Genomic DNA, 529,089 nt, shown 5'->3' on the forward strand with positions numbered 1-529,089 from the left:
AAGGTGTTCCTAATGTTTGGTATACTCAGTGTATATTACATGACAACGTCAACATAAAAATGTATTTAAATACTATTAGGCCCTTAGTACCTCTACAGGCCTATGCAGATGATTGATTAGGCTAGTGGGATAGCCTATGCGCAATTGCGCACCAATGGCACGTCAAAAACCTATGAATAAAGAGACAAATAGCTGAAATGAAAATACCCTAACAAAATTCAAATACTGCAAACCTCTTGTTTTTGTTCTTTTAGTTCTTTTAGATCTGAGACCAGGCAGGTCTTTTAAAAGGCCACTTTATGTGTTGATAAATTGTCTATCTGTGTAGCCTAATATATAATATGAAAATTTGGCCATGACATTATGTTAATGACCCATTTTACTAAGGACTCAATTCATCTTTAGTAACGACAATAATAATAATAATAACAACAATGACAATAATAATAATAATAATAATAATAATAATAATAATAATAGAAAAGTACTTCAGACTTGGTCATGTTTAATATTGTACATTAATATAGTGTTAGACCTTTTATATTACACTATAATAGCTTTAATATTAGTTGATTAATAACACTTGCATTAACACCAAAAGAGACAATAATTCATATTCATCCTCCACCCTTATAGGCTTGTTATGTCCCTTCCCTGTGCTTGCACAGAAGGACATCCCGGTTGTTTACCCCAGGCACAGGTGGTATGGGGACTAAACTGGGCCAGTGTCGACAGTAGTTGATGAATGAAGTTCAATGGCATGTTTTCCATCTGGAAGGCCAAAACTCCCTACCACCAAAACAGGCTGAAATTTCAGGCAGTCTTTTCAAACAGCTCTTACACTAAAACGGCATTATCATAATTCTCACATTTCTAAACTACACTACATGACCAAAAGTATGTGGACACCTGCTCGTCGAACATCTAATTCCAAAATCATAGGCATTAATATGGAGTTGGTCCCCCCTTTGCTGCTATAACAGCCTCCACTCTTCTAATAATAATAATAATATGCCATTTAGCAGACGCTTTTATCCAAAGCGACTTACAGTCATGCGTGCATACATGTTTGTGCATGGGTGGTCCCGGGTATCGAACCCACTACCTTGGCGTTACAAGCGCCGTGCTCTACCAGCTGAGCTACAGAGGACCACTAGATGTTAGAACATTTCTGCAGGGACTTGCTTCCATTCAGCCACAAGAGCATTAGTGAGGTCGGGCTCGCAGTCGGCGTTCCAATTAATCTCAAAGGTGTTCGATGGGGGTGAGGTCAGGGCTCTGTGCAGACCAGTCAAGTTCTTCCACACTGATCTCGACAAACCATTTCTTTATGGACGCTTTGTGCTCAGGGGCATTGTCATGCTGAAACAGGAAAGGGCCTTCCCCAAACTGTTGCCACAAAGTTGGAAGCACAGAATCGTCAAGGATGTCATTGTATGCTGTAGCGTTAAGATTTCCCTTCACTGGAACTTAGGGGTCTAGTCCGAACCATGAAAAACAGCCCCAGACCATTATTCCTCCTCCACCAAACTTTGTAGTTGGCACTATGCATTCGGGCAGGTAGCGTTCTCCTAGCATCCGCCAAACCCAGATTCGTCTGTCAGACTACCAGATGATGAGGCGTGATTCATCATTCCAGAAAACACGGCGGTGCGTGTTTCCAAATACAACCACTGACTGTTTCCTCCTTGAGATTCAATTGGCACATGCGCATTCGCGCTGAGTTGCCATTTTAGTGTCACGCCCTGACCTTGAGAGCCCGGTGATCTCTAGTTGGTTTGGTCACGGTGTGAATATCTATGTGTAGATTCTAGTTTATCTAGTTCTATGTTGGCCGGGTGTGGTTCCCAATCAGAGGCAGCTGTCTATCGTTGTCTCTGATTGGGGATCATACTTAGGCAGCCATTTTGCCCACCTATGTTGTGGGATCTTGTTTCTGTGTATTTGGCTTGTTTGAGGATTAGCCGTTAGAACGTCACGTTCAGTTGCTTTGTTATTTTGTCAAGTGTTTATTATTATAATTAAACATGTATGCATTCCACGCTGCACCTTGGTCCAATCCTGTACTCAACGAACGTGACAGAAGATCCCACCACCAACGGACCAAGTAGCTTGAACAGGATGAGCAGACAACATGGACATGGGAGGATATTTTGGACAGTAAGGGATCCTGGACTTGGGGGGAGATCCAGGCAGGTATGGATCGCCTTCCTTGGGAGCAGACGGAGACAGCGAGGAAGGATAAACGGCGAGAGAGGAGTTAACCCTTCAGCAGCAGAGAGCTCAGTACTTATTGCAGAGGCTGGCGAAGCCAGCCAGCACTCGCTTTGAGGAGCGTGTGAGCGTGCAGGCACCAGGCTATGCGCCGGCGTTGCGCACTGTGCCGCCAGGGCGCCTTCACAGACCCGTGGTGCGTGTCCCCAGTACGGTAAGGCCCGTGCCTGCTCCTCGCACTAAACCAGTGGTGCGTGTCGCCAGCCCGGTACGCCCCGTACCTGCTCCCCGCACCAAACCAGTGGTGCGTGTCGCCAGCCCGGAACGCCCCGTACCTGCTCCCCGCACCAAACCAGTGGTGCGTGTCGCCAGCCCGGAACGCCCCGTACCTGCTCCCCGCACCAAACCAGTGGTGCGTGTCTCCAGTCCGGTACGGCCCGTTCCTGCTCCTTGCACCAAACCAGTGGTGCGTGTCGCCAGCCCGGAACGCCCCGTACCTGCTCCCCGCACCAAACCAGTGGTGCGTGTCTCCAGTCCGGTACGGCCCGTTCCTGCTCCTTGCACCAAACCAGTGGTGCGTGTCTTCAGTCCGGTACGGCCTGTGCCTGCTCCTCGCACCAAACCAGTGGTGCGTGTTTCCAGTCCGGCACGGTCCAGTCCAGGGTCAGAGCAGTCCGCTCCACTGGTGCCCAGTCCAGCTCCGGTCAGCTGCTCCACTCCAGTGCCAGAGCAGTCCGCTCCACCGGTGCCTAGTCCAGCTCCGGTCAGCTGCTCCACTCCAATGCCAGAGCAGTCCACTCCACCGGTGCCTAGTCCAGAGCCAGAGCAGTCCACTCCACCGGGGTCCAGTTCAGCTCCGGTCAGCGGCTCCACTCCAGTGCCAGAGCAGTCCGCTCCACCGGTCGTCTACTCTCCCACACCAGGGTCCAGACAGGACTTGGTGCATCGCGGGAGGACTGCAGAGCCAGAACCAGACGTCAACCCCTCTCCAGGGTCGAGGCCTCCCACACCAGGGTCCAGACAGGGCTTGGTGCATCGTGGGAGGACTGAGAGGGGAAGCATCGCGCCGAGGTCCAGACCGGACCAGGTGTGCAACGGGGAGCCAGAAAATAAGAGGTTAATACCTACGTTGCGCCGGAGCCACCACCGAGGCTGGATGCCCACCCGGACCCTTCCCTAAAGAGTCAGGTTGGTGCGGCCGGAGTACGCACTTTTTTTGTGGGGGGTACTGTCACATGAATATCTATGTGTAGATTCTAGTTAATCTAGTTCTATGTTGGCCGGGTGTGGTTCCCAATCAGAGGCAGCTGTCTATCTTTGTCTCTGATTGGGGATCATACTTAGGCAGCCATTTTGCCTACCTATGTTGTGGGATCTTGTTTCTGTGTATTTGGCTTGTTCGATGTTTAGCCTTTAGAACTTCACATTCAGTTGCTTTGTCAAGTGTTTATTATTATAATTAAACATGTAGGCATACCACGCTGCACCTTGGTCCAATCCTGTACTCAACGAACTTGACATTTAGAGCAACAGCAATGAGGAAATAGTCAGTGGTTGTATTTCATTAAAGTTTTATTAAAAAGTATGGATTTCAGCAAACAAATGCACACAACTACAGAGGACAAACATAGGTTAAGGTAAGCGTTTCATAATGTTACAAAAATTACATTTTACATTTACATTTTCGTCATTTAGCAGAAGCTCTAATCCAGAGCGATTTACAAATTGGTGCATTCACCTTATGATAGCCAGTGGGACAACCACTTTACAATTATTTTGTTGGTGTGGGGTAAGGGGGGTTAGAAGGATTACTTTATCCTATCCGTATTGAACTTGGGCGAATCAATGTAGCCTAGTCAGAGCTGAATTCCACAGAGCCTGGTCTCTGCTTAACTCTGTTGGTGGAGTTCATCAGAAATGTACTTTACCGTGGAGTTTAGTCTTCTAGCCTAACCTTAAATGAAGACCAAAATGCGCATTTTAGTTTTTCATTAATTTTTATGATATAGCCAATTTTGACTTTTTTGCTGTGGAACCTATTGGAAATCATAGAGGGTCATGGCTGAAAAAATAAATAAAGTGTTTTCTAAAATCATTTCCTGCAATTCTATGTCAGTTTACATGACTGGAGACGTTACAATATTTTTTTGTACCACACAAATGATGAAAATGACAAGCTACTCTGACATTTACATACTGAGATCAATACAACGAACGAACCATGTATTATATTCAACCAATAGCATAGGCCAATGAAAAGAGTGGATACACAGATCTTACGCCTACAATATGAGGAGGAAATTATAGTCCATCAACCTTTCAGTGGCACTCAACTATTCAGAGTTTTCCCGCAATTGTATTTTTAAATATTGAGAAATACCTTCTAGCTGCAGCCTGCTGTTCATTGACAGCCACAACTCAACAATCAGTTGTTTTATATTTGCAGCGCCAGATGCCCAATTGCGAGATACCCGACTGTAGACTAGGCCTATGCGCTCATAATGGGACAAAACACAATCTAAAGCAATTTTTTTATAATAAGCTATTGCTCCTCCGTGGCTAAATTAGGCTGGTGTAGTATTTTTCAACGATTGTATTTATTTATATAGACAGGAGTAATTATATAATTTGGCAAATGTATTTCATTTTATCTGAAGCACTTCCAACACCCCTTCCTGCAGCGCTATATTTTCTTCCATGTGCTGTGCTCTCCTCAAGGTCAAATAAATTAATCAACAGTTCTTATTATTCATTAAATCGATTGTGGTCAGTAACCCCATATGAGGTTATTGTGTAGGTAGGCCTACTGTTACAATAATATTTAAAATAATCTATCAACAAGTAGCCTAGCCTACAATTACGAGAATATATTAATTAAGTCAATGAAGCCAATAATGGTTTCAGCTCTATTGTTATTGAAACTATGTAGGGCCTTATGAGCTTTTTAAACAATAAAAATGTCAAATGACTTGAATAGCCTATGGGAAAAGTTTACAAATGTATATTCGCATCAGTAGGCTAAGTGACTGAAACGCATCAGAAAAGTATTGGAAAGTTCAGGAAAACACCAGGGAAGCTCATCAGGCTATAGGTATAATGTTTGTATGTAGAGGAGATCTGCATTGCTTTAATTGCTATACTAATGATCATCAGCACTCCTCTTAACTTAGCTAACATTTCCCAGGCTAATTATAACCAAATATCCAAATGGAGATTCAGTGAAAACAAAAATCTGACATTGATTGATTTATCAAGATGAGTTCCCATGCTTGTCTCAAAGCAGCGCAATGACGCTGTCCCAATCAAAACGGTGCTGGAATTATCAGTTGACCACAGATGACAATTGCTTTACATTTTATTATAACCAGCGGTGTAGTGCTATTTTTTAGGCAGCCTTTTATTTGTCACATGCGCCGAATACAACAGGTGCAGACCTTACAGTGAAATGCTTACTTACAAGCCCTTAACCAACAATCAGTTTTAGTTTAGGTTAGTGGAGGTAATTGAGGTAATATATACATGTAGGTAGAGTTATTAAAGTGACTATTCATAGATAATGAACAGAGAGTAGCAGCAGCGTAAAAGAGGGGGCGGGAGAGGGCAATGCAAATAGTCTGGGTAGCCATTTGATTAAATGTTCAGGAGTCTTATGGCTTGGGGGTAGAAGCTGTTAAGAAGCCTCTTGGACCTAGACATGGCGCTCCGGTACTGCTTGCCATGTGGTAGTAGAGAGAACAGTTTATGACTAGGGTGGCTGGAGTCTTTGACCATTTTTAGGGCCTTCCTCTGACACCGCCTGGTATAGAGGTCCTGGATGGCAGGAAGCTTGGCCCCAGTGATGTACTGGGCCGTACGCACTACCCTCTGTAGTGCCTTGCGGTCGGAGGCCGAGCAGTTGCCATACCAGGCAGTGATGCAACCAGTCAGGATGCTCTCAATGGTGCAGCTGTAGAACCTTTTGAGGATCTGAGGACCCATGCCAAATCTTATCAGTCTCCTTAGGGGGAGTAGGTTTTGTCGTGCCCTCTTCACGACTGTCTTGGTGTGCTTGGACCATGTCAGTTTATTGGTGGACACCAAGGAACTTGAAGCTCTCAACCTGCTCCACTAAAGCCCCGTCGATGAGAATGGGGGCGTGCTCGGTCCTCTTCTATTTCCTGTAGTCCACAATCATATCCTTTGTCTTGATCACGTTGATGGAGAGGTTGTTGTCCTGGCACCACACGGCCAGGTCTCTGACCTCCTCCCTATACAGTAAGGGGGAAAAAGTATTTGATCCCCTGCTGATTTTGTACGTTTGCCCACTGACAAAGACATGATCAGTCTATAATTTTAATGGTAGGTTTATTTGAACAGTGAGAGAAAGAATAACAACAACAAAATCCAGAAAAATGCATGTCAAAAATGTTATAAATTGATTTTCATTTTATTGAGGGAAATAAGTATTTGACCCCTCTGCAAAACACAACTTAGTACTTGGTGGCAAAACCCTTGTTGGCAATCACAGAGGTCAGACGTTTCTTGTAGTTGGCACCCGGTTCGCACACATCTCAGGAGGGATTTTGTCCCACTCCTCTTTGCAGATCTTCTCCAAGTCATTAAGGTTTTGAGGCTGACGTTTGGCAACTCAAACCTTCAGCTCCCTCCACAGATTTTCTATGGGATTAAGGTCTGGAGACTGGCTAGGCCACTCCAGGACCTTAATGTGCTTCTTCTTGAGCCACTCCTTTGTTGCCTCGGCCGTGTGTTTTGGATCATTGTCATGCTGGAATACCCATCCACGACCCATTTTCAATGCCCTGGCTGAGGGTAGGAGGTTCTCACCCAAGATTTGACGGTACATAGCCCTGTCCATTGTCCCTTTGATGCGGTGAAGTTGTCCTGTCCCCTTAGCAGAAAAACACCCCCAAAGCATAATGTTTCCACCTCCATGTTTGACGGTGGGGATGGTGTTGTTGGGGTCATAGGCAGCATTCCTCCTCCTCCAAACACGGCGAGTTGAGTTGATGCCAAAGAGCTCCATTTTGGTCTCATCTGACCACAACACTTTCACCCAGTTCTCCTCTGAATCATTCAGATGTTCATTGGCAAACATCAGACGGGCCTGTATATGTGCTTTCTTGAGCAGGGGGACCTTGCAGGATTTCAGTCCGTCACGGCGTAGTGTGTTACCAATTGTTTTCTTGGTGACTATGGTCCCAGCTGTCTTGAGATCATTGACAAGATCCTCCTGTGTAGTTCTTGACTGATTCCTCACCGTTCTCATGATCATTGCAACTCCACGAGGTGAGAACTTGCATGGAGCCCCAGGCCGAGGGAGATTGACAGGTCTTTTGTGTTTCTTCCATTTGCGAATAATCGCACCAACTGTTGTCACCTTCTCACCAAGCTGCTTGGCGATGGTCTTGTATTCCATTCCAGCCTTCTGTAGGTCTACAATCTTGTCCCTGACATCCTTGGAGAGCTTTTTGGCCTTGGCCATGGGGGAGAGTTTGGGATCTGATTGATTGCTTCTGTGGACAGGTGTCTTTTATACAGGTAACAAACTGAGATTAGGAGCACTCCCTTTAAGAGTGTGCTCCTAATCTCAGCTCGTTACCTGTATAAAAGACACCTGGGAGCCAGAAATCTTTCTGATTGAGAGGGGGTCAAATACTTATTTCCCTCATTAAAATGCTAATCAATTTATAACATTTTTGACATGTGTTTTTCTGGATTTTGTTGTTGTTATTCTGTCTCTCACTGTTCAAATAAACCTACCATTAAAATTATAGACTGGTCATGTCTTTATCAGTGGGCAAACGTACAAAATCAGCAGGGGATCAAATACTTTTTCCCCTCACGGTATGCTGTCTCATCGTTGTCGGTGATCATGCCTACCACTGTTGTGTCATCTGCAAACTTAATGATGGTGTTGGAGTCGTGCCTGGCCATGCAGTCATGAGCGAACAGCGAGTACAGGAGGGGACTGAGCACACACCCCTGAGGGGCCCCCGTGTTGAGGATCAGCTAGGCGGATGTGTTTTTACTTACCTTTACCACCTGGGGGCGGCCCGTCAGGAAGTCCAGGATCGACGGGGCTGTAGTGGAGCAGGTTGCAGAGGGAGGTGTTTAGTCCCAGGGTCCTTAGCTTAGTGATAAGCTTTGAGGGCACTATGGTGTTGAACGCTGAGCTGTAGTCAATGATTAGCATTCTCACATAGGTGTTCCTTTTGTCCAGGTGTGAAAGGGCAGTGTGGAGCGCAATAGAGATTGCATCATCTGTGGATCTGTTGGGGCGGTATGCAAATTGGAGTGGGTCTAGGGTTTCTGGGATAATGGTATTGATGTGTGCCATGACCAGCCTTTCAAAGCACTTCATGGCTACAGACGTGAGTGCTATGGGTCGGTAGTCATTTAGAATGAAAGTTGGTACCGACATGAAGCCTATTGTGTAAAATCATTTTGGAATATACATACAATGCATCATCCAAATTGCATGATTGCCTACACATTCTGTAAGTGGCTAAAGGAAAATGTTTTATTTTTTAAATCCTAAAACCCCAAATTAGTCCTACCTTATCATAAATGAGGCCATCATCAGCGTCAATCGTGAATGATAATTCTTCATGTTTTACAGGTGAAACGTCCATGCTGCATGCATGCCAACCATTTGATCCCAATCAGTTTCATGGGAATATGCATTTAAATCTTCTTGAATGATGTAAGGGTGGCTAACCGGCCTAACTAATCGAATTAAACACAACCAAAGCATGAGCAGAAGAAGAAAAAAAATCTACATTTCAGCACAATCGTATTTTACAAAAGAAATGACATGGTGTTTTTGGTAGACTGACATTATCATGCTATTATATTCGGTTTGTTATGTAAAATACTAATTAATCATTAAGTGATCTTGCGAGACATAGCACCATTCTGAGAAGTGGCGGAGCACCAGCAACATTACACCCCTGATTTACTAATTTCATATGTATATACTGTATTCTATTCTACTGTATTTTAGTCAATGCCAGTCCGAAATTGCTCTTCCTAATATTTATATATTTCTTAATTCCATTCTCGTACTTTTAGATCTGTGTGTATTGTTGTGAATTGTTAGATACTACTGCACTGTTGGAACACAAGCATTTCGCTACACCCGCTACAACATCTACTAAATATGTGTCTGTGACATATTTGATTTGATTATAACGGTTGGATGACTTTGGAAGTTTCACGTAACCAGAGCTCTATGAACTAAGTGGCGTATATTTTTTTTTACACCATTGCAGCAGAAGCGCGAAAGATTTTGGGCGGACACAAAATCATTCGGGGCTAAAGCCCGAAAGCCAGGTCCTGGTGACGTCCATGGTTCTCACCCAGGTGTCTTGAACGCAATAAAGACGGAAGTCGGAGATTTCCGAGTTCCCAGTTGTTTTGAATGCGGCAATAGAAGCATGGCGTGGTGATATGTACAACGTCATCATATTAATCGTCATCAGTAAGCAAGCACCATAATAAACCTTCGAGTCGACATAATAAACATTGATTCGGAGGAGCAGATCCATCTATGTTGACAATATCCTGTGAACTTGATGTGCAACACTATCTTTTTGACCTGAGACATTTCCAGCAATCGTTGACTACTTTCTGGATGTTTTTCTAGATATCTGCTGTGCATATAAAGTCGTTTTTTTTGTTTAGACCAACAGCAGAGGTTCGGGTTGCTGTCAAACGATTTTCTCGCTACCTTCGCTTTATAGGCTACCTACATCAGAAAATGTAACTGGCATAGTAGCAAAGTTGGGAAATATTAACATTGCATTGAATTATCTCCGGAAAGTAGCGAACGTTCGTTTTTTTGTGGTTATTAAAGTGATGGTGTTTCCCTTGGTGAATCTTTGTGCCAAGGAGGTGGTGAGTGATCACAGTTCCTCTCTGGGCTGGCTTGATTGTGTACCCAGGGAACTGTATAGACCTCTTCTGGAGGCTGCCTTCACCAACTGCCGCCTGCTGGCTGTCGGGGAATTGGTGCAGCGATGGCCGGAGCGAACTCTGCGGGTTGGCGGCCGAAGGAGGAAGGGACAAAGTCCCCCAAATCGCCTCTGTGTCCAGGCTCTCCTGCTCGCGGTGGTCAGAGGATTGTCGGACAAAAGGTAACACACACTCAATCTTTGTTAGTTTACTTCTCTGAAACAACATGACCCAGCAAGTCTTTGTGTAATTAGGCTTTGAATAATGGGAACAAAATACTATTCAATCGACAACTTCACAGTCTATAATCTCCCAATGTCATAGAGATGGCTACACTTAGATGGTAGCCATCCAATGGCACCAGACAATCTTTGCGCATGTAATCACTTGTCTATTCCTCTTGTCTATTCCTAGGTGTGCTCTCCAGGTGTTAGACCTATGTGGGCTGCAGTGTGAGGAGGGAGGAGTGGGAGACCCCATGGGTGGTTGGTCCCTGACCGTGGCTCTCTGTACCATGGTTGTACAGGCCAGGGCTGGAGCTCATAGGGCCCTCAGGAGAGAGGGGGAACGGGAAAGGAAGAGAGTGCTGGCGAAAAGGAGAGGAGAAAAGCGAGGGATAGAGGAAGAAAGTGAAGGAGGCGAGCGGCTTGTGGAGTCTGTGGGAAGAGATAAAGAGGGGTCGGAGACGTCTGGCTGTCTGGGAGAGGAGCAGGTGAAGGGGGTGAGGAGAAGGATGGAGATGGAGAGGAGGAAGGAGAGTGTGGCAGGTCTGGCAGGCGAGCGGGGGTCAGAATCCGAGGCAGACAGCGAGGTGGTGGTGTGTGTGAGGGCCGACCTCCTTGTGAACGCCCGCTCCTGGGAGCGTGTAGGCGCAGCCCTGGGCACGACCGGCCCCCTTAAATTACAGTGCAGGTACGTCCGCGTGGAGGAGCTCTCAGCCTCCAGCATCGGATCTCTGCTGGACCTCCTTCCCCGTCATGGCCTCCTTGGGGTGGACATCAGTTACAGCTGCCTTGGGGTGGCTGGTCTAGTTCTCCTCCTCCCTCAGCTCTCTATGTTCCCCCTGCTGAGCTCGCTGTGCCTGCACTACTGCAACCTGGACATCTGCAGGGACATGCCTGGCCAGGAGGGGGCGCTAAGGGACATGTCCCAGTGGCTGGGGCAGCTCGGTCAGCTGCGCCGCCTCAGCCTCACTGCCCTCCGGCTTCCTGGACACCTCCGCATGCTGCTCAGGTAGGGCAAGCTGTCCACTGTCTCCAGCATGTGGTCATATTCTCATTAACAGCTTGAACTGTCTCATGTATTTGTTCCCCATCCTGTTTTGGCCTGCAGCTCTCTCTCCCAGCCGCTGGAGGTGCTGGAGCTTCCCTACCTGAGCCTGACCCCGGCTGACCTCTCCTACCTGTCCTGCAGCCCGCACGCCTCCTCGCTGCAGCAGCTGGACCTGAGTGAGAACAGGCTGGATGAGTCGGCCTTGCCCTCGGTGCGTCGCCTCCTCTCCCAGGCGTCCGGCTGCCTCATGCACCTCTCCCTGAGTGGCTGCGGCATCACTGACGGCCTGTTGGCGGCGCTGCTTCCATCGCTCAGCTGCTGCCGGGGCCTGAAGAGCCTGGGCCTCGCTTTGAACCCGCTCTCTGTGGCCGGGCTCATGGACCTGGTGAGGACGGTGGTCAGGATGCCCTCCCTCAGGCAGCTGCGGTACCCTAACCCCCTGGAGGACTACCAGCCTGGGCTGCCCCCCATGCCCTCAAGTGCCCAGCTGCTGGACTGGCCCTTGGATGAGCTTGTGGAGGTCCACGAGGCCACCAGTCTCCAACTGGACAGGGTGGTGATGGAGAGTGGCCGCTCAGACCTGTTCCTGACATGCGACCTGCTCAACTACAACAAAGACTTGGTGGAGCAGTGATGTCATTGGAAGAATGACCCCCTTCATATTTTAAAACCACACAACTGTACACGTGCCTGCCTACTGTACACGTGCCCGCCTTCATGTTTTTTGTATGTTCTGTTTAACTGTGAATTAACCAATGATATCAGGCCACACCTGGCCATGATTACAGACACCTGTGTGTGTGTCCTTTGACACTATATAGACTAGTGACCCGCAGCGTTTATCGTTATACCCTGATGAAGACAGCTTGTCTGTCGAAACGTTGGTTATTAGGTTATTCAATTATTGCATCTGAGCTCCTAGAGTGTGCGGCTCTCCTTTTCTTTTTCAAGTGTTCTACTCCGTTAGCCAGCACCTCGCCGAAATAGGTGTGCGTTTCTTTCGCCTCTATATTAAACAGAGAGGTAAAACATGTAAGGGCCTGATGCGAGTCAGAGATAGAGGACACACCCTCCCAATCAGATAACCCCAGGTCATACAGGAAATGTTGATCATTGAACGTTCTAAAATGTCTCTTTTGTAATAATGCGTGGACACGATTTAGATGGATTTGTATCTCTAATGCAGGTGCTTACTAACCAGCCAACTCGACTACCATGTACTTGTTTGTTTATACATTTGGATATACTGTACATCTGTTTGTGCCAAATGCCAGGGGATATGTTATTGGATATTCTCTATGTATAAGCAGGGGTAACATAGTTCAGATAGGGAGAGATCATCACCCCAGTCCGACTGGGCTAAGGTTACAGCTTTTACCTTCTGGTCACATGCCTTCCCGTCTGCCACCAGTGCCCGTGCATGGCTGTTGTCCAGAAATGGCAGTCTAAATTAGCCCTAGCTAGTTGTTTGTTGTTGGAAAACATTTAATCATGTGATACTGTATCTTCTTAAGTGCTTATTGGAAATAGAGCATTCTGATTATGAGAGCATTAATAGTGTTTGTGTATGGCAGCTGTCGGCTTTGTGTGTGGCAGCTGTCGGCTTTATGAGTGCATTTAAAGCAGGTGAATATTCCTTATGAAGGAAATTACATATGATTAATTGTGTTGGAAATATGTTCTATGGTATTATCTTCTCTGCTGCAGAAACCAGGTTTCCTTAAGTATTCCGATGTTTTTCCAATTATTCTTCTGCATTATGTTTTATTTATTTTTAATTTATTTTAACTTTATTTTACCCCACCACCCCTTCCCTAATTGGAGTGAACTAGTGAACAACAACGCTTAGGCCTCTACTTCCAGATTATACATACTATATACATTTTATGGACACAGTCAATTTGACAATAGTTCTATTTTGTTTGTTTTTACTCCTGAACTTCCTCTACCCTCAACCTCTCCGATCATTTTCATGATGTCCATCCGGTTTGCTTCTATATGCCAAATCTTTCTAACTGTGCTCTTTCACAAAAGCTCTCAACCTATAACCTATATACTTATAGTGGACACAGTATGCTTCACATTAGTTATCTTGTTGTTATTAGTTGTTATTAGTACCATCCTTCAGCTCCATTCAACACCACTCATCTAATATGGATCTCTTAATCCATATTGGATTTCTATTTGCCATATATTTTTCAACTCTACCGTGATGTTTCACAAAAGTTCTGAACCTTTCTATTCTCATTGTTTCTACAGATTGTAAATTGAAAATACACATTTTTGATAAAAGTATTATTATATTATTGATCGATAGACTATGACTTTTCAGATCACCCAGTAGTGCTATCTGCAGGGTTAGCTCCAGGTAAATATTGCAATCCTTCAGCCATTCCTGGACCTGTGACCAAAAACAAGCTACAAATGGACAGTACAAAAACAAAATATCTAATGATTCTGTCTCTTCGCAGCAAAATCTGCAGAGCTAGGAAGATTGTATCCCCCATATAAATAACATTCTATTGGTAGCAAGAAGTTTGTATAATAATTTAAATTGAAAAAGTATAAGTTTTGAATCTGGCTGCGTTTTGCGTATCAGTTCATAAACACTATGCCATGGAATCGGTACGTCAAAAATCTCTTCCCAACTATTTTGCGATCTATATGGGACGGCTGTCAATCCTTTGGGGCCCTCAGGGGTGCGTGCTCAGTCCCCTCCTGTACTCCCTGTTAACCCATGACTGCATGGCCAGGCACGACTCGAACACCATCATTAAGTTTGCCGACGACACAACAGTGGTAGGCCTGATCACCGACAACGATGAGACAGCCTATAAGGAGGAGGTCAGATACCTGGCCGTGTAGTGCCAGGATAACAACCTCTCCCTCAACGTGACCAAGACAAAGGGGATGATTGTTGAATACAGGGAAAAAAAGAGGACTGAGCACGCCCCCATTCTCATCGACGGGGCTGTCGTGGAACAGGTTGAGAGCTTCAAGTTCCTTAGTGTCCACATCACCAACAAACTATCATGGTCCAAACACACCAAGACAGTCGTGAAGAGGGCACGACAAAGCCTATTCCCCCTCAGGAGACTGAAAAGATTTGGCATGGGTCCTCAGATTCTCAAAAAATTCTACAGCTGCACCATCGAGAGCATCCTGACTGGTTGCATCACCGCCTGGTATGGCAACTGCTCGGCCTCCGACCGCAAGGCACTACAGAGGGTAGTGCGTACGGCCCAGTACATCACTGGGGCCATCCAGGACCTCTATACCAGGCGGTGTCAGAGGAAGGCCCTCAAAATTGTCAAAGACTCCAGCCACCCTAGTCATAGACTGTTCTCTCTGCTACTGCACGGCAAGCGGTACCGGAGTGCCAAGTCAAGGTCCATAACACTTCTCAACAGCTTCTACCCCCAAGCCATAAGACTCCTGAACAGCTAATCATGGCTACCCAGACTATTTGCACTGCCCCCCCACCCCAACCCCCCACCCAATCTTTTTACACTGCTGCTACTCTGTTAATTATTTATGCATAGTCACTTTAACTCTACCCACATGTACAGTGGGGAAAAAAGTATTTAGTCAGCCACCAATTGTGCAAGTTCTCCCACTTAAAAAGATGAGAGAGGCCTGTAATTTTCATCATAGGTACACGTCAACTGTGACAGACAAATTGAGAAAAAGAATTCCAGAAAATCACATTGTAGGATTTTTTATGAATTTATTAGCAAATGATGGTGGAAAATAAGTATTTGGTCACCTACAAACAAGCAAGATTTCTGGCTCTCACAGACCTGTAACTTCTTCTTTAAGAGGCTCCTCTGTCCTCCACTCGTTACCTGTATTAATGGCACCTGTTTGAACTTGTTATCAGTATAAAAGACACCTGTCCACAACCTCAAACAGTCACACTCCAAACTCCACTATGGCCAAGACCAAAGAGCTGTCAAAGGACACCAGAAACAAAATTGTAGACCTGCACCAGGCTGGGAAGACTGAATCTGCAATAGGTAAGCAGCTTGGTTTGAAGAAATCAACTGTGGGAGCAATTATTAGGAAATGGAAGACATACAAGACCACTGATAATCTCCCTCGATCTGGGGCTCCACGCAAGATCTCACCCCGTGGGGTCAAAATGATCACAAGAACGGTGAGCAAAAATCCCAGAACCACACGGGGGGACCTAGTCAATTACCTGCAGAGAGCTGGGACCAAAGTAACAAAGCCTACCATCAGTAACACACTACGCCGCCAGGGACTCAAATCCTGCAGTGCCAGACGTGTCCCCCTGCTTAAGCCAGTACATGTCCAGGACCATCTGAAGTTTGCTAGAGTGCATTTGGATGATCCAGAAGAGGATTGGGAGAATGTCATATGGTCAGATGAAACCAAAATAGAACTTTTTGGTAAAAACTCAACTTGTCGTGTTTGGAGGACAAAGAATGCTGAGTTGCATCCAAAGAACACCATACCTACTGTGAAGCATGGGGGTGGAAACATCATGCTTTGGGGTTGTTTTTCTGCAAAGGGACCAGGACGACTGATCCGTGTAAAGGAAAGAATGAATGGGGCCATGTATCGTGAGATTTTGAGTGAAAACCTCCTTCCATCAGCATTGAAGATGAAACGTGGCTGGGTCTTTCAGCATGACAATGATCCCAAACACACGGGCAACGAAGGAGTGGCTTCGTAAGAAGCATTTCAAGGTCCTGGAGTGGCCTAGCCAGTCTCCAGATCTCAACCCCATAGAAAATCTTTGGAGGGAGTTGAAAGTCTGTGTTGCTGTCAAGAGTGGAGTGTAGTGGGATGTGGAATCACACGCAGGACACAGAGATATAAATCCAAAGGTCTTTAGTGAAGTCCGTAGAAACACGCCAACAACGGCCACAGGCGAAAATAAACGCACACTAAACTGAACAAAGTAAGTGTGCACAAAGTGCAGGACTCTCTAATACAACACGAAATAAAGAGAGAACAAAATACAGCGGACCAAAACTACCACACGACAGTAAAACAATTACACACAACACCTAAACTAACACAAGGAACTAAATAGGGTGCCTAATGAGACTAAACACTAAACAGGTGTGACAAACAGACAAAACCAATCAAACATGAAACATCGAACGGTGGCAGCTAGTACTCCGGAGACGACGACCGCCGAAGCCTGCCCGAACAAGGAGGAGGGGCTCGGGGACGACCAGGAGGACGCGGAGCAGGGCGCGTAGGATGACCACGATGGAATTCGGTCAGAAGGGACGGGTCCAGGATGTCCCTCCTCGGCACCCAGCACCGCTCCTCCGGGCCGTACCCCTCCGACTCCACGAGATATTGGAGACCCCCCATCCGGCGTCTCGAATCTAGGATGGTCCGAACAGTGTACGCCGGAGCCCCCTCGATATCCAACGGGGGCGGAGGAGTCTCTTCTATCTCAAAGTCCTGGAGTGGACCTGAGGCCTGAGGAGAGACACATGGAACGAGGGGTTAATATTTTTGTAATCAATGGGCAGTTGTAACCTGTAACACACCTCGTTCAATCTCCTCAGGACTTTAAAAGGCCCCACAAACCGCCGACCCAGCTTCCGGCAGGGCAGGCGGAGGGGCAGGTTTCTGGTTGAGAGCCAGACTCGATCTCCAGGTGCGTACACTGGCCCCTCACTGCGGTGGAGGTCGGCGCTCGTCTTCTGTCGACGGATGGCTCGCTGCAGATGGACGTGTGCAGCGTTCCACGTCTCCTCCGAGCGCCGCACCCACTCATCCACAGCAGGGGCCTCGATCTGGCTCTCATGCCAAGGTGCCAGAACCGGCTGGTACCCTAACACACACTGGAAAGGGGTTAGTTTAGTGGAGGAGTGGCGGAGAGAGTTCTGTGCCATCTCGGCCCAGGGCACATATCTCGCCCACTCCTCCGGCCGGCCCTGACAATATGACCTCAGAAACCTACCCACATCCTGGTTGACACGTTCGACCTGCCCATTACTCTCCGGGTGGTAACCCGAGGTAAGGCTCACCGAAACCCCCAACCGTTCCATAAACGCTCTCCAGACTCTGGAGGTAAACTGGGGGCCTCGATCAGACACTATATCCTCGGGTACCCCGTAATGCCGGAAGACGTGAGTAAATAGAGCCTCAGCGGTCTGTAGGGCAGTAGGAAGACCCGGCATGGGAAGGAGACGACAGGCCTTCGAGAACCGATCCACAACGACCAGGATGGTGGTATTCCCCTGTGAGGAGGGAAGGTCGGTAACAAAATCCACCGAGAGGTGAGACCAGGGTCGTTGTGGAACGGGCAGGGGTTGTAATTTACCCCTGGGCAAGTGTCTGGGCGCCTTACACTGGGCACACACTGAGCAGGAGGAGACATAAATCCTCACATCCCTGGCTAACGTTGGCCACCAGTACTTTGTACTAAGGCAGTGCACTGTCCGGCCAATACCTGGATGTCCAGAGGAGGGTGACGTGTGAGCCCAATAAATAAGCCGATCCCGGACCTCGAGCGGGACGTACGTCCGACCCACCGGACACTGTGGAGGGCTAGGGTCGGTGCGTAATGCCCGCTCGATCTCCGCATCGACCTCCCATACCACCGGTGCAACCAGACAAGACTCAGGTAGTATGGGAGTGGGTTCCACGCACCTCTCCTCTGTGTCATACCGCCGAGACATGGCATCTGCCTTCCCGTTCTGGGACCCAGGGATGTAAGTGATCTTAAACACAAACCGGGCGAGAAACATAGTCCATCGAGCCTGGCGAGGATTCAGTCTCCTAGCTGCCCGAATGTATTCCAGGTTACGGTGGTCAGTCAGAATGAGAAAAGGGTGTTGAGCCCCCTCAAGCCAATGCCTCCACACCTTTAGGGCCTGTACTACGGCTAACAGCTCCCTGTCCCCTACGTCATAATTCCGCTCCGCCGGACTGAGCTTCTTAGAATAAAAAGCACAGGGGCGGAGTTTAGGTGGTGTGCCGGACCGTTGTGAAAGAACAGCCCCGATACCGGCTTCAGACGCGTCTTCCTCTACTTGGAATGGTAAAGTGGGATCCGGGTGCGCTAGCACTGGAGCCGAGGTAAACAGGTCCTTCAGTCTCCCAAAAGCCCTGTCCGCCTCAGCTGACCACCGCAAGCGCACAGGACCTCCCTTCAGAAGGGACGTTATGGGAGCTGCCACCTGTCCAAAACCCCGGATAAACCTCCGGTAGTAATTCGCAAAACCCAAGAACTGCTGCACCTCTTTAACCGTAGTTGGGGTTTGCCAATTACGCACGGCAGACACACGGTCAACCTCCATTCTCACCCCAGACGCAGACAACTGATAACCCAAAAAGGAGACTGACTCCTGAAAGAACAGACATTTCTCGGCTTTGACATACAGGTCATGCTCCAACAATCTCCTCAATACCCTGCGCACCAGGGCTACATGCTCGGCCCGCGTAGAACTGTACACCAGAATATCGTCTATGTACACCACTACTCCCTGCGCCTGCATGTCCCGGAAAATATCATCTACAAATGATTGGAAGACTGATGGAGCATTCATTAACCCGTATGGCATGACGAGATACTCGTAATGACCGGAGGTAGTACTAAATGCTGTCTTCCACTCATCGCCCTCTCTAATGCGCACCAAGTTATATGCGCTCCTGAGGTCCAATTTTGTGAAGAACCGTGCCCCGTGTAAGGACTCCGTCATGGTCGCAATCAGCGGGAGTGGATAACTATATTTCACAGTCACCTGATTGAGACCGCAGTAATCAATACACGGACGCAAACCTCCATCCTTTTTCTTCACAAAAAAGAAGCTCGAGGACGCGGGAGAAGTGGAGGGCCGTATGTATCCCTGTCTCAGAGACTCGGCAATGTATGTCTCCATTGCCCTCTTCTCCTCCTGTGACAAAGGATACACATGGCTCCGCGGGAGCGCAGCTCCTGCCTGGAGGTCTATCGCACAATCCCCCTGTCTATGAGGCGGCTGTGCAGGGATACTACACTCTCATTTGACCAGTTGGTGGACATGGCCATTCGGCTGGACACCCTGTCTTCTTCCCCCTCTAGCGCCAGCACCTCCGAGCTCCATCGGGCTCGGCTCGGAGGCGCTGGAGGGTGGAATGGGCGACCCCCACCTGGGACGTCCGCGGGTAGCGAGCAGGGTGTCCAGCCGAATGGCCATGTCCACCAACTGGTCAAATGAGAGTGTAGTATCCCTGCACGCCAACTCTCTGCGGACGTCCTCCCGGAGGCTGCAACGAAAGTGGTCTATGAGGGCCCGCTCATTCCACCCTGCATCTGCCGCTAGAGTCCGGAACTCCAGCGCAAACTCTTGAGCGCTCCTCATCCCCTGCCGGAGGTAGAATAGACGCTCCCCCGCCGCCTTCCCCTCCGGTGGATGGTCGAAGACCGCACGGAAGCGGCGGGAGAACTCCGCATAGGTGATAGTGGCGGCGTCTATTCTCCTCCATTCGGCGTTGGCCCACTCCAACGCCTTGCCGGTGAGACAGGAGATGAGGGCGGAAACGCTCTCGTGTCCCGAGGGCGCCGGGTGTACGGTGGCAAGGTAGAGTTCCACTTGTAACAGGAACCCCTGACACCCGGCAGCGGTGCCGTCGTACGCCCTCGGGAGCGAGAGCCGAATCCCACTGGGTTCCGGTTGTTGGACGGGCGGGCTGACCGATGGTGATGGTGCGGTAGGTGGAGGTGTGGGTACATCGCTGATCTCCCATCGATGGAGAATGTTCATCACCCGGTCCAGGGCGTGCCCGATTTGGTTGATCCGATCTTCTTGACCACGAAAGCGCTCCTCCATGATGTCGGTGGGTGTGGGTGCTCCTGCTGATTCCATGAGATGGTGTGTAATTCTGTCAAGAGTGGAGTGTAGTGGGATGTGGAATCACACGCAGGACACAGAGATATAAATCCAAAGGTCTTTAGTGAAGTCCGTAGAAACACGCCAACAACGGCCACAGGCCACAGGCGAAAATAAACGCACACTAAACTGAACAAAGTAAGTGTGCACAAAGTGCAGGACTCTCTAATACAACACGAAATAAAGAGAGAACAAAATACAGCGGACCAAAACTACCACACGACAGTAAAACAATTACACACAACACCTAAACTAACACAAGGAACTAAATAGGGTGCCTAATGAGACTAAACACTAAACAGGTGTGACAAACAGACAAAACCAATCAAACATGAAACATCGAACGGTGGCAGCTAGTACTCCGGAGACGACGACCGCCGAAGCCTGCCCGAACAAGGAGGAGGGGCCGCCTCGGCCGAAACCGTGACAGTTGCCCAGCGACAGCCCCAAAACATCACTGCTCTAGAGGAGATCTGCATGGAGGAATGGGCCAAAATACCAGCAACAGTGTGTGAAAACCTTGTGAAGACTTACAGAAAACGTTTGACCTGTGTCATTGCCAACAAAGGGTATATAACAAAGTATTGAGAAACTTTTGTTATTGACCAAATACTTATTTTCCACCATAATTTGCTAATAAATTCATTAAAAATCCTACAATGTGATTTTCTGGATTTTCTTTCCTCACTTTGTCTGTCATAGTTGACGTGTACCTATGATGAAAAGTACAGGCCTCTCTCATCTTTTTAAGTGGGAGAACTTGCACAATTGGTGGCTGACTAAATACTTTTTTCCCCCACTGTACATATTACTTCAACTACCTCAACTAGCCGGTGCCCCCGCACATTGACTCTGCACCGGTACCCCCGTGTATATATAGCCTCCTTACTGTTATTTTACTTCTGCTCTTTTTTGGTGTTGTTGTTTTATTTTACTTTTTTATAAAAAAAATTGATGCACTGTTGAACAGTTGAAGAGAGGATGCTCTCAGCTTTTTGCAGGTATATATATATTTTTTCTCAGCTGTCTATTTTACAACTGATATATTGATATGGATTTGAGATACGGAGCATGTATCTAGCTAATGTGTATTGAGTTTCCACTTACCCATGCAATTTCAGAATGTGGGGGGGACATGTCCACATAAGTGCACATAAATATATAGGCAAATTAATCTCTATTTAACAAAAAATATTGAGTCCTATTTTAACAGTAAAATATAACAACAATTAACTATTGCCCAAAATTCATGACAATCACTGGATTAGGTTGCAGTGCACATCAAATATCTTGAATCATGCATTGCTGCTTAGATGAAACACGTTATTTGATTACCATCTCAGTAGTCTATTGCATTTCTTTATTAAAGCACTGTGAATGCCATTAGAAGATGATTAGCCTACTCTTTTTTTCTCTTGGTGACCCCATGAAAGAATTTGTGAATATTAGCAGGTTTTTGGTACACGCAGACCTCACATTTTTTATTAAATTGCATTTCAAGTGCCTAAAAAAAGATCTTAAAAAGTCTTAAATTCAACTTGATGGAACCTGCAGAGTGATACCCTGAAGGCCTTTGTTTTTTCCTTTATGATCGTAAAAATGATTAAAAACCATCAGAAAACTTGTAGTATTTTCACTTTTAAAGTGGTGTATTAAATACAAAGTTACATTTTATAAAAAGGTGATAGAAGTTTTCTCTGAAGTCTACTGATTACAAGGCCAGAAGTATGTGGACACGTGCTCGTCGAACATCTAATTCCAAAATCATGGGCCTTAATATGAAGTTGGTCCCCCCTTTGCTGCTATAACAGCCTCCACTCTTCTGTGAAGGCTTTCCACTAGATGTTGGAACATTGCTGCAGGGACTTGCTTCCATTCAGCCACAAGAGCAATAGTGAGGTTGGGCACTGATGTTGGGTGATTAGGCCTGGCTCGCAGTCGGAGTTCCAATTCATCCCGAAGGTGTTCGATGGGGTTGAGGTAAGGGCTCTGTGCAGGCCTCACCAATCTCGAATGGACCTAGCTTTGTGCACAGGGGTATTGTCATGCTGAAACAGGAAAGGCCTTCCATAAACTGTTGCCACAAAGTCGGACGCACAGAATCGTCTAGAATGTCATTTTATACTGTAGCATTAAGATTTCCCTTCACTGGAACTAAGGGTCCTAGCCCGAACCATGAAAAACAGCCCCAGACTATTATTCCTCCTCCACCAAACTTTACAGTTGGCACTATGCATTCGGGGAGGTAGCGTTCTCCTGGCATCTGCCAAACCCAGATTCATCTGTCGGACTGCGTGATTCATCACTCCAGAGAACGCGTTTCCACTTCTACAGAGTCGCTAGCAGGGCAGAAATTTGACGAACTGACTTGTTGGAAAGGTGGCATCCTATGATGGTGCCACGTTGAAAGTCACTGAGCTATTCATTACGGGCTAATGGTGTCTATGGAGATTGCATGGCTGTGTTCTTGATTTGATATACCTGTCAGCAACTAATCCACTAATTTGAAAGGGTGTCCACATACTTTTGGCCATATAGTGTATATAAATCCTGGATTGCTGATGCTATGTATTGGCCGATGAGAGGCTTTGAAGCCACCAGTCGGCCATATTGGCACTCCTCAGAAGACCATATGTTGGTGTTTTCTTCCCATCCGACTTACTCAGTGTAACACCCAGAAAAAGGCAGACACTGCCAACTTTCAGGGCTAAGCAACATGATGAATGTATAGGAGGTACTGTTTATTTTATTAATGAGATGTTGTAAATATAAATATAACACACACATTGCACAACCCATACCAAAACAATTTTTTGAAATGGTTTGCACTAATTAATAAACTCCTGACATGTAACTTAAAATGGCCTCATTCATCATACTATGTCGTTTCTCCAGGTTAGCAGATTGAGGCACTGTATATCTCTTGCTGAAATAATGTATTTCAGCAACATTGAAACAAATAATTCAATTATTTTGTTATTGAGAGCTTTTCAAGAGGACTCATTCATAATTACCTGTCAGTATCATTATTTTCAGTGATGACAGGCTCAAAGTCTTTCTCCAGCAGGTCCCAAATGTGAAGGTAAGAGGCAGCATCCATAACACAGAAGACTGTTGGCCTGGTCTGGGCCCACTGTACTGACACCACCGGCTGCCCTGCTGTACTGCTGGTCCACTCCATCAGAGGCTTCTCAGTCAGCACGTTGTCTAGTCTGACACTGCCATCCCCACAGGCCACCTGGAGCACAGAGAAGCAAACACACACAGTTCATATGTAAACATTCACATACACACACACGTTTATGTTTACACACACACTCACACACACACACACTTATCTATCCCAAAAGTACTGATCTCACCAGGAAAATGGGTTCCCCAAAGGGAGAGAAATTGATGGAGGTGACATCAACGAGTCAGAATCCAACAACCTGAGCCCTTAACCAACAATGCAGTCACTATGATGTCTACTGTATTTAGAATATAAAGACCAACAAATACACATAATTCACAAAAGTACAGAAAATAGAATGTAATAGAAATAGATTGTCCATTCAACTTTGGAGGAGCCTTTAACCCGTGACTGGTCCAATGGTTGACAAAACCCTATAAACAACACACATTGTATAACACACACATTACATAATACATACCATATGACACAGTGTGGCTTCTGTAGCTCAGCTGGTAGAACACAGTGCTTGTAACACCAGGGTAGTGGGTTCGATCCCCGGGACCACCCACACACAAAAATGTATGCACGCATGAATGTAAGTCGCTTTGGATAAAAGCGTCTGCTAAATGGCATATTATTCTGTCCACATGATCCTGGACATACTGGATGGATGCGTCCCAAGTGGCTCCCTATATAGTGCACTACTTTTGAGACGCATCCACAATGTTTGGCATATCCAGGATGCTTATAAAGACAAACAGTGACACCGAGAGAGAAAGTGATTCATTGATGCTCACCATAGTTGTGCCAATGAAAAGATTGTTGGAATTGGAGGGACGACATTTTAATAGCAGTGTCTGTCTGTAAAGGAGTTGTTTTCTTAATGTCTCGTAGCGAGGACCTGGAGAGAGACAGAGAGAGGGAGAGAGAGAGAGACGGAGAGAGGGAGAGAGGGAGAGATGGCGATAAAGACCCAGCCATATCAGTACAGGTCACGAGATTCCAGGCAAAAAAAACACAGTACAGTGAAAAGACTGGAACACGACACCACCAGCAAGTTAACAGATACATATTTGATCACGCTGTCACGTCAGTCTAGTCACCCGACAACAACAACGTTCCGTACAACATGTAAAACAAGCTCGAATATCCAGCAGCTGTGTTCCGCGGGTAACACGTTGTGGGTATTTTGGGCCCACTGACTGACAGTGATGAATGATGGGGAGATCTGTCTCACCTCTCGCTGGTGGGATGGACTGTAGAACTGTGGAGCAGTTTCACTTTGCCCCCAGGCCGGAACCCTGCAAGAGAAACATCCAGGGTTAATTTTGTGTTAGAAAGAATAAACATCAAACGTAATGGAGGAAACGTGTTAAACGTAACTGACTCACCGAGGTCTGTCTGCGTGCATGTGTCGTTGGATTTAGGGAGCTCCAGTACCACCTGTGGGACAGAGATGGTAACACCAGCATTGCAGAAAGGCACATGACACATTTATAATCACTCAGTGCTGTCAGTAAACAGGAAGACCAAACCCATAACTCAATATGACCAGTTATACAGCTATAGTGTATAAACAGTTATAGTGTTGATGCAAAGGTATTGGATGGTTTTGTAGCATATTAGATAGACACTTACCCATAGATTCAGATAGATTGGCACCTCTCCCCCATGCAGGTTAATAATAATACTTTGAGTCAGGTGGTTTGAAAGAAACTGGCATGTCTTAAGGTACACAGTCCTGTGTGGGGTAGTTAGGGTTAGGGGTCATCTCTTAGATTAGGGGTTAGGGAGGGTTTTGGGTAAGGGTTAGGGGCCATCTGTTAGATTAGGGGTCAGGGCTTAGGTTAAGGGTCAGTTCCTTACAGTTCCTAATAAAATTTCATGTTTTTATTTTCAGATGAGAACATACAAGAAGAAAACAGAACGTGGAAGCTATGGCTCTGAGGTGATACAGCATGCCCTGAAGTCAAAAGAAAATGGGCAGACCTTAAAGGGGGCTGCCAGGGTGTTCAACATTCCACCAATAATCCTACGGCACCACAGAGGAAAGGTGAAAAACCCAGGCTTCAGCCAAATGGGTGGAGCCCCAGTCTTCTCTTCCACGTATGAAAGTGACCTCATCAACCACATTCAATAAATGGAAAGAGCCCTATTTGGCCTAACATTATGGGACTTGAGAAGACTCGCCTTCGATCTGGCAGAGAGGATGGGAATCAAGCACAGATTCAACAAAGGAAAGGGGTATGCAGGGGTGGATTGGTTGAGTGGCTTCATGAAGCGCAACCCTCAACTGTCAATTCGAGTACCGCAAGCAACCAGTCTTGCGAGGGAAGTGGGCTTTAAGAAGCTTAAGGTTGACCTGTTTTTTACGTCCTACGAGGACGTTTTAAACAGTGTCAGGGACGTCGGGCCAACGAAGATTTGGAACATCGATGAGACGGGAATACAAAATGCATGGTCCGTTGGAAGGGTGAGTGACTCAGGCTGGGTCAACAGTACCATCTTTGTCGACTGGCTCCACCACTTCGCCCACTGTGTTGGTTGCACCCCTGAGGAACCCCACATCCTCATCCTCGATAGGCACCACTCCTATAAGACCCTGGAGGCTGTTCTGACAGCAAGAGGCCAGGGAGTGATTCTCACCACTCTGCCACCCCACTGCAGCCACAAGATGCAGCCGTTAGACCGTACCATCTTCAAGGGTCTGAAGGCCTTTCACAGCAGGGCAGCAGATCAGTGGATGACGATGCATCCTGGGAAAAGGATAGGTATTTACCAAATGGCTGGCCTCTTCGCAAAGGCCTATAACAAGATGGCCAGTGTGGAGAGAGGAGTGGAGGGCTTCCAGACCAGCGGGCTGTGTTCTTTGGAGAAGGAGATCTTCACAGAAGCGGACTTCGTGGCTGCTGAGGTAATAGAGGAGCCTGAGCCCATTGCCGGTAAGACAAAGTCATCTAAATTAACAAAAAGTAGCAGAAGCAGCATGTACTTGGTAGAAAGTGTTTATTGTACTAACACCGATGTATTGTTTTTGTCGTTTATTTTCAATGCAAAGAATCCATTCAACCACAGTGCTCTACCGCCACCGCGGCCACCTCTACTGATACAGCCACCAGCTCTACCGCCGCCACCTCTACCACCTCCACCAGCTCTAATGCCAAAACCTCTACCTCCACCACAACCTCCACCCTGCAGCCTACCCTTGCTCCAAATGTTGGTAAAAAATAAATAAATAGTCAGCACTCATTTTAGGGAATATATATTTGAATATAGTGATTAGAAGTGTTTATTGTACCAATACTCATGTGTTCTTGTTGTTTGTTGGTTTTTGCTTAAACCAACAACCAACAGCTGCAGCAGTTATATTGGAGTTGTCCCCGAGGCCGAGGAAGAGGAAGGCAGAGTCTGCGGCTGTTCTGACAGCCTCCCCTTACAAAAGGTTGCTAGAGGAAAAGGCTCGACAGAAACATCAACAAGAAGAAAAGAGAGAGAGTAAGAAAACAAAGGTTCTTCAAAAAAAAGGTTGTCTCAAATAAGGTTGCAACACAACAAGCCACATCAGCCACCAAAGAATGGGATTCGGAGTGTATTTTCTGTGAGAAGCTGTTTTCAGTCACAGGTGGGGACTGGATTAGGTGTAAGCAGTCCAGGAGGTGGGCTCATGAGTTGTGCTCCAATTTGACTGGGGATAGCTTCATTTGTGACCTATGTACAAATTAGAATTGTGAAATAGCAGAGCATAAGAGATGCAACATCAATGCTGCACTGAATTAGTTATGATTTATTGTTATTAAATGTTAAATTCCAATGTTATTTAATGTTATTAGTTATATTCCATTCCAATATTATATTCCAATGAGTTACCCTGGTACACCCCCTTTTCAAAAATGTCATGAAATAGCACAAAAAAAAGTGTAAACTTTAGCCATTTCTTTCCCTTTATAGTTTATTCGCCTAAGCATGTCCTTCGTCCAGGTACCAATTTTTTTCAAAACATTGCTTTTTTTGTGTCAGCAATTAGACATTGGGCCTCATTCATCAACCGTTTGTCACGGTTTCGGCCGAGGCTGCTCCTCCTCCTGGTTCGGGCAGGCTTCGGCGGTCGTCGTCTCCGGAGTACTAGCTGCCACCGATCTATGTTTCATGTTCGTTTGGTTTGGTCTTGATGTTGTACACCTGTGTCTAGTTAGTCCTCGTTAGTGTTCTATTTAGTTCTCGTTGTGTGTGTCTGTGTGTTATTGTTTCGCTGTCGTGTTTTCTGCGCTACTGTTTGCCTTGTGCATTTCATATTTTCCTCCTCTGTGTTCGGAGGTTATTTACGCACTGTTTTGTGCGCCGTTTGGTTTTCGCCTGTGTGCGGACTTTCTCGCCTCCGGGCGTTTGACTCGTGTATTTGAGTGTGCTGTTCACTAAAGTCTATTGGACTTATTTTTCTGCGTCCTGCATCTGATTCCTGCACCACACCCACCTACAGCACCCGCTGACAGAATAACACACCATTATGGAATCAGCAGGATCGGCTGTGACACCTGTGTCGCTCGAGGAGCATATCCATTGGCAGGAGGGCCAGATAAGACAACTGGAGACCGCTCTACAGGACGTGATCAACACCCTGCACCGATGGGAAGCCAGCAGGGTACCCACACCTCCACCTACCCTGTCCACCCCATTGGCCGGTCCACCAGCCCCAGGTCCGGAACCCAGGAGGATTCGGCTCTCGCTCCCGAGGGCGTATGACGGAAAACAGCGTTTAGTACCACGTCAGGTCATTTCGAATATCTTGTCATGCCATATGGGTTGATGAATGCTCCATCAGTCTTTCAATCCTTCGTAGATGACATTTTCCGGGATATGCAGGGACAAGGGGTGGTTGTGTACATTGATGATATTCTGGTATACTCGTCTACCTGAGCCGAGCATGTAACCCTGGTGCGACGTGTATTGAGGAGGCTGTTGGAGCACGACCTATATGTCAAGGCAGAGAAATGTCTGTTTTTCCAGGAGTCTGTCTCCTTTTTGGGTTATCGGTTGTCCGCGTCAGGGGTGAGTATGGAGGTGGATCGTGTGTCCGCTGTGCGTAATTGGCAAACTCCAACCACTGTAAAAGAGGTGCAGCAGTTCTTGGGCTTTGCGAATTACTACCGGAGGTTTATCCGGGGTTTTGGACAGGTGGCAGCTCCCATCACGTCCCTTCTGAAGGGGGGTCCGGTGCGCCTGCAGTGGTCAGCTGATGCGGACAGGGCCTTTGGGAGACTGAAGGACCTGTTTACGTCGGCTCCGGTGCTGGCGCATCCGGATCCCACGATTCCCTTTCAGGTTGAGGTGGACGCGTCTGAGGCTGGTATAGGGGCCGTGCTCTCTCAACGGTCCGGCTCGCCACCTAAACTCCGCCCCTGTGCTTTTTACTCCAAAAAGCTCAGCCCGGCGGAGCGTAACTATGACGTTGGGGACAGGGAGCTGTTAGCTGTAGTTCAGGCCCTTCAGGTGTGGAGGCATTGGCTTGAGGGGGCTCAACACCCTTTCCTCATTTTGACTGACCATCGGAACCTGGAGTACATCAGGGCAGCGAGGAGACTGAACCCTCGCCAGGCCCGATTGAGTATGTTTCTCACCAGGTTCGTATTTAAAATCACGTACATCCCTGGTTCCCAGAATGGCAAGGCAGATGCACTGTCCCGGCGGTATGACACGGAGGAGAGGTCCGTTGAGCCTACTCCCATACTACCGGAGTCTTGCCTTGTGGCACCGGTGGTGTGGGAGGTCGATGCCGAGATCGAGCGAGCGTTGCGTACCGACCCCAGCCCTCCACAATATCCTGAGGGTCGGAAGTACGTTCCGCTCGAGATTCGGGATCGACTCATCTACTGGGCTCACACGTCACCCTCCTCTGGACATCCGGGTATTGGCCGGACAGTGCATTGCCTTAGCACTAAATACTGGTGGCCTACTTTGGCTAGGGATGTGAGGGTTTACGTCTCCTCCTGCTCGGTGTGCGCCCAGTGTAAGGCGCCCCGACATCTGCCCAGGGGTAAGTTACAGCCCCTACCCGTTCCACAACGACCATGGTCCCACCTCTCGGTGGATTTTGTAACAGACCTTCCCCTCTCTCAGGGGAATACCACCATCCTGGTCGTTGTGGACCGGTTCTCTAAGGCCTGTCGTCTTCTCCCTATGTCGGGTCTTCCTACTGCCCTACAGACCACTGAGGCCCTATTTACCCACGTCTTCCGGCATTACGGGGTCCCCGAGGATATAGTGTCTGATCGAGGCCCCCAGTTTACCTCCCGTGTGTGGAGAGCGTTTATGGAGCGTTTGGGGGTCTCGGTTAGCCTTACCTCGGGGTACCACCCGGAGAGTAACGGGCAGGTGGAACGTGTCAACCAGGATGTGGGTAGGTTTCTGAGGTCGTATTGCCAGGACCGGCCTGAGGAGTGGGCGCGTTACATTCCCTGGGCCGAGATGGCCCAGAACTCTCTCCGCCACTCCTCTACTAACCTAACCCCTTTTCAATGTGTATTAGGTTACCAGCCGGTTCTGGCACCGTGGCAGCAGAGCCAGATCGAGGCCCCTGCGGTGGATGATTGGATGAGGCGCTCGGAAGAGACGTGGAACGCTGCCCACGTCCACCTGCAGCGGGCCGTCCTTCGTCACAAGGCGAGCGCCGATCTCCACCGCAGTGAGGGGCCGGTGTACGCACCCGGAGATCGAGTCTGGCTCTCTACCAGAAACCTGCCCCTCCGCCTGCCCTGCCGGAAGCTGGGTCGGCGGTTTGTGGGGCCCTTTAAAGTCCTGAGAAGATTGAACGAGGTGTGTTATAGGTTACATCTACCTGTTGAATATAAGAATATTAACCCCTCGTTCCATGTGTCTCTTCTCAGGCCGGTGGTAGCTGGTCCACTCCAGGACAATGAGATAGGAGAGACTCCTCCTCCCCCATTGGACATCGAGGGGGCTCCGGCGTACACCGTTCGGTCCATCTTGGACTCCAGACGCCGGATGGGGGGTCTCCAGTATCTCGTGGAGTGGGAGGGGTACGGCCCGGAGGAGCGGTGCTGGGTGCCGCGGAGGGACATCCTAGACCCATCTCTCCTGTCGGAGTTCCACCGGGACCATCCCGCGCGCCCTGCTCCAAAATCCACGCACACTCAAGAGCATTCTTACGCACATTTAAGTGATGACAGTTTGCTCCAAATAATTGGTTACTGCATTTCATTTAATTCTACAGTCGTTTACAATGATAGTATTTTACTGTAATGTATTTCTGATCATTTGTTGAAAAACAAATCATAGTATGCAAAGAAACACTAACATTGCAATTTACATCAGCAATTAAGCTGATTAAATCCTGCATTATGTGGTGATTGATCGCACTATTTATAGGTCCAAAATTGGCCTGTTTCTGCACATCAGGCGTGCTATCAAAATGGCACATCTATTGCTGCTTGACGACATTGCCGTGCCTGCTCTGAGAAGGGAACGCATCTTTGAGGATCACGTTGATTTATTTGCAGAGACTGACGAGTACTTGATCGGACGGTTTAGGCTTCCAATACACGTTTTAATGGAGCTGTGTGATACTTTGGAGCCAGCGCTGCGAAGCCATACCCAACGGTCCAATCCCGTACCACCTCATGTGCAGGTACTCTCCACCTTGGGATTTTTAGCCACTGGGACATTTCAGCGGGAGTTAGCAGACCGGGTGGGCATATCACAGCCATCCATCAGCCGCGCTCTCCCACGAGTTGTGGATGGAATAAATCAACTGGCCACACAATATATGTTCTTCCCCTACACAGCGCAACAACAGCTGCCGGTCAAGAGAGGGTTCTACTCTATTGCGGGTCTGCACAACGTAATCGGGGCAATAGACTGCACTCACGTGCGCATTAAGGCACCCTCACCAGACCCATTCCCATACCTCAACCGCAAGCAATATCACTCAATCAATGTACAAGTCATCAGCGACTCCGACAACCATCTCTTGAACGTGGTCTCCCGCTTCCCAGGAGGTGCACATGACTCTTATATTTTGCAGAACAGTTCTGTGGGAATGCGCCTGGAACAAGGAGCTGCTGGAGACGCATGGCTCATTGGTAAGCATTGTTCAGTAATTTCAAATTCCAATTGTTGGTTTCAAAAAGTGGCTTTCTTAATTAATGACTTGTTTCATTAGGAGATCGGGGGTATGCCCTTGCGCCCTGGCTAATGACGCCACTAACAAACCCTCAGACGCACCAAGAGGCCTCTTATAACCAGAGGCACGCACGCACCCGCTCCACCATTGAGCGAACCATTGGTATTCTGAAGGGACGCTGGATGTGTTTGGACACAGCAGGCGGTAAGCTGCTTTACAAGCCAGAGAAGGTGAGTAGAACTACTTGTTTTATTCAGGTTTGAAAAATGGAGAACATGTTGTAGAATAATCTAATTCCAACAATTCATTTTATTTAGTTTTTCTAGCTTTTGATCATCTTTACACCGTTTTTAGGTTTGCAGAATAATCATGGCCGTTGTGTGTTACACATCGCTATGAAGCGTGGTGTTCCACTTCCACTTCAGCCACCACACCAGGATGTGCGTCCTGACCCATTGCTGGGACCAGACAACCGACTTGGCGTGGAAGTCAGACAACAAATAATTTCTTGTTTTTGATTTGTTTTGTCCTTTAAATACCACGAATTAAACACATGAAATGACACAGGTTTCAATGCGCGTTCTTTATATTTTAAAATGTGTGTTGATGTCTTTGAGTGTTTCTGATATTGTGGCCAGAGTAGAAGCGATTTCACAGAGACTTTGCGCAATCCGCTCCTGGTTATCCAAGACCGCATCGGAGATGGCAAGTGCAGTTGGACGGGACCTGGGGGCACGTACATGCCCCCCTCCAGTGGTCAGCATATGTCTCTTGCGAGGCGTTTTCTTATGCTAATTAGGAACAACTGGCACACGCTTTCAATTACGAAGACGTGGGATTAATCAATCCTAAGAACACAGGTGCGAACAATTCTGTTGTTTAAGAACATGTCATGAATCCGACGTATACTTTTCTTAGGGAGTTTATTAAGAACAAAGTTTAGAAAATTCTTAGGTTGATATTGGTGAATGAGGCCCAATGTTCTTAGGGGGGCTAGTTATCCCCTAGTACCTTATACCCAAACGCGCTTCAGCCCAGCTTAAATGAAAAAGGGGAGATCAGGTGCTCGCCTGAGGGACTTGAAAATCCAAGAAACATTCCTTACCCCAGGATACTTCAACTGGTGACTATCCGGGAGAATACAGAAAAAGGAGCACTGTTGCACGAGGCAGAAATAATGCAGTGCTACTTTAGTTTTGCCATCAGCTGGAAGACTGTGTCTGTTATGTGGGCAGCTTGTCTCTCCCTTTTCTGTTTCCCTTCCTCCTTGTTTTGTCCCCTCTTTGTCTGTTGTATGTGTGTTTGTCCCCTTTATGTGGGTGTGTCTGGAGTGGATCAGGGGGCGTGCTCAGGATCTGCCTCTCCTGTGCAGCTGCGGGTTGTTTCCAGTGATTCCTGCCTACGCAGCTGCATCCTATTCTCTCATCAACCTGCACTACTAATTCCTGGGCATGGCTCTCCACCGGCGCCAGATCGTTGTTCTTACTAGAGCGGTAACTTGGCTCACCAGTAAAGTTATATTATCTTAGTCTTCAGCCTGGCGTTTTACTCTCCTTAACCTGTCGTTTGTTTTGTCTTCAGTTCAGACATACCTCCCGGCCTGCCTGCCTTCGTGCCTGCCTGCCTGCCTGCCTCAGCCTCTCCTTCCTCCGGAGCCGACTAGCCCACTCTGTTCCTTTTCTTCTGTTGTTTTTTGGACTATGACAAATTGAACTTTTATTAAAAGTATTTTTGTTTCCTCCACTCCCTTAGTCATGTTTGTTTCTCTGAGTGCTGGGTTGAACCATAGCGTAACAGTGTCCCCTTTTCTCAGCGGAGGGAAGGAGGGCGGAGGGACGGTGAGTCCCTCCCCTCAGACTGACCATCAGATGCAGGCCATCAATTCAGTAAAAAATAAAGAAGCAAATTATTATAGTCACTTAGCTGTGCCTCACAAGTCATACAATAAATTATATATTACCAGTGTGATCACATAGAGTTTTTTAATATACATTTAAAATGCTATTTGAAGAACAACATTGGCAGGGCAATTCAAGCATAGCCAATACGCAGTGATAATGTATTAGGCCTATAGCCTACTGCACAAACCTCATTGCTACAGAACTGTTTTTAATTGGTTAATGTTGCATAGGCTTACGTTTTTTAAAGTAAAAAATCTGAGCGGTAGATCTCTGCTTGCATTTTGACTCAAAGTGACCTTGACTTAGAAAAGGTTGGTGACCACTGGTGTAAAATAACTTGTCATATAGAAATGGAAGCTTGGTATTGAGCTGTAAACACCCATCGCTGAAAGAGAGTGTCCGCTCGAGTCCTCAGCTTCTTAAGTGATTGCTTCTCAGCCCTGTCCTCTTCCAACAGTACTGCAACCACCTAATAACACCAAAACAGAGAGCATGAGGCAATAGCAACTGCAACAAGAGGGAAAATCTGCAGTATGACGACGTCAAAATGGTTTCTTAGATTTAAAGAAAAATAAGGTATTATAGGCTATACCTGTGAGGCTGAGCGCAGAAATGTTGCTAGGCGCTGTGAATCGATAATCAGTTTGGTCATAGATTCATCAGACGCCTCGTGGGAGAGGTTGGGACCTGTTGCAACGTGGGAAGAAAGTAGGTTCCAAATGGCACCATATTCCCTGTACAGTGCACTACTTGCTCTGGTCAACAGTACACTCTCAGAAAAAGGGTACGGTTAAGTTACAGTATTGTTCCCGGGGGTATAAAAATACACATAATGTCACTTCAGAGTTACACATATAATCTCATATGGTACTGTTCAGTAATTTTTAGGGTACATGTGCGGATAATCTAGTATAATGGTACATTGTTTTTCCCAATATTTTGAATATAGAGGGACAATCATCACACACTCTCAACAACCACGCCATCATTATCATATTTCCCAGCATGCTCTATTGCAGGTAATTTTTTTGAATAGTTTGTTTCAATATGTGTGTTTTTGCATGCACATTGATTTATCTTATACTACACAAAGATAAAAACATACATAACAAACTAATTCAATCGGTTAGTAGTTGGATTTATTGCATCTGTTACTGAGATGGTTGTTCCCGTTAAAATGGTTTAGTTAGTCTTTTTTTTTTTTTTTTTACCAATTTTCCCAACCTTGGCAGTCACTCTAAATGAAGGTTGCAGGTGATTACAATATCACATTTTTCAATATCCTACTCTGGCTGGATTCCAATTGGAATTACATAGCACTCTGCAAGCAGCATAACGTGACTTGCCTGATGTTGCCTCCAAAATATAATTTTCAGGCTACTGTTTAAGGGTAAAACTAGGCTGTCAAAGTACAGCCTTATGATATATGTAATGTGTTGTCATAAAGAGTTTAATTTCAGTGATTAAGTATTCACTTAGGCACTTGATTGGTGAAGGCTATAAAACTGAAAGCCATTGAATGCAACAACCATGTCTCTAGCAAACACAGTCATGGGTGGTGGTGATAACTCTAAAATTCACTTGAAAGGCACCCTGGGAAATATGCAAATAAGGCTTTACACCCTACAGTGTTAAAACAACACCCAAAACCTTTTTAGAGGTACATTTTTGCCACTTATAGGGAACAAACGGCTTTGTCACTGGGGTGGTACCCTAAAAAGGCAAATGTGTATCTTTTCCAAAGATACGCTTTTGTACCTGTACTATCTTGTCCCCTAAGGTACACTATTGGCTCTTTTAAGGTACGAACTGCAAGGGTACAATTATGTACTTATAACTAAAGGTACAAAGGATGTACCTTACAGGATACCACTATAGTGACAAGCGTTTGTACCCCTTTAAGAAAAAATCTAAACCTTTATTTCTGAGAGTGTATAAAGGTCAATTTATTTGGTTATTCTAAAATTTCAAATCAAATTTATTTCAACTTCCACATAATAAACAATTGAAACTTTAACAGTGCCCTATAAAGGGAGTAATTTCCAATTCGGTACATAGTCATAGATTTGATAGAATACAGATCACAGTGCACGTTTCCTGACCTCCACAGCCTACGTTCCTCTCCATGGGATGCTGTGTCCTGTCCACTTCTCGCTCACCTCGATTTCCTCCAGTTGAATGTCTCGATCAGTATTGTCCTCGTTGCACTGAACATAAGCCTGGAAAGTGATAATGCATTGGGGTTGATTATCACATTGATATGAATAAAAAGATACAAGCAAGCTTACTGTCACAATGATATCATTAAGCATCAGACCTGGGTTCAAATACTATTTGATATATTTCAAATACCTTTTGCGTTTGCGTCTGTTAAGCATAGACGAACTTGTTTAGTGTTGGTTGATCCAAAGTTGTTGATGTACATGTCACTTTCATTGACGGGGGCAGATCCAGGAGGGAGAAGGTGATGGAGAAGTCCAGGTCGATCAGGCGAAACAGCTCTGTATTACGTTTCCTGGGGTGGGTAGGAGATATTATAGAGCAGTAACAGAAAATGCAGCAATGGAACCTTTCTTACAGGGTTTAGGGAAGGGAACACTGCTACTACCTTACTCTCCCACCAAGGTGCATGAATGGAGGAGTAAATTGAAGTGATGTGGAAATTCAGCAACTCTTGGAGGACAGTGGAAGTTGATAAAAGTGCTTCTTTAACAATAAAGAACAATAACAATAAAGAAGCATTTTTATTAACTTCCACTTTCCTCCAATAGTTGCCGAATTTCCTCCAATTTTAACTGCATTCCCCTCTCTTTAAATACTGCTTAAACTAACAGTTAGTTCCGTTAGACTTACTTTTGTTAGCTGGCAACCTTCTTGCTGACCTCACGATGCTTCGCAGCCACAAAGTCCATCCGTGAAGTGAACCTTTACTTTGAGGCATTTCAGAATCTATGGTGAATAAATGTTTTCGTTATTCAAACATTATTGTAAAATAAGACCTAAAATACAGTCCAAAATATGTATTGTTCCAGGGTCGTATGAACCAAACGGGCTGAAACCTACAAAAATGTGTCCAATAAGAATGCTTGTTTTTGTTTTCTGTTGCAAAACACTTTGCACTATTGAATACCCAGTAGTTTTGAGCGTTGACCATACCTCTTGACCTTTTGGGTCTGTCGTCCTCCTCTGTGCTTAGCCCTCTCTCGTTCTCCTCATCTGAATGGCCTCAACAGCCTCCCTCCTCTGTGAGCTCACTTCCTCCCTCTCTTCTCTCTTTTCATGGCTGTGTGTCATCTTCTCATCCACATCCTCAAAATCTTCCTCATAATCCTTTGGCGATAAAACATCAGTTTTAAGTTGCTCTTATAATGTTGTAGTAATATTGTAATTACACTAGTCACAACATTGTGTTACACAGTACTTTGCATTGAAGTTCCAGCACAGACTGCAATATCTTCCGGGATTCTTCCGATAGCATTGAGGAGTACACCACATCAGTCACTGGCTTCATCATTTAAGTGCATCGAAGACGTCGTCCCCACAGTGACCGTACGTACATACCCCAACCAGAAGCCATGGATTACAGGGTAGAGCTGCCGCTGTCAAGGAGCGGGACTCTAACCCGGACGCTTATAAGAAATCCCGCTGTGCCCTCTGACGAACCATCAAACAGGCAAGGAGTCAATACAGGACTAAGATTGAATCGTACTACACCGGCTCCGACACTCGTCAGATGTGGCAGGGCTTGCAAACTATTACAGACTACAAAGGGAAGCACAGCCGCGAGCTGCCAAGTAACACAAGCCTACCAGACGAGCTAAATCACTTCTATGTTCGCTTCGAGGCAAGCAACACTGAAGCATGCATGAGAGCATCAGCTGTTCCAGATGACTATGTGATCACGCTCTCCGTAGCCGATGTGAGTAAGACTTTTAAGCAGGTCAACATTCACAAGGCCGCAGGGCCAGACGGATTACCAGGACGTGTACTCTGAGCATGCGCTGACCAACTGGCAAGTGTCTTCACTGACATTTTCAACATGTCCTTGACTGAGTCTGTAATACCAACATGTTTCAAGCAGACCACCATAGGCCCTGTGCCCAAGAACACTAAGACAACCTGCCTAAATGACTACCGACCCATAGCACTCATGTCTATAGCCATAAAGTGCTTTGAAAGGCTGGTCATGGCTCACATCAACACCATTATCCCAGAAACCCTAGACCCACTCCAATTTACATACCGCCCCAACAGATCCACAGATTATGCAATCTCTATTGCACTCCACACTGCCCTTGTCGTAGAAATATTTGACTCAAAAGTAGTCAACTCAAAAATATTTCTCAAGAGACTGGAGCTTGTGAATCTAAAAATTAGACTTTATTATTTGCATAACAAAGCCGAGCTTGCTCCATGGAACAACTGCTTGCCCTGAACCGGAGCACTCCTTTTATACAGACACAAATGCATAGTCATACTGATACAACATACATAGTTACTCTTCTCTATGTGAATGAATAACATCTTTCAGTATCACATGTTGGCTACTCACGGGGGCTACTTGCGCTTCTCTAAATGGGGCCTCTGTATCTTATTAGTGACGTGACTCAAAAAATTATGTACATACGTACGTTAAAGAACAATCACACTCTGTATTGACTATATTCACTATCCAGACATATATCTGAAGTACAAAGTATCAATCATGTTCATTCTGTTTTACCTTTATCATTTCATAACACATTATAAAACATGTCAATTAATACTTAAACATGGTTTAAACATGTCATCCATAACCCATTCTCAACCACATACATTTAAGCATTTATCATTTACCATCCTCCCTGGCCCTTGAGATTATGTGCATGTGGCTATGTGTCAGGTCATAAGCACAAACAAATGATAACACTAGTTCCATTGTTACTCCAATCTACACACAGCCACCACGAGGAGTTGTATCTCCATCACATGTCATTGACATACCCAGACCAGCTGCAGGGAGTTATGAAAAACACATAAATGTCTCTGCTCTGTATTAACCCTGGTTAATAACCCTGGTTATTAAAACTGGTTCTCAATCCATAAGCATTTAAGGTATATAGGTGTTTCATTCTACCATACCCTTTCCCACCTGGACAAGAGGAACACCTACGTGAGAATGCTATTCATTGACTACAGATCAGCGTTCAACACCATAGTACCCTCAAAGCTTATCACTAAGCTGAGAACCCTGGGACTAAACACCTCCCTCTACAACTGGATCCTGGACTTCCTGACGGGCCGTCCCCAGGTGGTAAGGGTAGATAACAACACATCTGCCACGCTGATCCTCAACATGGGGGCCCCTCAGGGGTGCGTGCTCAGTCCCCTCCTGTACTCCCTGTTCACCCATGACTGCATGGTCAGGCACGACTCCAACACCATCATTAAGTTTGCTGATGACACAACAGTGGTAGGCCTGATCACTGACAACGATGAGACAGCCTAGTATGGCATCTACTCAGCCTCCGACCGCAAGGCACTACAGAGGGTAGTGCATACGGCCCAGTACATCACTGGTGCCAAGCTTCCTGCCATCCAGGACCTCTATACCAGGCGGTGTCAGAGATAGGCCCTAAAAATTGTCAAAGACTCCAGCCACCCTAGTCATAGACTGTTCTCTCTGCTACCACACGGCAAGCGGTACCGGAGCGCCAAGTCTAGGTCCAAAATGCTTCTTAACAGCTTCTACCCCCAAGCCATAAGACTCTTGAACAGCTAATCATGGCTACCCGGAATATTTGCATTGTCCCCCCCACCCCACCCCACCCCCTCTTTTACGCTGCTGCTACTCTGTTTATTATCTATGCATAGTCACTTTAACTCTACCCACATGTACATATTACCTCAATTACCTAGACTAACCCGTGCCCCCGCACATTGACTCTGTACCGGTACCCCCTGTATATAACCTCCCTACTGTTATTGTATTTTACTGTTGCTTTTTAATTATTTGCTATTTTTATTTTTTACTTATCTATTTTTTACTTATTTTCTTAAAACAGAATTGTTGGTTAAGGGCTTGTAAGTAAGCATTTCACTGTAAGGTCTACACCTGTTGTATTCGTCGCTTGTTGCAAATAACATTTGATTTGATTTGAAAGCTGTCAAACTAACGGATGTGTTATTATTTGCTATTTCAATGCTGCTTGAACACATTTAAATCACTCTCCATTTTCTGGAAAAGCAATCAATTTAGAGCATGCATGATGTATAATGAAACAAAATAAAAAAAACTGGAATACAAATGAGTTACAAGGAATTTCACCATCTATATCCTTTGACTCTTCTCACCTCAAAGTCCTCTTCATAGTCCTGACCTTCATCATAGCCATGGTCCTCAGCCGGAGCCACCTCAATTTCCACCTACAGATGCAGTTCATTTCAGTAGTTTTAATTTCAGATGCAGTTAATTTCAGATGCAGTCTATTTCAGTCAATAGCTTGTATTTACCAGCTGTTACTTTCTGAGACCACCGTTTTAAATTACACGTTTCCCCAAAACGGTGCTTATTCTTACTTTGAGGTAAATTTGCTCTCGTTTTGTGGGTGTTGTGAGGTGTGGCCTGGTCAATATGGATGTGACCATTTGAAAATCACCAATCACCCTCTGGGCCACCATAATCACGTCGTTCTTCAACTGGTCGTTCAGGGGTGTATTCTTTCAAAACGTTTCCTAAACAGAAGCAAACAGAACAAAACTTGGAGAGGCCTACCTGAATTTGTTTAATGGAAACTCTCTGCAAAATTGTTTCGATACATTAGTCCAAACAGTACAGTACCGTTTAAACGTTGAACACCGTTCTGTCGTACTGAACACATCACTGTTAGTTAAGTACATAGACAAATATACAGTGTTTACAGTAAAAAGTGTATCCATGTGAATGTTACCATGCAATAAGCAGGAGCAAGTGAAGGCAAGCAAAGCAATGAAGCCACCAAACAGAAGGTGTCATTGCAAACATTTGCCAGTGAATAAAGGAAAAATATCAGAATAAAGTAGAGAACACTATACAGTGGGGAAAATAAGTATTTAGTCAGCCACCAATTGTGCAAGTTCTCCCACTTAAAAAGATGAGAGAGGCCTGTAATTTTCATCATAGGTACACGTCAACTATGACAGACAAATTGAGAATTTTTTTTCCAGAAAATCACATTGTAGGATTTTTAATGAATTTATTAGCAAATTATGGTGGAAAATAAGTATTTGGTCACCTACAAACAAGCAAGATTTCTGGCTCTCACAGACCTGTAACTTCTTCTTTAAGAGGCTCCTCTGTCCTCCACTCGTTACCTGTATTAATGGCACCTGTTTGAACTTGTTATCAGTATAAAAGACACCTGTCCACAACCTCAAACAGTCACACTCCAAACTCCACTATGGCCAAGACCAAAGAGCTGTCAAAGGACACCAGAAACAAAATTGTAGACCTGCACCAGGCTGGGAAGACTGAATCTGCAATAGGTAAGCAGCTTGGTTTGAAGAAATCAACTGTGGGAGCAATTATTAGGAAATGGAAGACATACAAGACCACTGATAATCTCCCTCGATCTGGGGCTCCACGCAAGATCTCACCCCGTGGGGTCAAAATGATCACAAGAACGGTGAGCAAAAATCCCAGAACCACACGGGGGGACCTAGTGAATGACCTGCAGAGAGCTGGGACCAAAGTAACAAAGCCTACCATCAGTAACACACTACGCCGCCAGGGACTCAAATCCTGCAGTGCCAGATGTGTTCCCCTGCTTAAGCCAGTACATGTCCAGGCCCGTCTGAAGTTTGCTAGAGTGCATTTGGATGATCCAGAAGAGGATTGGGAGAATGTCATATTGTCAGATGAAACCAAAATAGAACTTTTTGGTAAAAACTCAACTCGTCGTGTTTGGAGGACAAAGAATGCTGAGTTGCATCCAAAGAACACCATACCTACTGTGAAGCATGGGGGTGGAAACATCATGCTTTGGGGCTGTTTTTCTGCAAAGAGACCAGGACGACTGATCCGTGTAAAGGAAAGAATGAATGGGGCCATGTATCGTGAGATTTTGAGTGAAAACCTCCTTCCATCAGCAAGGGCATTGAAGATGAAACGTGGCTGGGTCTTTCAGCATGACAATGATCCCAAACACACCGCCCGGCGAATGAAGGAGTGGCTTCGTAAGAAGCATTTCAAGGTCCTGGAGTGGCCTAGCCAGTCTCCAGATCTCAACCCCATAGAAAATCTTTGGAGGGAGTTGAAAGTCCGTGTTGCCCAGCGACAGCCCCAAAACATCACTGCTCTAGAGGAGATCTGCATGGAGGAATGGGCCAAAATACCAGCAACAGTGTGTGAAAACCTTGTGAAGACTTACAGAAAACGTTTGACCTGTGTCATTGCCAACAAAGGGTATATAACAAAGTATTGAGAAACTTTTGTTATTGACCAAATACTTATTTTCCACCATAATTTGCAAATAAATTCATAAAAAATCCTACAATGTGATTTTCTGGAAAAAAAATTCTCATTTTGTCTGTCATAGTTGACGTGTACCTATGATGAAAATTACAGGCCTCGCTCATCTTTTTAAGTGGGAGAACTTGCACAATTGGTGGCTGACTAAATACTTTTTTCCCCCACTGTATATCTATAGACAATGTTTGTCCACTTATCTGATGTTAGATGCACTGAAACAAATATAAAATGCCTCAACCAATTATGACAATCCCGAATTCAAAATGCAATGGTCTTGGTCTGATTGGGCATGTAATAAACAGCCATGCTCTATTCTCATGCTAGCAGAGGTGTTGATGGCAGACAGATATGGCCATGAGAAAAACCCCATCATCAAAACAAGTGTTACGGGCTCCTCTGTGTCACTTAATTGTTCCTGACTAGACCTCCAGGGTGACTCAGATCGCATCACTACTTACTGGGACACAAAGGGAAAACAGAGCCATGAAAACCAATATACTGTAAATGAGGAGCATCTATTGAAAAGGGAGAGGGACTGTTTATGACTTGTTGTTATCTCCATATTCCCTTTCCCCCTTTTCCTATATTAATTTATTCATTTTTAATGATGTAAAATGTGTGTTGTAAATTACAATTTAAAATGCACTTTGAATAAACTCTGACTTGACTTGACTTTGGAGTGCTACTAACCTTAGTTTTAACAGGCTCTGTCTTTTCCTTGTGAACTCTGAGGTCAGAGGATGATGATGATGATTTCTTGGCGCTGGTCTATTCTTTGGGATCCCTCTCAGGGTCAGCTCCTTCTCTGTGCCTCCTCTCTCTATGTCTATCCCTCTCTCCCTCCCTCTCTCTGTCCGACCTCTTACGTTCCCTGTGCACTCGCTCCACTTCTCTGGATTCACCATCATGTCTCCGACTTTCACCTGTATCCTGTAACAAAAATATACCCCAGGATATGAGACCCTAGATGCTGATCTTGGGTCAGTTTTGAATTTCCCCCACTAATGGTTAAGGTTAGGATTGGGGAGAGGAAGATTATCCTAGATCTTTACTTACACTCTTAAAAATATAGGTGCATGATGGAACCAAATAAGGTTATTGAGAGCAATGCCATAGGGCACGTGTCAAAGTTATTCATAGGAAGGCCGAGTGTCTGTGGGTTTTCGCTCCTCCCTTGTACTTGATTGATGAATTAAGGTCACTAATTAGTAAAAGAACTCCCCTCACCTGGTTGTCTAGGTCTTAATTGAAAGGAAAAATCAAAAACCCGCAGACTAGGCCCTCCATGGAATGAGTTTGACAGCCCTGCCATAGGGGAACCATTTTAGGGTCTCTGAAAAAACATAAATGGGATGGTTCTTTGAAGAACCATACAAAAATCCACAATTGAATAGCCCTGCACCAGAATTGAATAGCCCTGCTTTAGGGTTTTAAGCCTTATTTGCATATTTCCCAGGGTGCCTTTCAAGTGAATTTTAGAGCTACCAGTACCTCCCGTGACTGTGTTTGCTAGTAACAGACATGGTTGTTGCAATCATTTTCAATTCTGTGGCTATAAGTGAAGCTGATGTCATGGTCCTCTGTTGCTCAGCTGGTAGAGCACGGCGCTTGTAACGCCAGGGTAGTGGGTTCGATCCCCGGGACCACCCATGCACAGAAAATATATATTACAATAAATAAATGTATGCATGCATGACTGTAAGTCGCTTTGGATAAAAGCGTCTGCTAAATGGCATGTTTATGAAAATTGTATTCTTTAAGACAATACAGTATTTTGAAAGTCCTTCTTTTGAGGGCCAAGTTGTTCCCTTATAAAGCAGCCTGAAACTGACAGTTTACTGGCCACATTAGGCTTGTAAATCACATTATGCTGGCTTTCAAAGTGATGTTTAATTCCTATTGGAATCCAGCCAGTGGGGATATGCAACATTTGGAATTTATATTCACCTGCAACCTGCGTTCAGAATGACTGCCAGGGTTGGGAAGACTATGATATGAGACTACCTTAAACATCTAAACTCCAAGTAACAGACTGGAATAGTTTAGGAAAATGTATGTTATTTATATTTGAGAAGCATAAGATTAATTAATCAATCAATGTACATGCAAAAACATAGATATTGAAACAAATAATTCAAAACATCTACCTGCAATTGAGCATGCTGGGAAATATGATAATGATGGGTATGGTTTTGGTTCAAATATGGTTAACACCAACACTGTTGTTGTTTTTTTTACACCACTGAGTGTTAATTTAAATATTTACAGTGTTAATTTAACTCCTGAATCAACACTAGAAATGTTACACTGAAGAATCAACATTAGTTAACACTGGCCAATTTACTGTGTGCTATGAAAGGGACACATCTGCAGGCTTCCATACATTTCAAGAACCTTTTAGAATTATGAAGAACCGTAGATGCCACGTCAATAACCCCACACTTAACTCAAAGGTTCTTTATCGGGCAAGAGTTCTCCAAGGAACCTTAAGAGCTGAGAAAGAACTATATAAGAACCTTTTTTTCAGTGAAGGGGAAACTTCACCCCAGAGTGTGAGCCAGCGGAGCCAGTCAGGCTTTGTTTGTGGTGTTGTTACCTTACATTTAATTTTGGACAATATTGAAGACTCTTCCGTGTTGTGCTCTCTCTTTGTTTCTCCTTTGTTTCTCCTCCTTCTATTTTCTACGTTGCTCCCTGTATTCTGAAATCAAAATGAAAAAACAACAACAAAAAGATGTAATGACATACTATGATTAGTGAGGTAGTAAGATGTTGACAATTTTCACCTAGATAACTGTACCTTTGTCCTCCTTTTGTCCTGAATCTCTTTCTCTTCTTTCCTTGTCTCTCTGCTTCTCCTGCAATCCATCTTTGTAGCGTTCTCTCTTTCAGATACTCCCTCTCATTAATAATATGCCATTTAGCAGACGCTTTTATCCAAAGCGACTTACAGTCATGCGTGCATACATTTTTTGTGTATGGGTGGTCCCGGGGATCAAACCCACTACCTTGGCGTTACAAGTGCCATGCTCTACCAGCTGAGCTACAGAGGACCACATTATATGTATCTCTCCTCTCACGATCATGCTCTTTATCCCTGTCTCTCCCTCCCTCCCCTCATCTCTCCTTTTAGCTCTCTCAGACCTTCGCTCCCTGTCCCGCTCACCTGTTTCTCTCTCCTTGTCTCTCTCCTTCTCCTTCGGCTCATCTCTTTCCCTCTCCCTTGTCCTCTCCTTATCCATTACTCTTGCCTTTACTCTCTCTACCATTTTTCTTTTTCTTTTCTATCATATAGTCTGTCTCTGTACCCATCCCTGTACTTGCCATTGTCTGTGCCTTTATCCCTCTCTTGCTCTCTTCTTTCTTTGTCTCGCTCCTCCCTTTTGCCTGTCTCTCGAGCCGTCATTCCTTCTGTATTGATGTCTGCCCTTCTCTATGTCTCTGGGTTTTGTCCTCTCTCGGGCGCTGTCTCTCTCTCTGTTCTTCTCTTGCACCCTTTCGGCCTCCCTCTCTGGGTCTCTATGGTGTCGCTCCACGGACTCCTCTGTCCTGTGTCTTCTCTCATATTCATCTCTCCTCCTGCCAAAGTCTTCATCATGCCCTCCACCCTGACAACGAACATTGCACTTGATACAATTGGGACAAGGTTATCATATACCCCTAGTTATGTGCCTCCTAAGGTAATCAGTATGTTATTTTGTTATTTTCTTCAAATTCGACAAGTAGCTAATAGATCATTATTCTCATTGACAACACGCACAGCAATTACAAAGACTGACTTTGCTGCAAAGAATATTGGTGTAACGTTATAACCACTGACAAAAGGTTTAGTTACCATTACCATTAGCTTTAACATTGTTAGCTAGCAAGCAAACTAATGCCTGGAGACGTAAGTGTAGCTAACCTACCTATCTATCTCTATGTTTGCCACACGTACAGTGCATTCGGAAAGTATTCAGACCCCTTTACTTTTTCCACATTTTGTTACGTTACAGCCTTATTCTAAAATTGATTAAATTGTTGTTGTTTTTCCATATCAATCTACACACAATACCCCATAATGACAAAGCAAACACAGGTTTTTAGATATTTTTGCACATTTATTAACATAACAAAACGGAAATATCACATTTACATAAGTATTCAGATCCTTTACTCAGTACCTTGTTGAAGCACCTTTGGCAGTGATTACAGCCTCGAGTCTCCTTGGGTATGACGCTGCAAGCTTGACACACCTGTATTTGGGAAGATCCTCCCATTCTTCTCTGCAGATACTCTCAAGCTCTGTCAGGTTGAATGGGGACTGTCGCTGCACAGCTATTTTCAGATCTCTCCAGAGATGTTCGATCGGGTTCAAGTCTGGGCTCTGGCTGGGCCACTCAAGGACATTCAGAGACTTGTCCCAAAGCCACTCCTGCATTGTCTTGGCTCTGTGCTTAGGGTCGTTGTCCTGTTGGAAGGTGAACCTTCGCCCCAGTCTGAGGTCCTGAGCGCTCTGGAGCAGGTTTTCATCAAGGATCTCTCTGTACTTCATCTTTCCCTCCATCCTGACTAGTCTCCCAGTCCCTGCCGCTGAAAAACATCCCCACAGGATGATGCTGCCACCAACATGCTTCACCGTAGGGATGGTGCCAGATTTCCTCCAGACGTGACGCTTGGCATTCAGGCCAAAGAGTTCAATCTTGGTTTCATCAGACCAGAGAATCTTGTTTCTCATGGTCTGAGAGTTCTTTAGGTGCCTTTTGGCAAATTTCAAGCAGGCTGTCATGTGCCTTTTACTGAGGAGTGGCTTCCGTCTGGCCACTCTACCATAAAGGCCTGATTGGTGGAGTGCTGCAGAGATGGTTGTCCTTCTGGAAGGTTCTCCCATCTCCACAGAGGAACTCTGGAACTCTGTCAGAGTGACCATCGGGTTCTTGGTCACCTCCCTGACCAAGGCCCTTCTCCCCCAATTGCTCAGTTTGGCCAGGCTCTAGGAAGAGTCTTGGTGGTTCCAAACTTCTTCCATTTAAGAATGATGGAGGCCACTGTGTTATTGGGGACCTTCAATGCTACAGAAATGTTTTGGTACCCTTCCCCAGATCTGTGCCTCGACACAATCCTGTCTCTGAGCTCTACGGACAATTCCTTCGAGTCTTATAGCAAAGGATCTGAATACTTACGTAAATAAGGTATTTTTGTGTTTTATTTTTAATACATTTGCAAACATTTCTATAAACCTGTTTTCACTTTGTGATTATGGGGTATTGTGTGTAGATTGATCCATTTTAGAATAAGGCTGTAATGTAACAAAATGTGGAAAAAGTCAAGGGTTCTGATTACTTTCTGAATGCACTTGTACAATTGTTGTGTATCTAGTCACCAGTTTACCTTCTCGGGATGCATGTTATCGCCTGTATGTTCCTCCTTGTGAAATATTAGACTGATTTCAGAACTAAAGCTTACGAATTTGTGTTGACATTATCCAGCGCCATGACAGCAGATTTCGATTGCGCAATCGCACTGACACTAAGGTAAATGCATCATGTTCTCTTGACAACAGGATCTTTAATCAATAGAATAGCAATTTCTGCAAGCAAGAAGGAATCAGCATGGATATATACACAGTTCAGATGTATCAATAGCAGATCCATCTATTTATTATGGCAAGTCCATTGAAATAGAATTACTAAATTCTGAAATTACTAAATTCAATTTTTATGGGCAAGTAAAAAATAAATAATGTAAAGCCATAACCATCATGAAGATAAAAAAAAAAATTGTAATCAGCATTTATTGGCTTTGTTTAGTGTAGCCTGGGTGCCAGTCAGTTAAAATTATGATGATGATGAGGATGATGATTATTATTATTAGGCGGAGGTAGTGAATCAATCCCACTGAAAGCTATTCAAAGCTCTTATTGATGTGTGACAGAGCTGATGATGAGGCTAGAGAATGTTGCTGTTCATGAAATATGTAGTTGTCTCTGGTGGGCACGGGGTGGCGATTTTGTGCCTCTATCACATGATGGAGCTATTCCTTGACCTACAGTTCCCTGAAGGAGGGTTTCCACTAGCTGATTTTGATTGGTCAACAACACATCTCGGGTGTGTTGTATGGTGTTCCACTTTTAACACATTACTTGCAGGAATTGACACAAAATGTGTTGAAAAATGTACACAAATCATGTTTTGCCAACACGGTGATTGGGTTAAAAGTAACACAACATGTGTCGTCCCTAACTAGACACACAGATGTGTTTAAAAAAAATACTAATCTGAGTGTAGAAATGGGCGGGGTTTATGACTTTATGACTGTGGGAGCAGATTGGTATAGAAGCTAGTGACGACCTTGAAGTAGTACAGAACGCGAACGTGCGCAGGGAGAGCAGTGCGTGCGTTCAAAGAGTGCGGCTGCTGTAGGTTCTGGTAAGTGGAGGACTACCCAAACTCAACACGGTATGAGGAAAGCAGCGTGATATTATTGTAGAATGAGAGAAGAAAATTAGGCGTATGTGAGTAAGATGGTTTATCATAGACTTTATTGCAGCGTGGAAGAATAATCAATGGCCACTTTTTCCAGGGCAAAATGAGCTCGGATGCGGATGAACTAACGTGAGCGCAATCTTGGGTTGATTCGGAGAGGGTCTGTGCGCGCTGCGCAGGAGGTTGAACATTGGTGACAGTTTATTAAAGAATAGAAGAAGCCTCTGTTATTGAGGTCTTTACTCTAACATCCCATTGAAACTGAGGGCGCAAAGAAACGAACGTCAATAGACAGTATGACGGCTGTACGAGGCGCCCATGCACATAATGGGAGCTCCGCTGGATCAAAGGAGAATGGACAAAACGCACCGAGCCCTATTCACACCGAACCCAATACAAACGAATTTCCACCGGCAAACATCGTCGATGACACGTCTGGGTCGTCCGTTGGTGACCTAACTCAGACATGGATTCAGTTTACAAAGACATTCCTGCTCATTTTCCCCATATATGTTTTGGGATATTTTGAATTCAGTTTCAGTTGGCTCTTAATAGGACTTGTAATATTCTTCTGGTGGAGGAGAAACACAGGAGGCAAGAACACCCGACTGTACAGAGCCTTGGCGTTCTTTGAACAAGAGGAGAGAACTGTCAAGCAAAGTCTGACAACTTCTGATTTGCCATCATGGGTAAGACCAATATTACTTTATAAAGGGAGCCTTTGGGTTACTGTAACTGTGCATAACATGTTATCTCTATCCCCCTATTCAATTAGTCTCTGGATTATTAGATGGCTATATGACTACCACATTTGATTAGCCTATATCAAATGTATTTGAACATGTTTTTTCTATAACCCAAATAAGCCTAGTGCACAGCACACGTGAATATTTTTTGTTTGTTATTGAGTTTCTAAGAAAACCATCACCCGGTGATCAGAAGACAGAACAGTGTTCTGTCCCCAGCAGTGACATTAGACTAAGCCCCTCTAAATACAGCATGGTACAATGGTAAACCGGACACCAGGGTGGGAGGGACACATGGGCCCCAATCTCATTGCCCTGCCACTGTTGTGGTAACTAACAACACTTTGCATGCATGATTATGCCTGGAAGATGCACCCAATCTAACCTCACTTATTGTTCGCCTGGTTCCAGGTCTGTTTGTACTATCATTGGCATGACAATGAGTGACAAGGAGTTGGCATGATGGCACAAACAGTCTGGCACGCAGGCTAGCAAAGTGTAGGGCCATAGGAGAAACCTCCAACTTAAATGCAACTTGACAATAATGCCATCTGACTCAAGTTGAAGACATCAACTAGGCCTATACTTGGGAAATTTGAATTATTCATAATTTATAAGCTGCTTGACATCTGCTCAGCAAGTGTCAAACTAGGACAGTATCATTGTTTGGCTGTCTCTTCTGTCCTTTTAGCTGACAAGGTAACTACTAATTTGGTTAAGGGGAAAAACATGTGGTGACATCATATTTTTATCCTAAATATTTGGCATTGTCACACTGTCATGCCTTGTGACTTCTCTCCTAAGACACATTTTCCCAAAGGGCTCTGTTCAAATACAGTGGGGGAAAAAAGTATTTAGTCAGCCACCAATTGTGCAAGTTCTCCCACTTAAAAAGATGAGAGGCCTGAAATGTTCATCATAGGTACACGTCAACTATGATAGACAAATTGAGAAAAGAAAATCCAGAAAATCACATTGTAGGATTTTCTATGAATTTATTTGCAAATGATGGTGGAAAATAAGTATTTGGTCACCTACAAACAAGCAAGATTTCTGGCTCTCACAGACCTGTAACTTCTTCTTTAAGAGGCTCCTCTGTTCTCCACTCGTTACCTGTATTAATGGCACCTGTTTGAACTTGTTATCAGTATAAAAGACACCTGTCCACAACCTCAAACAGTCACACTCCAAACTCCACTATGGCCAAGACCAAAGAGCTGTCAAAGGACACCAGAAACAAAATTATAGACCTGCACCAGGCTGGGAAGACTGAATCTGCAATAGGTAAGCAGCTTGGTTTGAAGAAATCAACTGTGGGAGCAATTATTAGGAAATGGAAGACATACAAGACCACTGATAATCTCCATCGATCTGGGGCTCCACGCAAGATCTCACCCCGTGGGGTCAAAATGATCACAAGAACGGTGAGCAAAAATCCCAGAACCACACGGGGGGACCTAGTGAATGACCTGCAGAGAGCTGGGACCAAAGTAACAAAGCCTACCATCAGTAACACACTACGCCGCCAGGGACTCAAATCCTGCAGTGCCAGACGTGTCCCCCTGCTTAAGCCAGTACATGTCCAGGCCCGTCTGAAGTTTGCTAGAGTGCATTTGGATGATCCAGAAGAGGATTGGGAGAATGTCATATGGTCAGATGAAACCAAAATAGAACTTTTTGGTAAAAACTCAACTCGTCGTGTTTGGAGGACAAAGAATGCTGAGTTGCATCCAAAGAACACCATACCTACTGTGAAGCATGGGGGTGGAAACATCATGCTTTGGGGCTGTTTTTCTGCAAAGGGACCAGGACGACAGATCCGTGTAAAGGAAAGAATGAATGGGGCCATGTATCGTGAGATTTTGAGTGAAAACCTCCTTCCATCAGCAAGGGCATTGAAGATGAAACGTGGCTGGGTCTTTCAGCATGACAATGATCCCAAACACACCGCCCGGGCAACGAAGGAGTGGCTTCGTAAGAAGCATTTCAAGGTCCTGGAGTGGCCTAGCCAGTCTCCAGATCTCAACCCCATAGAAAATCTTTGGAGGGAGTTGAAAGTCTGTGTTGCCCAGCGACAGCCCCAAAACATCACTGCTCTAGAGGAGATCTGCATGGAGGAATGGGCCAAAGTACCAGCAACAGTGTGTGAAAACCTTGTGAAGACTTACAGAAAACGTTTGACCTGTGTCATTGCCAACAAAGGGTATATAACAAAGTATTGAGAAACTTTTGTTATTGACCAAATACTTATTTTCCACCATAATTTGCAAATAAATTCATTAAAAATCCTACAATGTGATTTTCTGGATTTTTTCTCCTCATTTTGTCAGTCATAGTTGATGTGTACCTATGATGAAAATTACAGGCCTCTCTCGTCTTTTTAAGTGGGAGAACTTGCACAATTGGTGGCTGACTAAATACTTTTCCCCACTGTAGTTGTTGTGGGTACTTCATCACCTTTTAATGTGTATATAACCCTGCTGGAGTTAGTGTGATAAATTAGCTCTGAAGTTCTCTCTAAAGATGACTTAACTCAATTTAAAAGTAAATGAAATGTCTGCCTCAGTGCCGCTCCACACAGGTAGCTGACAGCAGCAACGATTCAGGGAGTCAGTATATTAGTGTTTTCTCATCAGAGTGCACTAGTCACGGCTGTGCTGCACTGGACTGGTTACACTGTGTTGTGCCCTGTTGTTTGCAGGCTGCCGTAGGCACGCCTCAGGCACTGAAGGCGAGACTGACCGCTGGTGCTCAGCTTCCTCAGTCTGGACACTACCAGCTGGTCACTGAGACGCTGAAATGTGACACTTGGGTTGTGTTTCTGAGGAGGAGGAGGAGAAGGAGGTGGAGGAGTAGGAGGAGAAGGAAGAGGAAGAGGAGGGGGAGAAGGAGGTATCTGAAACCATGAGCTATACTAAAGCTTCCTGTCCTTCCTGTCCTCTGGGAGACACATTTGCTCAGAGTTGCTCTTCCACCACACTGTGAAATACACCTATTCCTTATATAGAGTAATACTTTTGACCAGGGCCCATAGAGCGATCTAATAGGCACAAAGCTAATACTTGCCCACCCCCTTGTCAAGCTAGTATAATGTGTTCTTCTCCTGCTTTTTTGATTGGAATTGAACTCCACAGTCCACAGTCTCCACGTTTGCATCTGTGCATTTGTGTTTAGATGCATTTTACATTTACATTTGAGTTATTTAGCAGACGCTCTTATCCAGAGCGACTTACAGTTAGTGCAGTCATCTTAAGATAGCTAGCTGAGACAACCACATATCACAGTCGTAGTAAATACATTTTTCTCAATACATAAGTGTCAGAAAAGTCAATACTAGTAGGAAAAGACAGGTGCAAGTTTATATAGTAAAAATCATTTTGCTGGCACTGCAGACGGCTATATCAGTCCGCTAATACAGGACTATTAAAGGCCCAGTGCACTACTTAAAAAATATATATTTTTATTAATATATATTTTTAAACATTCTTATTTTTCAGGGGGGTGCGCACCCCTACTTCCCGCAGCTATGGTTCTACCAAGAACCATTTTAGCATCTAAAGGTTCTTCCTAGAACCGTCTATTAAGGGTTCTACCGAGAACCCTGTTATCTTTTGGAGGGTACTTCCTACAACCCTCTATGAAAGGTTCCACCAGCCTTATTAGCCTTTAAAATGTAATTATTTATGACAATACATTACATATATCATAAGGCCTTTCTTTGAGGGCCTAGTTATATAATAACACAGTGGTGTAGGGAATATCCTGGTTTACAGGCCACATCAAGCCTGCAAGTCACATTATGCTGGCTTGCAAAGTAATGTGTAATTCCTATGTGAATCCAGCCAGAGTTAGGATATCGAACAAGTGGAATTGTTAATCACCCGCAAACTTCATTCAGAATGACTGCCAGGGTAGGGAAGATTGAATATTGAGACTACCTCAGTACTCTAAACTGGAACAACCATCTCAGTAACGGGGCAATACATCCAATTACTAACAGATTTAATTAGTTTAGAAAACTGTATGTTATTCATCTTTGTGTAGCATAAAATGTATCAACCAATCAATGTACATGCAAAAACACAGATATTACAGTAAAACAAACAATTCTGAAAATCTCCCTGCAAGAGGATGCTGGGAAATGTTATATATGGTTCTATGTAGAGCCCTTCTTACCTGGATTAAGACCTGCACTGCATTCTGTGTGAGATAGGGTCGTACTCTACGGCTGTTGTAGAGCATGAAACTGCATGAGTGAGTCACTGCTTTGATGTTTGCAGAGAACGACAGGGTGTTGTCCAGGGTCACGTCAAGATTCTTTGCACTCTGGGAGGGGGACACCATGGAGTTGTCAAGTGTGATGGAGAGGTCTTGAAGCGGGCAGGCCTTTCCCGGGTGGAAGAGCAGCTCCGTCTTGTCGAGGTTGAGCTTGAGGTGGTGGGCCAACATCCAAACTGAGATGTCTGCCAGGCACGCAGAGATGTGTCGCCACCTGGGTGTCAGAAGGGGGGGAAGGAGAAAAGTAGTTGAGTATCATCCGCATAGCAATGATAAGAGAGACCATGTGAGGATATGACAGAGCAAGTTACTTGGCTGCAACAAATGCCCCTTAGTTTCAGTGCATATACCTTTTGAGTGAGTAGAAGGGAAGGGATAGATCATGTAACACAGCAGTGTAATAACAGATGATCTATAACCGTTTTCCTATAGGTTTCTCCTTGAGACAAGCTGAGTGAGTTGCATCAGAACATAGCTAAAATGTCATACCTAAAATAGTGATTGCCGACTGCTCCTGTTTGTTTTGATTGGAAAATACGTATGCTGTGAGTCAGGCTGCTGCGTAGCACTGCCTACACTAATGTAAAATCCTGCTACTTATTCAGGCTCCTGTGAGACACAAGCATCATCTCAAGTACGGAAAAACAACCAAATCTCTTTGGGGGATAGTCACATTGATGTCCACTCTAATGGAGTTGTATACCTCCAGGTGTTTTAATGTTTTAAATATTAAGTAGATCCAAGTTGCTTCTATAATATGTTTTGAAAGTATTTCCATAGTTATATAATAGCATCCCCATTCAATCCACTTAAATGGACAGTACTGCATTTTAAATTGCTTCTCAATTTCTGTTGTGAGGTGTGAAGTACCTCTTGACAGTTGCACAGTAATTTGATATCACTCATTTATTTGTTGAGTAAATGATGTATCCGTAAGGCACTATCCTCTGCCAGCTATTTTGTGAATTGGTTGCTTTACAGTATGTGTCAGGTTAATAGAAACCATGTCCACTTGAGTGCTCCTGATTGCATAACAGAGGCTGGTAAAAAAGCTAGGCTTGAATCTGTCAAACCCATCAGTAGTTTATCTCCCTACTTCCCACTCCTCTTACTGTCCAATCCTATGCTCCTCTACGCTGTCACGCTAATGCTGGATCAGCGCTTTTCTCACCTGCATTAGCATCTCTGCCTCCTGTAGCTCTCGCATGCAATGTCGTTGCCACGGTTACACCGCTGGAGCCGCTGCTCCTAAGGGGATAACACATGACAGCACACTTCCTCTGTGTTGTTCTGAAAAGGCGTAGCCTCATTAGAAAAGTTTTGCTTTTAGACTATGATGATTGTTGGCTTATGAGAGCCAGTGTTATTTGTTTTATGTGTGTGTGTGCACGTGTGGGTACAGTATGTGGGCAGTGTGTATGCTCAGGGCTCTCCTCTCTCTCACTGATGCTCATACTGTGTGCAGTGGCCAGCTCCAGCTCCAGCTACAGTACTATTATATCTTTGGAATAGCCAGGAGGGGTTCAGGCAGACTGCAGGACTACGTCCCAAATGGTACACTATTCCCTACATAGTGCACTAATTTTGACCAGAGCCCTATGGGCCCTGGTCAATAGTAGTGCAATATAGGCAATAGGGTGCCATTTGGGATGCAACGCAGGCTACAGCCAGACTTCTGCTGGACCTAGGCAGAATATCTCATGTCCAACAGCTATTTCAGTTAAAATAACAATGTACAATGTGGTTGTTAAGATGGAATCAGTGACTACAGGTACTAGAAAATGGGTTTTGAGCATGTAAACAGTAATTATTTCTTACTTTTTTTCTCTTTAGGTCAACTTCCCAGATGTAGAAAGAGTAGAGTGGCTGAACAAGGTAAAATAACAAAAAGGAATTGTTAGATTTTCCACTTATATGTTGATGAGGACCTACTTTTCATGTTTGGATTAGCGGTGTAGATACGGAAATCTTTTGTCTTGCCCTTTCACCCTCTGAATGGCACACATACACAATCCATGTCTCAATTGTCTCAAGGCTTAAAATCCTTCTTTAACCTGTCTCCTCCCTTTCATCTACACTGACTGAGGGTTATTTAACAGATGCTCTCTTTTTGCAGCATACTCTATGCATAAATCAGGAAGTTAATCAGATTTAGAGTCTCTTAAGCCTTAGGACTGTCAGATTTAAAAGTCTCTTAAGCCGTTCCCTACACGCATAGAAAAAAGGGTTCCAAAAGGGTTCTTCGGCTGTCCCTATAGGGGCACCCTTTTTGGTTCCAGATAAAAGGTTCCAAAGGGTTCTACCTGGAACCAGAAAGGGTTCTTCAAAGGTTTCTCCTATGGGGACAGCTGAATAACCCTTTTACGTTCTAGATAGCACCTTTTTTTCTAAGAGTGTAAGGTAATGACCTGGGACCTAAGTTTCAAATATTTATCGTACATAACATAGAGCAGATAACAATTAAAATGTTTGAATATATGTATTGAGTTTCCCCAGTATTGTGAATGATAAAACTGATTGAAATGCTTTTGCATCACTTTCAGGATATTGCTGGGCCTGTATTCTCAGTCTAAGAGAAGGAGTGCTAATCTAGGACCAGGTCTCACCTGTCTTATTCCATGAAAGGCAAAACTTAGCACTTCTACTCAGGCACTTTGTGAATATGGGACCTGATCTGATATTAAATAATGAATTCAGTGAATTCAGCTCCTTCACTCTGCTTCCTACATTTCTGTGAAGACTTACTGTATGATGGTCAGAATGTGGGCCCGGTACCAACTCACTGATCCGTTCCTACTCTCTCTGGCCTTGCAGACTGTGAGACAGATGTGGCCGTATATTTGCCAGTTCGTAGAGAAGCTGTTCCGTGAGACTATTGAGCCGGCCGTGAAGGGAGCCAACTCCCACCTCAGCACCTTCCGCTTCAGCAAGATCGACATGGGGGACAAGGTGAACATCAAGACTTATCAGCAGGAGTCTCTACCTAACCCTGCCTTATGTTTATAAGATGGTTTTCGACTGTTCAACCGTTGGGGACAGGCACTCAAACCTCCCCAATCTAGTTTTAAAGGTCCAATGCAGCCGTTTTTATCTCAATATCAAATCATTTCTGGGTAACAATTACATACTTTACTGTGATTGTTTTTCGATTACAATGGTCAAAAATAAACAGAAATAGCTTCTTCGCAAAGAACAGTTTCTCAAGCAAGAATTTTGCTAGGACTGTCTGGGAGTGGGGAGGGGAAAACGGAAAACTAGCTGTTATTGGCAGAGAGGTTTGGAACTCTCTCTTATTAACAAATGTACTGCATGGTGATGTCACATTGGAAAGGACAAAGCTCCATCCCACCAAAACAGGCTTATTTCAGGCATTCTTTTCAAACAGCTCTTACACTTTTCTTATAGTGCTCAAGCACCCCTAGAACTGTATCTGTGCATGTGTCTGTGTTGTAGGGACAGCTGGTGGGTGTTTCCCAAATAGTTTCCAGGAGGGGTCACATAGTAGTGGCGATGTTTCATGCTGGGTAGAACACAAGTGGGGGTCTGAGGCCTAGTGGTAATGTTGTGATGTCATTTGTCTTGTGTTCGTCTTTAAGCCTTTAAGGATCAACGGGGTCAAGGTTTACACAGAGAATGTGGACAAGCGTCAGATTATCATGGACCTACAGATCAGGTGACCTGACTATCTCCATTTTGGGCAGATTGTAGCCTTTGGCTTGTCATAGAATGTACTGTGTGTAGTATATATATATTTTTTAATTGAATAACATACATAAACACTTTCCTGTGATTTTTGATGATGCTAAACATTTCTTTCAGTTTTGTTGGAAATACTGAAATTGATGTGGACATCAAAAGATACTACTGCAAAGCTGGTATTACGGGTATACAGGTAATAACATTATGTTCTTGTCTCATTCTCTGTTGTCTTAGGATAAATTAGAGACATAAAAACATAACGTTTTAATTTTTGGGTGATAGGTTTTTCAAATGTCATTTCTTAGGGATGTAAAACTTTAACAAACCACCCTTCACTTGCAGTCGGAATTGGATCTGGGGCATGAATATATATGAACTATACAACTCTGTAATGGATGCTCTGATTGTTGATAATGTCACTGGAAACCTGTTCAGAAGAGTCGAGGACAGTAAACTCCAAACAAATGTTTTGACTGCATGTAAAAGTGACTTTATTATGCCTGCTTGCTCAATTACACTGGCTTGCAAACAACATTAGATCAGTTTTTATTGCAATGACTTGCAAGCAATATACTGTGTGTGAATGTAAAATGTAAATGTAAATGATCAGTTACCTTGTGTGCAGTGTTAATTTTGTAGTTTTAGACTTAGTCTTTTGACTAAAATACCTTTTCATCTTAGTCACATTTGAAAAATGTCATCCTTCTTAATTTTAGTTATTATCAGTCGACTAAAACTTGGGACAATTTTAGTCTAGTTTTAGTCCCAGTCATTTAAGTCACCTATTAGTCAGTGCATTTTTTTACCCCATTAAATAATTGATATTTACCTCTAACTTCCATCATGTGCACATTAAGATAGCCTTGTCCAACTAGGCCTACTATCCCCTCATATAGTGGGCAACATTGCTATTGTGGCAGATTGTAACCAATGCCAGCCAGTGTTAATTTCATCAACAATAACTATGACAAAAAATATGATTAAACAATCTATTTTTCCTGATGAAAACTAATGATGATAACGAGACGAGATGCCATGAAAAAACCCAATAACTATAACAAACTCGTTTTTTTATTTATATTTGACGAAAATGTGACGAGATGAGAATTCCATAAACATTCAATTTGACATGAAGCTCCTTTTCATCTGTTTTGTCCAATCATAAGCATGCATGCCTTTTGCAGAATATTTTATGCTATCCTCTCATTGGCAGAATTAACAACATTCAGTTGCACAGTCTGATTGAGCTGATCTGCTTGGCTCTCCCAAAGGCTACAGCTCCCGGGAGGTCACTTCAGTCACTCGTTTGAACTGATGCGCAGCCAGGACTCTTCAATTGTAACAAACCTCAACTAGAAACAAGAATTTTTACTCCCTTTCATGTAGGCTATTTTTGCTTTGATCACATCAGAAGCTCTATTTTGCCATGTGCACTGTTATTCATCCGTGTTGCCGTTCTCGCAGTTGGCAAAATGCGAGTGCAGTTGTTTTTTCACTATAGGAAATATGAATTCTATTTGCTGAGTATTAGGAGTACAGTAATAACTCTGGCATTGTTGGAAAGCTCGGATTCTCCCTTTTTTTTATGGAATCACTGTTATTTACCCCCATCCCAAGGTTATGATTGGGAGAAAAGAGCTGTATGCATAAACTGTTAACCTGTAGCCAAGGCTTTGTACTGTAGCCTATATGGTAAATCAAGGCTGGCATCAGTGTTATCGTTTTCTTTCATGGCATCTCGTCTCGTTTTCCTCAGGAAAAATAGGTTGTTGACTAATATTTTTTGTCATAGTTATTGTTGACTAAATGAACGCTGCTTGTGTGTGTATATGTGTGGGAGAAAATAGAGAGTAGGCCTTGAACAAAACAAGTGTTTATATGTCTTTGGTCATTGCATAACAGGCAGCAGTGAAACATAGCTGGCAGGGAAAAGCAATCATTAGTATCATCCTACAAAGATATTTACTCCACAAAGATATTTACTTCACAAAGTCCTATTATAAAGTACCGGCTCACATTTCTCATACTCACAGTACATCTTATAGAGGAGTTTGGAAACACCATGCTTAGCGTCTTTGAGGGGGAGTTTAAATCCTGTCATATTTTTGTGTGTGATTGTATTTTTTTATTAAACAAATAAATACAGCAATTGAGACAGACAATAGACACTGGGGTCTTTATATGGATAATTAACATTTTGTTTTAAACTCATGTCGATTGAACAAAAATAATAGTGTGGCCGGTTTTGCTCATATACAGTATCAGCACTTAAACAAACTGCTTGTCTTGAGAGATATAATTAGCTCTATCTGTTTAGGAAGTTGAGAATGACAGATATGTTATGCCTGATTAGTAATGCAGTAGTAGTGTGGGGGGCATCTTTGGAGTGTTTCTGGAGGCACATGTCATGTGTCTGCTGCGGCGTCCACAGTGGAATGTTCCCATACAGGTCATTAGGTGGGTCAAGGGCCTACAGTGTTTAGGTTCCCTGATACTGAAAGCTCCCTTAATGATGTGTCGTGTGTGTGGTTGTGTGTGTGTGTGTGTGTGTTTCTGTTTTATCTCTGTGAGCGAGTGTGTTTTTGTCTTGATGCCTCTTTTGTGTTTCACAGCTCCATGGAGTGTTGAGAGTAGTCATGGAGCCATTGCTAGGTGACATGCCCCTGATAGGAGCCCTGTCTCTGTTCTTCCTGAAGAAACCTGTAAGTTCTAGCCTTGACACACACTTCCTCTTTCTATTATTTGGATTTAAGGTAACTTGCATCATTAGCAGCTTGCAAGACAGTTGTTTGACAATGGTTATTTCATCACTGTTGTCATGAATGTCTGTGGAATGCGGTAGGCCAGAGTCAAGCGCAGGACACCGAATGAAATGAAAATCTACTTTACTGAATAGTAAAGAAACAAGCAAAACCTCCAAACACAGGGAGGAGCAAACCCGCTCACAAACGACACTCGTAACAAGCAACAAACACGCACAACACACAGTGGGAGCGAACAGGTTAAATAGGGAAGGACATAATACCATAATGGGAAACAGGTGTGCAACACTAGACAACAACCAGGTGAACATAGAAACTTAGAACATAGATCGGCAGCAGCTAGTATTCCGGTGACGACGAATGCCGCAGCCTGCCCGAACCAGAAGGAAGGGCAGTCTCGGCAGAATCCGTGACAACTGTCTTCCTTCCTGTAGTGCTGAGCCTCCAGGCCTATGTTCTGCCTAAACTTTTGGCCAATTTAAGTCAGATACAAGTCCCGAGTGGAGACACTTGAGCCTTAAATAGACACAGATCAGACTTGTCCTACTTTGGTGGATTTCTTTGCACTGCCTATACCAGCCTCAGTGCAGACATCAGAGAGAGGAAGCAGGAGGAGTGTAGTGGTAAGACTGTAAATCACAGTGTTTTACATGTTGGGACACAAGACACGCAGTGGGTGTTAATTATACAGTATCTGAGTTGAATTCATCTTCTTTGAGAGCAGACCACAGACTGTGGACAAGCAGCTCCTGTTTCTGTGGCCTTGGGCCTGCTTTATCTCTGTTATCTGTCATCTTAATAATGGGGGAAAAACACATTTTATGGAAGAAATGTTGAGGTAAAGGATAAAAAGGGTCCCTCTTCTCTCCGATGTAGGGGGTAGGACTATGTAAAATATTCTCCCGAATGCTTCACAGTGAAGCGGACAACCCTTCGTTCTCCTCTTAAATGGTTCGGTCTTGACTGCCAAATAAAATAACATTCTGAGACAACTAGTGGATGGGAGGATACCATATTAGGCGATGCCCTTGTCTGTGCTGTGTTGCCAGAGAGATGAAACGCAGAGAACTGGAGGGAAAACACCCTTAGGAAGGCTACTCAAGTTCTGCAATGCTCAGCTGTTTTAATTGGTGCACATTGTGTACATGGTCTCCAAGGACCCTCCATGAGTTGATAAATGTTATGCTTGGAGAAGAAGCCTTAATTGCCCCACACTGCTCTGCCAGTTCACTGCTACGCTACAGTACCCCTCTATAAGGCTTCTCCACTGCAGCTGGTGTCACTCCAACCTTCTTTGGGTGTAAGCACCAGTGTTATATACAAAAGGCAACATGTAGTATTGGGCCAAACACTGGTACTGATCCATGCAGTGGAAATATGGAATTGGCTACTTTGATTGCCTTGCAGTGTTCCGGACAGTCCTTGCTCAACACTATATCTGCTGCAGTGTAGGCAACACACAAAGAGGGGGGGCTGTAAAAACGCATTGAAATCGATTCCTTGAGCCAAGAGACACATCAAAGTTCCGACTAGCATAAATCAAAAAATACCTGTCGGCTTAGAAGTTACTACTTGTCCGAACCAGCCTGATTGTTAGATCCAGCCTGATTGCATACATATACTGTATGTCTCACCGTCTTTGTGTGTTGTTTTGTATATTGAGACACCATAGCCATGATAACGCGGTAGGTAGCTCAGGGGTTGAGAACGGAGCAGAATACATTTCTGTTGTTCGTAAACAATACATTTCTATTGGGTATTTACCACAGAAACGGAACGCAGCGATAAGGCTGCTTCCACCAGGCTAACTATAGGGTTAAACTAGGGTGAAATTGCAGCAACAAATATGCTTGTTGGCACACCATCTTGTCATTTGTCATGTGTAAAATTGTCAGATTTCCAAGGAAATTGGTTTATTAATCAAGAGGCAAGGCAATTAGCTCCTTTGGCTTCTGTTTTACTTTGCTGCCATTGTCGGAATGCTATCTTTTGTTTTGAATCATAAAGAGCTTTGCACCGACACACCCTCCCTCACTCTGACAGTGAGTAATTATATCACAGGAGTCACACAACAATAAAGTTAAGTGCTTGAATCAATTTAGATCATTTACTTGATCTCCCCACTTTTTCTGGCTAGTGTCCCTGTGTTCCCTTTTATAAGATGGTGTATGTTTTGAGATAATTTAAGTAAAAAATAAAAGCACAGGTGTGGCTTTTCAATCGTTCTGTGTACAGCATGTTCTTCCAGATTCCAGACCGCTAAATCAAAATGTATTTTGTTTTCATCTAGCTTTTGGACATCAACTGGAAAGGCCTCACCAATATACTAGACATTCCTGGACTCAAGTAAGTAAATTGAGTCAGTTTTGTGCTCCGGGGTGAAGTTTCTCCTAGGTCCAGATCTAGGATCAGCTTCCCCTCCCCAATCCTAACCTTAACCACTAGTGGGGAAAATGTAAAACTGACCCTACACCCTCTTTCAAATTCACCCTACACCCTCTTTTGTCAGGCAAAGCTTTCACTACTTTTAGGTACAACACTTTTTGGGGTATCTACAACCATTTTTGGACTTTTATATTAATGATATATACACATTGATTCTTGAAGAATATAACGTAGAAATGCCTTATGAGCTTAGTTCAGCAGTCATATCCCATCACAACCCAAAATATACACTTGTTTTACTCCCATTTAGTTGTTAACAGTGTAGTTGTAAACAAACACTGTATAAACTATCATATTGATATCATGGATGGTGAGTCTTTGCATCCATAGCATATCTATGAATTTGAGAGTGGATACATTTCTCCAGCCCCATCCCTGGGGGGGGCTTTGTTATTGTTTGAACTGCAGATTGCCCCTTTAAACTAGAGTGACCATCGCCCTACGGCTGTTAGGCTTTCAGTCCATTATGCTCTGCTCATCCCAACACATACCTGCCTGGCAGCACCTGCGAGCTGTGAGACTAATAAAGCTCACACAGCTCAGAAAGCAATAAGGTTTTTATGGTTGAACAAGCTGTTATTTTAATTTGCGCAACTCATCTCTGACTTTATAGAGATCTATAGTGTGTAAGTTGGGCTGCTCCACCAACTCTCTAGGGTTGCTAAAATACTCTATTCTGCCTCTCAACTCCGAAATTATGGGGTAATGGGGAGGGGACTTGGGGATTTCTTATGGCTCATTTAAATGAAAGAGAACATTGGATGGTCTGCTTATTGAGAGTAACTGTTACGCTTTAGTGTAGAATATAATAGGCATGACTGTAAAGAGGCATTTGCTTAGAAGTAAGCACTTTTCTTGTGTTATTTTCAAAAAATTCTGGGGTATGGCAGTGCTACTACTTGCATTGCATTGAATTGAATCCCACAAGAGCAAATAGGATTTGTCACCACTCACCAGCAAGACACGTACAGCAACAACATACACATGATACGTCTGAGTCACATAGACCGAGCACTGATGGCTGGTGAAACAAGCACAACTCATCCATAAGCCAATGGATTCAATAAAATAGGTTTCCCCCTGCTGGTAAAGGGACCATTACAATGTTCTCAAGCCATTTGAAGAGCAGATAACCCTTGTCTTCTCTGCAGACCCAGGCATCATTTCTGTTATCCACATTCACTTCTTAGTTTCTATATGGTTGTGAGTTGACAGTGGCTTCTGCTCTTTAAACTCATGTAAACACTAATGTGGTGGTGGAAAAAAAGGCCCTAATAAAGATTTCATGATACAGCCACTCTCTTCCCCACAATCTATTTATTTAGACACGGGTGTTGACACATCCACAGCTCAGTGACGGAAATCATCTCCCCCCCATCCCCCCACCGCAACACCACTAGTTCTCTGTAGAGGTGTAATAGATCTGTGAAGTCAGTACACTGTGGGCCTGTTTGTGGAGGCTCACATGCCAGGTTCATGGGCTAGGGGATGGGGGGTGGGGTGAGGTGAGGTGCACCACAAGGGGGGCATGCCTGTGGGCTAGTGACAGGACAGAACAGACCCGGGCAGCAAAGAAATGACAGTCACAGAGACTACACTGTAACAGAAAACTGTAAATTATATGGTAATTTGGGGTATTATCAACAGTAAAATACTCCGAAATGTTTTACTGCAGCATACTGTAAATTATGGTGCATTGTGGGAAAATGTTGTGGGTGGGAAAATAATTGCTGTGTTTTGAATAATTGCTGTGAGTGTAATTCCACCCCACAGAGTACCGTACCGTACCTTTGGAGCGCCAAAAAACGTTTGACCAAAAGTGGGTGCATGGTATTGTTGTTTCTGGGCCATTAACATATTTTGAGGCATGCCTTGTAAGAGGCTATATTTGTTGTACCCGTGAGTGAGAATGCTCTACCAATTTAACTCCTATGTTGTTATAGTGCCCCATCAATTTGTGTAGGGGATGGATTGAAGTGGCAGTAATTAAACCTTAAATGGTTGAGCATAATGCCATGTCCTTTTGGTCTGTTTTGCCCTGTAGTCACTGCCAGATTGGAAACCTTTGTTAAGGCCTCTAGAAGTGCAAGTGATATCAAACACCAAATATTAATTAATATGCTGTAATGTGTAAACCCTTTACCTAGCAGCCAACCTGCTTGCACCAATCCTTTGTAATTACAGTAAAATACTGTGAAATACAAACCTTTCCCCTCAATGAATTTCATTCATCCATTAATTAATTCCGGTTACAGTAGAATTGACTTTTTTTTACAGTATAATACAGTAAATGTTACAGTATTGTAACTGTGTGTACTGTAATATTAAATACAGAATTGTACTTGCCACCAAGCTGCCTGTAAGCTACTGTCTGTAGCTCCCAACAACAAGCGACAGTCAGTGCCAGCTGCGTGTTGGAGGGGTGGCGTCTGCTGCGTCACAGAGTAGAGAAAACGGCTCACCCGCTCATGCACGTGTGTGTACCTGGATGTGTTCCTCGCTCATGCACGTGTGTGTACCTGGATGTGTTCCTCGTGATTGATCACACACTAAAGAGGAATCATGTTCCCTGTAATGCTCCTTAATCTGCTCACAGAGAAGTGCTCTATCTCTCTGCTCAGCTGCAAAATAGATGATAGGATAAAATGATGACTATGTTTTTTAGAGAAATAAGTGAGAAAGTGTGAAGGAATGTATATGGGGGTATTTCATTGGTTCTATGCCTTTTCATAAAACGATATATACTTATGTTTAATTTTTACAGATGGCTTCAACCCTCTCATGCAGTTATTTCTGTGTACAGAATTAGGACAAGTGGATAGCTTCAAGGTTTACATAAAATCTCAGCAGTTACTAGACCACTTATAGCTATCGACTTCTCTTAACCAGGCATTGTAATTCTCAGGCCGTAAGACCTCCTTAATGTCACTGCTAAGTGTTGACTCCCTAGTGGATCACATTGATATTTCGAGGTTTGTGGCTTACTCCAGCAACATGCTTGAACCCCTTCCAATGTTCCTACCATCTTATAAAATGGAAAAAATATATGTTCCTTTGTGCTTAACTGAGATTAGGTGAGAATATTTTTATCCCAAGGTTGTACTCACTGACTGTGGGGTTTGTTGTGTTTCATTTTTCTCAGTGGCTTCTCTGACAGTCTGATTCAGGACATTATCTACAGCTACCTGGTGTTGCCCAACCGCATTACTATCCCACTGGTGGGGGATGTAGAACTGGCTCAGCTACGTTTCCCTATGCCAAAGGTACTGCAGCCTTTTACCTGTCTTATATCTAATCATACATCATCATCATATTTCACACACTAATTAAAGGATCACTTTACTCAAAAAAACATATTTTAGTATTTTGTTTAGTATTTTGGCATGCACATTTTTGGGGACTATATAAACAATGGACTATTGAACAAAACACTAAAAGGTAGACTAATATCAAGATGAAACCATATTCCAAGACATTGGTTGTGTAGATCCAGCTATATGCCTTCACCCCAAATTAATGGAAAAGATAAGCATTGTCTAATTTCCTTGTTTTCCTGGTTTCCATTCATTTGGAGGAGAGGCATATAGATGGATCCACACAACCGATGTTGTGGGACGTGGTTTCATCTTGACTACTTTAGAGGTTTAGACTACAATTAGACTACTTTAGAGGTTTGAAATCATCTGACAAACTTTTATTTGAAAGTGCAATGTCCATTTAAGGTTTAGCTGTGTCCTATTTTAAAGTGTCCCTGTGCTGTGTGTGTCACCAGGGAGTCCTGAGGATTCACTTCCTGGAGGCTCAGGACCTGGAAGGGAAGGATACATTCCTGGGTGGCCTGATCAAGGGGAAGTCTGACCCCTACGGTGTCATCCATATTGGCAACCAGCTCTTCCAGAGCAAGACCGTCAAAGAGAGCCTGCACCCCAAATGGAACGAAGTTTACGAGGTAAACGAAATAAACTGAAAATGAACTCTTCCAATGGCACATATGGTTATATCATACAGTAACTTCCCCAGGGGCAGAAACATCAATAATATCTGCCCCTCTGTGCTAACTACCCCAGAGACAGCAACATAGGGTATATGTAGAACCAGATACAGCTTACATGCATACAGTTCCTTCGGAAAGTATTCAGACCCCTTGACTTTTTCCACATTTTGTTACGTTACAGCCTTATTCAAAAATTTATTAAATTGTTTTTTTTTCCCCTCATCAATCTACACACAATACCCCATAATGATGAAGCAAAAAATGTTTTTTAGAAATGTTTGCTAATTTATTAAAAAATAAAAATCTATAAAAATATTACATTTACATAAGTATTCAGACCCTTTACTCAGTACTTTGTTGAAGCACCTTTGGCAGCAATTACAGCCTCAAGTCTTCTTGGGTATGACGCTACAAGCTTGGCACACATGTGTTTGGGGAGTTTCTCCCATTCTTCTCTGCAGATCATCTCAAGCTCTATCAGGTTGAATGGGGAGTGTCGCTGCACAGCTATTTTCAGGTCTCTCCAGAGATGTTTGATCGGGTTCAAGTCTGGGCTCTGGCTGGGCCACTCAAGGACATTCAGAGACGGAAGGTTCTCCCATCTCCACAGAGGAACTCTAGAGCTCTGTCAGAGTGACCATTGGGTTCTTGGTCACCTCCCTGACCAAGGCCCTTCTCCCCCGATTGCTCAGTTTGGCCGGGCGGCCAGCTCTAGTTAGAGTCTTGGTGGTTCCAAACTTCTTCCATTTAAGAATGATGGAGGCCACTGTGTTCTTTGGGAACTTCAATGCTGGAGAAATGTTTTGGTACCCTTTCCCAGATCTGTGCCTCTGACACAATCCTATCTCGGAGCTCTACGGACAATTCCTTCGACCTCATGGCTTGGTTTTTGCTCTGACATGCACTGTCAACTGTGGGACCTTATATAGTCAGGTGTGCGCCTTTCCAAATCATGTCCAATCAATTGAATTTACCACAGGTGGACTCCAATCAAGTTGTAGAAACATCTCAAGGATGATCAATGGAAACAGGATGCACCTGTGCTCAATTTCGGGTCTCATAGCAAGTAAATCAAGTATTAATACATTTGCAAACATTTCTAAAAACATGTTTTCGCTTTGTCATTATCGGGTATTGTGTGTGATTGCTGATGATTTTTATTTATTTAATCGATTGTAGAGTAAGGCTGTAACGTAACAAAATGTGGGAAAAGTCAAGGGGTCTGAATACTTTCCGAAGGCACTGTATTTCCAACAGTCCAATATTTCCTCTTATTTTTGGCTCTCATGCAGTTTTACCTACCATGTCATGTTTTACCAGCCCTTTGGCTGTATTCAATGTGACCTACTGTATCTGAGATTGGAGATGAATTGACATAAGTCCTTTCCAGGCCCTGGTATATGAGCACTCAGGCCAACACCTGGAGATTGAGTTGTTTGATGAGGACCCAGACAAAGATGATTTCCTGGGGAGGTGAGCTCATGTCCTTTTCTTATTACCCCATGGTCAAAAAGCTTAATATTCCTCTGCATTGTGAGTTATCGTACCCAATATCAAACAAATGATCTTATAATAGCCACGGCAGTCCATTTAACTCTAGCCTGAAAATATGTCACAAACTTAGCTCTGGTACCGAGCCTTCATTGTCAGCAAGCTGCACGTAACGCCCTGGAGCAGAGCTATCGCAGTCTTAGCATCCATCTTCTCACCACAAAACCTTACTCCTATATGTCGAAGTGAAGGGTGACCCCTTATAAGAGAGAAGAGACTAATTTAAGTATCTTTGATGTATTAAGTATCTGTGATCAGTCACATTAGGAGTTAGACTAAAGCCCTGGTTCTTGGGCCTCATCCCAAGGGGAGGCTGATTTGTTTTGTCTGGCTCTATTGCTGCTAAAGCATAGCACCCAACAGGGTCCTGTCTGTGTCCCAAATGGCACCCTATTCAAATATAATTGTATTTGTCACATGCGCCGAATACACCTTACAGTGAAATGCTTACTTACAAGCCATTTGCCATTTGATTAGCTGTTCAGGATTCTTATGGCTTTGGGGTAGAAGCTGTTAAGATGCCTTTTGGACCTAGACTTGGTGCTCCGGTACCGCTTGCCGTGCGGTAGCAGAGAGAACAGCCTATGACTAGGGTGGCTGGAGTCTTTGACAATTTTTTGGTCCTTCCTCTGACACCACCTGGTATAGAGGTCCTGGATGGCAGGAAGCTTGGCCCCAGTGATGTACTGGGCCGAATGCACTAACCTCTGTAGTGCCTTGTGGTTGGAGGCTAAGCAGTTGTCAGACCAGGCAGTGATGCAACCAGTCAGGATGCTCTCAATGGTGCAGCTGTATAACTTTTTGAGGATCTGAGGACGCATGCCAAATCTTTTCAGTTTCCTGAGGGGGAATAGGCATTGTCGTGCCCTCTTCACGACTGTCTTGGTGTGTTTGGACCATGATAGTTTGTTGGTGATGTGGACACCAAGGAGCTTCTGTTGTGATGAATCAGGGTGTTTACTTCATCCTCCCCTACTGATTTCTTATCCAATCTTTGTGTCTTCGATTGCAGCCTGATGATCGATATGAAAGAGCTTTACAAAGAGCAGAAGGTAGATGAGGTAAGTCTGACATCTTTTTTTCATCTTCAAATAAAATAAAAACATGAACTTGGCTTTAGTTCAGCACTTCGATAGAGATTTATTTGCCGTAGTATATTATCTGTCTGTGTTCATTTGAAGATAGTGTGATGTCATCCATGAGAACTGTACACTATGCATGGACGGGAAGCTATAACCTTTATTGTGTGATTCACTCACTACTTTACTCTGTTGAGATGTGGTGTATGTCCCAAATTGCACGTTATTCCCTTTATAGTGCAATACATTTGATATGGGCCCTGGTCAAAAGTAGTGCACTATAAAGGGAATAGGGTATCATTTGGGATGCAGCCTTGAACAACCTGTCGTTCTAGTGGTTTGACCTGGAAGAAGTCTCCACGGGGAAACTACACATGAAACTGGAGTGGCTCTCTCTGCTCTCCACCCCTGACAAGATGGACCAGGTGCAGTATCACAAACCCTTCTCTTTTCAATGTTGATACTTACATACCCCCTCCCCAAATCATCTGATAATTCAAGACCTTGTATAAAGACATCTTACTAGGAGGGTAGCTTGGACACCTTGTCCGCATCCCAAATGGAACGCTATTTCCTAATTACTGTAGTGTGCTACTTTTGACCAGGGCCCATGGTGGGATGCAGCCCTTAGCTTAGCCTCTCTTTCAGTCTTGTTACTGCCAGATCTGTGTTGATTAATTAAGTAACACGTGAATTACAAGGCTTCTCCTAGTCTTAGTAGTGACCTCCCCGTCTCTCCTGTCCAATCAGGTTTTGAGGAACGTGCGAGCTGACAGATGCCTGGCCAATGATGGACTCTCATCTGCTCTGCTGGTGGTGTACTTGGACTCAGCCAAGAACCTGCCGGTGAATAGAGCTGGGTGACAGGAATTTACAGTTAAAGGTTGAAGGAGTGCTCTGGTGGTAGAGTGAAGCAGATTGCTAAATTATTGAATGTGAGGCATCTTTAGACTGCTGCAGGTGAAAGCACATTGCACGGCGGTTGATTACATTTTAGTCATTTAGCAGACGCTCTTATCCAGAGCAATTTACAGGAGCAATTAGGGTTAAGTGCCTTGCTCAAGGGCACATCGACAGATTTTTCACCTAGTTGGCTCGGGGATTAGAACCAGCAACCTTTCGGTTACTGGCACAACGCTCTTAACCACTAAGCTACCTGTACATGATAGCATTTACTTCAGAATTATAGCATCTTTTCCCATGCTATACACATGAATGTACATTTTTTACAAAGGTAGGCCCTATAGCATGTTGTGAATAAGGATACAGAGAATAATGTAATATATTTCTACTTTCTGGACATATTCTACTCCACCCAAGGGAGCTATTGTGAATCATGCCAAATTTAACTTGAAAAGAATGTTCAGAAATATTGTTAACCCAGCTTAACAAGCATTTTCAGTACACATTTCCAGGTGTTGTTCAGTCAACATGCCATAGTTTACTGTTCTCACCTCAACCCTGTCTCTCTGGTCGTCCACATGCACAACACACCTTTAACATGACGTGAGCACCTCAATGGCTTCATTTGTGTGTCTGTTTGTTGAAACTTCTGTTTTTCTCCTTCTTCAACACACTCTTTCACCTTTGAACGTTGACCTTAACCAACAGATCAATATCAGCCCAAGACAGTCAACACCTAAATGAGCCAGGCAGCGTCTTTAGCCTCTTTAGCATCTAAGCCATACTTTATTTACCTTCTTCTCTCCCTGTTCTTTCCTATAAAGAGCGTCTTCACCGGGAGCTTTGGGTGCGGAAACCTAAAAGAGAGGAGAGCATCTGGCCTAGTATTTTGTGAGAGCAATACCTCAATATATAGAACTTTATTTGTGAGTCATCCGGTACTCTGCATCCTAGAGTTAGCATTAGCAGTGTGTGGTGGGGTTGAACAGTAACACACTAGCTCTGGTGCAGGGCGTCGTTCGGATCCGCACTCACTATCACACAGTCGAACAATGCCCTGGACCAGAGCTAAGTAACAGACCTGCTGCAGTGAGTCTTGTGCCATAAAGCATGTTGATTGACTCTGCTGCATGGTTGCAAATCCTAATAATAATATTTTTATACAGTAATTTCCCATACCCGGTGGATCATGAATATTTATCATATTGACTAAATAATAATTCCAATAACACCAAGGTGCAGGCAGGCAAAATATGGTTTCCAAATAACTATTGATTTCAAGGTGTCAGGGTTTTTTGATTGAGGGCACTATTTGTGGCGCATCACTTCAAGGATGCGTTGACGCCTGTCGTTTGCGCTCAGTCTAAACAGAGGTGACAGGCAAGGATAATGTTGCTTTTAGTGTCTGTTCAGTGGACCATTAGGTCTAAGTAAGGGAATATTGAAATACTGTCAGATCTCTTATTAGCTCGATATAAACAACATCCCTAATCACAAGTTCCTCCAAGCACCTCATCCTAAAGCTTATCCCAAAAAGAAAGGATATTTTCATTCTCCTTTATTCAGCTTTTCTTTTATACTGCCTTCTATTCATTCATTATAATGTCCCCATTGTTACCTATTGTACATAGATTGATGTTATTCATATGTTGGACATTCCTCTCCCTATATTTATTGGCTGTCTCCTTTCATTTGTTCATTTTCCATTCTCTATGGGTTGTTGTTGTTCCCATACTACTTAATACAACCTAACCTAGCTCTGGTCCAGGGCGTTGTTCGGCTGCGCTCTCATTAAGAGAGTGCTACCGAACGACGTCCTGGACCAGAGCTAAACCTAACCATACTCAATCCCCCATCCCACTAACGCTGGGTCTGATTTTCTCCCCGTCTCCCCTTTTGTATAAAAGAGCAACCTGTTTAATTTCAACCATGACGTGTTGAAGCAAGCCTCTGTCTTTAAGTCCCTGAAGGTAAAGTAAGAAAGTGGGAGGATGCATGCCATGCACAGATAGCACGCATAGACGGCTTATGTGTTCTCAGTCTGTGCCCTTCCTTACTTTGTGCCATCCAAATTTACTTTGATTATTATGATCATTTATGGTGCTACTTATCCGTAAATGCATTGTTTATCCATTGTGAGTCATTGTCATTATTCTTGCTTGGAGATTGATGATCACTCTGTCTATGTCAATGCCACAAGCATCACTTTATAGCTTTTCATTTACTACACACAATGAGAACTGGATTTTCACATACCTACACCTGTTGCACACCTGCTCTGTAGTTGTACAAACCAGGGGCCGTATGGATCAAGCATCTCAGGATCAGGTCCACCCTGTCAAGTGATCTTATTCATTGTGATCTAAAAGGCAAAATCCTAAGTCTGAACTCCTCTGAGATACTTGATACATATCTATGGCCCCAGATGTTTAATGACATGCACTATAACGTGTAATATCCAAGCTCCAAATATGTTCATTTGGTGGATGAAGAAAGAGGGAGAGGTAGAACTAGAGAGGGAGGATAAATCCAAACCTCACTCACTTGGTCCCCATATTTCAATGTTTGTGCATTGAAATGGAACCCTCTACACATTTTAATGTAGAGCTTGGTCTAATTCAATAATTCGTCCTGAATGTAGATCTGCATTTGACCAATCCTTTTGTCCTCTGACTAAACACCAATTCTGGCATGTGATAGTTTGGGGTTGTGTCTTTCTCAGGCTGTTTCATAAACCTATATATATTTTATATATATATATATATATTAGGCTAAAGCAATCTCCAGGAGGTAGGGATGCACTTTAGTCTGGTAACTTTAGACTCATACATTGGATGTCTCCCAAATGGCACCCTATTCCCTATATAGTGCATGACTTTTGACCAGAACCTACGGTATGGGCCCTCGTCAAAAGTAGTGCACTACACAAGGAATATGGTGCCATTTGGAACACAGACATTGTTATATGTACATGGTATCTATTATAAACCGGTTGCCAACAGTGAGAGTTATTGGGTTTCAAAGCTGAGAATGAGCTTGAAATTAGAATGAAGAATGTGGTCTAACTAAGACCAAGGTTGACTGTTTCCTAGCTACTGTGCATTGTCCAAAAAGCCCTCTCTGCCAAAGTGTACTAAATAAGGAATAGAGAACGATTTGGGATGCAGCCTAATTTATATTCTCATTTATCTGAGGATAGACACTCTGACCCATTTTCTCACTGATTTCAGTGTGTTTCTACTGTATAATATTTGTGTTACTACAATAAGCTTAAGATCAACAGTGTTTTCAGTGTGGGTTTTTGTCTTAGTAACACTCATTCAGAGCCACTCTTTTCCTGGTCATCTCTCACAGTCCGGCAAGAAAATGAGCAGTGAACCAAGTTCTTACGTTCATTTCACAGTTGGGAACAAATCATTTGAGAGTAAGGTAAGAAACTACAGTGGGCATGGTTTCTGTAGATAATTTAAATGATCATTGTAAACATCATATTTCACTCCTGTTCTCATGTTGATTCTATTATTTTCTATTACAGCATATTCTATTCTAAATGTGTTTTCTTCAGATCCGCTATAAGACCAATGAGCCCATGTGGGAGGAAGCGTTCTCCTTCCTCGTCCATAACCCCAGGAGGCAGGAGCTGGAAGTGGAGGTACTGCACACTGCACACTTTACATACATGTTTCATCATACCACAACTGGTAGGTGATCTATTTGTATACATGTATTTTTGATGTTTTTGCTTGGGTCAAACATTGAGTTTACAGTAAGTGTATGTGAATTATAAGATCTCTGATGTTAACCCTTTGTTGGCTTGCCTGTCTATGTCCAGGTGAAGGACGACAAGCACAAGCGCACCCTGGGTAATCTTACAGTCCCCTTGAGTGGTCTGTTGCTGGAAGAGGACATGATGTTCACTCAGCAGTTTTCCCTGAGGAACTCTGGACCCAGCTCCACACTCAAACTGAAGTTGGCACTCAAGGTAAGGATATACAGTGTCTCAAATGGCACCCTATTCCCTATGTAATGCACTACTGTACTTTTGACCAGGGCCCATGGTGCTCTACATTGTAGGGAATAGGGTGCCATTTGTGACACACCCATAATAGACCTGCTGTCTATTTTCTAAAGTTACTGATTGTAGTGTGTAAAGAAATTGTCCTATTACAATGTACAGTATAGCACTGTGCTCTGCTCTTCTGTGTCTCAGGTTCTGTGTCTGGAGAAGCAGACGAGTGCATCGGACCAGCCCTCCTCTGTCCAGGTGAGGAAAGCCAGCGTGGTCAACCCCACCGTCCCCTCCCAGAGACTCTCCACATCGGAGTCACCTCTTCCCCCAGCCACCACCTCCCCACCACCGCCCATGGAGGCCTCCACCCACACCCTCCATGGCAGGGAGGAGCCGTACGGAGGCAGCCCCATCAGGAGCACCTCCATCAGGAGCACCTCCAACCTGAACACCACCATATCCAGCTCCCAGAAACATCTGCCCCACAAGGACTCCATGGCCAGTCTGACCTCTGACATCTCCCTGCCCTTCGCCACCCTAGAGCTGCAGCAGAGGCTCAGGCAGCTGCAGAAGTAAGTCACACCCACACGCACACAATCACTATCACGAGGTAAGGTAAATGTAATCCCAAATCTGTGCTGTGTTGTGTTTTCAGTGGATCTGCCCCTAGTCCGTACCCCATGGGGGAGATTCAACTGACTGTCCGCCACAGCTCCCAGAGGAACAAGCTCATCGTGGTGGTGCATGCTTGTCGGTCAGTCAGTGGCCTCACATAACACACTAGACCAGTCACATACAGTACAGGCCAGTTTCCTGGACACAGATTAAGCCTAGTCCTGGACTAAAAAACATGCTCATTGGTGATTCTCCATCGAAAGAGCCAGGACTAAGCTTAATGTGTGTCCAGGAAACCTCCCGCTGTGTTCATCTTAAATACCACAAGTTCAGGACATACTCTGTTCAGATTTCAATGTGCCTGATGGACCCCATGCACATTTTGCCCTCAGAAATCTCATTGCATTCACTAAGGATGGATCAGATCCTTTCATTCAGATTTACCTGCTCCCTGACAAGAGCCGGACAGGCCGGAGGAAGACCAGCACCATAAAGAAAACCCTGAACCCTGTGTATGATCAAACGTGAGTTCTGACTGACTGTCACTGTAGGCCACAACCATAGAATTACATATAGGATTTATAAGTAATAGTAGTACATTGGATCTCTATGGCCACCTACTACATTATGCAACCAATTCACAACCATCAAAATAATTCACAAAATCATCCATTGGATTCATTCATTACCCAATATCACTACAGTAGGAAATCCTCACTCAGAAATAGAAAAAGGAGAATCCTACAGTGTGTGTTTTGTTCGTCTGCAGGTTTGAGTTTAGTGTGTCCATGGTGGAGCTGCACAGGAGAACTCTGGACATCGCTGTGAAGAATAGAGGAAGTATACTGTCCAAACACAGAGGACTCCTCGGGAAGGTAGTGTCTCCTCACAAAAGATAGGATATGTCCCAAATGGCACCCTATTCCCTATGATGTGCACTACTTTTGACCAGACCCCTATGAGCCCTGGTCAAAAGTAGTGCTCTATATTGGGAAAAGGGTGCCATTTGCAACACAGACATAGCCAGTTGCACTTGAAAAAATAAAGGAGCATGATGAATGTTATCCGATTGTTGTTGACTCTAGCAATGCTACTTTACTTATTATAGGTGATGGTGGATTTGAGTGGTGAGGATATATCCAAGGGCTGGACACAATGGTAAGATGCTCTTTAACCAATTTGTGTTGTCAGCTCTGTGCTGTATTTGTGTTAACATTTGATACAAATTTTATTTGGTTCAATAAACTAGGCTGTTTGTTGTTCATTCTATGGTTGCATCTTCGGGTGTGAGAAAATTGCTATAGAAATCCTATGTATGTATTATATTTGTTAGTCATATTTTAGTTTTAAGCCATTGCCATTTGTTGCCCCACTGGTGTCTTGTAGGTATGATCTCACTGAAGATGGCAGCCGCAAAACAGTCCAGGCATAGAGAGGTAGAGAGGGACACAGGAAGACCTCACCTCCATCATCATAAACACACATCCTGCTGTTTCAACCCTAGTGACATTCAATTCAAAAAAGCTTTATTGGCATGACAACAATCACATTTGTATTGCCAATTGACATTCATAGAAACACACATCACTCTGCTTTCATATAGTGTTATCACTAATCAAAGGGCACATCACTTTCATTTTCTTACTTTTTTTCATTTAATTTGTGTGTTTATCATGTTGACGCATGTAGAGATACAACTTGAAGTTTGCTGTAACATGCTGTTCCTGCACTATTGAAAGATGTCAAAGTTTCAAAAAATTGTGCTGTTAAAAGCAAAACGTTTATCAGAAGATTTAGGTTAATGTGTGAAAAAGCACATTTACTGCCTTGTTTTCTAAGTTGTTCAGTGTTTATATATGCATAACTGGCCTAAAATTGACTAATTAGGATTTGCAGGGTTTTCAATGTTAGTTGTTACTATTGAAGGAAATTACGTTGAAATCCTATTTATATTTTCTTTGACATTGAATGGACTCCATATCTATTGATGATGTGACCGTAATTCTAACCAAAGGGAGAGATATGACAACTATGGTAGTTACAAGCTGTGAACAAGGATGACCAGTTCATTTGTTTAATATATTTTTTGTCATACAGTGTTATTTCGTCTTTGTTTACTTCCATATGTTTTATTCATGCTAACGGTAATGAATTACTCCTACAGAGATCGAAAGTCCTACCACTGGATTCACATCTAAAAAGGATGAAATTATTGTTCAGTATATTCTATACCATATATTTTGAAGGATCCAGTGCAATATAGAATTATGTTCAGATGAAGGGGTATATGTCAGGTTGGGGATATGTTCTGCTCTGGTGTACAGGAATAGTATATCTAAACAGATAAGAGTTTGAGTTTGGTTATCGTAATAATCATTTGTAAATGAATAGAGGACAATAAATGAATTGTCTCTTACACCAGATGCGTTATGCTATATTTTTTTGCAACATTGTGGGAAGTTTTGTTTTTATTTGTCGAATGATGACAGATGGTGCCTCCTGTACGTAGAGCCATGCAATGAATACTGTTTTAACTTGAAACACTTTCATATTATGCGTTACAAACATCTTAAATACTCTGTCAGTTATCTTTCCTGTGCCTTATTAACATTAAACACCTTCACACTAACAAATGTATATGAAACATTTTGGCATCAAGTTCAGTTTTCACATTTGGAATAAGTATATTCATGGTTTGTTTTGAATAATAAAGAGTTGTTTCTCTTTCACTGAAAAAAGTATCATGTTGTTGTTGTTGTTGTTGTTGTTGTTGTTGTGTGTGTAATGACTTGACTTCCCTGTGAAAATTTGCCTAGTCCTAAATTCATTGTTTGCCTTTGTGTGTTGTTTCTTTGTCCGAGAGAGCTTACTGTATGTATATCCTTGTTTTGCTGTACACAGCGCCATCTAGTGGTTTCTCAGGCGCAACTTTAGTTGAGATGTTCTTTTAATTTATGATTTACTATAGTGTTACTTTAGAATTTAAAATTAACCAGTACAAATGAGAGTGTGTGTGTTTGACTGCCCCAGTTATTTTCCTGTGTTTTATATATGAGGTTGAATTAAAACGGTGAAATTGTCAAAATGATGATCATACCTTTTAGTGTAAGAGCTGTTTAAAGAAACTGTCTGAAATGTCAGCCTGTTTTGGTGGGATGGAGTTTTGGCCTGCCTGGTGACATCATTATTACTCCCAAATCAATAACATAAGTAGGCTTGCTCTACACACAAAAATGCTGCTTAAATAAAGTAGGCTATACAGTCAAAGATGGTTGAGTATGAAAATGCCTAGCAAGCTCATGCGCAGAAACACCTCATCCGCTCGTGTCGCGCCGCTGCCCACTCAAAGGCACTGCTTCGATATAAAGTGATTTTTTGACGAAAATGAAAACGTGTCAGTTTGTCACATTCAGGAGTTTGGAGTAATAACATGTTCAGCTACTTAAGACATTGGCTCAAATCTAGGTTGTACCTTTATAACTCTAAAAACGTGCCTTCAGACACAACGGCTCTGCGAGGGGCACGGAAACTGGGGTGGCACTCCAGGCCTGGCTTACTGTTAGGGACCACAGTAGGAAGTGTTGACATTGGTATTAGCATGTTCCAGGTGCCCAGGTTCCCTGAGCTATTGAAGGTAATCACTAGAACAAGCAATAGTTCATGGGCGGCAGGTAGCCTAGCGGTTAAGAGTGTTGGGCCAGTAACCGAAAGGTTGCTGGTTTGAATTCCCGAGCCGACTAGGTGACAAATCTGTCTATGTGCCCTTGAGCAACACATAACCCTAATTGCTCCTGTAAATCGCTCTGAATACGCGCATCTGCTAAATGACTCAAATGAAATGTAAACTAATTGTTCACTTCACTCATTGACTTTCCGAACCCTGGTCTGTCGAGTCTACTTCGCGAAGCGTTCCCGAAAGTATCGTGATGTTAGGCACCGAGGTATATAAAGAGTTCGGCAAATATGGTTTAGAAACTCTGTGGTATAGTAGGGTTCAAAGATGGTGGATGAATGAAGATAGTTCACTCAGGCAGTTTACCATTGGGGAAAAAATTCAGTTCCGGTCTACTTAAGGGGGTGGCACTCCCATAGACACCAGATAGAGACCAATGCGATAGAACCTGGGTCTCCGATCTACTTAGATCATTGACTTCTATTGAAAAAAATGAGGGAGTGGGATGATCGCTTCCTCTTCCGTCTCTGGAGTGATTACAAGAAGACGTAATGACGTCATAACAGAGGTGTGTCACGTGGCTCGGGACGTTTTCAAATAAAATTTGCCCGGGGAAGCTGGTAGGTGAATGGCTGGCTAGCTTGTTAGCTAAGTTATAATAAGAAAGTAGTTGATGATTTATAAGAACGGCATAAGACATTGATATGTATTTAACATTAACTTAGCTAGTGGTATATGATATGCTGATGAACTTTAGTTCATATTTCTGTCCATAAAACGGAAACACGAAGCAAGTTAGGTTAGCTAGGTAACGACGTTATTGTTGTTGCTCATGATGTCATGTTGTTTTTATCCAAATCATTCAGATTTAACGAGAGATTTGACTGCTTATTTCACGGCACTGACTAAACATGTCTAAGCGAGAGGCATTTTTAGACTCCGTCTGCAAAGACAATGTGGGGGAATTTCTCAATTTCATTCAACTCCATGTAAGTAACGTTAGCTACAATGTTATTTTTGTAAAACTGCAAAATATGTATACTGCAGTGGTTCCCAAACTGTGACAATAATCATAGCTCTCTAAGGTATGCAATGACTGATATGACAAGAGGAAAACTGATGATGCACTAGGAATTTCGAAATTGCACCTTGTGCATTCTACTATTACAACTTTTAAGAGTAAGTTGAAAGCCAGACTGAGTTTATTTTTTATTTTATTTGTGTGTGGGGGGGGGGGGGGGGGTACCTTAGTCATTGCATACGTAGAGAGCTATTTATAACTTGTCAGAAATGCTAACGTTTTTTAGCCCATTGATTTTGTTGTAATGTTTGAATCACTCAAATATCACATGAATACACACATTAGGCATGGCAAAATGTACAGAATTGCAGGAAATAAGCTTTAAACCTTTTTTCTCTCTCTGCCAACAAGAGGGGTGTGAACAGTTTGTGTCATGAACAGTGCTTGTGCCCATAGATGTGGAATGCGTGCAGGGGGGCCCTGGGATAATATAATAATATGCCATTTAGCAGACGCTTTTATCCAAAGCGACTTAGTCATGTGTGCATACATTTACCAATTGAGCTACAGAGGACCACACCTGGGATGTTCCCCAATGCTGAAAGGATGGCCTGAGTGTAAGCGTTTGGGAACCCCTGTCTTATAGGACCAATATCATGAATCTCAAAATGAGTATTGTCTACCATAATGATTCGTTATGCTCATCTATCAATTTGAGAGCCTTGCCTCTGACCCTGTTTGGCTGTGATGTTACCATAGAAGGACACAGCTGAGCCCTTTGACCTGGATGAGGTCCTGCAGGAGTTGCCAAAGGGCCAGAGAGAGGCACTGTGGGCCAGACTAGTCACAGTACTTTGTGACCAGCTGGCAGCCTTTGCACCAGAGCACTGGGATGCTGGCTTAGAGGAGGACAAGGAGGACAATGACATGGAGGTGGAGGTGTCCCCAGACCGGGTGAGTACTAGTGAGTAGAGTTGTCACAATACTAGTATCGTGGCAAGGAAATAAAACATGAAGCAGGTTTAATTTAAGGGATACAGTCCTAATGTTGGAAACGCATTATACTGTTGTCACCCAGAGTCAAATTTGTTTGTTTTCCAAGCTATAGTGCACACTATTTGACATAAAGCAGGTTCGACAAAGAGTTTAGTCTGCCTTGTTTTTTTTTGCCATGGAGAATCGTAGTATCATGACAATTCTACATCCTGACCACTCTCTCGTCTATATTGTTCCACACGGCATGACAAGAACAGTTGTTTTATTCTTGCTCTGACTTCATCTCCTACATCTGATGTCAGTGTTCAGTTGTCTACTATTCCTTGATTGAGAGGTGGTCATCTTTTCTGTTCTTTAGACACACACCATGTCTGTCTTTGAGGGAGTGACTCTAGTGGTCACAGCTTCTGTGGATGTCATTGAGGATGGCGACACCTACAACTCTCTCTTAGAGTGCACCAACATATTACATGGTGAGTGTTTTTTTGTTTTATTGACTATTAACTCTGTATCCTTGTTTTATAATAATAATAATGATCATTTATTCAATTTCTATAGTGCTTTTTTATTATAGAAAGAATCTGAAAGTGTTTGAAAATACTTGTTTAGCCAGTTTTTAGGTAGCCTGGTTTATGCGACTCATGTGGTCAGCGAGGGAGAGCTGACACACTGGTCTGGACAGGAGGGCATTGTAAATGCAGTATTCATGCGGAGTCGTACTTGTTTCTGGCTGAGCTTTGATTAGTTCTCAGTAGTTTTTTTTTTCCTGGGGGGTTGAGACCTTACGATTTGAAAATCAAACAGTTGTATTGAAAGGTGACAGCTCTCGGGGACTGTGTGTGGCTGTCCATGTGGGTGTTTGAGTGAGAAAGACACAGAGGAGAACCAATCAGTAAAATAGCACAGCCCCCTTCATTATTGACATATCGTGCTGACATCAAAAGAGCCTTTCCAGACTTTGAAGTCAGGAGGACTTTGAGTTAGGTGTCAGCCGGACTGTTTTAAGTACTCCAACCCTTCAGTCTGTCTCTGTACAACAACCCCAGGTGTCCTGCCCTACCTTCCTGCCTCTGAGATGCCTCTGCGGCATGCTATCACCGGTCTGTGCGAGGCCTGGTGGAAGAAAGGCCTCCTGGGGAAAGAAGAGCTGGGCCGCACAGCCTTCCTTGTTTGCCTGGAGAAGACCCTCATACTGAAGAAACCAGTACGTACCCTTTAGCACCAACATGGCCTGTCGTTGCTTTTCTGTTTTGCTCTCTGTCAGTCTTGCTTTTTCTCTAGCAAACTTTCTGGGCTTGCTTTAAGTTATTTTGGAGGATAATACAGAATGATAGGCTACCAGGGTTTTTTTCTGGATCAAAATGGGTCTTGGGTGGTGGGTGTGATGGGGGTGTGGCTATGGGCGTGCCCAATGGTGTGGTCTCTGACCTGAAATTTTAGAGGCCCTCCTGTTGGCCCGCAATGACAAAATAGTTTCAAAGCTAATTTCCTGTAATTCTACACATTTTGCTATGTCTTATGCTATCTGAGTGACTCAAACATTATACCAAAATCATTGGGGGCCCCATGCTATGAAAAAAATACTCCTGAATGGGTCATTTTTGTAATTATTTATTCTCCCTGACTGTCTTTTATTTTGGGGATTTTGTTATTTATCAAAGATTATCTTATTTAAAAATATATAGTTCCATAATCTTTTCTACATCCACAAAATTACCAAAAGTATGTGGACACCTGCTCGTCGAACATCTCATTTCCAAATCATGGGCATTAACATGGAGTCGCTTGGAATGCTTTCCACTAGATGTTGGAACATTGCTGCGGGGACTTGCTTCTTCCAGATTCGCCCATCGGACTGCCAGATGGTGAAGCGTGATTCATCACTCAAGAGAAAGCGTTTCCACTGCTCCGGGGTCCAATGGCGGCGAGCTTTACACCACTCCAGCCGATGCTTGGCATTGCGCATGGTGATCTTAGGCTTGTGTGCAGCTGCTCGGCCATGGAAACCCATTTCATGAAGCTCATGACGAACAGTTATTTTGCTGACGTTGCTTCCAGAGGCCGTTTGGAACTCAGTAGTGAGGGTTGCAACCGAGGACAAACTATTTTTATGCGCTACGCACTTCTGTATTCAGACATTTAGAAAATTCCACTTCACAATAACAGCACTTACAGTTGACCGGGGCGGCTCTAATAGGGCAGAAATTTGACGAACTGACTTGTTGGAAAGGTGGCATCCTATGAAAGTCACTGAGCTCTTCAGTAAGGCCATTCTACTGCCAATGTTTGTCTATGGAGCATTGCTTTGAGCTCGATATTATACATCTGTCGACAACAGGTGTGGCTGAAATAGCCAAATCCACTAATTTGAAGGGGTGTCCGCATACTTTTGTATATATTGTGTACTTTTATATCTGGTTTTAGTCGTTTTTAAGTTTTACACTGAACGTTTTTCCATCCCCTAAACTGAAAACTGTTTGAACATAGAGTTCAAGAGTTTTCTATGCAGAAAAAATCCTGGGTACATGTTTACATATTTCATATTTCACATTTCCTTTTTTGATTTTTCTTCCATGTGCTTGCTTTTTATCTTGTGTTGTTCGCCCTATCTGATTGTCTCGTCTTCTGTGTTTTGTGAAGCCCGCTTCTATCCCTAATCATCTCTATCAGGAGCCTGAGTCAAAAAGAGAAGGAATGATCTCAATAAGTCTTTTATTTGTATTTATTTTAGCTCCACTCCCTGGTCTCGACAACAGACGAGAGCGCTCTTTAATCACCCGGTACTCTCATTCAGGGATCATCTGGAGAATTAATTTGAAGTAGAGTATGCACTCTTCATTTTATCTCTGTCAGAACTGAAGTCTTTTTCTACACTAGTGGATATTTACATTAGAGCAATATACGATTATGATTTGTGATCCTCTCGTTTCTGCCCTAGTGAGGTGGATTCCTTGCAGGCAGTATCTGCATTTTAGGCTGTTCTCCAATATGTGTCTCTGGTTATCTGGGGGAAGAATGATATCTCTGTATTAACCTTTTGTCTAATCTTGGCAGGTTTGTCTTTTGGCGTCTGCATTGACCAGTTTTGTATTTGGTTTGCTGAATGTTGTATTTGCGTTTTGTACACGTTCTCAGGGGGCTGAGATCCAAAGGCTGTGGGGTTTCCATGAAGTGCTGCTCACTGTGGACTTTGCGTCGGAGAGCAGCCAGGAGCTGATCGATCTGCTGCTACAGTGCTTCCTCAGTGTCAATCACATTAGAAACGAAGATGTAAGTGTGTCTTTCTATTGGTGTGTGTCAGAACTGGTTTTCAAATACTTAAAAATGGATTTAATTTCAAATACTTTCTCTGCCCGTTTGTGCTTGCCTGGCTTAATAAACCAAAATAAAAGTCCCAAAACTGCAAACCCTGCCCATCTGAAACTCCAGACAAAAGCAAACGCTGAATGTATTTATATAGGTCGTGTGTGTGTGTGATGCTATGCTATCATGCTCACATTGTCGTTCCGATAACATGACTTTCGCTGGCAGGGAAAGCGTCTCATGGTGTTCCTCTTTAGCTGGAATGTCAACTTCATCCGGATGATCCATGGAACCATCAAAAACCAGCTGCCCTACTTTGCAAAGTAAGTGTTTGCATTTCTAGTTTTCTATTAAGGTACTAAGTGACCTTGTTATAATGTCTGCCAGATTGGGAGGTTGGGGGTTCGATTTCCGGTCGAGTCATACCAAAGACCAAAAAAATGGGACCCGATGCATTTCTGCTTGGCACTCAGCATTTAGGGTAAGGCCCCACGACAGACTAGTGTCCTGTCCAGGGGGTGTACTTGCACATCAAGCTGCCTCCCGCTACATAAACAGGAGATGGGCCGTTCTGGCTCGGTCAAGGCGTACTTATTCTAAGGTAGCTGTCAGGAGGCAATGGTTTTCTCCTATTCAATTCATGATGATATACCAGTTTCTTTTTGACTGTTTGGTTGAACTCAGTTGATTTTTACCAGTTCCCTCACTGACAACATAGCTGAGATCTACTGCCGGGCCTGGAAGAAAGCCTCTGGGGTCTGTCTGGAGCAGATCGAGAGCACCTGCATCCAGGACTTCATGCAGCACGCTGTACTCCTGCACAGGACCTCACCCGTCCATGCCAAAGTCAGACAGGTGGGCGCCGTGCACATTTGACTTAGTGTGCATCCCAGGTGGCATCTTATTCCCTATACTGTATAGTGCACTACTTTTGACCAGGGCCTTTAGTAGTTCACCCTATAGCGCTCTGGTAAAAATGATTGCACTATATAGGGTATGCTGGGAATTGCCAGGGATCTCACGATACTTAGGTGCTGATACGATCTGTATTGCAATTCTCATGATTCTATATGTATTGCGATTTGATGTTCCAAACATATTTCTCACTGTCAGCTTCAGAAATAATAATAATATTTTTTTTTACAAATTGATACTTGGATTCAAATATCGATATAATATCTTTCCCAAAATAATATTGCGATATGTAACTGTATTGATGTTTTTGTTTTATTTTTACCACTAATATAGGGAAAAGGGTGCCATTTGGGACTGTTGAAGTAGAACTTCAACAGCACACATTCCCTGTATTTATTTTCTATTTTTTCATAACAAGACTGCTAAGGCTTTAGCATCATATCAGCAAACCACCAGCTGGCGTACTTTGCCACAAAGTCTACCTATTAACTGCAATGGGTGACGTTTATTTTATGTGTGTGACTTAACTCTCCTCTGTGTAGATACTGAGCTACTTTCACAAACGGAAGGGCCGCCACGGGTTGGATGAGATGCTCTACAGACTCTACAAGCCCATTCTCTGGAGAGCGCTAAGCGTACAGTCACATTTTCCTTCATACACATACTCTTTATTTCTGGATATTGTTTTTTGTTGTTGTTGAACTAATGAAGGAGTCTTCTCTATCATTGTAGGCTGCCAACTCTGAGGTCCGGGCCAATGCCACTCTGCTCTTCACCGAGGCCTTCCCTATCCACGACCCTAGCCAGAGCAGTGAGAAGATGGACGAGACCATCCAGAAACAACTGGACACGCTGGTCGTAAGTCAATGTATTATGACATTGAATTTCCAAGTGGTTGTTTTATGTTTGTGAATCCGTGAAATGCCATAAATTGAGCTAATATGCGGCAGATAGCCTAGCAGTTAAGAGCGTTGGGCCAGTAACCGAAAGGTTGCTGGTTCGAATCCCCGAGCCGACTAGATGAAAAATCTGTCTGTGCACTTAACCCTAATTGCCCCTGTAAGTCAGCGTGGATAAGAGCGTCTGCTAAATAGTTTGGAATTACAAAATCAGCATAGAATGTTTCTGTGTCGATTTTAAAGGGTTAAATAGTTCAAGTGTAGTGAGTGTATTTTATCAGCACTGTGTACAGTGTAGTCCTGTTTAATAAAGCTCTCACCTGTTTGTTCCTGTGTGTGTGTTTGTAACATGTCAGTGCCTGCTGGAGGACCCTCAGCCCCTGGTGCGCTCCACAGCCACCCTGGGGGTCTGTAAGATCCTGGCCAAGTGTTGGGAGGTCATCCCCCCCACTGTCATCACCGACTTCCTTAAGAAGTTGGTGGTGGAGCTGGCCAATGATACCAGCTCCCCTGATGTCCGCTGCTCCGTCTTCAAGGTGGGTGACCACAGTATTGAATACTATAGAACACTATATATATATTAGAACATTATGGTTACATCCCAAATGGCACCCTGTTCCCTATATAGTGCACTAATTTGACAGCCCTTAAAGCTCTGGTCAAAAGCAGTGCCCTATATAGGGAATCGGGTGCCATTTGGGATGCAGACCTATATGTCTCTATGGGTGCGATGGTGAACTCTGAACCTCCTCTAGAGCACCACCAGTCATGACTGCGGTTCTGTGTTGTTGATATTATTGATTACTGATTGTTAAGTCTTCTCTCCAGTGTTTGACCATCGTATTGGACAATGGCCAAAGTCACCCGTTGCTGGAGCAGCTACTGCCTGCTCTGAAGAACAGCCTCCATGACACCTCGGAGAAAGTACGCGTGGCCTTCCTCGACATGCTGCTCAAGATCAAAGCAGTGCGAGCCGCCAAGGTAAAAACACTGCGTGTGTGTATTTCTGTTTTGTGCAAAACCACAGCATATTGTCTGACAAAAAGACAACTGAAGATATTCAAAGTACAACTATACATTTTTCAAAATTATATATCTTCATTGTTGTCATTTTGTCAGGCAATACACTGTAGTTATTTCTGTTTGTGTTGGGAGAAAGCTTTTTGATTCCCTGCTATCTCAGTAATACTGTCAGACATTATTTGTGACGCTCACCCTGCCGTACCCCTCCTCTCTCTTCTCCAGTTCTGGAAGGTGTCCTCCATGGAACACCTGCTAGCCCGTCTGGCCGTCGACTCGCAGCCTGTCTCCAAGCGCATCGTCAACCTCCTCTTCAATTCCTTCTTCCCCGTCAACCAATCAGAGGAGGTGTGGTGCGAGCGCTGCGTCACCCTGATTCAGATGAACCCCAAGGCAGCTAGGAAGTTCTACCAGTATGCCCACATCTACACAGCCCCCACTAACATAGGTGAGTTTAGCCTGCAGTTAAATAGCTCCTACACAGCCCTTACTAATATAGGTGAGTTTGGCCTGCAGCTATGTAGCTCCTGTCAGCATAGGTGGGATTTAAAGGGGTAGTTTGACATTTTCCAGTCATTGCGCTAATGCTAGTTAGCAACCGCTCCAGAAACTACCTTCAACTTCCTTCAAACTGCAAGCATAGACATACAAATGGTATCCATGAGTCCATCTGACTCTGGGTAAGTAGAAAAAAGGGCTTAATTGCCAAAATGTCGAACTACCGCTCATTGATCTGTTGAGGTTTACAGTACGGACCTGTGTCTGTCTTTATTCCCCCTAGATCATATTAAAAATACATATCTAGCTAGCAGATGTTATGTGAGTCATTTGAAGTTGTTAGAAATCCCAGAGTTAAAGTCTGTTGTACTGTACCGCTTGTGTCCCAGTCAAGCTGATGCTGATAATCCGCCGGTGTTTGAACGCCTGCATCCAGACTGAAGACCTGAATGAGACAAACTCCAACAACAAGGAGAACACAAGTGTAAGACTGATTGTAGCACTGAATGTCAGATCACTTACAATACTAAGGAGGTTCTTGTTTGTCAATGGAATGCATGTACTATAGTCAAGATTTTTCCCCATCATTCAAATTACAATCGGGAATTAGTACATTCCACCCCTTCAGCTAAATGCCTCAGCTTAGTTCAACTGTCGTATAATCTAGTTTTACGCCATTGTTTTTAATGAAGTTCTAAACAAATACATTCTAGCTTCAAGACATGGTAAAAACGATCATTTTGATCTCATGGATGGTCAGTCCTTGCATCCATAGCTCTGTCTATGAATTTAAGTGTTTTACATGTCTCCAGCATAGAAAGCTAGTATGAGGGTTTGCGCTCAGGCTAGAATGAACAGTAGGCCTCCTTGGTGTTTTCCTTTCTATGGTTTGAGTGGGAAGTACCTACTGGATTCTATATTTCTCCAGCCCCATCGCTCAGCTGTTTACCACAACAAGTTGCGCGGTGCCCTGCTTTGTTGTATTTCAAATCCCAGGTTCTGGAGGATGTCCTGTCGGTCAAGGACACGGCGTCCATGGCCAGTCTGCTGGAGGTAGTGGTGATCTTGTGGCGGAGTATCCGGAAAGCCCTGCAGCTCAACAAGGACGCCCTCCAGTACACCACTGTCAAGTTTGGCTCCGTCGTGCCCAAGTACTTCAATGTCTTCCAGGTATGAGGTGGACTGGATTTCACCCTGTGGCAGTCACACCGAGGTTGTGTCCCAATAATCTCTAATTTCTCTTAAGTGAGCACTTGTTCACTTCCCTTCATAGATTTGAAAGGAAATGAGTGGTTTATGGAAACTCCCTCTAGCCCATGCTGTACCAATCAATGCTTTTAAATGTGTGGGGAGTAGTGAATGAGTTCACACTTTAGGAAGAAGGAGAGATTATTGGAACGCACCCCAGATATCTTCGCCATCATTTAAGGTGGCCTCACCTTGTTTCTCTCTCTTTCAGGAGGAGTGTTGTACAGTTCCCCTCATCCAACTAGCCTCCCTACTGCCCCCAGCTTCTGTCCCCACTTTCAGGTCTGTGGAGTCCTGCTAACTTGTCTTATATTGGTCTTCAGACTCTCACTCTCTCTGTCTCTGTCTGTGTTAACCCTGTTTCTCTGGTCCCTGTGTTCCAGCTGTGGGGTGCTGTCCAGGCTGAAGAGGCTGGAGGCGGGGGCCAAGGTGTCCCAGTACAGTCAGATCATCGAGTGCCTGTGTAGCTGGGGCCAGGCCGCACACGTCCTGGAGCTCGTCACAGACTGGCTCACTGATGCGTTACCCACCGCCGCGGTAAGCAACACGCACTGAGGTCGCGTCACAAATACCACCCTATTCTCTATATAGTGCACTACTTTTGACCAGGGTCCATAGGTTCTCTGGTCAAAAGTAGTGCAGTATATAGGGAAAGGGTGCTATTTGAGATGCAGGCACAGATGAATAGGGATGCCTCAGTGAGACCCTCGGTGGCTCCTTGGGATATTTATATATTAGGCATTGTAATGGAGAAAGGAGTGATCCATCTGCATAGTAAAACATCTTACTAAGTTTACTTTATTCTGAGTAAACAAGTTTGTCTTCAAAAACATTGCCTTAATGCTCTTATAGTTGGGTACTGAGATGTAATCATGACATCAATGAACATTACCCCGCCTCCCTGCTCCCCCTTCTCCACAGGGCAAAGGGAACACCAGTCGGAAAGTGCGCATCCAGGAGACGGTGGAGGCCAAACCAGACCTAGGGCTAGATTACCTGGAGTACCTGGTCAGCCGTACCTCCACGCGGGACTGCATCCTGCCCTTCAGGCAGGGCCAGCTCAAACAGCTGCACAAAGCCCTCGGGGCCTGGAAGGTAGAGTAGATAATATAATTATAGAGTTTTATTTATTGGTTCTATGTGCGGTGAGAGGCTATGTGCAGAGGTGTGATCCTGTGTCATGTTTGCTTTCTCAGTCAGTGCTGTTATCCCATCTGAGCTCTTCTGAGACCCAGGCCAATATTCCCAGAGCAGAAACAGCACTGAGGGCGTTTGCCCTTCACGCACGTCTCAGTGCCCATCTACAGCACAAAGTGAGTCCCATCACCTACATGCCTCTGCTTTGTAACAAATCTGTGTACAGTATTGCTTTGCCCACGATAAATTGTTATGCTAGTAATAAATACAACGATAACTTTATAACACTAATGTGCATCCGTGTTTTATTTATTTATTTATTATTTCTTAAATCTTCTTCTTCCTTCTTCTTCTCATTAGCAGTCACCCTACCGGTCAAAAGTTTTACAATACCTAGTCATTCAAGGGTTTTTCTTTATTTTTACTAGTTTCTACATTGTAGAATAATAGTGAAGACATCAAAACTATGAAATAACACATATGGAAACATGTAATAACCAAAAAAGTGTTAAACAAATCTATTTATATTTGAGATTCTTTAAATAGCCACCCTTTGCCTTGATGACAGCTTTGCACACTCTTGGCATTCTCTCAACCAGCTTCACCTGGAATGCTTTTCCAACAGTCTTGAAGGAGTTCCCGCATATGCTGAGCACTTGTTGGCTGCTTTTCCTTCACTCTGCGGTCCGACTCATCCCAAACCATCTCAATTTGGTTGAGGTCGGGGGATTGTGGAGGCCAGGTCAGCACTCCATCACCTTCTTGGTAAAATAGCCCTTACACAGCCTGGAGGTGTGTTGGGTCATTGTCCAGTTGAAAAACAAATGATAGTTCCACTAAGCCCAAACCAGATGGGATGGCGTATCGCTGCAGAATGCTGTGGTAGCCATGCTGGTTAACTGTGCCTTGAATTCTAAATAAATAATAGACAGTGTCACCAGCAAAGCACCCCCACACCATAACACCTCCTCCTCCATGCTTTACGGTGGGAACTACACATGCAGAGATCATCCGTTCACCCACACCGCGTCTCACAAAGACACGGCGATTGGAACCAAAAATCTCCAAATTGAACTCCAGACCAAAGGACAAATAGCTCGTGTTTCTTGGTCCAAGCAAGTCTCTTCTTATTATTGGTGTCCTTTAGTAGTGGTTTCTTTGCAGCAATTTGACCATGAAGGCCTGATTCACACAGTCTCCTCTGAACAGTTGATGTTGAGATGTCTGTTACTTGAACTCTGTGAAGCATTTATTTGGGCTGCAATTTCTGAGGCATCTGCAGCAGAGGTAACTCTGGGTCTTCCTTTCCTGTGGTGGTCCTCATGAGAGCCAGTTTCATCATAGCGCTTGATGGTTTTTGCGACTGCACTTGAAGAAACTTTCACATTTCTTGAAGATTTCCAGATTGACTGACCTTCATATTTTTTAAGTAATGATAGACTGTCGTTTCTCTTTGCTTATTTGAGCTGTTCTTGCCATAATATGAACTTAGCCCTATTTGGTACCTTGTCACAACACAACTGATTGGCTCAAACGCATTAAGAAGGAAATAAATTCCACAAATTAACTTTGAAGAAGGCACACCTGTTAATTGAAATGCATTCCAGGTGACTACCTCCATGAAGCTGGTTGAGAGAATGCCAAGAGTGTGCAAAGCTGCCATCAAGGCAAAGGGTGGCTACTTTGAAGAATCTCAAATATATAATATATTTTGATTTGTTTAACACTTTTTTTGGTTACTACTTGATTCAATGTGTTATTTCATAGTTTTGATGTCTTCACTATTATTCTACAATGTCAAAATGTGTACAAATAAAGAAAAACCGTTGAATGAGTAGGGTATCTTAGTCACTTTAATAATGTTTATATATATTGCATTACTCATCTCATGTGTATATACTGTATTCTATACTATTCTACTGTATCTTAATCCATGCCGCTCTGACATCGCTCGTCCATATAAACTCAGCAAAAAAAAGAAACGTCCCTTTTTCAGGACCCTGTCTTTCAAAGATAATTAGTAAAAATCCAAATAACTTCACAGATCTTCATTGTAAAGGGTTTAAACACTGTTTCCCATGCTTGTTCAATGAACCATAAACAATGAATGAACATGCACCTGTGGAACGGTCGTTAAGACACTAACAGTTTACGACGGTAGGCAATTAAGGTCACAGTTATGAAAACTTAGGACACTAAAGAGGCCTTTCTACTGACTCTGAAAAACACCAAAAGAAAGATGCCCAGGGTCCCTGCTCATCTACGTGAACGTGCCTTAGGCATGCTGCAAGGAGGCATGAGGACTGCAGATGTGTCCAGGACAATAAATTGCAATGTCCGCACTGTGAGACGCCTAAGACAGCGCTACAGGGAGACAGGACAGACAGCTAATCGTCCTCGCAGTGGCAGACCACGTGTAACAACACCTGCACAGGATCGGTACATCCGAACGTCACACCTGCGGGACGGGTACAGGATGGCAACAACAACTGCCCGAGTTACACCAGGAACGCACAATCCCTCCATCAGTGCTCAGACTGTCCGCAATAGGCTGAGAGAGGCTGGACTGAGGGCTTGTAGGCCTGTTGTAAGGCAGGTCCTCACCAGACATCACCAGCAACAACGTCGCCTATGGGCACAAACCCACCGTCGCTGGACCAGACTGGCAAAAAGTGCTCTTCACTGACGAGTCGCGGTTTTGTCTCACCAGGGGTGATGGTCGGATTCGCGTTTATCGTCGAAGGAATGAGCGTTACACCGAGGCCTGTACTCTGGAGCGGGATCGATTTGGAGGTGGAGGGTCCGTCAAGGTCTGGGGCGGTGTGTCACAGCATCATCGGACTGAGCTTGTTGTCATTGCAGGCAATCTCAACGCTGTGCATTACAGGGAAGACAACCTCCTCCCTCATGTGGTACCCTTCCTGCAGGCTCATCCTGACATGACCCTCCAGCATGACAATGCCACCAGCCATACTGCTCGTTCTGTGCGTGATTTCCTGCAAGACAGTAATGTCAGTGTTCTGCCATGGCCAGCGAAGAGCCCGGATCTCAATCCCATGAGCACGTCTGGGACCTGTTGGATCGGAGGGTGAGGGCTAGGGCCATTCCCCCCAGAAATGTCCGGGAACTTGCAGGTGCTTTGGTGGAAGAGTGGGGTAACATCTCACAGCAAGAACTGGCAAATCTGGTGCAGTCCATGAGGAGGAGATGCACTGCAGTACTTAATGCAGCTGGTGGCCACACCAGATACTGACTGTTACTTTTGATTTTGACCCCCCCTTTGTTCAGGGACACATTATTCAATTTATGTTAGTCACATGTCTGTGGAACTTGTTCAGTTTATGAGAATCTTGTTATGTTCATACAAATATTTACACATGTTAATTTGCTGAAAATAAACACAGTTGACCGTGAGAGGACGTTTCTTTTTTTACTCAGTTTATGTACACTACCAGTCAAAAGTTTGGACACACCTACTCATTCAAGGGATTTTCTTTATTTTTACAGTTTTTTACATTGTAGAATAATAGTGAAGACATCAAAACTATGAAATAACACATGGAATCATGAGGTAACCAAAAAAGCTGTCATCTAGGCAAAGGGTGGCTATTTGAAGAATCAAATATAAAATATATTTTGATTTGTTTAACACTTTTTTTGGTTACTACATGATTCCATATGTGTTATTTCATAGTTTTGATGTTTTCACTTATATTCTACAATGTAGAAAATAGTAAAAAATTAAGAAAAACCCTTGAATGAGTAGGTGTCCAAACTTTTGACTGGTACTGTATATATTCTTAATTCATTCCTTACTTAGATTTGGGTGTATTGGGTATATGTTGTGAAATTGTTCGATTACTTGTTAGATATTACTGCACTGTCGGAGCTAGAAGCACAAGCATTTTGCTAAACACGTGTATGTGACCAATAACATTTGATTTGATTTGTTCTAAAACTTTTGACCGGTAGTGTATTTCATTTCAAACTTCACATACAGTGGGGAAAAAAAGTATTTAGTCAGCCACCAATTGTGCAAGTTCTCCCACTTAAAAAGATGAGAGAGGCCTGTAATTTTCATCATAGGTACACGTCAACTATGACAGACAAAATGAGAATTTTCTTTCCAGAAAATCACATTGTAGGATTTTTAATGAATTTATTTGCAAATTATGGTGGAAAATAAGTATTTGGTCAATAACAAAAGTTTCTCAATACTTTGTTATATACCCTTTGTTGGCAATGACACAGGTCAAACGTTTTCTGTAAGTCTTCACAAGGTTTTCACACACTGTTGCTGGTATTTTGGCCCATTCCTCCATGCAGATCTCCTCTAGAGCAGTGATGTTTTGGGTCTGTCGCTGGGCAACACGGACTTTCAACTCCCTCCAAAGATTTTCTATGCGGTTGAGATCTGGAGACTGGCTAGGCCACTCCAGGACCTTGAAATGCTTCTTAAGAAGCCACTCCTTCGTTGCCCGGGCGGTGTGTTTGGGATCATTGTCATGCTGAAAGACCCAGCCACGTTTCATCTTCAATGCCCTTGCTGATGGAAGGAGGTTTTCACTCAAAATCTCACGATACATGGCCCCATTCATTCTTTCCTTTACACGGATCAGTCGTCCTGGTCCCTTTGCAGAAAAACAGCCCCAAAGCATGATGTTTCCACCCCCATGCTTCACAGTAGGTATGGTGTTCTTTGGATGCAACTCAGCATTCTTTATCCTCCAAACACGACGAGTTGAGTTTTTACCAAAAAGTTATATTTTGGTTTCATCTGACCATATGACATTCTCCCAATCCTCTTCTGGATCATCCAAATGCACTCTAGCAAACTTCAGACGGGCCTGGACATGTACTGGCTTAAGCAGGGGGACACGTCTGGCACGGGGTGAGATCTTGCGTGGAGCCCCAGATCGAGGGAGATTATCAGTGGTCTTGTATGTCTTCCATTTCCTAATAATTGCTCCCGCAGTTGATTTCTTCAAACCAAGCTGCTTACCTATTGCAGATTCAGTCTTCCCAGCCTGGTGCAGGTCTACAATGTTGTTTCTGGTGTCCTTTGAAAGCTCTTTGGTCTTGGCCATAGTGGAGTTTGGAGTGTGACTGTTTGAGGTTGTGGACAGGTGTCTTTTATACTGATAACAAGTTCAAACAGGTGCCATTAATACAGGTAACGAGTGGAGGACAGAGGAGCCTCTTAAAGAAGAAGTTACAGGTCTGTGAGAGCCAAAAATCTTGCTTGTTTGTAGGTGACCAAATACTTATTTTCCACCATAATTTGCAAATAAATTCATAAAAAATCCTACAATGTGATTTTCTGGATTTTTTTTTCTCAATTTGTCTGTCATAGTTGACGTGTACCTATGATGAAAATTACAGGCCTCTCATCTTTTTAAGTGGGAGAACTTGCACAATTGGTGGCTGACTAAATACTTTTTTCCCCCACTGTATCTCTAGTCAAGTATAGGCTACTAACGATATCAGCTAAATGTCTTCGATGAGTGTCGGTTTGAGCAGTATAGGTAATTTTGGTTTATCGTCCCAGATCTAGTAGACAGTATTTGGGAAATAACTACTGGTCTGTGCAGTGTTTTGGCTATAACCACATTTTATAACCACCTGGGCTTGCTACAACTACCGTTGTTTGCTTTCCCAGTTCTCTGAGGGGAGGGATTTCCTGGTCCCTGTGGAGAACATGGCAGTGTGGGTGGCAGAGAGGGTGCTGCCCTTCCTGGTCAGCCCCAGTGAGGGAGGTGTCACTGAGCAGCAGCGGGACCTCGCCAGGCAGGTGGTAGAGGTAAGTACGACCCTCTGGAAAGGGTAGCCGGTATCAAACACAGGACGGGGTTTACACTGTAGTTTTGTACAGAAGACCTAAGAGTTAATTCTGTCTTCAGTACTCAGCGGTACCTCAGAGGTGTCAAACTCAATTCCTGGAGGTCTGTGTGTTTGCTGGGTGTGTTATTTTATTTCAATTTGTGTCCAACTATGACCTAGACAACCAGTTGAGGGGGAACTCCTAACTAATCAATTACCTTAATTGATCATTCAAGGCAGGAGCAAAAAACCAGACACTCGGCCCTCCAGGAATTGTGTTCGACACCCCTGCTTTACCTGGAGACGGAGGGAAAGTAAATCAAATCAAATGTATTTAATAATCCCCTTTTTACATCAGATGCGGTCACAAATTGGTTTACTGAAAACCTTAACACATGCGTAAAATAGCATTAGACTTTATCAAATATATGAGACATAAAAGAATAGCGGTAGAATATAGTTGTGTATAACACTGTTACAGTATTAGCCACGACATTAGGTGTAATGTACGAGCAGCTTTATGGTATTATGGTCAGTAGATCAATTCTTGTGCTTCAATCTTTCCTATGCTTTCAGTCTATAAACAGACTGAGGCTTCCATCCTAAATGGCACCCTATTCCCTATTTAGTGCACTATAGGCCTTGGTCAAAAGTAGTGCACTACATAAGGAATAAGGTGCCATTTGGGACGCAGAATAGTCTATTTCATAGATTGTTATTCAGCTCAGGTCCACACTCTCACGTATCAGCCCTCCGTTGGATGCCTCCAACTCCCAGAGCGCAAGATGGACTCATTTATTATTTGAAATGGGCTTCTATAGTTATTTCTTCCATTACTCTCTCAAGTGTGTCACCCAGATGCTGCTGCTTTGATCAGATATTGAAAATAAACCCCTCATTTATCTTAATACCCACTTCTGTTGCTTCCACTAACTCTATAGAGCTCCAGCACCAACACTTGAGATTAAGATACTACGGTATGGTGGCTTATTCAATGCAACGTTTTCAGGACAAATTAGCACAAAATGTAATTTTGAATTAATTAATAAAAAAAAATATTGTCCCATAATATAGTTTGTTTAGTTGGTCTTTCAGCATTATTCCAGGTTCTTAAAAACAGTCGCATTACAAACTCTGAATTACTATGCTGATACAATAAAGAAACATCAATGTCATTTTTCTATCCCTCTTTGTGGAGTGACAACATTGCTCTAACGTTGCGGTGATGTTTGGCAGAGTTTACTGATGGTGTGCAGAGATGTGATCCGGGTGGGTCTTGGGGACGAGGAGTTCAAAGGGCAGATCCTTCACCTGTGCTCCATCGTGCTCCTCTCTGGTGAGTATATCTACACTAAACATATACAATTATAGAGACATGCGGAATCTAAATGAAGAAACATGCCATTTTAGGGCAATTTTTGACCATCTGTAAATCAGCTTTTCTATGAGGCACATTTAGAACTGTAGATTCTCTAGAATAGTTGTTGACTGGACTAGGCCACTTGTCTCATTTCATTGTGTCTGTGAGGAAATTTGACTGAGGTGTGTGTTTTGTTATGTTGTGTTCTCAGAGAAGGGCTACCTGTGTGTTCCTCTGCTGTTCTTTGTGCTGACGGAGGTGGCGGAGAACTACGTCCCCGAGAACCAGGCCCAGGACGACCAGTCTTCCATCATCCTCAGCGTGGTCACCAACGTCTTCCAGAAGATCCTGGAGGTCATGGCTCGCCGCCTAAGGAAGGACCCTGAGGAGGGCCAGGAGGTGAGGAGGATGGCTGTGTCCCAAATGCCTTGATGGTTTGAATGCCTATTTGGCCCAACAACAGAAGCAGCTCTGGGGCCATATGTATCAAGCTTCTCAGAGGAGGATCTAGAATCTGCTCCCGCCGTCCGTGTAATGTTATTCATTGTGATCTAAAGCAGTGTTCCCAACCTTTTTCGGTTACTGTACCACCAACTACATTTTGCTCTGCCTGGAGTACCCCTGAAGTACCCCCTCATGTGCATTTTACCAGTACGCCTATGGTCTCATGAGTCCTCTCAAGTACCCCCTGTGGATAGGCCAAGTACCCCCAGGGTTCCTAGAACCCCTGGTTGGGAACCACTGAGCTAAAGGACTAAACTGCACTCCTACTATGAGACGTGATAGATAGATATCAATCTACACACAATACCCCATAATGACAAAGCAAACACAGGTTTTTAGACATTTTTGCAAATGTATGAAAAGAAAGAAACTGAAATATTACATTTACATAAGTATTCAGACCCTTTACTCAGTACTTTGTTGATGCACCTTTGGCAGCGATTACAGCCTTGAGTCTTCTTGGGTACGACACTACAAGCTTGGCACACCTGTGTTTGGGGAGTTTCTCCCATTCTTCTCTGCAGATCCTCTCAAGTTCTGTCAGGTTGGATGGGAAGCGTCGCTGCACAGCTATTTTCAGGTCTCTCCAGAGATGTTCGATCGGGTTCAAGTCCGGGCTCTGGCTAGTCCACTCAAGGACATTCAGAGACTTGTCCCAAAGCCACTCCTGCGTTGTCTTGGCTCTGTGCTTAGGGTCGTTGTCCTGTTGGAAGGTGAACCTTCGCCCCAGTCTGAGGTCCTGAGCGCTCTGGAGCAGGTTTTCATCAAGGAGCTCTCTGTACTTTGCTCCGTTCATCTTTGCCTCGATCCTGACTAGTCTCCCAGTACCTGCCGCTGAAAAACATCCCCACAGCATGATGCTGCCACTACCATGCTTCACCGTAGGGATGGTGCCAGGTTTCCTCCAGACGTGACACTTGTCATTTAGGCCAAAGAGTTCAATCTTGTTTCTCATGGTCTGAGAGTCTTTAGGTGCCTTTTGGCAAACTGCAAGCGGGCTATCGTGCCTTTTACTGAGGAGTGGCTTCCGTCTAGCCACTCTACCATAAAGGCCTGATTGGTGGAGTGCTGCAGAGATGGTTGTCCTTCTTTATGGTTCTCCCACAGAGAACTGAAAAGGCGTCTGCGAGCAAGGAGGCCTACAAACCTGACTCAGTTACACCAGCTCTGTCAGGAGGAATGGGCCAAAATTCACACAACTTATTGTGGGAAGCTTGTGGAAGGCTACCTGAAACGTTTGACCGAAGTTAAACAATTTAAAGGCAATGCTACCAAATACTAATTGAGTGTATGTAAACTTCTGACCCACTGGGAATGTGATGAAAGAAGTAAAAGCTGGAATAAATCATTCTCTCTACTATTATTCTGACATTTCATATTCTTAAAATAAAGTGGTGGTCCTAACTGACCTAAGACAGGGAATTTTTACTGGTATTAAATGTCAGGAAATGTGAAAAACTGAGTTTAAATGTATTTGGCTAAGGTGTATGTAAACTTCCGACTTCAACTGTATCTCTTAGATATAGGACAGACACTTCAAAACCTTATTCCTTATTTATTTTTTGACACTTTTTTTGCCATTTATGAACGTGCTATTCAATGTGTTTTTATAGGCTATAGCAGTTTCAACATTCCTTTAGCCCCATCCCTCGACTGTTTACGAAAACAAGGGGCGGGGATGACCATTTTGTTGTTTTTCCAATCGCAGATCGCCCCTCTAAAGATCCACTCCAGTTAGGTGTTAGGTGAAGATGCATTATATGTTTCTTTAAGTCTCTCCCTTTCATTTAACCATCGTTTTCTGTGAATGATCACCCAGTAGCTTGGTTAAAGCGTCAACAGATTTAGCTACAAGCTAAGATGCTGTGCTGCTTTCTGAGAATGATTCTGGGGATAGCGACAAAGTAAATACAGCCTTGAAGTTGAGAGAGAGGAAGAAAGGGGAAGAGAAAAGAAGAAGAGAGAGAGGAGGAGAAGCTTTTGACAGGGTTCTACCTGCTTTTGAGATGAGTAGGGAGAGACATTTGAAATCAGTCTGAAAGCTGTGATTGTGTCGTCAGAAAAGGTTAAAGCTTTCCGCTTGATGTGACTGTCTGAAGCTGCATCCACCTGACAGGTGTTTGATGATCCAGTTTTGGAGGTGTCGCTGAAAATGCAAGGATATGGAATTGTAGTTCAACCTACTTTCTTTAGGTAAACATATGAATAGGTATGCATCTTTCTTAACTGTGTTTGCAAGTATTTTCCAATAAAACATTTCAAGGCTGGGAGGCAAGAATGCTGCTGGTCTGTATTTGTGTATGTTCACAAAAGTGGACATGGCAATTTGGTCAATGTTTTTGCCTAGTGGCCTTTCTGAAGACAAGATGCAGACATAAGGTTCCCGAGTCGTGCAGTGGTCTAAGGCACTGCATCTCAATGCTTGAGGCGTCACTACAGACCCCCTGGTTCGATTCCAGGCTGTATCACAACCGGCCGTGATTGGGAGTCCCATAGGGCGGCGCACAATTGGCCCAGCGTCGTCCGGGTTTGGCCGGTGTAGGCCGTCATTGTAAATAAGAATTTGTTCTTAACTGACTTGCCTAGTTAAATAAGGGTAAAATAAATAAAATATAGACAGATGGATAGATATGGCCCTGTTCAGGTTGCAAATGTGAATAGATGATTTAAGGTTGTTTCTCTCTCCCCTGGCTGTTGTAGCTGTGGTACTCAGCTGTTCCCGCTCTAGGAGACTTCCTCCAGGTGGTTCAGGCTTGGTCGGGCGTCGACTCAAACCCCCTAAACGGGGTGTTTTCAACCATCTGTGCTGCCACCCTCGCTGCGACCCAACACTCCCTGCAAAAAGTAACAAAGATGGCTGATACACAACAAACACTATTTTCCTAGATAGAAAATGTGATTCCAAATGTTGATAGTTTGCGAATAAAGAACATGTACTATATTTCGTCTGCGCTGAACTTAAAACTGTTCCGTCATAGATTTCACATCCTCAAGAGGTCACAACACCAGAGACGGTCCAGGATTTGCCTCCTCTCTCAAGCATCTTGTTGGATGTTCTCCTCAAATCGCCCCCGGTCACCAGGTAATCAACCAACTACACTCCAAGCGTTGCTGCTTTCTATTACTACGCACACTGACTGGCTCAGTTCAGTTTCCTTTTTTTGTGATAAATATTTGTATAGATTTTTCCCACACAAAAAGGAAGAACAAGAGGAAGAACAAACACTGTCAACACCACACAATTTCATACAAAGAGCTCCAGCAATGGAATATATACTGTACTTTTGTCCTCATTTTTGTTTCTAAACCAAGGCCTCTTTTCTTTTTCAGGGCCTTCCTGGCAGAGATCAACTCAACTGTCGACTCCGAGGTCATTGATGGTCTAACCGGATTGGCTGCAGTTCTTCACATTCTGGCAGTTGTCAGACAGAGTGAGAAAAATAAGTTGCAATAAAGAGTCTTTTATATTGATAAAAAAATAATTTTCAAATTTATGAATAGTTTCTAACAGGGCGTGGCTAAATGTTTTTAGCAGCTACACTGGGAGTGTAGCTTTTTTTGCCGTGAGCAGGGCGCGTGCCACTATCAACTGTTCTCGGGCCTGAGCCAGTTGCTTACACCAAGGTTTCATTGAAATTAATGCGAGAAGTTCTGTATCCGGTGTAGCTGGCCTGTAATGATTGCCTGTTTTTGTTCCAGCTGGGAAGTTTAAGGAAGATCTGAAGAGTACAGCCGTGTCCGTCCAAAGGCAGCTTCAGAAACATTACGCTGTCAAGGCTGAGAATGAAGGACACATCCAGAGGTAACTAGATTAATGAACGTTGTAAGGGTTGTCCCAAATGGCATCCAAATGGCACTACTTTTGACCAAGGCCAAATGGCTCTGATCAAAAGGAGTGCACTAATATAGGGAATAGGGTGCAGTTTGGGAACTTTTGTATGTTTTTAAGACAATTAAAGTATTTTCGAGTTGTTAGTTAGCATGTACCCTGAACATTAAGGAAACGTGCTCGTAAATTGGGAATTGTAAGATGTCAAATTATATTTTCAAATAACAAAATAGCAACCACAAGATTACATTAAATTCAACAACAACAAAAAATCTTTCTCCAGGGTAATCTACGAATCCGCTATCAACACTTTGAATGAGATTCTGATGCCATGCCCATGAGGGGGCAAGAACGAGAGAACAACATTTACACATTTAACATTTACTAATTATTTTTTGGTTCCCAGTGTCATCTATTTTTCTATTCTGTTCTATTTTTCTAAGTTCTTCTATCCTGTGCGATCATGGTGTATACAGCATGACTTGTATTTGCGCTTTGGATTTATGTATTGCGTCAGGATACTGTATGCTGCATAAACTGAACTGTGTGTAACATTGCTAAGTAACTGCTGAAAATACATTGAAATGTGAGTTTCAACCATGTCATTATGGATTCTTATTTTATCTTATAGTACATGTTTGCACAATTTATTGAAGGAAATATAGTTTGCATTTAGTTATGCTCCACCACTGGCAGAGGAGGCAGAGAAGGTTAGTTTCTGTGGCTAAGGAGGAAGGACAGGAGTTGGGAAACTAAGATCTGAAGGAAGGCCAGCTGCAGGGGGTGACAGGTAGACGTCCCTGCCACTGCTCTGCCACCAGGAGACGTACCGGGATAAGGAGCGTAACGTTGAGGAGTGGTGGTCGCCGGGTGATGACCCTCTAGCTGGTTTACGGGCACCGCTGGATGTGCGACAGGCAGAGATGCCCAGCAGCAGGTTACCACCTATCTACCTGTATAAAGTGTATATATATCATATTGTAGAGAATTCGGTGGGTAGCCCCGACTGTGACTCGAACCCAGCGACTGTCAAGCCAACACCTTAATCGTTATGCCAAGAGGTCCAAACTGCTTGATAAAGTCGCTAGGTGTTGTGTTAAGGTTTGAACAATGTATTAATGGAAATGTAGTTTGTTTGCATTTAGTTATGTTCCACCCAACACAAACAGTCCAGATTTTCCATGCATGTATAAACTTGAGAAGATATGATATATTGTGGTATGGTATTTTAGAATGATCCCGCTACTGTTTATACAGCCTTACAATAAAATAAAGATATTCACTTGTTTATTCAGATGCTTATTCCAACTATATGTGCTAATATCCTGTACTGTTGTTAATGCACTACTTTTGCCTAAGGCCTATAAGGCTCTGGGCACGGTTTCCCAAAAGCATCTTAAGGCATTAGATCATATGGTTCTAACATGAACTTCGCCTTAAGATGCTTTTGGGAATCCGGGCCAAGGTCAATAGTAGTGCACTATATACAGTGAGGGAAAAAAGTATTTGATCCCCTGCTGATTTTGTACGTCTGCCCACTGACAAAGAAATGATCAATCTATAATTGTAATGGTAGTTTATTTGAACAGGGAGAGACAGAATAACAACAACAAAAATCCAGAAAAATGCATGTCAAAAATGTTATAAATTGATTTGCATTTTAATGAGGGAAATAAGTATTTGACCCCCTCTCAATCAGGAAGATTTCTGGCTCCCAGGTGTCTTATACAGGTAACGAGCTGAGATTAGGAGCACACTCTTAAAGGGAGTGCTCCTAATCTCAGTTTGTTACATGTATAAGACACCTGTCCACATAAGCAATCAATCAATCAGATTCCAAACTCTCCACCATGGCCGAGACCAAAGAGCTCTCCAAGGATGTCAGGGACAAGATTGTAGACCTACACAAGGCTGGAATGGGCTACAAAACCATCGCCAAGCAGCTTGGTGAGAAGGTGACAACAGTTGGTGCGATTATTCGCAAATGGAAGAAACACAAAAGAACTGTCAATCTCCCTCGGCCTGGGGCTCCATGCAAGATCTCACCTCGTGGAGTTGCAATGATCATGAGAACGGTGAGGAATCAGCCCAGAACTACACAGGAGTCTCTTGTCAATGATCTCAAGGCAGCTGGGACCATAGTCACCAAGAAAACAATTGGTAACACACTACGCTGTGAACGACTGAAATCCTGCAGCGCCCGCAAGGTCCCCCTGCTCAAGAAAGCACATATACATGCCCGTCTGAAGTTTGCCAATGAACATCTGAATGATTCAGAGGAGAACTGGGTGAAAGTGTTGTGGTCAGATGAGACCAAAATCGAGCTCTTTGGCATCAACTCAACTCGCCGTGTTTGGAGGAGGAAGAATGCTGCCTATGACCCCAAGAACACCATCCCCACCGTCAAACATGGAGGTGGAAACATTATGCTTTGGGGGTGTTTTTTTGATAAAGGGACAGGACAACTTCACTGCATCAAAGGGACGATGGACGGGGCCATGTACCGTCAAATCTTGGGTGAGAACCTCCTTCCCTCAGCCAGGGCATTGAAAATGGGTTGTGGATGGGTATTCCAGCATGACAATGACCCAAAACACACGGTCAAGGCAACAAAGGAGTGGCTCAAGAAGAAGCACATTAAGGTCCTGGACTGGCCTAGCTAGTCTCCAGACCCTAATCCCATAGAAAATCTGTGGAGGAAGCTGAAGGTTCGAGTTGCCAAACGTCAGCCTCGAAACCTTAATGACATGGAGAAGATCTGCAAAGAGGAGTGGGACAAAATCCCTCCTGAGATGTGTGCAAACCTGGTGGCCAACTACAAGAAACATCTTCCCTCTGTGATTGCCAACAAGGGTTTTTCCACCAAGTACTAAGTCATTTTTTGCAGAGGGGTCAAATACTTATTTCCCTCATTAAAATGCAAATAAATGTATAACATTTTTGACATGCGTTTTTCTGGATTTTTTTATTGTTATTCTGTCTCTCACTGTTCAAATAAACCTACCATTAAAATTATTGACTGATCATTTCTTTGTCAGTGTGCAAACGTACAAAATCAGCAGGGGATCAAATACTTTTTTCCCTCACTGTATGGGAAAGGGTGCCATTTGCGATGCAATTTAAATCAATTAATTCTCCTTCCAGCTGGTGTTTGAACCCTGGTGCCAGTCCCCTCTATGAATATAAATAGTGTAGAGAGTAACTGGCTTTCTGCGATAAAGACTTACCTCATGCCCACTTGGATTTATTGCTATAGCATATTTTTTGGTTTTACCTCTATATTGGCTACTCTCGAGCTTCATTTAATAAACTTCTAAACTTCTACTATTTTCGTGGTGAGACTGGCAAACCAGACTGGCTAACCATTCATTATTGCGCACTGTAGGTGCAAGCTTAAAGACCAGGCATGGGCCTCTCGCCATGTGTGTTTGACGTCAGAACCTAGGAGGGGCGCCTTCTGACGGGTGCTGTCCGCGGTGCTGAATCCTGTCGCGACTGCGGAAGAGAAGTGGCAGACCCGAGAAATTGCTCTGCAAATCTCATATTTCTACTTTCACTCGCAGTTATCTCATCCATCAATTTTGGATCATCCTGTATTTAACACTGACACTATTATGTTTTAGCAAAGGTGTGCAATGGATTAGACTAGTAAGAGTAATGGATTCGCCGTCTTCCATCTTCGTTGTGTTGGCTCTTTTCCTGTCTCTTCCAACTACCTCCGCTGACAGCAAATTTGGTAAGTTGACAGTCGTTCACGGTAAATATATAGCCATTTGTATTAAAGTAAAAAAAAAATCATACTTACCTGCCCAGGTGTTGCAGTGCAAAAGACAGGCTTTTAGACCACCATATGGTCAGTGTTAATGGGCTATGGAAAAAGCTAGCATTTACGTCTTAATTTCTGGGAAAATGTTTTTCTAATGTTGTTCTGTAGATTACTCAAAAAAGGAAAATCATAAGGTAGGCTACTTGTGTCAGGGACAGGGTTCATCTTCAAGACATCAACTGGATAAGAGCGTCTACTAACTAAAATGACTAAAATGTCAATGTTAGTGAGTGTCCCAGACTTAATTATGAAAATAATAAACGATAATACCTGTAGTCTCGTGACATCCTGATTCTGGGCGCCGAGATTATACAACCTGTAAAGTCATCAACGCTTTTTTCATTATCTATTCTGTTTTCAGGATTAATATGTTTTTAAAAGGGCAATCTGGGAATCGACAAACAACAAAGTGACCACCCTAGCACTTGTTTTGTTAAGCAGCTGAGAGATGGAGCTGGAGAAATGTAATCTCTCTCTTATTCATAGACAGAAATATGGATCCAATGATTAACCATCCATGAGCTCACAACTGTAGTTTTAACCATGTTTTGAAGCTATAACATCTTTGTTTATAATTACACTGTTAACAATCAATGCCGTAAAACAAACCTATTTTGGGTCCTGATGGGGTTAGACAGTTTTTTGTATTTATTAAGGATGCCCATTAGTTCTACCAAGGCAACAGCTACTCTTGCTGGGCTCCAGCAACATTAAGGCAGTTACAGTATATACAATATTACATAACACTTTTCACAACACATTAAGTGTGTGCCCTCAGGCCACTACTCGACTACCACATACAGTCAGGTCCATCAATATTTGGACATTGACCAAGTTATTATTATTTTAGCTGTCTACCACAGCATATTGGAGTTGAAATTAAATAATGAATATGAGCTGAAAGTGCATACTTTCAGCTTTAATTTGAGGGTATTTTTTTATCCAAATCGGGGGAATGGTGTAGGAATTGCAGCACGTTTTATATGTGGTCCCCCCCTTTTTAAGGGACCAAAAGTAATTGGACAATTGTCTGCTCAGCTGTTCCGTGGCCAGGTGTGTGTTATTCCCTCATTAGTTCATTTACAAGCGTCACGATTCTCTAAAGCGGAACCCAGAAGCAGACCAGGACAAGGTGAGTAGAATGAAGGTGAGTATTTATTTAAAGACTTAAATGTGGAAGCAGGAGAATCCAGGTGACGGAGCTGGCAGTGGAGGTGAGTTGGTGGGAGTGAATGGGCAGATCCAATGATGTTTCTGAAGCCACAGACGACCAGGCAGAGGTTGAGTGAATATTCCGGGAGAGTAATGTTCATGGCTAATGATCCGGCAGGGAATGGATGTCAGGTCAGAGCTTATGAAGTGGAGAGGTGATGATCAGAACCAGGTGTGCAGATAGCTGATGAGATGCAGGTGCGGGTAATGGAGAGATCTCCCACCTTGCTTCGTCGCCCGGCAACCAGACGAGTTCAGGAAACTCAGGGAAAAAAAACTCCAGGACAGAAAACAGGCAACTCAGGCAGAAACCGACTCAGGAAGAGGGATTCATGACAACAAGTAAGGAGATAAAAGGTATAGAGTTGATTTCAAGTGTGGCATTTGCATTTGGAATCTGTTGCTGTTAACCCTCAAGATGAAGTCCAAAGAGCTTGAACCCATCAGAGAGATAGCAAAAACATTAGGTGTGGCCAAATAAACTATTTGATACATTCTTTAAAAGAAAGAACGCACTGGTGAGCTCAGGAACACCAAAAGACCCGGAAGACCACGGAAAACAACTGGTGGATGACAGAATAATTATTTCCCTGGTGAAGAAAAAACACTTCACAACAGTTGGCCAGATCAAGAACACCCTCCAGGAGGTAGGCGTATCTGTGTCAAAGTCAACAATCAAGAGAAGACTTCACCAGAGTAAATACAGAGGGTTTTACCACAATATTTAATCCATTGGTAAGCCTCAAAAACAGGAAGACCAGATTAGTTTGCCAAAAAACATATAAAAATGCCTGTACAGTTCTGGAACAACATCCTATGGACAGATGAGACAAAGCTCAACTTGTACCAGAATAATGGGAAGAGAAGAGTATGGAGAAGGGAAGGAACTGCTCATGATCCGAAGCATACCACCTCATCTGTGAAGCATGGTGGAAGTAATGTTATGGCGTGAGCATGTTTGGCTGCCAATGGAACTAGTTCCCTTGTATTCATTGATGATGTGACTGCTGATAAAAGCAGCAGGATGAATTCTGAAGTGTTTAGGGCTGTATTATCTGCTCAGATTCAGCCAAATGCTCATTGGACGGCGCTTCACAGTGCAGCTGGACAATGACCCGAAACATACTGCGAAAGCAACCCAATACTTTTTTTAAGGCAAAGAAGTGGAATGTTCTGCAATGGCCAAGTCAATCCCCTGACCTGAATCCAATTGAGCATGCATTTCACTGGCTGAAGGCAAAATGAGTGGCGCAGTGGTCTAAGGCACTGCATCGCAGTGCAAGCTGTGCCACTAGAGATCCTGGTTCGAATCCAGGCTCTGTCGTAGCCGGCCGCGACCGGGAGACCCATGGGGCGGTGCGCAATTGGCCCAGCGTCGTCCAGGGTAGGGGAGGGAATGGCCAGCAGGGATGTAGCTCAGTAGATAGAGCATGGCGTTTGCAACGCCTGGGTTGTGGGTTCGTTTCCCACAGGGGGTATGAAAAAAAATAAAAATAAATATGTATGCACTAACTGTAAGTCGCTCTGGATAAGAGCGTCTGCTAAATGACTAAAATGTAATGTAAATGTAAAATTGAAGGCAAAACGCCCCAAGAACAAGCAGGAACTGAAGACAGCTGCAGTAAAGGCCTGGCAGAGCATCACCAGGGAAGAAACCCAGCATCTGGTGATGTCTATGGGTTCCAGACTTCAGGCAGTCATTGACTGCAAATAATTTGCAACCAAGTATTAAAACTCACAATTTAATTCATGATTATGTTAGTTTGTCCAATTACTTTTGAGCCCCTCAAATTGGGGGGCTATGTTTACAAATGGTTGTAATTCACTGTCCAAATACTTATGGACCTGACTATCTAAAATACAAAATCCATGTGTACGTGTGTGTCTGAACTAAGCTAATGACAGGAGGCATTTATAATTTACATTCTTCAATAATCAATGGCTATATCATTAATTTAAAAGTCCAGAAATAGATGTACCAATCCTAGATTGCCCCTTTAAAGTGAGAACTATGTGTGGCCTGGGTGGACCATGAGTTTGATGTCACATTCTAAAAACATACTACATGACATCTACTATGTGATTTGTAAGCATTTTTGTTATTTTCCTTTTTCTAGAGAGAGATTTCCTTTATGACATGGTAGTCATCTCAGTACATACACCTTCTTGATTTATTTCAGTCTTGGCAGGGAAATCTGCCTTTATATTTTGATTGGTTTTTCCCTGCCTTGCCCCAGTTTAACACTCGGCAAATGCCAGAGTGTAACATTTCGAAGCCATTGTGGATAAATGGGCCCTTCTGTTGAGCTTGCCTTGCTGTGCAGAGACTGTAGGGTTATTACCAGATGGCATAGAGCTAAATCAAGGGCTGAGTGTTTCTGCTACCCCTGTCAGAATGATAAGCAGGGATGCCATCTCACTGATCCTGCATCAGCGTATGTAGTGTCTGTGTGGGACTGGTGACCTGATATATCATCCTCTCTCTGAACCAGGACCAGTCATGAAGTGGACTCAGTCGCCATCTGTACGTTTGGAGAGTGCAAATGTTTTTTTTAAACTATTTTCTCTGCCTGTCTTGTACTGTCTGTCTTCCCACTCCTTTCTGTGTAGGCCTCTTTATTAAACTGCAGGCCTATGTGTGTGTCCTGTCTAATTCCCTCTGACTGTTGGTCTCGCACCTTGTCTGTCTGTGCCAGTCTAACACTATTGTAAGGAACTTACACAATCCTCTCAGTTAAACTCTTATGGAGAAAGAATGTTGCTAAAACATTGTGATAAGAATAGGAACAGGAAGGGGAATGGTACAGCATTCAAGAGAACTGTGACGGATTTGTGTTATTTTTTGTTGTTGCTTTGGAGCCAGTGTTGACTGTCTGTGCCCCAAATGGCATCCTATTCCCTATGTAGTTTGCACTACTTTTGACCAGAGCCTATAGTAGCGCATTACATAGGGAATAGGGTGCCATTTGGACTGCAGGCTCTGTCTCAGTTAATCCTGAATGAGTCAGCTGTGTTCCATCAGAGAATTCTACACAACCATTAGAGAATCTCTCATTGTTAAAATTCATGCTTGTGTAAAAAAAAAACTGAAATCTTTCTGGGAGTGGTCTCCATCGTCAGTGTCTGCGGACTGCCTGGGTGTTTGAGACAGTTATTGTTTTTAATGAGTCGGTGAGAAGTGCCCTGATTTAGCTCCTGAGTGGCGCAGTGGTCTAAGGCACTGCATCGCAGTGCTAACTGTGCCACTAGATCCTGGTTCGAATCCAGGCTCTGTCGCAGCCGGCCGCGACCGGGAGACTCATGGGCGGCGCACAATTGGCCCAGCGTCGTCCAGGGTAGGGGAGGGAATGGCCGGCAGGGATGTAGCTCAGTTGATAGAGCATGGCGTTTGCAACGCCAGGGTTGTGGGTTCGTTTCCCATGGGGGGCCACTATTAAAAAAAGGTATTCACTAACTATAAATCGCTCTGGATAAGAGCGTCTGCTAAATGACTAAAATGTAAATGTGAAATTTGGTTTCGGGCTTGTGTTGTGTAGCCTACTGTGGATCTGAGTGGGTCTACTGAATCATCCGTATGTGTGTTATGACACCAAATAGCACCGGGAAGCGCTGAAAAAAATAGTGGGAGGTAGAGGTGATATCCAAGCAGCTATAAATATCATTTACTTGAAGGCTGAGAGTGGAATTAATAACCCTGGATGCAGGATCAGAGTATAGAGAGACTGTTTGATGACAGAGCTGAGGGTGATTAGCCTAGCGCATTACTTTTTCTTTTTTTCTTGAAAATATATGTACAGACTATTAAACAGATAGAGAGAGAGAATATTACAGTGGTGACAGATAGAGGTTGTGTCAAAGGGCAGTAGGCCAGATTCATTCCTACGTGGCATTTCCTATGGGCCCTGGTCAAAAGTAGTGCACTATATAGGGAAAAGGGTGCCATATGGGATGCAACCATAGTTCATGGTTTCTATCTCATCAGACCACCTGGAAGGATTGCTTGCTTTAGTTTAGGGAGACATAAGCTTTGCAACTCACACAAGCATGACTAGAAAGTAATTAGACAGAGGAGATGCATAAGTAAATAGGTCTAGGGATGGTTGGGATTCATTTGGCATAGGGGATTGTTCATGCATGGTCTACTTTGGGCCTCTTGATGGTTCAACTGGAGAGCTCATGGCTGAGGTGTGTGTCAAGTGAATAATGGCTGCTCTAACACCATAGCTATCTTCAAAGTCTGCTGTCTCTCTGTTCAGTGTGCTCTGATGTCGTCAACCTTATCTCCTAATACATCCAGACAAGTTTTAGCTTTGATTCATTGGCTTCGCTCTATCTCCACTAGCCATGGGCATCTGTCATCCCACAAATCTATTCAGTCAGTGGTCGGGACGTTAAGTTGCAGTGCTTATAAATCATCTCAGTGGATAGAGATGTGACATGAATGGTTGGATAGAGATGTGAGTACAATATATGTGTTTATTTTCGGATTGGCTCAGATATCCTCCCAAGCTAGGCTACTTCCCATATGAAACCCAATAAAGGCCCCAACTCAACTAGGTTTAGTTTTCTTCCTGTTGCTTGTGTGTTTTCAGGTGCAGGGTGAAGTTGCCCCTAGATGCTGATATTGGGTCAGTTTTGCATTTCCCCCACTAATGGTTAAGGTTAGGATTGGGAAAGGGGAACTGATCATAGATCTGTACCTGGGGGAAACTTTGCCTCGTGCTCTGTTTTCATTGGCAGTTCCCCTGTTGTCACAGCACCCCAGTCAGTCTCAGAGGACCAATCCGGACCTGTGTTGTCCTTGTTGTTATACCTCTGAGGTCACTGAGAAAGCTGTAGACACAGGTGTGTGAAAGAGTGTGTCTCAGGGTTAAAGATCACAACTTGTAATATGTTTTTAACATGGTTTAATAATGCTTCATAGAAAGTTACATTGTTTAGCTCTTGTCACTCGTCATCTAGCTAACTATCACTTCTAGCTAGCCTAGCAGCAGTCTCAGTCCAGATGGCAACATAACTTCTGTTACAATGTGCATTTCTAGTTGTAGTCTTTTAACTACACTGTAAGACTTTTCTGTAATTTCAACAGTAAAACACTGTAGAATGCACAGTAAAATCCCGTAAATGCATTAATACTGTAGATTGCGCTGCATTATGGGTAACATGCTGGAAAATACTGTTATTAAATGGAATTGGAAGCCTCCTGTAAAAATGACTATAACATACTGTATTTATTTTCAGTAATAGCTTATGCCTACGGTAAATTCAAATGATCTGTTTCAGGCGCCAACCTCATGCTGTCAGTTGAGACCCATGAAGCTCAGACTATTTTAGTATTTTGAAGCAGCTGTGAAGTGGAATCATATTTTCAGCAGATGCTGGGTAGGTACCTTGACTTGTTTATAAGTATCTTTATTTCTAGCCAACGTTGAATTAATGCATGTATTCTTTGCTAACCTAGCTAGCTAGCTGACTAACGTTTCGGTTTGCTCTAAATTGCTGTTAAATATCTTGTTGAGCGACCTAGAAAAAAATCACCCTGATAATAATTGTTGTGATGATAGGCTTCGCTGTACCGCAGCTTCTGAGTGCCATGGAGAATAAACTGAGCGCAGATTCATGACCCGTTATGTTTTCACCATTACTACAGACAAAATGGCTTGTTTCTAGCTGTTCAAAAGATATGACCCATATTACCGGCCGCATTTGACACATAAACCAGTCGTGGACGATTAAAAGCCGATGCGAATGACCAGTGCACTGGTGTTGTATCGATGTGCGTGCTGGCCGAAGGTGCTTCCCACTGGGCAGCATGTCAGTGTCACCGGCGGTAGCTACTAACGTGGCCAATGTTTTTCCCTCCCAGGATTATATATAGGATAGCAGCCTACACAAGAAATAACTAGTATTGGTATCCATCTAGATGTCCCCGTGATACAGTCTACTCAATGGGGAGAGCTTGAACGGCAACAACACCGGGATACAGTGTCGTCATTAGCTGTCACAACTCTGTGATTCGGTTCACTTTGCTCTCAGCTGCGTGACATAGACTACGTCATTGTTTTGCAGGCCAGGAGTGTCCTTTTAGCCTCTCCCAATTAACCATTTGGTTATTTAAACAACATTCTTCGATAATGTTACAGTATTAGCTAAACCTGTTCACTTTACCAGTAGTATGCAAACATTTGGTGGCACAGAAAGAAATGAACATGTCTGGTAAAATAATCTGTGGTATTGTGTAAACTATAGCAATGTTTTATTAGTTAGCTAGGGTTTGAAGTAGGTGCATCTAGCTGTCTTTTTTGTGTTTGTTCAATACCTCAATTGATTTCATAAACTATATTGGATATATGGCTGTACAGATTCCTGGTTCGAATCAACCCAAGATGATGAACCCTGAAGATGGGACAAAGTGCATGACAAGGCTGCCCAGATGAAGCCAGCTGTTCTCAACCCCTACATTGACACACACACACAACACCAGCTTGATATGTCCCTTGTCACCTGTCTGAACCCCCTTACCCTGACTAGGGTTGCCCCTGATCATAGATCCCTATCCCAATTTGAACTCCATCTCCCTCTCTCTCTTTGTCTCTCTCTCTCTCTCCCCCACACCCCCCACATACAGGCACACAATATAGTTTTTAAATGAGTGTTGTAATGATGCTCTTATTTGGTAACGTGTTAACTGTTGTTACTTCAATTCTGTTGTTAATTTGTTGTTAAGGTTGTTACCAATTTTAATAAATGTATTTTATGTACAAATGTATTGTTTTTCTTACATTTAGATTTCAGGGATAATTTCACTGTAAATCTGCAGGATTATCCTGGGAAAAGTTTTATAGTGTATGAAAGCTGGGCTGAAGCATGTTTGGGGATGCGTCCCAAATGGCACCCTACTAAATACAGGATGGCATTTGGGAAGTAAGTAGCCTGGGTGTGCTCTATCAGCCCTGGTTGACATTAAATGGGACACCTGTTTTGAATGAGCTATCTAGTTAGTAGGTAAATGAGCTAAATGACCACTGGAAGTGACAGACCCCATGAGTTGTTATTAATCAGGCAATGATACCCCTCTTTACACACACATGCAAATTATATTATGCTCTATGGTGAAATTATGATCACTGAGCAGTTGGCCTGTCATTTGCAAAGCCTGTTTTCATATATTTAAAATGCCGACAGCTGCCTCATTCAATTGGAGTGTAATTGATCTAACATCATGTTCAAGTTTTTCAGCTTGTGGCTGTTTTCCAGTGTAATAAATGGCTATTGATTCCAACTAAAAAGGAACATATTATGATAGACCTCATTCAGCTGCACCAAACCGAGATGCAGCTGTTGTAGCATTCATTTTTCAATATGAATTACAATTCAGTATAATCCAATATTGGATTTTCAAATGGGAGCAATGGAAGCCCTGCTCAATATACTTTTCTATTGTTATGAGTCATAAAAGGGCAGATGGGATTCTGAGTCTGCCTTTGAGGTGTAATACATTACTATATTTATATTCTCGTTTCTCACACATGCTCACTCTCTTTGGATTGTTATTTATATAATATAATATAATATGCCATTTAGCAGACGCTTTTATCCAAAGCGACTTACAGTCATGTGTGCATACATTTTTACGTATGGGTGTTTAGATGTTGTATTTTATGTGTATTTGTAATATTGTATTTTCAAGACATTCTACTGCACTGTTGGAGCTAGTAACATAAGCATTTTCCTGCACCTGCTAATACACCTGCAAATCTGTGTACACAACCAATACACTTTTATTTTATTTGATTTAGATTAGTATTGAATTGCAGTAAAATCTCTAAAGCAGGCTGTATATTCAGAGCTTTGGTACGCTGCCACGGATGGTGTGATGGCAGATGAAGCAAAGCCGCTGCTATGAAATGGAGCAAATGCTCTACGGTGTATATTGACATTGAGTGGTTATTGAGACGGGTAGAGAGAGCAAAGCGGCTGTGAAAGGAGGGGAGTCTGAGTTATTTCCGAGATATTCGCCGGCTGCTTTATGGAGAGAGGACGCTCTGTTCTGAGTGTTCTCGGTGATCATCCAGAACACACTTCAGGTCAGGGCTAAACTCTTCCCTTTAGGAGCAGACAGAGACCTGGTGGAGAACATCTGGGTTGTATTCATTAGGGCACACAGCAGCAAAATGCTTTGCAACGGAAAAGTTCAGGTAGTCCCTCCCTGTTTGTCCATTTTCTTCCGTTTGGCACCTAATGAATACCACCCAGATGGCACTCTGGCGCTCTAAAAAACACCAGGCTCAAAACAGATCAGGTGTTCTCCAGGAATCTATTTACTTTCAGGAAAGTTGTTGGGTGCTCTTAGAACATAGACAATGATGATGATAGAGCAAAATAAAATCAATCCAATAACACATCTATGCCTCGCATGGAAAAGTATCACTTATTACTGTGTCGTTAAGATCCTTCTTTATGGTAGCCTACCTTTAGGAATATTTCGGATCTACTATCTAGATTTAACACACAGAATTGTGATAGGAATGCGTCCCAAATGGCACCCTATTCCCTATGTAGGGCACTACTTTTGACCAGAGCCTTATGGGCCCATGTCAAAAGTAGTGCATGAGATAGGGAATAGGGTGCCATTTGGGACGCATTCAGGGACATTTTTCATGTATGTCAGTATCATTCCTCTTGACTATCTTGCCTCAGGGGGACTGTGTCCTGGTATTAAGTGTAAATTAGAGAGAGCTGACAGGAGGTCACTCACAAGGTCAGTCCAGTACGGCGGTGTCACTGTGTATAATGAGGACACTAATGCGCTAATGAGCATTCAGGACACTGTGATCCCGTCCCGATATGGCGGCGGGATAGCGGAATTCATCTCTGCAATCCCAGGCCTGATTAAATGCAGTAATGGATTTGCTAGCGCTATTGATTAACACTCTGGGCCATTTCAGTATGCACCGTAGAAACAAAATACATTCCCGTCAGATACAGCCAGAGTGTCGGATATGATTCTAACGCCCGGTATTCAGCTTTCAATAAACAACAGTTTTGGTATGTGAGGATTCAATTGTGGTTAGTTTATAAGAACCAGTAATATCCCATGCAAAGCGACTTAAAGTAGTGCGTGCTTACATTTATGTATAGAAGGCCGCAGCAGGAATCAAACCTACTATCCTATCCTGGCGCTGGAAGCGCCATGCTCTACCAACTGAGCCACACTACTCTCTTAAAAAATAAAGGTGGAAGTTGGAACCAAATAAGGTTCTTGAGAGCGATGCCATAGGGGAACAATTTTAGGCTCTCTGAAGAACCTTAAATGGGATGGTTCTTTAAAGAACCGTACAAAAATCCCAATCCAGAAAGGTTTCGACCCTCCTGGACCGGAATTGAATAGTCCTGCTGTAGGGTGATTATTTCCATATTTCCCAGGGTGCCTTTTGAGTGCATTTTAGAGTTACCAGTAGTGAATATGTTATAAAAAATATATATTATTTATAACAATACAATACATATTTGATAAGGCCTTATTTTGTGGACCTAGTTTTACCCTAATACGGTGGCCTGAATCTCATAGCTTACAGTCCACAGCAGGCTTGAAAGTCACATTGGAATCCAGCCAGAGTGGGGATATCCAACATTTTGTATTTTTATTCACCCGCAACCTGCAATCAGAATGACTGCCAGGGATGGGAAGACTAAGATATGAGACTACCTAAAGCAGGGGTGTCAAACATACGGCCCGCAGGAAACAAACTTCTTCTTCTTTGAGGTTTAACGGCAGTTGGCATCCAATATGTTGCATTACCGCCCCAAACTGGATAATACAAATCCATTATACTACTACCCCATTTCACTACTTTGACCCTATATGCTCCTGCACCGTGCCAACGTCCTGGGAGGACAGGACACCACCACTTAACACACCCTGTAACTCTTCTGAATTCAAATCTTGTATACCCAAATATTTCTCTACAGCTGACACAACATACACTACCGGTCAAAAGTTTTAGAACACCTACTCATTCAAGGGTTTTTCTTTATTTTTACTATTTTCTACATTGTAGAATAATAGTGAAGACATCAAAACTATGAAATAACACATATTGAGTCATGTAGTAACCAAATAAGTGTTAAACAAATCAAAATATATTTTATATTTGAGATTCTTCAAATAGCCACCCTTTGCCTTGATGACAGCTTTGCACACTCCTGGCGCACGGCTCACTCTGTTTGCTCTTGACACCAATCTTCATCGTCACCTCATCTCCATTTTCATCGCCATCTTCCTCAAATCCAACCTCTGCTTTCCTCATTCTCTTCCTCTTTTTCCCCTCCATTCCTCCTCAGAAATCCAGCATTCTGTGTCCCTGTCCCAATATTCCTCTTCTCCCAACTTTGCTTGCAGCCCGGTGGCATCCCGACGTAACTCCATCTCTAGTCAAAAGTCTTTGTCTACCGCGGGAAACAAACAATTCTAAACCATTCTAAAAATCAACCTGCAATAGAGCATGCTGGGAAATATGATAATGATGGGCGCGGTTTTGGTTCAACTATGGTTATTAACACCAACACAGTGTTAATTTAACTCATGAATCAACACTAGAAATGTTACACTGAAAAATCAACACTAGTTAACACCGGCCAATTTGCTGTTTGCTATGAAAGATACACATCTGCAGCCTTCCATACATTTCAATAACCTTTTAGAATTCAGAAAAAACGTAGATACCACTTCAAGAACTCCCCACTTAACTCAAATGTTCTTTATCGTGCAAGAGTTCTCAGAGGAACCTTAAGAGCTGAGGAAGAACCATATAAGAACCTTCATTTTATTCAGTGTGGAGAAAGCACTTGACTAGAGTATCCATAGTGTAGTAGATACTGACCATTATATTAGTTTTATGTAATGTTTCATCAGTTTCAGTTTTCATCAGACCTTCCTGCTTTTGTTTTGGTGTTGTATTGGCTTTCTTTTGAATCAGTTGTATCAGATTATGTTCTAACAGATAATGGGTTAAAAAAATCCAATCCAATAAAATACTATATAATATGGAGTGAATGATAATGGGTTACAGTTTTTATATCTCTTTGGTGCAATTTTCACAAGTATGTGGAACATTTTCACAGCTCTTAGTACAAAACTCAGAACAGATCATCAAAAAGGCAGATGTTTGAAAACTCTAAGCACATTTCTAATTGACAAAGTACAACACACAAAATCATACAGGCACTTTTTCACCAAACTTCAGTGTTTCATCTAGAAATACATGTTTCACATTGCAATACACGTTCATATAAGGTAATTGCCTTTCACAATGCAATGCTCACATTACTTTTGATATGATTCTCTTCGGTTAAAATACATTTTACTATTACTTAATCTGACTCCTCTTACTTGATGATCACTTAAACGTTTGGTAAACCTATAGATTTTACATATACAGATTACACTGCTTTACAAAAATTGCATTGGCCAATACAGTAATATATGCCATTTACGTAGCAGACAATAAAGTGACAACAGTCCACACATTTTGGTATGTGACCCCAGTGACAATCAAAGTAGCCACCCTTTGACTTGATGACAGCTTTGCACACTCTTGGCATTCTCTCAAACAGCTTCATGAGGAATGCTTTTCCAACAGTCTTGAAGGAGTTCCCACAGATGCTGAGCACTTGTTGGCTGCTTTTCCTTCACTCTACGGTCCAACTCATCCCAAACCATCTCAATTGGGTTGAGTTTGGGTGATTGTGGAGGCCAGGTTATCTGATGCAGCACTCCATCACTCTCCTTCTTGGTCAAATAGCCCTTACACAGCCTGGAGGTGTGTTTTGGGTCATTGTCCTGTTGAAAAACATATGATAGTCCCACTAAGCGCAAACCAGATGGGATGGCCTTGAATACTAAATAAATCACAGACAGTGTCACCAGCAAAGCTTCCCCACACCATCACACCTCCTCCTCCATGCTTCACGGTGGGAACCACACATGCTGAGATCATCCGTTCACCTACTCTGCGTCTCACAAAGACACGACGGTTGAAACCAAAAATCTCAAATTTGGACTCATCAGACCAAAGGACAAATTTCCACCGGTCTAATGTCCATTGCGCGTGTTTCTTAGCCCAAGCAAGTCTCTTCTTATTATTGGTGTCCTTTAGTAGTGGTTTCCTTGCAGCAATTAGACCATGAAGGACTGATTCATTCAGTCTCAGGCTTGATGCTAACTAGTATCTTCTAAACATTGTTTCTTTCATTTGATTACATTGTGAAATATGTCTTCAACGATCACACCTTTGATCAGACAAGGGATAGAAATGATGGAAATTTGATCTTCAGACATTTTTAATGGGTAGTCCAAGTGTATTGCCTAATGTGAAAACAGTGTAATGTACTGTAATGTACACTACTGTAACATACTACATTCAAATGGCTTTTTTTTTCTATTGGATTAAATGGTTAATAAAATAACCACATTGAGAAGATATCATTATGTTGTGTTTTGGTGATTAAACCAATGTACTATATTTCACAGTAAATTTATATTTTGGGATCAATGGTTGGGTGGTGAAAGATGTCTACAAACAAAATTAATGCGCAATGAAAAGTTTTCAATGTAAGACAGGCTGTGTTACAAGTGTTACCAGTTTTGAGTTTTGTACTAAGAGTTCAGAAAATTCATCACATACCATTAAACAGGTTTTATTGGACATATTTTTTAAGACAGAAGGTTCAAAAGAGGATCCCTGGGGAGGAATCATGTGAAGAGCAAGCCTTGTGGTGAGAGCATTCACAGCGCGAGGTGAGAGGCCTTCTTACGCCTCTGAGCTGCTCGCTCTCGACTTAAAAACCCAATCACACCAGGTACGGGGGAGGCAAAAAGTCAAGCTGCCTATTTCAGGGACCTTGTTTGCCGTGCTCTGTAGCGTGCTGCTATCTTTAATTTAGAGTGACGGTCCTATTGCCTGGAGTGACGGAGAGTCCCCGACCTCCCCAGAATTTCTACGAAACTCTCAGGAAATGTTTGACCACATTGTTCCGTATGGCCAGTGGCGTAAGGGTGCTAGGGTCCTATTCAATCAGTGTTTTGACCTCAATGTCATGCATGTCAGTGGGTCATTTCAGCAGAAGTTGATTAATCAGGGTGAGTTATGAAGGTGATTTACAGGAGCAAAAAGAAGACAGGTATTAGGTATAGAAATCCAAGGTTGGGCATCTTATCATGATTTATTAAAGAGAAACGACCTTGTTGACTTTAAGCCCAATTACCCAAGGCGTGAAATAGATATGTAAACAAAAAGGAGAGCATGAATGATTGCGGAATGATAAGAAGATGTGATGATTTGCATCGTTTAAGGCTTGTCATGAGAGGTTCCTTTGAAGAAACGAACCTTTTCAGATAAAAATTGTCTTGCCTTAGAAACATTTCCCCAGTTTTGGGTGCAGAGTGTTACAGTATAATGATACAAGGTGCTTACATCAGTAGAGTGATGCTAATTTGCCTCCAGGTCATGTTCCTTTCCCTTTATCCTCACTAAAGCACTGTTCTTTGTCCAATGCCACCACATGTTATTACACTTCCTTGCTGTCACCTACCTACTGTACTGTTCAAAAATGGCATTTTTGGCTGATAACAGCACAGAGAGGATTTGCAGAGGAGAGTGTCCTTGGAAGAAGCCATAATGATAATGAAAGGTATGGTCACGGTTACAATGGCTACATAGACAGGGTACTGTGTCCCAAATGGCACCCTATTCCCTGTATAGGGCACTACTTTTGACTTTAGCCCTTTGGACCCTGGTCAAAAGTAGTGCACTATTAAGGTAATAGGGTGCCATTTGGGATGATATGAAATATGATATGATATGAGAAACAGTATGTTGCTAACAGCACTCTGTGGGAGGTGGCTGTACTCACTGCCAGCCTCAAAGCATCCATTTGTCCCTGTTGAAATAAGGCATGGCAACCACGTGAAGGGGCATACTAAATGATACATCACTGGAATTAAATACTGTGTGGCTGTAATGATTTTGCAGGTGCACATAATCATATAGATTAGAACTGCACAGCAAATTCTTCATTGTTAAGTGCCCAGTGCAGTGAAAAATGTGATTTTCCTGTGTTTTATATATATTTCCACACTATGAGGTTGGAATAATACTGTGACATTTTGAAAATTATGATAATGCCCTTTTAGTGTAAGAGCTGTTTGAGAAGATCACCTGCAATTTCAGCCTGTTTTGGTGGGATGGAGTTTTGGCCTGCCTTGTGACAGTTAAAACACCATTAAGAAAGAGAGTTCCAAACCTCTCTGCCAAAAACAGCTAGTTTTCAGTATTTTCCTTCCCCAATTGTAGAGTTACCACCCATGGCTGTATTTGTTTATGACAGAGACATGGTTGTTGCATTCATCCATTTTCAGTCCTATAGACTTCACCAAGTGAGATCCTAAGTGAATCTGTTATCATAAAAAAAGAAAGATTTAACACTAGGGCTGGGCATTGACTCACGATACAACATTATCACGATACTTAGGTGCCTATGCGATATGTATTGCGATTCTCACGATTCTATATGTATTGCGATTCGATACTGTGATTTGTATCGTGATTCTATATTCCAAACATATTTCTCACGATATGTCTGCTGCAGAGGGAGAAGAGAGAGCCATGAGAGAACTAATTTTGCAACCCTACACAGCAAATTCGCAATCCGAATGTCAACACCCACAGTGTTAAATTTCACACTTTCTTAGAAATTATATGTGAAATATGTCAAATAGTGTTAAACTAATGCATTTCAAAAAGTTGATAAACTAACACCCCAAGAGTGTTGGGTCCCTAACACCATGGGTGTTGCAAATTCCGAATGAAATTAACACTTTATTAGAGCTGATGCTGTAACACTTTCTCAGTGTTAGGGAATTAACATGTGGTCTTATAGTAACTCGTTTTGGGGAACTGTTTTAACACTGTAGGGTGTAAAGCCTTATTTGCATATTTATTTCCCAGGGTGCCTTTCGAGTGAATTTTAGAGGTACCAGTACCACTCATGACTGTGTTTGCTAGTGACAGACATGATTGTTGCATTAATTGTCGGATGAGTCCTGTGATTTTGAGCGTGCAGGGAATGGCGGCCCTTGAGAGGGCAAGAACAAGATGTATGTCAGGAGAAGTGCAGTATTACCATAAGGAGATGTATGCTTGGATTACGGAGAGGAATGGAGGGAGAAAGAGAGGCAGAGAGGGAGGAAGAGGGTGAGCTGGAAATGGTTAAAAATGGAGGGGAAAAGTGTGATGGTTTGTTGAAGAAGAATGGTAGAAAACGTAAGCAGAGTGAGATGTACACCGGATCAAAGACAGGAGGAGAAATGGAAGTGAATGAGGGCGAAGTATGGTAGGTGTGGTGAAGTTCTCAGAGCCCGAGGCTTGCACCAAGGGTCAGGATAAAGATGAGTCTGTGACGGTAGGAGTGACATTTTGGGAGAAAGTGGACCCTTTTGGCTGATCCATTTGTGGATGTAGGTGCTGTGGAATTGGTGAAGGGGACAAGCGACGTGAATTGTTTTGCTCTCAAGAAAAGGGCGCCATTGAAAGGAGTGATTACTGGGGTAGTGGTAAATGTGAAAGTGGACCAACTGAAGGGGAAGATTCCCGGTATTTGTGATGCTCGTCGTTTGGTGCGACACAGACAGGGTGGCATGAGTGGAGAAAAATAAGTCATTATCTGTTCTTTTAAGTTTTGATGTTGAATCTTTGCCTGACAAAGAGATGTTAGGATATATCAGTTATCACGTATGAGCTTTTGTACCGAATACATTACGTTGTTACAGGTGTCAAGCTTATGGGCGTGTGGCAGCAGTGTGTAGGAGGGAGGTTCCTTGGTGTTAGAAGTGTGCAGAAGGGCATGAGACAAAGATATGTGTAGCATTGGGGAAAGAAGCAGTATGTGTTAATTGTAGGGGTGCCCATGGGGCTGGGGATCAGAAATGTCCGGTGAGAGAGAGGTAGGTTGTGGTTACCAGGGTTAGAGTAGTACAGAAGTTGTCGTGTGCTGAGGCAGTGAAGAAAGTAGAGGAAGATGGGTCAAGGGGGAGGGATCCTGAGAGGAGTGGTCTGAGTAGTAGATCTGTACTAGTACCGAGGGATAGGCCAACAAGTACTAAATGCTTCAGTGAGATTGGATTACTTAGAGTTTATAGCAATGGTTATCAACGGTACTGCAGGGATGGAACATAAGTCGCAGAAAATTGAGGTCGTGGTGACAGCTGCAGAGAAGTATTTGGGTGTACGAGATTTGAGTTACATGGTGTGTTGTGTGGTGGTGTCCCGTCCGTATGACTAGATAGATAGTCCCCTGTAGCTCAGTTGGTAGAGCATGGCGCTTGCAACGCCAGGGTTGTGGGTTCCCACGGGGGGCCAGTATGAAAATGTATGCACTCACTAACTGTAAGTCGCTCTGGATAAGAGTGTCTGCTAAATTACTAAAATGTAAATAGATTTAGTGGAGTAGGGTGGTGGGTTTTTATTGAGTGTAGGGTTAGATGGTAGGGTATTTGTTGATTTATTTATTTGTTTTCCAAGCAAAGTATTAGGGAGTTATAATCCAGTCTAGTTGGTTGTGGTAATGCAGTATTTATTGGATGCCAACCGCCATTAAACCTCATCGTAGAAGAAGAAGGAGGATGAGTCCTGGAGCCTTCACCAACTGAGTGCCTAAGTGAATATTTTATCATAGAAATGTAATTATTTATGACAATACATTACTTTTTTTATGCCATACTTTGAAAGTTTTAACTTAACTCAGCGGTCTGAAACTCCTGGTTTGCAGGCCACATCGGCAAATCACATTATGCTGGCTTGCAAAGTGTTATATAATGCCTATTGGAATCCAGCTAGATTTAGCATAGCCAACAATTGGAAATTGTAATCGCCCACAGCTGCAGTTAGAATGACTGCCAATGTAGGTAAGGTTGATGAGACTACCGTCCTAAACCATCTAAACTGGACCAAGTATCTCAATAACTTGTGAAATAAGTTTAGATTTTTTATTTTTTGTATATTTGTGTAGTATAAGATCAATTAATGTGCATGCAGAAATCATGCTGTGTGATATGATAATGAGGCCCCTCCCTTGTCTTTTCACTCTGAGAGAGTTAACGGATATTAACTCAACACAGTCGAGTAACAACACCACCACACAGTGCTGATTCCACTGTGATTCAAATTATACTTAATGTATTCACAGCAGGTGGTGTCAATTTCAATCCCACTTATGTTAACCCCACTAGAATCAACACACAGATAACACTTTTTACCTCAACACCGAGATTTTAACACCTGCAAATTTGCTGTGTGTCCTTGCACAGAACATGTTGGCAGTGCCCACCACAGTAGGTGGTGGTGATGAAGCAGGCAGGGGGGCATCTTGGGAGAGCACCTTTCTTTGCCTTATCTAGAGCACCAGTTTTTACATACAGGGAATGTAATGGATTTAGAAAACCCCTCTGTACTAATAGGCTGTTTCCCTAAATAATACCTGAGAGGTAGCGCCTGTAAGTGTTGAGTAAATACATGATGTGTCTGCCGGAGCTATTTCCATTCATTTAGATCTGGCTGGTGAACATGTTAGAGCTCTAAGGGATTTATTTATTAGCGGAATCATAGTTGGTGGATTTTATGACAATATGTCATTATGCTGTCTAAATAAGTAACAATCTAAAGATGTATTATTCATGCGAATTCAATTCTACAGCCTATACACCCTAGGAATCAGATTGTAATAAGTCCTGCTGAGACTGAAGCTATCCTAATATGGACACCATGGTCTGGTTCAGATCATTTCTTCTTGATCCTCCACATATCACTGAAAATCAGGTCACCCGGCTCTAGCTATATTTAGCAGCTGCAGCTACATTTAGCCTACCTGTAGTTAAGCACATTATATTCAGCAAATTCATTTTGCATTAGGTTATAATAATGTACTGCTGTACTGTCTGGTGTTGGATTATCACAAGCTATGTCAGAGCCTGGAAAAAGTGAGTGAGAGAACTCAGTGTAAGTAGAATGAGTGACTCAATCAATGTTTGCTCATTCATAAGAATACTACAGCAACACAACCCAATCAATGTGGTTTGAACCTGTATCCATTTGATGTAGTGGAGGAGTCCCAAAGAGGATGCTCATTATGGTCTAGGGCTGGCCGCACCATGATAACCTGATGAATTGGTCTTTGATGTGGTCGGTGTGTCAACAGGTGGTGAGTCAAGACTGGGGGAATGGAGATGATACCACCTATTGAGAACCCTGAGAACCCTGGTTAGGACTCATACATACTCCTAAATGCTGGTACTCCTAAATGCTGATACTCCTAACTGCTGAGACTATTCCTGTGCTGAGACTACTCCTAAATGCTGAGACTACTCCTACATTTGTATTTGTATTTATTAAGGATCCCCATTAGCTACTGCCAAGGCAGCAGCTACTCTTCCTGGGGTCCAGCAACATTAAGGCAGTTATATACAATTACAAATATTATATGACATTACATTTCATAACACTTTTCATAAAACATTAAGTGTGTGCCCTCAGGCCTCTACTCTACTATCACAAAAATCCATGTGTACTTGTGTGTGTCTTGTGTGTCTGTGCCTGTGTGTGTTTCTTCACAGTCCCCGCACTCTACACTCTTATCTGTTTTTTAAATCTGATTCTACTGCTTGCATCAGTTACCTGATGTGAATGTAGCCATGGGTCTATTTAGCACTGTGCGCCTCCCATAGTCTGTTCTTCACCTGGGGATTGTGAAGAGACATTTGGTGGCATGTCTTGTGGGGTATGCATGGGTGTCCGAGCTGTGTGCTAATGGTTTAAACAGACACCTCGGTGCATTTAGCATGTCAACACTTCTTACAAAAACAAGTAGTGATGAAGTCAATCTCTCCTCCACTTAGAGCCATGAGAGATCTGCATGCATATTATTCATATTATTCCGTGTACACCCAAGGGCCAGCCGTGCTGCCCTGTTCTGAGCCAATTGTAATTCTCAGAGGTCCCTCTTTGTGGCACCTGACCACACGACTGAACAGTAGTCCAGGTGTGACAAAAATAGGGCCTGTAGGACCTGCCTTGTTGATAGTGTTGTTAAAAAGGCAGAGCCGCGCTTATTATGGACAGACTTCTCCCCATTTTAGCTACCGTTGTATCAACATGTTTTGACCATGACAGTTTACAATCCAGGGTTACCCCAACTTGCTCCTTTTCCATATTATTCATTACAAGATTTAGTTGAGGTTTAGGGTTTAGTGAATGATTTGTACCAAATACAATGCTTTTAGTTTTTGAAATATTTAGGACATACTTATTCCATGCCACCCATTCTGAAACTAACTGCAGCTCTTTGTTAAGTGTTGCAGTGATTTCACTCGCTGTAGTAGCTGACGTGTATAGTGTTGAGTCATCCACATTCAAAGACACACTGGCTTTACTCAAAGCCAGTGGCATGTCATTAGTAAAGATTGAGAAAAGTAAGGGGTCTAGACAGCTGCCCTGGGGAATTCCTGATTCTACCTGGATTATGTTGGAGAGGCTTCCATTAAAGAACACCCTCTGTGTTCTGTTAGACAAGTACCTCTTTATCCACAATATAGCAGGAGGTGTAAAGCCATAACACATACGTTTTTCCATCAGCAGACTATGATCGATGATGTCAAAAGCCACACTGAAGTCTAACGAAACAGCTCTCACGATCTTCTTTTTTTTAATGTATCTTTTTGTATTTTACCCTCTTTTTCTCCCCAATTACGGTTCAGGAGAGGCAAAGGTCGTGTCATGAGTCCTCCAAAACATGACCCGACAAACCGCACTGCTTAACACCTGCCTGCTTAACCCGGAAGCCAGCTGCACCAATGTATCGGAGGAAACACCATTCAACTGACGACCGCAGTCAGTAGAGGGCGATGAGCCAAGTAAAGCCCCCCTGGCCAAACCCTCCCCTAACCCGGACGACGCTGGGCCAATTACTTTTGCTTCCCTCCAGGCTTGAGGGCACACACTTTCTAGTAGGCTTAGATTTAAGATATGGCAAATAGGAGTGGCAATATCGTCCGCTCTTATCCTCAGTAATTTTCCATCAAAGTTGTCAGACTCTGGTGGCTTGTCACTGTTGATAGACAACAATAATTTACGGAATTCTAAATTACAATGCTTGTCTTTCTTAATTTGATCAGTTATACTTGGATGTGTAGTGTCTGCGTTTGTTGCAGGCATGTCATGCCTAAATTTGCTAATCTTGCCAATTAAAAAATCATGAAAGTAATTGGCAATATCAGTGGGTTTTGTGATGAATGAGCCATCTTATTCAATGAATGATGGAGCTGAGTTTGTCTTTTTTCCCAAAATGTCATTTAAGGTTCTCCAAAGCTTTTTACTATCATTCTTTGTATAATTTATCTTTGTCTCATTGTACAGTTTCTTCTTCTTTTTATGCAGTTTAGTCACATTATTTCTCAATTTGCAGTACATTTGCCAATGGGTTGTGCAGACAGATTTATTTGCCATTCCTTTTGCCTCATCCCTCTCAACCATACAATTTTTCAATTCCTCATCAATCCACAGGGATTTAACAGTTTTTACAGTAATTTTCTTAATGGGTTCTTGCTTATTAGTAACTGGAATATGACATTTCATAAATGTGTCAAGTGCGGCGTCTGGTTGCTCCTCATTACACACCACAGAACAACTAATATTCTTTACATCAACAACATAGGAATCACTACAAAACTTGTTGTGTGACCTCTTATACACTATATTAGGCCCAGCCTTTGGAACTTTGGTTTTCCTACATATGGCTACTATATTGTGATCACTACATCCAATGGATTTGGATACTGCTTTAAAGCAAATTTCTGCAGCATTAGTAAAGATGTGATCAATACATGTTGATGATTTAATTCCTGTGCTGTTTGTAACTACCCTGGAAGGTTGACTGATAACCTGAACCAGGTTGCAGGCACTGGTTACAGTTTGAAGCTTTTTCTTGAGTGGGCAGCTTGATGAAAGCCAGTCAATATTGAAATTACACAGAAAATATACTTCTCTGTTGATATCACATACATTATCAAGCATTTCACACGTTATCCAGATAATGACTGTTAGCACTTGGTGGTCTATAGCAGCTTCCCACAAGAATGGGCTTTAGGTGAGGCAGATTAACCTGTAGCCATATTACTTCAACAGTATTTAACATCTGATCCTCTCTAATCTTTACATGAATGTGGTTCTGAATATAAACAGCAATGCCTCCACCATTGGCATTTTTGTCTTTTCTGTAGATGTTATAACTATGCATTGCTTCCACTGTATCATCAAATGTATTATCTAACTTAGTTTCAGAGATTGTCAGAATATGAATATCATCTGTTACTAGCAAATTATTGATTTCATGAACCTTGTTTCTTAAGCTACATATGTTAACGTGGGCTATTTTTTGCACTTTTCTGGGGTGCTTGATTGTTTTCATTGCTTTACTGAGAAGCTTAGCAGAAGTAGACATGCTGATGTTATTTATTTTAGTGCAGGGTGAGCTGCACACAGTGGACTTCCTGCTAGGGCACACCACCTCAGTGCTAACAGTATAACTCTTGTTCATAGGCACATGATTACTGCATACAATAGCTGTAGGATCAGCAGAAGCATTCAGGGCAGTTAGAGGGACAAACATTAGGTTACCAACGCCCATGGGATAATGTACATTTGCTGAACCATTATGACAACTCAGTGACACAATGGTAGGGAATAACTTAGCTGGGCTTGGGTCATTGTGTCATTGCAGCATTATAATGCTGTGAAAGGATCCAGGAACCCAAATGATTTTGGGTGGATCCTATCCATATAAAAACAAGCTTTGTTTCCAGAAGGTATCAGAATTGTCATTAAATGTTACACCCACAGAGCTGCAATAGTCACATAGCCAGTTATGGAGGGCTAGAAGTCTGCTGAAACATTCAATGCCACGATTTAGGGAGGGCACAGGGCTAGATATTATTGGGCATTTGTTGGTGTCAAGCAGAGACCCAATCAGTTCTTTAAAATCCATCTTCAGCTGTTCTGAGCTGCCCTTCATAATGTCATTGAATCTCACATGAACTATGATAGACTCAATTTGCTGATGCAGTTTTAAAATGTTTGGGAGCAGCTTATTGATGTCATGTACTCATGCTCCTGGATAGCACAAAGTTTTTGCTCCAGGGACTGAGACATTTCTCACCATTGAGCTGCCCAATACAACGGCCGGAGAAAGGGATGGAGAAATCAGCCCATTCCTACCCCTCACACAATTTGTGGAACATTTCACGGGCCCACGAGAAGCAGGATAGCTGAGACTACTCCTAAATGTTGAGACTACTCCTAAATGCTGAGACTACTCCTAAATGCTGAGACTACTCCTAAATGCTGAGACTACTCCTAAATGCTGAGGCTACTCCTAAAGTAAAAAAAATAAAATTAGGCTGTGTTATCCAAGCAAGTACAAATCCTTGTTCTGTTCAGTTAGCGCTCCTTTACAAGATAACAATTAGTAATGTGTTGTAATATGGATGTTTAATTTAGATATGAGTTTTTCTCTGAAGATTTTCTCTCCTCAGATACCTGATGATAACCACACGATCCATTTATAATTTATTTTGTCCTGAGGTAATCAACATTATCCTCACTGATTGCATTTTAATTAAAAGTCAATTTTAATAATTGCTGCCGCCGCCTCCGGGAGTGGAGACGTGGCAACGGTGGCGTTATCAATTGGACGTCCTGCCCGTTCACTCTGTACTATTGGACTAACACACACACAGACAGAAAGACACACAGACACAGACACAGACACACATACCCATCCACCCACGCACACACAGCAGACAATTCATTAAATTGAAGGCATTAATTAATATTGAGAGCTGACAAGCCCTCACAAACAACATGATGAATGAAGTAGTTGGTGGAGTGATTAGGTGGTAAAGCTGAGGGCACTGACAGTAATTGCCAAGGGGTGAGGAGCATGATGAAGAGGCCATCATATGCTTTGTTGAGGGTCTTGAAGCACTGACGCATGGTCCAGGTTGCAGTTCAAAATGCATAGCCTCCATTTCGGACACATTTCACACGGATATTGTTCAGTTTTCACAAAACTTCTCAGTGCTCTTCTAGGATCGGTTTTCAGCTGTGCTAACATAATTGCAAAAGGGTTTTCTAATGATCAATTAGCCTTTTAAAATGATAAACTTGGATTAGCAAACACAACGTGCCATTGGAACACAGGACTGATGGTTGCTTATAATGGGCCTCTGTGCGCCTATGTAGATATTCCATAAAAAATCAGCCGTTTCCAGCTATAATAGACATTTACAACATTAACAATGTCTACACTGTATTTCTGATCAATTTGATGTTAGTTAATGGACAAAAAAATTGCTTTTCTTTCGAAAACAAGGACATTTCTAAGTGACCCCAAACTTTTGAACGGTAGTGTATCTGGACAGCAGTGGAGGAGGCTCCTCGGAGGAGGAAGGGGAGGACCATCCTCCTCAGTGAATTTCATAGAAGTAAAAATTGTAAAACATAAAAAAAGTTTAGATAAAACTGTACTAAATATATTCACAGCACCAAATAATTGATTATAATTGTGCATTGAAGTCCACAAGTGAAGGGAAAAGGTGAGAGGAGTAGAGTGCATAGATGCGAGAAGGAATAGAACGTGGCTGTTATGAAAGTGAACTGTGTATACGAGTGATCAGGGGTGTATTCATTCTGCTGATTCTGTTGAAAAACTTTTCTTAAACGGAAGAAAACTGAAGGAAACGGGGATAAACATACCTGAATTTGTCCAACAGAAACTCTCATTTGCAACTGTTGGACTAATGGTTACACCCTATATCAGCTAGATGCAGGCAAGAGTGTGCAAGGCGGTATTGAATCTGTCATTGTCTGTCCATATGTCACTGTCTGTCAACTCAAATGTTTCTCTCGACCTGTGTGCACCTACGTTGTAAACTTTCATTCATAGGCTAGGTTGTAGCAACCTCATGATATGTATAGGGAACATTAGAGTATCATGTAGTAGCCTAAACCTATCGCTGTTACATTGCAACTGGGTGAATGGAATATGAATGACAGTCATCCAACATGCTGTAATAGAAATAAGGCCATGCACATCTTAAACAACACTGACCGCCACTGCTGAACAGCTGGAGACATTTGGTGTGAAAGAGAAAAACTGTATGTGTGCGTGTGAGTGTGTTTGTCCCTGAAAGCAGAGCTACATAATGGCTTTGTGATTATGTCCCTTTGTGGAATGGCACTCCCCTGACTATTAAATAGCTATTAGTACATTGTGTGACTCTAATCAAATTGGCCAAGAGAACATTATGTTTTAATAAATGTACAAAATCTCTCTCTATCTCAGTGATTAATAGACTACTCCCATTCATTTTCTTAAAGGATTCTGTTTAAGGTTTCTCCTCCTACTCAGTCCATTCTGCTGTGCAACTCTGTCCGAGGGGGATATCATCTGGCTATCAGAGGCTAATGACTGTTTTGTCAAAATTACACTATAGTGTCCTTGATATACGATGACATTGCTAAAGTAGGCAAATATTTAGTAGGAAACAACTTTGCCATCATTTTCAAGTCATCAAATTCCTACTTTAGACAGATGACAATGTTGTCATTAGCTAGAAAAGTTTGTCAAAATTAGCTAACAATGCTAACATTAGCTAGCTAGAGAGCGAGAGAGAAAGATTATTAAAGATCATTCTGATGACGTCTACCATGACATTGTCCCACATCACATAAGCAGAAACCCTGAGCAGACCACAGTTACACACACAGCAAATTGGCAAGTGTTACCTAGTGTTGATTCAGGTGTTAAATTAACTCTGTACATTTTAAATTAACACTCATTGGTGTTGATGTTAATATCGAATGTTAAACCAAAACCACTCCCATCATTATTATATTTCCCAGCATGCTCTACTGCAAGTAGATTTTTAGAATTAATCAATTGATTGATTAATTAATCTTATGCTACTCAAATATAAATGTCATATTTTTCTAAACAAATCAAATATATTATTGCACCTGTTACTGAAATGGTTGTTCCAGTTTAGATGGTTTAGGTAGTCTTATGTCTTAATCTTTCCAACCCAGCAGTCATTCTGAATGCAGGTTGCAGGTGAATAGAAATATCTAGTGTTTGCTATCCCCACTCCAGCTGGATTCCAGCCAGAATTACACATACATCACTTTGCAAACCAGCATAATGTGATGTCCATGCCTTTAAACCAGGGGATTCAGGCCACTGTGTTAGGGTAAAACTCTCAAAATATGAAGATGAATGAATGAAGAAGATGAATGCAACAACCATGTCTCTGTCACAAAAGAAATACAGTAATGGGTGGTTACTCTACAATTCACTCGAAAGGCAAGGCACTCTGGGAAATATGCAAACAAGGCTTTGCACTAAGCAGGGTGTTAATTTAACACTGAAAAGTGTGGAGCCGTGGCTGGCAGCTGGTGCTCTTGGAACACACTGGCATAGAGCTCACGCTAAAAGCCAATGGCACAGGGGTGTATGATGGTGCTGTGTGCCTCTGTACTCCTCAAATCTGGTTATGTGAAGGGACTTGATGTACAGTCAGTGTTGTTGTTAATGTTGCCTTTTTTAACATTTTATCCCTTACTCCTTGACCCTTGTTCACAGGGACATTTAGCTTGAATAGAGATGACAGAGATTAGCATTCTGTGTCTGGAATAAATAGGGAAGGGATACCGAGTCAGTTGCACAACTGAATGCATTCAACCAAAATGTGTCTTCCGCATTTAACCCAACCCCTCTGAATCAGAAGGTGCGGGGGGCTGCCTTAATCGACGTCCACATCATCAGCGCCCGGTGTATTGTCCCTTTGAGTGTGATTGTGATGTGTTGTAAATTGTGTTTTAAGTTTTCATTTCTCTGTTTGTTTCAGGTTGCCTGTTCGAGGATGAGCTCTGTACACATTACGAGTTCTGCGCTAATGGTAAGCCAGTCAGCTTCAAAGAGTTATCAACCAACTGCCCACCACCCTCATTATACAGTAGCCCTTCAGTGATGGTATCAAATCGTATCGACACACACACACACTATTGTAAAACACTCATTACTTTTCATCATTACCCGTGGGAAACTGAGTCTGCCTCTCAAATGGCACCCTAATCCCTTTATAGAGCACTACTTTTGACCAGGACCCATATGGCTCTGGTCAATAGTAATGCACTAAATATGGAATAGGGTTCCATTTGGTATGTAACCTGAGAGAAGCACCAGAGAGCTTCTGTAAACATTCAGCTCAAACAAAGCTGATAAGTCAAGTGTGAGACAAGCACAAAGTCCTTAGGGCCAAACATAAATATTGGAAAATAAAGAAATGTAGAATATTTGTGGTGTTTTTTGATCGCACAACACCTCCACAGAACCTTAGTTTCTCAACCAAGTTCTCATGGTTATATATAGAGTATAGAATGAATTGCCTCTGTAGTTTGCCTCTAGCTATGAGTGTTCATACCATTGGACATAAAATGACTTGTCCTGGGAGTAAAAAGATGGAGAACACGCAGTATATCTGTTTTCTTTTGCGAGGGTGGTGACTTCGCCAACTGCAAAAAAAGATTATACTTCTGGGTTAACAAAGATTACTGTTGCCCAGACAATGTGTCACATCTTGAGTGAGGGGGGAAATGCGGAGGCTTTGTTAATTTGGCCTTTGGGAAGAATTGTGTACAGTTGCATAGGTCAGGGGTACTCAAAGTGGCAGGGGTCCGTGGCCAGATCCCAAAATATAAAAATGTAAAAACATATATATATTTTTTTACATCTCAGAGTAGGAGTGCTGGTCCAGGATCAGCTTCACCCTGTCCATTTAGGCTTATTCATTGTGATCTACAGTAAAAGGCCAAACTGATCTTCAATCAGCACTTCTACTCTGAGACACTTGATACATATGGCCTGTGTTGTTCTCTGTCATATGCTTTCAACAGATCCCTGGCCTAACTGAGACACCACATCTGTTTGATTTTTCTATACACCAGTAAACATAATGACTAAACGTCTGGGTTTAAATGTTATTTCGCTTCATTTAGCCTAAATGAGCTTATTATAAAATCAATCCAGCAAATGAGGTGAGGCTTGCAAAGGAACACTTACATTGGATCTCCATCTTTTCACATTGATTCTATTTCCAAACTCATTATATAAAATCTTAAGAAAATTCTTAAGAAAATCTTAAGAAAAATATAAAATAGTTATTTTGATTCTGTAATCTCTCTATACATTACTCTCTGGCCTCACAGCATGTAGAAATAATTTAGATTATGTCTCTACCCTCATTTCCATATTAACCCAGTTTAGCAGGAGGGAACTGAGTGAGAGTAGGCACAGTGCTGAAATGAAAAATAGGGTTTGCGTTTAATAACCCTGACTGGTGTGCTTTACATAGTCTAATAAAAGGGAAATTGCTGACACCTCTCGAGCAGAATACCCAGAGGCTCTTTGGATAGAGTGTGGTGGTGAGGCCTTTCTTGCTTTATGTTGATGATGAGACAGAGTGAGTTTAGCTACTGTGGTTTAACTCATGAAAAATGAAGGAGAAGAGGCTTCTTGAACGTATCCAAGAAGGTTTTTGACTCATAAAAGTGGTATTCTTCCATGTCAGCTGCAGAGAGATTGACTATCAGTTTTTAACTGCCAATCAATCATTAGAGACCCGCCCAAAGTGGGATTACAGCCTATAAAGTGCACCCTTATTCATATCTAAGATTATGCTCTGTCACTCTATAGACTCATTCACTTATAATGAATAACACTGTGAGAAGAGCATGTGGTTGTATAACTAGCTCTGCCACTTAGTCTCTGCTTGCGGTCCCTGAAAAACTAACCTGGTTTATTGGTTCAACCTTACTCTGTTTCTCATTCAGCCTGGCTGCTGGCATGTCGGTCAGTGACACAGGAGGAAGATTTCTAGAGGGAAGTCATTTCACACCCTCACCAGCAAATGGCCCCTTTTCCATGGCTGAGAATATTTGGCAAAACTCTTAGCGTCTCCATTAACTCACTGTAACAAATTGCAGTAAATTTACAGCAAAATATTGACAGTTAGCTACTGTAATTTTATATTACAGTACAGTACTGTAAAGAGCAATACATTATAGGGGCTCAATAATATTTACAGCAGCATACTGTGAATTATGGTGCATTGTGGGAAAATGTTGTGGGCGGGGTGAGAATCTCTGGTTGATTAAACATTTTTGAGGCGTGCCTTGTAAGAGGCTATATTTGTTGCACCCGTTAGTGAGAATGCTGTACCCCACAGAATACAGTACCATATCGTATTTTTAGAGTCTAAAAACATAATTCTACAGTAACTTACTGGCTACGGTGCTGCCAGTAATTTACGTGAATTCAGTACAACCCCACAGACTCCAGTACCATACTCTATTTTGGTAATCTAAAAACCCTTTCCTGTAAATCAACAGTAATTTACTGTGCTGCCAGTAATTTACAGTAATTCAGTACCACCCCACAGAATAAAGTACCATACTGTATTTTAGGAGCGCCAAAAACCTTTTGAACACTAGTGGGTGCATGGTATTGTTTTTTCGGGCTCATTAAAATATTTTGAGGCGTGCCTTGAGGCTATTTCTTGCACCCGTTAGTAAGAGTGCTGTACCAATTGAACTGATATGTGGTAGAAGTGCCCTAACGATTGAATGTGTGTAGGCACATTGCCAATATTGCAATTAGAGTAGCGTTAACTTTCTTACAGTATAGTAGGCAAACTTTACAGCATTATACTGTATCGTTGCTCTGATATTACAGCAGCTTACAGGAAGCTGGTGACAAGTTACTGTGACTATTACAGTAATGTGCTTGGCACTAGCCAGAGATGGGTAAAGATACATCAAAAGGTATCTTGTTACAAATACAAAATATCTTGAAGACAAATGTATCCTTAACTACAACGGGGGGCCAGTATGAAAAATGTATGCACTCACTAACTGTAAGTACCTCTGGATAAGAGCGTCTGATAAATGACTACAATGTAAAATGTAACAACGTTCTTTTCAATTCAAGATACTTTGCTCCCAGGTGTCTGTTTCTGGTGAGCACTTTTCGAAGAAAACGAAATGCATCTTTTACACCAGAAGCTTGTGTGAGAAGCATAATGTACATTGGTTAAGGGCTTGATGACCCCCCCCCCCCAGGTCAACCTTGTGTTTCTATTAAACTCTAAGTGATGTTGTAGTATTGACTAGTGGTCAGCTTGGCTCAATCTAGAGCCTTGTGTGGTCTGTGAAGAACTTCCAACTTCCTATAGACCTTGCTTCACCTTCCTTTTTCTGCTCCAATCTAATCAACCGATATTACTAACAATGTCACAATGTAGATTGCTGATATAGACCTACTGTGTCATACTGTGTAGCTCATAGCTTGTGATTACGAGGTTACAATTGTGGGTTAACATGTTTATTCAGACTGATATAGAGGCTGCGCCCCAAATGGCACCCTATTTCCAATATGGCTCTGGTCAAAACTAGTGCACTATGTAGGGAATATGGTGCAATTTGGGATGCAGGGGCCTTGTGTAAAATCAGTGCACTATTTGGGAAAAGGGTGCCATTTGAGATGCTGCCAGAGGCATTTCCAATGGTATTGTCTCCAGAGCCTGTTTCTCCCAACTTCAGACTGGCAGGTCTCCTCCTGAAATGCTTGCTGTCCTTGATTGCCTGTCAGCTTTAGTGATTCGTTGTGTTATCCTTAAGCATTAGTGCTCACAGATAAATGGCTTTACTGGTGGTAGGATTCTGGCTGTCTGTCACAATGGGGAAGGATAGAATGTCTGGATTGAGAATTTCTTACCTGGGGCAAAAAAGCCTCATATCTGTCAATCAACATTCTACTGATTTATTTTCCAAGGCCTCACACACAAAACAACTCTATTAATGTGTCCCAAATGGCCCCTTATTCCTTATATAGTGCATTACCTTTGGTCAACTTTTGGTTAGACTGATTATGGTTACTTTCTGTGCATGCATGGGGACACACAGATATTTCTTTTTTGTCAGCTGAATGCTCCTGTAGCCTTGGCAAAGCAGTATTGGAAAAGCAGTGTGCCCTGTTGCCTCATGTTGTTGTGGCCCTCTTTTGGCATGTTACCTACTACATTTTTCATTATGAATGTCTCAATATTTGATAACTCTGCAGCTTTGCGTGTTGTCTTTTGTTTGTTCAACTCTCCATGTGGCCCACAAAAAACATGTACTGCTCGTTCAAGCGTGAAATTAAAACACAGTTTGAAACACATGAAAAAAGTCAGTGTGTTAGGTGTCCTTTTGTCGAGCAAAAATGCAAAAGCGAAGGTACAACACCGTGTACAGATCCCTCTGCGCACTCGATGTATGCGTTGTAAACAGAGTTTCTTGGTAGACTTAAACAAAACTACTTTGAAACAAAAGTATACACCTCACACAGGGTTATATGCTTAAAAAAAGAAGACACCTGTACCATGTCAGATATACAGTGCCTTCGGAAAGTATTCAGACCCCTTGACTTTTTCCACATTTTGTTAGGTTACAGCCTTATTCAAAAATGTATTAAATTGTTTTTTTCTCCCTCATCAATCTACACACAATACCCCATAATGACAAAACAAAAACAGGTTATAATTCTTTGCAAATGTATTTTTAAAAAACCCCCGGAAATATCACATTTACATAAATATTCAGACCCTTTACTCAGTACTTTGTTGAAGCACCTTTGGCAGCGATTACAGCCTTGAGTACGACTCTACAAGCTTGGCACACCTGTATTTGGGGAGTTTCTCCCATTCTTATCTGCAGATCCTCTCAATCTCTGTCAGTTTGGATGGGAGCGTTGCTGCACAGCTATTTTCAGGTCTCTTCAGATATGTTCAATCAGGTTCAATTCCGGGCTCAGGCTAGGCCACTCAAGGACATTCAGAGACTTGTCCCGAAGCCACTCCTGCGTTGTCTTGGGTATGTGCTTAGGGTCGTTGTTCTGTTGGAAGGTGAACCTTCGCCCCAGTCTGAGGCCCTGAGCGCTCTGGAGCAGGTTTTCATCAAGGATCTCTCTGTACTTTGCTCTGTTCATCTTTCGCTCGATCCTGACTAGTCTCCCAGTCCCCACCGCATGATGCTGCCACCACCATGCTTCACCGTAGGGATGGTGCCAGGTTTCTTCCCGACGTGACGCTTGGCATTCAGGCCAAAGAGTTCAATCTTGGTTTCGTCAGACCAGAGAATCTTGTTTCTCATGGTCTGAGAGTCTTTAGGTGCCTTTTGGCAAACTCCAAGAGGGCTGTCATGTGCCTTTTATTGCGGAGTGGCTTCCATCTGGCCACTCTACCATAAAGTCCTGATTGGTGGAGTGCTGCAGAGATGGTTGTCCTTCTGGAAGGTTCTCCCATCTTTACAGAGGAATAGAGCTCTGTCAGAGTGACCATCGGGTTCTTGGTCACCTCCCTGACCAAGTCCCTTCTCCCCCGATTGCTCAGTTTGGCCGGTCGGCCAGCTCTAGGAAGAGTCTTGGTGGTTCCAAACTGTGTTCTTGGGGACCTTCAATGCTGCAGAAATGTTTTGGTACCCTTCCCCAGATATGTGCCTCTACACAATCCTGTCTCTGAGCTCTATGGACAATTCCTTCGACCTCATGGCTTGGTTTTTGCTCTGACATGCAATGTGGGACCAAATAAACAGTGTCATCTCAACCATTCGGTTTAGTTCTTTCTTTTTTTATATATAAACAGATGGAAGCATATGAAAAAGAAACTTCTTGAAGGGTGCGATGACGTATATCTGCATTTCCAAATCATGTCCAATCAATTGAATTTACCACAGGTGGACTCCAATCAAGGTAGAAACATCTCAAGGATGATCGATGGAAACAGGATGCAATGAGCTAAATGTCGAGTCTCATTGCAAAGGGTCTGAATACTTATGTAAATAAGGTATTTCTGTTTTATATTTTTTATACATTTGCAAACATTTCTAAAAACCTGTTTTTGCTTTGTCATTATGGGGTATTATGTGTAGATTGCTGAGGACATTTTATTTATTTAATCGATTTTAGAATAAGGCTGTAACGTAACAAAATGCTAAAAAAGCCAAGGGGTCTGAATACTTTCCGAAGGCACTGTAGAGTTGAAAAGTATTCAATTATGAGTTTGCATCCCAACATTACACTTTATATACATCACAGAAGACTGAAATATAACGAAACCGTTTGACATTGAACCACCAGATTTTCGGCAGGCGTTTTAAAATAATGTTTATTAATTATGAAATGATGAAAAATATTAATAACTTTCCACCCATGAGGCCACTAGAGGGCGATTTGGTCATTTGATTGCAGGAAAGGGCTACAGAATGTGAAACAATGTTGTGTCTATTTTCTGCTTTTCATTAAATCATGGCTGTTTTTGAGGCTATGGCCTAAAAGGAATTTGTTCATATGGGCAGACTATTAGGCTTGTCTATAGGCCTTTTGCCACATACATTTTATCAGTTATGGAAATACAGTTCATGCAAAATATTTGGATCTGGTAAAAGGCCAACATATAAAAAAAAAAAAAAAAAGATTACATAATTTGTCACATGACTATAGAAATGGAAACATTGTGATTTTAGAGACACAAAGTAACAATAGCCTATGATTAAAGGGTCTGCAGTCAATATGTTAATAGTCAATAACATCGTCATTATCATTAGGTTATTCACATAATTCAAATTCAATCAAGTCACATGCACAATTCGATTCCCCACCATGCATTCATTGACATCAGTGAGGAGAGACACATTGGGTCTAACATCAACATTTAGGACTATAATTTTATATTTCTTTGTCATGAAATTTCATAACATGATTACCAGATCATTTTGTTTATAAGCCCACTAGGCTACCAATTTGTTGTCATTCTAAATGTGCTGAATAATGGAACGGAAAATACCATTGGGTGTAGCGCAATAGCCTATGCCTACACAATTGCACACTGTGGACTAGGTGTCCAATTTGACACACAGAAACATATAAAAACATTAACTCATTACCTTGAAGCGTTCTTACTATAACCTGCTGTAAATAAACCACTTTTAATCACTTGACTGTCATTCAGAAAAAACAAATCTTAATCAGCTAATGATTGTTGAACATTTTCCTACATAGGCCTGAATATACAGCTGGACACCTAATGCGCATCTATCAAGTATTATCTCCAAAATACATTCATTAAAATGAAAATACATTGTAGAAACTAGATATATGTATAGATATAGTATAGGCTGTATTTAGCCTTCAGCCTTTTCATTGGCCACAATATTCTACCCATATGAATTAATGTATTTTAGGCCATAACTGAACCAATTTCTGTAGGTTATACTGTATTTACAATATTCTGCCCATATGAACGAATGTATATACAATATTTATAGCCATACATGATTTAATTAAAAGCAGTAAAAATACACATTGTTTCACTTTATTTAATAACAGACTCATAAACACAATCACGCAATAGGCTACAGCTCTCCTCACAGCTTCCCCAGCGCTTCACAGCTTCCCTTGGAAACTCGACATATTGTAGCCTCACAGAGAGGAAAGAGTAGCAGACGAAGGGGTTCACTTCTGCTGCAGTGTTCGCGGTAAAATATACCATCCCTGAGTCTCCATAATGTTTTTATTTATATATTGTGTATTTCTTTAGGGAAATCACATTGAGACCCAGGTCTCTTTCACAAGTGAGCCCTGAAAAATACACACAAATAAAAAAGGCACAATACACACATTAGGAAAGCACCAATCCATCAAAGCATGTGCAGTCCTCCAGGCAAAGTTTGATGTGGTCTATCACATTCACTTTAAAGTGGTTAGTGAAGCAATACTTTAAAAATAAATCTCTGCATTTTGTAATTCTATCTGCCTGGGGAGACTTGACTTATTACTGGAAAATGTAGAGCAATGACACAGTACAATACTGTAAAATGTGCCTACTATACTGTAAGAAAGTGAATGTCACTGTAATCATGTTGGTATTTTACTGTAATTACATGGGATTAGTGCAAGCAGGTTGGCTGCTAGGTATTTGTATATTACAGCATATTTATGAATATTTGGTGTTTTATATAACTTGCACTTCTAGAGGCCTAAACAAAGGCTTCCGAACTGTCTGTGATTACAGGGCAAAACAGATCAAAACGACAATGCTTAATATTCAACCATAAATGATAAGAGGCCGTCTGCGCTCTTTTGAGGTCCTTACTACTGAATAGTGTCTGTTCCAGGTGCGTAGGATTCAAAATAAAAATACTTCAAGAGATGGAGACCCGCACACTGTCGAAAAAAGGAATACATCCAAAACTGAGGCTTGAATGTAAAATAACATGGTGCTCAAAAAACATGAAAGGTGAAAACAAAACACAAAGATTTGGGCCTCAGGCCATCATCAGTGTAAATCGTCGGCACACACACCTGGCTTCTATATATTAATATTCAACCATTAAAGGGTTGAAACTTGCTGCCACTCTGAACTGTCACTAATGGGTGCAACAATTATAGCTTCTTACAAGGCACACCTCAAAATGTGTTACTGGTGCTGAATTACTGTAAATCACTGGCAGCACAGGAGCCAGTAAGTTACTGTAGTATTACAGGACAAATATACAAAAAATACGGTACGGTACTGTATTCTGTGGGGTACAGCATTCTCACTGATGGGTGCAACAAATATACCCTCTTACAAGGCACGCCTCAAAATACACTACATTACCAAAAGTATGTGGACACCTGCTCATCGACCATCTCATTCCAAAATCATGGGCATTAATATGGAGTTCGTCCCCCCTTTGCAGCTATAACAGCCTCCACTCTTCTGGGTAGGCTTTCCACTAGATGTTGGAACATTGCTGCAGGGACTTGCTTCCATTCAGCCCCAAAAGCATTAGTGAGGTCGGACACTGATGTTGGGCGATTAGGCCTGGCTCGCAGTCGGCGTTCCAATTTATCCCAAAGGTGTTTGATGGGGTTGAGGTCAGGGCTCTGTGCAGGCCAGTCAAGTTCTTCCACACTGACCTCGCTTTGTGCACGGGGACATTGTCATGCTGAAACAGGAAAGTGCCTTCCCCAAACTGTTGCCACAAAGTTGGAAGCACAGATTAGTGTAGAATATCATTGTATGCTGTAGCGTTACTATTTAGCCTAGCAGAATAATGAAAAACAGCCCCAGACCAATATTCCTCCTCCACCAAACTTTACAGTTGGCACTATGCATTGGGGCAGGTAGCGTTCTCCTGGCATCCGCCAAACCCATATTCGTCTGTCGGACTGCCAGATGGTGAAGAGTGATTCATCATGCCAGAGAACGCGTTTCCACTGCTCCAGAGTCCAATGGCAGCGAGCTTTACACCACTCCAGCCGACGCTTGGCATTGCGCATGGTGATCTTAGGCTCCCGACGAACAGTTATTGTGCTGACGATGCTTCCAGAGGAAGTTTGGAACTCAGTAGTGAGTGTTGCAACCAAGAACAGACGATTTTTACGTGCTTCAGTACCCGGCGGTTCCCTTCTGTGAGCTTGTGTGGCCTACCACTTCGTGGCTGAGCCGTTGTTGCACCTAGACGTTTCCACTTCACATAAACAGCACTTACAGTTGACCGGTGCAGCTCTAGCAGGGCAGAAATTTGATGAACTGACTTATGGGAAAGGTGGCATCCTATGATGAAAGTCACTGAGCTCTTCAGTAAGGCCATTCTACTGCCAAGGTTTCCTATGGAGATTGCATGGCTGTATGCTCGATTTTATACACCTGTTAGCAACTGGTGTGGCTGAAATAGCCGAATCCACTAATTTTAAGGGGTGTCCACATATTTTTTTGCCACCCACAACATTTTCCCACAATGCACCATAACTCACAGTATGCTGCTGTAAATATACAGCAAAACAGTTAATACAGTACTTTACTGTAAAAACAAATTAACTGTAGCAGAATGCCATTGAGCCCCAATAATGCATTGCTCTTTACAGTAATATACTGTAATATAGAATTACAGTAGCTAATTGTAAAGGTTTTGCCGTAGTTTTTGCTGTGTGTGCATCTGTGTGCCTGTGTGTGCGTGCATGCGTGTGCAGACTTATGTACGATGTCTGCTGGGAATGTCCTGTCAACTGTGGAGAAAACAACACATTAACAGTGGCAGTTGTCATGGAAACTGGTGGAGGAGCGCAACATAATATCAGACAGTCGCCTGTCGCTTGTTATGTCACTGCCGTCTGTTCATCTATTATATAGTCCCTATGAGATTGTTATAAATTCAACTTGTAAAACTAAAATTCAGAATGTCTGTTCACACTGAAATAATGGCTTCTCACCATAAAGATAAAGAGTCCCATACTTATTTTGAGCATCCTTTGGAAACAGTTGAGACGAGTACTGCACATTTTCTATATCCTTCTTTGTTTCTCCCTCATCTCACTTCTATTTATTATCTTTCTTTCCTGTTGTCATTCAGACATAGGCTACATGTCTGCAGTGCTCTGTATACAGTGAGGGAAAAAATTATTTGATCCCCTGCTGATTTTGTACATTTGCCCACTGACAAAGAAATGATATATAATTTTAATGGTAGGTTTATTTGAACAGTGAGAGACAGAATAACAACAAAAAAATCCAGAAAAACGCATGTCAAAAATGTTATAAATTGATTTGCATTTTAATGAGGGAAATAAGTATTTGAACCCCTCTCAATCAGAATGATTTCTGGCACCCATGTGTCTTTTATACAGGTAACGAGCTGAGATTAGGAACACACTCTTAAAGGGAGTGCTCCTAATCTCAGTTTGTTAGCTGTATAAAAGACACCTGTCCACAGAAGCAATCAATCAATCAGATTCCAAACTCTCCACCATGGCCAAGACCAAAGAGCTCTCCAAGGATGTCAGGGACAAGATTGTAGGCTGGAATGGGCTACAAGACCATCGCCAAGCAGCTTGGTGAGAAGGTGACAACAGTTGGTGCGATTATTCGCAAATGGAAGAAACACAAAAGGCCTGTCAATCTCCCTCGGCCTGGGGCTCCATGCAAGATCTCACCTCGTGGAGTTGCAATGATCATGAGAATGGTGAGGAATCAGCCCAGAACTACACGGGAGGATCTTGTCAATGATCTCAAGGCAGCTGGGACCATAGTCACCAAGAAAACAATTGGTAACACACTACGCCGTGAAGGACTGAAATCCTGCAGCGCCCGCAAGGTCCCCCTGCTCAAGAAAGCACGTATACAGTGGGGGAAAAAAGTATTTAGTCAGCCACCAATTGTGCAAGTTCTCCCACTTAAAAAGATGAGAGAGGCCTGTAATTTTCATCATAGGTACACGTCAACAATGACAGACAAATTGAGGAAAAATTTTCCAGAAAATCACATTGTAGGATTTTTAATGAATTTATTTGCAAATTATGGTGGAAAATAAGTATTTGGTCACCTACAAACAAGCAAGATTTCTGGCTCTCACAGACCTGTAACTTCTTCTTTAAGAGGCTCCTCTGTCCTCCACTCGTTACCTGTATTAATGGCACCTGTTTGAACTTGTTATCAGTATAAAAGACACCTGTCCACAACCTCAAACAGTCACACTCCAAACTCCACTATGGCCAAGACCAAAGAGCTGTCAAAGGACACCAGAAACAAAATTATAGACCTGCACCAGGCTGGGAGGACTGAATCTGCAATAGGTAAGCAGCTTGGTTTGAAGAAATCAACTGTGGGAGCAATTATTAGGAAATGGAAGACATACAAGACCACTGATAATCTCCCTCGATCTGGGGCTCCACGCAAGATCTCACCCCGTTGGGTCAAAATGATCACAAGAACGGTGAGCAAAAATCCCAGAACCACACGGGGGACCTAGTGAATGACCTGTAGAGAGCTGGGACCAAAGTAACAAAGCCTACCATCAGTAACACACTACGCCGCCAGGGACTCAAATCCTGCAGTGCCAGACGTGTCCCCCTGCTTAAACCAGTACATGTCCAGGCCCATCTGAAGTTTGCTAGAGTGCATTTGGATGATCCAGAAGAGGATTGGGAGAATGTCATATGGTCAGATGAAACCAAAATATAACTTTTTGGTAAAAACTCAACTCGTCGTGTTTGGAGGTCAAAGAATGCAGAGTTGCATCCAAAGAACACCCTACCTACTGTGAAGCATGGGGGTGGAAACATCATGCTTTGGGGCTGTTTTTCTGCAAAGGGACCAGGACGACTGATCCGTGTAAAGGAAAGAATGAATGGGGCCATGTATCGTGAGATTTTGAGTGAAAACCTCCTTCCATCAGCAAGGGCATTGAAGATGAAACGTGGCTGGGTCTTTCAGCATGACAATGATCCCAAACACACCGCCCGGGCAACGAAGGAGTGGCTTCGTAAGAAGCATTTCAAGGTCCTGGAGTGGCCTAGCCAGTCTCCAGATCTCAACCCCATAGAAAATCTTTGGAGGGAGTTGAAAGTCCGTGTTGCCCAGCGACAGCCCCAAAACATCACTGCTCTAGAGGAGATCTGCATGGAGGAATGAGCCAAAATACCAGCAACAGTGTGTGAAAACCTTGTGAAGACTTACAGAAAACGTTTGACCTGTGTCATTGCCAACAAAGGGTATATAACAAAGTATTGAGAAACTTTTGTTATTGACCAAATACTTATTTTCCACCATATTCTGCAAATAAATTCATAAAAAATCCTACAATGTGATTTTCTGGATTTTTTTTCCTCATTTTGTCTGTCATAGTTGACGTGTACCTATGATGAAAATTACAGGCCTCTCATCTTTTTAAGTGGGAGAACTTGCACAATTGGTGGCTGACTAAATACTTTTTTCCCCCACTGTACAGGCCTGTATGAAGTTTGCCAATGAACATCTGAATGATTCAGAGGAAAACTGGGTGAAAGTGTTGTGGTCAGATGAGACCAAAATGGAGCTCTTTTGCATCAACTCAACTCGTCGTGTTTGGAGGAGGAATGCTGCCTATGACCCCATGAACACCATCCCCACTGTCAAACATGGAGGTGGAAACATTATGCTTTGGGGGTGTTTTTCTGCTAAGGGGACAGGACAACTTCACCGCATCAAAGGGACGATGGACAGGGCCATGTACCGTCAAATCTTGGGTGAGAACCTCTTTCCCTCAGCCAGGGCATTGAAAATGGGTCGTGGATGGGTATTCCAGAATGACAATGACCCAAAACACACGGCCAAGGCAACAAAGGAGTGGCTCAAGAAGAAGCACATTAAGGTCCTGGAGTGGCCTAGCCAGTGTCCAGACCTTAATCCCATAGAAAATCTGTGGAGGAAGCTGAAGGTTCGAGTTGCCAAACGTCAGCCTCGAAACCTTAATGACTTGGAGAAGATCTGCAAAGAGGAGTGGGACAAAATCCCTCCTGAGATGTGTGCAAACCTGGTGGCCAACTACAAGAAACGTCTGACCTCTGTGATTGCCAACAAGGGTTTTTCCACCAAGTACTAAGTCATGTTTTGCAGAGGGGTCAAATACTTAATTCCCTCATTCAAATGAAAATCAATTTATAACATTTTTGACATGCGTTTTTCTGGATTTTTTTGTTGTTATTCTGTCTCTCACTGTTCAAATAAACCTACCATTAAAATTATAGACTGATCATGTCATTGTCAGTGGGCAAACGTACAAAATCAGCAGGGGATCGAATACTTTTTTCCCTCACTGTAACTACATGGAGATGTGAAGTTATTTTGTCAGCTTGTATATGTGGAGTGTGAAAATAACATGTACACTCCCCTACGTATTTCTTTTTTTGGACAGTGAAGCTAAAACTTTTTATTTGGCTCTATACTCCAGCATTTTGGATTTAATATCAAATGTTTTATGAGGTAACATTTTGCACTCTTTCATACATGCACTCTTAGAAAATAGGTTATTTTTTAACACATCTGTGTGTCTAGTTAGGGACGACACATGTTGTTTTACTTTTAACAAATCACTGTGTTGGAACACCATGATTAGTGTACATTCTTCAACACGTTGTGTCAAATCCTGCAATTAATGTGTTAAAAACTGAAAACCATACAACACACCCTAGATGTGTTTGATTATTGACCAATCACATCGCGGATCCGAAGTCGTCATGCATCTACACTCTTAGAACAGATGTGTTATTTTTGACACAATCATCGCTTTGGCACATTTAACACGATTGTTGCACATTTTTCAACACAGTGATTATGTTAAAAGTAACACAACAAGTGTCATCCCTAACTAGACGCACAGATATGTTAACAAATGTTTTGTTTTTTTACACATATTGTGTGTAATCCACTTTAAAATTCTGTAAATGGCTGGGGAAGACGTGTAGACAAAAAATGTATATCTGTGTGTCCCCATGCATGCACACATGACATTGCATGACTAGAGCACAGAAAGTAACCATAATCAGTCTAACCAAAAGTTGACCAAAGGTAATGCACTATGTAAGGAATAAGGGTCCATTTGGGACACATTAATAGAGTTGTTTTGTGTGTGATGCCTTGGAAGATTTCAAAAGTTTTCACTCACGGTGGCCAAAAATAACTAACTGAAAGCCACGCCCCCCACTAAGCCATGCCTCCAATATACATTTCACAGTGTGCCTTGCCTTGTCGAGTGAATTGTAGAGTTACCACCCATCACTGTATTTGTTAGTGACAGAGACATGGTTGTTGAATTAATACATTTTTAGTCTAATGGTTTACAGGCCACATCAGGCCTGCAAGTAGGGTTGCAAAATTCCAGTGTCTTTCCCAAGATATCCTGGCTGAAGGAGTTCAGATGTCCTGCTTATTCCCTCGTGTTTCCAGGAAGTTTCCAACTGGGATTTCTGAAAATCCTGGGAAACGTACCAGAATTTGCAAACTCATCTGCAAGTCACATTTATGCTTGGTCCTCTGTAACTCAATTGGTAGAGCATGGCACTTGTAACGCCAGGGTAGTGGGTTCGATCCCCGGGACCACCCATACGTAAAAATGTATGCACATTTGGATAAAAGCGTCTGCTAAATGGCATATTATTATTATTATGCTGGGTTGCGAAGTGATGTGTATACTTTTTGGAATCCATCCAGAGCTAGACTACCCAACAGTTGGCATTTATATTCACCCACAACCAGAATGACCACCAGGGCTATGAACATTGTTAAGAGACTACCTAAGCCATTTAAACTGGAAAACTGATTGGATTATTTTAGAAAAATGTATGTTATTGATCTTTGTGTAGCATAAGATAAATGAATCAATGTACATGCAAAAACACAGCTATTAAAACCAATTTTAATAAATCTACCTGCAGTAGAGCATGCTAAGAAATATGATAATGATAATGGTAAATATTTGCCTAAATAGACTAACTTCTTGAAACTTGTCTGAGACACATGATATGTTGCCGTGTCCTCTCCGGATTAGCCTCAAATGGTCACCTCATTCAGATAAAGAGTACATTTACCATGTTTCTTGTTTAGTATTCCTGCTGCTGGCTGGCTGAGGCTCACTGCAGGCTGTCAGTTGTCACTTCACTTTTCAGAGTGTGAGGGCCAGGGTGTGGGGCCGCGGCATAGATGCATGATGACTTCGGATCCACAATGTGATTGGTCGATAATCTAACACATCTAGGGTTATTTGCATGTTTTTCAGCTTTTAACACATGAATTGCAGGAAGTGACACAAAATGTGTTGAAGAAAGTACACAAATCATGTTGTGTCAACACAGTGATTGTGTTTAAAGTAACACAACATGTGTCGTCCCTAACTAGATACACAGAATACAATTTTCTAAGAATGTATCTGTTTTACCATTTAGAAATGAATGCACTTTATGTATATAGTCCCCCCATTTGAAGGTGTCATAAGTGTTTGGAAATATTCACTTATAATGTATTACATTTAGTCAAACTTTAGTATTTGGTCCCATATTCATAGCACGCAATTTCTTCATCAAGCTTGTGACTCTACAAACTGGATGCATTTGCACTTTGTTTTGGTTGTGTTTCGGATCATGTTGTGCCCTATAGAAATGAATGGTAAATAATCCCACAGCGTTCTCCTGCCGCAGCCACCCCAACAGTCCCTACACCACCGCACGTGCAAACAAACACATTGGCGGAGAAAAAGCTGTTGCTAATTTATTGTGGTAGACATACAGAAGGCTACAGTATATACAGTTGAAGTCAGAAGTTTACATACACCTTAGCCAAATACATTTAACCTCAGTTTTTCACAATTCCTGACATTTAATCCTAGTAAAAATTCCCTGTTTTAGGTCAGTTAGGATCACCACTTTTAAGAATGTGAAATGTCAGAATAATAGTAGAGATAATTATTTCTTTCAACTTGTATTTCTTTCATCACATTCCCAGTGGGTCAGAACTTTACATACACTCAATTGGTATTAGGTAGCATTGCCTTTAAATTGTTTAACTTGGGTCAAACGTTTCGGGTAGCCTTCCACAAGCTTCCCACAATAAGTTGGGTGAATTTTGGCCCATTCCTCCTGATAGAGCTGGTGTAACTGAGTCAGGTTTGTAGGCCTCCTTGCTCGCACACGCTTTTTCAGTTCTGCCCACAAATGTTCTATAGGATTGAGGTCAGGGCTTTGTGATGGCCACTCCAATACCTTGACTTTGTTGTCCTTAAGCCATTTTGCCACAACTTTGGAAGTATGCTTGGGGTCATTGTCCATTTGGAAGACCCATTTGCGATCAAGCATTAACTTCCTGACTGATGTCTTGAGATGTTGCTTCAATATATCCACATAATTTTCCTTCCTCATGATGCCATCTATTTGTGAAGTGCACCAGTCCCACCTGCAGCAAAGCACCCCCACAGCATGATGCTGCCACCCCCGTGCTTCACAGTTGGGATGGTGTTCTTCGGCTTGCAAGCCATCCCCTTTTTCCTCCAAACATAACGATGGTCATTATGGCCAAACAGTTATATTTTTGTTTAATCAGACCAGAGGACATTTCTCCAAAAAGTATGATCTTTGTCCCCATGTGCAGTTGCAAACCGTAGTCTGTTTGTTTAATGGCGGTTTTGGAGCAGTGGCTTCTTCCTTGCTGAGCGGCCTTTCAGGTTATGTCGATATAGGACTCGTTTTACTGTGGACATAGATACTTTTGTACCTGTTTCCTCCAGCATCTTCACAAGGTCCTTTGCTGTTGTTCTGGGATTGATTTGCACTAGTACATTCATCTCTAGGAGACAGAACACGACTCCTTCCTGAGCGGTATGACGGCTGCGTGGTCCCATGGTGTTTATACTTGCGTACCATTGTTTGTACAGATGAACGTGGTACCTTCAGGCGTTTGGAAATTGCTCCCAAGGATGAACCAGACTTGTGGAGGTCTACACTTTTTTTTCTGAGGTCTTGGCAGATTTCTTTTGATTTTCCCATGATGTCAAGCAAAGAGGCACTGAGTTTGAAGGTAGGCCTTGAAATACATCCACAGGTACACCTCCAATTGACTCAAATGATGTCAATTAGCCTATCAGAAGCTTCTAAAGCTATGACATCATTTTCTGGAATTTTCCAAGCTGTTTAAAGGCACAGTCAACTTAGTGTATGTAAACTTCTGACCCACTGGAATTGTGATACAGTGAATTATAAGTGAAATAATATGTCTGTAAACAATTGTTGGAAAAATTACTTGTGTCATGCACAAAGTAGATGTCCTAACCGACTTGCCAAAACTATAGTTTGTTAACAAGACATTTGTGAAGTGGTTTTAATGACTCCAACCGAAGTGTATGTAAACTTCTGACTTCAACTGTATATATGTAGTTATATCTAGTTTCTAAAATGTATTTTTGTTGTATCAACCCACAATAAATATGAATACCATGTAACAATAACATTTACATTTATGTCATTTAGCAGACGCTCTTATCCACTCTTATTGCAGCTCCATCTTGCCAAGGTTCAGCTTGAGGTGGTGATCCGTCATCCACACTGATATGTCTGCCAGACATGCAGAGATGTGATTTGCCACCTGGTTATCAGAAGGGGGAAAGGAGAAGATTAGTTGTGTGTCGTCTGCATAGCAATGATAGGAGAGGCCATGTGAGGATATGACAGAGCCAAGTGACTTGGTGTATAGCGAGAATAGGAGAGGGCCTAGAACTGGGGGACACCAGTGGTGAGAGCACGTGGTGCGGAGACAGATTCTCGCCACGCGGTAGGAGCGACCTGTCAGGTAGGACGCAATCCAGGAGTGAGCCGCGCCGGAGATGCCCAACTCGGAGAGGGTGGAGAGGAGGATCTGATGGTTCACATTTTTACATTTACATTTTAGTCATTTAGCAGACGCTCTTATCCAGAGCGACTTACAGTTAGTGCATACATTATTTTTTATACCCCCCGTGGGAATTGAACCCACAGCCCTGGTGTTGCAAACACCATGCTCTACCAACTGAGCTACATCCCTGCCGGCCATTTACTCCCCTACCCTGGACGACGCTGGGCCAATTGTGCGCCGCCCCATGGGTCTCCCGGTCGCGGCCAGCTACGACAGAGCCTGGATACGAACCAGGATCTCTAGTGGCACAGCTAGCACTGCGATGCAGTGCCTTAGACCACTGCGCCACTCGGGATCAAAGGCAGCAGACAGGTCTAGAAGGACAAGAGCAGAGGAGAGAGAGTTAGCTTTAGCAGTATATAACAAAATATAATGTATAAATTCGATTTAGGAACACTGAACACAAAACACAGGAGGTTGGTGTCACCTTAATTGGGGAGGACGGGCTCGTGGTAATGGTTGGAGTGGAATGGTATCAAATGCATCAGGCACATGGTTTCCATGTGCTTGATACCATTCCATTTGCGCCGTTCCAGACATTATTGTTAGCCGTCCTCCCCACAGCAGACCTGTAATTAAGCAGTTCTCAAATGAGCTGAAGCTGAAAGATAGTGGCTAGTGGTGTGTACAGACTATGGATGAATAGTAATACATAGGATAAACCTAGTACAGTGGCTTGTGAAAGTATTCACCCCCCTCTGCATTTTTCCTATTTTGTTGCCTTACAACCTGGAATTAAAATAGATTTGGGGGGGGTTTGTATCATTTGATTTACACAACATGCCTACCACTTTGAAGATGTAAAATATTTCTTGTTTGTTTCACAATAAAAAATAAGACAAAAAAACAGAAAACTTGAGCGTGCATAACTAGTCACCCCCCCAAAGACAATACTTTGTAGAGCCACCTTTTGCAGCAATTAGAGCTGCAAGTCTCTTAGGGTATGTCTCTATAAGCTTGGCACATCTAGCCAATGGGATTTTTGCGCATTCTTCAAGGGAAAACTGCTCCAGCTCCTTCTAGTTGGATGGGTTCCGCTGGTGTACAGCAATCTTTAAGTCATACCATAGATTCTCAATTGGATTGAGGTCTGGGCTTTGACTAGGCCATTCCAAGACATTTAAATGTTTCCCCTTAAACCACTCAAGTGTTGTTTTAGCAGTATGTTTAGGGTCATTGTCCTGCTGGAAGGTGAACCTCCGTCCCAATCTCAAATCTCTGGAAGACTGAAACAGGTTTCCCTCAAGAATTTCCCTGTATTTAGCGCCATCCATCATTCCTTCAATTCTGATGAGTTTCCCAGTCCCTGTCGATGAAAAACATTGTGGTGTTCTCGGGGTGATGAGAGGTGTTGGGTTTGCGCCAGACATATCGTTTGCCTTGATGGCCAAAAAGCTACATTTTAGTCTCATCTGACCAGAGTACCTTCTTCCATATGTTTGGGGAGTCTCCCACATGCCTTTTGGCGAACACCAAACGTGTTTGCTTATTTTTTTCTTTAAGCAATGGCTTTTTTTCTGGCCACTCTTCCGTAAAGCCCAGCTCTGTGGATTGTACGGCTTAAAGTGGTCCTATGGACAGATACTCCAATCTCAGCTGTAGAGCTTTGCAGCTCCTTCAGGGTTATCTTTGGTCTCTTTGTTGCCTCTCTGATTAATGCCCTCCTTGCCTGGTCCGTGAGTTTTGGTGGGCGGCCCTCTCTTGGCAGGTTTGTTGTGGTGCCATATTCTTGCCATTTTTTAATAATGGATTTAATGTTTCGGATATTTTTTTATAACCTAACCCTGATCTGTACTTCTCCACAACTTTGTCCCTGACCTGTTTGGAGAGCTCCTGTCACGGATTCTGCCGAGGCTGCTCCCCCTCCTGGTACGAGCAGGCGTCGGCGGTCGCCGTCCCCGGAGTACTAGCTGCCACTGATCTATGTTTCTGTGTGTGATTGCTTTTGTCTGTCTGTCACACCTGTGTCCTATTGTGTATTCATCACCTGTCCTATAAGTTCCGTCTTTTTGCTTGGTAGGATTGTGTGTTGTTGTTCGCCTGTCTTTGTGCTGCGTGTTTTGTTTCTTGTTTTGTTATTCTAGTGTTTTACGCTTTTTGCGTAAATGCTCGCCTCTTATGTTTGGAGGTCGTTTGTTTACCGTTTCCTTTTGGAATTTTTGAGTAAACTCTGTTGGACTGAGCCTCGGTGTCCTGCGCCTGACTTCCACCACACATACACCTCACCCCATGACAGAACAACACACCATCTCCATGGAGTCAGCAGGAACAGCGGCGATACCCGATTCCCTGGAGGACCGGATTAATTACCAGGACGCCATGATCCGGCAACTCGGGGTCGCCATGGACGAGGTGTCCAACAGACTGCGCCGGTTGATGAATCGGGAGGTGCCCACGCCGTCTCACACCATCCCAGCACCAACGGCCAGTCCTCCTCTCTCAGCACCGGAACCCAGTGGCATTCGGCTCTCGCTCCCGAGGGCATATGACGGTTCTGCAGCCGGGTGTCAGGGCTTTCTCCTACAGGTAGAACTTTACCTTGCCACCATACACCCGGCGCCCTCGGGATACGAGAGCGTCTCTGCCCTCATCTCCTGTCTCTCCGGGAAGGCGTTGGAGTGGGCCAACGCCGAATGGAGGGGAATAGACGCCGCCACCATCACCTACGCGGAGTTTTCCCGCCGCTTCAGGACTGTCTTCGATCATCCACCTGAGGGGAAAGCGGCGGGAGAGCGTCTATTCCACCTCCGACAGGGGAGGAGGAGCGCACAGGAGTTCGCACTGGAGTTCCGGACACTAGCAGCGGATGCGGGATGGAATGAGAGGGCCCTCATTGACCACTATCGGTGTAGCCTACGAGAGGACGTCCGTCGTGAGATGGCCTGCAGGGACACCAACCTGTCGTTCGACCAGCTGGTGGACATCTCCATCAGTCTAGACACCCTGCTGGCTACCCGCGGACGTCCCGAGTGGGGGTCGTCCATTCCATCCTCCAGCACCTCCGAGCCTATTCCTATGGAGCTCGGGGGTGCTGGCGCTAGAGAGAGGAGGAGGGAGAACCCGAGGAGGGCCAACCCCTGCACCAACTGTGGCCGTGGAGGACACACCACGGTCAGGTGCTGGGGAGGGTCTTCTGAGAGAGGGGACAACAGGTCACGCACTGGGGAGTCATTTCAGGTGAGTAGGCGCCCCACTTACCCAGAGCTCTCTGTTGGTCACATGAGTATTCCTGTGCGTTTTCCACAGGTGGCACCTCATTCCCAGCATAAGGCGCTAGTAGATTCAGGCGCAGCTGGGAACTTTATTGATCGTAAATTTTGTGCTAGGTTAGGAATTCCCCTTCGGCCGGTAGAAGTTCCATTCCCTGTCCATGCATTAGACAGCCGGCCGTTGGGGTCGGGTCTGATCAGGGATGTCACAGCACCACTGTCGATGACTACGCAGGGGGGTCATGAGGAGATCATTCAGTTCTATCTGATTGACTCTCCTGCGTACCCAGTGGTGTTGGGGCTTCCCTGGTTAAGTACCCACGATCCTACCATAGCGTGGCAACAGAGGGCTCTTATGGAGTGGTCTGCCCAGTGTGTAGGGAGATGTCTAGGTGTTTCCATAGGGGCGACCTCGGTAGAGAGTCCGAACCAAGTGCCCGCACTGCGCATTCCCCCCGAGTATGAGGATTTAGCACTGGTATTTAGTAAATCGAGGGCAGCAAGGCTACCTCCTCATAGACAGGGGGACTGTGCGATAAATATCCAGACTGGAGCAGCTCTTCCCAGGAGTCATGTGTATCCCCTGTCTCAAGAGGAGACAGCGGCTATGGAGACATACATAGCCGAGTCCTTGGCACAGGGATACATACGGCCCTCTACTTCCCCAGTCTCCTCGAGTTTCTTCTTTGTGAAGAAGAAGGACGGGGGATTGCGCCCGTGTATTGATTATCGTAGTCTCAATCAGATTACAGTTAAATACAGCTACCCACTGCCACTGATTGCGACGATGACGGAATCATTACGCGGAGCGCGATTCTTCACAAAGTTAGATCTCAGGAGCGCGTACAATCTGGTGCGCATTAAGGGGGGGGATGAATGGAAGACAGCATTTAGTACCACCTCGGGTCATTACGAGTATCTCGTCATGCCATACGGGTTAATGAATGCTCCTTCAGTCTTCCAATCCTTTGTTGACGAGATTTTCCGGGACATGCATGGGCAGGGTGTAGTAGTTTACATCGACGACATCCTGGTGTACTCTTCTACACGAGCCGAGCATGTAGCCCAGGTGCGCCGAGTATTGAGACGACTGTTGGAGCATGACTTGTATGTCAAGGCAGAGAAATGCCTGTTCTTCCAGGAGTCCGTCTCCTTTTTGGGTTATCGTTTGTCCGCGTCTGGCGTGGAGATAGAGGTAGATCGGGTATCGGCTGTGCGTAATTGGCAAACTCCAACCACCGTAAAAGAGGTGCAGCGGTTCTTGGGTTTTGCTAATTACTACCGGAGGTTTATCCGGGGCTTTGGACAGGTTGCAGTTCCCATTACGTCCCTGCTAAAGGGGGGTCCGGTGCGCTTGCAGTGGTCAGCTGAGGCGGACAGGGCATTTGTCAAGCTGAAGAACCTGTTCGCCTCGGCCCCGGTGCTGGCGCATCCGGATCCCTCTTTGCCTTTCCAAGTAGAGGTGGACGCGTCCGAGACCGGTATTGGGGCAGTCCTGTCACAACGGTCCGGCACGCCACCTAAGCTCCGCCCCTGTGCATTCTACTCTAAGAAGCTCAGCTCGGCGGAGCGCAATTATGACGTTGGGGACAGGGAGCTGTTAGCTGTAGTCCAGGCCCTAAAGGTGTGGAGGCATTGGCTTGAGGGGGCTCAACACCCTTTCCTCATTCTGACTGATCACCGTAACCTGGAGTACATCCGGGCAGCTAGGAGATTGAACCCTCGTCAGGCTAGGTGGAACATGTTCCTGACCCGGTTTGTTTTTAAGATCACCTACATCCCTGGGTCCCAGAACGGTAAGGCAGACGCCCTGTCCCGGCAGTATGACACAGAGGAGAGGTCCATTGAGCCTATTTCCATACTGCCGGAGTCTTGTCTGGTGGCTCCGGTAGTATGGGAGGTCGATGCGGAAATCGAGCGGGCGCTGCGTACCGACCCTACTCCCCCCGAGTGTCCTGTGGGGCGGACGTACGTTCCGCTCGAGGTTCGTGATCGGCTTATTTCTTGGGCTCATACATCACCCTCCTCTGGACATCCTGGTATTGGTCGGACGGTGCACTGCCTTAGCGTAAAATACTGGTGGCCAACGTTAGCCAGGGATGTGAGGGTTTATGTCTCCTCCTGCTCGGTATGTGCCCAGTGTAAGGCACCTAGACATTTGCCCAGAGGTAAGTTACATCCTCTGCCCGTTCCACAACGACCATGGTCCCACCTCTCGGTAGATTTTGTGACCGATCTACCCCCTTCCCAGGGTAATACCACCATTTTGGTCGTTGTGGATCGGTTTTCTAAGGCCTGTCGTCTCCTCCCACTGCCGGGTCTCCCTACTGCCCTACAGACCGCCGAGGCCCTCTTTACCCACGTGTTCCGGCACTATGGGGTCCCCGAGGATATTGTGTCCGACCGAGGTCCCCAGTTCACCTCCAGAGTCTGGGGGGCTTTCATGGAACGCCTGGGGGTCTCGGTTAGCCTTACCTCGGGGTACCACCCAGAGAGCAATGGGCAGGTTGAACGTGTGAACCAGGATGTGGGTAGGTTTTTGAGGTCCTATTGCCGGGACCGGCCGGAGGAGTGGTCGAGGTATATCCCCTGGGCAGAGATGGCCCAGAACTCTCTCCGCCACTCCTCCACCGGATTAACACCTTTCCAGTGTATTTTAGGGTATCAGCCGGTCCTGGCACCGTGGCACGAGAGCCAGACCGAGGCCCCTGCGGTGGACGAGTGGATTCGGCGCTCGGAGGAGACGTGGGACGCTGCCCATGTCCATCTGCAGCGTGCCATCCGTCAACAAAAGGCGAGCGCCGATCGCCACCGCAGTGAGGGGCCGGTGTACGCACCGGGAGATCGAGTCTGGCTCTCGACTCGAAACCTGCCCCTCCGCCTGCCCTGCCGGAAGCTGGGTCGGCGGTTTGTGGGGCCCTTTAAAGTCCTGAGAAGGTTGAACGAGGTGTGTTACAGGTTACAACTGCCTATAGAGTACAAAAATATTAACCCCTCGTTCCATGTGTCTCTTCTCAGGCCGGTGGTAGCTGGTCCACTCCAGGATAATGAGATAGGAGAGACCCCTCCGCCCCCTTTGGACATCGAGGGGGCCCCGGCGTATAGAGTCCGGACCATCTTGGACTCGAGGCGCCGGATGAGTGGTCTCCAGTATCTCGTGGAGTGGGAGGGGTACGGTCCGGAGGAACGGTGCTGGGTGCCCAGGAGGGACATCCTCGATCCATCCCTCCTGACTGATTTCCACCGTGGGCATCCCACGCGCCCGGGTCCGCGTCCTCCTGGCCGTCCCCGAGGCCGGGGTCGGCGCACGGCTGGAGCCGCGCGTCAAGGGGGGGGTACTGTCACGGATTCTGCCGAGGCTGCTCCCCCTCCTGGTACGAGCAGGCGTCGGCGGTCGCCGTCCCCGGAGTACTAGCTGCCACTGATCTATGTTTCTGTGTGTGATTGCTTTTGTCTGTCTGTCACACCTGTGTCCTATTGTGTATTCATCACCTGTCCTATAAGTTCCGTCTTTTTGCTTGGTAGGATTGTGTGTTGTTGTTCGCCTGTCTTTGTGCTGCGTGTTTTGTTTCTTGTTTTGTTATTCTAGTGTTTTACGCTTTTTGCGTAAATGCTCGCCTCTTATGTTTGGAGGTCGTTTGTTTACCGTTTCCTTTTGGAATTTTTGAGTAAACTCTGTTGGACTGAGCCTCGGTGTCCTGCGCCTGACTTCCACCACACATACACCTCACCCCATGACAGCTCCTTGATCTTCATGGTGCCACTTGCTTGGTGGTGCCCCTTGCTTACTGGTGTTGCAGACTCTGGGGCCTTTCGGAACAGGTGTATATATACTGAGATCATGTGACAGATCATGTGACACTTAGATTGCACACAGGTGGACTTTATTTAACTAATTATGTGACTTCTGAAGGTAATTGGTTGCACCAGATCTTATTTAGGGGCTTCATAGCAAAGAGGGTGAATACATATGCACGCACCACTTTTCCGTTATTTATTTTTTAGACTTTGTTATTTTTTTCATTTCACTTCACCAATTTGGACTATTTTGTGTATGTCCATTACATGAAATCCAAATAAAAATCCATTTAAATTACAGGTTGTAATGCAACAAAATAGGAAAAATGCCAAGGGGGATGAATACATTTGCAAGGCACTGTAAATATAAGCAATGTGCTTAATATTAGGAATGTTGAGAAATAAATATAGTAGGCCTAGCCTATAGGAAGCTGATGGGATCCTCCTCTTTTTAATAGCGCCCATCACTCTGTTTTCTCACGCAAATGTATAATCTATAGAAATGTTGCGCAACATAAGCTAATGTGTTTGATTACATTTTCGAATACATTTGCATTGATGTCAGAGTGATTAGAGGGACAATAGAGTGCTGAGTACCAGGCAGTTAGCAAGTTTAGCCTACTAATGACCAGCAGCAGCTTCAGAGCTTGGAGAAGCCTAATTACCCTGACTAAACGGTCATGTGGAATTTGACTGCCTTCATGACTCGTGACTGCCGGTGTGGCGGAAATACGGTCACCGCAACAGGCCTTACCGTGAAATGCTTACTTACAAGCCCTTAACTAACAATGCAGTTCAAGGAATAGAGTTAAGAAAATATTTACTAAATAAAAACAAAGTAAAACAATAAAATAACGAGGCTATATACAGGGGGTACCGGTACCGAGTCAATGTGCGGGGGTACAGGTTAGTCGAGGTAATTTGTACATGTATATAGGGGTAAAGTGACTATGCATAGATAATAAACAGCGAATAGCAGCAGGGGGGGGTGTCAATGTAAATAGATGGGAAAAGGTGAGACCACTGCTGGATCTATGCAAAACAGATTTGGTGGAAGCTGAGTTTAGTGTCGCTCGCCAGTTTTTGCAGACAGAAATTGCCCACTCTGGCTCCAATGAAGACAGATGGACCCCACTTGATTCCTGCAATGATTTTCTGGGCCTCTCTCTACTATGCCAACTGCACTGAAATATGGAATGACTTTTGGGGTGTCCACAGCTACAAATGTGTTCAGTCACCACAGAAGAAGCATGTTACACCCGAGGAAAGCTCAACTAATCCAACTGGCATTTGAGGAGGATCTTACAAGAAGATTTTGGTGAGAATGGAATAATCCACATTGCATCAAGGAGGCTGCAACTCTTTTGAAAAGGAAAAAAACGTGCTCGAGAATTTTCTGATTTTTTAAAATGTTATACAATCAGAACGCTTTTCTTTTTCCCTGAGCATTTTTTTCCTCCAAGAAAGGAAAGAGAGAGCAGACACTTTCATTACAGGAATCATGAGGATAATGTACCTTACTGTCTGACCAAATCATGGTTTTAGAATCCTAAAAAATAGGACGTTTTTAGTGAGGTAAATGAATGTGCAGCCCGCACCGATGCAAACCAATGCATTTATTTTACTCCCACAGCCAGATGTCATAGGGTCGCAAAATGGAACTAAATGGTCGCAGTCTGGAGCCCTGCCTTGTGCAATCAACAGTAGCCTAGGCCAAGGCTCCTCTCTCGCTTTCTCACTCTCCTTAGCAGCAGGGCAGCCCTGGACAATTTGGCCTGCTACAATTTTATTGATCGTTTTTCATTTATTTTCTTGGCCAAAAGCCGGCAATTATCGGCTAACGGAAACCCTGTGCCCCAGTGGATTTCCATAGCCCTCCTACACATACCGTGGCGTGTTCTGTCCATTGTGCTGGCACAGCGCAGTGGAGATACATATTTTGCACCAACCTGTTACTCAATCATTTTACTCTTCGAAAAAATAGTTCTATATAGAACCTTTTGGATCTTTGGAAGATATTAAAGAACCCTTTACTAAAGGTGCTCTATATATACCCAGTGCAGACAAAGAACCTTGAGGGTTCTATCCCTACCCCAGATTGTAATGGGGATTTTAGAAATAAACAGCCAACAAAAGCTAAACCAGTCACATCAAACTCTGAAATGACAGCTAACAATCACTTTTAATTTGTTGGCTGTTAATATATCCATATTAATGATGCTGCTACATGATTTCGCCTGGTCAGAAAAATGGCTAGCTGACGTCCGACACCGTTAGCTCTCTATTGCGAGGGAAAGATCAAATTCATTTTTTTGCAATATTGTTGCTGAAGTCTGAGTGGCAAACAGCAAGGTTCATACAAACCTGTGCTGTTGCAAACTGAATGCTAGCTAGAAGCAAGAGGAAATAATGTTTAATAAAAGCATTCACTTTTAGATACAAAAAAACAAACAAGTTCTTTATAGAACCTTTTGGTTAATTCAAAATCTAACATCCATTCTGATTCAAAAACCAACTGCCAATCCATTCCAGCATGACGACGCAAGAGGACGGTGGTTGAACCAACTTGCAAGTAGCCTACCAATAGGAACGTTACTTTTCAATGTATTAAGGTAAGCAAAGTTTCTTATTTAAATCAAATATATGAAGCCAAAGTCATATGATAAACTATAGGCTAGATAAATAAAGTTGAAACTTTATTAGAATTTGGGCATGTTTATAAGCTAGCTAGCTAGCTAACTTAGCTAGCTAAACAGAAGAAGCGAGGCTACGTTAATTCACCACTTTACAAGCTAGCCAGATAACTCTTTCAAAGAAATGTTATTTTTTATTATGGTACATTCCAAATAGAGCTACAGACCCAGCCTGTGATTGGCAATTAGCGAATTGTTTATTTTATTTCAGTATTTCAATGTGGAGTCAATTGGGGGTACTACCCTATGTTTCATGAAGCCATTAGAATACTTTTGTTGACTGAGAGGAGGTATGTATAAATTATTTATAATAAATTATGTATAATAAGTCTTGGTGATTCAATAGCCTAGTTAATCATTACAGTTGGGAGTTGGAGTCAATATTATCGTAAAACATGTCCATGGTGTTAAATACAAACTTAAAATGTATAAATTGATGGTTCGGATTAAAGGGTTGTTCAGATTCAATTAGATCTGTGGACCATACTTTTTTAATAGCTAGCTCAGAATATGAGCTTTCCAAAAGTTGTTTATATATTATAGAGATCAGTCCTTTCGGGAGCCCAGATAATGTATTAATATATCCCATAATTGGATGGTTCGGTAGTTGGGTTTTCCAATGTTCTCCATAGGCCAACATAGCTGATCTAAGTTGTAAATATAGAAACAAATATTTTCCTGATAATGTGTATGTGTCTTTTAATTCTTGTAATGTTCTCAAACCATTACTGTCCATGATATCGGCAAGGGTACGGATTCACCATTTTGACCATTGGGGGGATGCAAAAGCCGCCCTCCAGATCGCAAGGCGTTATTGTGAAATATTGGTATGGACATGCCATTTTGATTCCCAGTGTCACGATCGCTTAAGGAGGAGGACCAAGGCGCAGCGTTGCGGGTGAACATATTTATATTTATTGACTAGATCACATGATCAAAACAAAGAACGAAACGTGAAGTCCTTCGATACACAAACCAAAAGGAACAAGAAACCACAAAACACAAAGTGCAAGACAAACAGTTAAATATGGCTCCCAATCAGAGACACCCAGCTGACACTCGTTGCCTCTGATTGGGAGTCACTCAGACCAACATAGAAAATTAAACATAGACTTACACACCCTGGCTCAACATAACATAGTCCCCAGAGCCAGGGCGTGACAGTACCCCCCCCCCAAAGGCGCGGACTCCGGCCGCGCCAAACAACCACAACAGGGGAGGGACCGGGTGGGCACTCCGCCTCGGCGGCGGATCCAGCTCCGGACATGACCCAGGCACGGGTTGTGCTGGACTGACGACGCACACCCCTGGCTTGATGCGTGGAGGAGGAACGGGCCGGACCGGGCTGACGAAGCGCACCCCTGACTTGGTGCGGGGAGCAGGAATGAGCCGGACCGGGCTGACGACGCGCACCACTGACCCGGTGCGGGGAGCTTGGACGGGCCGGACCGGGCTGGCGACGCGCACCACAGACTTGGTGCGGAGAGCAGGAACGGGCCGGACAGGGCTGACGAAACGCACCATAGACTTGGTGCGGAGAGCAGGCACGGGCCGTGCCGGACTGACGACGCGCACCCCTGGCTTGGCGCGTGAGGCAGGAACGGACCGGACCTGGCTGACGATGCGCCCCCTTGGCTTGGTGCGTGGAACAGCGACGGGCCGGACCTGCTGACGACTCGCACCCCGGGCTTGGTGCGAGTAGCAGGAACGGGCTGAACCAGGCTGGCGACGCACACCGTAGGCTTTGTGCGTGGAGCAGGGACAGGCCGGGCTGGGCTGGCGACGCACACCGTAGGCTTTGTGCGTGGAGCAGGGACAGGCCGGGCTGGACTGGCGACGCACCACTGACTTGGTGGGAATGGCAGAAACAGGCCGGGCTGGGCTGACGACGCGCACCACTGACTTGGTGGGAATGGCAGGAACAGGCCGGACCGTACTGGGGACACACACCACTGGCCCCACGCAGGGATCAGGAACGGGCCGGACCGGACTGGTAACACACCCCAGTACCTCTCGCCGTGCCTCCACACTTTCCCTCTCCTCTGTGCCCAGTGGCCCCCCTAACCTGGCGGCCTTCTCTGCCAACGCTTTGCACCACTCTAACCCGTACACCTGCTGCCCCGACGTCGTGAGCCCCCCCCTAAAAATTTCCTGGGGGTCTCTCCTCCCCGTGGCCCAGGCCTCTCTCCCTCTTGCCAGACTCGCAATCATCTCCTCCCACGTCCATCCTCTCTCCTCGTCACGCTGCTTGATCCAGTCGAGGTTGCCACGGAGATCTGCCAGCGATGGCTCCTGAACACGCTGCTTGGTCTGGTAGTGGTGGTTTCTTCTGTCACGATCGCTTAAGGAGGAGGACCAAGGCGCAGCGTTGCGGGTGAACATATTTATATTTATTGACTAGATCACACGATCAAAACAAAGAACGAAACGTGAAGTCCTTCGATACACAAACCAAAAGGAACAAGAAACCACAAAACACAAAGTGCAAGACAAACAGTTAAATATGGCTCCCAATCAGAGACACCCAGCTGACACTCGTTGCCTCTGATTGGGAGTCACTCAGACCAACATAGAAAATTAAACATAGACTTACACACCCTGGCTCAACATAACATAGTCCCCAGAGCCAGGGCGTGACACCCAGTTACATAGTTCTTCAATTTTGCGGCAAATATAAATTGTGTTAGCAATAATAGGATCAAAGCATCATTTACATTGTTTAAAAGATATATCAGTGAAGACCACCTCTTCCAGGGCAATAGGAGACACCAGATTTCTCGCTATACTCAGCCAGGTGTCGAAATAATCATGTCTAAACCAATTTAGGATGGGAAGAAATGATAGTGCCTGGAAATACAATTTAAAGTTAGGTACAGATAGTCCTCCTACATATTTCCCTCTTTGCAAGTTTGTTAATTTTATCTGGGCTTGCTTACCTTGCCATATACATTTTGAAACCACACTATCCCAATAGCCAGATGGGGGAGGCAACGGAATCATTACACTACAGAAATTCAGCCGTGGCAATATATTAATTTCAACAAAATATTCTGCCGGTTAAAGCAACTGGGATATTAGTCCATCTACTGAGGTCGAATTGAATTGATTTGAGCATTCTGTTAAAGTTTCTGGCAATGGTTTTATCTAAGGAAGGAAATATATCTATTCACAAATATTTCAAATGGGAAACGATTGGTATTCCATAAGTAGAGATGGAGTCCTCCATCGGGATCTTGAGAGGCAGTAGAGCAGATTTGGTTAGATTTATTTTATAACTTGAGAGAGAGCTGAATTTGTCTATGATCTTCAGAGCTTTTGGGATTGAGATTGTCTAGATAAAGTAATATATCGTTGGTGTGTAATGAGATGACATGACCTGTAGAATTGAGAGATATTGTCGTAATTTATTTTGATTGTCGAATTGCCTGAGCCAGCGGCTCCATAGACAAAAATAGCAGAGGTGAGATGGGATCACCTTGCCTGCTACTTCTAGGTATTCTGAATGGAACAGAGCAGCTATTGCCTGTTATTACTATGGCTGAGGCGTTGGCATATAGTATTTTAATCATATTAATGAAATTGGAGCCAAGTCCCATATGTTCCAAAACCTACCAAAGACCATTCTAGTCTATCAAAAGCTTTTCCTGCATCGAGAGATAGAACTGCCCGAGGAGCTTTAGTTTCTGATTAAGCATATAAGATATGTAATAGATGACGGAGGTCATCTGAGGATAATCATTTTTGAACAAACATGCTTTGGTCCAGATGTACCAATTTGGGTAAGTAAGTTTTGAGACGGGACGACAGAATTTGAGAACATAGTTTAATGTCTGTGTTTATCAAAGATAAATGTTGATAGTGGGTGGCTTCCTTACCTTTTTTTTATTTAATAAAAGGGAATTAGTGCTTTTATTTTAAATAGAGCTCAGGAGGAATACTGTCACAACCAGGTGATTTGCCTTTATTCATGTTATCCAATGCCCTTTTGAGTTCATAGAGGGAGATGTGGGCTCCCAGCAAGCCAACTTCCTTAGTTGAGAGAAGAGGAGTTTTTATATCTTAAAAAAAATGACTCAATCTGTCTTGGTGTGGATGTACAATCAGAGGTGTACAATGCTTTATAATTAATTACTGCCAAGCTTGTTAGCCAGTAGACATCTGGGTGGATTACCATGGAAGTAATGGTTGAGTCTAACTCCATGGATGGCAAATTCTGCTCTCTGTCCCTTCAATAGATTTAGTTCTGTCTTGACTTTGAAAAGAGTAGTCGCTACCTCATTTGAAAAAAGTGTTTGTTGAGAACGCTCTAATGTCGTAAACAACTTTTCCAATTCTTTTATCTTCTTTAATTGTGATTTATTCAGCCCAGATGCAAATGCAGTTGCATTGTTTTCAATAAAACCTTTATTGACGTCCGATGAAATCAGATTATCATCGACTGAATTTTTTAAAATCATTATAAATTAATTCAATTCAGTTTCAAATTGTTCACAGAAAGTAGGATTATGTAGTAAGGAAACAAAGCGCCAACTCATGCTTATTTCTGAAGATGTTTTTGCTCCTTTTTTCTTCTTCTCTAGAACCAGTCAAGCAGGTAGCCAATCAGCTAAGGAGTTGGACCTGTGGCCGAAACGTGACCGGTTCAAATCCCTGGTTGGGCGTTGGAAACAAAATGGGCGGAATAATCTGAAACTGGAGGGGTGCTGGGTTCACATCCTCAAAACATTCCCATACCATTGGGTCCTTAACCCAACAACATGCTCTCCATCCAGAGGTGCTGCTTAAACCTGTGATTGTAATTGTATGTGTGAGGTCTGCTATTTGGGGGGGGTTTAGAATTGAGCAGGATACACCTTTTTGTTGTTCACTGTAACTAATGGACGTTGTATTGTATTGTATTGTATTGTATTGTATTGTAAAGAAGTCAGCCAGAGTTGATGTGGGCCTTCATTCAAACAAAGAGATGCCTCCCTGGCCACCAGTGCATATTTCCAAACTATGTTTGCATATAATGACACAAAATAAAATAAAAATACTGTTATTTCTGTCCATTATTTCATTGTTTATTAAATTATATTCTTAGCTCAAAATATTACGATTTAATAGTAGTAGCCATAATTCATAAATTGCACCAGGCAGGGTTATTTTTGGAACCATTTTGGTTCAGTGAAGAAGAACCTCTAGGGTTCTGATCAAAGAACCCTATAAAAGGGTTATATACTGAAAAAAATATTATAGCAACATGCAACAATTTACAGTTCATATAAGGGAATCAGTCAATTGAAATAAATTCATTAGGCCCTAATCTATGGATTTCACATGACTGGGAATAAAGATATGCATTTGTTGGTCACAGATACCTTAAAAAAAAGTAGGGGTGTGGATCAGAAAACCAGTCAGTATCTGGTGTGACCACCATTTACCTCATGCAGTGCGACACATCTCCTTCGCATGGAGTTAATCAGGCTGTTGTTTGTGGCCTACTCCTCTTCAATGGCTGTGCTAAGTTGCATATATTGTATATTTATTTTTTATATTGGCGGGAACTGGAACACACATAGATCCAGAGCATCCCAAACATGCTCAATGGGTGAAATGTCTGGTGAGTATGCAGGCCATGGAAGAACTGCAATATTTTCAACTTCCAGGAATTGTGTACAGACCCTTGCGACATTGGGCCGTGCACTATCATGCTGAAACATGAGGTGACGGCGGCGGATGAATGGCACGACAATGGGCCTCAGGATCTCAGTCTCGGTATCTCTGTGTATTCAACTTGCCATCGATAAAATGCAATTGTGTTCGTTGTCCGTAGCTTATGCCTGCCCATACCATAACCCCACTGCCACCATGGGGCACTCTGTTCACAATATTGACATTAGTAAATCGCTCGCCCACACGTCCCCATACACGAGGTCTGCGGTTTTGAGGCCGGTTGGATGTACTGCCAAATTTGATAGAAATACGTTTTTTATTTCAGCTCATGAAACATGGGACCAACACTTTACATGTTGCATTTATATTTTTGTTCAGTGTATATAGAACTTTTAGGGGTTCCATGTTTGAAGCAAGCGATATAACCATTTTTGGTTCTATAAGGAACCTTTTTTTCTAAGAGTGTATTTTTATATAGGGACATAAAACTACAACTGAGGGGGCACAAGTTTCAACTGAGGGCACTAAGCCCCTTATTGCCCCCTCATGGAGCCGGGTACATAGTGCTATCAAACTTCTGATACCAATGCAGGGTGAAAGGGGGGGGGGGGCACAAGATGTGAACTGCTATAAACAAAATGCTATAGAAAAGTATTTTGTATTTAGAAAATACAAATGACAGTATTTAAAAAATATACTAAATACATTGGAGTGTAGTTCAGCCCAGTGTAATTCAAATTACAAAATACTCAGTAGTAATTCAAATACATATTTCAAATATACTGAACAAAAATATAAACGCAACATGTAAAGTGTTGGTCCCATGTTTCATGAGTTGAAATAAAATATCCCAGAAATGTTCCATACGCAAATAAGCTTATTTCTCTCAAATTTTGTGCACAAATTTGTTTACTTCCCTGTTAGTGAGCATTTCTCCTTTGCCAAGATAATCCATCCAACTGACAGGTGTGGCATATCATGAAGCTGATTAATCAACATGATCATTACACAGGTTCACCTTGTGCTGGGGACAATAAAAGGCCACTCTACAAATACACCGTTTTGTCACACAACACAATGCCACAGATGTCTCAAGTTTTGAGGGAGCGTACAATTGGCATGCTGACTGCAGGAATATCCACCAGAGCTGTTGCCAGAGAATGTAATGTTCATTTCTCTACCATTAGCCGCCTCCCAACTTCGTTTTAAAGAATTTGGCAATAGGTCCAACTGGCCTCACAACCGCAGACCACATGTAACCAATGCGCAAAAATAACTTAAGAAATAGGTTAAATCACAAGAGATTCTCATATGGTCCATTATATCTGTATTGCTGGGCTATATCAGCCTATATACTAGATGTAGCTTGAAGAGAGCAGAGGTGGAGAGACTTGCACTTTCTCTTGAGCTATTTTTATAGCCTGCCATTTAGAAGTGGGAAGATTTTCAGACGGGGAAATATGGGTGATCAATATTTATTTCTAGGCAATGTAGTAAACTATAGCCTAACCATAGGAAATACATTTCCTTGGAAAGATAACTGCCCCGTGCTTCTCCGCCCATGCATAGGCTATAGCCTACTCTATTTCATTGAGACCACATGCACACCTGATCTCACAGGTATTGCTACTGAACTTGAAGCAGCAAGAATGATGACAGCGATACTTGCTACGTTGTGCATATATGATATAGCCTAACTTTTAGGAGGACGATTTGCAGGCAGAGACAAATAAATGGGTAATCAATACTTATTGAAAATGAACAGGTGCAACGCTAACTCACCATAGTAGCCTAACATGCTGACTAGACCGGGCACGCACATGCCTGCGCCATTGCGCGCATGTTGATTTTGTCCATCCACACCAGACCACGTGTAACCACGCTAGCCCAGGACCTTCACATCCGGCTTCTTTACCTGCAGGATAGTCTGAGACCAGCCACCCGGACAACTGATGAAACTGAGGAGTATTTCTGTCTGTAATAAAGCCCTTTTTGTGGGGAAAACCCATTCTGATTGGCTGGGCCTGGCCCCCCAGTGGGTGGACCTAGGTCCACCCAGGGCTGCGCTCCTGCCCAGTCATGGGAAATCCATAGATTAGGGTCTAATTTAGTTATTTCAATTGACTGATTTCCTCATATGAACTGTAACTCAGTAAAATCATTGAAATTGTTGCATGTTGCATTTATATTTTTGTACAGTGTATATGTAACAGAAATACTGACCATCACTGGTATATGATCTGTTTGATGACAGTGTGTATGTGTGTGTTCTCTCATAGACAGAGTGTTTGGAAGGTGCCTGGAGTTACCCAGTGCGGACCTGTATACCTATGATGTGTCAGCCTCCGCTCTACAGCGCCTCAGGACTCTCCTCCAGAAACTGTCCCACAGAGGTACTGTCTGTCTGTCTGCTTGCCTGCTTGTCTTTCTGTCTGTCTCTCTTTCCCTGTACAGATGTGTATATGTCTGATTGGTCAGTCTGTCCGTCTAGACATTATAAAACCGTTTCAGCTCTCGTTATATGAAAGCAAGCCAAACGGTCGGGCTGCACATTTGGCCCAGTGGTAAAGGACAGGTCATTTGCCTCATACAGGCTATTGTGCCATGATCATGTAAAGGCAAAAGGAATCTAATTGGCTCGTATGATTGCAGGACGTTTAGTGCTTATTTTGTGGATGAGTGACTGTGCTGCCATGTGGCGTAATTGCGTTAGACCGCCTCTCCTGCTCCATCAATAAGAGCACAGCAGCTAATGTCCTTGTTAAACAGGGTAGATACAGGAGAATAGGACACAAAACAGGCCCAAGGATGTCCTCAAACAACAGGAGAGAGAACACAGTTGGAAAATATTGTCTGTGCAGCGGCGCAACTTATATTTGCCTGTATTTACTCCCCAAAAATGAAATGTTAATTAGCTGCTAATGTGGCTATCATAAAGAACTCCAAATACCATGATGATCCGGACGAGACTGCCGAATCGAGGCAAAGGTAAGAATGTCTGGATTAACTATCTAATGTTAGCTAAATGTAGTAATGAATAAATTGGCCAAATGTCTTTAAATTGACAATTCTGTGAACTGTCTTGTGCAAGTTTTAAATTGACACAATGCCTGTTAGCAAAGGTGTCAGCTAGAGATGACGTGCAGGAGCTTGCAGGGATTTGTAGTCTTGCATGATGTCTACTATGATGCTAATTAGCATTTTCAAATCTGAGAGTAAATAGAGCCCAATATATTGATACAAGTCACCTTGTCCAAGAGAGATGTACATGGTTATCAAAATGTCACTCCAGGGTAAGCCCACGCTAAACACAGCCCTTATTTTAAGTGTTTCTAAAATCCCCTATGGGAAAAATGAATGGTGGAAAAAACGATTGGAACCATTTCCCTGTTTTATGGGTATTATAACACCTCCACTGTGGGGCTCTATATTAGAGGTCTGCACAGGACTGATTTCTACATCCTGCTCCTGCCTGCACCCACAGCTTTTCAGACCGCACCGCACCCTCTGGCTTTCTGTCCGACTCCCACCCGCTACCACAAGAACTGTCCCAAACCCAATCGCTCTCCCACAATGTTATTTTAGGTAGTTCACTTGCCAGCCATGGTCCCAGCAATTTTGCGCCCTATAGGCAATATCAAATGCGCAAAAATAACTTAAGAAATAGGTTAAATCACAAGAGATTCTCATATGGTCCATTATATTAGGCTATCTGTATTGCTGGGCTATATCAGCCTATATGCTAGATGTAGCTTGAAGAAAGCAGAGGTGGAGAGACTTGCACTTTCTCTTGAGCTATTTTTATAGCCTGCCTTTTAGAAGTGGGAAGATTTTCAGATGGAGAAATATGGGTGATCAATATTTATTTCTATGCAATGTAGTAAACTATAGCCTAATCATAGGAAATACATTTCCTTGGAAAGATAACTACCCCGTGATTCTCCACCCATGCATAGGCTATAGCCTACTCTATTTATTTAATTGAGACCACACGCACACCTGATCTCGCAGGTATTGCTACTGAACTTGAAGCAGCAAGAATGATGACAGCGATACTTGCTACGTTGTGCAAATATGATATAGCCTAACTTTTAGGAGGATGATTTGCAGGCAGAGACAAATAAATGGGTAATCAATACTTATTGAAAATGAAAAGGTGCAACGCTAACTCACCATAGTAGCCTAACATGCTGACTAGACCCGGCACGCACATGCGTGCGCCATTGCGCACATGTTGATTTTGTCCATCCACACCAGACTCGATCAGGACACGCAGGTTGAAATATCAAAACAAACTCTGAACAAACACATGAAACATTTATGGACATTTAGCTAGCTAGCTGTTGCTAGCTAATTTGTCCTGGGATACAAACACTGATTTATTATTTTACCTGAAATGCACAAGGTCCTTTTTTTCTGGATCTTTGTAGAACTTTGACCCATTTTGAGTCACACAAAATCATGTCCTCTACTCTGACAATTAATCCACAGATAAAAGGGGAAACCTATTTAGTTTCTCCACCTTCCGTCGTCTGCGTCTTCGTCTTCTTCTTCTGTGGACTTTATATGGCAGTTGGCAACCAACTTTAAGGTGCATTACCACCACCAACTGGACTGGAGTGTGGACCTCATCTTTCAATCACCCACAAGTGGGTATATGCTCCTAAAAACCAAGAGACGGGACTTGTAGCACATCACACATCAAAAACAGAACCAAGTTCTATTTTAGCGCCGGGCTACGGAGATGCACTGATTGAATAACATGTGTGTACATTTATTTTGCAACACTCGCGCATGCAACGCGGTCGGTGTGGTCAGCATGTAACCTATGTGCGCATTGTGCCTTTTCCTTTTCAATGATGATTAACACATTTTGATTGCACTTCGACTCACGTTGATTGAGCGCCCTCCACTTCTTTACATTCTCAATATTTATTTACAGACCTGTAGTAAACTACAGTCTATTCACATTTAAGTTAATTTCATATTAAAGTTAACTGCCAAAACAATATTTAATAAAAAATAATTCTGAATAATTATTTAATAAAAAAAGAAAAGCTTGTGGACAATCAAGAGCTGCGTTGTTAAGAGGTAACTGTGCATTTTCCAGGAATTTAATTGCAGTTGGTCACTGGGAAGTAAATGTTAAATTTTCAAGAACTTGTTGTAAGTAGATATTGTACAATTCACAGTAACTTACTGTGGCTGATTTCTGTCATGTTCTCTGACCTGGTAGTGTGGCAGGAAGATCAGTTTGCTGCTGACCTCGAGGTTGAGGCCAGGTGAGGCTGGGTCCTGAGTGTGCTCACCACAAAGAATGCCTAATAGCTGTCACCTAATGTTATATGCTTTCTTGTAATCAGAAAAGTTAATTGAAGTTACAGTGAGCTACTGGCAGCTAGTTGCAAGTATGCTGCTGTGCTTTTAAAGATAACTTACTGACAGTTAAGCTGCCAGTATGTTACTGGCAGTTAGTTGCCAGTGACTCTGACACTCGTTGGATGTGGCAGGGCTTGCAAACTATCACAGATTACAAAGGGAAACCCATCCGCAAGTTGCCCAGTGACCCGAGCCTACCAGACGAGCGAAATACCTTTTATGCTCGCTTCGAGGCAAGCAACACTGAACCATGCATGAGAGCACCAGCTGTTCCGGACAACTGTGTGATTACGCTCTCCGTGGCCGATGTGGGTAAGACCTTTAAATAGGTTAACAGATGGATTACCCGGACGTGTACTCAGAGCATGCGCTGACCAGCTGGCAAGTGTCTTCACTGACATTTTCAACCTCTCCCTAATAGGGCTGTTACGGTGACCATATTACTGCCACACCGTTAGTCATGAGTCATTACCGCAGTCAAATTACACGTGACTGTTTAGTCACGGTAACTAGGCTTCTCCAAGCTCTGATACTGCTGATTGTCATTAGTAGCCTACCAAACTTGCAAACTGCCTGGTACTCAGCACTCTACTGTCCCTCTAATCACTCTGACATCAATGCAAATGTAATGGAAAATCAAATCAAACACTTTGAGAGCCCATGAGCTCGTGTTGCGCAACACCCAATAGGCTATGCAATTGGGGGAGAAAACAGAGTTTTGATGGCCTCTATTAAAAAGAGGAGGATCCCATCAGCTTTCTATAGGCTAGGGCTACTATATTTATTTATCAACTTTCCTAATATTAAGCACATTGCTTTGCTTTACAACAGGAGTATAGCCTACCTGGCTGGCATGAAAATGAATCACGGGAAAAGCGTGACATATTAATCGAACAGTTTGGCTATTATGAGCTTTCTACAACCATCACAGCAGTAAAGAACCCTTCCTGATATGCAAAAAAATATCACCCTCACCCCTGACAAAGAACCCCTCAATAACCATTTTTTAAAGAGTGTATGCTGGTCCAGTATTGTCTAGCTGGTCAAGCTGGTCTGCAAAACCACGGCCAATATTTAGCATATTTCCCAGCATGCTCTATTACAGACATTTTTCAATGTCTGTGTTTTGCATGTACCTATGCTACACAAAGATAAATAACGTAATCTTTTAAAAACTAATCCAATCTGTTATTTGGACTTATTACACCTGTTACTGAAATGGTTGTTCCAGTTTAGATGCTTTAGGTAGTCTCATTTATTTGTTGTTCTAACCCTGGTAGTCATTCAAAATGCAGATTGTGGATGAATAAAAGTTCAAATTGTTGGTTATCCCCACTCAGACTGGATTCCTATAAAATGTAGACTTTGTAAACCAGCGTAATGTGACTTGATGCAGTTTTTGGTGGGTGACCATTGTCCAAAACACAGTGAAGACTGGTCACCAGTGAAAACACAACAAAGGTTGGTCACCAATGAAAGCACAATGAAGGCTGGTCTATGCTGTTTTTTCAGCAGGGTGTCTCTCTCTCTATTTAATATTCTTCTGCTGTCTGTCACGGGTGGCAGATGAAATCGACCAATCGTTTGGTGCCTCCAGCCAAGACCAGACATCTGAAGCTTTTGAATTGACACAGTGTAATAGCACAAATGGATTCACTAGGCTAATTAGTTCATGCTCTCTAGCGGAAGTGTATCCAATGGAACTAAAAAAAGGAAAGTGTTAGACAGTTGATTGTATGGCTCAGTTTAGTTTTAACATTAGGTTTTTGACCAGTGCATTACCAAAGTAATTATATGCTTTAATGCATCAAATTTAAAAATGCAAATTAAATCATATATGTAGTTCCAGGTCTCATTCACATTTATGCAATATTTATAATATCCAATATCATTATCCTCAGTTGTATTCTGGCTACAAGAGTATCCGAAGCATCTGCAACTACAGGCTGTCTCAGCCAGAGGGCAGCAGATACATTCAAAACAAACCATGACAACAAAGCACAAACATTTTCCAGGTAATTGGCTTTACAGGCCACTCTAAACTTAATCTTTATAACAGACGTAAACGAGTGTTGAAAACCATAAAAAAACAAGCGGGCATCCATGGGAAATTATAACCGGAGTAATGAATACTAGGCACAGCGTGAGACCACAGCATTTATTCTAATTACTTCTCTGAAATAAACGGATGAGACTGAGGAGGATGAGAGTCGGTGCGTCAGTTTGTTCCAGCTCTATTTCCAGGTGTTAATATCTCTGAAATGTCGACCTCCCTCCATCACACACTTTTGCTGGCGCTGCTCAGTCTTGAGCTCCGGTTAAAGCCGGCTCAGCTTTGCTTGTGTCTCATAGAACCATATCTAAAGACAGAGTAGTCTTATCTTCAGAAAAATCAGTACACTGTCTATGCTTCAATGCATTTTATATCTTATCAGCTTTGTCCCTATTGAGGTGTCTGTCATCTTTGAGATGTTCCCCTGTTGAAGAGCAGACAGGGTGATTGAGACTATTGTACTGTAACCTAAATGGAGGAGATGAAAAGAGGAGAAGGGGGGAACATCAATTGCATCGATTTGCAATTCTCTTTATCTTGCATCTGAGTATCTTTAGAAGAAATCATACAATCTGGGCTCTGCGCACAACATCCAATGTCATTAGATCAATAGAAATTGACCCGACACAAAAAGGGTTTCTCTTGTTTTTGTGTTCCTTGCTTTGTTTGGCCATATCCCTACTGGGAGGGAGCATTATTGGCTATTACATTTTCCACACGCCGCCTCTGAGTGCAAGACACTGTCATCCACTGCCAATGACTTTAGATTAGCCTGCACCGATGGTGCTATGTGCGAAGGCAACTTTGGGATTCATAGCGTGCAAACACAGTGTGTCCACACATCATATTGCAAAGCTTTCAAGGCTTCTGTCTTATTTGTTTTAGCATCAGGCTTTTGATAGCATTGCGTGCATGCGTGTGTTTGACATGCAAATTATCTCTTGATAATTTTGTATTTTCATTGGATTATGCCACATTATGCCACACCTATACCAGATGCCAATACATTTCTTCACCTGATTTCAAGAGTGTTTTCTTACGTCAATATCTATCTCTGTCTGGACCCCCTCACTGACTACCTTTTCCCCTCACTTTATTTAGACAGTTGTAAAACAATAAGGGGAAACGGGCAGATGGGAGAAACAGTGGGAAGAGAAGACACAGGCATTGAAGCATGGTCTTCAGTGGGGAGAAGCATATACTAGGTTAGAGCCAGAGAGCGTTACTGCTACACCACGGGTTCTGCCCTCACTGTCTACCTAGGCTATCTGTAATAAGGACTAGGCTCCCTGCTCTACAGTAGGTTGACCCTTCGGTATCGCCCTTGATCCATGTGCAAAGCAGAGTGAATCCTCATTCCTCACTCACTCTCAAGACAAGTGAAGTACGATAATGCATTGTGACATTTACATCAGTGCTATGGCTATGATCATCTAGCCAGTCAGGAATGTGCAATGACCACAAACAGACAGTGGGTAATTTCAGCACCACTGATCTTCCTCTTATACACAGGTTCTATATGTGCTCATCGGTGGCTGTGTGTCTTTGCGTTGAGGTGGGTCTTCCAGAACAACAAAACATACAATCAGACCTGGTTTCAAACACTATTTTAAGTCTTTCAAATACTGTTATAATTTGCTTTAGCCTGCCTGTAGTTCCAGATGGGTGGGTTTCACAGTTTTGTGACTATACTATTGGTTGCATTGTGCCAGGCAAGCTCAATTAAACCCAGCTAAATTATTCGAAATGACTTCAAATAGAATTTGAACCCAGGTCTGCATACAATATGTAATTTCTCACCCACACTCTGTTATAATCACATTATATATGGTTTGCTGTCATAGATGTGCATAGTGCATGCTTATACACACAGACCCACAAATGTAGGCTACTACGTAAGCTATTTTGAAGAGCTTTCTATAGCTAAGCTAATGGTCCATTGCTGTATTTGGTGTTGAAGAGCTCAGATCTAGTACTACTTTTGGAACACGTAGGCATATGTACTTCCTCTATGCCACGGTATGTGAAAATGGGACCCTTAGGTAAGAAATGTGAGTATTATTGTTGAATAACTCGTGAGTCATGTGTGGGTTGGACTTTTCTTAGTCCACCGTTGATTTGAGCACACCGCATGGGTTTCTGTAAATGGGAATGTCAACTGCTGCAACGGTGTTCTGACGAGTGGAATATTTCCTCTGAATGTTTATTTATTTAAAAAAATAATTATTTAGGTGGTAGATCAGCTTTAATATTGTAGATAGATTGTAACTTCCATCAATGTAATTATCTGCATCACTTCCAATCCCCCATATGTTTTTTTTCTTCTCGCAAATATATATACACATACATACATGCATACATACATACACATACATACATACATATATACATACATATATATATATATATATATATATATATATATATACACATACATACATACATACACATACATACATATATACATACATATATATACACATACATATACATTTCCTTTAAAAAAATATATTTATTTTTATTACTTTCCAACCCCACCACCCCTTCCCTAATTGGAGTAAACTAGTGAACAACAATGCTTAGGCCTCTACTTCCAGCTTATACATACTATATACATTTTATGGACACAGTCAATTTTACAATAATTATATATTGTTTGTTTTTACTCCTGAACTTCCTCTACCCTCAACCTCTACCCTCAACGATCATTTTCATGATGTCCATCCGGTTTGCTTCTATATGCCATATCTTTTTAACTGTGCTCTTTCACAAAAGCTCTCAACCTATAACCTACAGTGGGGAGAACAAGTATTTGATACACTGCCGATTTTGCAGGTTTTCCTACTTACAAAGCAAGTGTGGAGGTCTGTAATGTTTATCATAGGTACACTTCAACTGTGAGAGACGGAATCTAAAACGAAAATCCAGAAAATCACATTGTATGATTTTTAAGTAATTAATTTGCATTTTATTGCATGACATAAGTATTTGATACATCAGAAAAGCAGAACTTGATATTTGGTACAGAAACCTTTGTTTGCAATTACAGAGATCATACGTTTCCTGTAGGTCTTGACCAGGTTTGCACACACTGCAGCAGGGATTTTGGCCCACTCCTCCATACAGACCTTCTCCAGATCCTTCAGGTTTCAGGGCTGTCGCTGGGCAATACGGACTTTCAGCTCCCTCCAAAGGTTTTCTATTGGGTTCAGGTCTGGAGACTGGCTAGGCCACTCCAGGACCTTGAGATGCTTCTTACGGAGCCACTCCTTAGTTGCCCTGGCTGTGTGTTTCGGGTTGTTGTCATGCTGGAAGACCCAGACACGACCCATCTTCAATGCTCTTACTGAGGGAAGGAGGTTGTTGGCCAAGATCTTGCGATACATGGCCCCATCCATCCTCCCCTCAATACGGTGCAGTCGTCCTGTCCCCTTTGCAGAAAAGCATCCCCAAAGAATGATGTTTCCACCTCCATGCTTCACGGTTGGGATGGTGTTCTTGGGGTTGTACTCATCCTTCTTCTTCCTCCAAACACGGCGAGTGGAGTTTAGACCAAAAAGCTCTATTTTTGTCTCATCAGACCACATGACCTTCTCCCATTCGTCCTCTGGATCATCCAGATGGTCATTGGCAAACTTCAGACGGGCCTGGACATGTGCTGGCTTGAGCAGGGGGACCTTGCGTGCGCTGCAGGATTTTAATCCATGACGGCGTAGTGTGTTACTAATGGTTTTCTTTGAGACTGTGGTCCCAGCTCTCTTCAGGTCATTGACCAGGTCCTGCCATGTAGTTCATGATCATTGATGCCCCACGAGGTGAGATCTTGCATGGATCTTGCACCGTCATCTTGAACTTCTTCCATTTTCTAATAATTGCGCCAACAGTTGTTGCCTTCTCACCAAGCTGCTTGCCTATTGTGCTGTAGCCCATCCCAGCCTTGTGCAGGTCTACAATTTTATCCCTGATGTCCTTACACAGCTCTCTGGTCTTGGCCATTGTGGAGAGGTTGGAGTCTGTTTGATTGAGTGTGTGGACAGGTGTCTTTTATACAGGTAAAGAGTTCAAACAGGTGCAGTTAATACAGGTAATGAGTGGAGAACAGGAGAGCTTCTTAAAGAAAAACTAACAGGTCTGTGAGAGCCGGAATTCTTACTGGTTGGTAGGTGATCAAATACTTATGTCATGCAATAAAATACAAATGAATTACTTTAAAATCATACAATGTGATTTTCTGGATTTTTGTTTTAGATTCTGTCTCTCACAGTTGAAGTGTACCTATGATAAAAATGACAGACCTCTAAATGCTTTGTAAGAAGGAAAACCTGCAAAATCGGCACTGTATCAAATACTTGTTCTCCCCACTGTATATACTTATTATGGACACAGTATGCTTACATTATTTGTTATCTTGTTGTTATTAGTTGTTTTTAGTTGTTATTAGTCCCATCCTTCAACTCCATTCAACACCACCCATCTATCTCTTAACACCATCCATATTGGATTTATATTTGCCATATATTTTTCAACTGTACTGTAATGTTTTACAAAAGTTCTGAACCTTTCTATTCTCGTTGTTTCTACAGATTGTAAATTGAAAATAAACATTTTTGCTAAAAGTATTTTTATAATATTAATCGATTGACTATGACTTTTCAGATCACCCAGTAATGCTATCTGCAGGGTTAGCTCCAGGTAAATATTGCAATCCTTTAGCCATTCCTGGACCTATGTCCAAAAACAAGCTACAAATGGACAGTCCCAAAACAAATGATCTAATGATTCTGTCTCTTCGCAGCAAAATCTGCAGAGCTGGGAAGATTGTATCCCCCACATAAATAACATTCTATTGGTAGCAAGAATTTTATAAAATAATTGAATTCTAAGTTTTGAATCAGTTCATGAACACTATGCCATGGGATGTGTTCATGAACACTATGCCATGTCAATCCTTTGGTCCTTAAATGAAACTGATATAAAAAAAAATTATCACCGTTTTCTTTAACCAGTTATGTTTTTTGTAGTCATTTAGCAGATGCTCTTATCCAGAACAATTAGGGTTAAGTGCCTTGCTCAAGGGCACATCGACAGATTTTTCACCTAGTCGGCTCGGGGATTAGAACCAGTGACCTTTCGGTTACTGGCACAACGCTCTTAACCACTAAGCTACCTGCCGTTGTGTTCTTTAATGCAAGGCCGACAGACAAGTTCCTTACATTGTCCCCCTTCCACTTTCCTCTTCCATATTTGCGGTAATGATGCAATTATTTGGTTGTAATTTTGGGTAGAGCAGACATTTCCATATGTTTTTGTTAGCTGCATGTGCGACTTAACTCCACCAGTCCTACCGATGATATCATTTACGAAGATTATACCTTTTTTAAACATTTTGTCAAAAAAAGAAGGTTTTTTATCAATTAGTATATTTGAGTTTAACGACAATATTTGTTGCATTATTTGTTCTGTCATTTCTGGAGGATTAAATTGAAATTGCAACCAACTTTCTATGGCTTGTTTAAGAAATAGTGATTTTGGGAGATTTCCTTTTCAAATAACTGAAAGTGAGAGGTTGTAATCTGAATAAAGGGAAAAAGGCCATTCTTGAACATTGGATGAGACAATCTTACTAATTTGCTAGAGAACCAGTTCGGATTTAATAATAACTTTTGTATGACTGAAGCTTTTAGTGATAGGTCTAATGCTTTAATATTTAATCATTTCTGTCCTCCGAATTCATATTCATTATATAAATAGGCCCGTTTAATTTTGTCTGGCTTGCCGTTCCAAATATAATTTAATATTTTTTTTAATGAGCCATCTGTTTATGGTCCAATAACATATTTTAAATAATCCATCTACCTTGCGTATCTGTTTGGACAATTTCCACATTCGGATCGAAATTACTGTTAATTAATATCATCACCCCTTTTGAGTTTCTTTGCCCATGGGAGAAGTATATTTGCCCCCCCCCCCATTCCTTTTTCCACGCAACTTCATCTAGAATTGTTGAATGAGTTTCCAGTAAACAATAGATATTATATTCCTTCTCTTTGAGCCATGTAAATATTTTTCTTCTTTTGTTATTATCTGCTAAGCCATTACAATTATAACTGGCTATACTTATTTCACCATATACCATAATGTTAAATACCTGTCAAGTTTCAAAACTAATTATCATTATATATGTTTGTAAATATTTGAAGATTTATTATTTTGCTTGTTATCTTTTCTTGTAATACCTTCTTTTCCCTTTATAAAATACTATACCTACTATAAATGTGCTTTATTATTACAATCCCTACCATGGCTAGTATTGGGTGTTCCATTATTCGACTCCTCTATTAGAACTTTCAGAATAGCCATGGAGTAGTCTTTGTGTCGCGGAACATTTGGTTGTCAATATACAGTTTATCGACAACAAGAGCAACACGCTTCCCTTTTCATCTATTTTCCTTGAAGATTGGGTACAGAACTTTGCGCCGTTCTGCAATCTCCCTCGGGAACTGAGCATTCATGCCTATTTTCGTGCCAGCAAGTCTTTCACCTAGGCTTTTAACCATTACTTTATCCTTAAAAAAAGCAAATTTGGCAACGATTGGACGCTCATATCTCTGTCCTCTTTGTCCGAAAAGGTGTACACGTTCGAGTTGGATTTTGTCGACAGCCTCGAGTGGAATTTGAAGCGCTGTAAGAAAGAAGTCCTTCACTGTTTTTTCTGTAATTTCTCCCTCTTTTTCCTGGATACCCGTAAGTACTAGATTTTCTCTCATTGATCTGGTTTGTATATCTAGGAAGGCTTTTCTCAGAAAGTTGTTCTCCTTTTTAAGTTCCTTAACGTCCGATTCCATCCCAGTGACTGTCCCTTTTAGTTTTTTTGTATCGCTCTCCATTATCGCAGCTTTTCCGTCACTCATTTCAAGACTCGCCTTCAACTCTTTTACATCATTACTGACCAACTCTAGTATGCCCAGTTTGTCATTTATCGACTTCTACAAGTCGCTTTCCACACTTACCAGTCCCAGTGGTGAAAAGCATAAATCATCTGTATCAGTCGAGGAGTCGCGTTTTCTCTTGGAGATTGATTCTCCTCGTTTATCTTCCGTCATGTTTGGGTGTTGCGTGTTGTAATATTTGTCGATAAATTTCTCTAGCCTTATAATTTGTTTTGTGTTATTGTCATGAGGTGAGGTGTATGTGTGGTGGAAGTCAGGCGCAGGACACCGAGGCTCAGTCCAACAGAGTTTACTCAAAATTTCCAAAAGGAAACGGAAAACAAACGACCTCAAACAACAAGAGGCGAGCATTTACGCAACATGCGTAAAACACAAAAAATGCAAACAAGAAACAAAACACGCAGCACAACGACAGGCGAACAACAACACACAATCCTACCAAGCAAAAAGACGGAACTTATAGGACAGGTGATGAATACACAATAGGACACAGGTGTGACAGACAGACAAAAGCAATCACACACAGAAACATAGATCGGTGGCAGCTAGTACTCCGGGGACGGCGACCGCCGACGCCTGCTCGTACCAGGAGGGGGAGCAGCCTCGGCAGAATCCGTGACAGTACCCCCCCCTTGACGCGCGGCTCCAGCCGTGCGCCGACCCCGGCCTCGGGGACGGCCAGGAGGACGCGGACCCGGGCGCGTGGGATGCCCACGGTGGAAATCAGTCAGGAGGGATGGATCGAGGATGTCCCTCCTGGGCACCCAGCACCGTTCCTCCGGACCGTACCCCTCCCACTCCACGAGATACTGGAGACCACTCATCCGGCGCCTCGAGTCCAAGATGGTCCGGACTCTGTACGCCGGGGCCCCCTCGATGTCCAAAGGGGGCGGAGGGGTCTCTCCTATCTCATTCTCCTGGAGTGGACCAGCTACCACCGGCCTGAGAAGAGACACATGGAACGAGGGGTTAATATTTTTGTACTCTATAGGCAGTTGTAACCTGTAACACACCTCGTTCAACCTTCTCAGGACTTTAAAGGGCCCCACAAACCGCCGACCCAGCTTCCGGCAGGGCAGGCGGAGGGGCAGGTTTCGAGTCGAGAGCCAGACTCGATCTCCCGGTGCGTACACCGGCCCCTCACTGCGGTGGCGATCGGCGCTCGCCTTTTGTTGACGGATGGCACGCTGCAGATGGACATGGGCAGCGTCCCACGTCTCCTCCGAGCGCCGAATCCACTCGTCCACCGCAGGGGCCTCGGTCTGGCTCTCGTGCCACGGTGCCAGGACCGGCTGATACCCTAAAATACACTGGAAAGGTGTTAATCCGGTGGAGGAGTGGCGGAGAGAGTTCTGGGCCATCTCTGCCCAGGGGATATACCTCGACCACTCCTCCGGCCGGTCCCGGCAATAGGACCTCAAAAACCTACCCACATCCTGGTTCACACGTTCAACCTGCCCATTGCTCTCTGGGTGGTACCCCGAGGTAAGGCTAACCGAGACCCCCAGGCGTTCCATGAAAGCCCCCCAGACTCTGGAGGTGAACTGGGGACCTCGGTCGGACACAATATCCTCGGGGACCCCATAGTGCCGGAACACGTGGGTAAAGAGGGCCTCGGCGGTCTGTAGGGCAGTAGGGAGACCCGGCAGTGGGAGGAGACGACAGGCCTTAGAAAACCGATCCACAACGACCAAAATGGTGGTATTACCCTGGGAAGGGGGTAGATCGGTCACAAAATCTACCGAGAGGTGGGACCATGGTCGTTGTGGAACGGGCAGAGGATGTAACTTACCTCTGGGCAAATGTCTAGGTGCCTTACACTGGGCACATACCGAGCAGGAGGAGACATAAACCCTCACATCCCTGGCTAACGTTGGCCACCAGTATTTTACGCTAAGGCAGTGCACCGTCCGACCAATACCAGGATGTCCAGAGGAGGGTGATGTATGAGCCCAAGAAATAAGCCGATCACGAACCTCGAGCGGAACGTACGTCCGCCCCACAGGACACTCGGGGGGAGTAGGGTCGGTACGCAGCGCCCGCTCGATTTCCGCATCGACCTCCCATACTACCGGAGCCACCAGACAAGACTCCGGCAGTATGGAAATAGGCTCAAGGGACCTCTCATCTGTGTCATACTGCCGGGACAGGGCGTCTGCCTTACCGTTCTGGGACCCAGGGATGTATGTGATCTTAAAAACAAACCGGGTCAGGAACATGTTCCACCTAGCCTGACGAGGGTTCAATCTCCTAGCTGCCCGGATGTACTCCAGGTTACGGTGATCAGTCAGAATGAGGAAAGGGTGTTGAGCCCCCTCAAGCCAATGCCTCCACACCTTTAGGGCCTGGACTACAGCTAACAGCTCCCTGTCCCCAACGTCATAATTGCGCTCCGCCGAGCTGAGCTTCTTAGAGTAGAATGCACAGGGGCGGAGCTTAGGTGGCGTGCCGGACCGTTGTGACAGGACTGCCCCAATACCGGTCTCGGACGCGTCCACCTCTACTTGGAAAGGCAAAGAGGGATCCGGATGCGCCAGCACCGGGGCCGAGGCGAACAGGTTCTTCAGTTTGACAAATGCCCTGTCCGCCTCAGCTGACCACTGCAAGCGCACCGGACCCCCCTTTAGCAGGGACGTAATGGGAACTGCAACCTGTCCAAAGCCCCGGATAAACCTCCGGTAGTAATTAGCAAAACCCAAGAACCGCTGCACCTCTTTTACGGTGGTTGGAGTTTGCCAATTACGCACAGCCGATACCCGATCTACCTCTATCTCCACGCCAGACGCGGACAACCGATAACCCAAAAAGGAGACGGACTCCTGGAAGAACAGGCATTTCTCTGCCTTGACATACAAGTCATGCTCCAACAGTCGTCTCAATACTCGGCGCACCTGGGCTACATGCTCGGCTCGTGTAGAAGAGTACACCAGGATGTCGTCGATGTAAACTACTACACCCTGCCCATGCATGTCCCGGAAAATCTCGTCAACAAAGGATTGGAAGACTGAAGGAGCATTCATTAACCCGTATGGCATGACGAGATACTCGTAATGACCCGAGGTGGTACTAAATGCTGTCTTCCATTCATCCCCCCCCTTAATGCGCACCAGATTGTACGCGCTCCTGAGATCTAACTTTGTGAAGAATCGCGCTCCGCGTAATGATTCCGTCATCGTCGCAATCAGTGGCAGTGGGTAGCTGTATTTAACTGTAATCTGATTGAGACTACGATAATCAATACACGGGCGCAATCCCCCGTCCTTCTTCTTCACAAAGAAGAAACTCGAGGAGACTGGGGAAATAGAGGGCCGTATGTATCCCTGTGCCAAGGACTCGGCTATGTATGTCTCCATAGCCGCTGTCTCCTCTTGAGACAGGGGATACACATGACTCCTGGGAAGAGCTGCTCCAGTCTGGATATTTATCGCACAGTCCCCCTGTCTATGAGGAGGTAGCCTTGCTGCCCTCGATTTACTAAAGACCAGTGCTAAATCCTCATACTCGGGGGGAATGCGCAGTGCGGGCACTTGGTTCGGACTCTCTACCGAGGTCGCCCCTATGGAAACACCTAGACATCTCCCTACACACTGGGCAGACCACTCCATAAGAGCCCTCTGTTGCCACGCTATGGTAGGATCGTGGGTACTTAACCAGGGAAGCCCCAACACCACTGGGTACGCAGGAGAGTCAATCAGATAGAACTGAATGATCTCCTCATGACCCCCCTGCGTAGTCATCGTCAGCGGTGCTGTGACATCCCTGATCAGACCCGACCCCAACGGCCGGCTGTCTAATGCATGGACAGGGAATGGAACTTCGACCGGCCGAAGGGGAATTCCTAACCTAGCACAAAATTTACGATCAATAAAGTTCCCAGCTGCGCCTGAATCTACTAGCGCCTTATGCTGGGAATGAGGTGCCACCTGTGGAAAACGCACAGGAATACTCATGTGACCAACAGAGAGCTCTGGGTAAGTGGGGCGCCTACTCACCTGAAATGACTCCCCAGTGCGTGACCTGTTGTCCCCTCTCTCAGAAGACCCTCCCCAGCACCTGGCCGTGGTGTGTCCTCCACGGCCACAGTTGGTGCAGGGGTTGGCCCTCCTCGGGTTCTCCCTCCTCCTCTCTCTAGCGCCAGCACCCCCGAGCTCCATAGGAATAGGCTCGGAGGTGCTGGAGGATGGAATGGACGACCCCCACTCGGGACGTCCGCGGGTAGCCAGCAGGGTGTCTAGACTGATGGAGATGTCCACCAGCTGGTCGAACGACAGGTTGGTGTCCCTGCAGGCCATCTCACGACGAACGTCCTCTCGTAGGCTACACCGATAGTGGTCAATGAGGGCCCTCTCATTCCATCCCGCATCCGCTGCTAGTGTCCGGAACTCCAGTGCGAACTCCTGTGCGCTCCTCTTCCCCTGTCGGAGGTGGAATAGACGCTCTCCCGCCGCTTTCCCCTCAGGTGGATGATCGAAGACAGTCCTGAAGCGGCGGGAAAACTCCGCGTAGGTGATGGTGGCGGCGTCTATTCCCCTCCATTCGGCGTTGGCCCACTCCAACGCCTTCCCGGAGAGACAGGAGATGAGGGCGGAGACGCTCTCGTATCCCGAGGGCGCCGGGTGTATGGTGGCAAGGTAAAGTTCTACCTGTAGGAGAAAGCCCTGACACCCGGCTGCAGAACCGTCATATGCCCTCGGGAGCGAGAGCCGAATGCCACTGGGTTCCGGTGCTGAGAGAGGAGGACTGGCCGTTGGTGCTGGGATGGTGTGAGAAGGCGTGGGCACCTCCCGATTAATCAACCGGCGCAGACTGTTGGACACCTCGTCCATGGCGACCTCGAGTTGCCGGATCATGGCGTCCTGGTAATTAATCCGGTCCTCCAAGGAATCGGGTATCGCCGCTGTTCCTGCTGACTCCATGGAGATGGTGTGTTGTTCTGTCATGAGGTGAGGTGTATGTGTGGTGGAAGTCAGGCGCAGGACACCGAGGCTCAGTCCAACAGAGTTTACTCAAAATTTCCAAAAGGAAACGGAAAACAAACGACCTCAAACAACAAGAGGCGAGCATTTACGCAACATGCGTAAAACACAAAAAATGCAAACAAGAAACAAAACACGCAGCACAACGACAGGCGAACAACAACACACAATCCTACCAAGCAAAAAGACGGAACTTATAGGACAGGTGATGAATACACAATAGGACACAGGTGTGACAGACAGACAAAAGCAATCACACACAGAAACATAGATCGGTGGCAGCTAGTACTCCGGGGACGGCGACCGCCGACGCCTGCTCGTACCAGGAGGGGGAGCAGCCTCGGCAGAATCCGTGACAGTTATTATCTAGATTGAATGTTATTACCCTCGAATATATGAAATGTTAATATTTAGTATAACTTACTGATATTGAATATTATGTTTTTATCTTGAGGTGTTTTTTACCGCTGTGTATTCAATACGCCATCTTGTATATCTGCCTTCTACCGGAAGTTATTGTTTCCTCTGTATCTGCACAGTTATTCTGAATTTCTCAACACACTGCTTATTGTAAAACCTTATTTGTATAGTTCCCAGAGTGCCTTGCCTTTTCAAGTGAATTGTAGAGTTACCACCCATGACTGTATTTGTTAGTGACAGAGAAGTGGTTGTTGCATTCATCCTTTTATTTGTCATATTTCTTCTAAGTGAATATGTTAAAATATATTTAACACAATATCATGTCTATTTAACAAGGCCTTAATTTGAGGGCATAGTTTTACCCTAATGCAGGGGCTGGAAAATCAGACACATCTCTTTAAACTGAAGTCATGGCCATCATTTTATTTCCCAGCATGCTCTACTGGTGGTTGATTTAAAATAAGAATATATATAAACTACATTACCAAAAGTATGTGGACATCTGCTTGTCGAACATCTCATTCCAAAATCATGGGCATTACAATGGAGTTGGTCCACTTGCTCCATTCAGCCACAAGAGCATTAGTGAGGTCGGGCACTGATGTTGGGCGATTAGGCCTGGCTCGCAGTCATTGTTCCAGTTTATCCCAAAGGTGTTCGATGGGATTGAAGTCAGGGCGCTGTGCAGGCCAGTCAAGTTCTTCCACACCAAACCCGACAAACCATTTCTGTATTGACCTAACGTTGTGGACAGGAGCATTGTCATGCTGTAACAGGAAAGGGTCTTCCCCAAACTGTTGCCACAAAGTTGGAAGCACAGAATCATCACGGGTTACACTAGGCCTCAAAATAAAGTATTGTGAGATATGACATTTCATGATAACATTCACCTAGGAACTCAATTGGTGAAGGCAAAGGATTGAAGATGAATTAATCCAACAACCATGTCTCTGTCACTAACAAATACAGTCATGTGTAGCAACTCTACAATTCACTCAAAAAGGCAATGCACACTGGGAAATTATGTTGGAGGCATGGCTTAGTGGGGGCGTGGCTTTCAGGTAGTTATTTCTGGCCACCCGTGATAGGAAGTGTTGTACCAGTTTAAGTGCTCTATGGTAGAAGTACAGTATTACTGCTTACAAATGCTGTTGTCACTGTGGTGGAACCCTATATATTATCTACCTGTAACTTAAAGGGACGAAACAAGTGTAGTACCCCTTTTGCAACTTTTTTATTTTATGAGTAATACACTGGCCTGAAATTCATGGTTTGCAGGCTACATCAGTCCTTCAAGTCACATGGTGTTGTCTTGCAAAGCACTGTGTAATTCTTCTTTGAATTGTTTACCACTTGCAACCTGCATTAAGAATGATAGCCAAGGTTGGGGAGACTCAGATATGAGTCTGCCTAAACCATCTAAACTGGAACAACCATTTCAGTAATGGATGCAATAAGTAAGTTGGATTAATTTAGAAAATGTATGTCATTTATATTTGCATAGCATAATATGAATTAATCAATCAATGCACAAACATAGATATTGAAAAAAACAATTCAAAAAATCTTACCTGCAATAGAGTGTACTAGGAAATATGATAATGATGGGTGTGGTTTTGGTTCATAGTGATGTGCATGAGTTTCAGACCCCTGTAGGGTAAAACTAGACCTTAAAAATAAGACCATGTGAAATACGGAACATATTGTATTGTGTTGATTTAACACTGGAGAATTTGCTGTGTACACACATTATAGCAAAAATAAAAAAGCAATATGGAACTTAACTGTGGAAAATAAAGGAGTCTTGTTTTGGGACATTAAATCTAATAAAACGTGAAAGATGATTGAAGTAGATTAATTTTTAGAAATTTCCTGGCGCAATTGTTTTATTCTATTCAACACTTGTCATCTCAATTAATTAGTCTGAAACTTGTTGTTGAATTATTAATTGAACATTAGTTGGTGGACACATTTTTTAATAATCTATCACAATTCTCTATTTTTGTTTTTTAATACCACAGCTGTTGCCACTGAGACTTAAAGAGGCAATCTGGGATTCAAATAACAACAAAACAACAATTAATTTAGGAGTCAAAAAATGTATGCAAAGCTCTACAGAGGGTGGTGCAGACCGCCCTGTACATCACTGGGGCTGAGCTCCCTGCCATCCAGGACCTTTATACCAGGCGGTGTCTAAGGAATGACCAGAAAATTGCCAAAGACCTCAGCCACCCAAGCCATGGACTGTTCTCTTTGCTACCGCCAGGCAAGCAGTACCGGAGCATCAGGTCTATGGCCCAACAGACTCAGAGACAGCTTCTATCTCCAAGGAATTAGACTGTTGAATAGTTAATCAATGGCTATCCGGACTATCTGTATGGACTATCTGCATTGACTCTACCTGCACTGGCTATATGCACCATCACAGTTCTCTATCCACACACACACACATACTTACACTGACACTCACACACACACACACACACACACACACACACACACACACACACATACATACATAAACCCATAACACACTCACAGAATCACACGTACTGACACCACACACTCACACACACACACGCACACACACACACACCATATACGCTGCTGCTACTTCTTTTGACTTTTAGTATTATATATTCTGTTGCCTAGTCACTTTACCCCTGCCTTTATGTACATATCTGCCTCAATCATCACGTATCCCTGCACAATGAAATGGTTATGGTACTCCTTGTATATAGCTTCATTCCTGTGTGTTTTATATTTCATTTGTTTTTATATTATTTTCTTATTTAACTCTGCATCGTTGGGAAAGAGCTTGTAAGCAAGCATTTCACTGTGATAAATACAGTTTGATTAGATTGGTATGTGTTGTGATTGGGCTGACGGTCGGGTTACGTTCCACAACCGCGACCCTATACGCTCCACGGTCTAGTCAGAGGTATCATGTGATAAATCAGTGGCAGATCGATATTGCTCCAAAACTTAATGTGGTGGTCATGAATAGAGATGAGCGTTATAACATACCTGTCGTGTTTTGGATGAGAGGCCAGGCTAATTAAGTCATACTGTATGTGGACACTTTTGGTTAAACATCCCTGCCCTAGCTGGCTGCTAGCCTATTGTGCTCCTCTACATTTTACATTACAGTCATTTAGCAGACGCGACTTACAGGAGCAATTAGGGTTACATGCCTTGCTCAAGGGCACATCGACAGATTTTTCACCTAGTCAGCTCGGGGATTAGAACCAGCGGCCTTTCGGTTACTGGCACTACGCTCTTAACCACTAAGCTACCTGCCGCTCTATATGTCCATCATTCACAAATTCCATTAGTGTCTTTGTCTCTCAAAAATAGGACCTCTACAAAGGTTAACTTTGTAGGAGAGAATGTCTGAAATAGTTGTGAAATATCATGGATTCTATGGTCTATGGATAACACCCACACATTCCATTAACGAGTCTTCTCATTAACTTAAAGGGCAAGCACCACTTTTCACCCTCATTTTCATTATCTCCAGCACAATACCATTGTCTACATACTGTATGTGAAAATTGCGTATTTCTACGTTTTGTAGAAAAACATATAACGTTAAAAAGTTCTACCTGATGACATCAAAGTTAAAATATTTTAAAAACAGTGATTTTCGAACACTATGAGATTCGTGGTGATGTGAGGAGCAAGAAAAGCCCATCCCTCTGGCTAGAAACGCTTTGCAGGTTTTGAAAATCACTGTTTGTTTTACTTTTAATGTCACAGAGAATCATTATTTAGGATCTTTCTTCTTATCTTTTTAACCACAGATCATAGAAACGCGCCGTTTTCACATACGTAGACACAGGTATTGTGCTGGAGATGAGAAAAAAAAAATGTATGCACTCACTAACTAACTAACTGTAAGTCGCTCTGGATAAGAGCATCTGCTAAAATGACTAAACATTTTAAAAAATGAGATAATGAATATGAGGTTGAAAAGTTGTGTAATTGTCCTTTAACTTTGTCAATGCTATTAGAATAACAGTAAAACTGCATTCCATGGCTGACCATCTTTGCCCATGCAGATGGATACTGCACTGCATTATTACATTATCGGTGGTATTTCTGTGGGCTTTTTTGCAGTGGAATGCAGCCGTCCCTGTTGGCTCTTAGGGAATGCCCGGGTAGCTCCATCTGGCCTTGGCAGCGCTATGTTGTGCCCCTGCCCGGGAGCCTTGAATTCTGAGTATGTGTTGGCAATTAGTGGAGATGTTGGCATTGCGTTTGGCTGCGGTGTGACATTCTCACAGGGCTTGTTGACTTGCTGCGAGGGTGCCATGTATCGCTTTGCTTTTCCTCAGGTTCACTGCCATCAGAATTCAAGAGAGGCACCGCCAGATAACTCCACGCTACAGTGTTCACTGATTGCATGACCCTCTGTTTTGTTGCTGTAAAAAAAAAAAGGTTCTCAATGTTTTCCAATATAATTGTGATTTATCTGTACAGTGTTTACTTTTATAATGAGGCACACAAGGCCAACCTTGAACATCAAACTGTAAGATGCTAGGGTCACACTTTATTTGGGTAGTCCCATATAGATGATCTACAGATGGTCTTACAATCAACAATCTGTTGATAAGCAAATGCTTGCTAATGTTTACGGTTAGGTTTAGAATAAGGGTTAGGGTAAGAGTTAAGTTTAGGGTTAGGATAAGGGTTAGGGCTAGGGTTAGGGTTGGGTTAGTGGATAGTTAGTTGAAATGTTGACGTCTACTGAACATCTACGAACCATCTACAAACCATCTACACACCATCTACTTGGGACTCAATTAATTCATCAATCAATTAATCAATCAATGTACATGCACAAACATAGATATTGAAACAAACATTTCTAAAAATCAACCTGCAATAGAGCATGCTGGGAAATATGATAATGATGGGCGTGGTTTTAGTTCAAAGTGACGTGTATGAGTTTCATGCCCCTGTATTAGGGTAAAACTAGGCCCTCAAAATAAGGCCTTTTGAAATACATATGGTATTGTGTTAAAAAAAAAACATAAATTATGATAACATATTCGCTTAGGATCTCACTTGGTGAAGTCCATGGGACCAAAAATGGATGAATGAAACAACCATCTCTGTCACAAACAAATACAGTCATGGGTGATAACCCTACAATTTACTCGAAAGGCAAGGCACTCTGGGAAATATTTGAATAAGGCTTTACACTAAGCAGTGTGTTAATTTAACACTGTTCCGGTGTATATATGGATCCACAGACTCCACACTTTCAGTGTTGATTTAACACTCTCTTTTAACACCGGAGAATTTGCTGTGGATCAACACGGGAAAATGTGTGTTGGTATTCTTGTACGAACAGAGCGGTAACTTGGGTTGTGTACACTAGACACCAAATGGAAGAAAACAGACAGAAATGAGGAGGGACTTGTCCAATAGGAAACGCTCGTTTTCGTTTTACCGTTGCAAAACGTTTTGCTATGTGTGCACTAATGAATATGACCATGGTTTAACATCGGTTCACTCGACTCCATCTCTCTAGGGTTGACATGGCAGGATGCCACCACCCAGCAGATTATCTCCAGAGAGCTGTCCAAGCTACGCAAGGTTCCTATCCAAAGGCCGGACCCCCATTCTGCCTCCCTGACACGCTATGGTGGAGCCAGGAAGCTCAAGACTGGAAAGGCAGAGCTTAGCATCCAGAAGTACCTGCAAGAGCTTGGTCTCCTTCCCCAGTCTGTTGGCACTGCCCGCCAGGGGCCCCAGCGAGATGGTCCCCTCACTAAGGTAAGGGCCCGATAGAAAAGCCATTCCATGGGAGGGGAATGGTTCCAAACCACCTGTGTTTGGTAGCTATAGGGGACCATGGAGGGAGAGGCCCTGGCCTTGGTAAACCAGAGGCTCTATGTCCTTTTTTGGGGCCCCATGTTTTCATCTTCTTTCCATCCTAATGGATAAGAGGAAGAAACCATCTTGGCAGGGGGTAGCTACGTTGTCTTTGCACTGCTTTCGTTTCCTGTTTCTCCTCTTTACAATCCCGCTGAGAATGGATGATGCCCATTTAGAAAGGGGGTCCCATCACTCCTTGACTATATATATCTCATCACCATATTTAAGGCAGAACCCCGGGGGTTGCCCCGCAACCCAGCCAACCCCAAAGTTGCCTGGATATTTCCTATTCATGTGTTACCATAGCGATGGCGGCGTCCAGAGTTCAGGAGTTCAGGATCCTCCTTCATAACGAGGCAGGGTTCTTTGTTGCATTGTGGGATAGAGGATGACAAACATGGTTAGCATGAACGGTGGAGGCCCATCCTGCTGGGTTAATACCATTAGGGTCTCCCAATACTACTGAGCTGGGGAGAATCGCATTATCTCTAGGGACAGAACAACATAAAGTAGAAAGATAGCATACACACTGATTATCAGAGCCTAGGGGTCTAACACCTTATCCTTGTGTTAATTGTGTCAATGTACACTACCGTTCAAAAGTTTGGAGTCACTTAGAAATGTCCTTGTTTTCGAAAGAAAAGCCATTTTTTTGTCCATTAAAATAACATCAAATTGATCAGAAATACAGTGTAGACATTATTCATGTTCTAAATGGCTATTGTAGCTGAAAACGGCTGATTTTTAATGAAATATCTACATAGGTGTACAGAGGCCCATTATCAGCAACCATCAGTCCTGTGTTCCAATGGCACGTTGTGTTTGCTAATCCAAGTTTATTATTTTAAAAGGCTAATTGATCATTAGAAAACCATTTTGCAATTATGTTAGCACAGCTGAAAACTGTTGTGCTGATTAAAGAGGCAATAAAACTGGCCTTCTTGAGACTAGTTGAGTATCTGGAGCATCAGCAATTGTGGGTTCGATTACAGAATCAAAATGGCCAGAAACAAAGAACTTTCTTCTGAAACTCGTCAGTCTATTCTTGTTCTGAGAAATGAAGGCTATTCCATGCGAGAAATTGCCAAGAAACTGAAGATCTCGTACAATGCTGTGTACTACTCCCTTCACAGAACAGCGCAAACAGGCACTAAACAGAATAGAAAGAGGAGTGGGAGGCACCGGTGCACAACTGCGCAAGAGGACAAACATTAGAGTGTCTAGCTTGAGAAAGAGACGCCTCACAGGTCCTCAACTGGCAGCTTCATTAAATAGTACCCGCAAAACAGCAGTCTCAACGTCAACAGTGAGGAGTCGACTCCGGGATGCTGACCTTCTAGGCAGAGTTGCATAGAAAAAGCCATATCTCAGACTGGCCAATAAAAATAAAAGATTAAGATGGGCAAAAGAATACAGACACTGGACAGAGGAAGATTGGAAAAAAGTGTTGTGGACAGACAAATCGAAGTTTGAGGTGTTCGGATCACAAAGAAGAACATTTGCATCTGTCAAGCATGGTGGAGGCAATGTGATGGTCTGGGGGTGCTTTGGTGGTGGTAAAGTGGGAGATTTGTACAGGGTAAAAGGGATCTTGAAGAAGGAAGGCTATCTCTCCATTTTGCAACGCCATGCCATACCCTGTAAACGGTGCTTGATTGGAGCAAATTTCCTCCTACAACAGGACAATGACCCAAAGCACAGCTCCAAACTATGTAAGAACTATTTAGGGAAGAAGCAGTCAGCTGGTATTCAATCAATAATGGAGTGGCCAGCACAGTCACCGGATCTGTATGAAAGAAAAACAAAAAAAATGAATGCACTCACTAACTGTAAGTCGCTCTGGATAAGAGCGTCTGCTAAATGACTAAAAATGTAAAAAATGTAAATCTCAACCATATTGAGCTGTTGTGGGAGCAGCTTGACCGTATGGTACGTAAGAAGTGCCCATCAAGCCAATACAACTTGTGGGAGGTGCTTCAGGAAGCATGGGGTGAAATCTCTTCAAATTACCTCAACAAATTGACAACTAGAATGCCAAAGGTTTGCAAGGCTGTAATTGCTGCAAATGGAGGATTCTTTGACGAAAGAAAAGTTTGAAGGACACAATTATTATTTCTATTAAAAATCATTATTTCTAACCTGCATTTTGCTATATTTCCTATTCAAACTCATTTCATGTATGTTTTCATGGAAAACAAGGACATTTCTATGTGACCCCAAACTTTTGAACGGTGGTGTATATATTGTTAATGCTTGTCATTGTCAAATGTCTTTCTTTTGAATCTACTGCTTTAATGCAGTAGTTTCTAGGTTGGTTTATGAGAAGCTAGTGGTGCTCTGTTGATGGGGGAGATAAGTGTTTTTGAAAATCTGTTCTGAAAATGCACAAAATGGCTATTGAGTGACACTATCTTCTTTAGAATTTCCATATGCAATTTTCAAGGGCAGTTGATAAACATGGTTGTGTTACAGAATGAAGACTTCCAGCCCAAGAAGGGAAAGTCTACGTTTGACAGTCTGCAGTCTGCAGAGCCGCCCCAGGGGGGTAAGGTCTTCACACAGGGGGCCGTGGGAAGCTGGAGACCCCCAGTGGAGACAGCCTACTCCAGCCAGCAGCCAGGGAGTGCCAGGGGGAGTGCCAGGGGGAGTGCCAGGGGGTTGGCTGCCCAGCTGGAGCGCTACCTGTCAGGGGCAGCACACACCCAGAGCCGCCCAGTACCAGGGGCAGTGGTGGGATCAGTGGTGGGATCCAAGGGGAAGCTCCACTATGTCAGCTATGTCAGCCCTGTAAGCTCTGGTGGTCAGGTGGAACCCCAGACACGACTTGGTGGCAGTGGCTCCAAACCTCCAAGGCCCAACATAGACAGGCTTCTCTTCAAGGCTGTTTCCAACCATCAGTTGCCCAAGGAACAGCTCAGTACGGTGGATGGTAAGGTCCTCTTTTTTCCACAATGATTTGTGTTTGCACTGTCCTGTGTGCTTCTGTGAACATCAGATTCATTTGTAGTGGATCCACACACACAAAAAATAGAATTTCTAAGTTATTTTATGATATTTTATTCATTTAGAGGCAACCGTAGTTCTGTGAATATCAAAGCTACTGGACAGTTATAGTGGATCTCAAATGTCCCTTTCTCTGTGTTCCTCCTTTCTACCCTCTCCCTCAGAACGGTTCATCCAGAACATGGTCAACCAGCTGGGAAGGCAGAGAGTAAACATGGACGGTTTGATGGGTAAAGACCTGAAACAGCTGGCAGACGTCATCTCTGAGGCCCTGCATGTGGTGGATGGGGAGGGGCCTGGATCCAGAGCTAAGCCCAGGGTCATGGGACCCATACGGGACAGACAGATGAAGAGAGAGCCCTTACCTTCCAAGGACCAGGATGAGGAGGACCAAAACGACATGTTGGGGCAAGATGCAAGGCTTCAAGGTATGAATGAATACTTTCCTGTCTCATAGGGAAATTTGCTTGGCAACATTCCTGGGGTACATACATTATAGTAATACATCACAAGACATACCACACTTCACTTATATGCAATATACACTGAGTGTACAAAACATTAAGGACACCTTCCTAATATTGAGTTGCACCGAAGCCTTTTGCGAAGCCTTTTGCCCTCAGAATAGCCTAAATTCATTGTGGCATGGACTCTACAAGGTGTCAAAAGCGTTCCACAGGGATGCTGGCCCATGTTGACTCCAATGCTTCCCACAGTTGTGCCAAGTTGTTTGGATGTCCTTTGGGTGGTGGACCATTCTTGACACACAGGAAACTGTAGAGAGTGAAAAACCCAGCAGCGTTGCAGTTCTTGACACAAACCGGTGCGCTTGGCACCTACTACCATACCCTGTTCAAAGGCACTTAAATATTTTGTCTCACCCATTCACCCTCTGAATGGCACTCATACACAATTGTCTCAAGGCTTAAAAATCATTCTTTAACCTGTCTCCAATAAGGGATTATAGCTTTCACCTGGATTCACCTGGTCAGTCTATATCATGGAAAGAGCAGGTGTCCTTAATGTTTTGTACACTCAGTGTATATCACAGCACACATTTCACAAAAAATGGTCAGACTAATCTGGGCAACCCAGAACAAAAATCTTACGCCAACTATTCAAATAGGTTCTGGGGGAAAGACTAGAACGAGGAGCTGAAGCAGGAAGGTAGCTCCACCCACCTCTCTCTGCAAGTTCCAGTCAAGTCTATGGGCCAAATGTCCCCTCCCCTTCCAAAATATGCAGACACCTTTTTTATTTTCATTTAGCAGACGCTCTTATCCAGAGTGACCTACAGGAGCAATTAGGGTTAAGTGCCTTGCTCAAGGGCACATCGACAGATTTTTCACCTAGTCGGCTCGGGGATTAGAACCAGCGACCTTTCGGTTACTGACACAATGCTCTTAACCACTAAGCTACCTGCCGCCCCAGACTTAACGATACAGTACCATTTATGTTACGTAGACTGTCCACAAGAGATCATAGTCACAGACATAAAGGTACACTTGCATTTATCACCAGGGTGAAAGTAAAGTAAAACCTGTGTGGAAATGTTTTAGATTGTTTGGTTATTAGCCGTAAAGCCTTCACTAGCAAGCATAATTTTCCACAGTTTTGTGGAAAACAATGGGAATTTGTATTTCCTCTTGTGAATGTTTTCTCCTCACACATTCTGATTTTTACAGGGCAACCAATGGAGGATGCAGATGACAAGGTAGGTCTAATTCACATAATATTTTTTGCAAACTCTCCTTAAATTGCCACTCATTGATGAAAGGACTATATAAAACTAGACCACTAATGAAAGACATTTGAAGGTAAATTACCACTTTCAACTGAAGGAATATCAATCTGTTCACTGTGATTTCAAAGAGATTCTTATAAAAATATCAGGTTTGTAAAACTAGTTTTCTGTCTTGTCTGTTTCCTATTAAATATTTGCTATATTTGTTTGCTTCGACATTTCAGTCACCATTTTGAAACCAGTGTATCTGTCGAAACAGAATAATGTCTGAAAGGAAGGAAAAGAAAGAGTTAATAATAGTTGACGTTGAACTTTCATTTAATCTCTTCTTTAAACCCTCAGACTTAATGGAAACACACTATTATACTATGTAATGGAACAACACCCTTTAAAAATAGGTTCACTCTTCTTATAAAGCAAAACCTTTGCAGTAAAATAGATAACACACTGTTAAAATGAAGTGCTTTGTAACACCAAAACTAGTGGCAACTGAGCTTCCACCAACTTGAAGGAGACAAAACCTTACATTTGCTGGAGTATTGAAACACATCATCCTGAGATGTTTTGAAACATGACATGGTTCGTTTCCTCTCTCTAACGCAGGGGTGTCAAACTCATTCCATGGAGGGCCATGTGTCTGCAGGTTTTAGTTTTTTCCTTTCAATTAAGACCTAGACTACCAGGTCAGGGGAGTCTTTTTACTAATGAGTGACCTTCATTCTTCAGTCAAGTACAAGGGAGGAGCGAAAACCCGCAGACACTCGGACCTCCATGGAATGAGTTTGACATGTGCTCTAATGCTTCTAAACACCATTACGATGTTATGAATCCTGTCTAGTGCAGAAGTATATCCCTTTATATTAAGTGTCTTAATGTTCAACATTGTCTTATGCGTTTGAGTTGACGTTATATACCATCTCGACAGGCATTGTCAAGCACAGGGTTCAAACCAATAACTGGCAATTAACCTGATAGAACTGCACTTTCCACTGACAGGCATGAATATGGGAATGGGTGCTGTCCTCATTGAAGGTCAATTTGCCTGACGGTTTTTATATCCGTTCATCATGACCCATTACACCTCATGGCACAACAAGCTTAATATTAAAATAGAAATATACTTTCTTCAAACATTTATACAAAATTTGTGAAAGAATCATAAAGTCTAAAAAGGTTGAATTACCCACAATCCTCTAAAAACATTCACGTGGCAAGATAGGAAATGCAAGGAGATTACAACCAAAGACTTCCAATGAGTTCAATCAATTAATCAAAAAAATAATTTTAAAAAATGTAAATTTATTGTCTCTCTTTGGTTATCCTAATGAAAGATTTACATTATTTTGTTAAAATGATATTGAAACGACTTGCATAACTTATTTCTAATATATTTTGACACAGTTATGATATGACATAGCGGATACAGATAGGTGGGAGAAACAGATTGAAGGGTTGGAGCGGGGAATCTAACCCCGGTCTTCGGTGGGGAGAGGGATGTCCTGTCTAAGCCGGGTGCGTTACTGCTAGACCACAGGCTCTGCACGACTTGCATTCATATTTGTTAAGTGTATGATTTTTTCTATTTCAATTCAACCCAGAATAAAATCTTAGTATGGCTGTGCGGGTAAAATCTCAACGAAATGTACCATCTTACTGCCCCTCCTGTTTCTAATCTGTTAAAATAAATCATTAAAAAAAAAGTGGAATTCCACAAAATATATTCTCCATAGGCCCTTATCATCAGTCAAAATGTAGGCTATAAACCATTTGCATTTCTGAACCATTGATTGTATGAGAAACACAGTTTTTGTGTTTTGATACTGCCTTTTACATGCACTGAAACCCCAAAAAGTGTTTTCACAACGCTCTCATAAAAACACCAATATTCAGGTTGAAGAATCACTTTGGGTGTTTCAGAGTTCTATATTTCTGTTTTAAAAAAAAAACATTCTGAGTATTAAAACACTTGCATTGGGTTTACATTCAAACACCCTCCAAACACCAGATTTCAGTTTAGGTGCACTACTTTTTATGGTTTCATTACACAATCATGGTGTTTGAGACTTTTGTTGCTATCATAGAAATAGAATCACTAGAAAGGGTATTCCCATTCAAGTCAATGGGTCTGTAATGGGTGGACTGGCGGCCATTTTAGAAGTGATTCTATGTCTATGGTTATCATATCCTACCACAGGAAACAGGCTTCGTCAGTAAGCTGTTGGAGTACCTCAACATGGACCCCTTCAGTGATGCGCCAGATGCCCAGATGGAGGTTGATGGTGCCGGGGCCCCAGTAGCAGCAGGCGGCCCCTCCATTGAGGGCCAGAGAACAGTGGGTCTGGAGAATGTGAGAAGCAGGACCACACAGGGCCAGGTACCTGTACCACACCCCTGGGAGGAGAGGAACATGGCCATAGGAGGAAAGGTTGGATCTCCAGACCAACCGATGGATGTCCAGGGTTCTGAATCCCTTATAGACTCTGAGGTGGAGAGGTGGATCCACGGTACCAAAGCTCCCCCTCCGGAGGCTGAGACAGACGTCCTGGTAGATAAACCACAGAAGAAGAATCTCCTAGCAGAACCACAGAAACAGGACATTCGACTCCAGGAGGAGGAGGTGGTGCATATGGGGGTCAAAGCTTACTCAAAGTCACTGCGAGGGAAAGACCACCACAGCGACTTTGGCTACATCATTACAGACACAGAGTGAGTATGGTGAAGATTATACTTGCTGCCATTTACCAAACATAATGTATGTCTTTATACTCTCACTTCACAATGAGCAGTTATCTCCAGCTCTGTGTGTTTCCTGTTTTCTCTATTCACCTCATATATTTTTTTATTGTTGGGCATACTGTGGTTAATATAGACCTGAAGCAATCTTTGTTGCCTAAATTCAGGCTACTGTTGAAAAACCATACATCTTTCAAAACATCCCAGACATATACAAACGTTTTCTTTTTATAGAGAATGATCGCTTGATATCCTTGGTGGTGCACTTGGGCACAATAGCTGTGATGATAAGTCCTTAGGTGTGTGGGTATTACCGCACCGTATTACAGCGTTAATGATGATATGGTATCAGCAAAGGGCACCAGAGTCAGTCTCCACTCGGCTCACCGCAAGATAGGTTTCTATCGACTGTGTTTCGCCCGTGGCACTTTCTCAAATCCCTTTCTGCCGTTATCAGGCAGAGTGTCAGAGCGCTGTCCTTTACCTGTTCAATAGCACGCCTCTCGCTTTCTTGGGGGGCGCTCGCCACTGGCCATGATGGGCCACATCTCAGACACACCACTGCACGCGTGCGCCCACACGCACGCACGCACGCACGCACGCACACACACACGCACACACACACACACACACACACACACACACACACACACACACACACACACACACACACACACACACACACACACACAGTCAGGGGAGACAAGAGGAACAGTTCACCTTCCAGACTTTTCTCTCTCTCTTCCTCCTTCTCCTCCCCCTCTTCCTGCATCCCCAGCCCGATGCTGCTGTAGCTAGCAGGAACCTGCCTGCCGCGGTCTCCAGAGTTTGCTGCAGACCTGATGATTGCACAGTTGTTATCCCCACCTCCTTCCCCACCCGCAGTGGGGCCAGGCTAACTTGCTTATCTGACAGCTCCTGACATTGTGGTGGGGGGATGTGAGAAAGAGAACCAAGAGGAAAAGTGCTAGCATCAACAACCAAGTCACTCCTGGAGCTCTCCAGTTATTAGAATTGCAGCAGAGGGAGCCGAACGTGTCTTGAATCACTTGGTTGAATCTTTAACTTTCTAAAGCTCTCAAAACAGAAACAAAGAGAACCTCACTTTCTTAAAGGTAGAGTAAATCAAGTACCTCATGGTGATAGATGTAATACGATATTTGAGGATGTTACACCAGTAAACTATCTGGCCAGTAAACTATCTGAGGATGCACACCAGTTTAGATTTACAATTTTGTGTATTGTTATTGGTTGGTACGGTCTCTTTTAGCCCAATATTATCTTAGTCTTACAAAAGTCCTTTAATCCTTTAAAGGCAAAACATATGACAAAAGAAAGACCCCCCAAAAAGCAAGAAAGATGATGCATAATCTGTACGATATATTGTGCAGTCTACATAATGTACTGTTCCTTCAGAAAGTATTCACACCCCTTTACTTTTTCTAGATTTTGTTGTTACAGCCTGAATTTAAAATTGATTCATTTGAGATTTTATGTCACTGATCTACACACAACACCCCATAATGTCAAAGTGGAATTATGTTTTTAGAAATGTTTACAAATTATTGAAAAATTAAAAGCTGAAATGTCTATTCAACACTTTTGTTATGGCAAGCCTAAATAAGTTCAGGAGTACAAATGTGCTGAACAAGTCACATAATAAGTTGCATGGACTCACTCTGTGTGCAATAATAGTGTTTAACATGATTTTTGAATGACTACCTCATCTCTGTACCCCACATATACAATTGTCTGTAAGGTCCCTCGGTCGAGCAGTGGATTTCAAACACAGATTCAACCACAAAGACCAGGGAGGTTTTCCTATGCCTCACAAAGAAGGGCACCTATTGGTAGATGGGTAAAAGTAAAATAAAAAGCAGACATTGAATATCCCTTTGAACATGGTGAAGTTATTAATTACACTTTGGATGGTGTATCAATACACCCAGTCACTACAAAGATACAGGCGTCCTTCCTAACTCAGTTGCCGGAGAGGAAGGAAAACCCTCAGGGATTTCACCATGAGGCCAATGGTAACTTTAAAATGGTTACAGACTTTAATGGCTGTGATAGGACAAAACTGAGGATGTATCAACATTGTAGTTACACCACAATACTAACATAAATGATAGAGTGAAAAGAAGGACGCCTGTACAGAATATACATTATTCCAAAACATGCATCCTGTTTGCAATAAGGCACTAAAGAAATACTGCAAAAATTGTGCAAAACAAATGAACTTTTTGTCCTGAATACAAAGCGTTATGTTTTGGGCAAATCCAACACAACCCATCACTGGGTACCACTCTTCATATTTTCAAGCATGGTGGTGGCTGCAGCATGTTATGGGTATGCTCGTCATCGGCAAGGCTAGAGAGTTTTTTAGGATAAAAATAAACGCAATAGAGCTAAGCATAGGCAAAATCCTAGAGGAAAACCTTGTTAATTCTGCTTTCTAACAGACACTTTCAGCAGGACAATTACCTAAGACACAAGGCCAAATATACACTGGAGTTGCTTACAGAGACAACACTGAATGTTCCTGACTGGCATAGCATAGTTACAGTTTTGACATAAATTGGCTTGAAAATCTATGGCAAGACTTGGAAATGGCTGTCTAGCAATGAGCAATAACCAACCTTTCAGAGCTTGTCAAATTTTTTAAAGAATAATTGGCAAATATTGTACAATCCACGTTTGCAAACCTCTTAGAGACTTACCCAGAAAGAGTCACAGCTGTAATCGCTGCCAAAGGTGATTCTAACATGTATTGACTCAGGTTGAATACTTGTCTAATCAAGATATATTAGTGTTTTATTTTCCATTACAGTTTTTCTTGATCGCTAAAATACATTTAATGAAACTGGGGTCCACTTGATCTCCATCATAACCTAATGAGCACAACAGTATTATTTTTTCTAAAACCGTAAGTCATTTCTCATTGCTTTTACACACAATGCTAATGCTAAGCACGTTTTTGCAAAACATTAAACACAACTCTCTACAAAAGACGCAAAGCTCAGTAGAGTAAATCATGACAAACAAATTTCAAATATTTTGTCACAGCTGATATAAATGACTCCCATGAATGTGAACCACTGCACTCTTCTGCAAACTTCTTTGCACAATTGTTCAATCAGCAATCAGTCCTTATTCATGCATTAAAGAGGTCAGCTCTGAGTTGTTGTTTGCAAGAATGGATTAAGAGGCCAAGGGCAAGGACAAAGGAGAGGTAGAGGGGCCCATAGAGGAAGATAGTTCAGCTCTCAGTTAAAATGGAAAAAGGTCAAATAAACTCTTTTGTTTCTGGATATTCATGCACTTGAGTGACATTCTTTCTGCATTGGTCATCTTTGGTAAAATCATTTTAGGAAAAAATAATACAGCTCATGCTGTGATAATATGTTTACTAACCTTTTATGGTGCATACTATAATTATAGTATCAACAAATGGCACAGACATATAAAAGAGGGTTAACCATGTTAGGGTATATTGATAGTTGCAGGTTTTATTGGGCCATTGTGTAACAATTGATTGAAATAACTTTTAATTAGAGAACAAGTTGTATGTTTTGATGGAGGTAGTTGATTTTGTGTCATGTATTTAATGTTTTGAGAGTCTTAATGCATTTTGCAAATGAAACGTGTCATTTTGGCCAACGTGTTTCAGTTTGGGGCTGTGTGTTAATTGTTTTGAAAAAGTGAATTCTGTTTGAACAAATGTGCTCAAGTAATCGAGAAAAACGAATAAATATATATTTTCTAGCATTTTTCTTCCACTTTGACATTACAGAGTATTTTGTGTAGATCTTTGACAAAAAAAAGACAATTAAATTTGAATCCCACTTTGTAACACTACAAGATGTGGAAAAAGTCAAGGGGTGTGAATACTTTCTGAAGGCACTTTATATTTAATCTTTCACTCCAATGATCTGTGTTTAGCCCTGTAATTTCTTGCACACAGAGCATCCGCCTACAAAATGCCTTTGTTTGCTCTGGCTAAGTCCAAAATGACACCCTATTCCCTGTACAGTGCCCACTTTTGACCAAGTCCCATAGATCTGATCAAAAGTAATGCACTATGTAGGGAATAGGGTGCCATTTGGGATTCAGACTCTGTTTCCTTGGGCGAATTCCTCTCTGAGTGAGAGAGCAGCCACTGGACTGAGCTCAGATGGAGCATGGCTTTATCATGGAGCCATTACACTTTCACACATCCATTCCATTTTCACATTATTATTCGTCTCACTCTGTGTGTGTGTGTGCGTGCGTGTGTGTGTGAGTGTGAGAGAGAGAGTGTGAGTGAAGCACGCCTATATGATACAGCCATTACACCTCACACGGGCTCCATTTGCACCTTATTGCTTGTCTCATTGCTGGAAAATGCAGGTTATTTACCAAGCCCGAAGATGCACCTGATCCCTATTCCACTGGTGCAAGGCTGTTTGTGTGTGTGCTTGCGTTTGTGTGCTTGCGTGCATGCGTGTATGCATGCACATCTATAATGTGTGTGTGTGTGTGTGTGTGTGTGTGCACATCTGTACATTGTGTGTGTATGCGAGCTTGGTTGTGTGTGTCTTAATTGTTATTTTATGTACATGTAAGTGCGATGTGGAAACCCAGCCATGCTAATAGGGCTGGTTGTTGCCGGTTCTGTGACTGGTTGGTTGTAATATAAAGCAGCTTCATGTCTGATACCCTGGTCTCTCTCTGTCTGCCCTCCCCCCAGCTCCCTCACCTCTGACCAGGGCTTGGACCTGATGGAACATGTTGGTCGGAGGATCAACCTCCATGTGGCCGACATCCTCCACCTCTCGTATGTATTACAGGACACACACCTTGTGTTGTTGTTGTTGTTGATGAGTGGGACTGGAAAGTATTGTTGACATAACATTCTAAACCAGGGGAGTCAAACTCCTCCCTTGTACTTGATTGATCAATGAAGGTCATTGATTGGGTAGAAACTCCCCTCATCTGGTTGTCTATGTCTTAAAGGGGCAATCTACAGTTTAAACAATAAGAAAGTGCGCACCCAGCCACTGTTTTGATAAACAGCTCAAGGATGGGGCTGGAGAAATATAACCACTCTGAAATTCATAGACGGAGCTATGGATGAAAGGACTGACCATCCATGAAATCTAAATGATACTTCAAACGATGTTTTGAAGCTGTGTTTGTTTACAGTTACTTTGTTTACATTACATCCTTTGGAGTAAAACAAGTTTATATTTTGGTTTCTGGTGGGGTAAGAGAGATTCACTAAGCTCATGAGGCATTTATGACTTATATTCTTCTAGAATCAATGGCTATATATATCATTACTTTCAAGTCCTAAAATGGATATAGCAACTGCAGATTGCCAGAAGGCAGTCAATTGTTTTAAACAAGCAAATTTAGAGACACATTTCCAGTCACACCATGCCCACTTTGACAAAACATATCCGCCTCAAAGCAACCTCAGAAACAAAAAAATTGCGCAACTCAAAGGACAGCTCAAAGGACAACAACAAATGATGGACAGATCTAGCACTGTTGCAGAGAAAACGACAGAGGCAACAAATGAGATTGCTTGGATACTAGCGAGAAACAAGAAGGCCTTCACAGACGCAGAGATTGTCAGACAATGTTTTTTGGCCTCAGACAAAATATTGTATGCTGATTTCACAAACAAGGAAGATATTTTAAGCAAACTAAGGGACTGCAACTCTCAGACTCCACCATAACAAGATGCATAGAAGACATCGGCGAGGTCATCGGTAAGCAACTGATTACTGACATATCCGTGGTGCCGTGTTTTAGTATTGCGCTTGACGAAAGCACTGATATAAGTGACGTTGCCCAATTATGTGTTTGGGTCCGCTTCCCTCAAAACGAGTCATTCAGAGAGGAACTTTTATGTTTACTGCCCCTTCAGGGACAAACATGAGGAGAGGATATTCTGAAAGCCCTTGTTACATCTGTGTGCGCTGACGGCGCCCCAAACATGCGAGGGAAGGAGAAGGGACTCATAGGCCTGATGAGAAAGCGAGACGATATTCCCGAATTTGTTAACGGTTCATTGTATCATTCATCAGGAAGCACTTGTGGCTAAACTCAAAGACTGTGACTTACAGAATGTGATGCAGCAAGTCGTGCGCGTGGTGAACATTATTATTGCGAGGTCACTGAATCACCGGCAATTCCGCAAGTTGCTGGAGGAATACCAGACAGAATACGGTGACTTGATATTTCACAATGAGGTGAGATGGCTATCTTGTGGCAGAGTTTTTGAAATATTTCTCTCTCTCCTCCCTCAAATCCGTGAATTTGTTGCAAGCAAGGGGAGAGGGGAGCCAGAGCTGGATGATCCACAGTGGATATTAAAGCTGGCTTTTTTAACTTACATCACACAGTGAATCTCCAGCTCCAAGGGAAAGCTAAAACTCCGGGCAAAATTCTGCGTGTGTTCACAGCATTTCAAAATAAAATCACCACACTGTTCATACCTGACAGATAGTTTGTTCATTTCCCAAAACTCAGAGCAGTCACCACATCAAACCCAGACATACTGCAACGTTTTAGCTATGATGCATTTGTGCGTGTGTTGGAAGAGTTGAAGTTGGAGTTTGAGTCAAGATTCAAGGATATCATGGAGTACAAAGAGTTTTTCAACTTCATTGAGAACCCCTTTCATGTGCCAGTGTCATCTCTGACCCCAGTCATCACAGCCCTTTGTCCTGACCGTGCTGGAACAGAGAGTGAGATAGTGGAGCTGCAGGCAAATGACACATTGCAAGGTGAACTAAGATCAGGTGTTACCCATTTCTGGAGCCTTGTGTCAGACACAGAGTATCCACTTCTGAAAGTCAGCACTTATTTTTTGTCAGCACTTATTCATGTGAAGCAACATTTTCAACAATGAACATCAGAGGAACAGACTGACCAATACACACCTGGATTGCCTCACAAGGATAGCCACAACAGTCTACACATTTAGAATGAATTCAGTCAAGGAGCAGAAGGGACATTTTCGCTCATCCAACTACTGAGGTAGCCCTTAATATGGGTCTTATACATGTGATTTAGCCTATTTGATGTGTGTATGTATATATTTGTGATGTGCTGTACATCAAATCAATTGCATGTGCTCTATTGCTCTGAATTTGCTCTCAATTGATAATTGATAATATTGGAAGAAAAAGTACAACAAATTAAAGATCTGTGCGGCCCTCTGAATGATTGTCTCAACCCAAATTGGCCCCCTTACAAAATATAGTGAGAAAACACTGCTTTAAATTGACACATATTGAAAGGAAATCACAAAAAGCAGCAGACACACGACCCTCTGGGAATTAAGTTTGACACCCCTGGTCTAAAATAAAATACAATTTAAAATTCTGAAGAGGAAGATGTTGAAAATAAAAATCTCCAATGTAAGCTCAGGGAACAGAATAAAGATTGTCCAGGACTCCAGAAACAGTAGGCACTGTGTGTGAAGCTACTCCTGCAGTGCAGTAGCGGAGTGTGGAGGCGTTTTCAGTTATTCTGACCTTTGTGTGTTTGTGTTCCTCTGGAAAGAGAAATCAACTCTAATTACCTCCACATATAGGATGCGTCCCAAATGGAAGCTTATACCCTGTATAGTGCATTACTTTTGATTAGGGCCCATAGGGACACAGTCATATTCGGATGTCTCTATTGGATTCACCTCTCTGTCTTATTGTTGTTGATGCCTCTAAACACATTTATAAAACCGTCATGTTTCTTAACAATATGGTCTTTGTTGTGAAAACACTTGAGAAACATGCCCGCTCACACACGCAAGTACATAAGCATGCACGCACACATGCATTAACACACGGACACAAGCACACACACGTGCGCGCGCGCACACACACTCGCACAGAATCCCGCTGGAGAGAGATAGCAGTGTTAATGTATTATTGACTAGGTGAACTATCCTTGAACCCAGCTAGTTTTTCGTGGTAGTTCTGTGCTGCTGGAACCAGACCATGTAGGAGGCAGAGGAGACATGTACGAACTGAGTCTGACAAGCCTTTCAAGCATCTATTCCAGGAGAAGGCAAGTCTGGGTGCTTCTCACAGAACAGTATCATATGCAAGATGCCAGAGGGGCAAACAGTATGCCTTGTTTCTATAGATGCCTACTGCTATTCAGGTGCTTAGTACCATTATTTGGGAGTTAAAGATGACATGTTATCTACATTGTGGTCCTGTGTGGCTCAGTTCAGCATGGCACTTGCATTGCCAAGGACCAGCTGTGGCCACCCATATAAAAATAAAATGTATGCACGCATGACTGTAAGTCGCTTTGGATAAAAGAGGTTGCTTAATGGCTTATATTATATATACTGAACAAAAATATAAACGCAACATGCAACAATTTCAATTATTTTACTGAGTTACAGTTCATGTAAGGAAACCAGTCAATTGAAATACACTCATTAGGCCCTAATTAATGGATTTCACATGAATGGGCAGGGGCACAGCCATGGGTGGGCCTGGGAGGGCATAGGCCCACTCACTGGGGAGCCAGGCCCAGCCAGTCAGAATGAGTTTTTCCCCACAAAAGGGCTTCATGACAGACAGAAATACTCCTCAGTTTCATCGGCTGTCCGGGTGGCTGGTCTCAGACTGGCTCTATTGTGCCACACCGAGATGATAGCTAGCTCCTATGTATTCTGTTCCAGGAGACCGATATACAGGGATATAGATGCCTGCTAATGTACCCTTTGTCTGCGCTGTTTTTCCCTCCTTTTTGACTAAATGTGCTGTGCTAGAAGCGTATTTATTGAGTAATGATGGCCGTCTGTTTGTCGGTGATGGGAGCCAGAGCTCATTGTGTTTCTCTCCAGTATGCTCAGCAGGTGAGACTATGAAGCACCCGTCTCGATGTGAGCCAACTCTGGCTGCTAGTGAGGGTCAGAACACACTGACGCCCCAGTTGCGTCCCAAATGGAACCCTATTACCTACATAGTGCACCATTTCAGGCTTCTCTCTCTGTATGTGTCCGGCATGAGATTGAATGAGGTGAAAAGAGATACTCCAAAGAGGAGAGGATATGAGCCGTATGAAAATATTATCATAATACAAATGAGGTGGTTTAGCTTCGGGGTGCATGTTTTGGATGGATTTAAGTTTCTACATTGGATACTGTTATGTAAAAAGTATAAAAACAGCACTTTACTTTGCCTATGGTCATGTTCTTTGCTCTATAGAGATGACGTAAATGTTTTACTGATCATAGACACTAGGGGGAGTGGCCTCCTTAGACACTGAGGTACACTGAACTGAACTGAACTGAACCTGGTGAACTGATGGACACACCCAAACACACACCAATGTATGCACAAGCACGAACACACATGTGTACACACAGACACGCGGACGAACACATGCATAAACAAACACACACACTTCCCTCAACTAAGCTAATATGAGCACTGAGCTTATAAACCCCATTTGATTACACAGCAGAGTTTGGTAGATAACTTATCCAACTCAATCACCCTGAAGTACTATTTTTTCGCGAGTATATTTAGAAAATTATTTTAGGAAGAAAAACACGACTGTTTCATTTGAGATGCATCTAGATTCCATGGGCACCAGGAAGAATGTGGGAGAGATTGTGAAAATATTGACATTTGACAGAGCATACAGAAGTCAGGTGAAGGCAGGGCTTGACATTAACTTTTTTAGCCACTTCCCAGCTAACAATTATAGGGAACATTTTTGAAATATTACCCGTAATGTTCCAATAATGTTTGAGTGTCCAGTTTTCCATTAGTTAGGGGAACATTCTATATATGTTAGCAAAAACCTTCTGAGAACCTTTTTAGCATTAAAGTTAGGAGAACATTCCCTTAATGTCAAGCAGAACGTGTTTACAATGTTTTCAAAAACAACATTAATGTTCTAGACATGTTATGGGACGTTGCAAGAACATATGGGACGTTGCAAGAACATTTGTGAGTCCAGTTTTCTGCGGGTTAAGACAATATTCCATCAACGTTCCACCAAACATGCACAGAACATAGTTGCCTTGTTCTCAGAATATAAGATATTAATGTTCTAGACACGTTTCATGAGAATGTTGCAAGAACATTCCTGTGTCCAGTTTTCTGAGGTTTAGGAGAATATGGGAACGTTGCAAGAACATTAATGTGCCCAGTTTTTGGGAGGGTTAGGAAAATATTCCATCAACGTCCCACCACAGAACATAGCTGCCATGTTCTCAGGACATAAGTTATGAATGTTCTAGAGACGTCTAGAGACGTTTCATAAAGCTCAAGTCACATAAAAAAAATAAAAAACGGTGACAGAAAGTTGTGCTGTATCATGCAAGGAACCACTTCACAAAATAAAATGCATTATTATCACTGGTATTGACAATGGAAGGCTGCTGGTCCTTGATCCCAAGTATTATATCTCCTGCAGTTGTGACCTTGAGTCCATTCGGATAACTTAAATCTATAATTTGCTTGTCCGACAATTTGTTTTACTTGCAAGCGGACAAGCGTTAATGTTGAACCCTGGAAGGCATTAAAAGGAAGCATGTTTCTCTTTAACAAAAGGAGGTAACAGTGAGGAAAGTTGCTAATTCGATGCTAATTCAAAGCTGTGTCCATGAGGGCACCCTAATCCCAAAGCGCACCCTATTCCCTATATAGTGAAGGTGTGCACTATATAGGGATTAGGGTGCCATTTGAGACGCAACCCGTGTGTCCGATGGCGGCTGTGACGGATGGTTTTCTCTCAGGCTGGGTTACAGTAGGCTGGCAGTGTAATGATGGATCTCCCCCCAGTTTATACAGAGGCTGGAAGTAAATTGACTTCCAAGGCCAAACACAACGGGTGAAAAATTACTTGATGAACGTCCCAAATGGCACCATGTAGTGCAATACTTTTGAACAGGGCCCATAGGGTTCTGGACAAGAGTAGTGCACTATGTAGGGAATAGGATGCCATCTAGGATGCAGACTGAATAAAGGTGGTTTATGAGGGTCATAGTGGGGAGGCGGGGTGTCTGATGGTGACTGGGGGTGGGAGGGGTCACTTCACCTAACGATGCCCTTTCACACCTCACGCTTCCTGGGATTCTGACTTTTCCCATCAACCACTGCTCTACACTCTTAGAAAAAAAGCGTTCCTAAAGGGTTCTTCAGCTGTCCCCATAGGAGAACCCTTTTTGGTTCCAGGTAGAACCTTTTTTGGTTCCAGATATAACTATTTTGAGTTCCACGTAGAACCCTCTGTGGAAAGGGTTCTACGTGGAACTTAAAAGGGTTCTACCTGGAACCAAAAGCATTCTACCTGGAACCAAAAAGGGTTCTTCAAAGGGTTCTCCTATGGGGACAGCCAAAGAACCCTTTTAGGTTCTAGATAGCACCTTTGTTTCTAAGGGTGTAACACAATATTCGTTCGGTATTATCCATGATTTTTATATAGGGCAGTAGGGCTGGAAGAAGAAATGGCTTGTGAATCATAATATTGTAATCATGCAAAAGGTTTTCTTCCTGGCAAGATGTAAAAGACCTTAGTACCATATTATTTAAAATGTATTGCAATACAACAACCCCCCTGGTTTGTGGCTTAGACCCAAGTTTGTCACACCACCATTAAACCCTACATAATATTTTGTTTTACCAATTGCTGTTGGCTTTCTGCCTATTGGTCTGGGAGAATGATTTTTCTCTGATGGGTTTGTTGCTCGAGTTGGGGCTATGCTTCTGTAGATATATTTTTCAAATATATATTTGTATTTTTTACTGTGACTGGAGGGATTTCTTCATCATGTCCAGTCTGGTTAGTCTCTATTTTGGCCATGATTACCGTAGTTAAACATGTATACTGCATTGGAGAGCGAGGAGTGTGTTCAGTTCACTAGCTAGACAGTGGGGACTTAGATGGGCAGACAGACGGGTAGCCAGAGGGGAAAAGCGAACAAGGTTCTCAGCTGCAATACGGTGCCACACTTTCATGTTGGGTGTTTGTTCAAATTCAAACAGAAAGAGAAAACAACCCCCCTCCCTTCCACTGGCTCTGTGTCTATGTCTGCTATTAAAGATGTGAGGTGATTTGAAGCTTGCTGGTAGCTGAAGCTCTCAGGGAGTCACTCTGTCTTTCTCTACTCTTCTCTAGTCCTCTGTCTCTCAGTCTTTTTCTACCTCGGTCTGCTTTTGAATTGAAGAAAACTGAGTTTTGGGGTGTAGCTAGCTTTGCCTCTTTTGCTTCTATATTTCAGAGTGCTGGGTCCAGCTGTGACCTTCAGGGTGGGCTCCAACCCTCATAATGTCAGCACTGAAGATCTGGCCCACGTTGCAGGTACGTCCACTCTCTCATTTACACCAGCCCATATCCTCCAAGATCCACCCACCAATCATTACCGATATCCTGTTGATCATCATTTATTGGTTTCAACATCGAAGGAAGATACAGTAAAACCTCTAATAGTCTCAGAGAAGAGTTGATAGTTGATTCACACAAACACTTGCATGTACCCATGCAGCACAGAAACCCACACAGCATTTAGTCATTATTAGCTCTATTTCTTAAAGAACCCCTTCGTGTCAGTGACCTCCATTGTACTTCATTTCATTTTCACCACCTAAACCATTTTGTCATATTCGCGTTGTCGGAACAAATGAGAGTCTCAGATCCACAGCACCAGATAGTGTAGATATTACAGTGCCCTAGTCCGGACAAGCCCTTGTCTATAAGATTATTAACATGGTGTAATGACAGAATTGAGGATCAATTTCACACAGGATAACAAGCGGTTCCTACTGAGATACATAGGCTGCGCCCCAAACGGCATCCTATTCCCTATTTAGTGCACTCTCTGGTCAAAAGTAGTGCACTATATAGGAAATAGGGTGCTATTTGGGATGTAGAGAGTGACCCTGGATGGGCTTCATCTGCTCTCCTCTTACATCCACTAGACTGACGGACAGGCTCAGACAAGCTCGTCGTCGTAAAGCCAGGCAGTTTGATGTGGTCTGATAGAAAGGTGTCATGATGAGAGTGAAAAAGAGGATTTGATATTTCAGTATGCACCGCTCCCGCACCGCACTACACCACACCACACCGCACCGCTGGCATTGTCTGAACTTGGATCAACAAGGGAGTGTGACGCCCTTGCTTCGGTTGAAAATGACTTTGAGAAGCAGCGAGCAACAGTCCAACAGTCAATAACATTGGGGTTGGAACAACAACAGTAACAACACCAACACAAACCACATGGAACCTTTTTATATTGGCTAAAATGTGCTGTTGTTTCATTCAGTGGAATTTGGCACCGGTCTCCTACTGTTGAATTATTGGGTGGTATATAGTGGTTTGTTTCTGTCCTATTCATTTACAGAGATGCTACAACATCAACACTAGGAAATAGGGAGAAGGCTCTTGCGGAAAAACCACATGATTTCACATGTGGAAAATCACATGTGAAATCATGTGAAACCGTGTGTTTTTGGTATTTTACAAGTATTTCACATGTGGGATTTTCAAATGTGATCACATAACCTTTCACATGTGGATTCAAATCTTCACACATTTCACAATATTTTTCACGAGATTTCACAGGTAATGCCCTGCAAACAAAAATCTGTAGTTAGGATCTCCCCAGAATGTCACGCGGTCACAGGGTTTTCAATTTACATATTTGACACACTTTGACATACACGATTACATTGTGTATGTATACACTAATTAGGCCTCCTGTAGATCAGTTGGTAGAGCATGGCGCTTGTAACGCCAGGGTTGTGGGTTCGATTCCCACGGGGGGCCAGTATGAAAAATGTATGCACTCACTAACTGTAAGTCGCTCTGGATAAGAGCGTCTGCTAAATGACTTAAATGTAATTATTGTGTCCTCAGCTGGGATTTGAACTCCCAACCTCTTCTTTCACAGCATTCTGATCTTCCTGCTATGCCTCCATGTTTGTGTCAATAACTGATTTCACCTGTATTCCTACACTTTAGACTTCAAAGTCAATCTCAGATTTGTTAAAAATACACTCAAGAAAAACAATTATATTTATCATAGTGATTGAGGAGTAACATTAAAACAGAATAATGTGCCCCACCAACATTAGACAACTATGCAGAAAAATATTCAAATTGCTAATGAAATGAATGATGAGAGAATAGTCAGATTAACAGATAACTAAAATAGAAGTGCAGATGGCACTCTTTTGTTAAGTGCAGAGATGTATTATAGGTAATGAATGTGTAGGGGAATGCTACAGACTTTGCGGCGCAGCAGAAAGATCAGCGTACCCCAAGTCCAGAGGTTGTGAGTTCAAATCCCAGGTGGGGTCATATTGAAAAGTCAGTACTAAGTGATCATGTCAAATGTAGTCATATTGTCATTGATTATAGATTTTTACACTATTTTAGCTGAACAGCGTACCACTTACTTTAAAACCCCCTTGTCATTTCATTCCCTTACAAACAAAACACGTGAAATGTGCAGTTTCACATGTGAAATAACAGTTTTCACATGTTGCGCTGAAATTTTAACATGTAAAAAAAGAAAGAGGTAGGTGAGGTCAGTTGTTGTATTAAATTTAGAGTTTACATGTTAGTACCACCTTTTCACATGTGAGGAGAATAACATGTTTTCACCTCACATGTGAATTGCAGATTCACAGATGGGTTGAGTGTGATTTGAGACATAAAGATGGCTGAAATATGATGAAAAGGTGGCTGGATTGGTTGGTGTTACATGGGTATTGAAGCTGTGATTGTGCAAGCACCAGAATAACAGTTACTCCACGATTCTAGTGCTGTAGACCCCTATGGGTACGTCCATCAGTACTCGGTTGAGATACTTCTGGGTGTGTGCGTGTGTGTTTCTGTGTGTGTGCGTTCGTGCCTGCATGCATGCGTGTGCCTGCGTGCTTGCGCGCTGGTTCGTGTTTGTCCGTGTCTATGTGGAGTGATTTGACTGTTGATTAGGCATCGTGGGGGGAGAGCTAATGACAGCAGCGAGTTGGGCTGAAATGTCAGACCAAATGTTAAGTCAACATGATCAGCATCCTGACCACTATTGATGAATTATGAATCCAGCCGACCAGAATACCAATGACTGACTGACAGCTGCCTGGTGTAACACATGGGGATGTGTGAAACTTACTCCTCGAGGTGGCACGATCGGCTAAGACGCTTGAGGGAGGGCAGTCACATGTACTAGCAAGGCAGAGGTCGGAAGTTCGCGCCAGGTATGGGCCGAATCAGGAGGAAGTGGTACTCGCTAAGCAAGCAGCGTGACATCCTTTAAACTGGCAGGAGGAATACTTAGATATCCAACTTAGACAGTCACGCTGTTTCAGTTGGGCAATGCATAGTACAGGGATGGGCAACTGTCACTACTACTAGTCAAGGTCTAAACTTATTGTTGAATAGTACAATACACAAGGTGCAATTTCGAAATGTGTTTGTGCATCAGCAGTTTTTCTCTTATGTCAGTCACTGAAAGTCACTCAATTACCCCATGTCAGCTAAACATTTGTTGGTTGGTAAGTTAGTTTAGCCAGCTATCTGAACTTGTAGTAATCATGGTTGAATTACCGACTAGGGGGCCCCCATTGATTTTGTTACTCACTCTCACTCAGATATCAAATTAAAAACCGCAAACATTTCTCTCTAACCTATTGCAAAATGTGTAGAATTGCAGCAATCTTGCTTTAAAACTGCAACATTTTCTCTACATCCCATGGCAAGAATTGCAGGAAATTAACTAAAAAAAAAATTTCTCTTAAGGCCCCCAAAAGGCTAGGGCTGGCTCTGACTACGTGTGTCGGTATAGATGTGGGTATGCAGACCCCCGAGCCACTGCGGCCCCTCATGATGAGTTCAGATTTTTTGTGGCCCACTCCTATCAAAGTTGCCCATCCCTGGTATAGCTAATATACTGTATGTTATATTTAGCAGTGAAACAGGGAAAGTATAGATTTAACAGGAAATCTATAGATTTAAAATGTTTACAAATGTACATAATATGCCATATATACAGTATAGTAGTATATAGATCAATTTAGAATAATAAAAACATTCAGTTTGTATACCGAAGACAAAAACATAATTATATCATCCTGCATTATTATAAATTATTTTCTAGAATGTTTTAAACCTATAATATTCATACTGTGAAGTGAAATGAAGATGCTCTGGGTTGAATGTGAAACATAAACTGACAGCCAAATCACTCGCCTTCCTGGGTAATCCTGGGCTACCTTTGACCTCTGTGTGACTGTGCATGAACAACATGGCCGCATGATGAACTTGTCACACACGCACGCAAGCACACTTGCAAGCACATATGTATGCACGCACACACACACACACACATCAAACCCTTGTGTGTTGAAACAGTCTATTTGTGTGTTGACCATTGACTGTTTTCCAGGTTTGTGGAAAATAAATGGAGGAACTGTAAGGTGTTTCTTTAGTTTAGCTCTATACTGAGTATTCTTCTTGAAAAAGCAACAGACGGGTTGGCTGAAAACGTCACAAAAAGTATGCGTGCGCATTGATTTGGCAAGAAGGCGTGCGTTGTTATGATTCTGAACGGTCAGATAGCTAGCAACAATGACAATAAGGTGCCATGTGGGGAGTCGTAGGTGGCTCGTTTTAGCCGGTTGTATCGTGTTATTGATACCATGTCTTGTTTTGAGGTGTTTTGACTGATGTCAAAATTCTCTAGCTAGCTAACCAACAACTGTAACAATGTATTTGAGAGACAAGTGCTCATTGTGCAAATTAATTTGTTTTCAATAAACATTTGGAGACAAAATATAGTTTACATGTTCTCAACAGTCCAAGCCAACCCTGTCTGTTTTGCCCCGTAGTTGCGCACGTGTCAGTTTTGTTGCTAAACAACCAACCGTCTATAGAAACCCCTTTTAGTGGAAAGAATCAGAAGAGAACAACAACACATTGATTGGGATTGGAGAATAGACCTGTGTCAAAGATAGCGCCATTTAAATGCATACTTTTTTTCCATGTCTTTGTGAATGTCTTAAACTCTATTCATTTAAATACATTTCTTCATCTTTACATGTTATGACATTATACATTTACATTATACATTTGCATTGAATAAGGTTTATTTATTACATTATACATCTATGTGAGTGAGGTGTTTTGATATCTTTCTACTAGATCAGTTTAAAATATGTAATTGAAAAGCCATCATATAGGGAGAGAAAGGTCCCATTGAAAATCCTTCTTATAGGTAGAGATCCCATTGAAAAGCAAGTTGTGCATCCCAAATGGAACCCTATTCCCTATATAGTGCACTACTTTTGACCAGAGCCCTATGAACTCTGGTCAAAAGTAGTGTACTATATAGGGAATATGGTTCCATTTGAGACACACCTGGACAGTATAAAGAGGAGATTTGCTACCTCAATGAAAGCCATGCCATCTTTTGGCTGTGGGTACTTACTGGTAGAATAAGGAGTGAAAAGCAGAATCGAAGGTCTCACTGTATTAGTGAAGGTAAGAGCTACTAGGAGCTCTTGTGTTCTGCTCAACTGGAAAACCGGTGGACAAAGACCTGTGCTCACTAATCCCCGCATGGCTTGAAAACAAAAGATAAGGCGGCTGCTTTATCAAAACTACTAGGCTATTGTGTGTATGTGCGTGCATGCGTGCGTGTGTTAATCATTTGCGAGGGAAATGATTTATTCAAGTTTTGATGAAGTGCCGACGAAGCTGTAAAAAACGATGTTGCAATGTGTCATTAAAGATACTTTATTTTTGCTCCTTCATTCGCTCATGCTCTCTCTTTCTCTCTCTTTCTCTCTCTTTCTCTCTCTTTCTCTCTCTTTCTCTCTCTCCTTCTTATTCTCTCTCTCCTTCTTATTCTCTCTCTCTGATAGAATGAGGTTCTGAATGTGGTGAAAAGCTGTATACTTCAGACTTCTCTGCAAACATGTAAATCACCTTCACTTGGGAAATTGGTTCTGTCAAAATTGGTTACGCTCACTGCTAACCAACATTTCTTTAGCCACGGGAAATGTAATCCCCCTCTCATTTTCCCTTCTTTGTTTTTTCTTCTGTGTACAGTAACCGAATAGGTGGGAACAGGCATGGTTTGTTTTTTGTTTCCTTAGAGCAATTACTGTATGTGGGCCAAGATCATTCATACAGTGTTAAACACATTTACATGCATTTGTGAAACATCTGAAAAAGAAAATGTTGTCTGTTTTTTTAAAGGATTTTTATTGGGAAGAAAATGCCTGTTTTGAGGCAATTTGTATTATCTTCCATCTTCTTGAACATATTTATTTCAGCATATCATTGGATATGCAATTTATGATGCTTCATTTTTTTTTGCTTACTCTGGACAGATTGCTTCACAGCATTCTATTGGCAAATCTTATCAATGGAATAATGTATGAGTATGGCACACTATTCTATTCTATTAGGTCTACAAGTATGTGTTTCTCTTCCAACCATTAACATATCACACTGATTGCATTCGCCCCCCTATGAAGCTCAGACAGTGATCGGGATGCCATGTGGTCAAGGATGGGTGGCTGTGTTGAAGATGTATAGGCTGCTGGGCGGTGGGTTGACCCCTTTGTCTGGACTGTCATGGCTGGTCGACCCCAGGGGCTCAGCAGGGTGCCCCGGGTTCCAGGCCGTGAGAACCACAGCCCTGGTCAATGAGCTGGGGTCCTCTGGACCGACAGGGGCCAGCAACCGGGGCCATCTGGAGCAGATCTGGAGAGAGACAGAGACAGACAGAGAGAGCCAGGGGGAGAGAGACAATAGGCAGAGATCTAATTTATATATAACATAAATAATTTAGATATGATTTGAATGTGGAGAGACTGAGACACTGCCTTCCCCTCAGTCAGGGAAAGATACACACACATACACTACCAGTCAAAAGTTTGGACACACCTACTCATTCCAGGGTTTTATTTTGACTATTTTCTACATTGTAGAATCATAGTGAAGACATCAAAACTATTAAATAACACAAATGGAATCATGTAGTAACCAAAAACAATTCAAAATGTATTTTATATTTGAGATTATTCAATTAGCCACCCTTTGCCTTGATGACAGATTTGCACACTCTTGGCATTCTCTCAACCAGCTTCATGAAGTAATCACCTGGAATGAATTTCAATTAACAGGTGTGCCTTCTTAAAAGTTAATTTGTGGAATTTCTTTCCTTCTTAATGCATTTGAGCCAATCAGTTGTGTTGTGACAAGGTAGGTTGTGATACAGAAGATAGCCCTATTTAGTAAAAGACCAAGTACATATTATGGCAAGAACAGCTCAAATAAGCAAAGAGAAACAACAGTCCATCATTACTTTAAGACATGAATGTCAGTCAATACAGAACATTTCAAGAACGTTGAAAGTTTCTTCAAATGCAGTCGCAAAAATCATCAAGCGCTATGATGAAACTAGCTCTCATGAGGGCCGCCACAGGAATGGAAGACCCAGAGTTACCTCTGCTGCAGAGGATAAGTTCATCAGAGTTACCAGCCTCAGAAATTGCAGCCAAAATAAATACTTCACAGAGTTCAAGTAACAGACATCTCAACATCAACTGTTCAGAGGAGACTGTGGGATTTTTTTATTTAACCCTTATTTAACTAGGCAAGTCAGTTAAGAACAAATTCTTATTTACAATGACGGCCTACACCAGCCAAACCAGATGGAATTGAACCAGGGAGTCTGTAGTGACTCAAGCACTGAGATGCAGTGCCTTAGACCGCTGCGCCACTCGGTAGCACAGGCTTTCATGGTCGAATAACACAAAGAAACCACTACTAAATGACACCAATAAGAAGAAGAGACTTGCTTGGACCAAGAAACACGAGCAATGGACATTAGACCGGTGGAAATTTGTCCTTTGGTCTGGAGTCCAAATTTGAGATTTTTGGTTCCAACCGGCGTGTCTTTGAGTGACGCGGTGCGGGTGAACGGATGAGCTCTGCATGTGTAGTTCCCACCGTAAAGCATGGAGGAGGAGGTGTTATGGTGTGGGGGTGCTTTGCTGGTGACACTGTCTGTGATTTATTTAGAATTCAAGGCACACTTAACCAGCATGGCTACCACAGCATTCTGCAGCGATACGCCATCCCATCTGGTTTGGGCTTAGTGGGACTGTCATTTGTTTTTCAACAGGACAATGACCCAACACACCTCCAGTTTGTGTAAGGGCTATTTTACCAAGAAGGAGAGTGATGGAGTGCTGCGACAGATGACCTGGCCTCCACAATCCCCCGACCTCAACCAAATTGAGATGGTTTGGGATGAGTCAGACTGCAGAGTGAAGGAAAAGCAGCCAACATGTGCTCAGCATATGTGGGAACTCCTTCAAGACTGTTGGAAAAGCATTCCAGGTGAAGCTGGTTAAGAGAATGCCAAGAGTGTGCAAAGCTGGCATCAAGGCAAAGGGTGGCTAGTTGATTTGATTTGTTTAACACTTTTTTGGTTACTACATGATTCCATATGTTTTATTTCATAGTTTTGATGTCTTCACTGCTATTCTACAATTTAGAAAATAGTCAAAATAAAGAAAAACCTTTGAATGAGTAGGTGTTCTAAAACTTTTGACCGGTAGTGTATATATTTATAACAGCCGCACTATAGATTGCTGGTCTCTGTCTTCCCTACAGTTGAGCAGATTAGCATAGACCACCAATGGAGAATATCTGTGTTTTATAATAATAATAATAATAATATGCCATTTAGCAGACGCTTTTATCCAAAGCGACTTACAGTCATGAGTGCATACATTTTTGTGTATGGGTGGTCCCGGGGATCGAACCCACTACCTTGGCGTTACAAGCGCCGTGCTCTACCAGCTGAGCTACAGAGGACCACATATCCATGGGTTTTATAGAACGCTGGTTTCCCTCTTCTCTCCACGCAGAGCTGACCTTCAGGCCGACAAACACTTGTCAAAATGCCAAACATAATTACCTCTTCACACAAAGTAATGGGATTTATCTACCTGAGTACCTCGCGCTCACCCAGACACTAACAGTTACGGCTGGAGAAATGGATGTGTGTGTGTGTCTTTGTGTCTATGTGTTCCTGTTTTAACATCTGTATCAATGAGCACAGAGGTTAGAGATCACTTTTCTCTCTCTCTCTCTCTCTCTCTCTCTCTCTCTCTCTCTCTCTCTCTCTCTCTCTCTCTCTCTCTCTCTCTCTCTCTCTCTCTCTCTCTGTCTGTGTGATCTTTTTCTGCCCTCTCCGGTTGAGTGGCCTCAGTGCGGCGATCAAAGTCTTCCTCGCTCTCATGTCCGTCAGTGCCCCCGGCAGGGTGTGTGTGTTTGTATGTGTGTTCTCTCTACCGTGTTACTGTCACCTGTCAGTCCAGGCAGCACTTAATGGCCTTCTCGCATCACCTCTTCCAGGAGACACACTCATGCATACACACACTGCACCACACTGTTGACGGTTACTCGATATGACACATCTCACTTCTCCATTTCCCACTTATACATTGTGATCATCGCAATATCCATCTCATCTATGTTTACGGTCATGGGATTGGGTCACAATAATTTTCGTGTATGGTGCGCACGCTCTTGACCAATAGCTGCAGGCTAACAGATCCATGGTTTTATGGGTCACAAGAGAAACTTCAGCTACGAGCATTGATCTCCCATATCAGGGGATGAAGTCTACTCTCACATGTAAGTTCACCATGCTAACCCTCACTCCAGCACACTATCATGAGTACGTACTGTAGACTAGCAGGGAGCACTGTTAGCCTATAATATACTCACATACTCTATTAAAGCACCAACTGTAAAGGCTGTCAGTTTATAAGCTGTCTAATTTGAGTGAGTGGTCAGTTCACTCTCCCTGGTATCCAGACTGAACTGAGAATCAATCCCTTTGCCTAGAGACTGCAGAGTATGCCCTGTAAACCATTTCCTGTTGTTTTTACGGTAACTTACAGGAAGCCAGTTTCCTGTAAGTTACCATAAAAAAAGGGACAGTATGTTACCGTACCATATTTTACAGTATCCAATACTGTTACTGTAATCTTTTTTCCATTGTTTTTATGATAACGTACTGGCTGCCTGTAAATTACCTTAAAACAACAGTACAATGCATTACTGTAATGTTATTACGGTAACTGTAATTAATTAATTAAATTCATTGAGGTGAGATGGGGTTTGTATTTTACAGTATTTTACAGCATTTACATGGGATTGGTGCAAGCAGGTTGGCTGCTAGATAATGTATTTACATATTACGGCATAACGATGAATCCCAGTTTGGAAGCCTTTGTTAAGGCCTCCAGAAGTGCATGTGTATAAATGACCACATTTTGGTATTTTATATCATTTGCACTTCTAGATGCTATAACAAAGGCTTCCTAACAGATACTACAGCAAAAAAACAGACCAAAGGACATGGTAAATACTACTCAACCATTAAAAGTTTAAAGTAACTGTCCAGTGTTTCCAGATCTCTATGAAATATGACCGATAATCATTTACAATATAAGTGAAATAGTTTTCCTTCCCCCAAAGAAATATGTTAAAAAGCAGCTTTTCTGTGTTGGAATGGTGTGGGTGTTCCCCAACAACAGAATGGTGTGGGCATATACTGGTCATTCAAAATATTCATGCGCATAGACTGCTGATTGGCCAGCTCATCCTGACATGCAATCTGGTTTCCGCTATGCAATCTGGTTTCCGAGCTGGTCAAGGGTGCACCTCAGCCACGCTCAAGGTCCTAAACAATATTATAACTTCGATCGATAAAAGACAGTACTGTGCAGCCGTCTTCATCGACCTGGCCAAGGCTTTCGACTCTGTCAATCACCGCATTCTTATTGGCAGACTAAATAGCCTTGGTTTCTCAAATGACTGCCTCGCCTGGTTCACCAACTCCTTCTCAGATAGAGTTCAATGTGTCAAATCGGAGGGCCTGTTGTCTGGACCTCTGGCAGTCTCTATGGGGGTGCCACAGGGTTCAATTCTGGGGCCGACTCTATTCTCTGTGTATATCAATGATGTTACACTTGCTGCTGGTGACTCTCAGATCCACCTCTACGCAGACGACACCATTTTGTATACATCTGGCCCTTTATTGAACACTGTGTTAACAAACCTCCTCAATGCCATACAACACTCCAATCCAAAGTTAAATCTAGAATCTGCTTCTTATTTCGCAACAAAGCCTCCTTCGCTCATGCTGCCAAACATGCCCTCGTAAAACGGACTATCCTACCGATCCTTGACTTCGGCGATGTCATTTACAAAATAGCCTCCAACACTCTACTCAGCAAATTGGATGTAGTCTATCACAGTACCATCCGTTTTGTCACCAAAGCCCCATATACTACCCACCATTGTGACCTGTACGCTCTCGTTGGCTGGCCCTCACTACATATACGTTGCCAAACCCTCTGGCTCCAGGTCATCTAAAAATCACTGCTAGGCAAATCCCCGCCTTATCTTAGCTCATTAGTCACCATAGCAATACCCACCCGTAGTATGCTCCAGCAGGTATATCTCACTGGTCATCCCCAAAGCCAACACCTCCTTTGGCCGCCATTCCTTCCAGTTCTCTGCTGCCAATCACTGGAACAAACTGAAAAAATCTCTGAAGCTGGAGACTCTTATCTCCCTCACTAACTTTAAGCATCAGTTGTCAGAGCACCTTACCGATCACTGCACCTGTACACAGCCCATCTGAAATTAGCCCACCCAACTACCTCATCCCCATATTGTTATTTATTTTGCTCATTTGCACCCCAGTATCTCTATTTGCACATCATCTTCTGCACATCTATCACTCCAGTGTTAATACTAAATTGTAATTATTTTGCACTATGGCCTATTTATTGCCTTACCTCCATAACTTACTACATTTGCACACACTGTATAAAGATTTGTTCTATTGTGTTATTGACTGTACGTTTTGTTTATCCCATATGTAACTCTGTGTTGTTGTTGTTTTTATCGCACTGCTTTGCTTTATCTTGGCCAGGTTGCAGTTGTAAATGAGAACTTGTTCTCAACTGGCTTACCTGGTTAAATAAAGCGCAGCTAAAAATTAGTTTTGTTCAGGAAATGCCTCCCTCTGTCTTTCTGTGTGCTTCATGGAACAAACAAGAAAACAAGGCTCCCTTAGACCTGGCTCTGCATGTGAGAAGAGAAGGAGAGGAGAGAAGGCAAGATAAAAACAAGTGGTATTGTGCAGTAATATTTTATATGTGAATATACAGTTTATTATATATACATATCACATTTAAATCATAATAAGACTAAGCAATTCGCCTATTAAATGTTTATCTGTCTCCATAAAGATAATTAGCAATATGCAAGAGACTATACATTTACATTTACATTTTAGTCATTTAGCAGACGCTCTTATCCAAAGCGACTTACAGGAGCAATTAGGGTTAAGTGCCTTGCTTAAGGGCACATCGACAGATTAGTTGAGTTACAGTAATAGGCAATGAAGAAATGTCTGAGAATGGATTCTAAATACAAGTGTATTTAATTACTTTGTAAAATGAATGGATTCAAATACAAGGCATAAAACTTAAGTTACAAGGCATTAACAAGCAAGAGAGAGAAAGAAATCTTAGACTGAAAGGCCATGCCCCAAAAGTCCATGGGGTGGAGAGAGAAAGAAAGAGAGAGTATCTCACCACAGCAGTTCAGGAACAAAAGAGAGAACAATTAATCTAAGACCCCTTTATGAGCATCTGAGTTGTTTGCATTCCAAAACTCAGCTGTTGACGCATAGTGTTACTGTAAAGTTAACCTGCAATCAGATATCAGGTCCCCTGTAGCTCAGCTGGTAGTGCATGGCGCTTGCAACGCCAGTGTTGTGGGTTTGTTTCCCACGTGGTGCCAGAATGAAAAATGTATGCACTCACTAACTGTAAGTCGCTCTGGATAAGAGCGTCTGCTAAATGACTAAAAAGTACAAATGTACATGATGCAACTGCTTCTCAGAGGTGTGACAATGGGGGTTGGAGAGATAATACAGATAATGTTGAATTCCTAAAACACAGAGGATATTATTGTATATAGTTGATAAGAAGAGTCACTTCGGGGGCTGCTCTACACAACCTCGTGGTTGATCCCCAGTATTATCCTACTAGAACTACGGCGGTGTGTTTGTCATCCTGTAAACATGTTTATTGTGTCAACAGCTCTGTGGTCGGCGAAGTTGAAGACAGTAACAGACGCCTGTCAACAGCCGGCCTGAGCTCTAGTGTATTAGAAGTTCTCACTGTAGACAGGGATTAGTGTCTCTGGCATTGTTTGTTTGCTAATTCCATCTCCAAGGTATTTGTGGAAAACAGGCATGAATAATTTAACGTGATTTCGAAGTGGACGAAAGGAAACAATCAGGGAGCACGGGAGATTAATGGAAGTGAAAAATGAAAAGCCAATTGTAAAAAACTAAAACTTTTACGACACCAAGGGAGAACCTTTGGTAAACAGAAATTGAAGACCTATTGTAATCGAAAACATCTAAACAAGGAGCAATGAATGGAAAGTGGGAGGAGGGTCAAAGCATGTTGTTTTGGAATTAAGATAATAGTATCCACACAAACCGCCGCTGCTCCACATATCCCAATTAAATTAATGTATTGTTTGGTTTTGATAAATAGGTGATGTTTTAAACACCAAACATCTAGCCAAACAGCCACAAGGTTGTGAATACATTTGCAATGCCAAGTGAGTGTCATATCTTGTTTGTGTTCAGACTCATGTTTATACCAGTATAGGCCAATATACACTCAACATATTTATCCATGCTTTTAGATCCTCCAGAGCTCAGGGCCCGTGAGCGTTCTCCAGGAGGGAGGAGAGGAGTGTGTGTGCTTGGACTCACACAGCTTTCCAGACCAAGCACACATACAGTGGGGAGAACAAGTATTTGATACATTGCCGATTTTGCAGGTTTTCCTACTTACAAAGCATGTAGAGGTCTGTAATTTTTTTATCATAGGTACACTTCAACTGTGAGAGACGGAATCTAAAACAAAAATCCAGAAAATCACATTGTATGATTTTTAAGTAATTAATTTGCATTTTATTGCATGACATAAGTATTTGATCACCTACCAACCAGTAAGAATTCCGGCTCTCACAGACCTGTTAGTTTTTCTTTAAGAAGTCCACCTGTTCTCCACTCATTACCTGTATTAACTGCACCTGTTTGAACTTGTTACCTGTATAAAAGACACGTGTCCACACACTCAATCAAACAGACTCCAACCTCTCCACAATGGCCAAGACCAGAGAGCTGTGTAAGGACATCATGGATAAAATCTGCACAAGGCTGCACAAGGCTGGGATGGGCTACAGGGCAATAGGCAAGCAGCTTGGTGAGAAGGCAACAACTGTTGGCGCAATTATTAGAAAATGGAAGAATGAGACAAAAATAGAGCTTTTTGGTCTAAACTCATCTCGCCGTTTGGAGGAAGAAGAAGGATGAGTACAACTCCAAGAACACCATCCCAACCGTGAAGCATGGAGGTGGAAACATCATTCTTTGGGGATGCTTTTCTGCAAAGAGGACAGGACGACTGCACTGTATTGAGGGGCGGATGGATGGGGCCATGTATGGCGAGATCTTGGCCAACAACCTCCTTCCCTCAATAAGAGCATTGAAGATGGGTCGTGGCTGGGTCTTCCAGCATGAGAACGACCCAAAACACACAGCCAGGGCAACTAAGGAGTGGCTCCGTAAGAAGCATCTCAAGGTCCTGGAGTGGCCTAGCCAGTCTCCAGACCTGAACCCAATTGAGCATCTTTGGAGGGAGCTGAAAGTCCGTATTGCCCAGTGACAGCCCCGAAACCTGAAGGATCTGGAGAAGGTCTGTATGGAGGAGTGGGCCAAAATCCCTGCTGCAGTGTGTGCAAACCTGGTCAAGACCTACAGGAAACGTATGATCTCTGTAATTGCAAACAAAGGTTTCTGTACCAAATATTAAGTTCTGCTTTTCTGATGTATCAAATACTTATGTCATGCAATAAAATGCAAATTAATTACTTAAAAATCATACAATGTGATTTTCAGGATTTTTGTTTTAGATTCCGTCTCTCACAGTTGAAGTGTACCTATGATAAAAAAATACAGACCTCTACATGCTTTGTAAGTAGGAAAACCTGCAAAATCATCAGTGTATCAAATACTTTTTCTCCCCACTGTACATGTGACAGAATGGTCCTCTTACGTTACAAAGAACAGTAGTAATTTGCACTCTGTTTGTGTGTGGACCACCGTTTCCCTTTGTGCTTGTTTGTGGAGTCTGATACAAAGACTTGTGGTGACAATTTGAACATGAGTTATTGATGAAATGTTCTAATTCAAATAGATGTAAACATGACAACACCACAAAGTCATCTACCTAGCTATAAGGGTTTGGAATGGAAACTGAGCCTTGGGAAATATACCACATACACTGAGTGTAAAAAAACATTAGGAACACCTGCTCTTTCCATGACATACACTGACCAGGTGAATCCAGGTGAAAGCTATGATCCCTTATTGATGTCACTTGTTAAATCCACTTCAAGCAGTGTAGATGAAGGGGAGGAGACAGGTTAAAGAAGGATTTTTAAGCCTTGAGACAATTTAGACATGGATTGTGTATATGTATGGGTGAATGGGCAAAACAAAATATTAAAGTGTTTTTGAAAGGGGTATGGTTGTAGGTGCCATGGTGCACCAGTTTGAGTGTGTCAAGAACTGCAACGCTGCTGGGTTTTTCACGCTCAATAGTTTCCCATGTGTATCAAGAATGGTCCACCACCCAATAGACATCCAGCCAACTTTACACATCTGTGGGAAGCATTGGAGTCAACATGGGCCAGCATCCCTGTGGAACGTTTCGACACCTTGTAGAATCCATGCCCAGACAAATCAAGGCTGTTTTGAGGGCAAAAGGGGGTGCAAACAATATTAGGAAGGTGTTCCTAATGTTTTGTACACTCAGTGTACATTAAAGGAGAAGTTTAAGGGCTTCCAAACATTTAAACTAGTTCTGTGGCGTTTCTACCTTTCTCTCCCTGGATTGCAGAACTGAGACAGCTGTGACTCGTGACTTTGCTGGATACAGGCCTCGCTCTGCTCCGTTGTCAGTGAATTTGTGATTCGCAAACTGTGGATACATTTTATTTTATGCAGCCAACTACCACAGCAGCAGAGATGGGTAACAACTGCACATGTGTACCCTCGTGGGGGAAACCCTGCTCACGATATGTCCTTATTTGGAGCTTGACGTCACAGTTTTATTTGGTGGGAGAAAGAGCTTATGCGAAAGTTGATAGAGTTAGGCCTATCGCAGGTAAAGTTAGTTACGCAAAGTGGAAAAAGAGATAGTAGCAAGAGCAGGCTGGTGTTCGGTTCCTGGCTGCACTTTATACAGGAAATCAAAGGAAGAAGGCACCAAATTCCACCGTTTTCCAGTAAAAGATACATAGAGATGCAGAAGATGGTTAGTAGCAATTAGAAATAGTAAATACGTTGTACAAACCCCTGCAGCTAACCTTACATCGCTGCATGTGTGTAGCAAGCAATTCAGCGACGATGCATATGAACGAGATATGCAATCTGAAATTATGGGGACAGAAACCCGAAGGATACTAAAAGATACAGCTGTTGCTATTGTATTTCCATGGACTGGCAACTCTTCTGCCAGTATAGTGCTGTACATTTACAGGGAAATGTTTTACTGTGTAGTGCACTAAATATGGAATAGGGTGCCATTTGAGATGCCACCCGTGAATGAGGAGATGCATCTCTCAGTGTGTGTTTGCCCCAGGTCATCTCAGACAGCGCTCCTCGTAGGGGATCAAGTTACAGGGAACAGCGTCGATCCCTTTCAACCACACCGTGAACGCCAGTAGAGCTGCTGCCCAACGTGTTCTGCTGCTAGAAATTCCACAGCTTAGACAGGCAGAACCTTCCTCTGTTCTGTCCTCTTTTCCCCCATGTCTTCTCCACCCTTCATCCTCCTTCTTACCTCCTTCTGCCTCCTCCCCTGCTGTATATCCACCTCCTGCTCTTTTCCCACCTCAAGATGAGGTCAGAAATGAGCAAGTCCATGATGATGATAGAAGCAAGACAGAACTTGAACCGATCAGCTTTGAGCAAGATTTTCAACATGTTTGCATTAGAAGACTCCCATCCCCATAATGCAACATGGTTTGCCCTGGCTTGTGTCATAAACATTTGTGCATGTGTTTCCCTGTATAGGCTACATGTGTACGTTGAAATTATTGTTTAAGACCATCGTGGTTCCGAAACCTGGGAATCTGGTAATGCACGTGAGCAAACGCAAACAACCAAATAGTGTTCTCAACTATCAATAGTGTGTTATCAGCCACGGAGTTTGTCTATACAGAACAAAGAGAGATGGTCAATATGGGTTCAGCCTTGACAGTTGTGGGTTTCTGCCTTATTAATGATGGAACCAGCCAGAGTAAAGTGTCCCCTGAAAGTGGTTGCAGGCAGGCAGCCAGTCTTCTTTGCCAGTGTTTTTTGTGAGCTACAGGTGGAGAAAAACAAAGACCGTCAGTCACCTTCAAAGCAGCCAGATGACATTTAGGGCTTTCTATCTCCAAAGACCTATTTGCTTTTGTAGTTACACTTTTTTTCAAAAGGATTAGAGCTGGCTGAAATCACAGATTCAGACATTGGTAGTAATTTCATAACATGTTTAATAAAATAAATACGGCATGTAGTCTGTGTGGTTGTTATTTCTGAGAATTAAAACGCATGACGTTTTCAGCTTTAGTTTGTGAAAGTATTAAAATATTAAAGTATGAACTTTTAAACGTTTTGTTTTGTGTTCTGGCAAAAAAAAATGTAGGCAAGGTAATTTATATTAGTGTAGAATGGCTCATTAGGAAGTACACTACATATAGTAAAGTTGAAGTCTATTATAACATTTATTTTCACCACACTTGCTTTGTGTTCTAACCTTTTACTGCAGTGGACTAAATCAGGGTCACAAAGTGTTTCTTGGTAGTATTAAACAAATCTACTTTGAAACACAGGATACACCTCACACACATGGTTATGGGCTTAAAAACCTGTACCATGTCAGATATAGAGTTGAAAGGTATTCAATTTTGAGTTTGTATCCCAAGATTACACTTTTTTTATACATCACAGAAGACTGAAATATAACAATACCGTTTGACATAGAAACACAGGATTTTGGGTGTTTATAAAAAATTAATGTTTATTAATTATGAAATTATTAAAAAATATGAATACCATTCCACCCATGAGGCCACTAGAGGGCGATTTGGTCATTTAACTGCAGGAACTATGGTGTAGGCCTACCTGTCATGAATTTCATCCTACTCACATCAACTTCATATAAACTGTTGTCATTATCCAATGGCATCCTTTGAAGCGGAGCTAATATCCTAATAGACACCCCAGTGAGCAGCTCGACAGGGAGCTCTGACGTGTGTGTGTGTGTGTGCCTGCGTTTGTGCCTGTTTGCATGCGTGACTGTGTATGTGTATGTGTGTGTGTGTGTGTGTGTGTGTGAGCCTCATTCACATTCACCAGGTATAAGCACCCTGGTCCCCCAATGTTGCCTTCCTCTATAATTCATGGGCTTGTGCCCAACTGTCTTTGCATTGCACCCGGGCTCAATTTTCACCAGTTTTATTTATTTATGTCTGTTTTGTTACTTTCTTACACACCCTTCCATTATGTTAGATTATAGGCTTCAGCATGTGACCGAATGAGGGTACGGTCATGATCAATGTCATGGTCTCCACCTGCTGATTTCCAAGGGTTTGGGTGTGACTGACCTCTATCACAGGGGGACTCTCAGAAAGCAGAATAAAATCTCAATTTCTGTTTTAGGGTCAGTGCGGGTCAAGAGATAATCCTGCACTGGTTGTCGTATATTAGTGTGACGTCTCATAAGTAAAGCTACATAAAACAGTCCAGCTTTATAGAAGTATAATCTGAAACGTATCCGAATATTTGATCTGTTATCCAAAAATACAGTATCTGTATTATTATTGTCTTAACAATAAGAGAAAAAAAACTACAGTGCATTTTCTCAAACTCTGTAGGTCTCCATCACATCAATCCCATCCCAGTTCCCTGTCCATTTTCTCAGTGTGTAGGACTGTGTTCCACAGGGATGCATTAAAAATAGGTCATTGCTATTCCTTCTCAAAATAAGTGTTCCCTGTTCCTCTGATGAGAAAAAGAATGATGAATTGTGTCAGTTCTAAGAGGGATCTCTCTCTCTCTCTCTCTCTCTAACTCTCTCTCTCTCTCTCTCTCTCTCTCTCTCTCTCTCTCTCTCTCTCTCTCTCTCTCTCTCTCTCTCTCTCTCTCTCTCTCTCTCTCTCTCGATACGGTGCTGGCTGTCAAGGGTTAGTGGCTCGTATGCGTGGGGCTAGGCGGCTTCAGAGGAACGTCACGTCTTCCAGGGTCCTCTTTCCAAGTGATAACTGGGTCCTATCTGAAACCGCTCTTAAAGGACACACACTTTCAATTTAACTCCTATATTCACCCAAGATTGACTGGGGGAGACAAGATGGAGAGGAATACATATATATATATATTCACCAGCTAGTCTTCTGGGGCAGTGACAGCTGTCTAAATATCTATGGTGGTTTTGCTTGAGTGAGAGGTGACTATGACTTATTGTACAGTAGGCCTATTTTATTCCCAATGAAGGTATTCCGTTATTGCTGTGATAGCAATGTAGCACATGGACAAAGTTGGCGAGAAAAATACAGAATATTGTATTTTGAGAAAAGATAGACATGAACAAAAATAGAGTATAATGTGTAGTTAACTTTCCTTAGATTCTGAGAGCAGGAAGTTGTAATATCTATAACAAGACTTGTGATAATGACAAAGCACTGTGGTTGTATGTTTATCTAACTATCACACACACTCATGTTTTTAGAGGAAGCCCAAGTACGTTTGAGATTGGAGGCTTCTGACCATTTTTGGGGTGAATTACAACAGTCTCTCTCCCTGTCAACACACACAGGCAGAACCTCCCTCCAGGAGGTGTAGAAGGTGTTACATTAGCACCTGGAAGTGTTAACAGCAAAACAAGTTACTTTTTAGACTCTCAGCTATAGTACCTGGGAAACTATTTGGCTCTTTCTCTGTAGGGAATTCTCTCTCTCCTTCTCTCTCTCTGTCCGTCTCTCTCCTCCCTTTTACTCCCTCTCTTTCATGCTCTCTCACTGAACTGATTCTCTTTTATATCCCTGACAGGTGCCTGTCTAAATTCAGGAACTTTACATTATTATTGTAGAGTGGACAATCCTACTCACAGCTGATGTCAGTTTCTGATCCAGTATCTCATGCTCTTGTAAGTGAATATGCGTTCTATGTAGGATTGCAACATTGGTAACTTTCCCAAAATGTCTAAATATTCCAGAAATCACAGTTCCTTGGAATGAGCAGGGAGTAAGGGAGTGAACATTATTTATCATAAGAGTTACATGGAAAAAATCGGACCTCTCTGAAATGAAAATGGATGGTCCTCCCTTCAGCAAAATATATTTGACCTAAACCCTCCCTGAACTCTTGAAAAAAAAAAAGTGACCACCCCCTATACCCTAAATAATGATTCAAACATCAAGTGGACAGCAGAGAACATGCCTACCATTTAGCCTAATTTCTTGGATGGACCAGAGCCTTAGATATGCAGTTTTAGGAACTGTTCTTCGTCCTGTAAGCATTACATGGCAACGCAGGAATTTTGATAGCACACAGGGCTGTGGGCCAAAAGGTTGTGGGTTCACAGACCACCGTGGACAAGAGTAGGGGTGGAAAGATCTCCTTCATAGTAAAAGCATTGCATGAATCTATAATGGTATTTGCAGATCTGAGAAAAAAATTGCCTTTTATAAACATTACATGCAATTCTACGTCATTTTACATATTAGCAGAATATTTTATAATACCACACAAATTACTGAAATTACAGGCTAAGAATGGACAGGGAGATATGCCTATGTGTTCATTTTATCATCTTTCTCCAATGCCAAATCAGTGTATCTTGTTTGCAATGAAACTGTCCCTGTTTGCAAATAATTAAATCATCATTAGAAATCTGAGCATGGTACTTTCAAAAGTTAGGCCTACCTTTCCACCCCAGACAGAGTAGGCCTACCGACGCAGAAAAATGTAAGGTTTAACTGCTGGCTACTCTTCTTCCGGGGCTTAACCCAAAGAGACAAGGTCACAAGTGTTTCCCTAAGAGCTATCTGGGTTTAAACATCTTCTATTGTGCAGAAAGTGAATAGCTTAATCAATTGATAGTGACAGAATTAGATTACTTCCTAAACAAAGTAAACATTTTGTCTCCTATAAAAGGTTGTAGCTCAGCCTCTGAATGTCAAAGAAACTAAACAATGATATTTCCATATGCATCAGAGTCACGTCTTTCCTAGGTATTTTGCAGCTTGTTTGTAACATAAAGCATCGTGGGCCAAAGCACTATTATAGATCACTTTATATGAATCGAAAATTTTATTTTCTTCAAAATCTTAAGCTAACAAGGGATAGGCCTGTGCTTTTTGACATGTTCTTTAATAAAAGGTAGGCCTATGGAATACCCTCTCATACCAACTCAATTAGAGTCCTGGTTTTAACTTAACAGCCCTTAACTGGCACGGAGGTAGGCTATTTAAAGAGTGCATGGTGGGTGGAGGAATTGGCAGATAAATCTATGGATACAGCAGCCTATAGCCTAATAGCAGGTATGCCTACCTCTTATTTCTTAAATAGGAAGAAATAGGCTCCAACCCAAAGTCCTCTTGTTGTTAGAAAAGTCTAACTAAAATGAAGACGGTTTAAACTAATTATGCCTACTCGAAAATGCCTACTTTCAGCACCATGAGCAAAATAGGCCTATTGCCTTTTTGGACTAGACCTAATAAATACAAAAAATCGTAAGAATTATTTGACTCTTCTCCTGAACTGCCACTGTAAGCCCACACAGCATTGGTTAGGCAGCACACAAAAAAGGTTTTTATCATCAAGAGTAGAGCAGGCTGGGGCTCAGGGTTGGAATATCCATTGTAGTGTGTAATGCAGCCTAGTTAAATTACACCATCCCAGCAGCAATCTTCGAAATATAACTTTGCACTGTGCTTCTCCGAGCATGCACTGTGTAGCCTATAGTCTATAGGCTATCGATCATTTTGATTGAGACCACACTAAATAGCCTATAGGCGCACATGATATTGCGCGCCCAGTGGAGAATCAGAGATGAGGGGCGACATCGGTCACACATCGATATACAGTGCAGTCTAATAAGCAACTCATTCTAAAACAGCAACTAATTCTGAAATTTAATCAATTACAAATTACATGACCCTCCCCTGGACTAGATTTAAAAAATACTAAACCCTCCCCTTGACTGAAATTGAAAAAGCATGACCATCCCCCATTTTCCTCCAGGTACCAATTCGGTAGCCAGGGGCTCTAATTAGACAGATAAGAAGCACGACTGGAATCAGCACTTCCTGGTAATCAGCCCACAGAGCCCAGACAGACCGTTAAATGAAGAGGAAATGAGGCATGCATCCCAACAGGTGTTCTTAAAGAGACAGGGATGCACAGCCATAGGATGTAGCTAGCTACAGTGGCTTGCGAAAGTATTCACCCCCCTGGAATTAAAATGGATTTTGGGGGGGTTTGTATCATTTGATTTACACAACATGCCTACCACTTTGAAGATGCAAAATGTTTTTTATTGTGAAACAAATAAGAAATAAGACAAAAAAACAGAAAACTTGAGCGTGCATAACTATTCATCCCCCCAAAGTCAATACTTTGTAGAGCCACCTTTTGCAGCAATTACAGCTGCAAGTCTCTTGGGGTATATCTCTATAAGCTTGGCACATCTAGCCACTGGGATTTTTGCCCATTCTTCAAGGCAAAACTGCTCCAGCTCCTTCAAGTTGGATGGGTTCCGCTAGTGTACAGCAATCTTTAAGTCATTCCACAGATTCTCAATTGGATTGAGGTGTGGATGTTTCCCCTTAAACCACTTGAGTGTTGCTTTAGCAGTATGCTTAGGGTCATTGTCCTGATGGAAGGTGAACCTCCATCCCAGTCTGATATCTCTGGAAGACTGAAACAGGTTTCCCTCAAGAATTTCCCTGTATTTAGCGCCATCCATCATTCCTTCAATTCTGACCAGTTTCCCAGTCCCTGCCGATGAAAAACATCCCCACAGCATGATGCTGCCACCACCATGCTTCACTGTGGGGATGGTGTTCTCGGGGTGATGAGAGGTGTTGGGTTTGCACCAGACATAGCGTTTTCCTTGATGGCCAAAAAGCTAAATTTTAGTCTCATCTGACCAGAGTACCTTCTTCCATATGTTTGGGGAGTCTCCCACATGGCTTTTGGCGAACACCAAACGTGTTTGCTTATTTCTTTCTTTAAGCAATGGCTTTATTCTGGCCACTCTTCCATAAAGCCCAGCTCTGTGGAGTGTACGGCTTAAAGTGGTCCTATGGACAGATACTCCAATCACCGCTGTGGAGCTTTGCAGCTCCTTCAGGGTTATCTTTGGTCTCTTTGTTGCCTCTCTGATTAATTCCCTCCTTGCCTTGTCCGTGAGTTTTGGTGGGCGGCCCTCTCTTGGCAGGTTTGTTGTGGTGTCATATTCTTTCAATTTTTTAATAATGGATTTAATGGTGCTCCGTGGGATGTTCAAATTTCTGATATTCTTTTATAACCCAACCCTGATCTGTACTTCTACACATCTTTGTCCCTGACCTGTTTGGAGAGCTCCTTGGTCTTCATGGTGCCGCTTGCTTGGTGGTACCCCTTGCTTAGTGGTGTTGCAGACTCTGGGGCCTTTCAGAACAGGTGTATATATACTGAGATCATGTGACAGATCATGTGACACTTAGATTGCACACAGGGGGACTTTATTTAACTAGTTATGTGACATCTGAAGGTAATTAGTTGCACCAGATCTTATTTAGGGGCTCCATAGCAAAGGGGGTGAACACATACAGTGGGGAGAACAAGTATTTGATACACTGCCGATTTTGCAGGTTTTCCTACTTACAAAGCATGTAGAGGTCTGTAATTTTTATCATAGGTACACTTCAACTGTGAGAGACGGAATCTAAAACAAAAATCCAGAAAATCACATTGTATGATTTTTAAGTAATTAATTTGCATTTTATTGCATGACATAAGTATTTGATCACCTACCAACCAGTAAGAATTCCGGCTCGCACAGACCTGTTAGTTTTTCTTTAAGAAGCCCTCCTGTTCTCCACTCATTACCTGTATTAACTGCACCTGTTTGAACTCGTTACCTGTATAAAAGACACCTGTCCACACACTCAATCAAACAGACTCCAACCTCTCCACAATGGCCAAGACCAGAGAGCTGTGTAAGGACATCAGGGATAAAATTGTAGACCTGCACAAGGCTGGGATGGGCTACAGGACAATAGGCAAGCAGGTTGGTGAGAAGGCAACAACTGTTGGCGCAATTATTAGAAAATGGAAGAAGTTCAAGATGACGGTCAATCACCCTCGGTCTGGGGCTCCATGCAAGATCTCACCTCGTGGGGCATCAATGATCATGAGGAAGGTGAGGGATGACCTGAAGAGAGCTGGGACCACAGTCTCAAAGAAAACCATTAGTAACACACTACGCCGTCAAGGATTAAAATCCTGCAGCGCATGCAAGGTCCCCCTGCTCAAGCCAGCGCATGTCCAGGCCCGTCTGAAGTTTGCCAGTGACCATCTGGATGATCCAGAGGAGGAATGGGAGAAGGTCATGTGGTCTGATGAGACAAAAATAGAGCTTTTTGGTCTAAACTCCACTCGCCGTGTTTGGAGGAAGAAGAAGGATGAGTACAACCCCAAGAACACCATACCAACCGTGAAGCATGGAGGTGGAAACATCATTCTTTGGGGATGCTTTTCTGCAAAGGGGACAGGACGACTGCACCGTATTGAGGGGAGGATGGATGGGGCCATGTATCGCGAGATCTTGGCCAACAACCTCCTTCCCTCAGTAAGAGCATTGAAGATGGGTCGTGGCTGGGTCTTCCAGCATGACAACGACCCGAAACACACAGCCAGGGCAACTAAGGAGTGGCTCCGTAAGAAGCATCTCAAGGTCCTGGAGTGGCCTAGCCAGTCTCCTGACCTGAACCCAATAGAACATCTTTGGAGGGAGCTGAAAGTCCGTTTTGCCCAGCGACAGCCCCGAAACCTGAAGGATCTGGAGAAGGTCTGTATGGAGGAGTGGGCCAAAATCCCCGCTGCAGTGTGTGCAAACCTGGTCAAGACCTACAGGAAACGTATGATCTCTGTAATTGCAAACAAAGGTTTCTCTACCAAATATTATGTTCTGCTTTTCTGATGTATCAAATACTTATGTCATGCAATAAAATGCAAATTAATTACTTAAAAATCATACAATGTGATTTTCTTTATTTTTGTTTTAGATTCCGTCTCTCACAGTTGAAGTGTACCTATGATAAAAATTACAGACCTCTACATGCTTTGTAAGTAGGAAAACCTGCAAAATCGGCAGTGTATCAAATACTTGTTCTCCCCACTGTATGCACGCACCACTTTTCCGTTATTTATTTTTTATAATTTTTTGAAACAAGTTATTTTTTTAATTTCACTTCACCAATTTGGACTATTTTGTGTATGTCCATTACATGAAATCCTAATAAAAATACATTTAAATTACAGGTTGTAATGCAACAAAATAGGAAAAACGCCAAGGGTGATGAATACTTTTACAAGGCACTCCCTATGAATGTGTGATGTCATGTACTGTATAGGTCTGTTTAAGAGACAGACAGGGAAGAACATACATAGAATGTCTATAAATAGGGCTCTATGCTGATTTACGGTATCTACAGATGTCCTATCTTAATTTGATCGCTGTTGTCGCAGAGAATTTTCCTGCCTTATTTATCCTAACAAAAAATATATCAACCCCTACAAAAATGTCCATTAATTATAGTCCTTATAACACAGTATTTCACATTTCCTGTTGCTGCAGTATTATTTTCCTGCTTTGAGAAACTGGTCCAATTTTTCATCTGTACATGAGTATTTAAAACTGTGAGTATGTTGGAATATGTGTTTCTGTGCACGGTTCCATGGTTACTGAATGCTTCTTGTTCCTGTCTGTGAAAGTATACACTCCAAGATGTGATCTAGGGAACAAACTAACCAACAAACAGTCACTGTGTGAGTGAGGAAACCAACTAGCCGCTATTGTGCTACACAGCTGGATGGTAAAAATCCTCCTTTTTTTTCTCCTACCTTGTTTCTACTTTCCCGATCTTTATTTTCCTTTCTCCCTTATCCCTTTCTTCCTTCACGCCACTATTTGTCTTTTCAGTAGTCAGACATAATAATAATCATATTTTGTCCTGAAGCATTATGAAGGAAAAATAACAGCACATCAGGCAGGAAGAATACAAAATTATATGAAATCGAATACTAACTCCGGCAGGAAATGTAATATTTCTTAATCTGACACTTTTACACCCACAACTCCCCTGAATAAAGCACAGCAGCTGTGCATGCACGATTAACGCTGTGATTGAACTATTTATTGAAGGAGGGCATAAATGAGCTCCAGGTTATTTCCTCCTCTTAGTAGTCACAGACAGAAACGGACTGGCCATAGGGCAGTTCTGGTAAATGCCAGATGGGCTGGTCCATCTTTAGCCCAGTGGGCCTGTTAAAAACAAAAAGTGAGGTTATTTGGCTAATAATGGGGGCCTTGAGGGAAAAAAATGGCTGGTGTGTTAGAAATGTCAGGTCCCAGTCCATCCCTGGCCGCAAAGGTGATACAGGGTTGTCTGTAGGGGTGTACAGACACAGGCAGACGCATACAAGACCAGAAACCCCCGGCTCTCCAGCAAACATACGTTGAGCACCTTTGACAAATATGCTACGATTGGTTAAGGGTGGTATACCCTTCAGCCAGTAGGCACTGAGAAGGCTGGTCCTGTATTCCTCTGGCTGGCTGTAGTGATGATGTTGATTTGTGTTGGATTGTGTTTAGCCTATAGGGCTGTCTGTCCACAGCACTGATACTGATACCTGTGGTGGACGTGGGAGTGAGACGAGGTGGGGATTTACTAGAAGCCCAAGGACATAGATTTGTCTTTTTTTTGCATTAGCTACACAGCAAATTGGCCAGTGTTACCTGAACCCCAATGTTGGTGTTAACGCCCATCATTATCATATTTCCCAGCATGCTCTATTGCAGGTTGATTTGGGGAATTGTTTGTTTCAATATCTATGTTTTTGAATGTACATTGATTGATTAACTAATCTACCAGCCACTCAAGGTTTTTACCAGTCAAAACATTTTTGGGCCATAATTACACCAACAATCACAAATAACAGATGAGCATGCTATATAATATTTCTAAAACAAGGAATTTATTACTAGTAAGAAGTAATGTGATATATTGCATAATTAAATTACATTTTTGTGACCTGAGTCTTTTAACCAATGTATGTTAAAATAAATAATTTAGATACAGTAGTTAAAAAATAAAAAGATAAACAGTTCTACAACTGAACATTAAGAATCAACAAAGCCACTGCCCTGCCACAAAAGGCTGAGTGATGCGGCGTATGTATTATTATTAGTTCAGGGCTCTAACGCTGACATGTTCCATGCTCAATCAAGAACAATGCACACCCAAATATTTGAGTCATTAGGTGAGACAAACATTTTCAGCAGCCCCTTTAAGGGGCGGGCCATTACCGTGGTAACGGCATTCCGTGTCTATCAGCGATGAGAATCTCTGTGTCTGCGCTAGACAGTTGCAGCAAACTCAAACTAATTATGAAAAACAACCTAGCATGTGAACAAAACGATGTAACTCGCCAAGAAACAAAGAGGACAAAGTCACACTTTAGTGCCCTTTCAGGTCAATTGGACTAACTTCTACACTTGGGCTTTGGATTGAAAAAAACGTCCCAGGGCCTCCAGTGTTTACTTGGCTCATCGTGCTCTAGCGACTCCTTGTGGTGGGCCGGGCGTCTGCTGGCTGACTTCGGTTGTCAGTTGAACAGTGTTTCCTCTGACACATTGGTGCAGCTGGCTTCCGGGTTAAGCGAGCGGGTGTTAAGAAGTACGGCTTGGCAGGTCATGTTTCGGAGGACGCATGACTCGACCTTTGCCTCTCCCAAGCCCGTTGGGGAGTTGCAGCGATGAGACAAGATCGTAATTGGATATCACAAAAAAGGGTTAAAAACGGCCCAAATGTTGTGTGCAATCATCGTGACATAATTTACCCGCATTTAGCGGGTGTTAATTTCCCACCCTGATCTTAGTCTTCCCAACCCAGCAGTCATTCTGAATGTTGGATATCCCCACTTTGGCTGGATTCCAATAGGAATGACATATCACTTTGCAAGCCATCATAATGTGACTTGGGGGCCTATGATGACTTTCAGGCTGCTGTATTAAGGTAAAACTAGGCCCTCTAAATAAGGCCTTAAATGATAATATATTCACTTAGGATCTTATCTTACTTGGTGAAGGCCACTGGACTGAAAATGGATGAATGCAACAACCATGTCTCTGTCACTAACGAATACAGTCATGGGTGGTATTTGGTATTTTATTAGAATCCCCATTAGCTGTTGTTAAAGCAGCAGCTACTCTTCCTGGGGTCCACACAAAACATGAAACATGACATAATACAGAACATTGGTAACTCTATAATTCACTGGGAAATATGATAAATAAGGCTTTACACTAAGCAGTATGTTAATTTAACACCGAAAAGCATGGACCCATATAGACACTAAACCAGTGTTAATTTGAACACTTAAGTGCCTTGTTCAAGGGCACATCAACAGATTTTTCACCTAGTCAGCTCAGGGTTTCAAACCAGTAATCTTTCGGTTACTGGCCCAATGCTCTTAACTGCTAGGCTACCCTGCCACCCCCTATCAGTGTTGATTTAACACTGGAGAATTTGCTGTGTAGCTCTGGCAAAATGCTTTAACATTTTCAAGTATTCGACAGCTTTTAAAAACAGAAAGTCAGACAACCTCAGAAATAGTCATGTAGAAGACAAGGCAGCATTTTTTGTGGATGATTTGAAGGCTGCATTTTGGTTTGAGGAGAAGAGAAACATTACATGAAACACTGAGGGTAGTGTGAAGAGCTTAGCAAACACAATACTGTACAGTACTAGAACTATCCCTCTTGTGGAATTACGATGTTTTCCTCCCAGAACAGGGTTTCAAAATGGAGGCTGCTGCTCTGGATTCAGCATATCACATATTTCAGACAGACCCTGCAGCTTTTTATCTATCCCTTGAAACAAAAGGGGAAATTAAGTAAAAAAAAAAAAAGCCACCCCATTAATGACAATAAGTGAAGAGTTATATAACTCTTCACCTCCCTCCATATTTATCAGCATGCCGGAGATAAGACTTTATTAGAATTTGACTAAATCGAATATTACAATTCCTCATGATTAAACAGTATGGGCTAATGCATAAGCGGAAAGTTTTAAACACTTTTTTTGTAATTGGAATTAGAATTTTATTCAAAGTTTTAGGGGGGTTGGATGAGTGGAGCGCAGACACTGTTAGTAGATATGCAAACTGGTTATAGATGTATACGTTTGTATGCAAAACAATTTCACAAATTGATATTGAGTACTTTGTTATTTTATGAGCTTTCACATTGTAATTGTTGTTATTTTAGACAATCACCTCTCTCTCTCTCTCTCTCTCTCTCTCTCTCTCTCTCTCTCTCTCTCTCTCTCTCTCTCTCTCTCTCTCTCTCTCTCTCTCTCTCTCTCTCTCTCTCAATTTCAATTTTCAATTTAAGGGCTTTATTGGCATGGGAAACATATGTTAACATTGCCAAAGCAAGTGAAGTAGATAGTAAACAATTAACAGGAAACATTACACTCAGAAGTTCCAAGATATTTCAAATGTCATATTTTGTATATATACAGTGTTGTAACAATGTGCAAATAGTTAAAGTACAAATGGGAAAATAAATAAACATAAATATGGGTTGTATGTACAATGGTGTTTGTTCTTCACTGGTTGCCCTTTTCTTGTGGCAACAGGTCACAAATCTTGCTGCTGTGATTGCACACTGTGGTATTTCACCCAGTAGATATGGGAGTTTATCAAAATTGGGTTTTTCGAATTCTTTGTGGATCTGTGTAATCTGAGGGAAATATGTGTCTCTAATATGGTCAGGAGGTTAGGAAGTGCAGCTCAGTTTCCACTTCATTTTGTGGGCAGTGTGCACATAGCCTGTCTTCTCTTGAGAGCCAGGTCTGCCTACGGCGGCCTTTCTCAATAGAAAGATTATGCTCACTGAGTCTGTACATAGTCAAAGCTTTCTTTAAGTTTGGGTCAGTCACAGTGGTCAGGTATTCTGCCACTGTGTACTCTTATGTTTAGGGCCAAATAGCATTCTAGTTTGCTCTGGTTTTTTGTTAATTATTTCCAATGTGTCAAGTAATTCTCTCTTTGTTTTCTCATGATTTGGTTGGGTCTAAATGTGTTGTTGTCCTGGGGCTCTGTGGGGTCTGTTTGTGTTTGTGAACAGAGCCCCAGGACCAGCTTGCTTAGGGGACTCTTCTCCAAGATCATCTCTCTGTAGGTGATGGCTTTGTTATGGAAGGTTTGGGAATCGCTTCCTTTTATGTGGTTATAGAATTTAACGTCTCTCTTCTGGATTTTGATAATTAGCGTGTATCGGCCTAATTCTGCTCTGCATGCATTATTTGGTGTTTTACGTTGTTTTTGCAGAATTCTGCATGCAGAGTCTCAATTTGGTGTTTGTCCTTTTTTTGTGAATTCTTGGTTGGTGAGCAGACCCCAGACCTCACAACCATAAATGGCAATGGGTTCTATAACTGATTCAAGTATTTTTAGCCAGATCCTAATTGGTATGTCGAATTTAATGTTCCTTTTGATGGCATAGAAGGCCCTTATTGCCTTGTCTCTCAGATCGTTCACAGGTTTGTGGAAGTTACCTGTGGCACTGATGTTTAGGCTGAGGTATTTATAGTTTTTTGTGTGCTCTAGGGCAACGGTGTCTAGATGGAATTTGTATTTGTGGTCCTGGCAACTGGACCTTTTTTGGAACACCATTATTTTTGTCTTACTGAGATTTACCGTCAGGGCCCAGGTCTGACAGAATCTGTGCAGAAGATCTAGGTGCTGTTGTAGGCCCTCCTTGGTTGGTGACAGAAGCACCAGATCATCAGCAAACAGTAGACATTTGACTTCAGATTCTAGTAGGGTGAGGCCGGGTGCTGCAGACTGTTCTAGTGCCCTCGCCAATTTGTTGATATATATGTTGAAGAGGGTGGGGCTTAAACTGCATCCCTGTCTCACCCCACGGCCCTGTGGAAAGAAATGTGTGTGTTTTTTTGCCAATTTTAACTGCACACTTGTTGTTTGTGTACATGGATTTTATAATGTTGTATGTTTTTCCCCCAACACCACTTTCCATCAATTTGTATAGCAGACCCTCATGCCAAATTGAGTCAAAAGCTTTTTTGAAATCAACAAAGCATGAGAAGACTTTGCCTTTGTTTTGGTATGTTTGTTTGTCAATTAGGGTGTGCAGGGTGAATACGTGGTCTGTTGTACGGTAATTTGGTAAAAAGCCAATTCGGCATTTGCTCAGTATATTGTTTTCACTGAGGAAATGAACTAGTCTGCTGTTAATGATAATGCAGAGGATTTTCCAAAGGTTGCTGTTGCTATTCCACGGTAGTTATTGGGGTCAAATTTGTCTCCACTTTTATGGATTGGGGTGATCAGTCCTTGGTTCCAAATATTGGGGAAGATGCCAGAGCTAAGGATGATGTTAAAGAGTTTAAGTATAAACAATTGGAATTTGTATATTGTATCATTTCATTGAGGATACCATCAACACCACAGGCCTTTTTGGGTTGGAGGGTTTGTATTTTGTCCTGTAGTTCATTCAATGTAATTGGAGAATCCAGTGGGTTCTGGTAGTCTTTAATAGTTGATTCTAAAATTTGCATTTGATCATGTATATTTTTTTGCTGTTTGTTCTTTGTTATAGGGCCAAAAAGATTAGAGAAGTGGTTTACCCATACATCTCCGTTTTGGATAGATAGCCCTTCGTGTTGTTGTTTGTTTAGTGTTTTCCAATTTTCCCAGAAGTGGTTAGAGTGTATGGATTCTTCAGTTACATTGACCTGATTTCTGACATGCTGTTCCTTCTTTTTCTGTAGTGTATTTCTGTATTGTTTTAGTGATTGACCATAGTGAATGCGTAGGCTCAGGTTTTCTGGGTCAGACCAGAAAACCATTTGTCATTGTTGTTATTTTTCTTCGGTTTTCTGTTTGACATTTTTAGATTTGATAGGGAAGCTGAGAGGTCAAATCTACTGTTTAGGTTTTCTACTACCAAGTTCACACCTTCACTAGGTAGGTTTGAATGCTGGGGCGTCATGTATGGTCAAGGTGGGAGGGGGGCTCAGTAGGCCAGTCTGGGTGAGGCGGGGCATTAGATAAGGATGCCCTCTATCAGGGCAGTTATATACACTAGCCATTGAGCCTTTTTTGGCCTGCTACGCAGGAGACTGCAGGGAGTGTGCTGGACAGGCATAGCAGTGTCAGCATATGCAGATGACGTTTCTGTGATGGTCGGGGATGGTCAGGAAATGCAGGCACTAGAGACTAGTCTGAAGGTGTACGAGGGAGCTTCGTCAGCTTAGGTAAACTGGGGCAAGAGCAAAGCTCTGTTATGTGGGGTATGGGGGGATAGGGCAACTCCTCTGCTTCCAGGGGGTTTGTGGTGGGGTTGTGAAGGGCTTAACATTTTGGGGGTGTACCTGGGCTCTGAGAGGTGGGTCAGCAAGACTGGCCAGGCGGAGGTGGCTCCTGTCCCAGTGTCATATAGAGGGAGGGTGCTGATAATCAACAACCTGGTGGCATCTTCCCTGTGGCATAAACTGGCTGTCCTCAACCCCGCCGCCGGTCTGCTCGCAGACCTGCAACGCAAGCTGGTGGATTTTTCTGGTCGGGCCATCACTGGCTTAGGGCAGCAGTGTTGTATATGTCCGTAAATGAAGGAGGACAGGGCCTGGTGGAACTGGAGAGCAGGGTGGCTGCATTCCGACTAAAGACGGCGCAGAGACTGCTGTACCATACTGATGTCAGATGGAGGGAGCCAGCATGTACGCTGCTGAGGAGAGCTGGCAGATTAGGGTTGGACCGGCAGCTGTTCCTCATGAGGCTGGAGGGGCTGAGAACAGCAGGTCTCTCTGGTTTTTACTCTGCGGGGCCTGGCAGCTACTAAGGCCCACACGAGAAGGAGGTGTGGAGCCTGGGATGTGGGTGTGGGAGGAGCCTATCTTCCACAACCCAGCCATCCTTTTGAGATCGGTTCAGTCGGCCACCCTGAAGAGGCGACTGATGGCAGCTGGATTACTAAACCTGGGTGACCTGCGACTGCTGGGAGAGGAGGGGTGGAAACCCCCAGAAGTCCTAGCACAATAAACAGGACTAACATCTCTTAGGCTGCTGGAGAGATTCCTGGGGGAAGTCCAGGAGGCACTGTCTGACCCGGTAAAGGGGGTGTTTGAGCGGCCAAAGGGGGAGGGGCCACCAATGTTTCCGCCACTTCACATGACGGCAGAGACTGGGGACTGGCAAGGGGGTCTGGAGGACTTGTTAGATTTTAACACTCCGAGCCTGGGGGAGTTTGAAGGGGTGGGAGGTAAAGCCCTATACAGTGAGGGAAAAAGTATTTGATCCCCTGCTGATTTTGTACGTTTGCCCACTGACAAAGAAATGATCATTCTATAATTTTAATGGTAGGTTTATTTGAACAGTGAGAGACAGAATAACAACAAAAAAATCCAGAAAAACACATGTCAAAAATGTTATAAATTGATTTGCATTTTAATGAGGGAAATAAGTATTTGACCCCCTCTCAATCAGAAAGATATCTGGCTCCCAGGTGTATTTTATACAGCTAAGGAGCTGAGATTAGGAGCACACTCTTAAAGGGAGTGCTCCTAATCTCAGCTTGTTACCTGTATAAAAGACACCTGTCCACAGAAGCAATCAATCACTCAGATTCCAAACTCTCCACCATGGCCAAGACCAAAGAGCTCTCCAAGGATGTCAGGGACAAGATTGTAGACCTACACAAGGCTGGAATGGGCTACAAGACCATCGCCAAGCAGCTTGGTGAGAAGATGACAACAGTTGGTGCGATTATTCGCAAATGGAAGAAACACAAAAGAACTGTCAATCTCCCTCGGCCTCGGGCTCCATGCAAGATCTCATCTTGTGGAGTTGCAATGATCATGAGAACGGTGAGGAATCAGCCCAGAACTACACGGGAGGATCTTTTCAATGATCTCAAGGCAGCTGGGACCATAGTCACCAAGAAAACAATTGGTAACACACTACGCCGTGAAGGACTGAAATCCTGCTGCGCCCGCAAGGTCCCCCTGCTCAAGAAAGCATATATACAGGGCCGTCTGAAGTTTGCCAATGAACATCTGAATGATTCAGAGGAGAACTGGGTGAAAGTGTTGTGGTCAGATGACACCAAAATGGAGCTCTTTGGCATCAACTCAACTCGCCGTGTTTGGAGGAGGAGGAAAGCTGCCTATGACCCCAAGAACACCATCCCCACCGTCAAACATGGAGGTGGAAACATTATGCTTTGGGGGTGTTTTTCTGCTAAGGGGACAGGACAACTTCACCGCATCAAAGGGATGATGGACGGGGCCATGTACCGTCAAATCTTGGGTGAGAACCTCCTTCCCTCAGCCAGGGCATTGAAAATGGGTCGTGGATGGGTATTCCAGCATGGCAATGACCCAAAACACACGGCCAAGGCAACAAAGGAGGGGCTCAAGAATATGCACATTAAGGTCCTGGAATGGCCTAGCCAGTCTCCAGACCTTAATCCCATAGAAAATCTGTGGAGGGAGCTGAAGGTTCGAGTTGCCAAACGTCAGCCTCGAAACCTTAATGACTTGGAGAAGATCTGCAAAGAGGAGTGGGACAAAATCCCTCCTGAGATGTGTGCAAACCTGGTGGCCAACTACAAGAAACGTCTTACCTCTGTGATTGCCAACAAGGGTTTTGCCACCAAGTACTAAGTCATGTTTTGCAGAGGGGTCAAATACTTATTTCTCTCAGTAAAATGCAAATCAATTTATAACATTTTTGACATGCGTTTTTCTGATATTTTTTGTTGTTATTCTGTCTCTCACTGTTCAAATAAACCTACCATTAAAATTATTGACTGATCATGTCTTTGTCAGTGGGCAAACGTACAAAATCAGCAGGGGATCAAATACTTTTTTCCCTCACTGTACAACCTCTGTATTAAGGTAAGGAACGTTAGGAGCCTAACAGGAGTGAAGGCACATCAGTGGCAGGGAGTATGCGGGGCGGAGAGTATGGTGGGTTTTAGATGGAGGGGGCTCTACAAACTTCCAGTACCAAAGAGGTCAGGAGACCTCCAGTGGAGGGTTCTACATGGAGCCCTGGCCACTAACAGCTGGTTGGCACGGGTTGAACCGGGAGTCGGACAGGGGTGTCCTTTCTGTGTCATGAGTGAAACTCTGATTCATGTGTTTTCTGTGTGCGCCAGGTTAAAGCCTTTAATGTCTCTGTTGGAATGTCTGTGTGAGAGATTGGGGGTGGAGTTTACTGTCGGGATGTTTATAATGGGGTACAGGTATTCAAATAAGGAAAAAGTCAATGTGTGTTGTTAAATTTTCTATTTGCTCAGGCAAAGTTGGCTATTTGGCAAACAAGGAGGAACAGGGTCAAAGGTGGGGGGATAACAGACCCTTTACTATTATTTAATGGGATTGTCTCTGCGCGCCTTAGGTTGGAATTTGAGTTCTATAAAATGATAAAAAGTGTGGAGATGTTTGAAGAGATATGGTGTGTTGGGGGGGCTGTCTGTAAAGCTGGGGAAGATGGTCTGGATACGGTTGTAGAAGTGGTGAGGTTTGGGTTGTTGTGATGTGTGGTGTTGTTTTAATGAAATGAGAATGTACCATTAAAGAAAGAGAAAAAGTAAAAAGGTCTCTCTCTCTCTCTCTCTCTCTCTCTCTCTCTCTCTCTCTCTCTCTCTCTCTCTCTCTCTCTCTCTCTCTCTCTCTCTCTCTCTCTCTCTCTCTCTCTCTCGGCATGACGTAACAATGTACATATTGACTTACTTTGGATATTTACAATATTAACATAATTAGAATAATAATAAATCAATATTGTCAACGGGACAACAGTAACAACAATAACCAAGGGTCAAAATAACCATTGAACAATAACAATATAGAGGACATGTGCAGGTTAGTTGGTCTGTCAGACACTGTCCCTCATCTTATGGCAGGCATCAATGTAGTGCGCTGCCAGCCCACAGCTCTCTGTGTCCTCCCCCAACAGGACAGGTAGCCTATTCTCATCAGAGAGGTCTTTCAACCTTGAAAAACTGTTTCAAATTTGAGGAAATGACACTCTCTAATTGTTTTATATATTTGACATTTTGTCAGGAAATGCAGCTCTGTCTCAGGTTCTGCTGTGGTGCAGTGGTTGCACAGCCTTTCCTCTACAGGGAGCCTGGTTTTCCTGTCTCTACCCTTCTCAATGGCAAGGCTTTGCTCACTGAGCCTGTATTTTGTCAAGGTTTTTCTAAGGTCTTGATCAGTAACCATGGTCAAATAGTTAGCCACGGTGTACTGTCGATTTAGGGCCAGATCGCACTGCATTTTACTTTGTGCTTGTGCTTGTGTTTCCCAATAAGCAATGTAGTTTAGTTTTGACTGTGTTGTAATTTGGTTTATTCTGATTGATTGGATGTTCTGGTCCTGAGGCTTCAGTGTGTTAGTAGAACAGGTTTGTGAACTCAGCCCCAGGACCAGCTGGATGAGGGGACTCTTTTCTTTGCTCAGCTCTTGGCATTGCAGGGCTTGGTAATGATATGAGAGGGGGTCACTGTATTTTAGATGTTTCCAAAACTTAATTGCTCTTTTTTGAGTTTTTATTATTAGTGGATATTGGCCAATTTCTGCCCTGCATGCATTGTTTGTAGTTTTCCTCTGGACATGTAGGAGAATCTTACAGAACTCTGCATGCAGGGTTTCAATGGGGTGTTTGTCCCATTTGGTGAAATTTTGTTTTGCAAGTGGACCCCACACCTCGCTGCCATAAAGTGCAATTGGTTCAATGACACATTAAATTAGTTTTATCTAAATTTTAATAGGTATTTAAATTTGAATTTGTTTTTTAATGGCGTAGAATGCCCTGCGTGCTTTCTCTCTCAGTTCATTCACTGCATCATTAAGATGACCAGTTGAGCTTATTTTAAAACCTAAGTAATTGTAGTGTGTGCAGTACTCTATATATTTTGTACAAATCTCTCTCTCTCTCTCTCTCGAAAGATTTTAGTGACAGCGTGAATGATTTCTAATGACAGTCGGAACAAATCTGTCATAATGAGGTCACCTTGGGCCTTTTTCTTCTCAGATCCCCCTTCACAGCTCGATGAAATTAACCACTACAATATCTCTAACACATACAGAGACACTGATATGGCTCTGCACTACCGGATTTTAGCTCTACTGAGCATGTGAGAAAGATCAAATCCTTGGATATGTCGCAATAATCTCTCTTTCTTCCTGAAGTGTGCACTTGTTCACTACTCTCCACAAATGAAAAAGCATTGGATCGGAGTAGGGATGGGCTAGAGGGAGTTTCTTATATCGGTCATTTCCTGTCATATCCATGGAGGGAAGTGAACAAGTGCACACTTTGGGAGAAATGAGAGAGTCATTGGGACACAACCTAAGTCCTTCTCCTGACTGGCCTCTGGCCTCTGTAGTGCCAAAATGGCCGATTTGCCCCCCTCCCACCAAGCACGTGTCCTGTTCACCAGAGCTTAAATCCTGGGTTGTAAATTCATGCTGTTCTGTCTCCAAATGCTCCCTGAGGTAAATGTCTATGGTTTTATTTCACACACAACTCAGTATATCTTTGCTCATGGCAAGTTTGTGGGATAATGTACAGCACTGTGTGTGTGTGTGTGTGTGTGTGTGTGTGTGTGTATATGTGTGTGTGTGTGTGTGTGTGTGTGTGTGTGTGTGTGTGTGTGTGTGTGTGTGTGTGTGTGTGTGTGTGTGTTTGTTTGACTACCGGTCATTGCACTGAGCAGGATTTCGACATCACCAGTTCATTAGAATTTATGTGAGCAATTACCTTGTGGACTGTCAACCAGATCTAGGTGTTGTGACTGAGGGGCGGGTTGAAAACAGGGAGAGGTGTGCGTGCGTGCGTTAGTGATGAGCGGGTTGACTCATAACCCACAGTCCCTGCGGTTATATCAGTGGGGCAGGCGGGTTAAGGGTCATGAAATATTGGGTGGATGAATGGTGGGTGGGTGGTTGGGTTGGTGACGGTCGGGTTGAATAAAGAGAAAACGATACATAAAAAAATCCAAATCCATACATGCATCATTCTTGTACAATTTATGTCTATAGGCTACATTTAGGTTTTTCTTTAATAATTGTTATCCTATCTGGCATTAGTGTGTAAGCTTTAGGGTCTACTTTACGCTTGCCAAATAGCCTACACGCCAATTGAACAGCCAACACTTTTGTGAACTGGCAGAAAAAGTGAACGTTGATACACTGACACAAAAAGGACAATGTCAGAGTTTAATTCAATAAGGGAAAAGTTGTGAAATGTAGAGTTGAAAATAAAGAGAAAGTGTCTATGTTATGTGTGATACAAATGCTATACAAATTCGACAGTCACAAGACAGGGACTACAAATAGGTCTATGGCACGTCAAGGGAACTGTAGCCTACTGTGCAGATGGGTTAAATAGAAACAGAATAGAAATCTGGACACTGACTGTAGGTTTATAACCTATCACATAGTTGTAATATTAACCGCTGTAGAATTAAATGATACAGCAAATGTACATTTTGAACAGGAGTGGAGAAATATTCTTTATTTCTTTCAGCATCTTGAGAGAATACAAATGTGCAGTTAGGCACCATCTGTAAAGGTGCTATCTTTATATATCGTTATCAGCATCATAAAAGCTGATAGTATTTCAACCACATAAAATATGCATCCAAGCTGAACTAAAATCTTATTAGAAACATGTTGGGTTGCTTTCATAGCTTTTTATTTTCTTAAACCGGTCAAAGTGATGTCATTTGGACATTTTGCACAGAAAATGTTTCCCTTTTTGGGGGGGGGGGGGGGGGGGGGCATTTTCTGCCCGGTCCCTAAACATCTTTGCTCCACAAAAGAAGCAAAGATGACAGAAAACTTTACATTATTCTGGTGAGCAAGGGTTTATTTAGTCTTCTGGGGCAACATTTAATGACAGAACAGAAGCTCCATGTATCTAATTATACACAAGTTGACTAACAAATAGCCTACTAAAATGTTGGAAATTATTAGCAGAAACATACAATATATGTACAAAAGTATGTGGACACCACTTCAAATGAGTGGATTTGACAGGTGTATAAAATCAAGCACACAGCCATGCAAACATTGGCAGTAGAATGGCCTTACTGAAGAGCTCAGTGACTTTCAACGTGACACCGTCATAGGATGCCAACAAGTCATAGGATGCCAACAAGTCAGTCGTCAAATTTCTGCCCTGATAGAGCTGCCCGGTCAACTGTGAGTGCTGTTATTGTGAAGTGGAAACGTCTAAATCAAATCAAATGTTATTGGTCACATACACATATTTAGCAGATGTTATGTGGGTGTAGCGAAATGCTTGTAATCCCAACTCCAACAGGGCAGTAGTATCTAACAATTCACAACAATACACACAAATCTAAAAGTAAAAGAATGGAATTAAGAAATATATAAATATTAGGATGAACAACGTCGGTGTGGCATTGACTAAAATACAGTAGAATACAGTATATTCATATGAAATGAGTAAAGCAGTATGTGCACATTATTAAAGTGACTAGTGTTCCATTATTGAAGTAACCAGTGATTCCATGTCTATAGGGCAGCAGCCTCTAAGGTGCAGGGTTGAGTAACTGGGTGGTAGCTGGCTAGTGATGGCTATTTAACAGTCTGATGGCCTTGAAGCTCTTTTTTTCAGTCTCTCGGTCCCAGCTTTGATGCACCTGTACTGACCTTGCCTTCTGGATGATAGCGGGGTGAACAGGCCGTGGCTCGGGTGGTTGATGTCCTTGATGATCTTTTTGGCATTCCTGTGACATTGGGTGCTGTTGGTGTCCTGAAGGGCAGGCAGTGTGCCCCCGGTGATGCGTTGGGCACACCGCACCACCCTCTGGAGAGCACTGCGGTTGCGGGCGGTGCCGTTGCCGTACCAGGCAGTGATACAGCCTGACAGGATGCTTTCAATTGTTCATGTCTTCAGCCTCCTGACCTTTTCAGATTGTCAGTGATGTGTACTCCGAGGAACTTGAAGCTTTTCACCTTCTCCACTGCGGTCCCGTCGATGTGGATGGGGGCGTGCTCCCTCTGCCGTTTAATGTCCATGATCAGCTCCTTCATTTTGTGATCAGCTCCATCGTTTTGTCTAGGAGCAACAACGGCTCAGCTGCTAAATCGTAGGCCACACATGCTCGCAGAATGGGACCGCTGAGTGCTGAAGCGCGTTCGCATAAACATTATCTGTCCTAAGTTGCAACACTCATTACCGAGTTCCAAACTGCCTCTGGAAGCAACGTCAGCATAAGAACAGTTTGTCGGGAGCTTCATGACATGGGTTTCCATGGCCGAACAACCGCACACCAGCCTAAGATCACCATGTGCAAGTGTTGGCTGGAGCTCGCCGCCATTGGACTCTGGAGCCCTCCAGGACCTAATCACACTTCACGATCTGGCAGTCAGACGGACAAATCTGAGTTTGGCGATGCCAGGAGAATGCTACCTGCCCCAATGCATAGTGCCAACTGTAAAGTTTGGTGGAGGAGGAATAATGGTCTGGGGTTGTTTTTCATGGTTCGGCTAGGCCGTTAGTTCCAGTGAAGGAAAATCTTAACGCTACAGGATACAATTACATTCTAGACGATTCTGTGGTTCCAAATTTGTGGCAACAGTTTGGGGAAGGCCCTTTCCTGTTTCAGCATGACAATGCCCCAGTGCATAAAGCGAGGTCCATACAGAAATGGTTTGTCGAGATCAGTGTGGAAGAACTTGACTGGCCTGCACAGAGCCCTGACCTCAACCCCATCGAACACTTTGGGATGAATTGGAACGCCGACTGACAGCCAGGTCTAATCGCTAACATCAGTGCCCGACCTAACTAACGCTCTTGTGGCTGAATGGAAGCAAATCCCTGCAGCAATATTCCAACATCTAGTGGAAAGCCTTCCCAGAAGAGTGGAGGCAGTTATAGCAGCAAAGGGGGGACCAACTCCATATTAATGCGATGATCGACGAGCAGGTGTCCACATAGCACCCACTGTCAAAAAATTGTTACGCCGTCTTACTATAGCCTACAGCACATTTTCTATATTTGCGGGTTAGGGTCGGGTGCGGGCCTCAGATTTTCACTTTATCACATATAGTCGGGTGGTTGCGAATGGATTATTAGCAAATGCGGGCGGGTGTGGGTGAACAACCAGCTGACCCACACACCACTTGCTTGCATGCACATGCGTCCGTCCATGCCTGTGTGTGTGGTGTGTGGTGAGAGCAGAGCAGCAGCTCCATGATGTGGTCAGTAATGTGGAGCCCTGCTGGAGACGGTCTGTAGAGAGAGCCTGCTGGATAATTGCTGCCACAGTGGCAGGTAGGGCTGTCTCTGTCACTGTTCTCACTGCAGGAAGGGTATGTCAGAGTGTGTGTGTTGTGTGTGTGTGTGTGTGTTTGCGTGTGTTTGCGCGTGTGTGTGAGCTCCTCCATGCCCAAACACTTGCTTCTCTGCGTAGACCACCTTCAGACGGTGGCAAACTGCCAGATGTTTTCATCTGTGTGATAGGAGTGTCACACACACTCAGGGGAAGTAACTTAAGATCTCTGGTCAGAAAGCAAGACTCAACCATTTGAATATACATTTTACACAGCAATGTATCCAGTGTTACATCAACACTGAGAGTGTTAATACAACACTGAAAGTGTAGGACCATATACACACTGGAACCAGTGTTACATTAACATACTGCTTAGTGCAAAAGCGTATTCAAATATTTCCCGGAGTGCTTTGCCTTTTCAGTGATTTTTTAAGTTACCATCCATGACTGTGTTTGTTAGTGACAGAAACATTGTTGTTGCATTCATCCATTTTTGGTCCTATACCATATGTATTTCATAAGATCTTATTTTGAGGGCCTAGCTTTTACCCTACAGGGGCCTGAAACTCATACACATCACTGTGAACCAAAACCACACCCAATATTATCTTATTTCCCACCATGCTCCATTGCAGGTTGATTTAAAAATTGTTTGTTTCAATATCTACGTTTGTGCATTGATTAATTAATATTATGCTATGCAAATATACATTTTCTAAACTAATCCAATATGTTACTTGGACTTATTGCACCCATTACTGAAATGGTTGTTCCAGTTTAGATACTTTAGCTAGTCTCATATCTTAGACTTTCCAACCCTGATTGCGGGGGATAAAAAATGTCAGATAACCCCACTCTTGCTGTATTCCAATACGAATTACGCATCACTTTGCACGCCAGCACAAGTTGACTTGCAGGCCTGATGTGGCCTGTAAACTGTGAGTTTCAGGCCACTGTAGTACAATCTTGCAAAAAAAAGGTTTAGCGATGTTCTTAAAAGGGTACAAACATTTGCTTTGTACCTTTAGTTATAGGTAATTTAATTAGGCTTTTCCAAAATTCTGTACATGGTAACATTTTCAATAAATGTAGTTCAAATTCAAAATAATAAGCAATTCAAACAATAAGTAATCAATCAAACTTCAGCGAATCAAATAAAAAGCAAAGGATTTGGTTTGAGCATTTCAATCCCACAAAAATAGTATGGGTGATAAAGGCTATTTTGCATGGGAATCAGAATGACTGTTCTAAAGGTCTCGAACAGTCATTCTGAAAAGTACTTTTTCTCTCATGGCTAGCTACTAGGAAGTTTGAAAAGACAGGCTGAGTGGGCGGGTAGCTTATATTCATGAGCTTGCCTTGACTGACAGCTCTTTGAAACGCCTATGTCAAGAAACGTGGATGCAGTGAGCAGTGTTGCAGTAAGATCATCAAGCAAATTTGGGGATACACAAAGCAACTCAAACAACATTGTAATTGCATTAATGATATAACTTTGTATATATATATACACACACACACACACACACATCTTCTGTTTGGCATGTCTCTTGTAATGCAGTTCACAGCAGCACTGACGGATGTGTTGACTTGACAACTGTGTCGTAGTTTTGAACTACCCTCCCCCCACCCCTTTGGTTCCATGCTGGCTGAAGCCTTATCTAGCCAGTAACTAACTAGCTAACACCAGACACAGATGAAAGGGGTAACATAGAAGTATCTTTACCATAGATTAATAGGGTAAACTTTTAATTATATTTGCTGACAACCTACAGTCAAATTTCGGTAGCTATCTAGCTATATAAACTACGCCCCTCTGCAAACATGCCTTCTCCAATGTTGGTTACAAGGCGGTCCTTATTTAAATTAGGTAAGAGAATATCATGTTACCATTGGTGTTTTAAAATGAGAGTGAAGGGGTTGTTTCCTTAATAATTAATCCAAGTGTCGGGGAGGGGACCAGTAATGCTATCATCAAACTTTACCAATGTAGAAACAACAGTCATTTTTCATACTTTGGTCATCATACTTTGATCTGGTTTCCATCAAATATCATCAAATTTCATGAAAAAAAGCATGATTTTGACTGTACATTACCTTTTAAATAATGTATTTATTTTATGATAACATATTACCTTAAGATCTCACTTGGTGAAGTCCATAGGACCAAAAATGTATGAATGCAACAACCATGTCTCTGTCATTAACAAATATAGTCTACAATTCACTCGAAAAAGGCAAGGCACTCTGGGAAATTCAAATTCAAATGAGGTTTTACACTAAGCAGTGTGTTAATTTAACACTGCTTCCAGTGTGTATATGGTCCCAATCTTTCAGTGTTGATTTGATTTTAATATGGTAATACGAATGTTTAAATGACAGCCAGATAGTCTGGCAAGGGAAGAGGCATACATTTTTCACTTTAGTCTATTATATTATATTCTATTCACTCTAATCAGAGAAGCTGGTTCTCTGTCAATACACTACTCACACTATGATTGTTTTAGATTTGTATGGTAAACCTCATCAACCAGTAAGCGCCACTGCAATCTATAAACCTCTCTTTTGAACAATTGTCAAATGTAATTTATGTTGAACATGTCATACATCTTAGATTGTCAACTTCGAAGGGGAAGAAACAGCAGAAACAAATCCCTGGGTGGATGTGGAGTGACATCCATGGGGTTTGTTTCACATCTGGAGGTGCCTAAGATCCAAATCATTTGCTGGTAACGCTTTGGTTCCCTCCATCTCTCGCAGTCCGTGAAGAATTTGTGTCAGCACCTATCAAACGGAAAATAACTATTTAACACAGTGTCAGAGGAGCACAATCTATTAATCAACCGAGTGGAAGAGAAACTGATAGAGGAGAGAGAAGCACAGAGAGAGGAGAGAGAGAAGAGAGGGGGGAGAAATACGCAGTGAGAGAGATCGCGTGCATGCGTATGTGTGTGAATGCATGTGTTCGCTCATCTAAGTGTGTTTGTATGCGCATGTTTTCTGGGTGTGTGTGTCTCTGTGTCTGTCTCTGGCGGGGACCTACACAGACTCATCTAGCTGTCACAGACTCACGTCAGAATTAGACGTTCATCCATGTTTCTCAAACGTCAAATTTCTAAGTTGTTGCAAACGTCAAATTTCGGAGTGTTTAAGGTTAAGTTTAGGCAGTAACTAAACATTTTTAAGGTTAGGGTTATGTTTAGGAATTAACTCCAAAATCTTAATGTTAGGCTTTAACTTCGAATGGTTAAGGTTTGGGATAGACTTAAAACAAAAATCTCGTCCACAACGCCCTCACAAAACCCAAACCTACTTGAAGGTAACAGCACTCACTGTTGCTTCTAGCGGCCGGTTTCCAAGTCATCTCCCAACATCCTCAGACATGGATGGACGTTGAATACTGACTTCTATCACGGATGACCTGGCTGGTCTTTGAAAAGCCCTTATTTGAGAGACGACGTTATTAGGGATGTGTCATTCAGAGTTTATATGAGAGGGGAACGGGTCTGTAGTGATACCTGGATTTGCAGAGGACCTGCAGTGCATGCCAATGGCAGACACCCTGATTAAAAGAATCAGAGATGATGCGAGATGGTGAGGTATCTCTGAAACCCTGCCTGCGTCGCGAATGGCACCCTATTTCCTATATAGTGCACTAGTTTTGACCAGTGCTTTGTGGGTCCTGGTCAAAAGTATTGCATTATATAGGGAATATGATACCATTTGAGTCGCAATCCCTGTCTCATGGTCTGTTATGCCACAGCGTTAGGCCTTTCGTCTTTTCACATCTCTTTGTGTACATTGTGTAAACAGAAAACACACACCTTTGAAGCACATTTTGGCATCATGAAGAAGTCATATTCATTTTGGCACACTGTATCAAATTGTAACAAAACATTCTGCAATGGAACATGAAAACGAGCATTTCTTATTGGATGAATTCAGGTGGTCCCTCCCTGTTTCAGTCAATTTTCTTCTGTTTCATGCCTAATGAATGCAACCCAGGTATTTGAACACTATGGAGTATTGGTTCAGACTGAATAGTAGTAGTTGGTTGCCAGGCAGTAGTGCTGGTTTAGCCTCTCCTCATACTCCATAGGCAGGTATTGATCAGGGTAAATAAACACAAACTCAATCAGTTCCACCTCCTGCTACTAACAGCACGACTACCATGTGACGGACACGGACAGTATGCTTGCCGTTTCTATTTCTGCATTAGCTTCTAATGATGTCATACACATGGAGACAGCGAATGCATTACTTTCTCAATTTGATCGGAACAGGAAGAAAGTATTTTGTTTTTCCACGACACTCTACTCCTCTATTTTCCCTCTCCTTATTTCCTCCCCCCTCCCTCTCCTCTCCTCTTTCCTCTTCCCCTTTTTATTTGTAAGTTTACTCAGAGGTATAAGGCCTTTGATTCGGTGTCTAGATTTATCAAAGCGGAGGGAAAGAATAACCAGCGATATTCATGACAAGAAAAGACAAGGGAGAGGAGGGTTCCTTGATTATCTAGGGATATATGGCTTTGTGTGTGTGTGTGTGTGTGTGTGTGTGTGTGTGTGTGTGTGTGTGTGTTTGTGTGTGTGTGCCTGGCATGTGTGTGTCTTTATGACCATGGTTACAGCTTTGAATTTGGGTACACACTAAAGTAATTGTCTTGTTACTCAACAATGTCTAACCACACCATTGAGACATGGCAGGATACAAATACTACAGTGCCTTGCTAAAGTATTCAATTTTCCTATTTTGATCCATTACAACCTGTAATTTAAATTGCATTTTTTTGGGATATCATGTAATGGACATACACAAAATAGTCCAAATTGGTGAAGTGAAATGAGAAAAATAACTTGTTTAAAAAAACAAGCATACCCATAACATGATGCAGCCACCACCATGCTTGAAAATATGAAGACTGGTGTTCAGTGATGTATTATGTTGGATTTGCCCCAAACATAACACTTTGTATTCAGGAAATAAGGTGAATTTCTTTGCCACATTTTATGCAGTTTTACATTAGTGCCTTATTGCAAACAGGATGCATGTTTTGGAATATTTTTATTCTGTACAGGCTTTCTTCTTTTCACTCTGTCATTTAGATTAGTATTGTGGAGTAACTATAATGTTGTTGATCCATCCTCAGTTTTCTCCTATCACAGCCATTCAACTCTGTAACTGTTTTAAAGTCACCGTTGGCCTCATGGTGAAATCCCTAATCGATTTCCTTCATTCTCCGGCAACTGAGTTAGGAAGGACGCCTGTATCTTTGTAGTGACTGGATGCATTGATACACCATCCAAAGTGTAATTAATAACTTCACCATGCTCAAAGGGATATTCAATGTCTGCTTATTTATTTTTACCCATCTACCAATAGGTACCCTTCTTTGCGAGGCATTGAAAAACCTGGTCTTTGTGGTGGAATCTGTGTTTGAAATTCACTGCTCGACTGAAGGACCTTACAGATAATTGTATGTGTGGTGTACAGAGATGAGGTAGTCATTCAAAAATCATGTTAAACATTAAACTTATTATGTGACTTGTTAAGCACATTTTTACTCCTAAATGTATTTAGGCTTGCCATGACAAAGGGGTTGAATACTTATTGACATTTTTAATTAATTTGTAAAAATAAAATAAAATATAAAAAATATCCACTTTGACATTATGGGGTATGTACTGTATGTGTAGGCCAGTGTTATGATGAGTTTCTCTGGTATCAAATAATTCAGGATGCAAGAAGATATTTACCACTTAGATGGAGAGTTGGTACAAAGTATTTCATATTACGGTACCAGATTCAACATAGTGAGTTGCCCCTCGTTATCTGAATGAAAGGCATACAAAATATCTCAGTTTATATACTGCTTTGCAAGCTAATTCTATCCAACAGTTGCCAACCATTATTGAGTGTCAATCCTCACCACAATAGTATATGGTATCGTGTTGCACCCTAGTCAGGATATTCCATCACGTACTCCTTCTAAGATTAGCACCAGTGGCGCCCCAGCTATCTTGGCACTCATACCTTCTGGCACCCACCAGTGACAAAAATAAATGCATGGAATGTCCTCATCCTCAAAATCCTATGCAGCTCACAATATCAAACATTAACAAATCCTGAATAAAAGATGCAATATCAATCCCCCATTTTCATTAAATTCCACAGATATAACATTACTTAAACCAAACAAACAAAACATACAAATGAATTCCTAACCTCATGACATCATCCCAGAAAATGCATTGATTCATGACAATTTCTAAGTTACATGTAGACTACAATATAGGTAGATGAATATATCCCAATAAAAATAACTTCAAATACATTCTCCATTTCTTCATTCAGAGGAACCCCAAGCTTTTCTCTGGTCACTTGGATGGTGCTATCTGATCGACTGAGGTAGTCCTGATTCCACATTTCCAATCCTGTAAAACTTATATCCACCGTTATACATTTCTAACATCACATTCCCCACTCCTCAATCAACATTATCAATGGACTCTACACTTGTAGTCCCATGTAGCTCAGTTTGTAGAGCATGGTGTTTGCAACGCCAAGGTTGTGGGTTCGTTTCCCACAGGGGACCAGTATGAAAAATGTATGCACTCACTAACTGTAAGTCGCTCTGAATAAGAGCGTCTGCTAAATTACTAAAATCTAATAACATGATGAAGAATTTGTACTTTCCCTCCTTGCATTAATATTGACTGATATATCTCTAGCTGTAATCACTAATCCCATCCTGTATTTCTCTAATATTTCCCATAGAGAAATGGGAAAGACTCACTGGGAATGTGATGAAAGAAATAAAAGCTGAAATTAATAATTCTCTCTACTATTATTCTGACATTTCACATTCTTAAAATAAAGTGGTGATCCTAAAACAGGGAATTTTTATTAGGATTAAATGTCAGGAATTGTGAAAAACTGAGTTTAAATGTATTTGGCTAAGGTGTATGTAAACTTCCGACTTCAACTGTACCTCCTACATCAACCTGATACCCATATTACCAAATTTAGATAAATCCAGCTGACCAACCCCGTCCTTCCCCGGCACTCAATCTTCTGTTGCAGGTAGAAGTGGTGCTGACAGCACTGTATTCGACGCATTTGTTGATCAGCCGGTTTATAGTTTTTTTTAGGGGGGTTCACACCATTCTAGGCAGAATTATCCCTGCTATGCATCAAGACACCATCTGTATTTACCTCAAGAGAAGACAGAACATAACAGTTTAGTAGAGGTAATTTCTAATCCAAGAAGCATTGACTATATGACAAATTATTATGTTTTACCAATTATTCTTAATACCAATTTCTAATATACTCCCCTTACCACCCTATCAACTACACCGCAGATTCACAGGATCGGGAAGTTAGACCTCAATTTCTGTTAGGGAAACCCTCCACAGACAGAGAAATGAATGGTGTGGAAGTCAGGTGATTCTTGAACTTCTGGAAGATCTTGAAGTTCTTGGATGTTTTTGGAGGTCTGTCCCTCTACTGAGGGAATCAGCCAGAGCACGTAGCTCATCAGTAGCATTCCCATTGCCATCGTATTCTGGCCAGCTCCATCATCCTCAGCTCCCTCATCTCTAAGTCGTCGGTTTCCTCGTGTACTCTATTGCAGTGGTTTAGATGATACCAGGTTGATCTCCCCTCTATCCGTACAGCCGTTGGTGTAGCCTGGGTGACGATGTATGGTCCCTTTAGCCCTGAACCTTCTTCCATCACTAGGGTCTCGGGCTCAGGCAGAATCTTTCTCAATTTATCAACATCATTCTGTGGAGTGTGTCCTTCTGGCAGCGTACCAATAGGGAAGCTAAGAGTCACTGCTGCAAAGACACACAGACACAGACACACACAAAAGAAAACAATGCTCCGCAGTGGCGGTGCCATCTTCCTCCTCTGGGGTTGGAACACTCCTACAGTGGGACACATGGATGCAGGTATCTCTCTCTGCTACTTTCCCCTCCATCGAGGTAGCCAGCAACCCCTAGTACTGACCTCTCCACCTAGGGTTTGTCCATCTCTTACTTCTGTAATCCTTTACCGACAGTCTCCAGGGCACAGAAAATGCTCATATTCTCCTGCTAGGTTGGGCAGAGAAGCCTTCACCCGTGGGAAGAAAGTCTTAAGAACATTGTTAGGTGAGACACCGTATGCTACTATACCATGTCTTCTTATCAGTCAGGAGAAGCCTTGAGATTAGGAAGTGCACATTCTTGCAGCTTGTTGCAGTCCACTAGTTTCAGAGACAGGCCTCCTCTACACCCTGCCTCCTACCACAAATACACTTGCACATAAAACATTTAATCTAACCCATAACACATGAATTACTACTGCTCATATTCTTAATACAATTTGCATATTTACCAAAAAGCCCCATGCGACCAGTACTTCCCCCCTTTGGACACATGACTCACATTGTGATTCATCCATTCAAAAAACAAAACAACAACATAGCCTGTTAAACCAAAATAATAAATGAAATTAAAATGACAACCTTTGATAATATCTTAACTTAATTGTATCCCATAAGGTAATTCAAGGAATAGTAAAATTGACTAGCGACAGGTGTCCCTCATTCAGGACTAGCTCTCTCACTCTGTCCTTGTTATGGTCCGAATCATATATAGGACTATTGCCAAATTATAAACTTCTTCATAATTATCACTATTACAAATGACCCTCAACTCAGTATAATAAATTACCTTAAATTCATTATCCTATGTCTCTCGGTATTCCAGTGTGGGTGATCAAATCACACTAGAAAGTCAAAACAGAGGTCAGAGGTCATTCAAATCCTTTCAAATAAGTGTTTCATTCTATAGTATAGACTAATCATTTAACAACAGTCAAAACATTTAATACATTTTGTATCCCAAGTGTACAGTAAGTCTTCATTACATTTATTTTCAAAATAAATCACGTGTTTACCTAAAACTCACTCAGAAAACAAAACTTCAGAAATGTCCATGTGTGTGTCCCTTTAAGATATATCATTTATAACCCGTGAAAAACAAACAAAAAACTAAATAAAAGACCCTACCCAACTAACAAATATTCATAACATGTGGGTTGTGTGTGCAGGTCTGTGTGGTAAAACGTAGGATAAAAACACACTAATTGCCAGGCATTATTTAATTTGGTAGCTCCCTCTTACGACCTAATTATAAGACTGCCGAATTTTAATAACTGCTCCCAAGACCACATAAACGGGAACATCTGAAAAAGTTAATGAAAGCCCTTTTCTCCTGGAAAAGAAAGTTGTTACAAATTGTTAACATTTACTCTTAATCATCAACAAGCATTGTGACGATAATTCCACTGTCTTCCCTTAACTCATTAATCTTTTGTTTCAATTTAATTCCTTGTGACTACTCCAGAAGAAGATAGCATAAAATCTCTCAAAAGATGAAAACCACTCAAGTTCTCTGAGTTTACAATGAGCATTTTTGATTGATTACCCTTTAGACTTCATTCTCTGTAATTCTCACAATAATTATTCAACCCCAAAATCGGCTCCATTTGATCCCATATCGAATTATCATGGTATCGTTACTGGATCACTGTCCAACGACGTAGGTAATATCAGTTTCGCCTTAGATTGTTCCTGTCACCCCTCTAAATGTCATATTTTATTAAGTCTCCAATATAACCAATTACTCCACATAAATAATCATTGATATTTAATCCCAGGCATCTATTATCCCAGTTGTTTTGAGACGTTGTCTCCTACGACTCCCTTAACATACATACTATGGGGTACTCCCACCAATCCTGTAAGAAAGAATCCCACTCAAGACACATCAAATAATACCATGTTTCATTAAGTGGAATAGACACCTTCTAATATAAACCTATAACCCCTTTCATGTTAAACATTAAACTTATTATGTGACTTGTTAAGCAAATGTTTACTCCTGAACTTATTCAGGCTTGTGTCACACCCTGGCTCTGGGACTCTATTTGTTGAGCCAGGGTGTGTTCATTCTATGTGGTTATTTCTATGTTGGGGGTTCTAGTTTGTTGTTTTCTATGTTTGCCAGAGTGACTCCCAATCAGAGGCAACGAGTGTCAGCTGTTGGCTGGTTGTCTCTGATTGGGAGCCATATTTAAACTGTCTGTTTTTCACTTTGTGTTTGTGGGTTTTTGTTCCGTGTTCGGTCATTGTCACCGTGGACGTTACGAGTCGTTTGTTGTTTTGTTCGTGCTTTAATTTAATAAAGTAAACATGTTCATTCATCACGCTGCGCATTGGTCTCTCCCTGACGATCGTGACAGAAAAACCCACCATACCAGGACCAAGCAGCGTGTCCAGGAACAGGCAGCCTGGACGTGGGAGCAGCGTCGGACGGTCGAGAGGCAACCCCAAACATTTTTTAGGGGGGGGCACACGGCAGGGGCGACTGGGCAGCAGGAGGCTGCCACAGGGCGATTAGGTGAGGAGGCCACCAGGTTAAGGGGGCTACTGGCGCAGAGGGAGCAGGAGTTAGTGTTGCAGAGGATGGAGCTATTGGAGGCGATTAGGGAAAGGGTGAGAAATGAGGCACGGCGAGAGGAACTCGGTAGGCAGCTGAGGGAGCGGAGGGTTATGATGAAACCCAGTCCCGCTCCTCACACCAAGCAAGTGGTGTGCGTCGCCACCCCAGCCCGGCCTGTTCCTGCCCCTCGCACCAAGCCTACGGTGTGCGTCGCCAGCCCGGCCCGGCCTGTTCCTGCCCCTCGCACCAAACCTATAGTGTGCGTCGCCAGCCCGGCCCGGCTCGTTCCTGCTTCCCGCACTAAGTGTACGGTGCGCGTCGCCAGCCCAGCCCGGCCTGTTCCTGCCTCTCGCACCAAGCCTACGGTGTGCGTCGCCAGCCCGGCCCGGCCTTATCCTGCCCCTCGCACCAAGCCTACGGTGTGCGTCGCCAGCCCGGCCCGGCCTGTTCCTGCCCCTCGCACCAAGCCTACGGTGTGCGTCGCCAGCCCGGCCCGGCCTGTTCCTGCCACTCGCACCAAGCCAGGGGTGCGAGTCGTCAGCCTGGTCCAGCCCGTTCCTGCCACTCGCACCAAGCCAGGGGTGCGAGTCGTCAGTCCGGTGAGGCCCGTTCCGGCTCCACGCACCAAGCCAGGGGTGCGCATCGTCAGCCCGGTCCGGCCCGTTGCTGCTCCACGCACCAAGCCAGGGGTGCAAGTCGTCAGTCCGGTGAGGCCCGTTCCGGCTCCACGCACCAAGCCAGGGGTGCGCATCGTCAGCCCGGTCCGGCCCGTTGCTGCTCCACGCACCAAGCCAGGGGTGCGAGTCGTCAGTCCGGTGAGGCCCGTTCCAGCTCCACGCACCAAGCCAGGGGTGCGTATCGTCTGCCCGGTCCGGCCCGTCGCTGCTCCACGCACCAAGCCAGGGGTGCGCATCGTCAGCCCGGTCCGGCCCGTTGCTGCTCCACGCACCAAGCCAGGGGTGCGAGTCATCAGTCCGGTGAGGCCCGTTCCGGCTCCACGCACCAAGCCAGGGGTGCGTATCGTCAGCCCGGTCCGGCCCGTTGCTGCTCCACGCACCAAGCCAGGGGTGCGCATCGACAGCCAGGTCCGGTCCTTTCCTGCCTCACGCACCAAGCCTGGGGTGCGCGTCATCAGTCCGGCACAACCCGTGCCTTGGTCATCGGTGCCAAATCAGGTACCGCTTTATTGCTCCCCAACGGAGCTGAAGCTAGCCGCTCCTGCTACGTCCAGGTCAGCTCCAGCCAGCGGGGCCAGACCGGACCAGGGGCGCTATGGGGGGTTTATTGGAGGGTGGTGGGCAAGCCCGGAGCCAGAACCGCCGCCGAGGAGGAGTGCCCACCCAGCCCTCCCCTATTTTTCTCTGGTTGAGGCGCGGTCGCAGTCCGCGCCTTTAGGGGGGGGTACTGTCACACCCTGGCTCTGGGACTCTATTTGTTGAGCCAGGGTGTGTTCATTCTATGTGGTTATTTCTATGTTGGGGGTTCTAGTTTGTTGTTTTCTATGTTTGCCTGAGTGACTCCCAATCAGAGGCAACGAGTGTCAGCTGTTGGCTGGTTGTCTCTGATTGGGAGCCATATTTAAACTGTCTGTTTTTCACTTTGTGTTTGTGGGTTTTTGTTCCGTGTTCGGTCATTGTCACCGTGGACGTTACGAGTCGTTTGTTGTTTTGTTCGTGCTTTAATTTAATAAAGTAAACATGTTCATTCATCACGCTGCGCATTGGTCTCTCCCTGACGATCGTGACAGCTTGCCATGACAAAGGGGTTGAATACTTATTGACTCAAGACATTTCAGCTTTTAATTTAAAATTTTTAAAAATATTTTTTAAATCCACTTTGACATTATGGGGTATGCACTGTATGTGTAGGCTAGTGACACAACATCTTAATTTCAGGCTGTAACACAACAACATGTGGAAAGAATCAAGGGCTGTTAATACTTTCTGAAGGCACTGTAAGTAAAATGTGCAGTAGGCAGTAAATATGTAACCTTTCAGAGATGTTTATTTGATGGCATCTCTGTGCTACAGAGGCAGATCAAGGGATTTTTTTGTTGTTAATTTCATCCCCCTGATTTTGACAGAAAAATAAACAGTGGGAGATGCATCTCATCTGTCTCGAGGATCGGATGCATCCATCCCTCCTTCTCTAGATCCTCATCTCCCCCCCCCTCTCCCCCCTCTCTCACTCTCCCTCTCTTTCTCTTTCGGAGATAGCTATGTACAGACAGCCGTCATATGTGCAGCAGGGGAAAGTGGCAGCTTTAATATTGGAGTGATTGCCGCTGATAAGGGTAACGGCTGTGGAGAGGCGTTAGTGTCATCCCTCTCTCCTCCGCAATAAACACTTTCATTTTGTTTTGCCGGAGAGACGGATGGAGAGATAGATGTGGTAAATAGACGACCTGAGGAGCAGTGGAGGGAGGGAAGGAAAGACAGATGGAGAAGAAAAATGGAAGGGGTGGGGATGCATATTCAGTATTAAAAGATCAATCAGAGGGTCGTGAAAAATGCATTTTGTCATCTACCCCTCTCGTTTCATCGGAGCAACAACAACGCTGGCCACTGTGCCATATTTAAAATGCAAACCTAACTAACTGTGATCTGTATAGCATTCATAGTCATATTTTAATAGGGAATTATATGCAATTATTAGTAATATGCCATGTGTCTAACAGTAGAATTTCAACATAGTCATTGTGTCAGAATCAGTGATGAGCAATGTCTGAATATTGTCCTGAAAAAAATCATTAAATCTGTGCTGAGGTGTAGGGTCTAGTGTACACTCTTAGATTCTTCAACTGTCCCCATAGAATAACCATTTTTGTTTCCAGGTAGAACCATTTTGAGTACCATGTAGAACCCTCTGTGGAAAGGGTTCTACATAGAGCCCAAAGGGTTCTTCAAAGGTCTCTCCTATGTGGACAGCCGAATAACCCTTTTAGGTTCTAGATAGCACCTTTTTTTCTAAGAGTGCAAAAGTGTGCCATTTGGCCAAGGACATTGAGGCATCAGATTACTGACTTAAATGACATCCTTTTCCAAAACTCCTTCAGACATCGTGACTACTCAGGACAGGGCTGGAGGCTGGGAGGAGAGGCCACTTGTTATGACGTTAGATTATGTGTTGTGTTTGAATTATTCCGCTGTCCTCAACTCCAACCCAATGCCTATCGCATGTGTTTTGTGGTAACACTTTATCTTTTAGGGTAATCACATTAAGGGTACATAGTGGCCAAAGTGGTCCTCCGTAGCTCAGCTGGTAGAGCGCGGTGCTTGTAACGCCAAGGTAGTGGGTTCGATCCCCGGGACCACCCATACACAAAAAATGTATGCACGCATGACTGTAAGTCGCTTTGGATAAAAGCGTCTGCTAAATGGCATATTATTATTATTATTATTACATAGCTTTCGATGCTAAGCTTTCGAGGCTAAAGCTGTTCGATTTTTTGGTGTGTATTTGTGTTTGATTTGACTCAGGGCAATAAGACAGCGTGACCAAAAATATTATGTGAACAGCTGGGTAGCTGAAATCTGCATATCAGAAATAAAATCAGGGAGACAGACAATTGCTAATTAAAATCAGTGGGAAGACATCTTGAAAATGAGACTTGACATCAGTATTCAGAGTCTGTCTTAAATATTTGTGGACGTTAAAATTAATAATACGGTTGCAGTATAACAGCGAGGAATACGCTTAATCTGGCTCTGTGTTTATTCCGTAAATGACTCCAGCTATAGGAACAGAGAATTTTAAACGTTTCAGAAAGCCCAGGCCAAGCATGCATCCCTATGGACCTTTACTATTGCCAATGAATGCACATGATGAACCCTCATCTATTTACCCAGCTAGCACATAACATTCTGAGAACCATATGTTTCTTAAAGCTTGTTGAGAGCGTGGTTGTCATATGGTTATTTTCCATAAAACCTTCCCACAACTTTCTGGGAATGGTGCAAGATAGTTGCTTGAATTTGGAACAGTCTCAGCACATTTAAGGAAATTGGGGAAAAAACTGTATTAACTTGGTACTTCATTACCTTAACTGAACGTTTACATTTAATTAAAATGTTGGTAATGTTCTAGCAATGTTCTCCAACTGGTTTGACATTGGGAATGTTCTCAAATAGCATAACGTTTTCTACAGGTTTCCTCATGGTTCTATTTAAAGTCATGTTCTCAAATTATTCCGAGATACTTAAGAAAACTTTCCATAAGAACCACAAGAAAACTTTAGTAACGTTCAGATAACGTTATAAGAATGTTATTTAAAAACATACATTCCGTTCTCAGAATGTGAAGAAAACGTTCCATAAAAACCACAAGAAAACTTTAGTACCATTAAGAAAACATTGTAAGAATGTTATTTAAAAACATATACATTCCATTCTCAACATCAACAAAACTCTCTATCCTCTATCTTGTTAAGTGTGTTCAGGTGTAGCCCACTAATTGGCCACATCTGATCTTGATGAGTGCTTGTTTCCTTTGAAATGTGGTCTGTTTAAATAGACTAAAATGAACAGCTTTGTATGCGTAAAAAACCATGGCATGCTAGCTCCATCCTGGGGGCGCAGTGGACTAATTCCATGGATAGAGAATATAAGATCATAGGTTTGAATCTCATTGACGCTGTGTCACGATAAAAAAAAGTATGTGTTTGCATGATTAAATTAATTTCCATGTGTCCTATCTGTGCTTAACGTTCAAACAAGTTCACCCAAAATAAGCTAGCAGTGTTATTAAAAGTCTTATTGAAACATTCAGTGAACATTTTAAAAACTCAAAATAACCTATAATTTCAGTTCTCAGAGCATTAATAAAACCTCCCAGGAAAACTTTAAAGGAACCAGAGTAAAACTTTCTCAGAACCTCCCTGCAACCCCAAAAAAAATTCCCAGAACAGGCAAAATTTCCACTTCTGTTCTCAGAATGTTTAAAAAATGTTTTGTTTTACCAGTCATGAAACGTATGGCTTCGTTCCCACAACCAACGTGAAACCAAAAGCATACGTTCCCACAATTCCCAAAGAACCAAATGTGCTAGCTGGGAAAATGAGTTTGAGTTGAAAGTTCAACTAGAGATAGATAGTGACCTTCAGGCTTCTTTGGTTTTAGCATACGCTATATCCTTTTAGCTTGTCAGTCAAACTGTGTGTTGATGTCAGGCTCAACTTAGTGTTTTGACTGGCTGTCTACTCAGCCCCAGCTCCAAGGGGCCAGGGTTCCGGTCTAGAAGCACGGTTTCAACTGCTCCTACAGTTTTTTTTATTTTTATCACACAGCTGAAAATATTAACATTTTCTATTAATCTAATGTCTGCCATGTTTTTGGATGACGTGATGAAGTCGTCGCTGCTCGCGCTGCTCCCTGTGTGCACTGAGTGCTAGTGTGCATATGATGTTGGTCCATATAAACCGGATGCAACCCGGATATAGACGGTCCATGAATCGGAGTATGTAAACGTGAGTAGATTACCTTGAAAATAACAGTCGGACATCTTGGACACAGTCTCTAGCTCCCTGAGGGGTCCTCATTAAGACTAAATGCTGAGCGTGACCTTTCCGTTTCCCCGCTCCTCCCACCCAGCTGCCCCTAATTACCTACCTCATTACCCACTCCGAAATAACACACTGATCCAAGATGGCTACCTCATTACCCCCTCCTAAATAATACCAGCACCATCAGGTTGAACCAAGATGGCTTCTTTATTACCCACTCCTAAATGTGACCGATCGGCTCGATTCGGTCTTATGTAGCAAAATTTGAAATTGTGTTTTTCACATTGGATAAAAGTAGAGACTGTATATCATACACTACAGTTGAGGAACAATGGGAAAGTAATTCTGCTTTGAAAGTTGATAAACTTGTAACCTCACTTTTGAGAAAATGGCCTTGAATGTTTTGGTACACCTACTGGAGAGCTCTTCTTTGTCTACACCCATTCAGCATCGTTCACACCCTCTAAAGGCTTAGCCCCACCCATCTCTTTAAGGAGTCAAATGTGAGGCTATGTACTAAACAACAAAAGATTTCAAGACTAAAGGCTGGTTTATACTACGGGTATATTCATAAATTTAATCTGGAGTGCCAGAGTGTGCTCAGAGTGCGCTCTGGGCTTTCGTAAACTCAGAATGTTGTCAGATTGTCCGTTCGTAAATTCAGAGTGTTTCGATCTCGGAGCGTTCAGAGCGCACACTGGACGCTCTGGCCGACGAATAGGGTTGATCCGAGCGTTCTGACCTAACAACAGCAGTCCAGCACCCAAGCTAACTGGCTAACGTTGGCTAGCTACTTCCAGACACAAATGAGAGAACAGCTTACTCTGACCCTTTTACTCACCCTAGCAGAGCTGGTTAGGCTGTTTTTCTGTTATCCAGAGCGTTGGTGACTGCAACTGTGCTGCTGGCAACAATTTAATTACGATTTTTTGCCAACGTTTACTCACACCGGCCATATTCAACGGGTGTCGAGCGTTCGTAAATGTGTCAATTATTCTGCACTCTGGCACACTCAGACGAAAGTGCTCTGAAATCGGATGAGATAGTCAGAGCGAATTTACCAGCTACATCTATCGACAGTTGTCGCAGTGACAGCATGAACATTCTATTGAAATGGTTACTTGCATAGTGGAGTCTTGTTTATACATGTAGCTAACTAGCTAAACAATGAACCATAATCCCAACTCATAACATTACTACCCTGCATGAATCTACAGGTAGCTAACCAACCAGGTTCAATGTTAGCTAGCTAACATTAGGCTATAACTAGCAATGCAAATAGCTCTGAGATACGAATAATTTAACTACACAGATCTCATACACGTAACGTTAGCTAGCGAGCCAGCCAGCTAACGTCAGCTAGCTAGCTAACAGTACACTTTAACTTGAAATGAAAACGACTTTCTGACTAAATTTGTAATGTGTAATATCTGAAAATGTAGGTAGCTAGACTATCTTACCCATATACCAGGATGGACGCTTCTCCCTCTCTGTCACGGATGCCATGGTTGCCCTTCGTTTGAAGATGTAATCCAGAGACAGGTGTTTTTTACAATAGCCTTCTGTGTGTTCTCTTTTCGACTCCGTCTGCATATTTACAATCAAACACCAGAATTTTCTCCATCTCCTTAGCTATCATTCTCTATTTCCACTGATTTCATAACTTGGTCCTCCAGAAAGTGGAGAGCAACACTTATGCAGTTCTACTACATATCTTTCAATAAATCTGTGTTAGAAAGGATTACCTACACCTACTGACCAGCTCATGTTATAGACAGAAGTGTGGTAAATGGCAGACCAATCCGAACTCATCTCTCGGCATGTCCAGCCCACTCATTGTCTCAGCCAATCATGGCTAGCGGGAAAGTTGCTGTCTTTTTCTGTGGCTAAAACAATTAGGCTCATAATTTAACAATTGTATTCGTATTTACAGATGGCATACAAGTTTGTTATTAAGGCATATGAAAGTTCAAATGTTCCAGAAGGCATTTCTGCCAAAAAACGCATTTAAGATCCCTAACCCTATAACCTGGACACCCACCTGAGCGACCCATACACCAAAGAGAAGTTCCCATCTCTTTTATGGACCTGCTGTGAATATGCAGCCTAAACAGAGAAATAAATGCGGTCAGAGACCTACTTGAGCAGCACCGCCCCCTCAAATATTCTGAGCCTGCCTGGCAGGGTTGGTCCTACAAAGCCAGAGCCCCCTGATGGGAGAGCATAATATACAAGGAAATTCTCAAAGCTGCTAATGAGAACCTTGACGACCTTTTACCTAGCTGGTGGGGATTCCGGTGGGGTATGCCCACCCAGGTAGTGGCAGTGCTGGCAACACTGGCTGCAGTAACCCATGGGGAGGGGGTCACACTCGGACAATCAGAGAGGGGGTTTATCATTGTGGCCCAGGTGGCACAAAATAATCAATGGTCTGACCGCATGGAGATGCTTGGGAAAATGGTTACAACAGGGGATCAGAGTGTTTGTGTCTCAGGTGAAGAGGGTGGATCTGATCTCCATCACCTAGGACTTGACATAGATTAAGTAGATTAATCAAATCTCACATTGTTATCAATTTCTGCTCAATCTGCATGCTTTCTCAATCAGCTTTAACTGTATGTGCACTCGTAAATCAAGTTATTACTCTAGTTGGGCTCTGGGATATAACAGCCGTTGAGTATCTGATTTTATGGTGGATTGTGGAGGAGGGGGGTTGAGTGTGTTGGAGTATGTGAGTATGTGCGTGTGTGCTTGTCTGGCATCTGTTGTGTGGGGGGGTGGGGATGTTGGGGGGGAGGGGGGGGGGGGTGTATGGGATGGACCACAGGAATTATTTGCTAGGATAATAATTGCTTGTCAATGAATTAAATGTAATACAATGGCAATCCGGGTTATATGTTAGAATCCTACGCGTGAACTGCTGACATTATTACGCATATTAATTGATAATGATGGAAAATAGGATATTCATAATTTAAAAAATATAGTTATATAGATATATATAGAGAGGTGAAAGCATTGGAAATGCTTTTGGCGGTTAATCTGCTTCTGTTTTGTGGGTGGCACTGTGTGCTGTTTTCGATGGATGGGTCCTGGCCTCTTGGGGCCTTAGGGATACGGAGGGACGTGGGTGGGATGCTGATCACTGGGATGACGGCTCAACTTGGGATGGGGAGGGGCTTTAGCGGGGGAATTAGTGGAGAACAATTGAAGGGTTACTCCGTAGCAATGCAAATATCACGGTACAGCTATATGGACACTCAATCATTACGCTATTTTTTATTGGTAAATTTACAAACATATATAATGATAAATAGACTTGAAACTTGTATCTCATTATGGTGTATGGTGAAATAAGTATAGCCAGTTATAATTGTAATGGCTTAGCTGATAATAACAAAAGAAGAACAATATTTACATGGCTCAAAGAGAAGGAATATAATATCTATTGTATACAGGAAACTCATTCAACAATTCGAGATGAAGTAGCGTGGAAAAAAGAATGGGGGGGGGGGGGGAAATATACTTCTCCCATGGGCAAAGAAATTCAAAAGGGGTGATGATATTAATTAATAGTAATTTCGATCCGAATGTGCAAATTGTCCAAATAGATACGCAAGGTAGATGGATTATTTTAAATATGTTATTGGACCATAAACAGATATGGCTCATTAACCTTTACGGACCAAATAATGATGATCCACAATTTTTTGACAATATATATAATAAATTATCAAGCCTGCAAGCAACTCAAGACAATATTATTATGGTGGGGGATTATAATACTGTTTTAAATAGCTCAATGGACCGTAAAGGAAATCACACCACAAACAATCACCCACATGCTCTTAAGGAAATTGTGAATGTCATGGATACATTAGAACTAGTAGATATATGGAGTCTTAAATATACTGATCTAGTGAGATATACATGGCGCAGACTGAATCAAGCTAGTCGTCTTGACTTCTTTCTTATCTCATTCTCGTTGGCACCAAAAGTAAAAAAAAAAGTGTTGATAGGGGACAGAATGCGGTCGGACCATCATATAATAGGCATATACATTACTCTTACTGAATTTCCACGTGGGCGAGGATATTGGAAATTTAATCAAAGCCTATTGGATGATAATTTATTTATAATTAGAACAAAGGAATTTATAACTGACTTTTTCCAACATAACATAGGTACAGCGAATCCCCTTATTGTATGGGACACCTTTAAATGTGCCTTTAGAGGCCATGCAATTCAGTACTCATCTCGAAAACAAAAGCAATTTAGGTCAAAAGAGTTTATACTAAGAATGGAAATAGAAAGTCTAACAGAACAGATAGATGGCAATAAAAACTGTAACATAGCGGCTCAGAATAAATTAGAGGAAAAACAAAAAGAAATGGAGAAACTTATTCAAGAACGATCAAGTGTAATATATTATAAAAATAAAGCAAACTGGATGGAATATGGGGAAAAATGCACAAAATTATTTTTTAATCTTCAACATAGGAATGCTACCAAAAAGAACTTAATGAAACTGGTTACAATTGACGGAGTCACCCATAATTCACCAAATTATATTTTGAAGGAAGAAACAAAGTACTTTAAGCATATGTTTTATTTTCAGTCGCCTCCATCTCCTCTAACTGAAGCTAATTGTAGAGATTTTTTTTCTATTGATAATGTCAAATTAACAGCCACACAGAAAGACTCATGTGAAGGTGAAATTACAGAGGAGGAACTTCTGGATGCAATTAAAGACTTTAAGTCTGGGAAAACTCCAGGGTTGGATGGCATACCAGTCGAGGTATACCAAACCTTTTTTGATATACTAAGAGGACCGTTATTAGCATGTTTGAACCACTCCTATGTAAATGGTAGATTATCTGACACTCAAGAAGAAGATCTCATTATTACTGAAACAGGATACAAGTGGAAAATATAAAGATCCAGTCCATTTACAAAATTGGAGGCCCCTTACACTTCAGTGTTGTGATGCAAAAATCCTAGCAAAATGTATAGCGCATAGAATTAAAAAGGTATTGTAGGATATTATTCATTCTAATCAGACAGGTTTTTTACATGGAAGATACATTGGAGATAATATAAGGCAAGTATTGGAAACAATAGAACACTATGGAAAATATGGGAAACCAGGCCTGCTATTCATAGCAGACTTCGAAAAGGCATTTGATAAAGTTCGACTGGGGTTTATATATAAATGCCTGGAGCATTTCAATTTTGGAGAATCTCTTATAAAATGGGTCAAAATCATGTATAGTAACCCTAGGTGTAAAATAGTAAATAATGGCTATTTCTCGGAAAGTTTTAAACTGTCAAGAGGAGTGAAACAAGGTTGTCCACTATCGGCATATCTATTTATTGTGGCCATCGAGATGTTAGCTATTAAAATCAGATCCAATAATAATATCAGAGGATTAGAAATACAGGGCTTAAAAACAAATGTGTCATTGTACGCTGATGATTAATGTTTTCTTTTAAATCCACAACTAGAATCCCTCCACAGCCTCATAGAGGATCTAGATACATTTTCTAACCTCTCTGGATTACAACCAAATTATGACAAATGTACTATATTACGTATTGGATCACAAAAAAATACAATTTTTACATTACCATGTAGTTTACCAATAAAATGGTCTGATGGTGATGTGGATATACTCGGAATACATATCCCAAAGGAAATAAATGATCTCACTTCAATACATTTTAATAGAAAGTTAGCAAAAATAGATAAGATCTTACTACCATGGAAAGGAAAATACCTGTCAATTTGTGAAAAAATCACCCTGATTAACTCTTTAGTATTATCCCAGTTTACCTATTTGCTTATGGTCTTCCCTACACCTAGCGAACAGTTTTTTAAATTATATGAGAAAAAAATATTCAATTTTATTTGGAACGGCAAGCCAGACAAAATTAAAAGGGCATATTTATATAATGAATATGAATTCGGAGGACAGAAATTATTAAATATTAAAGCATTAGACCTATCACTAAAAGCATCAGTCATACAAAAGTTATACTTAAATCCGAACTGGTTCTCAAGCAAATTAGTAAGATTGTCTCACCCAATGTTCAAGAAAGGCCTTTTTCCCTTTATTCAGATTACAACCTCTCACTTTCAGTTATTTGAAAAGGAAATAATCTCCCAAATATCACTATTTCTAAAACAAGCCATAGAAAGTTGGTTGCAATTTCAATTTAATCCTCCAGAAACGACAGAACAAATAATGCAACAAATATTGTGGTTAAATTCAAATATACTAATTGACAAAAAACCTTTATTTTTTGACAGAATGTTTAAAAAAGGTATAATCTTCGTAAATTATATTATCGGTAGGACTGGTGGAGTTATGTCGCACATGCAGCTAACAAAAACATATGGAAATGTCTGCTCTACCCAAAATTACAACCAAATAATTGCAGCCTTACCGCAAAAGTGGAAGAGGAAAGTGGAAGGGGGAGAAAGTAAGGAACTTGTCTGTTGGCCTTGCATTAAAGAACATAATTGGTTAAGGAAAACTGTAATAAATAAAAAAGTATATCAGTTTCACTTAAGGACCAAAGGATTGACAGCCGTCCCATATAGATTGCAAAATAGTTGGGAAGAGATCTTTGACGTACCGATCCCATGGCATAGTGTTTATGAACTGACACGCAAAACGACACCGGATTCAAAAATTAGAATCTTTCAATTTAAATTATTATATAAAATTCTTGCTACCAATAGAATGTTATTTATATGGGGGATACAATCTTCCCAGCTCTGCAGATTTTGCTGTGAAGAGACAGAATCATTAGATCATTTGTTTTGGTTCTGTCCATTTGTAGCTTGTTATTGGACACAGGTCCAGGAATGGCTAAAGGATTGCAATATTTACCTGGAGCTAACCTTGCAGATAGCATTACTGGGTGATCTGAAAAGTCATAGTCAATCAATCAATAATATAATAATACTTTTAGCAAAAATGTTTATTTTTAATTCACAATCTGTAGAAGCAATGCGAATAGAAAGGTTCAGAACTTTTGTAAAACATCACAGTACGGTTGAAATATATATGGCAAATAGAAATCCTATATGGATGGTGTTAAGAGATAGATGGGAGGTATTGAATAGAGTTGAAGGATGGGACTAATAACAAATAACAACAAATAATAACAAAGATAGCTAATAATGTAAGCATACTGTGTCCATAATAAGTATATAGGTTGTATGTTGGGAGCTTTTGGGAAAGAGCACAGTTAGAAAGATATGGCATATAGAAGCAAACCGGATGGACATCATGAAAATGATCGGAGAGGTTGAGAGTAGAAGAAGTTCAGGAGCAAAAATATATATATATGTATATATATATATATATATATATATATATATATAAATATAATAGAATTATTGTAAAATTAACTCTGTCCATAAGGTGTAGATAGTAAGTATAGACCGGAAGTAGAGGCCTGGGCATTGTTGTTCACTAATTTACTCCAAGTAGGGAAAGGATGGTGGGGTTGAAAAGTAATAAAGGGGAGTATATCTATAAAAAAAAAAAACATGGGCGATTGGAAGTGATGCAGACAATTACATTGATAGAAGATACAATCTATCTGCAATATTAAGCTGATCCATTCCTCCCCCCCAAAAAAATAAAATAAAAATAAAAATATAAAATAATGAAAATATGTTTACATTCAAATGGCTCTCCTGTGAAGTAGTGACGCACGACATACGCCTAGTTTCCTGAAACGAGTCACAAATAACAACAGCACCACCAGGTTGAATAATAATACATTGTGGGGTGCTTATATTTGTGCTGTTACACACTTGTACAAGTGTTCATCGTTCTAAATGTGTAATGGAAATGTGTTTCTTGCATATCCCAACTCCCCCTAATATACCCGCAGGGAGTGGGGTCATGAAAAGGGTCACCATTGTCCAGCACCCCTGGAGCAATTGGGATTAAGTGCCTTGCTCAAGGGCAGAGCAACATATCTTTCACCTTGTCGGCTCCAGGATTCAAACCAGTGACCTTTCGGTTACTGGCCCATCCATAGAGAATGATAGAGGCCTCTAGTGGCCAAAAGGCTGCTTTAGCATGGGCAGCACCATTGAGGGCTTCCGCCATGCTTCCGCCATTTAAAAGTAGTCAAAGTAGTCAACTGGGTGGGGATTCCTATGGGTTGTAGCCTCAATGGCACTGCCCATGCTGTCACAGACGCTATAATGGCACAGATATAAAGATGAGTCTTCTATCTATCTCTATGGGCCCAGTGCTCTCACCTCGAGGCTACCTGCCACCCAAACCAAGATGGCTTCCTCATTTGCCCTGCCTAAATAACACCAGGTAGATACACAGATCCAAGATGGCTGCTACTCCCCACAACTGATTTTCTATACTACTCTCTGCAATCTTTGTGTTGATATTTTAATTAACTGTACTGTAGCTTGCTTGATGCATGCTGGCATAGTGGATATCTGTGCACTGGATGTGTCCCCCTATTCTTTCACTCTTTCACTCCCCCTCCTCCCGCCAGACTTCATTCTATAAGTCCTGACTATATATTCAGGACGTCGCCATCACTATGGTGATCGCTGATGAGACGATAGGGTGATCAGCGCTTGCGGGATGTCGGACAATAAACTGAGAAGGAGTAAGTAAGTAGCCCTCCTAATGATGGCACTAAAGTAACGTGTTTAATTATATGGAATGCTGCATAAATTGTCGAGTGCGTGGAATCATTGGAATTGATTAAAATACTAATTAAACAGGCCCTTGCAGAATTTGGAGAGTGAGCTAAGGTTCAGATCTTCAGGGACATTTGCATACCCTTAATCTGGGGAAATGGGATTTAAAGGACCCTCTCTCATTCTCTTTCTCTGGCGCTCTCTCTTTCTCTATTCCCCCTATTTCCCAGTTCACATGCTAACAAACTCAATTAAAATTATCCTCTGTTTTCTCTTTTCACCATATAATTTGGCATAAGACCGTTTGATTTTGTTTTTCAATAAAAATGTATCCATCAAAGCGAGGGTTTCAAAGGCTAAAAATGCACAGAAAAAAAACAAGTCTGCCGAGTATACAGTGGGGAGAACAAGTATTTGATACACTGCCGATTTTGCAGGTTTCCCTACTTACAAAGCATGTAGAGGTCTGTAATTTTTATCATAGGTACACTTCAACTGTGAGAGACGGAATCTAAAACAAAAATCCAGAAAATCACATTGTATGATTTTTAAGTAATTAATTTGCATTTTATTGCATGACATAAGTATTTGATACATCAGAAAAGCTGAACTTAATATTTGGTACAGAAACCTTTGTTTGCAATTACAGAGATCATACGTTTCCTGTAGGTCTTGACCAGGTTTGCACACACTGCAGCAGGGATTTTGGCCAACTCCTCCATACAGACCTTCTCCAGATCCTTCAGGTTTCGGGGCTGTCGCTTGGCAATACGGAATTTCAGCTCCCTCCAAAGATTTTCTATTGGGTTCAGGTCTGGAGACTGGCTAGGCCACTCCAGGACCTTGAGATGCTTCTTACGGAGCCACTCCTTAGTTGCCCTGGCTGTGTGTTTCAGGTCGTTGTCATGCTGGAAGACCCAGCCACGACCCATCTTCAATGCTCTTACTGAGGGAAGGATGTTGTTGGCCAGGATCTCGCGATACATGGCCCCATCCATCCTCCCCTCAATACGGTGCAGTCGTCCTGTCCCCTTTGCAGAAAAGCATCCCCAAAGAATGATGTTTCCACCTCCATGCTTCACGGTTGGGATGGTGTTCTTGGGGTTGTGCTCATTCTTCTTCTTCCTCCAAACACGGCGAGTGGAGTTTAGACCAAAAAGCTCTATTTTTGTCTCATCAGACCACATGACCTTCTCCCATTCCTCCTCTGGATCATCCAGATGGTCATTGGCAAACTTCAGACGGGCCTGGACATGCGCTGGCTTGAGCAGGGGGACCTTGCGTGCACTGCAGGATTTTAATCCATGACGGTGTAGTGTGTTACTAATGGTTTTCTTTGAGACTGTGGTCCCAGCTCTCTTCAGGTCATTGACCAGGTCCTGCAGTGTAGTTCTGGGCTGATCCCTCACCTTCCTCATGATCATTGATGCCCCACGAGGTGAGATCTTGCTTGGAGCCCCAGACCGAAGGTGATTGACCGTCATCTTGAACTTCTTCCATTTTCTAATAATTGCGCCAACAGTTGTTGCCTTCTCACCAAGCTGCTTGACTATTGTTCTGTAGCCCATCCCAGCCTTGTGCAGGTCTACAATTTTATCCCTGATGTCCTTACACAGCTCTCTGGTCTTGGCCATTGTGAAGAGGTTGGAGTCTGTTTGATTGAGTGTGTGGACAGGTGTCTTTTATACAGGTAACGAGTTCAAACAGGTGAAGTTAATACAGGTAATGAGTGGAGAACAGGAGGGCTTCTTAAAGAAAAACTAACAGGTCTGTGAGAGCCGGAATTCTTACTGGTTGGTAGGTGATCAAATACTTATGTCATGCAATAAAATGTAAATTCATTACTTAAAAATCATACAATGTGTTTTTCTGGATTTTTAGTTGTAGATTCCGTCTCTCACAGTTGAAGTGTACCTATGATAAAAATTACAGACCTCTACATGCTTTGTAAGTAGGAAAACCTGCAAAATCGGTAGTGTATCAAATACTTGTTCTCCACACTGTATGATCTTAAATGTTCGATGCCACTTGCTTTGATTTGCATGAGAATATCTTTGTTAAATATTGCATTTAGAACTAGCGTGGACATACTTGAATTAATTAGTAGATTTATGGATCAAACTCATATTGCGATCCTATTAACTATTGCAAGAACCAAGACAAATTAATGATGTAGTACATCAACTAGCACGTTTACATTAAAATAAATATGAAACATTCATTGGTACAGATATACGATCTTAATTTGACCAGTTTCTCACAGCAGAAAAAATTGTCCTGCAGAAACAGGAAATGTTAATTATTGTATGGATTATGAATGGACATTTTGCAGGGGTTTATACATTTTTTGTTAGGGGAAATAAAGTCTGACATTTTAGAGTAATTACAAACTTTAGAAGCCTTTTTAAACCTTGAATATACTTCCTGCAACAACAGGGTGATTTCCTGCAACAACAGGGTGATCAAATACAACAGGGTGTGCAAAGGTCTGGCTCATAAACCACTTTACAAACATTTTAATAATCCTCAGAGCAAAGTAACAAGAAAATATCCATTGGACGATGTGCTCTATCTAGACACTGTACTGTAGGGTATTCTGTGGTCATGTACAGGTGTAGGATCTTAATTTGATCACCCTGTTGTTGCAGGACATTTCTACATCTGTAGGGTGGTTGGGCTAACTCTTTCATGTGTACCGTAGCCAACAGTAAGTGAGACTTTGACTGGTCACTGATGAGTTTGGAGTTGGAGTTGGAGTCACAGGCTGACAAAGACCTTCGGGTGAAAACTTTGCAATAAACTGTGAGAGAATTAATTCATCAGTGTGCAGGTATCTATCTTTAATTCTCACTCACACTGTGTCACACACTCTCTCTCACACACTTTCCTGTTCCACTGAAGAACTGAACGGTCAAACATGTTATTCTGCGTCATTCATTCTCCTCACTAACACATAACTGATTCCACTCACTCATTTCACGTTCCACTTAACTCATTCCATTATGTTTTTTTAACGTTTTTTTTTACGAATTCCACTAACAAACAACTCTGGTCTTGTGCTGGTGTCTTCCCACGCAGTTCAGCAGAAGAAGCAGTTGGAGAAGGAAACTGGTGTGAAGATCCTGGAGGTTGGTGTCAGTGATGTAAGTCCTGTTTCATCATCTGTTACAAGTTGGGAACCATAGAATTATTGACTTGAATGGGGTTGCCATTTCTATTGATTCTATTTCTGTGCTGGGAACATCCAACACTAACTATATCAGTGTCAAACGGAGTATAGAACTGACCCCAACAAATATTTTTGTTTGGGGGTTTTGTCTAGATCAACTTGAAGTCATCTTGATGCTGAATTGCTTCAATGTGATGTTATGTGACATTACAATGGTGTCAGGGCGTGTTGTAGGTGTAGTGTAGGAATCAAACGCAGGACGCAGACTGAATGTTCCAAAGGCTGTATTACTGGCCCAACACAGGCAACAGGACAACTAAGCCCGACAGCAAAAACACGCACGAAGGCGAAAGGTAAATGCGCACTAACAGGTGCGACAAAATGTAACGGTGCACACACAGGTGCAAATAAGCTCCAGCACAGTGGAGAAATACGCTCAACCGAGCAAAACACAACACTGACGGAAACAATCACACACAACACTAGACAAACACAACGAGAAACTTATAGGACACTAATTACGTCAAAACAGAAACAGGTGTGGAAACAAACAGACAAAAGCAAACGAACATGAAACATATAGCGGTGGCAGCTAGAATTCCGGAGACGACGAACGCCGAAGCCTGCCCGAACAAGGGAGAGAGGCAGCCTCGGCCGAAACCGTGACAGTACCCCCCCCTTGACGCGCGGCTCCAGACGTGCGCCAACTCCGGCCTCGGGGACGACCAGGAGGACGCGGCGCAGGGCGCGTCGGATGCCTCCGATGGAACTCCGTCAGGAGCGACGGGTCCAACACGTCTCTCCTCGGCACCCAGCACCGCTCCTCCGGACCGTACCCCTCCCACTCCACTAGATACTGGAGACCCCCCATCCGACGTCTCGAATCCAAGATGGATCTCACGGAGTACGCCGGTGCCCCCTCGATGTCCAACGGGGGCGGAGGAGTCTCCAATATCTCATCTTCTTGGAGTGGGCCCGCTACCACCGGCCTGAGAAGGGACACATGGAACGAGGGGTTAATACACTTATACTCCACAGGTAGCTGTAATCTATAACATACCTCGTTCAACCTTCTCAGGACTTTAAATGGCCCTACAAACCGCCGACCCAGTTTCCGACAGGGCAGGCGGAGGGGCAGGTTTCTGGTAGAGAGCCAGACTCGATCACCAGGTGCGTACACCGGTGCCTCACTGCGGTGGAGATCAGCGCTCGCCTTCTGACGTCGGAGGGCCCGCTGCAGGTGGACGTGTGCAGCGTTCCAAGTCTCCTCCGAGCGCCGCGCCCACTCATCCACCGCAGGAGCCTCGATCTGGCTCTGCTGCCAGGGTGCCAGAACCGGCTGGTAACCTAACACACATTGAAATGGAGTTAGGTTAGTGGAGGAATGGCGTAGGGAATTCTGGGCCATCTCGGCCCAGGGAACGTACCTTGACCACTCCTCCGGCCGGTCCTGGCAGTATGTTCTGAGAAACCTACCCACATCCTGGTTTACGCGTTCCACCTGCCCATTGCTCTCCGGGTGGTAACCCGAGGTGAGGCTCACCGAGACCCCCAACCGCTCCATAAACGCTCTCCAGACTCTGGAGGTGAATTGGGGACCCCGATCAGCCACAATGTCCTCGGGTACCCCGTAGTGCCGGAACACATGGGTAAACAGTGCCTCGGCAGTTTGCAGGGCCGTAGGAAGACCCGGCATGGGGAGCAAACGACAGGCCTTAGAGAACCGGTCCACAACGACCAGGATGGTAGTATTCCCTTGGGAGAGGGGAAGGTCTGTTATAAAGTCCACTGAGAGGTGGGACCATGGCCGTTGTGGAACGGGCAGGGGTAGCAACTTACCCCTAGGTAGATGTCTAGGCGCCTTACACTGGGCGCACACCGAGCAGGAGGAAACATAAACCCTCACATCCCTTGCCAACGTGGGCCACCAGTACTTGGCACTAAGACAGTGCACTGTCCGGCCGATACCCAGATGTCCAGAGGAGGGTGACGTGTGAGCCCAATAGATCAATCGATCCCGAACCTCGAGCGGAACGTACTTCCGACCCTCCGGGCACTGTGGTGGACTAGGGTCGGTGCGTAACGCCCGCTCGAGTTCAGCATCGACCTCCCACACTACCGGTGCCACCAGACACGACTCAGGCAGTATGGGAGTGGGCTCCACGGACCTCTCCTCCGCGTCATACCGCCGAGACAGCGCATCTGCCTTGCCATTCTGTGACCCAGGGATGTACGTGATCTTAAAAGTAAACCTGGTCAAGAACATACTCCATCTTGCCTGGCGAGGGTTCAGCCTCCTCGCCGCCCGGATGTACTCCAGGTTACGGTGGTCCGTCAAAATGAGGAAAGGGTGTTGAGCCCCCTCAAGCCAGTGCCTCCACACCTTTAGAGCCTGTACCACGGCTAACAGCTCCCTGTCCCCTACGTCATAGTTCCGCTCCGCCGGACTGAGCTTCTTAGAATAAAAAGCACAGGGGCGGAGTTTAGGTGGCGCGCCAGACCGTTGTGAAAGCACGGCTCCTAAACCGGCCTCCGACGCGTCCACCTCTACTTGGAACGGCAAAGAGGGATCCGGATGCGCCAGCACCGGGGCCGAGGTAAACAGGTCCTTCAGCCTCCCAAACGCCCTGTCCGCCTCGGCCGACCACTGCAGACGCACCGGACCCCCCTTCAACAGAGACGTGATGGGAGCTGCCACCTGTCCAAAACCCCGGATAAACCTCCTGTAGTAATTTGCAAACCCCAAAAACTGCTGCACCTCCTTCACAGTGGTTGGTGTTTGCCAATTACGCACGGCCGACACCCGGTCTACCTCCATCTTCACCCCTGACGCAGACAACTGATAACCCAAAAAGGAGACCGACTCCTGGAAAAACAGACACTTCTCTGCCTTCACATACAGGTCGTGCTCCACCAGCCTCCGCAACACCCTGCGCACCAGGGCCACATGCTCGACACGGGTAGGTGAGTACACGAGAATGTCATCAATGTACACCACCACCCCCTGCCCCTGCATGTCCCTGAAGATCTCATCCACAAATGATTGGAAAACTGACGGAGCGTTCATCAACCCGTATGGCATGACCAGATACTCGTAATGGCCCGAGGTGGTACTAAAGGCTGTTTTCCATTCATCACCCTCCCTGATGCGCACCAAGTTGTACGCGCTCCTGAGATCTAATTTCGTGAAGAAACGCGCCCCATGCAACGACTCAGTCATGGTCGCAATCAGCGGGAGTGGATAACTATACTTCACCGTAATCTGATTGAGACCACGGTAATCGATGCACGGACGCAAACCACCATCCTTTTTCTTCACGAAAAAGAAACTCGAGGACGCGGGGGAAGTGGACGGCCGTATGTATCCTTGTCTCAGCGATTCGTCTATGTAAATCTCCATAGCTTTCTTCTCCTCCTGAGACAGAGGATACACATGGCTCCGTGGGAGCGCAGCTCCTGCCTGGAGGTTTATCGCACAATCCCCCTGCCTATGGGGTGGCAACCGCGTCGCCCTCGCCTTACTAAACGCAATAGCCAAATCCCCATACTCAGGTGGAACGTGCAATGCGGGCACCTGGTTTGGACTCTCCACCGAGGTAGCCCCTACGGAAACGCCCAAACATCTACCCACACACTGAGCAGACCACTCCATCAGAGCCCTCTCCTGCCACGAAATCGCTGGGTTATGGGTACTCAACCAGGGCATGCCCAGCACCACCGGATACGCAGGAGAGTCAATCAGGAACAGCTGAATCATCTCCTGATGATCCCCCTGCGCACACATCCTAAGTGGCGCCGTGACCTCCCTGATTAAGCCCGTACCCAACGGACGACTATCTAGGGCGTGAACGGGAAAAGGAACATCAACAGGAATGAGGGGAATCCCTAACGCTAAACAAAACTTTTTATCAATAAAATTCCCAGCCGCGCCTGAATCTACCAGCGCCTTATGCTGGGAATGAGGTGCTACCTGTGGAAAACGTACAGGCATACAAAAATGGGCAACAGTGAGCTCTGGGTGAGTGGGGCGCCTACTCACCTGGAGGGAATCCCCAGTGCGGGACCTGTCGTCATCTCCCCTAGGAGGCCATCCCCAGCACCTAGCCGCGGTGTGTCCTCCCCGACCACAGTTGGTGCAGTGGATGGACCCCCTAGCCTGCCGACTCCTCCTCTCTCTAGCGCCAGCGCCCCCGAGCTCCATAGGACACGGCTCGGAGGCGCTGGAGGGTGGAATGGACGGACCCTCCGCAGGACGTCCGCGGGTAGCCAGCAGGGTATCCAGCCTGATGGTCATATCAACCAGCTGGTCGAAAGTGAGGCTGGTGTCCCTACAAGCCAGCTCCCGACGGACGTCCTCTCGTAGGCTACATCGGTATAGATCGATGAGGGCCCGATCATTCCACCCTGCATCTGCCGCTAGAGTACGGAATTCGAGCGCGAATTCCTGGGCACTTCTCCTCCCCTGCCGGAGGAAGACCAGACGCTCCCCCGCCGCTTTCCCCTCCGGGGGATGGTCAAACACCGCCCTGAAGCGGCGGGAGAACTCGGTGTACGTAATCGTCGTGGCGTCGATCTTCCTCCACTCCGCGTTGGCCCACTCCAACGCTTTTCCGGCCAGGCAGGAGATCAGGGCGGACACGCTCTCATGCCCTGAAGGTGCCGGGTGCACTGTGGCCAGGTATAGCTCTACCTGGAGCAGGAATCCCTGACACCCAGCCGCGGTCCCGTCGTAGGCCCTCGGGAGAGATAGTCGGACTCCTCGAGGTTCCGGCGCTGGAATGGGCGGGCTGGCCGATGGTGCTGGCAGGGCGGGCGGCGGTGGAGGCGAACCCCAGCCTCGGAGTGTGGTAATCACCTCCTGAAGGGCGGTCCCCATCTGCAGGAGCTGCTCTTGCTGGTCCCGAACCTGGGCTTCCAGTCTCGTCTGGGCTGCTTCGGCTCCTGCTGATTCCATTGGTGGTGTGTGATTCTGTCAGGGCGTGTTGTAGGTGTAGTGTAGGAATCAAACGCAGGACGCAGACTGAATGTTCCAAAGGCTGTATTACTGGCCCAACACAGGCAACAGGACAACTAAGCCCGACAGCAAAAACACGCACGAAGGCGAAAGGTAAATGCGCACTAACAGGTGCGACAAAATGTAACGGTGCACACACAGGTGCAAATAAGCTCCAGCACAGTGGAGAAATACGCTCAACCGAGCAAAACACAACACTGACGGAAACAATCACACACAACACTAGACAAACACAACGAGAAACTTATAGGACACTAATTACGTCAAAACAGAAACAGGTGTGGAAACAAACAGACAAAAGCAAACGAACATGAAACATATAGCGGTGGCAGCTAGAATTCCGGAGACGACGAACGCCGAAGCCTGCCCGAACAAGGGAGAGAGGCAGCCTCGGCCGAAACCGTGACAAATGGTATTCAATTGAGGCTGTATATTGAATACCATTTGTGTGAGATTGTATAGTTAGATCTTACCAAGTAAAGTCCCTAAAGAGAATACTGAGCTCATCGTCCAACACCCCAAAATGCATAATGTTTCATTGTAAAGGAACTTAACCAAACCTGAAAGGTCCCAGATCTTATAGAAACCATAGTGTCTCTGTACACTGGGCTCTCTCCAGATATGGCAGCTTGGCATTTAATCACCACACTACCTTCTGCTACCATCCATACCGCCTGCATCCTTTATGAGGCCGCCATTATGCGACCAGACATTGATCATGAGCTGAAATGAATGCAAAATGTATTTCCTGTTAAACGTGTCGCTTTGATACACATCCTCTGTATTAATTTCCTGTCCTCCTTAGGGTCATTGGTTCCCATGGAGAATAAAGAACAACAAGACAAAGCGCAGTGTGTTTTGACACTTTAAATTGCAGACGATAGTGGCTCAGAGGAGGAACAATAAGCAGATTATCTGGAGAGCTGTCACTTTATGGCTAGACATAATGGCTGGCTGTGACATATTCATGAGAAGAATTAAGAGGAGTGCAGAAAGATACTTAAGATGAGTGCCGGGCCGAGAGCAGGGGAGATGTGCGTTCATTCGATGGCGACGCTGCTAATAAATATTCATAAGTACTGTGGTGATGGTGAGGATCTAATCAAGCAGCCATTGATGCGCTGGAGTTCTCCTAGCATTTTTTCTACAGAAATGAGACAGACAGCGGTGGCGCTGTGAGCCATGAAGATCATCACGAGGCATGCTGGGAACTAAATGGACGTGGCCTGTGTGTGTGCTGCTGCCGTCATCAATAGCAACAGGGTTACATAGTCGGGACCGTTTTCCTGGGTCAATCCCTCACACACTGTCCTCCTATGGACTTTGTCACACTCTCTATTCTCTTTTCGATTGATTTAATCCTACTGTCCATCTCTTGCTTATGCCTACGCATTTACCTCCCTCTTTTTACCTCTTTTTACCTCCTTCTTTTTACCTCTTTTTACCTTTCTCTTACCCTCTATTTCTCTGACTATCTTTTTCTCCTCTTACTCCATCTTCACTCTTGTTCAACACACAGAGAGCTCAAGGCAAACAGTGATGGAGGGCTGTGATTTGTCATATTGGTCCTATTTGTTGATAATTAGCTGCAATGATAGGGAACCGGAGTGAGGGAGAGATCTATCCTTTACCTCAGGAGTGGGAAATCAGAGACAGATGCTGTGTGTGTGTGTGTGTGTGTGTGTGTGTGTGTGTTTGTGTGTGTGATTAGAAAATGTGTGTTTGAGGGAACTACAGTGAGAGCCAAGCCCTGTAATTATTAATATTCTCTATTGGCATTTTCATAGTCCGAACTCAAATAAGGCTAAATTCATCCCAGTGGTTTTTAGTCCCTGAACAGAATGATCATTTTATGAAAACGGTGGCAGAACATCCTGCTGAGAGTGCCTGTGGAGAGGGCTCTCAGAATGCATTAGTTTAAATGAGATTGAACACAACTATTGGTTGGTGAATCTATGGGGTGACCGCTGGTATATTGGTATTAGTGGGTACCTCAGCTAGATGCCACAGCATGGGTCGGTAACTATGCATTAGCGTGCAAAACACACGTTTTAAATGGTGCCCTAGTTTTAAGTAGATAACTGAATAAATTGACAAAGAAAGTAAATGAAAATAAGTTCATATAGGCACAACCAGTTAGATGTGATGAGGTTTATATCCTGTCGCAAGAGATCCAATCAAATTGGAGGATTCCTCCACTGTAGCGCAGGCTTACATAGACTGGTTGGAGTGTGCCAGCTCTTGCATGGAACCAACCAACCTGGTATCGTTAAGAGTATCGAGAGTGGAGCTGACACAGGCTGTATCCCAAATGGCACACTATTTATTTTATAGTGCACTAACTTTGACCAGAGCTCTAGGCACCCTATTCCCTTTATAGTTTAACTTAGGGAACACAGTGTGGACATAGCCATAGCCTCTCCGTCATCACCCTGTCTGACTTTGTTAAAAAGGAGCCAAATGACAAAACAGTTTAGGAAGATTTCCAGAAACCACGGACATCGATTGCAGAAGATGTTGATGAAGATAAGCTAATGTCAAAGTGAGGAGATTGGACCCTAATCGATAGACTTCACAATATCTGGCCCTCCTATAGATTTTCTAGAACCCATTTTCTTAGAAATGTCCTTGTTTGCGACTCATTAGCTACATTTACCACAAACACTCTTTAAGTAAATACAATTTAAAGAGCGACTGAACTCACCGGTTCTGCATGTGTTTTTCTGGTGCTCATTAAGTTGAAGAAAAACAAGATTTCAGTCTTGGGTGGTGTTGTTCGATGTGGGTGTGTTATCGTACCCTGGCAGTTACTGTTGTTTGTCCCTGTTGAGACACTGTAGCTGCTGCGGTGTCTCAGGAGAGACAAAAAAACTCTATCAACCACTTAGCCACTAATACTTCCTCAAAATAGTCAGAATTCATCTACGATAAATCAACAAATCAATAAATTAGTAATTATTTATGCAGAGGAGGTTTTAGTCGTGCAATTGTACATCTAGCTAAATTTATTTACATCAGTATTTCTCAAGTAAACAAATGCTCGCGAATGGGTTTCGAATTTGAGAAAATTGACAAGTCGCAGTTGGGATACAAGTCCACATCATCTCAATTGTTTTCAATTTGCCCAAAACAGACTCAGTGCTTGACTTGGGCAGGAGGTCATAGGAACTGAGTACTGGCAGTTCACATTTACTACTGCTTGAGTTCCTGCACCTCTTATAGAACATTAGCTAAAAAGTATTATGGAGTTCCTGCACCTAAATATAAACAGTACCGGCACCCAAAATGAGTAGGCTACCGGCACCTATTTCAGTCCAAGTCAAGCACTGGGCATACTTGAGTGATCAGTGTCAAACACATCAGCAAGTGTTCTTTCAACATAACATTGGTGAGGTGTTGTCTTATGTAAACAAGTCTGAGGCGCTGTGTAAGGGGCAGGTCTGTGTCACTGTGTGGTTCTGGCTGCTATGATTGGATAGAGCTCAATCAGTGCAGCTGATAGAGATCAATCACTGCAGCTGATAGACTGCATTCACCGCAGCTGTTTCTCCTTGCATGACAATTCTCCCTAGGCATTATCTCGTGTTGTCTGTGGGAAAGTGGGCATGAGCTAAATAAAAACCCAACCCTCCTGTATATCGTGATGACCTCCATTTTGGCAGTGGAATACATGTTTCTGACTAATATCAATGCCACATAGGCCGTTTTCAACCTGAGAAGTAGATGTTCGAGTTCAGTTGCTCTTTAATAAGCATGGCATTTTTTAAGTCATTTAAGTTGTCATTACGTTTTACCAATGAGATTGCTGTCCAGATCACGTTAGTGTCTCCATAACAGCACTCCTGTGAATGTGTAAAAAACTCTCTTAGGGAAAAGTGAGAGGGGCAAGAGGGGTAATAGAAAAGGGCCTGTTGAATGCCTGATATATACTATGTTTTTGTTCATCTCAATCCTAGCACTCTATCATCAGTTTTTCGCCAGGGCTGTGAAATGTTGACATTGACAGTAAATGAAAATCCTACAGAGAATATCAATATGCACACACCTTACAGCACCCCAAGCAGCCGCTTGGAGAATCATCCTCTAGTACGGATACCATAGCAGTCCTCCGTTTCATGGAGAGACGTTCCTAAAAGGCACACAGAGCTTCGTGACTGTGCATCCTCTCCTCCCGTCCTGTTCGTGATCAGGAGGGGTCGATGAGTCACTGTGCAGAGAGAGAGAGAGAGAGCGAGAGAGAGAGAGAGAGAGAGAGAGAGAGAGAGAGAGAGAGAGAGAGAGAGAGAGAGAGAGAGAGAGAGAGAGAGAGAGAGAGAGAGAGAGAGAGAGAGAGAGAGAGAGAGAGAGAGAGAGATGGTGCAGGAGCCGAGGGTTGCAAAGGTTTGCATTAGCCAGCTGTATGCAGACATAGGCCCTTTTCACATTGACGAAAGTTGAAGGAGATTCTTGAGAGGTATCGAACAAAATCCTGAGAATATACTTATTACTGTAATGTGAACTTGTCACGTCTTGACCACTACCTCCGGAGGTCACGCACGACACTCGCACTTGGCCCCCAGTTGCCCCCCTCCATGCAGGGCAGTGTAAGCAGAACGGTTGTGTTGAGCCCAACACTGCTACAGTAAAAATGAAATGTCTAGACATTTTTATTATATTTGAGACTTGTTTTATTGCGTTTTAATTGCAGTAACAGCCTGTTACACTCTGTAATTGTTGCTGTAGCTTAAGAAAAGCTCATTTCAATTGAGTTTTTTTCCCTTGACTGCACTGATCATCCAGGCAAGATATAATCTAGCTATGCAAGCAAGAAGCTTTTTCATTCGCAGTTTTACCTCATATAAAGACTTTCATGATATTGATAAAATTGAGCCTGATTTGTTCTAAGGAAAGTTTAAAACGCTGAAGTTGTAATGTAGGCCTAAGAAGTATCTAGCTATGGTTCAGCTAACATTATCCAACGTCAGCATTCAGCTAATTAGCTGATGCAGCTTTTATGATGTAGCTAAGAAAAATTCAGGAATAATTTTGTTTAGCTCGCCACCTAGCAAGGTAGTTCTATACTATGAACGACACTGTACTGTACCTTTATATTTGTGAGGGGTAAACATTCATGCTTGATATGCTAATGTTACTAGCTAGCATTAGCTAGCCAGCTGTGCTATTTTCTTGCAAGCTAATTTAATGTGTGGACAAACGAGAAATAAACCCTTTAATTGTCTGCACATTATGAATTGTTGCATTATTGAAGAGTGTAATATGGTTTGGTTGCATTATTCAAGTGTAATAACGTTATGTTTTAAATGAAAAGTTTAATTATTGAATAGTTTGTATGCTTACTGGCTAGTGGCTACTGTGATGTGTACGGTAAATTGGAGCTGAAGAGCAAGAATGTCACATTGCCCACCACAACAAAAGGTAAGGCAAGGGGGGGTGGATGTCTTCTTTTAGCACCTGAACATTTGGTGCCATCACAGTGGGAGACCATGTATTGTGTTCTTAAAATACAACAATCCCTGAAGGTTTGTCATTTCACCATCTTGATTTGAAAATCATTGCTTTTACATTAACGACTGTTATTAGAATATATGTTTTATCAGCGTACCAGTTGTCTTTTTTATCAGTATTTCTGAGTGCAGTGAAGGAGGAGGAGGAGGCTGGACATTTACAGTTAACTGTCCGCAATTAACTGTCCCATGTGATTAAGATTGTGGGTAAATTGAGATTCATTGACATTTTGACAGCAGCCTCATGTTTTTTATAACTCCTGCAAACTGCTTATGTGGATAGGCACTTATTAAGCACAGAATTCCCTGAGCTGCATGTCAACTGATTATTCAACCAATTGTAAATCATATATAACATGCAGGGATCTCAGCTGAGTCTCCGCACGGTGTGTGTGTGTGCATGTGTGTTGTGTTTGTGTGTTTACTTGTGTGTCTGTGTGTATGTGTGTGTTTGTACATGTATGTATGTGATTGCACATGTTCATGTTTTTGCATCTTAGGGATGTAGATCACAGGAGGTTGGTGGCACCTTAATTGGGAAGGACGGGCTCGTGGTGATGGCTGAAGCGGAATAGGTGGAATGGTATCAAACACATGGTTTCCAGGTGTTTGATGCCATTCTATTTGCTCCATTCCAGCCATTATTATGAGTCGTCCTCCCTTCAGCAGCCTCCACTGATGTAGATGTGTGTCTATGCAAATAACATATATTAGCAAGACTCGTATATGTCTGTGTACACGTGCCTTTGTGCGTTTGTGGTCTGTGTGTCTGTTTACTTGTCATGGCTTTCGCAGCGGAATTGCATTACCTGTCTTTCTGGAACCTTTATAATGGAAGTGGATGCAGGAGAAATAAACATTAGCATATAATCCCATCATATGTCAAGTAGGAAGAAATGTCAGCAGTGAATGCCACTATCTTAGAATTGGGGAAACCACTCATGGTCTTCCCCAATCAGAGTCCTGGGATAGCACGGGCAAAACTCATCTCAGGGAAAGGTCACGGGCAATGATGACCTCTGGCAACTGAATTTGGTGGCTTTCTTGCCAATTTCCTGCACCATAATGAATGCGATGGCTAGCATAAGAGCATTCCATTGGAAAAGATTTGAACATGTAACTCAAAATGATAGTGTAAAATAGGGACCTTGTAGCAGTCGTAAGGACAAAGATTCAGCAGGAGGCAGGCAGGTAGAGGTGTAAATGGGGGTTGAATTTATTTACACAGCACTGATGCTCTTTCTATGACATAGACTGACCAGGTGAATCCAAGTGAAAGCTATGATCCCTTATTGATGTCACCTGTTAAATCTACTTAAATCAGTGTAGATGAAGGGGAAGAGACAGATTAAAGAAAGATTTTTAAGCCTTGAGACAATTGAGACATGGATTGTGTATGTGTGCCATTCAGAGAGTGAATAGGCAAGACAAAATATTTAAGTGCCTTTGATCTGGGTATGGTAGTAGGTGCCAGGCACACCGGTTTGTGTGTGTCAAGAACTGCAACGCTGCTGGGTTTTTCACACTCAACAGTTTCCTGTGTATCAAGAATGATTCACCACCCAAAGGACATCCAGCCAACTTACATTTGACATTTTAGTCATTTAGCAGACGCTCTTATCCAGACTTGACACAACTGTGGGAAGCATTGGAGTCAACATGGGCCAGCATCCCTGTGGAATGCTTTCCACACCTTGTAGTCCATGCCCCGACGAATTGAGGCTGTTCTGAGGGCAAAAGGGGATGCAACTCAATATTAAGAAGGTGTTGCTAATGTTTTGTACGCTCAGTGTATATACAAAGTTCTAACTTTCAAATGTCAGTATTCAAAACAAAAAACCTCTCATCAGGCAAAACCTGTCTTAATCAATAAAGCACAGGCGAGGTCTACCAGGCTCAGATACAGCCTCCCCTTGAGTAACCCAAAAGTGAACTGCGGAAACATGTCCAAATGGCAGGCCAGGTACATCTATCCGCATTCAAGCGTGTGACGGAGAAACCAGACATGTGCTCCAAGCAAAAGACAATGAAGCCATTGACATAAAACGGGTAAATACAGTTAAATAAACCAAAGCTTCTTTATAACAAGTGTTGCGCAGTTTGTGAGCTCTCCAAACAACATTTCCACTTTGAGAATGAGAACGGTTAGAATGTATATTATATTTCATTACTGAACAGAAATTACCGTAATCGAACATTCTAAATCAATGGGGAAATGTGTGGATTAACAGTAACCTCACTGATGAACATACAGTATATTTAAACAGGGAATTTATAAACATTCACAAACAAATTGCAAACAATATTGACACAATTAATATGCACAAATTTGCCGGGATCCAGTGCATGTCACGATCGTCGTAATGAACGGACCAAGGCGCAGCGTGATATGCGTACATCTTACTTTAATAGTGTACTACAAACACGATACAAACTACAAAACTACAAAACAACAAAACGATACGTGAAGTCCTAGGTATACAATACAAACCAACACGGAACAAGATCCCACAAACACTGTGGCAAAACAGGCTGCCTAAGTATGGTTCCCAATCAGAGACAACAATCAACAGCTGATTCATGTTGCCTCTGATTGAGAACCACACCGGCCAACATAGAAAACACATCAGCTAGATAATGAACCTAGAACACAAAATCATGGAAACTACACACCCTGGCTCAACATAACAGAGTCCCAGAGCCAGGGCGTGACAGTACCCCCCCCCCCCCCCCCCCCCAAAGGCGCGGACTGCGACCGCGCCAAACATAAACCGAACAGGGGAGGGCCGGGTGGGCATTCCTCCTCGGAGGCGGTTCCGGCTGGGCTGACGATGCGCACCACAGGCTTGGTGCGGGGAGCAGGAACAGGCCGGGCCGGGCTGGGGACGCGCACCATTGGCTTGGTGCGGGGAGCAGGAACAGGCCGAACCGGGCTGACGAAGCGCACTACAGGCTTGGTGCGGGGAGCAGGAACAGGCCGGGCTGGCGACGCGCACCACAGGCCTGGTGCGGGGAGCAGGAATGGGCCGGACCGGGCTGACGACGCGCACCACTGACTTGGTGCGGGGAGCAGGAACGGGCCGGACCGGGCTGGCGACGCGCACCACAGGCTTGGTGCGGGGAGCAGGAACAGGCCGGACCGGACTGACGACGCGCACCATTGGCTTGGTGCGAGGGGCAGGAACAGGCCGGGCCGGGCTGGCGACGCACACCATAGGCTTGGTGCGAGGGGCAGGAACAGGCCGGACCGTACTGGGGACACACACCACCGGCCCTACGCGGGGATCAGGAACGGGCCGGACCGGACTGGCAACACACCCCAGTACCTCTCGCCGTGCCTCTACATTCTCCTTCCCCCTGGTGACCAGTGACTCCCGTAACCTGGCGGCCTCCCTTGCCAACCTGCTGAACCACTCTATCCCGACCTCCTGCTGCCCCGTCGTCCACGGCGTGAGCCCCCCCCCCCCCCCCCTAAAAAATTTCTGGCCGTCTCTCCTCCCCGTGGACCAGGCCTCCATGGCTCTCGCCTGACTCTCCCTCCTCTGCTCCCACGTCCAACCTCTCTCCTCCTCACGCTGCTTGACCCAGTCGAGGTGGATATCCGCTAGAGTCCTCTCTGGCGTTGGCTCCTGGACACACTGCTTGACCCAGTCGAGGTGGATATCCGCTAGATTCACCTCTGGCGTTGGCTCCTGGACACGCTGCTTGGTCCAGTTATGGTGGGATCTTCTGTCACGATCGTCGTAATGAACGGACCAAGGCGCAGCGTGATATGCGTACATCTTACTTTAATAGTGTACTACAAACACGATACAAACTACAAAACAACAAAACGATACGTGAAGTCCTAGGTATACAATACAAACCAACACGGAACAAGATCCCACAAACACTGTGGCAAAACAGGCTGCCTAAGTATGGTTCCCAATCAGAGACAACAATCAACAGCTGATTCACGTTGCCTCTGATTGAGAACCACACCGGCCAACATAGAAAACACATCAGCTAGATAATGAACCTAGAACACAAAATCATAGAAACTACACACCCTGGCTCAACATAACAGAGTCCCAGAGCCAGGGCGTGACAGTGCACAATAAGGGAGAGAGATGTGCCTATAGCGCATCTAAGCCACAGATAGTCCTGATGTGTATGCGGTATGACCAACAATAAGGGGCATATAATAGGTACCCTATTTTCAACATACTGCACTACTCTTGACCAGAGTCGTATTGGCCCTGGTCAAAAGTAGTGAAGGAATAGGGAATAGGGTACCATTTGGGACAGTATGCTCACCCTATGTGATTCAGTATGGTATGTAATTATGTAAATTAGTGTTTGTAAGTATAGGTAACAGCCAAAATAATGGAAATTCTTGAGTAAATGAGGGAAACATTGAAAGCAGGTGCTTCCACACAGGTGTGGTTCCTGAGTTAATTAAGCAGTTAACATCCCATCATGCTTAGAGTCATGTACAGTATACAAATGCTCAGTTGCCCATTATTTTGGCTACTATGGCTAGAAGAAGTGATCTCAGTGACTTTGAAAGAGGGGTCTCAACGGAGCATAAGGGGTTTAAAGTCAGTCACCAGACCTCAACCCAATTGAACATTCTGGAGCAGCACCTGAGACAGCGTTTTCCACCATCAACAAAACACCAAATGATGGAATTTCTCGTGGAAGAATGGTGTCGCATCCCTCCAATAGAGTTTCAGGCACTTGTAGAATCTATGCCAAGCCACACTGAAGCTGTTCTGGAGGCTCGTTGTGGCCCAATGCACTATTAAGACACTTTATATTGGTGTTTCCTTTATTTTGGCAGTTACCTGTATTATGTTCAGTGTCTGATAATAATCACTACTTAGATATGTGCTGTATAATTTAAAGGTCCAGTATGTAGCTTTGTGGGCGACCCGACCAAATTCCCATAGAAATGTGAGTTATAGATCTGTCATTCTCATTGAAAGCAAGTCTGATAAGTAGTAGATCCATTATGTATGTTTTTCTTTTGCATTTTTTTACTTTCAGTTTTGTACACCAGCTTCAAACAGCTGAAAATATAATATTTTGGGTTATTGAAAAGATATTTCACAGTGGTTTAGATTGTACAATGATTCTCTGCACTTGTCTGCTTGTTTTGTCACAAACTGAAATTAGGCAAACATGATAGAATTTTTGCAACCAGGTAATGGCAAGTGAGTTCTACATATTGCACCTTTGAGTGCTTTGCATTTAGCACATTGCCAATCTAGTTTGGCTGTAAACATGTTCTATCCCAGGTCAGAAATATGGGCCCTTGTCAGAAATAGTGCACTATAAAGTGAATAGGGTGCCATTTGGGATAAACAACAAACACCTATATGGTTGAGAACTTTTGTGAAAAAGAGCACAGTTTGGGGGATATGGCATGTAGAGGCAAACTGGATGGACATCATGAAAATGATCGGAGAGGTTGAGGGTAGAGGAAGTTCAGGAGTAAAAATAAAACAAAGTAGAGTCATTGTAAAATTGTCTGTGTCCATAAAATGTATATAGTATGTATAAGCTGGAAGTAGAAGCCTAAACTAGGGGAGGGGTGGTGTGGTTGGAAAGGAATAAAGGAAAATACATTTTTAAAAAGGATATGTATATATATATATATATATATATATATATATATATATATATATATATATATATATATATATATATATATATATATATATATACAGTGGGGAGAACAAGTATTTGATACACTGCCGATTTTGCAGGTTTTCCTACTTACAAAGCATGTAGAGGTCTGTAATTTTTATCATAGGTACACTTCAACTGCGAGAGACGGAATCTAAAACACAAATCCAGAAAATCACATTGTATGATTTTTAAGTAATTAATTTGCATTTTATTGCATGACATAAGTATTTGATCACCTACCAACCAGTAAGAATTCCGGCTCTCACAGACCTGTTAGTTTTTCTTTAAGAAGCCCTCCTGTTCTCCACTCATTACCTGTATTAACTGCACCTGTTTGAACTCGTTACCTGTATAAAAGACACCTGTCCACACACTCAATCAAACAGACTCCAACCTCTCCACAATGGCCAAGACCAGAGAGCTGTGTAAGGACATCAGGGATAAAATTGTAGACCTGCACAAGGCTGGGGTGGGCTCCAGGACAATAGGCAAGCAGCTTGGTGAGAAGGCAACAACTGTTGGCGCAATTATTAGAAAATGGAAGAAGTTCAAGATGACGGTCAATCACCCTCAGTGTGGGGCTCCATGCAAGATCTCACCTCGTGGGGCATCAATGATCATGTGGAAGGTGAGGGATCAGCCCAGAACTACACGGCAGGACCTGGTCAATGACCTGAAGAGAGCTGGTACCACAGTCTCAAAGAAAACCATTAGTAACACACTATGCCGTCATGGATTAAAATCCTGCAGCGCACGCAAGGTCCCCCTGCTCAAGCCAGCGCATGTCCAGGCTGTCTGAAGTTTGCCAATGACCATCTCGATGATCCAGAGGAGGAATGGGAGAAGCTCATGTGGTCTGATGAGACAAAAATAGAGCTTTTTGGTCTAAACTCCACTCGCCGTGTTTGGAGGAAGAAGAAGGATGAGTACAACCCCAAGAACACCATCACAACCGTGAAGCATAGAGGTGGAAACATCATTCTTTGGGGATGCTTTTCTGCAAAGGGGACAGGACGACTGCACCGTATTGAGGGGAGGATGGATGGGGCCATTTATCACGAGATCTTGGCCAACAACCTCCTTCCCTCAGTAAGAGCATTGAAGATGGGTCGTGGCTGGGTCTTCCAGCATGACAACGACCCGAAACACACAGCCAGGGCAACTAAGGAGTGGCTCTGTAAGAAGCATCTGGAGTGGCCTAGCCAGTCTCCAGACCTGAACCCAATAGAAAATCTTTGGAGGGAGCTGAAAGTCTGTATGTCCCCGAAACTTGAAGGATCTGGAGAATGTCTGTATGGAGGAGTGGGCCAAAATCCCTGCTGCAGTGTGTTCAAACCTGGTCAAAACCTACAGGAAACGTATGATCTCTGTAATTGCAAACAAAGGTTTCTGTACCAAATATTAAGTTCTGCTTTTCTGATGTATCAAATACTTATGTCATGCAATAAAATGTAAATTAATTACTTAAAAATCATACAATGTGATTTTCTGGATTTTTGTTTTAGATTCCGTTTCTCACAGTTGAAGTGTACCTATGATAAAAATTACAGACCTCTACATGCTTTGTCAGTAGGAAAACCTGCAAAATCGGCAGTGTATCAAATACTTGTTCTCCCCACTGTATATGTATTTATATGTATGTACATGTATGTGTATTTATATGTATATATATATATATATATATATATATATATATATATTTGCGGGGAAAAAACATATTGTCAGAAGGGAACCGATGTGGATGTGGTGGAGGAGTCAGGTGCAGAACACAGAGGTTAAGTCCAACAGATTTTAATAATCCAAAGTCAGATAACACGACCTCGACAAAAACAAGAGGCGAGGGAGAATTACGCAAACACGCGTAAACACTAAACATAAAACAAACAGAGTGCAAACACGTAGCTCCGAACAACATGACAGGGAAAAACAACACACAATAATACTAACACAAAACAAGGAACTTATAGGGCACGCAATCAACACACAATTGGCCACAGGTGGTACAGACAGACAAAAGCAATGGACTGCAGAAACATAGAGCGGTGGCAGCTAGTACTCCGGGGACGGCGCTCGCCGAAGCCTGCCCGAACCAGGAGGAGGAGCAGTCTCGGCCGAAACCGTGACACATATGGGGATTGGAAGTGATGCAGACAATTAGATTGATGGAAGTTACAATCTATCTGCAATATTAAAGCTGATCTACCCCCTAAAAAAAATATTTTAACAAATAAATAAGTAAAAAATGTCAAAAATGTAATTTAAAAATAAATAAAATAAAGCACCTATATGACCTTGAAAGCTTTTATCAGCCCATGTAAAGATCACCTCTTCATCGCCACCAGGACACACATTTATCAATTCCCTCAACAACCAATGTCCTTGCAGAATCACTCTAATGGCTGTTATCTGCTCTCTCTCCCACAGCCAGGTCATAACACTGTAATACATAACTGGCGGGTTTGATTGAACAATTGTTTGAGGTGTCTACTAAAATTCTACTAAATGTCTACTAAATGAAACTACTAAATGCTCATTCTAAAATGTAAAACGTCTCACTAACAACATTTTAAAGTAAAGTTTCAAGCAGAATTTAGGTGAGAACACATTTTATTATTTCAAAACTATTGCATATAATAAGCCAGCTACTGTATATGGAGTTAATGTGAGTTATATATAAGCAAAGTACAACCCCCCTCCCCCCTCCATTTACCATGACCTTATTGGTGACCCATCAATAGTACAACTATAATCTATCATGTATATATAATGTGAAACCCCATGGAGGGAATTCATCTCTTTACTGGAGACATCAAAGTAGACCCACTCTGACCCCTAGCTAGTTAAGGAAAAAAACATACATAGGGAAATAAATAAGTAAATACTTATGACGCAGCATGGCTATGTGCTCTGCTTCAAAGATTCTCAGTTTTATGTTTCTACCTTCGTTGTTTTGTTTTTTTTAGCTGGTGCTTTTAAGGTTCCGCAGAAGAAAAATATACAATGCAGTCAAATTATGTAAATAATGATCTAGCATCTAATGAATTGATTTCATGTTTGTGTATTAGTGGCAGACATGCACATTCACTTTTTTTTATGTTGTCTATGAACTCTACCATCTTTTACTGTCAATTGTGTAAGAATGCTACAATCTTAAAGGCTTCATTTAAAACGAGGTTTAAAGTTTTGTACAATATGATTAAGAGATAAACCTTGATTTAACCCAGTTTAAGAGTTAATCCATGTTGGTGCAACCCACCCTGAAACTGTTACCCAAAGATTATTATTATTATTTAATTTTAGATTTTTTTGTCATACACCAATTGTTGGCCAGCCTGTATTTATTTGAGTATGTGTGCACATATATATATTTTTTACATTTAACAAATTGAACAGCTATAATCGAGACTATAATCAACCATAGGTATTGATGTGATTTGCTGACTGTATGTTGTGAGGAGAGTGTGTGCGTGTCTTTGTCTCTGTCTGTGTGTGTATCAGTGCGTTCAAATGAGGTCGCTGGTTCGAATACCAGAGCCGACAAGGTGAAAAATCTTTTGATGTGTCCTTGACCAAGGCACGTAACCCTAATTTGCTCCAGGGGCGTACTACTATGGCTGACCCTGTTAAACAACACATTTCACTGCACCTATACGGTGTATGTGACAATAGAACATCGGTTTTGTAAAACATCCATGACGGCCCTTAATTCCCACATTAATGATCCACCATTGATCTTCAAAAAATATATAAAACACAAACAAACCTGAAAAACTCAAAATGCTTCCTATAAAAATGTCATCATCTGTGCAGACCAGAAAGCCATTTAAGCCATTGAGGCTGTTCTAAAAGTGCCTTAAATGCCAAGGCTGTGGCAGATAGATCTGGATGAGAAATGTCATGTGGGAGCAGCCCCACTGTGCCTGCAGCCCTGTTCAGATCTCTGTCTTCTCTTTGGAGACTCCAGCTGTTGCAGACTGATGAAAGCGAAGCTGCAGTGGGCGCAGTAACTCCGGCAACCTTTAACCATCACCTGACCTTTTGGACTGGAGAAATGCCTTTGATACTGTGCCATGTGGTTTGGTATTTTGGAGAGAGAGCCTTTAGTTCTCAGTTGACTCTCCTTCTCTCGCTCTCGATTTTTCATTCTCTGTCTCTGTTGATGTCTGTCTCTTTCTCTCTCTCTCTCTCTTTCTCTGTTGGTTTCCAAAGTAACGGCTGTCTTGTTTTTAATGAGAGCATAACAATGTTAAGTATTCACACGGACACCTTGAGTTACTCTAACCGCTGTGGTTGTTAGCTAGAGGCATAACTGGAGTTAGAATCTGAAATTAATAGCTCATTTGAAGAACATTCCGTGCTGTGCTGAGAGGAAAGAAAGATAGTGTTTTGTACATTTTAATGATTGTTTGATGATTCTGTTTGGAAGAAAAACATTAGACATTTGGCTGGGTTAATATAATTAATAATATATAATATATTTACAAAATGTATCATCTTCCAATCCATAGCAATATACATCCAAATATCCAAGAAAATATCCAAGAATAGTCCATTCCGTAACCGTTGACTTACAGGAAATACGGCACCTATGACTGGCCCTTTCTGCTGCATATGAATTGGAGATGCAGTGAGTCTGTGGGAAGAACGGGCATGGTGTGTTTAAACTGAGATGTGTTGCTTGGCATCGAGGAGCGAGGAGTGGGGAGGCTGCAGGCCCTCTGTGGGGTCATAGCTGGAGAGGATGCTGGAGTTTAAATGTAATTGTTGAAGGGGCACACACAGGTTCCATTTTGCCTGACACGCTGCATGCTAAGGGACTGCTAGCAGGACTCAGGCAGTTTAGAAACCAATGCTGATCCTGGCCCACAAGCAGGAGTATCCTGCAGTATCCTGCAGACTCACAAGTAGATGGTGTATCTGTTTAATGAAGCCCTTTAATAGTACAATATAGTGAGGGAAAAAAGTATTTGATCCCCTGCTGATTTTGTACGTTTGCCCACTGACAAAGAAATGATCAGTCTATAATTTTAATGCCATGTTTATTTGAACAGTGAGAGACAGAATAACAACAACAAAATCCAGAAAAACTCATGTCAAAAATGTTATAAATAGATTTGCATTTTAATGAGGGAAATAAGTATTTGACCCCTCTGCAAAACATGACTTAGTACTTGGTGGCAAAACCCTTGTTGGCAATCACAGAGGTCAGACGTTTCTTGTAGTTGGCCACCAGGTTTGCCCACATCTCAGGAGGGATTTTGTCCCACTCCTCTTTTGCAGATCTTCTCCAAGTCATTAAGGTTTCAAGGCTGACGTTTGGCAACTCGAACCTTCAACTCCCTCCGCAGATTTTTTATGGGATTAAGGTCTGGAGACTGGCTAGGCCACTCCAGGACCTTAATGTGCTTCTTCTTGAGCCACTCCTTTGTTGCCTTGGCTGTGTGTTTTGGGTCATTGTCATGCTGGAATACCCATCCACGACCCATTTTCAATGCCCTGGCTGAGGGAAGGAGGTTCTCACCCAAGATTTGACGGTACATGGCCCGTCCATCGTCCCTTTGATGCGGTGAAGTTGTCCTGTCCCCTCAGCAGAAAAACACCCCCAAAGCATAATGTTTCCACCTCCATGTTTGACAGTGGGGATGGTGTTCTTGGGGTCATAGGCAGCATTCCTCCTCCTCCAAACACGGTGAGTTGAGTTGATGCCAAAGAGCTCCATTTTGGTCTCATCTGACCACAACACTTTCACCCAATTCTCCTATGAATCTTTCAGATGTTCATTGGCAAACTTCAGACGGGCCTGTATATGTGCTTTCTTGAGCAGGGGGACATTGCGGGCGCTGCAGGATTTCAGTCCTTCACAGCGTAGTGTGTTACCAATTGTTTTCTTGGTGACTATGGTCCCAGCTGCCTTGAGATCATTGACAAGATCCTCCCGTGTAGTTCTGGGCTGATTCCTCACCGTTCTCATGATCATTGCAACTCCACGAGGTGAGATCTTGCATGGAGCCCCAGGCCGAGGGAGATTGACAGTTATTTTGTGTTTCTTCCATTTGCGAATAATCGCAGCAACTGTTGTCACCTTCTCACCAAGCTGCTTGGCAATGGTCTTGTAGCCCATTCCAACCTTGTGTAGGTCTACAATCTTGTCCCTGACATCCTTGGAGAGCTCTTTGGTCTTGGCCATGGTGGAGAGTTTGGAATCTGATTAATTGATTGCTTCTGTGGACAGGTGTCTTTTATACAGGTAACAAGCTGAGATTAGGAGCACACCCTTTAAGAGTGTGCTCCTAATCTCAGCTCGTTACCTGTACAAAAGACACCTGGGAGCCAGAAATCTTTCTGATTGAGAGGGGGTCAAATACTTATTTCCCTCATTAAAATGCAAATCAATTTATAACATTTTTGACATGCGTTTTTCTGGATTTTTTTCTGGATATTCTGTCTCTCACTGTTCAAATAAACCTACCATTAAAATTATAGACTGATAATTTCTTTGTCAGTGGGCAAACGTACAAAATCAGCAGGGGATCAAATACTTTTTTCCCTCACTGTATAAGCCCTTAATAATGCAATATACTTACTGTAACGTGTTAGCACAAATTACATCTTACTCTCCTTATAATTTGATATTAATAGGAGTTAATGAATGCGAGAGAACCAGAGTATTAGTATTGTGGCCAGGGGTTGCATTGAGGAGAGTGGTCATAGTAGACATGGTGATGGTGATTGTGATGGCTCGGAGTGATGACAAAGTGTCGAGCACAGACGATTGACTCTGAAGAGCAACAACAGATGCCTTCATAAAGCTCACTCTCACTATAAAGCTGTAGGAATTTAACACAAGGACTGGGCCACAACAAAAACAACATTTTGACAGGCCCACTGGGTTAAAGATAGACCAGCCCATCTGGTATTTGCCTGGACTGCCCTATGGCCAGTCCATTTCTGTACTAGAGGCCAACAAAAAGGCAAAGGAAAATACAATTACATTGCAATAACATAAAACATATTCTACAATGGGTTGGTCAAAACAAGCATTGTGATTGGTTGAGATGCATTCTAAGCCATACTAAAAAACCTGTTTAGCACGGGTAAGCCTATGACACAAAAATGTTTTCTGTTCCATCGTAGAAATCCCTGCGCATCCAGTGTCCCATCAGCCCAGCCAGCCAATTATTGATATCCACTGTAAAAAGCATCTAGACATTATTTCCCCTTGCTTCTAGCCTAACATTTGGTTTGCAACAACAGGGTTTGTAGAAACGTTGCTGTCTGTCTCTCGACACATGCAACATTGTTTCAATATTGAAATTCGATCTCCACTGTCCTGTTGAGAATTAATTAACGCATCAGGACGAGACAAACATATTTTCTCAACCAGTCGAAATCATGAATCAGCATCATTTCTATGGATAAATACAAAGAAATGTCAATAGAAAAACAGGTCAAACGACATGAAATGCAGCTAGTTTGCTGTCTTACCAGCTTTAGTTTTGTCAAGGTGACGTGTATGCGGGAAACGAATTCAAGCGCAGGACACCGAACTACTGGCAGAACGTACTTTACTCAAAACAGTAAAAAAAGTACAAAACAAAAACTCCAAACAGGGAGGAACAATAATCGCATACAACCAGCGCTGCCGACCTAACGGAAAAAATCACACACAACAAACAAATGAGAGACAGGGTTTTTTAAAGGGAATACAATCAACACTAATGGACACAGGTGTAAACAATACAGACCAGTCTAGACAAACACCGAAACATAGATCGGTAGCAGCTAGTACTCCGGGGACGACGAACGCCGAAGCCTGCCCGAGCAAGGAGGAGGAGCAGCCTCGGCTGAATCCGTGACAGTACCCCCCCCCTTGACGCGCGGCTCCAGCCATGCGCCGACCCCGGCCTCGGGGACGGCCAGGAGGACGCGGAGCAGGGCGAGTCGGATGACTCCGGTGGAATTCCCTCAACATGGAGGGATCTAGGATGTCCCTCCTAGGGACCCAGCACCGTTCCTCCGGACCGTACCCCTCCCACTCCACGAGATACTGCAGGCCCTCCATCCGACGCCTCGAATCCAAGATGGAACGGACTGAGTACGCCGGAGCCCCCTCGATGTCCAGTGGGGGCGGAGGAGCCTCTCGTACCTCACTCTCCTGGAGTGGACCAGCTACTACCGGCCTGAGGAGAGACACATGCGGTAATTAATTGGCAGTTGTAACCTATAGCATACCTCGTTCAATCTCCTCAGGATTTTAAATGGCCCCACAAACCGCCGACCCAGCTTCCGGCAGGGCAGGCGAAGGGGCAGGTTTCAGGTCGAGAGCCAGACCCGATCTCCTGGTGCATACACCGGAGCCTCACTGCGGTGGCGATCAGCGCTCGCCTTTTGCCGCCTGATAGCCCGCTGCAGATGGACATGCGCAGCGTTCCAGGTTCCTTCTGAGCGCCGAAACCACTCGTCCACCGCAGGGGCTTCGATCTGGCTCTGATGCCAAGGTGCTAGGACCGGCTGATAACCTAGCACACACTGGAAAGGCGTAAGGTTAGTTGAGGAGTGGCAGAGTGAGTTTTGGGCTATCTCAGCCAAGGGGATATATCCCGACCACTCCTCCTGCTGGTCCTGGCAATAGGACCTCAGAAACGTACCCACATCCTGGTTCACTCTCTCCACCTGCCCATTACTCTCGGGGTGAAAACTTGAGGTAAGGCTAATCGAGACCCCCAGACGTTCCATAAACGCCCTCCAGACTCTAGAGGTGAACTGGGGACCCCGATCAGACACTATATCCTCAGGTACCCCGTAGTGCCGGAAGACGTGTGTAAACAGGGCGTCAGCAGTTTGTAGGGCTGTAGGGAGACCTGGCATAGGAATGAGATGGCAGGCCTTCGAAAACCGATCCACAACGACCAAGATCGTCGTGTTCCCCTGGGAGGGGGGAAGGTCCGTGACAAAATCCACCGATAGGTGAGACCACGGCTGTTGTGGAACGGGGAGGGGTTGTAACTTCCCTCTGGGCAGGTGTCTAGGCGCCTTACACTGGGTGCACACCGAGCAGGAGGAAACATAAACCCTCACGTCCTTAGCTAAAGTGGGCCACCAGTACTTACCGCTAAGGCAGTGCACTGTCCGACCAATACCAGGATGACCAGAGGAGGGTGACATGTGAGCCCAATATATCAATCGATCACGAACCTCGAGCGGCACGTACCTCCGACCCTCTGGACACTGTGGGGGAGTAGGATCGGTACGTAACGCCCGCTCGATGTCCACATCAACCTCCCACACCACCGGTGCCACCAGACAAGACTCGGTATGTATGGGAGTGGGCTCAATGGACCTCTCCTCTGTGTCATATAGTCGGGACAGGGCGTCTGCCTTAGTGTTCTGTGACCCTGGTCTATAGGTGAGCTTAAATACAAATCAGGTAAAAAACATAGCCCACCTTGCCTGGTGAGGGTTCAGCCCCCTCGCTGCCCGGATGTACTCAAGGTTACGATGGTCAGTCAGAATGAGAAAAGGGTGTTTAGCCCCCTCAAGCCAATGCCTCCACACCTTCAGGGCTTGAACCACAGCTAACAGCTCCCTGTCCCCCACGTCATAATTGCGCTCCGCCGGACTGAGCTTCTTAGAATAGAAAACACAGGGGCGGAGTTTTGGTGGCGTACCCGAGCGCTGAGACAGTACAGCACCGATCCCAGCCTCGGACGCATCCACTTCAACTTGGAACACCAAAGAGGGATCCGGATGTGCCAGCACTGGAGCCGAGGTAAACAGGTCCTTCAGATGTCTAAAAGCCCTGTCCGCCTCAGCCGACCACTGCAAACGCACCGGGCCCCCCTTTAGCAGGGAGGTGATGGGAGCTGCTACCTGTCCAAAACCCCGGATAAACCTCTGGTAGTAATTGGCAAAACCCAAAAACCGCTGCACTTCCTTAACCGTGGTAGGAGTCTGCCAATTACGCACGGCTGAAACGCGGTCAATGTCCATCTCCACCCCTGACGCGGACAACCGATGTCCCAGGAAGGAGATGGACTCCTAGAAGAACAGACATTTCTCCGCCTTCGCATACAGGTCATGCTCCAACAGTCTACCAAGCACCCGACGCACCAGGGACACATGCTCGGCTCGTGTAGCGGAGTATATTAGAATGTCATCAATATACACCACTACACCCTGTTCATGCAAGTCCCGGAAAATCTCGTCCACAAACGATTGGAAGACTGAAGGAGCATTCATTAAACCATATGGCATGACGAGGTACTCATAGTGACCCGAGGTGGTACTGAACGCTGTCTTCCACTCATCTCCCTCCCTAATGCGCACCAGGTTGTACGCACTCCTGAGATCCAATTTTGTGAAGAATCGCGCCCCGTGTAATGAGTCCGTCATACTAGCAATCAGAGGGAGAGGATAGCTGTATTTGATTGTGATCTGATTGAGACCACAGTAGTCAATACACGGGCGTAAACCTCCATCCTTCTTCTTCACAAAAAATTAACTCGATGACATATATTCTTTTTACAGAAGGCGAGTGCCAAATCGGCATACTCAGGTGGAATGTGCATGGTGGGAACTTGGTTCGGGCTTTCCACTGTCGTTGCCCCTACGGAAACACCTACACACCGCCCGAAACACTGATCAGACCATCCCTTGAGAGCCCTCTGTTGCCATGAAATGTTGGGGTCATGAGATGTTAACCAGGGAAGCCCCAACACCACGGGAAACGCAAGAGAATCAATCAAAAACAACCGAATATTCTCCTCATGACCCTCCTGTGTTTTCATCCTGAGAGGCGCTGTGACTTCCGTAATCAATCCTGACCCCAAAAGGGAGGCTATCTAGGGCATGGATAGGGAAAGGCACATCAACGGGTACAATAGGGATCCCTAACTTATAGGTGAACTGGCGATCGATAAAATTCCCAGCTGCGCCTGAATCTACTAGCGCCTTATGCTGGGAATGAGGAGAAACATCGGGGAACACAACTTTAATACACATATGCGCAACAGAGAGCTCTGGGTGAGTTGGGTGCCTACTCACCTGGAATGACTCATCAGTGCGCTGCCTACTGCCTCGATTCCTAGGAGACCCTCCCCAGCACCGACCAGCAGTGTGTCCTCTACGGCCACAGTTGGTGCAGGGGACGGTATCCCTCCTGGACTCTCTCCTGGTCTCCCTAGCACCAGCACCTCCGAGCTCCATAGGGGTCGGCTCGGAAGTGCTGGGGGATGGAATGGACGGCCCTGACTCCGGACGTCCGTGGGTAGCCAACAGGGTATCCAGGCGAATGGACATGTCCACTAGTTGGTCGAAGCTGAGGTTGGTGTCCCTGCAGGCCAATTCCCGACGCACGTCCTCCCTCAGGCTACATCTGTAGTGGTCGATGAGGGCCCTCTCATTCCATCCCGCGTTGGCAGCCAGCGTCCGGAAGTCCAGGGCGAACTCCTGTGCGCTCCTCCTCCCCTGCCTGAGGTGGAATAGACGCTCACCCGCCGCTTTACCCTCTGGTGGATGATCGAATACTGCCCTGAAGCGGCGGGTGAACTCCGCATTGTTGACAGTAGCGGCGTCTATTCCCCCCCACTCGGCGTTGGCCCACTCCAGCACCTTGCCGGACAGGCAGGAGATGAGGGCGGACACGCTCTCGTATCCCGAGGGCACCGGGTGGATGTTCAACCTGGAGCAGGAAACCCTGACACCCGGCAGCTGTGCCATCATAAGCCCTCGGGACCGCAGCACAGCCATGCAAAAAAAGTTGTTTAGCACACCCTCTCATGTACAATTGCTTTATTAAACACACAGTGAATGTATTTTACGTTAATCAATATACAGTGGGGGAAAAAAGCATTTAGTCAGCCACCAATTGTGCAAGTTCTCCCACTTAAAAAGATGAGAGAGGCCTGTAATTTTCATCATAGGTACACGTCAACTATGACAGACAAATTGAGAGAAAAAAATCCAGAAAATCACATTGTAGGATTTTAATGAATTTATTTGCAAATGATGGTGTATTTGGTCAATAACAAAAGTTTCTCAATACTTTGTTATATACCCTTTGTTGGCAATGACACAGGTCAAACGTTTTCTCTAAGTCTTCACAAGGTTTTCACACACTGTTGCTGGTATTTTGGCCCATTCCTCCATGCAGATCTCCTCTAGAGCAGTGATGTTTTGGGGCTGTCGCTGGGCAACACGGACTTTCAACTCCCTCCAAATATTTTCTATGGGGTTGAGATCTGGAGACTGGCTAGGCCACTCCAGGACCTTGAAATGCTTCTTACGAAGCCACTCCTTCGTTGCCCGGGCGGTGTGTTTGGGATCATTGTCATGCTGAAAGACCCAGCCACGTTTCATCTTCAATGCCCTTGCTGATGGAAGGAGGTTTTCACTCAAAATCTCACGATACATGGCCCCATTAATTCTTTCCTTTACACGGATCAGTCGTGTGCACAAGTTCTCTGGGGATTTAAACTTGCAACCTCTTGGTGGGGAGTGCATCAGTATTGCTGCAGTGCCACCAGGTACATACTTATTACCAAGGACACACACTCTCAAAAATAGGGGTATGGTTAGGCTACAGTGTTGTTCCCTGGGTACAGAAAGGTCAAAGATACACATAAGAACTGACATGGTACTGGTTGTTCGGTACCTTTTAGGGTACATGTGCATATAATTTATTATAACGGTACATTTTCTACCCAATATATTCAATATAAGGAACAATTGTGACCGACCGGCTCGATTCGGTGTTATGTAGCAAAATTTGAAATTGTGTTTTTTACATTGGATAACAGTAGAGACTCATAGCTAGAAAATTGTATATCTTACATTACAGTTGAGGAACAATGGGAAAGTAATTCTACTTTGAATGTTGATAAACTTGTAACCTCACTTTGGAGAAAATGGCCCTTGAATGTTTTGGTAAACCTACTGGAGAGCTCTTCTTTGTCTACACCCATCTCTTTAAGGATTCACATGTGAGGCCATGTACTAAACAACCAAAGATTTCAAGACTAAATGCTGGTTTATACTACGGGTGTATTCGTAAATTCAATCTGGAGTGCCAGAGTGCGCCCTAGGCGTTCGTAAACTCAGAGCGTTGTCAGATTGTCATTTCGTTCTCGGAGCGTTCAGAGCGCACACTGGACACTCTGGCCGAGGAGGAGGGTTGATCCGAGTGTTCTGTCCTAACAACAGCAGTCAAGCTCCCAAGCTAACTAGATAACGTTGGCTAGCTTGCTAGCTACTTCCAGACACATGAGAGAACAGCTCATTCTGACCATTTTACTCGCCCTAGCAGAGCTGGTTAGGCTGTTTTTATGTTATCCAGAGCGTTGGTGACTCTAACTGTGCTGCTGGCAACAATTTAATTACATTTACTGACACCGGCCATATTCAATGGGTGTTGAGCGTTCGTAAATTTGTCAGTTATTTGGCGCTCTGGCACTCTCAGATGAGAGTGCTCTAGCTACCTAACAGTGCGGTTTAATTTGAAATGAAAACGACTTTCTGACAAAATTAGAAACATGTAATATCTGAAAATGTAGCTAGCTAGACTATCTTACCCGTATACCAGGATGGACGCTTCTCCCTCTTTGTCACGGATGCCATGGTTGCCCTTAGATTGAAGATGTAATCCGGAGACAGGTGTTTTATACAATAGCCTTCTGTGTGTTCTCTTTTCGACTCCCTCTGCATATTTGCAATCAAAGACCAGAATTTTCTCCATCTCCTTAGCTATCACACTCTAATTCCACCAGGCCTTCCACTGATTTCAAAACTCGGTCCTCCAGAAAGTGGAAAGCAACACTTTGATATCTGTTTAAAAAAAAGCTGCGTTAGAAAGGATAACCTACAAATAGTGACCAGCTCATGTTATAGAGAGAAGCGTGCTACATGGCAGGCCAATCCGAACTCATGTCTTGGCATGTCCAGCCCATCCATTATCTCAGCCAATCATGGCTAGTGGGAAGGTTCCTGTCTTTTTCCATGGCTAAACCAACTAGGCTCTTAATTTAACAATTGTATTTGTATTTACAGATGGCATACAAGTTTGTTATTAAGGCACATGAAAGTTCACATGTTCCAGAAGGCATTTCAGCCTTTTTATTAATAAATAAAAAGTTTACTTTCAAATGGCTCTCCTGTGAAGTAGTGACACGCGACATACGCCTAGTTTCCTGAAACGAGTCACAATTATTACTGCACTTTAACATGTCAGTGGGGGCAATGTGCTTGCGGGCTCATTAACATATTTGGGGGCATGGTCTAAAACAGTGATTCTCAGGTGGTGGGTCGCACCTAAATTTGGGTCGGCAGGAGGTTTTGAACATCTGAGAAACAATAAAATAAAAAACAAACTGCTTTTTTGTAAATACTCCAGTCTGAACTTAAACGACTAAAACCAAGGTAGAAAGTATGTAGAAACACAATTGGCCCAGGGTAGGGGAGGGAATGACCGGCAGGGATGTAGCTCAATTGGTAGAGCATGGCGTTTGCAATGCCAGGGTTGTGGGTTCGATTCCCATGGGGGGCCAGTATAAAAAAAATGATGTATGTACTCACTAACTGTAAGTCGCTCTGGATAAGAGCGTCTGCTAAATGACTAAAATGTAAATGATGAAAATACCCTCAAATTAAAGCTGACAGTCTGCACTTCAACCTTATAGTCATTGTTTGATTTCAAATCCAAACTTTTGGACTATATAATCAAAAGAAGAAACAATTATTCACTGTCCTAGGGCACTGTATATACTGTATGAATAGTGTATAAGTAGTATTTTTGTTGTCTCTTGGTGTCTTTCCAATATATAACTCTTTATTTTATTTTAATTTTTTATTCTAATTTAAAGTGGCACTCAAGTCTACTTTTGACCTCATATAACACATGATTTACTTAACAAAAGGTACATCTCAACAGGTGGTCCAGACAAGTCAAGACATGACACAAGTGGGGGCTTTCCTCTTTTGTCCTCTATTGCTCCTCTATTGTTCCTTAAGCAAAGTGGAGGCCGATGACATCAAGGATTCCCATCAGACCAACTCCTTGAATTCCTTACTCCTTGAAGTTTGCAGTTGTGTCAAAAAAACACTATTTTGCTCAAAACATATATTTTTACACTTTAGTGTGTGTACTTTACTGTATTTATACTTGGGATATCACTTTCAATAGTAAACATTTTTTTTAAATGCTGGAGGGCATCTTAAATGTTCTATCTTATGTTGTTCTTGTCTATAAAATCAAATCAAATTTCATTTGTCACATGCGCCGAATACAACATAAGAAATGCTTACTTACAAGCACTTAACCAACAATGCAGTTTAAAAAAAATAAGAGTTTAGAAAATATTCACTAAATCAACTAAAGTAAGAAAGAAAATATAAGAGTAACAATAAAATAACAATACAGGGGGTACCGGTACCGAGTCAATGTGTGGGGGTACAGGTTAGTCGAGATAATTGAGGTAATATGTACATGTAGGTAGGGGTAAAGTGACTATGCATAGATAATAAACAGTGAGTAGCAGCAGCGTAAAACTGCATAACTGTTCTGTCATCTATTTGTATACAGTGGCTTGCGAAAGTATTCACCCCCCTTGGCATTTTTCCTATTTTGTTGCCTTACACCTGGAATCAATGGGGGTTTGTATCATTTGATTTACACAACATGCCTACCAATTTGAAGAGCCACCTTTTGCAGCAATTACAGCTTCAAGTCTCTTGGGGTATTTCTCTATAAGCTTGGCACATCTAGCCACTGAGATTTTTGCCCATTCTTCAAGGCAAAACTGCTCCAGCTCCTTCAAGTTGGATGGGTTCCGCTGGTGTACAGCAATCTTTAAGTCAAAAAAAAAATACCACAGATTCTCAATTGGATTGAGGTCTGGGCTTTGACTAGGCCATTCCAAGACATTTAAATGTTTCCCCTTAAACCACCAGTGTTGCTTTAGCAGTATGCTTAGGGTCATTGTCCTGCTGGAAGGTGAACCTCCATCCCAGTCTCAAGTCTCTGGAAGACTGAAACAGGTTTCCCTCAAGAATTTCCCTGTATTTAGCGCCATCCATCATTCCTTCAATTCTGACCAGTTTGCCAGTCCCTGCCGATGGAAAACATCCCCACAGCATGATGCTGCCACCACCATGCTTCACTGTGGGGATGGTGTTCTCGGGGTGATGAGAGGTGTTGGGTTTGCGTCAGATATTTTCCTTGATGGCCAAAAAGCTCAATTTTAGTCTCATCTGACCAGAGTACCTTCTTCCATATGTTTGGTGAGTCTCTCACATGCCTTTTGGCAAACACCAAACGTGTTTGCTTATTTTTTTCTTTAAGCAATGGCTTTTTTGTGGCCACTCTTCCGTAAAGCCCAGCTCTGTGGAGTGTACTGCTTAAAGTGGTCCTATGGACAGATACTCCAATCTCCGCTGTGGAGCTTTGCAGCTCCTTCAGGGTTATCTTTGGTCTCTTTGTTGCCTCTCTGATTAATGCCCTCCTTGCCTGGTCCGTGAGTTTTGGTGGGCGGCCCTCTCTTGGCAGGTTTGTTGTGGTGCCATATTCTTTCAATTTTTTATAATTGATTTAATGATGCTCCGTGGGATGTTCAAAGTTTCTGATATTTTTTTATAACCCAACCCTGATCTGTACTTCTCCATAACTTTGTCCCTGACCTGTTTGGAGAGCTCCTTGGTCTTCATGGTGCCGCTTGCTTGGTGGTGCCCCTTGCTTAGTGGTGTTGCACACTCTGGGACCTTTCAGAATAGGTGTATATATACTGAGATCATGTGACAGATCATGTGACACTTAGATTGCACACAGGTGGACTTTATTTAACTAATTATGTGACTTCTGAAGGTAATTGATTGCACCAGATCCCAGGTGAGGCTGAGTTCCAAGTGTGCTCACAGTAAAGAATGATTAGTAGAAGTCCCCATGTTGTCATCAGAAAATGTAATTGAAGGTGCAGTAAATCACTGGCAGCTAGTTGCAATTGAGTTACTTTGAATATTACAATAACCTAAATTACTGGCAGTTAGATGCCAGTCAGTTACTGGCAGTTACTGGGCATTAAGTTACTGTAAAGTTATGTGTAGTAACCCCAGGTGTACAATAACAAATAATTACTACTTTTCAGAAAGTATTAAACTGTCAAGAGGAGTAAAACAAGGATGTCCACTGTCGGCGTATCTATACTGAACAAAAATATAAATGCAATATGCAAAAATTTCAAAGATTTTACTGAGTTACAGTTCATATAAGGAAATCAGTCAATTTAATTAAATTCATTAGGCCCTAATCTATGACTGGGAATACAGATATGCATCTGTTGGTCACAGATACCTTTAAAAAAAAGTAGGGGCGTGGATCAGAAAACCAGTCAGTATCTGGTGTGACCACCATTTGCCTCATGCAGCGCAAACATCTCCTTCGCATAGAGTTGATCAGGTGGTTGATTATGGCCTGTGAAATGTTGTCCCACTTCTTTTCAATGGCTGTGCGAAGTTGCTGGATATTTGTGGGAAATGTAACACGCTGTCGTACACGTCGATCCAGAGCATCCAAACATGCTCAATGGGTGACATGTCTGGTGAGTATGCAGGCCATGGAAGAACTGGGACGTTTTCATCTTCCAGGAATTGTGTACAGATCCTTGCAACATGGGGCCATGCATTATCATGCTGAAACATGAGGTGATGGCGGCGGATGAATGGCATGACAATGGGCCTCAGGATCTCATCACGGTATCTCTGTGCATTCAAATTGCCATCGATAAAAATGCAATTGTGTTCGTTGTCCATAGCTTATGCCTGCCCATACCATAACCCCACCGCCACCATGGGGCACTCTGTTCACAACGATGACATCATCAAACCGCTCGCCCACACGACACCATACACGTTGTCTGTGGTTGTGAGGCCGGTTGGACGTACTGCCAAATTCTCTAAAACAACGTTGCAGGCAGCTTATGTTAGAGAAATGAACGTTACATTATCTGGAAACAGCTCTGGTGGACATTCCTGCAGTCAGCATGCCAATTGCACGCTCCTTCAAAACTTGAGACATAAGTGGCATTGTGTTGTGTGATAAAACTGACCATTTTAGAGTGGCCTTTTATTGTCCCCAGCACAAGGTGCACCTGTGTAATAATCATGCTTCTTGATATGCCACACCTGTCAGGTGGATGGATTATCTTGGCAAATAAGAAATGCTCACTAACAGGTTTGTAAACAAATTTGTGCACAAAATCTGAGAGAAATAAGCTTTTTGTCCATCTAAACATTTCTGTTATCTTTTATTTCAGCTCATGAAACATGGGACCAACACTTTATTTGTTGTGTTTATATTTTTGTTCAGTGTATTTATTATGGCCAATGAAATGTTATCTATTAAAATCAGATCCAACAATAATATAGAGGGATTAGAAATCCATGGCTTAAAAAGAAAGGTGTCATTGTACGCTGATGACTCAAGTTTCCTCTTAAATCCACAATCTGGATCCTGCACAGTCTCATAGAGGATCTAGATATTTTTTCAAACCTCTCTGGATTACAACCAAACTATGATAAGTGTCACATATTGCGTATTAGATCACAAAAAAAAAAAAAACGTTTACATTATTGTGTAGTTTACCAATAAAATGGTCTGACGGTAAAGTGGACATACTCGGTATTCATATCCCTAAAGAAATAAATTAACTCACTACAACACATTTCTATAGAAAGTTAGCAAAAATAGAGGTCTTGCTACCATGGAAAGGTAAATACCTGTCTATTTGTGGAAAAATCACCCTGATTAATTATTTTGTCATATCCCAGATTACCTATTTACTTATATTTTATTTATTTATTATATGAGCAAAATGTTTTCACTTTATTTGAAACGGCAAGCCAGACAAAATTACATGTGCTTATTTATATAATTAATATGTGTTTGGAGGGCTAAAATGATTCAATATTAAAGCATTAAACCTCTCACTAAAAGCATCCATCACAGAAAAATTATTTAAGTGAGAATGCCCGAGAAGCAAGTGTTTGGAGGATATATTGGTATGGGTGTTGTTAGCAAACGTGCCAATATATCCTACAAACACTGGCTTTGAGGGCATTATCACTTTTATACAACGGGTTACCAACATATTCAAATAATGATTGACATATTTTCATTAAAAACTTTATTTGTATTAATTTATTCATACTATTTCATCCTTCCACAAGATATAGTCCGGACACAAATCTAGGGTTGCTACCCAAGGCGTCGTTCTATCGGTTCAGTTGCCAGAGACGCGACCCAGTTTTCGTTTAAATGTTCCATTGCCATACTGGCTGACAACGTTCTTATCCCTTGCTTGCTAGCTAGCCAACTACTGTTAACTTACAGTCACGTCAAAAAGTGCAGCCAGAATAACAGCAAAGTATCTGCATTTGTTTAAGCTGTTTTCTAGTAAAATTTATTTGGATACATCCATAACAATGAGCTAATGAGGCGCGATTTCGCCTGGCATAGAAAATGTGCTCACTCGTCAGGACTGTTGTTCAGAGGAGCTAGCCAACAACACAGCTAACACTATCACTTCAAACGGAAACTGGAAAGACTGCGAACTAGCAGCACTTCGTTACCTTTTACTGTTTTTCAATTTACATTTCTTTGTATATATCGATAAAAATGATGCCAGCTGATTCATGATTTCAACTGGCTGAGAAACGCTGCCTGCCTGTCTGTCTTGTCCCGACTACTGACACGTTCATTACTATGGGACAGCTGGTGATCGAATTTGAATATTGAAACAATGACAGACAGCAAGGTTTATACAAATCTCTGCTGTTGAAAACTAGATGTTAGTCTAAACGAAATGTGAGATAATGTCTAGATGCTTTTTATAGTGGAGAAGAAGTTTGTAAATTAGCTGGCTGGGCTGATAAGATATTATCCAGATTACGACCTCTCACTTTCAGTTAATAGAAAATGGAACCATTTTCAAAATATTGGCCTTTCTAAAACAAGCCATACAAAGCTTGTTGCAGTTCCAGTTTCATCCCCCAGAAAAAGACTGAACAAATATTACAACAAATTTTATGGTTAAACTCAAATATACTAATTGATTAAAAAATATATATATATATATATTTATTGATGTGTTTAAATGAATTGTCTTTGTTAATGATATTATGAATAAGAAAGGTGGAGTTATGTCACATGTGTAGTTAAAAGGACATTTCTAAAATGTTCAACTTCATATTTATAATCTCCAGCACCACCCCAACAACAACATACAGTATGTGAAAATGGCACGTTTCTATGTTTTGTATAAAAAAAGATAGAGGAAGATAAGTGTTTCCAATGACATCTTCAACCAATTAGTAGACAATGCCTACTCATAATTGGTTAAAATCACATGATGCACACTGATGATGTCATTGGAAACACTTATCTTCCTCTATCTTCTTTATTACAGAACATAGAAACGTGCCATTTTCACATATGTTGATGTTGGGGTGGTGCTGGAGATTATGAATATGAAGTTGATTTTTTTTAAATGTTCCTTTAACAAAAATATATTGAAATGCTTGAGCTACCCAAAACTGCCACCAACTGATTGCAGCATTACTACAAAAATGGAAGAGGCAAGTGGAAGGGAGAGAAGGTAGGAAACTAGTTTGTCTGCCCTTTAAAAAAGACCAAAATGGGCAAAAAATGAATCATCATAAGTAGAAAATGGACCAATTAAAAAAATATATATAATTACTGTGAAGTTAACAATAACTTACTGACAGCTGGTTGCCTGTTAGGTAACTCTCAATTAACAGCAACTTTCTGGCATCTAACTGCCATTAAGGTACTGTGAAATGCACAGTTAACTCTTAACAATGCAGCTCTTTTTGTCATATGCTCTTACAATGACTGCCAAACTAACAGTGTCAAAAGAGGTACTCAGCTGTTTATAACACTTAAACAAAATATGCTAATGATCCCCACCAGTACATTGTCCCCACCTACATTTCAGAGCGCATTGATGATTGTCCCTAATATTCAAAATATTCAGTACAAAAATGTACCATTATAACAGATTATCCACAAGTGTTCACAAAAAGGTACCGAACAACCAGCACCATGTCAGTTCTTATGTGTACCTTTGACCTTTTCTTACCCCAGGGAACAACACGGTAGCCTAACCATATCCTTATTTTTTAGCGTGTGTGAATATATGTACTTGGTAATAAGTACCTTAACTTCAGCAAGTATTCACACCCCTTGCCTGAATTTAAACAAACACAGATTCAACCACAAAGACCAGGGAGTACTTCTGCAAAATTAACCTTTTGTCATGAATACAAAATGTTATGTTTGAGGCAAATCCACTACAACACATTACTGAGTACCACTCTCCATATTTTCAGGCATAGTGGTGGCTGCATCATGTTATGGGTATGCTTGTAATCATTAAGGACTGGGGAGTTTTTCAGAATAAAAAAAAAATGGAATGGAGCTAAGCACAGGCTAAATCCTAGATTTAGATCCACCAAACACTGGGAGATGAATTCACCTTTCAGCAGGACAATAACCTAAAACACAAGGCCAAATCTACACTGGAATTGCTTACAAAGTAGACAGTGAATGCTCTTGAGTGGCCGAGTTACAGTTTTGACTTAAATCTGCTTGAAAATCTATGGCAAGACTTTAAATGGTTGTCTAGCAATAATCAACAACCAATTTGACAGAGCTTAAAGAATGTTGAAAATAATAATGGGCAAATATTGTACAATCCAGGTGTGCAAAGCTCTTAGAGACTTACCCAGAAAGACTTTGTAATCGCTGCCAAAGGTGATTCTAGCATATATTGACTCAAGGGTGTGAATACTTACAGTACCAGTCAAAAGTTTGGGCACACCTAATCATTCAAGGGTTTTTCTTTATTTTTAATATTTTTTACATTGTAGAATAATAGTGAAGACATCAAATCTATGAAATAACAAATCAAAATATATTTTATATTTGAGATTCTTCAAGTAGCCACCCTTTGCCTTGATGACAGCTTTGCACACTTGGCATTCTCTCAGCCAGCTTCACTTGGAATGCTTTTCTTACAGTCTTGAAGGAGTTCCCACATATGCTGAGCACTTGTTGGCTGCTTTTCCTTCACTCTGCCAAACCATCTCAATTGGGTTGAGGTCGGGGGATTGTGGAGGCCAGGTCATCTAATGCAGCACTCCGTCACTCTCCTTACACAGCCCTTACACAGCCTGGAGGTGTGTTGGGTCATTGTCCTGTTGAAAAACAAATGATAGTTCCACTAAGCCCAAACCAGATGGGATGGCGTATCGCTGCAGAATGCTGTGGTAGCCATGCTGGTTAAGTGTGCCTTGAATTCTAAATAAATCACAGACAGTGTCTCCTCCTCCATGCTTTACAGTGGGAACTATACATGCAGAGATCATCTGTTCACCCACACCGCGTCTCACAAAGACACAGCTGTTTGAACCAAAAATCTCCAATTTGAACTCCAGACCAAAGGACACATTTCCACCGGTCTAATGTCCATTGCTCGTGTTTCTTGGCCCAAGCAGGTCTCTTCTTCTTATTGGTGGCCTTTAGTGGTAGTTTCTTTGCAGCAATTCGACCACGAAGGCCTGATTCACACAGTCCCCTCTGAACAGTTGATTTTGAGATGTGTCTGTTACTTGAACTCTGTGAAGCATTTATTTTGGCTGCCATTTCTGAGGCTGGTAACTCTAATGAACTTATCATCTGCAGCAGAGGTAACTCTGGGTCTTCCATTCCTGTGCCGGTCCTCATGAGAGCCAGTTTCATCATAGCGCTTGATGGTTTTTGCGACTGCACTTGAAGAAACTTTCAAAGTTCTTGAAATGTTTCGTATTGACTGACCTTCATGTCTTAAATTAATGATGGACTGTCGTTTCTCTTTGCTTATTTGAGCTGTTCTTGGCATAATATGGACTTGTTCTTTTACCAAATAGGGCTATCTTCTGTATACCCCCCTACCTTGTCACAACACAACTGATTGGCTCAAACGCATTAAGAAGGAAAGAAATTCCACAAATTAACTTTTAAGAAGGCACACCTGTTAATTGAAACGCATTCCAGGTGACTACCTCATGAAGCTGGTTGAGAGAATGCCAAGAGTGTGCAAAGTTGTCATTTTGCATTTACATTTTAGTCATTTAGCAGACGCTCTTATCCAGAGCGAGTTACAGTTAGTGAGTGCATACATTTTCACGTCATCAAGGCAAAAGGTGGCTATTTGAAGAATCTCAAATATAAAATATATTTTGATTTGTTTAACACTTTTTGGGTTACAACATGATTCCATATGTGTTATTTCATAGTTTTGATGTCTTCACTATTATTCTACAATGTAACACATTTTAAAAAAATAAGAAAAACCCATGAATGAGTAGGTGTGTCCAAACTTTTGACTGGTAGTGTATGGGGTATTGTGTATAATCTATTAAATCCATTTTGAATTCAGGCTGTAAGACAACAAAATGTGGAATAATTAAAGGGGTATGAATACTTTCTGAAGGCACTGTATGTACCTGGTGGCACTGCAGAAATACTGACGCACTCCCCACCACAAGGTTGCAAGTTCAAATCCCCAGATCATTCATGCCCATTTTACATCAAGTGTCCTTGAGCACTGTTGTCAGATAAGTTAGGTTTCCATCCAATCGGCGACAGATTTTCATGTGAATATTCTAAAGTCCGCATGAAAATAATATGTGCATTTTCCCACCAGTCCACCATAATCCACCAAACAATAAAAAACAGTGCGTGATGACATAGTGCACACAAAATGTACTTTTTTGCTTAAGTTCTCATGTACTGAATAAAAATATAAAGTTAAATGTGTGTCACGTCCGTCGAAGGAGGAGGACCAAGGCGCAGCATGAAATGCAAACATACTTATTTTATTAAGTATCACACGAACAACAAAACAACAAACGATAACGTGACGTCCTAGGTCTAACACAACCAACACGGAACAAGATCCCACAACTACTGTGGGAAAACAGCCTGTCTAAATGTGGTTCCCAATCAGAGACAACCAGCAACAGCTGACACTCGTTGCTTCTGATTGCGAACCACTCTGGCCAACATAGAAATACAACAACTAGAATCTACAACACAGAACACAAACACATAGAATCTACACACCCTGGCTCAACATATAGAGTCCCCAGAGCCAGGGTGTGACAATGTGTTTCCATCGCATTTTCAACTCTACCGATAGTTTTGTCACAAAAACTGTTGTGTTAAATAGCAAATGTGTGCTCTAGCCAACAGCTCGCAGGTACAGTGCAGGTAGGCTGTGTGGGTACATGTTGAGATTATTAAGAGCGAGAATATTTTTATTTGTCAAACGGCAGTCAAGCATTGATCATCATGTCACCAGAATAAGACCCTAGATATTTATTGGAAAGGAGCATCAAGATCACTGTAGACTTTCACCACCCTGTGTAGTTCATCATCATCATGTATGTAATCTGTAGCCTAATAAACTGCATGCTTTCACAGGTCGTAGTGGGAGGACCACACAACATTTACTTCGATATGATGGTTATTTTATCAATATTTGCGCATTAAGCCGTTTCTACTGCCATTTCTTGCATAATTAATTTTACCAACAGAAAAAGATCCCACCATGTCTAACGAACAACAGAAACACTTTAATGTAGCAATAAAAACTCTGTAACTTATTGTATATTTACTGTATTTTCACAGCAACCTGTAGCCCGTAGTGTACCGAAAAATTACAGGACATTTTTAACAGTGAGTTACCTGTAAGTTACCATAAAACAACGGTACCAAAGTAATTATAAATCTTGCTATAATTGCTGGTTCCTACCCACGTTAGAAGGGCAAATGACTTGCTGTATGAGTTTTAATGTCCCTTCAAGTTATGGCTTTGACTTTGTTCATTATTAGTGAAAAACTTAAACCCTCAATGATAAAGCAGTATAAAGTTACATTGAGTCAATTCTGTGGATGCCAAGAGAGCATGCTTGGTGTACAGTGCCTATTTTGTTGCAATACAACCTGTAATTTAAATTTATTTTTAGTTGGATTTCATGTAATGGACATACACAAAAAATAACTTGTTTCAAAAAATTCAAATAAGTAAATAACGGAATATGTGCATATGTATTCACCCCCTTTGCTATGAAGACCCTAAATAAGATCTGGTGCAACCAATAACTTTCAGAAGTCACATAATTAGTTAAGTAAGGTCCACCTGTGTGCAATCTAAGTGTCACATGATATCAGTATATATACACCTGTTCTGAAAGGCCCCAGAGTCTGCAACACCACTAAGCAAGGGGCACCATCAAGCAAGCGGCACCATGAAGACCAAGGAGCTCTCCAAACAGGTCAGGGACAAAGTTATGGAGAAGTACAGATCAGGATTGGGTTATAAAAAAATATCTGAGACTTTGAACATCCCACGGAGCACCATTATATCCATTATTAAAAAATTGAAAGAATACGGCACCACAACAAACCTGCCAAGAAAGGGCCGCCCACCAAAACTCACGGACCAGGCAAGGAGGGCATTAATCAGAGAGGCAACAAAGGTAACCCTGAAGGAGCTGCAAAGCTCCACAGCGTAGATTGGAGTATCTGTCCATAGGACCACTTTAAGCCGTACACTCCACAGAGCTGGGCTTTACGGAAGAGTGGCCAGAAAAAAGCCATTGCTTAAAGAAAAAAAGAAGAAAACACGTTTGTTGTTCACCAAAAGGCATGTGGGAGACTCCCCAAACATATGGAAGAAGGTAATCTGGTCAGATGAGACTGAAATGTAACATTTTGGCCATCAAGGAAAATGCTATGTCTGGCGCAAACCCAACACCTCTCATCACCCCGAGAACACCATCCCCACAGTGAAGCATGGTGGTGGCAGCATCATGCTGTGGGGATTTTTTCCATCGGCAGGGACTGGGAAACTGGTCAGAATTGAAGGAATGATGGATGGCGCTAAATACAGGGAAATTCTTGAGAGAAACCTGTTTCAGTCTTCCAGAGATTTGAGACTGGGACGGAGGTTCACCTTCCAGCAGGACAATGACCCTAAGCATACTGCTAAAGCAACACTTGAGTGGTTTAAGGGGAAACATTTAAATGTCTTGGAATGGCCTAGTCAAAGCCCAGACCTCAATCCAATTGAGAATCTGTGGTATGACTTAAAGATTGCTGTACACCAGCGGAACCCATCCAACTTGAAGGAGCTGGAGCAGTTTTGCCTTGAAGAATGGGCAAACATTTTACATTTTAGTCATTTAGCAGACGCTCTTATCCAGAGCGACTTACAGTTAGTGAGTGCATACATTTTTTCATGCATTTTTTTTCATACCCAAGAGACTTGCAGCTGTAATTGCTGCAAATGGTGGCTCTACAAAATATTGTTTTTTGGGGGGGTGAATAGTTATGCACGCTCAGGTTTTCAGTTTTTTTGTCTTATTTGTTGTTTGTTTCACAATAAAAAATATTTTGCATCTTCAAGGTGGTAGGCATGTTGTGTAAATCAAATGATACAAACTCCCCAAAAATCAATTTTAATTCCAGGTTGTAAGGCAACAAAATAGGAAAAATGCCAAGGGGGGTGAATACATTCGCAATCAATTACTTATAGTACAGGTTGTGGTCATGTTCCAAGTTTGTTCTCTGTCTTTGAAAATCAATGTATGCAACTTAAGAAAAAATCCATGACACTTTCAGTGAAATTTTGTTTTCTTTTATCACATTTTGAAATACCTTTCAAGTTGCCATCTCTCTCATTGCCTGTGCCTGTTTATTTGATGCATGTTTCAGTAGATTGGACACTAACTGTGACTCATTCCTAAATACAGTTGTTATTTATTCAGGCATTATGTTATTATAACTCCTACGTACAGTAGACGTATGTTTGCTGCCTACACATGCCCTAATGGCCTTTCGCTGCTCCATATTTGACATGACATTTTGTATTCAAATGCCAGATACAATTATCCCTTGAAAAAACAACACTCAAGCTTTTAACCCATCATGACTTTCAGACAAAATTTCCCTTTTCCCTTTATTTCCCCCTGATAACAAGACTGATTAAATAGAGGTTGATAAGAGAGACATTTTAATGAATCAGTTAAGTATTTGTGTCTATTGGAGGTATAGGGGATGACTTGCTCTATTTAGGTGAAGGTAAAGAGCAACTGTTGGATTGAGCAAAAGATTACATTCACGGCTAATATGATAAAAGGTGTTGGCTAAGATGTTGGCTTGTGTAAAGCCCATGGCTACATTCCAAATGGCAGCATATTCCCTCTATAGTGCTTTACTTTTAACCAGAGCCCTATGAGCCCTTGTCAAAAGATGTTAGATATATAGGGAATAGGAATCAATGTCTGGATCTGTGCGCTGTTGATCATGATAAAACCACTATGACATGGGTGTGAGAGCCAGTCCAGAATGCCATGGTGGGCATTATGCAGGACACTGGAGAGGCATATAGAGTAGGGAGGCTGAGATTTCACACATGTAAAGGAATAATCCATTCAAAAACTATATTTTGGTATCTTTTTTGCATTAATCCACTGTTGATGCACTCCCAAAATGTTTTGCATGTCAGCAATAACATTTTCAAGACATGACTTCAAAAAGCAAATTGTAACTTGCCATATCATCATATGATGAATAAGTTACAATTTGCTTTTTGAAAGTCCTATATCTTGAAAACTTGATTGCTGACATGCAAAACATTTTGGGACTGTATCAAAAGTGGACTAATGAAACAAGTACCAAAATATAGTTTGTGAGTGGATTATTCCTTTAACCCTAACCTCTTTACCTGAACTACAATACAATGTGTCTTGTAACAAGATACATTCGAGAGCTGTAATTTGTATTTTCAAAATGCAAAATACTTTTTTATGATAAAAACAATATTGGGTTTCACAATTTTGTGGCCCCCTTTCACCCAGCATTGGTATCAGAAGTCTGGTGGCACCAATGCTGTATATAAGCCCTGGATTGCTGATGCTATGTAATTGCAAATGAGAGGCTTTGAAGCTACTGGTCGGCCATATTGGCACTCCTCAGAAGAAGCAGTCCCCCATAGGAATGAATGGAATTCTACAGTATTTCAATTAAATGTTTCAAGGACAAACTTATATGTACTAAAAATGGTAGTGGGGACAATAAAATTAGAACTTTAAAAATATATATACTTTAAGGAAAATGTTTATATACACTACCAGTCAAAAGTTTGGACACACTTACTCATTCAAGGGTTTTTCTTTATTTTTACTATTTTTTACATTGTAGAATAATAGTGAAGACATCAAAACTATGAAATAACACATATGGAATCATGTAGTAACCAAAAAAGTGTTAAGCAAATCAAAATATATGTTATATTTGAGATTCTTCAACAAGCCACCCTTTGCCTTGATGACAGCTTTGCACACTCTTGGCATTCTCTCAACCAGCTTCACCTGGAATGCTTTTCCAACAGTCTTGAAGGAGTTCCCACATATGCTGAGCACTTGTTGGCTGCTTTTCCTTCACTCTGCCATCCGACTCATCTGAAACCATCTCAATTGGGTTGAGATCGGGGGATTGTGGAGGCCTGGTCATCTGATGCAGCACTCCATCACTCTCCTTCTTGGTAAAATAGCCCTTACACAGCCTGGAGGTGTGTTGGGTCATTGTCCTGTTGAAAAACGAATGATAGTCCCACTAAGCCCAAACCAGATGGGATGGCGTAAGTGATTTGTTACTACATGATTCCATATGTGTTTTTTCATAGTTTTGATGTCTTCACTATTATTCTACAATGTAAAAAATAGTAAAAATTAAGAAAAACCCTTGAATGAGTTGGTGTGTCCAAACTTTTGACTGGTACTGTATATTATTTAGCTCGCATAATATAATTTAAGGTGTATGTGATATAATAAACATGGCCAAAACAAATGTAGACATTAATAAATGCATTTCTGTAGCTTCCAAAATATTTTTACAACGGTGGGCAAGTGCCAAGATGGAGATGCGGTGGCTTCAAAACAGCACACCCTGGCAGTCATCTAGTGTATATATATATATCGTGCATATATCGACATCTACTTTGTGCATGACAAGTCATTTTTCCAACAATTGTTTACAGACAGATTATTTAACTTATAATTCACTGTATCACAATTTCAGTGGGTCAGAAGTTTACATACACTAAGTTGACTGTGCCTTTAAACAGCTTGGAAAATTCCAGAAAATTATGTCATGGCTTTAGAAGCTATTGATAGGCTAATTTACATAATTTGAGTCAATTGGAGGTGTACCTGTGGCCACTGCTCCAAAACCGCCATAAAAAAGCCAGACTACGGTTTGCAACTGCACATGGGGACAAAGATTGTACTTTTTGAAGAAATGTCCTCTGGTCTGATGAAACAAAAATAGAACTGTTTGGCCATAATGACCATTGTTATGTTTGGAGGAAAAAGGGGGTTGCTTGCAAGCTGAAGATCACCATCCCAACCGTGAAGCACGGGGGTGGCAGCATCATGCTGTGGGGGTGTTTTGCTGCAGGAGGGACTGGTGCACTTCACAAAATAGATGGCATCATTAGGAAGGAAAATGATGTGGATATATTGAAGCAACATCTCAAGACATCAGTCAGGAAGTTAAAGCTTGGTCGCAAATGGGTCTTCCAAATGGACAATGACCCAAGCATACTTCCAAAGTTGTGGCAAAATGGCTTAAGGACAACAAAGTCAAGGTATTGGAGTGGCCATCACAAAGCCCTGACCTCAATCCTATAGAAAATGTGTGGGCAGAACTGAAAAAGCGTGTGCGAGCAAGGAGGCCTACAAACCTGATTCAGTTACACCAGCTCTGTCAGGAGGAATGGGCCAAAATTCACCCAACTTATTGTGGGAAGTTTGTGGAAGGCTACCTGAAACATTTGACCCAAGTTAAACAATGTAAAGGCAATGCTACCAAATACTAATTGAGTGTATGTAAACTTCTGACCCACTGGGAATGTGATGAAAGAAATAAAAGCTTAAATAAATAATTCTCTCTACTATTATTCTGACATTTCACATTCTTAAAATAAAGTGGTGATCCTAACTGACCTAAGACAGGGAATTTTTACTAGGATTAAATGTCAGGAATTGTAAAAAACTGAGTTTAAATGTATTTGGCTAAGGTGTATGTAAACTTCCGACTACAACTGTACATACAGTACACACACACACACACACACACACACACACACACAGACAATCATATTTTATCACACATCTACATGCAAGAAAAATATTATTCTTTACAACATACATTCAAAAGGGCCTACAGTATAATTATCTTTATGGGTTGGGGGGAAATTGCTAGATTGATTATATGCATTTAGAATAATGAGCTACTCAGAGTATGATTATGTTACAGTGCCTTAGAAATCCTGACATAAATCATAATTTGTGATCAGCTAGGTATACATTGTGTTTGTAGAGGCAGGCACAGAGAAGTGGGGGAAACAAAACAGCCCTGGTACGCTACCGTTCCACACACAGACACAGACACACACACCATAGAATGAACATCATGAATTAACTGAGGTTGAGATGAGCAACACCGCTTTGGCTCCAGGGCAGACTTTTAAAGCTGTGTGAGACACAGATAGTGCAGCCAGGCGGGCAGGTAGGGAGAGTGTCTGTCTGTCTGTCGGCAAGCTGGTGGCAGCGGTGCAACGCGGCGGTGAAGGAGACACGCCACGGCCCCATTTCTACCAGATTGGTGTGGCTTCATTAGCATGGGCGGCGGCTCCTCAGATTAGCCGTCATTAAACAGTGAAATCAGAGTGATTGCCTTTGAGTCCAGAAACACCGCAGCCTCCCTCCCACCTGTCAAGTGAGATGAGGGGGGATGGAACAAGAGTCCTGGCTGCTCGCCACGCGATCCATCTCTCCACTACTTGAGAGATGGGGGGGAACAGGGCGAAGAAAAGGGAGGTATTGGGCCATACATACTTGAGTATTTGTTATTTAAATACTTTTTTCTGCATATTTGAGTATTTTCAAATACACGGCCCAAAACATGTACTTTTATTTGAGTATTTGTAAAAAACAAATAATCTACCAAATTGTATTTGAAAGAATTTTCAAATATTTATTAAAATACTATTTTCAAAAACCTGGGTTAAATGCATGGGAGTGTATTTGAGTCAGTGTATTTGAGTATTTAAAAAAATTGACTAGCAAAGGCTCCTCGAGGAACTCCAGGGGTTCCTTGAGGATCTCCAGTGTTACTTGAGTATCTCCAGTTTTCCTTGAGTCATTACTAATTCTAAGATTGTACTGCGGACCCTCATCAGGGAGGTGTTGCCATGGAGAAGACAGGGCCAGGGGAAGGTTTCCGCACCCACTAGTTGTGTCTAATGAAGACGCTAATGAGAATTTCTGCGGTCATGGCTGTGAGCATCTATTTATGTGTAGCACTATCCCATCACCATCCCCAATAGTGGCACACGTAGCCTATCCGGACACACTCACTGATGGAACTAATTGGTTAAATGGTTTTGCGAGTAGTTAGGGCCTAGCAGCCTATACAACTGGTTGCATTGAAGCCTGCACATACAGTGGGGAAAAAAAGTATTTAGTCAGCCACCAATTGTGCAAGTTCTCCCACTTAAAAAGATGAGAGAGGCCTGTAATTTTCATCATAGGTACACATAGGTTTGCTAGAGTGCATTTGGATGATCCAGAAGAGGATTGGGAGAATGTCATATGGTCAGATGAAACCAAAATATAACTTTTTGGTAAAAACTCAACTCGTCGTGTTTGGAGGATAAAGAATGCTGAGTTGCATCCAAAGAACACCATACCTACTGTGAAGCATGGGGGTGGAAACATCATGCTTTGGAGCTGTTTTTCTGCAAAGGGACCAGGACGACTGATCCGTGTAAAGGAAAGAATGAATGGGGCCATGTATCGTGAGATTTTGAGTGAAAACCTCCTTCCATCAGCAAGGGCATTGAAGATGAAACGTGGCTGGGTCTTTTAGCATGACAATGATCCCAAACACACCGCCCGGGCAACGAAGGAGTGGCTTCGTAAGAAGCCTTTCAAGGTCCTGGAGTGGCCTAGCCAGTCTCCAGATCTCAACCCCATAGAAAATCTTTGGAGGGAGTTGAAAGTCTGTGTTGCCCAGCGACAGCCCCAAAACATCACTGCTCTAGAGGAGATCTGCATGGAGGAATGGGCCAAAATACCAGCAACAGTGTGTGAAAACCTTGTGAAGACTTACAGAAAACGTTTGACCTGTGTCATTGCCAACAAAGGGTATATAACAAAGTATTGAGAAACTTTTGTTATTGACCAAATACTTATTTTCCACCATAATTTGCAAATAAATTCATTAAAAATCCTACAATGTGATTTTCTGGAGAAAAAAAATCTCATTTTGTCTGTCATAGTTGACGTGTACCTATGATGAAAATTACAGGCCTCTCTCATCTTTTTAAGTGGGAGAACTTGCACAATTGGTGGCTGACTAAATACTTTGTTTCCCCACTGTATAATGCAAAGTATGTATCCTACTATAATATTACAACCATATCATGCACCAACAGGTCGTCATTAACCCTTAAGTCTTATACCCAAAGTGCCCAACTGAACCAGTTAAGTTTCTATTCAACTCATGAGTAGAAGACAATATATTTTCTTGCACCCAATAAGTAATTCTCTATACCTCTGAAATGTTGATTTATTCCCCATGCTGTCATATACGCTTCAGGATAAAGTTTCCCCTAGGTACAGATCTAAGATCAGCTTCCCCTCTCCCAATCCTAACCTTAACCATTAGTGGGGGAAATGCAAAACTGACAAGCCCAGTAAGTCTCATGTGACTTGGGTTTCAATTATGAATGCTACTAGTTGCTTTATTATTCCATAGTGCATACCTGTATATAACTGGCATCACTCACTCGGGGCGGCAGGTAGCTTAGTGGGTAAGAGCGTTGTGCCAGTAACCGAAAGGTCGCTGGTTCTAATCCCCGAGCCGACTAGGTGAAAAAAATCTGTCGATGTGCCCTTGAGCAAGGCACTTAACCCTAATTGCTCCTGTAAGTCGCTCTGGATAAGAGCGTCTGCTAAATGACAAAAAAAAAAAACTCATGTGTGACTTGATTAGGTGCATTGTTTAATGGTCTCATACCTTCTAAATAATTGCACTGTTATTTCTGTCTGAGATTGGAACAGTATCTTGAATGCAGCAGAGCACAATCCCTAAAAAATAAGTGTGAATGGTATCTTAAATATTTGGATTGTGGACATTTGTTGAGCAATTTAGTTTTCAATTTTCTTTTAATTTCATAGTCAAGCATCACTCAAACTCAGAGAAAAAAATAATTACACAATCATTTATGGTTGGAGGGCGTTTCCTTTGTGATCTTTGTTAAATTACATGTTGTACTTTTACGTTTGCTCACAGTGTGTGGGATATTTCATTTGCTCACACTGTCATAAAATTCTCACTCACACAGGCTTCGGCGAAAAACTCATTACATCTTCGGAAAGAAGTCTTCTCCATTTTCCCTGGGAAGAATGCAATCAGAGCTTAATTTGACTTGACACATGGTAACAATCCAAACACCTCTGCTGATAGTTGATGACTTAACTTTAATTGTTCATTTGTAAGTGATACTTACAGTAATTGTTTTTAGCGTTTCTCTGGGATTTGAACCATAACATGGAAACATTCCTGGTGTCAGAACGTATCTGCTTTGATTAAGATGCCCCCCCACCTCATCTAAATCAAACAATGGCACCCTGTTTAATCAGGGTTGATGCCAGTGGATTACCAGTGGACTATAAAACCATATGGACTGATGTACTGTAGATATTGGGATTGTATTTTACCTGTTGTGGTAGTTATTCTAACTCTGCACCTACAACCCAAACTCCAGATAAAAAGCGTGTCCAGGGCACATCTTTGCAAGCGAAAGCTAACCTGCACCTCACTAGTTAATATCAAGTATTTTCCTCAGACCCTTAGGTCTTTTACCATGCATCCCATCTTTAAACATGAAAAGAAACGTAGTCCATTGAAGCCAGTAACTGTAAAACATATTTCAAGCGTGTGTATATAGGTTATACCCTCCACCCGCCACACACACAGACTCAAACATAACAAAACAGATCCTGAAATGTTTATTCATGGTAAATGTTCATACTGGCAGCAATACCATCACCAGGTGTTTCTCTTTTTTTGAGTTGACATTGTTGTGAATGTGTGTGTGGGTTACTACCCTGTCTTTAAATATAGGCAAGATCACAGTCATAGCATTTAACTTGATCAACAACATGTTTACAGCTTTGAACTACTTGGCATGGGCCATGGTTAGGCTGAGATTCACACACAATGAGAATGTTTATTTGAAGCTAATCTGAGTAGAACTTTAGGATGACATGGCTATCAAACGTTTCGGGGTTGACACAGTTAAACGGGTTCTCCAGGCTAAGGGATGAAAACATAAGACAAAGGAATTCAGATGTTTGAAGTGGACCATGGAAATTGGAACTTTTTCTGATTATCAATCAAGAAAGATGCTCACTCACACATTTACATTCCCGTTCTCCGTCAACTCTATTTATGTCGTTTGTCCTAGGATTTTATCAAGATGTAATGGGACTACTGTTATTGCACTCAAACACATTCTAAATCTGCTACTGCGCTTTGATCTTTTCTTTGTCAAATCACCAGTAAAAGCATATGAATGGATCAATCAAACATCAACAGTCATAAGAAAATCATCAGTTGTAGAGCCCAGACAAGATGTCATGTTTTTTCTCTCCCATCTTGTAATACGGCTGCAGCAACAACAATAACATCTGGAGTATCCGATAATAATGACCCTATAAGTGTCTTGCACAACATTTCCTCAGCATTAGAGAAAAACCTAATCCTCCAACACCTTCCCTAAACATAGCTATAGCTACAGACGCAACTGTCTTGCTCACATATTGGATAAATCATTGATTTCCCCCCCCCCACCCATCCCCCATTTCAAAGACCATTGTTCAGTTTTGGTATTAGGACACATGTATTCACATTTATCTGTGAGCGTATAATACGTTTGAATGGTTTGTCTCTCATACATGGCCAAGTAGCGTGCGAGTAGCAGGCGGTGTGTGATGCATTAAGCTAATCTGATCTCATTATACCAGAGTTTGTATGTGGACCACACTTTCAACAGGCCTCCCTGCTCTGCTCCCTCAGCTTTATCTCCTGTTTACTCAAATAAATTACAAGACCTGAGGAGTCTCTGCTGTATGGCCTGTGGACATACGCACACACACACAAACACATACACATAAACACATGGGTATGTGCATGCACACAAACGTACGCACGCACACATATACACACAGGCTGTCATTGCTGTGTGGGCACTGTATTTCTGTGCACTGTACTGCTATCTGCGATAGTACACTTGATTCTGACATTTGTTTAACATTACTTCTCCTCTCTCCCCGACATTGTGAAGTGCAAACATTGTCTCTACTGTTTTAGCTTTTTATTAGAAATGTGAAATGTGTCATAAAGGAAAACAGTGGGACAGCTGTAAGGTGTACTGATAGGGGCTGTTGAACTTGCTGCAAGGATTTCATTATGAGATAGTGCTACTGTCCCAGAATGACTTTCAGAAAATGTCTACTGTCATTACTATTAGATTGATGCTTTTGTTTGATGTGTTATAACATTATCCTATACGACTACTACACATAAGAGTACTCATTTCACTGGGCTGGATTCCAATAGGAATTACAAATCACTTTGCAAGCTAGCAACCATGACTGTGGATGCTTCCAAAATAGCACCCTATTCCCTATGCAGTGCACTGCTTTTGACCTGGGCCCTTGTCAAAAGCAGTGCACTATATAGGGAAAAGTGTGTCATTTTGGACACAGTCTGTGACATTAAGGCTTATTTTCTATCTGTGACGAGATCCTCCAGAATTCTATAAGGTTGAGTCTGAACCCTAGCTGGCTTACCATTGGTGAAGGACAGCCTTTTTAATGTCCTGCACAGGATGTGACACGAGTCGTGAAATCTAGTGTGCAGCGTGTAATGGTTGTAATGTGTGAAATGTGGACATTGTGCTGCTGAAGAACTGTTGGAGTTGGAGTGACTTCTCTTTCTCTTCTCTTGTCCTCTACTCTCTCATCTAGAAGGTATAGTGTTGCTTGCTGGTGATCGGAGCTTGTCAACCATTTTCTAGCCATTTGGTTGCTGCTGCTTGGTTAGATTGAGGATGGAGTTGCGTTGGGTGTGTGTAGGGTACAGACCTGGGTTCAAATACGATTTGAAATAATTTAAAAGACTTTATCAGGAAAGGCTTAGTTTGTTAGTGGACACAGGAAGTCCTTCCAGTTCAGATCAAAGTATACAGTACATAATGTACTTTCAGAGGAACACATAATGATCTCACATGGTACTATTCGGTACCTTTTAGGGTATACACTGAGTGTACAAAACATTAAGAACACCTTCCTAATATGTGACTCGTTTCAGGAAACTAGGCGTATGTCGCGCGTCACTACTTCACAAGAGAGGCATTTGAATGTAAACTGTTTTTAAAAAATCTAAATGCGTTTTTGGGCAGAAATGCCTTCTAGAACATGAGAACTTTAATGTGCCTTAGTAGCAAACTTGTATGCCATCTGTAAATACGAATACAATTGTTAAATTACGAGCCTAGTTGGTTTAGCCACATAAAAAGACAGGAACCTTCCCGCTAGCCATGATTGGCTGAGATAATGGATGGGCTGGACATGCCGAGAGATGAGTTCGGATTAGTCTGCCATGTAGCACGCTTCTGTCTATAACATGAGCTGGTCAGTATGTGTAGGTAATCCTTTCTAACGTTTTTGAAAAATATCACTTAGTAGAACTGCAAAAGTGTTGTTCTCCACTTTCTGGAGGACCGAGTTTTGAAATCAGTGGAATGCCCAGTGGAATTTTAGTATGATAGCTAAGGAGATGGAGAACATTCTTCTGTTTGATTGCAAATATGCGGAGTCAAAAAGAGAACACACAGAAGGCTATTGTATAAAACACCTGTCTCCGGATTACATCTTCAAACTAAGGGCAACTATGGCATCCGTGACAGAGAGGGAGAAGCGTCCATCCATGTATACGGGTAAGATAGTCTAACTAGCTACATTTTCAGATATTACACATTTCAAATTTTGCCAGAAAGTCATTTTCATTTCAAGTTAAAGCGCACTGTTAGCTATCTAGCTAACGTTAGCTGGTTGGCTCGCTAGCTAATGTTACGTGTATGATCTGTGTAGTAATATTATTCGTATCTCAGAGCCATTTGCATTGCTAGTTATAGCCTAATGTTAGCTAGCTAGCTAACATTGAACATGGTTGGTTAACTACCTGCAGATTCATGCAGGGTAGTAACGTTATGAGTTGGGATTATGGTTCATTGTTTAGCTAGCTAGCTACATGTCTAAACAAAAGACTCCACTATGCAAGTAAGGTAACCATTGCAATAGAATGTTCATGATGTCACTGCGACAACTGTCGATAGAAGTACAGTGGGGGAAAAAAGTATTTAGTCAGCCACCAATTGTGCAAGTTCTCCCACTTAAAAAGATGAGAGAGGCCTGTAATTTTCATCATAGGTACACCTCAACTATGACAGACAAAATTAGAAAAAAAAATCCAGAAAATCACATTGTAGGATTCTTTATGAATTTATTGGCAAATGATGGTGGAAAATAAGTATTTGGTCAATAACAAAAGTTTCTCAATACTTTGTTATATACCCTTTGTTGGCAATGTCACAGGTCAAACGTTTTCTGTAAGTCTTCACAAGGTTTTCACACACTGTTGCTTGTATTTTGGCCCATTCCTCCATGCAGATCTCCTCTAGAGCAGTGATGTTTTGGGGCTGTCGCTGGGCAACACAGACTTTCAACTCCCTCCAAAGATTTTCTATGGGGTTGAGATCTGGAGACTGGCTAGGCCACTCCAGGACCTTGAAATGCTTCTTACGAAGCCACTCCTTCGTTGCCCGGGCAGTGTGTTTGGGATCAATGTCATGCTGAAAGACCCAGCCACGTTTCATCTTCAATGCCCTTGCTGATGGAAGGAGGTTTTCACTCAAAATCTCACGATACATGGCCCCATTCATTCTTTCCTTTACACGGGTCAGTTGTCCTGGTCCCTTTGCAGAAAAACAGCCCAAAAGCATGATGTTTCCACCCCCATGCTTCACAGTAGGTATGGTGTTCTTTGTATGCAACTCAGCATTCTTTGTCCTCCAAACATGACGAGTTGAGTTTTTACCAAAAAGTTATATTTTGGTTTCATCTGACCATATGACATTCTCCCAATCCTCTTCTGGATCATCCAAATGCACTTCAGACGGGCCTGGACATGTACTGGCTTAAGCAGGGGGACACGTCTCGCACTGCAGGATTTGAGTCCCTGGCAGTGTAGTGTGTTACTGATGGTAGGCTTTGTTACTTTGGTCCCAGCTCTCTGCAGGTCATTCACTAGGTCCCCCTGTGTGGTTCTGTGATTTTTGCTCACCGTTCTTGTGATAATTTTGACCCCACGGGGTGAGATCTTGCGTGGAGCCCCAGATCGAGGGAGATTATCAGTGGTCTTGTATGTCTTCCATTTCCTAATAATTGCTCCCACAGTTGATTTCTTCAAACCAAGCTGCTTACCTATTGCAGATTCAGTCTTCCCAGCCTGGTGCAGGTCTACAATTTTGTTTCTGGTGTCCTTTGACAGCTCTTTGGTCTTGACCATAGTGGAGTTTGGAGTGTGACTGTTTGAGGTTGTGGACAGGTGTCTTTTATACTGATAACAAGTTCAAACAGGTGCCATTAATACAGGTAACGAGTGGAGGACAGAGGAGCCTCTTAAAGAAGAAGTTACAGGTCTGTGAGAGCCAGAAATCTTGCTTGTTTGTAGGTGACCAAATACTTATTTTCCACCATAATTTGCAAATAAATTCATTAAAAATCCTACAATGGGATTTTCTGGAAAAAAAATTCTCAGTTTGTCTGTCATAGTTGACATGTACCTATGATGAAAATTACAGGCCTCTCTCAGCTTTTTAAGTGGGAGAACTTGCACAATTGGTGGCTGACTAAATACTTTTCTCCCCACTGTAGCTGGTAAATTCGCTCTGGCTATCTACTCAGATTTCAGAGCACTCTCAACTATCATGGAGACAGTTGCAAAAAAATGCGTAATTAAATTGTTGCCAGCAGCACAGTTTGTCACCAATGCTCAGGATAACATAAAAACAACCAACTCTGGTCAGAGTGAGCTGTTCTCTCATTTGTGTCTGGAAGGAGCTAGCAAGCTAGCCGACATTAGCCAGTTAGCTTGGATGCTTGACTGCTGTTGTTAGGTCAGAACGCTCGGATCAACCCTAATCCTTGGCCAGAGCGTCCAGTGTGCACTCTGAACATTCCGAGAGCGAAAAGCTCTGAATTTACGAAAGGACAACCTGACATCGCTCTGAGTTTACGAACGCCCAGAGAGCACTCTGAGCACACTCTGGCACTCCAGATTGAATTTACGAACACACCCGTAGTATAAACCAGCCTTTAGTCTTGAAATCTTCGGTTGTTTAATACATGGCCTCACATATGAACCCTTAAAGAGATGGGTGGGGCTAAGGCTTAAGAGGGTTTGAACGATGCTGAATGGGTGTAGACCAAGAAGAGCTCTCCAGTTGGTTTACCAAAACATTCAAGGGCCATTTTCTCAAAAGTGAGGTTCCAAGTTTATCAACTTTCAAAGCAGAATTACTTTCCCATTGTTCCTCAACTGTAGTGTATGATATACCATTTTCTAGCTCTGAGTCTCTACTTTTATCCAATGTAAAAAACACAATTTCAAATTCTGCTACATAAGACCGATTCGAGCCTGTCGGTCACATTTAGGAGTGGGTAATAAGGCAGCCATCTTGGTTCAACCTGATGGTGATGGTATTATCACCTTGATTCGGTCCTCTGTAGCAAAAGAGCTCTCCTTTGTCTATAACCATTCAGCATTGTTTACACCCTCTTAAGCCTTAGCCCCACCCATCTCTTTAATGATTCACGTGTGAGGCCATGTGCTGAACAGAGTGAGTAAGGTAGTGTAGTAAACAACCAAAGATTAAGACTAAAAGTGGTGAAAGTAGTAGCAAAAAGTAATAGTAAAAATACACTTTATCTAGTCCTTGGTCTATATCCTAATCTAACTTTGGTGCAGGTCATGTTGTGTCACAGAAGACTCTCCAATGTCTGGTTCAATGAAAATGTTTTTACCTAAATCATGGATTTCCTTATCATCTGATACATTTTCAGCAGTCAGAGAGTTAGCATGGCATGATCGTCCTCCAGAAAGTAGTCCATCACAACTTTTTTCCCTCTGATCTTTGTCAATAGCACCTGTTAAAAAAGCTGTAGCAACACTTTTGTAGTTCTTCATGATATCTTATAAAAAATGTCGCTGTAGAAAGGATTATCTACACATACTGAGCAGCTCATGTTATAGACAGAAGCACGCTACATGGCAGACCAATCTGAACTCATCTCTCTGCATTTCCAGCCCATCCATTATCTTAGCCAATCATGGCTAGCGGGAAGGTTCATGTATTTTTCCGTGACTAAACCAACTAGGCTCATAATATATACATTTTATTTGTATTTATAGATGGCATGCAAGTTTGTTATCAAGGCACATGAATGTTCACATGTTCCAGAAGGCATTTCTGCAAAAAAAATGCATTTAGATTTGTTTTTAAACATTTACGTTAAAATGCATCTCCTGACGTGCGACATACAGCTAGCTTCCTGTAGCCAGCATAATGTGCAAGCCAGCATAATGGGACCTGCAGATAGGGTTGCACAATTCTGGTAACTTTCCCAATCTCACTTGGTGAAGGTCTCAGGACTGAAAATGAACAATTCAACAACCATGTCTCTGTCATTAACAAATACAGTCATTGGTGGTAACTCTACAATTCACTCGAAAAGACAAGGCACACTGGGAAATTATATTGGTGGCGTGGCTTAGTTGGGAAGTGGCTTTTAGATAGTTATTTTTGGTCACCTGTGAGAGTAAGTGTTGTGGTCGAGGTAAATTTTTGCCACTTACAAGGAACAAATGGATTTGTCACTGTGGTGGTACTAAGTATATAAAGGCAAAAAGCATGTTTTTGTACCTGTGGAGAAAGGTACTATCTGAGGTATGAGCTGAGGTACATTCATATACCTATAACTAAAAGTACAAAGGAGGACCTTACAGGGTACCACCCCAGTGACAAGCACTTGTACCCTTTAAGGAACAAATCTAAACCTTTATTTCTGAGAGCGTAGCCAGAGATGAAATCTACAACAAAACAGTTGCAGGGCCGAAGTCAATTTGAAGTTATGTTGGTATACTTAAAAGGTTTTTTTAATGAGGTCTACAAAATACATTATGGATGATTACTAGATATGTAGCCAATGAGTTATGAATTATATATCATGCATTTGTAAGGCACTCCCAATAGTTGAGCCCAATATATAGAGCATATGAACTAGTAATACATGTTTAAAAGAGAATTTGACATGAGCCAAGTTTTACAGTAAATTACTGCCAACACAGTAGCCAGTTGGTTACAGGACCTTCACTGTAACACAAATTTACAGCATATTATTGGAACACCTGAATACTGGGTATTACTGGAAGCACAGTGATTAGTAAACTGTTGCAGATTTACAGTGCAGGTAGCTAGTGCCAACGACGGGCAGTATTTCTGTCACATGTCAATACTGTCAATACCAATTTTTTTATTTGTATTTCACTGGCCTGAACTACAATTCATGTAACCTATTGTGTAACAGTTTAATTAGAATACATGCATTTTGTATTTTCGAATACAAAAATACACGACATTGACTGACCAGGTCAATCCAGATGAAAGCTATGATCACTTATTGATGTCACTTGTTAAATCCACTTCAATCAATGTAGATGAAGGGGAGGAGACAGGTTAAAGAATGATTTTTAAGCCTTGAGACAATTGAGACATGGATTGTGTATGTGTGCCATTTAGAGGGTGAATGGGCAAGACAAAATATTTATGTGCCTTTGAACGGGGTATGGTAGTAGGTGCCAGGCACATGGGTTTGTGTCAAGATCCACAACACTGCTGGGTTAGGTGTTCCTGATGTTTGGTATACTCAGTGTATACTTGCAAGTAGCCCCCTTAACTACAACATTCTCGGTAACGGTAATATAATATTTTGCTATAACTGTGGTATATTCTTGTTTACCTTAGTTTACACTGACTGTAAGTCACTCTGGATAAGAGCGCCTGCTAAATGACCAAAATGTAAATGTAAAAATTAACAATTGCAAAACCTACCCTAACCAGAAACCGTGGATAGATGACAGCTTTCCCGCAAAACTGAAAGTGCGAACCACCGCATTTAACCATAGCAAGGTGACTGGGAATATGGCAGAATACAAACAGTGTAGTTATTCCCTCCGCAAGGCAATCAAACTGGCAAAACGTCAGTATAGGGACAAAGTGGAGTCACAATTCAACGGCTCAGACACGAGACGTATGTGGCAGGGTATACAGACAATCACAGACAACAAAGGGAAAACCAGCCACGTCACAGACACTGACGTCTTGCTTCCAGACAAACTAAACAACTTCTTCGCCTGCTTTGAGGATAATACAGTGCCACCGACGCGGCCCGCTACCAAGGACTGTGGGCTCTCCTTCTCTGTGGCCGACGTGAGTAAGACATTTAAGCGTATTATCCCTCGCAAGGCTGCTGGCCAGGATGGCATTCCTAGCCACGTCCTCAAAACATGCGCAGACCAGCTGGCTGGTGTGTTTATAGACATATTCAATCTCTCTATATCCCAGTCTGCTGTCCCCACTTGCTTCAAGATGGCCACCATTGTCCCTGTACCCAAGAAAGCAAAGGTAACTGAACTAAATGACTAATCGCCCCGTAGCATTCACTTCGGTCATCATGAAGTGCTTTGAGAGTCAAGGATCATATCACCTCTACCTTACCTGACACCCTAGACCCACTTCAATTTGCTTACCGCCCCAAAAGATCCACAGACGATGCAATCGCCATCACACTGCACACTGCCCTATCCCATCTGGACAAGAGGAATACCTATGTAAGAATGTTGTTCATTGACTATAGCTCAGCCATCAACAACATAGTACCCTCCAAGCTCATCAATAAGCTCGAGGCCCTGGGTCTGAACACCGCCGTGTGCAACTGGGTCCTGGACTTCCTTACGGGCTGCCCCCAGGTGGTGAAGGTAGGAAACAACACTTCCACTTCGCTGATCCTCAACACTGGGGCCCCACAAGGGTGAGTGCTCAGCCCCCTCCTGTACTCTCTGTTCACCCATGACTGCGTGGCCAAGCATGCCTCCAACTCAGTCATCAAGTTTGCAGACGACACAACAGTAGTAGGCTTGATTAACAACAATGACTAGACAGCCTACAGGGAGGAGGTGAGGTCTCTGGGAGTGTGGTGCCAGGAAAATAACCTCTCACTCAACGTCAACAAAACAAAGGAGATGATCGTGGACTTCAGGAAACAGCAGAGGGAGCACGCCCCTATCCACATCAACAGGACCGCAGTGGAGAAGATGGAAAGGTTCAAGTTCCTTGGCGTACACATCACCGCAGGGCTCTCCAGAGGGTGGTTCGGTCTGCCCAACGCATAACCGGAGGCAAACTACCAGCAAATTGATTTGCATTTTAATGAGGGAAATAAGTATTTGACCCCCTCTCAATCAGAAAGATTTATGGCTCCCATGTGTCTTTTATACAGGCAACGAGCTGGGATTAGGAACAAACTCTTAAAGGGAGTGCTCCTAATCTCAGCTTGTTACCTCTATAAAAGACACCTGTCCACAGAAGCAATCAATCACTCAGATTCCAAACTCTCCACCATGGCCAAGACCAAAGAGCTCTCCAAGGATGTCAGGGACAAGATTGTAGACCTACACAAGGCTGGAATTGGCTACAAGACCATCGCCAAGCAGATTGGTGAGAAGGTGAAAACAGTTGGTGCGATTATTCGCAAATGGAAGAAACACAAAAGAACTGTCAATCTCTCTCGGCCTGGGGCTCCATGCAAGATCTCACCTCGTGGAGTTGCAATGATCATGAGAACAGCGAGGAATCAGCCCAGAACTACACGGGAGGATGTTGTCAATGATCTCAAGGCAGCTGGGACCATAGTCACCAAGAAAACAATTGGTAACACATTACGTTGTGAAGGACTGAGATCCTGCAGCGCCCGCAAGGTCCCCCTGCTCAAGAAAGCACATATACAGGCCCATCTGAAGTTTGCCAATGAACATCTGAATGATTCAGAGGAGAACTGGGTGAAAGTGTTGTGGTCAGATGAGACGAAAATTGAGCTCTTTGGCATCAACTCAACTCGCCGTGTTTGGAGGAGGAGGAATGCTGCCTATGACCCCAAGAACACCATCCCCACCGTCAAACATGGTGGAAACATTATGCTTTGGGGGTGTTTTTCTGCTAAGTGGACAGGACAACTTCACCGCATCAAAGGGACGATGGACAGGGCCATGTACCGTCAAATCTTGGGTGAGAACCTCTTTCCCTCAGCCATGGCATTGAAAATGGGTCATGGATGGGTATTCCAGCATGACAATGACCCAAAACACATGGCCAAGGCAACAAAGGAGTGGCTCAAGAAGAAGCACATTAAGGTCCTGGAGTGGCCTAGCCAGTCTCCAGACCTTAATCCCATAGAAATCTGTGGAGGGAGCTGAAGGTTCAAGTTGCCAAACGTCAGCCTCGAAACCTTAATGACTTGGAGAAGATCTGCAAATAGGAGTGGGACAAAATCCCTCCTGAGATGTGTGCAAACCTGGTGGCCAACTACAAGAAACATCTGACCTCTGTGATTGCCAACAAGGGTTTTGCCACCAAGTACTAAGTCATATTTTGCAGAGGGGTCAAATACTTATTTCCCTCATTAAAATGCAAATCAATTCATAACATTTTTGACATGCGTTTTTCTGGATTTTTTTGTTGTTATTCTGTCTCTCACTGTTCAAATAAACCTACCATTCAAATTATAGACTGATCATGTCTTTGTCAGTAGGCAAACGTACAAAATCAGCAGGGGATCAAATAACTTTTTCCCTCACTGTATGTTGTGACATTTTTAGATATTACTTGTTAGATATACTGCCCTGTCGGAGCTAGAAACACAAGCATTTCACTACACCCGCAATAACTTCTGCTAAACACGTGTATGTGACCAATACAATTTGATTTGATATTATTCTAATGACCTCTGCCCCCAAATAAGGGCAAATTTAGTAGTAAAAATAGTTTGAGGGCGGAGCTCATAAGAATAATCACCAGCAGTTTACTTGGCAAATGCTAATTTAAATGTTGGTAATTTAGCAGACGCTCTTGTCCAGAGCGACTTACAGTCAGTGCATTAATTTAAGGTTGATTAAAAAAACTATATCACAGTCATAGCAAGTAACAACATACCTTTTGGATGTACAGTGCTTTGCAAAAGTATTCATCCCCCTTGGCGTTTTTCCTATTTTGTTGCAATACAAACTGTAATTTAAATTGATTTTTATTTGGATTTCATGTAATGGACATACACAAAATAGTCCAAATTTGTGAAGTGAAATGAAAAAAATTACTTGTTTCAAAAAATTCTAAAAAATAAATAATGGAAAAGTGGTGCATATGTATTCACCCCCTTTGCTATGAAACCCCTAAATAAGATCTGGTGGAACCAATTACCTTCAGAAGTCACATAATTAGTTAAATTAAGTCCACCTGTGTGCAATCTAAGTGTCACATGATCTCAGTATATATACACCTGTTCTGAAAGGCCCCAGAGTCTGCAACACCACTAAGCAAGGGGCACCACCAAGCAAGCGGCACCATGAAGACCAAGGAGCTCTCCAAACAGGTCAGGGACAAAGTTGTGGAGAAATATAGATCATGGTTGGATTATAAAAAAAATATCAGAAACTTTGAACATCCCACGGAGCACCATTAAATCCATTATTAAAAAATTGAAAGAATATGGCACCACAACAAACCTGCCAAGAGAGGGCTGCCCACCAAAATGCATGGACCAGGCAAGGAGGGCATTAATCAGATAGGCAACAAAGAGACCAAAGATAACACTGAAGGAGCTGCAAAGCTCCACAGCATAGATTGGAGTATCTGTCCATAGGACCACTTTAAGCCGTACACTCCACAGAGCTGGGCTTTACGGAAGAGTGGCCAGAAAAAAGCCATTGCTTAAAGAAATAAATAAGCAAACACGTTTGGTGTTCGCCAAAAGCCATGTGGGAGACTCCCCAAACATATGGAAGAAGGTACTCTGGTCAGATGAGACTAAAATTGAGCTTTTTGGCCACCAAGGAAAACACTATGTCTGGCCAAACCCAACTCCTCTCATCACCCCAAGAACACCATCCCCACAGTGAAGCATGGTGGTGGCAGCATCATGCTGTGGGGATATTTTTTATCGGCAGGGACTGGGAAACTGATCAGAATTGAAGGAATGATGGATGGTGCTAAATACAGGGAAATTCTTGAGTGAAACCTGTTTCAGTCTTCCAGACATTTGAGACTGGGACGGGGGTTCACCTTCCAGCAGGACAATGACCCTAAGCATACTGTTAAAGCAACACTTGAGTGGTTTAAGGGGAAACATTTAAATGTCTTGGAATGGCCTAGTCAAAGCCCAGACCTCAATCCAATTGAGAATCTGTGGTATGACTTAAAGATTGCTGTACACCAGCGGAACCCATCCATCTTGAAGGAGCTGGAGCAGTTTTGACTTGAAGAATGGGCAAAAATCCCAGTGGCTAGATGTGCCAAGCTTATAGAGACATACCCCAAGAGACTTGCAGCTGTAATTGCTGCAAAAGGTTGCTCTACAAAGTATTGACTTTGGGGGGTGAATAGTTATGCACGCTCAAGTTTTCTGTTTTTTTTGTGTTATTTCATGTTTGTTTCACAAGAAAAAAATTTTTGCATCTTCAAAGTGGTAGGCATGTTGTGTAAATCACATGATACAAACCCCCCAAAAATCCATTTTAATTCCAGGTAGTAAGGCAACAAAATATAAAAAATGCCAAGGGGGGTGAATACTTTCGCAAGCCACTGTATCTTTGCCCATCTCTGGCTAGTGCAATGTATGTTACTGTAATATTCACAGTAACTTGCCACCAGCTTTCTGTGAGTTACTGTAAAATGCAGAGCAGTGACATAGTACAATACTGTAAAATGTGCCTACTATACTGTAAGAAAGTATACATTATATTGTTAGAGCACTACTACATATCACTTAAATTGGTACAGCTCTCTCACTAATGGGTGCAACAAGTATAGCCTCTTACAAGGCATGCCTCAATAATTCTTAATGAGCCACAATAATACCATGCACCCACAAAAGGTTTTTGGCGCTCCAAAATTACAGAATGGTACTATATTCTGTGGTGGTGGTACTTAATTACAGTAAATTACTGGCAGCCAGTAAGTTACTGTAGATTTACAGGAAACATATATATATATAAAATTGTATGATACTGTATTCTGTAGGGTACAACATTCTCACTACTGGGTGCAACAAATATAGCCTCTTACAAGGCATGCCTTAAAATATGTTAATGAGCAAGCGATTTTTTCCCCTCCCACAATATTTTTCCACAATGCACCATAGTTTACAGTATGATACTGTAAATATATAGCAAAACAGGTAATACAGTGCTACAGCATTTAATGTAATTTTACAGAAGTGTAGCGGAACGGCATTGAGCCCCCATAATGCATTGCTCTTTACAGTGCTGTACTGTAATAAAGAATTACAGTAGCTAATTGTGAAAGTTTTGCTGTAAATTAACAGCAATTTATTAGAGTGATAACGTAGAATCTAGTAATTTGAAGTAGGTCCTGTTTGATAAGTAGTCTGTGAAATATTAGGTATCCTGTGAAGTACCCCTCAGAGCCTGTTTTTTTGTCCCCCTGTTCACACTGACAACTCCAGCTGTCACACACAGGGACAATGGAGAAGAGGGGGTGTACTCTGAATAGAAAAAATAAACTGGAGACCCCCCCCCCCTTCCCCTCCCCAAAGACTCGTCATCTGCATTTGACAGGAACCCCCCCCCTTCCCTTTCTCCCTCCTTTTCTCTCTCTTCTCTCCATAATCTTCCTCCTCTCCCTGTTGCTCTCCACAGGATAATTTGTCCGCTAAATAACTAATTAGGAGTTTTAGTGGGATTTTGTAAAACTGATCAGCTCATATGTTTCGCTCAGACAGGTCTTCACTAAACTTGTTGTTCAGTCTATGTTGTTATTTCTAAACCATATTTCAAGACGCACTAAATATTATTATCCAAAAATATACAGACTAAATAGCCTACCTCATTGTGATTTACATTTGCAGTAAAATGGTAAAAGCATAGAATTACGAATTAGAATACTAGAATAGGTATGAACCTTCTTATGGTGGTCCAAAGGTCAGTCATGTTGGTCAGGGAGTTGGTCAACCATGGTTTGCCAGTGCTGTGATAAGATATTGTGTAAAACAATGAATGTGAAGAATTTAGATAGCCAGACAGTTTTAGAGGAATGATTCCATTAATTGTTCAAATTAACTGCCAATATGCCAACATTTAATTCAAACAGTGCAGTCAATCCACAGCCATAGATACACTGGCTCAAATGTTGATGATAGGTCTTAGACAAGTTGTAAATGCAACAAGGACTGATATTGTATCATATAATAGCACTCACAGCTTTCCAAGAAAACAGAATCTGAGACATGTAGGCCTAAGGTCTATTAATGTATATTTTAGAGGCTATTTATAAAGAAAATGTGTATAAAACCCATATAAACTGTATTTATAATTATATGACAATATTTTAGGTTGACTATAATTCCATTACACCATTTCTGATATATCACACGCCTTACTTTTATTTTCCTGCATAGGCATAAGTAAAAACAGGAAATGCATCAGTTATGCCTCTACTGTCATTCATTCCAATTAGACTGGTTTGGGATTTCTCCCTGACCAAGATGGCTGCTATTTTCGCACCATTACAATTATGGAACTAGCCTCTCTAGTAATTTAATTGGTAAAAGGTTATACAGTCACTAATGATGGACACCCCACCCCCTCTTTCTATAATGCATGCTTTCATTATGGCTATTAGCCTACTGTATTATTATAGGCTACTGCATTTAGAAGCGTGATAGGGGAAAAGGATAGAGAGCGCGAGAAAACAGCAATTCGAACAGAACACAGAGACCCCAAGTAGCTTAACAAATGAGTGGCTCACCCAATGTCCATTCATGTCCCCCCTCAGCCCACAAGCCTATTAGCCAAGCATCCCTCCTTGAGCATTCACTGTCGACAACATGTGGAGGCATCGCTATAGCAACCAGTGGACATGACATGTGCAACAGACAGGGACTCCTAAGCGGCTGAATATAAGGAGGGGCTCAACCATATATGATCTCAAAAAACCCAACCCCTCTCCCCTTCTTTTCATTGGGCACAGAGGCGCTGAAAGGACCCACTATAGGCATCTGCAGATTCTTGCGAGGCTCGGAAAATCAGGCGGGCATATCACCTCGTTCGTTCTCCTCCTCGTTATTTTATTTTTCTTCTTCTTCTCAATCTTCGTGCGCGAGTATTGGTAGCCGCAGTCTTTTGTTGACGAGGGAGGCGCATGGGATGGGACACTGGTAACTTTTGGGGAGGATAGGTTTGAGTAGGAGGCTGGTTGATGCGCTGGCCACTGGAGCTGCGGTAGTTGCACCTGCTCTCTGGAATAAAACATATATTTCCTATGTATTGCAAACCATCTGACTTGCGGATCAACATGGATTTAGGTAATTATTTTCCAGCATGTGTTATATTTTGGCTGTGTTTTGAACGTGCTGCTACAACTAGTCTAATGCAGCGGGGAGACCTGCACGTTGCAAACTTGTGTGGAAGGCATGTATAGTCTAGGCTATCAGTTTTATGACCAATTAGATTATATATTTTTAAAAATGCATATTTTGACCGCTGCTTTTGGTTCTGTAATTGATTGCATTTCAATTGATTTGCAGTGCTTGCGTGAGTTGCCTCATTTCGTTCGCTCCAGGTACGGAAAGATCCTATAGTGTCGGGGGAAGAAATCTTAACAACATTTGTAGGCTAGGTTATATCCTAAATGTTTAGACGTTTTAAAAAATAGTTCAAATTTAGACGGGGATGATTAGTGCGGTAGTAGGCGAAAGTATTTTAGGCCTAGCTTAAGTTATAAGCTAACAGGTGTTGAAAATATAGAAAATATATTTGCTGTACAACAGCACAGCTGCCATTGTCCAATCGTCACATCTGTATAGGGAAGATTTTCACCTAAAAGCTAATTCCCCGGATACCAATGGAATTCGTTGATGAACTAAGCACATAGAGTTTTTGAGAAGATCAACATCTTCCATTTGCGAGTGGTTACCCTTAAGTTAAAACAAATCAATATTTGCATAAAAGGTTTGGTGATATTTCTTTGCAACCTTTGTTATTTCTAAGCATTAATTCGGTCGGTTTACTATCTACACACTGAAAATGATTTGAGATAGGAATATAGACTTCTTTTTTTAAATTACAGTTGAATGGCAAAGCAATTATGTATTATCAAAAAAATAAAAGCCGCATGGATTTACTTTGACAAAGGTTCTTATTAACCGCATTAACACTTTTGTAAAACCTTTAGAAATTCTTGTATGTTACAAAATGTGAAATTCTTGTTTGATTTTACTTAATCAGACTGGAAAATGGCTGAATTTCATGGAATAAGAAGTTGCTTGATAAATGTATGTTTATTTTATTACCATACATTAAAATATAAAGATGATTATTGATATTTCAGATTCAAATTACAGGCATGTACTATTCTAATAAAAAAATAATACACAATTCTGAGATTTGTGTATGATTTTTCAGGTGAAAATGTGTTTTGTTGCTTGAATGTTTTATTTCAAGCAACATTTGGTGGTGGTGTGTTAGTGTGTATGTGTTTGTTTGGGGGGGAGGGGGGGGGGGGGGGGGGGTAACTGAAATTGCTTGAAAGTATTGTGATCACAGGCCTCTCTCACTGTGACCTTTATCTCAATAATTTGAATAAACCAGAGAAACTGAAATCCATCTGCCCTTTGTCTTCAGCTAGATCTGCTAATCCTAGAGAGAGAGAGAGAGAGAGAGAGAGAGAGAGAGAGAGAGAGAGAGAGAGAGAGAGAGAGAGACCAAGAGGGAGAGACCAAGAGGGAGAGACCAAGAGGGAGAGAGGAAGAGATAGAGAGAGAAAGAGAGGAAGAGAGAGCGTGAGAGAGAGAGAGAGAGAGAGAATAAGTGAGTGTAAAAACTTCACTGAGCATCCTGTTCCAATGCAAGACATTTTCAAGAAGCCTTTTTCATTCAATGTGATAATCAAGTCAAGGTGAACAAAAAAATAAAAATAATAATAATACTGATTCTGGCGCAATATATAAGAGATTTCCTTAAATTATAAGAGATTTTCTTAAAAGTGTTATTCATAATTACACACGTTCATCAATTCATACATCTAAATACACCTGTCCATAATCATAATGTGATTTTATAATGTTCATACAAATTAATATTTTTGAAATACATGAAAATGATGATTTGTAAACAACGTTTATTTAAAAAAAAGAAGCATTTATTTTTTAGTTGCATTTATGGTTGCTTTTTTCTTACTTAGTTGACTACCTCTGTTTACGTTTCTCCATTCTCGCAAATTAACAAAAACTTCTCACTGGCGTAAAAAGGGAGTCCTTTCTCTTAAGAGAATATGCTCATTGTTTGTTATGTTTATTCTCTTAGATACTTATGGAAAGGACATATTGAGGGGTGTGAAGAGGATTTAAATCTGCATTTTTTGCTAGGATCAACAGCTTCCTACAAAATATAATTTTACTCACTGTATGTTGTCGTTATAGCGGTTTTATATAATTTGAAGTTATATATAGCAGAATAATTATTTAGACTATAGCACAGTAGAATATTGTTGTAATTATGGCATAACATATTTTTTATACCATAAAAGCACAATCTGATTTTTCTCCCCGACATTTAGAAGAGCAAACATGAAATAAACACTAGACATGTCACAATATCTTTTCAAGTTAATTGAATTCAAACTAATGATTTACTGTCATTTAAACTAAGAACATTTCTTTTCATGGAGTCCCTTTTCATGTGGGTTGCTTAGAAGTGTTAAGATGGTAGAGAGAAAGAGAGAACGAGAGAGGGGAGAGAGAGAGAGAGAGAGAGAGAGAGAGAGAGAGAGAGAGAGAGAGAGAGAGAGAGAGAGAGAGGGCTGCTGTAGTAGACTAAAGCTACATACCTACAGTTTCATATGCACAGACCAAGCCTCAACAATCCAGCACACATTTATCCTTATCTATCATATTCAATCATTCAATCTGTCAAAAGGATAGCATTGATGTAATTGCTCAGAGGTAGCCAAAGCTTTGTTTCGCTCATATACTGTATGTTCTCTGCAGTTTATTAAAGGACTTGTTTTAGACCTCTGCATTGGTATCAAGCCACTTGGCTGTTGATTGAAGCTGTATGTCAGAGCCACATCCACTGTAATCAACAGAAACACATACACACACACACACACACACAAACTCATCAGACCTGCATGGTAATCAGTGTGAGCGTATAAGCAAAGGCCTCAGCATCCATAAAGTCACCATGCGTTATGATTATGAATGTATTTATTTTCTGGTAAAAAGTTATAGATGCCACTAAACTTGTACCTTACCCTTTTGCCCCCTAGGACTAAGTACCATGTTTTAGCGGTTGATGATTGTTGTGTGCTTTTGATTTGATTGAAGTTGAAAACCCCTCTTTAATTTGATTGTATTGAATAGATCGAGGTAGATAGGGTACTTGATGGAGTTGGACCGCTAGTCCAAAGTCTCTGCAGTGCTTTTGGGTTCATATTCTATTAAACGGTGCTAAAACCTTCCCAGGGGTCCATGCACTTACTGAGACCCAGCCAGGCAGCCACACAGGGGCCTGTGAGACAATACCATGCCAATACCAAGCTATTCTCTTGGGCTTAGCTCTGACCACCGGGGAGGGGGTTAACAACGTCTCTGAAAGGCCCATTCTGGTGGGCTTCTGCTGGGTACACACAATCTAAGATCCCCCTTTGAGGCACTCCTAGCCATTAGCTCAGGGGCCTGGGCCAGGGCCTTAATTCAGCCAAACTCAAGGCTGGAAGGCTATTAGTGAAAATATTTGACTGTCTAAACCTCCTGAAGCTGCACAGTGGCAGGTCTCCCCATGCCAGGACAAAATGGGACCTAAATGTCTATAGAGCAGCCAGTGTGTGGGCTGGACAGCAGAGAGTAATAGAGCTTGAGGGAGTTTGAATGCACATTATAAAACTACTGTTATTGGAAGGTAATGAGTGGGCTGGGCAGGAAGTGAATCTAGGTGGGAATGAGTGGGCGTGGGTGGGACAGACAGGGAGGGAAATACTGTGCTAATTTGTTTCCGTATTTCTTTAAGACAAATGACAGAAATCCCTATTTTGGGGCTTTTCTAACATGGAGGCTATGCTTTTCCTTTTGCTGCCAGATTTATGTCCATTTCCGTGTTTGTAAATTTTGTCACTGGTGTGTACAGATGTAGGATCTTAATTTGATCCAGTTTGCTACAGCAGGATAATTATTCTGCAACAACAGGAAATGTGAATTATTATGTGGATTATAATTCATAGACACTTTTGTAGGGGTTGATACATTGTTCGTATGAGAAAATCAAGTTTGACATTTCTAAGTGAAAATTACACATTCCAGAAGCCTTTTTAGTTTAACATTCAACATCTGTATGTGTGTGCGTGCAGATGTGTAGGGCGTTTTCTCATCCCTTTTTCTCTCTCTGTTCCCAGAAGGGCAGCTTGAGCCAGATCCCGGTGGTCAAGGAGAGTCGTCTGGAGTCTGGTCAATTCGTGGTCTTGACCATCATCTCCTTGGTCCTGATCATGGTGGCGCTGGCAGCGTCTGGCTGGCTCTTCTGCCTGCGCCACCGCTCCCACCTCCAACAGAAGGAGAAACTAGCCAGCCTGGGGACTGACACCAGCGCTGATGCAACCGCAACCTATCAGGTGAGAGGAGCCTCCTCGGTTTCAGCCAATCACAGTGCAGCCGCTGAGTGCTCTACTGGTAGAGCATGCACTCTGGTCCCAGTCCCTGATACTAGCCTTTATTCTGATTGGTCTGCAGTGATATGTAGTCGTTGTGTCTTGAATTACTTGATTTTAAGTTAATATCTGGTTGTTTTTGTGACATTTGTAACAGTTGTTTGTAGAATGTCTCTTTGTTCATGATAGAGCTAGGTTGTGATTTAAGGTTGGTTATCAATAGAATGTAAAGTATGTAACGTTTCTGTAACCTAATTGCAAGATTACCCATCATTTGGTTCTGTATTATGGAAAAGTGTAATTTTATTTAAAAAATGAAAATAAAATAAACAATTGCTTTTTTACTATCCCAGTCAAATGTTAGCCTCGTGAAACCAGACAGACCGCTGCGCTCAGGCTGGTTTAACAAGGCTAGTCAAATGTATCCAGAGGTCTAAACTCCAGACAAAGCCTTGATATTCCAGTGAAGGTTGTATTGGTTATGACCTGTGACTAGTGAAGGGCCTTTTCAGCAGGGGAACGGGTTCATTGTGTGACCTTCTATTCCTCCAGGACTAGCGGCTGGCAAACTGGGTGGGTGGCTGGCTGGCTCGTATTGATTTTGTCCTGGGCTCAGCTGTGCTCAGCATGGGCACTCAGTGCACATCCAACCATCACATTCTCAATATTTAATCAGCTTTCCACAGTGTCGCCTTTCACGATTGTACACACTAAAGATGGACAATCATTAAGAAAGCAGATAAATGTTTTGTACTGTAACCGTTCATTCAGGCCCCTGTTTCTTCAATGTTCTTATTTTTTATTTTTACAATATTTACAATATTTTATTATTTTTAGAATAAAATAGGTGTTGTTGTAGCCTATCATGTTTCCTATTCACATAGAAGAACAGATACATTGTTATATTATGACAATATACTGAATGGAGCATGTCAACTATTAAGGCAGGTATTGCCAGTTAAGTGGTTTAGCAATCAATCTCAACTCTATACCGTCCTTCTTTTTTGTTATTTGCGTTAACATTGAACTTGGAGAAATGAGACTGTCTGGCATCCATGTATGTACAACATATTTGATGGTTACAGATCTAGGGTATAGCAAGTATAAGGGTTGCACAATTCCGGTAACTTTCCCCAAATTACCAGGTTTTCCCAGAAATTCCGGTTGGAGGATTCACTGATTTCCTGCTCATTCCCCCCCTCCTATTCCAACCGGGATTTCTGGAAAACTTGGGAATTTTGGCAAAGTTAACAAAATTATGCAACCCTAGCAAGTACAGTAGTACATTGTCAGTGTCTTCTGACTATAGTTTTTGCTGGATTACCATTTGTTTTCCCTTGTTGAAAATAAACAGGGCTTGCGTCCCAAATGGCACCCTATTCTCTATTAGTGCACTTTTTTTACCAGAACCCTATGGGCCCATGTAGGGAATAGAGTGCCATTTGAGACGCAACCCTTGACTCTGTAAAGGTGTTGACTAGAGACACTGGATTAATTATTAAGTGGACATGGAAAGTGCCCTGAGGCCGTGGCCCGGGGCAGATTCTCATGGTTATGATGATTCAGGTTAGACGTAGGGAAAGCTGATCCTAGACCAGGGCTTAGGTCCCTGGAGTAAAATATCACAATGATAGATCAAGTGATAGACTAGTAGCAATGTGCTGCTTTCAGAAGACACTGCCTTCTGCTGTTTTGGCTTGCCGCTATGGGCCCTGGTCAAAGAAGTGCACTTCATAGGGAATAGGTTGCCATTTGAGATGTAACCCTGGATATTAATTGAGGTTGAAGATCAGTCTGTGGGTCTGACTGGTGCAGGCTACACACCAAACACGATGGGCTTCACAGATTACTGAGAATATAATGGAGAAATCTCCAGCGCCACATAAGACTGACACTATCGGGAGTGGGGAAGGAAGAAGGGGGAGAGAGGGGGTTCGGCTCCAGTTAGATTGCACCCTTCAAACAATGAGGTTCTCTTTTCTCTCCTTTTTTGATTTGTGGGAAGATGACTGGCTGGCTAGATAACGCCCAGGCTCTGAATCCCTAATGGGCATCTGTGAGCACAAGGCATGATGGGAGAAAAGCCAAGTCAATATGTAGAGAGGAGTAATCTTCATGGTCGGGTGGCGGCAGTGGGAGAGTTTTTTATTTAGAAGTCTCTTCTGAATCCAATAGAATAACACTTACAGATGTAGGATCTTAATTGTGTCACATACACCGGATAGGTGCAGTGAAATATGTTGTTTTACAGGGTCAGCCATAGAAGTACAGCAACCCTGGAGCAAATTGGGGTTAAGGGCTCTGCTCTACCTGCCGCAAACGTACCTTACAAACTTCAGAAGCTTTTTTAAACCTCAAATGTATTACAGGAAAGTTCTCCTGCAACAGGGTGATCAAACGAAGATCCAACGTCTGTACAATATCAATCCAAATGCCAAAGTAAAGGCCTACTGTACATGTGAATACGTAGATTGCTCATCTCTGTTGTAGTTTTGTAGTTAAGAAAGAGCGTGAATGCTCAATTCAAAGAAAATCGATTGGGTTTAAAGTATTGATTCCCTGTTATGTTTTAATCTCTTTGAGTAATGGAAGCAGATATATTTCTTACTTAAAGATTCATTTGGTTGTTACATTTTGAACGTGGGCAGTATTTTTGTTGCTCATGGGCAGTATCTTTGATTTTGGTTGTTTTTGTTGCTCATCTTTTTAACTATTGTCTTCATAATAACTTTTGCTTCCTTATAAGAAAATACATAAATACATAAGTACCTAATGGTAGGTAGGTAGCTTAGTGGTTAAGAGTGTTGTGCCTGTAACTGAAAGGTCGCTGGTTCTAATCCCTGAGCCGACTAGGTGAAAAATCTGTTGATGTGCCCTTGAGCAAGGCACTTAACCCTAATTGCTCCTGTAAGTCGCTCTGGATAAGAGCGTCTGCTAAATGACTTAAAATGTAAAAATTATAAAACAAGTGGCTCATAGAAATTGTTACCACATTTATACAAATGGAAATCAATACTTAAAAACAATTAAGACATCCCCTGCCAGCCAGACACCCAATGTATTCTTAGTTAATTATTGTCTGTTTTGTCAAATGGTGGCAATACACTGGCTTGACCTTGGCAATTCAAGCTTTTTGAAGGTCACAGCATGACCTTTAACTGTGTTTCTATTTCCTGACATCATTTATATAGATAGGTTTGCTACCAACCGTGCTCCGTTGGTCACAGTGATATCCCAGTCTTATACAGTCTGAAAAGATTTACAGGGGTCGTGAAATCATCTCAACTAATCAAAACAATGTGTGTCTGGCTTTTGTATTTGGGTAATATTGTATTGTAATATTTTGCCTTGACATTACAGCAAAGTCCTATACCATATGGAAGTCCTTTTTATTTGCAATGATAATGCAGTAAGAATCAACTAGAGTCAACCCATGCCTGATCAGGTTCTCCACTCTCCTCTCCAGGAGCTGTGTCGCCAGCGGATGGCTGTGAGGACATCGGAGCGTCCGGAGCGTGCGGAGCGCCCGGAGCGTGCGGAGCGCCCGGATCGCCCGGAGCGCCCGGAGCCTCTTCGCCGCCACTCGCGGCTGAACAGCTCGTCTTCTCAGTTCAGCGATGGGGGACCAATGGCCAGCCCCTCAGCCCGTAGCTCCACTTCCTCCTGGTGCGAAGAGCCTGTCCCCTCCAACATGGACATCTCCACCGGACACATGATACTGGTGCAACAATATACATGCCACTACAGTACCCTATAGTCTGTCTGTGTGCCTGTCCTGTCTGTCTATCGGAATGTATGTATGTACAGTATGTCTGTCTGATGCGAGGAGCCTGTACCCTCCAACATATCCAACCTCTGTTTGGAATCAGTATGGAGTATAGTGTGTGTAATTTATAGGATGTCTCCCCTCGCGCTTAGCTTCCAGCTTTTATTCTGTTTGTCTGTCTCTCTAACCCTTTCTCTCTCTATCCTCGCTACATCTCTGCGGTTATCTCCAGCTGTCTTTCCTTCTATCTCTATCTCTCTTCCTCTTTTTTCTTCATCTCTTGTCTTTCTCTTGCTCTTATTTTCTCTCTCTCTCACTGTCACTCTCTTTCTCCCTCCTCCTTGCCTCTCTCTCTCTCTCTCTCTCTCTCTCTCTCTCTCTCTCTCTCTCTCTCTCGCTCTCTCGCTCTCTCTCTCTCTCTCTCGCTCTCTCTTTATCCCTCCTCGTTGCCGCTCGCTCGCTCGCTCTCCCTCCTGCTCTTTCTCTATTAAAGCCAAAGCGAGACGGATATTGCTTTGTGTGATGAGAGCTGCTCTAAAGTGAAATATCATTATCCAGCTGATTGTCAGTTGAACGTTTCAGAACTATTATTATTATTTTTCCTTGTGGGTCCCCCCAGTTGCACACACAGTGGATTGTTTGAATTTTGCACAACTTTTGTTTTATTCACTGCAGACAAGCTTCATAAAAGAGATGGAAAGATGCCTGGCAGTGTTTTCATTAAGGGGGTAGAATTCATCATCACAGTACGTGTCAGGCTTTTCCTATAAGGAATGAAAATGAATTTGAATAACGTGTTGAATTCGTCATAATGGATGGGCTTTATTGCAAATGTCAAGGTTGGTTGAGACGCCTCTTTCGAAAACATTTGAATATAACATACAGTGGGGAAAAAAAGTATTTAGTCAGCCTCCAATTGTGCAAGTTCTCCCACTTAAAAAGATGAGAGAGGCCTGTAATTTTCATCATAGGTACACGTCAACTATGACAGACAAAATGAGAAAAAAAAATCCTGAAAATCACATTGTAGGATTTTTAATGAATTTATTGCAAATTATGGTGGAAAATAAGTATTTGTTCAATAACAAAAGTTTCTCAATACTTTGTTATATACCCTTTGTTGGCAATGACACAGGTCAAACGTTTTCTGTAAGTCTTCACAAGGTTTTCACACACTGTTGCTGGTATTTTGGCCCATTCCTCCATGCAGATCTCCTCTAGAGCAGTGATGTTTTGGGGCTGTCGCTGGGCAACACGGACTTTCAACTCCCTCCAAAGATTTTCTATGGGGTTGAGATCTGGAGACTGGCTAGGCCACTCCAGGACCTTGAAATGCTTCTTACGAAGCCACTCCTTCGTTGCCCGGGCGGTGTGTTTGGGATCATTGTCATGCTGAAAGACCCAGCCACGTTTCATCTTCAATGCCCTTGCTGATGGAAGGAGGTTTTCACTCAAATTCTCACGATACATGGCCCCATTCATTCTTTCCTTTACACGGATCAGTCGTCCTTGTCCCTTTGCAGAAAAACAGCCCCAAAGCATAATGTTTCCACCCCCATGCTTCACAGTAGGTATGGTGTTCTTTGGATGCAACTCAGCATTCTTTGTCCTCCAAACATGATGAGTTGAGTTTTTACCAAAAAGGTCTATTTTGGTTTCATCTGACCATATGACATTCTCCCAATCCTCTTCTGGATCATCCAAATGCACTCGAGCAAACTTCAGACGGGCCTGGACATGTACTGGCTTAAGGAGGGGGACATGTCTGGCACTGCAGGATTTGAGTCCCTGGCGGCGTAGTGTGTTACTGATGGTAGGCTTTGTTACTTTGGTCCCAGCTCTCTGCAGATCATTCACTAGGTCCCCCCGTGTGGTTCTGGGATTTTTGCTCACCGTTCTTGTGATCATTTTGACCCCACAGGGTGAGATCTTGCATGGAGCCCCAGATCGAGGGAGATTATCAGTGGTCTTGTATGTCTTCCATTTCCTAATAATTGCTCCCACAGTTGATTTCTTCAAACCAAGCTCCTTACCTATTGCAGATTCAGTCTTCCCAGCCTGGTGCAGGTCTACAATTTTGTTTCTGGTGTCCTTTGACAGCTCTTTGGTCTTGGCCATAGTGGAGTTTGGAGTGTGACTGTTTGAGGTTGTGGACAGGTGTCTTTTATACTGATAACAAGTTCAAACAGGTGCCATTAATACAGGTAACGAGTGGAGGACAGAGGAGCCTCTGAAAGAAGAAGTTACAGGTCTGTGAGAGCCAGAAATCTTGCTTGTTTGTAGGTGACCAAATACTTATTTTCCACCATGATTTGCAAATAAATTCATTAAAAATCCTACAATGTGATTTTCTGGATTTTTTTTCTCAATTTGTCTGTCATAGTTGACGTGTACCTTTGATGAAAATTACAGGCCTCTCTCATCTTTTTAAGTGGGAGAACTTGCACAATTGGTGGCTGACTAAATACTTTTTTTCCCCACTGTATTTGACCTTTACATTACAACAAAGTTCTACACCATATATACAGTTGAAGTCGGAAGTTTACATACACTTAGGTTGGAGTCATTAAAACTAGTTTTTCAACCACTGTTTACAAACAGATTATTTCACTTATAATTCACTGTATCACAATTCATGTGGGTCAGAAGTTTACATACACTAAGTTGACTGTGCATTTAAACAGCTTGGAAAATTCCAGAAAATTATGTCATGGCTTTAGAAGCTATTGATAGGCTAATTTACATAATTTGAGTCAATTGGAGGTGTACCTGTGGATGTATTTCAAGGCCTACCTTCAAACTCAGTGCCTCTTTGCTTGACATCATGGGAAAATCAAAAGAAATCAGCCAAGACCTCAGAATTTTTTTTAGACCTCCATAAGTCTGGTTCATCCTTGGGAGCAATTTCCAAACACCTGAAGGTACCACGTTCATCTGTACAAACAATAGTACGCAAGTATAAACACCATGGGACCACACAGCCATCATATCGCTCAGGAAGGAGACGCGTTCTGTCTCCTAGAGATGAACATACTTTGGTGCGAAAAGTGCAAATCAATCCCAGAACAACAGTAAAGGACCTTGTGAAGATGCTGGAGGGAACAGGTACAAGAGTATCTATATCCACAGTAAAACGAGCCCTATATCGACATAACCTGAAAGGCCGCTCAGCAAGGAAGAAGCCACTGCTCCAAAACCGCCATAAAAAAGACTACGGTTTGCAACTGCACATGGGGACAAAGATCGCACTTTTTGGAGAAATGTCCTCTGGTCTGATGAAACAAAAATAGAACTGTTTGGCCATAATGACCATCGTTATGTTTGGAGGAAAAAGGGGGATGCTTGCAAGCCGAAGAACACCATCCCAACCGTGAAGTACGGGGGTGGCAGCGTCATGCTGTGGGGGTGCTTTGCTGCAGGAGGGACTGGTGCACTTCACAAAATAGATGGCATCATGAGGAAGGAAATTTATGTGGATATATTGAAGCAAAATTTCAAGACATCAGTCAGGAAGTTAAAGCTTGATCGCAAATGGGTCTTCTAAATTGACAATGACCCCAAGTATACTTCCAAAGTTGTGGCAAAATGGCTTAAGGACAACAAAGTCAAGGTATTGGAGTGGCCATCACAAAGCCCTGACCTCAATCCTATAGAACATTTGTGGGCAGAACTAAAAAAGCGTGTGCGAGCAAGGAGGCCTACAAACCTGACTCAGTTACACCAGCTCTGTCAGGAGGAATGGGCCAAAATTCACCCAACTTATTGTGGGAAGTTTGTGGAAGGGTACCCAAAACGTTTGACCCAAGTTAAACAATTTAAGGGCAATGCTACCAAATACTAATTGAGTGTATGTAAACTTCTGACCCACTGGGAATGTGATGAAAGAAATAAAAGCTGAAATAAATCATTCTCTTTACTATTATTCTGACATTTCACATTCTTAAAATAAAGTGATGATCCTAACTGACCTAAAACAGGGAATTTGTACTAGGATTAAATGTCAGGAATTGTGAAAAACTGAGTTTAAATGTATTTAGCTAAGGTGTATGTAAACTTCCGACTTCAACTGTAGGTCATTTTTATTTGCTTTGATAACAATACAATAAGAATCAACCAGATTCACTGCAGATTCTTCAGAAAAGTGAAGTATAATGAACATAAAAACGACACAGACCTTGACTCTGTTTTGACTCCTGAGTGATTGATTAACCACATGTGAGATTGCCTTGGTATCACTGATCTCAGACCAGATTTCTTTCATCTATCCTGTCCTGTCCTCTGTGGATCTCATGCAGCGTGGACTGTGGGAGTGATGAGTACCTTGTTCTCATGCTGGGCTGGGCTCCCTTATAGCTCACAGCTTCAGCTAACACACTGGAGTAGGAGGCGCTTTCTGGCCCAATCTACTCTTATCCAAGCTTCACCTGGGTTTCGCCCCCAATTGGCACTCTATGTCCTATATACTGTAGTGCACTAGGTTTGCCAAGAGCCCTGTGTACCCTGTTCAAATGTTGTGCACTAAATAGGGAGTAGAGGGCCATTTGGGATATTGTATCTGTAGTTCTGGCTCAGATCCATGAACCACATTCTGTTAAGTTAGTCCTGGAAATACAGCCACGCTTTAGTACAGGTGTTCAGTACTGTAGAGTGAAATATATATAATAACTTCCTAGGTTCCAAATCAGAGTCAGTGATGGTGGGATTAGTTTGTATGATTGCCCAGACTTTATTCTCTCCTATTTTGGTAGACCTTCTGGTGCTGAGGCATGTTGAAACATGCGGTCTGTGTGTTTTGGTCACCCATACTTATGCACCATAAATTAGAATGGGTAAGGATTATTTCAGTGCAAAATATGTATCCAATTTCAAACATTTTCAAAGACAAACAGCCTTTTTAGGAACTGTAACACCAGCTATGTTATTCTACTGGCAGGCTTTCAGCACCATGGATAACTCCATACAGTAATGCTTCTATTGCTTTTACCTTGTTGTTCCGTTTTGAGTTCTGCTTAGTTTTTGGTACTGTTTTTATGCTGTCCAGTAGATATGGTCGTGATGTTGATATAATTGCCATTGTTACTGTATATGTACCCTCTTTAAATGCTTATTTGTTGCCTCAGAAAATCGATAGCATTTCAATATTTTGATGGCTTACTTCCGTGTCTTAAACAAATCTAATTGAAAATGAATCATTTGTAAGAGTAAGGCAGGCAATTTATCAAGGACAATTGATTTGTTCGCTTTTGATTCTATCCCTGATTGATAGGACTGATTGCAATGCCCTTCCTCTCCCGGCTAACCCCCCCCCCAGCTTCACATAGGTATCTTCATATAGCCATGTCGGCTGACTGTATCAATTATTACAGTAACATTACAGTGGCACAACAGTAGAAACGTTGTGTCCCCTGTTGTGTCTGTATTTTCTCTGTATCTAATGTAGCATCTCTATATAGCCGATGAAGGCTATTGTTAGGGGGATTACTCAGTGTTTCCTTGACACCTGTCCTCTCAGAACCTCTGATTGACAGCCCAGTTACTAATCCCTTATTCACTCAGCCCTGTTACTCTTGTTACGTTCCAAATGGCACCCTATAGCCCATAGGGCTCGGGTCAAAAGTAGTGTACTACGTAGGGAATAGGGTGCCATTTGGGACACACACTCTCTGCCTCTAGAAGAGGAGGTGATCCGCTGCTTCATTCATCCACAATCAGCCTGCTACATCACTACATACAAATCCCAGCTTCCACATAAAAACCACATTTATTACAATTTGTGATAGAGAGGAAGTGCATAAGCCATTGAATGGCAGCATTCATAATATAGGGTGTATAGGTCTATGTAGGGGAGGTGGAGTGGGGTGTCATGCTGTGGCACTACAGTGTATGGGCCCTGGTCAAAAGTAGTGCACTATATAGGGAATAAGGTGCCAATTGAGACACAACCAAGAGAACTGCATGGGAATGGTTCTGTCAAGTGTTCATGACACCCTGTCATTCAACTGTCACTTCTGAAAAGACTGCATTGTTTGTTTGTTGCGTCGCCGACACCGCAGCCAACATGCAGATTTGTGCTGACAAAGTACAGTCAACAGAATTATATGATAGAGATGGTGACAATTGCTTTTTTTCGCGCAAATTTGATCATTTTCAGTCAAAGGAAAAGCAAAACATTCGTATTTAAAGTAGTTGATGTGGAGTCAATGACAGCCAACCCCTCTGGGTTGCTATTTACTAGAGTAGATCTACTGTTATTAGTGCAATGAGGCATTATAATCAGACCTACAATCAGACCTGCATTATCTACTATCACTGGGGATGCATCCAAAATGGCACAGTATTCCCTACATAGTGAACGACTTTTGACCAGAGCCCTATATGCCCCGCTCAAAAGTAGAGAACTACAGTGGGGAAAATAAGTATTTAGTCAGCCACCAATTGTGCAAGTTCTCCCACTTAAAAAGATGAGAGAGGCCTGTAATTGTCATCATAGGTACACGTCAACTATGACAGACAAATTGAGATTTTTTTCCAGAAAATCACATTGTAGGATTTTTTATGAATTTATTTGCAAATTATGGTGGAAAATAAGTATTTGGTCACCTACAAACAAGCAAGATTTCTGGCTCTCACAGATCTGTAACTTCTTCTTTAAGAGGCTCCTCTGTCCTCCACTTGTTACCTGTACTAATGGCACCTGTTTGAACTTGTTATCAGTATAAAAGACACCTGTCCACAACCTCAAACAGTCACACTCCAAACTCCACTATGGCCAAGACCAAAGAGCTGTCAAAGGACACCAGAAACAAAATTGTAGACCTGCACCAGGCTGGGAAGACTGAATCTGCAATAGGTAAGCAGCTTGGTTTGAAGAAATCAACTGTGGGAGCAATTATTAGGAAATGGAAGACATACAAGACCACTGATAATCTCCCTCGATCTGGGGCTCCACGCAAGATCTCACCCCTTGGGGTCAAAATGATCACAAGAACGGTGAGCAAAAATCCCAGAACCACACGTGGGGACCTAGTGAATGACCTGCAGAGAGCTGGGACCAAAGTAACAAAGCCTACCATCAGTAACACACTACGCCGCCAGGGACTCAAATCCTGCAGTGGCAGACGTGTCCCCCTGCTTAAGCCAGTACATGTCCAGGCCCGTCTGAAGTTTGCTAGAGTGCATTTGGATGATCCAGAAGAGGATTGGGAGAATGTCATATGGTCAGATGAAACCAAAATATAACTTTTTGGTAAAAACTCAACTCGTCGTGTTTGGAGGACAAAGAATGCTGAGTTGCATCCAAAGAACACCATACCTACTGTGAAGCATGGGGTGGAAACATCATGCTTTGGGGCTGTTTTTCTGCAAAGGGACCAGGATGACTGATCCGTGTAAAGGAAAGAATGAATGGGGCCATGTATCGTGAGATTTTGAGTGAAAACCTCCTTCCATCAGCAAGGGCATTGAAGATGAAACGTGGCTGGGTCTTTCAGCATGACAATGATCCCAAACACACCGCCTGGGCAACGAAGGAGTGGCTTCGTAAGAAGCATTTCAAGGTCCTGGAGTGGCCTAGCCAGTCTCCAGATCTCAACCCATAGAAAATCTTTGGAGGGAGTTGAAAGTCCGTGTTGCCCAGCGACAGCCCCAAAACATCACTGCTCTAGAGGAGATCTGCATGGAGGAATGGGCCAAAATACCAGCAACAGTGTGTGAAAACCTTGTGAAGACTTACAGAAAACGTTTGACCTGTGTCATTGCCAACAAAAGGTATATAACAAAGTATTGAGAAACTTTTGTTATTGACCAAATACTTATTTTCCACCATAATTTGCAAATAAATTCATAAAAAATCCTACAATGTGATTTTCTGTATTTTGTTTCCTCATTTTGTCTGTCATAGTTGACGTGTACCTATGATGAAAATTACAGGCCTCTCTCATCTTTTTAAGTGGGAGAACTTGCACAATTGGTGGCTGACTAAATACTTTTTTTCCCCACTGTATATAGGGAATAGGGTGTAATTTGATACCCAGCCTGGAACTTCAGAAGAAAAACAAAAACAGCTGTGAAATACTATCAGCTGGTGTTTGACAAAGATATGACTGGAAGTTCATATTTTGTGCCTATAGTGAATGGCAGAAGAGGGGATATTAGAGGGGCTAATTTCCCATACTGTGCATGTCCCTGAATATATCTACATGTCAGTTGTATGCATGTTGCGATTTAATTGAGTCTTAACTGTGCTGTAGATAAACATGGTGCATCACCTCTCTCTCCCGACTCACCTCCACTGTCTTTAAAATGTTTGATAAAAGCATAGCACTACTGGGTATAGCTTTCATTGTATTACCCAGCTGATCCCCCACATCATTTTATGAGTCTGTAATCTCCTGCCTTACACAATGACGGCCTAAACCGTTTAACCCCGCGGGGAGCGGGGAGCGTTGATACAAGCGTCAGGCGAACACTGTCTTTTCCAGAGCCGCCCCAGCCTCTGAGCTCCATAAGACCTGGTTTGTTAGAAGAGCAACGTTTTCTTTTTTTCATCCCCTTGCTTTTCTTTTCTCCTTTGTCTCTCAGGCGAATTTAATTTAGAATTTTGTCTTCTCCGAGCGACAGCTTAAACGCAGACAATCTTATCAGGAACTGTGCAAGCGGTTTGAAAGACGATGATTGAAGCACCCTGAAGTATTTCCAATGCAGAGAAACCTTTCAGGAGTCTTTAATTGCGAGGAGCGGTTTTTGGTGGCCCCTCCCTCCCAAGACCTCCATAACCCTAAATCTGTCTGTCTGTCTGTCTGTTGGTCTGTCTGTTGACATGGGTTTAGTATTCTGCTCCAGTGTGTAGATAGGAAGGCCTTAGAGATCCACTGAAATAGAGCAGGTCTACTACATAGGCATGAATTGCCTTTTATTTTATCTATTCTAGACAGTGACTGAATCAAAAATATTATATATTCTGGGGGCACCCTCCCCCAACCCTCCCTTCTAAATGCTGCTATATGTAATTACTTTTCCATTTCCAATTCATTATCTTTTGTTTGCTTATTTAGTTATGGTGGTTGTTTTAAAATGGCCACTGTTTCTCTCCCCTTAGTCGTACATGGAGGATCACTTGAAGAACAAGAACCGCCTGGAGAGGGAGTGGGAGGCAATGTGTGGTTACCTGGCTGAGCCCAGTGACTGTGACGTGGGCAAGCGCGAACACAACACGAAGAGGAACCGCTCTGACGCCGTGGTTGTCTGTAAGTGTTGTTACACATCGCTGACCGTGTGGTCGTCTGTAAGTGTTGTTACACATCTCTGACGCCATGGTCGTCTGTAAGTGTTGTTACACATCTCTGACACCGTGGTCGTCTGTAAGTGGTGTTACACATCTCTGACGCTGTGGTTGTCTGTAAGTTATGTTACAAATCTCTGACGTTGTGGTCGTCTGTAAGTGTTGTTACACATCTCTGAAGCCGTGGTCGTCTGTAAGTGTTGTTACACATCTCTGAAGCTGTGGTCGTCTGTAAGTGTTTTTACACATCTCTGACGCTGTGGTAGTCTGTAAGTGTTGTTACACATCTCTGACACCATGGTCGTCTGTAAGTGTTGTTACACATCTCTGACACCATGGTCGTCTGTAAGTGTTGTTACACATCTCTGACGCCATGGTCATCTGTAAGTGTTATTACACGTCGCTGACCGTGTGGTCGTCTGTAAATGTTGTTACACATCTCTGACGCTGTGGTCGTCTGTAAGTGTTGTTACACATCTCTGACACCATGGTCGTCTGTAAGTGTTGTTACACATCTCTGACGCCATGGTCGTCTGTAAGTGTTGTTTCACATCTCTGACCATGTGGTCGTCTGTAAGTGTTGTTACACATCTCTGACGCCATGGTCGTCTGTAAGTGTTGTTACACGTCGCTGACCGTGTGGTCGTCTGTAAATGTTGTTACACATCTCTGACCATGTGGTCGTCTGTAAGTATTGTTACACATCTCTGACGCCATGGTCGTCTGTAAGTGTTGTTGCACATCTCTGACCACGTGGTCATGTTTTACCGCAGTCTGACCACATCTCTCAGTAGTCGACCACTAGGTTATTCCTGTGTTATTTCTGACCATGTGAACAGACCCTGAAAAACAGTATTTTCAATTCCATATCATTTATCAATAATTAAATGTTTCAATCGAGGAAAAGCAAAAAATGTGTGGTGAATTATGTATTTCTATTACAGATGATCATTCCAGAATCACCTTGAAGGCTGAGAATAATCATGGAAACTCTGATTACATCAATGCTAGCCCAATTGTGAGTACCATTCCGCATCCCATACTCTTTCACTTTATGTTTCTTTTAAGCTTTATTGTTGCAACTCTACACAAAGACCTGTTGAGTTTGGATTTTATATTGAAATTAAATTTGTTTTTGTGATTTGTCATTAATTTTCCAATTGAACCTTTTGCCTTTGTTCCTCACACTTTGCACCTCAATGGATTCTCAGAGGCTTGTGAATTAATAGTTTGTCAACTTCCCTGTTTTGAAATGGCTGCTCTCTTGAGATATCAGCTCTGCTTTAATGTATTCATCCCAGAAGAATGGTGGTTTATTATTATTTGGACTCAGTAATGTTTCCCCTGAACAAATCCAAAATGGCCCAAATATCAGGAAAGTTCAGGGTTATATTCCTGTATTTTTTTTTACATTTCACAATAAAGGCCATTTCTGATTTCCCCTGCGGCTGCTAGAGAAGGATTCCATTAAAAAAGAACAGTAAACTATGCATTTCAAATACAGTAGGAAAACTCTTTGGAGAGAGATGGGGATGGCTCCTCCACAGTTGGACTAAAAGCCTATTACTGTATAGCACGAAACAAAACCAACTGGAAGTTTGCAAACATCTATTTGTTGTATTTTCTGCATTTTAATGCATACATAATGCATTAAGTAATAACGATACCATGTTTTTTATGATAACATTCTAGACTTATTTCTGCCTCTGAAGCCATAGTATTTTGAGTGATTATCAGACGGAAATTAACTTTCGACTATAAGCCAAGTCATTCTACTTATCTGTATTGTTGTTGAGCTGAATCTGCTCTCTCTCCTCCATAATTCTCTCTCTGTTTGAAATGAAAAAATTTCCCTTTAAAGATCTTTTATGATCCATTTCTACATTTGCATCTCTCCAATATTAGAACGTAAATCCAAATGATTTCTTCCCTGTATTGTGTTTTCGTTCTAAGAGGAAAACTATGAAATGACAGGCTGAGAGAGCGGCTAGATAGACCTTAATAGTAGAGAACGCGTTCCCTCTGACCAAAAGGTCCTGCAAGAAGCATAAAACATTGGATACATTGCATTGGTAAGGAATTATCTGTTTTCAGTCACACCACTTCTCAAATACGCACCGCTTGTTTCCATAAAGTGAGCGTGTAGAAGGGGCTCTTGCACTCTGGATAGTCTTAATTACTCTGAGAGGCAAGTCTGTCACATTCAAATTCATCCTCTCATGGGCCATGCCCAGAGGGCCATGGTTTCTGGGTGAGGGTGGAAAATCTCTCCATTCGTCTGGGTCAAAAGATCTCTGCGTAACGGTAGTTGCCAGGGCTCGTCGTAAAGCAGGAGAATTATCTCCGCTAACCAGAGCTTGTCTCGCCATTGAGGGGCTACCAATATGAGGAAGAGATCTATGTTGGCTCCCAGATCTGGTTCACCACCCGGGGTTGGAATCTCCAATCCCTGTATAGCGGATTCCCTCTGGACAACATGTCCACACCCACATTCAATACGACTGGGACGTGAGTCGCACGTAGTGAAAGTAGGTGTGCCCTGCTCCACAGAATAATCTTGACAGTCTTTAGATTCAGAGAGCGAGTGCCACCCTGGCAGTTGATGTATGTCACCACAGTGGCTGTCCTGACAAGCATGTGACAATTTCTAAGGAAGGGCCGAAAGTCTATCAATGCATGGAACACTGTCAGCAGATCGAGGTAATTTAAATGAGCAGTGCGGAGCTGTGGGGACCAAAATCGTATGTCGTCACCACCTTCCTCGATGACACTACCCCTAGGGGTTCCAGTGACGGAGAGAGCCGAGAGACAGTCCTTGGTTACCGCTATCTGTCGATTGCGGTGCCGTTGTGAACACAGGCATAGGGCAGCAACCCAATGCTGGAAGTCTCTCATTCTCGGTAGTCCCAGCGGTACTACTGATATGGTGGACGCCATCAACCCCAGCACTCAGAGACAGGTTCTGTGTGTGACCAAGCGCCCCCTGTTGAACAGGGCGAGGCACTGTCGGAATGACGTGATGCGGCCGTCTGATAGTGTAGCCCAATAAGAGAGAGAATCCAGCTTGACACAGAGGGATTCTATTCTCTGTGTGGGTACCAAAAAGCTCTCATGTCTTGTACCGCTTGCTCCTGTGTAGGGGAGCAAAGCAGGTCATCGTCTATGTAGGCGGGGACTCTTAGCCCCCTGGTTCTCACGGTGGCTAGAGCCGCCTCCACACACTTGCTGAACAAACAGGGAGCAAGTGCTAGCCCGAAGGAAACAGCAAGGTATTCGTAGGCTGTGCCTTGAAAGGCAAACCTGAGAAACTTCCTGTGTGCTGGGAGTGCTTATGTGAAAATAAGTATCCTGCAAGTCGACGGCAGTGAACCAGTCGCCTTGGCGAATAGAGCGAGACAGAACATTCAAATCAAATGAAATCAAATTGAATTGGTCACATACACATATTTAGCAGATGTTATTGCGGGTGTAGCGAAATGCTTGTGTTCCTAGCTCCAACAGTGCAGTAGTATCTAACAATTCACAACAATACACACAAATCTAAAAGTAAAAGAATGTCGGAGTGGAAGTAGAATAGAATACAGTATATACATATGAAATGAGTAAAGCAATATGTACACATTATTAAAGTGACTAGTGTTCCACTATTAAAGTGACCAGTGATTCCATGTCTATGTACGTATATAGGGAAGCAGCCTCTAAGGTGCAGGGTTGAGTAACCGGGTGGTAGCCGGCTAGTGATGGCTATTTAACAGTCTGATGGCCTTGAGGAAGAAGCTGTTTTTCAGTCTCTCGGTCCCAGCTTTGATGTACCTGTACTGACCTCGCCTTCTGGATGGTAGCGGGGTGAACAGGCCGTGGCTCGGGTGGTTGATGTCCTTGATGATCTTTTTGGCCTTCCTGTGACATCGGGTGCTGTAGGTATCCTGGAGGGCAGGCAGTGTGCCCCGGTGATTCATTGGGCACACTCTGAAGAGCCCTGCGTTTGCGGGCGGTGCAGTTGCCATACCAGGCGGTGATACAGCCCGACAGGATGCTCTCAATTGTGCATCGGTAAAAGTTTGTGAGGGTCTTAGGGGCCAAGCCGAGTTTCTTCAGCCTCCTGAGGTTGAAGAGGCGCTATTGCGCCTTCTTCACCACACATTGTCTGTGTGGGTGGACCATTTCAGATTGTCAGTGATGTGTACGCAGAGGAACTTGAACCTTTTCACCTTCTCCACTGCGGTTCCTTCGATGTGGATAGGGGCGTGCTCCCTCTGCTGTTTCCTGAAGTCCACGATCAGCTCCTTCATTTTGTTGATGTTGAGGGAGAGGTTATTTTCCTGGCACCACTCCGCCAGGGCCCTCACCACCTCCCTGTAGGCTGTCTCGTCATTGTTGGTAATCAGGCCTACTACTGTTGTGTCGTCTGCAAACTTGATGATTGAGTTGGAGGCGTGCGTGGCCACGCAGTCATGGGTGAACAGGGAGTACAGGAGGGGGCTGAACACGGATCCTTGTGGGGCGAGGTGGAGGTGTTGTTTCCTATTTACACCACCTGGGGGCGGCCCATCAGGAAGTCTAGGACCCAGTTGCACAGGGCGGGGTTCAGACCCAGGGCCCCGAGCTTAATATTGAGCTTGGAGGGTACTATGGTGTTGAAGGCTGAGCTGTAGTCAATGAACAGCATTCTTACATAGGTATTCCTCTTGTCCAGATGGGATACGGCAGTGTGCAGTGCGATGGCAATTGCATCGTCTGTGGATTTATTGGGGCGGTAAGCAAATTGAAGTGGGTCTAGGGTGTCAGGTAAGGTAGAGGTGATATGATCCTTAACTAGCCTCTCAAAGCACTTCATGATGACAGAAGTGAGTGCTACGGGGCGATTAGTCATTTAGTTCAGTTACCTTTGCTTTCTTGGGTACAGGAACAATGGTGGACATCTTGAAGCAAGTGGGGACAGCAGACTGGGATAGGGAGAGATTGAATATGTCCGTAAACACTCCAGCTAGCTGGTCTGCGCATGCTCTGAGGACGCGGCTAGGGATGCCGTCTGGGCCGGCAGCCTTGTGAGGGTTAACACACTTAAATGTCTTACAGACTTCGGCCACGGAGAATGAGAGCCCACAGTCCTTGGAAGCGGGCCGCGTCGGTGGCACTGTGTTACTCTCAAAGCGAGGCGAAGAAAGTGTTTAGCTTGTCCGGGAGCAAGACGTCGGTGTCTGCGACGTGGCTGGTTTTCCTTTTGTAATCCGGGATTGTCTGTAGACCCTGCCACATACGTCTCGTGTCTGAGCCGTTGAATTGCGACTCCACTTTGTCTCTGTACTGACGTTTTGCCTGTTTGATTGCCTTATGCAGGGAATAACTACACTGTATGTATTCTGCCATATTCCCAGTCACCTTGCCATGGTTAAATGCTGTGGTTCGCGCTTTCAGTTTTGCAAGAATGCTGCCATCTATCCACGGTTTCTGGTTTGGGTAGGTTTTAATAGTCACAGTGGGAACAACATCCCCTATACACTTCCTGATGAACTCAGTCACCGTGTACGTGTATACTTCAATGTTATTCTCAGAGGCTACCCGGAACATATCCCAGTCTGCGTGATCAAAACAATCTTGAAGCATGGATTCCGATTGGTCAGACCAGCGTTGAATAGACCTTAGCACGGGTACTTCCTGTTTGAGTTTCTGCCTATAGGAAAGGAGGAGCAAAATGGAGTCGTGATCTGATTTGCCGAAGGGAGGGCAGGGAAGGTCCTTGTAGGCATCCCGGAAGGGGGAATAGCAGTGGTCGAGTGTTATTCCAGCGTGAGTACTACAGTCAATGTGTTGCTAGAACTTCGGTGCCGTTTGGATTCTTCGAGCTTGTGACCCGCCCTAAGGTGTAAACCATAAGTGACACATCGAAACGAGTATTAGAAATAGAACAATCACATGTGAAAATCACATTTGCAGTTAAAATGGTATCCACAAGTTCATCTGACTCTGGGGAAGTAGATAAAGGTCCTCATTGCCAAAATCCCGAAGTATCCCTTTAAAGAAAGGGTGATTTATCAATTTACCTGACTTTGCTAACAGTTACTTTGAACAAATTCAAGACTTCAATATCCTTGTAATGCTTTTTGTCAAATTCAAATAAAAGTAAATTACAGCTCAATTTGAGCAGATTCTGATTTTGCGATTAATCGTGATTAATCAAAGCAAATCCTGCAATTAATGCGATTACATTTTTTTATGTTGAATTGAACAATGGTCAAGACATTGGCTTTGCCTGTGGGAGACCTGGGTTCTAATCCCACCGGTTACAAAAGCACACGTGAAACTTTAAAATGTGAAAAATCCATGTAAAACTACACAAGTGTCAGGAAACCACCTCTGACTCATGTAATAAATAAATATATATATATAGGTGTGTTCATACATTTGTCAGAAAACCACAAGGTTTTTTTAAGTGTTTTTTTTTGTAAGAGTGGTGCAGAGCAGACTAGACAGTAATCAGTGATCCAGCGCTGTACGGATGAAAGCATGGTAATTACACCACAACGGGACCACTGACTAAGCCCTGTGAAACTGCCCTAATTACGTCTGTCAACGCGCCCTCCTCCTCATTAGCCCAAGGGAAAAAGTCAATCATTTGTCATCTTTTTCTTGGAATGTGGGGTTCGAGTGGTAAGGGGGTGGTAAGAGGGACGTCCTCTCTATCCCCACAGTCAGGGAGGGGTGACACAAAAATAACCTTAGGGCATTTTCACACTAGTTTTGAGCTATAGTTTATTTTAAAAAATGTATGTACTTTTAGCCCTTTTTGAAGTTACAGTCTTGTCCCATCGCTGCAACTCCTGTACTGACTCGGGAGAGGCGAAGGTCGAGAGCCATGCATCCTCCGAAACACGTCCCTGCCAAGCCTCACTGCTTCTTGACACCCGGCTCGCTTAACCCTGAAGACAGCCGCACCAATGTGTCGAAGGAAACACAGTACAACTGGCGACCGAAGTCAACGTGCATGCCCCCGGCCCACCACAGGAGTCGCTAGAGCACGATGGGATAAGGACATCCCAGCCGGCCAAACCCTCCCCTAACCCGAGTACGCTGGGCCAATCGTGCACCACCTCATGGGCCTCCCGGTCGCAGCCGGCTGGGACTCCGGGTCTCTAGTGACACCTGCAATGCAGTGCCTTAGACCGCTGCGCCACTCGGGAGGCCCAGTTTTAAGCTATAGTTAGAATCAGAGTTTTATTATTTGTTGCATTGTATTTTTGTCATTTGGTCTGGTTGGTTTCACATTGCCAAATGTCAAACAAATAACAATTCCTATACAAAACCATGTGTCTATGCAAGTCATTTGTTTATTGATCTTCTGAACCCTACAGCCAGGTCCAGAGATTTATTTATGATGTTGGTGTTGGTGGTATTGCTCGTGATTGGGAGTCCCATAGGGCGTCGCACAATTGGCCCAGCGTCGTCCGGGTTTGGCCGGGGTAGGCCGTCATTGTAAATAAGAATTTGTTCTTAACTGACTTGCCTAGTTAAATTAAAAGTAGTGCACTACAAAGGAATAGGGTGCCATGTTGGATGCAGCCCTTGGTTTCAGTCATGGTCTCAGTCATACTTGGCTTAGATTTTGATATTCTGTTTTATTTTTGCAATCAAACTTACTTGTAAGGAAAGTCAGTAATATTTAAGATGTGTTGGCAAAGCATTGAATAGCAAGATGTTAATTTCAATGATATTTTCCTCAAACCTCAAATCAAACAGCTTTTATTTGGTAAAGATTCTGGTTTTCCAAGGTCTATCTTTCCCACCCAACAGAGAGAGGAGAGCAGGAGAGAAGCTGAAATACGGAGGCCATCTTTTCATGTCCTGCCTTTAGTATTCATACGGTGATGTCAGGCTGCACGTAGCTACTAAATGTCTGTGTCCTTGAGATTGCCTAACAGGGAGCTGGAGCCTCTAGCTTTTAGCATCAAGTCTTTCATTTCTGTCAGGATAAAAAAAGCCATCTGCAGAATTTCAACTAGGTAGGAGAGAGTGTGATGCTAACAAAGCGCCGCTACCTAATAGAATGGAAAAGTGCATTCATTTCTTTAGCTCTTCTCCAGGAATGCCATTTTTAATACCATGGTAAGGCAACAGGAATTCCAGGTGCACTTATAAATATACACTACCGGTCAAAAGTTTTAGAACACCTACTCATTCAAGGGTTTTTATTTATTTTTTACTATTTTCTACATTGTATAATAATAGTGAAGACATCAAAACTATGAAATAACACATCATGTAGTAACCCAAAAAGTGTTAAACAAATCAAAATATATTTTATATTTGAGATTCTTCAAATAGCCACCCATTGCCTCGATGACAGCTTTGCACACTCTTGGCATTATCTCAAGCAGCTTCATGAGGTAGTCACTTGGAATGCATTTCAATTAACAGGTGTGCCTTGTTGTTAATTTGTGGAATCTCTTTCCTTCTTATTGCGTTTGAGCCAATCAGTTGTGTTGTGACAAGGTAGGGTATACAGAAGATAGCCCTATTTGGTAAAAGACCAAGTCCATATTATGGCAAGAACAGCAAAAATAAGAAAAGAGAAACGACAGTCCATCATTACTTTAAGACATGAAGGTCAGTCAATACGGAACATTTCAATGGAATGGAAGACCCAGAGTTACCTCTGCTGCAGAGGATAAGTTCATTAGAGTTACCAGCCTCAGAAATTGCAGCCCAAATAAATGCTTCACGGAGTTCAAGTAACAGACAGAGGAGACTGTGTGAATCAGGCATTCATGGTCGAATTGCTGCAAAGAAACCACTACTAAAGGACACATAAGGAGAAGAGACTTGCTTGGCCCAAGAAACATGAGCAATGGACATTAGACCGGTGGAAATGTGTCCTTTGGTCTGGAGTCCAAATTTGAGATTTTTGGTTCCAACCAGCATGGCTACCACAGCATTCTGCAGCTATACGCCATCCCATCTGGTTTGGGCTTAGTGGGACTATAATTTGTTTTTCAACAGGACAATGACCCAACACACCTCCAGGCTGTGTAAGGGCTATTTTACCAAGAAGGAGAGTGATGGAGTGCTGCATCAGATGACCTGGCCTCCACAATCCCCTGACCTCAACCAAATTGAGATGGTTTGGGATAAGTCGGACCGTATAGTGAAGGAAAAGCAGCCAACAACTGCTCAGCATATGTGGGAACTCCTTCAAGACTGTTGGAAAAGCATTCCTCATGAAGCTGGTTGAGATAATGCCAAGAGTGTGCAAAGCTGTCATCAAGGCAAAGGGTGGCTACTTTGAAGAATCTAAAATATAAAATATATTTTGATTTGTTTAACACTTTTTTGGTTACTACATGATTCCATATGTGCTATTTCATAGTTTTTATGTCTTCACTATTATTCTACAATGTAGAAAATAGTAAAAATAAAGAAAAACCCTTGAACGAGTAGGTGTTCTAAAACTTTTGACCGGTAGTGTATGTGTAAAGCCAGGCGTATTTTAATGGACCATGTTAGCTAGCTTCATATTATGGAAGTGTTTGGGCAGCTATACTAAAAGTGCTGCACATCTGTACTAGATGTTATTGGGATTTAGTTCAACCTCTATAGTCATCTCCCCTAGTCGGTGCTAATATAACCACTCTGATAGCTCATAAACAAAGTTCATAAAAGGAGAGAAGACGGCCGTTAAAGACTGCATCCCAAAATGACACCCTATTCCCTATATAGTGTACTACTTTTGACCAGAGCCCTATGGGCTCCAGCCCTAAATGGCTCCCTGTAACAATTAGGGTTATGCTGCACAATTGCATCCATTTCCATAGTAATGGTTGTGGATGTCACTCACTGGAGTGGAGATTCAGGACTGATCTCCGGGCAACACAAAGGTTTCATACCTGTCTTCTTCTCTCTATTAAGAGATACATGCTGATCTCAAAGGGCAATGCAAGACTATTGTATGAATATGTGGTATTGTGAACCTTTGCAGTATAAAAGCACTGAAGCGTACATAAAAGGCTAGGATTCTTTTCACTGAAAACAGAACTGGACTGTGCAAAAATATCCCGTAATACCAAAAATAGAGTAAAAACATATTTTTTTGCCACATTGCAAAATGGAGCCTAATAAATTGAAGTGCTAGCGGTAAACCAACACTGAGCTGGTTAGCTCTGGTTAGCTCCAGTGTTTATTTGGCAGGTTAGCGTTTTTCGTCATTAATCTTTTTCTGGATGCAGCTCTGCAGAATGGTCACTAGCTGGCACAGCCACTAAGTCATAAAATCGGATTTTAAACCTAACGTTAACCACACTGCTAACCCTAATGCCTAACCCTTAAATACATTTTTGTTTTCATTAAGTTTTACAATATAGCCAATTTTGACTTTGCAGCTGGCCTATCTAAGGAGACATCGATCAGTTCTGCCTCCAGGACAAGACTCATGACAATAAACGTCAACATGCGTTTATTTGGAGGAATAGAAAATTCTGTTGCACCCCTTCATTACACATATCTACCTCTCTTCTGTAAGGAAACAATGGCTTTGTCTGAGTGTAACAAAATGGCTGAATTCCAAATGGTTTACTCATGTCTTCTCTATTCTACTTCTGCTTTCAACAATAGCCATGACTAATATTTCATTTGCAATTTGGCTTGCAATATCTTATATTAACAAAAAGATCTCACGGTTTTAAGTTTCTCCAAATGTCAAATTTCGAAGTTGCTCCAAACGTCAACTCTTGAAGTGTCTTTGACACCCTGGGTTGATTCCTCCTGCTCAGCATGGTTTTGTTTCTCCAAACTTCACATTTTCCAAGTTAAGGATTAAGGTTTTGGATAGGGCTAAAACAAAACAAAAATGTTTTGTGTCTACCACTGGGATTGAACATGCGACCTTCAGATCCGGAGTCATGGGATTATAGTGCTGTGGGATTAACCGTCATTTCGCGGGGTATCGGTTATTAAACAACTAATTGACCGACGTCGGTTCAATTACTTGAATTTCCCTTTTCTTTTTTTTCTTTTTGCTCAACGCTCCATTTCTCAGGAGAGAAATCAAATAATTCACGAGTGAAATCAAGTCAAGAACTATGTGGGATGCTGGGCTGAAGGGAGTTCGTTTTCATTAAGCAAATATTCAATATTTGTTGACCATATTCCTTTTTTTTCTGGCTCGAATAGAGACGGATCAGGGAGGAAGAGACGAAGCGAGAGGTTTCACTCTCGCCAAATTCTTTCCAAAATAAGCCCAATGTGTTTCTATGGGCTTATTTTTGGACCTAAGCTTGTTGCCTGCCTTCCTGCCTTTGGGACAACGACTCCCATTGTTAGGGCGGAGACATGAGCATCTCGTCATTATATACAGATCTCTGGACGGATACACTTTTACGCCTGCTATGTTAGGTTAGATACACATAGACCGCATGAGAGAGGAATGTACACAACACAACGACGAGCGGGACAGAGACTTATCTACTTTGAAGAACTACTTAAATTATTTTGCCAGACAGCTCTGCAGCATACTTAGGCAGGCTAGCTAAATAGGATGACTAAAGACAGAACAGTATGGGGAGCACATAGATAACGTTAGATGGTCTGGCTGGCTGAATGCTTCTGCCTGAGCGAGATGAGATCATGACTTTAAGGAATGGAAATAACAAAGTCATCAAATAAAAACTAAGTAATATACCCAACTAAAATATGTTATTATTTCATAGTAATTTCCTATTTTTCTATTGATGTCTACCCAATGTGGACCTGAGAAAGACAATGGAATATTTTCAATGTTTTGAATGTTCCCTATTTTTGGCTTTGGAATCTCCATTAAAAAGCTCTAAAATCATGGTAATGTCATTATTTCATAATGCATTTAATGTTAAAATTATGAAAACTGAAATCAAAAACCGACCTCAAAAAGCACTAATCGCTCAGCACTATGGGATAACGCCCATCCGCCACCCCCATCCACATCGCCCTAGCAAAACCCAAGCCCACTTGATAGGAATAGCACTCACTGTTGCTCCTAGTGGCCGGTTTTGAAGGCATTTCCCGACATCCTCAGGACATGGACAGATGTCCAATTTTGAAGTTAATCTTGAGCGATCTGCCTGGATATTTGTTCCCCTTTGTTCATTGCCTTTCTCAGACTAATATGAATAGACATAGAGTAAAGGCCAGGTTCTGTGGAGCTGGGTGTAGAGCTGGTGTCAAGTCCCTTGTGTTGTATCTTTAATAAAAAAAACAGAGCTTCAGGGGAAATTGCAGATCTGCTTTTATCCTTTCCTCCGCCGTCTGTATCACACACACGGATACACACCCACACACTCACACACATACAGAACACACAAACACTGGCCCAACCCTCAGAGACACCCCTATCCCCTCTTCTAAAGGCCTCAGTGACATTCTCTGACTATCATCAATAATATGTTGGAGAGGCGATGTAATTTCCTTTACACATGGGCTTCCTTTAATCAGAAGCATTAAAGAATAACCATGCCTAGAAGATAAAGAAGGGGAAAGTAACAGAAGGAGGAGAGAGAGAAGTGAGTGGCTTGAGTGAAACCTGGACGGCCATCGAGGAGAAAAGGCTACCTTTAGATCCTCAGAGAGAATTCATGGAACTGCTGTTACTCTGTCTTGATGCTCTAACTGTAGACATCCCAAATGGCACCCTATTTTCCCCATATGCTCTGGTCAAAAGTAGTGCACTATATAGGGAATAAAGTGCTATTTGGGATGCAACCAGGCAGTATGTTCTTGTCCCTTCATACAGTAACAAGCGTTCACCCAGTGCTCACACACAGCACTTCTCCTTCCCCTGTTCTTCCAGATGGACCATGATCCGAGGAACCCCATGTACATCGCTTCACAAGGCCCTCTACCCTCCACCGTGGCTGACTTCTGGCAGGTAAAGCACAATCAAACATGAACTAACCATCAGTATCGGTTTATGACAGTGTGGGAGACATTTGCAAAAGAGCAGAAATCTGTGCAAAAAAATACAGTAAACCTCATTAGAATCTGGCAGCATGATTTCATTGTAAACTTTTCTTCAACAATGTGTATATTATAGGAGGAGATAATTTATCAAGATTATAATGAGGTATTTTTTGCGCAGATCTGTGCTCTTTTCCATCACGAAAATGTTGCCTTGTGGTTGTTAATGAAACTATGAAATGTAGGATTATTGCAGGATTGTTTTCTTTTGTTGTTAATTATTACGACTGCCCTGGTGTAACAAAGTTTGTTGCATTATGATACATGACAATAGCCTTCACCACTGTGAATATGACTACAAGGGCGATTTTCCAGCTTGCCATTTAGACCTGGCAACCCGGCAATCCTTTGCTGCCTCAGCCGTATGCCGGGTTGCCAAATGGTGTTATTATGCATTAGTGTGAAAGCACCCCAGTCATTAGGGAGGACCATTGCTCCCATACAGTCGAGTTAATGTATCAGCTGTGGCATTAATGTGTCTGTAACATGTTAGCATGGACCAGAGACATCCACAGGTTGAATCCCAAATGGCACCCTATTCCCTTTATAGTACACTACTTTTGACCATAGCCCTATGAACCGTGACCAAAAGTAATGCACTATGTAGGGAATAGGGTGCCGTGCCATTGGAGACGCAGCCACAGTCCAGCTGGTCCCTTCACTCCCCATGTTGAGCTGAAGATGCACTTACAGTAGGTACATACAGTGCATTCTGAAAGTATTCAGACCCCTTGACTTTTTCCACATTTTGTTACGTTACAGTCTTATTCTAAAATTGATTAAATAGTTTTTTTCCCTCATCAATCTACACACAATACCCCATAATGACAAAGCAAAAACAGGTTTTTAGAAATGTTTGCTAATTTATTAAAAATTAAAAACTGAAATATTACATTTACATAAGTATTCAGACCCTTTACTCAGTACTTTGTTGAAGCACCTTTGGCAGTGATTACAGCCTCAAGTCTTCTTGGGTATGACGCTACAAGCTTGGCACACCTGTATTTGGAGAGTTTCTCCCATTCTCTGCAGATCCTCTCAAGCTCTGTCAGGTTGGATGGGGAGAGTCGCTGCACAGCTATTTTCAGGTCTCTCCAGAGATGTTAATTCGGGTTCAAGTCCGGGCTCTGGCTGGGCCACTCAAGGACATTCAGAGACTTGTCCCGAAGCCACTCCTGTGTTGTCTTGTCAGTGTGCTTAGGGTCGTTGTCCTGTTGGAAGTTGAACCTTCGCCCCAGTCTGAGGTCCTGAGTGCTCTGGAGCCGGTTTTCATCAAGGATCTCTCTGTACTTTACTCTGTTCATCTTTCCCTCAATCAGGTTCTTTGTCACCTCCCTGACCAAGGCCTTTCTCCCCCGATTGCTCTATTTGGCCGGGCGGCCAGCTCTAGGAAGAGTCTTGGTGGTTCAAAATGTCTTCCATTTTTTTGAATGATGGAGGCCACTGTGTTCTTGGGGACCTTCAATGTTGCAGAAATGTTTTGATACCCTTCCCCAGATCTGTGCCTCGACACAATTTTGTCTCGGAGCTCTACGGACAATTCCTTTGACCTCATGGCTTGGTTTTTGCTCTGACATGCACTGTCAACTGTGGGACCTTATATAAACAGGTGTGTGCCTTTCCAAATCATGTCCAATCAATTGAATTTACCACAGGTGGACTCCAATCAAATTGTAGAAACATCTCAAGAATGATCAATGGAAACAGGATGCACCTGAGCTCAATTTCGAGTCTCATAGCAAAGGGCCTGAATACTGTTTTCTATTTTTAATAAATGTGCAAACATTTCTAAAAATCTGTTTTCACTTTGTCATTATTGGGTATTGTATGTAGATTGATGAGGAAAAATCAATTTTCGAATAAAGCTGTAACGTAACAAAATGTGGAAAAAGTCAAGGGGTCTGAATACTTTCTGAATGCACTGTAAATGTCATCATGGAGTCTTTATACCTGTCATGCGCACACAGAAGGAACGGTTCACTTTATTGACGAGTCAGTTTTAAAAGAGATGATTGTTAATGGTGGCTTTCAGATGCAAATGTGTGCGTGTGTGTGTGCTGTCAGGTTCGATGGTTAGTTTGTAACACAGCAATTATGATTTTATCAAGCCATTACGCCTTCCCTTTGTTTGAAAAGTGCACCTTGATTGAATACACCATTTTGAAATGTATTTTGTCAATGTGCTGTCACTTCTCTTTAATGGGACATTTGTAAACACCTAATAAGAAAAAGTTTGCTTGCTTGTTTTTTTTCTTTGTTGTCATTTCATAAAGTGAGTAAACAACATATCCATTATCAAAATTAAATAAACCATTTACAGCTGAATATTTGGCTTAGTTTACTCTAAAACTAGCTTATTGCAACTTGCAAATAATTGACAATTAAAACGACAGTATATCCAGAGTGATGGACTTGAAAGGATAGCAATAAGTAATGAGTCGTTCTACTTTAAATATAGTTACATTGGCCTTGAATGCACGTAAAAACTCTTTCCAAATAAACTAACAGAAAAATATGCAAATTGGTCTGTCTAATCCGCAGTGGGCTTCTGCAGCACTCTGAAAGGCTCTCTAATCCTCCCCTTCCTCCTTCCTCCTTCCATCCCTCCGTACCCCCAGCCTTCCACCTTTCTTCCCTCCCTCTGTCCCCAGCCATTACCTCAGCTCCACCAGGGCCTCACCCCCTCTGCTCGCTCTCGCTCTCTCTCTTTAGAGTTCAGGGAATAAGCCAATCACCATGAGGGTTCAAAGAGTTCCCAAACAGGGACCTTGACTTGGTTCTCTCGTTTTAGTCTCTGCTTGTGTGCTCAATAATGGAGAGGGGTTGCCTAGTGACTAAATTACTTTAGAAGTGAATTAAATAAAAAGTGTACATTGAGTTCATTTGTTTATTCTTTCTGACAGTATTTGTAAATTAGTCAAACAAATGAGACAAATAAGACAGATTCTTTCATTTGACACCTCTTCTTTGGTACGTACTGATAACCAACGTGGCTAGACCTGGGCACAGTTTGCTTGTAATGACACCGCTGGGCTGAATCACAGAGGTATGTAATTAGTTTATAGGCAGGACCATTGTGTTTTTATTGCTCTCATAAAACCAGTGTTTCTACCTCGTTTTCCTAATGGCCGCACTGGGCCTTGCTGTCGTCCAAGGACACATTAGATTTTGATAAGATAATCAGATGAAATGGAGCGGATCAGTTGAGCGAGCTCAGCTGGTGGAGAGAGCCAGGGGCACACGGGAGGCACTGTTCGACTTCCTCTGATCTACAATACAGTAGTACAGCTCAACTGATCACATGTTGGTGGCGGTGCAGACCAATAACGATCAGTCACACAATCCTGTACGTCGCATAACAATGTATCTATGTTGCTGAATGGCTAACATTGACTTTGTTTATTGAAAGGAAGTGAAAATAGAGATGTAGGAACATCAATCAATCACAACGCATCATTATACATTTCTAAATGTGGTGCTGTATTAACTCTTACTGTATTAACTCCTACTGTATTAACTCCTACTATATTAACTCCAAATGTATTAACTTCTACTGTATTAGCTCCTACTATATTAACTCCTACTGTATTAACTCCTACTGTATTAGCTCCTACTATATTAACTCCTCCTGTATTAACCTCTACTGTATTAACTCCTACTGCATTAATTCCTACTGCATTAACTTATACTGTAGTAACTCTTATTGTATTAACTCATACTGTATTAATTCATATTGTATTAACTCCTACTGTATGAGTGCCCTGTCTTTGTTAATATTACTAGATTTGAGCCCTCCTATGTTCCCTTGTGTCTTCAGATGGTGTGGGAGAGTGGCTGTGTGGTCATCGTCATGCTAACGCCCCTGTCTGAAAATGGAGTCAAACAGTGTCAACAGTACTGGCCGGACGAGGGCTCCAATGTCCACCATGTTTATGAGGTATAACAATTATCTTTGTTTAGGATGTGTTCTTTATTTGTTTAATATATTATTCATCTTTATTTTGATACATTTGGTAACTGTATTGTCCTTCCACATATCTGCTTGTAGTTGATTTGGTCCAGGGGTATCACTCAGAGAGAGTTAATACTGGCAAGAGGTTCTAAGCCCGTTCTAGTGATTTTATTTATAAGATTCTCACTCCTGTCCCTTGTCTCTGCAGGTGAACCTGGTGTCAGAACACATCTGGTGTGAGGACTTCCTGGTCAGGAGTTTCTACCTGAAGAACCTGCAGACCAACGAGACACGCACTGTCACGCAGTTCCACTTCCTTTCCTGGGTGGACCACAGCATCCCTGACTCAGCCAGGACCCTGCTGGACTTCCGTAGGTAGGCCACATGTGTCTCCGTCTGAAGGTCTGACCAATGGCTGCTCATTCTGTGTTCGCTTTGACCTAGGGTTGCAAAAATTCCGGTAACTTTCCCAAAATTCCTAGGTTTTCCAGAAATCCAGGTTGGAAGATTCCGGATTTCCTGCATATTCCCTCGTGATTCAGGGAATTTTCCAACCGGAATTTCTAGAAAACCTAGGAATTTTGGTAAAGTTACCAGAATTTTGCAACCTTAAAGGGATACTTCGTTATTTTGGCAATGAAGCCATTTATCTACTTAACCAGAGTTATATTAACTCATGGATATCATTTTTATGTCTGCGTCCAGTATGAAGGAAGTTAGTTTCGCAAGCCAATGCTAACTAGCGCTAGCGCAATGTCATTTCGTTAGCAGCTTCCTTCAAACTGCGTGCAGAGACATCACATTTTTATCTACGAGTTCATCTGATTCTAGATGAGGGCCTCATTGCCAAAATCCCGAAGTATCCCTTTAAGTATTAGCTTGTGATAACACTCCTTTTTTTGCTGCCATCCTGTCTACCTGTTCTCTTTGTTCCCTTTAACTCCTGTAATGGGTTTGTATAGTTGTTCCAGTAATGCCTCGGTCACACCGACAGTGTCATTGCTCAAAAGTTCAACATTCGCCTTCTGCTACCATTTCTGTCAAGCCGTCTACACATACAGTTTGATGCATACGTTCGATAAATCCAACGTATGCACCACACAGAACGCACTGCAACTGCCTCTGCAACGCAATGCTGCAAGGCAAACGCAGCGTTCCATTGGAAATGAATGTACTTCTGGTGTACCTAAAATGCAATGACGCTGTCGGTGTGATCGAGCAATACTTAATTGATCGTAGGGCTATTTCTCCCCTGCTCATGCAAGGCAGCAAATTAACCGTCCGCATGGCATGGCTTGAAAAAACCTTAATTCAAACAGCCAATTAAATGGGAAATGTCAAGCTAAAAAACCTGGGTGAATGGAGGGGAAAGCCAATGACTGTCTAACCTCTCCTCCCTGTTCTTCATCTGATGTGCGCTGGCAGAAGAGGCCCCCAGGGAAACAGCCTGAAAGGAATGGGAAATCCCAGTCCAAATGAGAATATGTCACAATTTAGACCAGTATGTTGCAAGCCCACTAATTGGAGAAGTTCTGCAGGTTAGAGAGAGCTCACCATGCTAAAGGGTTATTGCAGTCACACTAGATATCTAGCTCTCTTACTACATGGGGCCTCGTAGATGAGGGGAGACGGATTCACGCTCTCATGATGAGGTTTCCCTGCATGCTACTTCAAAATCAGTGTCACCCTCAGCCCAAGACGGAATTTCCACTTGGTCTAATGGTTAAGATGTTGGTTTCCCGGGCGGGAGACTGGGATTCAGATCCCACATGTGACACTCAATACACCACTCATGTAGCGGTTTTGGCCAACTATGAAATTAGCGGTTGCCAGTGTCATTTTTGTGATGTTGCAGCTAGTAATATGAGTCCAGTTGCATAGTCACAAAAGTGATCATTGGAAACTGTGTCTCTTCAGCCAGGCCTGTGCACACAATCTCTCTTTCCACTCCTCCCCTCAACTTTCTTCCCCTTAGGTTTGCATGATAACTCCCACCTACCCAGATCACTCTCAAACTACTCAAAATGCCTGGTTTATCTGATGAATTACCTGTAAAATGCATTTCATTTTCACCCTACTTTGTTTAACATTTTTCTTTCACAAACAAATCTTTCTTCATATTATTAAAAAGTGTGTATTTCTTATTCATTTAGATGTTCGTTTTAAAATCTGGAATTATTTGGAATATGGTTTGTTATAAATGTTAGGTCACAAAGATGACATAATATATGACATACATACAGTGCTAGTATGTCACCAATTACTGTATATCAAATGATATGAGTGCAAATAATATTCCTGTGTAGGGTTAGAGAACATTTTCCAGATGTATTATTTTTCTTCAGGAACTTCATTGAGCTTAGAAAACCCCCAGAATCTTGTCTAAATCACCTCTGATTTAGACCAATGTGGTCAATGGTTTCCATGGCAACATCTTGGTGTAGACGGCTTGTTGGCCCCCACTGTGTGCCTGTGGTGTGTAGCATTCATAATTGGGTTAATGCGTCGCAGATCATGACATCTCACCACCGCATCCATCATGGCAGTAAATACATGTCACAAAATTGTGTTTTAAATGGTGCTTCATTCATTCTCATTGTTCAACATGGACTTCTTTTGTCTTCACATTTTTTTGATTGACAACGGGACTCCAAAGGTTTACGCATTACAGACATTTTATTTTATATGTTTTTTGGTATATAAAGTACAGAATGCATAAGCAAAATGATCTCAGAAAAACAGCTGCCTCTAAAAGTATAAACTGAATTTGTCCAGATCAGTGAAATACTTTAAGCAGCCTACATGTGACCCTTTTTGCGATTCATCCACATATTTAAATGGATTCTACGTAACTATATGACTTTTATCAAATGTTATAGTGTACTAGCAAAGTTGAGCAGATGTTTGCCCAAATTGCCAAATGTTAAAGTGCTCCATGTTTTATTTACCTATATTGTTGTGAAGCGTGATATTAATAGCAGACTCTTCTTTCATTACAGAAAGGTTAACAAGTGCTACCGGGGTCGGTCTTGTCCAATAATAGTCCACTGCAGGCAAGTATACTTCAATAATTATAACCTTGTAACGATGCACAGGCTGTGTGGGTGTCAGTTACATTGCATGACAGACTGAGAAGGCATCAGCATGCTTCAGTTCGGCTAGCCGAAGTCGGCTAGGCGAACCGAACGAGTCTGCTCGCATACTCCCTTAAAATACCTTTGCTGATTTTTTTTAACAGTTTGTCCATTTTGAGACGCCGTAGCCTTCCTCAAAATAATCTAAGATAACTCAATAAATCTGTCATTAATTTTGACATTTTTGCAGAGGAGATCTTAGTTGCGCAATTTTACATCTAACTAAGATGTTTGGTGCAGTATTTTTCAATGAAATAATGTGCATGAAAACGAGTCGTCTCTCGTTGAATGACAACAAGTACTTTTTTGAAGAATCCCTACTGTTGACCAATGACCGATGAAGAGGCGTAGACTTTGGCTCCAAACTTCGGCTTGTGTGTCCGAACAGCCGGAAAAAAACTCACGAAGTCCAAAACGAACAAAAACTTCACAAAATGTCGTCGTAATATATGCACGAACTCTACCGAACTGTTTCAGCTGGGAAGCATGCGGACGCCTTTAGACAGACTTACAGTTACAGTACCTAAAGTATGGATCTATTTTTGGGGGATTTTTGTTAGTGAAGCTCCACTCTTTATTTAATATGGCAGGTATTTGCCTCCATATCTTTAATAGTGAGTAGTGTTCAGTCATGCATGGAGAGGGTCTGTCTGTCCGTTCGTCTGTCTGGCCATAGAGGTCTCTAGATGAGAAGCAGTGGATTAATGAAACAGTGGCGCTCCTCACGCCTCACGCTGCTCGGTCTCTCTCCTGTTTTATTGGCTTTGCCTTTATTAGAGAGATGGTGCATGCCTTGTTTGCAATTAACATGCAGACAGATTGAAAGCCCGGCGGGCACAAAGAGAGGCTTTTCATGCAGTTATCTCTGGTGAAATGGAAAAGCAGGCTCTCCAAAGCTGCTCTGCTAATGGCCTCTGGCCTCTTCAGCTCCCCTCTGCTCCTGAGGAGCCTGCATGCTGCATGCTGCACGCTGCTGCTTTTAAAAGCTTTTGTCCCTTATAACGTCAGTTCCAAATCAGTCCTCTGAAGTATTTGGACCACACATGCATGTGTACACACACACACGTTCTTTTAAAAAAATGTAAAAAAATGGTATTCTAATTTGCGTGTTGATAACAGTTTTGTACTCAAGGGTTATTCAAGCTTTTATTAATGTCCTATGATCTTTAATTTAATATCTTATAAATACCTGCTCTTACTCGTGTGTACTTATACAATAATATATTTGACTTTTTAAACGCTCAGTTAACGCTCTTCTCATCATTTGTATTTTCCTCAAAGACTTTACAGTAATAATGCAAGAAAATCTATAATGCAAGAAAGTCTAAATGAGCCAGGCCTATTTGTTGTCATGTAAGAGGCAAACACTAACTGTGGTATTGATTAAAGCTGCCTTGTGTTCTTTTTCTGCCTCACTAAAGAGTGCCTTCTCCTCTGGTTGCTTTGCAGTGACGGGGCTGGCAGAAGCGGAACGTACATTCTGATTGACATGGTCCTCAATAGGATGGCTAAAGGTAGGAGTCGATGGGCCTCTCCGTCTCGCACTCTTTACTGCTTGTGTGGAGACGTTGCCATGGCAATGGCAAAAAAAACTACATTTTCAGCTAAAGGTCTTGGGATGCATTAGAGGGTAACTGAGTAAGGCCTCTGCTGAATACTATGGGAGGGCTCTTCAGAAAGAATGGGAAAGAGAGAGAGAGTGATGTGAGGTGGGGTGGGAGAGAGGGGGGTGAGGGAGAGAGAAACAGTGAGAGAGAGGGGATGAGAGGGAGAGAGAGAGGGGATGAGAGGGAGAGAGGGGGGGGTGAGAGGGAGAGAGAGAGGGGGTGAGAGAGAGAGAGAGAGAGAGAGAGAGAGGGGTGAGAGAGAGAGAGAGGGTATGAGAGGGAGAGAGAGAGAGAGAGAGAGGGGGTGAGAGAGAGAGAGAGGGGGTGAGAGAGAGAGAGAGAGGGGATGAGAGGGAGAGAGAGAGAGGGGGGGTGAGAGAGAGAGAAATAGCATGGATACTAATAACATTCACATATGTATTTATTTGTAATTTCGTTTTAAAAGGTACTTATTTCAACTGTTGGTTTTTAACCATCATTAATGTCAAATTCATTTCCCTGTGACGGACAAGTTAATTTATTATAATTATAATGTATATATTCCAACTGAATTTGGTTTCTCACAACATTCAAATATTGGTATACTAATCGACATGAACAACCACCTTTGAATAGGTTCTCAGAACGTTATGCGCATATAGTATACTACACCAGGTTCGGTTTTGCATAATCAGAAATAACTCCAGTAGAGTGTACAATAGATGCCACCTGCCCTCCCACCCCTATCAGAACAGGTCATCCATACATCTGGCCCTGACCCTGTCCTCCCCTTCCCCCTGCTCCATAGCTTTGGTCTTAATGGGGCATCAAAGGGCGGAGTCAGGGTAACATGGTCCTGCTGGATGGAGGTCTTTCTCAGGCTGTCACACACATCCCTGGTCTGGGTCCTGGGCTAGAGGTTTGTGTTAGGGGTTTGGACTGGGGCTGTGGGCTGTGGGCTGAGGCTGGGGCTAGGGGTTTGGACTGGGACTAGGGCTTGGGATTTGACCTAGGGCTGTGGCTAGGGGTTGGGACTCGGGCTGCAGTGTTTTCCATTAGTGGCAGCCGTTGGTTAACCAGTCGGTTACCTTTTACACTTCATATTAACTAGGCTACTTTTCATTTAAAGGTTTAAATTCACTAGTCCGTCGATCCCTCTCACGCTACAATTAATAATATGCATCTTCTTGCGCTCTATTGATAGTATAGGCGTCTGTCAGTCACAAAGCGAGCGATGACAGAGAAACGAGGTCTGCAGTCTTTCCCGCCTCCTGGTACAATTTTGCACTGTAGTTGGTTGCAGTCAAATTTATTTACACAGAGGGAGAGAGCATGATGCTCGTGGATTTGCATGTCCCATGTATGTAAGTGGTAACGATGAATCGAAATCCACCTAGCCTAATTATTGTTTTCTGGAATATTCATTTATTTTCTTTTGCGTGTTTCACATAGCCAGCCACATGGAGTCATGCTTTGACAACTGAACAGCAAGCGTTGACTAGTTTATAAAAGGTGTCAAACTGACTGAATAAATCTCCTGTATCCCTTTGCCATTCTTAAATCATGCAACATTGTTATATGTCCATGGTATCGCATCAGGACAAGTAAACCAAACGATTTCCTAGGTTTCCTTTCCTAGGATGTTGGGGTTTGCCAGACAGTGACGCTAATTGAGTGACTCTCATCTCGTCAGTCAGTGTAGCCTACCGAATCGCATCGGTGAGAGAGCCATTCATTTGGCTCCCTAATTTGCATAGGCTACTGGTAGACCTAGGCTTTTTGGCGATTATCTGCAGATAAATTATGAAAACATTAGTTTTTATTTATTTATTTATTTCACCTTTATTTAACCAGGTAAGCCAGTTGAGAACAAGTTCTCATTTACAAGTGCGACCTGGCCAAGATAAAGCAAAGCAGTGCGATAAAAACAACAACAACACAGAGTTAAATATGGAATAAACAAAACGTACAGTCAATAACACAATAGAAAATCTATATACAGTGTGTGCAAATGTAGTAAGTTATGGCGCTATGGCAATAAATAGGCCATAGTGCAAAATAATTACAATTTAGTATTAACACTGGAGTGATAGATGTGCAGAAGATGATGTGCAAATAGAGATACCGGGGTGCAAATGAGCAAAATAAATAACAATGTAAATAAAAAGGTATTTAAAGCTGATCTACCCCCTAAAAAACAAAAACAAAAACAACAAAAAACAATGTAAATAACAATATGGGGATGAGGTAGTTGGGTGGGCTAATTACAGATGGGCTGTGTACAGGTGCAGTGATCTGTAAGCTGCTCTGACAACTGATGCTTAAAGTTAGTGAGGGAGATAAGTGTCTCCAGCTTCAGAGATTTTTGCAGTTCGTTCCAGTCATTTGCAGCAGAGAACTGGAAGGAATGGCGGCCAAAGGAGGTGTTGGCTTTGGGGTTGACCAGTGAGATATACCTGCTGGAACGCATACTATGGGTGGGTGTTGCTATGGTGACCAATGATCTAAGATAAGGCGAGGATTTGCCTAGAAGTGATTTATAGATGACGTGGAGCCAGTGGGTTTGGCAACGAATATGTAGTGAGGGAATAGTTGAAGATGGTGAATCATCACTGCAGGAACAATAGATAGTGGAGAGCCTCATTCTGGTCCAAATATGATAATAAGGGCCTTCACGGAATCCAGGCATTAAAATGAAAATGTATTGCCCTTTGTAGGGAATCAACTAAATGTATAGAACATTTATTAATTAGTCCAAGTTTATCATAAGACATTAACAGAATGCATCAGTGATTCGTATTTCCTGCAACTTTCTGAAGAGGCAATGAGAATGCCCTGTCTGTGTGTGTGTGTGTGCGGTTTATGCGTCTACCACTTTGTGTAGCCATTAGCGATGATGCTAATGAAAACAGTATGGCAGAATGATATCATTATTATTTTCATCAATCCAGTGGGTATTTGTTTTGCAAACTCTACCAGTACATCACTGGGCCAAGCTTCCTGCCATCCAGGACCTCTATACCAGGCGGTACCAGGCGGTGTCAGAGGAAGTCCCCAAAAATTGTCAAAGACTCCAGCCACCCTAGTCATAGACTGTTCTCTCTGCTACCACACGGCAAGCGGTACCGGAGCGCCAAGTCTAGGTCCAAGAGGCTTCTATCCCCAAGCCATAAGACTCCTGAACATCTAATCCAGTACCCAGACTATTTGCATTGCCCTCCCCCCTTTTACGCTGCTGCTACTCTCTGTTTATTATCTATGCATAGTCACTTTAATAACTCTACCTACATGTACATATTACCTCAATTACCTCGACTAACCGGTGCCCCTGCACATTGACTCTGTACAGGTACCCCCTGTATATAGCCTCGCTATTGTTATTTTACTACTGCGCTTTAATTATTAGTTACTTTTATTATTATTATTTTTTTTTATTTTTTTTTTTGGGGGGGGGGTATTCTTTCTTAAAACTGCATTGTTGGGTAAGGGCTTGTAAGTAAGTATTTCACTGTAAGGTCTACACCTGTTGTATTCGGCACATGTGACAGATAAAATTTGATTTGAAACAACAGCCTCTTGCTAGGTGCACACTTGAATTAGGGTTTAAATTAAACTACACCCAAAAATCTAAATTTCTCATATTTTTCCCAGAGCTCAAAAGTGGTCTGCTGATGTGGTTTAAGCATTGCTGTGGACTTAGAACATCCAATTTGTGGTTTTTCGAGAGCGAAAACCTGAAAAAACAGGGAAAACAGAAACCTGGAAACCTGGAAAAACTAAACGGAGAAAACGGAATTTGGGAAAGAACAAAACATAATCAGGCAAAAAAAAGTAACAGATTTAATAGGGCCGTAGCTAATGATAATTATACATTTAGGCTATGTAAAATCAGAAAGTTATAATACTTAAGACTGATATAACTCCTTTATTTTTTCAATATAATATGGGCTATTTACTTCATTTTTCTGTTTAATAAAATACATAATTTGAAGAACCAACATAATTGTGACAATTCATATCTTACAATAAAACTGTAAATAAGACTTTAATCTCAAGAGAAGACAGGTTAAATGTAAAAAAAAAAAAAAGAATGGTCTCTTACTTAGAAGACAGTCCTGATCATATAGGCCTAGACCTAGACAATATCCAAAACAATTAACAATACACTGAATTCATACATGTTGTAAAGTAATGTCTTTCTACACATTACATTACATTTTACCACAACTAATTGTTTCAATCTGGGAGGTAAATTCAATAAAGTATTCAATAATTTTGCTTTGTATTTTGGATAGAATCAAGGCATTAGAATATACCAGAGGCCACCAAAATAGAGCTACTTCTGAAGAAAAAAAATCCCCCCCCAGACCCTCCCGGCCCGGGTGTGCCTGGTTGGCTACTTTTTCTATTTGGCTGGCTACTCTATGTATGTATGGAAAACACTGGGGCTGGGACCAGACCCACAGGTTTTTGTTATGTTGAGCAATGAGCAACCCAGAGTATGAGCGGCCTTTCCATCTTTGTCTGGTGTGAGGCTCATCTGGTCTTGAGGAGTGTGAGGCCTTGTGTTTCCAAACAGAATGAAAAGCCCAGAGGCCCAGACATAAAATCCCTCGTTCTCCTTCCTCCCCCTCTTCTTCATCTTCTTCTCTCCTCCAGAGTGTGAATTGTACACAAGTATGAGAATTTCACTCCAAAGCCTTTTCTTGTTTGAGGAGTTTCTCCCCTCCTATACTTGAGAATCCAACCCTTCTGAAACATGAAAGTATTGGAGCACTTTGAGCTGGGAATCCAGCTGCATAAACTGGCTCCCTCCCCTCTCTCCCCATTTTCAAAAAGTCTTTAAGGGCTTGAGGATTTCTCTCCCTCTATTTATTTTTTAGGGGATTAAATCTCAAATGAGCCCCTCCAACTCGCCATTTATTAGAAACTCGAACAATAGTCTGGTTGTTGAAGTCATTCAAGCTAAAGGTGAAAGGAGATTTCAAATCAGTGTTCATTGCTAGTTGGTATCATTCTGTTTGTTACTCAGACATAACATACTGTAGCTCACATAACTTGCTGAGTTTTAAAATGACACAACAAAATGAATTGTACGGGGAAGGTGAACTACATCACATCCAGCATATAAATTTTTCAAAATCATACGAAGTACAGCAAATTGGCTTGATTTTGCACACATCATTCTGAAATCTGATTCTCTACGATATCAGAAATGTAAGCTTCTGAAAACTTGAATCACAGTTGGGCATAGTGCAGTGGTGCTACTACAATGCATGGTTCTAATTTAAGCGGTGCACAGTTTCTTTGATTGCATCATTCATTGTACAATATTCCCTGCTCCAGAAATATCTCCATGCATATATTATTCTAGTGAAAACAGTCAGTGGCTCCTGGCCAAGTCTTTCGAGGGATGAATGTAATAATTTTCAATCACCGTGCCGTTCCAAAGGGAGCCGGTAGAAAGGAGATTGACAGATGTGAGCTGGATTAATCTGCTGCTTTGAACTCAGTCCAATTTGTGGTCTGTTGCAGGTGCTAAAGAGATTGATATTGCCGCTACCCTGGAGCACTTGAGAGACCAAAGAGCCGGCATGGTCCAGACAAAGGTAAGGTCCCTCGCTCTGAGCGGGGGAGAGAGGGGGGGGGGGGGTTCATGTCACTCACTCAGAGGTGCATCTAGTTCACGGGTAAGCGCATAATGACATGAGCCTTACGGGAGATGAAATGATCAAGCGATTCATAGATTGCTTGAAATTATCAAGACCATTTCTTTATTGGAGGAGCTATTTTGAATTATGCTCAGTCAGTTCATATTCCAAATCACAAATGAGGAGGTTTATGTCCACAGACACTGAGGGCTGGTTTCCCTGACATATATTTAGCCTAGTTCTGGATTAAAAAGCATGCTCGATGGAGAATCTCCGTTGAAAGAGCTATTTAGTCCAGGGCTAGGATTAATCTCTGTCTGGGAAACCAGCCATGAGCCCTCAGAGTTTAAGATCTCCAAGATGATGTAAGCTAAGTGGTTGGCCTTTTGCAAAATCCAAAACTCATGTAATTCTTGTTTGCCTCTAGAATTTAGAGTAGCCTCTTAACTCCAATTCCCCTGTTCTTAACTAAAATAATCTAACTCATTTTAGTGAGGGAGGTTTGAAACATCTCATTACAATCAAGTGGGTTCCCTGGAGAATTTATGTGTTTAAACAGACCATGCTCTCTCATTTATGAATACTGAATTATTATGATGGGCAGCGAAAGCTTTTTGTGTCTTTTAAGACGGACACATTTAGTTCTGGAAATATACATTAAGTCAAACTCAAGGCAAAATTAGGCTGTATGACATTTGTTTTCTAAAAGACTGGAGACTTCCTGAATGTTTTATTTATGTAATTTCTATTGATTTAATCCAGCTTTCTCTGAATCCCATTTACCATTGACTCAGGTCTCTGATTGGAGCTTGTTAGGGAAGTTTTAATTTAGGCAAAAATAAATGTTTCAAGCCTTTCACTAAAACATCTAAGGGCAAATTAAATTACATCAGAGAACTAGCAATATTATTGATGTGGTGCCTCGCTGTTTCATGAAGAGCATAAATTGTAGATTTTAGTTTTTAGGACAGCTTTTAGCTGTAAAATATATACAACATTAGCTGTTCTGGTCTTACATGTAGATAGAAGTGTTAGATATTACAGCGTTGAAATATCACAAATCATTTTTACATTTTTTTCATACCAATAGACAATACTTACTTACTCTATGCTCAAGCAAGTATGCTGTAACTTTGTGGTGAAGACAGAGGTTTGACTCCCTCCAGTGGTGGAAATGTAAAACCCTCTTCCGAGGCCACCATAATGCACCTTAAAGCTGAGATCTGCGATTGGGGAAACAGCATCTATCAATTTTTTTAATTAACTACAGCTATTAAAGGTCCTGTATAAAGACATATAAAAATAGGAACAACCTAAGCAAAAAAACTATTGACATTACTTGTTATAAAGAACTCCTCAGTATAGATTTTATTTTACCCCCGGCGAAAATGTGGCATGTTTTGACATATCTGAAGCAGGATTCTTGCGAACGCCTACCTCTCTTCAGTGAGTTTATTTTAGCGCCTGCAGCCTGAATGAGAGTTGAGTAGAATGTGAAACAGTGGGTCTTCAGGGTGAAAATCGATCGGACCTGTTGTGCTCTTCAGGGAGCACAGTGAGTCACACAAACACACACACACACACACACACTTGAGAGAAGAGTTGACTTAGGCCTAGATTCAATCAGTTCAAGCGTTAACCCGCGCTAGCCAACACCCGCGTAGCTGGTGTTTTGGAGGTGTCGGAGGTGTAACTGCGTTGAAGCTGTCAAATCAGTGAGCAGCTGCTCGTGGTCATTGTCAAGAAGCCACACCCGTTCCACCTGGTGTAGATTACATCACACATGCCGGTGTTCAAACTTGTAACATGGCTACATGTGATTTCGACTAATGTGACTTGGTGCATGCAATGGCAACGTCCAGTGATAGGTATAACGCCGGGAGCCGCTTGTGGATTTGACAGCTCTAACACAGTTCCACCGCCAAAACATCAGCTATGCGGGTGTCGGCTAGCATGGATATTATTGAATCTAGGCCTTAGAAGCTTATTTAAAGACATCCCTGGCTGAGTCTACAGTGGCACTGACTTCACTCACACACTCAGAGAGGAAGCTCGGAGAAGGGCACAACTGCTCCCTCCATTGTCTCTGTAGCCACGACACAACATGGGGGCATTAGACAAAGTGTCACTCTGATATGACTCACTGACAGTCCTATACCTTTACACACCGGACAAGAGGTAGTTATAAACCAGTCACTGAACAACTCTCTCTCTCTCTCTCTCTCTCTCTCTCTCTCTCTCTCTCTCTCTCTCTCTCTCTCTCTCTCTCTCTCTCTCTCTCTCTCTCTCTCTCTCTCTCTCTCTCTCTCTCTCTCTCTCTCTCTCTCTCTCTCTCTCTCTCTCTCTCTCTCTCTCTCTCTCTCTCTCTCTCTCTCTCTCTCCCCCTCCCTCCCTCCCTCCCCCCCACAGGAGCAGTTTGAGCTTGCGCTGACAGCCGTGGCGGAGGAGGTGAATGCCATCCTAAAAGCACTTCCACAGTGAAACTCGACGCCGCACCGTGCCACGTCTCGCTGCCTAAACACACGTTCCTCTGCCCACTCAAGTCTGACAGCTCGTTTATGTCCCAAATGGCACCCTATTCCCATAAAGCTCTGGTCAGAAGTAGTGCACTATGTAGGGAATAGGGTGCCATTTGGGACATACATACCTATCTTCTCCTGTTTCTCTCTCCTCTGATTCTCTCGCTTTCTCTCTATCTCTCTCTTGGTATACTGATGAATGTTGTGCCAGATACTTGACCGACCTGGTCTTCTTAAGTGTGATGTATTCTGTTTGCAGTTGTTATCGAACATATGTTCCAGTACCACTTACAGATAGCTAGACAAGGTCACGTGTGTTCTCTCTCTGTCTTTGTGATCTGAATAATCTATTATACTAAGAATCAGATAATTGGTTATTGATGTGTGATGAATATGATATTGTATTCAAGGGCCGAACATCTGTGTCCTGTATATTGAGAAGATGCTTCAAGGAATGACGTTGAAGTGATCTTTGCTATTACATATTCTATGGCCCTGTTCAAATACTTTCTAAATGCATCCTTCCTTCCTTCCTTGAGGATCTGTAAGTGATATACAGATACCCAGTCTAAAACCCCAAAGAGCAAGCAATGCAGATGCAGAAGCACAGTGTCTAGGAAAAACTCCCTAGAAAGGAAGGAACCTAGGAAGAAACCTAAAGGAACCAGGCTCCGAGGGGTGGCCAGTCCTCTTCTGGCTCTGCCACCACTATATTACTTTCACCAATCCAACCAATTCATATCTGTGATAACTTTAAGTAGGAAGGAAGTATTTAAACAGTGCCGGTATGTGAGACTCGATTCAGTCAGATACGCTTTAGCCAATATCCGCATAGCAGTTGTTTTGACAGTGTCGGAGGTGGAACTGCCTTAGAGCTGTCAAATCCACAAGCAGCTCCTGGCATTATACCTAAAGTGGACATTGCCATTGGCTGCGCGGAGTCTCATGAACAGAAATCTCATGCAGCCTTGTTTACAAGTTCGAACCCTGGAATGTGAGATGTTATTTTGTTGAATAATTTTTCAATTTGATCATAATTATTTCTATATAGCCTACAATTTCTCATTGTGAACTTCTAACGCAATTGGGGGGGCTTCATGACAATGACTATGATTTGACAGCTCCAAAGCAATTCAACCTCCGACACCGCCAAAACATTCGCTATGTGGGTGTCTGCTATCGCTGGTTAATGCTTGATCTGATTGAATCTTAGTTGTTCTCTTATGCAGACTGCATTTGTTTGTTATATACATTGTTTTGTATATGAATTTAATACCGTTAATATTTAAAATCACAGAAATGTAATGATTACAAATACACTGTGTACAAAACATTAAGAAGACCTTCCTAATATTGAGTTGTCTTGCCCAGTCACCCTCTGAATGGCAAACATACACAATCCATGTCTCAATTGTCTCAAGGCATAAAAATCCTTCTTTAACCGGTCTCCTCCCCTTCATCTACACTGATTGAAGTGGATTCAACAAGTGACATCAGTAAGGGATCATAGCTTTCACCCGGATTCACCTGGTCAGTCTATGTCATGGAAAGAGCATGTGTTCTTACTGTTTTGTACACTCAGTGTAGAGTGAGCAATATAGATATTAACAATATGATATGATATGATTAAACTGAATTATATTGGCATTATTAATATGTTTATTTTTTCCTCTTAATCGACAGAATATTGTGACTCATGTGTACAGGTAAAGTCCATGTATAGAATATAAATGATTGGAAGCTTGTTGTGCTATTAAAATGTTTAATGAACTTAAATGAAAATGTCAATGAAAACCGTATATTTTGTGTGGAAACTAAATTCTAACAGATTGATAATAAACCATAGAACGGTTGACCAGACATTTGTCTGTCATTTTTTCCACTAGCTCTTTAGAAAACATTCAAAGGAAGAAGTACCTATGGCATTTGATCAGTTGAATAAAAGCCGTCTTCTTTTACCAGAGGGTGAGTGCATTGCCTGAATACCAAACTTGAAATAAAGATAGATACCCGCACACTGATGAATTCTCCTACAGTTTATTGTGCAACGTTTCCACCCGAAGGTCTTCATCAGGCTTAACCAACGTGAATAAAGCAGTGATATTTACAGAACATGCCTAGACAGATTAAATGATTGGCTCACCACCTTTTGTCATTTGAGAGACAGGGTAGGCAATGAAACAGAAAATCAGCCCAGTGTTTTACCCACTGAGATCCATTAGGGGCTAATACCAGGAGTGAAAGTTCTGGGCAGTGTAAGGGCTCGTCATACACCGTATGGGAGACAACAATCAGATTGTCTTCATTTCAATCTCAAATCAGTTTTGTGTAGCCTATTGCACCAAGAGCAGGGCACTGATTATCTTTACTTCCTAGGTTGTCATAGAGCTTTTCAGTTTCTGAATGTTGTTGAGAACATGGTGGGTGTCCATATTCCTACTCACAAGTCATTGCCGTACACTTGTGCATAACTATTCATATTGGAGCAGTTTACTCAGGATCAGCATTTCTACCAGACAGACGGAAGAAGAAAGGGGACCGGGGACAGGGATATTGCCCTGCAGCGCCAACTAGTTTAAAACCTTCATCAAAGTTATCAGGGCCTTGGATAGACATGAGAGACTGCCTCAGCAATCTGCTCCCCATTCATTCCCAACAGGCCCCTTTTTGGGGGGAAATCCTGGAAAGCATCCCAGCCAGCTCCCAGCAAACACTTGGGATTTCCGTATGCTCTCCATGGACAAATGACATGTTTGTAAGCTTGTTGTGTTACTCATCCATTGATCAGCAGGTGTTTGGTGCTGTAATAACAACCCATCTCTATGATTCACAGCCACAAAGCAGGTGCTTGAATAGCTGAGGAAGTTTTATAGTGTACAACTCTCATTTCACTGCAATCACATCTAACTATCTAGCCAATCGGATTCCACCCACGATTGGGAATTTAACGTTCCACCTTGTAATTCAACCAAACTTGGTTTAATATACAAAATCAATTATTTTCTGCAGACTTCTTGATAATATCTAGAGGGGGCATTACACCCATGGGCCTCTCAACAAAAATGATTAATGTAATTTCCCACCAATTCAAAAACACTCACTGAACCACCGAACCCTAACACCAACCTAGTAATGAAGTCAAGAGCAATAGCACGGCTTAGATATACACAGAGGACATATTGATTGGTGAAATGTTGCGTTTGCTGAGACCAACCACAAAGTGGTGTATTAAGTGATTGAGAGTTAGCAGTAATTAAAACGAGGTAGTGGTTGAGAGTCGGAAGAGAGGAGAGCATGTGAGAACAATAAAAGGGTGGGTTGCTACAGATTATAAACTGGGTGGTTCGAGCCCTGAATGCTGATTGGCTGACAGCCGTGGTATATCAGACCATATACCACAGGTATGATAAAACATTTATTTTTACTGCTCTAATTACGTTGGTAACCAGTTTATAATAGCAATAAGGCACCACGGGGTTTGTGGTATATGGCCAATATACCACGGCTAAGGGCTGTATCCAGGCACTCCGCTTTGCGTCGTGACTATGAACAGCCCTTAGCCGTGGTGTATTGGCCATATACCACTCCCCCTCGGGCCTTACTGCTTTAGTGTATTTGTATTTATTATGGGGTCCAGCAAAATTAAGGCTGTTTATAAAATGTTATTACAATTACATTACAATACATTCACAACAGATTTCACAACACATTAAGTGTGTGCCCTCAGGCCACTACTCTACTACCACATATCTACAACACAAAATCCATGTGTACATGTGTGTATGTTATTGTGTGTGTGTGTGTGTGTGCATGTGTCTGCGCCTGTGTTTGTGTCTCTTCACAATCCCCGTTGTCCATAAGGTGTATTTTATCTGTTTTTTAAATCTGATTTTACCACTTGCATCAGTTACTTGATGTGGAATAGTGTTCCATGTAATCATGGCTCTATGTAGTACTGTGCGCCTCCCATAGTCTGTTCTGGACTTGGGGACCGTGAAGAGACCTCTGGTGGCATGTCTTGTGGGGTATGCATGGGTGTCCTAGCTGTGTGCCAGTAGTTCAAAGAGACAGCTCGGTGCATTCAACATGTCAATACCTGTAACAGAGTGGGTTGTAACAGCATTTTAAGTGCAATTGAAAAGGTCTGAGACTGAAAAGGTCCACTCATCGTTCAGGGTTTGGTCTGTGTCTTAGGGACCTGCACTATTATCAAAGGATCATTGTGTTTTAAAGCTGCTTGTTTGGGGTCTGAGTGAGCCATGCACTTGAGGATAACTTTCATCTTTAACGTTGTTGCTGGGATAGATGCATTTTCCCATTTGATATCACGAATTACTCAATTTCATTCCAACAACATTCCAATGTACTCTTTGACCAGGACCTGTCACAGTCAGTGTAACCACATTGTGAAAGTACAAACAAATGCCTGATCGTTGAGTCAGATGGACCTCAGTCACACTAGACTAGAGGAAGCATCCTAACTCAAACAGTCATCTGGAAATGTTAAAATCCCTAATCGCTTTGTTAAACCAATGATCATAAAAAGCTATGCACTATTTAATTTTGTAATATTGAACTATTTGAAACATATTAATCCTCCCAAATGGGAGATGACAGAATATCTAAGGCATTGGAACACACTAGGTAAGCGACAGCAGGAGAAAGCAATTACCATGAATACATTTTCTAATAAACTTGTATCCTTCAGATGATAAATAAATTAAATATGTGTAATTATGGTTTCCATACAGTCATTTCTAAGCTGATTAGTTCTGTGTACTTTAAATCCTGTAATGGAGCTGTGGATGGGCTATGGACGGGCGTGGCAGCTCATCTGCACATCTCTAATGCTAATGAGGCCTTAGGAATGCCGAATAGCAGCAATAAGCCTGTTCTCAGCCCCAGTTATAAAAGCTGTCAGGGGAGGGACATGTCAGTGACGAGAAATGGAGACGCAGCCTGTATGTACTCGCCCTGTGCACACAGGCAGTGTCACTGTCACCAAGGGCTCAACAGGGATAAGGCCGTTTGCATTTTAGTCTTCTTTGACTTGGTGGGTGGGAGACTGAGACTTATAAATAAAATAAAATCAACTCAAATGTTATTGGTCACATACACATATTTAGCAGATGTTATTGCGGGTGAAGCGAAATGCTTGTTTTTACTGCTCTGAATGATGCTGTTCTGGAGCGATGATGAGCAGCACTAACTCACCTCTAGAGGGTTGATCAGTATTATGAGGAAGTCTATCAGGTCAGGTGTGTTGACTCAAGTCTAATGTTCAGTCTCAGGTTTTAAGGTTTTAACCAGTCAATGCAAGTCAGATGTGTGTTTTCCCCTTGGAATATGACACCTGGGACACGGCTGTAAAATGAGAGTTTAAGAGGTTTTTTGGGAATGGTTATTAGACTTTTAACAGTTAGGGAAAAAAGAGTGTGATGAGTTTTTAAGCAGCACAACATCTGGTGGGATAAAAAGGCTTTAATCATGGTGGATATCTTTGCTCATTAGTGACATACACACAGACAGACACACACCCCTTCCCTCCTCCTCGGTTATTAACGGGCAAACAGGTGTGACACTGACATTTTACAGTTTCGTCCCTGTCCCATCATGCGTCAGGGAAACTCCTGGCATTTTGCCTCTGTGTGTTTTTATCAGCGCTGGCTGCAGGACTGACCAGTGTGACCCCAATGTTGCTCACTGTCACTCATCATAAGTGAGTTTATCAACACACATCTAATCGGCACACTCCAGTGGGACCTTAACCATTTGCATACTAAGATTACTTTCTTCTGCTTGGCAGAGGATCCACCTCCTTTGCATAATTAAAAATGATAAGGACACCGCTAACAAATGTGTCATAACATTGTTAGATATACAACTATATTTTAAAGAATACATTTAGAGAGGCAATGGATTGGAAAAGGGCTAAAGGGTACAAAACATTACAAATTCAAAATCAAATAGCTAAATGATCCTTGGTATGACCTTCTTAAAACAATTCCATATAGCTTAGTAGAACCCCCGCCCTTCCCCGGCTTAGACAGGTCTTAGACTGTTATGGGTATTAAGGACAATTGCTCTTTCCATGACATAGACTGACCAGGTGAATCCAGGTGAAAACTATGATCCTTATTGATGTCACCTGTTAAATCCACTTCAATCAGTCTAGATGAAGGACAGGTTAAAGAAGGATTTTTAATCCTTGAGACAACTCAGACAGGGATGCTGGCCCGTGTTGACTACAATGCTTCCCACAGTTGTGTTCTTGACACAAACCAGAAGGTAAATGGGCAAGAATGGGGTATGGTAGTAAGTGTCAGGCGCAACTGTGGGAAGCATTGTAGTCAACATGGGCCAGCATCCCTGTGGAATGCTTTCGACACCTTGTAGTCCATGCCCGACGAATTGAGGCTGTTCTGAGGGCAAAAGGGGGTGCACCTCAATATTAGGAAGGTGTTCTGAATGTTTTGTACACTGTGTATGTTATGGCATAGATATATGAGCAGTGGGAGTTTGAGCATTTCACATCTTTACAGATGGTTGATAAATATGCTATGATCAGGTTCAGTAGGCCTATATGTTTATTTTATTTGTATTTATTTCACCTTTATTTAACCAGGTAAGCCAGTTGAGAACAAGTTCTCATTTACAACTGCGACCTGGCCAAGATAAAGCAAAGCAGTGCGATTTAAAAACAACAACAACACAGAGTTACATATGGAATAAACAAAACGTACAGTCAATAACACAATAGAAAATCTATATACAGTGTGTGCAAATGTAGTAAGTTATGGAGGTAAGGCAATAAATAGGCCATAGTGCAAAATAATTACAATTTAGTATTAACACTGGAGTGATAGATGTGCAGAAGATGATGTGTAAATAGAGATACTGGGGTGCAAATGAGCAAAATAAATAACAACATTGTTTTTGGACACAGGTCCAGGAATGGCTAAAGGATTGCAATATTTACCTGGAGCTAACCCTGCAGATAGCACTACAGGGTGATCTGAAAAGTCATAGTCAATCGATCAATAATATAATAATACTTTTAGCAAAAATGTTTATTTTCAGTTTACGATCTGTAGAAACAATGAGAATAGAAAGGTTCAGAACTTTTGTAAAACATCACAGTACAGTTGAAAAATATATGGCAAATAGAAATCCAATATGGATGGTGTTAAGAGATAGATGGGAGGTGTTGAATGGAGCTGAAGGATGGGACTAATAACAACAACTAATAACAACAAGATAACTAATGGAAGGCATACAGTGTCTATAATAAGTATATAGGTTATAGGTTGAGAGCTTTTGTGAAAGAGCACAGTTAGAAAAATATGGCATATAGAAGCAAACCAGAAGGACATCATGAAAAATGATCTGAGAAAGTTCAGGAGTAAAAACAAACTAAATATAATTATTGTAGAAATTGACTGTGTCCATAAAATGTATATAGTATGTATGGGCTGGAAGTAGAGGCCTAAGCGTTGTTGTTCACTAGTTTACTCCAATTGGGGAAGGGGTGGTGGGGTTGGAAAGTAATGAAGGGAAATATAATTTTAAAAAGGATATGTATATATATGTGTATGTATATACAGTGGGGGAAAAAAGTATTTAGTCAGCCACCAATTGTGCAAGTTCTCCCACTTAAAAAGATGAGAGAGGCCTGTAATTTTCATCATAGGTACACGTCAACTATGACAGACAAATTGAGGAAAAGAAATCCAGAAGATCACATTGTAGGATTTTTAATGAATTTATTTGCATATTATGGTGAAAATAAGTATTTGGTCAATAACAAAAGTTTCTCGACCTGCACAAGGCTGGGATGGGCTACAGGACAATAGGCAAGCAGCTTGATGAGAAGTTAACAACTGTTAGCGCAATTATTAGAAAATGGAAGAAGTTCAAGATGACGGTCAATCACCCTCGGTCTGGGGCTCCATGCAAGATCTCACCTCGTGGGGCATCAATAATCATGAGGAAGGTGAGGGGTCAGCCCAGAACTACACGGCAGGACCTGGTCAATGACCTGAAGAGAGCTGGTACCACAGTCTCAAAGAAAACCATTAGTAACACACTATGCCGTCATGGATTAAAATCCTGCAGCGCACGCAAGGTCCCCCTGCTCAAGCCAGCGCATGTCCAGGCCCGTCTGAAGTTTGCCAATGACCATCTGGATGATCCAGAGGAGGAATGGGAGAAGGTCATGTGGTCTGATGAGACAAAAATATAGCTTTTTGGTCTAAACTCCACTCGCCGTGTTTGGAGGAAGAAGAAGGATGAGTACAACCCCTAGAACACCATCCCAACCGTGAAGCATGGAGGTGGAAACATCATTCTTTGGGGATGCTTTTCTGCAAAGGGGACAGGATGACTGCACCGTATTGAGGGGAGGATGGATGGGGCCATGTATCACGAGATCTTGGCCAACAACCTCCTTCCCTCAGTAAGAGCATTGAAGATGGGTCGTGGCTGGGTCTTCCAGCATGACAACGACCCGAAACACACAGCCAGGGCAACTAAGGAGTGGCTCCGTAAGAAGCATCTCAAGGTCCTGGAGTGGCCTAGCCAGTCTCCAGACCTGAACCCAATAGAAAATCTTTGGAGGGAGCTGAAAGTCCGTATTGCCCAGCGACAGACCCGAAACCTGAAGGATCTGGAGAAGGTCTGTATGGAGGAGTGGGCCAAAATCCCTGCTGCAGTGTGTGCAAACCTGGTCAAGACCTACAGGAAACGTATGATCTCTGTAATTGCAAACAAAGGTTTCTGTACCAAATATTAAGTTCTGCTTTTCTGATGTATCAAATACTTATGTCATGCAATAAAATGCAAATTAATTACTTAAAAATCATACAATGTGATTTTCTGAATGTTTGTTTTAGATTCCGTCTCTCACAGTTGAAGTGTACCTATGATAAAAATTACAGACCTCTACATGCTTTGTAAGTAGGAAAACCTGCAAAATTGGCAGTGTATCAAATACTTGTTCTCCCCACTGTATATATATTTGCGAGAAAAAAACATATGGGGGATTTGAAGTGATGCAAACAATTACATTGATGGAAGTTACAATCTATCTGAAATATTAAAGCTGATCTACCCCCTAAAAAACAAAAACAAAAACAACAAAAAACTATGTAAATAACAAAATGGGGATGAGGTAGTTGGGTGGGATAATTACAGATGGGCTGTGTACAGGTGCAGTGATCGGTAAGCTGCTCTGACAACTGATGCTTAAAGTTAGTGAGGGAGATAAGTGTCTCTAGCTTCAGAGATTTTTGCAGTTCGTTCCAGTCATTTGCAGCAGAGAACTGGATGGAATGGCGGCCAAAGGAGGTGTTGGCTTTGGGGATGACCAGTGAGATTTACCTGCTGGAACGCATACTACGGGTGGTTGTTGCTATGGTGACCAATGATCTAAGATAAGGCGGGGATTTGCCTAGAAGTGATTTATAGATGACCTGGAGCCAGTGGGTTTGGCGATAAATATGTAGTGAGGGCCAGCCAACGAGAGCGTACAGGTCATAATGGTGGGTAGTATATGGGGCTTTGGTGACAAAACGGATGGCACTGTGATAGACTACATCCAATTTGCTGAGTAGAGTGTTGGAAGCTATTTTGTAAATGACATTGCCAAAGTCAAGGATCAGTAGGATAGTCCGTTTTACGAGGGCATGTTTAGCAGCATGAGTGAAGGAGGCTTTGTTGCGAAATAGGAAGCCGATTCTAGATTTAAATTTGGATTGGATATGCTTAATGTGAGTCTGGAAGGAGAGTTTACGGTCTAACCAGACACCTAGGTATTTGTAGTTGTCCACATATTCTAAGTCAGACCCGCCGAGAGTAGTGATTCTAGTCGGGCGGGCGGGTGCAAGCAGCGTTCGATTGAAGAGCATGCCATTAGTTTTACTAACGTTTAAGAGCAGTTGGAGGCCACGGAAGGAGTGTTGTATGGCATTGAAGCTCATTTGGAGGTTTGTTAACACAGTGTCCAGTGAAGGGCCAGATGTATACAAAATGGTGTCGTCTGCGTAGAGGTGGATCTGAGAGTCACCAGCAGCAAGAGCGACATCATTGATATACACAGAGAATAGAGTCGTAAAGAATTGAGGGGAAAACATACACGAAATGTACGCGTTGAATTCTGGTATGTCTGGGCTTCTGCTCACCCCACCATTTTGCAGCATGTTGACATTATAGTAGAAGGCCCATATTGCCTGTCATCTGTTTACGTTAATTAACACTTTTACACCTTCTCACCCTCTGTGGCTAATCTCCACTGTATATGAGAGAACTGTTCTATATGAACAGTTTAAGTGTTTACCTTTTTATAGGAAGCAGCTGCAGACTTTTCATATGACCAAAAGATTATCCAACCGGAACGTGATTCATTGGAAGGATGAAATATACTGTATATGTGTCCCAAATGGCAACCTATTCCCTATGGGCCCTGGTGAAAAGTAGTGCACTATAAAGGGAATAGGGTGCCATTTGGGACGGAGACCATGTGTTCCACCCTGCCTAATACAGACCTGTGTTTACTGTGCACAATTTAATAACATGATATTAAAAATGCCCACAGCGATTGTTGTCACACGGTGTACGTTTTCACCAAGATGGACGACCTTTGGTTCATTTTAATGAGGCAGTTTCATGAGTTTTCTAAACAAAACGATAGCAATACCATACCATGAGGAACAATAATTGGGTTATATATTTCTGTTGTCAGGCAGCACCAAAATGTTTTTAATGCTGTTAAAAGAGTCAAATCACATTCAAAACAGTATTTAGTATTTGTGCTCAATTGTATAGCCAATACTGTCAAAGTCAAAGCAGTTGCAGAGACAGTGGTAGGTTGATATTCTGAAAATATGTATTGATGATGAACATTGAGATTAACATTAAATAAGGTTTTTCTGGCACCAGGAAGTAAACCATATGAATAATGAGTATCAAAAGTTACTCCGGGAGAGCAAAGCAAAGACTGGTGCACAGGGTGAAACTTCAACTTCACCAGGAGAATGTGTTAGGTCTGACGCTCAGGCACCTCTCCTCAGTGTGAGAGGGGCAGTGTACTCAGATCTGGTGTCCCAAATACAACCCTATTCCCTATATAGTGCACTACTTTTGACCAGAGCCCTTTGGACCCTGATCAAATATAGTGCACTATATAGAGAATAGGGTGGTATTTGGGATGCAACCTAGATCCTTTTCTCTCCTTCCAGGAGGTGAGGCTATATCTTTGGCTTGCCTTGTGCGCATGTCATTCATCATTCGGGGTCACAGTGAGTCCCCCATGCCTTTCCTGAACAAATAACTGATCATGACCTTTGTTCCTTCCTTTTGCATAACAATTGACATCAGTATTCAGCCAGTCACAGCTGTGGCAACAACAGACTACGCGAAATGCCAGCCTCCTAATTCCTAACTTAGATTTTTAATGAACCCTCACACTGGAGGGGGGGGGGGGGGCTGGTGAGGGGGATGAGGGGCAGCATCTGCGATACATAGTAGGCTGCTCAGTCGCCTCGTTTATACCTGGGGCTAACATGCGACCTTGGTGCTGAACTTATCCACATTCTGATTGTGCCCACATTGTAGCCGTTGTATCTACACATGTTAGTAAAATATGTCTCTTATCAGTCCACTGTGTCCTCATTGTGACCAGATTTCCTGGTCACAGATATTCTTTCAAAATAATATTTATGTATTTATTTGAAGACACATATTGATGACATAAGTCAATGGCACCACCTGTCAATGACTGTAGAGGGCAGGATAATGATGGTTTCACTGTCCAGATGCGTCTACGCTGTGTGTCTGACTACCTCCAGAGGTGGTCAGGAAGATCTAATCACAATCAGATCACAATGTCTTTTAATTGTCTACACCTGTCATAATGTGGACAAGATCAGGACAAAGGATGCATATTAGAACCAGGTACAGTGCCTTCAGAAAGTATTCACACCCCTTTTTGCTATGTTACAGCCTGAATACCCCATAACGTCAAAGTGGAATTTTGTTTGTGGACATTTATTATTATTAATTAAAAATTCTAAGCTGAAAGGTCTTCAATCAATAAGTAACAACCCCTTCCGTGTTCAATAACAGTGGTTAACATGATTTTTGAATGACTACCCAATCTCTGTACCCCACACAATTATTTGTAAGGTCCCTCAATCAAGTAGTGAATTTCAAGCACAGATTCAACCACAAAGACCAGGCAGGTTTTAACAATGACTCGCAAAGAAGGGCACCAATTGGTAGATGTGAGAAGAAAAAAAGGAAAAAAAAGCAGACGCTGAATATCCCTTTGAGCATGGTGAAGTTATTAATTACACTTTGGATGATGTATCAATACACCCAGTCACTACAAAGATCACAGGCGTTCTTCCTAACTCAGTTGCCGGAGAGAAAGGAAAATGCTCAGGGATTCACCATTAGGCCAAAGGTGATTTTAAAACAGTTACAGAGTTTAATGGTTGTGACATGAGAAAACTGAGGATTACTCCACAATACTAACCTAAACGGCAGAGTGAAAATAAGGAAGCTTGTACAGAACAAAAATATTCCAAAACATCCTGTTTGCAACAAGGCACTTACTAAGAAATACTGCAAAAACATTGAATAAGAAATTAACTTTTTTGTCCTGAATGCAAAGCGTTATGTTTAGGTCAAATCCTACATAACACATCACTGAGTTCCACTCTTCATATTTTCAAGCATGGTGGTGGCTGCATCATATTATGGGTATGCTTGTCATTGGCAAGGACTAGGGAGTTTTTTTTGTTGGATAAAAATAAGGAATAAAGCTATAAACACGGGCAAAATCCTAGAGGAAAACCTGGTTCAGTCTGCTTTCCATCAGACACTGGGAGACGAATTCACCTTTCAGCAGGACAATAACCTAAAACACAAGGCCAAATCTACACTGGAGTTGCTTACCAAGACGACAGTGAATGTTCCTGAGTGGCCTAGTTAAAGTTTTGACTTAAATCAGCTTGAAAATCTATCTATGGCAAGAATAGGAAATGGTTGTCTAGCAATGATCAAATCTGACAGAGCTTGAAGAATTTTAAAAATAATAATGGGCAAATATTGTACAATCCAGGTGTGCAAAGCTCTTAGAGACTTACCTAAAAAGACTCACAGCTGTAATCGCCACCAAATGTGCTTCTACCAAGTATTGACTCAGGGGTGTGAATACCTATGTCAATGAGATATTTCTGTATTTAATTTTCAATACATTTGCAAAACTGTGGGGTATTGTGTGTAGATGGATGAGAAAATAACATATATTGAATCCATTTTTATTTTAGGCTGTAACACAAACAAAATGTGGAATAAGTCAAGGGGTATGAATACTTTCTGAAGGCACTGTATAAATGGGGCCAGAGAGAAATCAACCATCCATGATTCATTACATGTTTCCTGCTGAGCCGCCTGAGATGGCAATGAACCTAGCAACAGGATCCTAGCAACAGAAATGACTCTCTGCTGCAGCCTATCAGGAACTTTGATGGCTGATCAAAATTGAGCCAATGGGTATAGGGGGGATGGAGGGAAGATATGTGTTTCCTCTAACAACTGGTCAGACTGCCATAGACTGGTGTGTCTAGGACCACTGAAATAGAATCAGTAGAATGGTAATCCCTATTCAAGTCAGTGATGCCATAATGGGTGGACTGGCAGCCATTTAGAGTGTACCTTCTTTCCCCGTTCTGGTGATTCTATATCTGTCTGGGATTTCCTGTCAGGCTGATAGGAAATAATAATAATATAATATGCCATTTAGCAGACGCTTTTATCCAAAGCGACTTACAGTCATGTGTGCATACATTCTTTTTTTTGTGTATGGGTGGTCCCGGGGATCGAACCCACTACCTTAGCGTTACAAGCACTGTGCTCTACCAGCTGAGCTACAGAGGACCAAATAGACATAGGAGGATCATTAGATTCATAGCTGAAGTATATGCATATTTCCTCGAAGGACAAGATACATACAGTATAGTCAGCTAATCACAAAATGTACAGTGAGGGAAAAAAGTATTTGATCCCCTGCTGATTTTGTACGTTTGCCCACTGACAAAGAAATGATCAGTCTATAATTTTAATGGTAGGTTTATTTGAACAGTGAGAGACAGAATAACAACAAAAAAATCCAGAAAAACACATGTCAAAAATGTTATAAATTGATTTGCATTTTAATGAGGGAAATAAGTATTTGACCCCCTCTCAATCAGAAAGATTTCTGGCTCCCAGGTGTCTTTTATACAGGTAACGAGCTGAGATTAGGAGCACACTCTTAAAGGGAGTGCTCCTAATCTCAGTTTGTTACCTGTATAAAAGACACCTGTCCACAGAAGCAATCAATCAATCAGATTCCAAACTCTCCACCATGGCCAAGACCAAAGCGCTCTCCAAGGATGTCAGGAACAAGATTGTAGACCTACCTACACAAGGCTGGAATGGGCTACAAGACCATCGCCAAGCAGCTTGGTGAGAAGGTGACAACAGTTGGTGTGATTATTCGCAAATGGAAGAAACACAAAAGAACTGTCAATCTCCCTCGGCCTGGGGCTCCATGCAAGATCTCACCTCGTGGAGTTGCAATGATCATGAGAACGGTGAGGAATCAGCCCAGAACTACACGGGAGGATCTTGTCAATGATCTCAAGGCAGCTGGGACCATAGTCACCAAGAAAACAATTGGTAACACACTACGCCGTGAAGGACTGAAATCCTGCAGCGCTCGCAAGGTCCCCCTGCTCAAGAAAGCACATATACATGCCCGTCTGAAGTTTGCCAATGAACATCTGAATGATTCAGAGGAGAACTGGGTGAAAGTGTTGTGGTCAGATGAGACCAAAATCGAGCTCTTTGGCATCAACTCAACTCGCCGTGTTTGGAGGAGGAGGAATGCTGCCTATGACCCCAAGAACACCATCCCCACCGTCAAACATGGAGGTGGAAACATTATGCTTTGGAGGTGTTTTTCTGCTAAGGGGACAGGACAACTTCACCGCATTAAAGGGACGATGGACGGGGCCATGTACCGTCAAATCTTGGGTGAGAACCTATTTCCCTCAGCCAGGGCATTGAAAATGGGTTGTGGATGGGTATTCCAGCATGACAATGACCCAAAACACACAGCCAAGGCAACAAAGGAGTGCCTCAAGAAGAAGCACATTAAGGTCCTGGAGTGGCCTAGCCAGTCTCCAGACCTTAATCCCATAGAAAATCTGTGGAGGGAGCTGAAGGTTTGAGTTGCCAAACGTCAGGCTCGAAAACTTAATGACTTGGAGAAGATCTGCAAAGAGGAGTGGGACAAAATCCCTCCTGAGATGTGTGCATACCTGGTGGCCAACTACTAGAAACATCTGACCTCTGTGATTGCCAACAAGGGTTTTGCCACCAAGTACTAAGTCATGTTTTGCAGAGGGGTCAAATACTTATTTCCCTCATTAAAATGCAAATCAATTTATAGCATTTTTGACATGCGTTTTTCTGGATTTTTTTTGTTGTTATTCTGTCTTTCACTGTTCAAATAAACCTACCATTAAAATTATAGACTGATCATGTCTTTGTCAGTGGGCAAACGTACAAAATCAGCAGGGGATCAAATACTTTTTTCCCTCACTGTAGGCCTATCGACTTTAACATGAACGAAAATGCCTACCTTAAATAAGTCCCATCATGTTGATCATACTCGATATTACAGTGCATTTCCTTTTCAATACTTATTTGTTATTTGTAAATCTCACTCAGAGCCTGCATCCCAAATGGCACCCTATTCCCTATATAGTGCACTACTTTTCAGCAGTCAAAAGTCCAGTCAAAGTCTAATCAGTCTGGTCAAAAGTAATGTAGGGAATAGGGTGCCCATTTGGGACACAGAGGGAGTGATTGCTCCTAAGCTTTCAGCCCCTCTGTCCTCCAAACTTCCTTCTGTTCATTCCACACTACATTTGAAGATACACTGAGCTTATTCTTATTCTCAAAGTCAATCAATCAGTGTAAAACCCAGATTGTCTCCACTGATCCCTCCAGTACACAGAGACAGCACTGGAGACGTTCCTCAGACAGACGTAAATTCCCTGTACGTTCCTGAGACTCAGCATCATTAATACTGCTAATGCAATTACAAACAACACAGGCAAACAAACAAATAAACAAACAATGAACCAGGGCATAAATGCACACAGTACATTCTGAAATCAGGAGTTGTGGGAAATTCCAAGGTTGTTGAAATTTGAAGGGGAAGAAGTTGAAAGAAGTCCACCAATTGAAATCAACTGAGGAATTAGTAACTGACTGTGCCATTTAACCTTTTACTGCAGTTGGCTAAATCAGGGTCACACAGAGTGTTTCTTTGAAACCAAAGTATACACCTCACACACATGTTTATGGGCTTAAAAAAAGAAGACACCTGTACCCTGTCAAATACAGTTGAAATGTATTAAATGTTGAATTTGCATCCCAATATTACACTTTATATACAGTTGAAGTCGGAAGTTGACATACACCTTAGCCAAATACATTTAAACTCAGTTTTTCACAATTCCTGACAATTCATCCTAGTATAAATTCCCTGTCTTAGGTCGTGGATGGGTATTCCAGCATGACAATGACCCAAAACACACGGCCAAGGCAACAAAGGAGTGGCTCAAAAAGAAGTACATTAAGGTCCTGGAGTGGCCTAGCCAGTCTCCAGACCTTAATCCCATAGAAAATCTGTGGAGGGAGCTGAATGTTCGAGTTGCCAAACGTCAGCCTCGAAACCTTAATGACTTGGAGAAGATCTGCAAAGAGGAGTGGAACAAAATCCCTCCTGAGATGTGTGCAAACCTGGTGGCCAACTACAAGAAACGTCTGACCTCTGTGATTGCCAACAAGGGTTTTGCCACCAAGTACTAAGTCATGTTTTGCAGAGGGGTCAAATACTTATTTCCCTCATTAAAATGCAAATCAATTTATAACATTTTTGACATGCGTTTTGGGGGATTTTTTTGTTGTTATTCTGTCTCTCACTGTTCAAATAAACCTACCATTAAAATTATAGACTGATCATGTCTTTGTCAGTGGGCAAACGTACAAAATCAGCAGGGGATCAAATACTTTTTTCCCTCACTGTAACTCTGGGTCTTCCATTCCTGTGGCGGTCCTTGTGAGAGCCAGTTTCATCATTGCGCTTGATAGTTTTTGCGACTGCACTTGAAGAAACTTTCAAAGTTCTTGACATTTTCCGTATTGACTGACCTTCATGTCTTAAAGTAATGATGGACTGTCATTTCTCTTTGCTTATTTGAGCTGTTCTTGCCATAATATGGACTTCTGTATACCCCCCCCCCCCCCCCCCCCCCCCCCCCCACCCCCACACCTTGTCACAACACAACTGATTGGCTCAAATGCATTAAGAAGGAAATAAATTCCACAAATTAACTTTTAACAAGGCACACCTGTTAATTGAAATGCATTCCAGGTGACTACCTCATGAAGCTGGTTGAGAGAATGCCAAGAGTGTGCAAAGCTGTCATCAAGGCAAATGGTGGCTATTTGAAGAATCTCAAATGTAAAATATATTTTGATTTGTTTAACACTTTTTTGGTTACCACATGATTCCATATGTGTTTTTTCATAGTTTTGATGTCCTCACTATTATTCTACAATGTAGAAAATAGTAAAAATTAAGAAAAACTATTGAATGAGTAGGTGTTCTAAAACTTTTGACCGGTAGTGTACGTTCATCTCTAGGAGACAGAACACGTCTCCTTCCTGAGCGGTATGACGGCTGCGTGGTCCCATGGTGTTTATACTTGCATACTATTGTTTGAACAGATGAACGTGGTACCTTCAGGCGTTTGGAAATTGCTCCCAAGGATGAACGAGACTTGTGGAGGTCCATATCCACACAATTTTCATCCATTGACATTTTGACTGGCCGACTGATACGTAACCATTGTTAAGCTAATTACAGTACCTACGGCCACACAGTTTATGTCACACACTCCACAAGCGCACAGAGCACGGACCAAAATGCATCCGATCTAATTTGGTGTCCGTTCTCCACGGATCAGTCTGGCCTTGCCCTAAGGGTAAAAACATATGTCGTGAAAACTTCATGGAGTAGGACCTTCAAGGAGTTGGTCTGATGGTGCCTTCTAATGTAATCGACCTCCCCCTTGCTTGAGGAACAAGAGGACAGGACCACCCTCCCACTTGTGCCATGTCAGAGGACACCTGGACCACCTATTGAGATGTGGCTTTTGTTAAGTAAATCAGGTGATATAAAAGGAGACTGGAGCAGGATTTTAAATGAAAGGGTAGTGCACTACTTTTGGCCAGAGCCTGTCAAAAGTAGTGCACTATATAGGGATTAGGGTGCCATTTGGGATGCATTTGGTGTTTAAATGAAGGCTAAGGCTGCGGAAAAGTTGGATCAGCAGCCTCTCCATTAAATGAAAGGCAATGGACGGAGATGGGCCACTGCCTCCACAGTCTTTAATTAAACCCTTAGAGACTGGAGCCTGGTTCCTAGGAACAAGGGCCAAATTACTCTGTAGGTCATGTGCATGTTTCTTAGCCCATGAATAATACAACACACTGTAGACATTCACACAGAGAATGTCGCTGTCGCTGCCTTCACAGCCCTGCCAATGACAGCCTAATCCAGAGCTGTTCTGAAGAGGTCTTTTCAATGAAGGAAGGAGTGCAGTTTCAAAAGAGGAGGACGGCATCCCAAATGGCACCCTACACCATATTCCCCAAAGGGCCCTGTTCAAAAGAATTGCACTATATAGGGATAGGGTGCCATTTGGGATAAAGCCGAAGACTTCACTGGGCTATTCTGCTCTGTTTATGCTGCCCAATTTAGACACTTTTTTTCTATTGATCTTTTCCTTGAATTTGAAGCAACCTAGAATACAGACTTTGAAGTAGCCTAGAAGAATACGGTTTTCAACAAAAATAGGTAATATTGAAGTCCAGAGGTTAACATTCAATGCGTTCCGAAGGTTGCTGAATATCATTCTCTTTTTCAAGCAACAGAATTGACACAAAGCTTTTTTCGACCAAGGACTGGGGGAAAAATTCATTCAATACGTTTAAATTGCAATGTTCATGAAAAGCAAGTGACACTTGAAATGTTTTTCACTTGGACCATGTCACTAAATAATGTATACAATTCATAATTATACAACTACAGTATACATGTGGCACAATGAATACAATTGTGCCCATGCATCATATTGAAAGCAGCATTTCAGATGCCATCAAAATTATCACAGTGAGAGAGAAAGTATTCAATATGAGAGAGAAAGTATTCAATAGATGACATCCATTATTTCATTATCTTTGGAACATACTGCTTTCTATCTTGATTAAAGGATAATGTGTCAGGTAGCTTAGTGGTTAAGTGCGTTGTGCCAGTAACCGAAAGGTCGCTGTTTCTAATCCCCGAGCCGACTAGGTGAAAAATCTGTCGATGTGCTCTTGAGCAAGGCACTAAACCCTAATTGCTCCTGTAAGTCGCTCTGGATAAGAGCATCTGCTAAATGACTAAAATGTAAAATGTAAATATATCCCTCAAAAACCACATAACAACCATATGAATACATAACCATTATCTGTTGGACATGAAGCTTTACTGGTGGATGTTCACAGAAAATGAAACATAATCATTCCATCTCCCCTGGCATTGGGCATGAATAAAAGCAAAATGACAATAAACTAAACAAACTAATAAAATAGTTATGAAAGACTTATAAACATGTTCAACTCCGAGGTTTCCATCCCAACCGAAGCAGTGAAACGTAAAAACCAAGTGACAAGCCTTTGTGAGAGGCTAGAAAGGGAGACTCATGCAGTTATCTGGGCACAATTCAGATTAAAGTAGAACGATGCTCGACGGGGGAAAGGAAGCTGTTGTACATGAAGGGGTGAGAGACTATCCCAATACAGCAAGTCTTTACTTTGCTATTACTATTCTCTTTGGTGTAGATAGCGAGAACATTTCCCTCAGCACAGACAAAAGCTACAGTATATTCTTGTATGATTTCTACATCAAATCAATGAAATGTATTTTATAAAGCCCTTTTTACATGAGCAGTTGTCACAAAGTGCTTTACACCCAGTGCTGTTATAATTACCAGAAGTGTTTCATTTGCCACTGCATTTCTTCTTTCCTTTTTGATCTGGTCTCTCTGGACACTTTTCTCTCTTACCTCATATTGCTCTTTAAAGGGACAGTTCACCCAAATTACTTAAATCATTTGTATGAACTATCCCTTTAAGGTTTAAAGACCCACCTATATCTGAATGGCCATCAGGGTCTCTGACATCATCCCTTACACTACTGTTACAGGCCCTTCCAGACCATTCACACCCATTACATTTACTCTGACTTTTAAAAACAAACTAGAAACATTTCTGAATGTACGTTTGATGAAATATTGAGCATGCCATTCAGAGGAGACCACTTATGACAGCACGTGCGCATCCTCCTGGTCTACCATCTATTTGTGATGAATGCAAAATAATGAAGAACAGAACGGCTCGGCTCTACTGACATCTGGGGAAAAAACCCATAAATAAACTGCAGAGGAGCCATGAGGAGATAACAGAGGAGCCGTGAAAACAGACCTTGAGAAAGTCTAATGTCTTGCATAAAAGATAGCTACTGAGATTTGCTGCTTGCGCTGAGGAGTTGATAGACAAGGGGAGACCTGGCACAGTGGTGGGCTGGTGAGAGTGGTGGTAGGCTGGCATGATCAAGTAGGTTTGCAAAATTCTGGCAACTTTTTCCAGAAATCCTTGTTGGAGGCTTCCGGGTTTCCTTCTCAGTCCCTCTTGATTCCAGGAATCTTTCAACTGGGATTTATGGAAAACCTGGGTATTTTGGGAAAGTTACCTGATTTTGGTAACCCTGCAGCTGAGTCATGTTAATGCCACATCTACTGATGCTCTTCCCCTCCGGGTGATACGTACAGGGAAGGGCAGATCCAGGGTGGTGCTTTAGAACCAGGCACCAATTTGAGGAGCCAATCGAGATGTTCTCTTCTTTTTGAGCTCTGCCTCCTGCCTCCAAGGATATTTCTTCCTCTTAGTGTCCATGTGTCCTACAGAAAAATGGTGGTCAAACGACAGGGAGGATATATTCTATTGGGTATCAATCTACAGAAAATGACATGCTACTTACCTCAGCAGAATGTACATCCATACTTCTACACTTCTATATTTTTTCCTCAATCCTTAATTCTTAGCATCATAACTCATCAGGCAAAGCTTAAACAATTCCCTGGTAAAATGGAAAACTCCTTTGCTTATCTTAAAAATAATGAATTTGCTCAAATCCACCCCCAACACAATGGAGGCCTCATTATAACCCCTGTGTGTCCGTGTATGTGAGATAATTGCAGGGCTTTTGTGTTTGACCCTGTGACCCCTGGAGGAAAACAGAGGATGACCTTTGACCCTGAGTCATTACACTGCAGAACAACAGAGCCCTCTAATGAACTCATTCCCCTCAATGTTGAACTCAACCAGTTAAATATTGCTCCCTTTGTCACTGACCCTTTGTTTAGCCACCGGCTACAACAGCAACCAATTAGTTGGCATTATTAAGGTGTTAGCTCGTCTTTAAACAAAGCTTAGCCTGGAGGCCGTTGATTAATCCATATGAAACAAACACCACCTTACGTGTGCTCTACAATCAACAACTTTAGAGACTGCCGTTCTAAATTCATCAACAACGTAAAAGTTTAGGAACACAACTAATTTAATTTGAATTAAAGAGAAATATTCATCCCTTTCAGTCTCAGCAGAATCAAGTTATTACAAACCTCCTGTTTAGAAAATGTCTTATTCAAATTTCAAATGCAGTGGTGTAAAGTACTTCAAAGTACTACTTAAGTACTATACTTTACTATTTATATTTTTGACAACTGACTTCACTATATTCCTAAAGAAAATAATGTATATATGTTTTACTCCATACATTTTCCCTGACACACAAAAGTACTTATTTAATTTTGAATGCTTAGCAGGAAAGAAAAATGGTCCAATTTGCAAACTTATCAAGAGAACATCCCTGGTCATCCCTACTGCCTCTGATCTGGCGGACTCACTAAACACACATGCTTAGTTTGTAAATTATGTCAGTGTTGGAGTGCTATCCGTACATTTTTTAAACAAGAAAATGGTGCTGTCTGGTTTGCTTAATATAAGGAATTTGAAATTATGTATATTTACTTTTGATACTTAAGTATATTTTAGTAATTACATTTACTTTTGATCCTTACGTATATTTAAAACCAAATACTTAGTAGTATTTTAATGAGTGACTCACTTTTACTTGAGTCATTTCCTATTAAGGTATCTTTATTCAAGTATGATAGTTAGGTACTTTTTCCACCACTGTTCAAATGTACTTTATAAGCCCTTTTTACGTCAGCAAAACATTTCACAACTGGCCTGTTCCTGGGTCTTTCTGTGCGGCCCCCACAAAGCAGAACTTTTCTCCCCAGGAGAGAACACTAGGTTGGGGAACACACCTCTGGCGAGTCCCAAGCTCTGTAGGCCGCGCTCGTCGTCTTCCTCCAGAGAGTTCTGTGAGGCGTTCCTCAGGTAGCATTGGTGGGAGGGGAGACCAGGGAAAGCGTTCTGTCGCCGGTCGTCATCTTCCAGACCTGTGGGGGTAGTCAGAGTAGTTAAAGGACGTTACTCTGCTTGCTTAGTGAGTACCACTTTCTCCTGATTCGGCTCACACCGACGCTCGAACCCAGGACTTCTGTCTTGCTAGCACACGTGAGCTCCTTCCAGAAACGTCTAAGCAGTCGGTGCCACCGAAAGTTAACTGTTCGGTGCGCAAGTGGCGACACTTCACGTTGAGGATTAAGTTTCACACATCCCCATGTGCTACACAAGCAGAACACACATCTGTAACCCTAAAGCTAGATTTACTTTGCAGAGATAGGGGAATGACAGTCCCAGCTCCTACACCTCAGAGTTTTTCCCCAACACAGCCGGCACACAATTTATACAGGTGCAATTAATGGTCACCCGTGGTGCGCGCAAATGTGAGCAGGTAGGCCAACATGATTCTCCGGGAGAATCAGATAAACAGGCCACCCATGGAGAAGTAGATGTATCTGAGCTGTCCAAACCATTTTTATACCAGGCTTTGAACTACGATTGTGTGGAAGGAGAATCTCCTTTATGTCGCAAAATGAGTGTTGACCAGTATTATCACACAGCACAATTATCGGCATCGTCTGTTGTGCTCGTTGAATAGGGACTGGTCAGAATAGAGATGTTTAAGTACCATGTGACATCCTTAACACAAAGAACACAATCAAAGTGAGAACAAGAAGCTCCTCTCATGACATGTTGTCTACAGAGAACATAAGCATGAGTCAAACCTCTGTAGCTGTGCCAGAAAAACAAAGAGGATAAAACGCAAATATCTTCAAAACATCCCCTCTGGCTGCAGCAACCCTTTCATACCGCAACCATAGACTTCATTCATATTTCATGTGGGCGCGTTTTATTGTGATTAGTCATGTAAATAAAATGCATTTTCTCTTGGTAATTTACATTTATATTGAATTAGTGGCAGTGTATAGTGGAAGAGAGGGGAGACTTATTATGCTTTGAGATTATACGGGCTGATTTCATCGCCATTGTGTTTTGTAATTATGGGGGGGTGGAAGAGAAGAAAGGAGCCAGATGCTCTCTCGTGCCGAACCGGTTTTCATTTAGCGAGAAACCCCCTCCATCACCCTTCCATCATATCCAACAGTCAATCCTTTAACATATCACATGCCATTAGAGTGACATATCAAATCAGTGGATGTGCTTAGGGACACAGTGACACACTGCCCAATCTGCTTGGAGTAAGAGCAGACCAGAGTGCTGCGCTGGATATAAACTGCATTGAAAAAATTGCCTTGGAGGACCTCTCTCTCTCACTAATTATTTAATCTACATAGTTGTTCAAGCCCCATTTCCGTAGTTATCTAGCTCCAAATCATATCCCCTTTGCAGACATGGCAGAGAAAAACCAGGTGGGAAGGACGTTGAAAGGTAGTGGCCAATCGGATAAACCCGTCCTCACTCAGGCTGTAATAAGCCTTGTCTGAGACAAAGGAAGCAGCACCGTGAGACTTTGCCTATGTCCCAAATGGCACCCTATTTCCTGTATAGTGCATTCCTTTTGACCGAGCCCTATGGGCCCTGATCAGAAGTAGTGCACTACATAGGGAATAGGGTATCATTTGAGATGCTGCTTTCAACTCACTGGATAAATATACTTCTTATTACCATGAAGTCAGCAATTGCGACCATGGCAAATATGCAGTCTATGTTGCGATAGGCCGGCCGGCGCGATAGTCTTTTAAATGCTGCCAACCAAATCTGTTGCGAAAGTCCACTTCCCAAATGGAGGATTGACACCACAGAGTGATAATCCCCCCCTGTGGAATAACAAACACAATTGGTGGTTTACGGTTTTGGTAAAGCCTTCCCCTGGCTCCTGTCTCCTTCCAGCTTTGAAAGACCACAAATCCAAGTGATTCCCTTTTGCAGACTGCCTGAAGATCTAATCAGTTTTGCATTGGAGAAATGGAGAGTAATTGCATGTTACCTTGTGAGAATCCAGTGCTGTGCAGCACATTGTCAACATGTCCCTGTTCTGTGGATCAATATTTCATTGTATTATGAGGTGGATACCTGGGCGATAAGACTCCTGCCCCACAGAGCAGTGTAACCCATTATAATTTAATGAATTTAAAAAATATATATAAAAGAGCAATGAAAATAATTAGATATTTTAAAGGCTGCCTTTTATTTCCTAGATCAAAGACTTCAATTGGTACTACAGAACAGACGTTCCCGGCTTCTCCATGCATACATTTAGAGCTATTGTCTGAAGGGTGCCTATCATTGATTTTGTTTCAGTCCAGGGTGTATTTATAGGCTGTTTGACTGACAACATCCAGACACCTGCCACACACACAGTGCATCCACACACACTGTGCGCACACACAAACACCTGCAAGCACATATAAACAAACCACTCATTGCTATTCTCAGAGAGAAACACAATTTAAACCAATCTCATGTGTTGTCTAGGGCTGTTGCCGTGACCGTATTACCTTGACCGTATCACCGCCACACTGGCAGTCATGAGTCATGACAACAGTACAATTCCACATGACCGTTGAGTCACGGTAATCTCCTCTTATGCACTCTGGATATGTGTTGGTAGTACCCAACTCGCTAACGATCATCAGGTCGCTAATGGCCTGGTACTCAGGGCTCTATTGTCCCTCTAACCACTCTGACATCAATGCAAATGCCATCGAAAACCACATCAAACACTTATCATCAAAACGGTATTTTGCTTTAAAAACTCACCTCACTGTGATTGATCAATTTGATTAAAAATTCAACAACCAAAAACTGAGTGGAACACATGGTCATTGTGGATGTTGTTTCGAAGCCTAACACAACGAAATGGACAGCGCTTTCTAAGGTGATGATTCATTCAAAACAGTCATATGCATATTAGAGCTTATACATAGCACACACCTATATGAGCCCAAGCCCAAAAAAACCCTGAATTAAAATAATGATTGTGTCATTATACAATACATAGCATACCGCATATTACACACAGCAGAAAAACATTTAAAAAAATACTTCAGATGTCTTTGGTACATAATTGGTCTAACCTATACTCCAAAATTAAACAAATTCTAGTAATTGCCTTTGAGTGTGGACTGTATTATTATTCATACTGGATGGACTGATTGCCTTATGCTACGCTCCAAATGTTCTATCCATGAGTCTGGGAGAGAACGTATAGGCCTTGGCGATGCTGTTGGTTCATTGATTGTGCAGGGCGGCTTACAGAGTTAACCTACAATTAAATTGAATTTGTATTTCATTTTGTATAGCCTAGTAATAGGGCACTTTTTTCTTTCATAATGAATAGGCTGACACATTACACACACACACACACACACACAAACACATGCACTCACATATAAACAAACCGCTCACTGCTATTCTCAGAAAGAAACACAATTTAAACCAATCTCATGTGTGTTGGCCAAACCTTACGTAGGCCTGGATTTGACTGCTCAGGAGAAGGTTACACACTGTTGTTTGGGCTTCAACCTCCAACCCCTATCAACATAATTGACTGTTATCGATGCAAAAGTCTGCATATCTTCCCCCATAGTCTCTCCCTCCCCCATGTTTTAATGTAAATCCTGGGCAGACAGACAGCAGCAGTAGTAGTCTGCTGAGGTGACCCCACTGCTGAGCACACAGATAGGTCCCAAATGGAACCCTATATAATAGTGCACTGCATAAGGAATAGGATGCCATTTGGGACGCAGCCAATGTCTGTGCCCTTGTTTAAGCAGGGTTAGGCAACAGCTGGGCTAGCTTCTATCTCCTCCATCTTTCATAAAGTAGCCGGCAGTCATGGGGTTGATGCTGGCGTGGAATGCAATTCAAACAGGATGTCGCCTGCTGCAACCAAGAAGCCATTTTGTGGCCCCGGGACAGGAAATCAAAACATGATCTGTCATTGGTGATGGATGAGCATGAGATCCACCTAAGCGCTCAAAATCACCCAACCTTTCAGTTTTCAATCATAAAAGCTTACTGGTGTTCATGTTTCAAATGTCTTTCTTTGAGCAAGTTAACAGTATGACCAATTGCAAGACCAATGGAATCCTCCTGTGCTCACAGGGGTGCTGGCAACTTGACCATAAAGGGGCTTGTGTTTGAGACATGGATAGTAGTGTCATTGCTCATCCCACCTAGTTACAGTAGCTAAACCAGTAGGGCTAGTCACCACAAACCTAGACTAATGAGACAAGACTGACAGGCTGGTCAAAAGTAGTACACTATATAGGAAATAGGGTGTAATTTGGCACGAAATAGGGTGTAATTTGGCACGCACACTAGAATCTACCTTACACTGTGCTAGCCACATTAATAATACATACACACCCTTAAGATGAGGAAATAATATATACTGCAATGTCAGACATTTGGGTTACAGGGTGTGTAGGTGGATGTATCATCAGTATATGCTAAAATTCAGTGTGATTTTGAATTTGACTTTGGTCCAGGATATACAAAAACACACAAAATAAAATAATCTACCTGTTACTAAAGCTGGAAGACATTTTACCTTACATGAACCAAATACAAGCTGTTTGCTGCAGTCAAGTAATACAAGTATAAAGAACAAAACAGTTGACCTGGAGAAGGTAGAATAGAATAGTGATGGTATCATCTCCTGTTAATGTAGAAACAGTGTCACCTAGTGCCAGAAACGTATTCTACAACACAGAGCGAGAGGAAGGACTAGGCTACACTCAGTCTTCCGGCTTGCCTTTAGGCCTACATTTCAACATTTGTTGTATACAACATACATAATTCATTTGTAATAAATGCATCTTCAATTATTAATAATATAAGAAAAAAACCACTGTGCTCTATTGAGTTTTAACAAAGAAATGCAATGGCAGTTTTCAGTCAGCAGGAGGAGCTATTGCACCATGGAAAATACTTCTTACCCACTGGAGGAAATCAATAAATTCAAGCCATACATTAATTCTGATTATGTTTTCATACCAAAGCTGTAATTTTGCCCCTGGCTCAAGCAGTTATTAAAAAATCAAAAAGACAAAATTCAAGCTGCTTTTCTGTCATTAAATATATTATTTTTCCCACTGAGGCAAAATGTGTAGTAGCCTAATTCAATTGAATGTCAGGCCTTATCAGGAATTGTTAGCATGTGATAATTCCGGTATTGAGCCTGGGGCCTGACTCTACTCACCCTGTCAGCTCTACCACAGTGGAGGGTATGCTAATCTCCTCACACACACGGTCACCCGAGCCAGGCAGCCACAAGGACAGGGTCACAGTGTCAACAAGCAACTGCACTACTTGCAAATGCGCAGCCACCACTTTAATCAACCTTTAGATGAGGAAAAAAAATAAAGTCTAAAGCTGCAGAGTGAGAGAGAAATGGCTGCCACAGCTGAGGGAAGGTCAAATGTAGCTACAGTGCCAGTAAGCCAATGTCGTCAAATGCAGGGTCATATTCACTAAGCACCAAATGGAAGAAACCTGACAAACAGGGAGCGACTACCTGAGCTTGTCCAATAAGAAATGCTTACGTTACAAAACGTTTCGCTACAATGTGCAAAAATACCACAGAAAATGTTAGATAAGGAGTAGGCCTATGTGTATTACTGCATTATTTTAGAAACATTTCCTTTGAGAGGATGAGGGTTCTTACACAAAACAAACGGGACGGTAAACTACTATGAGGGACCTGTTCTTTCTGCTTTCTTGTTGCTAAACAGTGACAGCTTTCGCCGTTTATGTAACTCCTCTACAAAAATGCATTGAAGCTTGTAAATAAACTAACCCCCTTTAGGCACATTCCCCAGAACTGCCGCGCATGACTGAGTTGTGTTTTAGACGCGCACACCCAAATGCACACCGTCAAACACGCACTTTGCCTTCTACTGCAGGCCAGGGCATAATAAACAACTGTAACCCCTTGTGCCCACTGCTGCCAGTCTGCCACCATCTGTGCCACCAGTTTTAGACAGTGGCATGACTGCACGGCATCTGAAGATAACACATCCGCCCAGTGCACTACAGGTAACTGTCCAAATAAAAGAAACACCAACATAAAGTGTCTTAATAGGGCATTGGGCCACCACGAGCCAGAGCAGCTTTAATGCACCATGGCATAGATTCTACAAGTGTCTGGAACTCTATCGGAGGGATGCGACACCATTCTTCCACAAGAAATTCCATCATTTGGTGTTTTGTTGATGGTGGTGGAAAACACTGTCTCAGGCACCGCTCCAGAATCTCCCATAAGTGTTCAATTAGGTTGAGATCTGGTGACTGAGACGGCCATGGCAGATGGTTTACATCGTTTTCATGCTCATCAAACCATTCAGTGACCACTCGTGCCCTGTGGATGTGGGCATTGTCATCCTATGGGGGCATAGTCGTGGTATCCAAAATAATGGCCTGCCAAGCATTTTTATACATGACCCTATAGCATGATGGGATGTTAATTGCTTAATTAACTCAGGAACCACAGCTGTGTGGAAGCACCTGCTTCAATATACTGTACTTTGTATCCCTCATTTACTCAAGTGTTTCCATTATTTTTGGCTGTTACCTGTATGTAGGTTTTAGGCTGTTACCTGTATGTAGGTTTTAGGGTACCATTTGGGAAGCAGCCCCATCTCCAATCTAAGGTATTGCATTGAACATTGAAACAGTGCTGATTTGATTTTAAACCTATAGTTTCCCAGACAACCCACCGGCAATAACATCTGATAAACAGATGACATGTTACTAGATGAAAAGACAAAAACAGACATTTCTGCGTCCCAAATGGCACCGTATTCCCTATTTAGTGCACTCTATAGGGAATAGGGTGCTATTTGGGACACAGCCATTGTGCTGATACGTACCTTTTGTTGAGATGAACTCCATTCTTGATCAAAGGCAACTAATACTGTCATACTGTATCTTACGTTGAGGCAAGCTAATTATTCTATATTGCAAATCATGATAGTCCATGCAGAGACAGCTATCACTGAATTCATTTGACATGATGGACCGCTATAAGAATGCAGGTGTAATCGAATAGCTTCGCAGTAAAACTATTTTATTAGTAGGTTAAAATGAACACTTGTGAGTGATGTGATGAGTGTGAGTTTAATTGAAAAGCAGCGAGTGTGGTTTCCTTTTTTCTGTGTGTTGGTGTGAAGCAGGTGACATCAAGCAAGCACACACAGTTTGAGGAAGTGAGTGTTGGGGCGGTTGTGAAAGTGTCCCTTAAGCCAAACAGAATCATCACACAGACTCATTGTGACCGCAACAAAAGGTCAAGCTTAGATTTATTGACCAATTCTGAAACCTTTATAATTGTTTTTACCCAAAATCCCCTGTATTTGGTCCATGTAAATATTTATATAAATATACACACAGTGCCTTGCAAAAGTATTCAGACCTCTTGGATTTCTTCACATTTTATTGTGTTACAAAGTGGGATTAAAATAGGTTTAAAAAAAGATCTACACAAAATACTCTAATGTTAAAGTGTAAGAAAAATTCAAAAAAATGTTTTACATTTTAGTCATTTAGCAGACGCTCTTATCCAGAGCGACTTACAATTAGTGAGTGCACACATTTTTCATACTGGCCCCCCGTGGGAAACGAACCCACAACCCTTGCGTTTTAAAGATTCATAAGAATGTTATAACTAGTCCATACATGTTAGAAACACCTTTGGCAGCGATTACAGCTGTGAGTTTTCTTGGGTAAGTCTCCAAGAGCTTTCCACACCTGGATTGTGCAATATTTGCCTATTTTTCTTTTCAACGTTCTTCAAGCTCTGTCAGATGTTGGGGATCATGGCTAGACAGAAATGTTCAAGTCTTGCCATAATATTTCAAGCAGATTTAAGTCAAAACTGTAGCTTGGCCACTTAGGAACATTCACTGTCTTCTTGGTAAGCAACTCCAGTGTAGATTTGGCCTTGTGTTATTGTCCTGCTGAAAGGTGAATTCCTCTTCCAGTGTCTGGTGTAAAGCAGATTGAAGCAGGTTTTTCTCTAGGATTTTGCTTGGGATTATCCCGTTTCTTTTATACTGAAAAACCCAGTAATTGCCCATGTTAATCATACCCATGATGCAGCCACCACCATGCTTGAAAATAAGGAGGCAGTTACTCAGTGATGTGTTGTGTTGGATTTGACCCAAACATAGGGCTTTGCATTTAGGCCAAAAAGTGTATTCCTTTGCCACATTTTTTTGCAGTATTACTTTAGTGTCTTGTTACATACAAAATGCATGTTTTGGAATATTTGGTATATAATTTGTGTTCTTATTTTGACTCCGTCATTTAGGTCATTATTGTGGAGTCACTACAATATTGTTGATCCATCCTCAGTTCTCTCCCATCAAAGCCATTGAACTCTGTATCTCTTTTAAAATCACCAATGCCCTCATGGTAACATCCCCGAGCAGTTTCATTCCTGTCCAGCAACTCAGTTCAGAAGGATGACTGTATCTTTGAGGTGTCTGGGTGGTTAAATACATAATGCACAGCATAATTATTATTAACTAGGCCATGCTTAAAGAGATATTCAATGCCTGATTCGACATTGTTACCCATCTACTATTTACAACCCTTTCGAAAAGCTCCCTGGTCTTTGTAGTTGAATCTGTGCTTGAAATTCAATACTTGACACATGAATTTCACATGTGAACACGTGATCTTGTGTGATTTTCACCGCAACTAGACTAAAACCTCCAGGTGACCATGACACAACATTCTAAGAACGTCCTTGGGGACGTCCCTGGAACAAACCGGGAAATAGATAAAACCTGCAGGGGACCAAGACTGTTTAAATTGAATTAATGTAAATGATGCCCTTCAAAGTAAAATATTCAAAATTACATTTGACACCTGGGTTTTCACGTGCTAAAATGTTGTAAGTTAATGTAAGTTAAAAGCACTGTGTGTAAATGGGGAACATCACAAGATTTGACATGACGTGAAATCATGTGGTTTGTCAGTAAGGGACCTTAAAAAGTTACTGTATGTGATTTGTTCAAACAAATTTGACTCCTGAACTAATTGAGGCTTGCCTAAACAAAAAGGCTGAATACTTATGCAGCTACTATATTTTATTTATTATTATTAATCTTTAAAAAAAAAGGTAAATGTTTCTTCCACTTTGACAGAGTATTTTGTGTATATTGACAAAAAAATGACAATTAAATCCAATCGCACTTTGTAACACAATAAAGTGTGAAGAAATCCAAGGGGTCTGAATACTTTTGCAAGACATTGTACATTTAGTCTCTATTTAGGGTTTATGATGAATTGATGGAACAGTTATAGTCAGAACATGAACAGCCTTGTCATTAGCAATCATGCAGAGATGAAAAATCACTCTTGTATTCAAAAACAAACAAATAGAAAAGCAAAAACAAGTGCATATTAATACTATATCAATTTATTAACTGTCTAAAATTGGTCATCTAAAGCTCATCAACATAAAAATGGTGTACAGGTTAGAGAGATGAGGTTAGATTTTCTTTTAAATAGACAAAGGGTTAAAGCTGAGATAATTTGATAGTTCAAATGAACAAAAGAAAATCTGTCCAAATGTACAGCTTGTTGTGCCCCTGGCTTCTAGAACTAAAAGGCAAAGAACTAAACGGTAATACAGCAAAATGAGTACAGCAAATAAAAACTTTTTTTTTTTTTACAAATCAGTAATAAACAGTGGTCCTAGTAAGAGAATGGTCCCAAAACAAAAGGTAAACCTGTAATAAATACAACCCTATCTGATCTTGTGCAGAGGTTATCACTTGTTATCCAGTCTTAGGCGCTGCTCCTTACCGTTGACGGTTAGAGACTTTAACTGACCGTCCTCCTCCACCTCCACCCTCTCCTGGCCATTCTCCACAATCCTGCAGGAGAGAAACCAAAGTTATTTTATTTTAAATCATACATATCTGTTTTTTGGTAATACTTTAAAGGGTTTATAACGGGTACGTTGCTGTTTAGTGTTACACCATTTTTCAATATTCAAAACTGTCTTGGTGAATCGACTACAACCAATGTAAAAGGGACAACAGCCTAGAAAAATCCTGTTTGTTTTTATTTTGAGGAAACTATCCCCAGGACACAGAGTGAGGACAAGAACAAGTTAGTGACGCAATTGACTGACTAGCTGTGCTGTGGTGTACCGTTTTGTGGTGATTCTTCTGCCGTTGATGAACTTGGTGGAAGTGGACACTGAGCGGAAGTTGCCCATCCCCCCTCCTCCTCCTCCGCTGCCCCCGAAAGATGAAGAGGAGAATGAGGCAAAGCCCCCTCCACCCATATGTCCCAGGGAAGTGAAACCTAGGAGGGAAACACACACACACAGAACTTGCGATTTCATTGTACTGTGTACACTACACTGTATTCTGTGCATATGACAAATAAACATTGATTTGGCCCACACACACACACACACACTCATATCAACACCAACACCCCACCATTTTCCTTTGCTTTGCTTACACGCAAATGTTGATCTCAAAAATGAAGCTTATTATATGATCTAAATAGCACATTTTATAATATGCAGTGAGATTTATGTTGTAACAATTTCCATGAGGAGGAAGTTTGGTTTAACCAGAGTTTTAGTAGACGCATATTAGAAATACAGTATTACCGTGCTGCAGGGGAGGCCCACCTGAATCGAACAGCGGGAAGCCTACCCCGAAGGGGGGGAAGCCCCCGAACCCGTGGAAGAAGTGTCCCCCGGTCCTGCTCTGGCTCACCCCCCGCTGCCTTTGACCCCCGCCGAAGAAGTTATCGTCCGCTGGGGAGAGTGGACAGACAATGACAACACATTAGTCAAGTCAAGTTTAATTACACCCACATAGTGGTTCATAAAAAATCCATGAGCATACAAAGGCATTGGCCCATCTAAATACATATTTATACTGAACAAAAATAAAACGCAATATGCAACAATTTCAAAGATTTAATATAAGGAAATCAGTTAATTGAAATAAATTAATTAGGCCCTAATCTATGGATTTCACATGAATGGGCAGGGGTGCAGCCATGAGTGGGCCTGGGAGGGCATAGGCCCACCCAATTGGGAGCCAGGCTCACCCACTGTGGAGCTAGGCCCACCCAATTAGAATGAGTTTTCCCCACAAAATGGCTTTATTACAGACAGAAATACTTTTTCTTCAACAAGTCGGACGCGAAGGATTTACTTCAGACACCCGACAAGGCCCAAATCCCCGTCATTCGCAGGAGAAAGAGACGGAGATATCGGGGACGTAGGTCGGGGTGCCTTGTAAGGATCCGACGGCGAGTGGGTAATCTGCCTCTTCCATCAGTCCTATTTGCCAACGTACAATCATTGGATAACAAAATTGACGAGCTACGATCATGAATATCCTACCAACGGGACATTAAAAACTGTCATATCTTATGTTTCACCGAGTCGTGGCTGAACGACGACATGGATAACATACAGCTGGCAGGGTTTACGCTGCATCGGCAAGATAGAACAAATGCCTTCGGTAAGACACGGGGTGGCGGTCTGTGTATATTTGTAAACAACAGCTGGTGCACAAAATCTAATATTAAGGAAGTCTCAAGGTTTTGCTCGCCTGAGGAAGAGTATCTCATGATAAGCTGTAGACCACACTATTTACCAAGAGAGTTTTCATCTACAGTCGTGGTCAAAAGTTTTGAGAATGACACAAGTATTGGTCTTCACAAAGTTCGCTGCTTCAGTGTTATGAGATATTTTTGTCAGATCTTACCCCCCGCACTCAATGAGCTGTATAAGGCCATAAGCAAACAGGGGAAAAAAAAGTTAATAAAAACATTTAATACATCTTTAAAAAATAGAAACAAACATATATACTAAAAGAAAAGAAAAAAAGATATATAAGCTAAAAACAAGAAAAAAATGTATGAGTTGTATAAGGCCATAAGCAAACAGGAAAACGCTCATCCAGAGGCGGCACTCCTACGGGCCGGGGACTGTAATGCAGGGAAACTTAAATCTGTTTAACCTAATTTCTACCAACATGATAAATGTGCAACCAGAGGAAAAAAAACTCTAAACCACCTTTACTCCACACACAGAGACAGGTACAAAGCTCTCCCACGCCCACCATTACACCCACATCAGTCACTGGCTTCATCAATAAGTGCATCGATGACGTCGTCCCCACAGTGACCGTACGTACATACCCCAACCAGAAGCCATGGATTACAGGCAACATCCGCACTGAGCTAAAGGGTAGAGCTGCCGCTTTTACGGAGTGGGACTCTAACCCGGATGCTTATAAAGAAATCCCGCTATGCCGTCTGACGAACCGTCAAACAGGCAAAGCGTCAATACAGGACTAAGATCGTACTACACCGGCTCCGACGCTCGTCGGATGTGGCAGGGCTTGCAAACTATTACAGACTACAAAGGGAAGCACAGCTTCCCAGTGACACGAGCCTACCAGACGAGCTAAATCACTTCTATGCTCGCTTCGAGGCAAGCAACACTGAAGCATGCATGAGAGCATCAGCTGTTCCGGACGACTGTGTGATCACGCTCTCCGTAGCCAATGTGAGTAAGACCTTTAGACAGGTCAACATTCACAAGGCCGCAGGGCCAGATGGATTACCAGGACGTGTACTCCGAGCATGCGCTGACCAACTGGCAAGTGTCTTCACTGACATTTTCAATCTGTCCCTGACTGAGTCTGTAATACCAACATGTTTCAAGCAGACCACCATAGTCCCTGTGCCCAAGAACACTAAGGTAACCTGCCTAAATGACTACAGACCCGTAGCACTCACGTCTGTAGCCATGAAGAGCTTTGAAAGGCTGGTCATAGCTCACATCAACACCATTATCCCAGAAACCCTAGACCCACTCCAATTTTCATACCACCCCAACAGATCCACAGATGATGCAATCTCTATTGCACTCCACACTGCCATTTCCCACCTGGACAAAAGGAACACCTACGTGAGAATGCTATTCGTTGACTACAGCTCAGCGTTCAACACCATAGTGCCCTCAAAGCTCATCACTAAGCTAAGGACCCTGGGACTAAACACCTCCCTCTGCAGCTGGATCTTGGACTTCCTGACGGGCCACCCCCAGGTGGTAAGGGTAGGTAACAACACACCTGGCGCCGACGAAGATGGCGGCCTCGCAACTAGCTCTTAGGAAACTTTGCAGTATTTTGTTTTTTTATGTATTATTTTTTACATTATTAGCTCAGAAAGTGTTTTGCATCATTACATACAGCCGGGAAAAACTATTGGATATCAGAGTGGCGGTAACTCACCAGCATTACGACCAGGAATACGACTTTCCCGAAGCAGATCCTTTGTTTGCTCTCCCCAGGGCAACTGAACTGATTCCAGCGGCTGACCCAAAACATCACAGGCGGAGGAGGCACTCGGAGCGGCCTGCTGGTCCGATTTAGGAGGCGCGCACACCACCCACCGCTTCCAAGTATTCTACTCGCTAATGTTCAATCTTTGGTTAACAAAGTCAACGAACTACGGGCAAGGATTTCTTTCCAGAGAGACATCAAGGCCTGTAACATACTCTGTTACACGGAAACATGGCTCTCTTGGGATATTCTGCCGGAATCGGTCCAGCCAGATGGGTTCTCAGGTCATCGCGCAGACAGGAATAAATATCTCTCCGGGAAGCAGAAGGGCGGAGGTGTGTGTTTCATGATTAACGACTCGTGGTGTAATTGTAGTAACATAGAGGAACTCGAGTCCTTCCGTTCACCCGACCTAGAATATCTCACAATCAAATGCAGACCATATTATCTCCCAAGATAATTTTATTTGGTTATAGTCACGGCCGTGTATATCCCCCCTCAAGCTGATCCCACGACGGCCCTCAAAGAACTTCACTGGACTTTATGCAAACTGGAAACCACATATCCTGAGGCTGCCGAAGTTCTCTCAACATATCGACTGTTGTACTCGCGCTGCTAAAATCCTCGACCATTGCTATTCAAACTTCCGAGATGGTTATAACGCCCTCCCCCTCCCTCCTTTCGGCAAATCTGACCACGACTCCATTTTGCTTCTCCCTTCCTATAGGCAGAAACTCAAAACAGGAAGTACCCGTGCTAAGGACTATTCAACGCTGGTCTGACCAATCGGAATCCATGCGTCAAGATTGTTTTGATCACGCGGACTGGGATATGTTCCAGGTAGCTTCTGAGAATAATTTAGACATATACACTGAAACAGTGACTTAGTTTATCAGGAAGTGTATAGGTGATGTTGTGCCCACTGTGACTATTAAAACCTACCCTGACCAGAAACCGTGGATAGACGGCAGCATTCGCGCAAATCTGAAAGTGTGAACCACCGCATTCAACCATGGCAAGGTGACTGGGAATATGGCAGAATACAAACAGTGTAGCTACTCACTCCACAAGGCAATTAAACTGGCAAAACATCAGTAGAGAGACAAAGTGGAGTCGCAATTCAACGGCTCAGACACGAGACGTATGTGGCAGGGTCTACAGGCAATCACAGACTACAAAATGAAAACCAGCCACGTAGCCGACACCGACGTCTCGCTTCCAGACAAGCTAAACACCTTCTTCGCCCGCTTTGAGGATAACACAGTGACACTGACGAGGCCCACTACCAAGGACTGTGGCCTCTCCTTCTCCATGGCCGACGTGAGTAAGACATTCAAGCATGTTAACCCCCGCAAGGCTGCCGGCCCAGACGGCATCCCTAGCCGTGTCCTCAGAGCATGCGCAGACCAGCTGGCTGGTGTGTTCATGGACATATTCAATCTCTCCCTTTCCCAGTCTGCTGTTCCCACATGCTTCAAGAGGGCCACAATTGTTCCTGTACCCAAGAAAGCAAAGGTAACTGAACTAAATGACTATCGCCCTGTAGCACTCACCTCTGTCATCATGAAGTGCTTTGAGAGACTAGTCAAGGATCATATCACCTCTACCTTACCCGTCACCCTAGACCCACTTCAATTTGCTTACCGCCCCAATAGATCCACAGAGGATCCAATCGGCATCACACTGCACACTGCCCTATCCCATCTGGACAAGAGGAATACCTATGTAAGAATGCTGTTCATTGACTATAGCTCAGCATTCAACACCATAGTATCCTCCAAGCTCATCATTAAGCTCGAGGCCCTGGGTCTGAACCCCGCCCTGTGCAACTGGGTCCTGGACTTCCTGACGGGCCGACCCCAGGTGGTGAAGGTAGGAAACAACATCTCCACTTCGCTGATCCTCAACACAAGGGTGCGTGCTCAGCCCCCTCCTGTACTCCCTGTTCACCCATGACTGCGTGGCCAAGCACGCCTCCAACTCAATCATCAAGTTTGCAGACGACACAACAGTAGTAGGCTTGATTACCAACAATGACGAGACCGCCTACAGGGAGGAGGTGAGGGCTCTGGGAGTGTGGTGCCAGGAAAATAACCTCTCACTCAACATCTACAAAACAAAGGAGATGATCGTGGACTTCAGGAAACAGCAGAGGGTGCACCCCCCTATCCACATCGACGGGACCGCAGTGGAGAAGGTGGAAAGCTTCCTGGCATACACATCGCCGACAAACTGAAATGGTCCACCCACGCAGACAGTGTGGTGAAGAAGGCGCAACAGAGCCTCTTCAACCTCAGGAGGCTGAAGAAATGTGGCTTATCACCTAAAACCCTCACAAACTTTTACAGATGCACAATTGAGGGCATCCTGTCGGGCTGTATCACCGCCTGGTACGGCAACTGCACCACCCACAACTGCAGGGCTCTCCAGAGGGTGGTGCGGTCTGCCGAACGCATTACCGGGGGGAAACTACCTGCCCTCCAAGACACATACAGCACCCGATGTCACAGGAAGGCCAAAAATATCATCTATGGACATCAACCACCCAAGCCACTGCCTGTTCATCCCGCTATCATCCAGAAGGCGTGGTCAGTACAGGTGCATCAAAGCTGGGACCGAGAGAATGAAAAACAGCTTCTATCTCAAGGCCATCAGACTGTTAAATAGCCATCATTAGCACATTAGAGGCTGCTGCTGCCTATTCAAATCACTGGCCACTTTAAGAAATGGAACACTAGTCACTTTAATAATGTTTACATATCTTGCACTACTCATCTGTATATACTGCATTCTATTCTATAATATTCTTCTGTATCTTAGTCCATGCCGCTCTGTCATTGCTTGTCCATATATGTATATATTCTTAAATCCCACTCCTTACTTTTTTGTGTGTATTGGGTATATGTTGTGAAATTGTTCGATATTACTGCACTGTCGGAGCTAGAAGCACAAGCATTTCGCTACACCCACTATAAACAACTGCTAAACACGTGTATGTGACAAATAACATTTGATTTGATTTGCCACGCTGATCCTCAACATGGGGGCCCCTCAGGGGTGCGTGCTCAGTCCCCTCCCCCTCCTGTACTCCCTGTTCACCCATGACTGCATGGCCAGGCACGACTCCAACACCATCATTAAGTTTGCCGACGACACAACAGTGGTAGGCCTGATCGCAGACAACGATGAGACAGCCTATAGGGAGGAGGTCAAAGACCTGGCCGTGTGGTGCCAGGATAACAACCTCTCCCTCAACGTGATCAAGACAAAAGGAGATGATTGTGGACTACAGAAAAAGAAGGACCGAGCACGCCCCCATTCTCATCGACGGGGCTGTAGTGGAGCAGATTATGGAGCATGGTCCAAACACACCAAGACAGTCGTGAAGAGGGCACGACAAACCCTATTCCCCCTCAAGAGACTGAAAAGATTTGGCATGGGTCCTCAGATCCTCAAAAAGTTCTAGAGCTGAACCATCTAGACCATCCTGACTGGTTGCATCAATGCCTGGTATGGCAACTGCTCGGCCTCCGACCGCAAGGCACTACAGAGGGTAGAGGGTAGTGCGTACTGCCCAGTACATCACTGGGGCGAAGCTTCCTGCCATCCAGGACCTCTATACCAGGCGGTGTCAGAGGAAGGCCCTAAAAATGGTCAAAGACTCCAGCCACCCTTGTCATAGACTGTTCTCTCTGCTACCGCACGGCAAGCGGTACCAGAGCGCCAAGTCTAGGTCCAAAAGGCTTCTTAACAGCTTCTACCCCCAAGCCATAAGACTCCTGAACAGCTAAATAAATGGCGACCCAGACTATTTGCATTGTCCCCCCCCCCCCCCCCGCCCCGCCCCTACTATCTGTTTATTATCTATATTATCTAGTACTTTAACTATACCTACATGTACACTACCAGTCAAAGGTTTGGACACACCTACTCATTCAAGGGTTTTTCTTTATTTATACTATTTTTTACATTGTAGAATAATAGTGAAGACATCAAAACTATGAAATAACACATATGGAATTATGTAGTAACCAAAAAAGTGTTAAACAAATCAAAATACACTGCTCAAAAAAATAAAGGGAACACTAAAATAACACATCCTAGATCTGAATGAATGAAATAATCTTATTAAATACTTTTTTCTTTACATAGTTGAATGTGCTGACAACAAAATCACACAAACATTATCAATGGAAATCAAATGTATCAACCCATGGAGGTCTGTATTTGGAGTCACCCTCAAAATTAAAGTGGAAAACCACACTACAGGCTGATCCAACTTTGATGTAATGTCCTTAAAACAAGTCAAAATGAGGCTCAGTAGTGTGTGTGGCCTCCACGTGCCTGTATGACCTCCCTACAACGCCTGGGCATGCTCCTGATGAGGTGGCGGATGGTCTCCTGAGGGATCTCCTCCCAGACCTGGACTAAAGCATCCGCCAACTCCTGGACAGTCTGTGGTGCAACGTGGCATTGGTGGATGGAGCGAGACATGATGTCCCAGATGTGCTCAATTGGATTCAGGTCTGGGGAACGGGCGGTCCATAGCATCAATGCCTTCCTCTTGCAGGAACTGCTGACACACTCCAGCCACATGAGGTCTAGCATTGTCTTGCATTAGGAGGAACCCAGGGCCAACCGCACCAGCATATGGTCTCACAAGGGGTCTGAGGATCTCATCTCGGTACCTAATGGCAGTCAGGCTACCTCTGGCGAGCACATGGAGGGCTGTGCGGCCCCCCAAAGAAATGCCACCCCACACCATGACTGACCCACCGCCAAACCGGTCATGCTGGAGGATGTTGCAGACAGCAGAACGTTGTCCACGGCGTCTCCAGACTCTGTCACGTCTGTCATGTGCTCAGTGTGAACCTGCTTTCATCTGTGAAGAGCACAGGGCGCCAGTGGCGAATTTGCCAATCTTGGTGTTCTCTGGCAAATGCCAAACATCCTGCACGGTGTTGGGCTGTAAGCACAACCCCCACCTGTGGATGTCGGGCCCTCATACCACCCTCATGGAGTCTGTTTCTGACCGTTTGAGCAGACACATGCACATTTGTGGCCTGCTGAAGGTCATTTTGCAGGGCTCTGGCAGTGCTCCTCCTTGCACAAAGGTGGAGGTAGCAGTCCTGCTGCTGGGTTGTTGCCCTCCTACGGCCTTCTCCACGTCTCCTGATGTACTGGCCTGTCTCCTGGTAGCGCCTCCATGCTCTGGACACTACGTTGACAGACACAGCAAACCTTCTTGCCACAGCTCGCATTGATGTGCCATCCTGGATGAGCTGCACTACCTGAGCCACTTGTGTGGGTTGTAGACTCCGTCTCATGCTACCACTAGAGTGAAAGCACCGCCAGCATTCAAAAGTGACCAAAACATCAGCCAGGAAGTATAGGAACTGAGAAGTGGTCTGTGGTCACCACCTGCAAAACCAGTCCTTTATTGGGGGTGTCTTGCTAATTGCCTATAATGTCCACCTGTTGTCTATTCCATTTGCACAACAGCATGTGACATGTATTGTCAATCAGTGTTGCTTCCTAAGTGGACAGTTTGATTTCACAGAAGTGTGATTGACTTGGAGTTACATTGTGTTGTTTAAGTGTTCCCTTTATTTTTTTGAGCAGTGTACATTTTATATTTGAGATTCTTCAAATAGCCACCCTTTGCCTTGATGACAGCTTTACACTTTTTTGGTTACTAAATGATTCCATATGTGTTATTTTGATGTCTTCCCTATTATTCTCCAATGTATAAAAATTTTAAAATAAAGAAAAACCATTGAATGAGTAGGTGTGTCGAAACTTTTGACTGGTACTGTAAATATTACCTAATTTACCTCGACTAACCGGTGTCCCTGCACATTGACTCTATACAGGTACCCCCTGTATATAGCCTCGCTGTGTTTTTTTACTGTTATTTTATGGCTTTTATTTTTTACTTAACACTTATTTTTCTTAAAACTGCATTGTTGGTTAAGGGCTTGTTAGTAAGCATTTCACTGTAAGGTCTACACCTGTTGTATTCAGTGCATGTGACAAATAACATTTGATTTGACATCAGCAAACCGCTCGCCCACACGACACCATACACGTGGTCTGCGGTTGAGAGGCTGGATGGACGTACAGCCAAATTCTCTAAAACGACGTTGGAGGCGGCTTATGGTAGAGAAATGAACATTCAAATCTCTGGCAACAGCTCTGGTGGACATTCCTGCATTACCGGGGGCAAACTACCCGCCCTCCAGCACACCTACAGCACCCCGATGTCTCAGGAAGGTCAAAAAGATCATCAAGGACATCAACCATCATCGATCCTGACTAGTCTCCAAGTCCCTGCCGCTGAAAAACATCTCCACAGCATGATGCTGCCACCACGGTTCAAAATAGGGATGGTGCCAGGTTTCCTCCAGACGTAACGCTTGGCATTCAGGCCAAAGAGTTCAATCTTGGTTTCATCAGACCAGATAATCTTCTTTCTCATGGTCTGAGAGTCCTTTCGGTGGCTTTTGGCAAACTTCAAGCGGGCTGTCATGTACCTTTTACTGAGGAGTCTGGCCACTCTACCATAAAGGCCTGATTGGTGGAGTGCTGCAGAGATGGTTGTCCTTCTGGAAGGTTCTCCCATCTCCACAGAGGAACTCTGGAGCTCTGTCAGAGTGACCATCGGGTTCTTGGTCACCTCCCCGTTTGCTCAATTTGGACAGGCGGCCAGCTCTAGTAAGAGTCTTGGTGGTTCCAAACTTCTTCCATTTAAGAATGATGGAGGCCACTGTGTTCTTGGGGACATTCAATGCTGCAGAATTTTTTTGGTACCCTTCCGCAGATCTGTGCCTCGACACAATCCTGTCTCGGAGCGCTACGGACAATTCCTTCGACCTCATGGCTTGGCTTTTGCTCTGACATGCACTGCCAACTGTGGGACCTTACAGTGAGGGAAAAAAGTATTTGATTCCCTGCTGATTTTGTACGTTTGCCCACTGACAAAGACATGATCAGTCTATAATTTTAATGGTAGGTTTATTTGAACAGTGAGAGACAGAATAACAACAACAAAATCCAGAAAAACGCATGTCAAAAATGTTATAAATTGATTTGCATTTTAATGAGGGAAATAAGTATTTGACCCCTCTCCAAAACATGATTTAGTACTTGGTGGCAAAACCCTTGTTGGCAATCACAGAGGTCAGACGTTTCTTGTAGTTGGCCACCAGGTTTGCACACATCTCAGGAGGGATTTTGTCCCACTCCTCTTTGCAGATCTTCTCCAAGTCATTAAGGTTTCGAGCCTGACGTTTGCCAACTCGAACCTTCAGCTCCCTCCACAGATTTTCTATGGGATTAAGGTCTGGAGACTGGCTAGGCCACTCCAGGACCTTAATGTGCTTCTTCTTGAGCCACTCCTTTGTTGCCTTGGCCGTATGTTTTGGGTCATTGTCATGCTGGAATACCCATCCACGACCCATTTTCAATGCCCTGGCAGAGGGAAGGAGGTTCTCACCCAATATTTGACGGTACATGGCGCCATCCATCGTCCCTTTGATGCGGTGAAGTTGTCCTGTCCCCTTAGCAGAAAAACACCCCCAAAGCATAATGTTTCCACCTCCATGTTTGGGGTCATAGGCAGCATTCCTCCTCCTCCAAACATGGCGAGTTGAGTTGATGCCAAAGAGCTCATCTGAGTCTCAAGAGTCTCATCTGACCACAACACTTTCACCCAGTTCTCCTCTGAATCATTCAGATGTTCATTGGCAAACTTCAGACGGGCCTGTATATGTGTTTCTTGAGCAGGGGGACCTTGCGGGCGCTGCAGGATTTCAGTTCTTCACGGCGTAGTGAGTTACCAATTGTTTTATTGGTGATATGGTCCCAGCTGCCTTGAGATCATTGACAAGATCCTCCCGTGTAGTTCTGGGCTGATTCCTCACCGTTCTCATGATCATTGCAACTCCACGAGGTGAGATCTTGCATGGAGCCCCAGGCCGAGGGAGATTGACAGTTATTTTGTGTTTCTTCCATTTGCGAATAATCGCACCAACTGTTGTCACCTTCTCACCAAGCTGCTTGGCGATGGTCTTGTAGCCCATTCCAGCCTTGTGTAGGTCTACAATCTTGTCCCTGACATCCTTAGAGAGCTCTTTGGTCTTGGCCATGGTGGAGAGTTTGGAATCTGATTGATTGATTGCGTCTGTGGACAGGTGTCTTTTATACAGGTAACAAAATGAGATTAGGAGCACTCCCTTTAAGAGTGTGCTCCTAATCTCAGCTCGTTACCTGTATAAAAGACACCTGGGAGCCAGAAATCTTTCTGATTGAGAGGGGGTCAAATACTTATTTCCCTCATTAAAATGCAAATCAATTTATAACATTTTTGACATGCGTTTTTCTGGATTTATTTGTTGTTATTCTGTCTCTCACTGTTCAAATAAACCTACCATTAAAATTATAGACTGATCATTTCTTTGTCAGTGGGCAAACGTACAGAATCAGCAGGGGATCAAATACTTTTTTCCCCTCACTGTGTGTGTGTGTGTGTGTGTGTGTATATATATATATATATATATATACATACACACGTATGTAAAATAATGTGACAGGTGAAATAAATAATGTGATCTGCTTTATCTCCTAACATATTGTACAAGTTGACTGCAGGTATTTACTTAAAAAGTAGCTACAAATAACAAATTATTGAAAAACTTCAAATAAATAGTTGCATCCTGTAAAAACCATCCTGTGGAGATTTCCAAATTCCCCGGTATAAGGTGTCCTGCCCAAGCTTACTCGGCCACTTATATTTACTGTCTTCTTGGTAAGCAACTCCAGTGTAGATTTGGCCTCGTGTTTTCAGTTATTGTCCTGATGAAAGGTGAATTAATCTCCCAGTGTCCGGTGGAAAGCAGACTGAACCAGGTTTTCCTCTAGGATTTTGCCTGTGCTTGGCTCGTTTCAGTTTCTTTTTTATCCTGAAAAACTCCAGTCCTTAATGATTACAAGCATACCCAGAACGTGATGCAGCCACCACTATGCTTGAAAATATGGAGAGTGGTTCTCCGTAATGTGTTGTATTGGATTTGCCCCAAACAAACACTTTGTATTCAAAACAAAAAGTTAATTGCTTTGCCATATTTTTTGCTGTATTATTTTAGTGCCTTGCTGCAAATAAGATGTTTTGGAATATTTTTATTCTGTACACGCTTCCTTCTTTTCACTCTGTCAATTAGGTTAGTATTGTGGAGTAACTACAATGTTCTCCTATCACAGCCATTAAACTCTAACTGTTTTAAAGTCACCATTGGCCTCATTGTGAAATCCTCTCTGGCAATGGAGTTAGAAAGGACGCCTGTATCTTTGTAGTGACTGGGTGTATTGATACACCATCCAAAGTGTAATGAATAACTTCACCATGCTCACAGGGATATGCAATGTCTGCTATTTTCATCCTACCAATAGGTGCCCTTCTTTGCGAGGCATTGGAAAACCTCCCTGGTCTTTGTGGTTGAATCTGTGTTTGAAATTCACTGTTCGACTGAGGGACCTTACAGATGATTGTATGTGTGTGGTACAGAGATGAGGTAATCATTAAAAAATCATGTTAAACACTATTATTGCACAGAGAGTGAGTCCATGCCACTTAAGTGACATGTTAAGCCAATTTTAATCCTGAACGTATTTAGGCTTCCCATAACAAAGGGGTTGAATACTTATTGACTCAAGATATTTCAGCTTTTCATTTTTTTGTAAACAATTCTAAAAACATAATTCCACTTTGACATTATGGGGTATTGTGTGTAAGCCAGTGACAATAAAATATATAACATGTAATACATTTTAAATTCAGGCTATAAACACAACAAAATGTGGAAAAAGCCAAGGGGTGTGAATACTTTCTGAAGGCACTGTAATAGGGTTCCTTTGTGCCTTTTGCATCTCCAACAGAGATGTGACATTTCTGGGAGCATTCTGACAGGAGTGTAGTAAGTCCTATGAATTGCAATAGTTTGTCTTAGATTGTAGGAGCAGGTATGAACATGTTCACATATCTGTGAGCAATGGTTCTCCTCAATTTCTTCCTTTAGATCTGTTTCCCATTTTTTCCTTATAGGTTCTGAACCATCAGGTAGAGTTTCAATCAACTCTTGAGATAACTTGACAATCAACTTCTCTGGCATAGCAGCTTCTTTCAGTATTATTTTATATGCCAGATGCCTTAGGTTCATCCATATTCTGTTGAAGTGATTGAATACAATTTCTGAGTTGTAAGAACTGAAAAATAAATATTGGCCTTGGATAATCAAAATATTTCTTTAATTGATTGAATGACAGTAGAGATCCATCAATGTACATGTTCAAAATTCATGATGCCACTTTGGAACAAGGACTTAAATGTATTATCATTAAAACGCTGGCGGTAAGGTGTGGTTATTCCAAATAGTGGTGCCTGGCGACATTGGTTCTTTCCACCTCATGAATTTATGTACATTTTCCCTAATAGGAATGGAATTTACAATCATTGGATTGTTAGTTTTTTTCTTCAACGCCTTAGACCCGAAGTAGTGAACAGTATTTTAGAACGGTATTCAATTTGTGGCTTCGATACTCCTCAAGGATACACAAGGATAGTCGGCTGTCCATTGTTTAAGTGAACGCAGTTGTGCAGCCCAGTAATACATCTTCATATGAGGTAGTCCAAGACCTCCAGTTTTATAGGCTAAGTGTAAACAGTCAATTTGACTCGAGGTCTTTCCATTCCAAATAAAGTTAGAGAGCAGGCCATTTCTTTTATTTAAAAAGTTAGATGGAATTGAAACTGGCAAGGCCTGGAATAAATACATCAACCTTGGTAATACACGACATGACCAAAAGTACGTGGACACCTACTCGTCGAACATCTCATTCCAAAATCATGGGCATTAATATGGAGTTGGTCCCCCCTTTGCTGCTATAGAAGACTCCAATCTTCTTGTAAGGCTTTCCACTAGATGTTGGAACATCGCTGCGGGGACTTGCTTCCATTCAGCCACAAGAGCATTAGTGAGGTCGGGCACTGATGTTGGGCGATTAGGCCTGGCTCGCAGTCGGCGTTCCAATTCATCCCAAAGGTGTTCGATGGGGTTGAGGTCAGGGCGGTGTGCAGGCCAGTCAAGTGTGCAGTCCCCTGTAGCTCAGTTGGTAGAGCATGGCGCTTGCAACGCCAGGGTTGTGGGTTCGTTTCCCACGGAGGGCCAGTATGAAAATGTATGCACTAACTGTAAGTCGCTCTGGATAAGAGCGTCTGCTAAATGACTAAAATGTAAATGTAAGTTCTTCCACACCGATCTTGACAAACAATTTCTGTATGGACCTCGCTTTGTGCACGGGGGCATTGTCATGCTGAAACAGGAAAGGGACTTCCCCAAACTGTTGCCACAAAGTTGGAAGCACAGAATCGTCTAGAACGTCATTGTATGCTGTAGCGTTAAGATTTCCCTAAGGGGCCTAGCCCGAACCGTGAAAAACAGCCCCAGACCATTATTAATCCTCCACCAAACTTTACAGTTGGCACTATGCATTCGGGCAGGTAGCGTTCTCCTGGCATCCGCCAAACCCAGATTCGTCCGTCGGACTGCCAGATGGTATGATTCATCACTCCAGAGAACGCGTTTCCACTGCTCTAGAGTCCAATGGCGGCAAGCTTTACACCACTCCAGTCAACGCTTGGCACTGCGCATGGTGATCTTAGGCTTGTGTGCGAAAACCCATTAAATGAAGCCCCTGACGAACAGTTCTTGTGCTGACATTTCTTCCAGAGGCAGTTTGGAACGCGGTAGTGAATGTGCAAACCGATGACAGACGATTTTTACACGCCACACGCTTCAGCACTCGGCTGTGCAGTTCTGTGAGCTTGTGTAGCCTACCACTTTGCGGCTAAGCCATTGTTGCTCCTAGATGTTTCCACTTCACAAAAACAACAATTACAGTTGACCGGGGTAGCTCTAGCAGGGCAGATATTTTACAAACTGACTTGTTGGAAAGGTGGCATCCTATGACGGTGCCACGTTGAAAGTCACTGAGCTCTTCAGTAAGGCCATTCTACTGCCAATGTTTGTCTATGGAGATTGCATGGCTGTGTGCTCGATTTTATACACCCGTCAGCAACAGGTGTGGCTGAAATAGCCGAATCCACTAATTTGATGGAGTGTCCACATACTTTTGTATAGATAGTGTATTTCATTTTGATTACATTGATCCTACCTAACATAGAAATAGGGAGAGATGTCCATCTCTGAACATCAGATTCAAAGCTATCTATTAAAAAGGAAAGATCCGCATGACAATGGATCCTTATCTTTCTTTTTAAGTAGGGGGTTGCAGTCAAACAGTGACTGGGGGAAGTTAATTTTTCTCTAGAACTGCTGTGAGCATAAGTAACATAGGCTTTAGTAATTTGGGATGGAAATTCCACTGGGAATCCATCATTACCAGGAGATTTCCCATTTTGTAGATTATTGATGGCTTCTAACAGTTTACCTGGGGTAATGTCCATATTCATTTTCTCTGGTTCACTTATAAATTGGTAAAATGGCCTTAAGGAAATTGTCTATATCCTCCTATGAACTTTTGTTTTCGGATTGACACAGTTTGTCATAAAAACATTTAAAAAGACAGTTAATTTCAGAAGGATCCATTGTTATGCTACCATCTGGGGTTTGAATGCTATGGATGGTATGTCCCTCTTCCTCGTTCTTAATTTGCCAAGCAAGCATTTTCCCTGCACTTTCACCTTGCTCAACATATTGTTGCATGGATTTCATGGCAGCAATCTCTGCAGAGCGGGTGTTTATTGTGTTATATTCAAGCTTCAAAGTGTTCAACTGTTGAAGGGTGTCAACATTTCTATCTAAACTGTGTTTTCTTTCTAAGTCATGGATTTTCTGTTCTAGTATTTCAAATTCTTCATGGGTCTTCTTTTTCTTATGTGAAGAGTAAGACATGATGCAACCTCTCATATATGCTTTAAGAGCTTCCCAGACAACAGTTGGGCATACTTCATTGTCTACATTTATTTCCAAAATCATGTCTGTGTGTTGAGATATGAGGTAAACTCCTTATCTCAAAGTAACATTGTGTTGAATCATCATGTCTTTGCTATTTGCATAGGAGGTTTGAGCTTAAAGTGAAGGACAAATGGGCTATGGGCCGTAATTATTCTAGGAAGGTATTTACATTCAGAAACACAGTCAATTAAATAAAAGAAAAGTCAATTCCTGAATTTGAGTTGTGGACGTGAGTGTAATAGGAGTATTCTCTTTCAGTTGGATGTTTAGATCTCCACAGTTCACATAGACCGATATCTTTAATGGTTTAATACCTTAGACATGTTAGGAAGAGGATATAGTCTAGAGTTGCATCCTGCACAGTCAAATCCCCCCCCCCCTATAATATTCCCATTATATTGAGGTAGTTTTAGTATAAAGGCAATTCATTAACTTTGGGTCGTCTTCATTTGGACAATAACAATTCAGTAAAGTTACTTTTCTTGTGCCAGGTTTCCTTTTACCATTATAAAACGTCCATTTGCCTCTGTAGTAATTTCTGTAGACTTAAATGGGACTTTATTATCAATGAGAATTGATACTCCTCTGGACTTTGAGGAGTAGGTGGAGGAGAATGCCAGCCCATCTCAAGCTCGCCCAAACCTGGAAGATGTTTCTAATGGGATTGACCTTGACCTTAACATAATTTAAGATCTTATCATCTCGGTGTCCCTTGATTTATACTTATTTATAACAAATGACTGTAAGGCATCCGCGGTTCAACCACAGAGCTCTAAATATGGAGGCGAGCCTCAGACAGTGGACGGATAGGAGAGCCTACATCATTCAGCTGGAATGCGTTCAAAAATAGCTTCTGTATTAAAAACAAAAGCAGCTGTAATAGCACGCGTCTGTGTGTGTGGAAACAGGTAAACATGCGAGGTGAGGGGGTTACAATAACACTCGATGAATGCGTGTGGTGTATGAGTGTGCGGGAAGCTCCGAGATTCTCTTCTTTATGTTAAAACGTCCTGGTTTAAATTAACGAGATGAAACGCTCTCAAACACGAATGGCTCGGAAAATAAGACTAGAAAAGGCTGGATGCTTTTCCTGTATCTGAGGAGAAGGCAAACACTTGCATGTTGATGTTTGGATTTCTGTCTGTAAACTCTTCCATGTATCATGACTCAGAGTATGAAGGCCCAGTGTATCTTTAAACAAAGACTACGTCCCAAATGGCACCCTATTCCCTATAAAGCGCACTACTTTTGACCAGGGCCTATTGGGATTTGGGCAAAAGTAGTGCACTCTGTAGAGAATAGGGTGCCAGTTTGGACGCATCCACAGACTGAGTGCAGAGGACAGCTGTTGCAGTTTCCTCCCATGTTGGCAGTGTCCATCAGACAGCATGTCCTCAATGCTTTCAGTAAGAGGATAGTACCTGCTTGGCTGATGGCACAGAACACCACTATGGTCCTGGCTTAGCTAGGTGTCCCTGTCTGCTGGTAAAACTTGAACCCAGAACATCCATGCTCTCCAGTCTGTGCTTGGAAAGAGACTCTAAAGGATGCAATGGGTGTTTTAAATTTGAAACTAAAGTCAGTCCTATGGCTATACAGTACCCACCCTATAGCCAGAGGTGTGGTTATTGTATGGCTGGCTGTCATTATGCCAGCTGGTGCTGGTGCTGGGGGTGGGTGGGTCAGTCAGTCAGTCAGCCAGCAGCAATCTGGGATCCTGACTACTTTCTTGTCTCTTTCTCTCTTGCAACAAAGGTTACAAAAGTTTTAATAGAAGAGAATGCGATCGGATCATCATCTAATTGGCCTTCACATAACTCTTATAGAATGTAAATGGGGATATTGGACATTTAAATCAAAGTTCACTGGAGGATAGTTAAAAATAAATTAAGACAAAATAATTTATAACTGAATTTTTCCAGTACAATATAGGTTCAGCAAATCCCCTTATTGTTTGGGATACCTTTAAAATGTACCTTCAGAGGTCATTCAATTCAATATTCATCAATAATAAAAAAAGACATTTCTGGCTAAAGAGACAAGACTAACAAGGGAAATACATGAACTAATAGTACAGGTAGATAGCAATAAAAACGATACTACAGAGATTTAAAATAAGATCGAGGAAAAACAAAAAGAACTGGAGGAACTTATTCAAGAACAATCTAATGTAATCTATTACAAAAATAAAGCAAACTGGATGGAATATGGAGAAAAATGCACCAAAGTCTTCCTGAATCTCCAACACAGGAACGCTAATAAAAATAATACATCTATGTCATCTATGATTCTCTGAATTATATTTTAAAAGAGGAAGCTAAATATTTTAAGCAGATGTTCTTTTCCATCTCATTCTCATTCACTGAATTACAATTACAGTAAGGAATTCTTTCCAAAATCCTTTCAGTGTGGAAAAACCCCAGGGCTTGATGGCATACCGGTAGAGGTATATCAAGCCTTTTTTGATATACTCAAAGCTCCATTGTTAGATTGTTTCAACTACTCCTATAGAAATGGTAGTCTGACAGGTACTCAGCATGAAGGTCTGATCTCACTATTATTAAAACAAGACCCAGATGGCAAATATAAAGATCCAGTCCATCTTAAAAACTGGAGGCCTCTTACACTTCAATGTTGTGATACAAAAATACTAGCGAAATGCATAGCACTCAGAATTAAAAAGGCTTTACCTGGTATTGTTCATCCTGATCAGACAGGTTTTTTACGTGGACGATACATTGGAGATAATATACGACAACTACTAAAAATAATAGAACATCATGAAACATCTAAGAAGCCAGGCCTGGTATTTAGAGCGGATTTTGAAAAGGCCTTTGATAAAGTAAGACTGGATTTTATTGATAAATGCCTGGATTCTTTCAATTTTGGTGATTCTCTTATAAAATGGGTAAAAGTAATGTATAGCAACCCCAAGTGTAAAATGGTAAATAGCAGCTACTTCTCAGAGAGTTTTGAATTGTCAAGAGGAGTTAAACTAGGGTGTCCGCTGTCACCATATCTATTCATTATGGCCATTGAAATGCTAGCTATTAAAATCAGATCAAATAACAACATTAGAGGATTAGAAATCCAAGGCTTAAAAACAAAAGGTGTCCATGTATGCCGATGACTCAAGTTTTATATTAAGTCTGCAAGCTAGATCCCTGTCTCATTAAAGATAACTTTTCTGGACTCTCTGGACTAAAACCTAATTATGATAAGTGTACAATATTACGTATTGGATCTTTAAAAAATACAACTTTTACATTACCCTGCAGTTTACCTATAAAATGGGCTGACGGTGAAGTAGACATACATGGTATTCATATCACAAAATATATCAATGAGCTTTGCACAATGAATTTCAATAGAAAACTTGAATTGAAATGATCCTGTCTATTTACGGAAAAATTGCCCTGATTAACTCCTTACTCATATCTCAGTTTACTCACTTACTTATGGCGCTGTCTATTCCTGATGATTAGTTTTACAAATCATATGAGCAAAATATATTTTGCTTTATCTGGGATGCTAAACCAGACAAGATAAAGCGTGCCTATCTATATAATGAATATGAACTGGGTGGGTTGAGATTATTAAATATAAAAGCACTAAACCGCTCTCTAAAAGCATCACTTATTCAAACGTTTTACTTGAACCCTAAATGGTTCTCAAGTAGATTACTAAGAAAAGCTCATCCATTGTTTAAAAATGGCCTTTTTGCAGATTGCCATGTTTCATCTTCGATTAATTGAAAATTATATTTTTTTCAAAGTATCTCTCTTTTTCAAACAAGCATTGCAGAGCTGGCTACAATTTCAATTTCATCCCCCTGAAAAGATAGAACAAATATTAAAACAAATATCATGGCTGAACTTAAATGTGCTGGTTGATAAAATACCTGTATTTATGGGAAAGATGTTTGAAAAGGGTATTTTGTTTTTAAATGATATTGTACATTTGAATGGTAGAGTTATGTCTTTCATGGAGTTATCAGAATTGTATGGGAAGGTCTGCTCAATCCAAGATTACAACCAAGTGATTACAGCATTACCCCAATAATTGAGGAGGCAGGTGGCAGCGGGAGGAGGTAGGGAACTGGTCTGTCTGCCCAATATAAAGGATCAAAGCTGGCGGAGGAATAAAAATAGCATAAATAGGAAAGTATACCAGTTTCATTTGAGGACCAGGATGTTGACGGCTGTGCCATACAGTTTGCAAAATTGTTGGGAAGAGAATTTTGATGTACCAATTCCATGGAACAGGACGTATGAGTTGATATATAAAACGACGCAAGATTCAAAACTTCGTGTTTTTCCGCTAAAATTAATATACAAAATTCTTACCACCAACAAAATGTTGAATATTTGGGGCGTACATTCATCGAAGCTCTGCAGATTTTGTTGTGAGGATACAGAATCAATTTACCATTTATTTTGGTATTGCCCTCATGTAGCCTGTTTCTGGTCTCAGGATCAGGAATGGCTGAAAATGCATAACATTGGTCTAAAATTGACCCTAGAAATAGTACTGATGGGAGATCTGGAGAAACCGGGTCAGTCAATTACTAATATACTAATACTCTTAGTAAAATTATTTATCTTCAACTCGCAATCTGTGGATTCTATTTGATTAGATAGATTGTTAAACATCACAGCATAGTTGAAAGATATATGGGGCGTAGAAATCCGAAGAGGGTGGCCAGCAGAGATAGGTGGGATGGGCTGAGGGAAGCTGAGGGTTGGGATGTGGAATTGGAGACAAGTGGGAGTGGAGTTGCTGGGCGGGGGATTGAATGACGGTCAAAGATAAAAGTTGTAAAACATAAAGTGAAAATAAAACATAACAAAAAAGTAAGTTTGAATGACACTGAGTGGCAGTGTTGTTACAGCTAATGCCTGTTTGCCTGAGGCTGATGCCATGCAGGTGTTTGTACACATGCTTATACACACACACACACTCATTCAAATGCACACATGTGCACATTCACGGACACACACATGTAAATAGTGCCATAAATGCACTCAAACATATTCAGTTGGCCTTGCTGTTATGATTTTTGTTGTCCTTGATGTCATTTTTTTTTTTGCATTGTTGTTTTCTGTTTTTGTTTGTCTTTCTCTTTTTTCAATTTTGTTCATTTTGTCGGTTGTTGGTGCATTGTGGGACGGGGGCATGGGGGTGGGGAATGGAAATATATATTTTTTATCTCTGGGGGGGGGTTTGTGGGGGGTCTCGGATGGTTGAGTGGCAGCTCTTGGGGAACTGTGGGGGGAGGGGGTCATGGATCGCTGGTTCGGGTCCCCGTTTTTGACCTTGTGGGAGATCTGTCGACGTGCCCTTGAGCAGGGCATTGACCCTGGCTGCTTCTGTGTGTCGCTCTGGATGGGAGTCTGTTAGATGACTAATGTGATGTAGTTCTTGAGCGGCTTCACTGCAAGTATATGTTTTAAATATTCAATAAAAAAAAAATGGTGATAATAATATCATACAGGAGGGGTCAACTGACTGCTAATGTCCTGAGTCACACCCAGGCTACTACACAGTTAGGCTAGACGGCACTTTGAGCACAGTCCTGGGAGTCAGGCTACCCCACAGTCAGGCTAAAGTGTATGGGTATTTGTGTATCTAATCAAGGGTCCAGGCTATCTCACCTTCCCCTGATCAGTCTGCAGTGTAGCCAGTTCTCTAGAACAGCTTCACTTCATGGCCAAAAGTATTAACATGGAGTTCATCCCCCCTTTGCTGCTATCCACTCTTCTGGGAAGGCTTTCCACTAGATGTTGGAACATTGCTGTGGGGACTTGCTTCCATTCAGCCACAAGAGCATTAGTGAGGTCGGGCACTGATGTTGGGCAACTAGGCCTGGCTCGCAGTCGGCGTTCCAATTAATCCCAAAGGTGTTCGATGGGGTTGAGGTCAGGGCGGTGTGCAGGCCAGTCAAGTTCTTCCACCCCAATCTCAACAAACCATTTCTGTATGGACCTCGCTTTGTAACCTGGGGCATTGTCATGCTGAAATAGGAAAGTGCCTTCCCCAAACTGTTGCCACAAAGTTGGAAGCACAGAATTGTCTAGAACGTCATTGTATGCTGTAGCGTTAAGATTTCCCTTCACTGGAACTAAGGGGCCTAGCCCAAACTATGAAAAACAGCCCCAGACCATTATTCCTTCTTCACCTAACTTTACAGTTGGCACTATGCATTCGAGCAGGTAGCGTTCTCCTGGCATCCGCCAAATCCATGATTTGATTCATCACTCCAGAGAACGCGTTTCCACTGCTCCAGAGTCCAACGGCGGTGAGATTTACGCCACTTGAGCCGACGCTGATCTTACGCTTGTGTGCGGCTGCTCGGCCATGAAAGCCCATTTCATGAAGCTCCAGACGAACCGTTCTTGTGCTGACGTTGCTTCCAGAGGCAGTTTGGAACTCGGTAGTGAGTGTTGCAGAGGACAGACGATTTTTAAGTGCTACACACTTAAGCACTCGCCGGTCCTGTTCTGTGAGCTTGTGTAGCAGACCACTTCGCAGCTGAGCCGTTGTTGCTCCTAGAAGTTTCCACTTCACAATAACTGCACTTACAGTTGACAGGGGCAGTTCTACCAGGGCAGAAATTTGATGAACTGCCTTGTTGGAAAGGTGGCATCCTATGACGGTGCCACGTTGAAAGTCACTGAGCTCTTCAGTAAGGCCATTCTACTGCCAATGTTTGTCTATGGAGATTGCATGGCTGTGTAGTCGATTTTATACACCTGTCACATAAAGCTGAAATAGCCAAATACACTAATTTGAAGTGGTGTCCACATATTTTTGTATATATTGTGTATATAACACTCAGGCAGAGGAGCAAACAGCCCAGCCTCTCTTATCCAGCCAGCTAGGCTGACCCAGATTTGTGCACAATTAATAGCAAACAGTAATTAGTTGTGGGCATCTGACAGCGAAAAGGTCAGGAATGTTCCAGGAATTAAAAAGCAGACTGCTTGAGGAAGCGTTGATAAACTTCATCTCAATTGCTGCTTCAGTTATTAAAGCCATAGTGATGATTCTCACTCACACCCCGCTCGCTCACCCTCGCTCACCTCTGACCTCAGTGGGGAGGAAAAGACTTACCGAAGAAATCTGCAAATGGATCTCGCCCCCCGAAGAATTCCCTGAAGACGTCCTCCGGATTACGGAATGTGAACCCACCACCGAAGTGATCAGCGTTGTGATAATGCCCTCCTGGAAGAAAGAGACAGAATCCTCAACTAATTTACAACAAGAGTTATTGAGAGAAAGTAAAGCAACATATTCCTGGTCATACAGTTCACATGGCGATCTAAACATAGTTCAATTATTCAAGGGAACTATGACGGTAGCATGGCACTTTGTTGACAGCTAATGCCTCATAGAAATGGCTTAGTTGATAGTCCTAAAAAAAAGAGAGAGAGGTTGGTATTGCCCTGTCAGATTTATGGTAACACACTGAAGTTGACCCCATAGAGCTGTACATTGGTATAAGAAATACACTTCTCCTTGGTATGTTTGCTTTATGTGGTATTTCAGACATTGTGTCATATCATAAAACACTGTCATTTTATATACATTTATAACCTCCATATCTCCTAGATAAGCCTATCAAAACATAAAAGAGTAATGTTCAATGTTTACCTCCTCCCCCTCCGCTTCCTGTTAGGCCTTCTTTACCATATTGGTCATAGAGGTTCCTCTTGTTTGCTAATGAAAATAAATAAGAAAAATAAGAAAAAGCGGGATTAAAGAGATCTGAAACGGTCAGGCTGTGGATGTGTCCCAAATAGCAACATATTTCCTATGTAGTACACTGCATTTTACCAGCGCCCTATGGGCCCTGGTCCTCGCTAAGAGGTGAACACTGTATAGGAATTAGGGAAATAGGGACTGGCACGCAGTCCCTATAAACCTGACATAGCGTTGTTTCTGTTCTGTATCTAAATGAAAGATAGCTGCGACCTTTGGATAATAATAGCATCCTGGATATTAAACAAATCCTGCCTCAACCTCATACTTTTGAGTTAGTTATAATGTTATAATGTATTCATAAAATCTAAATGTTGATGCTTGTTCCCAAATTACTCACTAAATGTTTCTAAATGGAATAAATAAATATTCAAAGACTTAATAAAACATAATCAAGCTCAGTCTCAGTCTTAAATATGGGTAAATGTTTAGTATTTCTTTTTAGCTTTCTTATCTCTCTCAGATATTGGACAGATGCTTCAAAACATACTTCCTTATGATTTATATTTTGACTGCTTTGCCATGTATGAATGTGTTATTCAATGGGCTAATAGCAGTTAGACCAAATTCAAATGTTTCATCAAATAATTATTTATTTTTATATACAGTTGAAGTCGGAAGTTTACATACACCTTAGCCAAATACATTTAAACTCAGTTTTTCACAATTCCTGATATTTAATCCTAGTAAAAATGCCCAGTCTTAGGTCAGTTAGGATCACCACTTTATTTTATGAATGTGAAACGTCAGAATAATAGTAGATAGAATGATTTATTTAAGCTTTTATTTCGTTCATCACATTCCCAGTGGGTCAGAAGTTTACATACACTCAATTAGTATTTGGTAGCAGTGCCTTTAAATTGTTTAACTTGGGTCAACCGTTTCAGGTAGCCTTCCACAAGCTTCCCACAATAAGTTCGGTGAATTTTGGCCCATTCTTCCTGACAGAGCTGGTGTAACTGAGTCAGGTTTGTAGGCCTCCTTGCTCGCACACGCTTTTTCAGTTCTGCCCACAAATTTTCTATAGGATTGAGGTCAGGGCTTGGTGATGGCCACTCCAATACCTTGATTTTGTTGTCCTTAAGCCATTTTGCCACAACTTTGGAAGTATGCTTTGGGTCATTGTCCATTTGGAAGACCCATTTGCGACCAAGCTTTAACTTCCTGACTGATGTCTTGAGATGTTGCTTCAATATATCCACATAATTTTCCTTCTTCATGATGCCATGTGAAGTGCACCAGTCCCTCCTGCAGCAAAGCACCCCCACAGCATGATGCTGCCACCCCCGTGCTTCACGGTTGGGATGGTGTTCTTCGTCTTGCCATCTTCCCCCTTTTTCCTCCAAACATAACGATGGTCATTAGGACCAAACAGTTCTATTTTTGTTACATTAGACCAGAGGACATTTCTCCAAAAAGTACGATCTTTGTCCCCATGTGCAGTTGCAAACCGTAGTCTGGCTTTATTTAATGGCGGTTTTGGAGCAGTGGCTTCTTCCTTGCTGAGCGGCCTTTCAGGTTATGTCGATATAGGACTAGTTTTACTGTGGATATAGATACTTTTGTACCTGTTTCCTCCAGCATCTTCACAAGGTCCTTTGCTGTTGTTCTGGGATTGATTTGCACTTTTCACACCAAAGTACGTTAATCTCTAGGAGACAGAATGCGTCTCCTTCCTGAACGGTACAACGGTTGCATGATCCCATGGTGTTTATACTTGCGTACTATTGTTTGTACAGATGAACGTGGTACCTTCAGGCGTTTGGAAATTGCTCCCAAGGATGAACCAGACTTGTGGAGGTCTACAAATTGTTTTCAGAGGTCTTGGCTGATTTCTTTGGATTTTCCCATGATGTCAAGCAAAGAGGCACTGAGTTTGAAGGTAGGCCTTGAAATACATCCACAGGTACACCTCCAATTGACTCAAATGATGTCAATTAGCCAATCAGAAGCTTCTAAAGCCATGACATAATTTTCTGGAATTTTCCAAGCTGTTTAAAAGGCACAGTCAACTTAGTGTATGTAAACTTCTGACCCACTGGAATTGTGATACAGTGAATTAGAAGTGAAATAATCTTTCTGTAAACAATTGTTGGAAAAATTACTTGTGTCATGCACAAAGTAGATGACCTAACTAACTTGCCAAAACTATAGTTTGTTAACAAGAAATTTGTGGAGTGGTTGAAAAACTAGTTTTAATGACTCCAACCTAAGTGTATGTAAACTTCGACTTCAACTGTACCTTCAAGGGAGTTAGTGGACAGAGCGTCGCTGCCCAAGTTCATGCCTATTTTCATAAACGTTACCACCCAAGAACTCAGACTAAACGAGCCGAATGACAACAAGAGAGATTACTCAAAGGCTTGTACAAGAACCAAAAGGATAACAATTACTGGCCTGGTTTTAGCTGTTGTTGCCGGGTGAGCAGTACATAACAGGGACAAATAAATCAAGACATTACAGTTGTCTGTTATGCTATCAGGCCTATAACGGTGTCCCAAATGGCACCCTATTCCCTATGTAGTGCACTACTTTTGACCAGAGCCCTGATCAAAAGTAGTGCACTACATAGGGAATAGGGTGCTGTTTGGGACATAAGCTACTTCTCAGCTCTCTCAAGTACATGTAATAATTTTTTGTCCTGTAACAGACAGACAAAAGGGGTCCTTTCTGGACACAAACAAACAAGATAGTGATGTTCACTATCTGGCAGCAACACATGACTTGTCATTTGTTTGGGTGAAAAAAAATAGGTGTTGGTGAAAACATCATAAAGACAGCTAGGGGCCATACTTGCAAACATTATAAAAAGTTTAAGCTCAAGGTTAAGTTGAAGCATTAGCCAATTAAAATCGTAGATGTAGTGTCATGTGATAGAACGTTGCATTGTAGTTGGTCCCATCAGAACCTGGCACACATTAGCCCTATGCTTACCTCACAAGGTGGCAGTGATTATTTCCTGTAACAAATTCCTCATCATCCTATCAAAGATCGTAAACTTTTTCTACACAAACTAACGGCATTTCTTAAAATAGGTCAACTCGGACACCAGAGGGATACATGTAAACCTCCAAATTCAAGGTTTACATGTATCCCTCTGGTGGCCGAGTTGACCTATGGACCGAGTTGACCTATGGTCTTTCTTAAGCTAAAACAGCTTTTGGTGGATTTTGATCCGTTTGGCATACAATCTGTATAGCAGAAAGACACCACTAATCACCACTATGTACCTAGCTAGCATACATTTCTAGACACCAGATCATAACATTTTACAAGTTGCAGTCCCTCATTATTATATTAGCAGAAAGCATTTCTCCATATGTCTTGATATTTTTATTTTGTTTTTATTTTACGACCAGATGTGGTAATGGGATCTGTGATTCCGGACATGTGCAATAGCGTTCGGTTTTTATTTTAGCATTGAAACAGTCTTATGTGGGGGGGGGGGGGGGGGTAGGGGACTCTTACCGTCTGACAGGACCTCATAGGCTTCTGAAATCTCTTTGAACCTTCTCTCTGCGTCCTCCTGGTTTTCAGGGTTCTTGTCTGGATGCCACTTGAGTGCTAGCTTTCTGTACCTACAGTATGGCAGAAATACATGTACTCTACATTATAGTGCTGAGCGATTAGTGCTTTTTGAGGTCGGTTCGGTTTCGGCTCGATTGCAAAAAAATATATATAACATGAAATGCTCTATGCATTATGTGGGTTGAAAGCTGTAACACAGAATAAAACAATTACTACAATTCCCATGATGGTAATGACTGCCCATTACTGCTTATCACTTATTAACCATCAATTATTCACATTACTTTAATAAAATATTTCAGTTGTGTATATTACATTTGCTTTATTTGATTACTATTATTTTATTTCAAGTCATCATCTCATCTCTATAGAGCTGCTGCCTATGCTGTCTGACAAAATCACTATTTTGTAGTTCTTCAAAGTAAATAAGGCATACTTTTATGACTGCTGAATACCAACTATCATTCACTTACAGTTGAAGTCGGAAGTTTACATACACCTTAGCCAAATACATTTAAACTCAGTTTTTTACAATTCCTGACATTTAATCCTAGTACAGATTCCCTGTCTTAGGTCAGTTAGGATCACCACTTTATTTTAAGAATGTGAAATGTCAGAATAATAGTAGAGAGAATTATTTATTTCAGCTTTTATTTCTTTCATCACATTCCCAGTGGGTCAGAAGTTTGTATACACTCAATTAGTATTTGGTAGCATTGCCTTTAAATTGTTTAACTTGGGTCAAACTTTTCGGGTAGCCTTCCACAAGCTTCCCACAATAAATTGGGTGAATTTTGGCCCATTCCTTCTGACAGAGCTGGTGTAACTGAGTCAGGTTTGTGGGCCTCCTTGCTCGCACACGCTTTTTCAGTTCTGCCCACACATTTTCTATAGGATTGAGGTCAGGGCTTTATGATGGCTACTCCAATACCTTGACTTTGTTGTCCCTAAGCCATTTTGGCACAACTTTGGAAGTATGCTTGGGGTCATTGTCCATTTGGAAGACCCATTTGCAACCAAGCTTTAACTTCCTGACTGATGTCTTGAGATGTTGCTTCAATATATCCACATAATTTTCCTTCCTCATGATGCCATCTATTTTGTGAAGTGCACCAGTCCCTCCTGCAGCAAAGCACCCCCACAGCATGATGCTACCACCCCTGTGCTTCACGGTTGGGATGGTGTTCTTCGGCTTGCAAGTAACCCCCTTTCTCCTCCAAACATAACGATGGTCATTATGGCCAAACAGTTCTATTTTTGTATCATCAGACCAGAGGACATTTCTCCAAAAAGTATGATCTTTGTCCCAATGTGCAGTTGCAAACCGTAGTCTGGCTTTTTTATGGCGGTTTTGGAGCAGTGGCTTCTTCCTTGCTGAGCGGCCTTTCAGGTTATGTCGATATAGGACTCGTTTTACTGTGGATATAGATACTTTTGTAACTGTTTCCTCCAGCATCTTCACAATGTCCTTTGCTGTTGTTCTGGGATTGATTTGCACTTTTCGCACCAAAGTACGTTCATCTCTAGGAGACAGAACGCGTCTCCTTCCTGAGCGGTATGGTCCCATGGTGTTTATACTTACGTACTATTGTTTGTACAGATGAACGTGGTACCTTCAGGCGTTTGGAAATTGATCCCAAGGATGAACCAGACTTGTGGAGGTCTACAATTTATTTTCTGAGGTCTTGGCTGATTTATTTTGATTTTCCCATGATGTCAAGCAAAGAGGCACTGAGTTTGAAGGTAGGCCTTGAAATACAGTGGGGGAAAAAAGTATTTAGTCAGCCACCAATTGTGCAAATTCTCCCACTTAAAAAGATGAGAGGCCTGTAATTTTCATCATAGGTACACGTCAACTATGACAGACAAAACATTTTTGGCCCATTCCTCCATGCAGATCTCCTCTAGAGCAGTGATGTTTTGGGGCTGTCGCTGGGCAACACGGACTTTCAACTCCCTCCAAAGATTTTCTATGGGGTTGAGATCTGGAGACTGGCTAGGCCACTCCAGGACCTTGAAATGCTTCTTACGAAGCCACTCCTTCGTTGCCCGGGCGGTGTGTTTGGGATCATTGTCATGCTGAAAGACCCAGCCACGTTTCATATTCAATGCCCTTGCTGATGGAAGGAGGTTTTCACTCAAAATCTCACGATACATGGCCCCATTCATTCTTTCCTTTACACGGATCAGTCGTCCTGGTCCCTTTGCAGAAAAACAGCCCCAAAGCATGATGTGTTCTTTGGATGCAACTCAGCATTCTTTGTCCTCCAAACACGACGAGTTGAGTTTTTACCAAAAAGCAGAACCTGGTTATCAGGATGTAGGATAGGACATAAACCTCACAATTTCTCTTACGTAGCTCCATAGTACTTGTCAGACAGAGAACTGATACTGTATACTCGTTGTTAGGGTGGAATTGGCGTGGAGTGTGGGGGGGTCCGTGGGTGGCTTGGATTCCTCGTCTTACTCATTATTAGAAAAAAAAGTGTCGTCCAAATCGGATGTTGGGTACTATATTATAATAATATAATATGCCATTTAGCAGACGCTTTTATCCAAAGCGACTTACAGTCATGTGTGCATACATTTTTACGTATGGGTGGTCCCGGGGATCGAACCCACTACCCTGGCGTTACAAGCGCCATGCTCTACCAATTGAGCTACAGAGGACCATATTGAATCCTATCAATTAAAATGGCCAATTTGGGTGCAATCAATTATCTTAACTTCTCAGAGATCAAATTATATTTCAATAAAATGCAGGAATGCTAATCTTATCTGTTTCTAACTAAATAAATTATTCCAGAACAATCTGAGATGGTGGTTGTCATGGCTTGCTGAAATTACATGGAAAGACCCACGTGCAAAGACATGTACAGCCCAAAGATAACCCTTCGGCAAATTAACAACAGTATAATTTGTCATCTATTGAGAAGGTAATCTCACCATTTATTACATAATTACACAATAAATACTAACCCCATAACCATCAATAGACCATCTTTTTCAATGATTAGTAATTAGATTGAGAGAGGCATTCATTTATCATTTGCTGATAAAATCAGTGGTTGATGACTGAGTGCTGACCAGGAAAAATAGTGTAAGTATCCAATCTTAACAGATAGCGTGAAATTCAGCATACGGTTTCAGCAATTAACAGTGGATTTCAAAAGGGGATTCAGTAATCCGATTTCACCATTCAAATGACACAACCTCCTGTTGTGACACTTACTACTTGGGAAAAACTATCCACTTTTCAGGCTGTATGTCAATGATTCACCCTGAATGGGGAGGATATCCTAACTAAATGCTTAAATCAAGAAGGAAAAACACAACATCAACCACAACAGAAGACATGACTACGGGAGACAGACGGTCGCAGGCAGAGCAGCAGGGTTTTTTTAGGCTGCCAGCCCAACTCTCCCCCCCAGCTAGGGGTAACAATAGGGAGACCGTGTAAACTCCATGTCTCTGCAGTCCAGAACAGCACAGTACAGAGGTTTGTGCTGATTCAGCTATTCTCTCTGACTAAACCCTATTCCCTATATAGTGTACGACTTTTGACCAGAGCTCAATAGACACACAGATGCCATGGAGGATGGGCCAGACTCAGAGGTAATCCATAGTGCTGTATTCATGGGTTGCATGTTTCGTCACAATATTGTTTTGAACGTTCGGTTTGAACTGATGCCTGACTGAGCGTTTTACTCAATGCATTGTCAATGAGCGCTGATTCAAAGATTTCATTAAAAAGTGCATTACAGTGGCTTGGAAATACTATGACATTCAAAAGGATAATTAGTAGGAAAACCTTTTGTCATCATTTCGATATCGCCAGATTGACTTCAGATGCAGCATAACGTTAGCTAAGATTGATGGAAGGCCACTGATTTTAGCTAGCTAACGTTATTTTTTATTAACTTTGCTAGCTAATGGCAACATTGCCATCTCTCTAAAGTAAATTTGACGACATGATAATGCTGGCAAAGTTGTTTTCTACTAAATATTTGACTACTTTAGCAATGTCATCGTATGTCCAGGCACTATAGTGTAATTTAGACTAAATAGTAGTCAGCCTCCGTCCAGAATGACTGGGCTTATCATTACTTTGGGGCACCACTATGGCGCGGCCGGCAGAGGGCGGCTTGACAACGTTCATAACAACGGCATGACGCGACAGAGTGACGGAGGTGCAACCTATAGAGACTATCCCTTACAAAAAAAGATTGCAGTTTTGAAACTGCAGTAACTGCAGTCGGCTGTGTTATTTTGGATGCAGTAATTGCAGAATAACTGCAGTTATACTGCACTCTGACTGCAATCTTTTTTCATAAGGGACAGAGCAGGGATTTAGTGTCTTATGACACAGTTAGAATCAGTAGTGAATACATTCTGCTGGGAATCAGAACATGAAGAACTCGGCCTCCATACAGACCTGGGGCCATAAGTATCAAGCTTCTCAGAGGAGAAGTGCTAATCTAGGATCAGGTCTCCCCTGTCCATTTAATATTATTCATTATAATCTAAAATACACCATTATATATATTATATATACACACACACAAAAGGATGTGGACACCCCTTCAAAGTGGATTCAGCTATTTCAGCCACACCCGTTGCTGACAGGTGTATAACGTCGAGCACACAGCCATGCAATCTCCATAGACAAACATTGGCCTTACTGAAGAGCTCAGTGACTTTCAAAGTGGCACCTTTCAAACAAGTCAGTTCATCAAATTTCTGCCCTGCTAGAGCTGCGGCTCAGCCGCGAATTGGTAGGCCACACAAGCCCACAGAACGGGACCGGCGAGTGCTGTAGCGCGTAAAAATGGTCTGTCCTCGGTTGCAACACTCACTACTGAGTTCCAAACTGCCTCTGGAAGCAACGTCAGCACAATAACTGTTAGTCGGGAGCTTCATGAGCACAAGCCTATGATCACCATGCGCAATGCCAAGCGTCGGCTGGAGTGGTGTAAAGCTCACCGCCATTGGACTCTGGAGCAGTGGAAAAAGCGCTCTCTGGAGTGATGAATACAGCATACAATGACATTCTAGACAATTCTGTGCTTCCAACTTTGTGGCAACAGTTTGGGGAAGCCCCTTTCCTGTTTCAGCATGACAATGCCCCAGTGCACAAAGCGAGGTCCATACAGAAATGGTTTGTCGAGATCGGTGTGGAAGAACTTGACTGACCTCAACCCCATCAAACACCTTTGGGATGAATTGGAACGCCGACTGCAAGCCAGGCCTAATCGCCCAACATCAGTGCCCAACATCAGTGCCTGACTTCACTAATGCTCTTGTGGCTGAATGGAAGCAAGTGCCTGCAGCAATGTTCCAACATCTGGAAAGCCTTCCCAGAAGAGTGGAGGCTGTTATAGCAGCAAAGGGGGGACCAACTCCATATTAATGCCCATGATTTTGGAATGAGATGTTCAACGAGCAGGTGTCCACATACTCTTGGTCATGTAGTGTACTAAACTGATCCTAGATCAACACTTGATACATACGGCCCCTGTAAAAAGGATGGCCATAATAACCTACAGTTAGAAGTGGTGTACAGTACTTAAGTAAACATACTCTAAAGTACTACTTAAGTAGTTTTTTTTTGTATCTGCACTTTACCATTTACACTTTTTACAACTTTTACTTCACAACATTCCTAAAGAAGATTATGTACTTTTTACTCTATACATTTTCCGACACACAAAAGTAGCAAGACAGGAAAATGGTCCAATGCACACACTTATCAAGAGAACATCCCTGGTCACCTCTGATCTGGTGGACTCACTAAACACAAATGCTTTATTTGTAAATGGCGTCTGAGTGTTGGAGTGTGCCCCTGGCTATCCATACATTTTTTTTAAATTAAGACAATTGTGCCATCTGGATTGCTTAATAAGGAATTTGAAATGATTTATACTATTACTACTTAAGTATATTTTAGCAATTACATTTACTTTTGACACATAAGTACATTTAAAACCAAATACTTTTACTGGGTGACTTTCACTTGAGTCATGTTCTTTAAAAAAGGTATCTTTACTTTTACACAAGTATGACAATTGAGTACTTTTTCCCATCACTGACAGAGGTAAAAAAGAAAATGAAAAGAACAAGAGAACTGGTAGGGCGCTTCAGGCCTTAGGTAGACCACACCTTGGCCGTAAGGCATCGCTCTCACCTGAGCAAATACAGTGCATTTGGAAAGTATTCAGACCCCTTGACTTTTTCCACATTTTGTTTAAAAAAGTTACAGCCTTATTCTAAAATGGATTAAATAAAAAAATTCCCCTCCACACAATACCCCATAATAAATACCTTATTTACATAGGTATTCAGACCCTTTGCTAGGAGACTCGAAATTTAGCTCAGGTGCATCCTGTTTCCATTGATCATCCTTGAGATGTTTCTACAACTTGATGGGAGTCCACCTGTGGTAAATTTAATTGATTGGACATGATTTGGAAAAGGCACACACCTGTCTATATAAAGGTCCCACAGTTGACATTGCATGTCAGAGCAAAAACCAAGCCATGAGGTCGACGGAATTGTCCGTAGATCCGAGACAGGATTGTGTCGAGGCACAGATCTGGGGAAGGGTACCAAAACATTTCTGCAGCATTGAAGGTCCCCAAGAACACAGTGGCCTCAATCATTCTTAAATGGAAGAAGTTTGGAACCACCAAGACTCTTCCTAGAGCTGGCTGCCTGGCCAAACTGAGCAATCGAGGGAGAAGGGCCTTGGTCAGAGAGGAGACCAAGAACCCGATGGTCACTCTCACAGAGCTCCAGAGTTCCTCTGTGGAGATGGGAGAACCTTCCAGAAGGACAACCATCTCTGCAGCACTCCACCAATCAGGCCTTTATGGTAGAGTGGCCAGACGGAAGCCACTCCTCAGTAAAAGGCACATGACACCCCGCTTGGAGTTTGCCAAAATGCACCTAAAGACTCTCAGACCATGAGAAACAAGATTATCTGCTCTGATGAAACCAAGATTGAACTCTTTGGCCTGAACGCCAAGTGTCATGTCTGGAGGAAACCTGGCACCATCCCTACGGTGAAGGATGGTGGTGGCAGCATCATGCTGTGGGGATGTTTTTCAGCGGCAGGGACTGGGAGACTAGTCAGGATCGAGGGAAATATGAACGGAACAAAGGACAGAGATCCTTGATGATAACCTGCTCCAGAGCACTCAGGACCTCAGACTTGGGCAAAGGTTCACTTTCCAACAAGACAACAACCCTAAACACACAGCCAAGACAACGCAGGAGTGGCTTTGGGACTCTCTGAATGTCATTGAGGCCCAGCCAGATTCCGGACTTGAACCCGATCGAACATCTCTGGAGAGACCTGAAAAGGGCTGTGCAGCGACGCTCCCCATACAGTGAGGGGAAAAAGTATTTGATCCCCTGCTGATTTTGTACGTTTGCCCACTGACAATGAAAGACAATGGTAGATTTATTTGAACAGTGAGAGACAGAATAACAACAAAAAAATCCAGAAAAACACATGTCAAAAATGTTATAAATTGATTTTCATTTTAATGAGGGAAATAAGTATTTGACACCCTCTCAATCAGAAAGATTTCTGGCTCCCACGTGTCTTTTATACAGGTAACGAGCTGAGATTAGGAGCACACTCTTAAAGGGAGTGCTCCTAATCTCAGCTTGTTACCTGTATAAAGACACCTGTCCACAGAAGCAATCAATCAGATTCTAAACTCTCCACCATGGCCAAGACCAAAGAGCTCTCCAAGGATGTCAGGGACAAGATTGTAGACCTACACAAGGCTGGAATGGGCTACAAGACCATCGCCAAGCAGCTTGGTGAGAAGGTGACAACAGTTGGTGCGATTATTCGCAAATGGATGAAACACAAAATAACCATCAATCGCCCCGGCCTGGGGCTCCATGCAAGATCTCACCTCGTGGAGTTGCAATGATCATGAGAACGGTGAGGAATCAGCCCAGAACTACACGGGAGGATCTTGTCAATGATCTCAAGGCAGCTGGGACCATAGTCACCAAGAAAACAATTGGTAACACACTACGCCGTGAAGGACTGAAATCCTGCAGCGCCCGCAAGGTCCCCCTGCTAAAGAAAGCACATATACAGGGCCGTCTGAAGTTTGCCAATGAACATCTGAATGATTCAGAGGAGAACTGGGTGAAAGTGTTGTGGTCAGATGACACCAAAATCGATCTCTTTGGCATCAACTCAACTCGCCGTGTTTGGAGGAGGAGGAATGCTGCCTATGACCCCAAGAACACCATCCCCACCGTCAAACATGGAGGTGGAAACATTATGCTTTGGGGGTGTTTTTCTGCTAAGGGCACAGGACAACTTCCACGCATCAAAAGGGACGATGGACAGGGCCATGTACCGTCAAATCTTGGGTGAGAACCTCCTTCCCTCAGCCAGGGCATTGAAAAAAATGGGTCGTGGATGGGTATTCCAGCATGACAATGACCCAAAACACACGGCCAAGGCAACAAAGGAGTGGCTCAAGAAGAAGCACATTAAGGTCCTGCAGTGGCCTAGCCAGTCTCCAGACCTTAATCCCATAGAAAATCTGTGGAGGGAGCTGAAGGTTCGAGTTGCCAAACGTCAGGCTCGAAACCTTAATGACTTGGAGAAGATCTGCAAAGAGGAGGGGGACAAAATCCCTCCTGAGATGTGTGCAAACCTGGTGGCCAACTACAAGAAACGTCTGACCTCTGTGATTGCCAACAAGGGTTTTGCCACCAAGTACTAAGTCATGTTTTGCAGAGGAGTCAAATACTTATTTCCCTCATTAAAATGCAAATCAATTTATAACATTTTTGACATGCGTTTTTCTGGATTTTTGTTGTTGTTATTCTGTCTCTCACTGTTCAAATAAACCTACCATTAAAATTATAGACTGATCATGTCTTTGTCAGTGGGCAAACGTACAAAATCAGCAGGGGATCAAATACTTTTTTCCCCTCACTGTACAACCTGACAGAGCTTGAGAGATCTGCAGAGAAAAATAGGAGAAACTCCCCAAATACAGGTGTGCCAAGCTTGTAGCGTCATACCCAAGAAGACTCGAGGCTGTAAGCACTGCCAAAGGAGCTTCAACATAGTACTGAGTAAAGGGTCTGAATACTTATGTAAATGTGAGTTTTTTATTTTTAATACATTTGCAAAAATGTCTAAAAACCAGTTTTTGCTTTGTCATCATGGGGGTGTGTAGGTATATTTATACAAAAAATTAAATTAAAAAAAAATCAATTTTAGAATAAGGCTGTAACGTAACAAAATGTGGAAAAAGTCAAGGGGTCTGAATACTTTGAATGCAATGTATATCTACAAATGCTTCAGTGCATTTCCTGTACATGTAAGATTTCTCAGAAGAGCTACTGTTTGCAAACTACTTTAGTTCAATGTGTGACTAACTTTCACGGAGGTGTCAACTGTGGTTTTCATTGATCTTATCCATTGGTGGTGGATAAGATCAATGATCAGTTAGTTAATAAAAGGTCCATTGCAGCTGTTTTAAGTACCTTACTGTGAATGTTTTAAATTAAAATGGTCAAAAATGATTAAAGAAAATTGCTTCTTAGCAAAGAGCAATTTCTCAAGCAACGATTTGCTGAGAGTGGTGGGGAAAACTGAAAAGTAGCTGTTATTGGCAGAGAGGTTTGGAACTCTTGTTGGTCTCACCAGGCAGGACAAAACGCCATCCCACATAAATAGGTTGAAATTTCAGGCGGTCTTTTCAAACAGCTCTGACACTAAAAGGGCATCATCATCATCATCATCATTTTCACAATTTCACAGTATTATTCCAACCTCATAGTGTGTAAATACATATAAAAAACACAGGAAAATCACGTTTTTGACAGCACTGGGCCAGAGTTAGAAGTGGGCAGCCCAGTGGTAAGAGTATCAACTGTATCAGAGAGATGTGGTTAAACAATTTACCTAACCTTTTGACCTTTGTCTAGGGTGGTATCTACCTAGTCCAAGGTGAAATGCAGGACAGTCAGCGCTAACATTGAAAGTAAAAACACTGAATTATTATGACTACTGCTTGTGTTTAAGTTGCCACTACTCATTTTGTGACTTAGACGGTTATGTTTTACACTGTAGTCAACACTAAAACTGAAAAACAGTAGTATAGGGGGAAAACGCTCCCTTCACAATTGAGTTAGTATTAAGTTCAGCCAAACCCTAAAAAAACCCAGCATACCTTAGATTCCACAAGCCTAGAAGCACTAAAGGGCAGATCATACTCTCACAATCATGATGCTGTTTTAAAAAGAGGAGTGTTTGTGTGTGTGTGTGTGTGTGTGTGTGTGTGTGTGTGTGTGTCATTCACAACATATTACGGGCAAAACAACAATACGCACGACACTCATCAGTTCTCAAATGACAATAGGGAACATTGATCACAGGACATGAGTGTGTGTGTGTGTGTGTGTGTATATAGGAAGGTATGTGACAGCCAAGGTTACAGGAAGAGGAGTGGGAAGAGTGGAAACTCGAAAGCCTTGCCGTTAGCACTGTCGGTTTCTACTCAGTTTCTATAATTAGTCTACTACATCCACAATAGAGGCCATGCCGGACAGGGGCACTCACGCTTTTTTAATGTCCTCCGCCGACGCGTTTCTCTGGACCCCTAAGATCTGGTAGTATTCTGTCATGGCTGGTTATCTCTGTGGCTCCTTCTTCTAGTCAGCAGTCTTCAGCCGGCGCTCTGCAGAGGGAGCAAAGCATGGTCTAAAAACAATGTGGAGGAACTCAAGGAGGAGGAAAGCACAACAACGTGGGGCCGTGACAGAGGCAGAAACCTAAGGAGAGTGAAGAAACCTCCCCTCCCGTCCCCTCTGGCCTAAAAGGGCAAAGCTAAACAAAGTAATCAACTGCCCTGAAAATAGAGCCCTCTTGAGAGAGAGAGAGAGAGAGAGAGAGAGAGAGAGAGAGAGAGAGAGAGAGAGAGAGAGAGAGAGAGAGAGAGAGAGAGAGAGAGAGAGAGAGAGAGAGAGAGATGAGTGGCGGACAGGACTTAAGCTAACATTAGCTCTAATATTACATAAAGATTGAAAGTTTATGATTGTTAAGGAAGGACAAATTAAGAACTGAAGCCACCACCATAACGCCCCCGTTACCCCTTCTTCATAAGCATGCCTTTACTGATATCATAAGCAGCCTGGAGCACCGGGTAAAACATGACCAGAATCAAATATACTTCCATCCGATACAAGTCTTCCATTTCATCTCTGGTTAAATGTGGCCGGTGAGGCAGCTTTGAAAAGAGAATAAAAAGACGTTGTCTTCCCCTATCAATTTTCAGTCCCAGTAGAGTCGTCTGCATGATATATATATTATATTAACAGTCCAATTACCACTCAATTAACATATCTATTACATTTTAGACATTTAGCAGACGCTCTTATCCAGAGCGACTTACAGTTAGTGAGTGCATACATTATTTTTTCATACTGGCCCCCGTGGGAATCAAACCCACAACCCTGGCGTTGCAAGCGCCATGCTCTACCAACTGAGCTACACGGGGCCCATTACATCTACTATGGTACTGGAAGATTCATAACATCCTTTTTAAAAACAGGTTGATTCCATAGAAAACGCTATGTATATACAGTAGCCACACTTTGCCTTGATGACAGCTTTGCGCACTCTTGGCATTCTCTCAACCAGCTTCACCTGGAATGCTTTTCCAACAATCTTGAAGTACTTCCCACATATGCTGAGCACTTGTTGGCTGCTTTTCCATCACTCTGCGGTCCAACTCATCCCAAACCATCTCAATTAGGTTGAGGTCGGGGGATTGTGGAGTCCAGTTCATCTGATGTAGCACTCCATCACACTCCTTCTTGGTCAAATAGCCCTTACACAGCCTGGTCATTGTCCTGTTGAAAAACAAATGATAGTCCCACTAAGCCCAAACCAGATGGGATGGCGTATCACTGCAGAATGCTGTGGTAGCCATGCTGGTTAAGTGTGCCTTGAATTCTAAATAAATCACTGACAGGGTCACCAGCAAAGCACCCCCACACCATCACACCTCCTCCTCCATGCTTCAACGTGGGAACCACATATGCGGAGATCATCCGTTCACCTACTCTGCGTCTCACAAAAACACGGCGGTTGGAACCAAAAATCTCAAATTTGGACTAATCAGACCAAAGGACAAATTTCCACCGGTCTAATGTCCATTGCTCGTGTTTCTTGGCCGAAGCAAGTCTCTTCTTCTTATTGGTGTCCTTTAGTAGTGGTTTATTTGCAGCAATTCGACCATGAAGGCCTGATTCACACAGTCTCCTCTGAACAGTTGATGTTGAGATGTGTCTGTTACTTGAACTCTGTGAAGCATTTATTTGGGCTGCAATTTCTGAGGCTTGTAACTCTAATGAACTTATCCTCTGCAACAGAGGTAACTCTGGGTCTTCCTTTCCTGTGGCGGTCCTCATGAGAGCCAGTTTCATCATTGCGCTTGATGGTTTTTGCGACAGCACTTGAAGAAACTTTCAAAGTTCTTGAACATTTCCGGATTGAGTGACCTTCATGTCTTAAAGTAATGATGGACTGTCATTTCTCTTTGCTTATTTGAGCTGTTCTTGCCATAACATGGACTTGGTATTTTACCAAATAGGGCTCTCTTCTGTATACCCCCCCCATTTTGTCACAACACAACTGAATGGCTCAAACGCATTAAGAAGGAAATAAATTCCACAAATTAACTTTTAAGAAGGCACACCTGTTAATTGAAATTCCATTCCAGGTGACTACCTCATGAAGCTGGTTAAGAGAATGCCAAGGGTGTGCAAAGCTGTCATCAAGGCAAAGGGGGGCTATTTGAAGAATCTCAAATATATTTTGATTTGTTTAACACTTTTTTGGTTACTACATGATTCCATATGTTATTTCATAGTTTTGATGTCTTCACTATTATTCTACAATGTAGAAAATAGTAAAAAATAAACAAAAACCCTGGAATGAGTAGGTGTGTCCAAACTGTTGACTGGTACTGTTTGTGTGTGTATGTGTGTGTCCGCTTTCCAAGCTTGTGAGATTATAGTATTAGAAGTGGTCTAGAAGTGATTTTAAATGAAGTGGAACATAAATAAACAGGAATAAGTGATGGATTAAAAATGCAGACCATATGGGAGGTTTTGGCTGGCCTGGACGTGGCAGCTCATGAGCAGCTTACAGCACGGAGGAGATGGGATTCTCAGCATCTACTGGGATTTTCACCAACCTCAATCTCACACAGGAGTAGATGGAATCTCACTCGCATAACAGCACAGATGAGAGATCTTTTAGCTTGTATAGACTAGAGCATACAGAATGTATACCTAGCAGTAGAGCTGGGTGATATATCCCCTTTTAAGGTATACCGGTATGGATCCACATATACAGTGAGGGAAAAAAGTATTTGATCCCCTGCTGATTTTGTACGTTTGCACACTGACAAAGAAATGATCAGTCTATAATTTTAATGGTAGGTTTATTTGAACAGTGAGAGACAGAATAACAACAATAAAATCCAGAAAAACGCATGTCAAAAATGTTATGGAAATAAGTATTTGACCCCCTCTCAATCAGAAAGATTTCTGGCTCCCAGGTGTCTTTTATACAGGTAACGAGCCGAGATTAGGAGCACACTCTTAAAGGGAGTGCTCCTAATCTCAGCTTGTTACCTGTATAAGACACACCTGTCCACAGAAGCAATCAATCAATCAGATTCCAAACTCTCCACCATGGCCAAGACCAAAGAGCTCTCCAATTATGTCAGGGACAAGATTGTAGACCTACACAAGGCTGGAATGGGCCAAGCAGCTTGGTGAGAAGGTGACAACAGTTGGTGCGATTATTCGCAAATGGAAGAAACACAAAATAACCATCAATCTCCCTCGGCCTGGGGCTCCATGCAAGATCTCACCTCGTGGAGTTAAAATGATCATGAGAACGGTGAGGAATCAGCCCAGAACTACACGGGAGGATCTTGTCAATGATCTCAAGGCAGCTGGGACCATAGTCACCAAGAAAACAATTGGTAACACAATACGCCGTGAAGGACTGAAATCCTGCAGCGCCCGCAAGGTCCCCCTGCTCAAGAAAGCACATATACAGGGCCGTCTGAAGTTTGCCAATGAACATCTGAATGATTCAGAGGAGAACTGGGTGAAAGTGTTGTGGTCAGATGACACCAAAATCGAGCTCTTTGGCATCAACTCAACTCGCCGTGTTTGGAGGAGGAGTAATGCTGCCTATGACCCCAAGAACACCATCCCACCGTCAAACATGGAGGTGGAAACATTATGCTTTGGGGATGTTTTTCTGCTAAGGGGACAGGACAACTTCACCGCATCAAAAGGGACGATGGACGGGGCCATGTTCCGTCAAATCTTGGGTGAGAACCTCCTTCCCTCACCCAGGGCATTGAAAATGGGTCGGGGATGGGTATTCTAGCATGACAATGACCCAAAACACACGGCCAAGGTACAAAGGAGTGGCTCAAGAATAAGCACATTAAGGTCATGGAGTGGCCTAGCCAGTCTCCAGACCTTAATCCCATAGAAAATCTGTGGAGGGAGCTGAAGGTTCGAGTTGCCAAACGTCAGGCTCGAAACCTTAATGACTTGGAGAAGATCTGCAAAGTGGAGTGGGACAAAATCCCTCCTGAGATGTGTGCATACCTGGTGGCCAACTACAAGAAACGTCTGACCTCTGTGATTGCCAACAAGGGTTTTGCCACCAAGTACTAAGTCATGTTTTGCAGAGGGGTCAAATATTTATTTCCGTCATTAAAATGCAAATCAATTGATAAAATTTTTGACATGCGTTTTTCTGGATTTTTTGTTGGCGTTTTTCTGGATTTTTTGTTGTTGTTATTCTGTCTCTCACTGTTCAAATAAACCTACCATTAAAATTATAGACTGATCATGTCTTTGTCAGTGGGCAAACGTACAAAATCAAATACTTTTTTCCCTCACTGTAGTATGGATCTTATAATGATAAACTGATACAGTGCTATATAAAGGAAATGTTCTACAAATTGGACAACTTCAATGTTAGTCTTAGTTAGGTTAACTATAAGACAAATCAGAATGGAGAATGCCCATTAAAACCACTTCAAATTAAGGGCTGTGTTTATCATGCATCTCAGAGTAGGGGTGCTGATCTAGGATCATTTTTGCCATTTAGATCAGCACTCCTTCTCTGAAATGCTTGATACATACGCCCCCTGATCTAACAGTAGAGCACACTGAAGGCGATCCGTCACACAACACAGGGGGAAATCTCCCTGATTTCATTACTGTGGCCTCACATTGTTCAACGCCTAATTAATCATTAATGACTAAGTAGCAGTCATTATGTGACTAGGTCTCTGACTAAGGGCAGAGTGTGTATTTTGAAATCACATACGATGTTTAAAAGAGTATTGATTACAGAGGGAGTGTTGTGTAACAAAAAAGATAGATACAAAGAGAGAAAGACAGAGGGTGAGACAGCTGTGAACAGGACATAGAGATAAAGAGAGAGAAAGATAACGAGCGAGACAAGAGAGCGAGCAAGAAACACAATACCCCAGTAAAATGGCCAGTCATCAAAACGTCAATAGTTCATGGTGCTTACCTACTGGTAACCATGTGGCTGTTCAGCAGAGATAATGTACTAACTGACAGAGGCATCTTAAATAGTGGTGGTAGGGTTTCTATGCACCCCAATGGAAGTCCCTTAGACAGCAGATCCCAATGGTAGATGGACACCGAGTAGTGAGGACAGACCTGAGGCACAGCGCTATGCTCTCTAGTGTGCGTCCCAAAATGACACCCTACACCCTAGTGAGAGAACAAGAGCGAGAGACAGATCTGTTTCTAGATTCATCTACGCTGGGAGAAGCTCTATGCTGTTTACGATGGCCTGCAAATGATCTTAAAACACAAACTTGACTTGTCTACACTAACTGGAATAGACTATAGTAGATACACAAACCAGGTAAATTAGACTACAAAACACCATGATTCCACTCCACCCTAACGATGGGTCAAACCAGCCCTCGTCCTTAACTAAACCTGAAACCGTTGAGCAGCCCATGTGGTCCAAAGATAGACGGACAAAAAGCGACCAACGAAAGTCCTATACATGTTCAAAGCTAATTTAACCATGTCAACTATATTTATAACTAAAGATGGAAAAACTTAAACACACATTGGCACATGTCCAGATTTAAAACAACCTGATAGAGGAATTATATATTAGTCAAGTAATATCTTCTTAACCACATAAACAAACTGATAAACAATTAACACAACTTTCTAGAGCGATCAGTTACCAGTTCCTCTGGGAGTCCAGTTGTATCCTGTTTGTTTGCCATTAATAGCCTCTGTGCCCTTTTCTGTTACTGTGTGTGTGTGTGTGTGAGAGAGAGAGACATGGCAACAGACAGATGATGCTCACACTCCACAGGGGTTTAGAACGGGAATTAGTTGTGGGCAACTGACAGTGAAAAGGTCAGAAATGTTCCAGGAATTAAAAAGCAGACCGTTCGAGGAAGCATTGATGAACTTCATATCTAAGCCACCATGATAAAAATATAATGAATCTCTTATCCTTCCGTCCCACTCCTTTGCTCTCTTCCAATAGTAATAGATCATGAATAAGACAGTCATGCTCAAGGCACACATTCACAGCTGAGAGCAGAGCCCTTGTTCATAAAGTGTTTTAGAATGGGAATGCTGATATAGGATCAGTGTTGCCTTTTAGATTATAATAAAATCAGATTGCATGCACAGGGAGGACCTGATTGTAGATTAGCACTCCTACTCTGAGACACTTTATGAATATGGGCCCTGGACACTGACCCGAGGCTCCCTCATCCCCTATCACTCCCCGCAGGCAGGTTTGTAATGCTAGCTAATGGATCAGACTACTGTCTGTGCTTGGTTGCGTGCCTGTGGGAGTGTGTCCGAGCACTGAATGTGGGTCAATCAATCCCACATTCCTCCTATTTCACAGGGGTGCACCTACACCTGGTATCTTTTGAATTTTGGGAGGGAAGGCACCAGCGCTCACGCGAGATTTGGTTCTTGGTTGCTGAGTTTAGATCAAATCCTACATTACGTCCAATGAATCTGTATATACTATCAATTGACAATATATTTTATCCATCTATGCAGAGCAGCAGTACAACTTTGTTGCAGTAAAATCCCAATACAACAAGTGAGTGTAACAAGCTGCTAATGACCTTGATGCTTATGAGTGTCTATAGGTCAGCATGGTCAATATTAAAGGGGAAATCTGCAGTTCAAACAACAAAAACCATCCACCCTGCTAATGTTTTGGTAAACAGCTGAAGGATGGGGCTGGAGAAATGTAACCACTCAAATTCATAGAGAGCGCTATCGATGCAAGGACTGACCATACAAACTGGGAGTAAAAAAAAAAAACTAATATTTTGGGTTCTGGTGGGGTAGCACAGTTTTACTACGCTTAAGATGCATTTTTTAAATATATTCTTCAAGAATCAATGGGTATAAATCATTATTTAAAAGTCCAAAATGGATGTACCAATCACAGACTGTCCCTTTAAAGGGTAAGTTCACACAAATGTCCTTACCTTGTCCATAGACTGCTTCCAGGGTAAGAGTAAGACAGTAATCTATGCTTTGGTTGTTTACCTAACCATCGTCTCCAAATGCTAACTTTTTAGCATTTTTCTCCAAAACAATGTAAGTCGTTTTGTAATTTGTGTGAACTATCCCTTTAAAGGTGCATGCAAATGTTGAATAAAAGGTACTCTTGCATTCAAGGTGTACTTCTCTCTCACCAGCTGGTTGCCAGGGTAATTAATTGGTTTGTGAGACAGCTGAGGTACAGAAGTTAGGTTGAGGGGAGTTATTAGTGTGAACAGATGCAGACAAGGTGCCTACCCCCAGAGCCTACCCGGTTAAAGGTGGAGAGAGACCCATCCTAAAAGGTTTTTGCTCTCAGTGTGTAAACAGGATGAGCAGAATGAATCCAAACAAGCACAGAGCAGAGCTAGGCAGGAGCTACCAAAGACGTTCTATCCTGGTTCCACTACTCGCACTACTTTAACATCTAAACCTCTCCCCCCAGAACCTAATCGAGCGCTCTTGCAAGATTTGATTCTGGGTTTCCGAGATTAAAACAATTGTTTAGTTCTTTTTCAGTAGTGCTGTGCCAAATTAAATGTCAAGGTGGAAGCTTATGAACACAATATTTGATGAAAGCAACTAAAAAGATATTTCATGTGGATTCATGAAAACTAGAAGAACAAGTGAGTACACAAGGGTGCCAATATATTCTATCTTCCCAGAAGGTTTGATTCGATTTCCAAATTCAACTGTGGTAAAATGAGAACAAATAGTTTCAGTTTGGATGGATACCATGGGGCCAGCATATGTCATCATGTCAAAAGAAGGCGTGTCCACGCGCTCATAAAATCTATTTGACTGGATCAACTACTATTTAAAGTCCATACTAGTATCAATGGCCCCATACACACCCAGTTTGTACAACTGATGTACAACACACTTGACAAAACAGTTGTGATCGAACAGAGTTCGTCTGCACAAAAATGTTGACAAATGTTGGCAACAAAATTTTTGTGCAGACAAACTCTGTTGCGTCACAAGAATGTCAGTTGTCTCATAACCATTGTGGTGTCAAATGCGTTGTACATCGGTTCTACAACCCAAGCGTGTACGGGGTCAGTATGAAGAAGTCAAACCTCATCAGTAATACCTTGGTAAATGAAGGCTAGAAGTAGGCTACTGGAACAGAAGTTCCCATCGCTCGGGGCAGGTTCTAAAATATGATGATTCATGTCTTTGCCAGCTAGTGAAAACAGAATTGGAGGGAACAGAGCAAAGTAAGCCAGAAACTAGAATTTGGGAGGAGTACTATCATTATCTCTTCCTAAAAACTCTTTGCCTACTTCTGTGTAAAATGCAGGGGAAATAAGCCTCGCGAATTTGTTTTAGATTCCCATTAGTCTGGGATGGTAAGCATCGGGTCTAGTAGTGTGGGGGATGCAAATAACTACACATCAGACATTTGAGTTAATTAATGCATAACTTCTGTACATAGGCTGCATGTAAGATAGCTGATTTTTTTTAACTGGCATCTATTGAAAATGTGGTTTCTTTGACATAGGGAACAAAACAGTGTTCAATCCCCAGATTAGTGGCACCATGCTATAAAGTCATTGTGAGCCCACTAGAATTCAGGCATTCTCATGGACTCCTGTCCTGTGCTGATCAGAGGTGGTGGGCCTCTCTTGGGTCACTGGTTCCCTTTAAAAAAAAAAAAGCTTCACAGTCTAACTGAAACAGACATTAAAAACCTATACATTCTGGGAAGATTTTTCTATAAGCCTTGCCTCATAAACACTGTTAGTTTACAGTGATGGAAAATCCTATCTAACAGAAATTGAAAACAAAAACTGAAAATAGGAAATTCTCTAGAACAGCACCTGCGAGGACACCCTCACTAGGGGGAGCAATACAAATGTCACTACTCTTCAGTTCTAGTAAGTTCCAGATCACTTCAAACCAACAGAGTTTGGGTTATATGTCAGTTGAGGTGGTAATTCAATGACAGAATTACCAGTTACTGTGCTCTCTTTATGAGGAAAGCATCACCTATGCCTCATTACATGTGTAAAATACTGTATGCTTAATATTTACTAATAACTTTTAGTGGCTTATAATGGCAATTGATACATATTGAAGATAACGTTTTTGTCATTCGTTGTGCCTGTCATTCTAGATGTGATAATAATAAGTATTCTCCACTATCTCCTTGAAATGTTCTATCAAATGCATGTCATTGTAGTTTTTATATTCTCCTTCTGCAGCCAATTCTCCACTGACAAATACAATAGGAACTGTCTGGTTGAATACATTGAACTAAGTTATTGACGCAAATGCATGGCAATAACGAATACGACACTTTGAAACAATATACTATACCTATAGTATGAGGTTCAATTGAGCTGACTGAAGGGCATCAAATATACAGCTGCAACGGTATATAGTCGTGACAGCGGCTCTCCACCGGAAGGTTGCGACATTGAAAAACATTACGCGCATCTCAGTAGACTCGCGACGCTGACAGTAGCGAGATGCCAGAACGGATTTTAACGCTGACAAAATTAACGCTAATTTATAATCACCTGCGACATCATTCGTGTCAAAAATGAGATAAATATGATAGCAATAACGAGAGAAAATGCCCTCACCGTCCACCTCAGCCGAGGAAATGTGCCCGTCTACGTTTACTGACCTCTGTGACTCCCAATCCACTTGGTTATGTTTTCGCGAACCCTCTATGGTTGTTAACTGTGCGTCTCCGGAAATTATACTTGTGCTTGGGCTACCTCATCAGCGTTTGAACCGAGCAACTCCTGCACGCTTTCTCAGATCTCATAAACACATTTATAGTCTCGTGAACTCTGACAGTTGAACATCCGTATGCCTATAGGAGCTGCAACTGATGCGCTCTGCGTACATGTGTTCGTGAATACCACTGTCACTTCCTGCATCAGACCGAAGGGGTCGGGAATAATGTTGAGAACAATGTTGGGACCCATGGTTGGGAACAGTTGGGAATGGAGAATTGCCAGTTTGCACGAAGGTTGATTACTCAACACTGTGTAGTGTTTCTACGCTAGAAGTGTAACCTATGAAGGAATGCGAAAGTACTGGGTTATGGTCAGTGGCGATTTTAGCATGTAAATGTTGGTAGGCAAACTTCCCAAAATTGTTTTAGATGCCTGCCAGCAAAGCCACTACACAACACAACACAACACTACACAATACATTAATTGGACTATAATGACAAACGGTGCCCACAAACTGTTAGGGCCTACATAAAGCTGTCCCAACAGCAGAGTCCCAACAGCAGTCCCAACACCTTACCACGGTTACATCTGGCTATAAGCGGAACCTTGTCTGGCAGCGAAACAGTTAATTCAGCCTCATTTACTGCCTTTAAAAAAAACATAGCTAATATGGCTGACTTGCTTAAACAAATGTGGTTCTACTGACAATTGAGATGTACAAACTATGGCATAAGGGGACGACGAGCGCATTAGAGGCAATCCGTAATTTCGATTAAGACATTAATGAGCGAGCTAGGACGGACATAGTCAATATAACAATTTGTTCAGCACTTTTGAAATGTACAGCGACAGAATTCAGAACATGGGCCGTTCTTACAGTATTCTCCCTGTACACCAAGTCAGAACCGTAGGATAAATAAAGGGGGCATATAAGCAGACAATGAAAGCTCTTACACTATTTGATGATGACATTTCTCGAAAACATGCTATAGGCGGCATGTGCACCACCAAGTCAGAACAGTAGGCTAAATTATGAGGGCAAACGGGACCAAATTATTAGGGTGAGGCACATGGGCTACTAACGGCTTACTACACAACACACACTTAGTATTACTTTCATAGCTACAGTATATACATTTATATCTCCCTGGCATATTACATTATTTATGCAGCAGCATACAATACATTTTTGGACTCACCTTGTTGTGCTGCGCTCACTTGAACAGGAAGGTGGCGTGGCAGTCCTTCGTGGGCAAATTTTGTCATCAAACTTTGTCATCAAAGTCTGGCATTTTCTGGATTTATGGTGCTTTCAAGACAACTGGGAACTCAGAAAAAAACAAGGTTGAATCATGACGTTAGTGATCTTCAGGTCAGAGCTCTAGAAAGAGGCCAGAGTTCCCGACTTGGAATTCCGAGTTGGATGACCGTTCAAAACGTATTTTCCCAGTCAGAGCTCCTTTTTTTCTGAGTTCCCAGTTGTCTTGAACTCACTGAAGTCTGATGTTTCCCATTTCCGAGTTTCCAGTTGTTTTGAAAGCGGCAGAAGTCATGCTGGATTGACAGCATGGCCAATGTTGAATGTTTATCCTTTTAAGACCATTAAACCCAGACTTGGACCACACATCCACTCCACTGAATAGCAAGCTAGTGATTGCTTTGCAATGCTTGCAGTTAGCCACTGATTCCTTCCAAACCACTCATTGTTGAATTTGCAATTTCCAACTTGTTGTATAATGTTTATGTCCAATGGACGATGAGCACCGATACGTTTTATCTATCATTTATCTTCATAAATTCTCTCCATATGACAAGAATTGAAAATGATTTGACATTAGATTGTTGACTTGATTCATGTTGATGACTGCTAGCAAAGATTTTGAAAGTATGATGTTGACATGATCAGTCCAAGCTAGTCCAAGCTAACGTTATTTGACGTCATTTTATCTGTGGCCAATGACCTTGAGCCTTCTTGGATGGGCACTTCTAATGTAACTCTATGGCAGCACCCAAGGGGCTTGAATTTTCGAGCTCTCCCCGTAGATTTTGCGGTGATGTAGTGTCCCCATGAGTGACAGAACAATGAGCCAATCACGGTGCAACTAGAGAACATTACCAACCCCTACTCTCCATATTAGCTAGCTGCCCCATCACCACAGAAAGCACTGAGCTAGGCTGAAATACCTGCATTTTGGAGCTGCCTTACTCAAGAAAGCAAAAAAGAGACCATGTTTCTATGGGGCTTTATTAACTCAATTATTTATTTATTTTTACATTGTTTGCAAACTGATATGTGGCACGTATTAATGACAAAATAACATGCAAAACAGGAAAAAGATATTTATATACACTACCGTTCAAAAGTTTGGGGTCACTTAGAAATGTCCTTGTTTTCTAAAGAAAAGCAATTTTTTTGCCCATTAAAATAACATCAAATTGATCAGAAATACAGTGTTGACATTGTTAATATTGTAAATGGCTATTGTAGCTTGAAACGGCTGATTTTTAATGGAATATCTACATAGGCGTACAGAGGCCCATTATCAGCAACCATCAGTCCTGTGTTCCAATGGCACGTTGTGTTTGCTAATCCAAGTTTATCATTTTAAAAGGCTAATTGATCATTAGAAAACCCTTTTGCAATTATGTTAGTACAGCTGAAAACTGTTGTGCTGATTAAAGAAGCAATACAACTGGCCTTCTTGCGACTAGTTGAGTATCTGGAGCACCAGCAATAGTGGGTTTGATTACAGGCTCAAAATGGCCAGAAACAAATAACTTTCTTCTGAAACTCGTCAGTCGATTCTTGTTCTGAGAAATGAAGGCTATTCCATGCGAGAAATTGCCAAGAAACTGAAGATCCCGTACAACGCTGTGTACTACTCCCTTCACAGAACAGCGCAAACTGGTTCTAACCAGAATAGAAAGAGGAGTGGGAGGCCCAGTGCACAACTGAAGAAGAGGACAAATACATTAGAGTGTCTAGTTTGAGAAACAGATGCCTCACAGGTCCTCAACTGGCAGCTTCATTAAATAGTACCCACAAAACACCAGTCTCAACGTCAACAGTGAAGAGGCGACTCTGGGATGCTGACCTTCTAGGCAGAGTACATTCAGAAGAAATGGCGCCGGAGAAGATGGCTGCTGTTTTACAGCCCTCTAACCAATTGTTCTATTATGTGTGTTTTTTCGCATTATTTGTAATTCATTCTGTATATAATGTTTCTGCCACCGTCTCTTATGACCAAAAAGAGCTTCTGGATATCAGGACAGCGATTACTCACCTCGTATTGGACGAAGATTTTTTCTTCAATGAGTCGGACGCGAAGGATATCCTACAGACACCCGACAAGGCTCAAATCCCCTTCATTCGCATGAGAAAGAGACAGAGATATCGTGGACGTAGGTCGGGGTGTCTTGTAAGGATCAGACGGCGAGCGAGTAAACTGCCTCTTCCATCAATCCTATTAGCCAACGTTCAATCATTTGTAAACAAAATTGGACAACCTAAGATTAAGGTTATCCTACCAACGGGACATTAAAAACTGTAATATCTTATGTTTCACCGAGTCGTGGCTGAACGACGACATGGATAACATACAGCTGGCGGGATATACGCTACATCGGCAGGATGGAACAGCTGACTCCGGTAAGACAAGGGGTGGCGGTCTGTGTATATTTGTAAACAACAACTGGTGCATAAAATCTAATACTAAGGAAGTCTCAAGGTTTTACTCGCCGGAGGTAGAGTATCTCATGATACCCTGTAGACCACACTATTTACCAAGAGAGTTTTCATCTATATTTTTCGTAGCTGTCTATTTACCACCACAAACCGATGCTGGCACTAAGATTGCACTCCATGAGCTGTATAAGGCCATAAAGTAAACAGGAAAACTCTCATCCAGAGGCAGCGCTCCTAGTGGCCGGGGACTTTAATGCAGGGAAACTTAAATACGTTCTACCTAATTTCTACCAGCATGTTAAATGTACAACAAAAGGGAAAAAAACTCTAGACCACCTTTACTCCACACACAGAGACACGTACAAAGCTCTCCCTCGCCCTCCATTTGGCAAATCTGTCTATAACTCTATCCTCCTGATTCCTGCTTATAAGCAAAAACTAAAGCAGGAAGCACCAGTGACTCGGTTAATAAAAAAGTGGTCAGATGACGCAGATGCTAAGCTACAGGACTGTTTTGCTAGCACAGACTGGAATTTGTTCCGGGATTCTTCCAATAGCATTGAGGAGTACACCACATCAGTAACTGGCTTCATCAGTAAGTGCATCGATGACGTCGTCCCCACAGTGACCGTACGTACATACCCCAACCAGAAGCCATGGATTACAGGCAACATCTGCACTGAGCTAAAGGGTAGAGCTGCCACTTTCAAGGAGCGGGACTCTAACCCGGACACTTATAAGAAATCCCGCTATGCCCTCCGACGAACCATCAAACAGGCAAAGAGTCAATACAGGACTAAGATTGAATCGTACGACACCGGCTCTGACGCTCGTCGGATGTGGCAGGGCTTGAAAACTATTACAGACTACAAAGGGAATCACAGCCGCGAGCTGCCCAGTGACACAAGCCTACCAGACGAGCTAAATCACTTCTATGCTCGCTTCGAGGCAAGCAACACTGAAGCATGCATGAGAGCATCAGTTGTTCCGGATGACTATGTGATCACGCTCTCCGTAGCCGATGTGAGTAAGACTTTTAAGCAGATTCACAAGGCCGCAGGGCCAGACGGATTACCAGGACGTGTACTCCGAGCATGCGCTGACCAACTGGCAAGTCTCTTCACTGACATTTTCAACATGTCCCTGACTGAGTCTGTAATACCAACATGTTACAAGCAGACCACCATAGTCCCTGTGCCCAAGGACACTACGATAACCTGCCTAAATGACTACCGACCCATAGCACTCACGTATGTAGCCATGAAGTGCTTTGAAAGGCTGGTCATGGCTCACATCAACACCATTATCCCAGAAACCCTAGACCCACTCTAATTTGCATACCGCCCCAACAGATCCACAGATGATGCAATCTCTATTGCACTCCACACTGCCATTTCCCACCTGGACAAGAGGAACACCTACGTGAGAATGCTATTCATTGACTACAGCTCAGCGTTCAACACTGTAGTGCCCTCAAAACTCATCACTAAGCTAAGGACCCTGGGACTAAACACCTCTGGATCCTGGACTTCCTGACGGGCCGCCCCCAGGTGGTAAGGGTAGGTAACAACACATATGCCACGCTGATCCTCAACACGGGGGCCCCTCAGGGGTGCGTGCTCAGTCCCCTCCTGCACTCCCTGTTTATCCATGACTGCATGGCCAAGCACGACTCCAACACCATCATTAAGTTTGCCGACGACACAACAGTGGTAGGCCTGATCACCGACAACGATGAGACAGCTTATAGGGAGGAGGTCAGAGACCTGACCGTGTGGTGCCAGGATAACAACCTCTCCCTCAACGTGATCAAGACAAAGGAGATGATTGTGGACTACAGGAGAAAAAAAAAGAGGACTGAGCATGACCCCATTCTCATCGACAGGGCTGTAGTGGAACAGGTTGAGAGCTTCAAGTTCCTTGGTGTCCACATCACCAACAAACTATCATGGTCCAAACACACCAAGACAGTCGTGAAGAGGGCACGACAAAGCCTATTCCCCCTCAAGATTTGGCATGGGTCCTCAGATCCTCCAAAAGTTCTAAAGCTGCACCATCGAGAGCATCCTGACTGGTTGCATCACCGCCTGGTATGGCAACTGCTCTGCCTCCGACCGCAAGGCACTACAGAGGGTCTCAAACCTATTGAGCTGTTATGGGCGCAGCTTGACCGTATGGTACGTAAGAAGTGCCCATCAAGCCAATCCAACTTGTGGGAGGTGCTTCAGGAAGCATGAGGTGAAATCTCTTCAGATTACCTCAACAAATTGACAACTAGAATGCCAAAGGTCTGCAAGGTTGTAATTGCTGCAAATTGAGGATTCTTTGACGTAAGCAAAGTTTGAAAGACACAATTATTATTTATATTAAAAATCATTATTTCTAACCTTGTCAATGACTACATTTCCTATGCATTTGCTATATTTCCTATTCAAACGTCTTTCATGTATGTTTTCATGGAAAACAAGGACCCCAAACTTTTGAACGGTAGTGTATATACATATATTTTTTGCTAAACAGGTGGGGCTGCCCTGAATGACGGGTCGCCACTGGTTATGGTATATTCTATCATGCAAGTTTAAGCCACATGCTGAGCAAACGTAATGCACAAATCATTAGAAGAATACTTTATTTTATTGTATAAATTTATGCGTGGGCAAGAACTGAAAAAAATTATCCATATGAATTTGGCATGGCTATTTATAGATAGATCTCTGTCCATGTTTCTGATTTATGTGCGCTTGTGTGCGTGTGCGTTGGTGCAAGTAGAAAAACATGTTGACTCACCCTACTTGTAGAGAAACGCCAATGCCATCCTCCTCTCTTTCATATTGACGAAACGGTCTATCATTCTGTCAAGGAAAATTATGAAACACAGAGAGAAGAAGGCTACATTATTTTATGTTTCATTTTTTGGGGAAGCCTAGCTTCCCTTGGCATCCATGAATACACGCCACTGAGCCCAAGGACCGAGTTTGGAAAACCCTGATCTAAAGTACATGCATAAACCGAACCTCTTAAAGCAATTCATTAAATGTTTTAAATTAGGCTTAATGCCAAGGAAATATCCTATCCTAATTGAAATTACGATAGGGCTAATGGTAAATGTACAATAATTCAACTAGCATATTTAGCCTATTTCATGATTTTTATGAAACTGACCCCAAAACGGGGAAAATTGCTTGGATTTCACAGACTGTTCAACTATAATTATACCAGGGCCAAATGACATTAGGCATACACACAAGGACATTGACGCAGTCAAGGCCGTCTGCGGCATAAATATCCTATTACATAAATAGGATATTTATTCGAATTCCTATTTCTATGGTCTGCGGTGCCAGGGACGCAGTCTCAATAAAAGTGATAGATGTCTATTAATTACGGACATTGTGGCGGTCAATATCTAATTAGCCTCGCGAGCAGGCCTATAAGGAAGAGGATCAGCACATGGAGCGCAATAGATTCTATGAACTGGACGTTTATGGCATTTTGGCACAAGATTGACTAGCCTATTTTTTTTCTCTCATAAGAGGGAGAGAAGATTTGACTTTAGTGCATCTCTATGGGAAGGTTTCCCCGGACACAGCTTAAGTCTTGGCCGAAAAAGCATGCTCAATGGAGGATCTCCATTGAAATGGCGTTTTAGTCAAGGACTAAACTTAATCTGTGTCCGGCACCGGCCCTATTATATATTTAATAATGTTATTCTTCATAATAGACAATTGAGCATCAAAACCTGAACAAATTGCCTAAACAAATTAATAACGATATATAATCATCATAATCATAACTGCTTAAAACCACTGACAGTAAAAACTTGGAAGTGACTCAAGACCTCGTGTGGGTTAAATGGAAATTTACACAAATCAAGGCACAGGTATAGGAGACACTCCCCCACCGTGCCTGGGCCTGTTTAATCTGTTCTGGTTTAACCATGATGCAACATCATATCGGCTACAGAGCATTATCGTGCAAATATAGTGAATTAATGCATCGACTCTGTCATTGATAGGATATTGTTAATTGAATCAAACATCAATTTATAAATAGTAGGAAATATTGATAATTGCATTTCAGTTATTTAAAAAAAAAAATCATTTCAGTCAAATTCTAGGCTTACCTATCTAGCATTCCGCTCATCTCTTCTCCATCAGGTGCATCAATTGACCACACGATAGCGCTGGTGTTCAATAGGATATACCACAAAGCCTCTTGAGGCGTTTTTTGTATGCATTTTTGCTGAGGTCAGATATGGGGCAGAGAGAGATTTGAGTTTAAAGGGACATTTCAATCATAAATTAAAGTTTGTCATATGTTTTCAGACCTCCAAGTAACACGTTTTATCTTTTGCATATTTATGAAAATATTATTGGAGTTAGATTAATAATATTTTTATACAAACAACATACATAATGATATATGATTAAATACATGGGGAACGTTCCATAGGTCAATAATACAAAATAAAAAAGAGGCGGCAAAAAAATAAACAAAATATTTAAATATAAAACAATTAAATATATTGATGGATTTAAATAAAACTTTCTAGTCATGTAGAGACAGACAATAACCAAGCATTTGCACATTGAATAAAAGCTTTCTAAGTAGTTTCTAATGTGAGTTCCCCGGTCTCCCATTTACATTTACGTCATTTAGCAGACACTCTTATCCAGAGCGACTTACAAACTCCCCTAGTATAATGTAAAGATGAAACCACGTCCTACGACATCAAGCTTCAGATACATTACCAGTCCACATTTTGGACACACCTACTCATTCCAGGGTTTTTCTTTATTTTTTACTATTTTCTACATTGTAGAATAATATTGAAGACATCAAAACTATGAAATAACACATATGGGATCATATAGTAACCAAAAAAGTGTTAAGCAAATCAAAATATATTTGAGATTTGAGATTCTTCAAATAGCCACCTTGTGCCTTGATGACAGTTTTGCACACTCTTGGCATTCTCTCAACCAGCTTCACCTGGAATGCTTTTCCAACAGTCTTGAAGGAGTTCCCACATATGCTGAGCACTTGTTGGCTGCATTTCCTTCACTCTGCCGTCCGACACATCCCAAACCATCTCAATTGGGTTGATGTCGGGGGATTGTGGAGGCCAGGTCATTTGATGCAGCACTCCATCACTCTCCTTCTTGGTAAAATAGCCCTTATACAGCCTAGAGGTGTGTTGGGTCATTGTCCTGTTGAAAAACAAATGATAGTCCCACTAAGCCCAAACTAGATGGGATTGCGTATCGCTGCAAAATGCTGTGGTAGCCATGCTGGTTAAGTGTGCCTTGAATTCTAAATCAATCAAAGACAGTGTCACCAGCAAAGCACCCCCACACCATAACACCTCCTCCTCCATGCTTTACGGAGGGAACTACACATGCGGAGATAATCCGTTTACCCACACCGCGTCTCACAAAGACACGCCGGTTGGAACCAAAAATCTCCAATTTGGACTCCAGACCAAAGGACAAATTTCCACCAGTCTAATGTCCATTGCTCGTGTTTCTTGGCCCAAGCAGGTCTCTTCTTATTATTGGTGTCCTTTATTAGTGGTTTCTTTATAGCAATTCGACCATGATGGCCTGATTCACACAGTCCCCTCTGAACAGTTGATGTTGAGATGTGTCTGTGACTTGAACTCTGTGAACCATTTATTTGGGCTGCAATTTCTAAGGCTGGTAACTGGTAATGAACTTATCCTCTGCAGCAGAGGTAACTCTGGGTCTTCCATTCCAGTGGCGGTCCTCATGAGAGCCAGTTCCACCATAGCGCTTGATGATTTTTGTGACTGCACGTTCTTGAAAGGTTCCGTATTGAGTGACCTTCATGTCTTAAAATAATGATGGACTGTCGTTTCTCTTTGCTTATTTGAGCTGTTCTTGCCATAATGTAGACTTGGTCGTTTACCAAATAGGGCTATCTTCTGTATACCCCCCTACCTTGTCACAACACAACTGATTGGCTCAAACGCATTAAGAAGGAAAGAAATTCCACAAATTGACTTTTAAGAAGGCACACCTGTTAATTGAAATGCATTCAAGGTGACTACCTCATGAAGGTGGTTGAGAGAATGCCAAGAGTGTGCAAAGCTGTCATCAAGGCAAAGGGTGGCTATTTGATATATTTTGATTTGTTTAACACTTTTCACATGATTCCATATGTGTTATTTCATAGTTTTGATGTCTTCACTATTATTCTACAATGTAAAAAATAGTAAAAATAAAGAAAAACCCTTGAATGAGTAGCTGTGTCCAAACTTTTGACTGGTAGTGTAGATGCTTCCATCCCAAATAAATGGAAAAGATAAGTACCATCTAATTTCCTGGTTTTATTCAGTGCTTATATTTTCCATTCATTTGGTGTGGAGGCATATACAGTGGGGAGAACAAGTATTTGATACACTGCCGATTTTGCAGGTTTTCCTACTTACAAAGCATGTAGAGGTCTGTAATTTATATCATAGGTACACTTCAACTGTGAGAGTCGGAATCTAAAAATCCAGAAAATCACATTGTATGATTTTTAAGTAATTAATTTGCATTTTATTGCATGACATAAGTATTTGATCACCTACCAACCAGTAAGAATTCCGGCTCTCACAGGCCTGTTAGTTTTTCTTTAAGAAGCCCTCCTGTTCTCCACTCATTACCTGTATTAACTGCACCTGTTTGAACTCATTACCTGTATAAAATACACCTGTCCACACACTCAATCAAACAGACTCCAACCTCTCCACAATGGCCAAGACCAGAGAGCTGTGTAAGGACATCAGGGATAAAATTGTAGACCTGCACAAGGCTTGGATGGGCTACAGGACAATAGGCAAGCAGCTTGGTGAGAAGGCAACAACTGTTGGCGCAATTATTAGAAAATGGAAGAAGTTCAAGATGACGGTCAAACACCCTCGGTCTGGGGCTCCATGCAAGATCTCACCTCGTGGGGCATCAATGATCATGAGGAAGGTGAGGGATTAGCCCAGAACTACACTGCAGGACCTGGTCAATGACCTGAAGAGAGCTGGGACCACAGTCTCAAAGAAAACTATTAGTAACACACTACGCCATCATGGACTAAAATCCTGCAGCGCACGCAAGGTCCCCCTGCTCAAGCCAGCGCATGTCCAGGCCCGTCTGAAGTTTGCCAATGACCATCTGGATGATCCAGAGGATGAAAGGGAGAAGGTCATGTGGTCTGATGACACAAAAATATAGCTTTTTGGTCTAAACTCCACTCGCCGTGTTTGGAGGAAGAAGAAGGATGAGTACAACCCCAAGAACACCATCCCAACCGTGAAGCATGGAGGTGGAAACATCATTCTTTGGGGATTCTTTTCTGCAAAGGGACAGGACGACTGCACCTTATTGAGGGGAGGATGGATGGGGCCATGTATCGCGAGATCTTGGCCAACAACCTCCTTCCCTCAGTAAGAGCATTGAAAATGGGTCGTGGCTGGGTCTTCCAGCATGACAACGACCCGAAACACACAGCCAGGGCAACTAAGGAGTGGCTCCGTAAGAAGCATCTCAAGGTCCTGGAGTGGCCTAGCCAGTCTCCAGACCTGAACCCAATAGAAAATCTTTGGAGGGAGCTGAAAGTCCGTATTGCCCAGCGATAGCCCCGAAACCTGAAGGATCTGGAGAAGGTCTGTATGGAGGAGTGGGCCAAAATCCCTGCTGCAGTGTGTGCAAACCTGGTCAAGACCTACAGGAAACATATGATCTCTGTAATTGCAAACAAAGGTTTCTGTACCAAATATTAAGTTCTCCTTTTCTGATGTATCAAATACTTATGTCATGCAATAAAATGCAAATTAATTACTTAAAAATCATACAATGTGATTTTCTGGATTTTTGTTTTAGATTCCGTCTCTCACAGTTGAAGTGTACCTATGATAAAAATTGCAGACCTCTACATGCTTTGTAAGTAGGAAAACCTGCAACATCGGCAGTGTATCAAATACTTGTTCTCCCCACTATAGCTCTATCTCCACAACCAATGTCCTGGTATGTGATTTCATCTTGACATTAGACTTACACTGAACAAAAATATAAACGCAACATGTAAAGTGTTAGTCCCATGTTTCATGAGCTCAAATAAAAGATCCCAGAAAGTGTTAATTATTTATCTCAAATTTTGTGCACAAAATTGTTTACATCCCTGTTAGTGAGCATTTCTCTTTTGCAAAGATAATCCATCCACCTGACAGATGTGGCATATCAAAAAGCTGATCAAGAAGCATGATCATTACACAGGTGCACCTTGTGCTGGGGACAATAAAAGGCCACTCTAAAATGTGCAGTTTTGTCACACAACACAATGCCACAGTCTCATGACATGCTGACTGCAGGAATGTCCACCACAGCTGTTGCCAGAGAATGGAATTTTAATTTATCTACCATAAGCCGCCTCCAGCGTCGTTTTGGAGGATTTGGCACTACGTCCAATCGTCCTCACAACCGCAGACCACGTGTATGCCGTTGTGTGGGAGAGCGGTTTGCTGATGTCAACGTTGTGAACAGAGTGCCCCATGGTGGCGGTGGGGTTATGGTATGGGCAGGCATAAGCTATGGACAATGAACACAACTGCATTTTATAGATTTATAGAATTTGAATGCACAGAGATACCGTGACGAGATCACCTCATGTTTCAGCATGATAATGCACAGCCTCATGTCGCAAGGATCTGTACACAATTCCTGGAAGCTGAAAATGTCCCAGTTCTTCCATGGCCTGCATACTCACCAGACATGTCACCCATTGAGCATGTTTGGGATGCTCTGGATCGACTTGTAAGACAGCGTTTTCCACTTCCCGCCTATATCCAGCAACTTCGCACAGCCATTGAAGAGGAGTGGGACAACATTCCACAGGCCACAATGAACAGCCTGATCAACTCTATGTGAAGGACATGTGTCGCGCTGCATGAGGCAAATGGTGTTCACACCAGATACTGACTGGTTTTCTGATCCATGCCCCTACCTTTTTTTTAAAGGTATCTGGGACCAAGAGGTGCATATCTGTATTCCCAGTCATGTGAAATCCATAGATTAGGGCCTAATCAATTTATTTCAATTGACTGATTTCCTTATATGAACTGTAACTTAGTAAAATCTTTGAAGTTGTTTATATTTTTGTTCAGTATAGTTCTGTTGACCTGATCAATCCGAAAATGTGGCTGTTTGATAGCTGTGAATCTAAGCTTTTTCTCATATATATATTTTTATTTCACTCCATATACAAACTCATACGAACAACAATTTACAGACGTGCACAAACAATGACTACATCTCATCTGCCCAGAGCCAGATGCTCACACCCCCATCCCTAGAGTCTGCATTATTGTTTGCCACTTGGCCTTAAACATTTTATCAATTTGTTTTTCTTGGTCGCCCATGCTATTTCAATATGACATGGCATTTTATTTTTCCATTGTGTTAATGATTGATTGATTTCCACATTTTTTGTATATGTTTTTTCAAGATGAGCGATGAGAAGAGAAGAGAATTGTCCAGCCCATTGGATATCTCACTACACCCCCATATGCCATGTCTTGAAATTATGCAGACAGATGGATTAAAATAACATTTACTAATACTTCTGACAGCCAACTTTCTAGCTCCGCCCACAATTTCCGGACTTCATAGCATTCCCAGAAAGCATGGATTATTGAGTAATTATTAGTTTCACCCTTGTAAAAACTATTGGTCGCTAAATCCGATGAAATTACGGACCATGTAAAAACTATTGGTCAATAAATCAGGCTAGAAGGACCACATAAAAACTGTTGGCTGGTATACCCTCACCCCCTCTGAGCGGTCGCTGTGAATGGCCTCACCCTCTATATAAATTATAGCTAATTGGTTTGGTTCTGCCCTCTATAGTGCTGTCCGGTTAGAACATGATGTTGAGGCCCATCACTGTGCTCTTGATAGTCACCACCACACACACACACACACAGATGTTTCCTTTGAAGATGTTTATATGATTTTAGTAATCCGAATGATTTAGAATCTTATTGTTGTGGTTTTTTCGATGCACGCACAACATTCAGACATCCGTGTTACTGTCGACAATAAAAAGTCCTCAAAACATGCGCCTTCTCGATAACACTCTTGACCTGAGTGGGCGGGTGCAGTGTCCAGATGGGGATTTTCCAAGCACTCTGATTGGTTGGGAATGGCAGGACTGTGCTGGGTGAGGGATAATTAAGGTATGCTGAGAAAACAAACTAACGGGATTTAAGGGAAACTGAAGGGACTCTGAGGGAAGCTAGGTAGAGAGGAGAGGAGCAGGACGGCCTTTTTTTTACAACGCTTAAGACATGACTCTGCCTTTGTGCTGTAGAATTTGTTAATTTGGTCTCTTGTATAATAAATTATATACATTAGTTTATACTGGATTAAGCGTACATTTTTGTGATTTCGTTAGTTATGCTCCAATTTACCCGCCATCTTGTGCCAACATCAGTTCTTTTTCAATCTTGGTTCCAATAGTTAACTTTTTTTTGTAAGAGGTTGTCAGTCGGATATGCTCTCTGCAAGGTTTTGTATATCTTCCCTATCATATGAACATCGTTTTCTGACTCAAATAAGATTACCTCAAAGTTGCTCTGATGTACAACATATTTCAAATCGAAATGTCGTGACATGTGTAACTTTTAAGTTGCATGTATTTGAAACGATCTACATTGGTCAGTCCAAAATTAAAGTTGAATTCTGTCATGGAAAAACATGTATTTCCTGTTATCAAGTCATTTACGGTTTCTATGCCTTTTGTTTTCGATGTGGACAGTTTATCGGTGAATTCTGAAAGGCTATCCAAGGATTGTTCCATAAGGTTCTGTTTTTAGGGAGTGATAATCAACGTTTTCCATTGATAGCCTATATGAATAAAGGGTATATGTGAGCAATAACTTGTCATATACTGACATTGTTGGTCATAGGTTAAAATCCCTATTGGAAAAATGAATGGGATGTAGGGATGAAAGAACGAGTGATAACACAGAAAGCTACCATTGCTGCACTGCTATCACACATTTTCCAACTCTAGGTAGGGACATAGACCTTCAGAAAAATCACTATGAGACATTGTCACCCCAGATGAGACAGACGGCCTAAATTTGGGGGTCTGGCTCATGGACTAACTACTTTTGATGTCTGAAAACATCTGGCAAACGTTTATGCATTAGTGAAATATCACTTTAAAGGGGGAATCAGTAGTAGAAACAATAACAAAGCGTACTCCCTGCCCCTGTTTCGGTAAAAAAAAAAAACTGAGGGAGGGGCTGGAAAAATGTACATGACGGGTTTCGATTAATGCCCTGGGTGAACCGGGTTTGCGTTACTTTTGGGATCGGGCTGCCTCCCGGGCGAAGTCGGCTCAAAACAAAAGTGACGTGGGTTAAGCACGTGGAGTAATATGTAGGATGCTGTGTTTTCACATGCAAAAGTGATTGCTTTATATAAAAATGCTTTATCTGCCTTTCACAATGAAAACTAATTTGAAAATTCTAACATATATTTTATGGAAAATAGATGATTCTGAAGGATGCACCATGCTGCACTGTAGACAATATGACAAAGCAGCGCATATTACCATTCGATTCGAACAGGGCGTGCCTCCCTCATCAGCTACGCCCGGTCACGTGACAGGCCATAGCCCGGTTTAACCCGGGGAAGCTTAATCGAATCCCTTCATTGTTTGAGGCTAAATAGTTAGTGTTTGTTTACAAACATTGGAGTAAATTGACAGTTGAACAAAGCTCACGAGGCATTTATAAGTTATATTTCAAGAAGCAAATGGGTAGGCCTATATATAACTAATATATAAGTCCAAAAATGGATGTAGCAACTGCTGACTGCCCCCGTAGCTCTAAACCCAGAGGCGCGAGACTTCTGTGAACGCTTGCGTAAACAGACCAAACAGATCAGGCCGGGGGTTTGTGGTTTGAGAAGTCAGTATAAGAAGTGACACATTCTTCCTTAGTTGTTAATTTTATCGAAATCTAAAGGCACAACCTAGATTCGAGCCAATGTCTTAAGTAGTTGAACATGTTATTACTCTAACCTTGTGAACGTGACAAAAAACGGACACGTTCTCATTTTCGTCAAAATCAACTTTATATCGAGGGAGTGCTGTTGAGTTGACGGCTTGCACATGCGCAGTTCGGCGCGAGACAACCGTGAGACCCGATGACGTATTTCTACGCATGCGCTAATGCAGCGTTCAAAACAACTGAGAACTCGGAAATCTCCTACTTCAGTGTGTTCAACACAACTGGAAACTCTAGGGAAAAAACGAGCTCCGACTGGGAAAAATCTTTTAAACGGTCATCTATGAATTCCAAGTCCGGAACTCGGGCCTCTTTCTAAAGCTCCGACTTTCCGACCTGAAGATCACTATCGTCATGATTTTACCTTGTTTTTTTCTGAAAGCAGCATTAGCTAGCCAAAGTCTCCACGACATCGCCTATAAGTGTGATCGGGCATTTCTATTGGAGAAGCAGTTTTAGCTTTATACTCTACTGTCTTTGGTATGGAGTATGACTGACTTGAGCATCGCGGTAATTGGGCAACTTTAGCACATTTTGTTTTGCCTGAGTGAAGGAAATGCTGTACATTAAGATGACTCGATGTATTTTGAAAGGTGAGACGTTGATTAGCCAACAATAAATAGCCTACCTCTTTGATGTCAGCCAAATCTTTTTTTACCAGGTAAATTGACTGAGAACACATTCTCATTTACAGCATCATTTCCAAATTCTAAAGCTCATGTCAACGTTTATGGTCCTTATGTTTGACGTATTTACAATATGACATGGCGTCATACCCTGGGTTGTGTTCTGAACAGAATGACAGTTTGTTTATTGTGAAGAAAATTCGCCGGACCACACGAACCTGAATGCACTCATAACTCCTTTCTATGCGCACCAAAATTACGATCCGTTTCTCGGAATTGCCTTGTGAAAGCCTAACACTGTAGTTCGTATTTTATAATTTAGCTAGTCATGTTGGCAATAGAACAAGCTTTCAAATTATGCCCACCGGACCCCGATTTCGATTAACAATGGAACTTTCTGGATTGCGTAAACAACACTAATTGTGTGATGGCGGGGTTGCAGGGTTATGTTTCAAATGTAACAACTAGCCTACAACTGTGCTTGCTCTAGTTCCTCAAAGGCACAGGTAGTAGGTAAAAAAAAAAAAGTGCCTTATAGTTGAAGACTTCTTTGATTCATAAAAGTGCATTGAACTTGCTTAGGTTAGGAACTGTGCACACTTCGGAGACACCAGTTAGTCCTCTCACTCAAACGCTTGTAATTGTGTTTTATGTTGCACCTACCCCACATTTTCCAGGAATATTGTTATGTTATTTCCGGCGAAAAGTAGAGTAAATGTAAAATGCATATCAAATCAACTGCGTAATGTTTGGATTAAGTCTTGTGTCAGGTGAACCGTTGTGTAGGCCTACTCACCTTTAGGCTAATAATTTCCCCATGATCTCCAAATTGTTCCCTTTCAATTGTTAGCATGGTTATGCATATGCTTTTCACACTTCTTCTGTAAGAAACATTCCAATTTGGCCCTATCCCGATAGGCCAATTCCCTAAATAAATATATCTGTAATTGAGATGAATCCCTTATTCCTGCTTGACAAGTCAGCTTTTTAAGACCCAATTACTGTTTTGAGTTCCCCCCTGGCCTGTTGGATGCATGGGATTTGGGTTTGGGAAGAGGCATTGGTTGGCCATTCCAGGGTTGCATCCCAAATGGCACTACTACCAGAGCTCTATAGGTCAAAAGTAGAGCACTATATAGGGAGCCATTTGGGAGACAACCTAGAGAGGAGAGTTGGGATGGAAACTGTCTAGAGGAATAACAAAAAATCCCAACCCAACTGCATCAGGACAGATTTATGACAAAGGCCCATAATCTTATAATAGTTTCTGCTCTGTTTCTTAACCGGATGTTTCTTTCATTATACTGTATGTCAGAGGGCAATAAAATGCTGGAGATTTCCCACAAAGCACCTTGTTTTATGTCCATGTCAGTCACTGTAAATTACCCACAAAGCACCTTGTTTTATGTCCAGGTCCTTAACTGTAAATTACCCAACAAAAAAATAGACTTCAATGCAAAAAAAAACACATTTAATCATATTCAGAGACTCATTTTTCCAGTCTGTTGATACATGGATAGTCAGGTTTCACCAGCCTTATCAACATGACAGTGTCCGTCCCAAATGGCACCCTATTCCCTATGTAGTGCACATCTTTTGACAAGGGCTCTGGTCAAAAGTAGTGCACTATTTAGGGAATAGGGTGCCATTTGGCACGCATACACAGCTGTTGCTCCATAGGTGGATACTCACTGCAGCCAGGGCACATACTGTAGAATAGATGGTTCACTTAAATGTGTGTGTGAGAACATGAGGCCTTCATTCGAAACACAAGAAAAGCAACCTGTACAAATACTGAGTAAAGGAATCCTACAAGAGTGGTGTAAACACATATACATATTCACAAATATTCCATAATCAGCATTAATCAATAGTCCAATCTCTTATCAACAATACTTGTCTCTTTGCCTTGAAAACCACACAGTTGCCTGCCCAAAGCATTTGCATTTTTATGTTATAAAAATTACTATTAATAATAATCATTACAGTAATCACAAAACTATGTGAGTTTATATTACCTCTAGTTGGAAATGTGTCCCAAATGGCACCCTAGTGCATTTATAGTACACTACTTTTGGCCAGGGCCATAGGATGCCATTTGGGACAGGTCCCTATCAGCCAAGCTGGCCCTCTCAAAGCCCTTAAGATCGAGGTGTAAGGAGTGCTGCAGTCCTGTGTGTCACCCAATCTCCCACCTCTGTCCTCTTATTACCTGTTCCTCTCGCATCCTCAGACAGCACAGCACTGTTCAATCTTTGGTGAACACGGTCGTTTATTTCGGTTGTTTATTTCACAATGCACTCTGCTGAAGGGTCATGGACACACTCGCAGTAGATCTTGTCTGTTTCTTTTGCACAAAGTCTTTAAAAAACAGCCTCGAGATTCTATTGTTGCTGCTCTTTTTTGGGATTTTGATGATTTTGAATACACATTTAAGTAATTTTAAAACCAAAACATTCTGCGCTTTTCCCTCCCCCTCCATTCTTCCTTCGTCCCGCTCTTCAGTCTTGGGTGACAATCCCGTCACCCCTGTTTCTGTTCTACACACAGTCAAACAGATATCAGTTCATCATGTTCGCTCTCTCTCTCAACAGACAGTCTTCTCTGGCCCGTCCATGTCCATTGAATCAGTGGTTGCAGGGAGTAAGAGACAGACAGACATCCCCCCTCAGCTGAGCTCGAAGCCTGCGGAGGATTCAATGGCGTACAGCAGCTTGTTCCTCATCAGGTGCTGGTCGCAGAACTCGGGCAGCTTAAGCAGGTTCATGCAGGTTGAGGCCGTGGGCAGGCGCTCTAGGTCGTTCCCCCCATTATGGATGCAGAAGGCTGGGTACAGCTCCTAGAAACCCGGGTGGGGATGGGGGGGGGGGGAGAACCGTGTCAAACTAGAGATTCAGAAGGCCATGGAGGCCCTGTATACATTCAATTCACACAACTGATTTACAACGCATTTGGCACAACACTAGTGATCGAGCAACATCAGGATATAAATGTGATGAGCCGTGAAAAAAGCGTGGATATACTATTAAAATAGGCTGTGATGTTTGAAGGAGACCGAGTGTGACACTTGGATGCAGAGCAAGAGCAGAGAATGGTCATTTCATGTTGTCTATCTGGCACTTTATAAAATTACTCTTTCTGGTGATGAGGCCAGGACACCTCATCTCCACCCACATCATCAAGGCCAAGACACTGCTAGGTCCCAAACGGTACCCTATTCCCTATATAGTGCCCCACCCTATGGGTCCCTGGTCAAAAGTAGTGCACTATATAGGGAATAGGTGCCATTTGGAGCATACCCATTGACGGTTTCCATCAGAACCCACAGGAATCATCCTTTCTCTTTCTAACGTCCAGCCGCTCTATAGCTATTTAAAGATTAGAAGTGTGGCGTGGGGTTCAGCGCCTGTACCTTCCCGGTTAAATGGTTCCCGGGGGGCTCGGCAGTAACGACACCATTTTTCGGACAATTATAGTATTAAACTATCGTTGCTTATTGAGAAAGTGTCATTATGGGAACGATAATTCTGGGAAAAAAGGCTATCGATCATCTTTTTTTTAAATGCTTCTCCTGACAGCTATTTCACCGCTAATGAATCCTTGGACATTTACGGCAGCTAATTAAAGCTGGGCTGGCATGGGCCCAGGGTTAGGGTTAGGGGCCACTCCCCGCCCCGCCCTACCAATCACCATCATCGCCTCCTCTCCGGGCCCAGGGAGGAGGAGACAGGGAAAGGCAAGGACACCACATTCACACACTCCCCAAAGTCAAATTCATTAAACGGGGGAGCTCTCCAGCCCTCCTGCCTAAGCCACCGAGGGAGAGTTTTGGGTGTGTTCCCATCCGTACCCTCCTCTCTCTCCCCGTTGTGGGAGTACTTAAGTATTCTTAACTAACGACGGCAACAAACAGTAGTAAAACCAATCATATGACAATTACAGCTTCTGGTTATCCTAAGTAAGGCATATAAAAGTCCTAATGGATTTCAGCAGTGCTCTCTTTTCTATTTCCAACCATTTTAGTGTCCCTATAAATCAAGTCATTAGGTAAGTGAAATGGCTCTCGATTGGAGGAATCGTCAGCTGAAGTCACAATAATGGTAATTCCGATAAACGCAATTCCATCATTTCAGTTCTTGGCTGAAGTCATTTTGGAAACAAACAGTTTGATGATGTTGCAGCAATGTTTTGGTGCTAGTTTTTGGGGGCGGCTATTAAAAACTAGTATATTCATTCTGGGGTTATACCCTGTGCCCAACTAAAGAGGTCGAATGACCTAAAAGAGGAATTAATTATGAATAATGTGAAACTAACTTCCCTACTACTCATGAGGTTAAACAGGAGCCAACAGTGCAAAGGTTCACCGTGCCACCGGCTTAGTCTGAAACCAATGACAATATTTGTCCGGTGGGTGATGCCTGCCGACCGAGCCCACACCCAACGGTCGGGCAAAGGGCCTCAAATTGACTAATAATCCAGAGAAGGGTTGTGAACCGCAGCGCAGGAGAAGATAAGCAAGAACCAGGCAGCCTTAGGAGTCTTATCACTAAGCCCAATTTCAAAATGATCATCAGAGGGTGTTATCGGGACAGGTATTTTCATGACATGCCCATTAGAACAGTGAACACTCCATAGTGCTGAAATTTGTCTTGGGGGCTGCATCCCAAATGGCTCCCTATATAGTGCACTACTTTTGGTCAATGTGTGCACTAGATAGGGAATAGGGTGCCATTTGATACTCCCTGAGTGTTTGGTTAAACACCGGCTACAATCAACAATACCAGACGGAGGGTAGAAAAGAAAAGGAACCAACTGACGTAGTGAACTTTGAACCCTCACCTTGAAGCCCAGGAGAGGAGGCCGCGAGCAACTGGTGACAAACTTGAGCAGCTTGCGTTTCTCTTCATCGGTGAAGCTCTCCACCACCTCCCAGAAGATGGTAATGACAGGGTGGGTGGCAGTGTAACCACCTGGAGAAGACCGAGACAGAAAGGACAATATGACACACTTGGGTTTTAGTTTAAAAAACACCTGTAAACCGAGTGAATCCACTGTCAGACAGAAGCAGTTGTCACATTCAATAGTGTCATTGTTTGTGCTGTTATAGACTCATGATGCCAGTCATACAATCTCGACCAGCACACATGCCATTCAACCACACATTAATCATTAGCGCAACCGTATGCCATGACTAGGCCACCTGGCCCATGAAGTTGGCAGGAAAGCTTGACAGTTAGCTCTATGGAAATCCTCCTGACTGTACAACACATTAAATGCCAAAAGTAGTTAGATTTTAGATTTTAGTCATTTAGCAGACGCTCTTATCCAGAGCGACTTACAGTTAGTGAATACATATTTTTTTTTTTTATACTGGCCCCCCGTGGGAATCGAACCCACAACCCTGGCGTTGCAAACGCCATGCTCTATCAACTGAGCTACATCCCTGCCGGCCATTCCCTCCCCTACCCTGGGCCAATTGTGCGACGCCCATGAGTCTCCCGGTCGCGGCCGGCTGCGACAGAGCCTGGATTCGAACCAGGATCTAGTGGCACAGTTAGCACTGCGATGCAGTGCCTTAGACCACTGCGCCACTCAGGAGTTACTCATACTACTAGTAACTGAGTATCACTTTGATATCATTTTCACCATTATGACAGAGCCTAAGTAGTTTTGTTTCTTACAATAAACTTTTATAAACCATCCATAATGCGATCATACCGGAGTAGTTTGTAAAGGTCTTCAGGTCGTCAAGACAAATGGGCACATGAGCTCCAGATATCAACACCTGTAGTGGGAAAGCAAAGATAGGTGAATAATAATTAGGAATGTATCTTTATGTGTGCATGTTTGTGTAAGTAATGTGAATAGAGTTGCAAAATCCTGGGAAAGTTGCCGGAATTTTGCAAACCTAGTGAAAATCCATGACATGTTACCTGGATCTCTTGCTGGTCAAACATGCGCAGCCACTCCAGGTTTACCACGTTGGCCAGGCCCTGTCTGAAGGCCAGGCAGTGGGGCCTGATCTGTTTGTTGAGTCGGTAATCTGCCACTAAATGGATGTATGCTATCCTGTTGGCCGTGGACACAGGGATGTCCTTCCCTCCCGGCTTCAGCTCAACCACCTGGTAGAAAGAACCCGTCAGACATTAATCACATAGCCACGTAGAAGGCAACCAGGAGAGAGAGAGGGCACATGTCACCCTCAACACATTTTACTGAGGGTATTACTTTCTCCATTTTTTAAACATAGAGTGTCACTCAAGTAGCACGCAAAATGCAAAGTAGAAATTTGGTATTGGAGCATCTAATATTACCGTATCATTGGAGGCATACTCTCAACACTGCTGTACACAAGACAAGCTCTTTAGGCCCAGAGAGCTTGTTTTGAGGGTACCATTGGAGCAAGGGGAGAAATCACTGATCAGGCTATGGGACCCAGGGGTGGGTTTGGCAGGCCTTAGATGGGACAGTGCACAGGGGATAAGGACCAGTTCTGTGTTCCTGACTTTGGTATGATCCATGAACAGCTGCTGGTCCATTAAAAGTTTGGCACAAGATTCTTCCACCAGCCTGTTTCATCAGCTATAGTTTGTTGAGCTTTGGGTCACAAATCCTGATCTATCTCCTTCCTGGAGTAGTTTGTATGTTGATTGAATTGTCTTGGAGGAGTTAGGACACATACCAAATAATCACAGTGAAATAATCCAGATCATTTAGGAATTTATGATACTCTTCAAATCATTGTGTTCCTGAAAATCTTAATTATTCACCTTATTGAAAAAAGTAGCCAGCTAAGGGGGTGAGGGGGCATGTCCCCCCGCAAAATGTTTGCCCTACAAAATCGGTTAATGAGTAAATTAAGTAGCCAACCACAAAAGGGTTAATAGTCAGCTATAGGCAGCTTGCTCTTATTGTACGATACCTTCTAAAGAAGGGGTTTATTTCTGGGAAGTATCTATAGTACCTTTAAATGTAACAACATTTCAGTCAAAACGCACTACAGAAAATGATTGAATCGACAATGTTTTCAACAGGTCATTCTGAATCCGTAACGTTACGCGATTCCAGGTCATATTGACTCTTCACCTTATTGCATGAGAATGATTGTCTTTATCTTGCTTGCTTTGACTATCTCCCGAGGGCATATATGGGCCAGTCTGCCTCTGAGTGTGTGCCTAATCTCCCGCAAATTGTTTTCAGTATTGTATTTGCAATGCCGTATTTGCAAACGCGGGCTCCATTGTAGCGACACTGTTCAAGCCTGTTTAAAGAGGAGCTAATAAGAAATGCTAAGGCCCTGAGCAAACAGTCGGAGTGGGTAGAGTGCTTAACCCAGCCCGGGGTGACTGGTGAGGGGGACAAGAGGGCAGTGAATAGGCCCGCTCTCTGTCAAATCAGCCAGGCTCAGACATGGTGGACGTGCTAAAGAGGCGAAAGTCGCGCCTCTCAGGCGTGTTCCGAGATAATCGCTTGAAGGCCCGCTTGGTGGAATGGTCAACACAGAGCCTTCTATTCCCCGCGGCACGGCAGCAGTCAGGACGAGAGCGGGCGACGTGCTTTATCTCTCTCAGCGCCAAATACAGACAATGTGAGGGAAATGAATTATTAACACCTCACACAGAGAGCGTATAGAGAGAGTGAGGGAGCGGGGAGGGTGGCAGCTAGAGACCAACAAGGAGGAGAGAAAAGGACAAAGGGAATGGAGAGAGGGACAGAATGACAAGGCCAGAGAGACAGGCACGAATGAGAGATAGAGGCACTGGCAATCAAAGAGAGAGATGATGGAGAGAGAGAATAATACTGACAAAGAGTGGGAGAGACAGAGTGGTAGTGTACACGTAAAAGCAGTGAATAATTCCCCCTCCCCCCAAAACACACACAGATACCCACCCACCCACCCACCCACCCACCCACTCACACACCTGTGCCTCTCCCAGGTCGTTGTTGACAATGGTGAAGTTGAGTCCCAGGTCCTCCACGTCGTCCTCGTAGCTCTTGAGGAAGAGCAGGTTGCGGTACATCTCAGGGTCCAGCGAGGCCAGGTGGTGGATGTCCACATCGGCACTGGTGCCCAGCAGCTTGGATAGGAAGAAACTGGCAAACGGCAGCTCCACCAGCATGTTCTCATACAGGGCCTATAGGGAGACAGGAAACAAAGGTCGAGGTCATACATTAACTCAGGTCAAAGGTCATGATAACATGATGGGACTCAGTTGGTAGAGAATGGTACATCCAACACCAGGACCATGGGTTCGATTCCAGCTGGGGCCACCCATACGAAAATATATGCGCGGATGACTCAAAGTCGTTTTTGGATAAAAGCGTCTGCTAAATGGCATATATTATATTATTTCTTATGATAAAAATGAGGTCATGATAATGTCATACAAATCAGACTAACAGAACAACCAGTGACAGAACAGTGAACAGAAGAATCAATAACAACAATGAAAAACGATGAGAGAGCCATCTTCGCTGTTTTCAATTTAAAACCTTTACGCAACGCATTAACCCAAGAGCGACCGGAACATCCCGGAACATCGGATATGAAAGCGATAACATAGTAAATCAGTTCACGTCGGCGCAAGAGCGCAAAGCAAGAACACAATCTGTCTAAAACACACAGGCCTTCAAATCTACCGGCCGCAAACTTTATAAATGTCAATTCTATCCTTGAACTGGGCTGCCATTAAGAACCATGGCCAAGCAGTTGACTCATAAAACCGGGATCTAATGTACTGGGATAGTCCTAAAAAGAGCCCGTTCCAAGCGTTAAATATACAGCTCCTTATAAATGATTGCACTAAAAATCCTGACCACATCAGCTAAATGGATTATAAATCTAGGCCATTTCCATAATGCATGCATCTCAAAAACACACAGGCAGGCATAAATCACTGGCTATTTTCTAAACACAGGTTAATTGCACAACTTCAAAACACAGTCTATTTTCTATGCAAAATAATCCACTTAGCATTTCCCAGGGAGTCTCTACAACTTCCCCGACCATATGCGCCGCGTGCCCCCTTGAAACCTATCAATAACACAGTGCCGGTTAGAGGTGGCAATAAGTAGGCCTACATGGGGGAAGAGTAAAAAAAAACCTGTGGCATATTATTTATTTTTTACGGCCGCTTTATTTATGGGTGTTTATTGCCAGAAATGGTGCCAAAATGACTCGGGATAAAAGGGATTAATTATGGCCCATTCCCTTTTAATATAAGTGAGTGCAGTGGCAACGCAATTAAAGCAGATCGCGGCGCCATCAGGGAGAATAAACGCCCAACAACATTGCAGGTTGCCTGCTGTTAGCTGCCAAGTAAATCCCTTAATTTACAACATTAAGAATCAATCAAAATATGCCTTTCAAACGCATCACTATCAATCAGGGGTGCAACCCGCGCACCTCTGAAAGGGAACTTTTAGTCCGACCGGGTAGATCAATGAGGAAAGGCACTGGGGAGGACGGGGAGAAACCAAACACAAAACTTCAGCCACCCTGAGAGAGTTTGGATGGCAGGTCAGGCCTAACAATACAGGTCTTTTGGGTGCAGTGTACTATCATGAGTGGGTGTCCCAGATGGATGGATGGATGGGGTGAGTAAGGGGTGAGGCGTGGAGAGGAGGGGGCCGGTCTGATCCACCCGTCCTACTGAAGGTTACTGGACGGTGACAGTGATGTGGGGCTGTGAGACTGGCAACAGGAGACCGCTCTCTTTAATAGCCCAACAAAAGAGAGGGAGGCTACGAAAACAGCACCCTGCCGGCACAGCAGCTTAAAGGGTAAATTCAGTATTTTACAACTTGTAAGAACTTGGATGGTTCCTCACCCTGAAATCAGTCTATGTGCCATGAGTAACTGTAATTCATTCGTTTTTTTAACAGCCACTACAAACTAACGCTAGCCAAGCTTTAGCAACTGTGCATTTTTTTTCTTTCATGGCCAAATCAACTAAAATCAACTCAATTATTTGGTTTGACGTTAACTTGAGGTGATTCGCCTTTTTTTTGGTGGACATTGCAAGGTTGCTTTTAGACGCCAGAGAGAACGGTGAGAGACCAGCAACCTTGGCTTGGACTCCAGATGCTAGAGAGATACAATACTGAAGGCTATGAGAATTCAATATGCTTTTATGCTCAGTGTTACGTGGTTTCTGGTTGTGGAGTCAACCCTTATACATGTCAGCTGGGAGGACAAGTGAGGAAGAGGGATGACCGACAGCCCATATTGTGATGTCCAATCCCATTTCAGTGAGTACCCCAAACAGGCCCACTCCTGACGATAATACATCACCTCCACAACAATGGCAGGCCGGGAGGCCATTAATTAACTATATTAATCTCCTGTGTCCCATAGGCCTTAGCGTGTGTACCGTGTACCACGCATCTCAGCGCAGCAGTGATGCAATCCTAATCTATAACAGTTCCCTCTTTCCTCCCGGTTCAACGCCAGCACTAAACAAATATCAATACACCACTCAAACGAGCACTCACAAGCCCGTATTTATGGAGAAAGAGGGAACTTTAGGTAGGGTTAATTGAAAGTCAAATTCTAATTAATTTCCCCCACCTTTATTTCCTGAGCCATTAGCTGTAGTGAGGGGGGAGCCGAGCGCGCTGCTAGCAGCTGACTGGCCATTTCATAGTGGGATGACTACGGAGAGAGACCAGGGTTATGTCCCAAGTGGCACCCTATTCCCTATGTAGTGCACTACTTTTGACAAGGGCCCATACGACTGGTCAAAATTAGTGCACTATAAAAGGGAATAGGGTGCCATTTGGGGCAAAGCCCAGGAGGAGTTATGGTGCTCTGATGAGTGGACTGGAACATCTTGAAAGCAAGAGAGAGGACTTTAGCTGCTCCGGACTGTAAAACAGATCAAAATGCTATTACCACATGCTTTGACTGCTTATTTATGTCCCTGTCGGCGGGGGCTAGCGCTGATTTAGCGCCCGGCCAAATGCAATCGCTCCACAAACAACGAGGCAGGAATCATCGGCTAATGGAAGGCCTTATTGAGAGGAGGCCGGTTGTCATGAGGTCATTCTTCTCCCGTTGAGAATGAGATGACCCCTCCCCGACACGCACACAATCACACACACACTCTCACAGCATCTCGATTAACAATCAGTCGGCACATGTTTTAAAGAACATTTCAAAACATTAGGCTCTAATAAACTGTGCGATCAGGGAGGGGAGAAGGGGGCAGGGAAAACAAAGCCACCACCAGATCACATGTAGGGTTAATAAACCAAACTCTCCCTTGTACAAGAATCGGGTTAAGGTTTTATGGCTTATTCCATTCAAACTGGTCACTTTCTTGGACAACATTTTATACAACAAACACCTTTGTTCGATATGAAGTCAAGTTCAAATACTAACAACCATTAGATTTTATAATGAATCAGCCTTGTCCCTGTACTGTACCTCTGTTATTCAATGTCAGAGGCTGCCTCATTGGTAGTGATCTCGGATCAATCCCAGATGATCTGCTGGTGTCTGGGAGACAGTGTGACCCTCAGAGAAGGACCACAAGAGGGCAGGCCAGAACCCCCTCCCTGAGGTACTGGAGCGCGGTGATACTGACTGCATTTCACATCTCATTAACTGATTAGACTTCATCACACCTTGGTGGGTTTACCTACCATCTACTTACACACATTGGTTGGTTTACCATCTAATTACTACATTAGAGGTGTTTGTTATTTCAGTTAATGCTTGAAGACACCTGGTGATAATTTCGAGCCAACAGAGAGACACACAAATACCCTACGTGCTTTAATAACTACACCCTTGGGTGAGTCTTCGCTAATTTCTAAATGGGTCAATTCCTGCTGCAAGCACTTTAGCATAACATCCCATTCTTCCATTGTCTGTGACCACAGCTGTGACATTAGGCAGGTTTCCATTAACCCAGGTTTATTCAACAAAAGCAATGTCGCAAACATTTGTAATGGAAACGGCAGATGCAGGATACATTTTCCAAAGATCAAATAAATGTTTCTCGTTCGACGGGGTGGATTTATTGCGACAAATGTTGGAAACTGTGTTTTTCAAATAGATTATTATTGCTGGATAATTTTGAAGGTACGTGAGGCCTGTGATGTTATCACCTAACTATAACCTCCACTCCACATTTAATTCTAAATGCCTACTGCTTGCAATATCCATTTATTCAACAATAAAAATGGTTTATTTGCAAGAAAAGGATTGTCTTGACTTTCAAGAATGCCTGAATTGCTTCACATTGCAATTTGAAGTTTCACCATCAAATTGTTTCAGATCTCTAGGCCTACATGAGTGCAAGTTACACCATGGGATGTAGCTTAGTTGGTAGAGCATGGCGTTTGCAACGCCAGGGTTGTGGGTTCGATTCCCACGGGGGGCCAGTATAAAAAAATATGTATCCACTAACTGTAAGTCGCTCTGGATAAGAGCGTCTGCTAAATGACGTAAATGTAATGTAAAGTCACAGACCGTGGCAATAAGTAGGCACATGAGAATTATTAGAATGGCCAAAATGGCAAATATTAGTCAATTCTTGCATTCTATCCATTAGCGCTGTCCCCGACTAAAACAAATCTTTGTCGACCGAGAGTCGTCTATTCTTTCGACCAATCGATTGGTCAAAATGTTAAAACGTGTATTTTTCCATATATAGACACACCCTATGTTTGAATAAAATCAACTATTTGTAGGCTACTGAGCTTGTCTGATGCTTTAAGCACTGCGGTTAAAAATAAAAAACCAGGTGAAAAAAACCTGTTCCCGACCCCCCTCCCGCTGCTGCTGGCCTTCGCAGATTCTGCCTTTAAGCTCTTGAAGTTGCCGGTAATAGGCTACACCAGCGGTCGGCAACCTTTTCCATTTATTTGGAGTGCCAATTTATCGTAAGATTTCTACTGATCTGCGTGCCAGTTATGATTTTCATATGCACATTTTCGTGGAACAGTTTCATTTCATTTATAATAAGGTCTTCATATCTCAAAATCAATATCATGTGGTTAATCAAAATGATCTAAATGAAAATGATACAAATCTAAAACGTAACTTCTATTGCCAGTCTACCTTCTATTCAAACTTTCTAAATGTCAACAAAGAAATCACTGGACAAGTTCATGGAACCTAGCTAGTGCCTCCACTTTACACTGTATTAACTACACAAGAACACTGACTTTTACAGAGACCTGGAAATAGACAGCTTTACCTTTCCCAGTGCAGCCTGGGTGGTCTAGTGGGTTCCAATCCGGCCCACACCATCTTTCCACTGTCTCTCCTCTATCCAATAAAACATATAAAATGCACAATAACAATTGTATATTGATGACTTTACCTTCCCCAGTATCCGTCCCAGGAAGTAGTAGTGTCTGGCGAAGGAGTCCCCCACCAGCATCTGGGCGGTGGGGCTGGGGTAGAGCAGGCCCTCGTTGGTGGTCTTGAAGAACCCTTGGTTGGGGTTGAAGCCCGACTTGAGCAGCTCGTTGAGGAACTCGCGGAAGATGCCACCGCCGTCGATGCCCGCCTCGTCCAGGCCGTGGGCGTTGAGCAGGTGCACCCGGATACGTTTCTTCAGGTCCGCCTCTGCATACATGGGACACGGGGGGGAAATCAAGTTATATATTGAAATATAATATAGAAATATAATACATAGAAAATGCATGTTATATTTTAATTCCAGAAATGAAGAAAATGATAAATACGTTCGATTCAATTCCCTTATTCTGACACCTCTTTTGTAAGATCAGAGTATTCTACTCATAAAAAAGTAGAAGCATCGTCTACATGGAAATATACATATAATCTACAGTATGTGTAGGGATAAAAGGGAAAATATATATTTTAGCGTTTTTATTTCTCCCCATTTCCACATCTCAAGGCATGATTTCTCTGACCTGAGGAATATTCAAATCAAAGCATATAAAAGGAGGTCACGTTTCAGCATAATTCATGTGCGGTGATAAATCAGAGCAGCTATAACATAGAAAGACACATAAATTATATCGTTTTCAGACATAGAAAGACACATAAATTATATAGTTTTCAGACATAGAAAGACACATAAATTATATAGTTTTCAGCCCCTCGACGGCAAGGCCTCCTACTACTCGTTTTAATCATTCGGCCCAACAAAAGTGCTCTTTTAAATTCAAACACAAAAAGAGGTGACTTAAAATAATTGATTTCACGCTTTTATGTGATCCATTCGAATAATCACGATCACAATTATGCTTTAGTGAAATCCAACAGTCCCAAGACCTATGTGAAAGCTAACCTTCATTTCTAATGGGATCTGTAACCTCAGCTATAATATCTGGATTTTATGGACCGCAAATATTAGAAAAATACTGAGACTGCGTCCCAATCATCTCTCCTTTCTCCCGAAATGTGCACTTGTTCACTACTTTATTATACCAGTAATTTCCATCCAAATCCATGAAGGGAAGTGAACAAGTGCACACTTTGGGAGAAAGGAGAGATTATTGGGACGCAGCCCGAGACATATCCCTCCTCACCAAACCGTATCCCTCCTCAGCCTTACCACGTACCGTTTTCTGGGGAGAGCTTGTCGTAGGCGTCCTCGTAGATGTAGTTCCGTCTGATGGTGACGTTGATCCCGTCCAGAAACGGCCCGTCTCCCTGGACGTCCCGCTTGTCCGCATAGATCAGTCTCTGGAAGATCTTCACCAGGGACAAGCAGTTTTAAATGACAGACTACCTACAGCCAGCCCAGTTTTATAGGACATCTATATTGACTACATGGACAATTTCTAACGGAGAGAGTAAATAAAGACGAGAACTATTTAAACAAATGCTTGTTTTCTCTTCAATTGGTTTCTGAGAGAAGTCTGCGACTTCTAGAATAACTAATATAGTAACATAATGATAACTGAGGTGAAAAGTCATAGTTGTACCGACTATTCCCCAAGGGTTTGGGTTTTATAACAAGTAAATGGAGCAATATGCAGGGCTGAGATGTGGAGTACCTTGACTCGCTCCTCAAAGGGCACGACGAAGGGCAGCTCAGTCAGGATGGCCAAGTGTCTCTCCTCAGACACAGACAGCTGTGGAGGCTCCATCCCCACTAGAATGGAATGGAGTAAAATAGAATATCCTTTATTTGTCCCCTTCTTCAACAACAATACAGTAGAGTCCTGCATCTAGTCGGATACCCGCGGTTCCCCGCGGTTGACCCGTAAAAAAGAGAAATCAGCTGGCTGGTGGAATGAAAACATTCTTTCTACCCACGGGGCGGCTCGCGGTTCAGAACAATTATATTGCGGGTCGTAAACGTTTTAAATTAAGATTTTAAAACATTTACAAAGCCAGGAGCTTGTTGTGTTGAATTGTGTTGCAAATTCCATTATGTGAGCGGTGAGGCAGACATAGCATAGGCTACCAGCATGTGAGAGTGGAACAGGGAACTGTCCATTATTTGTGTGGTGCTGAAACATTCCTAATTTGTCCACGTGCAGTGCTTATGTTCCCTTCTGCCAGACGACAATATGTTGCCAAGTTTATTTTCCCTGACTCCTAGCTCACGCAAAAATGGCTAACGTAGCAGGAGAAATAGAAAGAAAGGTTATGATGGTGAAATATACCGTCGTGGAAACAGGTGCTGCGTGAGTGACATCCCCATTTGGAAGGATTTTGGAGTCATTGTGGACAAGGAGGACAACAACCCGGTAGATGGATACACAGCCTGCAAAAGTGCAAGCAGCAGGTATTTGTTTACGATAATTCAGTTAATTATCAGTTCAATATTATATTAATTCAGGCTTTCGTTCATTTAGACCATACGCAGGCCATATAAAGTTTGAACCGGTGTGGCTGGTAAAAGTTTGAGTAGCCAATAGGCTATTTTTGCAGCCTATAGCCTATTCGATTCCGGGAATTGTTGATTTAAGTTTCAATTAAACTATATGATTATCTAAACAATATTGAATGTAAAGGTATTGGTTATGTCGGCTACAGGCTTTCATTAGGTGAGAAGGCTAATTAGAAGGCCCTTTTTCTAAGCGATTTGAGTTGTCAATGTGCCGCATCGCATTGTGAAGACAGGCCTATCGTTCTTAATTCATGGCATGGTTTCCTTTTATCCAAATGCTGAATAGACATGCAGACAAATTAATTCATGCGGGGAATAGCCTAATAGTTTACTACTCTGGAGTCATAAAAGCAACTAAAGAAATTGATGTTATTTGGCAGGTCACGAATCGGCTCTCGGGAACAATTCTATGCAGGTGGGTCGTGTTGCGGAGAAAGATCTGTCCTGATGTCGGATATTGGGTGGGGCTCGGAATTGATGTGGCCGGCTCCAAAAAGCTGACCCATGCATGACTCTACATATAATACAGTACAACAACGTTCACTTAAACTGCTCTGTAACAGTCAATCTGTCTGTCTTCTACCCATCCAGCTAGTTATTTATTCACTTACAGTGAGGGAAAAAAGTATTTGATCCCCTGCTGATTTTGTACGTTTGCCCACTGACAAAGAAATTATCAGTCTAGAATTTTAATGGTAGGATTGTTTGAACAGTGAGAGACAGAATAACAACAAAAAAATCCAGAAAAACGCATGCCAAAAATGTTATAAATTGATTTGCATTTTAATGGAGGGAAATAGGTATTTGACCCCCTCTCAATCAGGAAGATTTCTGGCTCCCAGGTGTCTTTTATACAGGTAACGAGCTGAGATTAGGGAGTGCTCCTAAGCTCAGCTTGTTACCTGTATAAAAGACACCTGTCCCAGAAGCAATCAATCAATCAGATTCCAAACTCTCCACCATGGCCAAGACCAAAGAGCTCTCAAAGGATGTCAGGGACAAGATTGTCGACCTACACAAGGCTGGAATGGGCTACAAGTCCATCGCCAAGCAGCTTGGTGAGAAGGTGACAACAGTTGGTGCGATTATTCGCAAATGGAAGAAACACAAAAGACCTGTCAATCTCCCTCGGCCTGGGGCTCCATGCAAGATCTCACCTCGTGGAGTTGCAATGATCGTGAGGAATCAGCCCAGAACTACACGGAAGGATCTTGTCAATGATCTCAAGGCAGCTGGGACCATAGTCACCAAGAAAACAATTGGTAACACACTACGCCGTGAAGGACTGAAATCCTGCAGCGCCCGCAAGGTCCCCCTGCTCAAGAAAGCACATATACAGGCCCGTCTGAAGTTTGCCAATGAACATCTGAATGATTCAGAGGAGAACTGGGTGAAAGTGTTGTGGTCAGATGAGACCAAAATCGAGCTCTTTGCCATCAACTCAACTCGCCATGTTTGGAGGAGGAGGAATGCTGCCTATGACCCCAAGAACACCATCCCCACCGTCAAACATGGAGGTGGAAACATTATGCTTTGGGGGTGTTTTTCTGCTAAGGGGACAGGACAACATTACCGCATCAAAGGGACGATGGACAGGGCCATGTACCGTCAAATCTTGGGTGAGAACCTCCTTCCCTCAGCCAGGGCATTGAAAATGGGTCGTGGATGGGTATTCCAGCATGACAATGACCCAAAACACACGGCCAAGGTACAAAGGAGTGGCTCAAGAATAAGCACATTAAGGTCCTGGAGTGGCCTAGCCAGACTCCAGACCTTAATCCCATAGAAAATCTGTGGAGGGAGCTGAAGGTTCGAGTTGCCAAACGTCAGGCTCGAAACCTTAATGACTTGGAGAAGATCTGCAAAGAGGAGTGGGACAAAATCCCTCCTGAGATGTGTGCAAACCTGGTGGCCAACTACAAGAAACGTCTGACCTCTGTGATTGCCAACAAGGGTTTTGCCACCAAGTACTAAGTCTTGTTTTGCAGAGGGGTCAAATACTTATTTCCCTCATTAAAATGCAAATCAATTTATAACATTTGACATGTTTTTCTGGATTTTTTGGTTGTTATTCTGTCTCTCACTGTTCAAATAAACCTACCATTAAAATTATAGACTGATCATGTCTTTGTCAGTGGGCAAACGTAGAAAATCAGCAGGGGATTAAATGCTTTTCTCCCCTCACTGTATCCATCCATCGTCACTTCTTCAATTGACCCATCTATCCACACTATCCTACCATTCATCAATCTGATCTTCCATCTAGGTATCTATCCATCCACCCGGCTCTAATTCATTCATCCATCCATCCTTCCATTCATAAAAGCCCAATGCAGCTCCATGTAGGGTTCCCATGACCACACAGTGTGGATAGATGCTGAGACAGCACTCTGGTAAATGTTCAACCAGGCTGCACAGAGGTTTCTATATCCCACTACCAGAATCTAAACCCCACACTCCTGAGCGGCATCTCCCTAATGACAGACACTGAACAGAAAACCCAGACACGTCTTCATGGAGCGAGCCAAACCCCGATAACACAATTATTCAATTTCTCCACAGTTACCCCCGATCCTGCACGCCTGCTAGCCCTACTCCCTCCCTGACTACTAACCCGCTAGGCCCTCTCTCCACCCAGTTGACTGTTTACAGGCAGCCCATTACAGAGTGCTCAATCCTGCCTCAACCCCTCCCTCTCTAACACACACTTTTAATTACTGAGCTGCCCGTCCAACATGTCCGGCCGTTTCCATTAAGCAGACGTTTGTTTTGTATTAAACTCGCCGTTCGGAACCGTTTAGAACCAGAAACTGCCACAACAGCAAAGTTAAACCGCCATTCTCCCTACATTGTCTCCCTTAGAGCTCAACTCTTCTGCTCAATTAGTCAATCCCATCTGCATTTCGCCCATCAGGTTTCCATCTTTGAGGAGAAATATGGCCCGGGGGTGGTCAATACGTTGGCCATTCATCACCCGAGGGCCTGTCCATTTAAGGAAATGAAGAAAGGGCTTACAAACATACAGTCAGATGTGGCTGAGCTCACCAGGACTCTCATGCTAATTGAATTGATCCTGTATCGGGGCTAGATGGAGTGGCATTAGGCAGATCATACACACATTATTATCTGTTTGTTTTCACATCAGCTCTATCTGCCCGCTGCCGGAGGCCCGCGATGCAGCTCTAAATGAAAGGGCATAAGAGCCTGGCTGTCTCTCGGCCCATTGCCCTCCCTGGCTCTTCACTTGGGCATTGGGAGTGACTCGAAGGAAAATAACAAACCTAAGATTACAGCTGGGCTGACCTAAGAGCTTAATTTACCAGAGGTCACACAGTGTTCCCTGCACCCCAATTAGGGTGTTCCACTGCACTTCTAAAATCTGTGACGACCACCAGTGGTTGGTTAATGCCAAAGGCACGTATTACTAAGACAGGGAACTGTTTGCGTTTCCCATAGGAAAACATGACACACTTCCGCCACACTTCTAACACTAGCTGGGTATGCACAGGGTTTCCCACCGTCTTTGTTAATGCATAACAGGAACTTGTTTTTGGGGCTACTATATTGTATCGTACCATCCAGTGTGGACTGCAGGGGCCCGATGCGTCCCATCCTCCGCGTCCTCCACACGTTTCTGGCTGAAGGGACGTATAACTGGGTCACCTGGAGGGGGAAGAGCAGCTCCAGTCAGCATGACTATACTAACAACATCCTACATAGGACATAACGTAGACCCAATACATGGCCTGACAGTATGCCACAGGGACTATGTGAATGTGTATGCTCACTTCCCAGTATCTTTTGTATTGCATGTATTATAAATGTAATGTTTTAGTGTATTTTGTATGCTGACCTCACAAAATTAATGTCCATGTAATTGGACAATAAAGTTCTCGTATTCTATCCATCTTAATACTCCTAAATATACATGTCAGTAGCACAGTTCATGACAACATTGCACGCATCCCATAGATGTCATTAAGTTGTTATAACGTATATAAACTAAGCGGTGTTCATGGGCACTGTATGCAGTCATAAAGGTGGATCGTTCAAATGAAGTGTTAGTGAAGTGTTAGAGTAAAACATATTAGTGATAATCCTGATAAACTCATTAAGGGCAATGAGTCTGATCTAATGGCCGAGAGCACGGTTACCCACAGTTACCTTATCTGCTCTGATGTTGACCTCTTCAGAGAGCCAATGGCCTGCTGGACAGAATGGTCGTCTGATGTCACGAGCCTTCACCATCTTTACCAAGTTAGTGATGACCTGCAAAAAATTATGAGCAATAAACAATACAAATAAAAAAGTCACATACTCTCAGAGAACAAACCACTCCCTCTCTTCTCTCTCAGTCTCTGTACTTAATATAAAAAACTAATTTAAATGTTTTGGTTATGTAATGCATAAGGGAAAGTGCAACAAAATACAGAAGTGAAACCAAACGTCACATACATGTAATTTTAATGTCATAAGTCAGTTTAACATAGATTATTTGCAAACAAACAAATCTATTCGTGTGGAGGCTCGACAATAAGCTGCTTCCTCTTAAAAAAAACGATGTGCGAGTTGAGCCATTAGCGTGCCATAACGATGGTATAAAAGAGGAATGGATGGGGTCGTCCCTCCATGTCCAGCGCCAGGGTTCATTATGGGCTAGTCTGTCCAGTCTGCTGACATCAGCCACGAGACGGAGAGCAAAATATTGACTGGTGTAATTCTGTGTTGTACTGTGAGTTAGGGTCAGGGTGAGAATTGTTGGGATATCCCATATCTTACTGTGCAGTAGAGGGTGACAAGTGAATATTAAATCCTAAGTTTTATTCCTGTCCAGTACGGTCAATAACAATAAAAGTCCATCTTGTACTGTCCTGTCCTAAAAATAAAATCCTGTACTGTCCTGCGAAAAACATGGATTTGTTACCTCCTCTACCATGTCTTACTGTGTGCAGTGTTCAGATATGAATGTTTGATAGAAGTTGATAATTACTTCACTGTAAAGACTGAACTTGTCACGTCTGTATTGATCATTTCCATAATCTCACTCCACAGTCATTACCGGCACTAGCTAGGAGGAGTATTCAGACACGTAAGCAGGCAACATCGTTTGAATGGACATTTTATTTTTAACACACAACGTTTTCATACGGGACGCGATCAATCTCGGGCAGTCATCAGCGGCAACTGGAGTCGGTATTCACACTAATAATGGGGAGTGCAAAACGCTGTTGGTGGTGCGGACGATGGGCTCGGAGAGAGACTTACCCCCTACTCAGGAGGAATGAATAAGCATTCCTTAATTAGCCCATCGGGTTAAGTGCACGCCTTAATGGGCCTCTCCCAAACTCCACCATGACATCCCTCTCCAAACATGGCCAAGAAGAGAAAGTCCATTAGCAATATTAATACAAGCTTAGTTGATCATTTTCATTAAATTAACTTCTTTCAATTATATAGATAGCTCAACAATGGGGCTGATAAAAGATGGGCGAGGGACGGCTGATGACTCGAACCAAACATTAGCGTGTTAGGGGGTCAGCCGCGTTAAAGCCACTGTAAATCCAGCCCCGTTCAATTTGGAAAATGCCTTTCCCCTGCTCTCCCACTTCTTTAAATGGGTCGTTTTAGCTGACGGTGTTTGCGCTCCTCGGTCTGTTCTGAAATTCCTGCCGCATTCGTACACGCACAACACCTCGGCTGAAAGAAAGCGTCGCTCACCTTCGAGTCCCTCTCTCAAATTCAAAGCCAAGAACAAAGTTGCTTAATTACCGTTTCAGGGAAAGAGAGAGAAAGGGAGAACAGAGGGAGAGGAGGAGGCTAGAGGGAAGAAGAGGGAGGTAAAGATGAGAGCGAGAGAGGCCTGACGAGTGGAGAATTAACCTAATGTTGTTATCTGGCTCATTTCCTTTAAGTAAACAGCCAATTAATGTCCTCATTCAACCCCCTATGCGCTGCCTGGTGTGAATCTATCCATGCATGCTCTGTTTCTCCTCACTAACAACATTTTGCTGATTGACACATTTTTGTAAATGCTATGAGAGAAACCGAAGTCAAAATAAGACTATTTAAAAAGGCACAGTATAGTCAAAAACGTGGTTTTCCTGTGTGTTATATATATTTCAACACTATGAGGTTGGAATAATACTTTGAAATTGTGAAAATGATGATAATGCCCTTTTAGTGTAAGAGCTGTTTGAAAAGACCCCCTGAAACTTCAGGCTGTTTTGGTGGGATGGAGTTTTGGCTTTCCATGGTGACATCACTATGCGGTAAATTAGTTAATAGACCAATAAGAAGTTACAAACCCCTTTGCCAATAACAGCTAGTTTTCAGTTTTTCCCATCCCCGCTAAGACCCACTCCCAGACAGTCCTAACTCTTGCTTCATTTTGACCATTTTGACCATTTTACAATCACAGTAAGGTACTTAATTGTTACCCAGAAATTATTGGATAGTGAGATAAAAACGGCTGCATTGTACTTTTAAAGAGGGCTTTCAAGAGGACACTGAATACACTAGCATGTAACCATTTCCAAATCCGTTACAGGTGCCTCTGTGAGAGTGAGGACTCAAGCCAGTTGGGAGGCATCTAAATGTTGGATGATGAAACAAGTTTTCGGAACTATTTTGCAAACATAGGACCCTATCAAATCCCTCAATTAGATGTGGAGCCATTGCCTGGGTCGCATTCACTAGGAGCAAAACGGAACCAAATGGGTCAAAAAGCGGAGGGACTACCTGAACTTGTCCAATAAGAATAGCTTATTTGCGTTTCCCGTTGCAAAACATTTTGCTACAGTGTGACTAATGAATACGACCCTGACCATGCTGGGGCGATGGGTGGGCATTCACCTTGAATAGCTGGACCCAACGTTTCTGCTCGGCCTGGATGCGCTGCTGCACCTCTGTGTTGGTCTTGACGCCCACGCTGCGGAAGGCGGCCATGTACTCCTCGCGGTGCTCCGTCTTGGTTTCTGGGTAGGCCAGCTTGATAATGCCCAGACACGCGTCCCTTAGTAACCGAGACAAGGTCACCAGCTCGGACAATGTGAACGGCATCATGGACGTATTGCTGTGGCCTGAAAATGGGTGGACGGAGAAATGGATGGTTGTTCACAACCACTCAGCCATTGAACACAATGCAGGCAACGTTTTCCTCTCTCAAAGACAACTGCACTGTGAGCTAAAGCACTAAGTTATATTATAATTATGCAGCACAACTTTTGTTCCAATTTCCATGAGAAAAAACTTTAGTTCAACCGGAGATTTGGTAAAAAGCGTGATTTACACACCACACACAATGCAATCGTGAGGTAAAGTATCGTAGCTCCCGTTATTTAGAATGTTCCCTGTGTGTTAGTTCACAGCACAGCTGTCTTTGCCAGGGGAAAATGAGACCCTACATCTCTTACTGATGTTGCCCACTGAATATTACCCACAGGGAAGGATGTTGTGCAGGAACAATGTGGTGTAGTGGAAAATTAGTGAGACTATCCATCTGGATACAAATACACTAACTTTCCATGACATAAACTGACCAGGTGAATCCAGGTTGAACCTATGATCCCTTATTGATCCGCTTCAGTTAAAGAAGGATTTTTAAGCTTTGAGACAATTGAGACATGGATTGTGTATGAGTGCCATTCAGAGGGTGAATGGGCAAGACAATATTTAAGTGCCTTTGAACGAGGTATGGTAGTAGGTGCCAGGTGCGCCGGTTTGTGTCAAGAACTGCAATGCTGCTGGGTTTTTCACGCTCAACAATTTCCCGTGTGTATCAAGAATGGTCCACCAACCAATGGACATCCAGCCAACTTGACAACTGTGGGAAGCATTGGAGTCAACATGGGCCAGCATCCCTGTGGAACACTTTGGACACCTTGTAGAGTCCATGCCCCAACGAATTGAGGCTGTTCTGAGGGCAAAAGGGGGTGCAACTCAATATTAGGAAGGTGTCCTTAAATGATTTGTACACTCAGTGTACATGTGTAGAAGCCTTTAAATTCAAAGTAAAATGCAATGTCAGCTTCACACTGATTCAAAACAAGAGGCAGGTGATTTTGAGACTAGGGCTGTGTCCCAAATGGCACTCTGTGGGCATTGGTCAAAAGTAGTACATAGGGAATATGATGCCATTTGGGATGCAAGCTTGGAGCTACAATGTGGAAGGAGGGAGTGGCCTACCATGACCTTCCATGGGGTAGCCAAAGAACTCGCTGTCGTGCACGGAGATGAGCGAGTGACTGAAGAGGGAACTGAAGAGATAGAAGAGGGGGATGATGCGATTGGAGTCTTCCAGAGACATGGGAGACCCCCGGGAGATGACCTGCAGCAGCGGAACCATGGACCTGGGAGGAGAGAAGAAGAGAGACTCACTATATTTACCTGTGAATTTATGCCAATGGGGCACATTGAATTGACTTACATACGCCGAGAGCCCATCAAGGTCCATCACTGTGTTCAGGGATGCATATATCAAGTGTCTCAAAGCAGGAGTTCTGATTTAGGATCAGTTTGGCCTTTTAGATCACAATGAATAAGATTACATGGACAGGGAGGACCTGATCCTAGATCAGCACTCCTAAACCGAGACACTTGATACATACAGCCCCTGAACGACATTCAATCAACTCACCCTGTGATCATTTTGGTAGTCATGGACTGTATCAGGTGCCAGAGATGTCTCAGGAAACGTGCGTTGAACGCTAAACTGTACAGAAGCCTGGAGGGGACAAAATAAAAAGACATAGGCCTAAAAACAGAGCTAAAAAGATACATATGCCAAAAGGGTTGACAATGTACTTGTCTGTCAGTAAACGTATACATCGCTCTCTGCCTCGATGCCCTCCAAGGCGGAGATCGTTAACATTGGCCAATTAACCAGAGGACACAAATAAAGAGGGAAAAATACTAATAAAAGCTGTTGAACAGCAGCATCCCCCAGGAATTTTCTTTCTTGGCCCTTTCTCTCCCACTTCATTCTCCGCGACGAAAAAAGATTAAACGTCCCATTAAGCTTTATTTAGACGAGGCACCTTCCATTAGTAAACTAGTTGCTGGCAAGGAGGAGCTCGGCCCTGGGTCATAAACAGGCCCTCTGGCTTCCTGTAGGAGCCCCATTTAACTTAATGGCAACAGGGGGACAATAGAGGAGAAGGGGGGGGGGGGCATAGCCCTCACAATGACCTCGGAGCGCCAGCATGCTTCCACACTCTCCCCAAATTACATGAAAACACTGGAGAAGGAAGGAGGGAGGGGGTGGGTGAGCCACTGGCTGCATCCCGATGGCAACCTATTCTCTATAGTGCCCTATGGGCCCTGGTCAAAAGTAGCCCACTATGTAGGGAATAGGGTGCCATTTGGAACGCAGCCACTGAGTCCTCATCCCGACACTCCGGCCAGCCTAACTAACGGCCCATGGCACCCGGGTGTGAAGGTGCTCTTTGTTCAAGTGTGTGCGCGCTCCTTTAGATCGTTCCTGCTAGATTGTGTGTGTGTTTCTTTAACACCAGGTAACACTAATGCAGTAATTCAGTTTAAAACAAAATAAAAGCCCCTGGCTTATAATGGGCCTCTGTCTAAAGAGATACGGTATTGTCACCTATAAGGAAGCCTGTTAAGGGCAGGCAATCTCCTTCTATTCACATGTTGAGAGGTAAAGGTTGACGTAATGTATTGTATTTATGTTAATCACCTCTTTTTGACCCCAAACAACTATTAAAATATAACCAACAACAAAAAAACATAGCCTATTAAAATGTGGAATAAAGACATTATATTTTTAAGAAAAAAAGCAACAAAACAAGAGATGATGCAAAACTAATTTCTGAATTACATTTACATTTACATTTTAGTCATTTAGCAGACGCTCTTATCCAGAGCGACTTACAGTTAGTGAATACATATTTTTTTTTTATACTGGCCCCCTGTGGGAATCGAACCCACAACCCTGGCGTTGCAAACGCCATGCTCTATCAACTGAGCTACATCCCTGCCGGCCATTCCCTCCCCTACCCTGGACGACGCTGGGCCAATTGTGCGCCGCCCATGAGTCTCCCGGTCGCGGCCGGCTGCGACAGAGCCTGGATTCGAACCAGGATCTCTAGTGACACAGTTAGCACTGCGATGCAGTGCCTTAGACCACTGCGCCACTCAGGAATGGGAAGTGGATGGAATCTCACATAAATAAACTAATGTTGGTGTCGGCCTCCAATATCTATGTGTACGTCCCAAATGGCACCCTATTCCCTATATAGTGTACTACTTTTAACCATGGCCCATTGGGCTCTGGTCAAAAGTTGTGTACTATATAGGAAATAGGGTGCCATTTGGGGCACACACACACGTTCACCATTGAGCAGCAGAGATGATTTGAAAGGCAGAAAATTAAAATGATCCTTCTGGGGGGTAAAACGAGTGACAACTCTTTATATGTTTGATAAATAGTTTCTGCCAAGGCCCCCCATCCGTCAGTACAAGAGGAGGACGGGAGCCGGGTATGGCATAGTGCTCTGGGCCTTTACAGTGTGCGGCCGGGTGTTTGATTGAAATGGGCAACAAAGCAATAAAATGCTGACTGACAGCCTGATATACAGCCTGCTAGAAGCCAAAGCTCCCCTTCAATCACGGAATGAAGGCACTAATAAACACAATCACAGACATCAAAAGGGGTTGCGTGTGTCTGTGTGTGTGTCCATAACAATTACCTTGATGGCCAAAACAGATTATTTTATGTAGACATAATGCAAGAATTTACGTATGTTCGCAGAAAAATAGAAAACTAGGCTAAATAAAAAGGGAAAAGGCTGGATTCAATCTGTAGCGCTGAAGAGCTGCGCTACAGTGCAATAGAAATGTAATGTTCCTGCATTAGCGGAGGTTGCATTCACGGTAAACGCTGCATATGTCAGCTCAATCGAAAATTACCTTTATATTTCAATCGCGGCCAAATAGTAATTTGATAATAATCGCCTTTATTTATGTGAAACTAGCTTAATTCATAAAGGCCTGTGAGTTAGTGCCAGTGGCAGAAAGAGTTTGTGTTCTTAATGCCCGAGCGTCATTATCGCATGTAAACTCCACAATCACAGCAATCGCTCAAAAACAAATTAAGGACAGAGGCTTGCTAGCACTTACAGTTGTCAGTGACCATCAGTTAGCGACAGAGCCACCTCAGGCCAAGGCTAAATAACAATCAAAGTGAAATTACACCAAATACCAAACATTAAACAATTAACTTGAAATTACACCCATTTAGCCTACCAACACCAAAGACAAAGATTATCGCTACCAAAACCAAACCGGTGTGAACTACCAAAATTGAATTGAAGAGCTCTAATAAGAAGGAAGCAAAGAAAAAGGTAGGTGCATTTTTACGAGATACATATTTATTCAAGGCATTGCGCTGGGCTGGCCGTCGAACAGGAGGTGGGAGACGGGAGGGCCGGCTGAGCAGACTAGCTCTTTTTTTAAACGCAGTAAATCAGGCCCGGGATGCAATCTGCTCCCTTTAGCCTCTTGTAAAGCTATCCCATCCACTTCGCCACTAATTAATCTTCCTCAGTGAGCTAATTATTTTGTACAGATATCCGATAATGATTGAGGACAAGAGGTAAGATTTATGGTAAAATCAGTTGGACGAAAGGAAGCTGTAAAAATGAGAGAAAATACTTAGGGAGGAGGATTCTAGGCCTATTCCACCAACTGATTTGGTAAGCAAATCAATGCATCTTCTCTAGTGTCGTTTTTGGGAGACATTTGTGTTCTAAAGGTTAGCTTGAATGTTGCCTGAATCAAGTCTAGCATGAGATCAGACAGGATTGTATTCCTTAGTGCACAACAGTGGAGGCTCCTCAGAGGAGGAAGGGGAGGACCATCCTCCTCAGTGAATTTCATAAAAATTGTAATTGTAAAACATTAAATAAGTAATCATTTTTTAGATAAAACTACACTAAATATAATCACGTTACCAAATCATTGATTAAAACACACTATTTTGCAAAGAAGGTCTACAGTAGCCTCAACAGCACTCTGTAGGATAGCACCATGGTGTAGCCGGAAGACAGCTAGCTTCCGTCATCCTCTGGGTACATTGGACAAAACCTAGGAGGCTCATGGTTCTCACCCCCTTCCATAGAATTACACAGTAATTATGACAACTTCTGGAGGACGTCCTCCAGCCTATCAGAGCTGTGGCAGCATGAACTGACACGTTGTCCACCCAATCAAAGGATCAGATAATTAATCTAGTACTGAAGCATAAGCTACAGCTAGCTAGCACTGCAGTATGTACAATGTGGTGAGTAGTTGACTCAGAGAGAAAAATACAATAGTTTAACAGTTTAACAAATTAATTTCTTCTTTTTTTAAACTTTCAGTTTCACTTAGCTAGCAAATGCAGCTAGTTAGTTTAGCCTACTGAAACACCCTGCTCAAACAGAGGGATGCTATGTTAGCTAGCTGGCTATGACTTTCCAACACAACACTGGAACTCTTCCAAGTCAAGGTATGCTTTTGGTATTACTCATTTATTGCCACCGGGGCCCGCCGGTGTAACTGCTTACTGACTGTACACTAACGTTACTGCATGATTGTAGCGGGTTTACTAACGCGTTAGTTCTATTAGCTATGTTACTTTAGCTAATATGGTGACAATGATGTAGGCTGTGTGTAGCGGTTTGGCTTGGAAAGGTTTTTTCGCCTGGTCACATACAGCTGATGTGTTGTGCATTGAAGTCCACAAGCGAAGGGACAAGGTGAGAGGAGGAGAGTGCATAGAAGGAATACAACATGGCTGCTATGAAAGTGAACTGTGTTTATGCGTATTCAGGGGTGTATTCATTCCGCCGATTCTGTTGAAAAAGTTTCTTAAACAGAAGCAAACGGAACAAAACAGGGATAAACATACCTGAATTTGTCCAATAGAAACTCTCGTTTGCAACTGTTAGACTAATGATTACACCCCTATATCAAATAGATGCAGGCAAGAGTGTGCAAGGCGGTATTGAATGTCACTGTCGGCTCAAATTTGGCTCTCGACCTGTGTGCACCTACGTTGTAAACTTTCATTCATAGGCTAGGTTGTAGCAACCTCATGATGGGTACAGGGATAATTTGAGTATCATGTAGTAGCCTAAACCTATTGCATTGAACTGGGTGAATGGAATATGAATGAGAGTCATCCAATATGCTGTAATAGAAATAAGGCCATGCTCATGAAAATAATATCGTCCTCCCTCATCTTAAACGGCACTGACCGCCACTGGTGCACACCATTGCTAACCATCAAACATTTTTGCAACTTAAAACATTTTGCAACGAAGACAAGGGTTTATTATTGGACAAATTCAGGTAGACTTTCTCCCGTTCCAGCCTGTTTGCTTTCTAGTGAATACGACCAAGGTAACTCTCCAGCCCTAAACAATAGTCACCTTTATTGTTGCCCACCCTGTAAAAGGTGAGAACAACGCATCAGTAATGATAAGACTGAAATAACACGCTCACTCTCTCATCCCCACAGTACGGACAGGTAGTGTCTTCCATTGGCTCTACTAACTATTAACCAGAGGGTTTGAGACTGAGAGACCCTCTGTATGTGCCATAAAGCCCAGGGAAGAGCCCCTCGTTCAGCCACGGCAGCAGCCATCTCCCCCTCTCACATCCTGCCCTTATACAATCAACCCAATCAGCCAGTCCAGCGCTAATTACCCTAATCGAGGAGTGACAGCTTCAGAGCTTCCCTGACATCCTAGTACTTCCTCCACCGGTTGTAAACGCCACTCGGGCGAAGACGACAGATAACGGCTGTGCTTCTTCATCGCGATTCACATTAGTTGCTTACAACTTTAAACTAAATGCTGATTCTGAACACCAATTTTCATGATGTCAAAAAATATATAAAAAAAGGCTTCACATAAAGTTCCTGTAAAATGACTTAATAGACTAAATATTCATTAAAATTGTAGCGAAATAAAAGTTTTGAAACTACTAAATGCGAGGATAAAACAAAAAGTGGTTATTCTAGCACCGTAGATACATGTAAAACCTTAGGTGTGGCACTCTATTCCCTTTATAGTGCACTACTTTGACCAAGGCCTGTAGGGCTCTGGTCAAAAGGAGTGCACTATATAGGGAAAAGGGTGCCATTTGGGACGCATGCATTGTAACTGGATCCGATGTAGAACACTGACCTGACTTTGGGCACCATCATGCGGTGCTGCACCATGAGTGTGTGGCAAATGGAGGCCATCATGGTGAAGACCTCTTCGCTGGCAGAGTCCCTCCACACCAGGTTGAGCAGCGCGTTGGTCTGCTGCTTGGTGTCCAGCTTGTGGACGCATTCCTCCGTGATCAGCTGCACCGATATCCGATAACTGTCGTGCTGGAACGATCGAGAACACACGGAATAGGTTTGAGTGAGTTGTTTCAGTAAGAATAGCAGGGCCTGTATTCATAAAGCGTCAGTAGGATCTAGGATCAGTTCTGCCATTTCGATCATAATGGAGCAGATCGTTTGGCCAGGTCGCGGACCAGATCAGCCCTCCTACTCTGAGACGCTTTATGAATACGGGCCCAGGTGTTTATAGTGAGGTGCCTAGGGGCAGTGTGGATAAGGCTGTGGTCTGCTACTCGTGTGAAATACCTCTAATCAGATGTTAGCCGTTTTCATTTGAAAGTGTTGCCTGTGAAGTAGAAGGGCATTCTGAACTATATGCATTACCTGTAACCTGCAGAGTACTATCCCTGGATTTCAGTGTGTTACCTGTATTGACACATTAGTGGTGTGTGTGTGTTCCACCAGTGTTTAGTGGTGTGTGTGTGTTAGCTAGCTACCTGTGTGGACGGAGCCTGGATGTTAGTGTCCTCCTCGTCCTCTGAGTCACTGATTATCTCCGGCCTGCTGGTGCTCTCTGACACGGGGAGGAGAGGTAGGAGGGTCTGCAGAGCTCGCAGGTACAGGTGGAGGCCCTCCTCTGATAGGGAACCTGCACACACACACGCATTACTACAAACACTTCCTATCACCATCAAAAAAAATTCTGGTCATTCCCTCCAAATCCTCTGTCAGTATCTTCTGGTACACAAGAGTACAATTCCCCACACACTGGACACAAAGCCTGTGTCCCAAATGGCACCCTATTACCTACATAGTGCACTACGTTACACAGAGCCCTATGGGAATAGGGTGCCATTTTGGACGCATCCAAAGCGTATCCCTGACACTTACCTAGGCAGGTCTCCCCGGCCGAGAGGACAAAGTAGAAGAGCCACGGCGCCTGTTTCTGCGCCGCTGCAGAGGAGACTACGGTGGCCTGCAGGGAGCCCAGGAAGGCCTCGAAGGGGAAGTGGAGGCGCGGGTCGGACAGCGCCGGAATAAAGAAGTGAAAGATCTGCTCCGTGAATGGCGCCGAGATGAACTCCTCCGTGAAGGCTGCAAACACATACTGCCTGTGGAACCAGAGAGGGAGGGAGGGAGGGAGAGAAATTGATTGTCATTACATTACATTCTCCACACTGTAAAATGGATGAGTTGGTTTTAAATGTTCACTACATACATGATAATGACATTGGATTAAGCTATTGATCACAAATCAAAATGTACAAATATGTTACACTATGACGAATAAACATATGAACTGCTTAGATTCCACAAAGGCTTTGCTTTTAAAAGGGATAACTTTCAGTTTCAATCTTTAAGTATTTTGTTCACACTGTTAATACCAATCTCCAAAAAGTCAGCAGTCAAGTTTTCAAGATGGAGCACTTTCCGTACAGTGCCAAAATACCGTTTTTGAGTAGTTATTCTTTAAACTCATTCCCCAAACAGGGACAATAGAGTGATTGAGAGAGTAGGTGCCTCCTCCTTTCAGCTCTGTGAGTGCCCCAATATTGTCTTGTCAAACAGAGCAGTTTTTACTGAGTCACTCACATCTGGTGGCCCCGGTCAGATAATTAGCCGTTGGAGTGAGTGTGTACACAACTTCCTCACACCCAGCCTCTGCTTTTCTTCAAAAACAAAAGAACGCCCCCCTCGTTTGTCATTAAGAATGTTTCAAATTGAGTGCAACTAGTCAATATTCTGTACTCCGAGTCTGGGTCAGTTTTATTGCTCGTAAACAGGTTGGTGAAGCAATTACAGTGTCTCCGCCGACTCAAAAGGACAAACAAATGCCCAAAGTTTACATTATCGGTTTACTGCACAATCTTAACAGCATACGCCACAAACAAAGGCATTCCACTCGTGGCTTCTCACTGTGCTCTTTCCCACATGCTCAGCAGTCGCTGATGCCGAGACACTTTGTGTGTGAGGGGGTTTTCATATGTTGGAGGTGAAACTTTTAAGGGGTCTGACTTTAGCACAAAGGGCCTTCTCTCTCTGTGTGTGTTCTGGTTAGTTTTAGGGTTGTTCATTTGTGTGTGCGTGTTTTGGTTTTACAGACGCTACGGCTGCTGTTATAGTAGGGTAAAGTTGATTTTTTTATTTTTCCCCCCCCACTAATGGTTAAGGTTAGGATTGGGGGATGGGAAGCTGATCTGTACCTAGGGAAAACTTCACCCCAGAGTGTTATACCTTGCGCCTGTTGTGCAGGAGGAATAGGTAAAGTGCAGGGGCTTCAGCGTGTGCTCCAGCAGTGTGCTTGCCAAGGGGATAGCGTGTGCTCCAGAGGGCGCGTCACTGTACTCCAGACTGGAAGGGAGCTTGTGATTCACTAGAATATAAAGCGACCTGTAGTACCCTGAGAGACAAAGAGTCAGAGAAAAAGAAAGAGAGCTGATGCAAGATGTCAAATTCAATGGGGCTTGAAAATTTGCATTAACCAAATAAAATGTTATAGTGCACTTCCACAGATATCATCACAATATTTACCTTTCTGTACCATATAGTGCAAAATTTGCTCGATTAACGACGCTACACAATTAACGTCTTGAAGGACAGGAAGATAGGTTCTCTCGGAGGAATAGATCTCCAGCATCCTCATGGGAACGGCAACATTCAAACTGTCATCCTTGCAGGTTTGCAGAAGTCTTGGAGAGAGATGGACAGAGGGTGTTAAGGTGGTGTAATATACTTCATCGATTTGTTTGCCAATGGATGTAGAGTGAAGTTGCCCCTAGAAGCTGATCTTGGGTCAGTTTTGTGTTTTTTTCCACTAATGGTTAAGGTTAGGATTGGAAGAGGGGAAGCTGATCCTAGATCTGTACCAAGGGGAAACTTAATCCCAGAGCGCATTCATGAAGAATAGGTGTAGGCCCCATTACCTGCAGCAGAAGCCAAGGACCCTCTTAATCTGAAACACACACGTCTGTCTCTCTGACCCCAGCAGCAGCTTCACAAACTGCCCATTGTGTTTCACTAGGTTCTGACAAATCCATATCTACGGAGACACAGACAGAAATGTTGTATCATGTTCCCACACGCAAGATGTACATTTTAGTCATTTTAGCATTTAGACATCACATTTTTACACAAGTTTTTCATTAGTTCAACAACACTTTTGCCCGAAAACCATTGGTCCTCACCAATCTCTGAGAGTCCTCACTCTGTCTGTAGAAAAATAGCAGTTGCCTTGTTAAGAGACTGAGACTGGCAGCGTCGGAGATTGGCGGTCCGCCTTCTGACTGTGCCTGGCAGACGCAGCGGTCAAAGTTGCCCCTCTGGATGGCATACTAGAAAACACCAGGGTCAGAGGTCAAACACAGACAGTTATAGGGATGATCCCTTGATATTGTACACAATGAAGTATCTATCAACATTGCCAGCAGCAATAAAAGGTTGTGGAAAAGGGATTGCTGGCAAGATAAGGGAGTGTGGAAGGGAATGGCATTGAAACCCAAGAATGGGTGTTGTCTAATGTCTGTGAGCTTGTTCATAATAGTTGACATACTTGCTGTTTTCGGTCATGGTATCCTCGTATATAGGATTGAATGATAATTGCATTCTTCAATCTTCGTCTTTCATCCTTATTGAAGTTGAAAAACAGAGTCAAGTAAATAAATACACAGCGAAAGTAAATAATGATTGGTTCACATACAAAGCTGGATGATTTTATATCAAAAGGACTACCTCTCTTTTTCTCCTTTCCTCTTGTGTCCGGTGTAGGAGAGATGCTTTTTCCTCCTGAAAGACAAAGTATATTAGCCTGACACGACTAGTAGAGAAATTAAGTCACTAGCTTAGCCTAGGCAGATAATAGTGGCTGCTAGATCTGCACTATCGTCTAGGATTGATGTGCATTCCCGGTAATACACTCATGTCCCCCGTGGACCGGCTCATACATAAAGCATCCTCCATTCAGGCAGCAAAGGTATAATTTTCCTCCTTAACTAGCTTTAATGGCGAGCCGCTGGGAAAAACATTGAAAAATGTGTACTGTATTAATAAAACACCATTTTCTGATTTATGGACAATTTAGGATGTTGCAAACTGCGTTCAGCCAAGGGTGTGCAACATAAATTGTCAGAAAATCCAACAGTGGATTAGTACACATATTTTTCCAGTTTTTTCCCGGATCTAGCGGCTACCTATGCTAACTTATAGCTAGCTATAGAAATAGTAGAGTAGCCATCACTCTACAGCAGGTAAGGTTAATCTCATAGTGGGCTTACCTTTTTACTCGCTCCCCCAAGAGACACCTTGGGTCTTGTTTTGAAATCTCCCTCAAAGCTGAAGCTCATGGTTAGATTTTTTCAAAGAGATTTTTCTAACCATAGATGAAGGATCCTTGACTTGGTTCAATTCAGGACTTTACAAAGTGGGTGCTACAGCAATCTGAGAAATAAAGTAAACAAAACATTCCATTTAATTTCTGGCTAGTTGTCTAATTTAGTACAGTACCGACAACTTGACACCATCCAGAATAAAGCATCAAGATTAAAGCTAACTAGACACATAGCTACAATTGTTAACTAACGTTACACTTCCCACATCTAGAATATTTCTGGTAGGGAAATGGGAAAACCTGTGGAAAGTGTAACTAGCTAGCATGCTTGGCTACAGTAACGTTAGCTAGCTAGCTACAGTAGCTAACGTTATAAAAAATCCCCAACAGACACAAGTGACTTTGACTGGCTACCACAACACATCACCTTTTGTGGGGAAATCACTGTTGCCTTGTAGATGTCTCTAACGCATTATCTACATTGTCAACCATGTTCCGGTTTTATTTATTTGTTAGTTAGGCAACTTAGTTAGCAAACGTCACTCTTGGTTTTCATTGCACAACACCAAAGACAACACTGGACGCTAGGCTAACTGGCTAGCATGCTAGCTAGTTAGGTTAGCTAATGACTCAGCAGCTTGTGTATACATCGCTCTTGGTGATCTGTCTGCCACTGCTTCGTAAATTCAATAGCATTAGATGTACAGACAACCCCAAAGTTACTTTATTCGTGCGTACATGTACATGACTCTTCTGACATTATAGCTAGCTAGCCAGTTAGCAAACGTTAGCTGGCTAGCTAACTTTACGGGACAGGTCGCCTTTCTAGCTAGCTAACGCGTTAACATTAGTAATCATGGCTATCCTCTTGACATCTTTGTTCTAACAGAATAAATCGTTTGGACTAAAAATTAAATTAACTGTATGTTGATTACCTTTGATTAATGAAATGACCAACCGAAATGAAAGAGTACATAAGACTTTTGTGCTATATTAAATGAAACAAAAATGTATTGTTGGCTCCTTCTCCCCTTCTTTCCAGAAACACAACATAAACGGGTACGTCCGCCTCTTCAGAATACTGAAATCCGACTGGACACGCGTTTTAATGCTGAAATGCTATTCGCTGAATGCTATGTCAATAAAACACAGTTTGGCATTATTGGATCTTCTAGCTGGTGCATTCGTGCCTTGGTCCCGGGAGCAACAGGAAACATATGGGATTTTTAGTGGATTTGCTATTCAACTCAACATATGCTGATATTCTTTATAATGCAATAGTAGACAATGGGCCTAGTTCCACTTCAACTAGAAAAGAGAGAAAATAGAAATAGATATGTGGTATGCAATACAATGTTAGCTGCATTGATGGTATACTTTCATGAATGGAAAGAAGACAGGTGTGCTTGTCAAACCTGAAGAATGTTGTTCAAAATTGCATTTAGTCTCTCTAAATTACATATAACCCTACATACTGTCCTATGGCTACCCGGACTATTTGCACTGCCCCCCCCCACCCCATCCTTTTACGCTGCTACTACTCTGTTAATGATTTATGCATAGTCACTTTAACTCTACCCACATGTACATATTACTTCAACTACCTCAACTAGCCGGTGCCCCCGCACATTGACTCTGCACCGGTACCCCCTGTATATATAGCCTCCCTACTGTTGTTTTATTTTACTTCTGCTCTTTTTTTTTCAACACTTTTTTTGTTGTTGTTTTATTTTTACTTTTTTTGTTAAAAATAAATGCACTGTTGGTTAAGGGCTGTAAGTAAGCATTTCACTGTAATGTCTGCACCTGTGGCCAATAAAATTTGATTTGATTTATTTAGAGTTGGATTTGAAACTTCTCCTGTTCACTCAATCTCCCATTTCTGTTCAGAATGATTTATGAGTTTTTGATTTATTTAATCCCTTTTCAGTTTGAAAATAGATATAAACGAACTAATCCAATAATTATCCTGGAGATACTTAAGTCACTCTCCACCCTCCATTATGTCAAAGAAGGTCAAGCATTTATGACATCTTATATGTGCAATTAGACGTCATAATTGTCAAGAATAACTTTTCATTATTTTATTGTTAATTTTCCATCTTAAAACGCATCAACACTATCACAGTTGAACAATTTCGACAAATCACAAATAGTAATATCCCACTGGACAGTGGGCACACTGGTTGTTTCCACTTCACTTCAATGAAATTATGGGTGCGTTCGTAAATTGCGTCCAGTGTGTCAGAGTGCGCTCTGGGTCATTCTTAAATTCAGAGAGTTTCGCTATCGGAGCGTTCAGAGCGCTCTGGCAGATAAGTAGGGTTCCGAGCGTTCTGACCTCACAACCGCAGTCAAGCACTCAAGCTAACTGGCTAAAGTCGCCTAGCTTGCTAGCTACTTCCAGACACAAATGAGCAACACAACTGCGAGAACACCTTACTCTGACCATTTTACTCACCCTAGCAGAGGTGGTTAGGCTTTTTTCATGTTATCTAGAGCGTTGGTGACTAACTGTGCTGCTGGAAACAATTTAATTACGTTTTTTTGCCGACGTTTATGGACACCGGTCATATTCAACGGGTGTTGCGTGTTCGTCAATTCATCAGTTATTCTGTGCTCTGGCACACTCCGACGAGGGTATTCAGAAATCGGAGTAGATAGCCAGAGTGAATTTACGAACGCCTCATATGTTTAACCAACCTGGAATATACCTTGAATTGACGTCTGTGCCCAGTGGGCTAGCTGTTGAGAGTTGCCACAGTAATGGACTTTTGTGCATGTACATATTTGCTTGTTTTTGTCTCAGGACCAAGTCAATACATCAAGGTGGGGACTGTACACATTTCAAAATATCATAAACCTCTGGCCTGGACTGCATGTTGTTGTAGCTTCATCTAATCGAAACAATTTAAGGCCACAGGTTGGAAGTGTCTTCAGAAAATAAATCAGCATAATTTACTGTCTGTGGGATGTCACTTCACTACATTTCCCCCTGAATAAGAAATAGAGAGGTTTGAGGGTGTGCATTTTAGCATGAAGTGCATTTTAGTATATTTTTCATACATTTGATGTAAATGTCTAAACAGTGATAGGCCTAGTGTTAATCATAGTTGAATTAAGGGAGATGAAACTTAACAAATTACTCGTCAACTGCGTCATCATCAATGTCCATTGCTTTTGAGCATCAATTTTGCTGAACACAAGTGCCCTATGGAAGACGTATCTTGCTTACATCTCAACCACCTTAATTCTTTGTTCTATTTAAATGCAGTCCTGTTTTGTCACATCCATTCGTTGTGCTTTTCTGTGCTTGTGTGTAAAAATCGGTACATTTCATAAATTAAATAAGATATCATAGGACATTTATCATTTGCAGCACTCGCTCAGAAAAAAAGAAATACACATGTAGGCCTAACAACTTAAAATAATATGTTCTGAGATCATATTTTATGAATTGTATTAAATCATAAACAGGTTGCTTAACACTTTGACAGGTGCACAATTAATCCTTTCCAGTGTCAATTGGAAACACAGACGTTAGAAGATTACATCGACATTTCAGATCGTCAATCACCGTGTCTCATGTCATGGGGGAACCGCCTATCCGACTGTCATCTCGTTCAGTGGAAATTTTACAACACGAAAGCAGACTGATTTGACCATCACTCCATGGGATTGAATATATTTCGTTGGGTTCGTAAAATAAAGTGGTTTCACCGGCAACGTGAATTACAGAAAGGTAAACCCAAGGTATAATTC

The 529,089-nt window shown here is 42.7% G+C and overlaps 6 protein-coding genes and 1 pseudogene across 7 annotated transcripts; 4 read left to right on the top strand and 3 right to left on the bottom strand.

The window, feature by feature from the left end:
• Positions 1–10,071: 10,071 nt before the first annotated feature.
• LOC311108881 (leucine-rich repeat-containing protein 14-like) lies at positions 10,072–12,073 on the top strand (the record flags this gene model as incomplete). Its single annotated transcript, XM_084151671.1, has 3 exons — positions 10,072–10,349; positions 10,582–11,400; positions 11,500–12,073. 3 exons carry the CDS (start codon positions 10,072–10,074, stop codon positions 12,071–12,073), a joined length of 1,671 nt encoding a protein of 556 aa, XP_084007797.1.
• An 11,240-nt stretch (positions 12,074–23,313) lies between these two features.
• LOC311108908 (cytoplasmic dynein 2 intermediate chain 1-like) lies at positions 23,314–47,389 on the bottom strand (annotated as a pseudogene). Its single transcript has 15 exons — positions 47,375–47,389; positions 45,059–45,612; positions 39,850–39,921; positions 36,673–36,846; positions 36,370–36,465; positions 35,903–36,031; positions 35,619–35,735; positions 34,109–34,203; positions 33,837–33,985; positions 25,981–26,139; positions 24,716–24,779; positions 24,276–24,379; positions 23,824–23,909; positions 23,666–23,741; positions 23,314–23,541 (listed from the first exon to the last, which is right to left on the bottom strand). The product of its transcript is annotated as a cytoplasmic dynein 2 intermediate chain 1-like (transcript).
• Positions 47,390–48,390: 1,001 nt separating this feature from the next.
• On the top strand, positions 48,391–77,290 carry LOC311108898 (extended synaptotagmin-2-like). The gene is made up of 22 exons (XM_084151690.1): positions 48,391–49,157; positions 55,326–55,367; positions 56,307–56,441; positions 57,089–57,165; positions 57,312–57,384; positions 59,804–59,893; positions 62,244–62,299; positions 65,541–65,661; positions 66,171–66,347; positions 67,783–67,865; positions 68,956–69,004; positions 69,358–69,447; positions 69,773–69,868; positions 73,280–73,354; positions 73,491–73,577; positions 73,758–73,907; positions 74,136–74,506; positions 74,590–74,688; positions 74,942–75,073; positions 75,319–75,424; positions 75,658–75,707; positions 75,936–77,290. Exons 1-22 carry the CDS (start codon positions 48,765–48,767, stop codon positions 75,979–75,981), a joined length of 2,598 nt encoding a protein of 865 aa, XP_084007816.1. The 5' UTR covers positions 48,391–48,764; the 3' UTR covers positions 75,982–77,290.
• A 1,843-nt stretch (positions 77,291–79,133) lies between these two features.
• Positions 79,134–102,062, top strand: LOC311108942 (condensin-2 complex subunit G2-like; the record flags this gene model as incomplete). Its single annotated transcript, XM_084151719.1, has 26 exons — positions 79,134–79,211; positions 80,003–80,197; positions 80,598–80,712; positions 81,286–81,443; positions 83,375–83,509; positions 83,771–83,865; positions 84,241–84,397; positions 85,000–85,092; positions 85,190–85,315; positions 85,713–85,892; positions 86,185–86,337; positions 86,602–86,824; positions 87,264–87,358; positions 87,871–88,044; positions 88,334–88,404; positions 88,506–88,659; positions 89,044–89,217; positions 89,319–89,435; positions 94,919–95,059; positions 96,316–96,415; positions 96,651–96,838; positions 99,644–99,787; positions 99,922–100,025; positions 100,274–100,374; positions 100,643–100,745; positions 101,056–102,062. The coding sequence occupies 26 exons, from the start codon at positions 79,134–79,136 to the stop codon at positions 101,111–101,113; spliced, it is 3,432 nt and encodes a 1,143-aa protein (XP_084007845.1). The 3' UTR covers positions 101,114–102,062.
• Positions 102,063–104,429: 2,367 nt separating this feature from the next.
• Positions 104,430–393,731, top strand: LOC311108909 (receptor-type tyrosine-protein phosphatase N2-like; the record flags this gene model as incomplete). Its single annotated transcript, XM_084151698.1, has 22 exons — positions 104,430–104,508; positions 131,822–131,872; positions 167,879–167,992; positions 190,917–191,161; positions 193,736–194,192; positions 194,431–194,694; positions 195,952–195,980; positions 198,205–198,716; positions 203,473–203,559; positions 210,988–211,067; positions 280,323–280,387; positions 350,649–350,864; positions 354,367–354,621; positions 363,764–363,911; positions 364,891–364,964; positions 376,761–376,838; positions 380,745–380,864; positions 381,088–381,254; positions 383,879–383,932; positions 385,463–385,527; positions 391,135–391,208; positions 393,660–393,731. 22 exons carry the CDS (start codon positions 104,430–104,432, stop codon positions 393,729–393,731), a joined length of 3,306 nt encoding a protein of 1,101 aa, XP_084007824.1.
• A 21,059-nt stretch (positions 393,732–414,790) lies between these two features.
• LOC311109199 (dnaJ homolog subfamily B member 6-like) lies at positions 414,791–474,450 on the bottom strand (the record flags this gene model as incomplete). Its single annotated transcript, XM_084152047.1, has 10 exons — positions 474,356–474,450; positions 464,704–464,821; positions 454,035–454,144; positions 450,459–450,524; positions 449,919–450,029; positions 427,074–427,223; positions 426,601–426,757; positions 426,251–426,321; positions 416,329–416,463; positions 414,791–414,894 (listed from the first exon to the last, which is right to left on the bottom strand). Exons 2-10 carry the CDS (start codon positions 464,766–464,768, stop codon positions 414,791–414,793), a joined length of 969 nt encoding a protein of 322 aa, XP_084008173.1. The 5' UTR covers positions 464,769–464,821; positions 474,356–474,450.
• A 17,840-nt stretch (positions 474,451–492,290) lies between these two features.
• On the bottom strand, positions 492,291–526,388 carry LOC311109449 (ubiquitin-protein ligase E3C-like). Its single transcript, XM_084152349.1, has 24 exons — positions 526,263–526,388; positions 525,275–525,437; positions 524,733–524,786; positions 524,554–524,628; positions 524,189–524,335; positions 523,928–524,043; positions 523,536–523,693; positions 523,239–523,404; positions 521,895–522,115; positions 521,501–521,652; positions 520,858–521,048; positions 515,304–515,390; positions 514,853–515,016; positions 513,521–513,747; positions 510,833–510,937; positions 510,244–510,331; positions 505,827–505,924; positions 505,389–505,521; positions 504,176–504,423; positions 498,764–498,976; positions 496,775–496,963; positions 496,560–496,626; positions 495,681–495,811; positions 492,291–493,680 (listed from the first exon to the last, which is right to left on the bottom strand). The coding sequence occupies exons 2-24, from the start codon at positions 525,341–525,343 to the stop codon at positions 493,510–493,512; spliced, it is 3,270 nt and encodes a 1,089-aa protein (XP_084008475.1). The 5' UTR covers positions 525,344–525,437; positions 526,263–526,388; the 3' UTR covers positions 492,291–493,509.
• Positions 526,389–529,089: the final 2,701 nt, after the last annotated feature.

The sequence above is a fragment of the Coregonus lavaretus genome, assembly GCF_964263955.1.
Source record: "Coregonus lavaretus genome assembly, chromosome: 34".
Lineage (NCBI taxonomy): Eukaryota > Metazoa > Chordata > Actinopteri > Salmoniformes > Salmonidae > Coregonus > Coregonus lavaretus.

Coding starts and splice junctions, on each gene's coding strand:
- LOC311108898 (XM_084151690.1), top strand. CDS start 48,765: ATGACGGCTGTACGAGGCGCCCATGCACATAATGGGAGCTCCGCTGGA. Junction 57,166..57,311: donor ATCATGGACCTACAGATCAG/GTGACCTGACTA, acceptor CATTTCTTTCAG/TTTTGTTGGAAATACTGAAA. Junction 69,005..69,357: donor AAGAGCAGAAGGTAGATGAG/GTAAGTCTGACA, acceptor CTGTCGTTCTAG/TGGTTTGACCTGGAAGAAGT.
- LOC311109449 (XM_084152349.1), bottom strand. CDS start 525,343: ATGAGCTTCAGCTTTGAGGGAGATTTCAAAACAAGACCCAAGGTGTCT. Junction 510,332..510,832: donor TCAACATCAGAGCAGATAAG/GTAACTGTGGGT, acceptor TTCCCCCTCCAG/GTGACCCAGTTATACGTCCC. Junction 496,627..496,774: donor TTGACCAGCAAGAGATCCAG/GTAACATGTCAT, acceptor TTCCCACTACAG/GTGTTGATATCTGGAGCTCA.